The 544,720-nt window shown below is 44.8% G+C and overlaps 7 protein-coding genes, 2 long non-coding RNA genes and 1 pseudogene across 19 annotated transcripts; 7 read left to right on the forward strand and 3 right to left on the reverse strand.

The window, feature by feature from the left end:
- Positions 1-13,951: 13,951 nt before the first annotated feature.
- Positions 13,952-33,601, reverse strand: Uhmk1 (U2AF homology motif kinase 1). Of its 6 annotated transcripts, XM_087579997.1 has the most exons (9): positions 32,659-32,936; positions 31,590-31,743; positions 30,695-30,987; positions 29,883-30,074; positions 27,570-27,664; positions 26,066-26,142; positions 25,817-25,915; positions 23,844-23,932; positions 13,952-20,462 (listed from the first exon to the last, which is right to left on the reverse strand). In XM_087579997.1, the coding sequence occupies exons 3-9, from the start codon at positions 30,860-30,862 to the stop codon at positions 20,316-20,318; spliced, it is 867 nt and encodes a 288-aa protein (XP_087436123.1). In that variant the 5' UTR covers positions 30,863-30,987; positions 31,590-31,743; positions 32,659-32,936; the 3' UTR covers positions 13,952-20,315. The 6 variants fall into 6 exon arrangements, 5 of the variants coding, with proteins under 5 accessions (XP_087436123.1, XP_087436121.1, XP_087436122.1 ...); XM_087579995.1 differs by lacking the exon at positions 31,590-31,743 and having other exon boundaries at positions 32,690-32,955; XM_087579996.1 differs by lacking the exon at positions 32,659-32,936 and having other exon boundaries at positions 31,590-31,763.
- Positions 33,602-33,677: 76 nt separating this feature from the next.
- Positions 33,678-44,561, forward strand: LOC130014439 (uncharacterized). Its single transcript, NR_185294.1, has 4 exons — positions 33,678-33,804; positions 36,946-37,136; positions 42,796-43,160; positions 43,907-44,561. It is a non-coding gene; the product is annotated as an uncharacterized LOC130014439 (long non-coding RNA).
- Positions 44,562-52,872: 8,311 nt separating this feature from the next.
- Positions 52,873-54,128, forward strand: Smsl1 (spermine synthase like 1; annotated as a pseudogene). Its single transcript, XR_015636141.1, has one exon. The product of XR_015636141.1 is annotated as a spermine synthase like 1 (transcript).
- A 586-nt stretch (positions 54,129-54,714) lies between these two features.
- Sh2d1b2 (SH2 domain containing 1B2) lies at positions 54,715-78,810 on the forward strand. The gene is made up of 4 exons (NM_001421320.1): positions 54,715-54,979; positions 70,245-70,308; positions 72,865-73,027; positions 74,897-78,810. The coding sequence occupies exons 1-4, from the start codon at positions 54,846-54,848 to the stop codon at positions 74,932-74,934; spliced, it is 399 nt and encodes a 132-aa protein (NP_001408249.1). The 5' UTR covers positions 54,715-54,845; the 3' UTR covers positions 74,935-78,810.
- Positions 78,811-78,901: 91 nt separating this feature from the next.
- Positions 78,902-140,805, forward strand: Sh2d1b (SH2 domain containing 1B). Of its 4 annotated transcripts, XM_087581457.1 has the most exons (8): positions 81,346-81,516; positions 98,973-99,039; positions 100,313-100,395; positions 100,508-101,662; positions 103,577-104,223; positions 129,091-129,154; positions 133,130-133,292; positions 134,632-140,805. In XM_087581457.1, exons 5-8 carry the CDS (start codon positions 104,090-104,092, stop codon positions 134,667-134,669), a joined length of 399 nt encoding a protein of 132 aa, XP_087437583.1. In that variant the 5' UTR covers positions 81,346-81,516; positions 98,973-99,039; positions 100,313-100,395; positions 100,508-101,662; positions 103,577-104,089; the 3' UTR covers positions 134,670-140,805.
- Positions 140,806-147,891: 7,086 nt separating this feature from the next.
- On the reverse strand, positions 147,892-155,977 carry C13h1orf226 (similar to human chromosome 1 open reading frame 226). Its single transcript, NM_001190459.2, has 3 exons — positions 155,923-155,977; positions 152,204-152,531; positions 147,892-151,336 (listed from the first exon to the last, which is right to left on the reverse strand). Exons 2-3 carry the CDS (start codon positions 152,518-152,520, stop codon positions 150,841-150,843), a joined length of 813 nt encoding a protein of 270 aa, NP_001177388.2. The 5' UTR covers positions 152,521-152,531; positions 155,923-155,977; the 3' UTR covers positions 147,892-150,840.
- A 2,508-nt stretch (positions 155,978-158,485) lies between these two features.
- On the forward strand, positions 158,486-162,111 carry Spata46 (spermatogenesis associated 46). Its single transcript, NM_001109074.1, has 2 exons — positions 158,486-158,669; positions 161,505-162,111. The coding sequence occupies exons 1-2, from the start codon at positions 158,567-158,569 to the stop codon at positions 162,014-162,016; spliced, it is 615 nt and encodes a 204-aa protein (NP_001102544.1). The 5' UTR covers positions 158,486-158,566; the 3' UTR covers positions 162,017-162,111.
- A 2,990-nt stretch (positions 162,112-165,101) lies between these two features.
- On the reverse strand, positions 165,102-438,300 carry Nos1ap (nitric oxide synthase 1 adaptor protein). Its single transcript, NM_138922.3, is given in 10 exon segments — positions 165,102-168,512; positions 170,465-170,630; positions 177,674-177,856; positions 179,311-179,477; positions 188,598-188,739; positions 199,921-200,029; positions 226,028-226,086; positions 239,710-239,802; positions 362,666-362,737; positions 437,761-438,300. Coding segments are annotated over 10 exon segments (1,512 nt in total). The 5' UTR covers positions 437,866-438,300; the 3' UTR covers positions 165,102-168,096.
- Positions 438,301-438,441: 141 nt separating this feature from the next.
- Positions 438,442-442,203, forward strand: LOC102550090 (uncharacterized). Its single transcript, XR_015636142.1, has 2 exons — positions 438,442-439,530; positions 441,098-442,203. It is a non-coding gene; the product is annotated as an uncharacterized LOC102550090 (long non-coding RNA).
- A 44,578-nt stretch (positions 442,204-486,781) lies between these two features.
- Positions 486,782-524,025, forward strand: Olfml2b (olfactomedin-like 2B). Of its 2 annotated transcripts, none has more exon segments than NM_001107195.1 (8): positions 486,782-487,365; positions 489,950-490,213; positions 491,912-492,019; positions 504,623-504,799; positions 508,784-509,009; positions 510,634-511,146; positions 522,271-522,447; positions 522,954-524,025. In NM_001107195.1, coding segments are annotated over 8 exon segments (2,241 nt in total). In that variant the 5' UTR covers positions 486,782-487,191; the 3' UTR covers positions 523,556-524,025.
- Positions 524,026-544,720: the final 20,695 nt, after the last annotated feature.

Raw genomic sequence — 544,720 nt, forward strand, 5'->3', positions numbered from 1 at the left:
ATTAGGGCTGCTGTATGTCTTTATAATACTGAATAATAATTTCTAACAGAATAAAAACCCTGCAGATCTTTGCTTGAAAAATAGTAGTTTCGGGGCTGGAGAGATGGCTCAGCGGTTAAGGGCACTGTCTGCTCTTCCAGAGGTCCTGAGTTCAATTTCCAGCAACCACATGGTGGCTCACACCCATCTGTAATGGGATCTGATGCCCTCTTCTGGTGTGTGAACTTATATAATAAATAAATAATAATAAATAATAAATAAATAAATAATAAATAAATCTTAAAAAAATAGTAGTTTCTGAATTTAATTAAGTGTCATGGAATAGGATGTGAGTTTGAAGAGTTTGTTTACTCCCCTGTCCTTGAGTTTGGGCAGAACTCTTCTAATTAGGACAGTTTGCAAAAGGTGATGAGCTATTACTAGGGTTTGAATGTTCATACCAAAACTCACTGAACTTTAATCCCCAGGGTAAAGTATTAAGAAACAGACTAAATGGGGCATTGATTAGATCGTGAGGACTCTTGGATGGTTTCATGAACTAGTGTAATGGCTTAATGGATTAGTTTTAGAGCAGGTCTGCTACAAAAAGCTCGGCTCTGCTCCTGTGTACGTACTTCTTGCCGTATGATGCCCTGCCTAGGGACTCAGCAGTGTCCCCACTCACTGTCCTTGAACCTCCTGGAACTGAGCAAAACAAATCTCTCTTTATATAAACAACCCAGTCTGTAGTGTTCACTTGTAGCAATAGAAAATGAGGAGAATCTTATGTTCTATAGCAAAGAGGATGGGATGTCCCACATAAGACTATGTTCTAGTGGACTGACCATCATTATTCTGCTGGCTTGAAGAAACAAGGCTGAACTACCAGGCAAAGAATTGCTTGTAGCCTCTAGATGCTGAGAGTTGACTCCAGACGACAGACATAAAAATAAAGTGTAGGTATGCTGGCTCGTTCCTGTCGTCCCCGCACACAGGACTCAGTTCCAGCCTGCGGGACATCATGGGATGCTCACTCAAGCCAACCATACTTCCAGTGAAAATAGAAAACCACAGGCCTACAGTTTTCAATTCTGAAAATAAACAGTTTGGTGGTGCATTCGTCTCTGGTGGAGCCCCAAGTCACGGAAACCTCTGGTCTGATACCTTGATTGCAGCTTTTTGAGAAATCCTTAAACGTAAGAAGACCTGGCTACAAGAGTAGACTGAGGAAAACCAGGCAACCGTGCTGTCTGGTCTGACTTTCTGACTTTACATTCATAACTGAGGCCAACTCGATGTCTCGGCAGGTAAAGGTGCTTGCTACCAAGCCTGACAACCTGAGTCCCCACATGATAACAGAAGGGAAGAAATGACTGTCACCATGTCCTCACAATGCACGCACAGGCTGTCATTTCGAATGAAGTCCATAACCACTGCACGAACACTATTTCCTTCTCTAGTCCACTCATTCTGCCATTCTCATAGGTGACTCCTTTTTTCCAGAGACTTCTGTTACTTCCCCGACTCACTCTCAACAGATAACCTTGCTCTTTCCTTTCTTTGAGACTTGATAAGAGAACTTTCACAGACTCTACCTCCACCACATCTACCCAACTACTGCGTGTGTGCCTACATTTTTCAATTCAATTGCTCGCGATAAACAGCTCATGGTCTACCCCACTACCCATCTATGCAAGTTCATGCAGGGGTCAGAAGACAACCTCAGGGCCACCTTCAACCAGGGTCTGTCATGGACCTAGAATTCACCAATCAGGATAGACCGCCTGGCCAGTGAGCCCCAGGCATTCTCCTGTCTCCACTTTCTTGGTGCTAAGATTACAACATAACACTGGTGGCCGCAGATCCTTTTCTTCTTATCCCCTCCTCTTCTTACCCCTCCCCTTCTTCATCTTACCTTCGTTTTTTTTTTTTTTTAAGGTTTATTTATTGCTGTTTTTATGTGTTTGAGTGTTTTGTCTACATATATGTGGATGTGTACCATGAATGTCCAGAAGAGGGTGTTACAAGTGAACTGCCATGTGGGTGCTGGGAATAATAGGATCCCGTCCCTCTGGAGGAGCATCACTGCTCCTAACTACTGAGCCAACCCTTCATCCCCATGCCTGGCTTCCGGTCTGAATTCTGGGAATTGAACTCAGGTCCTCACACTTGCAAGGCAAGGATTTTATCATCTGAGTCATCCCCCAGGCCCTAGTGTTGGGGGGGGGGTGTTTGGTTTGGGGGGTTGGCTTTTGGGTTTTTGTTTTCAGAATTATTTTTGCAGGAACAGAGTACAGTTTGGGACATAGTCTCACTATGTAGTCCTGGCGGGTCTGGAACTCATCAGGTGGAACAAACTGGCCTTGAATTTGGGACTAACCTCCTGCCTCTACCTCCCTAGTGCTGAGATTGCCGGTAAGTACCACCATACCAGGGCTTAGATACTTTTTCAATTACATAAGCATTATAAACATGAACACTTTATAAAAGAAAAAGGAGGAGAAAGAATAAGAGAAATACCCCCATGGGCCTGCCACAGATAAGAATTTGTATAAACACTTCAGTTTCCTTCCTTATGCACTAGAATTTTTAAGGACTTTAAAGTTTATTTGCAGATAATTTGCAGTGTTCTGGCCCCTCCCTCTGTCTTCCTCTGGGGCAGGAAAGGAACAGTGTGTGTTTGAAAACTTGATTTTGTATTTACAAACCACACCCTGCCCCAGCTGAGCTCGTCTAGCCAACAAACTTTTGAAGAGACAACTTGGGATTTGCTTTGTCTGTGAGCCTAGAACTTTCCCAATACCTTACAGAAGTAATTTCTGACAAGGCTTTCTTAACTGTACGGCTGTTCCTATTCTTGTTTTGAAAGAGAAAGAAATGTCATTGCACTATATTATTAACAAGTAAAGTAAGGATAAACTATAAGCAGAGTAGATTGAATCCAACACAAAAGATTAAATCCTTTCATCGAAAAGGAAGCACAAAGCTGGGCTCTGTGGTGCTGAGCAGAAGCTGGTGGATCTCTGCGTTCGAAGCCAGAATATTACAAAGTGAGTTCCCAGAATATCCAGGAGTACACAGAAAAAACATGTCTCAAAGAACAACAGCAAAACCAAAAAAAAAAAAAACAAAAAAACAGAAAAACCCCAAAACAACAGAAAAAGGAAGGAAGGAAGGAAGGAAGGAAGGAAGGAAGGAAGGAAGGAAGGGAGGGAAGATATAAGTCATATATGATGTCACATGGCTTTAATCTTAGTAGGTGGGGGAAGGCTGAGGCAGGAGGATTCGAGTTTGAAGGCTATCCTGAGCTAGTCCCTGTTCCAAGAGAGAAAGGAAGATGAGTGGGGTGGGGTGGGGGAGGGGTGGGAGTGGAGTGGGATGGGAGGGGTGGGAGCGGGGTGGGCAGAGTGGGGGGTGCTTAGCATATGAACTTTCCCCCCTTGACCCAAATCTTCATTAAATTACAAGAGAAATTTCACCCTTAATCTGTCTTTATAAATTCCAGTGTGGCTTTTCATTTTTCTTTTTCTTTTCTCACTAAAAAATGTTGTGACATGTTGTTTATAGATGATCGCTATAATTTAAATGTTTTTAAATTATTTGTAATTGACCATAAAAAAGCAAGTGGAGGCCACCACCTAACAAACTGAAGTAGTAACTTCTTCGGATGGTTGGTTATTCTTGGTTCTCAACTTGACTATATCTGGAATGAGCTACAATCCCTAAGTTCTATGACTCTAGAGAGAATCCTAATACAGTACTCATGAATTATTAATAAATACAAAGCCACAAACGCTGCTGCGTGGTGGTAACACACCACCCAGCACTTGGGAGGCAGAAGCAAGCAGATCTCTGTGAGTTTGAGCCCACCCTGGTCTACAGAATGAGTTCCAGGACAGCCAGGGCTGCACAGAGAAACCCTGCCTCGAAAAAACAAAACAAAACATCAGAACCACAAAATCCCCAAATGCAACTTCTCACATGGCAGTTGGTGGCTGGCACAGCATATACAAAGAAAGCAAGCCTTGTGTTAGCGGTAGACAATGGAGAATGTGCTAAGCTTTTCCTCGCCATGGAAGTTGAAATCAAAGGGAAAAAAGAAAATGTTATTTTCTAACAACGAGTCGACAGTGTTTTTTTCATCACTCATTCTGTACTCAATTCCTCTAGAAATGACCAGCAAGCTGAGTCTTAAAAATAATTTATTGCTGTGAGATTAATAGAGTTCCAGAGTGTCATCATTAATTAAATTGGTTTGCCATTTGTTAACCTCAGAAAAGTACTCTTTGGATTTAAAAAAGAAACAGGCTTATTTATTAAATTGGCTTAAATGGCCTATAGCCATTATTTCTTAGACACATATTATGAGACACTGGGTATAATTCATAACTTTGTTAGCAAAGCTAAAGTGCCTTTTAAAGTCATTCTGAGGTGTCATGACTTCTCTCAGGAAGCACTGGTGCGGGCGCTGGGGAGGTGCTTCAGGTGGCTGAAGTAATTGCTAATTTAAACATTCATTCATGAACTTGGTCCCAAGCATCTGTGGTTAAAGAACAGGCATGGGGGTGCGGGTTTGTAAAATCCTGCCCAGAGGATGTAGAGACAGGCAGATCCTTTGGGGCTCATTGGTCAACCAGCCCAGCCTAAACATCAAATTTCAGGTCACAGTGAGAGACCCTGCCTCAAAATCTCGAGGGGATAGCGCCTGAGGAAAGAAAACAATCCGCACGCACGCACGCACGCACGCACGCACGCACGCACAATGTGGGGAGGGACAAGGGAGGAGTACAGAGGAGAGAAAGGAGGGAGGAGAAAGAAGAGATGAGAAAGAAAGAATTCTAAAATAAAATCTACATCTAAAACAAACACCTAGCACTTCAACATCCCATCAACAAGCAGTCATAATCGTTTAGAGACTATGGGATTTGACAAGGCCTGAGCGAACCAGTTTTAAGTGGAGCCTGAATCTGGAGGGAGAACATTCTATTTGTGCCATCTCCCATTCCTGTGCTTCAGAGAACCTTCTAAGGTAACTGCACTGCACAAGTTGAACATGGTGGTCCTCACTGTAATCTGAGTACCTAGACGGAAGACCCAAGAGGAGGATCAAAGCGCTCAAGGTCATCCACAGTTACACAGGGAGTCTTATAAGCCTAGCTACATGTGACTGTCTCAAAAATAAACAACTGTAAGTGCAGACTAGAAAAAAAAATGAAAATGCATTTCTCCATTGTGGTGATTTGAATATGATTGGTCCACAGGGAGTGGCACCGTTGGGAGGTGTGGCCTCGTTGGAAGACGTGTGTCACTGTGGGGGTGAGCTTTGAGATCCTCCTCCTAGCTGCCTATAAGCTGTCTTCTCCTGTTTGCCTTCAAACAAGATGTAGAACTCTCAGCTCCTCCAGTACCAGGCCTGTCTGGACACTGCCATGCTTCCCCGCCATGATGATAATGGACCGAACCTCAGAAATGTAAGCCAACCTCAATTAAATGTCCTTTTTAAGAGTTGTCTTGGTCATGGTGTCTCTTTGCAGCAGTAAAACCCTAAGACAGAACTCTTATTTATACACAGTTACCATTTCTGGTGCTCTGGGTTTTCTTCCTATTGATTCAAAATGCCATCTGGGCCGCTTCCTTCAGTGTTTCTTGAAAGCGAGCTTGCTGCAAAGAATTCTGTCATGCAGATCTAAACCCAGGAATATATTTAGCTTGCCTTCATTATTTAAAGCAAAGCTTTCCAGAACATAAAGGTCACCCATTTCTCTCTCAGAAATGTATACTTTTGCTGAAACACGTGTCTTGCTTCCCACCCAAATAAGCCAGCGCCCTCCAGCAGGGAAGCTTGTGCTCCCCACTGTAAGCCCCACCCAGGAGGCATCTCTTAGAAGCAGGGGAAGTGGGAGTACAGCAGGCAAGAACACTGTGGGCTCCATGAGTGTAGCAGTTTTTCGGGGTAAAGGCTCATTAGCTTGTTGTTTGCGTTGAGTCTTTGTCTTAAGCTTATAAACAACTGCTTTTTCTTAAATGCATGTGTGATCCTATAAGCATCTGGGAGGAAGAACCCATCTTTCAAAGTGCTCTGATGTATACAGATTTAAGTGTGCTCAAGAGTTTAACCCTTAAAACAGTAGCCCCTGGCTCCAGATTGCTTAGTTATATGATTTGCTGGGGTCGATCGCAGAAGCCTAGCCCTTTGGAGTATCGCACGCTAACTTTTTCTTTTCTGCTGGAGATTAAAAAACTTATCCTTTCACCAGAGACATCTGCTGGGTTTCTAGTGTTACACACTATCCATACACTCTGAAAAAAATAGAGATTTGGAAGCCCCAAGTCATGGCTCATGTTTGTAACCCTAGCACCTAGGAGGCTGAAGCAGGAGAATCACTGTGAGTTCCAGGCTTACAGAGTGGGAGACCTGATCTCAAAAACCTAGATGATGACGATGACAACAAAAACAACCTGGGGCTTTTGCTTCACAAAGTTTGAAAAGCTCAGGGACCTTTGGGACTATTCGAAATGGCTGCCACCCAGAGAAAGCTCACGTTTGACATTTGAGTCTGGTTTTGATTGGTACCAGCAAAAAGAAAGTCATACTCAACATGGATGAATACTACCTGTTTTCTCTGCTCTCTACTCCTATTTCTCTGTGTTCCTCCCATCCCACCTGTGTGTGTGTCTCTGAATGTGAGAAAGATGCCCTTCCCTATAAGATCATAGCCTTTTTCAAGGCTTTAAGACTGTAAAAAGCCTTTTAGAAACCATTGGGCACACACAAGGAATCCTGAACCTGAGTGCAAAGATATACTTTTTTGGTTATATAAACATTTTTAATAACCCAAAAAGGACATTTTTATTTGGTTTTAGACAATGCCTTGTATCTATATTGTTCTTTATATTAAATATTTTCATCGTAGGAGTTACATATGTATAATCATGAATTTTTACATATAAATACAGCTTGAAACTATTTGCTATTTAAAAGTATTGATTTTAAGCTTGTGTGTGAGTGTAGACATGTGTGTGTGTGTGTGTGTGTGTGTGTGTGTGTTGTTGTGTTGTTTTTGAGACAGGATCTGCTATCTAACCATGGATGTCCTAGAACTTCCTATGTAGCCCAGGCTGGCCTCAAAATGAGGTTATCCTCCTGCCTCTGCTTCCCAAATGCAGAAGTTCAAGATCTGTGAAAGATTATTGATGATAGTAGGATAGACTTCCATCCATCAGAACAAATGAAACAAAGAAGAAAATAATTTTAATTTGAGGTTTATTTATTTCCCCATTTTTATGGGAAGACTCAGAACACAACTTACAGAACATGAGCCCAGAAAAGACCAAACTACACACACTTTGAAAGGAGCAACCACACCAACAGTGATATTTCCTGTCTGTTTTGTTGCTCTAACCTTTATGAGTAACGTCCCCAAGGGGTTTGGGGGTGGGTGGGGTAAGCATTCTTAGTGCAGACTTGTGATGATTTTGACAGTGACATCAGCACAAAGTCATGTCAGACAGATGTCAGCAGGAGGGGTGTCGAACTGGGAACGGAGCACCCGCCCTCTCAGTCACTTTCACTCCAGGAAGGAGGTTGTCATTCCCTCAGGAGCTGAAAGAGACTGGGCAGAAGGGGCCATCACTGCCAAAGCCTGAGTCATTTCCCTCAACGCTTAGGCGAACCCTGAAGAGAAACATTTCCTTCTCCAGCATTTGGGACTGAAATGTCACAACAGCTAAGGAGCCTCTCGCATGGAGATACTGCAGTCAGGGAAGGAAAAGAACAGAGTCCAGGTGGCAGAAAGCTGACAGACAGATTAGTTAGTCAGACAGCCTGAATTCTGAAGCCCCTTTTGGTAGCCATGGGGAGGATCTGATCTTGACTTGGTCTTAGAAAGTTACCTTTCTCAAAAGTAATTACCCGTCCCGAGTTCAAAACTAGACACAAATCCAAACCCTGGCAGCAGGTTTTGTTATCCTGGAGTGCCTCATAGTTGTCTAGGCAACCGAAACAATCCTCTGCCATGACTTTGGGGTCCCCACAAGGAGAATAACCAGGAAATCACTTAACAGAATGGGGTGCGTGTGTGTGTGTGTGTGTGTGTGTGTGTGTGTGTGTGTGTGTGTGTGTGTGTTGCTAGGGATAGAGGGAAAGAGCCCAAGGTTTCATGCATGTTACTCAAGGCCCTACCACTGACCTACAGCCTCCACGAGTAGTTCTGTCCTTGTCATATCTATCCACTCTCTGTGTCTGTGTGTGTCTGTGTGTGTCTCTGTCTCTGTGTCTGTGTGTCTCTGTCTGTGTGTGTCTGTGTGTGTCTCTGTCTCTGTGTCTGTGTGTCTCTGTCTGTGTGTGTCTGTGTGTGTCTCTGTGTCTGTGTGTGTCTGTGTGTGTCTCTGTGTCTGTGTGTGTCTGTGATTGTGTCTGTGTGTCTGTGTGTGTCTCTGTGTCTGTGTGTCTCTGTCTCTGTGTCTGTGTGTCTCTGTCTCTGTGTCTGTGTGTCTCTGTGTGTCTGTGTCTGTGTTCTCATTCTCCAAAGGCCCATTGAATTGTTTCCCCCAAGTAAAAGCTAATTAGATCTCTCTAGAACTATAAAATATAGTTTGCAAAATTACAATGGTTTTGCAATCTGCAGCTGCTATTTAAAACTTGTTTTAAAATGACTGAAATTTTCCTAGCTTCTTGTTCAAAGCTTCTCTTTGGTCTCTAGGGTCTTAATTATCCCATCAAGAATATTTTTTCTTTCTTTTTATTTTTGAGATAGGTTCTCATCTTAGCTTAGGTTACCACTGAACTCACTATGTAGCCCAGGCTGGCCTTGGATTTGAATGCATGGCCCTCTCCCTTCCTGCCTTAGCCTCTTTGGTACTAGGATTATAAACATAAGTGCTGTGCCCATCTGAGATTATCTTCTTTAAAAAAATGGTATTTTTCATATTATGAACATGTCTTTGGATAGGAAAAACATCCATTCATTTATCATACAAATCCCTAGGTAAGAGTCACATGACCTGGCTCATCTCGGGTGGGCTTTCAGTTCTTCTGCCTACCCAGTGTGGTCAGACAAGTGCACCGTTTCCCACTCATGGGCTTTCAGTTTGGAATGTTCCTAACAGAAGTCACAACTGCTATACTTAGTATTTGATTAGAACTGTATTTTTATATAGAAGGTGTTGTTTCAAGCTATTTTTAAAGGCTTGTGAACTATGCTAAAAAACTGAGATGTGCTTGGGTCAGATGTGCTGGGAGGTCAGTCATTATTAGCTTTAATGTATGTCTTTTTTTTTCCTCTTGCAAACCGAAAATTAACTTCTGGTTCTTGTGTTCATCAGTCTATAATTGCTATGGCCAAAATACCTGACAGAAATGGAGGAAGGGTTTCTTTAGGGCACAGTGGACAGGTCCTGGTGGACAGGGCAAGGTGGGGTGGATGGAAAGGGCCTAGTGGACAGGGTGTAATTGAACAACACGTCATGACAGGCCAAGAGGCAGAGAGGGAAGGAGATTGCTGATATACTCAGCTGGCTGTCTCCTCTCACCCTTCTGGTATATCTGGGCTCAGCTCATGGGATGGCTTTGCCCACCTTGTGATGGGTTTTTCCCATCAATTAATCGTCTCTGGAAATCCCCTTACAGACACACCTACCAATCTCCTGGATAAATCTAAGTCCAATCAAGTTGTCCGTAAAGATTAACCAGTTCACGGTCATGTTCCTGGAGTCATGAAACATGAGAAATGAATCTGAATGTGAAATGTGTCCAACAAATAGGGACTCTCTGCATAAAGCACATGTATACCAGGGCACACATACAAAGTCATGAAGCCAAGTGTGAAAGGCATAATTAAAGAGAGATTTAAGGTCTGAAATTCTGCCTACACAGAAGACAACCCTTCTGAATTAATCTTTAAAACTTTATTCCTGGCATTAAACAAACACACCGATAAGCAACTGACTCACATAGACCCATACACACATTGATTGTAAAATATCCTTTTTGAATTAATAATCACCCATTACCAAGATTTTCATCCAAGTAAAGGGTTCCCCTTGGCATATTCACATAGCTATTAGCTATGAGATATTGCTAAAATCCTCAACAAAACTCTTCACCCCTGTATTTAAACCTGACTTTGAAACTAGATTATTGAAGTTTACAGTGCTACTTTAAATAGAAATGGCCCCCATATAAGCTTATTTATTTGAATACTTAGTCACTAGGGAATGGCGCTACTTGACAGGAATTAGGTGTGGCCTTGTTGAAAGAGGTGTGTCACTGGGTGTGGGTTGGGGGTTTCAGAAGCTCAAGCCAGGCCCAGTGGCTCTTTCTCTTCTTGCTGCCTATGAATCCAGATGTAGAGCTATCAGTTACCCTCCAGCAGCATGTTTGCCTGCAAGCCACGATGCTCCCTGCCATGATGACAACAGAGCCCAATTAAATATTTTCTTTGATAACAGTTGCCACGGTAATGTGTCTCTTCACAGCAACAGAACAACGACTAAGACAAAAGTATGTAATAAGTATATGTGAAATTAAAATATCAATTATAGAAGCATCAAAAATTTCCCATAATATCAAAAGGCCTGGTGTAGAGTTTCTAGTTAATCATTTCTTGACAAAATCAAGAGAAAGAGAGAGAATAATTATAATAATAAACAAGAGAAAAAATCATGAACTATGTTTCTGAATCTATTGCAGATGAGGTAGTACCTATACTTCTAATTAATAATGAGTTGTCTAGGGAGCTAGAAAGATGGCTTAGCAATTGCAAGTATGTACTCCTCTGACAGAAGACTGATTTCAGTTCCCAGAGCCCACATTGAGCAAGCTCACAGTCGATCACTGTAACTCCAGAGCCATGGCAACATGACCCCGTGGCATCCATGGGGACCTGGACTCGTGTGCATATACCCACAAGCAAACACACAGAATGAAAAATAAAGTAAATCTTTGAAAGTGGAGTTTTCCAGATACAAGCTTTACGGAAACCACAGGAATGTTAACAAGTAATAAATCTGGTATTAGAGATGTCCCACATATCAGTCAGGATGAGCTGACTGCTAAAGCAATGCTGTCACAAAGCACGGAGATGCCACTGAGGGAATTAAAAGCAGGTTTCAAAAGATGTGGTTTGAAAACTGAACCTAGGGAGTGGAGAGATGGCTCAATGGTTAAGAGCACTGGTTTCTCTTCCAGAGGGCAGAGGTTAAATTCCCAGCACCCACCTGGTAGCTCACAGGGGATCTGATATCCTCTTTTGGCCTCTGAGGGCATCAGGCACACATGTGATGTGGACAAAAGTCCCATACGCATTAATTAACGAGTTAATTAATTTTTAAAAAGAAAGAAAGCTTAACCCGAAGCTTGACTAAGAGGGACAGTTGGTGCAGTGACAGGACACACAGGACACAAAACAACACCTCTGGGGTACTGCCTGTAAATCAGCTTGGGTTGTCTTCCCAATTTCATCAAGTAAATTTTATTATGAATGTATTATCCCTGTGTTACATAAGAGACCAAGAGGCTTGCTGAGGTCAGTTAATGTGTGACCAAAACTGTGAGGCAGAATTATACTATCACTCTACCTTTCTCTATCCAACCTACTTCTCCAACTTGACTTCAAACACTCTCTCTCTCTCTCTCTCTCTCTCTCTCTCTCTCTGTGTGTGTGTGTGTGTGTGTGTGTGTGTGTGTGTGTGTGTGTCAAACCAAACCAACCTGCCCCCCTGACAGTGGGCAAAGAGACACCTTGGTGGTGGTGGCGTTTTTAATATCAGTCAAGAGCAGAGCAGATGGCAAACCTGTTCATCCTAGCTAGATGCCTGGCTTAGTGGGCAATGCTGTCTTACGCCTAGGACTCACAAAAATCAAATCCAGGAAGCCCAGGGGAGAAGCAAAAGAGACAGAGACCTGTGGATAGCCATGCCACTCACAGACCTGCCCTCCAGAACATGGGGATGGCTCTGTAGGGCCAGCTGCCAGGGACCCCGTGGATGTCCAGGGGCTATTCATATAACTGGTCTCATTCCTCACTGGATGCAGCACTCTGGTGAGCAGGCCCTGTGCCTCACCAATCTAGCAGTGGTACAAAGAACACACCATGAAAGCTGGGAAGACGACTCAGAGGTCAAAGCATTTATGCTGTAGGGCGAAAGGTTGTGGGCTTCCCAGAACCCACATAAACAGTGGGTGGGTGTGGCAGCTCACCTGTCATTCCAACCATAAAAGGCAGAGACAAGGGATCCCCAGAGCAAAGCTGGCCAACCAGACCAGCTATGTTAGCGAGCTGTGGGACTGATTGGTCGAAAGACCCTTCTCAAAGACTAAGGGGCGAGAGTGGTTAACAAAGGATGCACACATGCCTAACACCTCTGCACAGCGCCCCCTACACCCATAGCCACTACCCATGAGCACACTTCCTCAGAGAGTAAAGTGGGGGCAGATACTGCACTTTGAAGATGGTTTGGATAGTTGCTATTGTAGTTACCACTGTCAGAGGGGCCAGGTAGCTTGTGAATTAAGTGTTCCTGCTTTTCTATCCCATAACCAGTGTTGCCCTTAGAACAAAAGCTCAATAGTTCTAAGTGTGGCTCCAGGCAAGCAGTTGTAACCAGGAACACAAGAGAAATGCGGCCTCATATCTCCCACAGACCTAGTCAGAACCCAAGAGCAGGACAAAGTAAATGTATTCTAGAAAGCTCTCTGAGCTGATTCTGATGTGTGGTCTGAGAACTGCCAATTTCAACACACAAAATCTCTAGTTGGAGCTCTTGATGTCTCTTAAGATATATCTGCTTTTCCCTGAAATTTATCAACTCAGATCATTGTTTTTATTAATTTTTTAAAGGTGCCGACGTCTCTCCTAAACTATAGAAAATTATAGCTCAGTTTCCTGAGCTGTTGAATCTCAGAACATTAAGTATCTGAACTCTGCAGCGTGTCTGCAGAGCTCTCACAAAGGGCTGTCATTATACTACCATGGCATTTCATTTGCTCCTCATAAACATACAACTATTGTCAAAATAACACCACTTGACTAAAGCTATCCAATCTGATCAAACACAGGGTTAGTAAATCAATCTCCCAACTATGGTTTCTGTTGAACCAGGATGTTGCTGCATTATCATGAACATCTTTCTACAATTAAAATTAAAAACTTACATACCAGTACTGTCAATCTGGTTCACTATTTACCAAAATTAAATATATACGTTCTTTTATTCCTTTGGTGCCATTTATTTATGGCACATGTATGCATGCCTGTGCATACATAGGCATCAAAGGATAGCCTGTGGGATCAGATTTCCCTCCGTCGTCATATGATTTCCAGGGAAAGTATTTACTTCGTGTGTGTGTGTGTGTGTGTGTGTATGTGTGTGCACATATATGTACATGTATCCCTGCTGCCCACAGAGGCTGGGAGAGGGTAGTACCAACCCTGGAACTGGAGTTACACAGTTATGAGAGTCTTGTGGGTGCTGGGAGCCAAGTCTGTGTCCTGTAAAAGAGCAGCAGACACAAGTCACTGACCCACATGTCCATACCTGGGAAATTCTCATGTGAATTAAACCTAGGGCCTTGGGCTGGGAAAAATTATTATTTTTTAATTTCTCAGCTCTTATTTGATGTGCACTGCTGTTTTCCCTATATCTATCTGTGTGAACTACCATGTGGTTGCTGGGAATTGAACCCAGGTCTTCTGGAAGAGCAGCCAGTGCTCTAAATCCCCGAGCCATCTCTCCAGCCTGGGAAAAATTATTAGTTGCTTGTAATAAAGATTAAAGCATAAAATACATTTGCTTGTTAGATGAGCTTGATATGTGTACTGTTAGAAACATGAAATAGAGTTAGGGCAGTGGCGCACACCTGCAATCCCAGCACATGGGAGGTAGAGGCCGGACGATAGCCAGTTCAAGGCCAGCCTCAGCTACACGGAATGCCTGCTCATTAAAAGAAGGAAAAGAAATAAAAGAACACGTCTTTTCTTTGTAAGCTTTATTTTATCACTCTTGTCCACCACACATCAGGAAGCTATCAACAGTGCATCGCATGGCGAGTCAGTTTACAACGAAACTCAACAAGGCAACTGTGTTTACAGAGAAGTTCTCAGCAAAAGCACACAATGCAGCTCGCTGAACACAGTGCTCACACTTTATAGGGAGGTGGAAATAAAGTCCTCTGCTCCTCAGCAATAAAATAGACATCTGAAGACTGATAATGAAATCAGAAATTTAGGGCTTTGAAAAAAGAACATCTTGGTACTAAAACACATCTATCTACATTTATAGTCCCACTTGGTTCAAACAAACAAACAACATTAAAAAAACAATAACCAATCACACACGAGCAGTAAAACACCACAAAACAGAATCTTAGCATCGGGGATTCGGGAAATGTGAAGAGTGACACGCTAGAGACCCCGGGTAGAGAGAGACGCTACAGACAGCACTTACTGTGCACTGACACGGCCCTGTCCCAGCGATGGAGGTGATGGTGACCACTGGGAGTCGGCGCCCCTTACGGCAGGCTTTGGTTTAGGTGATCTGTCACATGTTGCTTAAACAGGACCTTCTGTGCCCAAAATGGCAATTCCACGTCTCCAAAGGAAAACAGTAGTAGGTTTTGATATTCACAACTGACCACTCCAGTGCTGACAAAGTCTAGAGACCAGACTATTCAAATGTACTGATCATAAATTTCTAAGAATGACAAAAAGATCAAAAAGATGGAGCCCTTTTGGGGATGGGGAAAAAAACCTTCTACCCTAGATTTGGCACTACTTAAGGAATGTTAAAGTATTTTAAGATTTTTTCAAAAATAATTAAGGATGAAAAGTAAATCGTGTGGGAAAATGTGACAGCTTTATACTCTGCGGCTCACAGAAGTGCAGACGAAGTTTTACTGATAGACCCTGCCCCGCCCCTTTCCACAAGGTGCTCTAAGAGCATTAGTGTACACGAAGGCAACACCCCATGTGCATCAGGAGGACGGGGTGGCTGACCCCAGTTTCTCTCTGAGACTGACTCCCAAGAAGAGTAGTGAACACCAAATACACACGGGCTGGAATTCAATAACTAGGAGAAACTGATCTGGGTATTTAACCTGGCCTCACAACCCTGACAACAATCTTTTTGGGAAACAAGGATGAGGAATGCATAAGGAAGGCATGTCTTTAGACTACAGGTTAAAAAGTTTAGATTCTTAGACCATGGCCTCCACGTGGAAGATTGCTCACACCGGGAAGGGAGTCGTTTTCCCTCCTCTCTGCGCACACCAATCTTTGATAGCCTTCGGATGGCTACCTAATAGAGTAACACAGCTGAAAGTCATTCAAGTCACTAAGAGTCAACATCCGCATGTTGCTTCTGGATGCTGTCTTAAGATCATGAATATTAAGAGGCGCGATGAGAGACGGGAAGAACCTGCTCACTGATAATCAGAAGCTGCTGCTTACACAGGCGCTCAGTAAGAAACAAACAACTCCAGTCTTCTGCCAAGAATGTAACCTGCTTTGCTTTAACAGAGAAGCAGAGCAGAATCAGCTGTGTTTTGTACAACAGAGATGAATGACCTGTAAGGCAAGTAAAAGCATGGCTGCCTTTCCACTAAACCACGAGGAACTCAGTTCACCAAACACACACGCCTTCAAAAGAGCCACCAATTTTTCTTTGCATTACCACAGCTGCTACCCAGTTTAATACTCAGGCAATCATTTAGTGAGGTTCCCAGGAACTCCCGCATTTAGAATGGTGCCAGCAAACACCTGCCATGATAGTGACTCTCTGAAAGGCACACATACAGCAGATTCAAAACAACCATTCCCATAAGCAGCACGAGAATCGGAAAGTGCTGAGTATGGAAAATGAAGTTTTTATCAGGACGACAAAATGTGTGTAAACGTCTGTGTTAGTCTTACATCCTGAAAACTCACCTAAATGACCATCTATAAAACAGTTTCCTGACAGAACCAGGCAAGATGGTGCACATCTGTGACAAGCAGCACTTGGGAGGCCAAGACAGAAGATCCTGAGTTGGAGGCCTGTCTAGGCTACACGGCAAAACCCTGTCTCCAAAAACTTTCTATCCTAAATGCTCCCTGACTTGTACATATTTCTTTGACAGCTCATTTCTCCTATAAAGTCATAGCAAAAATACTCTAAATTGTTTACCTTCTTAAATACCTAGTACCTGTGAACTGCTTGTCATAGAATGAAGCACTAGTCACTGGTGAACACCATCTGGGGGAGGTGGCAAGGATAAAAATCATGAAATCCATTCTGTGGTATAAGATAGAGAAAGGATCAAAATTCATTTTTAAAAAAATGGGGACACTCTAAAAACTAAAATATCCGAGTTTCTCCATGATTAAGAATCTAAAATCTAGTTCCAGGACAGACAAGGCTACACAGAGAACCCCTGTCTCGAATACCCAACCCCGCCAAAATCTAAAATGTAAACATACCAGATGAGCTCCACGTGACAGAGCCTTAACAAGAGCAGCGTGTACTTGAGGAGATGGGCGATGCCAAGTAGAGAGTGCCAAACCCTGTGGCAACGAAAGGTGACTTGCTGAGCACCTCAAGAAATCGGGATTCTGTTGAGCTAGCAGTGACCAAGGACTGGTGTGTAAGTGACCACGATTTATAAGAAATAGAGATCTGGAGCAATAAGAGTTGAAGAAGGGACCTGATAAATGAAACTAGATCCCAGAATTAGAGGTGACAGATAACTGGCCTTTCCATCAATATACCAATTCTGAAATAAGTCAAACTGGAATCGTTTTATACTTTTTTTTTAAAGTAAGCCAAGGGAATTCTGGACTCACATGAAATCAATCCAAGTTACTCCAAGAAGAAGGCGACCATGCAGTCAGTCATCCCTGGAGCTTTCAGCCAGATGAGTTTAGTATCTGCCAGCAAACACATGGCGCTTGCCCAGAACCTTAGCTACACATCCAACAGATGGGAAGTCACGACCCACACCCTAATGTCAACAGGCCAGCCTGCACCCCTTGGTGAGAGTCTAGGTAAAGTGCATGGTTACCCGTGTCCCTCCCCCACTGCGCTGTTACACTTCCCACCCGGTGGGCACGGTGACGCTCATTTTGGTCGACTGTTGAAAATAAAATCGCCTAACAAACTGAGAGTGAGAACTACCAAGAACGACGCCAGGTTGTCAGCCGCCTGCCTCTGTTCAATTCACAAAAGCCACGAAACTCATGGCTCTAACCCTGCTCCTAAAGTACTCTAACTGAGGCCTCACCTGAGGAAAGCCTAGAGTATGTATGAGAGAGAGAAACCTGTGTCTCTGACACCCCGCACCTTTCTCTCGGGGGCAGCAGCTGTTGGCGGGCTCACACACCTCGGCACTCTTCAGCAGCCACATGGCAACAAGGCCACACTGCTCTCATAAAACAGAGACAGAGGAGTAAAACGATGTTAGGCATTTGGTTCTAAAAGCAGCCATAAATTTAGCTCAAGGGATAGCAGAAAGGAAGAGGTCCCAAAGAGAAACGCTGTGCCAATGGTCACACAGGAAGAAGAGTATCAGTCATAATAAACGCAGACTTATGGTGAAATGCAGGCAACAACCCCCTGGGGTGTCCATTCTCTTCTGACTACAGTATGGTAGTTTTGATAATGGCTCCAAGTCGCCTCCTCCAAATACTTCTAAGAACCCAAAATTTCCCCGAGGGCAATCCACTCCTATGCCTTACGAGAGACAAAACGTGCCTCCATATAGCAGCGCCTTGGAAGAGTAAAGAACCTAAGAAGGTAAGAGGGAAGGAAGCACAAACCTTAAGACAGGGAGAGAAAAACTACCTGAGATAAAATCTGCCCCCAAAGAAAGGGACGAAGTAACATGAAATCTCACCTCTTTACATTACCCCTTAATAAGAGAATTCTAGGTTTTTTAATAACTTCAAAGAACTAAAATTCCTGTGCATATATTTATTGTGAAAATTGCATCTTTTGTAGTATTTATTTGGTCCCAGTTTAAGAAAGATATTAAAATGAAAGTCCTGATAGCATCAGAGGAGGAGGAATCTGCAGCTGTCCTCTTTGGTAAAATGGGCTAAGAGCTATCAAACAATGTTTAAATCATATTAGGTTATCTTTTGTTTTCAAGTCTGTGGCTTCAATATAAACGATTTAGTTCAATGAATTCAATGTAATTACTTGGGCTTACCCACTTACTTCCTCAGCTCCCTTAAAATCTAGCTAGCATCGCCTGTAACAAGTCTACAGTGTCAAACACTACACACGCGTAAGCACGTCAGCAAGGATGAGGCTCACAGAATGCTGTGAGCACAGCAGTTAGCAGCACACTGCATGATAAGCCTGGACGCCCACCTGCAGTTTATTTGCAAGGATCTCTTTTTATGAGCTACGGGAACATGTTTGCCCTTCAAAAGAATTCACCTGTAGCCTGTGTTCATCAGTAGAGATGTAGAGACCTGTTACTGATGAACACAGAAGCGGCTCCTCATTTAAACAGTTATGTTTTAGGAAAGCTTCATTAGGACTTTACAGTCCTGATTCTATGTTCCTCAAGTCTGACTTGAAAACCAACCGCCCAATGAACCCCTGGAAAAGCCTTCTTCCTAAGACACACATCAGGGACCATGACATAAGAGCAGATGTAATTCATCATTAAATCCCCTTATACCAAATTTAACTTCATAAGAGGGAGCTCTGAAAAATTTGATTATGCTAACAAATGTTGGACAGTAAATGTCTAATCAGCGTAAAATAATTCATCCTGTAAAATGCAAGTTTTTAATGGCGTTCTCAGGAACTTGAACAGTATGAACAAGAGACTACACAAGCAGGCTGCCAGCAGGAAAAGAAACACACTCTTTCCTAAGGGAAATAAATAAATAACCTTTCATCCAGGTCAGGAATAGGAAAATTCTGTAACAGATATACAACTTGTGGGTTATCTGCATAACCAGTGCTTTACAAACGTTTCATAAGTGTACGCCACTACGGAAGAGGAAGACTGCACGCTCACACTCCTCAACCCACAGTGTGCCCACAAACTCATGCCAGCAGGCGGCCTCTATCAAGGACACACTGGACTGCTGTTGTTCTCTTAGACACTGCGTTTTCTTCTTTTCTACTTCCACCTTAAAACCCGTCAGCCTTTCTTTCCTCCCTTCCAGTCAAAAACCCTCCAACTGCAGTGGCAAGAGCCAAGGGCAAGGAGAACAAGATGGCAGGCAGGGCAGACAGGGAGAAGCGTCCGTGGTTAGCTGCCTTCTCTACACCTTTCTCTTGTCCTGTCTCTGTGCATCTACCTTTTTTTCTGACCCACTTCAATTTCATTATAGCAGAAAAGAATCACATCTGGAAAAATGTTACAATTATCACAAGAGGTTCAGTACAAAAGAGATGAGCCAGTCTTGGGTCTGAAGTAGAGAATGGGGTAGCTTACACGTACCCACACTTTCTTTGTTCCAGTCACTTCGAAGAATTGCGTGGAACCCTGGTCTAGACCACTTTGTTCTACATTTTACAGTAATGAACTCTTTTGTCATTTACATTCTATCTGTCACACCAACTTTCAAGAAACCCATAGCCCAAGTCTCTCAAGTGTGAACTGGTAGGAGGAAATGGTTACAGACTGTATTAGCTCACAAGACTCACTGTAAAGTACACTGACTCAGGCATCTCCAGTCTTTCACACTTGCACACCCACTCAAGCATACATACTAGACATAAAAATTGTGCAAGATCAAGCATCAGCTTTCTATTTTAAAAGCCTTAATAGTAATTTTAAAAACATTGATAGGCTCACTGCAGTTTCTTCAGAGGAATATTAAGTCCTACAGCACTCCTTTAGAAAAATTCACAACTCATTGTTAAGAACACGGTAGGTAACTGTTGCTTGACAATGACTTAACATTATTAGAGCATCCAGTGCCAGCTAGAATAACAAGGAGATACACCTGACAATACAAACAAATATTCTGTGATGTCACCAGCCCTAACAGATTTGTTAATAATATTCACTATGACAAATGACTCATCTTTGCTTCATCAGCACATGAAATGACATCTTTTTAGGTTACATAGTAAAGAGCAGCACCCACCCTACTGCACAAATAAAGGGTGCCCACATGGGTGCTCTAACCCCCTCAATGTATAGCTGAGAGGTCTTGTCCTACTCAGTGCCGTGTTTGCAATGTGGTCACTGTTTGGGCAAAGGCTGCACATTGGTAGGATAATAAATGTACAAGTACCCTTTAAAATGGGGAGAGGGTGCTCCTGCATTCAGCTGTGGAATATAATAATCCAAGAAATGGAAGAGGAGAAACAGGAAATAGTCCTTAGGTTACTGATTAAAGCAAGGTTTGATAAAGATATCCCCTCTTGTAGGCACTCAGCGGGTAGAATGTAGCCACAACAAACTTCCCGTCAAACATCCTCCCAGTCAGCAATTTCTGAGCAGCTTTGGAATCTCCAGCGTTTGCGTACTCAACAAAGACCTGAAGGAGGTTAGAGAAGACAATGTCATTTCACCACAGTGACTTTGGATTTAGATCAGTGCTTTTACCTATCCCTTTACTATATACCCAGCCACAGGCCACTAACATCTATGAAAGCCCATGTAAGACACTGGTCCCCTAGGGTTATAATAGAGTTCAAACTTCATCTTGCCTGGGGTTTTTACTGTGCTCCAGGGTATTACAGCTGCCTACAGTACTCAGGGCAGTGGTACCCCAGGTTTGTAGCCCAGCAACATCAGAGTGCATGGGACAGCCTCGGCTTTATCATGGGAGCGTGAGTATGCTGTGTATCAGTTTGCAGAGCAACAGTACCACAGAGATACAGTTCTCACTTATTTCCTGCTATTAAATGCATGACTGTGTATCATCTGGGGATTTTGTTAAAACGTGTGTGTGTGTGTGTGTGTGTGTGTGTGTGTGTGTGTGTAGGTCAGAGGACAACTCTCAGGCATCAGCTCTCTCCTGCCACCTTGTGGGATCCTGCAATTACACTGAGGCCGTCACTCAAATGCTGCAGTGACAGGCATGTAACCACTATGCCTAACTCATATATACATTTTCTTTTGTATGTTTTCCTCAAATTAATCTACCTACAAATCCAGGTACATTCCAAGTTCTTTTTTTTTTTTTTTTTTAAATGATGTGGACCTCAGACTCGCAATGTTGTGGTCATCATACATTCCAAGTTTTTACCTCTACTTTCACAAGAACCCATCTCTCATTTGAAAAAAAAGCTCAATTTTCTCCTTGAGATATAAAAGAAAAATTTCGAATAGTTTTCCGTGTGCCTGTGCCTGTCTGTGTGTACATACATAGATGCACGTGCCTGTGTACAAGTACAGTTCAGGCTAGAGGTTGAGGACTGGTGTCTTCCTCAATCACTTCTCCACCTTATTTTTAAGACAGCATTTTTCAATGAACCAGAGCTCACCAACCAGCTAGACTGGATGGTCAACAAGGCCCAGGTCTGCTGACTCCAGTTCCTCAGTGCTGGACTGTAGGTGCATGACAGTGCTTTTTACATTGATACTGCTGATTTGAAAGGGTCTTCATGCTTGTACAGCAAGGGCTTTCCCATCTGTGCCAATCCAGCCCCTTCATTAATATACCAAGCCTCTTGTGACCTATGCCCGGTCACTTCATCCTAAACAAGTATTCTGTTAAGCATGATGGGGAACATAAAACCTAAGGAATTTAGACCTCTGATGGGAAGAAAAAAATATAATATATACGAAAACGGAGAGATGGTACCAATTTTTCTCCTTCCATAAAACTATTTCTAAGCTATACACTATTCTTAAAGACAATGTAATTACCCAATGATAAAACATGCCTTAATTTTAATGTATAAAAGAGGCTAGAGAGACATCTTACTGGTTAAAGTGCTTGCCCTACCAAAGTGAGGCCTGGAGACTAGATCCCAAGAACCCATGGGGAATGACAAGCTGGTATAGCAACTTGTGTGAATTCCAGTCTCTGAAAGCAGAGAGACGGGATTCCCAGAACAAGCCAGCCAATAAAATTAGCCACACTGGACTAACTGAGCTTAACTGAGACCCTGTCTCAGTAAGTATAAAGAGGAAGAGTGATTGGGAATGATTCCTAACATTGAAGGAATTCCTCAGGCCTCCACAGCACACAAACATATGCGCACAAACATATGCGCACACACACGCACACACACACACACACACACACACACACACACACACACACACACACACACACACGCCATGGTATACAGACACGCACATAAACAATAAGAATGTAATGAAAACTTTTAATAAAAACTGGCTTTACCAACTAATTAATAGATTAGAAAAATTTCTTAGAGTTGGCAAATTCCCTCATACTAATAAAGATTTTTTTCATATCAACTCCAAACTGAATACTTCTCTCCTGAAAATGTTGCCGTTTCTCTGGTCTGAGTTTGTTTCACTCACACTGGGTTTGGTACTGAATCAGATGGCATGGATGCTGACTTCGAATGTTCTTTCCGTGCCCTAACCAGCTACACCTTGATCTGTGACTAGTCTCCAGTGAGGGTCACATCTTACTGGTTCTCTTTCCTCACTCTCTGCTGGCCAAACTACCTTCCTGAAGTGTACCTGGAATACCAAGGGACTTCGGGACTGGCGGGATTTGCAGTTTGTTTTATCTGACTTCTCCTTATGCCCTTCATATCCTGGCTGGGATGTAGCCTTCCTAGAATGCCCTTTCCTACCACCCACTCCTAAGGGCCATCTACCTTGACCTAGCACTTCCAAAGCAACACACTTCCTCAACCTAGCTTTCTCTCTTGCACTTATCTCCATTTTGTTAAATTTGCTTTGATTTGATTACTTTTCTATGCCAAGTGCTTAGAACGTAATAAGATACTGGCTAACAGACAAAATATCACGGCTATATTTAGCATGCTCCTGACAATGAATACGGCAAATGTTAATGCTAGTAGATTAGCAGTATTAGACTATCCTAAGAGCTCTCGCTGGTTTTTTTAGTTGCCAGTAATCTTTGTGACATGAACACAATCAGCAGGTATGGTGGCACATGCTAGAATCCTAGTGCTCAGGAAGCTGGACTATGAGGATTCGGTAAGGTACATAACTAGAGTGACTGCAGCCCTCCAGTGGGAGCCCTGTGTCTCCAGGACAGCACCTCCGGTGGGAGACAGCCTGGGGTAAGGAGCACCATGGCGCAGGGATTCAGGCGCCTCTGCAGTGTACAGCCGCAGGGCAGCTCCCTCAATGAAATGACACAGCTCAAATGGTAAAAGTGAGGACAAGAGAAACCTTAAATGTAGTAAAATGATACTGTTTCTCCAAAAGTAAAAATAATCTAGATAAAGCATTTCCTTGTCCTCTTTGCCATGCAATCGATTAGAGAGAAAGTTTCCACCAAGAATGCTGTGAGTGGTCTTCACCCAGACAACTGACGAGGAGTCAGCACTGTCACGGGCTGGTCACAGAGACCCAACTCAGGCACGAGTCTCCATCCAGCATGCTTAAGTCTTTAAAGGATCACTAGTCATTCCTACTGCACTAGGACAGGACCCAGCTGGTTTTCTAAGTTTACTTAATCAGAACAAAGTGAACCAAAGAGTTTTTCTAACTGAAATTAACACACAATTCAGTTAGTATCACTGTTTACAATGGCTCGAAAGTAGATTAGTCTTTTTTTTATAATAAAATTTAAAAACTCATATAAATTGTGGAACTTTAAGGAAGGTATAAAGGTAAGAAAGTAATGATCACTTATACTGCACAAGTCTTATGAACACCTTCCCACAGAGCCAGTTAATACAAGACTTTAATTTAATAATCTTCAAATAATTCTTCAATTGTAAACAAATTTGCTTACTTGTCCTCTGCCAGGATTTTCCTTTGGAACAAGCAGAGAAACCACTGGTCCATATTTCTGACACTCTTCTTTTACATCTTCTACAACATCTGGTCATAAAATAACACAGCAGGTAATTATGACTTGAAAATTCAGTGACATATAGCTAAGCAATGAAGTTATTTCCCTTACCTTAGGAAATAAAACATAAGATTATAAATTCAATGCATTAACAATTTTATTTAATAGTCTATGTTTAACATATTAAATACACAACAGTTAAATAAGTCAAAATTTAAAACAACTTCCCAACTTTATTCTGTTTCTCCTCTTGAAGGCAACCAGTACTGTGTAGTTCTGTCACTTGCCAGGGTTATCAGTATCTACAAGCAAATGCGCGTTATGTATTTCAAGTAAAACTTTCAACTTTAATATTTCTTAAGTGTATCTTTCTGGTTTTTTTATTTTATGTTTATGAGTGTTTTGCCAGAAGGCATAGGATACTTAGGAACTGGAGTTACAAGAAGATTATGAGCTGCCCTGTGGGTGACTGCCGACCCATCTCTCTGGACAATTTCCCATATTATTAAATTAAATCTTCTCATTTGTTTTATGGCTGTTTACTCTTGGACAGTTTACAATGTTCAAGAAGTTACCCAGCATCTCCTATCAGACAACTTCTAACTATTTCAAAACTTTTAGGTATTATACAATACTGTTTACATCTCATTTACCTTGAGTATTTCTCACAGCTGATGGGGACTTTTTCAAGCAATGTCATCCAAAATTTGTTTTCCTATTCCCCCACAGTATTCACTGTTTAAGTGCTAGGCAACAAAGACGCAGCATTCTGGTTTGAACTAATGTAGTTAGATTTCTTCTACCATAAATGTTTACTGGGTGACACTAAGCATTCTTTCAAGGATGCTAGCAGTGTTAGCAGCTCATGAACAAGATCCAATTCTTCAGCAGAGAAAGCGAGCACATCAGATATGTGCACACTGGTCGCTGTTAATAACTTTAACCAACTGTTTCCAACAAGAAAGATACGATCATTCCAAACTACGGTTCTCTGAAAGGTAAAACTTCCCTCTTGATATTCTTGCACCCATTTAACTTTTAGATAACTGATTGCTGAGCTCAGACGTGACCCCTGTTGTGAAAACTTGCACTCATCCTAGCCTAGGTGCAGGGATTCAGGGGCCTCTGCAGTTTACAGCCCCAGGGCAGCTCCCTCAATGAAATGACACGGCTCAAATGGTAAAAGTGAGGAATCTTGTATGTATGTCTCTCTTGCATTAAAAACAAGAAATAGTCCCACACGAACTGTGAATGTGTCCTGAATGAAAAAGTTGTTAAAAGCAAAAGGCAGAGGTAAAGAGGGGAAATGGCAGCACAGAGAAGGGACAGAGAAGACAGATCAGAGACAGAATCTTAGGGGTAAATCTCTGTGGATCTGTCACATCAGAGAGTCCAAATGGCTCACGAATCAAAAAGGGTGAATATTTTACACATCCCAGAGTTCAAAGTGTGGTGCTTTGATATGTTTTGCCCAGGAAGTGGTACTATTTGTTGGTGTGGCCTTGTTGGAGGTGTGTCACTGTGGGAGTAGGCTTTAAAACCCTCATGTTAGCTGCCCGGAAGCCAGTGGTCTCTTGTTTGCCTTCAGAACAAAATGTAACAAAATGTAGACAGACTCTCAGTTCCTCCTGCACCATGCCTGCCTGGGCACTGCCATGCTCCTGCCTTGATAATAATGGATTGAACCTCTGAACCTGTAAGCCAGTCTCAATTAAATGTTGTCCATATAAGAGTTGCCTTGGTCATGCTATCTCTTCATAGCAGTAAAACCCTAACTAAAACAAATGGTCTTTTTAAATTTTTTGTTTAGAAAAAAAAAAAAAAAATGAGTCCTAGGAATAAAGTGTACATTGCACAAACATCAGTCTGTGTGTACCAGAGAAACACTACAGTATACTTTGGGAAGCACTAACCTTCATATTCATCTTCATTTTCAAGATAGTCATCATCCAGCACATTGAGGAGTCTGAGCACTGGAGTTGGAAGCATCACCAGATCTTCAATATGAGGGGCTGTGGAAGTTGATGACAGTATGCTTCAGTAACCATTGCAAACTGATAAGCTGACTAAATAAGGAGCCTGAGAATATACACAGATGACTGCCAAAGACCAGGCTGGGTGGGGTGGGTGGGGTGGGTGTGGGGATGACAGATACAACTTACCAAAAGGAATGCTAAAGAATGGGCTGCACAAGGCCATCTCAGCAGGGATCCTTCTGCTTGGGTCGTCATGAAGCATGCTAAAACACAACAGATCATTATGAACACTGCCAGGTCTTCTGAGAGGAAACTTTCAGGAAAGAGGGCTCACTGTCACGTCGGTACTACCTCTATTAGCATGCACTGCCCAACCATCCCTGTGGAAGGTCAGCTGAGCCACAGTGCAATACACCACGAGGCCTTTCTGACACAGAGCAGCTCTGATGTGATGTCTCTACGAGGTGAGACAGGAACTGGTGCACACACTGCAGCATAAGCACACACGCAGTGCTTATGGGAGCACAACTCTATTGTTGTTTCAGACAGGGTTCCCCTGTGTCACCCTGGATGCCAGAGGACTCACTGTAGACCAGGTTGGTCTCAAACTCACAGAGATCCACCAGCCTCTGCCTCCTGACTGCTGGAATTAAAGGTAAGTGCCACTACTACCCAGATTATAGCAGCACAATTTAAAGACAGAAACAAACAAAAAACAAACATAAAAACCAAAAAAAGTGATGGGATAAATGAATCTTGCCAAATTCCCCTAATCTTAAAGCCATTTTATGCAAAATTCTCTAACATCAGAAACAGACTCTCAATAATAATGCTCACACAATATGGGCATTCATTTATAAGAAGGTAGAGAATAAAAAACAAGTGTGTAGCTAACAAATGAGAGAAAATAAGGTAGGAAGCAAACAAACACCACAAAAGCCACACAGATAACTCACTGGGAAATAAAGAAGCCAATTTTAAATAGCAGATGAAACTACAGGGGCCTACTGCACACACCAGGTAACTACAAGCGGGCCTCTGGGAAATCTTAAGCGCTAGAGTAACCCAGAAACTAAGACTAAAATAACCAATCACTTATCCATGGAAAATCCAGTGTAAAACAAATCAAATTTAAATGATCCAAATGGGAGAAGACCAGACAGACAGAAGGAGAGAGACGGAGACTGATGGGGCGAGGGGACAACAAAACAAAACAAGGAGAAATCAAGGAAGAAGAGCCAGACGACAGGAAGGAAAAACGAAATACCTTCACCCTCATTTACTGCTCTGAGACAATGCCTCACATGTAGCTCAATGTATCCCTCCACTATACAGTGGTTCTGCCTCAGCTCCAACGCAGTGGGCATACAGACATGTGTCATCGTGCCTGGCTCTCTTTAACATCACATAAAAACAGCGAAAGATGACCCTAAATCTCACTACGATGTTCAGTTTGAAACAAGGTCTCTTTTTGTAGACCAGGTTGGCCTTGAACTCACAGAGATCCTCCTGCCCCTGCACTAGAGGGCTAGGATTAAAGGTGTGTGCCACCTCACCTGGCTAAAATTCCTATCTCTGAGGGAATTGCAGCTACATAATTAGGCAATCAGTAATAGTAGTAGAAATAAACTAAAGAAAAAACCTTTAGCTGGCAAAGGTCTGCAAAGCAAGTTATACTTATCTAACATACCTTTTGATAAGGTCTCTGAGGTGATAGGCTGGAATTGCGGCATTCACCACTGCTTTACTGGCAAATATATGATCAATAATAGCAGAACTGTTTGCCTAAAAGGAGAAAAGTTTCCCTGAGGTTACTCGACTTAGCTTGCATTTACTAAGCAGCAGCCACAGGCAACACGAGCACCCATGAGTAACATGCAACACCTCTTTCAAGAGCTTAGATCTTAATTGGAGGAGACTGCATATCATGAATTTCTAGAGGCCCCAATACAGTGCCTGGCACTAAGAACACCTAAGTGAATGGGTAAAACTCTAAAGTCACACGAGACGCGGTTTTATGAACCAATGTGGGTTGCAGTGCCTGATGACAAGTTTGGTCTTCAGGTAAAATAAACTGTCACTGAGAAAAAGGAGGACGTATGAGAATGCTGCCTTTGTTACGTTATTCACAGCTCATTTATAAGCACTAGCACTCTGTCCTTAAGTACTGTGGGGTTAATCTTCACTGTCAAATCAGAATCACTGAGGACACTGGTAAGGTGCGCCTCTTTGGTTTGCCTGCTGGGACATTTCCAGAGAATAGTTACAGAAAAGGGAAGGCCTACATACCATATCATGAGCTTGGGGACAGAATAAAGAGAAAAGGGTGACAGCCAAACAAGCACTAGAATGACCTCTCTGCTTCCTGGCCACGCCCTCCCTGCCATCATGGACCAATAGCTTTAACACTGTGATCCACAATAAGAATCAAAAATGCAACTAATACTACGTGAGAAGGAACTGTGCTGACTCAGAATGCAGAACTTGTAAATAACTACAAAGATCAGAGACCCACAATCATCACAATCTACTGGTTACTTATCATGAACCACAAACTATGTTTAAAAACTGTGTGACATTTCTTCTTAGCCTTAGTTAGTAATCTTATATTATATTACTAGTCTTCTAAGTAAATGCTTTGACAAACCCAAATAACTTTGAAGGAGGTGAAAGTAAAGCACTGTTGGACTTTAGAATCTACACTCATGCCCACTGGGCAATCTGCATAAGGTGGTAAAACAGATTATGACAATTTATCTAGAGAGACATGGATTTGAGATGCCATTAGTATATGTCATACCTCCAAATTTCACACAAATTTGAGTGTGACCTACTTCTGATGTGCTCTGGGCCAAGCAGATACAATACAAAGGGCCTAAATAAATACACTCAAAGCTAATGTAATGATTGATCCATATTCAGATTAACACTAAAGAAATAACACTAATAGAAAAAAGTGACACTGGTTTTACGCCCATAGCAACACTTTTTGGGCCAAAATAAACATAAGGCAATCCCACCAAAAGGACAGATATTCCTTCCAAGGGTTGCTGAAGTGTCAATCAGCGACTGGAATTTAAATAAACCAGACTATAGTGCTCACCTATGTTTTAGATGTTTATTATTAAAATATTTAATTTCAAATACTGCTTTTAAAGCCAGATGCAGTGATAATGTCAAAGTCTTACATATATGTCAAGTCTGAAGAATACTGAGACCATCACAATAATAAACCCTCAGAATACATTTTAAAAACTAATTATGGTTAATCCCTAACATAGAGGCATATAAAGAGTTCATGCCAATGTCAGGGGTTTGGAACTTAGGAGCCATGCTTCCCCAGAAACAACAAAAGCAGTAGCCACTATAGCACAGCCAACTGAGCTACCTAGCCAGTGCGGAATGTTTAACAGCCTATGAAATATTAATAAATGCAAAGTACAATGGAGCTCGGGAAAGCTTCTAAGCTTGAAGCAGAAGTGATCACCCAGCATGTGACCTGGAACAAACTATATTATACAACTGTGCCTCTAGCTTTCACCTGTAAAACAAAAGCAGCCAATATCCACTCTACCCTCATAGGAATTGTTCAGAAACTTTAGCAAGATTATGCATTAAAGTACTTTTTTTAACTATAAGGCATTATTAAAGTATTATTTAACTTACCACCTATAATTCCACTAGTAACACTTCTAAAGTTAATACAACTAATTTAGTCAACAAAGGGAATTTCTTTTGCCTGTTTGGGAAAATGTGTGAGAACATTTCAGCAAATACTCACTAAACCCCAAGACCTAGATTAACAGCTGGGAGGATACAATGTCATCAGTGTATCTGAAGGTATAGAATGGTAAGGTACTGAAGGCACTATGAAAACATACAGAAACATGAAGGAGACGACGCACTCAGACTCCCTGAACCCCGACCCCCAGAAATTATCATTATAAAGCAAATATTTCAAAAGTGAGTCAAAGCCTCAAAGCAAAGCTGTCGTGTAGGTCACCTTCCACTCCTGAGATCTGACTGTATGTTTCAGTTTCATTCCTGAGAACATTTCCAGTAAAATGATTCCAAGGCTCCAGAGATCAACAGCTGAGGTACACTCTGTATCACTCTGCAGGCCGGCCTGGGCCAAGCAATTCTGCAGTTCTGCTTCAGGAGCTCGATACCCGTCTGTCTGAATATACTTCACGTCCTACAGAAGACGAAGAAACATTATAGCCAATAAGTGCCTCGCTTTCCATACGTCTCTACCATGAATTCTTCAATGGTATAGAAGGTCACTGACAAAATGCCATGAATTTGAGTCCTTATCTACCATAATTCTTCAGTTCCTTAACTGGACAGTTAGCACAGGAAAACTGGACATGTACCATACAGTTGCTCAAAAAGAAGTCTTTTTCAAAGATAATGTCTTCCTACTATACAGTGTGAGAAAGACACCCTGCAAAAACCTAATAAAGCGTAGAGAGAGAAGGACATGGCTGGACAGTCACATCCATCATCAGCCATGAACAAGAGACACAGGAACAGCACCCAGCGGCTCACCAGACGCTGACAGTCTCCATACCGTTATGTGGGCTAAGTATGCTTATTAATTTCTGAGCTTCCTTGAGCCTCACTAACTCTTACCTGACCTAAATTTATGTCCTTCTTTCACAGAGCATCACTGAAATGCTTTTAATTTGCTACATTAGCAACACTTGGATAGTTTGGATGTACACCTTCAGTCCCTAAATTACCATTGTCACTAAAAATACTTGGCTTGGACCATTAGATTTTTAAACCACAATGGCAAATAAAGGTATTTCTTACCTGATTGCCTTCTTTGAAGCTGAGTCCAAAGTCAATAAGCTTAAAGCACTCGTTCTCCGCACTCCACAGGATGTTTCGTGGCTTGAGGTCTGCATGGACATAGCCCTCATGGTGAAGAAAAGCAAGGGCCTCCAGGACATCTCTGGCACAGTGCTGGATCATCCACATGGAGCAACCCTGGTGACTGGAATATACAAGCAATTCCGAAACGCTGACATCCAGGAGTTCAAGCAACAGACAGCGTGATGGCACATTTGGAGAGAAGTGTATGGTAAAGACTCCGTATAAAGTCACTAGAAGAAGAAAAAAAGTACAATACTTAAAAAGATCAAATTCATAGTAACTTACTACCCAAGTAGTTAACTCTTCTATAGAAACTTGAGATCGTCTAAAGAGAATTTATCTTCGAGTGTGCACACATACATGCACATGCAAGACTGCTGTGAGAGGTAGTGCTGCACTAAAAACCTAAAATTCCATCGACTTCCATGGTTCTCAACCTTCTGAACGCTGCAACCCTTTAACATAGTTCTTCACGTGCTCCCAACCATAAAATTATTCTTGTTGTTACTTTTTGTCTATACTGCTAGTTATGAATCATAATGTAAATATCTGATATGCAGGATATCTGATATGGTGTCAACCACTATGAAAGGGTCACTCAACCCCTTAAGGGGTCTTGACCCACAGGTTGAGAACCATTGCTCTTGACAGACTTCACATTGTCTCCTCCCTTAAGAGTTAATCCAGTTGGGTGGGTCAATGACCTGTCTAAGGGCCTAACATGCTAAAGAGGTAAGCATTGTCTATGCGTTTCCCAAACACTTTCTGTAAGGCTCCTCTTCAGGCCTTCTGGTTGCCTGACCACTCCCCACGGCTCCTTCAAGTTGCTTACCACTAGCAGCACAGCGTTTTCTTTATTTTCTTTTTCCTCCCCAGAGCAGCTGCTGAGGTTTTTCTTTTAAAGTCTAATGAAAACTTCCTCAAGCATTTCCCCAGTGTCATTTGGCCCAAATCACCAGAAATACTGGGGACTCAACTCAGGTCTTCTGCAAGACCAGCAAAGGCTCTTGAATCACTGAGACACATTCACACAACCCCACCCCACAGAGCAGAATCACAATGATAAGCAAGAAACCTCACTATTTTTCCAGTGAGCACTATCTTTGGACAGGTGGGTTATTTAAATAAAATAAGGCATGGCCAATATATGGCGCAAGGTGTTTCACCAAGAACTCAACACTCAGTGGTGGGTGAATATGCCCTTAAGGCATCAAAATAAAATTATTTTTAAAATGTATAATATTAAGTAACCCTTAAAAAGCGAATTGAAGGGGCTGGAGAGATAGCTCTGCTCTTCCAGAGGGCCTGAGTTCAATCTCCAGTAAGCACATGGTGGCTCACAACCATCTCTAATGGGGTCTGATGCCCTCTTCTGGTGTGTCTGAAGACAGCTACAGTGTACTCACATACATTAAATAAATAAATCTTTAAATATTAAATAAATAAATATGCACACACATAGATTACAGATAAAATTCTAATATAAGGGGTTGGGGATTTAGCTCAGTGGTAGAGCACTTGCCTAGCAAGCGCAAGACCCTGGGTTCGGTCCCCAGCTCCAAAAAAAAAAAAAAAAAAAAAAAAAATCTAATATAATCAAGTACTGAGGCTTGCAAAAAATGCCCGTCAAACACCAAAGTTACAGTGATATACCACTTAGTAAGATTAAGGAAAAAAAGAAAAAAGAAAAACAACACTAGCGTTAGGACATTCTTCTGCCTATCAGTATTATTGAAAGAAAAAAAAAAAAAGACTTTCTTCAAGCTACACATGGGTTCTATTTGCCAAGATCTATGGCGTTTCTTTACTAACCAAAGTTATAACCGCTTACAAGTTCTCCGTTTGTAAGGGGAATAACAACGAAGACTAGTTTCATCTATCAGTGGCCCAAACATGCTCACATTCTAAATCTCTGAGTCATGAAAGTCTTACTGAAGCAAATGTACTGCTCCTAAATATCACACTTCCAGAACTTCCACGTAATACCGGGTTCCCTCTCCCAAATTCACACGAAATATGTATCTTGTGAGTTGTTAGTAGTATGTCATTAGATGACAATGATGCCATCGCCCTAGGAATATTTTCCATTTGGAAAAGATGCAGAATTTTCCACTCAAGACATAACAACCTAGCAGACTCATGCCTTTCACTGCAGAGACATTTCTAACTCCCGGACGAAACATAAGCAAACCGTACTTGACTAAGCATTTGCTACGTAACAATCACCTCCACCGTATACCTCAGACAACTGCGGAGTAAAAGCAGGTTGAAAAGCGATCTGCATAGCCTGATAACTAGCGAGGCCCGATCCTCTCCTCCCACCTAAAGGACCAAAGACCCGGGGCCAGGAAGAGAACGCTTATGCTTGGACAGGGTCTTGGGGAGGAGATGAGGGGCAGCCACTATTACCGATGTTCCTGTGACCCTGCAACTGCTCCAGCGCTGCCCTCTCTTTTCGGAAACCATACTCCGCAGCCGAGGCGGCAGCCCCGGTGGTTCCCGGAGGCAGGAACTGCTTGAGGGCGCCGGGGGGCGAGCCTGGAGTGCCGCAGCAGCGCACCCGGTACACCGAGGCCGAGGAGCCGCTGCCTAGGCGGCTCTGTACCTGCCACAGCCGCCCGAAGGCCTCCAGGAAGCGCGGCGGCTCGGCGCCCCACGCGCAGCCGGACCCGGCCATGGTGCGGGCTGGGGCGAGGACACGCGAGCCGACACGATGCGCCAGGCAGGCCCGCGGCGCCCGCCGTCACATCCCCGCCCGGACCCGCGGCTCCGCAGGGAGGGGCCTGCAGCGCCCGCACCGACTCCCGGGACCTCAGGCTGCCATGACACCGGAAGCGGGAGTGCTCAGACCAGCGGCCGGAAGTGGGAGAAAGCCAATCCCACAGGCTGAAGGGGGAGGAGCAAATTGGGGCGGGACCTCCAGGGGGAAATTTTTGTTTAGCTAAGGACTAAGAAATATTAAACTTAATTATTAGATATGGGAGTGTAGCACAGTAAGTGCTTGTCTTACATGCGCAAGGAAGGCCCTGGATCCAGCAACACATACGGTGATTATTGTTTGTTGTTGTTTTATTTATCTTATTTTTAAAAGATTTATTATATTTGTATTCATATGTTTAAGTCAGAAGAAGGATAATAGCCTCTGGTGCTGAAGTTAGAGGAGATTGTGAGCTGCCGGGTTTAGATGATGGGAACCAAAGTCCTCTCAAGGGGAAGACACTTAGCCACTGAACTGTCTCTTCAGCAGCTATCTTATTTTTTATTACCTATTGTTACAAGCCCAAAGCTTTCACGTCTTCCTGATATCCATCATTACTCCTCCCTTTCTAATATAACCCTGACCTTCTTTGGGACAGTGATAAACACAGAAGAAATACCTGATCTCTCTTTGAGGTGGTTGCAACCACTCCTACAGGTCTAGTCGATGAGACCTTCCTGCATAACTGACAAGGATGTGTTGGAAAATCTTGCTTGACTCACATAGATGCCGTGTTTTCTTTTCTGTTACTTTCTATCTCTTGCTTAAAAAAAAAATAAGTATAAAGCTAAAGACAGATTAGTCGGGGGCTGGAGAGATGGCTCAGCAGTTAAGAGCACTGGCTGCTCTTCAGGTCGGGGTTCAATTCCCAGCATCCACATGGTAGCTCACAAGTGTCTATAACTCAAGTTCCAGAGGATCTGACATTCTTACACAAACATGCAGGCAAAATATCAGTGTACATAGAAATAAGTAAATCTTACAAAACAAAAACAAAAAAATTAAATAAAGACAGATTAGTCACCTTATGTCCACGAAGCAACTGACAGAATAAAACCCAGATACAAATATTGGAATATAGACCTGTTGGATCAAAAAATCCAAAGTACATTGTCTTGGATATAGAAACATTCCTTTCTCCAATCAATAACACAGGGTTCTGCCAATTTCGATGGGGCTTTTATCGTTGTGATCTATGTGTTTGTTTTGCCTTTCAGCATTTCATAGTTTTCAGAATGGGGAAAGAAACCAAAGAAGCACAACTCTGATTCTGCTGAAGATTAGACCCATAATCATACTCAGTTTCCTAGTCTTACCACATTAGCTAGTGCTTAGCTAGCCATTTGACCCTAGTTAGCCCCAGACAAGCTGGAAAATCCATGTAAAATTTGATTACTTATGGAAGATGAGGGAACAGTTGTTTAGGGACAAAAACAAGTCTACCTCACTCATGACCCAGCAGAAATGCAGACGGCTTCTGGGTCCTTGACCGCTTGGTAGAAATCCACTGTGCTTCCTGGAACTGTCCTCCAGATGTCTTGCTGTGGGTGCAGGGAGGCAAGGAACCTATTTGATTTAAACATCTTAATGTTTTAAAAACAGAACAGAGTTTTTATGCAGATAAATATGCACAGTGTAGCATTCACCACATTATTCATGTTTAAGTCTGTAGGTGAGTACTGTAAAGTGCATTGACCTTGTGCAAACATTATCAACAAACCTCTGTAGAACATGTCCCATCCACCTTGCAGAAATGAATCCCTCTGCCCATTAAACAAGCCACCAACCCCTTTTTCCTTCAGCCCCTGACAATCTACCATTTCATTTTGGTTCTTATAGTCATAGGCCTTTTTAAGTCTACTTGTTATCCTGTGTCAACACAAGTGGTCATACAAATCACCATCCACATACCAACCACTCAGATTCACACAGATAACCTCTTGATGACTGAATACAAATGGCAACCCATAACCCAAGAATCACTACGTGACCAAATGATGTGAGATGAAGAGGGAGTGGGCCTTGACCTTGGCCTCCACCGTGTTCCAATTTCAGAAGGAAGTAGCCAGAATGGAAGTTGGCAACTGTGAATCACTAGGGCCCCATCTCCTTCTACTAGCTTTGCTATGGAGTCTTTTATTTAAGCAAGCAGTGTGTAATTTTATTTAGGCAAACAGTATGGAATGTTAGATCACAGAAGCTAATTTGGTAAAGGGATTAGCCATGGCTTAGATCCTATCTTGTACACAAACACAGACACACACACACACAGCTGCTAAATTCTTAGCATGTAGAAAGCTAAAGATGAGGTGATACTATTGAACTAACTTTCCGAACTATGAATTTATATCTTTCACTAATGTGTTAAACTCAGAGATTCCCTCCCCTATAAATGTAAGTTCAAATCTAGAGTGCCTATGTAAAGAACCAGGCGTGGGAGGCATGCCTGTAACCTCAGTGCTTGCAGTAGGACCTGCAGGGACAGGAAGACAGCAAGGTGGCTGGATGCCCACCTGTCACCCTCCTTTGGCTTCTGCACATACGTCACAGAATGAACAATTTTGCTGAAACTTAGCAGTCAGAGCTTCTAAAAACAATTTTTTAATCACACACACACACACACACACACACACACACACACACACACACGCAAAACAACAGCCCTGGAACAAGAGATGGCAGTGTTTGTTAGAGATAACTTGGGACTACATGACTGTTTCATGAGACCAATCTCACAGGTTAAAAGCATAGTGGTGGCATTCAAATCAAGGTGGACTTGAGAGTAACACTTTAGCTTCATTATCACTTGAAGGGGAAAAAAAAATCAAGTCTATCCTAATAAACCCTGCAGAGGAGCTTCCAAAAATAGTCCAAGAAAAGGCTCAGAAACAGAAGAGGGAAAGGTTTTCCCCTGTTCTCCACCTTAGTTTCTTGCTACTGCATAACCCACAGCCCTCTGGCTCTGGTCCACACTGACTGAGCCCAGCTCTGGGGTGCCCGGCACACGCTCAGCGTCTCCTGACAAGATCAAATAGAAGAGATGGCGCACCATCACAGGTCCCAACAAGAAAGACAGGTTTGAGCCTCCTCAATCTGAACTCCCCCAGCATCTGAGGGTGGACTGTCACCATTACAAATAATCTGAACTCCTGATATACTTATTCTGTGACGGGAACATGGTATTTCTCTTGGTCTCCATGACAACCCATTAGTGTTTTACAGTTGGAGAAATGGATACTGAGTTGGAAGTCATTTGTCTAATGCCATGTGCCTGATGAAAAAGTCAAACACTTAAGATTAAAAGCTGAGAAGTCCAACTCTGGAGCCTATATTCTTGCCTAAGCTTTTGAATATAAATAATATTTTACCTAACGCTTTTTGGTTTCTCGGGGGCAAGTCCTAACAACTGAAACTTTTTGCTACTTACTAGTGCTTCTACTGGGAGTTGGAGAAGAACGCATCAAGATTGAGAAGTCATTTCTCTTGCCACCGCATAGACAGATGGTCGAAAGTTTTAAAAAAGAATAAGATTCCTCATAAGGTTCCTCATTCTGCTTTGCCGCATTTTAAAGGACTGAAAAAATACAGCTCTGCTCTTCTTTATGAGTGTTGCTACGTGGGGTGAGTAGAATACAAGATTTTTATTAGTGCATATCAAATTATTGTCCTTAAGAAGATCAATCATTACTCTCTACATTACAGTCTGCTCTGGCACAGTCAAAAGAAAACATTGCCAAACGTCTCTCCGTACTTAGCCCTCCCCCATGAAACAAACACATCAGAAAAGATTGATACTAAAGCATACTCAGTACCAAACAGGCCGGGGTGCTACATGACTAATTGACCCAACACTAGGGGTTTTCCTTGTTTAATGGACCATCCTTCTCCTGTTTATTAACACATCAGCCAGAAGGTGGAGACAAGAACAGGGAGGTTAAGAAGTCTACATTGCTCAAAAAGTACCTTGTGGGAAGTGGCTGTCCTAAGTCTGAGGGAAAGACTGGAAGGAAAGAGAACTACTGAAATGAATGTCCTGCTGTGTTTTCCTTGTCCTGGTTCCTCTGCCTCTTCCTCTCCTTAACTTGCCTTCTCCAAATCCTTCCCATGGTGCATCTGGTAGTATCCTAGTTAGGGTTACTGTTGTAGTGATGAAACACCATGAATGCAGAAACTTGGGGAACGTGCTGAATAGTTTGTCAGCTTGAAGCAAACCAATCTGAGAGGAGGGAACTTTGATTAAGAAAATGTCTCCATATGACTGGGCTCTAGGCGGGCCTTTAGGGCATTTTCTTAATTAGTGATTGATAGAGGGCTCATTCCATTGTGGGTGGTGCCGTCCCTGGACTAGTAGTCCTGAGTTGTTTTAGAAGGCAGAGTGAGCAAGCCACGAGGACCAAACCAGTAAGCAGCATTCCTTCATGGCTCTATCAGCTCTTGCCTCCAGGTTTCTACTCAGCTTAACATCCAGTCCTGACTTTCTCTGCTGATGAACTGTGGTGTGCTAGTGTAAACCGAATAAGCCCTTTCCTCCCCAACTTGCCTTTAGTCACGGTGTTTCATCACAGCAATAGTAACTTCTAAGAAGACAAGGAGGAAAGCATTTATTTGGCTTACACTTCTGTACCACTGTTCATCATCAAGAGCAATAAGGACAGGAAATCAAGCAGGGAAGGAACCTGCAGGCAGGAACTGATGTAGTAGCCACAGAGGAGTGCTACTGACTGGCTTGTACCTCTCAATTGTGGCTCCCTCCTCTGATTACTCCCTCTCTGTCAAGTTGACATAGAACTAGCCAACACAACTAATGTTGGCTTTACAAGAGAAATTTCCATTTTTTTGGATTAGGGTGGTAGCTTGAAAGAAAATGCCACCAAAGGCTGACAGGGGGCAGCACTATTAGGAGTTGTAGCCTTGTTGGAGGAAGTGTAGCCTTGTTCAGGAAATGTGTCTTAATCACTTACTGCTGCCTGCCAATCTGGTTGTAGAACTAACTATCAGCTGCTTCTTTGGCATCATGTCTGCCTATACACTACCATGCTTCTTACCATGACAATAATGGACTAAAACTCTAAGTGTAAGCCAGCCCCAAGGAAATGTTTTCCTTTCTGAGGTGCTGGGGTCATGGTGTCTCTTCACAGCAATGGAAACCCTAACTAAGACAGAAGTTGGTGCCAGGGGCTAGGGGACTGCTGGGATTGGCATGATCGTGCTTTTGTTTGGAGGGATGTGAACTTGGAGACTTTGGATTAGAAAAGCCATTAAGTGGGGCTTGATGGATCATCCTATTAGGAACGTGGACGACACTGGCACTGAGGGTGATTCGAACTGCGGGGGAGTGGAATGGAGCTAAATTCTGCATTCAAGGAGATAAATAGACTAAAGAAAATGGAGCTAAATTCTGCATTCAAGGAGATAAACAGACTAAAGAAAAGTCTGACCTTAAATGGAATAAAGGGAGTGGCGACCTCAAGGCAAGATCCCACCCAGCTAAATTTACAACTTGTGAAGAAAGATTAAATGAAAGCTCAGAGTCAGGTGTTCAGACACACACCTTTCACCCCAGGATTCCATAGACAGAGGCAGGTGGAGCTCTGTGTTCAAGGAAAGCTCAGAGTCAGGTGTTCAGACATACACCTTTAATCCCAGGATTCCATAGACAGAGGCAGGTGGAGCTCTGTGTTCAAGGCCAGCCTGGTCTACAGAGTGAGTTCCAGGACAGACAAGCATAGGCAGCGGTGAAAACTAACAGAAAACGAAGGAAGATATAATTGGGTGCAATGTTCCAGCCCCAGCAAGCAGAGGAACTTGTCAGGGTAAGGTATGCCATTCTGGCATTAGAGTCAGTGATAGGAAAAGGGGGGAATATTTCTCTGAGACTAAGGAAAGTCACAGAGGCCAAGCCTGTATGTAGAGAGGCTATTGTGTGAAGCAATTAAAGTAAAGCTGGATTGCCTTGGAGAGCCCAAAATGTTAAAGATGCCAGAGCCACGGGATACCAACCTTGGAGAGCTGCTAAAAGGGAATGGAACCAGCCCAAGAGAAAAAAGTGTGTTGCAGTCAAACAAGCTGAAAGGAGTTAGAAAGGTCTGAAGAGTGCTTTGACTTTAGAAGCAAAAATGCAGAGTTTAGAGTTTACCTATCTGGTTTTTGATCTTTCTTTGGTCAAGTGTTTTCTCACTATGGTTGATTTTCATTCTTTTGGAATAGTAATGTACATCCTGTGCCATTATATAAGGAAGCAAATGGTCTGCTTTTTGATTTTGTTTGTATAGGGGATTTCAGTTAGATTGCATGAATCTCAAGAGACTTGGAATTTTTTATACAGTTGAGATTAACATAGACTAAGGGGACTTTAAAATTGGACTAAATATATTTTGCATTTATGGCTACAAGCCTATTGGGGTCAGAGATGTGGTGATTTGAAAGAAATGACTCCTATAGGCTCATAGGGAGGTGTACTATTAGGAGGTGTGGCCTTGTTGGAGTGTTTCTCTAGTAACTTCCTGCTGCCTGCCTATCCAGTGGTAGAACTCTCAGCTCTTTTTCCAGCACCATGCCTGCCTGCATGCCACCATGTTTCCCACCATGAGAATAATGGATTAAACCTCCAAGCAGTATCCCAGCCCCAGTTAAATGTTTTCTTTTATGAGAATTGCTGTGTTCATGGTATCTCTTTCTATCAGTAAAGTCCTATGACAATTAGTATCTTTAAATACAATAAATATGTAAGAATTTCCCTTTTCCTGTAAGAGATTATGTTTCTACAACTAAGGAAATGAATTAAAGGTGTCTTTTGATTGGTTGTTTTTTATTTTAAAAAGTCTTTTAAATCATACAAGAAACAATCAGGGTCCAAGATTCAGGATCAAAAAAAAAAAAAAAAAAAAGGGGGCTGGGGATTTAGCTCAGTGGTAGAGCGCTTACCTAGGAAGCGCAAGGTCCTGGGTTCGGTCCCCAGCTCCGAAAAAAAAAAAAAAAAAAAAAAACAGACAAAGAAAGAACTATAGACTTCCCTGCTTTAGTGAGAGCTTTGATCTCAGGCCTCTGTGGTGAGCCTGGGTCATCCCTGTAGATGTTACAGATGACTCTGCTTGGTCTGGGAGAAAGAAATGGCCTAATCGGAACTGACACATTATGAATTATGGTTACTACCACATTAGTAATCTTTATTTTAATCCTGGTAGTCAAGATGGCTTCTTATGCCTTCCTAAGGAAAAGGGCTTTAGAGAGACAAGAAAAAGAGAAACTCAAAAAATAGAAGCAAACCATAGAAGAGCAACTTGAAAAGTTTATAAATAAGAATGAAGACGATACTAAGATGATAGAGATAAAAAGAAAAAAGGAAAATGATGAAAGTTGGAGATAATTTTTTTAAGAAGAAAAATTATAAAAAAATTTATAAATAAAATTGAGGAAGATACTCAGAGACAGAGGAAGGAAGCCCAGAGTCTATAGCATCACCTTCTAATAAGACTTCGAAAGGCAGTCTATTATCTGTCTGCTAAAAAAAAAATTATTTTTCCAGCCTTGATAAAGGGATTAGAAGGAGATAAAAAATAAGATCCATGGGGTTATAAAGGAGTCAAATGGCTACCTATAGAGACACAAGATTTCAAAGAATTTAAGGAAGTAGAAATGACCTATTGAAAAGCTCTCAGGGAGAACTTTCCCTCGGGATGGAGACCCTCCAACTCTAAAGACCAGACCGAGACACCACAGGATGCAATCAGCAAGAGGATTTGGTTTATTGTCGGGATACACAGGCACAGGCACCTGCGGGCGCTTCAGTCACTCGGGGGACTGGCGCGCCCCACGGAACCAAGGATGGGCTTTTTATAGGATTTTGGGGAGCAGAAGCAAGCATACAGAAGCAGATGCATGGTTACAGGGATATAATTGGTGGATTCTAATATGGCAAGGGTTTAGCCCGGGGGCAAGTTTCCTAGCTACCTTCCTGAAACATAACGGCTGACTCGGCCCCCCAAGGGTTCAGCCCGGGGGCAAGTTTCTTAGCTACCTTCTTGGAACATAACGACTGACTCGGCCCCCCCACCAGGGTGTGGGACCTCTCCCGGGGCTTTTTTTCATTGTCAGGTGCTCAACCGAAGTCGTCCTGTTGCCAGGCCTTCAACCAAACACATCCTGCTTGGCAGCCGCTGTGTACTCAGTGTTCTAACCTTTCCCTGAACCAGTCATCTTAAGTACAGCCTTGCAAAATGGCGTTACTGCTGTTAAGCTGGGGTCTTTCACTATGGTTATATTCACCTTATGTCAAACAGATACTTAATAACTGGACAAAACAAATAGTTTGACTCCCAAGAGATTGGAGATAACAGAGCCATCATGGAAGTCCTTAATTACAGTGGCTAACATGGTGGAAAGATGAGGCTTCAATCATGGAGCAGCAAAATAGGATTATCAAGGATCACTTACTGGGTGGAAGGTCCCTCTTCTGAACTGAAAGTACAGATTGCCCTTGATCATGCTGCCCTAGAACAATGTCATACATACCCTTAAAAACTTTGGACGGGGATAAATGACAGGGGCAATCTGATTCATTTACAAAGATAGCCCAAGGGTCAAATGAACCTTTCACTGACTTTTTTTTTTTTTTCACAAAAATTAACTACAATTCTAAATAGAGCAATATCAGATCCAACTGGTAGAAAAATTTTAATAGAATCTTTAGCTTTCGAAAATGCTAATGATAAAGGCAAAATGTCCATTAGCTCTTTAAGGACCAGATCTTCACCTTGTTATGAGTGGATTAAAACTACCGTGGGTTTAGAATCTAATGCTCACAATCTAGTTGTGGTTGGACAATTACAAGAGCTATAAAAACTCAAAATGCCCATTTCCATGGCTATGAAACATCCAGTCATTCCCCAAAGAGCTGAAGGTGAACAGTTTCTAAGGATAAACTCTATAATAATAATTCAGGGAAAAGGTTTGCTATGAAATTTAGAAAATGTGGAAGGTATGAACATGAGGCTCACGAATTGCTGATCCTCCCACATGGCAACAGCTCTGAGACTGGCTGAGACATTAAAATAGCTCCAGTCAAAACTTCAGCCATGCATAGCTAGTAAACCTTGTTGAATATACAATCCTCATGCTATCCTTTCAAATGGCATAGATAGAAATTTATATTGCAGTTTGTTTATACAATCTAACTTAAAACGAAAGACAGTTTGCCTTACCTGCTTGAACAGAGAGTAGACAATCATCTTTAACTGAACTGTGCACACTTCACATTCCTGTGAGAGTTATATGTTAACAGATGACCACTGAAGTCAATACAGTCCTGGTGAGAGTCACCCTTGGGGATGCTGAGACGCGAAGATATATTTATGCCAGTACCCTGCTTGATCCTGCCTACGACCACCTCAGTTATGTTTCATCAAAAACCTGCATCCAAGACAATTTCTAAATGGCTAGCTAGATTGTCCAGCACTACAGACTATTCCGGTCAGGACTTCACTTAAGCCCAGAACTTTCTCAGCATGCAGAGACTGGACAGGAAGTGCTATGGCTAACTTTCTTGAGACTGACCAACATCCCGATTTGAGGGTGGGGCAAAATAAAAATGATGCTCCAAGTCAGCAGGAAGCAGTTTTAAGAGAGTGATACCCCCATTTCCAAAAGGTAGGATGGATTTTTTTGTTGTTCTTGTTCATAGAATGATGGCTGTTTCTTGTTGTTAAGGGGGGGGGGGTTGTGTTTGCAAATTGTTAATGGTCTTGATCAGGGAGAAACAAAATACGGTAGGTTAGATTCAGGGATTTCTCTTTCTTTTTATTTCCTCTATCCTTCTTTCTCTCCTATCTAATGTTAGGGGGAAAGGGGGAAACAAGAGATTAAAAGTAAAGGGGGAACATAATGTGGGAATTATAGGATAAAAGGGTAGATTTTTGAATCTAGTTTTAGACCGGAAACATCAATAAGACAAACACAAATAGTTTTACATTGGTTAGGACTTTGTATATATATGTTGTAACATATATATATATATATATATATATATATATATATATATATGTTGTAAAAAAATATAGTCCTAATTTGTATCAATGAATTGAATATATATATATTTCAATTCTTGTTTAAGGTATCATACCTAGATAATTCTTAAAAGTGAAATGTAAAGTTCTAGTCCTTTTAAAAAGCTGCTATTACAAACTGTATAGAAGAATTAAGAAACACAAGTTAATAGTCAGACAATCTCATAGTCATACTAGATACTAGTATAGTTAAGTATGTTTCCAAGGTTGAGCAGATAGTAAATAGCTAAAATTAAGCAGCATTTGTTCAGATATCCTATAGATAGATAGTCTTCAAAAACCTCAGAGATCTATAGAATATGGCATTTAAAGATGTTTTATTATTAAAAGGCTTTTTTGGCAGTGCGACAAGTCAGCTCCTGGCAGCACCCCCATTCTACTTCAAGAAGATGATGACCATAGAAGAACCTAGCCAGCGGACAAAAAAACTGCCCTTGCTTCAACTGCGCACAGAACGCTGTCCAAAATGACAAAGAGCGTGCAGCGAAGGTGACCGCTGAGCTTTGCCAAGACAAAGTAAGCAATTCTTCATCATTCCTGCTCCACAGAAAAGTCTGTCAGACATTCTTGGCCAGAAGACTAAAGATAGATGCTCCAATGTTATAGAGAATATTTGGGGGGACTGTCTAGGCAGCCTGTGGGAAAACTCTGCTAATTAAGGTCGAACTCCACCATGACTGGATAGCCTCTGAGCTCAGCACAAAATGGAAGATTCTCTTCTTTAGCAGGTTTTCTCCTCCTTTAACCTTGTCCAGGGGACTCTAAGCCCGACACTGGCCTCTACCAGAGGAATGTCACATAGCCTTAATTAAGGATCAATTCTCTTCCACCTGACAAAGCTTGTTCAGCTAGCAACTGAGATTCCTGAAAATGCCTCTCCATGCTAATGAGGTATGCCAGGTACCCTAAGTCCCCAGCCAATGACCTACACCCATCCCAAAATTCAAACCTTTATTCACCCGAAATAAAGTTGATCTCCTGCTGACAAACAGTCCTGGTGTGGTCATTCACTGTACTCACGGGGCTTCCAAACCCCCATCCTCATTTGCCATTTACGTTCCCACTGCCCCTGTGGACTGTATTGGTCAACGGTCCACGAGAGTGGGGAGACCCACAAAGCCAACTATCCCTGTCATTTCTACAGTTTTGGAAGCTGCTTGCCTGAACTTCCTGCCCATTTGGGTAATATTTATCCCTTCTCAAGTTTCAGATGGAGTTGGAGACTGGAGAGTCATAGTCTCACAATAAGCTGAAGTTGTTTAGATTTTAAGAAAAAGTTCTTAAGTCTAAGAAGATGTTTTAGGTTGGTGATGCATGTGATGATAGAACTTGATTTAGCTACAGAAGTCTGAACTCACCAAGACAGGAAAGCTAGAGGAATATCTTCTCCACGTTGGTCGAATACATAGGGACTGGACATTGTGAACATAAATCTTACCTGATCGTTTTCAGAATTATTATCATTGTATATCATTTACTATGGTAAGAGAGAGAACCTTTTATCAGAATAAAAGAAGGAATAGAGAGAGAATCTTTACATACTCTGTGGAACATCGCCTGCCAAGAAAAAGCCTACAGCCAATGAGCAGATGCAGGATTAGCAGGTGACAACAGGCAGAGAGAGAAGGAGCCTGGAAAACAGTCAGGTGAGGGAGATTTGCCCCAAGTGCGTGAAATGGTTGTATAGACCTGAGGAGAGGTGACCAACCAGGTGGCAGGGCTTAAAATAGGTAATGAAGTTTGACCTCGTTGGGGAACAAGCCAAAGGTTTTGGCGTACGCATTTATTCATGAAATATTAAGGCTCAGATTTATTATTTCAGGAACATATTCCTGAATGGAAAAGTTCACAGGTACAGCATTCCTTTGGACCAGGGATATGGGTGAATGGTAAAATTTGTGATCAGCATGTGCGTATTCTTGGGTTCAATGACACCAAAAGACATAAACAAATAACTTATTTTTAAAAAAAAAACATATATGGCTTTGTTAAAGCCCATCTTCGGGTTTTTCAACTTCCTCCTCATGATTGTCATACCCTTTCCATATGCATGTTACTTGAGTTTTCTGTTGTTTCTGTTGTTGAAGTCCAGCCCTAATCTGTGGTGATCTGACAGGATGCTAGGGATTATTTCAATCTTCTTGTATCTATTGAGGCTTACTTTGTGCCTCAATATGTGGTCAGTTTTGGAGAAGATTCTATGAGGTGCTGAGAAGAATGTATATTCTTTTGTTTGGGAGTGAAATGTTCAATAGATATCTGTTAAGTCCATCTGTTAATCTCATTGTTTGTCTATTTAGTTTATATTTCAATGACTTGTCCATTAGTGATAGTGAGGTAGTGAAGTCCCCCTGCTATTATTGTGTGGTGCTCAATGTATGACTTGGACTTTAGTAAAGTTTCTTTTACAAATGTAGGTGCATACATGTTCAGAATTGAGGTGTCATCTTGGTGGACTTTTCCTTTGATAAGTATGAAGTGTACTTCCCCATCTCTTTTTGATAACTTTTGGTTGAAAGTCTATTTTATTCTATATTTGAATGGTTACTCCAGCTTGTTGTTTGGGTCCATTTGCCTGGAAAACCTTTTCCCAGCTTTTTACTCTGAGGTACTATTGTTTGTTGCTGAGGTATGTTTCTTTTAAGAATTATGGATCAACTTTACATATCCAGTCCATTAGTCTGCATTGTTTTACTGGTAAAATGAATCCCTTAATGTTTAGGGATATTAATGACCAGTGTTAGTTCCCGTTATCTTCATGTTGGAGGTAGTAGTATAGTTTGTGTGTGATACTCTTCTTTTGGTTTTATTTTTTTTTTGTTTTTTTTTTTGGGAGGGGGGGAGCTGGGGACCGAACCCAGGGCCTTGCGCTTCCTAGGCAAGCACTCTACCACTGAGCTAAATCCCCAACCCCTGGTTTTATTGAGAGATAAGTAATTTCTTATGTTTTCTTGGGTGTAGCTAACATTCTTGTGTTGTTTTCCTTCTAGTATCCTCTATAGGGCTGTATTAATTAGTAGAAAGAAATTGTTTAAACTTGGTTTCATATGAATCTATGATGGTTGAGAATTTTGTTGGGTATAGTAGTTTGGGCTGCATCCGTGGTCTCTTAGGATCTGCAAGATATCTGTCCAGAATCTTCTGGCTTTTAGAGTCTCTGTTGAAAAGCCAGGTGTAATTCTGATAGGTCTGCCTTTACATGTTACTTGCCCCCCCTTTTTTTTTCAGCGTTTAATATTCTTTCTTTGTTCCATGTATTTAGTGATCATTATGTGTGCAAAGATTTTTTTTATTGGTCCAATCTATTTGGTATTCTGTAAACTTCTTATATGTTTATAGCTGTCTTTCTTTAGGATAGAGATGTTTTCTTCTATGATTTTGTTGAATATGTTTTCTGGCCCTTCGTACTGGGAATCTTCATCCTCTTCTATTCTTGTTGTCTTTAGGTTTGGTCATTTCATAGTGTCCCATATTTCCTGGATGTTTTGAGTTAAGAAACTTTACATGTAAAAATTTTTTTTAACTGATGTATCAATTTCTTCTATGCCTGAGATTCTCTCTTCCTTCTCTTGTATTCTGTCAGTGATGATTGCCTCTGTAGGTTCTGTTCTCTTCCCTAGATTTTCTATCTCCCAAGTTGTCTCTACTTGTGTTTTCCTTGTTGCTTCTATGTCCATTTTTAGATTTTGCATTAGTTTATTCATTTCCTTCACCTGTTTGTCATATATTCTTGTATTTCTTTAAGGGACTCATGTGTTTCCTCTTTAAGGGCTTCTGCTTGTTTGATAGTGTTCTCCTGTATTTCTTTTTTTTTTTTTTAAAGATTTATTTTATTTATTATATATAAGTACACTGTAGCTGTCTTCAGATACACCAGAAGAGGGCATCGGATCTCTTTACAGATGGTTGTGAGCCACCATGTGGTTGCTGGGAATTGAACTCATGACCTCTGGAAGAACAGTCGGGTGTTCTTAACCACTGAGCCATCTCTCCAGCCCTCTCCTGTATTTCTTTAAGGGCATTATTCATAACTTCTTTAAGCCTATATATCACTGAAGGTGGAGGTGTGGCATAGAAGGAAGCTCCTTTTATATCTTAATTACTGCTCTTTTGGATATTTCCTTGGGGATGAGGAAAGATAGAAAGAGAGTTTATAGGGACCTGGGAAGGAAAGGGGCTGTTTACCTCTGCTGCCCTCCTTGAACTGTAGAACTCTGCTGAGGCTCAAGGGTTTCTGCTTCTCTCTGGGACAAAACACCAGTGAATTCCCCAAGGCCTTTGCTCTTGAGAAAACTTCCTGCAGTGCCTTTTGTGGTGGATTGCCCTATAGAGATGTTACCTTACAGTTTGTCTTTCCCATCTCTTCTGACTGGCTCAGCTAAGACAGATTGTTCACACAGTCATGTGAGCATTTCCATATGTGACATCAGATTGGTTATTTTTGCCCTTTTCAGTACTCTTGGTTGTTGATCCTGAGAGAACCAACTCTTCAGTCAGGCTCTTGTTTTGCTCTGTCCAAGAATGAACTGAATAGACGGCAAAAGGTAAACAAACGAAGAGTGAATCCAGATAGGACAAAAATTCAAGTGAGTAGGTAGAATGTCACCAGCAAGAACTGACAACTCTAATGGCATCCTGGAAAATTGAAATTGAACTCTGGGTCACATTGGGATGCAAAGCAGATATTCCTGCTCTGAGCTCTCAGTGGACCTCCTGAGAGCAACTGAGAACAGCCCTCTATAGGTCTGCAGAGGCAGGTCTCAGACAAGAATGGCAGAAGTGTGAAGTGTCAAGGGGCAGGGATGACTTCCTCTGCCTGCAGTGGAAACTGTTTCTTGGAAGAATCTGTGTCCACTGATTCTTCAAGGCAAGAACTATCTTCCCTCTTAAAAAATGATTGTTGACTCTGAAGATGTTTGTCTTCCTCTGAAATGTGTCTGTAGGCTGGTAACCTGGACATAGCTAGGAGATGTAAGAGAACTGGACACCTAAAAATGCTGTCCCAAATTCCTTCTGTAGGCTTAGGCAGGCTCTGATTGGTTGGGTATATTATACAAATGAGGCATAGAATGAGGAACCAGTCAGGATAGTTTATCAGTCTGGGTAAAGGAAAACTTGCCTGAACTGAGGATGGTTCTCAATCATTGCAACTGTTCTGTCAATTTACTCTCTTCCCTAGATGTTGCAATGGAAGTAGGGAAAATGTATGGAAAGAGAAGGTGGGAGGGTTGGGAAATCTTCTTTCTTGAGGCTGATGCCGATACTGATACCCATGGGTTTGAATTTTCCAGCCCCTGCTGACACGCTGAAGCATTAATCCATTCTGAAGCTCCAACCATCAGTGGAAGCTGCCCAGTTGCTGCCTCTTGCTCCACTTATCATAAGGGGTTGGGGGAGGTTGTTCCTACCTCTCATCAGTTCCAGAACCAGGAAATCTATCTGGAGACACATCTGGAGCTCTGTGGATGCCACTGCCTCTTCCATTGCCAGGAAGTCATTTTATGAGGAGGAATGCCCCCTTTAAAATCTGTGCTTCGAATCCCTTGTAGATGTGCTATAAAGGGACTAGAGTGGTCAGGAAATGACCCTTTTAAACGTGGTACCTCCATGTCCTTTCAGCAACCACATGCCTGGGATGCTGATTCAAGCCTATAATCCCAGCACTCAGGGACAACAGGAATATTGCAGAGAGATGTCAGGGCAGTACTGGCCCATGCCTTTAGGCAGAGGCAGGAAGATCTCTTAAGTTTGAGACCAACTTGATCTACAGAGTGAGTTCCAGGACATCAAGGGCTATATAGAGAAAGCCTATCTCAAAAAAAAAAAAAAGCCAAAAAACACAGAAACAACCAATCAAACAAAGAAAAACTCTGCAAAAAATCATACTGATAAGAGTAAATTTTAATTTTCATATATGACCTTGAAACAAAACCATTTTAAAAAGAAATTAAAAACGAAACTCAAAAATTCTCAGCAAGGAAACATCTATGGCAAGCTACCTGATTCATAATATAAAACAACGTAAAGCCCAATACCAAAGAAAACTCCCGGACACTTGTAATTCTGAATTTCTCTGCTAAAAAGATCTTCAGTTAAATAGAAGGTTGAATTAACAATCCTGCAAGACACTAGACAGCAACAAAAACACAAAGTTTCCATAACGAAATGTGGTAAAACCGTACTGAAAATATATTCTATTTCCTAAAAAGTTAAAAGTCACAAGTTGGTTAGGCACTCAGGTAATGCCTTCAGCATATGCAAGTATTTTCTGTGAGCTGAACAACACAATTCAGGTTACATCAGTGCTTCCTTTATTCATTGCAAAGTCCTTCATAATTGGTGACAGGAAAGGAACTGTAGCTCCTAATCCACTGGTCTGTCCAAGGCCACACTGTTTGCATATTACCATAGGCCCTACCTTTACCTGTCTCCCCAACGCTACTGAGACATGTTGAGTGGTCACGTAGGAGGCACGGTGAAAAGCACCCAAGGAGGGAACTTGAGGCTTGCTCGCAGCCCCATATGAGGAATCTTGCCATCATGCTTGTCGGAGACACACCTCATCTTTGTTGCAGCAGAAGAGTAAAACATCACCTTCTGAGCTTTTGCAGAGCAACTGAGAATAGTGTGAAGAGTTTGACAGAAGAATGAGAAGCTACAGAGGCAGTCAGCCTAGCAGAAGACAGCCTGACCAGAATGCTGTGGCAACTGTGGACAGGAAACCATATCTGCTCCATTAACACATGCGTTCTAGAACAGATCGCTGTGTGAAATGCCATCTGTGTAGTGTCATTTCGTGAGGATGAGGAAACAGATGAGTCTGCTTTGTCCCTTGTGAGTCAAATGAGATATCAAGTGGTGGGGAGGCGTCGGTTGTCCATGTGAAAGGAAAAAGAATGATATACGAAATAATGCCCCTTTATGCTCTGGGCCCTGTGCATAGGTTCAGTTATTTAACCAAAGGAAAAAATACTTTGCACTACAAAGTGGACCACAAGACAGAGCCAAGAGGTGTGGAGGAAGAAGGTGGGGTTAGAATACGTGTGCAATGGAAGCAGAAAGAAAGGGGAACAGAAGGATGATAAAGAATTTTAAAAATGTCATTTGACATTTCCATAAGTAAACCCAATACTTTGTATAATTATTTTTTAAAGCTAGTTTTTTTTAAAAGATTTATTCATTTATTATATATAAGTACACTGTAGCTGTCTTCAGACACACCAGAAGAGGGCATCGAATCTCTTTACAGATGGTTGTGAGCCACCATGTGGTTGCTGGGAACTGAACTCAGGACCTCTGGAAGAGTAGTCGGGTGCTCTTAACCGCTGAGCCATCTCTCCAGCCCTTAAAGCTAGTTTTGAAATCTAAAAATAAGATAAAATAAGAAAACATGGTTTTCAGCTAGAATTGGGGTTTCCATTCTGACTTGTCACAGATATAGCCAGTGAAAAATAGGGATGTTCTTAAAAGTAGAGGAAGACAGCATGATTGTCATGGATACGCAGTCCAGAGAAAGGAAGAGCAAGCATTTGAGTGACAGTAAAAGAAGTCAATCACTATGCCTTACTCTGAGGATAGACAACACAGCTGATGAGCTAGGGAATCTTGAAAGAGCCAGGAAATTGATAATGGTCTCAACTGACAGCTAACGGTTCAGCTATTATATCCTCTTAAGGTAACTACAAAGAAACTAGTTCAACTTACGACTATAGTGCACAGGAGGTGTGTGTGTGTGTGTGTGTGTGTGTGTGTGTGTGTGTGTGTGTGTATGTGTGTGTGTGTGTGTATTAGAAACAGGGTTTTCCTGTGCAGTGTTAGCTGTCCTAGAACTTGCTCTGTAGACCAGGCTGGCCTTGAAATTACAGACACCCATCTGCCTCTCTCTCTCTCTCTCTCTCTCTCTCTCTCTCTCTCTCTCTCTCTTTCTCTTTTTTTCTTTTTTTCGGAGCTGGGGACTGAACCCAGGGCCTTACGCTTGCTAGGCAAGCGCTCTACCACTGAGCTAAATCCCCAACCCCTCTGCCTCTTAAGTCCTTGGATTAAAGGCATGAGCCTAGTGTTTTTTGTTTTTTGTTTTTTTTTTTAACATAGAATCTCAAAAAGGAACATTACTCCATGAACAGAAAAATATGTTAAACAATTATATTATTTTTAATTATGTGTATGTGTGGGGTCCTATATATTCTACTAGATAAGAAAAGGAATCATGACTCTTACCTAGCTGTGAACCTATGAGATAAAATGATGACCAACCCAGGACAATATACCCACTGGTGCAACAGTGGTACAAATGTCATAAAAGTAACCAACCCAACTTCTGATTGGAAGTCAGGCTCACTCCACTAGGTGAAATTGTAACATGCCCCTAGACCTTAGTAGGCCACCAGGCCTTAGAACTGATGCCATGATGAAAATACCATCCAGGAAATAAAACTCATAATATAGACACTACTGTGTGCTAAGACAGTGGTGCTCAACTTTTCTAATGCTATGACCCGCTAATACAGTTACTCACATTGTGGTAATCCCCGGCCATAACATTTTTCTATTGCTACTACATGACCATGATTTTGCTACTCTTACGAATCATAATGTGAATATCTGTTGTGTGACCCACAACACACATGTTGAGAACCACTGCTCCAAAAGAAATAAAGACCTAATCCATCAAAGTCTGCAGAGCTGGTAAAGTCTCTAAAGGTATTAATCTTGCCTACTGTCCTCTGTGGTTCTTCAAACTAACTGTTCTTGTTAAGGTGTGTTAACCCAGGATGTGGTTTTGTGCATAAAAGGTCATCAGAGATGACAAAACACTCAGAGATACACCGGGATCTCAAATACCCAGTGTTGATGCTGGCCAACTAATAAATATGTCTTTAAGTTTAAAACCATATCCAAGTAATTTTCTATTATGGATGCTCCAAAACAGAAATTCATTCTTATCAGTGTTACTACGGCTAAGAACTCATGGCTAGAGAGGTCCTTGTACTTAGAGAAGAAGCTATGACTATTACTTTGTTAAATAGACATGGTATTAAACCTAATGACATTATTACTGTATCCACAGAGCAGTGAATTTCTCAACCTTCATTAGGGAAGATTAATTTTGAACAGATGACTACTAATGCAGAGCATGATCTGAGAAAATCCAAGAAGAAAATGGATACCTAGTACTGCAGGGTTAGTGGTATGGTCCCTAGGAAGCACACCAGTAGCCAGAAGGGGTAAAAACGTGTGTGAGGGCACTCCCCGCCGGCCCGCAGCCTGACACGCCGCGCGGTCCCTCAGTCTCCCTCGATCGCCTCCCCAGGCATGGCACAGGGCCTCGCCACACTATGGCAGCAGCAAGGCACAGCACGCTCGACTTCACGCTCGGCGCCAAAGCTGATGGTGAGGCCATTCTGAAAGGCCTTCAGTCCATCTTTTAGGAGCAGGGGATGGCAGAGTCGGTGCACACCTGGCAGGACCATGGGTATTTAGCAACCTACACGAACAAGAATGGCAGCTTTGCCAATTTGAGAATTTATCCACATGGATTGGTGTTGCTGGACCTTCAGAGTTACGACAGTGATGTGCAAGGCAAACAAGAAACTGACTGCCTTTTGAATAAAATAGAAGAAAAAATGAAAGAATTGAGTCAAGACAGTACTGGCCGGGTGAAGCGATTACCACCCATAGTTCGAGGAGGGGCCATTGACAGATACTGGCCTACTGCTGACGGGCGCCTGGCTGAGTATGACATAGATGAAGTGGTGTATGACGAAGACTCACCTTATCAGAACATTAAAATTCTTCACTCAAAGCAGTTTGGGAATATTCTCATCCTCAGCGGGGATGTTAATTTGGCAGAGAGTGACTTGGCATATACCAGGGCCATCATGGGCAATGGTAAAGAAGACTACACTGGCAAAGATGTACTGATTCTGGGAGGCAGCGATGGAGGCATATTATGTGAAATTGTCAAACTGAAACCAAAGATGGTCACTATGGTAGAGATTGACCAGATGGTAATTGATGGATGTAAGAAATACATGCGCAGAACATGTGGAGATGTCTTAGACAATCTTAAAGGAGATTGCTATCAGGTTCTTATAGAAGACTGTATCCCAGTACTGAAGAGGTACGCCAAAGAAGGGAGAGAGTTTGATTATGTGATTAATGATTTGACAGCTGTCCCTATCTCTACATCTCCAGAAGAAGATTCCACATGGGAGTTTCTCAGACTGATTCTTGACCTGTCAATGAAGGTTCTGAAACAGGATGGAAAATATTTCACACAGGGGAACTGTGTCGACTTGACTGAAGCCCTGTCGCTCTATGAAGAACAGCTGAGGCGCCTGTATTGTCCTGTGGAATTCTCAAAAGAGATTGTCTGTGTCCCTTCATACTTGGAATTGTGGGTATTTTACACTGTTTGGAAGAAAGCTAAGCCTTAAAGATGAGAGTCCCCTGAATGATGTGTTCTGCAAGCCACCTTCCTGACCTCCATATGCCGTATATGCCATCACATGAGTCAGGCAACTGTTCATGAATTCCTTCAAGTGGTTTTCTTTTTAATTATTATTTTTAATTTAAAAAAGCCAATGGGAAAAATGTATATTTTGATGAGTTAGGGTGTTAATTTTTGAAAGTCAGCCGGAGGACAATTAGCCCTGCAAAGACTACGGAATGCACTGACCCCCTAGAATGTGATTTTAGTATCTTTTTTTTTTTCTCTGTGTGGGGTTTGGGCTTTTGTTTTGGTTTTAGTAGACCTTTAATTTGGACACGTGGAGGAATGAACATCATTGTTTTGTTCTGGAGAGAAGTTCCTGATAGTGTTTCTCCCCTCTCACCCCCAAATTGACTTAGATATTAAAATTTGGTGCTTTTAAAGGTTAAAACAAAAAAACAAACAAACAAACAAAAAAACAAAAACGTGTGTGAGACACGCTGTAACCTGGACCTAGGGAGCTTGACGTTACTCTTGCTGCAGCAGCCACAAACGGCACTGACTGAGCTGGAAGGTACAACTCACCCACTTGTATGAGTCATACTTGAGCCACCCGCCCTAGGCTACAGTGTCATGGTCACTTTATCTCCCTCCCTTCTCATTTCCTGTGTCTTGTAAAGCTCACTGAACCCCACAGAGCAACTTTATTTGTTCAGACCACACTGGAGGAAGGGACATTTCCCCTCCACTCGTCTCTCCACTTCCCCCTGCACGGCTCCTCCTTGGCCTGGAGCGGGATCTCGGGGTGACAGGACAGTTTAAGCATAACCACCCTCCATGGATCTTCCTTACTATCATGGCTGCCTGACCAAGCCAGAGTGTGAAGCCCTGCTCCTCAAGGGAGGAGCAGACGGCAACTTTCTGATAAGAGACAGCGAGTCTGTGCCTGGAGCCCTGTGCCTCTGTGTCTCGTGAGTACCCTCCTCTTCATGCAGGTGAACCCTGATGGCAGCCATACACTCTGGGAGTTGTATCTCATTCTACTTTGGAATTACAAGTAATGACCAGGCACTGCCAGGAGAGGACAGAAGGATGTTCCTACCCAGATCTTCTGTCTGCCTTCCTCTCTCAATTGTGCATGCTACATGAGCAGGGTCCGAGACAACAGAAGAGGGTGGACAAGTAAGGAAAGAGAGAGGCTGATGGGGAGAAAGAACTGACAGAGCAGCATCTTCTCTACATGTCTCTGTATGTGATGTGGAGAAGGCCAGGGGTACTTTATTATAGCATGAAAGGTTGGTTGACTTCATTCACTTGTAATATTTAAAGTGCTAATATTTCATAGATTTCCAGGTTGGTAAAGGGCTTTACCAAGCAGAATTTCTTCATTTCCTTTTATCCTTTTTATGGTCTCTCGGGGTCAAGCAGGATCCATTGTCATTTTATAGAAATAGAGAAACACTGAATCCTTTATCATGGCTGTAACTGGGGAGACTTTATTCAGGGCCCTCTTGACAGGTGTAGAGATTGATGAATTGGTGACTTCAGTGGGGGAAGAAGATTGACTTTAACTCTGAATGCAGTATGAACAAGTATAAATTCATAGCAAGGAGAAGGATGGGGGTCTGTGCATGGAAGAGAACGAAGGGGAGACTTTAGAGTCAAGGAAAGCTGCAGCAGCATGACTCTGGGATTCCAGCTGAGGAAAGGCCATGGTGATCAGATCTCATCTGGGGGGAGATGAAGAGGCTGAGGATAAGCTATGCTTTGGAGCTTTGAGAAAGCTGAACTTTGTAAGGAATACATAGGCAGGCCTAGGAGATTTGGGAGCTTAACTGAAGTCTGGGTGAACAAAGAATCAGTGTCACTGGAGGAGAGAGCTCTTGTGCTTCCTTGAGCCTGGAGAAGGTCAGAGGGCAAAAGTGATTGGCATTACTGGCTGTTACGTAGGGAGGCATCTTTGTTTCCTTACATGGTGGCAAGAGACTCCCGAGAGAGAGAGAGACAACAATAGGTATATCTTAGCTTTCAAGCTGCAAGTGATATTCAGGTGATGGTCTGTCTGTCTGTCTGTTTATTTGTTTGTTTGTGGTTTGGGAGTGTATTGATAGTATATGCCACAGTCATGGTCTCCATGTAGTGATGTTAAGAGGTGGTAGGATCTTCCAGAGATGGAGCCTACGGAGAGACCGTAGGTCACTGGAACTATTACCTTTGGGAGGATCTTGGGGGACATTAACTTAGTTCTGTCTAAGAGTGTCAAATGAACAAGAACGGCCCTACTATCTCCCCATGTGGTCTCTCCCTCTGCACGATGACATCTGCCACCATATGATACAGCCAAGTGGAGCCTCGCTTCACCTGGGGTCATACTGAGCTGATGAGTGGCAAGTGCTGGGATTTGGAACCTGAAGCTGATGAGGAGAAAGTACTGAAGCTGGGAGGTTAGAGTGTTAAACCCTTGCAGCTCCGGATGGGAGATGGGAAAGAACTACTTATGGTGAGTCCAGGGCAACTGAAAAAAAATGCAAGGGGACCCCAGACACAGGGGACATCTTGGCCAAGATCCCAGGGACAAGGTCTACTTTGAGATGCTCTTCGATCTTGATACTTATTTCCAGCTTCCCTGAGTTGTGTCAGCCCAGCACATACATTCATCTAAAGCAACATCACTTAGATTGTTTAAAAAATAAAATAAAAACAAGTCAAAGGAGAAAGGTATGAATATTTGCTGAGCACCTCACAGGACAAAGTTTCACCCTCCTCTCTGCCCACGTCATGGGAGGGCAGATGAAATGGCATGCATGCTCAGACAGAAGGTGTAGGTCAGATGACCCCGGTGACCTCATTCCTGATTTGGCGATCACTTATTACTACCATTAAGTATAATCTTCCATAGGCCACGTGCTAGATCCTCAGAGATGGATCTAATGTAGAGAAAAAGAGAAGCCAGAGCATAGTAGGGAAAATTGAGTCAGTGGACCCTGTAGTGTGAGAGATTGCTATGATTAGAACATCATGGCGTATGACAGGAGCAAACAGCAATGAGTGACAGATCCACTGAGGAACAGAAAGCATCAAACCAATGCTGAGACTTGGAGGATGAGTGGAACCCTCCTTTATTTCATTCAATAAGCATATTCTCAGTTTCTTTAGGTTCCAGGTATGATCCTAGGCCTTGGACCACAGGTACTGGACGAAATATCACTTTGCACACATCCTTCTAGTAACTAATGCTTCCCTTAATTTATGAGGTTAAAATGTTGCTCATTTCTGTGATTGACTGACTGACTGGCTGATCGATCAATTGATCGATCGATAGATTGATTGATTTTGAGTCAAAAACTCACAAAATTCTGGTAGGCCTTGAATTCACTATGTAGCTCAGACTGGTCTCAAAATCACAAAAATCTTTCTGTCTCTACCTCTTAAATGTTGTGATTACAAGTGTGTACCATTCCCAGGCCTGGCAGGCTTGATTTCATGGCATATACATGACCAAACTCTTCATATATTATCATATACTTTCACTTTAATTATGTCCCCAGGGCTATTGAAATATGTTCTGGGTAGTCACCTCATACGTATGTCATAAAGTACCCAAGCAGGGAACCTGAGCTGTGACTTTTCCCTTATACCCAGAGTCTTCCCATCCTCCTTGGCAGAGACAAGCTTTCTTTGCTGCAGTATTTAGATTTCTGAGCTGTCTCAGAGCCAATGAATAAAGAATGAGAATTTAGAGATAAATGAGGGAAACCAGGAGTGGTGGTTCATGTTCATAAATCCTTAAGTTTGGATTGCTAACCTAGGCTATAGAGTAAGGTCCTGTCTCAAAATTACAAAAGTGGAGGCAAGGAAGGGAGGAATGGAGGGAGGGAGGGAAGAAGAACCATTCAGTCGGGCATGATAATATATTCCTGTAATTAATTCCAGCCCTTGAGAGGCAAAGTCAAGAAGACCAGGAGTTCAAGGTCAGATTTGACTCCATAGTAAGTTTGAGTCTAACCTAAGCTACATTATGTCGTGAATGACTGACTGAATGAATGAATGAATGAATAAATAAATAAATAAATAAATAAATAAATAAATAAATAAATGAATGGAGGAATATGAGGACAGGAGAAGGAACTGATGAAAAGGGAGGGAAGCTTTAGAGAATGTCTACCCTGCAGCCTGACAAGACAGCTCCGCTTACACGGACAGGAAAGCACATCTGACCTCCGGCAGGTGGAGCTAGAAAACCTCAATGCATGGAGGTTGTGTGTGGTGTGACTTTGTGAAAATGAGGAACCCAAAACTGGGTCTGCCTTTGCAACCAGATAGGATAGCGGGTGGAAAGGGTTCATCCCTGGAAAGAGTCCATTAAGGGAAGGGTAGACTTTCTGTAGCCAAAGAGAGGCTGCAGGTTCTGTGTGCAATGGGAGGAATTGAGGCAATGCCTTTCTGTCACCAGAGACTCATTTGCAACTCCCAAATTCTGAGGAAGACTGGCAAAGAGTTCAGAGAGAAAAGCAATAACGCAAACAATATACATTCATTAGGACATATGCAAACTCCTTTTAGAAAAAACATAGGGTTGAGTGTAGCTCAGTGGTTAGGAATGGGACTAGCATGTACAAAGCCCTGAGGTCAACCACAGCATCAAAGTTTAACTACTACTGCTAATATAACTCCAAAATAAAAATTTAAAGGTGGGCAAGGTGATTCTTGCCTATGTTCTCAGCATGTACCAGGCTTGGATAGGAGAATGGTCATGAACATGAGGCCAGTGTGGGCTACACAGTGAGTTTCAGATCCTCCTGGGATATGGCGTGAGAGCCTGTCCTAATGGCAAGAAAAAAAAGACAGTGTTAAGGACGGTGGGTTGAGGGAGGAGGAAGAAAAAGAAAAAATGATCAACGACAAAAGCAGAACTCACTTCCTCTACCTTCAAAAGCCACGCATATTTAATTACACACATTGGCAAGCTTTCTACCATGCAATTGTATGTATAACAAATAACTCTCTGCACGTGATAGGTTTTAAACTGTCTTTCTCTGTACATGGTGTGTGTGTGTGTGTCTGTCTGTCTAGACATGTTAGTATGGAGATACTATACGCATACACATACACATGACTATGTGTGCGTGGAAGTCAGAAGTTAATGCCAAGCATCTTCCTCAATTGCTGTCCACCTTATTTTTTGAGACAAGGTATCTCATTGATCCTGGAGCTTCCTGAGTTGGCCAGACTAGCTTGTTATCCATCCTCTACAGTCCTCCCCTTCCCTCTTCTTTGGTGCTAAGAGTACAGGCACACAACACCAGGCTCAGCACTCAGACGGGTGCTGGGGATCTGAACTCAGTCCTTCATGCTCACACAGAAGCACTTCACTGACTGAGCCATTTCCCCAGGCCAACACAGCTGCCGCTATCATCTCTTCATGACCGAGTGGCGGATTGTAATTCTTATAATTTGTATATAGTCAAGCACCCAGGTGCTTTCCAATTTCTACTTTGCATTTTATGTGATGGGTCAAATATAAGTTGGAACAGTTAACATTTTTGTACTTACATCCTTTAAATTTTGCCTCTTTAAAAATCTAGACATCTGGGTTGGGGATTTAGCTCAGTGGTAGAGTGCTTGCCTAGCAAACGCAAGGTCCTGGGTTCGGTCCCCAGCTCTGAAAAATAGAAAAAAGAAAAAAAATCTAGACATCTGAATTTTGTCATGCGCATTAACAAATACAACACCAGCTTTCATTGTCCTACCTTCTAAGCAAGGGCAGGAAAAGGATGGGATGTCAACAGACTCAAATATTGCGAGTTTTCCAGGGTCCTCTTGTGGTTTAATAAGAAGGACATGGAGACATCTGTATAGTATAAGGCTGTTGGCCTGTTTGCTGGGGCATCTCTCAGCTAGCCCAAAATGACTTACTCTGCTCTATCTCCCTGCCCTGCTCCCTCTGCTTCCAACCAGTTCACTGGTTTTTGTCTGCCTCATTGCTCTGCCCCATCTCCAACAACCAGCTGTTTATTATGCAAAAAAGGCGCACTCCTTACTCAGCCAGCCTGAACCAACCAGCAGCAGGACAACCACTGGCCAAATTGTGTGTTCCCTCTCCTTTCTACCCTGCTGAGTGATCTCACCCAAGGCAGCTTGCCTTTTTTGTGGGCGGGTGAGGAAGTTATAATCATTTATATCTCCTGCTAGCCTGGCACTGCAGGCCCAGCCATAACAATTGACAACACAGGGACACATTGTCATAGCCAGTTGATAGAATACATGAAATGTCTGTCAAGAGAAACCAGCGTCGTAAGGTTCATATCATTCCTTCCCCTCTTCCCCATCTCACCTGAAACGTCTGATGTTCAATGGCTGCAATTTCATGTATCTTTTCCATTTTTCTCAGGCCTTTTGGAGAAGGGATAATAAATGTGGTCCTATTATTCTATCTTGGCTGGAAGCAGAAGTTGTACTTGATGCCCTTTTAGAATTTATCATAAATACCTATATCAAATATTAGGCTGACTTGCTTCTCCAATCCGGCTGAGTGTCAGATTCCAGATGCTCAGAGATACTCTCCAACCGGCTCTCAGTTCTCTATATTCTCTCCCTTTTCTGCTTTTATTTCAAATACACCTTTAACAATCTTCCTTCCTTCCTTCCTTCCTTTCATTGATACAGAATCTTATTATGTGACTCTGGATGACCTGTAACTTCCTAAATAAACTAGGCTGTCCTCAAACTCAAAAGATCCACCTGCTTCTGCCTCCCAAGTTCTGGGGTTAAAGGCATGCACCCAGAAACTTCAACATTTATTTCTCTGTCCACTCCTGTCCTAGGAAGTTGGGATAAAGCATATTTATTTAAGGTCCTTCTGGCATGCAATCTCCATTCTGATGCTGTCTAGGAGTCATTTTGTTAACATATAAAAGCTATTCATTACCCCGAGACCCATATGTATATGTATATACACATATATGTATTCATTTTCATATATGTCTGTGTATAAATGATCATTAAAAAAATCAAAATAGAGCCCCTGTCTCTAATTCTCCATTTTGTCTGCTAAACACATTACTAAGCTTGTTATTAAAATAGTAGTACAGAGTGATGAGCCTGCTGCCTGGTTCATTTGAATGCTCAATACATGAGTGCTATTATTTTTACTATGATGGTTTGCTATCTGTCTGTCTGTCAGTCTGTCCATCTGCCCATCCATCCGTCCATCCATCCATCCATCCATCCATCCATCCATCCATCCATCCATCTATCTGTTGCGGTAAAAATAAAAATTCGGTGGAACCAGTTCCCATGCATACTCTGGCAGTCGCTTGTTCCAGCTCCAAAAGGTCATTTGAACTAGTGCTAATTCATCTCAGATTAGAATCTGTCCCTGTGGCTCTCTGGTAGCCATGAACTCTCTGGTTCCAGTCTTCGGGTAAAATCAAGACTCAACACATGGTAACCCAACAATCAGATTTACATGTTAAATCCTCAATCCACAATACATCCACACAATAAACTTACAACCAATGGTTAAGGATATAAACCACCTATGTAGATGAGATACAATTTGCCCATCTAAACAACACAAAGTCTGTTTACATCCATCCCTTAAGAATAGTCATAACAGGGGCTGGAGAGATGGCTCAGCGGTTAAGAGCATTGACTGCTCTTCCAAAGGACCTGAGTTCAATTCCCAGCAACCACATGGTGGCTCCCAACCGAATAAATAATAAATAAATCTTTAAAAAAAAAAGAATAGTCATAACAACCGTAAATGTGCAAAGAGGAATCTTTTTTTTTCATTGAACAAGTATTTATTGAGTGCCTACTATGTGCCAGGCACTGTCATGAGGCGATGGGAATAGATACAGCAGTGAAGACAGACAAGGTGCCTGCTCTCGAGGAGCTTCCATTGTAACGTACACGCTAGCTTACATTGCAACAGTGAGTAACATCATACTATCAAAATTAGTAAGAGCACCAGAATGAAAACAGACCTTTTAACCTAAACTGTTAAAAAGAAACTACATAACATTCAAAATTGTATAATGACTTGTAACAGGTAAAATAACTTTTTACATGCTGTTAAAACATATTTCAGCTATCATTTAACTCAACTTTCATAGAATATGTTACAAGGTGGGATAGAACATAACCCACATTCACGTGCAAATACCTCTGATACTTCAAATTAGTATTTCCCAGATGACCCATTAACCTTTTGTTTTAAAGTACTTTCTTTATGGTAAATTGCCACTAGCATTCAAATTAAAGTACTTTATAATTCCTCCTTAATATACATTTTATACATGTCATGGCCACAAAGAGGAATCTTCACATCCGCCGCCATGTTCTCTCAGCTGCCCCCTCCTCACTCCCATTTCCTCTGCTCTCTAAATCTTTTCTCTTGCCCATCCTTCCTTCTTATCCGATGATAGGCCTTCTTCTATACTGTACCTGCCTCCACCTGCATAATGACATCAAACTACATCCATCTATCTATCTATCTATCTATCTATCTATCTATCTATCTATCTATCATCTCTCCATTTCTCTATGCCTACTTATATACCTAGTTAGCTACCTATACTCTGGGTATATGCTGTGTCTCAGAATATCGAGTGTGTGTGTGTGTGTGTGTGTGTGTGTGTGTGTGTGTGTGTGTGTGTGTACGAACATGTGTACATGTGCATATGAGTATGTACTCATGGTCTTTATTTATTTGCCATTTATTCAGAGAGCCTCACACTGTAGTTCAGGTTAACCTCAAACTCACAGTAATCTTCCTTGGCCTTCCAAGAACCAGGATTATATATAGGTATACCATCACACCAGGTTTATGTTGTATTGGCACATAACATAGGGCCTCATGAAAGCACTCTACTCATTGAGCTGGGTTTCTCCTGTCTTTCTTACTAATACTTTAACTCTCTTGTCCTGGATTTTACCTCTCCATACTTAGCATTTGTCACAATACTCATTCTGGCCCTTCCTGTCGCTCCTCTTCTTTGAACTTGTTCCTTCTCCCAGCTCAGAGTTTTCAAATCTATATCTGATTTATTCATTTAAAATATTATTCAGAATGTTCTTTGCGGAATAGTGTTAACATAGCAAAGCCAGGGGAGACCACTGAAAGGGTCTAAGACATCAGAACTTAAGGAAAAGATAACGGAAGTGATGTGATGTGGTCCAATCAACAGATGACATTATGGTACTCATCCAACATCATATACTATCAGACATGGAGATGACTACGGTTCACCACTTTATTATGAGTGAGGAAACTGGCATAATACTTGAGGCAAAATCAAGGCTACTTCCCAATATTCATACCAGATAAAAGCAAACAAGTTTAGACTATGTTAATGTAAAGAATTAAAAGGATACAAATATGCATACATATATTTAAGGTAACATTTTGCTTGGTTGTCTGTGATAGTTTAATCTAGAAAAGAATATTCAGGCATAAAACTATAAATATAAAAACGATTGTTAATAAACAATAATTCACCCACACTCTAAGATATATTTAGGCTCTGTACTGATCAAAGACCCAAGTAAATGAGGATGTGGGAATTAACACTACACACAGATCATTCCTTTCTGGGATTTAGTACAGACAGGCATTTCTTTCAGAGATGGAATATTGGGTTTGGGTTATGGTCTTGGAAGAGGAAATAGGTGCTTCTGGTGGGACTAAGCCCAAGAAAGACATGTATTCAAGCAGCATCCACAGAAATAGAAAAAGGGTGTTCAACAAAGAAGGATGAACTAAATGCATAGTTGGAGTTCATAGATGTCAGAACACAGTACAGCCTGGAGAAGGTTTGAAAGAGGATGTGGGACACAGAGTACCCCACACAGGGGTGATGCTGGGGTATTTATCACATCAGGTCCAAGATAACTCACAAGTATATAAAAGGAGATGTGAAGAGACAGGTGGATAAATGAATCTGGGATTCAGGGGCAAGCTGGAGCTAGGAACACAAATAAAAATATAGTTCAATAAACATATCTTACCAGTAGTCTTTCTGTTCAAAAACCCTGCAGCGTCATTTGATGAACTGTTCTTTCAAAGTCTCCTGGTAAGATTTTTTTTCACATAGGCTCAGCACATTCGATGTAAAGTCAAGAACTGTAGAGTGGGTCTGTATTAAGAGTCAGGCATTGTGCTAGATGAGTAAATCAGATAGTGTGATTCTGGCCTTGAGGAACTTATAGTGTAAACTACAAATGGTGAGTGGATAATTGAAGTTCAATGTTAAGTGCTAGATTTAGATAGTGGTAGTGGGCAATATTTTTCCAGAAGTCTGCCTCTTTTGAGCTATTCCAGGGCCCAGAATTATCAACTCACCTATTTCGTATCACCAGCTGTTTGTGCTTAGTCCTGGGAGACAAAGATGGTGATGTAGACCAGTTGTTTTGGCATGTTGGTTGTCACCATACTGTGACTTCATTTATTGTCTTAATCATTGTCATACTGTGATAGTTGGTTTTAATTGCCAATTTGACACAACCTAGAATCACTTCGGAAGAGTCAAAGAATTAACTAGATTAGGTTCATCTGTGGCCAGTTATCTTGATTATGTGAATTGGAGTGGGAAAGCTCGTCCACCGTGGTGGCAGCTTTCTCTAGACAGAGTCTTGAACTTTGTAAGAGGGGAGAAACTACACGAAGTACTACACACATATATAATTTTTAACTCTTTCCTTCTCGGCTATGGATGCAGTATCGTCTTATGCTCTTGTCATTGTGACTTCCCTACAATGATGGACTATAAACTGGAACCATGTGCTATGTATAACAAATCCTTTCTCCCTCAGTTGCTTTTCTAATACTTACTCCAAGCAGTAGAAATGAAGGTAGGTCACACAGCTTTATAAGACCCAGAATTGTTAAGACAGCAAAGAACTAAGCACTCACTGGCATGTTTCCCCACAAGAAATGACCACTGATGATAACGTCCCTGTCTCTCCCTTTCAAACACATGGGGAAATCAGAAGACAAAATCCCTTTGATTGATATTGAAGGTCAGCTTCATAAAAGGTATAAAGTTTTTTTAATGTTGAATAAGAACCTTTCCACCCTTGAAAGAATTACCTTTGCTGTCTGAATACTGAATGTCAAGAAGCAGATGTCAAACTAATAGTAGTTAGGGTGTAGCTTCTTTTCACATATTTGTCTTGTTTTAGATCTAGAAGGCTCCTATCAAGATCACTACAGGCTTATGTAACAAAACCTGTAACTCGTTCATTTGTTCTTTCTTCCCTTCCTTTCCTCCTCCTCTTTCTGTTGTTCTCTTTCTTCTTCTACATGGTCACAGTTATGTGAAAAATCACTCTGTAAAACCTTGTTAGCCTCAAACTCAAGAGAGATCTGCCTGCCTCCTGAGTGCTGGGGTTAAACGCAAGCACTATCATTCCTCGCTTCTGTAACTTGCTTTTGATACAAAAATAGCGATCCTTTTAAAATTCAAAATGTTTGTGAATTGTCTTCTCAAAGTTGCATAAATATGACCAGATTATTAAAGATGAAGAGTCCCTGTGGGACAAAGGATTAAACACATATCACACCCAGACACAAATTTCCAACACAAAGAAATCCTTTATTAAGCAAGGGAAAAAAGAAACAGGGTGGCTGAATCTGAATGGGGCAGAAATAGCAGCGAGTGTCTCTGCAGAAGTTTTTAAGGAGAAAACGGGGAAGTCTGTGTTAGGGTGAATTGAGAAGTTCTGGTTGGATGTGTTGGTCAGTGTAGTCAAATAAGGAATGTTGATAGCTAGACCTTGGTAGTCCGCCTCAGGAATGAGGAAGTGACCAAATATGGGAGTCTAGCGGCTTCTTACAGGAAAGCAGGAAAAGGCACTCTGCCAGCACCTTGTTTGGTCTTGTCAGAGCTCTTCACTTACCAGAAAGCTTGGTCTGGGGATGTCCTTTCTCCACCTATTCCTTTTGAGGCTGGAGTTACAGGACGGAAGCCACACCCACCTGGAATTCTGTGGATTTCTGGGGAATCCAAACTCCAGTCCTCATACTTGGCATTACACATGCTTTAACCAATGACCCATCTTCCTAGACCCCATTTTGTAATTATTTTAATGATTTTATTTAATCATATTAAAATAATCATGTATTTTATTTGGTTTATATATTTATGTTTTATATATTCATGTATTGTTAATATTTTATCTTAAAGATATATTTATTTTTAATGTTTGAGTTTTTGCCTGCATGTGTGTATGTGCACCACGAGTGTGCCTGGTGCCCCCAGAGGACAGAAGAGAGAGTTAAACCCCTGGAACTGAAGTAAAGACAGTTATGAACTGCCATGTGGGTGCGGGGAACTGAACCCGGCTCCTCTGTAACTGGCAGACCCCTTTGAAGTATCTTAAACGAATTAAATGTTTAGGTTCACCAATCTTTACTTTTTAATAAACGATCAAATGTTGGCATTATCTGCTTTGTTTCAATATTGCTGTCTCATAAGATACATTTTCTTTCTTTTTTTTTTTCTTTTCTTTTTTTCGGAGCTGGGGATCGAACCCAGGGCCTTGTGCTTGCTAGGCAAGCGCTCTACCACTGAGCTAAATCCCCAACCCAAGATACATTTTCTAATTTTACTAAAGTTTATCAAACTGTTCTCATGGACATTACACTTCATGGTATATTAAACTTTTTCTAAGGCTTCCTCAACACCCATTGTTTTACTTTTGTCTCTGCTAGTCTGGTATGAGATGAGACCTCAGTGTTATTTAATATGCATTTCGCTGGATGGTAGCAAAATGAAACATCTTCCTGTGTTTACTGACACTCAGTTTGTCTTCGTATTCTCCTACACATTAGGGCTGTGATTGACTTCTCCCAATCTCTGAACAGTTTTAGGTCATTAATAGCATATTTTGATGAATTGAAGCTTTAATTAATTAAACAAACACACAAGCACAGCACTCTGCTTCCACTTTTTACAATTGAAAGTAAGTCTTACCTCAAGGTCACGTTTGTGTACACTTAATCTCTCAAAATTTAACGTGGTTTTCCCCCATCATCTTTAGAGTATGGAGCAGAGACCCAAGTTTACGTGTTTCCACACGAAAATGATGCTGCTTGGGGGCTCTTCCCCTCAACCAATCTGTGTTGGCAGAGCTGTCAACTATCAAACCACCACACACAGGCATATACCTGAGCTAGCCTATGCTGGTAACACCTTTCTCCTCCGGACGGGCTCCTCACTGGCTTTGTAAGAAGCTTCATGATCTATCAGGTAGGGACCATCCCCTGTATAAGCGCTCACATGCGCGTGCACACACACACACACACACACACACACACACACTCCAGTTTTTTGCTTCTCTAAAGTTGTCCTAACACTTCTAAGCCTGGATCCTGTGTGTGCAGAGGAGTTCTGATTCAGTTTATGGAAGGACCATGCAGGCTGCTGTGTAGAGACTGGTGAAGTCAGGGAGAGTGAGGAGGAATGGCTGGAGCTGCGTCCTTGAATGGATGAAAGGGGAAATAGGAGGAACCCGCTTTGGAGAGCCACATACACAGCCTGTCTACAGTGACAATGGCAGGGAATGTGAGTGCAGGCTTTGATGGTGCAAGCATGGCAGTGACAGGTGTGGCAGTGTATCTGAAGGGATCCCGACGACCGCTGGGCAGGAGACGGCTGGGATTCTCTCTTGATTGCTCTCATCCTCTCAGCCCCTGCTTCTCCTGATGACTTCTCTGAGAGGATGCAAGCAACCAGAGGAGACTGAGACTCTCTCTCTCCCTCCACTCAACAACTGAGAGCACCGGCCAACGCTGGCGCCAGACAAGCACGTGGTACACGAGCACACGTGCAAATGCCCACATACGTTTGTTTTTAAAAAGCAGATGATGGGTTTAAGGAGAAAAAACAAGGTAGAACATTGTCTCTGAGGAGCACAGGAAAACAACTGATTCCCTGGAACCACTAAGAGTTTGAGTGATACCAGGTGGTGGAGCACACCAGGAATCCCAGCATTTGGGAGGGATAGGCAGGCAGATCATGAGTTTGAGACCATCCTGGTCTACAAAGCTAGTTCCAGGACAGCCAGGGATGCACAGAGATATCCTGTTTGGTAAAACAGAGACAGCAGCAGCAACAAGACAACACAAAACCCAAAAGTAAAAAAGTATGAGTGAATATGGTCATGGTGGTTCGGAATTTGAGAAGCAGACCTAGGCCATCTATGTGTTCTAGGCCAGCCTGGTCTATCCAGTGATTCCAGTTTAATAGGGTTGCATGTTGAGAGACCCTGTCTTAGAGAGGAGGGGGAGAGTAAGGGGAGAGTGAGAGTGGAGAAAGAGAGTCTTGACTTAAAGCTAGTCCACAGCACTGTTTTTTGTGTAGCTGTACAGATGAGGAGTTGGGTTTAACCAAGGTTCTGGTTTATTAATTTGATTAAAGTAACAGATGACAAAAAATTCCAAATGTCAATGATCCTTGATTCACAATAAAGTTATGTCTCAATAACCACATGCAAGTTGAGTATATTATTCAAAACACAACCACTATGCTGTCCATACCAAACAATGCATCTTCACAGCACAGAAAACTGGTTATGTCCTTTCATGGTTGCAGGTCTCATGGGTCACTGTGGCTCAGTCTCTTGAGAGATGGCTATAGCATATAGATCAAAATCTCAAGACCTGAAGTATAATTTTTACTGAACAGATGTTATATTCATAAACATAAATCATAAAACTGAAGTTTATAAGTCAATCCATTGTTAGCCTATACTTCCTTAACATTTATATAAACTGTGTGTATGTATATATATATACACATATATATGTATATATATATGTATGATAATATATGATGATGGGTAAGTAATTTAAGCAAGATAAATGTATTAGCTTGTTTTCTACTGCTTTGATAAACACTATGACTGTTAGGATTAAGTGGTAGAGGTACCTTGGTGGGTGTGGGCCAAGGTGTGCCAGTTAGAAATCACACCATGCCATGGATGAGATTACTCAGAGGCAGGAGGCAAAAAGCATTCTCAGTGTGGGCATGAGAGGTGGGCAGAGCACGAGAGCATAGGAAACAGGAAGATCAAGAAAGTGTCATGATGTAGAGAGACCTTTCAAAGAGTGGACACACATAACAAACAAAATTACCCAAAACTTACAGCTTCAGTGGAAATGCACTGAACCTGGCAGAGGAGTAGAGTGGCGTGGAAATGTAATCTGCTGGTGCTGAGACACTGAAGGCAGGAGGTGAGAATGCCAGATTTATAGCAATGACCGAAATCAATTTCAGAAGAAAATGGTTTATGTGGTTTACATGTCCAGACCTTGGTCTATCAGTTAGCAAAGTCAGGGAAGGAACCTAGGAGGGAGCACAGGCAGGAATCATGGACTGTTTGTTGACCTGCTCCTCAGGCTCATGTTCAGCTCCCCTTCCTGCACTGCTGCTTTTTACATCATCACATCTGGTATAATTATTCCTGTGTAGAACAATGAATTCACATGGGATATCAAAAACAAGTTACTATTAGAAATGAGCAGGAAAAGGTCATTGGTGACTAGGAGGATGTTGTACCTGACTATCAACATTCAGAGTATTTCATACTGTCTTGATAATGGTGCATGCACGACTCTGAAAGAGCTCACCTTTTTCCTCAAGGGAGTCACAGTGAAATGACCTTCTCCTACAGTGGTGACACTAAAAGAAGTTATTTTGTAATGGTATTGTAAGCATTGAGACAAAATGATTTCTGTTGTAATAAAAGAATATGCTCTTGGAAATTGAATTCTTATTAAAATATGTATTAGAATAAAAAGTCAGTGAAATAAGAGTTACAGAGTTTGAGACACTTGGGAAAGACCACAGACTCAATCCAGATTATAATTAAATTGATGAAAACTGGCAGCAGGACAACAATCTCTGAGCCAAACTTGAGATTACCTTGAGCAGTGGGTGAGGGAAAGACTCTTAAAGGCTGCACTTCCTGACAAAGGTCAGGTTGTAACAAGGATCTCAGTTCTTTCTCCTCCTCTTCTTTGCTAGATTTCACACTCTATCATCTCTAAGGGGCTCTGTGTTTCAAAACCAAACCCTTCTGTCTTCCAAATTTAGAGGAGAGGGTCTAGGAACATCCCAGTTCTTCTTGGGATTTAAGACTGGAAAACACATTGTGCTTAAAGTATAAAGACAGCCATCATGGAGAATTGTATTTAAGAACCTTATGATTCATAGAGACATTTTCCCACAGGTTTAAAAAGCGTGTTTATAACTACCGAATCTTGAGAGAGAAACATGGATATTACATTATGGAGGTAAGACTACCTAATGACCACCATAGCAACAGTGTGGTAATTAGGGAAAACCTGAGGTGATCTTGTAAGGCTCTATGTGAGTCTTAACTACTGGGAGACTCCCCCAAGTGAGACGCAAGAATGGAGTTCGATGCAAACACAAGAGGTTTATTTTCTGGCACGTCGGGGTCAACCTCCAATCAGCCCCTCATGGCAAGTGACTGGAAGGCGACCCAGAATGGCTATAACAAGCAGTTTTTATACTTTTTAGGGTTACAGGTTACATCAGCAAGATAACAGTTTAAACTTATTGGCTAAGTATATTGACCTTTGAGTCTATTGGCTACCAAGCATATGACATGCATTCAAACTCTCTCTGGAAGCAGAGGGTGAGGTGACTATGTCAGTACATTCTGTGGTTTTCCAAGAATGTCCTTGCTCCTCTAGAGAACTGTGGGTAGAGAATGGAACTTGGCCTAGCCTTGACCCGAGGTGGGAAGCTGGTACTTGGCCTAATCTTGAACTGAGACGGTAGGTGAAAAGCTGGTGAAAGCCCTTAGGGTCCTTCACAGGAACCCCATAAGCTACCTACTTCCTACCAGGCCAAGCCTCTTAATAGCTCTTACACTTCAGTAAGAACTAGGGTCCTTCAATCTCTTGGCTCTTTGATGTAACCGCATGGAAGCTTTCAAGAACAGGAGTGTCATCCTGTGAGCTTTGTCTCTGAGAGAAACAGGCCAGGGCTGGATTTGTGTTCCATATTTTAATAACCATGGCTGTTCCTCCAGACCATGGAGGTAGCCATGCCCATTGCTGTACAGGTAAAACAAATGGACCTGAACTGCATTTAAAACTTTGTACAGCCATGTGGTGTTGCTAAGGACCAGCCTCAGCTTGCAGAGGGGTTCTGAGGAAGGGGCGTTCAGAAGCAGTGAAATGAGTGACTTGAAGTCAAAGTGTGGGTACAGGCTGACAGCCTGCACTCTGCTTGAGACAGCTTTCTCTGGAGACCACCAGACAGCTCAGCTCTCCCAGAACAAAGCCCAGTCTTTTATTTACATAACAAATCAATCTTCTACCCCAGTGTCCCCTTTGATTATCCTACCAATTAGCATTTTTTGACCCCTTGACTCCTAGGAAAAGGTAGCAAGCACATTCTTTTAAAGTTGCAAACTAATTCAGAGATCAGCCTGCCTTTGTAAGCACAACCAATAAGTTTAGCTGGGTGGGGTTCCATCCTGAGATTAGCCTTAAGACCCTGTCTGCACTTAAACTCATTCTGGCCCAAGATGATTACTGATGTCCTTGAAGTCAGTAATCTGTCTGCCTTTGTATCTAAAGCTCTAAGATAAATATCTTTTACAATAAGCTGGATATATATATATATATGAACAAGCCCATCACACATCTTCTGTCAACAATCATTGAGGCCCACACTCTGCTACAGGCTCTGTTCCAGGGGTGGGAACAATGTCACACAGACTCTTCCACCCTTCCATGACCATGCATGACTTAGTACGGTGTGGCATATGCCTTAAATCCCAACAATAGGGAGGGAGGCAGAGGCAAGCATTTCTCTGAGTTCCAGGTTAGCCTGGTCTACACAGTGACTTCCAGGACAGTCAGGGCTACACAGAGAAACCCTGTCTTGAAGAAAAAGAACAAAAACAAAACAAAGCCCCACCAAAACATAACACTGTTGTTGAACTAGAAAACTAAACCGTGTCCCAGGATGGGAGAGGACAAGGCAAGTGGGAAGGGGCTCAAATGTTCAAAAGTCAAGCATATCCACAGCTGTCTGAAAACAGAAAAGGAAACATGAAACAGCTGTATGTGGTAGGGACTCCTTTAGTTTGTCTGATTTACTGTGACCTCAACAGGGAAATGTCTTTGCTTCTTTTGAATTTAGTTATCTGCTCTAGAGAGTATAACAAATGTAATGGAATTCTTAATTACCAACATAAGATCTGAAAATACATTCTGAAAAAGATCTCCAATATGCCTTTGTTCACTGGGAATATCAGAAAGATTAGAGCACACGACAATCCCTAAAATACTTAGGCATCTATTGTTGCTTTTGCTGTACAGGACATCCTGGAGGCAACTGCTAAAACTTAATTTTAAAATTTAAACAAGATTAGTAATTAGTACTTAGCTGTCTCATTTGAATCATTAAAATATGGTGGTACAATGTCTTTGCCTTTTGGACCACTGACGTACTGTAGAATTAAACAAATACCATGCCTTCAACTTGACTCAAAGTTTTGACTATTTTTGAGATTATAATATAAAATTACATAATATGGTAGACTGTAGTATTGCCTATGCCCTTTCTTCCCTTCAGACACTTATATACTCTTCCTTTTACTCTTTCAATTCATGATCTCTTTCCCTCAATTTGAAGTGCGAAGATTCATACTTTTTGTTTTGTTTTGTTCTGTTTTTGAGACCGGGTTCCACTGGCCTCTTATTTTCTGCTTGTCAACTCTTAGAAGTAGCCATGAAACCCTCTGTTGCAAGAAGTGTTATATTTTACCCATGGTTTCACAAGGAAGTGACCTTCTTATACCTTTGCAGGCTAAGCCCAGTACTTCAAAAGAGGTCTTTCCAACCCTAGAGGAAATAATCTTCAAATTTAAAACACCAGGTCAAGGAATGGTGGTTCATCTTTCAAACCCAATAATGAGAAGGAGCTTCTGCCCAAGAGAGAGAAGATTGAAGCTAGAGTTGAATGTTTATGGTAAGAGCCCTGACACTGGGTCAGAGGGATCCCTAATCCCATAGCCATGCATGGCCTACTTTGCAGAGTCGAGGGAAATTAACAGCTTGTTCTATGACATCAGTCTAAAGACCTCACCCAATGCAGTGCAACTTCTACTATGCCAAGAAACAGCATCTTCTAGGCACTGAACATGAACAAGACAACCAGGTATCTGTGCTAAGACACCAAGGAAGGAGATGGGGAAGGTACAGGGAAAAAAAAAGATATCTTTGAATTCATCCTGTATATGCAGTCCTCTAAAGTTTGGGAATTCACTAAAGTTCAGGTTTTCACTGAGAAAATCAGGTCAAATCCCTTAGCAAGGTTTGTTCTGTTACATTTCCCTCCATTTTTGCTAAGCACTCGTTTATAAAATGATCAGAGACAAATTATTTCACACATATCCTTAAAGTATGAAGCCCTAGAGAATCATGGGGGATGGTCAGTATTGGTGAAGCAAGTCTGTTCACAGAACTCTCAGGTCATATTACAGGCTTGCCCTCACCTTCCTCATCTACCCATTGCACTGCACTTTGAAAGGATCTAGCATCTGCCCATGGAGGTAAATTTTGAATTAAATGCAGACACCAAGAGACATTTCTCTGTGTAAGGTTTCATGGTGCATGAGAGGGATTAGTTGCCTGTGGGCAGCATCTGTGCTGACAGCACATCTGCTAACGGGGAGAAAGGTGAGGGCAGGGTTCTCAGGGAGCCTGCAAGTATCCATATCCATTGTATTCTGTCTGAGCAAAGTCACTCTGCAGGCTGCCAAGGTAAGCTTCTTATGTCTCCAAAAAGATTAAGGTGGAATTTTAATGATTAAAATAAAGCCTGGCCCTTACCCTCCTTCCTGTTGATTCACCACCATTCAGGACTGTGTGGGCATTATGATCTGATCATTTTCTGTAGGCCCAGCCACAGAATTAGCACCACTGCCTTTTGTCAACAAAATTTGTAGAATTAGGAAACATTAAAAGGGCTCGGGAAATAGCCCAGTTTGTAAAGTGTCTGTTTTGCAAGTGTGAGGACCTAACTTTGGTCCTTAGAAGTCATGGTTTTTAAGACTGGACATGCTGGCACACGGTTATAATCCCAATGTTGCAGAGGCAACAACAGGTAGATGTTGGGGGTTCCTTGACCACGAAACCAAGTGAGCTCCAAGCTAAAGGAAGACCCTGTTTCAAAAAATATGGTAGGTGAAACCTGAAGAACAACATATGAGGTTAACCTCTGGTCTCCACACACAAAGGTACCCATGCGCACATGCACCTGTACACACATGACCAGACACTTACACACAAAAGCATTATGGGATATAAAGCATAAATGTGTCAAAGTCAGATGCTTATGCAAATCAAGATGAGTTGGTGATAGTGGTTGTTATGGAGATGTTGTTGTCTACACTTTAATAAAGTGCTATGAAATCCCTGGAAGAGAAATTCAAATTCTTAGAGAGAGTTTTCCCAAGACCTGGACATGGGTCTGAGCACATCAATTTTGCAAGCATGGTCAGACGTGGTAGAGTATGTCCCAGGTACCCAGTTAAAAAATGGGAAATGCCTTCCTATGACTGAATTCCTCCTTGGAACAAGCTTCAAGCAGTGGTACTCTGAGGAAGGCACAGGATTTCCATTGGTGAAGGCAGATGCTGAGATGTAGAAACTAAGGTTCCACTTGTCACAGAACCCCTCTTTGGCCAGGAAAGCTCCTAGTGGCACTGCAGCCTTGGAGATGTCTCTCTAAAGTGGCATGGGCACTGCTCTCTGCCTGGCCCTCTTTCCTTCAGTGGGGCTGGCTGATGGGACTTCTCAGTCTGAAATGTCATGGCGGTCCTTTGCTTTTCCCCAGAGAACACTGAGGAGGAGTATGTAAATGTCCTGCCTTGAAGACAAGGATATTGGACAAGGCAAGCTACAAAAGAGATGGCTCTGCTCTCAGCTGCCACATCGTCAAGTGTGAATCTAAAACACCAATTTCTAGTGGGCCACTGCGACCCTCTGATTCGGATAGCAAGATCTGTTCTGCAGCCTTGGAGGAGCCATTTCCCAGACGCCCGCCTTCTGGCACAATCCTCAAGAGGCCCTAAAGCCACTACTTACTGACCTCTTACTCCCCTATCTTGAAATTGGACAGCCATAACCCAGTCTCCTGTCTGGTTAGAGGCGGCTGGCCTGCTTCATGGTTGACAGCTTTCAACAGGACAACGGGAAGTGAAGTTTCACACAGCGAGCAGAAAGAGCACTCAACAGTGACATCAGAGCTCCCATCCTGTAACTGTGACTTTAGAGAAATCACCCCCTCGTTCTCAGCTTCTTCATCTATTAAATAATTGGGTGATGCACATGTCTTGGACCCTCCATTGAGCCTGGTTCTGTCAGGCGGAGCAGGGGTCTGAGCAGCAGGATGAGGACCTAAGGATACTGAGAGGAAGCAAACATGTCCTCCCAACCTGTGAGGTCGTGGTCCTGATGGAGGTTGTGACCCACCCTGTAACTGCAGGTTTTATCACATGAGCTCCAGTTCCCAAATAATGGCTCATTGGCTTGTTATTTATGAATGTCTAAACCTTGAGCTAGAATTCTGACAAAGTTTGTAACTCAATTAACCCGTGTATTCTATTCTATGTCTTCCGAATTCCTGGTTACGTATCCTCGGTTTCATACCTTTCATTTACTCCCAGTCTGGATGGTGACAAATTGTCCCATGCCTGATTATTTCAGAGTTCCTGTCTCTCTACCAGATTTTCCATCTTCTAATTCTGCCTCAGATTATTTTTTTTTTTGCCATGGTTCAATGTAGCCTTTCTTTAATTTGTTTGAGGAAATTTCTGCTTATACAGATTAAACAAAACTGTGGTAGGCTTTCTATGCATTTTATCCCCGAAAACACCATGACTGATTTGCACGTAGAAGGGTCCAGAGGAGTCAAGCCACTATAAAAACCACTTTCCCTGTGCTGCCTGCTGTGGGCTAGGCCATGGTGGACATGGCTTTGGGTATGCTGGTCATTATGATAGCTACAACCACCTATTCTTTGGTGATTCAATGCTGCCACCTGGCCCTTGCTACTTTGTGGCCCCAGTTAAACACATTGCATTTAATCCATCCACCTGAGCAGCACTGTTTCTGACTCTAAGGTCTGGAAATGACTGACAACAAAACTCTTCAAATGTGCTGGCGCCCCTCTCACCAGTTTATGTCTTATAGGATTCATGAAGGCCATGTCTTCTGGGTCTTCCCACTCTAGCACTGCAAGTTTCCTGAGCCTTGAAATCCCTTCATCAACACTAAGTTAGGGGATGTTAGGCATCTCTAACTCCTTTTCAGTAGGCTAGCTTCTGATAGATGCTTTAGGTAATCATTCAAACAAACTGCCTCAGATTATTGAACATCAGATTTTATTGCCAGGTGATCCTGCCACAGAGTACAGAGATTATTCCTACACCATCCACATTTCCTTTCTCTTCAGCTTGGGCTAGTCCACGCTGCTTTCTAAGCTTACCTTCTGCCAGATGCTCAGTCCTCTGGCAACAGTTTTCCTGATCCCAATTCCACATATGCAGCACTTTGCTAGCTCTGCCTTCTGGTAAATGTGATTAAAACTATTTATTTTTATTACTTTTCTGGTTAGCATACAAAGAAATGGGTGTCACTCCAACCTTTTAATACCTATAATCATTATATTCTGGGTTTTTGCTTTTTATTGTTTCTTAATTTGTTGTTTCATTTTGCCTTGTTTTGTTTTCAGATAGAATCTTAGTCTAGCCCAAGCTAGCCTCAAACTGGAGGCAATCTTCCTGCCTCAGCCCACTAAGTGTTAGTCTTCCAGGCACAAGTGACCACTTGTGCCTTGCAAGAACCCCTCTGTCTCCAGAGAGACTCTCTTCTGCCTATATCCCATGCCTTCTCCATTTTAGCTCTTCCTCCTGACTCATAGTCTACTTTCTACACTGTGATGTCCTCCATATGTATTTGCACATATTAATTTAAATCTAGATTTTGCATATAAGACAAATGTGGTTTGTCCTTCTGAATCTGACAAATTTCACTTAATATGATAATCTCCATGCCTGTCCATCTCTCTGTGTGATTACTATAAGTTCATTACATATGTGTACCAATGTGTGGCTAGTTTAAAGATGTTCTTCTTTGGTTGGTTCTATTCCTGCCTAGGTTCTAAGAGCCATCAGAGCATGGCTGTGCCCAGCTTTTGGAAAGAGATGATGCACAGAAATGTACCCTCTTTGAACACAGGAATTAAGTTTCTGAAGAACTGCTTGAATTGACTTTAAGGCACCTTGAATTTTTTTGGCTAGTTCAAAATGTTAAACTAAAGGCTGGATGAACCTGTAACTCAATGGTAGAGAACTTGCTTAGCATGTGCAAAGGCCCTAGGGTCTAATCATGAGCACACATAAATTAAACAAAGTTAATTAAGGCCTGGTTAGAACCCAAGTGTGTTGCTATACATCTGAAATCCTAGCTACCCAAGAAGATTAAGAGTTTGAGGTCAGGGCCTGTGTTCCAACTGCTCCTTCCTCAAGCAGAATGGTGATGGCGGTCTTTCATGAGGATCCTAGGGAATCGGGGGAGTCTCTAGACCTGGAGGGTGGATCAATGTATCAATGTGCTCATATTCACTACATCGTGAAGCTTTTTTGTTTTTCTTTTTGCTTGCTACATGCTCTCTGCTTTTCTGGTTCTTGTCTAGGAAGGAGTCCTTCCCCACTCCAAGGTCAAGAAAAAATGAGGCTGCATTTTCTTCTATTGAGTTTTAACTTTTACCTTCTACATTTGGGGAGTAACAGTACAGAGAGGCTTTCCCCTTTTCACTGACATATCCAGTGTCCAGAAAACCTTCCACACATAGTACATACTAAGTATCAGTTGAGTAAATGATGAATTTAGACTTAATCCTGTATATCATAAGAGGTTCAAACCTATCTCTTTCCTCAACTGTATTAAGTCAGTTTCATATTTCACTAGTAAAAGTTCTATTCGTTAGTAATGTATCTCAGTGATGGATTAGCTTAGTAATCCAACTCTCCAATTACTCAGATTATGGCTTTTTCATTATAAAATATCATGTATAATAGATATCACAACAGTTTTATTAACAAAGCTTTGTTATGTCTTACATCTTTTCCTCTATAAATTGTGGCTTGTTGCCCACTTTGTAGGGCAAATTCCCCTCTCCAAGTTTTTCAAAACTATCTTAGTTTAGCTATTTATCAATCTTCCAATATAATTGTAAGGTAACTTGCTTGAGATGTTGTGGTAGAATTTTGAATGAATCTGCCATGTGAGCTTAACTAAACACTTTCTTTAATGTGTTGTCTTGGTCATGGTGTTTTGTCACAGCATTAGAAAAGTAAGACAGGAATGCTTAAATTGTTTTTCAATCTAAGCCTACTGTTAAAGTTCTTTTTTTAGTAATATTTCTACTCTTTTTTTTTTCTCTTTTTTTTTTCCGGAGCTGGGGACCGAACCCAGGGCCTTGTGCTCGCTAGGCAAGCACTCTACCGCTGAGCTAAATCCCCTAGTAATATTTCTAATTAAGGCCATTTCAAGATTTTTACACGAAAAAAGTCTGGTTTATTGTGCTACCTTTCTGTGTTTACTAAGATTGTCACAGCTCTTACATCTTCACTGTGTTATAGAGTTTAGTCACAAAGATGAATGAAATAAGTATCAAACTATCCTTTGCATGGTTTAACATGATGAATTGTATTTTAATAAATGATTAGATTTAATGAGTTAATATATATGACTTCTACATGAAAAGTCACAAATCCGTACTTATTGCTTTTCCTGTTACTGGAAGGACAAAATATCTGACAGAATGAACCTAAAAGGAAAAGGGACTATATCAGTTCATGACTCCAGAAGTTTACTTCATCAAATGATGTGGCAATGGGAAGGTGTCACGATGCCAGTGACTTGGAAAATGGGAGCAGAACCAAAGTTGGGCAATGCCCCTCAAAGACTCCACCAGCTAGCATCTCCAACCTTCCAGAATAGTACTACCAACTGGGGACCAGGTGTTCAACACATGAGCCTGGGGCTGGAGAGATGGCTCAGTGCTTAAAGTCACTGGCTACTCTTTCAGAGGACCAGCGTTCAATTCCCAGCACTCATGCAACAGCTCAGAAGTATATTTTAGTTCCCAGGAATTCAATTCCTTCTTTTGGCCTTTATGGGCAGTATACATGCACGTGATATGCAGACATGCATGACAGAAAAATCACTCATACATATAAAAATTATTTTAAAAAAATAAGGCAGATCAACAAAACACATGAGCCCATGGGAATGTTTCAAATCCAAGCCATTATACAGCAAGTAAATGAATGAAAGCCTTTCACCTTTTCCTAGATGATCCTTTGAGCCTTTGATGGAGAGAAGCATTTTGTCACCAATTACATCATAAAAATTGGTTTATTATATTATTTTACCAGTGTTGACTTTTTGGTTTTGCAGTGATTTTTTTCCACTGTTTTTCACTAGTGGTTGCCATCTCATTTTCATTGACATGGTATCCTTTTTATTATTTAATGCTCCTTTTGCAACTACAAACATACCTCCTTCATTACTGTGTAATTTCTATCTTTTTTTTATATTGATCAATTCTATCTTGGGCATTTCAAAGCTAGTTCATTTATATTCATTTCGAGTCATGGTCTTGCTCAGGCTGGCCTCAGACCACGGCACTCCTCACTGTCCTTTTGTTTTCCTTTTCCCTCCTTTTCTGCTATGGATTGAGAAGACTGAGTTTAGTGCTTTAAATATGAAAGCTCTATTGAAGTGTTTTGGGTTACCCAATAGTCATTATGGCCCATGTTTCTGTTTTTTTTCTACAGTACTGTAAGTATATCAATTGCAACAATTTAGCAAATCCTCATTTTCTGTGTGACCATCACTAATCCCATGTGGTTTTCTGACATTATCTAAAATTCAGTCCACTCTTTCTGTGTCCTTTTTCAGTTAAATGACAATAAACCTCCGAGCCAATTACCCATCCTTTCTTCTTAAGCATCTCAAAGTACAGAGTACCCTCTTGACTTATTAGTATTCTTACTAACATGTTTACTGCAAGGGAATTTTTGTATTGTGGCAAATTTTTAGTGCCATCGTTAAAGCTGAACTTTTGAGTGGTAAACTTTCTTTAGTCCTAAATGCTTTCTAATGTCTTTTAGACTTTATAGTTTGTATACATGATAGTTGACTAAATAGCAAATAGTAGATTCAACGCTCACAATGTAAAAATGCTAAGTCACTATCTTCAGTCCCTTTAACTTTGTGCATACACATCTTACTGAGAAAACATATTAACTGTATGTATTCTCCTTTATAGCTGATTATTTTTCCTCAACTGTAAAAGGTTTTTCTCTATAATATTACATTTCTATGGATTCTGACCAATTATAAGCTGATTATTATCATTCCTCCCTCCACTGCCTCTCTCTGTAACTCCATGCATCATTTGAGTCTCAGGATCCACACATTTGGAACCTCAATCACTATGTAGCTGACTGAGGCTGTAGTGGAACTTCCTAAGAAGAGTGAGCTGGCCTCAAATTCCAGATTTCCTCACACAGGGATTATAGGACTGCATGATCATTCCAGCTACTACAATTTAATTAAGATTTTCTTCTCTATCATTTTCTCTCTTCGTCTGGAATGCCTAGTTAAGAAGTGTCACCTCTTTTTATTTTTTTTCCCCAGAAACTTTCCGTGGAAGAATCTTAGCATATACGTTAGCTACTCCAGACAGAGGGCAGCATTTAGAAATGCCGTTTTGTAACCATGGTAGCTGCAAACCCTGACCCATTTCCTAGGCAGGTATTTGCCAGAGTTGATTATTTGCCCAGTTGAAAGCTTAAACTCCAGGGTCGATAACTAGTGAAATGTATGAAGCAGGTTCCTTGAGTTTGTAACAGAAGTGCTCCTGCCTCTTGAAGCAAACAGGCTTTACTAAGCATTTAATATGTGATAATCACCTCTGCCTTACACCTCAGAGCTGCAAAGTAAAGGCAAATTGAAAAGCGATCTGCATCGCGTGATAAGTAGCTAGGCCCGATCCTCTCCTCCCACCTAAAGAACCAAAGACCCGGGGCCAGGCAGAGGACGCACAGGCTTGGGACAGCCACTATTACCGATGTTCCTGTGAGCCTGCAACTGCTCCAGCACTGCCCTCTCTTTGCGGAAACCATGTTCCGCGACCCAGGCCACAGCCCCGGTGGTTCCTGGAGGAGGCAGGAACTACTTAAGGGCGCCAGGGGGCGAGCACGGGGTGCCGAAGCAGCGTACACGGAACACCGAGGCCGAGCCGCTACCCAAGCGGCTCTGTACCTGCCACAGCCGCCCGAAGGCCTCCAGAAAACGCGGCGGCTCGGCGCCCCAAGTCCAGCCGGACCCCGCCATGGTGCAGGCTGGGGAGAGGACAAGCGAGCCGACACGCCACGCCAGGTAGGCTCCAGGCACTGACTTTAACGTCCCCGCCCTGACCCGTCGCTCCGCAGGGCGTGGCCTGCAGCGCACCCACCTACTCCTGGGACCTCAAGTCGCCATGACACCGGAAGTGAGGGTGCACTCAGACCCCAGCAGCCGGAAGTGGGGGAAAGCCAATCCTACAGCCTGAAGGAGGCGGGCCTAAGGGAGCGGGATGGCGGGGGGAGGGGGGGGGCGGCCTCGAAGGGGAAAATTTGTTTAAACAAAAGAAAACAAAAACAAAAACAAAAACAAAAAGGACTGTGAGATAATAAACTTATTAGAGATGGGCGTGTAGCACAACAGTACATTGCTTGCCTTGCATAGGCAAGAAAGGCCCTGGATCCAGCAACACATAAGGTGATTATTTTTTTGTTTTATTTATCTTATTTTTAAAGATTTATTATATTTGTATTTGTATGTTTCTGTTGAAGGGACTGAGGTAGCAGAATAAACTCCATTTTGCTTTTTAAGACTATATTATAAGTTAATTTGCCCTTAAGGAGACTCGAGGTCTGAGAAAAAAAAAATCACAAAATGTCCCTGGCAATAGCAAAATAGACACAGCGACTGCAGCTAGCTGATAACAACAAAGTGGGCTAAGAAAACATAAGCCTTTCCGAGGTCAAGATGCTCCTTTTTTGATGTATGCTCCCTCCTTGTGGTTTACCAAGTCTGGGAAACCCCCGCTTGTATCCTTTTCCTTTATAAATCCCCTTTACCTAGACCTGGGGGGGGGGGGGGTCACTCTTCTATCCTGTTGCATCAGGAAGGTTTGTGACCCAAGCTTGAGCTTGAATAAAGAATCTAATATGGTTGCATTGGAGTTGTGGTTCCTGGTGGTCTCTTTGGGGTTTTTGCACTCTGGGCACAACATTGTGTTTATGCCACATGTGTGGTAAAACTCAGAAGAAGGTGTCATATCATCTGTGCTGAAGTTACAGGTCATTGTAAGCTGCTTGGTTTGAGTAATGGGACGTACTGCACTAAGGAAAATCAGTATATGCTCTTAACTGCCGAAGCTCTCGGCAGCTACTATCTTATTTTCTTTTTTTATTACCTGCTATGACAAGGCCAAAGCTACAGGTTTTCATATCTACCTGATACCTACCATCACTATCACCCTTTCTAATTTAATCCTAAATTTCTTTGGAATAGTGATGTGTGCAGAAAAAGCACCTGTTTTCTCTCAGGGCTGGTTGTGACCACGCCCACAGGTCTAGTCAATGAGACCTTCCTGCCTAACTGACAAGGATTTGTTGGAAAGTTTTGCTTCACTCATTTGAGTGTTGTGTTTCCTTCTATGCCACGTCATTTCTCCTTCTTAAATATATATATATATATATATATATATATATATATATATATATATATATATACACACACATACAACTAAAGACAGTTAGTCAGCTTGTGTCCATGAAGCAACTGGGAGAACAAAAGCCAGATAGTAACATATGATTTGGATGGATTTGGACCTATTGTGACAAAAACCCCAAAGTACAGTCTCTTAGCTATGGAAGTGTTCCTGTCTCTAGTCAATAATGTAGGGTTCTGCCATTCTCAATGGGCTTCTATCCTTGTCTCCTATGTGTTTATCTTGCCTTTCAGCATTTCACTGTGTTGAGATGGGGAATAAAGTCAGAGAATCACACACCTGATTCCGATGAGTGTTAGACCCAGCATGGTACTCAGTTTTCTAGTCTTATTCCATTAGCTAGTGCTTATCTAGCCATTTGACCCCAGCTAGCCCCAAACAAGCTGGGAAATCCGGGTAAAATTCAATTACTAATAGAAGAAGCGAAGAATGCCTGTTTAGGGACAAAGGCAAGTCTACCTCACTCATGACCCAGCAGAAATGCAGAAGGCTTCTGGGTCCTTGACAGCTTTGTAGAAATCCATTACGATTCTTGAAGCCATCCTCCAGATGTCTTGCTGTGTGTGTGTAATAACTATTTGATTAAAACCTCTTAATGTTTTAACAATATGACAGGATTTTTTGAATGCAAGTAAATATACATAGCATAGCATTTAACACATTAATCATCCTTCAGTTTGTCAGTAAGTAATGTGAAGTACACCCACATTAGGCAAACATTATCTACAAATAACCACAGGACTGGCTTTATCCGTCTTTCAGATACTAGACTCTCTTCCCATTACACAAGCCTCTAGTCCCTCCTTAATTCAGCCCCTGAAAATCTACCATTTCATTTTGAATCTTATATCCACAGGCCTCTTTTAAGCCTATTTGTTAACCTGTGTTAACATAAGTCTTTATACAAATAGACCACTCAGACTCACATGGATAATATCTTGGTGACTGAATATAAATAGAAGTCAATAATTCAAGGATCACCGAACAACCAAATGACACGATGTAACGAGGGAGTGGGGCTTAACCTTAGCCACCACAATGCTTCAAGTTCAACATGAAGTAGCCAGAACTGGTGTTGACAACCATAAGTCCATAGGGCCCCTTCTCATCCTACTCTCTCTTTTAGAACATCTTTCTTCTATATGAGCAAATGTAAAAAAAATGCCAAGCTCATAGAAAGAGGGATCAGCTACACCTGACATCTTAGTACCCCCCTACCAGTCCTACACACACCAGGGGCTAAATTCCTAGCATGTAGAAACCTCAAGATGGGGTGAGGAAATTGAACTACCTTCCTTAATTACAGATTTTTATTCTTCACTAGTCTGTTAAACTGAGAGACTCCCTTCCCTCTAAACTAAAGTTCAAATCTAGAACACCTATGCCAAAAATCAGGCACGGGAGGCATGCCTGTAGCCCCAGTGCTGGAGGGAGGACTTGTAGGGACCCTCCTTTGGCTTCTGATATGTACACCACACACCACAAACAGAATGAACAATCTTGTTGAAACTTTTCAGCAGTAAGAGCTTCTAGAAACACGTTTTTATTCTGAAAAAAAAATGGAATCAGAGAGGGGAGTTTGTGTGTTACAGATAGTTACTAACTACATGGCCATTTCATGACCTAGCACAAAACACTGGGAGATGTTTGGCTCTTCCTGACGAGATTGATCTCGCAGGTTAAAAGGAGAGTGGTGACATTCAAATCAAGATGAAACGGAGACTAACATGTTTCCTTCATATCACTTGAAGGGAAAAAAAAAATCAAGTCTATCCTAATAAATCCTGCAGAGGAGCTTCCAAAAATAGTCCAAGAAAAGGCTCAGAAACAGAAGAGGGAAAGGTTTTCCCCTGTTCTCCACCTTAGTTTCTTGCTACTGCATAACCCACAGCCCTCTGGCTCTGGTCCACACTGACTGAGCCCAGCTCTGGGGTGCCTGGCACACGCTCAGCGTCTCCTGACAAGATCAAATAGAAGAGATGGCGCACCATCACGGGTCCCAACAAGAAAGACAGGTTTGAGCCTCCTCAATCTGAACTCCCCCAGCATCTGAGGGTGGACTGTCACCATTACAAATAATCTGAACTCCTGATATACTTATTCTTTGACAGGAAGATGGTATTTCTCTTGGTCTCCATGACAACCCATTAGTGTTTTATAGTAGGAGAAATGGATACTGAGTTGGAAGTCATTTGTCGTGTGTGTGTGTGTATGTGTGTGTGTGTGTATACACACACATATATATCACAGATACTTATTTTCTTTAGATACTTTACTAATTTATACGGTTTTTTTCTCTGTAAAATTCTACTAGGCCCACATTTACTAACCTCCCACATACAACTAGCGGACGCTAGTGGTGCATCTAAGGCACTCTGGCTTTATGGGGCAGGTGCTAAAAAGTAAAGACTTCTGCTATTTACTATGGCTCCTAAGAGAGGGAAGAGAAGAGAGCAGTAAGATTGAGAAGTCATTTTTCTTGCCACCACATAGACAAATGGCTGAAAGTTTTAAAAAAGGGGAATAAGATTCCTCATTCTGCTTTGCCGCATTTTAAAGGAGTGAAAAATACAGCCCTGCTCTTTTTTTTTTTTTTTTTTTTTTTGGTTCTTTTTTTCGGAGCTGGGGACCGAACCCAGGGCCTTGCGCTTCCTAGGTAAGCGCTCTACCACTGAGATAAATCCCCAGCCCCAGCCCTGCTCTTCTTTATGAGTTGTTGCTATGCGGGGTGAGTGGAATATAAATCTTTACTTTTTTCAGGGCATACCAAATCATTGCCCATAAGAAAATCGAGCATGATTTTCTGTAATATGATACTGCTCTAGCACAGCCAAATAGAAAGAAAAGACTGACAACTCTCTCTCTCTCTGTCTCTGTCTCTCTCTCTCTCTCTGTCTCTCTCTCTCTCTTTCTCTGTCTCTCTCTGTCTCTGTCTCTGTCTCTGTCTCTGTCTCTGTCTCTGTCTCTCTCTCTCTCTCTGTCTCTCTCTCTCTCTCTCTCTCTCTCTCTCTCTCTCTCTCTCTCTCTGTCTCTCTCTCTCTCCACACCCTCCTTCTGTGCTAAATAAACACACCAGAAAAGATATGATATTAAAGCATGCTTAGTACCAAACAGACCATGGTAGTGCATGACTAATTTACCCAGCAGTAGGGGTTTTCCTTGGTTTAACTGACCACCTTTCTCTTGTTTATTAACACACCCACAAGAAGGTGGAGACAAGAACGGTGAAGTTAAGAAGTCTACGTTGCTCAAAAAGTACCCTGGGGGTAGTGGCTGCCCTAAGTCTGAGGGAGAGACTGGAAGGAAAGAAAACCACTGAAATGAATGCCCTGCTGTGTTTTCCTTGCCCTGGTTCCTCTGCCTCTTCCTCTCCTTAACTTGCCTTCTCCAAATCCTTCCCATGGTGCATCTGGTAGTATCCTAGTTAGAGTTATTGTTGCTGTGGGGAAGCACCATGACCAGAGCAGCTTGTGGAGTGTTCTGGATAGTTTCTCCTTTTGACACAAACCAAAGTTATGTGAGAGAAGGGAACTTTAATTGAGAAAACACCCCATAAAAGACTGGAGCTATAGGGAAGCCTCTATAGCATTTTCTTATTTAGAGATTGATGGAGGGCTGGAGTGGAAACTTTTAGTTTCTCTGGAAACTTAGTTATGTCAAATGTTGATTTGCTGGGGGACACAGTTGAAGGGATGTCTGGCTAAAGGAAACATGTGAAAGACTTTTTCGGGAGCACACATAGGTAAAAGGATGTATTGATATGACAGACAAGTGAAAGGAGCTTGATGAAGGAGCATAAATGTGACCCCACAGCCAGTGGGAGCAAGCGTTGAGCTTTAGTTTGATTCGTTCCACCGTGCTATTCTGTGCTAAAGACACACATGTACTGGTTCACCTTACATAGCGTTCAACTTGTGATAAGTCTGATATGGACAGAAACTCCCCCAAAACTGCTCCTGAGGTTCCTGTGGCTGCTTGCTGTTTCAGAGGCCTTGCCTTGGGCTGGATGGTGAGCCTGGCAGTTCCTTCAGGATTGAACTACAGCTGCCTGGTGTCTGCTTGCTGAAAGGACTGGATTGTAGCTGCCAGCTCCTGTCTGGTGTCTGCCTACCTAGAGGACTGGTGTGCAGCAGTTGCTGAGTCGTATTTGGTGTTTGCTGTGGAACTGAACTGCTGCCCAAGAAGGTCAAGCTTGCCCTCAAAGAACAATTGCCAAACAGGTCCATTTCCCCCATATCCTAATAACTTTTTCACTACCTCTGCTGGGTGGTGGACTAGAGGAGAGGTTGAACTTGTATTAAAAGTAGGTCGCTGAGATCTGATGCCCTCTTCTGGTGTGTCTGAAGACAGCTACAAGGTACTTATATATAATAAATGAATGAATCTTAAAAAAAAATAGTAGATTGCAAAAAATTTATGCCTACAGAGGACTCATCCCACCATGTGTGGTACCATCCCTGGACTAAAGGTCTTGAGTTCTATTAGGAGGCTGACTGAGCAAGCCATGAAGAGCAGGGTGATAGATAGCACTATTCCATGACCTCTCTATCAGCGCCTGGCTCTAGGTTTCTGCTCTGCTTGATATCCAGTCCTGACTTCCTTTGATGATGAAGTGGAATATAGAAGTGTAAGCCGGAAAAAACCCTTTCCCCAGTTTGCCTTTGGTCATGGTGTCTCATCACAGCAGTAATAACTTCTGACAAAGATAAGGAGGAAAGCATTTGTTTGTCTTACATTTCCACGTCATGTTCACCATCAATAGCAGGAAGGGTAGGAACTCAAGCAGGGCAGAAACCTATAACCGTTTGGACTTTTCTATGATCTCTAGGTCCCAAATAATGACAGAAAGGCTTATTTATATATAAATTAATGCCTAACCCTAATGCTAGACTTGTTCCCCAACTATCTCAGAACTCAATTAATCCATTTCTACTACTCTGTGTCTACAACATGGCTGGCTATCTCTCCTGAGTATCATACCTGTCTGGGTGGTGTATCTTCCCATGCCTGACTGTTTCCCAGACTTTTTCCTCTCTCTGACTGATGTCCCATCTTCTAATCCTGCCTCAGCTTATTGGCCATCAGCCTTTGATTGACAGGTGATGCCTCCATACAGTAGAAAAGATGTCCTCTCTATGTTTCCCCCTTTCAGCCCAATAAAAGTCTTCATGTATAACATCAATAAACTATATAAAATAATAACAATTGTGAAAATTACAGGTAAGAACTACATTCACAATGTCCAGCCCATTTGTATTTGGCAAACTTGAAGAAAGTACTCCATCAGGTATCCTATCTTGGTGAGTCCAAAATTATATACCTAAATTATTTTCCATTATAACTTGCACTACCAACCTAAAATATGTATTTTTGGACTTTAAAACATTTTCTTTTTTTTTTTTAAAGATTTTTATTTATTTATTGTATATATGTGAGTACACTGTCACTGTCTTCAGACACACCAGAAGAGGGCATCAGATCCCCTTACAGATGGTTGTGAGCCACCATGTGGTTGCTGGGAATTGAACTCAGGGCCTCTGGAAGAGCAGACAGTGCTCTTAACCGCTGAGCCATCTCTCCAGCCTTAAAACATTTTCTTAATTGTCGCGCGCCCAACGTCTCGCCAGTAAGAACAACGCGTGGCAACAGGATTCTTCTGCGAACAAGCCTTTACTGTACAGCTCTCTTGAGCAGGGACAGGGGACCACGAGCGGCAAAGTCGCTCGCCTTATATACACAACAGTATGCTAATAATCTCTCAGGGATTGGTGGGGCATGGATCACCCCACTATCACCCCACTACTTGTCCTCCAGGGATTGGCGGAGAATGAATCACCTCACTAGCATGGTACCGCCCCTCATTAGCATATTAACGGCCAACTGACACCAGGTGCAAAACCTGCGCATCCGCAGTGCCGTTGTTCACCACTGGAGGGCGCCCTACACTTAATTCCTGAACAAATTAAGCTTAATTGTGAGACTCTATCTGGTCTTCAACCCCATTAGAGACCTGAGAAGAATAAATATTGCCTGAGTAAACAGGAAGTTCAGAGCAAGCACCTTCCAAGTCTACACAAATGACAGAAGTTGCTGGCTACTTGGACAGTCACCCAAGATGTCTGTGTGCCATTTGGAGCATTATGTTAGGTCTCTCACCCGGCATATCTGAAAGACTTTTATGTGATGTTGGAATTATGAAGGACTTGCTCTCTTTGTCCTTTCAAAGTCTGCAAGCCATCTTCTTTCAGGTCCTGCTTCTCCACAGCTTGGACACCTTGCTGTCTGGCGTTTTGGCAAGGGCGGTTTCTTGCTCAGTGGCGAGCATGCCATATTTGAAGCAAACGTCATATGGAAGTTCCTTGACGTTTGTCATCGTCTTTGAAGTAGAATGGGGATGCCTCCAGGAGTAGATGTGCTTACTGTCAGGAAATACTTTATTAATAAAACATCTTTAAATGCCATATTCTGTAGATCTTTGAGGTCTTTGAAATCCACCTATTTATCTATAGAGTACATCCGAATAGTCAATCAAGCATTGCTTGTTTCTAGCTATCTACTGTCTTTTTAACTTTGAAAACATCTACAGGAAGCTAAACAGGGATTATCTCTGTAATTAGCTAAACTAGTATCTATCAAGATCACAAGTTTGATTGACCGATCACTTGCATTTCTTAATTATCCTAAACTGTTTGCAATAGCAGCTTAAGGAGTAATACATTTTAAATTGACTTGCATAGGTACAATAACAGAAACTTAAGTTGAAACATATATATGTATATATACATATATGTGTATATCATACATATAATACATATATATGTATATATATATCATGTTGTAACAAAAGTAACCTTAAATTTGTATCAATATACAAAGATCCATACCAATGTAAACTATTTGAGACTAGTAGTTGATTTTTAGTTTAAAAGTAGAGTCAATAATCTGCCCTTTTCTGCTATCATTCTTATATTCCCTTTTTTCTTTTCATCCCCTCTTCCCCTTTTCTTTCTATTAGATAAGAGAAAAAGAAGCAGAGATTGAAGAAAGAGAATTAGAGAAATAAATCCCAGAATCTAGGCTCCTTTACTTTGTTTCCATTAATAGCTTCTGACCAAGCCCCCTAAATGACGACAAACATCCATTAACCATAGAAGGAACAAAAACACCCACTTCAATTTTTTGAGAACGAGCTGTCTGGGAGTGACGTTTTCTTTTGGGGGCCCTAAGAAAAGCAGAATAACAGCTAACATCTTGGAAATCTAGGTATAACATTTGTTGCCCAGTTTCTATGCTATGGGTAAGTGCAGGGCTGAACTGAAGTCCCTTCTGGAATCATTTGTAAATCTGGAGGATTTTAGCTAGCCTCTTTAAAGTTGGGGATGCAGTTTTTTGTTTTTGTTTTTTTGTAAAACAGCATTTGAGGCAGTGTGTGAGGTAGGATCACTTGAGGTACTTGTCTTCTGTGGTGTCTGATTCTTTTGCTCTGCAAACTTATGAGCTTTCAAAGGTAATACACATTTCTGCATTAACACGTGTATGTAATGGTTAGTGTGTACAGTTGAGCTAAAATTTTGTTGCTGTGCATTTGGGCAGGGCAAAGGCATCAAGCTTTATAAGTACATTTTGACTATACATCCAAACTGTAATATAAATTCCCATCTATATGAAGGAGTGGCTTGTTAAGTCTTAAATGCTGTACCCAACAAGATTTATTGGCTATGCATAGCTGAAGTCCTGGCTGGAGATATTCATGTCTCAGCCAGTTTCAGAGCTGTTCCCATGTATAGGAATCAACACATTCTTTACTTGTTTTGTTGTTCTCCTTGTTCCTTCATGCCAAGACTACCAGGAGGTCTCCCCTGGTCAACTCTAATCTTTATTCATTTTAATGGAATCCATAGCTTCTTTTTCCCATTGAAACAAGGACAAAGCATCTTCCCCAACACATTTTCTTCCTCCCATTCCGCAGATAAGGCATCTTTAAAATATATGGACTGTTCTAATCAGCATTTTCCCATAATGCAATGTCTCTCAGCAGCTGTTGATTTTTGTTCATTGGCATTTACAAATTTTAATGTCAGTATTGTGTTATTTAATCTATTTCTGGGAGATCCTATATACTTCTTTTATTTTATTTTATGAGCATTTCCTTTGAAGTCCTGTTAGATCTCTCTTACTGCCTGTCCCCTAGGGCTGTAAGATATTTCATTAACAGGTTTCATGCCATAATGTCTAAAGTATTATTGCATTTTAAGAATGCATTTGTTGAGGCTTCATCAGCTTCACTCTACAAAGCTTTCCAAGATAGCCATCACATCTAACGAATGTACAACCTCAGAATCAGCCCTTTTAAAAGCATATTGAAATCCCGAGTATGTATCAATTGTATGATACACTAACATATGTATGTATTTTAATTCTTTTTTAAAAAATTTTTTATCTTTATTAACTTGAGTATTTCTTATTTACATTTCGATTGTCATTCCCTTTCCCGGTTTCCGGGCAAGCATCTCCCTAACCCTTCCCCCTCCCCCTCTATATGGGTGTTCCTCTCCCCATCCTCCCCCAATTACCGCCCACCCCCCAACAATCACGTTCACTGGGGGTTCAGTCTTGGCAGAACCCAGGGCTTCCCCTTCCACTGGTGATCTTACTAGGCTATTCATTGCTACCTATGAGGTTGGAGCCCAGGGTCAGTCCATGTATAGTCTTTGGGTAGTGGCTTAGTCCCTGGAAGCTCTAGTTGGTCGGCATTGTTGTTCATATGGGGTCTCGACCCCCTTCAAGCTCTTCCAGTCCTTTCTCTGATTCCTTCAACGGGGGTCCCGTTCTCAGTTCAGTGGTTTGCTGCTGGCATTCGCCTATGTATTTGCTGTATTCTGGCTATGTCTCTCAAGAGAGTATTTTAATTCTTTATACTCTACAAGATGAAACACATCATCTTTGGTATGATGGCATCTAAGATGGCATCATTAAACAGAATTTGTATTCTTAACTCAGCTATTGTATCTCTATGGGTTGTCATTCTAATTTCTCAAGCCTTTGTGGATTTTTCTCATGTAGAACTACTGTTTTTGCTGTTGTTGCTTCCAAACTGGATTTTCATGAAGATTTTTTTGTTCTGATATAAATGATGTTCTAATCTCTTTTCTGTGGCATCCAATCTAGCATTTAATCTTTTTTAGTCTTCTCACTCCCTAAGTCTGCTTTATTCTGATCTTTCTTAAAGAGGATACATAGAACTATAATCATTACTAAACATATAATTATTTGCATGCTAATAATTGGAACAAAATTATACAGGATCCAAATGCTTTCTGTTACTCCATTTTTACCACAGAAAATATTTTCATTTTAATCTCTAACTTTCTCCTTAGGGTCATCCCAATTACCTTACAATGTCTGTAGACTTTTCCATCCCCCATTTCCATGTGTCTGTAGCTGGCATCTCCCAAGTTGCTTTGCTCTCACTGACTTCTGTGAGTGCAGGCTGTTTCTGCTGCTCAACTCGCTAGTGCTTCATGCAAGCTCCTGGCTCTGTCCCCACCTGGGGTTGTCCCCTCTCTTCACTCAATTCTGAACAGTGGCAGGCTTCTCCTGTGTGGACCCTAATTGGGCTACTGTTTTCCCATGAGCCACCTAGCTCTCTCTCTAGCGCATTTTCCGACCCTTCTCTGGAACTATGCTGTGTTCAGGAGAAGAATCAGCCACTGTGCCCTGAAGGTACAGTAGAGGAGTCTGCTTTTCTACTCAGCGTGGACTTTATACGTGTGCTACCTTCCCCTCTTCCTCTCTGTGGTTTCCTGTGCCTTCCCACTCTTTGTCTAAAAAAAAAAAAAAAAACCACCTTCCACCCAGGATGCCTCAGGCTCTAAGATTCTAAGAGACCCACATTGGGTGCCATTTGTAACTTCTCTATTTGGGTGTATTTGGGCTTCTCTATGTTCCCAGGGCCCAAATAATGACACAGAAGCTTAGCTTACTTATCTATGAATTAATGCATAGACCTTAAGCTAGGCTTGTTCCCCAATTGTTTTATAACACAATTAACCCATTTATACTATTCTGTGTCTGCCATGTGGACAGTTACTTCTCCTCAGTATCATACATCGGATTTCTTCCAAGCCCTGGTGGTGAGGCAAATCCTCCAGGTGATGGTTTTACACAGTGCACCACAGATCATCCCTACAAAAGCCTGAAGGCAAGAGCTGATTTTTAGTCGCCACAGATGATAACTGTTTCCTAGCTTGGTCAGCATGGCTTGTTCAACCTCCTTTCTTGTAGAAGCCAGAACTATTGGCCTGGGGTCATGTACCAGTTATTTGGATAGGCATTAAATTAATATAATGGCTCACCAATAACAACACAGAGAGACTAAGATTGATTTTTCAACTTAAAGTATACAAACTAGACATTGCAGTTCTGTTCTAATCCTCTAATCAACCAAGCTACCTCCCAGAAAAATCCCTGAGGTATTTGCGATTTTTGTATTTGTCTGGCTCTCTGGGCTTCAGGTGTGTTCTGCCTTGATATCTCCAGACCCCTTTCTCATGGTGATTCCCCCTCTTCCTCTCCCTCCACTCCTGGCTGGCAGAAGTCCTGCCCTGTTTTCTCTATTGACTAGCTATTGGCTGATCAGCTTTTATTGGCAAGGTAGAGATAAATGTTAAGCATTATTTACTCAAACTTGAGACAGCAGATTCTTGATATAAGCGTTACAATTCCATATCCAGAATGCAACAAGAGATGAGCAATTGAATGTCACAAAGTTAAACTTTCCACAGTGCGCAATAAACTTATGCCTACAGGATCATGGATCAACAATGGTTCAGGCCCTTTTATATCAATCACTAATTAAGAAAATGCCCAAAGGCTTACCTACTGCCCAATCTTATGTAAACATTTTCTCCACTGGGGCTCCCTCCTCCATGACTGCAGCTCTGTCCAGTAGACATAGAAATAGTTGGCCCTAATAGTGCCTTTTTTTTTTTTTGGTTCTTTTTTTCGGAGCTGGGGACCGAACCCAGGGCCTTGCGCTTCCTAGGCAAGCGCTCTACCACTGAGCTAAATCCCCAGCCCCTAATAGTGCCTTTTAAAAAAGAATTTCCATTTCATTGGATTGGTGTGGTGGTTTGAAAAAAAAATGGTACCCATAGGCTCATAGTTGTGGTCTTTTTGGAGTAAGTGTGGCCTTGTTGGAAGAAGTATGTCCCGGTCACTTACTGCTTACTTGCCAATCCAGTTGTAGAACGCTTAGCTCCTTCATTAGCATCATGCCTGGCTACCCACTGCCATGTTTCACAACATGGCCAAAATGGACAAACCTTTGAAGGGTAAACCAGCCCTAATGAAATGTTTTCTTTTATAAAAGTTGCTGTGCTCATGGTATCTCTTCACAGCAATAAAACCCTACTAACACAGAAGTTGGTACCGGGCACTGGGGGATTGCCATGATAGGCATGACCATGTTTTTTGTTTGAAAGAATGTGATCTTTGGCAATTTGGATTAGAAAAGCAGTTGAGTGTCTTAAGTGAGGTTTACTGAGCCATCCTAGTACAAACACTGAAGCCAGTGGCGCTCAGGATGATTTGAACTATGGGTGTCTGGCTCAAGAGGTTTCAGGAGAGATGAATGTTAATATATGGTTTAGAGCTTATTCTTATGATATTTTGGTGAAAATGAGTAAATAGAATGTCACCAGCAAGAACTGACAACTCTAATAGCATCCTGGAAAAATTTGAATTCTGGGTCACATCAGGATGCAAAGCAAGAGGCTGAAAGCAGATATTCCTGCTCTGAGCTCTCAGTGGACCTCCTGAGAGCAACTGAGAACAGCCCTCTACAGGTCTGCAGAGGCCTCAGACGAGAAGAGCAGAAGCACAGTCTCAAGAGGCAGGGATGCCTTGCTCTGCCTGCAGTTGAAGCAGAGTCTTGGAAGGATCTGTGTCTACCGAGTCTTCAAGGGAATAGCTATCTTCCATTTATTTTAAGTGATTGTTGACCCTGAAGACTTCTGTCTTCTGCTGGAGAATATCTGTGGGCTGGTAACCTCACTAGACCTGGGAGATGTAAGAGAACTGGACACCTAAAAATTCTGTACCAAGTCCGTTATGAAGGCTTAGGCAGGCTTTGGTGGGCTGGGCATGTTATTATAAATGAGGCATACAATGAGAAAGAACCAATCAAAAGATTCTATTAGTCTGGGAAATGCAAAACCTGTCCAAACTGAGGAGGGTTCTCAATCATGGCTACTCTTCTGTCAACTTCACCTGTTAAAAAATATTGATTTCCAAGTTTTCCTTTCCCAGCGCCAGCTCCTGAGATGACAACTCTGAAGCTAGTTAGTTATTATAAAATGCCTAGGCCATAAGCTTTGGCTCATTCCCTGACTAGCTCTTAACTTATTTAACTATTTAAACTATTGTATGTCTAACACTTGATTAGTTACCTCTCCTTCAGTCCTGACCCTTCTTCTTTCTCATCTCCCACAATGGCTCTCCAAGTTCATCTTCCTGCTGGTGTACATCCATCAGCTTGGTCATCTTCAGTCTCATCTCCTATCTAGTCCTCTGTGGCTCTCTTAGCATCTCTCTTTTATCGCTTACTGTTTCCCAGAATCCTCTCTCTTCCTGCCATTGTCCCAGTCCCTATTTCATGTCTCAGCCTGTTGGCCATTGACTTTTTTTATTGACAGGTTATGTTCATAAGAGATTCTCTGTACATTCCCCTCTTCCCTAGAGGTTTCAATGAGAGAAGGAAAAATGTATGGAAAGAGAAAGGTAGAAAGATTGGGGAATCTTGTTTCTTGAGGCTGACTCTGATACTGATAGCCATAGGTTTGAGTTTTCCAGCCCCTGCTGAAACCCCAAAGCCCTCATCCATTCTGAAGCTCCAACCATCAGTTGAAGGAGCCCAGCGGCTGCCTCAGTTCCACTCATGTATGATCTGGAAACAAAAGTTAACCATTTATTGAACCACATTTTAAAACAGAAATTAAAAACACAAAACCTTGACAATTTCCACCAAGGAAACATGTATGTCAAGCTACCTGACTCATAATGTAACAAAGCAAAACACACACACACACACACACACACACACACACACACACACACACACACACTTACTTAAAGCCTTATACCAAAGGAAAGCTCTAGACACATGGAATTCTGAATTCCTCTGCTCTAAGGATCTTCAGTCAAATAGAAGGTCGAAGTATCAATCTTGTAAGACACCAAACAGCACCAAAAACACAAAGATAAAACTTTACTAGAGATGTAGATTTCCTAAAATGATGAAAGCTGCAAGTTGGGCTAGGCATTCAGGTCATGCCTTCAGCACATGCACGTGTGTTTGTGAGCAGAACAACACAATTTGAGGTGCCTCCGCATTTCCTTTATTCTTTTTGAAGTCCTTTGCAACTGGTGACATTTTGTGAGGAAAGGAACTGTAGCTCCTAATCCAATGGTCTGTTCAAGACCACAGTGTTTACATATTATCATAGGCCCTGACTTTACCAGTGTCCCCAGGGCTGCTGAGATATGTTGAGTGGTCACGAAGAGGGTACGGTATAAAGCGCCCAAGGAGGGAACCTGAGGCTTGCTTGCAGCCCCCCATAGGTGGAATCTTGCCATCATGCTTGTCGGAGACACACCTCATCTTTGTTGCAGCAGAAGAGTAAAACATCACCTTCTGAGCTTTTGCAGAGCAACTGAGAATAGTGTGAAGAGTTTGACAGAAGAATGAGAAGCTACAGAGACAGTTAGCCTAGCAGAAGACAGCCTGACCAGAATGCTGTGGCAACTGTGGACAGGAAACCATATCTGATCTTTTAACAAACATAATCTAGAACAGATCGCTGTGTGAAATAATATCTGTGTAGTGTGACTTCATGAGGATGAGGAAACTGAAACTGGGCCTGCCTTTGTCCCTTGTGAGTCAAATGAGATATCAAGTGGTGAGATGGATTCGGTCGTCCCTGTGAAGAGAAAGGTGAGGGTGAGGGAGTAATTTCTGAAACCACAGAGAGGCTATAAGTGAGGAAGAGGAACCTTGGGCCTTCTACCATCTGATAGGTCCTCATGGTGATCTTCAACTTTCAGGCTCTGGGTCTTTGCAAAGTGTCTACATATTGGAGAAGAAAATATTTATGCAAGTTCATTGTAGAGAACAAATATAATCCAAAGGCATACAGAAGAAAGCAGACACATGACAAATCTTATACTGCTAAGAAATTATTGTTAGTACTATTAGATGATTGTTTTCTAGAGTGTGTGCAGATACACACACACACACACACACACACACACACACACACACACCTTCCCATGCACACACACTGAAGAAACCATATGGATTGCTGATCTCCAGTTGAAAATATGCCATGGAGATATTTATATATTCATTTAGCAGTTATTCTTAAACCCTATAATTGCATAGTATTTAGTTGATTGGTGCTGGGTACCTATTTCCTCCAAATAAAACATTCCTGAAGGAAAAGTCCAGAAAGTTAATAAAACTCACAAGTATTGAGGAGTCCTAAAACAATATTCACAAGGCTTGTCCCCAGAGTGAGAGACAATAAATCTGTTCTTTGGAACTCCAGTTCCTGGTCATTTGTGATGGAGGCCTCAGTAAACTGATAGAGGGAGGAAATGAAAACTTCACCCAGAAAGCCCTCTAGATTTCCAATCACATCAGTCAAACAGAAGGACCATTTTAATGATGATATATCCATTCCCTAAGACCTTGAGGCTATGAGGGGGCATTCCTTACAACTACTGCAGATGCACAGAGGGAAATAGGAAAGTGTTCCACAAGTCAACAATGTGACTTAGACCCTTTAATAGGACTACAGCATGGAGCTTCATGGAATAGAACTGGGGAGGCCAGGCTCACTTTCCACATCAAATGCTTGGCTTTGATCCTTTGGGTATAATGGGATGAGGGATATAAAACCAAGGAATTAGGTACAGGATTGGATTAACACACTTTTCTGCATGCACATTGGAGGGCGAGATGCCAACTACTTTAGATTCTTGTCACTCTAAGTTTGGTGTGGAAATTAGCTTTTTTTTTGTAACCCAGAAGGGAATGTTCTACAAAAGTATCTGTTTGGGCACTTTTTATCCCCTTAGGCAGGAAGTCTGAAGACTGTCGGTAGTGAAGGGACAGGGTAGTGAAGGGATAGGTTCACACTGCTCTCCTCAGCAACCTAAGGAGTTCCCCAACACCCTTATGTATCTCAACTGGATTCTGGCTTTGGTGTAAGACCAATTTCTCAGACTAGTTGGTCTGATGAAACAGAGTTGAAAATTTTATTAAAGATACTTTAATACAGGCTTAAACCTCAGTGTTAAGAAAAACAAGAGGGGCTCCAAAGAAAGTAAGACACACCAGAGTAGGGATGTGGGCTTCTCAAAGAAAGGCCGAAGAAAGTAAGTTGTGCTCAAGTAAGGGTATGGGCTTCTCCAAGAGTGCAAGCAATTCATCGTCCCAGCGTTAGCCATGTGTTTCATCTTGGTGGCTGAAAAACAGTGGTTTTTAACATCTGGGTGGCCACCTAGAGGGATCACATATCAAATATTTACATTACAATTCATAAAAGGAGCAAAGTCTCAGTTAATGTAATCACAACAGAACGATTTTATAGTTGGGGGGGGGGTCACCACAGCATCAGGAACTGTTATTAAAAGGTCACAGCATTAGGAAGGTTGAGTACCTCTGTAGATTACATCTGAAAATGTTACTGAGAAATCGTTTGGCCCCTCCCTCCCTTGATAAGAGATAGGTCGGGTGGTTCCAGGTCCCTTATATGTAATTATCACAAGATGAAGGGAAGCCAGCAGCCACTAGGTTGCACAAGAAGTTTAGTACATCTTACTTGCCCCGTAAATGGGTTTCTGGTGAGATACCTGGGAAATAATAGGGTTATGGCTGGGAGAACACCTTGAAGAACTTTGCTTGTGCTGGATTATTGGTTTTTCTGCGGCTGAGAAGCATCAACCAGTTTCCCAACTGAAGGAATCTTTTTCCTTCTCCTTTCTTTCTAAATAGTCCCTGCCCTTCTATCCTGACTTACGGTCATCATGAGGGAGCCACCAGAAACACAGGACATAAACAGGTACGCACCCTTGTGCTATAGCTGTAATTGAGAGTAGCCAATGACTATATACCTCTGTGAAGGTCCCGGTGTGCATTAAGGCCCCCCAAAAAAACATATTTAAAAGTGGCAGAGCCAGGAGTGGTATGTGCCTGTGATCTCAGCATGTGGAAAGTAGAGGCAGGAGGATTAGAAGTTTCAGGTCATCTTTGGCAATACAGTGAGTATGAAGCAAGCAGGGACTACAGGAGATCCTGTGTCAAATCAACAACAGTAGAGAACGTGTCAGAGAAGATAACATCTGAAACACAGACTAGGAAGTGGCGAGCTCTGTGGTTTCCTCATCCTGACCAGGTAGCCCATCCTTTCTGTGTGCTGTCTGCGTATTACCCAGGCCCAGCCATACTTAGTTCTGAGACGAGACTGGACACATGCAGGGTGCTATGGCTGTACGTCTTTCTTGATTTCTCTTTTTGCTTTACCTTGATGCTTGTTTCTGCATCCTCTTTTGGTTCTGTATCTTCCCTCTGTCATGCCCCAAGAACGAAAGGGTAAATAGTGGCTCTTCATGCTCTCAGTCCTGTGGATCTGTTCAGTTACTTAACCAAAAGGGAAAAGGTTTTGTACTAAGAAGGGAACCACAAGACAGAGCCAAGAAGTGTGCAGGAAGAAGGTGGGGTTAGAACACATGTAAAGTGGAAGCAGAAAGAGAGCTACTAGGGTAGGGTGCAAAAAGGAACAGAAAGATGAAAATGAATTTTTAAAAAAAGTCATTTGACAGTTCCATAAGTAAACCTAAGACTTCGTTTAATTATTTTTTTAAAACTAGTTTTGAAAACTAAAAATAAAATAAAGTAAGAAAAGATGGTTTTCAGTTGAAAGCCTGTTTAAAAAACAAGATATTCTGATTTGTTGCAGTTTATCCAGTGTGAGAACAGGGGTGTTCTTAGTATAGTGAGACAGCATGGTAGTCATGGATACGCAGTCAAGAGTAAGGCAGAGCAAGCATTTAAATGACAGTCAGAGTAGCCAATTGCTATGACTTTCTCTGAGGCTAGAAGACAAAGGTGAAGAGCCAGGAAATCTCAGAAGAGTTTGGAAATTGAGAATGGGCTTAACCAACAGATAACAATAAAAAAAATCCAGACATTAGATCCTCTTAACTGCAACTGCAATGAAACTAGAGTCCACTTATGACCCTAGTACACAGAAAATGGACTTATATTGTACATGTGTGCCTGTGTGTGTGTGCATGCGTGCATGTGTGTGTTTGACATAGGTTTTCTCTGTGCAGCCTTGGCTGTCCTGGAACTCACTTTGTAGTCCAGGCTGGCCTTGAAGTCACAGAGATCCACTTCTAGAGTGCTGGGATTAAAGGTATGTGTCATCACTGCCCAGAATATTTTTTCAAAAATGTAGAACCTCAAAAAGGAACATTTCTTCATGAACATAATAATATTTTAAAGAATTATATTATTTTTAATTGTAGGGAATACATGCAAATGAATCCACGTCCATGAAAAAACCGAAGGTGTTGGATCCCCTGGAACTGGAGTTATAGGCCTTTGTGAGCCATGTTTCAAATTATACTTCAGAGCTATAATACTAAAGACAGGCACGTTGATCAATCACATAGAATTGAGAACCCACATAGAAGCCTTCACTCCTACAAGCCACCTGATTGTTGACAGAGGTCAACAGCACACATTGAAGAAAATCTGGCATCTTCAAGAAATGTTGTCTAGCATGTGTAGATACACATCGAAGAAAGAAATTCTATACTTAACTCTCATCTCTCACCCTGCACAACACTCAACTCAAATGGATCCAGGACCTCAACATAAAGCCTGATTCCCTGAATCTCATAGAGGAGAAAACTGGAAATATGTTTGAAATTATTGGCATTGAACAGGACTCTGAGCTGCAATAAGAAACGTAAGAAATAAATGGGACCTGGTGAAGTTAAGAAGCTTCTATAACGTAAAGGGCACTATCATTGAAGTGAGGACAGCATACAGGATAGAAAACAAAGCCCTTTACCAGCTGTACACCTGACAAAGGACTGGGATCTAGAATACACAGAGAACCAAGAAAACTGAAAGTCAAGAAAATGGACAACCTAATTAAAGATTTTTCAAACTGTGAAATACAAATGGTAGAGGAACCGTTTAAAATGTTCAACATCCCTAGCCGTCTGGGAAATGGAAACTAAAAGAACTTAGTGATTTCAGCTCACTTTGATCAGAGTAGCTAAGATTCAGAGGCCAAATGATGACAAATGCTTTCAGGAACACAGGGGCAGGGAGAGAGAAATACTTATTCATTGCTGATAAGAACATAGACTTGTGTCACCACTATAAAAATCAGTGTGGGTTTTTTTTTTTTTAGAAAGTTAAAAATAGATCTGCCACATGATCAAGCTATACCACTCTTGGGGATTATAGCTAAAGGTTTCTGTACATTTCTATGAAGATACTTGTTTATCCATATTCATTGCTGTTCTAGGAAATTGAAACACTCTAGATGCCCTATCTAGATCAGTTTCAGATACTCTAAACTGGTAAATAGATAGTGAAAATGTGGTACATTTGCTAAATGGAACATTACTCAACTGTTAAAAAGAACAAAGCTATGAAATTCTCAGGTAAATGGATAGACTTGGATAAAATCATTCTGTTGTTGTTGTTGTTGTTGTTGTTATCAAGATGGAGTTTCTCTGTGTAGCCCTAGTTGACCTGGAACCCAGTCTGTAGACCAGGCTGAACTCATAGAGACCCACCTACTTCTGTTTCCTGAGTCTTGGAATTAAAGGCATGTCCCACCATGCTCAACCACAAATAATCATTCTAAACAAGGTAAACAGACCCAGAAATAAAGAAGTCAGATATTTTCTCTCATTTGTGGATGTTAGATTTGAAACTCCAAATATGTATGTTTTGTTTGAAATATCCATAGAAGTCAGGAACTTAGTAAACACCTATGGATTTTCAAGAGAGAGGAGACAGAATCCAGTGATGTAAAGGGTTAAAGGGAAACAATGGTACATGAAGGGTTAAATGAGGAGTTGGATGTGAGGGGAGGCTAAATTTAGGAGGAAATGTTGGGAAGAATAACACAAAAGACATTTTGAAAAAATTCTTCTACTGTGGAAGCTATAGGTGTGTGTATATTGACTTGATTGATTGATTTAAATTTATTTATTTATTATGTATACAGAGTTCTGCCTGCATGTGTGACTGTGAGCCAGAAGAGGGCACCAGACCTCATTCTAGATGGTTATGAGCCACCATGTGGTTGCTGGGAATTGAACTCAAGACCGTTAGAAGATCAGCCAGTGCTCTTAACCTCTGAGACATCTCTCCAAGCCCATGTGTGTATTTATACATACATATTATATGCATGAAAAATTTGAAATGAAGTAACTTGAGGTGGGGCAACAGTGCCCTTGTATTAGACACCACAAGCTAACAATTAAGAATCCTAGTGCCAAGAATGATGTGCCTATTTTGCAGTTGTCCAGTGAGGTACTGTAGACCTCAAACATTTGAGGCCATTGAATTGTTCTTGGCTATTCTTAAGGAATATATGGTACTGAAGACACCATATACTTCAATCACAAAAGACAGAGAAATTAAGTTTGATTCTCACTTGGAAGCTTCATTTTTTTAGCTAGGTTTCCTAGTACTGAAAGGTGCTATACATGCTACTAGAGAAGGAAAGGAATCATGTCTTACCTAGCTGTGAGCCTATGAGATAAAATGATGACCAACCTAGGACAATATACCCACTGGTGCAACAGTGGTACAAATGTCATAAAAGTAACCAACCCAACTTCTGATTGGAAGTCAGGATCACTCCACTAGGTGAAATTGTAACATGCCCCTAGACCTTAGTAGGCCACCAGGCCTTAGAACTGATGCCATGATAAAAATACCATCCAGGAAATAAAACTCATAATATAGACACTACTGTGTGCTAAGACAGTGGTGCTCAACCTTTCTAATGCTATGACCCGCTAATACAGTTACTCACATTGTGGTAATCCCCAACCATAAAATTACTTCATTGCTACTTCATAACTATAATTTTGCTACTATTATGAATCATAGTTTAAATATCTGATAAATGACCCACTTGAGAACCGCTTGGCCAAAACAAAACAAAGACCTAATCCTTCAAAGTCCTCAGATCTGATAACGTCTCTAAAGGTACTAACCTTGTGTTCTGCCCTCTATATTTCTGCTTCAAGCTGTTCTTCGTAAAGTGTGTTAACTTACGATGTGGTTTGTGCTTAAAAGGTCAACCCCCAAAATGCTCGGGGATATACTGGGACCTCAAACACCCAGTGGATTTTCTGGCTAGCTAATAAATGCATATCCAGCTAGTCTTCTATGATGTTTACCCCAAAACAGAAATTTATGCTTGACAGTGTTATTGGGGCCAAGAACCCATTACGAAAGAGGTCCTTGTACTTAGAGAAGAACCTGCTACTATTACTTTGTTAAATGGACATGGTATTAAACCAAATCCTAATGGCTTATTATTATTATATCCACAGAGCAGTGCATTTCTCAACCTTCATTAGGGAAGCTAAATTTGAAACAGATGGCCATAAATGCAAAGCATGATCTGAGAAAATCCAAGAAGAAAATGGATACCTAGTACTGCAGGGTTAGTGGTATGGTCCCTTGGAAGCACACCAGTAGCCATAAAGGCAGAAAACTGTGAGTCACACTATAACCTGGACCTAGGGAGCTTGACATTACTGCTGCTGCAGCAGCCACAAATGGCACTGACTGAGCTGGAAGGTACAACTCACCCGCTTGTATGAGTCATACTTGAGCCACCCGCCCTAGGCTACAGTGACATGGTCACTCCATCTCCCCCCCTTCTCATTTCCTGTGTCTTGTAAAGCTCACTGAACCCCACAGAGCAACTTTATTTGTTCAGACCACACTGGAGGAAGGGACATTTCCCCTCCACTCGTCTCTCCACTTCCCCCTGCACGGCTCCTCCTTGGCCTGGAGCGGGATCTCGGGGTGACAGGACAGTTTAAGCATAACCACCCTCCATGGATCTTCCTTACTATCATGGCTGCCTGACCAAGCGAGCATGTGAAGCCCTGCTCCTCAAGGGAGGAGCAGACGGCAACTTTCTGATAAGAGACAGCGAGTCTGTGCCTGGAGCCCTGTGCCTCTGTGTCTCGTGAGTACCCTCCTCTTCATGCAGGTGAACCCTGATGGCAGCCATACACTCTGGGAGTTGTATCTCATTCTACTTTGGAATTACAAGTAATGACCAGGCACTGCCAGGAGAGGACAGAAGGATGTTCCTACCCAGATCTTCTGTCTGCCTTCCTCTCTCAACTGTGCATGCCACATGAACGGTCTGAGACAACAGAAGAGGGTTGACAAGTAAGGAAAGAGAGAGGCTGATGGGGAGAAAGAACTGACAGAGCAGCATCTTCTCTACATGTCTCTGTATGTGATGTGGAGAAGGCCAGGGGGACTTTATTATAGCATGAAAGGTTGGTTGACTTCATTCACTTGTAGTATTTAAAGTGCTAATATTTCATAGGTTTCCAGGTTGGTAAAGGGCTTTATCAAGCAGAATTTCTTCATTTCCTTTTATCCTTTTTGTGGTCTCTTGCGGGCAAGCACTGTCATTTTATAGAAATAGAGAAACACTGAATCCTTTATCATGGCTGTAACTGGGGAGACTTTATTCAGGGCTCTCTTGACAGGTGTAGAGATTGATGAATTGGTGACTTCAGTGGGGGAAGAAGATTGACTTTAACTCTGAATGCAGTATGAACAAGTATAAATTCATAGTAAGGAGAAGGATGGGGGTCTGTGCATGGAAGAGAACGAAGGGGAGACTTTAGAGTCAAGGAAAGCTGCAGCAGCATGACTCTGGGATTCCAGCTGAGGAAAGGCCATGGTGATCAGATCTCATCTGGGGCGGGGGGGGGATGAAGAGGCTGAGGATAAGCTATGCTTTGGAGCTTTGAGAAAGCTGAACTTTGTAAGGAATGCACAGGCAGGCCTAGGAGATTTGGGAGCTTAACTGAAGTCTGGGTGAACAAAGAATCAGTGTCACTGGAGGAGAGACATCTTGTGCTTCTCAGAGCCTGGAGAAAGGTCAGAGGGCAAAAGTGATTGTCATTACTAGCTGTTACGTAGGGAGAGAACTTTGTTTCTGTACATGGTGCCAAAGAAGCAGCTGTGAGAGAGACATTAGGTCTATCGTGGGCTTCAAGCTACAAGTGATGTTCGGGTGTTTGTTCATTACTTTTTGTTTGATCTACCCACCAGTAGTTTGTGTGTCACAGTCATGGTCCCCATGTAGTAATGTTAAGAGGTGGTAGAGTCCTTAAGAGACGGAGCCTAAGGGGACAGCATAGGACATTGGAAGGATATTAGGGGACACTCAGTTCTTTCTAACATGTTCTTATCAAATGAATAAGACTGGCCCTTTTCCCCACCGTTGCTGTGGTTTAGCATCTCCCCATGTGGTCTCTCCCTCTGCACGATGACATCTGCCACCACATGATCCAGCCAAGTGGAGCCTGGGGTCATACTGAGCTGATGAGTGGCAAGTGCTGGGATTTGGAACCTGAAGCTGATGAGGAGAAAGTACTGAAGCTGGGAGGTTAGAGTGTAAACCCTTGCAGCTCCGGATGGGAGGTGGGAAAGAACTACTTATGGTGAGTGCAGAGCGATAGAAAAAAAATGCAAGAGGACCCCAGACACAGGGGACATCTTGGCCAGGATCCCAGGGACAAGGTCTACTTTGAGATGCTCTTTGATCTTGATACTTATTTCCAGCTTCCCTGAGTTGTGTCAGCCCAGCACACACATTCATCTAAAGCAAAGTCACTTGGATTGTTTAAAAAATAAAATAAAAACAAGTCAAAGGAGAAAGGTATGAATATTTGCTGAGCACCTCACAGGACAAAGTTTCACCCTCCTCTCTGCCCACGTCATGAGAGGGCAGATGAAATGGCATGCATGCTCAGACAGAAGCTGTAGGTCAGATGACCCCGGTGACCTCATTCCTGATTTGGCGATGACTTATTTTTACCATTAAATATACTCTTCCATTGGCATAGCACTGTGCGAGATCCTCCACTGATGGTTCTAACGCAGAGAACAGAAGCCAGAGCATAGTAGGGGAAATTAAGTCAGTGGACCCTGTGGTGCACACAATTGCTGTGATGATTAGAACACCATGGCGTATGACGGGAGCTGACAGCAGTGGGTGACAGATCCACTGAGGAACAGAAAGCATCAAACCGGTGCTGAGACTCGGAGGATGAGCGGAACCCTCTTTTATTTCATTCATTAAGCATATTCTCAGTTGCTTTAGGTTCCAGGCATGGTCCTAAGCTTTGGACCACAGTGGCAAATATTGGAGGAAATATCACTTTGCACACATCCTTCTAGTAACTAATATTACCCTTACTTTATGGGGAGAAACAACAACAATAGCTTGTTGTTCTATTATTAATTTTTTTTTAGTCAGGGACTCACAAAGTCCAGGTAGGCCTTGAATTCACTATGTAGCTCAGACTGGTCTGCCAATCACAGAAATCCTCCTTCTCTACCTCCTAAATGTTGTGATTAACAAGTGTGTACCATTCCCAGGCCTGACAGGCTGATCTAATGAGTTATCATATATTATCATATGTTTTGACTTTACTGATGTCCACAGGGCTACTGAAATGTTCTGGGTAGTCACCTCAGACATATGTCATAAAGTGCCCAAGCAGGGAACCTGAGCTGTGACTTTTTCCTCATATCCAGAGTCTTGCCCTCCTGCTTGCAGGAGACAAGCCCTTTCTTTGTTGCACCATGTGGACTTCTGAGCTGTCCCAGAGCCAGTGAAGAAAGGAAGACAAGTTGTATGTGAAGGAGGGAGTCCAGGAGCGGTGGCTTATGCCCCTGAACCTCCCCATCTGGATTGCTAACCTGGCTTATAGATGGAGGCCCTGTGTCAAAATTCCGAAGAGTGGAAAGAAAAGAGGGAGAAATGGAAAGAGGCAGGGAGGGAGGAGAAGAGGGAGGGAGAGAGAGAGACGGTGGAAGGAAGGAAGGGAGGAAGGAAGGGAGGGAAGGAGGGAGGTAGGAAGGGACATTTACCTATACAAGGTAATGTATGCCTGTAATCAATTCCATCCATTGAGAGGCAGAGTCAAGAAGACAAAGAGTTCAAGGCCAGATTTGTCTACGTAGTAAGTTTGAGGTCAACTTGAGCTCTATGGCACCTCTTAAAATTACTAGATAGATAGATAGATAGATAGATAGATAGATAGATAGATAGATAGATAGATAAGGAAGATGAGGAGGACAGGAAAAATGAACTGATGATAAGAGAGGGAAGCCTCAGAGGACATCTACCTTGCAGTTTGAAGAGAGAGCTATAGACCGGAAACAGCATCTGATTTCTTGACAAGTGGAACTAGAAAACCTCAGTGCATGAAGAATATGTATGTGGTGTGACTTTGTGAAATTGAGGAAATTGAAACTGGGTCTGCTTTTGCAACCTGTAGAGTCCAGATAGGTTAGATGTTAGCAGGCGGAAAGGATTCATCCTTGGAAAGAGTCCATTAAGGGAAGGGTAGACTTTCTGTAGGCAAGGAAAGGTTGCAGCAGGTGCTGTGTGTAATGGGGGGGGAATTGGGGCAATGCCTTTCTGCCACCAGAGACTCATTTGAAACTCCCAAATTCTGAGAAAGAGTGGCAAAGAGTTCAGAAAGAAAAGCAATAACCCAAACTATATATTTCTTAAAACATGCAAACTCCTTTTAAGAGTGCTGAAGACATTTGCAAAGGGCTGGGTGTAGTTCAGTGGGTCAGAACTTGTCTAGCATGCACAAAACTCTGTGGTCAACCACAGCACGAAAGTACAATTACTAGTATTAATTCTCAAAATAGAATTTAATGGGCGTGGTGAGTCTTGCCTGTGTTCTCAGACTATGGGAGTCTGGGATAGGAGGATTGTCATGAATTTGAAACCAGTCTGGGTGACACAGTGAGTTTCAGATAAGCATGGAATAGGGCACAAGATACTACCATAAGGGCAAAAAAATAAGAAAGGAGTAAGAGAGGGATGGAGGAAGGGAGAGAGGGAGAAGGAGAAGAAGAAGAAAAAAAAGAAAAAGGAGAAAAAGGAGAAGAAAAGACACATAAAAACAAAAGCAGAACACATTTTTCTCTACCTTCAGTATTCACATGTATTTAAGTACACACGTTGGCAAGCTTTTTGCCATGCATATATTGTAATTGTGCATATAACAAATGGCTCTCTGCATATGATAGTTTTTAACCTGTTTTTCTCTGTATATGGGGTGTGTGTGTGTGTATGAATGTGTGTAGGCCTGTGTGTATATGTTAGTGTGGGGGCAGTATACACATACACATGAATATGTGTGCATGGGCTGGAGAAATGGCTCACTGATTGCTCTTCCAGAGGTCCTGAGTTCAAATCCCTGCAACCACATGGTGGCTCACAACCATCTGTAATGAGATCTGATGCCCTCTTCTGGTGTGTCTGAAGACAGCTATAGTGTTTATTTTATTTTATTATATATAATAAACAAAATAAATCTTTTAAAACAGCATATGAGTGTGTGGAGGTCAGAAGTTAATGCCAAGCATCTTCCTCAATTGCTGTCCACCTTATTTTTTGAGACAAGATCCTGGAGCTTCCTGAGTTGGCCAGACTAGCTTGTCATCCATCCTCTACAATCCTCCCCTTCCCTCTTCTTTGGTGCTAAGAGTACAGGCACACAACACCAGGCTCAGCACTCAGACGGGTGCTGGGGAACTGAACTCAGTCCTTCATGCTCACACAGAAGCACTTCACTGACTGAGCCATTTCCCCAGGCCAACACAGCTGCCACTATCATCTCTTCATGACCGAGTGGCGGATTGTAATTCTTATAATTTATATATAGTCAAGCACCCAGGTGCTTTCCAATTTCTACTTTGCATTTTATGTGATGGGTCAAATAAAGGTTGGAACAATTAACATTTTTGTACTTACATCCTTTAAATTTTGCCTCTTTAAAAATCTAGACATCTGGGGGCTGGGGATTTAGCTCAGTGGTAGAGCGCTTACCTAGGAAGCGCAAGGCCCTGGGTTCGGTCCCCAGCTCCGAAAAAAAAGAAAAAAGAAAAAGAAATCTAGACATCTGAATTTTGTCATGCGCATTGACAAATACAACACCAGCTTTCATTGACCTACCTTCTAAGCAAGGGCAGGAAAAAGATGGGATGTCAACAGACTCAAATATTGCGAGTTTTCGGGGATCTCCTTGTGGTTTAATAAGAAGGACATGGAGACATCTGTATAGTATAAGGCCGTTGGCCTGTTTACTGAGACCTCCCTGCCATTGCATCTCCCTAGGTAGCTCTAACTGGGCTCTCCCTCCATAACCAGTCACTGTTCTGCTTCCACACCTCCGACTCTGTGTCTTGCATGGTAAGATCTGAACCAATAAAAAGCAGGACGAAGCATTGTCCATCTCTGTACTGTTTTTTGGTATCAGGGGCTACAACATCCTCCTCCGAGATAGCTTTTCATTCTTTGTGGGCAGGTGAGGAAGTGACAAACATTTCTATATCTTGCCAGCCCGGTGCCACAGGCCCAGCAATTAACAGTTGAGAACACAGGGACACACTTTGCGTAGCCACTCGACACAATATGTATGAGTTTCCTTGAGTTCTTCAAGGTTTCTTGGCATGACATAGAAAAACGTAGTCCACGATTGTTAGACATCGTGGGGCCCATAGTTTTCATTTCCTTCAACTCATATCTCAAAGTTTGGCTAAAATAAAACTAAACACCTGAATACAAACATGATTTTCCACCATGCTAGCAATAGCTTGAAACAAAATACTCAGGAGCGAATTGGTCATGAATCAACCAAGATCTACATATAGTGCTTCATGCTTCAGCACCAAACGAGGATTCCCAAGGCTAGCCCATGCTGAGTCTCAAAATAAATGAAACTGAAAAGGTCACATGCTTTTTTTTTTGTTGATGTACTAAATTTTCTTCTGTGATATTTATTCTACTACAAACCCATCTAAGTTATTCTTCCTTTCAGACTCCGTGGGCTTTTATCTAAGTTTCATCTTGCTCTTTTTATTTTTACTTTATTTATTTGTTTTTGTGTTACCATTATCTACACTTTATATTTACATATATCTTCCAGATTCTTTTTTTTTTTTTTTGGTTCTTTTTTTCGGAGCTGGGGACCGAACCCAGGGCCTTTCACTTCCTAGGTAAGCGCTCTACCACTGAGCTAAATCCCCAGCCCCCAGATTCTTAATCATCTAGAATAACATTGTATTATTACCCATGTCTGCTTCTTCTATTATCTCTGTTACTCCTGAGTCTATTTCTACTGATTAACTTCTTATTGGTTTATGTCTTCTTATTATTAATTTTATTTTCTGTCTTTGTTTGTACCTACCCAATTTTTACTAGATGCCAGAGACAGTGAATTTTACCTTCCAGTGTGTCAAAATTTTAGTGTTCTCATGAATATTCTTTTTTTCTTCTTCTTCTTTTTTCTTTTTTTCGGAGCTGGGGACTGAACCCAGGGCCTTGCGTTTGCTAGGCAAGCGCTCTACCACTGAGCTAGATCCCCAACCCCATGAATATTCTTGAACCTTGTTCCAAGAAGCTTTAAGTTAAATGGAACCCTCATCTTTTGAGGGTTTACTAGAACCAGTAATACTATTGTTTCCAGAGTGACTTCTGTTCCCCTCCTGGGTAAATGTGGGCTATTTTTCTGCACAGCCCACTGATGCATATACAAGGTGTTTGATGAGAACTAGCTCTCAGGCCATAACGTCTGCGACCTTGACCTTCCTCTAGCTCTCATTTCTCTTCATATTAAGGGAACTGTTAGGCACCCCGGCACTGAGTCACCGTTGTCCTTGCCAGGCCACAAGAAAAATGTCTACCAGACAAAATCAATGTAGCCAGTTTCATATGATTTCTTCCTTATCTCAGGGATCAGTGACCTGAAATGTCTGGCATTCAAAGGCTGCAACTTCAGGTATCCTTTCAAGTTTCTCAGGGCTTTTTGAAGAGAAGGGATAATAAATGTGGTCCTATTATTTCATCTTGGCTGGAAGCAGACATTGCAATTGGTACACTTTTAGTATTTACCATAAATACCTATATTTATTTTTAAAAAGATTACTTCAAGTCACAAAAAAACTATCATGTTTTGAGCATTGACTTCTTACCATGCAGCAGGCTCCTCCTTTAGCACAACTGTTTTAATCACAAGCTTGATAATGTGTCTTAGAGAAAATGGAGAGTTGGAGGCAGGGGATATGCTATTTTAATTTATTAATAAAAATTAAGCATATTTATAATAATTTATATACCTCTATATGTTAATATATACATAATTGTTCTCCATTCTATTTCCTAGAATATATTCCTAAAACTTGTTAGGTCTCTGAGGTGATGGGTAGCTTTAATATGTGAACAAAATGTCTCCTAGAGAGCCTTAAGAAAGATCTAGGATGGATGTACTTTCCCCCAACTTTCGAGTATGGGAGTGGAGAGAGAAATAAATGTTGAAATTGCTGGGTATGGCAATGCGAATCATGAATCCCAGAATTTGGGAGGCAGAGGGAGGTGGATATTTTGAGTTGAAGGCCAGCCTAGTCTACTTTGTAAGTTACAGGACATCCAGAGCTACATAGTAAGATACTGTCTCAAATAAATAACGATTGTACTAATGTATAGGATTGTTAAAAGTGTACATGAAGTAAAAGCAAAAAAGGAAGAGAACAGAGAGAGCTGAGAGCTGCTTGTGGTTTTGAGGGCACAGCTGGAATCTAACACTCAGCTGGACTGGGGAGTCGAGTCACCCCATTGTGTGAGGGAAGAGATAGGAGAAGCTCTCAAGCTCTGATCTGGTATCCTCTGGATATGTTTAAAGAACAATAAGAAGGCCGGGATGTCTGGAGCATAGTAAGCTGGAGCAAAAAGTAAAGTTGGAATCATAGCTCATATAGGTCCTTGGCTATTATAAAGGCTTCTAGGTTGGTTTTGTTTTGTTTTGTTTTGTTTTGTTTTAATAAAACTAGTAAGAATCACAAAAGTTTTTAAATGGCATTGTTTGATATCTGTCCATCTATTTATCTATTTATCTGTCTATCATCTATCATTTATCCATCTCTCTCTATGCTTATATGCTTATCTATCTACCTACCTACTTACACACTGAGTGTATGCTCACTGTGTCTCAAAATAACAGACTCTGTGTGTTTGTTTGTATGTGTTGCTTATGTCTGTAGTCTATCTATCTATCTGTCTATCTATCTATCTATCTATCTATCTATCTATCTATCTATCTATTATTTATTCAGAGAATCTCACACTCTAGCTCAGGTTAACCTGAAACTCATAATAATCCTTCTGTGTTAGTCTTCCAAGAACCAGGATTATAGATGTACCATTATACTAGGCTTATTTGTATTCTAGATAGAATTCAGGGCCTCATGAAAGCACTCTACCCATTGAACTAGATTTCTGCCAAGGGCCAGGCTCAGCTTGGAGAGAGGTTCCTAAGAGAAGGGGTATTTGAGAGTGGTAAAAAAATGAGAGTGGTAAAAGTCAATCATGAGGTACAAGCTGAACAGTCTGTGTTCTGTTCAAGATAGCTTTTTCTGAAGCTCCCCAGATAGCTCAGCTCTTGCAGACCAAGGCCCAGTCTTTTATTTATACATCAATTCAGCCATTTTTGCCAGGTTCTCTTTTGATTATCCCATGAATCAGCATTTCATGACCCCAACCCCCTGATTCTTAGAGAAAGACAGCAAGCACATTTTTTAAACATTGTAAATGAATTCAAGATTTGCTTGCCTTTGTAATCACAAACAATAAACTTAGCTGGGTGGGATCCCATCCTGAGATTACCATTCTGACAATGGCTAGACCTAATTTTGATCTGTCCCAAACTGACCTTGAACTCAAGAATCTGCCTGCCTTTGTATCTCCTGACTTTGTATCTTTCTGATAACATGGTTCATGGTGCAGCTATCTCTGTTCTTTTCAGATCATGAAGCCCTTTATAAAATTCATATTACATCCTTATATTTTTCATAGTTGAGAAATGATATATTTTGAACTCATATTTTCAGAGTTCTTTCCCACAACCTTAAGGCAGATATGGGATACCAGGTTTGTGTTCCGGTCTTGGAAGATGAAATAGTTGCTTCTGGTGGGGTTAAGCCCAAGAGAGACATGTATTCAAGCAGCATTCACAGAAATAGAAAAAGGGTGTTCAATGAAGATGAACTAAATGCATAGTTGGAGTTCATAAATGTTAGAACAAAGTACAGCCTGGAGAAGGTTTGAAAGAGGATATGGGACACAGAGTACCCAACACAGGGGTGATGCTGGGGTATTCATCACATCAGGTTCAAGATAACTCATGGGTATATAAAAGGAGCTGTGAAAGAGACAGGTGGGTAAATGAATCTGGGATTCAGTGGCAAGTTGAAGCCAGGAACACAGATTAAAATATAGTTCAATAAAAATATTTTACCAGTAAATGAATTCAAGAACAGTTTTTCTAGTTTTTCTGTTTAAAAACATTGCAGCCTTCCTGGTTGCTGCTGCCGCAAAGAGCCCGTGGGCAGCACCCCGCGAGCGAACTTGAGCCTCCGGACCACAGGTAAGACCAACTTTTCTGCTGCAAGAAAGCTGCCTGGTGAACTCAAGACACAGGCCCACAGGAACAGCTGAAGACCTGTAGAGAGGAAAAACTACACGCCCGAAAGCAGAACACTCTGTCCCCATAACTGACTGAAAGAGAGGAAAACAGGTCTACAGCACTCCTGACACACAGGCTTATAGGACAGTCTAGCCACTGTCAGAAATAGCAGAACAAAGTAACACTAGAGATAATCTGATGGCGAGAGGCAAGCGCAGGAACCCAAGCAACAGAAACCAAGACTACATGGCATCATCGGAGCCCAATTCTCCCACCAAAACAAACATGGAATATCCAAACACACCAGAAAAGCAGGATCTAGTTTCAAAATCATATTTGATCATGATGCTGGAGGACTTCAAGAAAGACGTGAAGAACTCCCTTAGGGAAACACAGAAAAACATTAATAAACAAGTAGAAGCCTACAGAGAGGAATCGCAAAAATCCCTGAAAGAATTCCAGGAAAACACAATCAAACAGTTGAAGGAATTAAAAATGGAAATAGAAGCAATCAAGAAAGAACACATGGAAACAACCCTGGATATAGAAAACCAAAAGAAGAGACAAGGATCTGTAGATACAAGCTTCACCAACAGAATACAAGAGATGGAAGAGAGAATCTCAGGAGCAGAAGAATCCATAGAAATCATTGACTCAACTGTCAAAGATAATGTAAAGCGGAAAAAGCTACTGGTCCAAAACATACAGGAAATCCAGGACTCAATGAGAAGATCAAACCTAAGGATAATAGGTATAGAAGAGAGTGAAGACTCCCAGCTCAAAGGACCAGTAAATATCTTCAACAAAATCATAGAAGAAAACTTCCCTAACCTAAAAAAAGAGATACCCATAGACATACAAGAAGCCTACAGAACTCCAAATAGATTGGACCAGAAAAGAAACACCTCCCGTCACATAATTGTCAAAACACCAAACGCACAAAATAAAGAAAGAATATTAAAAGCAGTAAGGGAAAAAGGTCAAGTAACATATAAAGGCAGACCTATCAGAATCACACCAGACTTCTCGCCAGAAACTATGAAGGCCAGAAGATCCTGGACTGATGTCATACAGACCCTAAGAGAACACAAATGCCAGCCCAGGTTACTGTATCCTGCAAAACTCTCAATTAACATAGATGGAGAAACCAAGATATTCCATGACAAAACCAAATTTACACAATATCTTTCTACAAATCCAGCACTACAAAGGATAATAAATGGTAAAGCCCAACATAAGGAGGCAAGCTATACCCTAGAAGAAGCAAGAAACTAATCGTCTTGGCAACAAAACAAAGAGAGTGAAAGCACACAAACATAACCTCACATCCAAATATGAATATAACGGGAAGCAATAATCACTATTCCTTAATATCTCTCAACATCAATGGCCTCAACTCCCCAATAAAAAGAAATAGATTAACAAACTGGATACGCAACGAGGACCCTGCATTCTGCTGCCTACAGGAAACACACCTCAGAGACAAAGACAGACACTACCTCAGAGTGAAAGGCTGGAAAACAACTTTCCAAGCAAATGGTCAGAAGAAGCAAGCTGGAGTAGCCATTCTAATATCAAATAAAATCAATTTTCAACTAAAAGTCATCAAAAAAGATAAGGAAGGACACTTCGTATTCATCAAAGGAAAAATCCACCAAGATGAACTCTCAATCCTAAATATCTATGCCCCAAATACAAGGGCACCTACATACATAAAAGAAACCTTACTAAAGCTCAAAACACACATTGCACCTCACACAATAATAGTGGGAGATTTCAACACCCCACTCTCATCAATGGACAGATCATGGAAACAGAAATTAAACAGTGATGTAGACAGACTAAGAGAAGTCATGAGCCAAATGGACTTAACGGATATTTATAGAACATTCTATCCTAAAGCAAAAGGATATACCTTCTTCTCAGCTCCTCATGGTACTTTCTCCAAAATTGACCATATAATTGGTCAAAAAACAGGCCTCAACAGGTACAGAAAGATAGAAATAATCCCATGCGTGCTATCGGACCACCACGGCCTAAAACTGGTCTTCAATAACAATAAGGGAAGAATGCCCACATATACGTGGAAATTGAACAATGCTCTACTCAATGATAACCTGGTCAAGGAAGAAATAAAGAAAGAAATTAAAAACTTTCTAGAATTTAATGAAAATGAAGGTACAACATACCCAAACTTATGGGACACAATGAAAGCTGTGCTAAGAGGAAAACTCATAGCGCTGAGTGCCTGCAGAAAGAAACAGGAAAGAGCATATGTCAGCAGCTTGACAGCACACCTAAAAGCTCTAGAACAAAAAGAAGCAAATACACCCAGGAGGAGTAGAAGGCAGGAAATAATCAAACTCAGAGCTGAAATCAACCAAGTAGAAACAAAAAGGACCATAGAAAGAATCAACAGAACCAAAAGTTGGTTCTTTGAGAAAATCAACAAGATAGATAAACCCTTAGCTAGACTAACGAGAGGACACAGAGAGTGCGTCCAAATTAACAAAATCAGAAATGAAAAGGGAGACATAACTACAGATTCAGAGGAAATTCAAAAAATCATCAGATCTTACTATAAAAACCTATATTCAACAAAACTTGAAAATCTTCAGGAAATGGACAATTTCCTAGACAGATACCAGGTATCGAAGTTAAATCAGGAACAGATAAACCAGTTAAACAACCCCATGACTCCTAAGGAAATAGAAGCAGTCATTAAAGGTCTCCCAACCAAAAAGAGCCCAGGTCCAGACGGGTTTAGTGCAGAATTCTATCAAACCTTCATAGAAGACCTCATACCAATATTATCCAAACTATTCCACAAAATTGAAACAGATGGATCACTACCGAATACCTTCTACGAAGCCACAATTACTCTTATACCTAAACCACACAAAGACACAACAAAGAAAGAGAACTTCAGACCAATTTCCCTTATGAATATCGACGCAAAAATACTCAATAAAATTCTGGCAAACCGAATTCAAGAGCACATCAAAACAATCATCCACCATGATCAAGTAGGCTTCATCCCAGGCATGCAGGGATGGCTCAATATACGGAAAACCATCAACGTGATCCATTATATAAACAAACTGAAAGAACAGAACCACATGATCATTTCATTAGATGCTGAGAAAGCATTTGACAAAATTCAACACCCCTTCATGATAAAAGTCCTGGAAAGAATAGGAATTCAAGGCCCATACCTAAACATAGTAAAAGCCATATACAGCAAACCAGTTGCTAACATTAAACTAAATGGAGAGAAACTTGAAGCAATCCCACTAAAATCAGGGACTAGACAAGGCTGCCCACTCTCTCCCTACTTATTCAATATAGTTCTTGAAGTTCTAGCCAGAGCAATCAGACAACAAAAGGAGATCAAGGGGATACAGATCGAAAAAGAAGAGGTCAAAATATCATTATTTGCAGATGACATGATAGTATATTTAAGTGATCCCAAAAGTTCCACCAGAGAACTACTAAAGCTGATAAACAACTTCAGCAAAGTGGCTGGGTATAAAATTAACTCAAATAAATCAGTTGCCTTCCTCTATACAAAAGAGAAACAAGCCGAGAAAGAAATTAGGGAAACGACACCCTTCATAATAGACCCAAATAATATAAAGTACCTCGGTGTGACTTTAACCAAGCAAGTAAAAGATCTGTACAATAAGAACTTCAAGACACTGAGGAAAGAAATTGAAGAAGACCTCAGAAGATGGAAAGATCTCCCATGCTCATGGATTGGCAGGATTAATATAGTAAAAATGGCCATTTTACCAAAAGCAATCTACAGATTCAATGCAATCCCCATCAAAATACCAATCCAATTCTTCAAAGAGTTAGACAGAACAATTTGCAAATTCATCTGGAATAACAAAAAACCCAGGATAGCTAAAGCTATCCTCAACAATAAAAGGACTTCAGGGGGAATCACTATCCCTGAACTCAAGCGGTATTACAGAGCAATAGTGATAAAAACTGCATGGTATTGGTACAGAGACAGACAGATAGACCAATGGAATAGAATTGAAGACCCAGAAATGAACCCACACACCTATGGTCACTTGATTTTTGACAAAGGAGCCAAAACCATCCAATGGAAAAAAGATAGCATTTTCAGCAAATGGTGCTGGTTCAACTGGAGGGCAACATGTAGAAGAATGCAGATCGATCCATGCTTATCACCCTGTACAAAGCTTAAGTCCAAGTGGATCAAGGACCTCCACATCAAACCAGACACACTCAAACTAATAGAAGAAAAACTAGGGAAGCAACTGGAACACATGGGCACTGGAAAAAATTTCCTGAACAAAACACCAATGGCTTATGCTCTAAGATCAAGAATCGACAAATGGGATCTCATAAAACTGCAAAGCTTCTGTAAGGCAAAGGACACTGTGGTTAGGACAAAACGGCAACCAACAGATTGGGAAAAGATCTTTACCAATCCTACAACAGATAGAGGCCTTATATCCAAAGTATACAAAGAACTCAAGAAGTTAGACCGCAGAGAAACAAATAACCCTATTAAAAAATGGGGTTCAGAGCTAAACAAAGAATTCACAGCTGAGGAATGCCGAATGGCTGAGAAACACCTAAAGAAATGTTCAACATCTTTAGTCATAAGGGAAATGCAAATCAAAACAACCCTGAGATTTCACCTCACACCAGTGAGAATGGCTAAGATCAAAAACTCAGGTGACAGCAGATGCTGGCGAGGATGTGGAGAAAGAGGAACACTCCTCCATTGTTGGTGGGATTGCAGACTGGTACAACCATTCTGGAAATCAGTCTGGAGGTTCCTCAGAAAATTGGACATTGAACTGCCTGAGGATCCAGCTATACCTCTCTTGGGCATATACCCAAAAGATGCCTCAACATATAAAAGAGACACGTGCTCCACTATGTTCATTGCAGCCTTATTTATAATAGCCAGAAACTGGAAAGAACCCAGATGCCCTTCAACAGAGGAATGGATACAGAAAATGTGGTACATCTACACAATGGAATATTACTCAGCTATCAAAAAACAACGAGTTTATGAAATTCGTAGGCAAATGGTTGGAACTGGAAAATATCATCCTGAGTGAGCTAACCCAATCACAGAAAGACATACATGGTATGCACTCATTGATAAGTGGCTATTAGCCCAAATGCTTGAATTACCCTAGATCCCTAGAACAAACGAACCTCAAGATGGATGATCAAAATGTGAATGCTTCACTCCTTCTTTAAATGAGGAAAAAGAATACCCTTGGCAGGGAAGGGAGAGGCAAAGATTAAAACAGAGACTGAAGGAACACCCATTCAGAGCCTGCCCCACTGTGGCCCATACATATACAGCCACCCAATCAGACAAGATGGATGAAGCAAAGAAGTGCAGGCCGACAGGAGCCGGATGTAGATCGCTCCTGAGAGACACAGCCAGAATACAGCAAATACAGAGGCGAATGCCAGCAGCAAACCACTGAACTGAGAATAGGTCCCCCGTTGAAGGAATCCGAGAAAGAACTGGAAGAGCTTGAATGGGCTCGAGACCCCATATGTACAACAATGTCAAGCAACCAGAGCTTCCAGGGACTAAGCCACTACCTAAAGACTATACATGGACTGACCCTGGACTCTGACCTCATAGGTAGCAATGAATATCCTAGTAAGAGCACCAGTGGAAGGGGAAGCCCTGGGTCCTGCTAAGACTGAACCCCCAGTGAACTAGACTATGGGGGGGAGGGCGGCAATGGGGGGAGGGTTGGGAGGGGAACACCCATAAGGAAGGGGAGGGGGGAGGGGGATGTTTGCCCGGAAACCGGGAAAGGGAATAACACTCGAAATGTATATAAGAAATACTCAAGTTAATAAAAAAAAAAAAAAAAAGAATGTATCAAAATGAAAAAAAAAACATTGCAGCTTTCTTTATTTGATGAACTGTTCTTTCTTTTTTAAAAAAAATGGATATTTTATTTATTTACATTTCAAATGTTATCCCCTTTCCCGGTTTCCCCTCTGCAAACCTGGGACCCCCTTACCCTGCTTCTATGAGGGTGCTCCCCCACCCAACCACCCACTCCCATCTCACTGCCCTAGCATTCCTGTACACTGGGGCATCAAGCTTTCACAGAACCAAGGGCCTCCCTTTCCATGATGCCAGAAAGGCCCCTTCAGTTCCTTCAGTCCTTCCCCTAATTCCTCCATTGGGGTCCCTGCGATCAGTCAAATGGATGGCTTTGAGCATCCACATCCGTATTGGTCAGGATCTGGCAGAGCCTTTCAGGAGAGAGCTGTATCAGACCCTGTCAGCAAGCACTTCTTGGCATTAGAAAGAGTGTCTCGGTTTGGTGTCTGCATGTGGGATGAATCCCCAGGTGGGGCAGTCTCTGTATGGCCTTCCCTTCAGTCTGTGCTCCACTCTTTGTCCATGTATTTCCTTTAGACAGGAGAAATTCTGGGTTAAAATTTTGGAGATGGGTGGAAGGCCCCATCTGTCAACCAGGGAGCCATACCTAACTTCTGGATATGGTCTCAACAGGTTCTCTCTCCTCTTTGTGGGGTATTTCAGGTAATGTCATCCCCATGGAGTCCTAGGAGGCTCTTGCTTTCCTGGCATTTGGTGCTTTCTGGTTGCTCTCCCTAATTCCCCATCCCCAATTGCTACACACCTCACACCTCCTCTGTTCAATATCCTGACCCTCTGTACATCTCCTCCATCTCCTCCCATACCTCATTCTGCCCCTCTTTTTTTCTTTTTTCTTTTCTTTTTTTTTTCCTTTGGAGCTGGGGACCGAACCCAGGGCCTTGCACTTGCTAGGCAAGTGCTCTACCACTGAGCTAAATCCCCAACCCCCATTCTGCCCCTTTTTAAAGTCTCCTGGTAAGGGTTCTTCACATAGGCTCAGCACAGTCAATGTAAGTCCAAAACTGAGTACTGGGTATGTATTAAGAGTCAGGAATTTTGGGGGCTGGAGAGATGGCTCAGTGATTAAGAGCCCCGACTGCTCTTCCAGTAGGTCCTGAGTTCAATTCCCAGCAACCATATGATGGCTCACAACCATCTGTAAAGAGATCCGATGCCCTCTTCTGGTGTGTCTGAAGACAGCAACAGTGTACTTATATATAATAAATGAATAAATCTTTTAAAAAAAAGAGTCAGGAATTTTATTAGAATAGATAAATCAGACAATGTGATTCTGGCCTTAAGGAACTTATTTGTAGTGTAAACTACAAATGGATAATAAAAGTTATCTTAAGTGCTGGATTTGGATAGTAGTAGGTGGGGTGGTTTTTTTTTTCTTCCAGAAGTTAACCTCTTTTGCTCTATCTCAAGACATTGCATCTGGGACTCTCAGTGCCCTGATCTCAGCTACTTTGTATCACCAACTGTTTGGGCAAAGCACTGGGGGGGACAAACATGGCATGAGGCTAGATAATACTGCATGTTAATTGTTAATATACTGTGATATCTTTACTGTCTTAATTATCATATTGTGATGCTTGGTTTTAGATGTCAATATAACACAATCTAGAATCACTTTGGAAGAGAGTCTTAAGGAAGGATTGTCAAGATCAGGTTGATCTTTGGACATGTCTGTGGGAAATTATCTAGATTATGTTACAATGGTGGCACCCACTGTGGGTGGCACCATTCCCTAGACACAGTCTTGAACTAAGTAGGAGTAAAGGCACTAAACTAAGTACAAACTTGGATGCATTACTTTCTTACTTTTTCCTTCTTGACTATGGATGTAGTACCAGTTGTTTTACGCTCCTGTCAGTGTAACTCCCCTAGAATGATGAACTATAAACTGGAAGCAGAAACTAAAATAAACCTTTTCTCCCCCAGTTGCTTTTGTCATTGTACTTTACGAGCAACAGAAACAATGGTGAGATATATAGCTTTATATGAAGACCCAGGATTGTTAAGACAGGAAAGTGCCACATGCTCGCCAGCTCCTTTGCCTACCTCTGACAATCTTTTCCCTGTCTGTCCCTCTCAAACACACAGGGGAAAAGAAATCAAGAAGTAAAATCTCTTAGATTGACATTTGAGGTTAGTTTCTTAAAGGATATAAAGATTCTTTTCATATGTTGAATAAGACAATCCCCCGAAAGAATTGCTAAAGAAAGTATACCTTTGCTGTCCAAATATTGAATGTCAAGAGGTTGATGAAAAAGTAATAAGTCCTTAGGGCTTAGCTTTTTTCCTATGTTAAATTGTCTTGTTTCCAGTTTCTATAAAGAGTGGAACTGTCAGTAAACAACGGGACTCTGGAAGGCTCCCATTAAGGTCACTAGAGGCTTATGTAACAAAATCTGTAACTAGTTCATTTGTTCTTTCCTTCCTTCCTTTCCTCCTCCTCTTTCTGTTGTTCTCTTTCTCCTTCTTCTTCTACAGTGTCTTTCTACATAGTCCTGCTTGGGTTCAAATTCACTACATAAACCAGGTTAGTCTCAAACTCAAGAGAGACCTGCCTGACTCTGCCTCCTGAGTGCTGGGATTAAAAGCAGGCACTATCATTCCTGGCCTCTGTAACTTGCTTTTGATACAAAAACTAATGATCCTTTTAAAATTCAAAATGTTCGTGAATGTTTTTTTCAAAGTTACATAAATATAATCGGATTATTAAATATGAATAAACAAGAAAGTTTTTTTATGGGTGTGGGCTCCTGTATTATTGTTCCACAGAAAAGGTAACTAGAGCTTCTCAATGGCTGAAAATCTACACAAAGGCAAATCCTCAGTGCACAGGGAACCCACTAAGGAACCCCCCTTTCCTTCCTCTTCAAGGCATTCCTTCCTTCCTTTACTTTCCCTCCCTTCATCCTTCTTCTGTCCTTCCTTAGTGTGTAACTTTAAATTTGCATTTGAATGAAGCCATTTTTTCATTAATTGATGGGGCATATTATTAGGTTTATGAAATTTTAAATCATTTTAAAATGATCTTTTTCTATTTCTTTCTGTGTGTGTGTGTTTGTGTGTGTGTGTGTGTGTGTGTGTGTGTGTGTGTGTGTGTGTGCATGCGTGCGCACACAGTGGTGTCACATGCACATGGAGGCCTGAGGTTGATGAAGAGAATCCTCTGGAATGGCTTTCACTTTATTCACTGAGGTAAACCCTCTCAGTCAAACCCAGATGAAACTAGTCTTACTGAAGAGTCCCTGTGGGACAAAGGATTAAACACATATCACACTCAGACACAAATTTCCAACACAAAGAAATCCTTTATTAAGCAAGGGAAAAAAGAAACAGGATGGCTGAATCTGAATGGGGCAGAAATAGCAGCGAGTGTCTCTGTAGAAGTTTTTAAGGAGAAAACGGGGAAGTCTGTGTTAGGGTGAATTGAGAAGTTCTGGTTGGATGTGTTGGTCAGTGTAGTCAAATAAGGAATGTTGATAGCTAGACCTTGGTAGTCAGCCTCAGGAATGAGGAAGTGACCAAATATGGGAGTCTAGCGGCTTCTTATAGGAAAGCAGGAAAAGGCACTCTGCCAGCACCTTGTTTGGTCTTGTCAGAGCTCTTCACTTACCAGAAAGCTTGGTCTGGGGATGTCCTTTCTCCACCTATTCCTTCTGAGGCTGGAGTAACAGGACGGAAGCCACGCCCACCAGGAATTCTGTGGATTTCTGGGGAATCCAAACTCCAGTCCTCATACTTGGCATTACACATGCTTTAACCAATGACCCATCTTCCTAGACCCCATTTTGTAATTATTTTAATGATTTTATTTAATCATATTAAAATATCATGTATTTTATTTGGTTTATATATTCATGTTTTATATATTCATGGATTGTTAATATTTTATCTTAAAGATATATTTATTTTTAATGTTTGAGTTTTTGCCTGCATGTGTGTATGTGCACCACGAGTGTGCCTAGTGCCCACAGAGGACAGAAGAGAGAGTTAAACCCCTGGAACTGAAGTAAAGACAGTTATGAACTGCCATGTGGGTGCGGGGAACTGAACCCGGGTCCTCTATAACGGTTCTGAAGTGTTGAGTCATTTCTCCAGACCCCTTTGAAGTATCTTAAATGAATTAAATGTTTAGGTTCACCAATCTTTTACTTTTTAATAAATGATCAACTGTTGGCATTATCTGCTTTGTTTCAATATTGCTGTCTCATAAGATACATTTTCTAATTTTACTAAAGTTTATCAAATTTTTCTCATGGACATTAAACTTGCTAGTATATTAAACTTTTTCTAAGGTTTCCTCATACCCATTATTTTGCATTAATAAACTCTTTTGTCTCTGCTACTCTGGCATGACATGAGACCTCAGTGTTGTTTATATGCAATTCTCTGGACTGTAGCAAAATGAAACATTTTCCTGTGTTTACTGACACTTAGTTTGTCTTAGTATTCTCATTATATTAATACTATTATATAATTTATATAACTATACATAATAGTATATTTTATAATATATAGAACTTATATAATATTATATATCATTTCACTAATTACCTCCCATCTCAGAGCATTTTCAGCTTCTTAATACCATATTTTGATAAATAGAAGCTTTAATTAATTAAACAAGTACATTACTCTGCTTTATAGCTTCCAATTTTTACAATTGAAAATAAAATTCTTCCTTACTTCAAGGTCATTAAGCTGTTCATGTATTGTTAACTCCCCAAAGTTTAAAGTGTTTTTCCCTCCAGAATGGAGTCTTTAACATATGGAGCAGAGATCCAAGTTTACGTGTTTCCACGTGAAAATGATGCCACTGTGGGCTCTTCCCCTCCACCAATCTGTGTTGGCAGTGTCATCTATCAAACCACCACACACACACACACACACACACACACACACACACACACACACTCCAGTTTTTTGCTTCTCTAAAGTTGTCCTAACACTTCTAAGCCTGGATCCTGTGTGTGCAGAGGAGTTCTGATTCAGTTTATGGAAGGACCATGCAGGCTGCTGTGTAGAGACTGGTGAAGTCAGGGAGAGTGAGGAGGAATGGCTGGAGCTTCGTCCTTGAATGGATGAAAGGGGAAATAGGAGGAACCCGCTTTGGAGAGCCACATACACAGCCTGTCTACAGTGACAATGGCAGGGAATGTGAGTGCAGGCTTTGATGGTGCAAGCATGGCAGTGACAGGTGTGGCAGTGTATCTGAAGGGATCCCGACGACCGCTGGGCAGGAGACGGCTGGGATTCTCTCTTGATTGCTCTCATCCTCTCAGCCCCTGCTTCTCCTGATGACTTCTCTGAGAGGATGCAAGCAATCAGAGGAGACTGAGACTCTCTCTCTCTCCCTCCACTCAACAACTGAGAGCACCCGCCAACGCTGGCGCCAGACAAGCACGTGGTACACGAGCACACGTGCAAATGCCCACATACGTTTGTTTTTAAAAAGCAGATGATGGGTTTAAGGAGAAAAAACAAGGTAGAACATTGTCTCTGAGGAGCACAGGAAAACAACTGATTCCCTGGGAACCACTAAGAGTTTGAGTGATACCAGGTGGTGGTGAATGCCTCCAGTATTAGGGAGATGCAGTTCTCTTAAAAGATCTCTGAGTTCAAGGCTAGCCTGCTCTACAAAACAAGTTCCAGGATACCCAGGGCTACACAGAGAAACCCTATCACGAAAAAACAAAAGAAAAAAAAAAGTTGAAGTGAAGCTGGTCATGGTAGCATAGGTCTTCAGTCTCAGAATTTAGGAACAGAGATGTTGTGGTTTGCCCTGGAGTTATCTGTATTTTGATGCTAATTCCACTGCCCCAAGGACAGCTGCCTAGTCACACACTCAGGACTCAGGTGACTTCACCAGAACCTTCTCCCCATTGAATTTGTAAAATACAGGTGAGGGGCAGGTACAGAACAGAAGGAGGCCTGCCATTGGAGGAGAAGGAAGGATGGGCGGGAGAGAAGTTTAAAGGAAGAGGAGGAGACTGGAATGGAAAGGAGGAAGAGACTGGAGGGAGAGGGAGAGAAGCAGGACAATATGGCGGGTGATGTTAAGATTCCATGCTGTACCTTTACAGGTTGTTACGAATGTTTTTAAGGGATGAATGTGTACAGGGCTTTGTATGGTCAGGTGGGCAATCATATCTTATCAATTGGGCCAAAGGTTATTGTGTTGTGTGTTTTTCCAAGTAGCGATGTAAGTGTAAGAAAGTGTGCAGTGGCTGGTCTGGGCCACCACAGAGTTGGGATGTGTGTTTCTGGCATGGAAACCTGCCTTGGGAACTAGATAGGTAGAGAGATTGCTGCCAGGCTCAGAGAGAGGCCTTCGGCAGCGTGATATGGGATGGAGCAGAGCGGGTGAGACGCTTTGCTGACTGAGACTTAAGATATCTAGCAGACATCTTGAGGCACTGAGGAGCCGGACCATATGGGGATAAAAGACAACCATACTTTTTTTATTTTTTATATTTTTACAACAACACAGAGACATGTAAATCTCTGTGAGGTCTGGGCCATCCTGGTCTAGCCAGTGAATTTCAGGTGAAGAGGGTTACATGTTAAGGCCCTGTCTTGAAGGGGTGGGGCATGAGGGAGATGGAGAACACTCAGCTAATCTACACAACTGTACACGGGTGAAGAGAATTGAGCTTAGTTGAGGTTCTAGTTTACTGATTGAGTAAATAAAGCAAATGATGGTAAAAGAAATTTATAAATGTATATGTTCCTTGATTTACAATAAAATGATATTACAATAACCCCAGGTAGATTGAAAATGATGTTCACACTACACACAATACGCCATCCATACCACACAATATATTTTCACACAACACACTTCAGGAAACTGGCTATTTCTTGTCTTAAGGTTTCCACTGCTGTGAAGACACACCATGATCAAGGCGACTCTTATAAAAAGGCAACATTTCATTGGCACTGCTTTACAGGTTCAGAGGTTCAGGCCATTATCATCAGGACAGGAAGCACGGCAGTGTCTAGGCAGGCAATGGGCTGGAGATGGAGCTGAGAAGTTCTACATCTTGCTCCAAAGGGAATCAGGAGGAGGGTCTCAAAGTCCACCCCCACAGTGACACATTCCCTCCAACAAGACCACACCTACTCCATCAAGGCAGCACCTAGTAGTGCCAATCCCTGGGCTAAGCATATTCAAAACACAACATTTTTCTTTGGGATTGCATGGCTCATGGATCACTGTGGTTCAGAGATAAATAATAGCATATTGATTAAAATTTCAAGATTTGAAGTGTAAGTTTTACTGAACAGATGTTACTTTCATAAACATAAAGAAATCATAAAATTGAAGATCATAAGTCGATCCATTAGATTAGCCTATACTTCCTTAACCTTTATATGAACCATATATCATATATATGTATATATGTGATACACACACACACACACACACACACACACACACACACACGCATCACCTGAGTATTAAAGGAAATGAAGTGATGATAACGCGATGATGGGTAAGTAACCTAAGCAAGATAAATGTATTAGCTTGTTTTCTACTGCTTCTCAACATGACTGTTAGAGGTACATTGGTGGGTCTGGGCCAGGGTGTGCCAGCAAGAGATCATACCATGCCACCATGTCATAGGTCTAATGCAAGAGGTTTATTGGAAGGCAGGAGGCAAAAGGCATTCTCATAGAGGGAGAGGGAGAGGGAGAGGGAGAGGGAGAGGGAGAGGGAGAGGGGGAGGGAGAGGGAGAAGGAGAGGCAGAGGGAGAGGGGAGGGAGAGGGAGAGGGAGCGCAGGAGACAGGGAGATCAAGAGAGGGCTATGATACAGACAGAGAGGGACTTTACAAAGGGTGTGCGCATGCTGCATAGGAAATTATGGAACTCATAGCTACAGTGGACATGCACTGAACTCAGCACTGGGTAGGTGATAACTTAAGCTGCTGGTGCTGAGCCACTGAAGGCAGGCGGGGAGAATGCCTGTTTATAATATAGCCAAAAGCAACTTGAGGAGAAAATAGTATATTTGGCTTACAATTCCAGATCTCAGCCCATCATTCAGCAAAGTCAGGGCAGGAGCCAGGGAGAAAAGCTGCCTACGGACGGACTTTCTCCTTAGACTCATGTTCAGCTACCCAACCCCACCACCCTTTAAAAACAATCTCATCACGTGCATATTTAGTCACGTGTAAAACAATAAATTCACATGGGATATGGAAAAAAACAATGACTATTGATAAGTTATTCTCTGCCAGTGAAATGAGTTTATGCAAGCTAGATTAAAGTGTATAAAGACTGGTTTATTGGGAAGCCACTGGTCACAAGGAACTAGTGTCAGGAAGTCTCCACAGGGAGGGAGACAGAGGAGAGGGGAATGAAAGAGAAACAGAAAAAGAGAGAAAGAGAGAATGGGCATGTATGTGCAAAGAGAGAAAGCAAGGGAGAGGAGAGAGAAAAAGGAGGGGAGAAAGACAGGGGAAGGAGAGAGAAAGAGAAGGGGGAAAAGATGGGAGAGAGAGAGAGAGAGAGAGAGAGAGAGAGAGAGAGAACAAAATGTCTTCATTATACAGGGAGGAGCTTCTTCTAGGGGACAGAAAGCCCAGCCCCTTGGCTGGAAAGTTCCTAAGGGACTGGGGAAGGCTAGGAGAACCTGAAGGCCAGGTCTGCTTTTATATGCTAAGTACAGACCTCAACTGAATTTTCCTGAGTCTAAATCCCAACAGTACTATTAGAAATGAGCGTGAAAAAGTCATTTGGGACTAGGAGGATGTTGCTTCTGAATATCAACATTCAGAGTATTTCATACTGTCTTGATAATGGTGCATGCACAACTCTGAAATAGCTCCCCCTTTCCTCTATAGAGTCACAGTGAACTGACCTTCTCCTATAGTGGTGAACACTAAAAGAAACTATTTGATAATGCTATTGGCATATATATATATATATATATATATATATATATATATATATATATATATATGCCAGAGAAATAAGAGTTGCAGAGTTTGAGACACGTGGGAAAGACCACAGAGTCGATCCAGATTATAATTAATCAAATTGATGAAATGGAAACTGCTAGCAGGACAACAATCTCTGAGCCAAACTTGCTTTGAGCAGTGGGTGAGGGAAAGACTCTTAAAGGTTGCACTTCCTGACAAAGGTCAGGTTGTAACAAGGATCTCAATTCTTTCCCCTGTCCTTCGCTAGAGTTCACACTCCATCATCTCTAAGGGGCTCAGTGTTTCAAAGCCAAACCCTTCTGTCTTTCAAATTCAGAGAGGGTTGAGGAACCTCTAGTTTCTTCTTGGGGTTTAACACTGAAAACCACATTGCATTTAAAGTATAAAGGCAGCCATCGTGGAGATTTGTATACAAGAACCTTACGATTCACAGAACCATTTTCCCACAGGTATAAAAAGCTTGTCTACAGCTACCGAATCTTCAGAGAGAAACATGGATACTACAGGATACAGGTAAGACTACCTAAGGACCTCCAAAGCAGGAGTTGCCATACCAAGTTAGATAAGTAGTTTTTGCAGGAAATAATAATAATTTTAAAAAAGGCACCATCCCACGCTAACAGCTACTCTCTGGCCCAGGTCGCTACTCTCGCTGCCCCATAGCTAGTGCCACGCAGCAACCGCCATCTTGTGGTTCTTTTGCTGCTGATTCTACTCACATTCCCAGCCATCCATCCCCTGTGGTTAGCTGTCACAAATCCCCATAACCTGGTGAAACCAAAACTCTAGAGGCTTGTAATTTATCAGTCAGATTATAATAGTAAATTCTCAACCACTGAACGCCAGCACAATGAACTCAAAACTCAACTGCTAGAAACACGACCTACACACCTAGATGGGGCAAATGCACCCTACGTATCATTTAATCATCTGCCTAGGAAATCTCCAATACTTACGGTGTCCAGGACTCTGTGGTTTTGGCTCTTCTTCCTCTCCTGTAGGTTCCACCTTGTCTCCTCCTCTCCTTCCCTTTCTCTGTCTCTCTTTACTCTCTGTACTCATCTCTAAGGTTCTCAGCCCGCCTTCCTTTGGCACTGTCCAATCACAGGCTCTCGGCTTATCTTGTATCTGCCCTCACGTGCGTGTAGACAGCAATTCACAAGGAGTGAGCTTTGCCTCTCCATAAGAGAAACACTGCTGGAGCTGTGTTTCACGTTTTAATAACCCTGGCTGTTCCTCCAAAGTGAAGAGACAGCCAAGCCCGACACATGTAAAGGCGAAACACGTGGGCCTGGACTCCATTTAAAACTGCTGTCCAGCCAGCCACTATGGCACAGGACTTTAATCCCAGCCACTGGGAGGCAGAGGTAAGCAAGCAGTTCTCTGAGTTGGAGGCTAGTCTGGTCTAAAGTGAGTTCTAGGACAACCAGGGCTACACAGAGAAACCCTGTCTGAGAATTGGAGGAACCAGGTTCCCCCCTGACCACCCCCCCCAAAAAAACCCTGTTGTTGAATTAGAAAACTAAACCGTATCCCAGGGTGGGAAAGGACAGAGCAAGCGGGAAGAGGCTCAAATGTTCAAAAGTCAAGCATATCCACAGCTGTCTGAAAACAGAAAAGGAAACATGAAACAACTGTATGTGGTAGGGACTCCTTTAGTTTGTCTGATTTACTGTGACCTCAACAGGGAAATGTCTTTGCTTCTTTTGAATTTAGTTATCTGCTCTCAGAAGTATAACAAATGTAATGGAATTCTTAATTACCAACATAAGATCTGAAAATACATTCTGAAAAAGATCTCCAATATGCCTTTGTTCACTGGGAATATCAGAAAGATTAGAGCACACGACAATCCCTAAAATACTTAGGCATCTATTGTTGCTTTTGCTGTACAGGACATCCTGGAGGCAACTGCTAAAACTTAATTTTAAAATTCAAACAAGATTAGTAATTAGTACTTCACAAAACTTAATTGTCTCATTTGAATCATTAAAATATGGTGGTACAATGTCTGCCATTTGACTACTGAATTACTTAGAATTAGTTAAAGAAATATCATGCCTTCAACTTGACTTCTCAAATAGCTTTGAATATTTTTGAGATTATAATATATAATTAAGTAGTATGATATAATGAAACTGTAGTGTTGCCCCTGCCCTTTCCTTCCTCCAGACACTCCTATAAACTTTTTTCTTTTCTCTCCTTCAACTTATACCCTCTTTTGCTTAATTTGATGTAGGAAGATTCATACTCCTTTTTTTTTTGTTTTTAGTTTGTTTTGTTGTTTTTTTTGTTTTGTTTTGTTTCTCTGTGTAGCCTCTGCTGTAATGGAACTCATTCTGTAGACCAGGTTGTCCTCAAACTCACAGAGATCTATGTGCTTCTGCCTTCCAAGTACTGGAATTAAAGGGTGCACCACCACTGCCCAGCCTCATGGCTTCTTTTCACATTGTTATTACACACACACACACACACACACACACACACAGACTCACACCCAGGCACACACATGTGCACACACAGGTACCACACACCTGCCTAAATACATAAATATAACCTACTCAGTCTGTGTTATGTCATGTGTGGCCTGAACATGACATGATCAAAGATGGTACCAATAGGCAACCAATATGAGCGAGGGGAAGGTCAAGAGGTCTCGGTAATACATAAAGAATCAAGGCAACTAAAGGATGCTGGGAGTGGGAGGAATGGTTTTGCCTAGGAAAACCACACCCAGCTGGTTATTGGACGCCAAAGGGTCAAGCCTGAAAACGATTTTTTTTTAATAAGAATATACATCTGTACACTGGATGTGGTAGTTTGTGCTTGTGATTCTAGCACTTAGGAGGAAGAAGCAGGAAGATCAGAAGTTCGAAGTCATCCTCAACTATGGAAGGCATTTAAGGCCTGCTTGGGCTACACGAAACTGTCTCAAAAACAGAACAAAATTATACATAAGTGTGTGTGTGTGTGTGTGTGTGTGTGTGTGTGTGTGTGTGTGTTTCAGAGAGAGAATACAGGGGCATACAAATAAAACATATAGAGAATAGGGATGGAGAATATATGGAAATTTTAGTTTTACCGTGTTTCCAATTTATCTGCCTCTGAAATTACCTCAAAATAAAATGCCTTCTATAAAGTACACTATTTTGAAATATAGTTTTCTTTTTCTTGTGTGACTGGGGAACTCTGAATATTCCTTCAGAATCTGTCTTGTCCCTGTTCTGAACAAAATGGGGAGCTTCCCTCATAGCACATAACTCAGCTACAGAAGGGCATGTGACTAGGGGCGGGTTTTGCAGTCACATTGGTGGTTAGAGCCAAAGTGGCCCCATTAAAGGAAGGCTCAGGGAAGCACTCATATCTCTGCTATGGAGGTTAGGCATGCACTTCTGAAAAGCTCCTTCCAACCATCCAAGCATCTCTGTTGGCCGGTGCTAGAACCATAGAAACACCACAGTGATGATAAAACAAAACAAAACGAAAACAAACAAACAAAACACTTACAAAAGAGCAGGGGAAGAAATTCTTTTTGTTCTTAAATTCCTTTTGTAGGATCCTACCAGAAAGGAGGATTTTCCTTCTATTTTACTTCTAGCTGCTAACCGGAAAACAAGTCTGAGGTTTCACCCAGTCACACCTGTCACACTATTCGCACGCAATATAAACTGGAACTTGTTTCTCTTAACTGCGCCCGATGGAGAGTCCACATACATCTTATCTTATAGGTCAGTCACATATTCTGCATTTTTTATCAGGAGTCCCCTAACTCTGCAAAGGTTAGCAACATGGCAGAGTCTGATGTAGGTCTTCAGGACCATTTCCAGTGGCTAAAGAACCACTCCAGACAAATTGCCAAGGATGGGGCTTGCTCAATACAGAGGACCTCTTAAATAGAAGTCCTCTTTGTACAGAGTAGCTGGGATGAGAGGTTCCTCTTCAAAATGAGGAAGCTCTATGAGCTACAGTTGGTGAGAGCACTCTGCCTGAGTCACTGGCCTCTTAATTTCTGCTTGTGGGCTCTGAGAAACAAGCTCCAGAACCCACTGTTCAAAGACATGTTGCATTTTATCCAGGGTTGCACAATGAAAAGTAGCCTTCTTCTCTTTTTTTAAAATTTAATTTATTCAATTTGTGTCCCAATATCAGTCCCCTGACTCTTCCCAGTACTCCCTCACCCAAATCTTCGTCCATTCTCCCCTCCCCTTCTCCACTGAGGGGTCCTGCCCCACCCAGCCTCTGCACCTCATGTCCCTGCTGGACTAGGTGCAGCTCCTTGCAGAGGCCAAACAAGGGGGCCCAGATAAGGGAACTGGATCCACAAGCAAGCAACAGACTCAGGGATAGCCCTTGCTTTAGTTCTTGGGGGACCTGTGTGAAGACCAAGCTGCATTTTCTGCTGTATATTTGCAGGGCACCTAGGTGCTATATATTTGCTCACTCTTTGGTTTGTGGTTCAGTAAGAGGGGCCTTCTTATGTCTTTGCAGACTGAGGCTGATGTTCCAAGAAAGATCTTTCCAAACCTAGAAGAATTAGTCTCCAAATACAAAAAGCCAGATCAAGGACTGGTGGTTCACCTTTCAAACCCAATAATGAGAACCGACTTATGCCAAAAAGGGAGAAGATCGGAGTTAGAGCTGAATATTTATGGTAAGAGACCTGACGCAAGGTTAGAAGCACCTCTAATCCTATATTGGGGGATAAGACGAGGAAGGTCTTTGGGCAAAAAGCTGACTTTGAATTCATTCTGTGACTGTGTGCAGTCCTTTCAAGTTTGGGAATAAATCCACATGTGGACAGGTTTTCACTGAGAAAATCATGTCAAATCCTCTACCATGGCTTATCCTGTTACATTTCCCTCCATTTTTGCTAAGCACTCATTTATAAAATGATCAGAGACAAATTATTTCACACATATCCTTAAAGTATGAAGCCCTAGAGAATCATGGGGGATGGTCAGTATTGGTGAAGCAAGTCTGTTCACAGAACTCTCAGGTCATATTACAGGCTTGCCCTCACCTTCCTCATCTACCCATTGCACTGCACTTTGAAAGGATCTAGCATCTGCCCATGGAGGTAAATTTTGAATTAAATGCAGATACCAAGAGATATTTCTCTGTATAAGGTTTCATGCTGCATGAGAGGGATTACAGTTGCCTGTGGGCAGCATCTGTGCTGACAGCACATCTGCTAACCGGGGAAAAAGGTGAGGGCAGGGTTCTCAGGGAGCCTGCAAGCATCCATATCCACTGGATTCATTGACCATGAAATCAGGTGAGCTCCAGGCTAAAGGGAGACCCTGTTTCAAAAAAATATGGTAGGTGAAACCTGAAGAACAACATATGAGGTTAACCTCTGGTCTCCACACACAAAGGTACCCCTGTGCACATGGACCTGTACACACATGACTAGACACACACAAAAGCATTAAGGAAAATAAAGCATAAATGTGTCAAAGTCAGATGCTTATGCAAATCAAGATGAGTTGGTGATAGTGGTTGTTATGGAGATGTTGTTGTCTGCACTTTAATAAAGTGCTATGAAATCCCTGGGAGAGAAATCCAAATTCTTAGAGAGAGTTTTCCCAAGACCTGGACATGGGTCTGAGCACATCTATTTTGCAAGCATGGTCAGACGTGGTAGAGTATGTCCCAGGTACCCAGTTTAAAAATGGGAAGTGCCTTTCCATGACTGAATTCCTCCTTCCCTTCCTCTTTTCTCCTTGGAACAAGCTTCAAGCAGTGGTACTCTGAGGAAGGCACAGGATTTCCATTGGTGAAGGCAGATACTGAGATGTAGAAACTAAGGTTCCACTTGTCACAGAACCCCTCTTTGGCCAGGAAAGCTCCTAGTGGCACTGTAGCCTTGGAGATGTCTCTCTAATGTGGCATGGGCACTGCTCTCTGCCTGCTCTACTTTCCCTCCAGTGGGGCTGGCTGATGGGACTTCTCGGTCTGAAATGTCATGGCGGTCCTTTGCTTTTCCCCAGAGAACACCAATGAGGAGTATGTGGACGTCCTGCCTTGAAGACAAGGATATCGGACAAGGCAAGCTACAAAAGAGACGGCTCTGCTCTCAGCTGCCACATGGTCAAGTGTGAATCTAAAACACCAATTTCTAGTGGGCCACTGCGACCCTCTGATTCGGATAGCAAGATCTGTTCTGCAGCCTTGGAGGAGCCATTTCCCAGACACCCGCCTTCTGGTACAATCCTCAAGAGGCCCTAAAGCCACTACTTACTGACCTCTTACTCCCCTATCTTGAAACTGGACAGCCATAACCCAGTCTCCTGTCTGGTTAGAGGCGGCTGGCCTGCTTCATGGTTGACAGCTTTCAACAGGACAACGGGAAGTGAAGTTTCACACAGCAAGCAGAAAGAGTACTCAACAGTGACGTCAGAGCTCCCATCCTGTGACTGTGACTTTAGAGAAATCACCCCCTCGTTCTCAGCTTCTTCATCTATTAAATAATTGGGTGATGCACATGTCTTGGACCCTCCATTGAGCCTGGTTCTGTCAGGCAGAGCAGGGGTCTGAGCAGCAGGATGAGGACCTAAGGATACTGAGAGGAAGCAAACATGTCCTCCCGACCTGTGAGGTCGTGGTCCTGATGGAGGTTGTGACCCACCCTGTAACTGCAGGTTTTATCACATGAGCTCCAGTTCCCAAATAATGACTCATTGGCTTGTTATTTATGAATTAATGTCTAAACCTTGAGCTAGAATTCTTACATAGATTGTAACTCAATTAACCCATGTATTCTATTCTATTTCAGCTACATGCCTGGTTACCTCTCCTCAGTACCTTTCACTTCCTCCCAGACTTGGCGGTGGGAATCTTCCCTTGCCTGATTATTTCTCAAAATTCCTCTTTTTTCTCTCTGGTGGTTTTCCCGCCTTAGTGTGTTGGCCATCAGATTTTTATTGACAGCGGATGCTTCTACACAGCACACAGGAGATTAGCCCTATGCTACCCGTGTTCCTTTCCTTTCAGCCTGAACTTGTCTTCTGTCTCGTCTTTCCAAGGTTTACCTTCTGTCCAACCTTCTTCTGGCTACATTTTCCCACATTCCACATATGCAGCCATCACTTTGCTAGCTCTGCCTTCTGGTAAATGTGATTTAAAATATTTATTTTTATTACTTTTTTGGTTAACTTACAATGTAATGGTGTCACTCCAAACTTTTTATACCTATAAATCATTATACTCTGGTGTTTCTGTTTCATTGCTTGTTATCATTTCTCTTTTTTTTTTCATTTTGTCTTGTTTTGTCTTGTTTGTTTGAGGCAGAATCTCAGTTTAGGCCAAGCTAGCCTCAAACTGGAGGCAATCTTTCTGGCTCAGATCCGTGCTAGGGTTACAGGCACAAGTGATCACGTGTGACCAATCCTTTCTTCTGTCTTGACCTGCCCCAAGTTTCCCACCTTGCTGGGACCCCCTGTCCCCAGAGAGATCCTCTTCTGCTTATATCCCACGCCTTCTCTGTTCTCCCATCCCCATTTGAGCTCGTCCTGACTCATCGTCCACTTTTTAAACTCTGACGTCCTCCATATGTACGTATTTATTTGCAGATACTGATTTAAATCTAGATATTGCATATAAGACAAATGTGGTTTGTCCTTCTGAATCTGACAAATTTCACTTAACATGATAATCTCCATGCCTGTCCATCTTTCTGTGTGATTACTATAAGTTCATTATATATGTGTACCAATGTGCGGCTAGTTTAAAGATGTTCTTGTATGGTTGGTTCTATTCCTGCCTAGGTTCTAAGAGCCATCAGAGCATGGCTGTGCCCAGCTTATGGAAACAGATGATGCACAGAAATGTACCCTCCCTGAACATAGCAATTAAGGACTGAAAGCATTTTTCTGAAGGATTGGTTGAGGTGACTTTAAGGTCCCTTGAATTTTTTGGCTAGTTCAAATGTTAAACTAAAAGCCGTATGGTCATGTAACTCAATGGTAGAGAACTTGCTTAGCATGTGCAAAGGCCCCAGAGTTCAATCATGAGCACATATAAAATAAGCAAAGAAAAATAAAAAGAAAGTTAATCAAGGTCTGGTTAGAACCCAAGTTCTTTGCTCTACATCTGAAGTCCTAGCTACCCAGGAGGATTAAGTGTTTAAGATCAGCCTGGGTTGCTCCATTAAATCTTGGCTATTCAAAAAGAGTCATCATATCTCCACAGACCTATCCACTGGTGAGTGAAAATGAAGCCATGACTGCTTCAAGGTAATTGGTAAAGGGAAAGTTTATCGTAGACATGAGGGAGAGAAATACCACTGTCATCTGGAAGGGGCCAGGCTCAACCAGGCCAACAGACTGAATCAGGCCGTGGTGGTGGAGAGGATCAAGTGAGGGAGAGAAGAGGGAGGGAGCAAGGAGGCTACATGGGAACCAAAAGGTCAAGAAGCAGGAAGCTCAAGAGCCTGTAGTCAAATGTCTGGGTTTATATAGAAAGGAGGAACCGAGAGAAGGAAGCCAGTCCCTTGGCTGGGAAGTGGACAGGTTGAGAAATGCTCAGAGGACCACAGAAACTATGTGAGTCTCTTCCTAGTTTCACTGAGACACAGCGACATCCCTTCTTAAGAATAACAAGTAATTAAACAAGGCAGTTAGCACAGAGTTTACATGTTTAGTGCATTTTATTTTCAGACTGTCCTTGTCCATTTTGAAGAAAGGAACTCCAGACTTCCAGGCAGTAAAAAAATTTTGTCACTCATTGCCCCAAGATGGGCACAACTGTGAATTGTGCCCCAGGAATCCCTTCACTACTACCAAGCAGAGAGGTAGCAAAATGATGAAGCCATGTTCAGGGAGATGAGAGGGAAAATCCTGCTGGACTCTTCAATAAAAGATGCACAAGGGGCAGGAAGCAATCCTCTCCCTGAGATTCAGTTCCTTTAGTCTTTCATTCTGTGGTACCAACAGGTTTCTGGAGTTTGCAGTAATCCTTTGCTAGGAAATATAATCTCTGACTATTTCTTGAGTAAACTGATGAATGGACAGGTCTTTAAAGAAAGACATGATCACTCATCCTGGATAGCCAAGATTTGACACAGCGCTTTCTACATTCCTAAGTCCAGTCTTACTCTGCAGTTCAAGCTGCATTTGAACTCACCGAAATCCTCCTGTCTCTGCCTCCCAAGTGCTAAGATTATAGCTACATGCCACGTGCTAGAAGCAATTTCCTCTTCTTTTCTCGTGTTAAGGGTTGTGTGACGCTTGATCCCAGTGACTTTTGCTGTGCTTGCCACACAGCCAAAACCAGTGCCTGATATCAATCTCCTGCTGGAATCCCTGACATTTTTGAAAGATGTTGAATATATCATACTTTAAGCAACTGGAAACTTTGAGCATATGTCACGGGAAAAGACCATATTAATATTATTAATAATATCATTATAATTATATCTAAACCATATGTAAGTGTGATATAATTATATTAGTATGTTATTATGTAATTATCATAATTATTAATAGCCATTGCATGTGTTTGAAGTGCTGTTCTGTGAAGGACGTGTCTCTGAGTATGATGCCAAACTGCAGAACTCAGACCAGTGGCTAGGAGTTTGAGCAGAGCAGTTTCATTCAAAGATAAGAAGATGGCTGGATTTCCAACTCATCACTCTAATCTCTAGTGATCACAATGGGAAGCATCCGCTGTCTTTTCCCCTCTCTCTCTTCTTTTTTCCTCCTCTCTCTCTCTCTCTCTCTCTCTCTCTCTCTCTCTCTCTCTCTCTCTCTCTCCCTCTCCCTCCCTTCCTCCCTCCCTCTTTCTCTCCTCTTTGTAATTAGGAATGAAAACTTGAGTTTACCCATTCCTTAATTTTTAATTTAATATCTGCACCAGTCTATAGAAGTATTTTAGTTTACTTCATTTCATAAGCTTTCTTCTTTCCATTCCTAATTTCCCTTGTAGTGTTCAACTCCCCTCATGGGAGCCACTTCTATATTTTTGATTCAAGGCATTAGATGTTGTCTTAGGGTTTCTAATCCTGCACAAACATCATGACCAAGAAGCAGGTTGGGGAGGAAAGGGTTTATTCAGCTTACACTTCCACATTGCTGTTCATCACCAAAGGAAGTCAAGACTGGAACTCAAGCAGACCAGGAAGCAGGCGCTGATGCAGAAGCCATGGAGGGATGTTACTTACTGACTTGCTTCCCCTGGCTTCACTAGTTGAGAAAATGCTTTACAGTCGGGTTCCGTGAAGGCATTTCCACAACTGAGGCTCTTTTTTCTTTGATAACTCCAGCTTGTGTCAAGTTGACAAACAAAACTAGCTAGTACAGATGTGGATATAAAATACATGGTACTGACTCTGGACAGGTGTCTCTGGCATTTCTGTACACAGCATGATAGTATTCCTTCAATTTTGTTATTACTTTGGTTCCAGAAATAGTGTATGGTTGATCCCACAGCTTTGAGTGTACATCTTGTTCAGTGCCTCTATCTGACATGTCATGTTCTACAGTGTGTGTCTGTCACGTTTCCTCATCTGTTTCTCTAGAAGTAGGCATTAAAGTTGGTTCCAACTTCTGCTTCCACAAACAGCACGGTGATGTCAGTCTTTCACAGGAGTCCTAGGGAACAGTGAGGAGTTCTCTAGACCAGATGGTGGATCCATGTGCTCATATTTACTACGTCATGAAGCTTTTTTTCCCTTATGCTCTGTGCTTTTCTGGTTCTTGTCTAGGAAGGAGCTCTTCCCCACTCCAAGGTCAAGGAAAAAAAATGAGTCTGCATTTTTTTTTTTTTTTACTGATTTTTAACTGATAGCTTCTGCATTTAGGGGTTAACAGTATAGAGTCTTTCCCCCTTTTCACTGACATATATCTAGTGTCCAGAAAACCTCCAACACATAGTAGATAATAAGTATCTGTTGAATAAATGATGAATTTAGGCTTAATTATGATATCATCAGAGGTAGAAACCTAAATAATTAAGCCAGTTTCATATTTTAATAGTAGGAGCCCTATTAATTAATAATTTATCTTAGTAATGAATGTTAAGTACTATATCTCTCCTCCTACTCAGATTTATGTCCCTTTCATTATACAATATCACAATAGTCTTAGTACTCTAGCTTGGTTATATCTTACATCTTTGCCTTAATAAATTATGGCTTATTGCCTGCATTGTAGGACAAGTTGCCCTCAAAACTATCTTGGCTATTCATCAATCTTCCAACATATTTTATGTTATATGTTAACATGCTCAAACTATTGTGGTAGAATTTTGAATGAAACTGCCATTGCCTTATAATTAGGAAAGAAATGGGCAGCCTTGGAATATTTCACTATACATAAATATACTTCCTACATTTACCCAGTCTTTTCTGGTGGTTTGTAAAGGAGTTCCAAGCTTTTAACATACAGGTTTTGTATACTCCATTGTATTAATCCTTTTCAGTTACCATATATTACATCTTATATTACTTTTCTACTAGTCTAATAGTAGTTGTAGAGTTTTTCTCATTTGACTTACTTGTTTACCCATTGGCTTTGGGTTTGTCTGTGTAAATTTCTTGTGGGGTATACTTAATAATATTGGATTTTCTTTTCAATACTGATCTGTCCTCTTTCTAGGTTTACTTCATAGGCCAGGGCCCCTACTCTACATTAAGCCCTGGTCATGATAATGGATGCACTTGTTTTATGTGCAAAATTTTGGGGGAATTGTGGTAGTTTGAATGGGAATAGTTCCCATAGGTTGATATGTTTTACTTCTTGCTTCCCATTGGTGGAACTATTTGGGAAGGATTAGGAGGTGTGGCTTTGTTGGAAGAGGTGTATCACTAGGAGTATCTTGATCATGGTATTTTGTCACAGCAATAGAAAAGTAACTTAGATAGGAATGCTTAAATTTTATTTTCAATTTAAGTATATTGTTACAGGTTTTTAGTAAACACTTCTAATCAAGGTCATTTTAGGATTTTCACATAAACATTTTGAAATTTACTGTGCTATTTTCTGCATTTATTGAGATTAGCACATTCCTTATATCTTCAATATGTTATAAAGCTTGGTCACTAAAATGAATGAAATAGGTATCAAACTATTCTTGCATTGCTTAACTTGATGTATTATGGTTTACTAAACTATTAAATTTAATGAGTTAATATCTGAGGTTTCTACATTAAAATTCACAAAACTGTATTTGTTGCTTTTCCTGTTACTGGAAGGATAAACTATTAGACAGAAGGAAATAAACAGGAAAAGGGACTATATCAGCTCATGACTTCAGAAGTTACTTTATCAACATGAAAGAAGTGGCCATGGGAGGGTGTCACGATGCCAGTGTCTTGGAAAATGGGAGCAGAACCAAAGCTGGGCAATGACCCTCAAAGACTCTACCAGCCAGGATCTCCAACCTTCCAGAATAGTACTACCAACTGGGGACCAGGTGTTCAACACATGAGCCTGGGGCTGGAGAGATGGCTCAGTGCTTAAAGTCACTGGCTACTCTTTCAGAGGACCAGCGTTCAATTCCCAGCACTCACGCAACAGCTCAGAAATGTATTTTAGTTCCCAGGTATTTAGGATTCAATACCTTCTTCTGGTCTTTATGGGCAGTATACATGCATGTGATATGCAGACATGCATGACAGCAAAATCACTCATACACATAAAAATTATATTAAAAAATAAGGCAGATCAACAAAACACATGAGCCCATGGGAATGTTTCAAATCCAAGCCATTATACAGCAAGTAAATGAATGAAAGCCTTTCACCTTTTCCTAGCTGATCCTTTGAGCCTTTGATGGAGAGAAGCATTTTGTCACCAATTACATCATAAAAATTGGTTTATTATATTATTTTACCAGTGTTGACTTTTTGGTTTTGCAGTGATTTTTTCCCACTGTTTTTCACTAGTGGTTGCCATCTCATTTTCATTGACATGGTATCCTTTTATTATTTAATGCTCCTTTTGCAACTACAAGCATACCTCCTTCATTACTGTGTAATTTCTATCTTTTTTTTATATTGATCAATTCTATCTTGGGCATTTCAAAGCTAGTTCATTTATATTCATTTCGAGTCATGGTCTTGCTCAGGCTGGCCTCAGACCACGGCACTCCTCACTGTCCTTTTGTTTTCCTCTTCCCTCCTTTTCTGCTATGGATTGAGAAGACTGAGTTTAGTGCTTTAAATATGAAAGCTCTATTGAAGTGTTTTGGTTTACCCAATACTCATTCTGGCCCGTGTTTCTGTTTTTTTCCTACAATAATGTAAATATATCAATTGCTACAATTTAGCAAATCCTCGTTTTCCCTGTGACCATCACCAATACCACCTGGTTTTCTGGTATTATCTAAAAATCAGCCCACTCGTTTTGTATCCTTTATCACTTAAATGACAATTAACCCCTGAGACAACTACCCATCCTTCCTTCTTATGCATCTCAAAGTACACAGCATCCTCCTGACCTATTACTAGTCTTACTAACGTGTTTACTGCAAGGAAATTTTTGTTATTTTAGCACATTTTTAGTATCCCCATTAGAGCTGTTCTTTGAGTGGTAAACCTTCTTTTTAGTCTTAAGTCCTTTATAATGTCTTTTAGATTTTATGCTTTTCAGGCATTATGATTGCTGACTAAATAGCAAATAGTAGATTAAAAGCTCACAATGTAAAAATGCCGTCACTGTCTTCATTCCTTTTAACTTTGTGCATGAGCATCTTACTGAGAAAGCATACTAACTGTATTCTCCTTCATAGATGAATATTTTTTTCCTGGAAATTTAAAGGCTGGTTTGTCTTTATAATATTAAATTTCTCTTATAAGTTTTTAAAGTATTCTGTCTGTCTCAGCTCCCACCCCATACTCTCTCTAACTCTGTGCATTGTTGAGTCTCAGGATCTCAAACATTTGGACACCCTCAAATACTATGTAGCCGAGGCCACCCTGGAACTTTCTACGCAGCCCAAGCTGGCCTCAAATTCCAGATTCCCTCATTACAGGGCTTTATGACTATTCCAGGCACTACAGTTTTAGTCAAAGGCTTCCTTCCCACCATTTTCTCTTCATCTGGAATGTCTAGTTAAGAAGTGTCATCTCTCTTTTTTTTTCCCCTCTCCACAAACTACCTGTGAAATGATGTTAGTGTAAATACCAGTTACTCTAGGCAGAGGGCAGCATTTATTAACGCCTCTTATTCTGTCATGAAAAAAAAAAAAAAATCTTCCTTTTGTAGAAGGAAATTTGAAACTGCGATCCTAAATGAATCCACACGGGGTCAGCCAGCCATCAAGAAAGCTAGTACCATGAGGATCTCTTTTGTTCGTTTTGTTTTGTTTTCAAGCACTATTTGAGTCACCATGGTAGCTGCAAAACCTGACCGATTTCCTTGGCTGGTATTTGCCCAACAGGACTCAGTGCCCAGTTAAATGCTTGAACTTCAGCGCTGATAACCAGGTAAGTGCATAAGCCAGCCCTCCCTGAGTCTGTAAGTGCTCCTGCCTCTCAGCTCCACCGTCTTCTGCAAGGGGAAAGGCTTACATTTCAGAGCAGATTTTCACTAAAGCCCTGAAGAATGGATGTTTTGTGGAGACACTAACAGTAGCTTCGCTATTAGCTAACATGGACAGGGGGGCAAAGTCTTTAAAATCTCTAAAGTTTTAATCTGGGGCCTAGAAGACAAGGATGCGGTCTCTTACTTCAAAGCATTACTGTGGGGGCTCCATGAAATTCCTGGCACCATTTAAAAAACACAGTCTGCTGTTCCCTCTTCTGGGAAAACCAAGGGGGCAGAGAAAAGGGTCTCTAAATTCCCATTTTGAATGAATATTCAGTGTTGAGGGAAATCCCATGTATCCTTGAAGGTCGAACTCAAAAAGATATTCCTAGGCCATGACCAGTTCCTGGAACCGTTCATTAGACTGGTGCGATAGAATTGCACCGAGTTACGGAAGGTGGCAGGGAAGATGAGGGACACCCACGTCACCCCCCAGCACCTCCTGCACACGCACGTCTGATAACCTCAGCCTTCTGGGGCTCACTTTGCTTTTCATCAGTTGTAAGGTTCACAGCAGCCGACCCTCTGCCCCTTCCCCCAGTGCTGCCAAAAATAGTTCCTCCAGAGACGTGAGAATTGACGGGATCACGTGCGTCGGTTTTTCTGTGACTATGCGTGTCTGGAAAATGGGCTTAATAAGATTATGGCATTACCGAGAAATTCAAGTAGAGCATGTGTGCAAAGCGATCAGGACAATTGCTGGACTAACTGCCAGGAGCTTCGGAGATAAAATTAAGCAGCACTGAAGGCCTGGGATGGCAAGCAGGATTACTGAGAACTGAAGATGGTCTAAGTCACGTCCAAAAGTGCCCAGAGCCTTGGGGAGAGACAGAAGGATGTGCTACTCTGCAAACCACGTGGGGATACACGACCACACGGGAAGGGGTGCAGTGGGGCTTGAGAGTGGCTATTCCTCATACGTTTAAGTGTTTGCATACTTCGCCCCGACCCCCTAGCTCATGGCACTATTTGGGAATATATAGCTCAGCCTGGCCCAGAAACTTGTGACCTCACATTCAAAGCACAAAAAAGTGTGGGAACAGCGGACGGAAACACAGGAAGGGGGAGAACCATTGGAAACGCGAAGGATGAATTGTTACAGCCTGACAAAGTCACAGGAAAGAAAGGAAGGCACAAGTGTGGCCGAGGCAGCGGTGGTGGTGAATATCTGTAATCTTAGCACTTGGGAGGCTGAGACAGCAGGGTTGCAAGTTCAAGACTGGCCTGGGCTATGTAAGTCAAACCCCAACTCCGAAAACCAAAATGAAAACAAAGGCAGGGAAGAGATTCTGAGTGATTTGGGGTCCTGGGGCAGAGATGGAACGGCAGCATAGAAGCTTGGAACAGTAGGTAGCTTGAGGCTGGGCAGAGGATGACCTAGAGTACAGAGAACCATCTCACTTTACAGCTAGGCCCCAGACCTGGTCACAACATACATACTCGCAGTCGCTGACCAAGGCCCCTAACCCCACTCTTCCTCGTAAGCTGTAATGCAGTTGCTGCCCACGCTGGCCAACACAGCATCTCCAAAAGATGAAGGGCCCCCACCCCCGCCAAAAAAAAAAAAAAAACCCAAAAACAAAACCTTACTGACTACAGAGCACCCTCCCGCTCTGCTGTCTGTTCCAGACAGAGCACCCAGGACTAAACTAAGCCAGGAAGACTGATCCGAACAGTTTCCCCAGAACCAGGAGGCGCCTTCGAAGATTGGGTCTGTCTACTGCAGGCGTGGGATTCAACATCTAGTGCTGACGTCGCACGCTGGTGGGATTTTACTTCCCTCTGCCTGGGAAGTCCAGGCTGCTCCCTTGACGACCCTTCGGTGGCTGGGACAATCTCAAACTTCCTGGGAGGCTGTGCATTGGCCCATGGTGTGGGCTGAGCATTTGGATGTGCTTAAACACCAGATCGAGCCAGCTCGGATTATGTAAGAAGCACAAGCTTAGGACTGATAAGGTGGCAAACAGGGATGTTTTAAGGAAGAAGGTAGCTTAGCAGATGGCACTGAGAACAGCTGACTGTTGAAACGGTAAAAGGAGAATAAAAAAGCTGCCGCTTATTGGGAGGGTTTTATTTGTGGGCCTTTTTCTTTCCCTATAGCAAAGGAAAACACAGGCCACGTTTCCTGCTCCGTGTTACCCACATAATCTTAAGCAACTCCCACGGGAGAGAATGCAGTCTGGTGTGTTCGAGTTGGTCCTTAAATATTTCTTCAAGCCAGTTTCCTTGTTTGTATTAATAACCAAGTTTCCTGGGGGTAGAGCTTCCCCAGGCTCCCTTGGGCTGGGCTATTCATCATGGCAGCAGCTGGAGATAAGCTGGACACAAAGACTCGTGTCTCAAGAGGGCCGGTCCCTAGATACCGAAAGTGGAGGAATTTTCTCATTAGTAAGAAGTCGATGGTGGGAAGACTGGACTTTCATCATGGGCCCCTGGTGCAAATGTCAGCAGGGAGGAAGGCTCACCGGAGGGGAAAAGACCTCCATGGGGATTCCACTGGACAACTGGAACTTTCTGGAGTGAGCTTTCTTGAGAGATGAAAAGCAGACACACCACTTATACTTAGGGAGGTAGTGCCCACATGCTCAGTCTGCGCTTCTCCCTACTCCCAGGAGAGCCACCGTAGTGGTGGTGGTGGTGGTGGTGAGGTGCTTCATGTGAGGTGTTATAAACGTGGGAGGACCTTGTCGGGAGCACTGCTGAGTAAAGCCTAGGTAACCTAGAGGGCCAAAATCTCAGAGATAATCATGGCCAGGCTGGGCTTGGAAATTCAGAGGTTTGGGATGGCAGGGAATGAAGAACATCTTAGCATTCACATACCTCAGAGGGATTCCAAAACTGGTGAGCAAACTGACCAAAGAGGAAAGTCTCTGCGTCTGGGACAGCATCTGGGGTGCAGGCTTGGAAGCACTAACTCTATTACCTTTGAATATCACCTGGGGCTCCCTAGCAGCTTTGCACTGACCCTGCAAACCAACCAGAGTCCTCAATAGCCTCCACTAGACTGCCAGTGTCCTTTAGCAATTGCTTGAAACCCAGGGGAAATGGACACCCTTGTAGCTGAAGTTAATTGGCCCGCTTCGAGTGATTCCCTCTGTGCTCTAACACATCTTGTTAGCATAGTACCTACAGGAGAGACACGGCATCCTCATCCATTTTTAAGAGAGGGCCCTGTATTACTTGTCACCAATGTCTGAGTAAAAATACATCTTCCCCCTCTAGTTTCTAGACCAGTTTAGAGGACAGCACTGAAAAAGTGTCATATGCACGCCCATTTCTATACTTAAAAATTCCCCTACCTTTTTTTTATAATCATCTATGCATACTTGACTGTAGGCAATAAAATACAATAAAAACGTTGCAAAATGGTGGGACTCAGGCACATTTTAACACCTGATTGATGACAGAAGCAGAACCCAAAGCTGTCCAATAGGCAAGGTCACCTAAAGAACAGTCACCACAGCACAGACTTAAAGAAAAATGTGCTATTGTATTTCCAATGCCTTCCCCATGCATGGAATACTGCTGGCTTGGTTTTGTGTTACTCCTGCTTTCTTGGAATAACCTATCTGTGTACACAGTGAAGAAAGCCAGCTAGCTTAGAAAGCCCCATTTTCCTTTTTTTTTTTCCTCCACCTTTGGGAAGACATAATGAGATGCAGAAAAGGTCAGAGACTTCCCCTTGTGTAGACATGCTCATGACACAGAACCAGGGAGCCTCTGCATGCTGACTAAGCCTGGCTTAGTCACGGCAGCAAAGGTCTAGACAGAAAGAACCCCATCTTTCCCCCCATTGGTAATGTGAATGGCTGCGTGAACACGACAGATGTCCCTTTCCCTCTGGAGCTTCCTGCTTCCTCTCTATCTTCTTCCTATTAAGAAAGTCAATAGACTGGTTCTGTAAAGCATTGGTTCTTGACTTTCCTAGTGCTGCAACCTTTAACATAGTTCCTGTTTGTGGTGACCACCAACTATAAAATTATTCTCACTGTTACTTCATAACTGTAACTTTGCTAGTTATGAATTGTAATATAAATATCTATATCTTCTGACGGTCTTGGGTGACCCCTCTAAAACAAGGGTTGCGACTCAGGTTGAGAATGCTGTTCTAGAGCAATGATTCCTCTGGATCCTGAGATCTGACATTTATGGCAAAGTTCCTCTTTAAGTCATATTCTCTCAGCAAATGACATCAAGAGCTGTCCCAGTTCAAAGCAGCCATGGGAGCAATTTCCCAAAAGTCGACAGCTTTGGGTATTGTGCTGATAGCTACTGCAAGGGAGCTGCTCTCCCTGTGGGAAGAACACACCCACGAGAATGTTGTTCCATCCATTTGTGGTGGAAGCAGGCTATGGACCCTAGGGTAAGTTCTTCAAGGAGGAGCCAATGGGCATTGTGTTTCCTTACAGATTTCCCCCAAGAAGGGCTGGACATGTGCACGTCGTACTGATGATATAGAAACAGTCATATATGGAGATCTTTACAGCAGCCAGTTATACATAAAAGGTGGTCCATCTTAACTTGCCCTTATTACTCTACATGTCTCAAGTTGGGGGTTTGTTTGTAGAACCCCCTCCTCCCCATCTCCTCCATCTCCCTCATTCCTCAGTCTTGCTGGATTGCGAAGCAAGAGGTCATGGCTCTACACCCACCCAGGTATCCCTCAGGAACGTGGGACTCTAAAACTCTCCACCAGTCAGGAGGAAAACAGACAGGCCAGCAAGACACATTCATCATTTTATTATGCAATTTCCTTCTACAAGAAAAAAAAATCTCTAAAAATATAAATATGAACTCTCTAAAAAATACTCAGAATAGAACTATAATCTTGTTCTTTCCAACAGGAGCCAAACTTGTTCTTTAAAAGATGATGGATTAAAACACATGTCTTCATATCTCTCAGAACATTCACAGATACATTTCTAGAGAGAAGTGTGGGTGGGACTAGGGAGGGGATACCTTCTTTCCATGTTTCCGGAAGCTCACTTTGTCCTCTATCAAGGTAAAGCTATGGGCTGAATAGGGTTATACAATGAGGCTGAAAAGAAGTGAAGAGAAAAAGGCCCCAAGACCCCAGCTTCTTTAAACAGACATTGAAGTCAGACCCCTCATTCTTTCCCGTTAGCCCACTTCTGTGCCACGTGAGCAAACTACCCAAAGGTCAAACCCCTAGAGGATCTAGATTCACTGTGAAGGTTGCTGTGCTGTGGTCCACACTGCTGAGATGATCGGTGAGCCTGCAGGGGTCACTATGAGCCTGCAGGGGTCACTAGCTGGAAGAGCTGATGTGGAAGCCCTCAGGAGGATTTGTTCCTGCAGGGCAACACTTAGCCCCTTAGCACCAGGCAATATCCGCAGCATCTAACAAGGCTCAGGTTCAGAGGGCCTCCTGAGGTAGCAGCATCATACCTGTAGCAGGGAGATGGCCAAGATCCTAGCAGTTGATGCGGGCACCCATGGCACCAAATCCAACAACAAGCATGAAGTCTGAAGTACTCAGAAGATCCCTCTTTAGGGTGCTTCAGACAATATGGTGGGATCTCTGGACTAACCCTGGGCCTGAGGGTATCAGCAGTATCCTGGGTGCTTAAGCAAGCCAAGCCTCATGCTGTTGGTCTTAGGCAACTACTACCTAGTCTCTGAGGAGGTCCTAGAGAGCAGTTACCTGTTGAACTTCCTATTAGAGGAGCAAACCAAGATTTTGATATGGAGAGCTTGGATTACAATGGACTTGTTCTCTGGAGAATGCTTAGACTTTCCACCCGACAGCCTGGACCCTCTGTTTTGGGTAATACTCCACATCACCGTGGGAAAACCCACAGGTTCTCAAATGCTAGCCCTAAGGACTTCTCTGACTTTAGGATCAACGTCACATCCCTGAAATGTTCTTGGAGCGAGGCACATGCGCTACATATGTCCTAACAGTCCTGATAGTCCAACCGTGCCTTCAGATGCCTGGCTGAACAAATTCTCATCTGAGAGGAAGAGATGGGAGTCTGCAGGGGACATGGGATGAAGCCTTACTTTCTGTGACAACGGAAGATGGGGTGAGAGAAGAGGGGTGGAGGGCAGAGATGGTCGAAGTCATACAACTGCTTAAGCAGGTGTGTGAGAAGGAAACCTCCATCCTAGGGATCCAGCTGCGGGAGTTAGCTCAGATGTCTGCTGGTTGGAAGGAAGGCAGCACACCAGTGATGATGAACTGGGAAGTGAGACCTGTGTGCCCCAATGTCACAGATGGGAAGCCAAGCAGGCAGAAAAGGGAAGAGCGCTGGAAGTAGGGCAAGAGGACTGCTGCATGGCCTGCCCTTGGCTGGATGCACAACCCATAGCCTCCTTGTGGGGCTCTGGTCTCCTTGTTCAAGAATAGGGATTCCTCTTCTGGCTACAAAGGCCCTTGTGACTGGGATTACTACAGAGTCTCCTGGCCACAGGAAGACAGCATGATAGGGTCCCTAAAAGAAGAGAGGGATACAAAGCAAATTAACCTGGAAGGCAGGAACCAGGGAAGGGTTGATAAGTCTTGTTGGGTCCTTACATAGATCCCGGCAGAAGCAGAGGAGGATCGCCATTACCTGAATAAAAGACAGAGGCTCGAGGTGTCTCTGGGCAGACCCGATGCTGCAGGAATTCAGGAAACTTCAGCACAAGCACAAAGAAGCAGTTTCACCAAAGACAACTGCTTTGCCTCCAAAGTCCTCACCACACTCCAGTCTCTCACATGCTCCACCCTGGCTCTCACACATACGGTTCCCAGCTCCAGGCACTGCCTCATTCTTGGTGTGGAGTGGCCTGAAAAGCTGCTCTGACTCTCGGCAATGCCCTTCTCAGTCCTCACCGTTCTCTTCCCCGTGACCTCTGCTCTTGAAGGACCATTCTGCGTTCCCACGCTCTCCTCTCTGAACATCAGAACGCTCTCTGCTGCTTCTGCAGGGGCCTGCCTACCCATCTTCACATGCACATAGCAAGGAATCCCAGCAAGGCTGCCCATACCATCATTCCCAAGTGCCTATCATCACCTAACTGGATGAAAAAAAAAACCCTGGAAACCCTGGGTGACAAGGCTCAACCTTTGAGGAAGCTCTCAGGGCCTGAAGCCTCAGAAGCACCTCCTCTGACATCAGGCCAGAAGCAGAGGAAAGATGATGGCTAGGGATCCACACTGCTCTGAGGATGAAGGGACTATAGTGAGACTGTAGTCAAGGTATCACTTTCCAGGCCAGACCCCATTGTCAAGCCCAAACCTACCATTCTTCCCTAGCTGCCTGTATTCCCTTCAAGGCAGGGAGTCCCTGGACCACTATGGAAGAAAGGGACAGGATCGGGATGGGTGGTTGGGGAGGTCAAAGGACAGACAGGTGAAGAGAATTCCTGCTAAATCCATCCTCCTGTGGCCCTGTGGGTCAGTAGGAAGCTGGAACGAGACTGAAGGAGGATGAGTTCCAGTAGCCAGCAGCCAGCAGCCAACAGAGGAGCAGGATGCAACTGAGTCCCTTTGCCATTCTGCAGACTCCTTCATTGGGACAACGTGTGACCATCTGGTCCTATGACACTTCAGATAGAGACTGGGCTCTGCTGTGCCTTCCAATGAGGAAGATGAGGGCACGGCAGAGTTGGGCTATGTGTGGCAGAGGACAAAGTGAAGAGGATGTTCAGCAGGGAAGACAAGAGATTCTACTCAAAGGACAGCAGGTCTGGGTGAAGGCCCTCATTTTCAAGGCTGGAAGTCCGTGCCTGCAGAGGGGGGCTGCTGTTCTCCCAGGACTCAGCCAGGCTGATGGGGCTCAAGCTGAGCTTGAGGCCATTTCTCTCAATGGGGCCAGGGGAGGAGGATTTCCTGCCCTCAGTTGCCTTTCGCTTGGATTCCTCCTGGCTGTTCTTGTGTATCAGGTCAGGTACCAACAAGGACACCTCACCATTGGGTAGAGCCTCTCCCTTCTCGCCCATCCCAGTGGTAGACTCTGGTCGTGAAGTGTCTGCCGAGACAGGCTGAGCAGTGGGTGGAGAGTCCTGGGCCTGTCCAGGTGACAATTCTGTCCCATATTCTAGATTGCTTAGGACGGGCTGTGACGAAATCAGCATGTCCTGGGTGGTCTTCAAGGCCCGAGGGGTTCGCTTCCGAGTTATGGGAGGTGGAGGATCCAGCAGAGGGAAGGCTTCTTGGACTGACCTGAAAGTCCATGACCATAAACACTCAGGCTTTATGGGTGATTGCATGCCAGTCTACAAACACTCTCAATTCTCTGCTCCAACTGCCCCTTCAACCACATACCACCTCCGCAGCAAGCGTTTTCTCCATTGAGGGCTTGTTCTGGGTTTAGGCTGTAGATCTTAGCAACTTCAGCCCAACAATTAGCCATGGGGCTGTTCTCTCCTCATTCAGTGTGCTCACAGTGGCACAAAGTGTTGCCTCTGTGCGGCTGGAGAAAGACTCCAGGGAGCTGAGTCATTTCAGAACCCAAGTACTGGGTCCCAATAAGGGCATATAAAGTTCATAGGCATAGGTGTTGGAATGAAGGCCCAGAAAGGAGCTATGGGATGGAGAGAAGGAGCTACATCAGGCTTCTCCCTCTCTATCAAACATACAGCAGCAGTGACAAGGAATGGCTGACAACAGAACCCATGTGGAGAGTTTCTGGGTGATATCAGGGTTCAGATTCAGTTCCAAATACTAACTTTCTGAACTTGGGCCATCTGCAAATGAAAATACACCTAAATGATAGTAGATGGTGGGTCACATCTACTGTCCCAGGAAACTGAGACAGGAGAATTGCTATGACTTTAAGGTCAGTCTGGACTGTGAGTTCCAGGCTAGCCTGGGCTACAATGTGAAACAGAGCTAAAGACATGGTACCCAGGTAGGAAGTGCTTCTCTAGTCACAAAGGCTGAAGTGGGCTCTCATGAACTCAGGCCTGTCCCTGTTTTTCTTGACAAATGTTCACCCCGTCCTTGGGCCCAATCTCTCCTGTATGCACTGTGGTTTTGCCCATGTTCCTACCTCTACAACTGGGATAATAGTGGGTCAAGAGGACTCACCTTTCATCCTCCAGCCAGGGTCCACAGGCCGCGTCTTCCCCACCAGGCATCTGGGCCTCAGCAGTCTTGTTAATCTCCATCACACCCACACTGCCCAGGCTTGAAGACTCCTTTCTCCGCAGGAGGTCATTGACCTTGGCCCCCACAGCTTTGCCCAGATTCCTAAGGTGCTGGCTGCTGCCTACCCTCAGTCCTGGTCCTCCTGGCTCTCCAGAACCAGGGGTGATGGTGCCTGGTGCTCCAGGTCTGGACAGGTGGGGGAAGGAATGGCTGGATTGGAGCTTTGGGGTAAGGGTTGTGTTCAAATTCTCAAACATGCTGTGGTCAACTGTGAACAAAGAAAGAAAGGGGGAAAAAAGAGACCCGCGTAAGTGGAGGGGAGTAGGACTCTGGACTCTGTCACTCAGCTTTCCTGGTTTTGCAATACACCCAAAGCTTATCACTCCCACAATTTTCTGGAAGCTTCCAGTAAAGATGCTTATAAACTTTCCAGGTTTTTTGGTAGTAGAACAGGAGATCAAACATTCCGGTTGTTCCCCACCCGGGTTAATCAGTGAATGGCTTCTGTCATGAAAAGCCAAGCGTATTCCTTTAAGCTAGCCTCTTCGACTTATGGCTTGACCTTTTTGGCCTTGGTGTCACCCAGGCCCTTTGAAGCAGAGAGAGAAAGGGGATGAAGCAATGAAATGTGACTGCTATGAGCACATGCTGTGCTCTCTGTCTCAGGCACTGGGTCCAAGGGGCTGCTGCACGAATGAATGGCAGATGAGGATTCTGGGTTGGGAGCTGCCTACTGAAAGCCTCAAGTGTTACACATTCTCTCATGGAATATGGGCCAGCAGCTCCTAAGTGGAGCTTCGGAGGGTAGGTGAGCTCGTGGACACAGAGGCTAGTCAGTCAGTCAGACCCAGTGTGTGGCACATGGGCAGGAACTTGCTGTTGGTGAAGCACAAATGTCCTGAGAAATCCATGCTCATCTGTTCCCTGTGAGAGCCTAGTGAAGGAGCTCATTAGGTTAGAGAGAAGCTCAGAGTAATGGTGGGCCTTATGTCAGAATACGAGTTACTGATTGACTGGAATTAGAACTCAGGCCTTCTGATCCAGCATTTAGGGCTCTTTCCTCTACCTGGGTCACGGGATAGTGATGGAAGACCATCCCTTTGGGTCCTGTGTATGGCTCGAACAGTGAGTTTGAGTGTTACCTTCCTGAGAGGGAAACATTCCCAAGGCCGAGGCCACACTTCATGCATCTTTTGTATTTGTATCTTCGACGCCATGCTTGGGTCTGTACATAGCAGATACTCAATGAGTACCTCAAATGAACTGCCCACATTCACTTTGAATTATGAAGGACAAGATGGTAGCCCTGAGGTCTGTTGAAAAGTCTGGAGCTCCAGGTTCTGAGCTGTGCTGCTCACACACTGTGCCAGATAATTTCATTTCACTTGACACAGACTAGAGTTACCAAAGAAGAAGCCTCCATTAAGAAAATGTCTCTCTAGGACAGGACCGTAAGCAAGTCTGTAGAGCATTTTCTTAATTGGTGATGGATGGATGGTACCATCTCTGGGCTGGTGGTCTTGGGTTCTATAAGGAAACAGGCTGAGCAAATCATGGGGATACACCAGTAAGCAGCATCCCTCCATGACTTCTGTGTCAGCTCCTGCCCCCAGGTTCTCACACTGTCTGAGTTACTGACCTAATTCCCTTCAGTGATATCTATGGATGTGGAGGCATATGCCAAACAAACTCTTTCCTTCCCAACTTGCTTTTGTCACAGTGTTTTACCATAAGATCAGTAACCCTAACTAAGACACACCAACTCCTGGGCATCTGTATTCTCTCTGAAAACTCAGCTACATTATCAAAGTAGACAGACTTAGAACCTGAGTTGTCTATGGCCACTGTTGTCTATCTGTCTCTGAGCTCTCACTGTTAATATGTCTGTTAAGGGTCTATCTCAGGAAGCCTTTCCTAAGATTGCCTGAGGCTAAGTCCTTACGTTCAGTCTCACTTGAATGGTACTGCTGAGCTCCAGGCAACGGGGGGTGGGAGGGGGTAATGCTTCACTTTCTGTGACTTGAGTTGAGAGATCCCAACTGGGTCAACCACCTAGACAACTTGTATTTGAAGTGTCCCTGGATAGCAGGGAGAAAGCCATGCAAAAGAGAGTCGGGACAACCTCCCTGGTCCTCACTCTGTTCCATAGGCACATTTCCTCTATGAAATGTGGGCTGGTAGCTCCTCAGGTCTCCTGGGGTGGAGCTACAGTGTGGTGAGAAGGATATATCAGGGAACTGGAGACAAGCTTCAAGCTGCCAGGACTCCAGAAATGCACCTATCACAGTGGGAGAACTCTCGGACTACCCCACAGCTGCTCCTGATCAGCCCCTTAAGAGTGTGTCTTGCCATGTTACCCACTCTGACATAATTTCCTATCATGAGCCCAAATCGTTCTCATTGTCTTTAGTTGTGGACTCTGACAGTTAGCAGAGGTGATTTGGAAATCGTTTTCACTATCCCTCCACATCCAGAAAGCGCACAGAGCAGAAAGGAAGTGCATGCAATGCCCCATGGGTGTGTGTTAGGAGCAGGAAGTTCGCTACTGTTTGTTCCACCTCATATTTCTCTAGCGGTTTCCTTATATTTTCAGAGCAAGCACACTTGTTTTTAAAAGCGGAAACACCCAAACTGCCCATCGAAGTGATCTTTAAAAGAAGAGCATCCTATTAAATGAGGAGCATCTATTCCTTTCAAAGTACACCCTTAACAAACAGCTTAGATGATGTCTCATTTGAGTTTCCTGTACTACCTCTCTACTTCTTATCCATAAGGTCTATGAAAGATTCTGAATTGCTCAGTGATTTAAGGTGAATCTATTATATGCTTTCCTTATCATTACCTCAAAATTTCTGAGAAATATATCTACATAATAGAAATATATCTACATAATAGAATGGGAAGCCCCCTTAAAAAGGGCTACAGACCCTTAAAGTACTCTTATCAACTACAAGGCCTGGTTTACGATCTTTCATAAGAATAAGCAATTAATAAATCAGTTTAGCTGAATTTGACTTTTATGAGAATTATTTTTTAAAGCAGATTTATTTAGTGTGTGTGTGTGTGTGTGTGTGTGTGTGTGTGTGTGTGTGTGTGTGTGTGTATACACTGTTGCTGTCTTCAGACACACCAGAAGAGGGCATCAGATCTCATTACAGATGGTTGTGAGCCACCATGTGGTTGCAGGGATTTGAACTCAGGACCTCTGGAAGAACAGCTGGTGCTCATAACCACTGAACCATCTCTCCGGCCCTTATGGGAATTCTTAACCACATCTCAGTGATGACCAATAGTATGAGGACATCACTCAGACTGTCTCCAGACTTGTGAAATCAGTCTCAGAAGGCACACAAGCCCTGTGGCAGTGCTTATAAGGTCAGGGTAGAAAAACACCCATCTTCTCTGCAAAGCTGGCCTCTATCTTGGGCTTCTATCGTCCCCATGATGAGCCTCTTTCCTGCTGAAGAGCCTCTCACACTCTGTCCCCTTCAGCCTCAGGACTAGAATCTTGGTGACTGAGAGAACAATGATGAGGATATGAAATGTGGTTGGATCCCAGATGGGAGGACCCCCCAAAAGCACCCCCAGAACATGCACATACTCAAGCAGAGAGGGCCATCTGGGAAGATATGTCATCCACAAGAGAGAGGGAATCTTACCTGTCCGAGAAAAGGGCTCGAAAGCAGGTGGGAAACAAATAAGAAAAAGACACATTTATGTAGTGAGCAACCACTTTTGGAGAGGTATTTCCTGTTTGCACCATCAGCAACAACTCATGAAAAAGACTGCTACACAGGGGCACGGCGAAACCCTGGAGAGCCAAGTTCCCATGAACTCTCCGATATCTAAGTCAAAACAGGCTTATGATTTCAAAACAACTGAAAGACACTGCTGCAGCCTTTCCAATTTCCTTCCTGACATTCTGGGCCCCTTTTACAAGACCTTCATATTCCTACTTGGCCACAGGGACACTTCTAAGTCCCTTGGGTCCTGTGCTAATAGCTCACATCTATATTCTTTTCACATGTAAATTGCTAGACTGTGGTCAGGAAGACATTCATACACTCTACCTCAGTCTAAAGCAACTGTATGGAAAAGCCACGTGGCAGAGGCTGCCCATTCCACAGGCAGCTGATGGAGAAGGGGATTCAAAATCACGCATCCTGACTCCCATGAGCTTCCTTTACACCATGGTGACCTAAAAAGTAATCAACAACCTCAGAGGCACCAACATAGCAAAGTTCAATTTACACTATAAACATTCTAGCACTCTAAACCAATCACTGGGAGAAACAAGAGGGAAATCGGTTCTCTCATCCCCTCACATGTTTAAGTACCTGGGAATAAATGCTCACACATGTTCTACAGGAAGGCCATAGTTGGAGCTTAGGAGCGGAGCATCTTTTGCAGCCTGTGCAAACATACTGTCCTTTACATCCAAAACACTTCTATGTATCTAAGTTAATGGGGTATGACTGTCCAGAAGAGGCGCCTGCATCTCTCTTTCAAATGTCACAATAACCTTCCATTCTTACGTATCTTTCGAGGGTGCTAGGTTGTTATACAGGGAAGGAGGCAGAGGAGAAGGCAGCCCTGGAGTCCACAGTCTCATCGGCGCACTGCCTTATAAGGGGCAAATGGGATGGAGGAAGCCACTTGCCTAAAAGAGCAGCGATAATTAGAAACAATATCCGGCTGCCAGTCTTAGGAAGTCTATGTTGAAGTTTTTAGTATAAAAGGATATAGGGTAATTTAAATAGTTCAGATATAGGGCAAGCTAAATAGTTCAGAGCGCAAATAAGCAAACGAAACACTTAAAGACTGGGAATGTTGCTCAGTGGTAGAGTGCTTACCCAGCATTTCATCCTCAATGACTGACTGGTACATGTTCACACACACACACACACACACACACACACACACACACACACACACACACACACAGACAGAGAGAGAGAGAGAGAGAGAGAGAGAGGGAGGAGGGGAACTGACAACACAAAATGGGATGAAATGTTAAAACAGGAAAATCTGGCTTCACAGTATATGGTAGAAATTTTAACTTCTGAAAATTTTAGATATTGAAATTATTTTCTAAAAAAAATATCAAAAAACATGCCCTAAACAACACAACCAGTAAAATGAGACAAGGAAAATATTGTGTGGTAGAGGCCAGGAAAATAAGGGAGAAGAACAAGGTGGTTACTCCCAGAGGAAGGAGAGTCTACCAGGGATGCTCACACAGAAGAGGTGACAGTCATAAAGAAAATAGGTGACAAGCAACACCAGTGCAAACAGCTCTCCAGTGTCTTCCTTCTTTCCGGGTATTCGCAGCCAACACAGGCCACTGAAGAATGTAAGTTAAAAAAAAAAAATCAAGCTATTAGCCCCCTTGTGAACTAGTGGCAGAGATCTCCCACTGTGTACTTCCTGCTCACTCCTCATACTTTCTTTTGCTGTGTACATAGTCCCTGGGGCCATTTCCTGAGTCACTGAAGCTTTTCTTAGAAAGTTCTTGCCTTTACCTATATCCTACAGTATATTTCTTATGTTTTCTCTAGCAATTCCACTATGTCCAGCTAGAATTTGTCTGTGATCTACTCTGAAGTGACCTTTGCATGTGGCCAAAAATTAGGTGGCTACACCCTTGCCTGTTTATTTCCAGGGCCCCTGTTTCATTAGTCTATCTGCAGAAGGTATAATCTTAAATAAAGCCACCTACGTTGGAAAGAAAAAAACTGGCTATCTTTCATGGGCAGATTCTAGTTTGTGAGATATATATATATATATATATATATATATATATATATATATATATACACACACATATACATACATATATGAATGATATATCATATCATATAGAATATAGGTAGAGCCAGGAAAAAGAAAACTAGAAAAAGACCCAGAAATAATAAATATGCAAGGAAAGAGGAGAAAAGAACACACATGACACGGAAGCAGAAAGATTCCAGGAAAGGCTGTGGAGGTTGGGAGGTTACAGCGCAGTAGAGATGGAAGGGAAATCTACTAAAACACACTGTTCAAAAACTCTATTATGATCGCCAATTCTTTGTATACCAATTAAAGAGTTAAATTAAAAAGAAAACAAGCAACCACTCAAGTTTTAAAAAGGAAAAAAGTCTTGAACACAAGAAAACTACATCCACCTTTCAAACTCATAACCTAACTGAATGGAACCATGGGTTGTGATGTCAGCCGCATTCAGAATGTTCATTGCCTAGACAACCTGGCCAACCTCTCAGGAGCTGGTGTGTGACCTCCGTTATCCTGTGTGGTCAGAACATGGAGAATTTCTCACTCCTCAGCACCTCCAGACCTCGTATCTCTTCCTCTGCCCTGAGTGCTTTTCCCGACATTATGTCCTCACTTGCGACCAGCTTGCCAGGTAAATGCTGAAGTCACTAGGGCTACAAAGATGTGGGATTTCCTGTTTTAAACCTAACGGAGTTTTGTTTTAAATACATGATCTTGTCAGATCGAGCTGTAGAATCATGATTGGTTGAGAAAGTCAAATACTATAGGGCAAGAATATAAGATTTCAAAAGACTCCATTCCTGGTAAGTCTTGCTCTTTCATAATCTCTAGCAAGGGACAGTTGGGGGTACATTTGCTGTCACATTTTCCCCTAAAGCCTGTTTCTACATGAAATCTCGAGGTGACGGTCTGTCTACATAGAGAGCATGTGCTTGCATTAACTAGGTCTTAAATTGGCAAGCAGTAGGCTTGAGGATCATAGGAAGGAAGAAGGACGACACGTGAGGGCTTTTCAATGGAAGTGTGAGCCCTAGCTGTCTTTGGATACTTTGTGGGTTCTTCTTTCTTCCACCCTTCTCCACCCCCTTTCCACTCTTTCAACCCCCTAACACTAGATAGGAGAGAAAAAAGGAAAGAGAGGAAAGGAAGAACAACAAGAAATTATAAATCCTGAGAATGAAGATCAAACTTGCCCCCCAAGGAACTTGACACCCATAATCACCACGAAGTACTCTAGGGATTACTTTTCGACCCCCACTATTTCTTGCTGATTAGGGGCACTGAGTTCCTTGGGGTCCAGTTTGATCTTCATTGTCAGGATATCTAAGTTGTTCTTGTTGTTTCTTCTTTGCATAACCAGGACCAAGAGTAACCAACAACATATCTTGCCTCTTAGGGCCATTTATACATCCTCTGAAAAGTCCCTAGAATTTCAAATGACACACAATCACATATGATCTGCAGGTGGCAAAACCACACCCCTGCTAGAGCACAAGGTAAATCATAGTCAGCTGTTGTGGACAGACAGAAGCAGCCCCATACCCCACACCTGGGATTAAAATGAAAACACACTCATGCAATATTTCTGTGTTTGGTTATTTGTTTCTTGTAAAGAAACTAAAATCCCAAAATTGTCACTAGTGACCCTGGCTTGTCCATGTGAGCGAGCATGAAGTGGAAGCTGAGGAAGGCAGGTTCTGAGGGTGCCACAGATCCAATGGTCTGGAACAAGATCCTTTAGGGCAGTGGTTCTCAACCTTCCTAATGCTTCCTTTAGTCCAGTTCCTCATGTTGTGGTGACCATAAAAATATTTTCGTTACTACTTCATAAGTGTAATTTTGCTACTGTTAAGAACTGCAATGTAAGTATCCGTGTTTTCCAATGGTCTTAAGGTAACTCCTGTGAAAGGGTTGGGAGACCCCCAAAGGGGTCTCCCCTCTTAGCTGAGAACCAGCTCTAGGGATTCTCACACACACCAGACTTGAACTGCACTGCTGTGGGAGTTCTAAACATCCATTTGTCTCTACAGAGAACATTTTAAAATCTGTCTCCTAGAAGCCTAGCTATTGCCTGGGTTTAAGGCAGATCCACTTTCTCCTAGACCTACCTAGTAGCTGGGATCAAACCCAGAGCCTCGTGAATGTTTGGCAAGCATTCTACCACCCAGCTAATCCTCAACCCTAGATGCCCATAAACTTTTCTCAAGTGAACTTTGCAACAAAGGTTCACATGCCCCCTCTGACTGAAGACTTGAGATCCTACAATTGGAGTACCTAGCTTCTCATTCTCAAAAGGACCATGCAACATGCCTATGTGGGCTGTGGCCAGGGCTGCCATCCTGCAACCTGTGTCCAGAGTCCTGTGAAATTGCTATTACTCATGATAAGCAAGAGCATCAGGTGAGGGGTGGGACAAGGAGAAAGGTGTCATCTGAGGCAAATCTTCAGTACTAAGGCTTGAGACCACGGTTTTAATCCATCATGCTAGATATGACCTTTACTGTTACAACATGCCCCTGGCCTGAATAAGTCTTACAACCTGGTTTCTGGAGGGCCTTTTTGGTAGGTCTGAAGAAACTGCCCCATCTGTGACTACCTGGGAACACCACCTAGAACAGGCCTGCTGGAGTTCAAAGGTCACTGTTATGCATTAGTTTTGAGACCCATAGCACACAGAAAGTGAGTCTCTAAAAGTATGTCTTTGGGAGTCCCCTTTAAGGAATCCCAATCTTGCTCAGTTCATCACAGTTTCTTCTGTAGCCCAGACACAGTAAAAACCAGTCAGACCAGGTCAGATCCTGCTTCCCCAGGACCCAAGCAAATGTTCTGTGGCATCGGGTGTACAGCCAAGTGCCTGCAGCATGTGAGGCCTTCTCCTATTTTGGGCAGGGACATGTGGGAAGCTGAAGGGGGCATGGGCTGTACCCCTAAGGGAAGGATGTCTACAATTCCAGTCCACATGCTGACGTTGCAGCTGTGTCTCGTTCAGTAGATGCTCATGCCATGAGGGCATCTCACCTACTCAGTCCCATCTCCCAAGCTCACGTGAATAGTTAGTTTCTGTCTGAGTGGTCTATGGAGGGTTTAGGATGGGTACTGAAGCTGGAAAAATGGTTCATTGGTGGCAAATGACTATTAGATATCAATGTCTACCTATTCTTGCCTATCCTTAGAGGAGTCAGAAGTCAAGGTGTCTTTACACAGAGAAAGTTCAGTCTCCTGCCCAGATATCTGATGGCCATTTTAACCAGCAGAAAAAGAATGTGGTAGGAATGGATGTCTTAGGCTGTTTTTCCTATTCCATCAACACCTTCCTCTAAGCCATCATCAAGGCGGAACACAGATCCCTTGAGGTCTTGCCTAGTCAACTGCCTGTCGGTCTGACTCTTCTGACGCCTCCAGCCCCTTCTGGCTCCCTTTTGGCTGCCCTTAGCCCCAGACTCAGACCCTGCTCTTTCCTTTGCAGACTTGGGGGACACCCAGAATGGGGAGCAGCTGAGGCGGAACTGCACCATCTACCGACCCTGGTTCTCCCCTTACAGCTACTTCGTATGCACGGACAAAGAGAGCCACCTGGAGGCCTATGGGTTCCCAGAGGTGGACCGGGAAGAGGGCAGAGGGGATAACTGCCTTCTTGAGGATGTGGCTGAGAGTGTCTGCTCATCTTCTTCCTCCCAAGAGAACACATACCCCAGGGAGGCCAACAAGAAATCCAAGCATGGTTTGGATTCGATCACATCCCAGGACATCTTAATGGCTTCCAAGTGGCACCCAGCCCAGCAGAATGGCTACAAGTGTGCAGCCTGTTGCCGCATGTACCCCACTCTGCACTCTCTCAAGAGCCACATCAAGGGGGGTTTCAAGGAGGGTTTCAGCTGCAAAGTGTACTACCGCAAGCTCAAAACCCTCTGGGGCAAGGAGCAAAAGGCCCGGACAGGAGATAGGATCTCCTTGGGCAGCTGCCAGGCCTTCAAGTAGTCTTGCTGACATCTCAGGTAAATAGGGATGAAGCCTATTTATGCCTCTAGAGGGGTACCAATAAATTGAAATTAGTCATAGCCTTCTTTTGTCAAGTCTGGTCAGCCTCCATCATCTGCTGCTTCTCTTGGTACCTAGTGAATCTTCATCACCTTCAATCAGTGGTTGCTTAGCAACACCAGACCCACCTCTTTGCCTCCCCTTCTCTCTCTCTCTCTCTCTCTCTCTCTCTCTCTCTCTCTCTCTCTGACTCTGTCTCTGTCTCTCTCTCATGATAAACATAATTCTTGGAGTTTGAGAATATCCTCTAAGTGGCTGGCTGTTAAATCGAGGTGGCCAGACTAGCAGTGACGAGAACTAATAAAAGACCAAGTTTCTACTCCCTCCATCAGCTTTTGCCCTATCCAGCCTCCAAGGTGACTCTGAAGCCGCAAGTATGTAAACAGCACTACTCCATGATGCTGGTCTACAGGCTTAGTCCTCACCCATACCCAGGATAAAGGTCAGAGAAAGAATTCCTGCAGTTTAAACACATCTTAGATATTAACCTTTCGAGGCTAGTAAACCTGTGGAAAAGGCAAGATGGCTCCGATCATAAGCTAGGAAGGAGACAAGGAGGGTGGGCTATTGCCACCATGTGTACCACAACTGCTATTCAGAGTGGGTATCTCTTGCTGAAGCAGACACAGTCATGCTTACTCCAGGAGATCTCTTTCCATGGCTAGTTTCCATGGGCAGGTACATGTGACAATACTACATGCTGTCACCACATAATGTACCAGTTGGACAGTCCTGACCTTTACTTCATTTTAGGGCAACCCTCTCTGCCAACCTGAAGTAGAAAGATGACTTGGCATTTCCTCTCAGGGAACGGGTATCAGTTGTTTTTCAGTCTTTGCCTCCCCCAAGAGTGGGTCAGTGTTTGCAGGTTCCTCCTTTGTCTGCCCCGTGATGCATGGCCATGTCTCTTCCTGGAGCCTGACTTTGGGTCTTAGCAGAGCTGCTTCTGTTTATCGTTGTGTTATCAAAATACTGTGTCTAGCTCTTATGTTTCCCCAGCATGAGAAATGCTGTGTTCACATCCCTGTCACTTAGCATACCATGAGGGCAACCCCGATTCACCATTAGTCCCTGCTTTCCAGGGCCTTTTCTGTGCCCTCTCTGCCTAGCAAGAGTCCAGAGTCTGTCAGGCTCAAGAGCTGGAATTTGCAGGTCACAACCTGGCCACTCAGAAGCTAGGTGGTGTCTAGGCAACCTTGACATCCATGGATACCATTCCCCACGGGAGAGAGAAGTGACTGGTGAGCCTTACTGGTACCTACTCTTTTTTTTTTTTTTTAAACTGGAAAAGCCACTGAACTCAGGAAGGTGGCGTCTTACATGTGCGACTGTGCACATGTGTCCTGGTCCTTTGATACGGTTCTTTGGCAAGTACAGCGAGAAGCATAGACGGCAGAGGCCCCTCTCAGTTTCACCACCGCCTGAGAAACTGGCTCCTAATCCTCCATCAACCCTATGTTCCTTGCTCCAGGGTCTCTCTGTATCACATTTCCTCAACAGCCAAGAGGAAAAGCAGCTGCTGGGCAAGGGTGAGAAGGTGTGGGGGTGTGTGGGTGTATGGGTAAGGGGCAGGGGCACACCACAGCATATATTCATCACTATCCAGACAGTGTCCAGTATCTTCTCACTAGGGACAGGAAGGTGCTTCCCACATTTTGCATTTAATGTAGCAGGTGTCATCATAGCCCCAGGAACATTTCTGGAACAGAGCTCCATGCAGTTTTAGCACACAGGAAAGGGTGCCCAGAAGACACCTGGACCTACCAGCATGGGAGTGTGCAGAAGGCAGCACTCTAAATACAAACTTTACCCTGAGGCACCGGAACTCTCTGCTGAGGCTTTTAGAAGGCTCTTACATGCTCTCATGCAAGTTGCAAGTGGTATATACCATTCCAGCGTAAGGTGAGAAAAACTGATTAGTTCGCTTCACTGTCAGAGAAGAATGAGCAGCGTACAAGCCTCGTAGCCTCCCCAGCCTTTCTTTTGCCTTCCAAACAGCCTAAAGTCCTCATTTGGGGAAGTCAGAAAAGCTTCCCGAATGGGCTGCACTGTGAGACTCTGCAGACCATTTCTGGAATGTTCTTTCTGCTCTCTCATTACTGCTCTACCCTGGGAAGCCCATGTTCCCATGTACCAGGATTCCTCTGTGAATCCTTGGTGCTATGATCTGTCTAGGAAGATATGGAGGGGGAGGCTATGCTGTTCCCTGTAAAAACTTGGTTGGAACGGGCCCATGTGGGCAACTACCAAACAGAGATCTCAGACACTGAGTCCAGGCGTCAATAAATGAAACGGTCTTGATCATAGTGTGGAAGAAACAATGGCATAGTGGTTTGGTGCTGGAACCCACTGCTACTACTGTCATGTCCTAATGGCATCACAAATCTGAAAACACTGGGGGCGGGGTCAGAAGAGTCCAAAAAACTGGATGTCAGCTAGGGCGCTGCAATCCGTTTTAATGGCCTTAGTTTGGATAACTCCTCCTCACGATTGTCCTATGTGTGGTAGGATCCCTGATTTCTGCCCTCTGTATTCCTAAAGCATCCATCTCCTAGCTGTGAGAGAGGATGAAGTATCCAGACACTGTCAAATGTCCTCCAGGGAAACGAATTTACTTCCCATTAATACCAGTGGATAGCTTAACCCTGCAGGGCTGGTCTGGTCTATATGCCATGCCATGGAGGATCCCCCTTGCTCTTCTCCTCTGAGAAATATGAATTCATTCATTCATTCTCTTCCTTCCTTCCTTCCTTCCTTCCTTCCTTCCTTCCTTCCTTCCTTCCTTTTTCCCCAGACAGGATTCTTTCTATGTATCCCTGGCTGGATCTGTAGACCAGGCTGGCCTTGAACTGACAGAGATCCACTTGCCCCTGCCTACCGATTTAAGGGCGTGGGCCACCACTGCCCAGTGCGAATTCTTTCTATATCGTGTCCCGGAGCTGATGATACTTGGTCAGGAGGTAGGTACAAGGGACGAGGACAGAAGAAGCAGGTTAAATAGAAGAAGTAGAGACAATGGGAAAGCTTTGAGAAATAAGAAAGGTTTATTTAGCAAAAGCCACTAACTAGTGACAACATCCCAGGGTAAGTGCACTTACATCAACAGAACCGTTTCCCAGAGAGCTGACCCAACAGTTAAGGACAAAACAGTTTTAGGAAGCAGGAGGCTAGGATAGGTGGGAGGGAGGAGGGAGAAGGGAGGAGAACAGTCGAGCAAAGAGCAAATAAAGGAACACAATCCGGAAACAAGGTCAGCTGAGAGTCAGGAAGGTTTTCACAGATAGCATCAGTAAAAGCAGGAATGTAAGGAATGCAGTTTCCGGTTCCCACGTGCCGTCCATCCTGTGCAGAGAAGATCTGTCCTGCCTCTGCGACTGCAAAGCCTTGTATGCCCAAGAGTTTTCCTGCACCTGGGGTGGGCATCACTAAGGAACCCCTGATGTTCATGTGTCCTCCACACAGGGCAGAGTAGAAGGGTGAAAAGGAGGAAGGCAGCGTTGAGTTAGCAGCGCAAGAAGCAAAGAAGGGTGCAGCTGTTGTTGGGGACCTGGGTCTGCGGCATTCCCTGTCCTGTCTGTTGGCCTAAATGGATGGTCGGTGGCTGGTGACCTCATAAGGCCCCTAGATCTGCTCTTTGTTTCCCATCTCCACAGACCAAGTGTGTCCAGATTCGGGTCTTACTGGGGAGGATATGGCACACAAATGGATTCTCCAGGGAAGTCTTAATCAGGGAAAGGGGAGGGTCAAAGAAGACAGAAACCAAGGGCAAAGTCTTCCATGAGTCTCAAGTCATCGTCTACCCATCCATTAGACATGTTTCCAACCCTTCCATATCTTCCATTCCCTCCTCTTTCCTTTCCAGGGCTTTAAGAACCAGTATCCTACCCACACACTGCTTCACTCTATCCTACAAACCCTTTCCACCCACAATCCACACACTTCTACTTGTTTCTGATTTTACTCTCAGCTCCCGCTCACAGGAAGTAGACCTTGAAGAAACAGACCACCCACTCCCTCAGATACACAAAAGCCTAGACTCCAGGACCTTCGATCCTGGATTGGAATTGAGTAAATTCTGCTCAGCCTATCTTGAATCCCGCCACATATCTGCCCCTTCAGTGTTGTGGACCTCACACCTGGAATTCTCCCTTCCCTGTGTATCTGGATATCCTTCTGATGGTTAATTAGAAAATCAACAAACAGAATTCTACCTTGTCAACAAAATCAGGTTGGGAAAAGGATACAATTCTACTGTTTATCTGAACACCCTGGAGAATCTTTCTAGTCACTTCTCAGAAGTCTAAAAGCATGTCCACAACACGCACAAACACATACACACACACACACACACACACACACCACGCGCACACCACACACACACACCACACACACCACACACACACACACACACACACACACACACACACACACACATACACACACGCCACCCCATTCTATTACTATTGACACCCCCATGCACTAGGGAGTAAAGATAACAAAGCTTTGTTAATTTCCTTTAACAATGACTACACTGTGGCTATAAAAAGGGCCATGCTTGCATTTAGATACATTTCAAAGCAAAGCTGGGGTTGAAGAACTCCATTGGGGGAACTCCATCCTTTCCCTCTGATAACACTGCGGTTTGGCCTACAGTTTGTCCAGGATGAACATGACCTCCTCCCCACATCATATGACTTTGAACATGTGTCAGCTTTCTCTTCAGGGGTTGAAAATCTATTCACCAGTTAAGGTCTTATGGGGGAAAAGGAACTTTTCTCATTGGCCTAGCCAGCCTATTATTGAGTGGAGACCCCCTAGGCAAGGCCTAGATGGCAAGAGATTAAAGTTGCACTTTTAACTCTTGTGCTCAAGGCACGCACCTGCAGAGAAACAGGCTGGGGTGGCACAGCTGTGGTCCCTGATCTCATCTAAGTGGCAGTGATTCTTAAGGATAGACGGTCTCAGCTATCAGCTTATGTCCATTTCTTTCTTTCTTTCTTTTTCTTTTTCTCAGTAAAAACTGACCACTACTGCCCAGTGGAGGGGACAGGTAGAGAGAGGTAAGGCAGGGGGTTCTGGGTCTCTGAGACTTACACAAAGGCATAGTACTGTCAAAGCTTAGGCAGGCACAGCCCCTGAGGCAAGAAAAGGGGATATTATGATAGTTCTTAGCCTCGTTTATATGAGCTGGGTTGCAGGCAGGAGATGGGTAAGGGGCATGGTTTCCAAACTGAAGAATCACACCTACATGAGCTGCCACAACTGTCATCAGCACTCCTAGGCTAACCCTTCTCTAGGCTAACCCTCCCCTAGGCTAACCCTCCCCAGGCTCTCCCTGCAGGGTCCTCAATCCTATTCATACTCCTAGCTTCCTCAGAAGCAACATCCAACACCCCACTTAGAGTAAATTCCTAGTTTATTCACTGTGACTTGTGACTGCTGTCACCTCCATGCTCACTGAATGGCAGAGTCTCAATTTCCCAGCAGTGAGGGAAATCCTCCAACCTCTCTGATCTCAGCCAGGGCCTGGGGAAGGAATTCTCCTACAGCTTAAGGGAGGGTTAGGCAACTTGTAGCATCCTGATATCCAAAACAAAGTACGTGAGACGGTATCAATGGCTTCCATTTATGATCTGCACCACAGAGACAGGAGAGTGTAGGCCACTGAGACATCACGGACAGATTGAGTAGAACCTGACTATAACGGTGGGAGCAACAGGCCTTCCAGAACTGTGATTCTGAAGGCGGACCCATCCCAAGGTCCTGGGTTCTGGAAAGCCCTGCTTCCGTCCCATTCAGTCATTAGCAGAATACAGGTGCTGATTCCTGTGTCTAGGAATCCATTTTCTTCCCTGCTTTACCTTCCAAAGCAAAATCCCAACCCTCTTCTGAAACCCTACACTCTCAGCCCTGGGTGTTTTTCTCAGCGGTGCTTTCCCCTGGGCTTCCCCAGCCGGGGACAGGCAGACTTGACCCCCTTGGCATCATGCTGCCACCTTCACTAGCTCCTTGCCCTGCACCTACACGGCGATCTCATCATCCAAACTGTCACCCAACTCCTGCCGCTGTAGGACATTGAGCAGGCGTGGCAGCTCTTCCTGCGACCACGAGTCACGCTCCTCGCTTTCGTCTGTGTTGGACTCATACTCTGAGGCGATGCCTGACTCTCGGAACTTGATGAGCTCCAGGCCACCTAGGAGCGGCTCACCCTGTGCCATCGGCTGGTTATCCTCGGCTGGGAGGAAACGAAAGCACTCCAGCTTCACCAAGCAGTCACGCCTACCTAAGGGGCTGCCCACTGGGTGGGCAAAGTCAGCCAAGCCAGCGCCCAGCAGTGGTGAGTGTAGGTCCTCTGGCTTAGGAGTGGTGGATTCACAGAGCACAGGCAGGGCACCTGAACGGAAGGTGATCTCCAGCAAGCTGTCCTGGGAGCCCACTGCAGGGAAACAAAAGGCAAGAGAGGCAGGGTTAGGCAAGACTTCAAACGTGAGCCCCTCCATTAACCCCCGTAGCATGGAAAGGCCTGGTTCTGACAACTTCAGTTCCTGAAAGGGTCCTCACCGACTAACTCTGTGGCCCTGCTGAGAGGTTTATAGATTGACCCAGCACTCCTTCCCTTCTACCCCTGAAGCATCAGATGCACCCGGCTTGCAGTAGAACAGCTTTCAGAGAGTTGGGAAGACTCCTGAACACCCTGTGTGGATTTGTGATGGAGATTGGGGTGGGGATACTAACCCAGCCACAGTCCAAGTAAGGGGTAACAGTGGAAACTTGTAAGAGAAGAAAGTGGACACTGGCTTACACACAGGGCCCAGCTATACCTTTCAGATGCTCAGCCCTGTGTCTTTCTACTGCTGAGGAACCTCAATGGGCTGGACTGTAAGCTAAGGAGGTAGTGTAGGGTGATGTCGATATGCAGGTAAGGGCTGGCCCCAGTTAGGTTAAGGTCTTGATTGGACAGTAATAAAAATAAGGTGGGGACAAAGTTTTGTAAGGCGGGAGAGAAGGATAAAGGAAGGAGAATCAAGATGGAGATGGGGGTAGGGGGAGGACCCAGATCTAGGTAGTCGGGATGGATTTCTGTGGACAAATTTATCTTGTCCTAGGTGGGCGGTTTATATCCTTGTCAATTGGTTGTAAGCTTATTGTGTGGATGTATTGTGGATTGAGAATGTAACATATAAATCTGATTGTTGGGTTACAGTCTGTTGAGTCCTGACTTTAATGGGTTTTGGGAGTTTATACCATAACTATTAGGGGGTGGATGTTAGAAAAGTGAACAGAGTCCACAGTAAGAGAGCCACGAGATAGGCAGTCTCTGTACGAAACTGGTGTGGCAGCGACCCGCCTAAATCAGGGAGTACTTGGGGGCTGCGTGGAGCTGCCGAGATAAATTAGTGCTAATTTCAGTGACCCACTGGAGTCTGAACTAGCAAGGAATTGGACCGCAGGGCTATGGGCAGGAATTGGTTTTGCTATTGTTTTATTTTTACTGCAACAGGGTAGCTTGAGGGAACTACCAGTATAATTAGAAAACATTAGATTTGCAATGACTAAGTGTGAGCCTAGGCTTCACTCACTGTTTGCTAACTGTGTGACTCTGAGCAACGTATTAAACCTCCTGAGCGTGCTTCCTCAGTTGTGCAAGGGGTGTAACAGCATCTACCACTCACAGAGAATAAGTGAGCTTACATATTTTAAAAATACTATCACAATTATGTTTGTAGTAGCTGATCAACAGGGATTTGTTGGACCACAGTTAAGATAGTCTTCAAGCATACCCAGAACTACCCATAGGCAAGTTTATGATGAAGTGGACCTAGACTGCCTATTGCTTCCCAGTTCAGATGCCAGGTACCTGGTATACAGGCAGCAAAGAATCTCAGACCAGGGACTATACAGTTACTGTCACCCTAGTTATAATTACTCTGCCACCTTATCGATTAAATGGATATACATTTCTCTGTGCATCAGAACAGTGAGTGAACTTTATAGTGCAGAGAATCAACTATGGAAGAGTTTGTAGGTCCCACAGAGCTCAGAGAATGATGCCTCATGTGTGGACTCAGTATATTTTCAATGGGAAATCCCTCCGAGGAAGAAATGGACTTTTTTTTTGGCTAAGGAGAGAGCAGATGAATATGGCCGTATCTCCCAGGGACCTTCACCGTCAAGTTTGAGTAGAAGATAGGAGGTAGACAAGATGTCCTCTGGTTCTGTGGTTCTATAGTTTATGAGATGTGAAGACTAATAACAATGTTGACTATGTTCTGTTGAAATACTAAGGCACTATCAAGGTTCCAAGCACAGCATCCCCGGGCTCATGGGAATAACTCGGTTTAGGAAGCTCAGACACAGGTGCCAAGGCTAGACGGGCCCCTGGCTTACTGGTGCTCTGTCCTGACAGCTTCAGTTCCAGCTCCTGCACCTGCTTAACCAGCAGAGAGATGTGCTGAAGCATGTCTTTGTTCTGTAGCAGGAGCTGGTGCACTCGTGCCTGGGCCTCCAGCCGTGCCGCAGCCTCAGCAGCCAACTGATCCTTCAGCAAGTGAACCTGGCGAGAAGAGGAGGCGCGGAGACAGAGAGGAGAAGGGACAGAGAAAAGAGAGGGACATTAATGCAAATGACAGTGGCCAATGCATGGCCAGGACCAGAGATACCCCTTTCCACACACAATTTGAGATGAAGAAACCCTGCATGGAAAACTGGGCACTTGGGTTTGTAATTTTGAAAACAAAAATAGCCAAGAGAAGATAGGTCAAAGGCCCTGTGGACCTCTCTATATACATCGAGGGGCCATGATGTGTCGCCTAGGCACCATTCTGGGTCCTATGCCAAGTGCAAGATATAGTGAAGACATTTTCACTTCCTATGGGTAAACTAACCTAAATCTTCATTTTAAGAACCCATTTAGGTCCAACACAGCATACTTTTCTAACTAACTTCATTCTGTTTGAGACAGGATCTTGATATATAGACTTAGCTGACCTGTTACTGGTTACACAGACCAGGCTGGTCTTGAACTTGCAGTCATCAACTTGTTCCTACCTCCGTTGCTATGATTCCAGCCATGACACCCAACTTTACCCGTAATTTTTTTAAAAACAAAAGTAACCGGGTATGGTGGGTACATGCTGTAATCCTAATACTTGGAAAACAGAAGGACAATTTTGAGGCCAGTCTAGTCTATATAGCAACTTCCAGGCCAGTTGGAAATACCTAACAAGACCCTGTCTCAAATCAATTAAAAAATAAAATGACTAGCTAATATATTGACTCGATTGTCACAACATCCCCCCGCCCCTGCTGCCTATAATCTTATCTTTCCTTCCCATTTCCTGAACATCATCAGTGCAGTAAGACACGGGAGGTAGAACTCTACTGCTATTAGTGAGCTGGTTATATTAAAGCAAGTCTTCTTATGTTCGGGTACCAGCTATTCTGTCTTCCTATTCTCTTCTTATTCCCAATGGACGCCCGCAGAGCCTTGATTCCTTCCTGGGAGGGGCTAAATGTTTATTGAGTGACCTACAGAAGTGTTCTTCTGACAACCATAAAAAGGCTGAGGTTATTATAGTGAACACCTCATTTATTCATATCCTTGTGGTACAGGGACCAGCCATGGCACAGCCAACAGGCTCTATGCCAATGGTGCTTACATGACCGGTCATTCCTGGTGAATTTCACCTTGGAGGTGAAACGAGTTGAAAGGAGACGGGGAAGTTATACCCTGGACTCTGGCTTCAAGAAAATAGGCACAAGATCATTGTTTACACAAATTGTGCTTGGAAGTGGACCAGGAGGATTTTAGAAGGCTCTGGAGAAAGGATGAGTTTGGTCACCAGGAACCAAGTCAGACTATAGGGAAGATGGTTTTCCTGATCCTAAACCATGGTGTTGACAAAGAACCAGTGTGTCTTGGATGTGGGGTGGAGAAGAAAACAGGATGAGGGGAAGCATTCGCTGGCTCCTCTTCAGGCAAAATGCTTTTGATTTCTGAAAAGCAGTATGCTGTAGAAATTCACATTTTGCTGAGGCTAACCAAGGCATCTATAGGCTTCCACATCTTTCTTCTCGGGACACAGTGCTAAGAAAATCTACATTTGGGTATAGTGGGCGCTTCCTTCTCTGTCCAGGTCTTAAGACCTGACCTTGCAGTTGGCTCTGCTTTGAACTGAGCAGAGCCACTAATGAGATTTACTGCCACGTTCCATTAGTGGAACCTTGAGGTTGGGCTCATCCTTCCCCAGGGAGAAGATGCCTAATGAGTCCAAAGACAATCTGTCCTCCAGAAAGGACTGCTGAGGACAGAGCTCTCATCCTGCTCAGGACGCTGCCCCCTTTGCTCTTTCACATTCACAGGAGGGATCTGAAGAGGGGTGAGACCAGGAAAGGATGTGTCAGTGACCTTGTAGCCTGAGTTTCTGGTGTTAAGTGGCTATGACATCTGTAGCTTCCTTGGAAACTGAGGCACGGAGAAATTTCACTTGGGAGTCCCCTACATCCTACTGAATCTAAGAAACAGGGAAATGGCTGAGGGAAACCCCTACCTGTACCCCGCCCCCCACCACAGGACAGGCAAGCTTAAAACCCTACTGGCCGGTACTGTTACTTACATGAAATAAGTACCTTTGACAGGAATCTACCCTCTAGTGAGGGTACTCTATTCTCACTTTTTACTTTTGTTGAAAGCAAATAGAAGTGTAAGAGAGAAATATGGGACACGGCTGCACATCATTAATTAGCATCTGTTATGGGCTGCCTACACGTGTACCTGCTACACCCTCGGCCACCAGCATCCCAACAGAATAGACCATTAGGAAGCAAGCATGGGGCCGGCAGCTGCGGGATTGGAGTCTTTGCTTCTGAGACAACTACTGGCAATTTTCTCTGGGCCTCCGCTGCCAGAGAGCTGGCTAGTGGTTGAGACAGTTGATTCTGCATTCAGAGAGACCTTTGTAAACACTAGGGGATCACTTGCTAAAGAGTCACTGAGGAAAGTCCTCAGATCCCCATATAGTGACATCTAAAACTTAGGAAAGGAGAACAAGAAAAAAAAGTAGTTCCTTCTTGCAGAAATTAGGCGAGATGCTTCTTGGGCAGGTGTCCAAGTTCCAAAGGCGGAGCGCCATCAACCCCTGAGAGACGACCCTCGAATCCTATGCTTGTGGTAAAACCCATTGACATTAAGTGCCATGAGCAAACACCCCAGAATGTAAGTGCCCCTCATCCCAGATTACATAAGGAGTTCACCTCTGCAAGCGCAGAGCTGTATCCTTGCAGATGTTTTCAAGCCCCACAAGCACAGAAACGACATACGGCTATCACTGCCCCAGCCAGCACTAATGAGCCACCTGCTTCAGCAGCCATTAGTGGCATCAGGCACGAGGACCAGAAGTCTGAGCTGCGGAGCCAACCCCAGGCCAAGTGAGGACAGCGCAGCTTAGACATCTTCAGACACTGAAGCTGAGTTTATATGGACTTGGAGAATCAAAATCAGGTAGTGTTAGCTTTACCCTTGGTTTGGGCTCTGTTTCTCAATGTGGGACAGGAAGAGAAGGTATACCACCTTCTCTCCCCTCCCCACCCCCAGTCATAGACAAAGAATTTAACATCTTTTCACAAAACTGCCCATGGTACTTTTTACATTGCCTTGAGCACTGACTGTCCCACTCAGACTAAGCTGGTGGCACAGACACAGCGAGGTGGCTCGAAGTCACATGTAGAGTTGCAGTCGAGCTCTGCACCCCAACCCAGAACAACATGTACAACACCAACCCTGATCCCTCCAGCTCTGCACCACTCCCCAAACTCTGACACTCACCCTCAACCCACCCGGCCACCTCAGACCACTGCCCCACTCACTCACTCTCCGGCCTACTTGCCTGGACTCCAGCTCCTCCATCAGAAGTGGGGGCAGGGCCAGGCTGAAGTTAGGGAGTGGCAGGCACATGGAAATGGCAGTGGAGACAACCAGAGCAATTGGCGGCCCCTGCCTCCCACCCCCTTCCTCATACCAGACGGAAGCAGAGGCAGGCAAATGCTGTCTCAGCATGCATATGCCAGGGACGTGGGCAGGGAGGGGGACAGGGAGAAGCCACAAGGACAGATGCTAGCGGAGAGGGCCTGGGTGAGGGTGCAGAGCGTTTCAGCACTGTTTCTCTAACTACAGCACGCTCACAGGACCACAAAGCACAAAGCATAAATAACAAATTACTTGTTCCTAAATAAGCACAAGTGGTAACAGGTAGAGGAGCTCTTTAAATAGCAACAATGAGCTTCGCTATCAGGTTTTTTCCCCCCAAGAGCTAGGCTAGGGCTCGGCAAATGATGAACAGATCTGGCCCACTTAGCCGCTGTCAATCAGCCACAATCCTGGAGCCAGGCAGGCCCAGCATGCAGCTATGCAGGCACCAGCTACATCCCAGGTATGATTCAAGGTGTGGCTATATGCTCACCCACACCCTTGAGCTTCTTGTTCACTGTAAAAGCAGAAAAGCTAATGCAGCCAGGCAAGCCTCATGCTGGGCTGGGAGAGCTTCAGAGGGACTAGGGGAATTCACTATTTACACACTGAAGGATGGCCTGGAAATACTTAGGAGTTCGTTAACACTGTCTTTGACCCTATGTGTTTAAGACCAAGGAAGGCATGTTCAAGATCAGCTCTGAAAGAATTGAGGTGAGGCTGGAAGAAAGAGGTCTTTTGAAGTCCTAGAAAAAGTCACAAGATCAAAAAGAACTAAAGGCGGGCTGAAAGGGGACAACCAAATTAGATTGGTGAGTGAGAGCAAATGCAGTGGGGGCATGAGGAATGCAACAAGCGACTTTAAGAGCACACATATCTGCATGAAATTGGGGCTTTACCCTTAGATTTTAAACTGAGAAGTATTACACGGAGGCTTGGGAGCTCAGAGAAATGGAAACTATGTTCTCACCCAGAACACTGAGATGACACACTTACTGAATTCTGGGGACTACTGAGAGTCCAATGAAAGACAGAGACTCTGCAGTTTGCTAGCAGTAGTCTGATGGAACATGTAAAAGCTGACTTTCCACTAGAAACTAATCAGTCCTACAGAAGAACCAAGTATGCTACAGTTCGTTTGTTGTTGGTGTGTAAGCAACGCCAGGATAACCTATTGACCTGCATAGCTTATGTAACCGATTTACCCACAGATGGAGATAATAACAGAAAGGCCTTGGGTGAGATCCTAGGGAGTAAGAATGCTTGAAGAGGCTGGGTTAAGACTGGACCAGGGTAAGGCAGGACCAGGGAGCCAAAGGTCAGTTGAGAGGTTCGATTGTACCCTACTATGTGCCTGGCAGTAAATATAAGACGCAGATAGAAGGAAGATGGACAGAGACCAACTAAGGAGGATGGCAAGGACAGGTAGAAGACTGTGTTTGAGAAGCCACCGAATGACCTTAAGTCTAGTTTGACTGAAAGATTCTGGAAACCTGCCACTCTCCTCAAAGTCACTATGTCAATACAGGACATTGAAGCCCTGTGGTGGCCTTTCATCACATCGCCGATTGAGCTGGGAGTGCAGCAGCTCACTGCCAGCAATTTCCAAGAGACTCTGAGTGTATGAGAGGCTTGGGCTGACCAAGCTGGTAAGATACCTGGAACTTAGCTGCTTGTGAAACGAATCCGGAACACTACACTGTACTCTCTTCTTAGACCCACTGTCTTCTAGGAGAGAGGCAATTAGAATGCGGCAGGGGCATGAATGTTAAGATAGATACTTGCTATGACAGAAAACCACTCTTGGGCTTTGTCCCGGACTACAGCAGCCCTGTGGTAAGTTGTGGGTCTGACTGACTGTAGGCTGAGTGCTTCCCTCCACCTACCACAACTCTGTGTGCAGATTACACACTTGCAACTGGGTTCCCTTTAGCACTTACCCGAGACTTCCAATTCACATGCCCTCTGGTAATAAAACACCATGAAGATGCATCAGACCTACTCTCAGATAAAGAATAATTACTTGGGAATTGAGATGCTGAAAGAGAATTTCTTGGAGAATGGATCTATATTCAATGGGGAACTCTGGGAATTGCTGAGCCTTGGGATGGGCCAGGGCTGAAATGCCCAGGCCTTGTACCTGTTATTCCGCAACCCCGACAGGGAGAGTCTCAGACTGCCATGGTATCATTAGCCAGAGATCGATTCTTTCAACTGACAAAGAATGATGTTTTTTCCTCTAAACACAAGAAACCATTAGTGACATCCCCTTTCTCTGCCACTGTTCCGGATAGACCTGTAAATCCTCCCGCCAGCATGGCATATCCCTTGGTTTCAGAGTCAGGTTTCCCACTCCTAACCCACCTCTAAGGCTCTGTCTAGTACCTTGGATCAGCATTCCACTGATTCCAAGGCTCATCGAAATGTGGAACAAAGTGACCCACAAGACTGGTGCCTCGGGTACAGTCAGCCAAGGCAAGATGACAAGAGAGCTCTTGAAAGTCTTGCCGTCACCGATTTTATTAAGGATAGGCTGCTAGATGCTTCCTGAAAGTGTACAGAGGAAAGAATCACTCTACCAAGGGGCTTCACTCCACTCAGGAGCCAGGAGAAGAGTAAGAAGAACATAGAAGAAGGATCAGTTCTTCCCAGAGAACGTGGGCCAAGCCTAGCAGATTTGGAAGGCTGGTACACACAGTCACCTTCCCAGACAACTTTCCGAGCATCCCTGACCACCTTCACCTACCCACAAAGTCCCAATCCTGCCTGGCCCTGGCTTCAGACTCTCGCCTTTATATGGAATGGGAACGTGTTTTCTCACCATCCCTGACTTGCCCATAAGAGAGAGAGAAGGCTCAGATTTCTGAATTCCAAGGGAGCATGAATTACTGTGTCCTCCATAAAAATCAAAGAGAAGGATTCCTGCTGAAAGCAGCAAGGGTGACCAGCCCAGTCTCCCACAAAGCAGCTATAGTCCAACCCGACTTCAGGGCAAAGACTCCATCTGGATGCTAAGAGGTAGCCAGTTCTTCTCAAATGGCTCAGGTCATCTACCTCAGTTCCTAAACGTTCACTGCTGTTATAATGAATTCCTAATCAAATACTGTCTGGAGTAAGTAGATCGCTAGTGGAGGCTTGACTCATTTTGGTCAAGAGTGTTTGGGAGCAGCACTCTTGTGCAAGGATGCTGGGTACAACCTCATACTTGGAGCAGTTTTAAGAGTTGTATCACAGGCATGCCTGTCCTAACTCCAAGGGCATCCCTTCCCACCCCAAACACAAGGAAACCAGGCGGGAAAGGGAGGGAGGGGCTGTGTACATCTTTTTTTTCCCCCTTGGTAAGATCAAGTCATTATCCAACAACATTCAGCCAAGCCAGGCAAGCCTAACTCAGAGCGAGGGATACATGGGGAACCAAGGTGGTTATTTTTTTTTTTTTCCATTTTAACCGCAGTCCCCATCTGTCCCCCTCCCCTTTCACTTCCCGGAATCCCAACGAGCAGTGAACCAAGAGCATGAGCAGTTCCTTGGAGCTCCCTAGGTTTTAAACCTGCCCTGAGCCCCTCGCTAGGGAAGGTGCGTCAAGCCCATGAGAGTGGAGTCTGGGAAGAAGGGAGGAGGCTGAGGAGAACCTGAGCCACAGCCACTTGTGTCTGCTGCTGCTGCTGCTGGAGGAGCTGCTGGAGGAGCTGCATCTGGTGGTGAGTGGACAGGGGCGTCCCAGTGCCCAAGCCCGGTGGCTTCGAGGAAGAAGAAGAAGGGAGCAGCATGCGAGGGGAGGCTGCCAGCATGGGCTCCTGTGGATGGGGTGAGACCTGGGAAGAGAAGACAGAACACGGCTCACAGGCAGAAGCCACCATTGAGGTCCCGCTCTCACTGCAATATTCGCAATGGGTACATGGACGGAGCAGAACGCATGTACTGGAGATGCTCCATCTTGAGTGACGTAGGAATAGCTCCAGGGAGGAAATGCTGGCACACCTAAGCTTGGAGCACACAGTCAGCAAATTTCCAGCATTTGTCCCCAGGGTGGGAGACAGGCAGCTGGTAAAGTATTTCTTACCCCTCATTTCTGATTATGTACCTTGAATTGGGTTCTAGCTGTAGAATCCATGTCTACACACACAGCTACCTATTGTGTCGCTACGAGAACAAGAGGGAGATAGTCCTAGTTCTTCCCTGCGCTGTCCTTTACTTCCTCTTTCACGGTCCGATGTTCCTCCCTCTCCCATCTCTTCTCACAGTGAGGTAAGAACATTGGGCTATCACAACAAAGGACCTAGCAGGACCTCTGTGAGTTAGGTGACCCCAACTGGTGCCTCTCTCTCCTGGCGGACACGTTCACCCAGACAATTCCTCTAAGTCAGAGTCAATGTGAGGGAGGTATGTACTGTTTCTGGTGGCTCTGCTGCTCTTCAGACACATAGGAAGAAGGCACTTGGGGACAAAGGCCTACTGCCCCTTGTAAGGAAGTAACGGGGCGGCATCAGAGGAAACGAGGTAACTGCACTCCAAACGACACAGGTGTTTCCTCATGAACTGGCCTCATCTGAGATGGAGGATGAGAAATGGTGCCATTTCTGGGAACCTCAGGGTCGCGCCACTGGTCAGGAGCTTTCCTTTTGGCTTTTATTTTTCTTAGCCTAAATGTCTTTGGGTTTGGATTTAGTCTGGAGGCTCTTTGGAGTTTGTTTCCTGGGTTATATTAGAAGCCCCGCTACGCTTTAGTCATCCCACCTGCGGAAGGCTAGGCGGGAGGTGGAGGCCTGCCTTAATGTGGCCTCGGTTTCTGACATGCGGTGAGCCAGTTTCCAGACTCAATGGAACTGTTATCCAAGGGTTTTAAAGGCACACACCCACCAGACAAGGTGAGAGGGCTCAAACAGACTAGATTTTCTTTGTTTGTTTTCGATAAGTCATGTGATTAGCTATATCACTTTGATCTTCTAGATGAGCCCTGCACAAATGCGTGCACAAGATGCTGCTGTGTAGGGTGAAGGGGGCAGAACACTGACGAGATTCCCCAGGTGGGCAACACACCTCAGTAATGCACTCCACAGCACTCTCTCTTGTATCAGTGCTGGCACGCAGATGCCGAGTCCATGGAGGTCAGACCTCTCTAGGAGGCAATGAAACATGTTCTGCCACCGCATGACAGAGCACATCACTCTGAAGCTGCCACAGCTGTGAGGCAACTGAGGGCCCAAAGCTACTGCTGTGACTCAGCTTGCTCTCAGAGGCACCAGGGCCACACATGAAGATCACCTACCGTCGCGTCTATGTGGGAGCCTCCGTCCTTCCCAATAGCATCCAGGTCAGTCACACCTCGGCTGAATTCTAGAATGTCATTCCCGGGGAGTGGGACCTCCACAGCGTCAATGTCGGTCTCCTCTGCGGTGGCTGTGGAGACCCTCTCAGCTCCAGTGAGCTGGCGGCCTACGGGGATAACAGGGAAGGGAACCATGATGCATGGAACAGTCATCCCTCTTTACTGTGCTAGTGCTCCATCACAGCCTTTCATTGGAGTTACACGAATACACCTTTTCAACCCAGTATGATACGTCATTCCGTATCAGAAACAAACGAACATTGCTCCAGCTGGATGCCTGGTATGTTTCATTCAGCAGGGTGTAGAGACTCTGAGAGAAAAGAGGCTGCTATCTCTACTGACTCCCAGCCCAGGGCTCAGCTTCCTACGTCCACAGAGACTATTTTCTTATTCTATATTTGGGATTAGGTTTGTCACCATGTTTTTGCTGTTTTGAGATAGGGCTTCACTCTGTAGCCCAGGATAGCCCAGCACTCACTCGTTAGCCATGGCTAGCCTTCAACCTATGCCCATCTTCCTTTCTCTGCCTCCTGAGAGCTGGGATTACAGGCATGGGCCTCCACAGTTCTCTAGGTTCATCACTGTTGCCTTTAAATACAATTCCCTAATATTTTTCAGAGACCAAGCAGCAGCTGGAACATAGACTAGGACGGCGACAGCAGGGTGCAGAGAGTATGAAACACCTAATGTTGGAGCTGGCCCAGGCAAACAGGCGTGAGTCCACGCAGAACAAGTGCGTGTTACAGCTCTGAAGGGGAAAGGTGTCCTGGGAGTCAGGTGCCAAGAAACACCACAAGATCACAATGTACAACAAACCTCACAGGAGAGGCTTTTTGGGGGAGGCACAAGATGGTGGCTGCCTCTGCCAAGGTGAGAAGCCGCAGGGAACTGAGCAGGAGGCAGGCTTTATATAGGGTTTCTTGAGGGCAGAGTTTTCCAGGGTGGGCATTGGTGAGGTTTAAATCATGCTCAAAGACTGGTGGATTTTCATACTTAGGGATTGGTTAATTCTTTTTTCCCCTCCTTGGAAGTAAGTGTTCTTTTAGGCAACAAAGTGGCTGTAAATCCTCCCTATGCAAATGTACCCAATAATCCTGGTATTTACAAGTCAACAGTTTGCTTGGTTTCCTCTACGAGCTGAGGAGATGGCCCCCTACTGAGGGGCATAAAGGCAGTTGGTCCTGACTGCAGCCTGCTAGGGCACCAATTCTGATCCTTGGTGAACTAGCAGACATAGAGCCCAGGACTAACCAGACTAAGCATATGGATGGAGATACAGGGAAAGGTTCAACCTGTAGACAGAAATCTACCATGAGCACAAGTCAGAAAAGCACCCAGGGACCACATCCAGGAGAGACATCAACACTTAAGGGGGAGGTAGAAGGGTCTGCAGGGGTCCTGAAAGCAGACTGTAGAGACAAGAGGGAAAGAATGGAAACACTAACCTAAAAACGAAATTGGACAGACAGAAATAGAGAATACTATGGCAGTTCCCACGGGTGAAGGTGGGAGAGGGTAGAGGGTAAAGGGACACAGGTTGCAGGTATACAGGGTGAGTAGCCTAGAGCTCTAACTTAGGACGTGGGAGTTGGCTACTGAGGTACGTACTCATTTGCTCAGAGTAGAATAGGCATTCTTGCCAAACACACGTAGGATAGATCATATAAATATATATGTTATTCAAAGCTGGCCTTAAACTTGTGGTAATCTTCCTGTGTTGCCTCCTTGTCTGCTGGGATTACGTGTGCCTGCCATCACGCCCCAGCTTTTTATTTACTCATTTTTATTGCATTTATTTATTTATTCACTTGTGTGATGTGTTTGGGTGAGGACGTACCAATGTGCACCTGTGTAGGTCGGACAATAACCTACACGAATCATTTCTCCCCAGCCATGTGGGTTCCAGGAATCAAACTGAGGTTGCCAGCCTTGGCAGCATCTCTATCTGCTGAGCTCTTGTGCTGGGCCCTAGCAGGTTTTATTTTTAATAAGCCCTTCCAAAGGCCTCCCAGTCCACACACAACACATGCTGGACAACTGCTACACAGGAGAAGGCGTACCTCCAAGGAAACGGGATCTCTCCCAGGAAACCCTCTCTAGGAGGAGTCTGAAGGAGGGTAGGTATGCTGCAGGAACAGGCAATAAGGGCTTGAAAACAGTAGCCCCATCTTGGGCTGATCCTCAGGGATAGCCAAGGGCAGCTGTTGCCAAAAGATTCAAAAGATATACCTCCCCCATTGCATAGGGGGCAGGAGAAGAATGGGGGAAAGAAGAAAGACAGGCACAGAGCGGGGAAGGGGAGAGGAGACAGGGTGCTAGTGGCTAACAGCACTAAAATCCCTGCTGAATCCTGGAAGAGAAAGCGGTGACATCAAAGAAGCCGGGGGAGCCTTCAGCTCTTGCCCTTCCAATCTCCAAGTGTAAATAAGTTTCCTCTGTACAGTTACATCCTACCACAGGCAGGGTTCCACTGGAAAGATAAACACTCATTCATTGGAAAGCTCCAGAACACAGAAGTCGGATCCCCACAGGAAACCATCCGTTTTCCTCTGGACCTTCCTAGGAAACTCCTTCTGAGGAAGGCAGATGGGAAAAGAAAAGAACGCACTGCCAGCAATTTATATGCAACAAGAGAAGGTGCGTTGGAGGTATAAAGGAAGTGACCAGGAGAAGGCAGTGAGCAGCCTTCTTGAAGAAGAAAGGGCTCCAAACCCGGATCCAAATGGTACTGGCTGCTGACCCTTAAAGTAATCCCAGTTTCATGATCACACTCACACTCAGCTCACACCGCTAGCCACACCGCTAGCCACACTGCTGGAGCTGTGAGCCTGCTGTATACCGGACCCTACGTTTACTTTGCCTGCACTCTCTCAGCGCCTCAGAGGAGAACCAACAACTAACAGTTTGCCGCTTGCTAGAGCTCCTAGGGCCAGGGTCGAAGTTCAACTACCATGTGTTCAACTGCCATTTTAGCACCTCGCTGCCTTCTCCCTTCTGTAGCAGCCGGCGCTAAAGGGTGAAGCCAGCACAGAATCCAGCCACCCACCAAACATTATTCTAGAGGTTGCTCTAAGTTCCTTTTGTAGCTGCAATCAATATTTAAATCAGGTGACCCTACATCAAGTAGATGTCTGTATGTGGGTTAGCGTCATCTGATCAGACGGAGGGTCAGACAGAACCAAGACTAATTATCTCCACGAAGAAGAAGGGATTCACCAGCAGACAAATCCATCCTTCCCTGGGTCTCCAACAGGCAAAGTATTGATCACACCAGACTTCTAGTCACGAGAAACAATTATTTAAAATGAACCTCCCATTAAACACAGACCCAGAGACGGGAAGGAGGGAAGATTTCTGTGGAGCTATTTAGTTACATTTAGTTGCTGGGGAGAGAAGAGTCCTCAGTGGCACTAGGGTGGTCCTCTTGGTGATGCGGTTTTCTAAGTCATCAACGCTCCTGTGAGGAGCTCCAGTAAACTCACTGGTTTATAAAGCCCAGACTTGGGTGTAATCATTCTTTGCTGTCAGGTCCTATCTAGGCTGAATAAACATTTGTTCCTGCCTGTACAGGTGAAGTCACACAACACACACTCACACACACAGTAACAGAAGCACACCTGTCATGCATACTTCCCCCTCATGTGACTCTAAGGCCACATCCTTGTCTACACCAGCAGAAGCCTCCCTTCCGCACACAGGGAACCAGCATGACTGGAGAGAGTGCCAATTCACACTTGACTGACCCTGAAAAGACACAGGTGATGAATCTCTGACATCTTAAACCCTGCCTTGAAGAAAGCATGCCAGGCCTAATAGTTTGCTTCCTACTGCTAGGACAAACATCAAGACCGAAAGCAATTTGGGGAGGACGGGGTTTGTTTCCCTTATACATCTTGGTCACCATCCATCACTGAGGGAAGTCAAGGCAGGAACAGAAGCAGAAGCAGGACCATGGAGGAGGACTGCTTACTGGCTTGCTCAGCCTGCTTCCCTTTTTTTCCTCCTTCTCTTCCTCCTCCCTCCTCCTCCTTTTCCTTCTTCCCTCCTCCTTTTTTTTTTTTTTTTTTTTTTTTTTTTTTTTTTTTTTTTGAGACTAGGTTTCTCTGTGGTGCCCCAGCTCTCCTGGAATTCGCTTTGTTGACCAGGCTGGCCTTGAACTCAGAGATCTACCTGCCTCTGCCTCCTGAGTGCTGGGATTAAAGGCACGTACCATCACCACCTGGCAGCCTGCTCTCTTACAAAACCAAATACCACCTGCCCACTTACACTGTGGACCGAGTCTTCCCACATCAATCATTAATCAAGAAAATGCCCCACCACGCAATCTGATATAGGTAACTTCTCCATCGAAGATGTCTCTTCCTAGGTGACTCTAGTTTATGTCAAGATGATAAAAAACGAACCAGCGATCTGGGCCTGATACTACCTGTGGAACACCAATCACATAATTACACCCTCTTTAAGGTATATGAAAAATGTCAGGCAGCTCACATCTCACGAATATTAATGTGAGCTAAGAAAATCGTCTTAATCTAGCATTCGGGAGGCAGAGGCAGAAGGATCTCTGCACGTTTGAAGCCAGCCTGGTGTACTAGGGCAGACAAGGCTACATAAAAAGAACCTGTCTTTAAGAAAAAAAAAAAAGGAAAAGGGTAACAGAACAGAGGGGTAGTGGTGCCCGCCATGGCTGGAGGGTGCGTGGAAGGCTACTGACTCTTCTGTTAAAGCCAGAAGACAGCAACCATGCGGGACTCCTCTGTAGCCGCTACCTCCATTGCTGTCTTCCCAGCAACACCCGATCAGCTTTCTGCGATCCTCTTGTGTTTCTCACCTCCACTCTATTAATTCCCCCAGCCCAAGTGTTGTCATTCCCAATCCAGGAGGTGGCTTAGAAGTCACTCCTGTTGAAACCTCTTCCTCTCCAAGTTCATCTTAGCACAGAGTAAGCATTTTATAATGACTGGTGACAGTGACTAAAAGGAATGTTGTCGGGGCTGGAGAGACGGCTCAGCGGTTAAGAGCACTGACTGCTCTTCCAAAGGTCCCGAGTTCAATTCCTAGCAACCATATGGTGGCTCACAATCATCTGTGATGAGATCTAGTGCCCTCTTCTGGCCTGTGGGCGTGCATGCAGGCAGAACACTGTATGCATAATAAATACATAATCATTAAAAAAAAGAGGAATGTTGTCACTGGCCACACGCACTAACTGTTTGCCAGTTTACTCAACAAGTACTCATTGTGCTAGGTGGTCTCTATGCTCTTGAGGCTCATAGCCCTTTATAGACAGGAGGGCTTTCTCCACCGGGCACACAGACGGCTGAATGTCAATGGCATCCTCTAGGAGTGATGAGGCCCCAGGAACACAGCAGAAAAAAAAATGTGTTTGAGTTTCTGAGAGGGGAAGGAGAGAGAATGGGAGAGAGGGAGCTGGAGAGCATGTTTCCCAGAGGAGAGAGAGAGTACAGGATGAGGATGAGGTCTGTACAAAAGGGACCCTTGGCCACTGAGGGCACAGCATTAACAATGGCTGGAAGGTCCAGGAAAAACCCAGAGCAGGAAGGAGTTTCAGGTACATGGTGTATGTGTGTGTGTGTGTGTGTGTGTGTGTGTGTGTGTGTGTGTGTGCCAATAAGACTGAAGGTAAAGAACAGGAAGTGATCCCTACTGGAAACGCCAGGGGTTGCCTAGAGTCACCTCCTTAGTATGCCAGGAAAGCACATCAATTCGCCTAGCAGTTGGTGTAGAACTGGCAGTGGAGGGAAAACACTGTTCCTCCCACACAAAATAAGACCTAGGGGCAGTTCTCACTAACACGCCAGCCTGGGGCAGCCCGATCTCCCTGGCCAGCTGCTGAGGGACAGAGTTGATTAGCTATTTGGAAATTACAGCAACCACTTCAGACAGGACTTCTGTGATGACCATGGTCTTCAAATGCTCAGCTTCTGGGCACCATCCTGTGTCTAGTCCCCTCCACTCTAGGAGTAAGTGGCTTCACCAATGACAGTGTCCTTGTCTTTCTCGTTAGAATCTCTTCCTGCGTGTGTGTATCCCAATGTGAGCATGGGCTTGAGGGATCTTGAAACTTAGGCTGCTGCTCTCCACTAACAAAGTAGCCGGGCATTGGCAAAGAATTGTTAATAGAAGTTGGCATTATGGTTCAGTCTACACTCTGCTTACAAGATTAGAGTTTGGTCGCCAGAATCCAGGTAGAAGAAAGCCAGACATGGTGGGTATACACTTGTAATGATAGCATTTGGGAGGGAGAAGGGGAGATCACTGGGGGCTTGCTGGCCAGCATCACAGCCTAGATAATTCAGTTTAGCCCAATGAGAGAACTTGTCTCAAAAAGCAACATGAAAAAGTGAATGACCCCCAAGATTGTCCTCTCACCTCCACACATATACACAGAGCATGCACGTACACGTGTGCACCCACATACCATAGTCATATATACAAAAAGAATGCCGACAGACAGCTAGCAGTCTATAGCACCCTACAGTGCAGAAGTGAGCAGACAGATTCCATTCTCTGAGCAAAGTGGTCAGGCACAGGTTTCACAGAGCATCCAAGAGAGGCCAGGAACTCTCTCCATTGTGCTGTCCACACACGCATGTGAATTGTTTGCCAAAGTCTGCCTGTGACTCCAAGCCTCAGAGCACAGAGGTGGAAAGGTCTTAAATTTAAATCTACATTAGTGTCACAGCCCATCCTAAGCCATGAGTGGTCCAGCACATGCAGAAGCACACAGGACTCTGTCTAGTGATCATTTTTATTAACCAAGATCACTAGGACACTCATGTTAGCCAGAGGACACCCTTAGTTGGTACAAATGAGTGAGACAAGGAAGAAGCAAGGTGACTCCCTGGGTCACACAGAAACAGAGCACTAAACGAAATGCCAGGTTTTCCTAATTTATGACTAATATATGTCCAGGGTAGGAAAGTTGTAAGTGCAGTAGGGAGCAAATCTTCCAGCAACCTCAGTCACCCGGCTCCCTTTTACAGAATGATCCATGTTCCCACTTTATTGTGTATTGTGCTGTAAATAGTCTATGCATAGTAAACTTGTATGTGCACACAGATGAAACATACATGTCTACTCACATATATGCAGGTGATTATTCCTATGTACTTTTAATAAAATGTAATTGGTAGCAAGCATAGCCAGAGTTCTAGAACTCGGTTTTTAAAACAAACAAACAAAATATCTTAAGATGGCTTTATATCAATTCGCATTAACAGGTTCATTCTTTTTAACCACAGGGCAATAGTCTCCTTTTAAAGAGTGATTTTATAGCCAAGCACAGTGATGCATATCTCTAATCATGAGGGCAGGGGGAAAAAGGCAGGGGGGCAGAGGCAGAGGCAGAGGCAGAGGCAGAGGCAGAGGCAGAGGCAGAGGCAGAGGCAGAGGCAGAGAGGCAGAGGCAGAGGCAGAGGCAGAGGCAGAGGCAGAGGCAGAGGCAGAGGCAGAGGCAGAGGCAGAGGCAGAGGCAGAGGCAGAGGCAGAGGCAGAGGCAGAGGCAGAGGCAGAGGCAGAGGCAGAGGCAGAGGCAGAGGCAGAGGCAGAGGCAGAGGCAGAGGCAGAGGCAGAGGCAGAGGCAGAGGCAGAGGCAGAGGCAGAGAGAGGCAGAGAGAGGCAGAGAGAGGCAGAGAGAGGCAGAGAGAGGCAGAGAGAGGCAGAGAGAGGCAGAGAGAGGCAGAGAGAGAGGCAGAGAGAGGCAGAGAGAGGCAGAGAGAGGCAGAGAGAGGCAGAGAGAGGCAGAGGCAGGTGGATCTTTGTAAATCTGAGGACAGCCTGGTCTATAAAGCAAGTTCCAGGATAGCCAGGGCTACACAGTGAGACTCTGCAAAAAACTGCTTTTTATAACTCTTTGGTTATATATTTCACTTATATAAGCATACAGAATGCTCACCACTTCAAATGTCTAGTTCTATCTTTGGAATCCATTCTTAGAGACACTATGAAGATAATTTAAGAGTCAAAAGGCATGTACATATGAAAGTTTCATAGGTTATTTCCACGTTATTCTCCCCCGGGATTCTGGGGAGAGAATAAATGACACATGTGCCTGGGTCTGGCTCTGACCTCTCATTTTGAGCTGCTCAGTTACTGTACATCAGTACAGCTTCCCCTGCTCACACATACACGAATAGTTAGAGAAAGCCAGTCCTCTATTATTTGCTTTTTCTAAAAAGACTTCTACCCTTGTTTTTAAATTGTTCACACGTTTGTGCTCAAATGATAAGAGGCAACATGTATAAGCCTGGTGTTTTCTATGTACCAAGCACCAGACTTGGCCTTTTAAGCTAGATCAGCTCATGCGATTACAGTGTGCCTCTGAGGCACACGCTGTGGGGTATTTTTCAGAAGCAGACACTTAGGTTAAGGCTGAGTAGAACTTCCCTATCACTAGATGATACTACACGTAGTTTGGTAGCTGCAGTGCAAACCAAGAGTCTGTCTGTCCGACCACATGGCAATATTGCTATTTAAGTGTAGGATTTATTTTTCTGATTTTTCTAACTTTTTTGTTTTTGAGACAAGGTCTACATGAAAAGGTTGGCCTCGAACTCATGATTCTCCTGCCTCTGGCCCCTCCGTTTTCTGACTTTTTGGTATGAATGCTTAATTCATCTGACGCTCACAATGTCTCATCTGTAAAGCAAATAGCCTGACCTTTGTCTTCTCCCTTGGTACTGTTTTCACTCTACTCCACAGGCTTTTCCAATAGTGTGGCATGTGAGCACCCAAGGTGACCTCGATGTCCCCTTTGCTGTTAGAAATCTTTGCCATGTAAAACACAGAAATCATGTTTGTGGTGTTTGGGTTTTCCATTCAATACTATGCTATGGCCTTCCACTTTTCAAGGAGAACATGTAAACTATTCTTAAATACTTTATCTTTGTTAAAGTGTCAGCGGACATCTTTTTCTGTAGAAGAAGTCATAGTGGATGTTATTTCTGACTGTTGTTATTGGAAAACACCGTCTCTCAGACAGGAAGCCGAGGCAAGGGGAGTTCACATCTAAGGTCAGTCTGTGCCACACAGTAAGAACTTGTCACAAAGCTAAAATAGACAAAAAGAGAACAAAAGGAAGAAACACACATGATGTAAAGGTGAAATGATTAGAATCAGTTTTTAGGTAACTTAACAGACTGGCTCTCTGGGTACGGTCCACCTTTCTATCCTGGGTCTTCTCCTTCTGCAGTCATGGTGCCTACCTGGGTCTCCTGAGCCATCGCTGTTCCTCTCGCTCTCTCCATCTTCCTGGCCATCTGCATTCTGCTGTGTGTGCTGCAGGCTCAGCTTGTGGCAGACCTCAAAGGCCTGTCCCACTGTCCGTACGATTCTCATAGCTTGGCTCTGGGAAGGAAGAAGGAAAGAGTGAAGGATGGAGAGATTCCACAAAGACACAACAGGTCAGCGTGGTGGTCAGAAACCTAGGCAGCCAGAGAAGCAAAGAGGCAGAAATATCCAAGACTTCTCAGATGCAAAGGTACTCTAGAAATAGCACCTACATCAGTCACCCCAGTTCTGAAGCAATCTTCACCTGAAGACAGGTGCCAGAGGCAAGTGTTCCAATTCTGGACTTAGAACAACCTGACGTGGCCTCATTTGTCCCTTCCAGTGTAAAAGTAGTTCTGATCCTTCAGAACCTGTCACCAGCTGCTCTCAAATGTCCAATGAGCCCATCAAACTAGGAGGGTCTCGGCCATCCTTTTACTTCAAATATAAGGTTTCCTAGGAGCTTCCATAGATAGCACTCTATGGGGCTAGAAAGGCAAAGGCTACTGCAGAACCACCCAAAGACTGGCAGCCACACACACCCATGGCAGCCAACAGAGAGTGTCTCTCCCGGCCTTTCTCTAAGACACTGTATACCCAGGTCTGTCCACCGACTACGCACAATGGGGAGCATCTCTTCAATCAATCATATTAGGATAAGTAAAGAGTCACATGGGGAAGCAGGAATTAGACTCCCACCGTACAACACATGTAGACATTAACTCAAATGGATTAGAGTTAGGAGTTGAAACTATAAAGCTGCTCAAAGAAATTAGGAGTGAAGCTTCAGGGCCCTAGTGTGAGCAAAGATGATCTGGGATTTGGTGCAGTTCCTTCCTGGCTTTTATTCTGCTACTTAACCTCTTCCTTTAGGAGGGCTCCTAGTCTTCTAGGATTCTACCACTTAATAAGGAGAGGGAGAAGGGCAGAGAAACCTTCCCAGACCCAGAAGACACAGGTTGGGGGAAAGGGAGGAGAGGTCCCTGGGTGAGGTCTCAAAGGTTTTCCACTGGTTTAACCAGCTTGTATGATTTGATGGTTAATTACCTCTCGCCTGCTTTCAAGTATTGAAAAATGAAAAACTGTGTAAAATATCTCAGAGCCCAGAGTGAAGAAAGCCAAACATCTCTCCATCATCAACTGTGGACTCCTTCACTAGACTTTACCTTCTGCTTAAACTGAGCACTAGCAGATTAGGGTGTGACTACTATGCATTGACATCATACGGTCTGCTGATCGTGTTCAAGACCCACCCCCACCCATGTGATGTTACCAGGCAGGTAGGGTTTAACAGAACAAGGCAGCTGATATCGCACTAATTTCCAGTGCTTTGGTAGGCCTAGGGTTCCTGCTGGGGTTACCCTTTGATTCACTTATGCATCTCAGGATGTTGATATTTGTCTGTATCTCCCAACTATATTCCTGAACTCCTTCCTATTCCTGAAACACGAGAACCTGTACTTTGGAGGGCATGGTACCTAAATCAATGACAAACATGCCAACTTTCTACATCTCTCTTTTTAATAATGATAATAATAATAATAAATGATTTGAGACTTTCATACAATATATTTTGACTGTATTCACCTTAACTACTCTAACTCTTCTCCAGTCTACCCCATCTGCCTACCTCTCTGAACTTTACACCCCCTCCTCTCTTTTAATAACCCATCAACTATTATTTGTGCTGTCCATATACTTCTGTGGGGCCATCCATTGGAGTGTGGGCAACTTTGCCAGGAGCTACACCTTTAAGGAAAGCTGACTGCCTCTGCCTTAGAAACCATAAATTGTCCCTAGTTCCTCAATTAAGGGGGGGGGTCACAGACCTCTTCCCTCTATACTAGAATGCCTACTGCCTTACTTTTGTGTAGTTTGAGTGCCAGCAAGTCCAGCTGCTGAGGGCTCATGCGTGCATCTACATTACTTCTGACCGTAAAGATGCTTCCTGGTTGGAACGATGGACTAGGAAGTCAACCCTCAGGTGAAAAGAAGATGCACACCAGCCTCAGTGCTGACCCCTTGCCCATCCTCTGGTTTTCCCTCCCTATCTCTTTTCTGTAAAGAATAACAGGCTGCCTATGGCTTCTCAGCCTTTCACAGCAAAGCTCATTTACCAAGTCACTGCATGTGTGGGCTTTCTTGTGCCTGCCAATGTCCCTTGCATGGAAGATTCCACTCTCCTTCCCCAATTAATGTTTGCAGATTTTCCTCTCCTACACATCCTTACATGAGGCAGAAAAGCTAAATGCTTTAAGTTCTTGAAATAAACACGGGTAAGACTAAGTAACATGTAAGGACTAAGGGTTTAATCTTGTGACTTTCTTATAGAAATCAACCCAGAAATCTCATTCCGAGTAAATATTTTCAAAGACTTGGTCAGTGTTTCCTATAGTTCCCACAGTAAAATAAAACTCAGTTTCTCTCTTTAAGATGCAGGCACACAGGAAACAAAGTTCACTCCTGGGTGTGTTGCTATGAACTCTCAAATTTTCCCAAGAAAGACCCGGTACAACGTCCACCACCTCTATAAATCACGGGCATCTCCATTAACTAGCTTTTAAGATATTAAAAATTTAAAGGTCCACAAACATGTCCTCGGACTACAGGATTGGACAGGAGTAAGGGCAGGATTTATAAACTTATTTTTGGATTTATATCAGAGGCTGGGGCGGGTGGAAAAGCCTTTATAGAGGACTTTTATCTCTCATGCATCCACAGCAGATGAAGGACGATGCTCAGAACCGAGCACAGGAGCCTCTGAATTCTGGCTTACCCTCCATTCTGCCACCTTCAGCAAGAACAGAGGTGCGGGCGCATGTGCAGGTCCAGCTGTTTAGAAGGCCAAAATGGCTGTAAGGATGCCCACTGGTTTTAATGCTTAATACAAACAGGACTTTTACACTGGAGGGTATTTTCTAGAATCAACAATGGACTCGGCTCTATTGGAGTCCCCTGAAAATGAAGACCATACTGGGCGAGCCTTCCCTCATGTTGGAAGCAGCAAGTTGTCCCCTCAGCCTCTGATGTCCTTCTAGCCTCCCCTTGAGTTTTTCAGCTCTTAAGTTTCTCTAGGCTACTGAGGGTGTGAATTAATAGTCTGTGTCTCTCACTGCATCTCATGCACTGCCTGGAGAATTGTACGCCAGGACTTTAAAAGCTAGTGCCTCCCACATGCAGCAGTGCTCAAGAAATGCTTTATTTTTGGCAGATGTAGTGCCATATTACTATAATCCCAGTGGCTGAGAGGGAGGCAGGAGGATTAGGAGTTCAAAGCCACCCTCAGTTGCATATTCAGACCTTGTCTCAGCTCAGTGGAGATGACCTGAGTTTGATCTCAAGGACTCACTGACCTTGAGAACCAATTCTGCAAGTTGTCTGCTGACTTTCACATGTATATCATGGTGAGTATGGGTGCACACACACACACACACACACACACACACACACACACGTAAATAATGCAATAGAAATAGAAACATATTCTGATTATAAAATTCATTGCATCAAAGGTTAATTAAGTCAGGAAAAAAGGTAGATCTCAATAGTTTTTTTTTTTTTAATCAGTAACAGAATTGTGAAGAATTTCAGAGAATCTCTTTTTCTATTATATCCTAGGGCCAAAAGGGCAGTAGCCACTGTCTCTTCCCATAGCATAAGAGGAAAACCCCTAAGGGCAAAATGGACCTCAGTTGTGAGCTAGCCAAACCACTTCTATGCAGGAAGAAGTGGGTGACTATAACTCGTAGATGTGCACAGTTGGTGTCAAATGACTTCATTTCAGTTTCTCTTACTCTTTTAAAAAAGGCTATGTTTCCACTCCCAGTAAAAGGACATGGCGGCATATTTGATGGGAAGCCCAGTGTTGTTGAGGTGGTGACCTAGTAGGCTTCAGAGTGAGTAGATACCTCTATGGCTACGTAGTCTTTCCCATTCGTCACTCTGCGGCTCAGAAGCAGAGTTCCACCTCCTACTGATCTTTCCTATTTAGCTCACGTGTAAGGTGAAGGAGAACTAGTGCTCTGAGGAGCCCCCCACAGCTGTCAGTACTAACATCCATTTGCCCATGGCCTATTTACAGTGTAACCCATGCTCAGAGGAAAGTTCATCAGCAGGATGACTTTCCTTGACTTCATTAAAAATGAGGAGAGGGATGAAGAGGTGGCTCAGTGAGTAAGAGTTCTTTCTCACTCTTCCAGAAGACCCAAGATCTGTTCCTTTTCTGCCATGTTGGAACTCAAACACAGGACCGCATGCATGTTAGGCAAGCATTCTGTCATGGAGCCGAAACCTCCAAATATTCTCAAACCGCATATATCTCATCTTACGGGCATGGGTTAAACAGCCCAGGAAAAGGCCATATCCTTAAGAGATGGTCAAAAATAAAACCCTTTCGGTGAATAATTCTTGCCAAAAGCCATAAAACAAAACAAAAACGAACAAAGAAAAACAAGCAGCTAGGTAGCTCCCAATATAGGTAGGCATCAAAGACTATGTTGAGCCTAGATGCCCGTTGACCTTTAAGACTCTCCTCTGCCACTACTGAAAAGTCTTTTTAGAGGACTTTCTAAGACAGTCTTGGTAGTACAGCAATTACTGGAAGCCAGCCAGCAGGGGCTGTGCACCTAGCAGACTGATTTTCTCACAGCCATTCTCTACACACAGTCCTGTGGGTTCCTTTCTATAGGCTAACCCCACTTGGTGATCCTAGGCAAGAAAACTGGTGCTGTGTGCTGCCCTGAAATGCGGGAGCCATACATGTTGGGACTTAATAGTGGGCCATGTCTGAACCTAAGAGGGAGAGGATGGCTAAAGAGAAGCTTTAAAACAAACTCTTTCAGAGGCCGCCATGAATACTTTAGGTCTCCTGGGTCACCATGGAAGCAGCCACCCAGATCTCATGACCTTTGGAAATCAGAGTGGAAGCTTAAAGATTCATTCATGCACATTCATGCACGGTGGAGTCAGCAAGTGGACTATTGGGAAGACAGTCTTTACCAGCTTCCAGAGATCTGGCCACTCTCTGGGATTTACTAGTTTGAGAGGGAAAAAAAAACCATCATTATGCTGCATGATTTTTGTACAAATCCAGCTTAGTTTTACATAATCCCCTGAAAGTGCTGGGTGGCACATGGACCAGATCTTCCTGCCCAGCAGACACTTTCCCTTAGCAGCTCAAAGCATGTGTGGCCTCGTGGTTATAGAGATTAGCTTGGGTCTGGCGGCTTTGATGTTTTCTGAGCTGGAAAGGAATATTTAGCCTCAGAGTGGCTCTCGGCATCACAGGGAGAGCACTGACACTCGTTGGAAGGGCCAATTACAGGCAATTTGGTGAAAACAGGCCTGCCAAGGGAGCAAAGTCAAAACAATATGCACCTGCTCCCACCACACCGTATTCCTTTAAATCACCTCTCTATGCTCCTGATAGAAGCCCTCTCCCAGCCTAGCACACCTCTCGTCCTAGTACACAAACCAAGTTAAGATGCAACGAATAGCCATTCTCCTCATTCTGCCTAATGTGGGCGCCAACGTGGCAGGTGTCAATATTTGCTGATGTGCTGCAATGTGTATGAAGACAACACTATTCTCTGTGACCCATGCGATCTGCTGAAAAGTACACAAAGCCTAGTATAGTCTATTGGTACAAGCTTTAGGAAGACAGAAGTCAAGTGTTGATTCCTACACTTGATTGGTCCACAGAAAAACCATTTATAAGATCATTTCATCCTCTCGGTCTAAGCGAGCCTGCTACTGGTTGGCTGTGTACACCTGGGAGTCTCTGCCGTGCTGTGCACACATGTAAAGCATGGTTTGATTAGTCAGATCCTAAAGTTGATGCGATAACTGCCGGTGCCTTTGCGAATTTCACTGCCGGGAAGAAGCTCTGTTTACAGTTTGTGGAGATGATTAAAGAGCCACCAGATGCATAAGGAAAGCACAGAACAAAAGCACAAAGTGCAAGGTGCACAGGGGATGGAGAGAAGGTGAAGCTGCCCACAAGGAGAAAAAGGAAGAAGAGCAAGAGAGCGCTCTGTCAAGAAGCTTGGCTACGGGCCGCCATCTCTCTTCTCTGCTTTGTGTACACCCACGTCTTCATCTTCTGGGCACTGGGGATTGGTCTAAGGACTTCTGAGTTCCAGTGAATTGACTTCCATGAAGTCAGTCATGGAATGAATTTTATAATTCTCATCTGCCACAGCAATAAAATACAATGCCTTCATGTGGCACTCAAACTACCTCAGAATCTTAACAAAAATAGAACTGAATACCCATGTTTCTTTAATGCGTTGCTTAAAGCTATCTCAGCAAGGAGTCAAGGAAATAGCTGGTAAAGAGTTTGCCACATAGGCTTGAGGCCTGAGTTTGATTCTCAGACTATAAAACACACACACACACACACACACACACACACACACACACACACACACAGAGCAGGAAAGGGAGAGGGAGAGAGAGAGAGGGAGGGAGGGAGGGAGAGAGAGAGAGAGAGAGAGAGCGAGCAAGCGCATGAGACATGGTGGCCCAAGTTCATATTTAATTTCAGCACTGGGGAGATCGTGACAGGCATATCCCCAGGGCTTGCTGGTCAGCCAGCCTAGCCTAAGTTCCAAGATAATGAAGAGACTCTGCTTCAGAAAACAAACTGGATGGCCTCTGAGGAATGACACCAAAGTTGACCCCTGGCCTCTGCATGAACATAAACACCACTCCATATATGCTAAATAAAATGAAGGTACCTTTAGCTTACAGTTATCAAAAGATTAATAAACTGGAGAATGCGTATATTTATACATGGACCTCTGCATGTAAGGTGCTAAGGGTTCAAAATGATAATTGGGTCAGGATTTTTTGTCTACCACATTACCGATGGCTTTTTTATATACTCTGATAGAGGGGCTGCCTCAGAAAATAAATTATTGCCTAGTATAGAAAGTTTACTTTTAGAGTGGATCTGACTTTCAACACTGACAGGAGATAATATATCATAGAGTTTCCAAGACTAAGCTGTCATCTCAGTACTGTCAGTAAGCATCTGGGGAACAATGGACGATGTAACTCACCTTTCCAAGTGTCACCAGACACGTGTCACGCTTTAGCATAGGACCGTCACCATCCTTCCAAATCTACTGTAAACGCTAAACGACAGTTCAGTTTTACAGCCGTGGACCCCAGTTTGTTGATAAAAGCATGACAAGACGAACTGACTTCTTACCCAAGCCAACTGAACTGTGACTGCAGAAGAAAAAAATGATTTCAAGGAGCGGCCTTTGCCGTTGGTTGGTTTGTGGAGCTCCCTGCAGCTCCTGCTAACCACTAACAGCTCCCGTGGTGATGTGCTAATAAGGACACCCGTGTGCATGGAATGCGTCCTCCTGGGGCTGTGAAGAAATGACAGGAGGGTGACATCCACACTTCAGGACTGGTAGAGAGAGCAGGCAAGAGACTGCTCAAGATGAGAAGAGCCCTGCAAATGACAGTATCTTCATATCCCACAAGGGGGGAGGCACAGGAAATACCAGGTTATTAGGGCGTCTTCATCAAGAGTTCTCACTCTGTCCTAGCACCAGTGGGAAGGGCGCTAGGACTGCTTTACCCCAATCCGCATGCAGAATTTGCTCCCTAGAGATCATCACCACCAATGCACAGCAGACACAACAACCAGCGTTCCCAACACGCCTTATCTGATGGCTGGAGAAAACTCGAGCCCAAAGAAGCTCCTGGAGTTTCATACTTCATGCCACATGAGGAATGGTCACAGCCCTGAGCCGGGAAGCAGGAAGCCTACCTAGTTCTATCTCAGTGGCATATCCATTGAGCATGTGACCAGGCATAACTTACTATCCTGGGTCTTTACTTCTGCCAATCAAGTGGGGGCAAAGCACTATTAACCATATAAGACACTATGGGAGGTCCTGGTCAGAGGATCTATGTCACACTGATTTTGGGCACTCAGAGAATAAAGCTTTTTTTTTTTTTATATCTAAGCAGTGATTACAGTAAACAACACTACAGAGTGGCCTTGGGGAGGGACCAAGGTTACAGACTTAGTTATATAACTCATTCATATTCTCTCTCTCTCGCTCGCTCGCTCTCTCCCTTCCTTCCTCCTTGCCTCCTGGGTCTACTGACTTCCCATCAACAGTTATCTGACAGGACTCCATTGGTTCACAAACATCCTTGAAATACACGTTTCCTCAGCCCTTTCCCCCCCCCCCCCCATCTCTTAAGTATACCTATGATTTGCCAATTAAAACTCCTTCCCAAGCTATTATCTCTGAAACCAGAAGTGCTTTGTAAGAAAGTTAAACACGTATTGGGAGGCCAACCAGGATGGTGTACAAAGCCTCCCAGACATACCCCCCACCCCTCCCGAATTGGGTTTCCTTGGTTGAACAATTCTTTGCCCTTTCCTGGCTTGAAATCTGGTCCTCCCGTCTAGAGTTCAGAAGCAACAGAGCTCACAGTCCAGGCAGCCTGGAAATAATTCTTTTAGCTGCATGGCTACAGGCCAGCATAGGGCCTGAGAACCAACCCCACAAAGAGCCACAGACTCAGCAGGTAAGGGGAAAAAGAATTCAGAAAACAGAAGAGTCAGAGAATGAGACATAGGTCAGAGCTATGAGGTGTGGGAAAAAAAAAACAAAACCAAACAGCAGTGAAGGGAGGCAGAGGACTTGTCTTGGGGCAGCAGGAACTTGATTTGGTGCCTAATTCCAAGAGCCACATTTGGGGTGGAGGCCATTCTCACTCTGGCTTGGCAGCAGGTCACCCAATCTGCCAGTGCCACCAGAGTAGATCCCACAGCAAGGCAAACAGAGCCCAGGGTCTCCTTTATCCATGTTTCTTGTCCAAAACTCTTTGGTTCTGCATGTTTCTCTGGTTCAAGCCCCTGCCCTTCTAGGAGAGCCTCGCACGTCACATAGGGTGAGTATCCATTTACTAACATATGAAATGAAGACACGTAGTTTTGTTTCAACCTTCCTTATGCACACATTATACAGATTACTGAGATTAAACAATGGGTGCACTTGGTAAATGACTACGTGTTACTCATAACTCAAATCTGTCATTACTGTACAGGTAAGAACTCAATGAGAAAGGGGATTTCACTCTTGGGTGGCAGGCCAGACAACACTGTAGACAGTACAAGTTACATCCTCAGGGACACCTTGAATTCCCTTCCTCTCCTTTTCAGAGCCTTACATCTTCCTGGCCCTATGAGCATACATCTCCAGTGACTAGGGCTGATTTTCTCTCCTTCTTCCCGCTTCGGTCCCCATCGGCCCTCTCATACAGATGACTATGGCCCCCTTACATTTCTTCCCTTTCATCTGTATGGCTATGTAAAAGCTAAGTCTGGCAACGGGTCCGCCTTTTCATCAAAGAGGTTACTTCCTATTTCCTACTGCTGTACTTTGCAGTTCTAGCACTTTCTAGCCCATTCAAGGATGTATTTGAAAGGGGCCTGAGAGCTGGAAATGTAGCTCAATGATAGACCCTTTGTAAAAGTTCCAAACTCCATCTTCAGTATAACCAAGCAAGCAAGAAAGAAAACAATAAATAAATACATAAACGAAAGGCCTGAAAACAGAGTGGGTTAGGGCATAAATTTCCTCAGAGGGTGTGGTAAATTAGCAATGTCTAATCTCTGCATGACAAAATACCTATATAGTAATAATTGTGATGGTTTGATTTGGTAATTTTTTACTATATAATAGTGTAAAATCTATCATCTATCTATCTATCTATCTATCTATCTATCTATCTATCTATCTATTCATTATACTTCAAAATTTGATCTTTTCCTGGACTAACAGTATACAGTAGGAAATGCTTCTGACACTGGGTAGTGGCAGCCAATGACAGCTCCTGGGAACGGCCCATCGTCCACACACAAGGTACTATGCTGCTGAACAATAAACTATGCTATATTAGATATATTAAATACATTTTCAGCTTATAACATTTTCGATCTAAGATGAGTATATTATGATAGCGTCCCCATCATATGTCAGGAGACATTTGCATATGTAAACTTTGACCTTGTTAGATATTATTCCCATTTGATAATGACGAAGTAACTACAAATCTATGACAGAAGGTTTAAGGCATACGATGGGATGCGCAGGAAGAGGACTGGAAGTCTCACAGGAAGCCAGACTGAATGGCTTCTCTCTAGAAGAGGAGACCTGTATGGCCTTAGAAACAGCAGCATCGCTTTCCAAAGCTTCTTCTGAAGGAAAATAGTTCCCAGGATACTAACATATACTGTATGGAAAAAGAAACTGGTTCTGTAGCCAAATCAGTTTCTGAAATGCTAGAATAAAGAACTTAAGGGGTTTCTCTAACTTCGGGGCCTCTCAGGAACTTAAATACAGTAATTTTAACATGAAAAATTTTAGATGATAAATGTTAAAAAATGCATTTATTTTTAGGAAATGCTGGTTTTAGAGCATCAGAGAAAGCAGGAAGGGAACAAGACAGGATGCCTGGAATGAAGATGACAGAAATACACTATGCCCATGTATGGAAATGTCATGATAAATCTCATTATTATGCATAATTATATAATTACTATATGCTAACAAGACATTTTTTAAAGAAAATGCTAATTTTGTCTATCCTCAATATATCTTCAAAGAAATTGAGACTTAGTGGGGTAGCAATCAGTTTACCACCATTCTGGACTACCACAAGAGGGTAGGCTAAATTCTAGATTTTCTACTCCCTAGGGAGGCACACAAAACCCTAGTTTTGTGTGTCAGGTTCATAGAGAAATGGCAGAGAAAAGGGACACCTCTACAGAAGTATAAAAATTACATTTACTCAGTGTCAAGGTTGTCATATTAAAGTAATTTCTCATGACAACTAACATCATGCCCTAACTTAAGCTGGTGTCCCCATGTCATGACTTATTAATACAGATGACTCACTGATTTACATGTAAGATTGGGGTGAAGGATCACTTTACTTAATGCTTCTTTCCTACTGCAAGCTAAGGTCAGCATCATTGCTGGTCCTGTCTATCTGGTCCTCTCTCAAAAGACAATCAATCAGTGGACTAAGTACAAAGTTCAGACGACTCTAAAATCAAAGAGGGTTTCATCATATAGGAGTAATGACAGATGGCTAACCCAGTGCGGCCAGGTCTGCTATTAAAACATCCACCTCCGCCTTCAATAGGGAAACAAGTCAATGACAGATATGTGCTGGGCCCATAAGAGAAAAAGAGCAGAGGCCGGACAACAGTCCCTTTACCTTCTTCTTGGATTTAAAGACATTGCATCTGAAGATATTGCTGGCACCATCTCGAGCGATATAGCTGAAGATTTTCAAGTCTTGGGAGTCATGAGAGACATAGAAGATCCTGGAGAGAGAGCAAGAGAAAAACACACTGAATGTGGCATTCCCATGTCAACAGGAAACCTCTGGTCAGAGAGAGTCAGAAGACAGAGCTCACTAATGCCAAGCTGTCAGAGGAAGTCCTTTTCCTGTGGGATCAAAAAGCCACTATGTAGGAGGCACTTTCCAAGGCTCAACAAACATGGCTGTCCTTGTGACTGACTTCCAGGTTTGGTAGGGTGTGGAGACCACATTATTATTGACTTCCTGCCGAGGTGGCAAACCTATTTTGGTAACTTGTCTGTTGGAAAGGGAAAATAATGTTCCCATCTTTGCCTGAGCAATAAATCTATATTAAACCCAGAGAAATGTATGCAAGTTTTCTGTGACCTAATCACATTTATTCCCAAAGAAGTTAACTGGAAAATTAACAATCATGATCGTGTTGGGAAATCAAAAGACATTTGCATTATTACAGGTCTCCTGGTGATAGCGACTCTATTTCCCAACCCCTCTACATAAACCAGGTTTCTACATGTTCACCACATGAGTCTGAAAGCATAAGTAGCCAGGTGCCATCCCAACAGAGGACACTGGGAACTCCTGAGCTCAGAGGGCTTACGTGTGGATGTTGGAGCACAAGTAAAACATGCTATGGTGTGAAATCCAGCAGAATAAGGGACAGAGTGTGGTGGAGTCTGCTGTCTTAGGAAGGATGGACAAGCAATGTCACAGGCATGCAGAGACCTAGATGACATGTTCAGTGCAGTCCCAGAGATTGCCGGGCAAAAGCACTACAGGAAGAGGACCCAGAAAGAGCGCAAGTCCTACAGAACACAGAAGGTGCCAGAAGGGCTTGAAAAATGACGAGTTGTGGTTCAAGCTAATCTGAGGTTGCTGGGCTTGTAGGATCCCCTTAGCCTTCTAAATATATCCAACTGTATTCATATCGATACAACAGCTGAACTTCAGTTTCTCCTAACTGAACACCAGGCCCAGGCTGCTATTCCCCTAGAAAACCTCCCTCCTGAAGACTCTCAGTTTTCTCACACTCAGCCCCTGCGGTCATTCTCTCCCACCCAACCTTGGTGACACAGTGTCCACTCCAGGTAGGACAGGGAACAGCCTTCAGTCCTTTCTCCACTGCAGTCAGTACCCATTCCTCATGACCAAGCTCCTCAGGACACCTTCCCAGTGGGTCTCTACATTTGTTTTTCTCATCTCCTTGGTCTGCCTTCGTTCTCATCTTTCATCTGGATTGTTGTAATATCTTCCCCCGTGATGTCTATTACGTACCTTACCGCCAACCCATTCCTTACAGCACCAGCAGTGATCGTTTTAGAAATGTGTTACACTCCACTATTTTTATCCTAAAACCATTTAAAGGCTTCCTACTGCCTGCAGGATAAAGTCCAAACCGCTTCACAAGGAGGGTCTTCCCTATTTGCACCTCATCCCAGAGTCCTGACCTCCCCAGGTCTATAGAACCAGTAGCACACATCTTGAGTTCCTAATCCCTGGGGACACCCTGGGGATCCTTTAAGACTTGGATCAGAGAAACCTCTTCCCTTCAGCAGTCTGAGCTGCTCAAACCCCCATGGCTCATTCATGTCATAACATGTACCTCACTATGACATTTGTACAGAAACTCTTTGAAGAACTAAGGACCCATGCTTGGCATCACCCAGGGCCAGCACAGTGACTGGCATGTGAGAGACAGGCATTCCCACCCTCGTTAATGAGAACCTATAATGTAGTCTGCCCAGCTACTCATTCTCTCTGCAGGAAGTCAGGACCAGTCAGTTCAGATGCATTGCACATAAAACTCCTTTAATCAAGTCTTTAATTTATTATGTAATACCCCTAAGGACCAAGAGCTGGATTTAAAAGTGATACAGCAAAGATGAATGTGAACCGGCACAGCAACAAGATACAGAGGTGTGGAAAGTGCAGGAGCAGTGGTGAGCTAAGGTTAATGTAACCTTAATAGACAAAGATCCTTTTCAGACCATCTGGTGACAACCTCTGCACGGAAGCAGATTGCTCCGTTTTGAACTGTAACTTTCTAGCGATCACTCTGCTAGCTGTATCTGAGTTCAGAAGTGTCATGAGTTGCTATAAAAGGTAAACAGTCTCTGCGTAGCCAGAAGTAATTATTTAGTTAATGTAGGAAACTTTCTACCAGCAGAACCAAGAAGGAGGAAGCTTTCTCACCATATCTCATTCCTCAGCAAAGGACTAAGACTAGAAGTTAAAGGCTCAGCTGTAGACTTTGAGATGCAGAAAAACATACCAAGACCTCATTCTCCAACACTTCGTTTGCTTAAGAACTATGGATAAAGGGGTGGTCAAAACAGGGAAGGGAAGAGAAATGTATTTCAGGAATTTACCTCCTCCCCCCTTCTCCCTCTGTCTTTATCTTTATCCCTAAGACTAGGATTGTTCTGAACCTGCTTCCAGAAAGTGTCCTGGTCAATCTTCTTACCTTTCACCACAATAAGGTTAGGATGCTAAAGTAGTAATGATTCCAAAATTTTTAAGGCTTTGTTTCCTCTTCAAATGCAAAGATCTCTTGCTTTCCTTCATTATATGCATAGAATTATAGCCGTCACTCATTTACAACAGTGAACCTGTACAGAATCTTACATCCATACACGTTCCACAGTGAGTGAGAGCTACACAGTATCTTGGGCAAACTACACTTGGTATTTATCTTCCTGTTGGACTTCAATAGACAAAACTAATAACAACCCATAAGACTCACCACCAATACTTCCCTCCACTTCCTCGACTAATAATTTACAGACACACTTGTATTTCTGTTGAGGGTGATGGTCATAGAATAAAGTAGAATTTCAGATTAAAACATCATCATCATCATCATCATCATCATCATCATCATCACCACCACCACCACCACCATCATCATCACCACTACCACCAACAACAGCCAAACCCTAACAATCATAAAGAGTAAGCTTGGAACCCAACATCTCCGCCAGTCAAGATTGTCAGTGATCGGTAATTCACTCCCTGAATCTAATTCCTTTTGGGAAGGTTCCCACTATTTGGAAATGTCACCTTATGTTGATTGGAAATCTACCCACAGGAATTCAGTGAAGGAAAATGGGTAGGAACATTGCCCCTAGCGTGGGACAGACCTAGATTTCAACGAGGCACTGCAGTTGACTAGCTGCAAGGATTCCGTGCTTAGCCATATCTCCGCCCAGCTCTGGCTCCTTGCTCTGTAGCTGTGAAATGGGAGTGGTCACACTGCTGACCCTCATTCCCAGAGCTGAAAGGAAGGATGCAGGGGACTAACTTACAAAGTGGTTGATAAGCGCAGCTGTTCAGACTCCGTTCGTATTTGCCACCGTGGTTGTCTTCTCTGAGACCTTAACTAAACCTTCTCCTCACTTGACAATGACTTCAACACTTACATCCAACTACCTCATTTACATTTATCTTCTTAATTCCTTTTAAAGATAAACATTTCCTCTGCCTTCTTCAGTAGTTCAACTACCCCATCTCCAAATCTCTTATTCCTCTGGTGGGTTGAAACTGCGAAAAAAATATGAACTTTGGGATGAGAAAGATCTAGGATCAAGTCATAGATCTGCTGCTTCCTAGATGTTGGGCTTAAGCAAGACACTTAAATGATACAACCTTTGGTTCCTGCATCTAAAATATCACAGTAATGGCTTCTATTTAATACCTAAGTATTAACATAAGTCTACTGCATTTAACCCGAGGCCGCACACACAATGAGCTGCTTGCTCAGTAAACAGGAGTTACTTCATTGTTAACCTTTTCTGTACACATAACAAGTTGTCATTGATTCCTTGAAATGCAGTTCACAGAACCAAATGCACTTTCATAAAGCCATCTACCACCACAGCAAATATTTTATGGCGATTATTTTCTGAGCCTACGAGCTGAAGTTTCACCACAGTATCCCTGCATTTTCTTTAGTTACAGCTCACACTGTGGTCAATTCACAGCTTCAAAGCGTTTTTCCACACATTTGCTCTGAGGCAGGTTTTCCGAGCTCATCTAGTACCTGGCTTATAGGATTGGCTCCTAACGGTCACTGTTTCCTCTTCCAACCTCTCACAGACCATCTGCTCAACTATGTCTTCCAGATTCTGTCCCTGGGTAATGACAAAGCCACTCTTTACCGTTCTTAGACCTAGATGTCCTCTCTTTAAAAGGCAGGATGTCTTCTTATAACCTCATCTATGTGCTACTTAATGTTACAAAGACAACCAAATGGTTATTTTGGAATTGTGCTCTTCAGGATTCAAGGGACTGAAGTATGGGCACACTAAAAGGAGATGCCTTACCTTGCATATATATATTATATATAATATATATTATAAATTATATTTATATATTATATAATATAAATAATTTTCATATACTTTATATATTAATATATATTTAAATATAATATATTCCATTATATATAATAGATATAAAATTATGCTGTTCTAAGTCGGGTATGTTCTAGTGTTTCTAAAGTGAACATCAGTTTTCTACTTGACAGGAGGAAGAAGAAACAAAAGAGTGATGATGGGGGGTTTTGACAGTTTTTCCCTATACACTACCTTTTTCTTCACTTACCCCTGTTCCCGTGAGTCTAGTGTCCAGGCTCCTCGCTCTCACCCAAGGCTTTTCTCTTGCACTCATTTTGAAGCCCTGCTTCCACCATATGGACTTTCCAGTGGACACTCCGTGACGACCCACACAGCTGTGTGGGTTTTCTTGATAGTTTTGTATTCTGGAGCCTTGAATCAACTATGCCATACCTTAGTCTTCAAGTTCTCATCTCTCTAGCCATAATTCCATGTCTTACTATGTCATCCTTCTCTCTGAACTCTACAGTGGCATTGGGTGCTCATACTTGGCTTTATGTGTCAGCTTGGTTGAGCCATGAGACTGGCACTGTTCTGGGTCTATCTCTGAGATGATAATGTTTCAAACAGTGGACTTGGCAAAGGAGATTGCCTTCCATAGTGTGTGTGGGCCTCAAGTGAAGGCCTGAGTTGAAGAACACAGTGTCTGATCAGAAGGGACTTCCTCCTGCCTGAACATTACTGTAGCATTGGTCTTTTCTGATAGCTGGATTTGGACTAAGACATCAGCTTTTGGGCTGAAAGTTATATTACAGCTTTCCTAGTTCTCAGGCCTTCAGACTCAGGCTGGAACCAGTCATCAACTTCCCTGGGTCTCTAGCTTCCCAAGTGCAGATCTTGGGAGTTCTCAGTCTGCAGAATGACGTGAGTGAATTCTTTATATTATATCTGTGTTTGTGTATGCAGGCATGCACGCATACCCATGTGTGCATGTGTACATAGGCATGTGTATACATACATGCATAGACACATGCTCATTTTGTTGCCTCTGTTTCCTGTAGAACCTTGATTAAGATGGCTATATCCATCAGTGTGTTAGCATCCTTCATTCAATGCCTCACGTCTCCACTGAGTCTGCTGCGTTTAGAACTCCATGACTGCACAGAATGTGGGAAGTCTTATGCTACCTGCCAGGTTTCCTGTCAGGTCTGTGTTTAGGCTCCTCCCCATCCAAGACTCACAGAGAAGGCTCTACCCCCTTCCTAGTCTCACCTTACCCTCACCCAGGTCTCATCCAGCCATCCCAATGCTGCCATAAGCACAGACCCTGAGACCAGAGGTCTAGATCTGCCAAGGGCCTTTGAGGAAATGTGGTTCCTTCTCTCAGTCTTCATTCTTCACCTTTGAAATGGTAATAGTAGCAACATTGTTCAGGGTGGCAATAATGCCCATATTAGACAATGACAAGCAACGGTAGGCCATGCTGTACAAATATTTGAAACTGTGGAAGTAAGCCTAGAAATATCAAGTGAAGTACAAAGAAACATATTCTTTGCTCTCCCAATATCACTGTCTTTAGAGGTAGGACAAGTTAGCCCGAATATGAAACTGTATTAGTCTGTAATGTGATGAGATCTCTATAGCAACACAGTCTATAAGGAAAACAGATTTATTTATATAGCTCACAGACTAGAGGTTGGAAATGTAAACAGAATAATAGCATATGATCTGGTAAGGGTCTACCATAGGAGAAAGAATGCATGTCTTCTGGTCACTCCCTGTCCTTATGAAGCACCTTGTGAACTTTATGCTAGGGGGCTCTACCCTCATAATCTGATCTAATATAATATAATTATTTTCTAAAACCCCACCCCTCAACATTATTGTCAGTGAAGTTTTCACTCAATACCATTAACGCAGTATTTTAGGGATCAAACTGCTGCTTGAGTTTGGAGTGGGATGAGTCAATGACAAATCACATTTGGATCACAATAGGAACCGAGACTTTTCTCTGAAAGTTCTGTAAGACACGGGCACTCCTAACTCAAAAAGGCATCTAACAGGACAGAGGAGAATGAAAGCCCAGGAGAAAAGATAAGAGATGACGATGTAACCTACAATTGGTAGAGACATAATCACGTCATCTTCTTCAGGGAAATCTCCAGGACAATAAGTATGAGGTGAAAAACTGTAAACCAGAAAACAGCTCCAGACCAGGTTTGTGATGCTCAACTGTGAAGAGGGGGATCCTTGACTCTGCATTCCTCAGACATCTCAAAGGAGCTTGGCGAGCCAGCCCCCATGGATGTGCTATCCTTGGAGGACCCTGGGAAGAGTTCAGAACAGGTGCTGGGTTGGAGGGAGGCCAATGTCCTCTATGCTTTGCCAACAGAATACACAGAGAATCTGCAGGAAGAAACACAGCCCTCACTCCCACCCTCAGACGCTGCTGCTTGGATACGGGGTGTCTTTTTCTCTTCCCACACAGTGTTTCAGCGTCAGTACATTTCCAGATGCCTGCCTGGGGTTGTCTCACACTTTCTCCCATGCCACTTATTAATTGTTAGAGTAATCTTAGGATAACATTGACCTTCCTCTGCATTGATCGTTTTTCTCTCTTATCACTGGGTTGGTCTGCTTATCTTTTTCCTTCCCCTGGACTTACGGTGTTCATTATCATTTTGGCTGCTTTTCTTTATTAGCAGTGACTTTGATTTCCATCTTTTTCATCCCCCGAGCTCAAAACAGAAGCAGGATTTCCTCAGATTTTGTTTTCTCAGGGCTGCTATTTGGCCTGAAGTATGCCTGGGGGGAGAAGGGGATAAACCCCAGCAATGATGCCCACAAGTTCTTCATAGAACTTTCGTATGATATGTAGGTATTGTAACATTGTCCACTATCTGCTTGTCACTATGAATGGAATATATGTCACCTGCCACAGTAACCTGTAGAAGGAAGTCTGGGGTCCCAGGGCAAGAAGAAACTTTGATAGTCAGACACATTCTCCTTAACTGCCTTGACTGCAGGCACAGAAATACAGACACGGGGATGGCTTATAAGGTCCCTTCAAGGAACAAATATATAAATATTTCTACTACTGTTGCAAAATATCTACTGTGCACTGGGAGAAAGAAGTAAACACTCTACTGAGTTTTGAAAATGTACCAAGAGCGGACAAATGTATAGTTGCTTTTTGAAAGTCTAGTTAAAGCACCCTCGTGACCTATCTCTGCAGTTAATTTATGTTTTAATTTCACAGCTGTTAACAAGTTCTTTCTTATGTCCCACTCAAATCTCCCCTGCTTTGCTTGAATCAACCACAAAGTATCGCACAGCCCTTCCTAAATGCCAAGTGTGTGATAAGTTAATTTCCTCTTGTTCTGTACTTGACAAGCAGGCAAAAGGAAAGAAAAAGACCCAGCATCCCTTTAAAAAAAAAAAACCATACAAAAATCCTTTTCATGTACTTCAAAGCTTTCTCTCTTTTCCAACACTTAGGGTGTCTTAAAAATAACTTCACCTGCTGTTGGCTGTCAAGACCCAAATCCACTTATACAACCAACCAATTCTCTTCCCTCTAAGGCGGTATTAGCATTTGCATATGCAGGATCTCCCAAAGGCTCAGGTGTCGGGGGCCTGGTCCTGAAGCAGAATCCAGAGGTAACTTGATCGTGAGAACCCAAACCTTGTGAAGAATCATCCACTCATAATCTCTAAATATTATTATATTATGTTATATGATCCATAAATCGATGACGTCATGGGGAGATGACAGAAACGTAGAGGTTGAACCAAGCTGGAAGAAGCAGGTCATTGGGGACATGTCCTGGAAGGACATCCTGCCCCCAGTCCCTTCTTCCTCTCCCTTCTTTCCTTACTGCCTCTCTCTCCAAGCCTCCTTTCTTTGCTTCCTGGCTGCCACAAAGGGAGAAGCCTCTCAGTTTGCCCTTCTGTCATATCTTCCTGCTTTGACACAGGAAGCAGGAGCCGGTAAAGGCAGTGGAGCCAGTAGGGCTTGAACGGAAGGCTTGGTCACAGTTATTGTTCCCAACTATTTTGTCACAGATAAAAGTCAACGCTGTCGATACACCAAGCTTGCTCATGTTTGCCCAGGGTAACCCTTGCTTTTTCTCTACATCTCAGGGTGCTCACACTTCCTGAAGACTCTTTTTCAGAAACAGGATTTCCAGCCGGAAGCAGAAAGCAGAGAGAAAAGCGGTAGCTCTACTCTGATTGGTACATGTTGAGGGCCTACATTGCAGACTCCTCTCCATTCTTCATAGGCAGTTTTCCCTCTTGTTTGCAAGACAGTGAACGTGGTCCTTCGAGTATCCCATGGAGAGAGGCATGTGATAGGTATTTCCAGTGAAAAAAATCATACACAAAAGTGTACACCTTTGCCCCTGGGCTCCCCATATGTACACTGAGACTCCCATGTTGTAGAGAAATAGCAGATCCAACAACTGCCACATGCGACACAGCAGCTCTACCATTTCAAGCAAAGCAACACTCTGAGACTTGGTAGTTTCAATTGGAAATGGGAGAAGAGACCCATTGTATTATTCAGAGAATAAGATTATACAATTAGACTGTGAATGTGTGTCTCTTTTTGCTATTTTGTAGGCTCTTCATAGGTTCCCCCAACTGTCTCCTAACATCTTTTCTTGATCAGCTCAGGGTCATCTGGTTCAACCGCCTTCTCCTCTCTAGTCCCACTCAATCTTTCTTCTGCACCAAGCATCTTCTTTAACCTGGCTCTCTGACACTACTCTTCTGCCACCTAGACCCTTCTCTTCTTGCTCAGCCTGTGTTGGCTTTCCAGAAATCCAAGAAGCAACCGACACTGGAGGTCATAGGGTCAAGCAGTTCTAATGGCTAAACCTTCCCAAAGGGCCAGTTAACTAGCAACTGGGGATCCTTCAAGGGCCAGGCACACAAAATATGCCACACTACAGGTGTGGGCACCTCAGTCAGGGTCCTAAAAGCAGGTGCATTACTTGAAAAGTCTGAGGAACTATTGATAAAGGACAGGGCAGAGTATGGGGCCATCCCCGAGGACAGAGCGGGTCTCCTGAGCATCTTCAGCACCCTAAGATCTAAGGGATGATGGAAATTTTCAGAATCCAGAGAAAACCGTGTGCCCCACTGCAGGAAATTCATAATGAATTCATAAAAGGTAATCTCTCTAGGCAGGGACCATGGTGGGAAGAGCTGGAGGGAAAGCATGGTGGCGACCATGGAAAGCTGTCAATCACAGAAACAGAAGGGAACTCTCCTTACACTAGACACTGACTGTGGAGAGGAACAGAGTCAGGAGATGCTGTCCATTCATGGGCAGGAAGCACCAGGGCATGCCAAGGACGTGTAGGAGCTGAACAAGAAGATTATCAGCACTGATAATGGTGACGCCAGTTGAGTAACTCAGAGCTTACCTCAGGAACTGAGGCTGCTGGTGGGGTTCTGAGCAGGGTAATGTGGTAGCTGAAGTCAGTATGATAAATGGCTTGGAGGAGGATAGTAACAAAAGGCTTGCTAATAAAGAGGCTGCCACAACATAAAATGTGTGGGTGCACAGTGGGAGTCAGGACCTGGGGCTTGCTGGGTGGAAAGGCTACATCCATGGATCCTCTTCTCCCATTTAACTCCTAACAGAGATTACTAAGAGAACTCATTAACAGTCTCTATTTATGTAGAGAGTAGAAGAGGAGTCAGCAGAGGAAAGACTAGGAGAGCGGGAAGGAAGCAGATGAGCGCCACAAGAGCAATGGATTCAGGGACGGTTCAGGAGGACTGAAGGGCCAGAGCAATGGATTCAGGGATGGTTCAGGAGGACTGAAGGGCCAGAGCAATGGATTCAGGGATGGTTCAGGAGGACTGAAGGGCCACAGCAATGGATTCAGGGACGGTTCAGGAGGACTGAAGGGCCACAGCAATGGATTTAGGGATGGTTCAGGAGGACTGAAGGGCCACATCAATGGATTCAGGAGGACTGAAGGGCCACATCAGTGGATTCAGGGATGGTTTAGGAGGACTGAAGGGCCACAGCAATGGATTCAGGAGGACTGAAGGGCCACAGCAATGGATTCAGGGACAGTTCAGGAGGACTGAAGGGCCACATCAATGGATTCAGGGACGGTTCAGGAGGACTGAAGGGCCACAGCAATGGATTCAGGGACGGTTCAGGAGGACTGAAGGGCCACATCAAGTGTTGCTCAGAGATCACAGAGGGTGCAGATGGAAAGAGACTTAGTGTCAACATCACTGGAGTCCAGTGTGGTCCCAGTGCAGACTTGGGAGACCCAGTTAGAAGGAGCTGAAAAGCTCAAGAGAGTTTTGGAAAGACAGACAGCAAATGCATTTAGTGAAGAAGCTTAGCAGCAGCAGGGCAAGACAGGTTGAGGAACATCTTTCTTTTATAAGAGTGTGTTAACAGAGAGGGAGGAAGGAAGGAGGGAGGGAAGGAAGGAAGGAAGGAAGGAAGGAAGGAAGGAAGGAAGGAAGGAAAACACAGAAAGACAGACTGACAAAAAAACAGGAAGGAAGGAAGGAAGGAAGGAAGGAAGGAAGGAAGACAGACAGACAGACAGAATGAAAGAGAAGAGTGAGAGGAGGGAGGGAGAGAGGGGTACGTGAGTGAGTTTGGACAATAGCTTAGTAAGTAAAGTGACTGAACCTAAGTTCAATCCCAAAAATACACATAAAAGGTGCTGGGTGCACATACACACAGGCACAGGAAGAAAGAGAGGTGGCAGGGATAGGGAGAGAGAAAGATAGGGGTGGGAGTGCAGAGAGACATGGAGACATGGCAACAGACACAGAAACAGTAGGAAACAGTCTTAGGATTCAGAGGAATTACAAGGCAGATGATGGCTCAAGTTACAGGGAAGCAGCAGAAAACAGAATCCCAAGGAGGATTCACCTCAAATTCCAGAGGACAACCTGCTACCAGGGTGGGTGCTGGTCCTACCCTTGCCTTGACTCCTCTCCCTTCCCTCAGGGAGCTGGAGCTGTTTGACGTGGAAATCTGAGTGGGGCTTGTAGAAGCGGGAGGTCAGCACGGGTTTGAGAATCTTGTCCTGATCAAAGCCATGGATGACTTCATTGCCCAGGTCTGCATTTCACCTGCCCATTACAGAGGTGACTTTTCTGAAGGTGAGGAGAACTGGCAGAAATATGACCTGGGTCTGAAGGAAAGCATGCAGAATCAGAAACATTTTGCTGCTGTCTCAGAGAAGAGATGCAGGTTTGTTTATCCTGCCACTGGACTCTTGAGGAATGGGGTTTCTGTAAACACGGGGGTTGGATACACCAGGAGGCCAGGCACCAGGCACCAAAGGCTCTCATGGGACCTGGCTTCTTAGCACTTGGAGTTTCTCTTTTACATTTAGCTTGTCACATTCTTCTTCATCAACTGAGGTATCTGACAGGCTTAATTATTTCCTTAGGGCTTTGTCTTTCCTTCAGTTAACAAAGGCAACTGGGAAGATTTGGGCTTAGCTCTTTTCCTAATAAAATCCTTACACATGGACACACTCACACATGTGCACACACCAAGGTTTGGGTATGACAGCAGGCTGACCAGTCCACTGTCCTACTATTTCCACAGGGGCCCGCATGTATAGGAGGAAACCTACCTGTCGCTTCTCCCATCTTCAAAGGTTAATTATGTGCTAACAGTAGATAATTATCCTATGTACCCATCATAACTATTGGGGGCTGTCATTGGGGGAGCTTTCTACTTATGTCCTCCAAAAGAAAATATTTTATGAGGGTCTGCTGGTTTTCATGATTTCATCATCTCACCTACTCTTTAAATGTCATGAGTTATCACTGAAATTGTAACAAACAGAACAGAAGGTGAAATCAGAGGTCAAGATGATATACAATTAAGAAGAAGAGTGGACATTTTTAAAGGCAGCCTGCCCAGTGGTTAATCCCACAGCAGTTAGAGGTGCTGGGCTCTCTGAGAGATAGTGAACAATCATCTGACTCCTGTTTCTCCATATTCTTTGAAATAGTAGTGAATTAGCATTTTGTTTCAGTTAGGACACATACTCTCATGGTCTAACATTAATGTTTGTTTCCCTTACCAGACACTTTCACACAGGGGAGACAGCCACCATTCGGAGAATGGTTGTACAGGTTGAGTGGTTAGTTCATTTGTTTATTCAGTCTTATACCTCTGTTTGCAGAAGGATCATTCTGACTCCCAGGGGATTTTGTAAAGATTCAAGGAGAAATCAATTAAATTGAGCAAATATGCATTGAGCGCTACTATGTGTAAGAGAGAGAGGTCAGGGAATCCTGGCGATTAGGAAGTTGAGATTCCATTTCCCTACAATCTAATTTTATTTATTATTTGGGCTGTGAGGGAGGGAGGGCAGGAGGGAGAGCATGTGCCTCAGTATATGCGTAGAGGTCAGATGACAATTTTCTGAGTTCATCTCTCCTACCACTCTTACATGGGTTCTGGGGATTGAACTCAGGTCTTTAGGTTTATACAGTAAGTGTTCTTACTCACTGAGCTATCTTGCTGGCCCTCAAATATTGTCCCTACTAAAATATACTGGACAGATAATCAACTATTACTGATTATCTTAAGAGCCATCCTGAGATATGTAGCAAGTAACAAGCCAGCCAAAACTATATAGCAAGACACTGTCCACCCCCCCCCCAAAAAAACCCCAAAATCAAAACAAAACCCCAACCAAACAAACCCACAAAGCAAAAAAAAGTATTAGAGATTTCCATTTCGAAGGTGGGGATGAAATCAGGAATTCCCATTGGGTGTTGATATTTAAAATAAATCTTGAAAGATGAATAAGAATCTGACAGGCAGAAATGTTAAACCAAACACAGAGAATATTTAATTAATCATAGTTTGATCTTGGCTGCTGCCAGCAACTTAGAAAATCTCAAAGTGACTTGATAAAGGACATAGGCCTTGCAGACAGGCTAACTCTTATTCACTCCATCTCAACCTTTATTTCATCCCATTTCCTGCCCATTCCACCCTTCATTCTATCCCATTATCCTCCATCATCCCATCCCATCCTTCATCCCATCCTATCCCATCATCCCATCCTATCCCATCATCCCATCCCATCCCCTCCTTCATCCCATCCCATCCCATCCTATCCCATCCCATCATCCCATCTCATCATCTTATCCCATCATCCCATCCCATCACCCCACCCTATCACCCCATCCCATCACCCCGTCCCATCATCCCGTCCCATCATCCTCCATCATGTCCCATCTCTTCCCATGCCCCCACCCTTGATTTCTATGTATAACCCTTCCAGTTTGAGGAACTACCAGAAAGAAAAGCAAAAGTCAAAATCTGGCTTTGCTCCCAACTGTGATAAGACACAAGAAAGAGCCCACGAGAGCTTACCATCAGTTCAGAACACAGGGTACTGCAATAGTGTCTAGACTGGTCTTCAATAGTGTCTAGACTGGTCTTCAATAGCATCTAGACTGGTCTTCAATAGCGTCTAGACTGGTCTTCAATAGCGTCTAGACTGGTCTTCAATAGTGTCTAGACTGGTCTTCAATAGTGTCTAGACTGGTCTTCAATAGTGTCTAGACTGGCTTTCAATGCCAAGTGTCTTAAGTGGCCTCTGTGGGCTAAACAATGACACTGCCTATTGCTACCCTAGAAGTTGTCTATTAGTATTAGAGATCTGTCAGCTATGGTCACCACATCAAGGGCAATCTTCATTTGCCTTTAATGTTGGTCACATGGTAGCCTTTCCTATGAATTGTTATTACTCAGTCTCTGGAAAACAGCTAGCCTTACCACTATATTACCAACATTTTGCCTGGTTTTTAGACTTGTATGTATGCCAACTTCCTCATAATCCAGAAGGTTCCAGAGACACTGAGAATACCCTAAAAGCTACTCCTTTAAAGCTCATTGATGTAAGATTATTTTGTTTTTGAACAACAAAACTCCACTATATCTAACAAGATATAAATGACTCCTAGATTGATGAGGTAAAATCATCATCATTTAAACAATTAAATTATTAAGAAAACTAGATAGCTTTGATTTTTGTTCTGTGCTTACCAGCTCTTTTTTAGCCTCAGAAGTAGAACTGCTGATGGAAAAATCTTTGCCTTAAATGAAACTTTTTAAAGATGGTACTCAACGCTTCATGGCATGAAAGAATTGTAAGTTCACAAATTTTCTTACAATAGTAGCTCACATCTGTAATCCCAGCACTTGGAAGGCTGAGGTGAGAGAATGGCTGGGAGTATACAAGTGTAGTCTTTCCCCCAGCTTTAATTGGAGTTTCAAAGATACTTGATATCCTAGCAAGTGTCAAGACTACTCAATGGCCTCCTAGGCCAATGCCTGCCTAGCATCAGGGAGGAAGGGGTTTTCCTTTGCACACATTTCCCATCTGAGATTCTTCAGGGCCCCACACAAACTCTGAATCAATTCTCTTTGCATATTTAAGAAGGAGAAAAATGAAGCATTGAGTAATGAAAGGCACTTTGTGGCAGAACTGGGTCCAGCCCGGCTCCCCAGGTCCCTGCTTCTTCCTCCACAGAGTAATCCTCTTGCTGGAAGACAATGTTAATTATGTGATGTTACCTAAGCTGGCATAATTGAATTTTTCATCATCAGTGTAAAAGATACCCTATAAGGCCAGCCCCAGAGAGGATGCTGAATCTGCCTGTCTACTGACTCAGTAGTGGGCTTTGTACCCACTACTCTTGGGCTGGGCTTTAGGTAACCAAAATGAATGAAAGGACAAAGCCGCTGTGATGATTTGAATGAGAATGGCTCCCACAGGCTCCTAGATTTGAATGTTTAGTTCCCAGTTGGTAGAACTGTTAAGGAAGAATTAGGAGGTGTGTCACTGGGAGTGGGCTTGGAGGTTTCAAAATCCCACAGCATCCCAGTCTCACACTCTGTCTGCTGCCTGTAGATCAGGATATAAGCTCTTGGCTACTGCCCCAGCACTATGCCTGCCATCATGGTCCCTGCCATGATAATAATGGACTGAACCTCTGAAACTGTAACCCAACCAAGAGGGTAAATAAACTTAATAGCTTTTCAATCCAAGCAGTTTAAGGATTTTATTTATGAATTCACTTATTTTGATGGTGTTAGGGATCCAACACAGGATCTTTGACATTTTTTTTTGTAGTTTTAGATTTAATGTGTGTGTGTTGCCTGTATAATGTTTTGCTTTCATACACACACACACACACACACACACACACACACACACACACACACACAAAAGAAATAAATATACTATGCCTGGTGCCTCAAGTGGTCAGAAGATGGCACTGGATGTCCCCGATGGCTGTGAGTCATCATGTGGGTGGGTACTAGGAGACGGAATCAGGTTCTATACAAGTACAATAAGTACTCCCAGAATAACACAGGATCTTGCACATGTTAACCATGTATTTTATCTCTGAGCTAGGCCCTCAGCCCTGAAGTAATGTTTTAGCAGAGCAAAGGAGAAGTTCTAGCCTACCCTACCTCTGTCATATGGTCATACTGAATACCTATTATAAACTAAGGATCTTTCCAGGTACCAGAGCTACAACAGTAGACAAAACAGGTATTGCCCCTGCCTTCACAGCACTTATGCTAAGAACACGACACAAAGCTCTACCCTTTTACCAGGAGTGAATTTCCAATCAAATGGGATGCCACAAGAGACAGAAAGGACAGCTGTGAAAGTGTGGGTGTTCCAAGTGGAGGTCTCTGGAACTCCTTGCCCTCCTTTACTTACCCTCTCTACTCAGACATCGCTGGTCTGTCCATGACTAGAACAGCTCACAGGTTGATGTGTTTCACCTGTATTGGCCAGACGCTGATATTTCCTATTATATCCAGATGACTGGGCAGTCTTTCCTGTGTCCGTCCCATGGACATGAAGTCTATCCACTTACAGCGCACTCCAAGGCAGGTTGGACTCCCTACAATGCTAGTTTCGCTTCGGCGCATTCAGAGCCAAACTCACCATGGGAAAAATCGCAGTGCAAAATTATACTGAACTTTGAAAAACAGCATATTCATATATTTGCACCCTAAACAGGGAGATAAGATGGATACAACATAAGTTATTGATGACAGAGTGAGTATTGTTAGTTTCTCCCTTGGAAACATTGATATATTATCTAGACAGTTAAAAAACTTATTTGAGGGCTGGCCGGAGGGCTCAGCAAGTGTCTTAGTAACACTTTCTACTACTGTGACAAAACACCACCACTAAAAGTAACTTGAGGAAGAAAGGGTTTACTTCTGCTCACAGGCTCGGGTCCATCATGGAGGGAAGTCAAGGCAAGAGCTTGAGGAAGGAACTGAAATGGGAGCTATGGAGAAATGCTGCTGACTGGCTTGTCCCAATGGTTTGCTCAGCCTGTTTTTTTATACAACCTAGAACTAACGGCCCAAGGTTGGTACTGCCCATTAGGAGTTTGGCTTTGCCACATCAACCATTAATCAAGAAAATGCCCAAAAACTTGTCTAGAGGCTAATCTAATAAAGGTACTTTCACAACTGTGATCCCCTCTCCCCAAATATGCCTAGGTTTGTGTCAAGTTGACTAAAACCAACCAGTACACTACTTGCTGTACTGACCCAAATTTGACGCCAGGAACCCACATCAAAGTAGAGAGAAGCAATTCCACAAAATTGTGCCCTGACTTCCATGTGTGTGTCTCATCCACGTACATACAAATCATGCATGCATACACAATGATAAATTAATGTAAAAAGAACTCTGGCTTCAACTCCTATGATGGAGCAGGTGTTTAGGGAAATATGATGCAAACCTAAGTGAAAGCCTTGGATAGGGGCAAAGTCCTTTAGTATTAACATTCCCATTGATTTCTACAGAGTAGCATTTACTGACATCAGAAAAGAGGGAATGAAAGCAAAGGAAGAAAGAGGAAAAGAAAGGTCAGACACATTTCTAGTAGAGCATGTGGCTGCAATCAATGATTTATAAGTCCTCAATCCTTGTCCATCTAGGTGTTTACTGAGACTCACTATGCACCAATGAAATACTGGGGACCCTTTTGCCCTGTGAAGAGGAATAAAGACTCAATATAGAACTTGCCCAGCAAAGAAGGAAAAGACTGCCCATAACTCTATAGCGATGAGAACAAAGGGAGGAGAGATAAAATAAACAGAACTAAAAGATAAACAAAGTGGCAGGGATGTAGTTGAAATGATGCAAAGGAGACACGACCGTGTATTTTGACACATGAAAAAAATATACAATGAACACAAAAGGAGCTGGTTTTATGACGTATATCAAAGCCAGATCATGAGAGACTAACTGTAAGACAGGGTTCTGATGAAGATAGGACCATGACATGGGGGAAGGAAAGAGGGTTGGCAGAGGATATATTCTTGCATGAGATCATCAGGACTAAAGGGTGGTTACTTCAGGGCAGGGACAGCTGAACATATGTGAGGAGAGGCAGAGAGCCTGTGGAGACCGAGTAAAGGAGAACCAACTGCAGCTGAGGCTGAGCACAAAAGGAAGGAGCATTCAGGACAGACACATTGCAGGGGTATGAAGATGCTCTAAGGCACAAGAGGAAGGCCGCGGAATCTCATAGAGGAAGGGGTCTCCCACAGGCAATGAGGGTGTAGCGCTGACAAGCAGAAGAAGGTGAAAAGGGTTAGGGCATTAGTGAGGGGGATTTCTCCCAGAGTGAACAGGGATCACAAGAGCAGTCCTGGGAGGTAACAGATGCCAGACAGAATGAATGCTCTCCCCTTCTTCCTGTCAGTTCTTTTCATAATGTTCCCCATGCAGAAAATTGGGTGAGTTATTCTTGCTCATGCATATGTATGAGACACTGTAAAGGAAAGGTCTCAACGCCGGAAGAAATAAAAACATCAACTCTTCATGAAGCATTACTCATGGTTGGAGCGACGGAACAATTATCTTTGTCAAGTGAGCTGTCCAGACATGCCATAGGAGAGTTAGGGAGAAAACCCTATGCCTGGCTGCCTTCTTGCTCCAGACAGGGGTTTCCCATTTAGCAGGGGATCCATAAGTAGCCGTATGATGGAGGTAAGAGCTGGAGGAGGGGAAAGTACTCATCCTTCTAGAAACAGTCCAGGAAGCTGCAGATAACCACAGTCACTAGGAGACATCATAAGCAAGGGCTGGCTCAAGCTCCAGGTCTATACCTCCTTCCATGACCTTTTATGAACCTTTGTAGCTTGAGTTCCATCTAGAGTACATTGGGAATCAAGAGGAGGGACTGAGTTGTGAAATTGTGGTGGTTTGGAAGAAAGTGCTATGGTTTGGCGGTGTCCTTAATAGTGCATATATATAAAGACATGGTCCTTACTGGTTGTTGATGGAATCTTTGAGAAATTGGGTCCTTATAAGAGGCTCCTTAGGTCATTGGCGATGACCCCCAAAGGGACTACAGAATCCACACTCATTCTCTTTCTGCTGGCTCACCTGACCAGTAACTCTGATGTGTGCCGCAGTCATAAGCAACCTCTACTAGAGGTTCAAACCAATGGAGCCATCTGAACTGTGAATTGAATAAACCTCGTCTTACTTTATAAGAAACATGGGTTGAGTATTTGCTGTTGTGTCTGAGATTTGACTAATGCAGAAAGGATGTGTGGTGATTTGAATAGGTATAGTCCACATAGCCTCATGTGTTTTGAATGCTTGGCCTCATGTGTTTTGAATGAGTGGCACTATTAGGAGGTATGGCTTTATTAGAGTAGGTGTAGCCTTGTTGGAGGAAGTGTGTCAGTGGGGGTAAGCTCTCAGGTCTCCCATGCTCAAGCTATGCCCAGGGTGGTACACATTCTCTCTGCTGCTGCCTGTGGATCAAGATGTAGGACTCTCAGCTCCTTCTCCAGCACCGTGCCTGCCTGCACACTGCCATGCTTCCCACCATGATGATAATGGACTAAATCTCTGAGACCATAAGCCAGCCCAAGTTAAATGTTTTCCTTTATAAGAGTTGCTCTGGTCATTGCTGTCTTTTCATAGCAACAGGACCCTAATTAAGACAGGATACTGAGGAGCAGAATCATCCCTAATTCTAAAGAGACAGTATAAATTTGTGAGAGTTTTAAGGGTACTGAAAATGTTTTTCTTTGGCCTCATCAAACAAGAGAGTGACTAATGATTAGTGCTTCTACCGTCTCTCATAATGACATGATCCTACCTATATGTCTCAGTTCGGAGTTGTGTGTAATTACATGCCTAAAAATAGTAACGCTCCAAAGTTTCACAGACTTTACAGACTGCCAATCTCTGTCTCCTAGGAAGCATTCCCCCCTCCTTTTGTGAGGACGATACCGTTTCTTCTCCTTAAAATAGATCTCTGCTTCACCTTATCATTAAGCTCCAATTCACCACATCACGATTCTTTTTGCCTCTGCCAAATGACTGAAAGGTTCTATCCACACCCTTCACCAAGACAGCTCTTCCCACCACCCACCCAAATACCCTCACATCTTCTTTTCTTCTGTCTCTACTCTCCTTGATCCAAACTCCTCATCCTTGCTCCAGAATGGATGTTCTCCTCACCTACTTCTCAGCTCCTCTACAAAAGTTACCTAGGACTTTTTCCTGCTTGATTTTTCAGTTAATGTGCTTTAAGGAGTTCTTTCTAAGGTTTAGCCCTTGACAGGCTCTTAACATAGTCTTAACAATAATTCAGTGTTCTCTGGCTTCCATTGTACTAAAAAGTATGTTTCTTTACAGGTGCTGTAATTTCTGTTCCTGCAATAAAATACCATGACCAAGAGCAACTGAGTGAGAAGGACTATATCTGACTTGCAACTCCAAGTGACACCCATTACTTTAAGAAGCCACAGTGGCAGGAGTTTGAATTAACTGGTCACATCACAATCATAGTCAAGAGCAAAACAGGGAGACAAATACACCCATGCTGAGTAATTGCTATTCATCTATCATTTTCTACTCTTATAGGGATCAACAGCCCATGTCTAGAGCATGACGCTGCCCACAGTGGGCTGGTTCTTCACACATGACTTAACAATCAAAACCATTCCCCAGTGACACACCCACAGACAAACCCTCAATCAAGACTTGTTTCTCTTGTGAATCTAAGTTTGTCAGATTGATTGTCAACTCAATACAAGGTATAGTCATTTTGGAAGAGGGATCCTCACTTGAGAAAATATTCCCAAAAGACTGGCCTGTGGGCAACACTTTGTTGCATTTTCTTTATTGATGATGGATTTAGGAGGACCTAGCTTAGAATGGGCAGTGCAAGCCTTGAGCTGGTGGTCCTCAGTGCTATAGGAAGGCAAGCTGAACAAGCCATGAAGAATAAGCCAGCATCTTTAGTAACAGGGTCTTAGCAAACAGTTCTGGTGGGTAACAGTGGAAACTGCCTGTTTTGTTCTGGGAACCTTAGTTCTGTTCCTAGACCTTGACTAATACAATTAACGTGTAATATATATTGGTTATAGTTATACATAATAGTGAGTTTTATTGGATTATAACATTTAAATGTAGATAGATGTGGTGTATTCTGATTATATTCATACATATTCCCACTATTCTTTTTTGTTACCCTCCTCTTCTCCCAATCCCCCTTTCCTCCTCCTCCTTCCCCCTCTCCTTCTTTACTAACCTCATTCTTCTATTTACATGCCATTTATTCGCTTGCTCTTGCAAACCAGAGACTTTCTCTTAGGGCTGTTAGAGATTCATGAGTGAGAGTTTGTTATCGGGAGTGTGTATACCGATGGCTACAACACACCGAAGAAAATGTCTCTCTTTCTAATCAACCATTATCTACATAGAAATCTTGAAGAATGGTTGGGGCCCCGGGATGGTTAATTTTAATTGTTAGTTTTGTTTGTTTGTTTGTTTGTTTGTTTGTTTCTTTGTTCCAAGACATGGTTACTCTGTGTAGCCTCAGCTGACCTGGAACTCACTCTGTAGAGTAGGCTGGCCTCAGACTCAGAGATCTGCCTGCCTCTGCCTCCCCAGTGCTAGGATTAAAGCCATGCATCATCGCCACCCAGCTTTCAGTGGTCAGAGACATCTGAGAGAAGAACCCCCAAGCATGCCAGTGGAGGGTTATTTTGCTTGGGTTACCTGAGATGGGAAGACTTGGCTACTGTGGGTAACCTGATTCCCTGCCTCAGAAAACACTAAATACTACATAAAAAGTATTCAGGACTCTCCGGCTTTTGACTGTGCCTGTAATATGACAGCTGCCTTGGGTTCCTGCTGTTATGATTTCTTTTCCATGCTGGATTGTATCCTTAAACTGTGATCAACTCTGGAATGTGTTTGTCCTGCCTCCATATTACCACAGCAACTGTTTGGATTTTAATGCCATTTCTGAGAAGTGTCTGGAAACCATTTGGGAATAAATCTACCTGGTTTGGTCACTTAAAGAACTAGAGAATGACTGCAGTTGGCTTCCTGAAGGCTGGCTTTCAGTCATAATTTACTTTGTCTAGCATTAAAAAAAAGGAGGGAGGTGTTCTTGTTCAGTCTCTAGTAGTCAGGAATCAATACCACTGGGATTGATGTAGTCAAACATGTTATCCCATCAGACTCAATGAGAATAGGAGGTGATTCCCAGGCAGTCACACTAAAATTCAAAGGCAATGGTTTCCACAGTGTGAGATAAGTAAGCACACTATTTAAAGACAGGAAGAATTAACATCTTCATGACAGAAATGAAATCCAAAGTTAGGAAGGAGTTGAAAACAAAACAAAACAAAACAAAACAAAACAAAACAAAACAACAACAACAACAACAACTAAACTCCTGATGCTTCACTTTTCAGGCCTATCTCCGTCTCAACCCACAGCTCTACGTGTAACTTGGAAGAAAATGTTCTCTCGTTAAGCAGCACTCAAAGAAAGCCAGAAAGGAGTCTATTAGGGTCTGACCTTAGCCAAGCCAGCCATTTGTGTCCTAGGATCTTCTTCCCTCAAAAGCCCCCTTTTGGGGTTGTCCATAAGAGAAACTGGTGGGAAATTTGGCCAGAGGAAGTGAAACAGTAGCCGTCATCCTCTGGAGATCAATGGTTAGAGAGACAGGAGGATAGCATCGTGGTTTTCTTGAGTTGACTTGTGGGATTTGTCCTCACTTTTGTATACTCCACATCCAGCTCTCCTTCACAACTGTCAAATCTGCTGAACAGCAGTGGGTCCAGGTCTATATCAGTAGCTTCAGTTAAAGGCATCGCTGTGAAGAGCCAGCAGCCTCCCATGGACCATGCATTGACCCTTCTGCATTTGGAATCTAGCAGACTCTATCTCGGTCTCATAGCTGTTCCTAGATTTGCTGACTCATAATCCGCAGCAGGCGAGGCTGATGAAAGATTTTGCTCTCACCCGTTCTGGACCTTCTATTTGCAACTCCCAGCCAACTCTGCAAGACTAAATTCCAGAGCAAAGACCTTGCCACACCCTCCCATATTCATCCCAGGGCTCTCACGAAACCTCAGTTCTCAAAAATTAAAACTAGCAGAATCAAATGAGCTGCAGTTACCATTGATATGTAGACATGGCATCTTCATTTCTGGATTTAGGCTAAGGAAAATAACACTGCAGAACATGTAAAATAGAATTCAAAGAAATTACTGTAAATATTCTTAAAAGTCTAGGAAACACCACAAGCTAAGACCTGACACAGTTAGTTAGTTATATAAATACATGATAACATGATGTAATTTTTAAGAACCATAAAATGCCACGTTATGGGAGTAAATATAGCATCTAGAATAGCCTATCAGATTCTAACACTTTTAAAAATAACATGTGTGAGGGGATATATATATTATATGACACACACACACACACACACACACACACACACACACACACAGCCAGTTCAGTGGAAAAAGAATAATCTCCTACAAACAGGGCCAGGATGACTGCACGAGCGATAATGATATAAACAACACAGGACAGAGGAATGTGGAGGGGGCAGACTTTGGTTCATCCCTCACATGAAACCACACTAATCATCCACATGATCATAAAACATATACAACCTAACATTAGAACATCTCCAAAGAAAAACAGACAGCCTTTGAGTCTGGCAAAGATTCTTCTGGTAAGTTTGACTTCCATCAGAAACTGAAGCTGAATAAGACATAATGGTGCCTGCCTATAACTACAGTACTGGGTAGTCCGAGGCAGGAGCATTGCAAGTTTGCAAGCCTGGCCTACAAATAAATAAATTAAATAAAGTTAAAATCTAAAACCACAGTTAAAATTTGTTTGTTTGTTTTTGAAACAAGGTTTCTGTGTAGTCCTGGCAGTCCCGGAACCTGGTCTGTGGGCCAGGCTGGCCGCCAACTCACAGCTATATCTATCATAAATGTGAAATGAACTAAATTTAGTAGTGGAGTGTGGCGGTTAGAGGAAGATGGAGTGGGATGAGGGAGGAACAGAGAAAGGGGCACGGTGACTTTGGGGATGACAACAATGTCCACTGTGTTGCCTAAGGTGATAGTTTCATGAACGTTCATAGGTACCAAAATTTACCAAGCTATTCACTTCAAAGATGTTCTCATTTTTTTATGCCCCTCTACCTCAATAAAGCCATTTAAAAGTAAACAGCTTGATTGGAGTGTGTGAAATGGGAAAGTCCTTCCAATCAAGAATGGGCAAAGTTTAAATTCATGAACTAGGCAGGCATGGTTGTGCACGTCTTTAATCTATGTACCTGGGAGGCAGAGGCAGGTGGAGCTCTCTGAGTTTAGGGCTAGCCTGGTCTATATACTGAGTTTCAGGACATTCAGGGCTAGGTAGACGGTGTCTCATTTTTAAAAATAATCATGAACAGCATGTGCAAAAGGTCTTTTTGTTTTATGTATATGGTGCAAAAAAACCAAAACAAAACAAAACAATACAAATCAAAACTCCAAAAGCCAACCAAAAACCCCACAAAATAAACAAACAAACACACAAAACTCTCTTCCTGGGGGCTGACGCGATGACTCAGTGTTAAAAGTATTGGTGTTCGTCCAGAGAACCCAAACTTACAGAATCCGTATCAGACAGTGTTAATCTAGGTTCAGGTGATCTGATGCCCTCTTCTGCCCTCTGGGGGAGCCCATACCCATGTGGGACGCACACACGTACCACACATTCATATAAAATATTGTTTTTCTTTTATAAAACGCACACTGGTAGTCTATTTATAGCTTCTAAGCCCAGCTCTCTTGCAATCCACTTCTTAAAGCCTTTTCTCATCAATCAAGTAGATAGTAATTGTTCCCTGTAGTGAATTACCATAACTTATGTTAATTTTCATAGAGTCATTTAATGCATTCATCTACCCGCCTATTGCCACTTATTAAGTGCCTCTTATGGGCCAGGCGCAGACTTGACACTACATACGCAAAGGTGAACAGGGAATAGTTCCTCCTTTAAAGAACTTTACAGTCTAATAGCAAGGGTGATGAATTCATTAATTACTTAATGAGAAGAAGACAAGTTGCAATAACGCACGGAAACAACAATTTAGCTTCATCAACAGATGCATGGCAATTATTTGAGGTTGGGTAAAAGGCAAAATTCTAACTCTGGGTCTCCAAACTCTCCTCCTGCTGACTGCTTTCCTGGTGTAGAAAACAAGAAGAAGGGAGGAGGTGGTCCTACAGAATCCAGGACCTGCAGAATCCAGGACAGAAGAAAGGTGGCCTCGGGTCAAGGGCATGCCATGGTTCCCCGGAAAACTCTGGGTTTTGTGTGTTATTGTTGTGGTTTTCTCCTCTCTAGCAAAAACATTTGGGTGACAGGCATCAGACATCTGTGGGAGTCATACCAATGTAATTGTGAAAGCAACATCTGAGTGTATGTCAGCTCGGTTTGCTATAATAACACACCCGTAAGCTAGATGGCTTGCAACATTAATGTTTTATTTCATACAGTTCTTGGGTAGTCTAATATCAAGGGACTGGCAGTCTCAGGTCTCATAAATGTTTATTTTCTGGTTTAGACATGGTACCCAAGAGCCTCGTTCTCATATGCTGATAAGAGTAAGCTAAGAGCTCTCTGGAACCTCTCTTATCAGAGCACTAACCCTGAACATCTACCCTCATGACCTCATGACCTAATTACCTCAGAGTCCCCACCACCACCACCCAGGGCTATCAGCTTGAGGGTTAATATCTCCACAGATGAATTTTGGAGGACCATAAGCATTGGGAATAGGTAGGGTACTGGTGGTTTCATTTAGGACATTTTGCTTTTTCACGTGATCAAAACCCCTTCACTATGTCCAAATCCTAAAGAGGAAGAAAAGTGGAAGAGACGGCGACAGGGAAATTGGAAGTATGGGGGAAGAGATAACTCAGTTATCTTGCTTCTCACAATCAATATATATGCAATTATGGAATTTCAAGTAGCACAGAAATCAGCACAAATTGAAAAGCCTTCCAATTACAATGTGGCCATTTGAATTAAATACCACAGAGAAATCCTTCAAACCTCCCCCCACGGCAATTCATGACCAGAAAAACTTCTCATCTTAAAGATATTTACATCTACAGAAATATGAGGTCTCAGAGGGGAAAGCCATTAGTCCTTTATTTAACTTGGTTGGCACCCACGGGTCCTAAGAGATGATGGCTCCAGGAGCTGGTGAGGTTCTCTGGGCTCAGCACCCTCCCGAGTGCTGGGCAGGGCTCTTACCTGTAGATAGGGTCCTGCATCACCAGCATCTTGCTCTCATCCCACGTCCACTCCTTTTTCTGCAATAAAAGAAGCTGTAAATGAATAAGTTAGGCTTGTCCTCAGGACAGAACCAGGGCTCTCTGTGTGCTGCTAATGCATATGCAAATACGTGCCTTTCGCTCCTGGCCTTTTCCCTCTAAGAGGCTCAGAGCTGATTGCTTCCAAAGGACAAGTGGAAAATGTCATGTGTCTGGTCTGATCAGTTTCCTCCAAGCACTTTAAGAAAGTATCTCTCTAGGCACAAGAAGATGGGCAGGAGACCAGAAGGCCTCATGGGAGCACAGGCAGACTCTAAATTTCCTTAGAGACATTAAAAAGACAAGAGGCCATACATTAATCGAGAGGTGTGGAAGAAGGGGAATGAAAGGAAGAAGAGGGTGAGGATAAAACTTCATGATGTGTGGAGGATGCTGTTAAAAGCAAGGAAAATGTAGTCTCAGGCTCCTCTGGGAGGGGACGGGGGTTTATCCTATGTCGGGTAAGTGTAATTAGTGCCTTTGCAGTTACTCATCAAAGGATATTCGTTCTGGCTGTGATCAACTTTCTGTGACAGGAGAAGCATGATGGTAAGCATGGGGAAGAGTAAACTCAGACTGAAGTGACTTAAGAAGGGAGCAGCACCCCAGGATGAGGAGAGAAAGCAGGAGCTCAACAACCAACCACCTTCCCTGCGGCCTGACTCCCCCACCGCAGGGACAGAGTCCTGCTCCACCCTTCCGGTCTTTGTCACAGATACACAGAGCTGTCCAAGACACCAGGGAAGACTGGACTCATCTGTGAACCAAAAGGAGGGCAGGGAAACACTGCATTAATGAATGGAGTCTTTTAGCAAGGTGGAGTTTTAAATAAGAGGCACAGGGTGGCTGGCCACTCTCAAAACATGGGGTTTGGAAGGTCTCCAGGAGATTATAGAATACCATGTTCAGGCCCAGAAAGTAACATCAGAAGAAGTAAGCAGCTTTAACACACACACACACACACACACACACACACACACACACACACACACACACACACACACACAGACTTTAAATCCTTTTGTTCTGAGAACCTCATACCTGCATGTAATGTGTTTTGATCAAATCTGTCCTCTTTCTCCCCTTTCACCTCCTCCCCTATCTTCTGCTTTTTGTTCCCAACACCATGTATTCTTTTCTTTATATCAACGGAGAGCATGTAGTGTTGCCTGCATTGGGTGGGTATAGGATCATTTATGGGCGCATGAAACTGACTCTCCCTTTCCCAGCAGCCATCAAGCGCCATTAGCTCCTCAGCTAAGGATGGGTCTCTACCTCAGCCGCGCTGGGAATGGCTGGCTTGATCCACTATAAACAGTCACAGTTGTTGACATCCACTCTCTTAATCCTGGAAGACGTAACATCCATCCAATACTGGAGGGAGACTTAGACCGCTTTATAAGCACTCAGGATTAATCAGCTTAAACAGTTTTACAGACAACAAATTTTCAGTCAGAACCGTAACTATTGTTTAAAGATTCTCTTTCATAATGGCTACTCGCTACCGTCCAACAAACATTCTGAATGGCCTCTCTATAATAGCACACAATGGGGAAACTAATTTTTTAAGAACCCTTTCTAAACACAGCAGGTCCTTACACTAAATCCCAGATTTGCAAACAGCCCTTACTGGACATGTTTTCCAAACTTTTTGCTACCGTAGTTGACACATTTTTGTACAACACTTGATCCTGCTTCTATGAAGTAACCTGTGGTCTGATCAGCATGGTAGAAAACCACATTCCTTTCTGTGTTCTAGTCATGACAGCAGGAACCCATCAAGTTCACCCCAATCATTAGTTGCCTCCTAACCCTACAGATACGCTAGAGTTGATTTCCAGCTAAAAAACCCAGATATTTTCAAAGTTCCAAGTCCAAATACATGGATGCCTGTTTTCAACACACAAATGTTTACTGTAAGCATTATTTAAAGAGCAACATATAGTATGTTTAAAATGTGATTTGATTTAGGGGTGGTGATTTTTTTTATGTCATGGACGTTAAGCCACATCTATAGTCACAATAAATTCTTTCAACTCAACCAGCAACATTTATAAAGCACCTACCATTTGCTTCTGAGCCCTCCAGTCGAGTTTTATTTGACTGTCAAAGTTTTTGGTTCTAATGTTTCTATTTGGATACATATTCTTATCAACATATTCTTATGCTTCTACTTTCTACTTTTTTAAATCTGTTCAAAGACAGAAGCCAGACATGGTGACACATGCCTAAAATCCCAAGCAGGTAAGAAAACAGAGGATTATTGACCCCAGGAGTTATAGACCAGCCTAGGCAATATAGTAAGGCATGAACTCGAAATGAAAACAAAAACAAGAGCATTTGGGATTGCTCCTAAGAGCATTTTTGTGACTGTCTCCTTAAAGTCTTTCTCAGACAACGTCAACATAGCTGGCATCCTGGTGTTAACATTCACTGATTGTCTTTTGCTCTTCTGCTCAGAGTGAGATTTCTGTCATTTTCACATCTTCAGGATGACTCTTCTAGCTATATAGATGCTCTCTGACATGTATAGCCCTTGGGTCTGGTTAATTTCAGTGTAGGATTTTTTTTTAATTGGGAAGCTTTTTTACAATAAAATTTATTGTTTTAACTGAGATTTTTCTTATTCCTTCTATGGCAAATGACTTTCAGGTGAAACCCAGACTCTTTACACTATTGTAAGACTTGAGATTCATTGAAAACTTTGTTTTACTATCATCCCACATCAATGCCCCAACAGGGGAAAGAGAAAGACACCATGTTGCTAATGGTGGTTCTCCCACTGGCCTCTGCAGACACCCAAGGGGACTTCCTGTGCTTACCCATGTCTGTACAGTTCTAGCGTCCCATTGAGGTCGGGGTGTATGTGTGTGTGGGTGCTTTGTGCCTACTTGCAAGTGTCCTCCCCGGACTAAAGCATGTCTACTTAGCCTCATTACTCCTGGGCAATGGTGGGAGTCCAGACCCCCACTGACATCACACGGGGTTTACCATTGACTAGGACGGAAGTCCTGGCTCTCAGCCTTCTCTGACAGCATTCTTTGGGTGCCTGATTCTAGCACATCCGTGGGGAAGTCAGGGCTCTGCTTCACCAGGTTGGCTTTGTTGGTTGAGTCTATGAAGAACAGTTTTATTTTCTAAGCATCTGCCTGTTAGAATAGTTAGGCCTAACAGTGTTCTTCCTTGCCAAGCGGGCCTTCCTCATGTTCTCTGGGTAGCGAACAGGCTTGCTTGTGCTCCTGTGGCATAACTGGGTTGCCAGCTTCTCAAGCTCCAAGTCTGGGATAGATGAAGCATTAAGAAACCTCTGCCCACACCATTTAATTTCTGCTTTCCGGGTTCTGAGCCCCAGTGATGGCAGATAGTTTCTGGGACCTGCAGCATACATTTCTACCAATGTGGCTGGAGTGCTGAGAGAGAAATCAGGCACCAGATTATGTTTCTTCCCTGCCCAACAGCGTTCCTCCAAAGTCAAAGATAACCCTGGGAGGACTCTTCTTTGCAACTCTAAAGAATGCAACCAATCCTGTCTTTAAGAGAAAGGAACAGAGAGGAAAAAGAGTGCAGAACAGCTATTTCCCTTTTTTTGGCATTCTTGGACAGGATGGTGGCAAGCCAGGCTCCAGGCATCTTGTATGAATTTCACGGGGATCAACCAACACTGGCGGAGACCGTAGAAATCAGAAATTAATTTTAGATGTGCTATCCCCACATCTGCAGAGCATATCCACAGAAGGAAGGCAACCTCTAACAATACTTCTACCTAATTAGTTTCCTTTTTCTGAAAATTCCCATTAAAATCCTCTCCTCTTCATTAAAAAACCTTTGCGGTGAGCCTTGGGCAAATCCAATAAATTCATGAAGAGGGCAAGAATGGATTAAGGTAACTCAAAGGGTTTGGGAGAGCCTCCCCAGGGTTTTGCTTCTCTAAGAACCTTTAGGCAAGCACAGGCATTGTTTTGGTTTTGGTTTTGGTTTGTCTTAATCACAGTATCATCCCTGGACCAGTAATACTCCCAGAACATTGGAGCAGAGGTGTCTGCACCCCTCATCAAACTCCTCCTCTTGGTAATTTTCCTACCCACCTCTTCCAAATAATGCCCCAAAGCATGGCTCACCAAGGAGAGATGCGGCCCCTGGTTGGCAGCCTGGTCAGGACAGAACTGAGTCTTCATGTTCTTAGAATAATGCTGGCCCTACTGCCTGGAGCAATCTAGAAACCATGCAGTGCTGGGAATGGCTCACCCCAGGGGGAGCCCCATGCACAGCACTGTTTTAGCTGACGAACATGATGGGGTTTTGTTTCTGCAGCACAGGGGATTAAGCCTAGAGACTCCTGCAGCATGCCACCGCCCAGCTATATACCCAGCTTGACTGAAGAAGTATTAGTCTCCTTAGTCTGAAGTGAACCCTTGTCAACTCTACTCTGCAAGCATTTTAAAGGCAAATAGACAACAACATGAACAAGCCACTTCCTTCTTACTTTTCCAAATGAAAATACTCTTTTCATGGAAAAAAAAATGTGGTGGTGGTGGTGGTGGTGGTGGTGGTGGTGGTGGTGGTGGTGGTGGTGGTGGTGATGATGATGATGATGATGATGATGATGAAATAGGAAGAAAGGAGTGGGCTTTATAAGATTACAAATTAAGGTTAGTTTCAAGCTTAGGCTAGATAAGTATAATTGAACAGTTACTTTAGCCAAACTGGTCCCACCATCTTCAGCAAGCCCACATAACTTCCAAGCTGTAGCCAAAGCCAGCTTCCTTCTCCCACCCTCCCTCCTTACATAAATGTTTGAAAACAGGGCTTCGGTTCTTGGTAGCTGTGAGGACATTTTTTGTTTTGCTACTCTCCATCCTGGCCCAGCTGTGGTCTCTGAGACAGACAGGAAATGAAGGCATAGAAGAGGGGGCACAGGACTCTATCCCAGCAGCAGCAGCGCCCCTCCAGGTGCCCTCTGGGGACTGGGTGTCCTTCATAGCATAGGAGGAGCAAAGGACAGGGCTGCCTTTGACCTCCTTCCACCGCAGACATGTGTCACACAGCACCTTCAGGAGTGCAAGCATTAAGAGAAGAAGGGCAGGGATTAGCAAAGTCCCCAAAAGATAACGTTTTCCTCTCACTAGGTCTGCAAATGGAATGGAATGAAGGCCAGCCATGAGTGTGGAGCCAGTACCTGACTCCATGCAAACAGTTAGCCTCCAGCCACACCCCATTCTGCAGTCCTGGGTGTATGACTCCTGCCTTTGATTCCTTGTCTCCTGCTTGCCTCCCAGGGCACTGCTGGGCCACAGCCAAGGTTATTAACCTAACCACCTCTCTAAACATCTAACCCCACAATCTGGCAGTCAGCTGCCTTTTCCCAGGTGCCACCCCATTTGACCTTCTAGGCCTTTGCCTGCCATTTGCTTCTTTTCAGACTAAGAGGGCAGATCAGAAAGGACAAAGTGGGAGCTCACCTTTACCTGTTTCGCTTTTTATTCTTAGATGTCTCCTAGTTGCTATGGGAGGAAAACCCATTGAATCTTTGTTTTCAAATAAAAAAATATATCTTTATATGTATGAATGTTTTACCTACATGTATGTATGCATGCATGCATGTATATGTGTATGTGTATGTGTACCATGTACATGTCTAGTGACCATGGAAGCCAAAAGAGAGCATCACATCCCCTGGAACTGGATTTCTAGATGGTTATGTAGATACTGGAATCCTGGGTCCACTTCAAGGGCAACAGTGTTCTTACCTGCTGAGCCATCTCTCCAAACAAGATCTTCTACTGGCTTTTCTTGTTTTGTTTTGAAACAGTATCTCTTGTAGCCAAGGGTAGCCTTGAACTTATAAAGAGCTAAGGACAACCTTAAACTTCTAATCCTTCCTCCTCTGTCTCTAAAATATTAAGACTACAGATCAGTAGGACTACAACTGGTTTGTGTGGTGCAAGAGATCAAATCCAAGGCTTTGTGCACTCGAGGCAAAGACTCTACTGGCTAAACTACATCTCTAGCTCCCATTGATCTATTTAAACAGGCAACTTCTGCATAACACTTCCAACTACATATTAAAATTAGCCTTCACTTTAAAGATGAACAGGGAGGGTCCGAGGGCAAATGGTTTCTCTCTAAGGCCGTCTCACCTGTTGTAAATGGTCCACCTTATCTTCTGCTCCTTAACCCTATTCTCTTTGTTACTTCTGGTGAGGAAATAAAAACGCTTTCCTCTCCACTGCCAGGAAGGTCTCACCTCCATCAGAGAGTTGGGCTGAAGGGCCCATAGTATTTGTGGTTGACGGCTGGCTGGGATAAATACAGACTTCATTCCTCTATGTACTGAACTCATGTCAGATCCTGTGTAGAAAGCCCCAGCCATTTTGTCTTTGCAAAAGCTCATATCAGGAACTATTCTGTGAGATCTGTTTCAGAGGTAGGACTGCTTACTAAAAGCAGGAAGAGAGCAAAACAGAGTCAAGAGTAACTAGCAACATGGCCCTCCTCCTTCTGAATGTCAGAAATCTATATGCCATCTTGGAAGCCCTCTCCTAAGAACCCCAAAGCAGAGAAGGACTATTTATTGAAATATATTTGTTAAACAATATGATTTCTAATAAGAGATCATAGGTAAGCACATGCTAAAGCCTGAAGTTTGGTACTGTTCACTCACTGGACATCAATGGCGACTTATTTTAAAATAAAAATAAAAGGCCCTGCAAGCTGAGATAAACACAGGCTAGATAAACTCTGTTTGACATACTCTCCATGCTTCTAGGTGAACAGTTATTAGACTAAAAATAAAGCTGTCTCCCACACTCAGAGCTGTCTATGGCCATAGGATGGTGCATTTCAAACCTGAAGTGCTAATGAACTCCCACAGTGCATGGGATCGCTTTTGTGGTTATTTTAAAACTAGCAGGAAATAAAGTCTTATACAATGCATTGGGGAGACACCTGTCTTCTACACAATGCATTGGGAAGACACCCATCTCCACAATCCAGTGGGAAGATACCTGTTCCAGCTTTAGTCTGTGGATTCTCATTCTTGTCCTGGCACCAACTACCTGGTGACTTAGCTCTCATCCTGTCTTGCCACATCTAATCAACTTAGGGGTGGGGTCATAAAGCAGATTCTTTCTGAAGTCCTTCTAAACTGCAGTTCTATAACTTTGAGAGCCTCCTTTTCTTACCCAGTTAGATCAGAAGGCACTCTTTGTTTCCATAGTAACACTACCACTTGGCCAGAAAGATAACTGCCTTGTGAGGTGCTGTGGCCTTGTGATACAAGTTAAAGACTGGATCTGGCAGAGGATGTAGGTGAGTGGTAAAATGCTTGCCTGACATGCGTCAGGTCCTGAGTTCAATCCTCAGGTCTGGAAAAACAACAAATGGGGGTGGGGCAAAAGAGCATCAGAATGGTCCGCACATCATAGGGTACGTGAGGATTTAGGAAGTATGAGTCCATCCAACACCACGAGAACAGCGTAGGTGCTCAATGCCAGTGAATGCTATGATTAGCTGCATTCTCATCATCGTGGGTAATTACTGCCGTCATTTTGTTCCCTCTCTTTCTAACTTCCAAAGCAGATGAAATAACATGTTAGAGACATGGTCCCTTCCCACGAGAGGCTCACACACAGCTGGAGAAAGAGATGAATTGTTCTAAAGTGAGGATGGAAGGAAGCATAGGTCAGTGGTTCAATACATGCTGGCACCTCTCTAGCACCCCAAACACAACGAAACAACTCTAATGCAATTCTGTAAGAGCTGTAAGTGGACCTTATATGGAAGCGCAGTGCCATCAGAGGTAGTTAATTTGGGGCTGGCAAGGCAGTTCAATGGTAAAGGCATTTGTTATCAACCTGCTCTCCCTAGTTTTCATGCGCATGTGTGCATGCATACACACAGAAATGTGATAAAAAATGTTTTTAAGAAACATTTAATTTGGGGCTGAGAAAATGCCTAATGTCAAATATGCTATGGACCTGAGTTTGGATTCCTAGACATGATAGGTGGATAGACAGACAGACAGACAGACAACACACATATACATACACAAATGTAATTTTTTTTTTAAAAAGAAATGGCTATTTTAAGGCTGTAGAGATGGCTCATTCAGGAAAGTGTCTGGTCCGTAAGCATTAGGGACCTGAATTTGGATTCCCAGCACCCATACAAAAGGCACCAAAAAGCACATGCCTATAACATTAGTGTTGGGAAGGCGGAGGCAGGGGATCATGCAAGTGAAATCTATGAGTCCTAATATCAGTGAGAAACTATATCTCAAAAATAAGGTAGAGAATGATAGGAAATATTCAGCATTGACCTCTGCCCTCCATGCATATGTGTACATACTTACAAATCGTATACTTATAATCCCCTCTCTCTCTCTCTCTCTCTCTCTCTCTCTCTCTCTCTCTCTCTCTCTCTCTGTCTCCCCGTCCTTCCTTCCCTTCCTCCCTCCCTCTTTCCACACCGGTGTATGTGTCTTCTCTAACATCCTATCTCATCTACTTTGGAAAGCGGGATGAGAGAGAACAAAACCAAAGCAAAGCCACACACCACATGTGCATACCCATAATTCCTCTATGCATCTGTCCTGTAGTTCCCAGAACATGGTAGAGCCATGGTATTTGCTTATTAGAATGTTCAAGCCACCTGTCTTCAATGCCAATCTGTCACCTTAGCAATCTCAGCAAAGTTAGTGGTTTACTGAAGAAATCACATGGGACCGAGCTGTTTAACAGAAAAATCCCTTGGCTGAAGATCAAGGTTAATCTTAGGATTCTACTCCCCAGCAAATGGTGCTCTAGTGTGATTCTGGGATTATAATTAATAACTATGATTAGATACACAGAAAAGATAACTACTTGGGCCTTCCTGAACATTGAAAATGATGTTCTGATTGGAAGACATCAAAGCAAAGCCAATTATCTTAGCAACTGAGCTTATGATACTAATTCAACTTAAGATTCATTATCTGCTGGCATCGGTTCAGGAAGAGCATTCCTGGATGCTTGTTAGCAAAACCAAAGGGATGGTTTTTACCCAGCGATGAGATGCATCATGTCTAGCTACTGCCCGAGCTAGTGGAACATGTATGAAGATCTGAGTCTCCCAGACAAATCCAACTAAAAAGGGATCCTTCTCGGATTGTGGGGTGTGTGTGCACACACACGCATGGCTAAAATCCTTGCACATGTCAATCCAGGTATGTTACTCCTCAGGAGATTTTGAGACAGGGTCTATCCATGGCCTGCAGTTCTACAGAGAGGTTAGGCTGGCAGAGGTAAGTCCCAGGGATGCACCTGCATGCACTGCTGGGATTGTACCATGCTCAGTTTTATTCATGGTGGGGTGTGTCTATGTGGCACATAGATTCATATATGTTTCGCATGTGTCTAGGTGAATATATGAACATCTGCATATGTGTACATGTAAAAGTCCAGAGTTTACGTCTGCTGTTGTACTCTATTTATTGAGGCAGTCTTTCATTAAAGCTATAGTTCACTGACTCCAACTTGTCTAGCCAGCCAGGACACTTGTCTCCATTTGCCAAGTGTTGGGTTACAGACAGCCAACATCCTTGCCTGGCTTTTACCCAGGTGTTGGGGATCTCGAACTCCAGTCTTTACTGGACAGCAAGCTCTTTGTCCACTGAGCCCTCTCAAGCCCCCGTGCTCAGCTTCTTTACATTGGTCCTGGGGACCAAACCCTACTGGTCCCTGCTCAGCTTTAAACTGACACACTGACAGAAAAGGACAACGGCGTGATGACCTAAGGAAACACCTTAGGATGCCACTACATATCCCACTGCTAATTTCTTCTGGATTTCAAGACCCCACTACACACAGATAGCATTCATTCATCTAGATAGCCAAGAGCCACAGGTAATGAAAACATTCTAGAAACGTCCAGCCATCCAGGAAAGTGCTGAACTCACAAAATCTCCCTGCCCTAAATCTCACTAGGAGGCAGGGGCCCCTTTTAAGAGACGTCTCCTCTGGTGGGAAGAACTTCACTATCGATCAGTTATAGATAGTTTTAAGACAAGGGAGTTCTGGGAGTTGTGTGACCCCAGAGTATCCCTAGAAGACTGAAACAATATGGCCACCCATTAGCCTCTGAGGTCTGTCTGCTTTCTCCACGGCCCATTCTGTTGTCAGAGGCTTGAGGATGGTCAGGTGACCTGGATTTATATATACGATATATATTTATTTCAAAAGCATGGCTCCACAGCTCGTGCTGAGATCTGAACTGAAACACCGACAAAAATCCCCACTATGCCAGTCCTTCGCTTCCCAGTTAAAGGCTCCAAATGAATTGCTCAGAACAGGTCAGGAAGGGTGCTGCCAGGACCAGAACCCGGGTCTTCTCGCCTCTGCCAACAGTTCCTCCCAGCATGCCACACTGACCCAGTGGAACCCAAAATGCTTCTTGTACGAGAGGGGGACAATTCAGCATCTTATGAGCTAGTTACTGAGTACTAGGCAGGCATGCCAGGCTGCGCACAAGCCGAGCTGCTGCTCTGCCTGTGGTAAGCTGGCAAGAGGGTCAGGCCTCAAGCCCGGTGACCGCCCCAGCACTTGCCCACCTCCTTGTAGAAAAGGGAACATCTACATGGTAGCACGTCACAGCCTTCTCAGCTCTGAGAGAGAAAGCGTGTAGGCCTGAGCTTGGTGGCAGCGATCTCAGCTTCCAGGGCTGTCACGTGGGAAGCAGATGACAAAAAGGCTGATTACTGCGAATGCTAATGTGCGTTCATCTGCCAGCGGCGGCAGGATATGCACACAGTGATTAAAGGCATTATCCACATCACAGTCGGGCCTGAAATGGACACCAGGCGTGGGCGGAGGAAAGCAGATAGGAGGCTCCTTTTTCCCAAGCTGGCTTGGGAAGAGTCAGATCTAGGACTGACCTGCTATGCGGCCTCCGTCCTGGGGCAGAAGGGCAAATGCTCGAGATTACCAAGCATGCAGTTTCAGAGTGAGTCACAGGTCCCCAGGTCTCCCTCAGGGACGTGCTCTAGCTTAGCTTTCATGTACTTAGGGAAAGAGGGGGTGGCTTCTCTCCCAGGTAACACCCCAGCATCTTGCCACCCTTGTCAGTGTGGGATCTAACCTGTGTTCCAATACATGATGGAACTGGCACCATGTATGGTACCTGATACAAGGGAGTGGGGATGAGGTGAGAAATAAGACTATCCTTTAAGTGACCTGAAGTCACTCCACCGTGGATGATAGCAGGGGTACCCTAAGTTATCCAATGGGGACATAATAGTTCCCAAGGGCCTAACTAGAAGTAATATGCACAGTAGGGTGGTGGCGAGATTTCTGGAGTGTCAGTCATAGATAAACAGAAAGAAGTCTTGGTCAGAACTGTCAAACAGACTTGAAGGATTGTGTGATGCTTTGTATATGCTTGGCCCAGGGAGTGGCACTATTAGAAGGGGTGGCCCTGTTGGAGTAAGTGTGGCTTTGTTGGACTAGGTATGTTACTGTGGGTGTGGGCTTTAAGACCCTCATCCTAGCTGCTTGGAAGTCAGTCTTCCACTAGCAGCCTTCAGATGAAGATGTAGAACTCAGCTCCTCCTGCACCATGCCTGCCTTCATGCTGCCATGTTCCCGCTTTGATGTTAATGAACCGAACCTCTGAACCTGTAAGCCAGCCCCAATTAAATGTTGTCCTTTATAAAACTTACATTGGTCATGGTGTCTGTTCACAGCAGTAAAACCCTAACTAAGACAGATTGTATCCCCCAACAAGGACATTACCCAACATCGGGTAGTCCCACCATTCCTGACTGTAAAAAAGGTAGACCTGGTCCACTTCGGTGCCCACCCAGAAGCCTGTACTGATTTGCCTTCTCATGTGGTTTGCCTCCAATTGGTAGGAAATAGGTGCTTGTCAGGATACTCACTGATCCAGGAGATAATTCTATTTCAGAGTAGATGAAGAAACTCTTGGTTCATCTACCGCCTTGAATTGGTCAATTTCACTTTGCATCCTGAGGGTCATAACTTCAAAACTGTAAGTCTTGATACTTTTTAAAGTCAGAGGAATACATTTATTATGCATTTTTCTTCCTTTTTTATTTTTGATGATTTCTTACTTATATACCATATATTGTGATCATCACCACCCCCGTTACCCTCTCTTGCCTCCTTCCCATTCCTGTTGATCTCCTCTTTCTTCCTAACTGGCCTCTTCCTACCCTCTTGTCCTGTTGCTTCTCTGTGTAGATCTTGTGCAGGCAGCCCCGGCTGCAGTGTGTTCCTGACTTCCTTAACCACAGCACATCCGGGAGATAGATTTTGGAGCACTCTTCTCCATCCTTAGTCTCCTCTGGTCTTCCCAGCTTCTTCTACAACGCTCCCTGCCTGGATTTTGTGGCTTGAAAGACTAATAACTCAGCCTCCGGCAAAGAGATGAGGGAAGTCTGTGAGGAAATCGCTAGCCAAGGAAATGGCCACAGTGGCTGATGAAAGGCTGTTTGTGACAAAGGGTGTGAACACATCCTGTCACCTGGGAAATATTCACGAATGATTTTATCAGTGGAGGGTGCTGAGCCACCAACTCCCCTCGTGCGAGAGGCTGAGACAAGCAATCCAACAACACAAAGACAGAAACCAGTCTCCCTGAACCAGGCACATGAGTTGTGCTGGTTTCACCGACTCCAAAAATATATCTTACTCAAGAGAGCATCATCTCCCTTATAATTTCCAGCCCAGAGACTTAATAAGCATCCACTTGCTTCATCAAGTCTCTTACTCAAGAGCTCCCCAGAGGGAGATACTCTAGCCCTCTCCATGGCTGTGCACAGTGTGCAGATATGTGGGAGTAGAGAGGAGGCACTAAGGATGTCCCTGTGGCATCAGCTGTGAAAGAAAGCCACGGGTCACTTAAATGGGGCTGCAGTGCAGCGGGGCTGAGTGTTGTTCTGGGTGGCTGTCTCCTCTCAGGTGCTTGAAATGTGTTACTAACTGCGGGTTGATCTCTAGCTGCATTTAATGCTAGCAAGTCTCACAGTTCAGAGGGTTCGGGGAGGGGATGCTCACCTGAGACTACTTTTATAGACTTGACCAGTCTTGAACATCTGAACTCTAAAATGCTCCAACCTCAGAAACTTTTCGAGTACGGACATGACACCCCAACAATGTCAAATTCTGAAGCAGTTGGGATTTCAATTGAGGGAGGGATGCTCTACATGTATCGCTTAATGTGGAAGTACTTCCCACTATGGAGACTCAGAGAGACCAGCTACGATTGTCTGCCTGTTCTCTCAGGCTCAGGAGGCTGAAGCGGGAGACCTACAAATCGAAATCCAGTCTAGACTGCAAAGTGAGATCCTATCTCAACACACATACACACACACACACACACACACACACACACACACACTCACACACACACACTCACACTCACACTTAAAGGTAAAGGTATTCAAATGGAAAAGAGGCATTGAAGATGAGGATGCTGGGAAATGACCCACAGGCTATGAGTTATTGAGACCCAAGTCCCACTGGGCCACTGGCCTCTGCCTTGCTCTGCTCGAGCTAAAAGAAGAGATAATGTCCCAGAAGGGAAAGGTATCCCATGCCTCACTTGCCAGCTTCTGGTTCAGCCACTCACCTTTTTCTTCTTCTTCAGAATCACTTTGACACCGTCCACGGAGACCATGATGCTTACTTTCTTCTTCTTGATATTCTTGGCTTTAAACTCATACTGCAAAGAGAGAACAGAAGAGTGGCTTCAGCTTAGACCAACCCATCTGCAGAGCCACAGCCTGCCTCTGGGCTGGCAACGAGGGCTACGGGGCTGTGCGGTCTGTGGCATAACAAGCATCTTTGGGGAGGTATGAGCACATGGACAACTGCGGGGAAGGTTCTGGGGCAACCTTGAAGTTAGAACAGGGGCCCAAGTAGTCACCAGTTCCCCGACTTGGTCATCACCTAGGTCAAAGCAATAGACCTAAAACATCCTAAGAAGGACCTAAGCCATTCCAATGAGATTCAAACAACAGTATGCTTTGGAACTCTCCTCTATATACTAAAACCTTTTCTCAATAATCCATCCTACCATTTAATGACTGTCAGGCAAGTACTTCTTGTGTCTAGCCAAATGCTGCACACACACACACACACACACACACACACACACACACACACATATACACACACACACCATTATATTCCCAGTGAAGATTAGGGGCCTTCATACCAGGGCTTTTTATACAAGGAACAAACAAACAAGCCAAAAACAACTCTGAAAATTCTAAATTATTCTCTAGGAGTTCCATCTCCAAATCCCTTTACCTATGAGTCAGACTTTAAACCTCCCCTTGAAGACTGTCAAGCTGGAAGGTATTGGGAGGTCGGGGGACAGAACAATGGTAGCATACAGCTCATGTTGCCTCACACCTCCATGTTTTACCTTCACATTTGAAGTCCTGGACAGGTCCTTCCAACCACCAGTGTGCACTGCTACAGAACACTCACACAGCCTACACCTCAAGTCTTTCCATTATGTTTCTCCAATTGTAACCATCTTTAATGCTTGTACAGATGTTTTTTTCTAGTTGGTCTAATTCATCATCTTCCTTAATGAACCCTAATCTGAGAACTCCTCCAGTTTAGTAAAACCATTTGAGATGCTCAATGCCTGTAATCCCAGCACTCAAGAGGCTGGTGAGGGAAGGTCGGCATGAGTTTGAGGCCAGCCTGAATTACATACTGAACCCCAAGCCTCACCTTGCCTACAGGATGAGGCCTTGTCTCAAAAAAACAAAACAACAAGAACACATACAAACATTTCCATTTGGTCTCCATCTTAGTGTCACCACATAAAAACAATTCCCATGGGAAGTTCTCAATCAAACATGTATGATACAGGTTAAAGTAAGTAATCAGTAACCTCAGACCCAGAGCCAAGACCTCCTACCATGCCACCATCTGGGCCTGGCTACAGGCCCCTAGTTCCTTGATGAGCTCCTAAAAGTCAATGATCTCAACAGTGAGTATGTTGATAGGAATCTAAGTCATCTATCCCACTGGAAGGATGACATAACCCACATTGAAAACCTTACCAGAACCAGACAGAGCCTTCCATCCCTGGCCATGCCCTCTAGCACTCGGATCTCGAGGGATTTCAAGGTGGGGATGTGGCTCGACTGGAATAGTGCTGGCCTGCCATGCAGGAGGTGTGGTGGTGCAGAGCTTTGGTTTCAGTACTTGGGAGCTGGAGGCAGGGGAAGCAGAAACCAAAGGCATTCCTATGTTAGAGAACAAACTGAAGCCAGACTGGGCTTCTAAAGCCACTGACGGAGCAAACCTGGTGACTTGAGTTCCATCCTGGTACGCACATAAAAATGGAAGGAGAGAACCAACTCCATAAAGTTGTCCTCTGACTTCCATATACATGTAAACATACAAATAACAAATATAAGCAAACAAACACGTCACTATTATCTGCAGTCTGTCCCTTCCACCAAATTTTTGGTAATCATTCTGTTGTTCTGCATACAATGCTGATAGCTGTTAACTACCTACTCCTTTAGACAAGGTCGTATGTCATTCTTTCTATTATCAGCACACATTATAGATCACAGCTCAATAAACTCTAGGTGTCAACACCCTACATCTCTCGTCTGATGGCCCCATTCCCCTAGCCCCAATCAGTCTACCCTGGTCTCCTTCTTATCCTAGGTGCATGGAAGAAGGACAAACCCAGGTAGCAATTCCACTGGAGAGAGCAAAAGTCTATTTCAGTCGGAATCTAATGGAGAATGAAAGGAAAGAAGAGGGTGGTATGTGTGTGAAAGGGTGAGATGGAGTCCAGCTTGGGACTGGATCTCAGGTTCATAACAGTGCCCTCTGGCTCTGAAGCATGAGTCCCGGTAGTGGGTAGGACTGGTTCTGCTTAGCAGGCACCTGGAGAAGGACTCCAATTCCATTTCTCTCTGGACTGCAGCATTCTGCTCAGCTGCAGACTGGATGAACTAAAATGACCTTGGGTAAGAAAACAGCCTTGGCAATTCATAATACAGCTGACTTTGGCCTTCCGCCGACCAGGAGAGGCGAACCAGCCACAGTTCCTGACCACGCCTGCGTTTACCTCCGCTTACTTGAACTTGAATAAACACACCTTCCAGCTGCACTCCTTTCTGAACAAGTCCTGAAAGTTAGGGATGTTCCTGAAGCCACTCTCATGCTAAAGAGGCATGCCAATAAACTCTGGCAGAAGCTAAGGGCACAAGAGCTAGAAAGACCCAGGGAAAGGTAAAACATGGCCCCTGGAGGTCAGTCTCAACTGCTTTTGTCTTTGGTTTCCTCCCGTTCACATTCTCTTACATACTTGCTTTTTTTCTCTTTTACAGCAACAAAACTAAAGCAGAAATACCAAGTACCCACTTCTGCCAAGCACTATGTAATTTCCTCTACTTTGAATTTTATTCCGTTTGGGTGTGTATGAATAAGTGTGGGTGCCCGTGTGTACACATGCGTGTGAAGACCAGCAGTCAACCTCAGACTTCATTCCTCCGGAGAGAGCTGCCTTGGTTTTTTGAGAGGAGGCCTTGCAGTTGGCCCGGAACTTGCTGATCTGGCTGGTGGGCCAGTGAAACCCAGGGATGGCTCTACCTCCTAAGTGCTGGGATTACAAGCACATGCCACCATGCCTGTCTGTTTTACATGGGTTGTGAGGATCAAACGCAGGTTTCCACGCTTTCAAGGTCAAGCGCATTGAGCATCTCCCCACCTAGAGCCCCAATTCTAGATAATTAATTGCCTGCTAAGCCAAACACAGGTGTCTCCTATTTCACGAAGACTCTGGCAGTCGGCTACATGTCTTTTCTATTTGATCACTTTTCTGATGAATTAACTCTCTCCGGGACCAAACACAATCCATCTTGAAGGCCTAGGAGGAGGTACCTGGCTAGCTCCTTGCTGTGTTTCTGAATTTTACCTATACCTTTCCAGTTTGTGATTCGATGCTTGGGTATGTCTTTTAATTCCTCAGTCTTCAAAACCAAATATGCTAACTCTGGTGCCCATGCCTTTAACCTCAGCACTCAGGAGGCATGGGCAGGCAGATCCCTCGGAGTTCTAGGTCATTCTGGTCTACATAAAGAGTTCCGAGCCATCTTGCGTTACCTAAAGAGACCATATCTCAAAGGCAAACAAACAAAAGCAAGCCACAAGAGAACAACAATAAACAAAAGCCAACGAAGCAAACAAGACAAACCACACAACATGCACAGGACTTGAGATGACTCAGTGGTTAGGGTGCTTGCCATCAACCTAGTAACCTGGGTTCAATTCCCAGACCCTACCTAATGGAGGAAAAGAAACTCTACTGCAAGTTACCCTCTGACCTCCCTGTGTGCTATGCGGCATCTGCAAGTGCACAGATGTGCATATGATCATGCAAGAACATGTGTGTGCATGTGCACGCGCACGCACACACACACACACACACGTAAATGTAAACAACAACAAAGCCACAAAACAGAACTAAACTGTTACAGTTGGAAGGTACTCTCTGCCCTCACCACCACGCACACACTTATCCCCCCATACACGGGACTCTTACAGGTCTGTAGGCACAATGACTTCACAAAAAAAGAGAGACCCAATTTTCCCCCAGAACGGTGGCACTGGTAGCACAGGTGCTTCTTCTAACAGCTGGCAGGACGCTCTGGACTGCTCCAAAACGAAAAGGGACAGGAGAAGCAGGAAGCAGGCCTCCAGGTCCCAGCACAGCTGCTAGCTGCTGGCAAGGGTTCTAAGCTTTGTCACACTCTGAGCTTTGTCACACTCTGCATTATCCCACCTGCTTTCCACCTGCAGACTTAGAATGAAGCTGCACCTCTGCTGGGAACCCGGGCCATGAAAGCCAAATGCATAAATATTTATCATTACGCCATTTCTTTACAGGGCAATCACACTTCCCGTAGACAGGCTGGCTTTCATGCCCATTAGCGGGGAAACGAATGGATTTGGAGAGGAGAGGAGAGGAGGATAACAGAGTGACCAGGGGAAGAGAGAGGGAAGGGGCTCTCAGAATCAAGTCTTCCTTTTTCCCAGACACTGCCGCTCTCAAGTAAGTGCTGCGTGGGTAAGCTGGCTCGGAGGAAGCATCTGTGTTCCTTGAGACAGGAATCTAATGTGCTCAGGAGTTGCCAGGGGCTGAAGAGCAAACACAGTTGCTGGTGCCACCAGCCGCGGCTCCAGCCAGCATCACAGTACACGCCAACAGGCCTGGCCCTCCACCCACTGTGGCCGGACTGTTTGACACATTCGCTTTGCTGGCCACATTAAACCCCTAGGACCTAACATTTGAGGGAACCAAACAATACGAAGTCCTGGACCACTAACCACACTGGAATGTCTAAAGGAAGGTGTCTGAGGTTCACAAACAGACTTGGGATCTTGTATTGGGATAAAGGCCCTAGAATTTAGTGTGTTGTGTCAGGCAGGGAGGCCCAGGAGGGAGAAGCTGGCTTGACATCAAAAGGAATCAAGAAGGGGCTGGAGAGATGGCTTAGCGGTTAAGAGCACTGAGTGCTCTTCCATAGGTCCTGAGTTCAAATCCCAGCAACCACATGGTGGCTCACAATCATCTGGAATGGGGTCTGATGCCCTCTTCTGGTGTGTCTGAAGATAGTGACAGTGTACTCACATACATTAAATAAATGAATGAATGAATGAATAAATCTTCTTTAAAAAAGGAGTCAAGAGGAAGCCCTCAGGAATAAGAACACTGGCTAGAAACCACAGCTGCCTCCTTCTGGTTCCTGAGAACCTACTGGATTCCTAGACTTGCCTCCTAAAACCATGTGTCCTGGTCTCAGTCCAGGTAGCTGAGGAAGGACAGGTAGTCAGGAAGCAGGGCAGCAGCAGGGCAAGTGAAGCAGCTGAGATTGACAGCTACTGAAAGAACAAAGTGACACTGGAAAGAGAGGTCATAGAGCGACTTCAGAGCCAGGGACAGGGTTACGGCTACTAGACACTCCACACATACTCATCTGTAGATATCACAGCAACGTGCTGCTCCCTGAAGAATCCATGGATGATAATACTGAATTTGTTTTTAACAGATGATATTTTTTTCACTTCTTAGGTCACCTTGATAAGAAATACTTTGGCCCTTCTCCTTCCTACGGATGTAAGCCATGGGCTGCTGAAGGGTCGGCGTTCATGTGTTTGTAAAGGCAAACATAACTGGCTGAGCGGCCAGGAGAAGACTGATTTGCTTTCTGTAAATGGCCAAAGGAGTGTGTGTGTGTGTGTGTGTGTGTGTGTGTGTGTGTGTGTGTGTGTGTGTGTGTGTCTGTGAGAGAGAGAGAGAGAGAGAGAGAGAGAGAGAGAGAGAGAGAGAGAGAGTGTTTTCTGTACAATCGTTCTGGCTATCCTGGAACTCACTTTGTAGACCAGGCTGGCCTCGAACTTACAGAGATCCTCCTGCCCCTGCCTCCTGACTGTTTTGCGACAGAACCTGGAGCTCACTGTTTCAGTGAGACTAGCTAGCCAGCAAGTCCCAGGGATCTTCCTGGCTCTACCTCCCTAGTCAGTACTGGACTTACAGACGTGAACTTACATGTTTTCTGTTTCTTCTCTTTTGTATCTGAGTGCTTGAGATCTGAACCCAGATCCTTAGGCTTGGACAGCTAGCATTTTATGGACGGCTAGCACTTTACCCACTGAGCATCTCCCCAGACCCAAGCGTGGGGATTTTGCTGGTAAATTCTGAAAGTGCTTCCAGTCATTTACTCTGCCTATAGTTTTGCTTTTCTGAACATGAGCACATCTCTATGGTGAATACCCCTGAAGAGATGACCATAACATAAAGGGTTTTCATGAAAGACGTCTATACTTACTGAGAGTAAGCCAAGTGCAGCCACGTCCATAACATCACCATTCATGATAGTTAAAAGTTGGAAGTGACCGTGTTGGTGATGGATGAATGGACACACCAAATGTTATTCATGTAGACAGAAGAATGCTATTCAGTCTTAAAGAGAAGGCATCTGTGCTAAGTGAAATAAACTAGTTACAAAAGCACAATTATTTTGTGAGTCCACCCTTATTAAGTGTCCAGGATTATCAAATTTTTAATGCAGATGGCAGTGGGGTTGATTCTAGGAACTGAGGTGGGGAAAGTAGGGAGCTAGTACATTATGGGTTCAGCTTCAGAGAGTTTTGTTAATTTGGAAGTATTTTTGAAACAAACTCGTGTGAGTGTGTGTGTGTGTGTGTGATGCTCTGTGTGTGTGTGATGCTCTGTGTGTGTGTGTGTGAGTGTGTGTGTGTGTGTGTATTCCAAGCTTACACCTGGAACTGGTTGGTGACAGTGACTGTTGTTCAACAATACTCATCCCTGCACGATTTTACATTTAAAAATGGCTAAGATAGTAATTTTTGGTATACATCCTTTACCACAATTCAAGGACACAAACCCAGGTATGACGACGATCTAGCTGAGACATCTGTTACACCATGGACTGTCAGGATTGATTTGGGTAATCTGGCTGGCTAGGTGTCCAGGGTACAGAGTAAGCGCATTCCCCTAACAGACCTCCAAATATCTCTCAAAGACAAAAGACTGAAACCCTCATATTGCAAACAGAAATCTGTCCAAGAGAGTCCACCTTACCCCACTCGCTGAAGAGTATTTCTGTACCCACCATGCAAGGCAAACATGTCACCCACTTCCACCCTTCCACATAATTACACCTGTTAATCCATGTGGTGCAGTATGCACAGTCCAGGGAGTGGCACTATTTGGAGGTGTGGCCTTTTTTGCGTAGGTAGGTCATTGTGGGTATGAACTTTGAGACCCTCATCCTAGCTGCCTGGAACTGAGTCTCCTCATAGCAGTTTTCAGATGAAGATGTAGAACTCTCAGCCGCGCCTACACCATGCCTGACAGGATGCTGCCATGCTCCCGCCTTGATGATTATGAACTGAACCTCTGAACCTATAATTCAGCCCCAATTAAACGCTGTCCTTATGAGAGTTGACTTGGTCATGGTGTCTATTCACAGCAGCAAAACTCTAACTGAGAAAATCCCCATGCCTAGAATGCTCTCCCGCACCATCCGATGGCCAAGCCATCCTTATTCCCAAAGGACAAGCTCAGGCTCCCATGGACAGACTCTTCAGGCTGGTGCCCTTTATCACAGGCCCCCACAGAGCTGCACCACCCACTCAGTTATTACAGCTAATGCGAGCCTCTATTCACCACCCAATGTAGGTGTTTGCTTACTGATTTCTAGCAAAGGTCATACCTTCCTTGAGAGCAAGAAACATGATTTACATATATTTTTATGCAAGAACACAGCACCAGGCCCCAGCAGGGTGATACACAAAGGTCAAACAAGTGAGCAGACACAATGAACAGTAGTTATCCACATAAGAAAAGAGGGCATTGTATACAAGGGCAAAATAAGCTCTCTGGAAGTTAACTGACAGCATGGATGCTAAACCATGCCATGAGGACTTTTGTAAGCACCAACCTAGCTGGGCAGTAATTACGTCTGGAGGTTGTGGTAGGAAGAGGGTGAGTTAAAAATCAGTCTGGGCTACAGAGGGAGTCCTAGCCGGGCCAGGGATGCAGAGTGACACTGAAAAAGCAACAAACCAGCAAATGAAACAAACAGGACCCGCTCGTCTTTAAACAGTCTCTGGCTACACAGTGTGTGGCTGAGTGCCCGTCTATGCTCAATGCAAACGAAAAACTTTAGACCTGCCATGACTAGACAAGCAGGCTCACAAGTTCAAGGCCACCATGGGGAATACACCAAGTTTAAGACCCTTAAGTTTAACAGGGCTCAGTGAGAGCCAGTAAGGACAGCGACAGGCCGCTGATGACCGTCTGTACATATGAAATGAGAACCTGAGAGACAGAGGCCCGAGAGCCATGGCCCTGACACTGTTGTGTGGTTTGGTGGTCTCTAGGGTTCAGTTATAACAAATCTTAGAACCACCAGTAAGATGCGGGCTGAAGCAGCCGCCAAATCTGCTCTGTGGACAGTAAGTCTATGAGGACTTGGGAGAGCCAGAAAGAGGAATTGATTTTTTTCTCTATCAGCCTCAACACCAGCACAACTTACATCAGCCAGAGGCAGATATGGAAAACTAGCTACTCCCTAGGCTTGGAGTTTGGGCTCAGTCCCTACAAGGTTTCCATTTCACACTTGAGAGACTGAACAGTTCTGATGGAGCAAGAGTTTTCAGCGGTCTAATAAAAAGTTACAACTTTTCATTATTTTAAGAGAACAAAACTACATATAAATAATAGTTTCTATAATCTTCAAAATCCTTAAAAGAGCGTTTAGCAGAAAGGTTATAAAAGGATAGTCTTCATTTTCATGGCATATAGAATTACAGATCAGCTCTGAAAACCAAGGAGATCGAGCGTCAAGTTCTAAACCATACATTGCAAATAAACAAGACACCCAACAACAACAAACAGCAGAAAAGAAGTCAGAGCCAATCTCAGGGGTGCTCCTTTGGGGATCTGGTATAGAGACCAATGTTGCTTTTCTTTTGTTTCGAATGTGAATGGTGGTAAGACACAAGGACTCAGTCATGTCTAAAAGACACATTTTTTTTTTCCTCTGTAAGTATATCTGACTGAGGTTACATATTGGGTGAATGTAAATAAAGTTAATTTCATGTTAGAGCTCTGAGGGGTGAAAGCTGTCAGGTGCAGAGAGCTCTACTGTTTGACTGAGCACTGTTGGACGGTTCCTCCATGTCTGGCCAGTTGACCAGTTAAAGGGAGTCAACTTGATACTCTGCTGTTATCTTCTGGATTCCCAAGTCAAGGACTGTAAAAAGAGACTTTCGCCATTTCTAAAGCCCCCGGGTCAGCACCACTCACCAATTCAGCTCCACTGTTTGCACAGAACCCATCATGTTGGCTGACTACAAAACTTTCTGATTGAGAGGGGAAGCGGGTTGAGGAAGGAGAATCACAAGTTCAAGGCTGTCTTGGGTAACACATTAAGTTTATGCAGACTTAAGCTCGTAGTAAGACCTAGTCTCAAGAAAACAGAAGGACCAAGAATCAGGGCCTGGTGGCATACAACTGTAATTGAGCGTTTGAGAAGCAGAGGCAGGAGGATTGCTCCAAGTTGGAGTCTAAAGGCTAGAGGTAGATCAGTGGCAGAACACTATGTGTAAGTCATTGGGTTCAATCCTCAGCATGGGGGATAAAAGGTAAAGAAAGGGGAAAAACGGGAATGAAACTGAAAAAAAAAAAAAAAAACCTGATGTTATAGGGACTCCAGTCTAGCCCACTGATGTCAGGGAAGAAATTTCAACACCCACTGGTGTCCCAAGGGACTTGTGTATTCCAGTCACAGGATTCACAGCACCATCACTGCACCATCACTGACACCCAGACACTCTGCAATGGCACCTAGAGACTTCACGCCAGCCATGACAGGTCCGGAGGACACTTAGGTGATCCTTCTCATAGCTATCTCAGATGATCGCTTACAACCTGCCCACAGCTGTCTTCAGTTGGTCCAGAAGGGTCACCTCCCTTTGCCCATGACATCAACTGTGCTTGTATCACTAGGTCTGTAAGCAAACCTCTCACCTTTACCACTACGACATGCTCCCTGCTGTGGTGGTCAGCTTTGCCTCAATCCCAGAGTAGAGACCCAGCTGGCCATGGACTAAAATCACTAAGGCCCTGAACCAAAATAACCCTTTCCTCCTTTAAGATGTTTCTGACAGGCTTTTAACATAGTGATTGAGGTATATACCTAAGCATAAAAAAAAAAGCTGTCTTGGAAGAAATCAATGTAATGGGTCACATCTATACTACTCATTATTATTACTACCTATTATTGTAACAGCTAAAACAAATTCTTAAGGAAGGACCATTGTGGTTTGCCATCATCCAGTCTCTAAACCAAAGGCTGCTAAAATCACGACAAAGACTCTGAAAGAAAATCCTGCTGGAGGGCAGGTGTCTGGTACTGTGCATAAACGCATGTATGCGTGCACACACATAGTCTCATACCTTTTGTAGGTTGTAAGACCTCACTTAAAAAGTTCTTAGGGGAAACTTATGTTTGAATCATTTTGATTCACAAATGTTGACCAAGGCTTTCCTCACACAGATGAAGAAAGCTGGTATCCAAGGTCAATAAAAGACTTCCCTCTGCAGAAAACTCACATCTCTTGATGCTTAGCTTTGTGTCTTTTATGTTGCCTGACATCTGTCTTTTTCACTAGCTCCATACCATTCCTCAAGGAAATAAAATTATTCATTAACATCTCCATTCATTCAGTGTATGTTTAACGAGCTCTTTGATGTATATGAAACCCTATCTTGAAACAGGAAGCAAAAAGAGGAAGAGGACCTCATTGGAAATTATGGGACCACTGACGTTTCTAGGGTCCTAGGTGGGAAGCCATATTGTCCTGCCCATTTCTCTTCCTACCCTCATAGCACAGCCTGACCTCGTTTCTTTTGCTGCTTTTCTACCATCTTCAATACTCAGGAACACATGCCAATAACCTGGGGAAAGTACAGAATATTAATAAGGTCAGGAAAACACAGTAAAAGGACCTTCTGAACATAGATGGCTTCCAGGCAGGAAGCAGTCAAGTTTGTGGCTGTCTGAAAGACTGAGAAGGTAGGGGTGACGTTTGTCCAAACACAGGTGCTTTATGGGTAGGAGGCATTTTCACAGCATCAAGAGACCGGAATGATGGAAGAGGGCAAATTGAGCAGAGCCTCAGAGGAAAAGGCAGCGGCAGCCTGGAGCACAGGCAATTTTGGGCTGTGTACTCAAGGGAGGTCCAGAGTGACAGCTGTTCCCTGTAGAGGAGAGACAAGACATGCCCTAGAATACAGCCATTGCTTTCTTTCCCTGGCTAGGAGCATGTTGACAGGTCATGGAGAACCGAGCAGCTATCCCAAATGATTGAGGACCTGACAGACTGATCTATGAAACAAGGTAAGTACCAGTCTAAAAATAACCCATTGCTTTCAAGTTGCCTTTCCTTCTAGCGACTCCCACCACCCATTAGAAACAAGGACAGACATCCCTCACTCTGAAGGGGTTGACCCATGATCCTCTGCAGATACCCTAAACCCACAAAGACTGACGTCCCTTGTATAGAACAGTGTAACATGTACACATAACCTTTGCACGTCCTCTGGCATACTTTAAATCATCGTTGGGTGATTTATAATCCATTATGCAAATGTAAATGCTGTGAAACAGTTGCAGTAGTCCTTGGTTCAGGGACTGGTGAGAAAAAAACAAAAGTGTGCACGTGTTCGGACAGATGTTCAGGTTTTCTCCCATGGTCATATGGCTGAGCCATAGGGAGAGGCTGCTGTATTAGAGCACCTTTCTTCAAGTGAAATCGGAGGTGGAGACAGAGGACAATCTAAAACCATAACACAGTTAACAACCCTAACTAATTCTGTCATTCTCTTCTGATTTGTAGGTCAGCCTTTTCTTTAACTGGTTAACATGATGTATCACACAGTCGGAAGCTGAGACATCAAGCTTGTCTTTCAGACGGGTTGTGGTGGGGGCACAACACTGCTCATAGGGCAGCATGGCTCACACAGCAGGAAGAATAAACATTTCCCAGGAGTCAGTGGAGTCACGATTTAAGATTTTCTTCCTCAGGAAAAAAAACATGGTTACGAGACAAATGATGGATCCTCCCGTCTCTCAAGTTTGATTTTTCCTCCCTCTCCCTCTAAAAGGCATGTTTTATGATCTCAGGGATCTCTCAACATTCACCACACTCAGCCCACACTTACCTGAGGGAGTTAAATGGAAAAACTTTCATGAAGTTCTAAGACAGAGCCACACTGAACCCTAATGTGAATTTCATAGCGAGCGAGCGTTTGTATTGCTTTATGCAACCTTGACAAGTCCTCGGACCTCTCTGGGTAGCATCCTCTTTTTTACAAGGCAAGTGAACTGGTTTAGACTGCATCTCAGAAACATCCTGGAGAAATACAAACATCAGAACCCTGGTAGGTTGGAAGGGCACATGGAGAAATGAAGGTACATGTGCAGAGACAAAGACATGAAGGGATCTGGTGACATTATGTGGTCCTCAGAGCAAGAAACAAAGATGAGGGAGGGAAAGGATGTGGATGGGGAGGAAATGTGAAGTGTGGCTCGATCCTGGAAGTAGGAGGGAGTATCGTGCTTAAGGGTGTTTAGAGAGTGAAAAAAAATAGAGAGGAAGATGTTGAACATGTTCTTGGCACCAGCACTGAGGACTTAGAAGGAATGACACTGGAAACAAGAAATCCAGGGAAGAGCAGGAACATGTATCAAACATTTAGTTATAGGCTGAGAAGCAGGATGAGGAAAGCGGTCTCTAAATCCCAGGGCTGGAAAAAGTAGCAATGTCTTCAATAAAGGCAGCACACAAGAGCACAAAGGATGCACTATGCATCTTGCACCGGAGAACCAGGAAAGAAGACAGAAGCCAGGCAGTCACTGGGACTCCTTTTAAAGCCTCGAGTCCCTGAAATGTTGGCTCCCCCTACAACTGAAGGTAAGAGAGAGGTAAGAGAATAGATTCTGCTCATCTCTCAGGATCTTGAGAGTTCCAGGCATGAGACTGAGACAGGAGGAAGAATGGAGTCTTCGGTGAACACCCAGGTTCACCTCTGCAGAGAGGATGCAGGGAGGATTCTAAGGAGATGCCAGGGAAATTACAAGGAGGACAATAATAAAATTAGAAGGATGTTAGAAGTCAAAACACTTGTCAGTCATTCTGCTTCCAAGAGAATAATGGCGTCTCTGAAAAGCAGTTTCTTCCATTCCAACCGGTATGCACCTCACCACCAAGCACCCACTTATCCCATTCTTTACAGTTGTGTTCCCAACTCTTGAGGCCCTTCTGAGTGAGCTCTGCAGGACTGAGGGCATTCAAGGACCCTTAATTTCTAGCAAGGCCTCAATGACACTGACACTGTGAGATCCAGCTCTGAGTAGCAAGGCTCTAGAGCTGTTGGCTGCTAACACTCGATGATTCCAGGCATTAGAATACTTCAATATGTCAAGTGATAGAAACATTCAGTACAAGCTCTTTCTCAGAAATAGCCAAAAGTTAAACTCTAACGCATGATAAAACTCATTCAGCTCTAATACACACACGGTGAAGATAGGAGAATTCCTATCACGGGTTTTCAGAGTAGAGGCTTCACCCAAAGTACAGGACTGATCTAATGCCAGCAGGCAGCGACACTTTCGTGGGGTCAAAGGGACAAACATTCTCAAGGTATGCGAAGCCCTGGAGCCACGTGGGAAACATAAAATGCTCTCATCCAGATTCACTCCCAAACATTTTGATTGAAATAAATGGTTTATACAACATAGCCGGGGTGCTAGGAAGATCTTTTAACTTCCAGGGTAAATTTAATATGCAGTTAAGTCTGAGGACCAAGAGCAATGAACGTTACAGAGGCCCACAGAAACCAAGAAGGGGTTGTCTAATCACTCGGTAGTCCTTGTCTCTCTCCATTCTCACAGCTGATGCAATGCACTACATATGACCTCCCCTCAGCCCCTCACCTACGCTGCTCCAAGCTTAGACCAGATTTTACATGCCCCAAATTCCTAGGGTAACCCATGGTCCTGGCAAAAAACATGTTTGAGTGGGAAAAACATCAGTATCCTTTGTTTTCTATGTAGAGGTTAATGTACATGTTCCTATAGGTGTGTGCATGTAAGTATTTTGTGTGTGTGTGTGTGTGTGTGTGTGTGTATGTGTGTGTGTGTGTGCAGAGGCATGCATGACTACTAGCCCGGCTGGCCAATGAGCTGCAGGGACCCACCTAATTTGCATGTTTGTTGCCTCCAGCTGTTCATGTGGGTGCTGGGTATCCAAACTGACAGCTTCATTCTTATATAGCAGACATAAGTGAATTATTATCTCCTTAGCTCTAAGGCTCAGTTTTAACCACAGCAAAGTGTCCATTCCGATGCACGCCTGGTACCAGCCACAGCTATTAGAACCAGCAATTTTTTTTTCCTAGTGAAATTGTTACTTTATGCACCGAGGGCCATGTTTTCTCTGTTGTGGCTATGTAAGTCTGCCACAGAGACATGTAAGGAACAACAGGCAATGACAGATAAACGAATGTGGCCATGTACCAATAAAACTTTATAAAAAGGGCAATGGGTCAGATTTTACCCATGAGTCATTGTTTGCATATCTGTGACCCCAATATGCAGCAAGTTGAGGCAGGAGAATCACAAGTTTAAGGTCAGACTGGGCACTATAATAAGACTCTGTCTCAAAATTTTAAAATATTTGTTATATTATAAAATGGAAACTCTGTAGTTCATGGATGGCATAGAATAACTATAGAAAATTACAAGTGAATTGGTTCACATGTAAATATTTTAACAAAACAGGATAGAACTATTGATATAACTATTAGAAAGCATAATATATCTTGAAGACATTGTGCTGTTTGATAGAAGCCAGTCTCCACAGATCACATTCTGCATGATTCTGGCTGACATTCTCCCAAGAACAAAACTACAATGAAAATAGGTTAGCATGGGGCTGGAGTGAGAACTGAGCATTAAGAACATGTACTGCTCTCTCAGAGAACCAGCGGCTTGGCTCCTAGCACCCACATGGTGGCTTACAGCCATCCAAGGTGTAGTTCCAGGGGATCCAATGGCCTCTTCTGACCTCACGGGCATCAGGTACACATGTGCTACACATGAATGCAGGCAAAAATACTCTGTGACAGAAACTATATATATATATCTTTAAATCTGAGATGAAGACTTCCAAAAACCAAAGAAACCAAAGGCCAGCAAATGTTAAGGATTAGGGGAAGGAGAAAGATATGACTACCTAGTGACAGCACCGGGGACATTTTAAGGATGGTGCAATGTTCTGTAGTCTGACAGTGGGGGTGGTTATATGACTCAAAGATGAAAATTTCCAAAACTACAGCCATAAAATCAATTTTACTGTGTCAGCTTCAAAAACAAAATGAAGATTGGCTGGGCCGCATTGGGATTGGGAGTCCCTTCCAACCCCTTCCTATTCTTCCGGAAGGGCCCAGACCGCCCATCTTAGCATAAACTGCAGAGCATCTGCTCCCCATAGCAGAAACTACAGTGACAATTCTGGACTTGCTGTCCCCGAGGTCAAGTAAGGGTCTGTACAGTCTCCCTGAAGAAGATGGGGGAAGGCCCCTGGACACTGGGCTCTCTCTGGCACATTTGCAGTCCAATCAGGTAGGGACAAGATCCCTGGGGAGGGGCCGTAGCATACTGAGGGTCATCAAGACACTCTGCTACTCAGGTATAATTATTCGCCCTCTGTGGGCAGCCATTGAGCCATTCTGCCTATACACTATTATTTTGTGGAGTTGCAGTCAGGTCTGGACACATCTCTGTAGACCCTGAGGCTCTATATTAAAAAAAAATAAAACTCTATCATCTCCATGTATATAAGCAATTGTCCAGTCTCGTTCTCCTGGGCAGAGAGCTCACGCACCTAGGTTCTGTTTCATAGCAACACTGGACAGACCGGTTGGTTTCTGAACACCTCTGCCTCCTCACCTAGCCTGGGTCAAATGCTTACAGAGGTATGGCTCAGACAAAAGGGCATGCTAAATAATAGATGGGTGTGTGTGTGTGTGTCTTGGCAGACTGTGGATGGAAGGTCCTCAGGGTCGAAGCTGATGAAGTCATCGGGCGATCATAGGCTGGAGAGAAAGGGCGTAATCTGGTGTATGCAGTCCTTTGTCACACAGTCTCTTCCATTAGCTGTCTCTGCACATGTTTCTCCTGCCAGGTATCTGTGCTTTATTTCATGGAGCTCAGACGGTATGGGGTCTTGAACTTAAGAGTGCTCCATACATCGGACAGCGTTCCAGAACACACAACGAAGAATGGCCTTCCTGGTCTACAAACGCGCGCGCATGCGCACGCAAGCACATACGCACCAGACGAGAGAGAAGCTGCTTTTCAGGGTACAGGCTTTTGTGTTCCTTCCGATTCCCATGCTTATGGCCTAGTTTCAAGGAAGTGGGAAATTTGGAATATAACTGGATTTGGACTAAGTGTGGGGAGAGGGGTTCTTAAGGATCGGACTGGCGTCCTCCTAAGCCCTTGATTGAGAAACTGGGCTCGGTTGCACATTCGTGATCCTACCCCACCACTTTCGAGGCAGAGGCAGGAGGACTAGAAGTCTGAGGCCAACAGCCCCCTTGGTGTCATTGAAGGGTGGGGAAAGGGAAGGAGAGGGAGGAGGAACACTAGGCTGAGAAGAAGCCATGTGAGGAGACTGCAAGAAGGTGGCCTCCAATAAGAGGGCCCACACCAGGATCACCTATGCTGGCTGTCAGGAAACTTCCTGCCCAGGCTATGAGAAATAAATGCTTGCCCTTTGAACAACCCTACCTATGGTGCTCTGTTATCGCGCGCAAGCCGATTAAGACAGAATCGGTGTAAGAAATCATGAAAGTTACCAGTGTGAAAGGCAAGAGAGATGGTTGCCCATGGTAACAGATGCAGAGCCGAGCTCGAGCCTTGGGAACCAGCACAAACGGGGCTGGACTGGTCTCTCGCATTCGAAAGCCACTATTCTCCCTCATTCTGCCACATCAGCACCATACTAAGCCTCACATAATTTAGCCATTGAAGCAGATGATCTTTAATAGCTTCCAGAGCACCACCATTTTGTTATCTTATTTAACAGCAACTAGCGCTCACCGACTTGGCCCTTAGCGTCTCCACATGAGTTATTCTAGCCACACATAATTGGATCTCTGTGTGAAAAAGTAGCCACCCTCCTTTGACTGCACCTTGGGGGATATTCTATGAATCATGCTGGTGTCAGAAGAAAGGGCACTCCCCCATTTTAATCTCGCTAAAACACTACATCTTAAGACTTGACTGAAGATGCTCCCATCACCCACTGCCGAAACAAGAGGATTAAAACTGATACCTAACACTGCCACGGGATCCAAATAAGTTCTGTCTCACCGAGCAGTTCCCTATAACGTGTGTCTTCCATGCTGTGTCCTTCATGTGATAAGGGATCCCAAAGACGCCATGGGGCGGAGACCTCAGCACGCATACCTCAGCTCCCCATCCTGCTCTTCAACCAAAGCTGCGGTCCTGGCATTTATATGTAGGCATCCCATGTAACATTTTATTGAGCAAACCCTTTCACTTTAAAAATAAAAAGACAAAAGAATCACCGATTTGCTGCAATGATTCAGTGCTTTGCTGTATTCTGCCTGCCTTGAGCATACTTAGTTCTCCCACATCTATACTTGGACTTAGCAATTACTACCCCCAAATTCCTACATAGTCCCTAATCCATCTGAAATATCCTACAGTTCTATTTCAAATAAGACCTCCTGTTGACTATCATAGCCTGAAGTAGGCTAGCTTTACAATAATTATATATGTATACATATATCTATATCTATATATATCTATATATATCTATATATCTATATAGATATTACTTCCTACACTTAATAAGGTTCTTTTTCCTCCTTGCAACCAGCATATAAGCTCTTCAAAAGCAGACACATGAGTTCTTTGAAGGTAGACGTTATGTAAGGTCAGCCTCTTGTCCTTTTCAGTGCCTATTCATAGAATTCTCAACCAAGTACAAGGACTTCCTCTGCTGATGTGGGTGGCTGGCTGGGGCTGCTGTGTTAAGGATGTGAAGAAGCGAAGGGACAAAGCAAAGAAGCATTACAGAGCCCAGCTGCTCCCTGTGGGGCAGGAAAGGCATATAAGAACTGTAAACCTAGGCTGTTAGCATTATCCATACCGAAAGAAAGGAAGACCCCAGGCGGGAAGGTTTGTGGGTGGCCCCTTGGCTAGCTGCCATCTAATTTGAAGAGGGATAGTCTTCCCAAAGCAACCCTGGTGTCCCCTTCTGCTTATTTCCATCCTATCTGGCTATTCTAAAGAACATAGCTTGAAATACTCAGCACTGACGGATCTATGCATTTGTTGAGTGGCCCCCAGACACCAAGGCCAACCACCATGTTTTTTTCTATCTACAGACCACAGACTCAGCCTCTGTAGCCTGCTTCCCTTTCCCTAAGAGCTTAATGGCTTTTAGGTAATGGAGCTACTGAGTGGACCACAGGTAAATGGCTGTCTTTCCTACTTTTTTCAGAAGAAAATTGAAATGGGGAAAAGAGCAGTGGTGACAGCTCTTTGAAAATGACCTCTAATGGGCAACTTGTTCTGTAGCAATTAGTGTACTCTGAGCCCAAATCAAAGACCATCTATAACTAAATTCCATAATAATATGCCATTTAACAATTTATCGGTGTGGAATAATTATGCCCCAAAGAAAACAATTTTCCTCCAGGCTAAAAGGAGCTCAGTTTCTCAACTACTTTTCCCCAAGCCTTTTAAGAAAGTATAATTAGGAAGAGATACTCAGTCGCAACCAATTACATTTAAACCACAGCTTAAAAATAAGAAGTGATTTTTTTTTAAACTTCAGTGTGTTTGTCCATTTCTTAAAATGTTGAAAGTCACTTCTCAGAAGGCCCCTTATTTGATGTCTCCTTATCTCATAACTGCCTCCCGAGTCCCTACAGAGAATAACAGCAAATGCAATTTAAACATGAGAATCTTATGTCTGATAATGAAGGTCGGGACCTGAAAGGGACGCTGACTGACCTTGAGAAACTGCCTTTGAGGTGCCTCACACATTTCAAACTCAATGAGCTTAAGAACAGGGCACCCCCAAACCCACCCTGCTTCTCTGGATATACTGAGGCCTCTTTTAAGCCAGAAATGGGGTGGGGTGGCCAGCTAACAAGAAATGCTCTAACACACCATCATGGAAAAGAAACCCATCTCCATGTGCCTTTTGTCTGAATGCAACTCAGTGGGTACTCAATGGGGTCTTTCCGTTTGGAAATAGAGATCTGTTAACAGGAAAACTTTTCCTATGATCCTTCTTTGGATAACCCTTAGCCGGACCCCCTACACACACACCTACCCTCAGTCCCACCCCCTACACACACACCTGCCCTCAGTTCCCCCACCCCTACACACACTTACCCTCAGCCCCAACCCCACCCCTCACCCCCCACACCTTTTCCCTTGCTCTGCTTTGGAATTCAAGCAGTCAGGTCCTGGGCTTCTCAGATGGACTCCAGTGGCTCCTGGTTTGTATTTCTAGTCTACTCTTCAGGCTGATATCTTCTTCTTCTTCTTCCTCCTCCTCCTCCTCCCCCCCTCCTCCTTCTTTTCCTCCTCTTCTTCTTCTCTCTCTCTCTCTTTTTTAAAGTGACCACTCTACTGACTTAGTTTTTAGTTTGGCTCCCAGGGTTTCCACTTCTGAGCATTCTCTGACCCATTTTTTGAGGTCCTTTTTTTGTTTTAGGATGCAGTGTCTTCTTAATACTAATTTTGTCTCCCCCATGCAGGTGTGTGTGAGCGTGTGTGTGTGTGTGTGTGTGTGTGTGTGTGTGTGTGTGTGTGATTTCTGATGTCTGCAATCTTTAGCTTATGTGTGAATGTGTCTCTGTGTCTCCGTGTTTCCTTAAATAAGTTACTTCATGGAGTCAGACCGCAGATCCAAACTTTACGAAGAACAGTAAAAGGGGGGTGGAAACACCATGGGGGAGATCCTTACTGTCTAGATTTCACTGATACTGACCTTTGCCGTAGCGTAACCATAAGACAAACTAGGCTTTTGTTTGTAGAAACCTTCACAGATAAAAATCTGGATGTCTTTCCTCTGGGACTATTCAGTTACTCCAGGCATGGGACAGAGGGACTTTCACTGTCAATATTCTAGAAACACGGAGAGGCTGAGGATTCACCAGGTCCACTTGAACACTCTTCTCTTGGGCACCTAGGCCCTGCTTCCTTCATTAACAGGTATCTTAGTGCCCTGAGCCTTCCTAGGTACCTCAGCTCTGCCTCTGACATTAATGAGCGCCTCAATGGGGTGAGCTTTCCCAGGCTTCGCTCTTCCCTGAGACCTTGGACTGAAGAGGTTGCCTCTGTCCCAGTGTCATCAGTGTCATCTGCCCCCGCCCTCTGTCTTTCAAACTGTGAGGGAAATCTCTTAATTGACCATTTCCTCTGCCATCCTGTTTGTCCTACTAGGTACTTCAGTGGTGTTTCAGAGACAAGAGAAGATAACACACAGCTGGCCCACCAGGTTACCTGCCATCCCCTAACATTGGTAAGGCGCTCCGGGAAAACACTTGTAAAATTACCTATGCCAAAATTCTGACAAAGGCACCCTCTGCCCACCTCAGTCTTTAAGGGGGCTCGTAGTAATACTGGGAGACCAGTCTCATGCTACTGCTGACATCTTGTAAACCAAAATGGGTGGGTGAGCTGAGATGGGCAGAAACAGCTCAGTTTGAAAACTGGTCCGGAAGTTCGTGTACTGGATTAGATATGCACAGAAACAGGAAGAACTGAAAGGTAGGTCTTCGGGTTTGCGCAACTGCATTTGAGTGGCCCTAAGCACCACATCAGGGAAGGCTTAGGGGGGAAGATGAAGACAAAGAGCTTGATTTTGCATCAGGCATGGTGTTGCTTGTTTGTGATGGCTACACTTGAGAGACTGATCTCAAGTCCACGGCCAGTCAGGGATACATAGTGAGACACTATCTCAAAAACAAAACAGTTTGATTTTGGCACAACAATTTTGAGACGCCTTTGAGAAATCTAAGAGACGTTACACAGGAAGTTGGTATATAATTAGAGCTTGGAGTCAGAAAAGAGAGCTAAGCCAAAAATACACTTTCTAGAAGTCTGTAGAGAGTTGCAAGTTATCTGAAATTGGGCAGAGTGATTTTAAAAAGAGGAAAAAAATGAAACAAATAATGTATCATTACCAATAGGCTGATATGAGTCTCTATGAAACAACAGGAAAATGGTATTTTGTAGACCTGCACGGTTGATTACCCATGCTATGGTTTGAATGTATCTCCTAAAAATTCATGTGTCAGGAACTTTCCCCAGGATAACCATGGAGGTGGGGCCTAATAGGATGTGTTTAGGTTACATTAGCAGTCAATGGATTAGTGCCGTCCTAAGGGGACTGCTGCTTCTCTTGCACCTCTGCTCTGTGGGGGAAAAAAAAACAGCAAGATGTCTTTCATCAGATGCCAGAACTTTTGATCTTGGGCTTTCCGGACTCCAGGAACGTGGGGGATAAATTTTCTCTTCTTCATCAGTTACCTGGTCTATAGCACTCTGTTTCAACAGTACAATACATTCCAAGGCAGCCAGAAATTGTATACAGTTCAAACAAATGGGAGAGATGGTGAAAGGAGGTAAAAACCAAGTCGGTGTGATGGGCAGGGGGGAAAGTTAAAAAAAAAGAATTAAAGAGACAGTCAAAATCCATGCTGGCCATCTGACCCTGAGAATCCAAGAGAGGCAATTGAAAAATATCCTGTGGGTCTGAAAAGAGTAGAGCGGGGCCACCTACTTCACAAGATTTACTGCAGCAAAACGGGTGCACCAAAAGGTCCATTTAAGATGAAAGGGACAAGGGACGGAATCTGAACACGTAGGCAAGGCTTAAAAAGCAAACAGCAAGCTTAGTGGTGGTGGATTTATTTAATGAGCTCAATAACTGGTCTAAATGGTTAAGTATAATTTTTATGTTGCCTTTAAGGTTACTGGGGCCTTTGTACTTTGTTCTTAACAGGCACCCAGTAAATATGTTGATGTCATAATAGCTGCTAAGTAGGAACAAAAGCATTCTAAACCATTTTACATAATTTGTAATTAAAGCGAGCTATCCATTCCCAGAGAATCAGATGGCCTATTTTCCCCTCCATAAAAAACGTAAGTTAATGTAAATGTGGCTCTGTATTCCTCATTCTCTCACTCTGAAAATTAGCAAGACCCCTCATCAAAATGTTATTGCACTATTACCATGATAAAGTTTCTCTCAAAAAAAAAGAAAGAAAAAAGAAAAAGAAAAGAGAGAAAATGACCATAAAAACAGACACTGATCTGTGCCACAATCCACTACTGAATGGTTTGCTAGGAGGAACTATGAGGAGAGCTAGGAGGGCCTTCAGCATCTGACAATGGGACTGATTTCAGGATTGCTCCTTCTGGATAAAATGGAAAATACAGTGGACAAAGGCTTAGTCCTACTTTATATTTTTTCATGCTTCTCTTACCCAGGAACCAATGTAGGTGTCACAGTCCCCAACGGAGAGAAATTTCACTTCTTGTTTTGCTGAGATGCCCTTTCCCCACATAGAACTTTATGAAACAAGGATACCTCTCTTACCTTCACTCATAATTCAGCTTTGGCCCCCAATATTCTGATTACAATGGTCAGTTTAACTGTCTTTCCCTACCCCAATCTTGCAACTGGACTATCCCCATCATAGAGCAAGATCTGGGAACAGAATGTCTACTGTTTTTTTCCCATTCAGGACACCTACCACATAATCGATAAGTTCTTGTTGAACAAGTGGTATATTTCTAACATCTTTAATCATATGACCTACCACAGAAAGTCAGAAGAAGGGCAATGTGTCTTCTACCTACTGTAAGACAGCACCATGGAGTTACTGGTTTGAAACAATGCAAATGTATTCTCTTTTAGTGCTGAAGGCTGGAGAGTAACTCGGTCCATATTGGGGAGATAATCCTGGGAGAATACTCTCACTTTCTTGACCCCATTCAGATCCTAGGAGCTGCCTGTATCCGTCGGTTCCCAATTCCTTCCTTCACCATGAAAGGCAGAAGCACAGTTTCTAGATCTACAGCTGTGACAGCTCCTTCTCTCTCTCAGACCCCATCATTTTAACCTGAAGATCTTGGACCCACTGGGATAATCAAAGCTAGTCTCATCACAAGATTCTTAATGCTACCCTTCAAGGTCTTTTTGCTACCTACGCATGGCAACAAATATCATGGAATCTTTGGTTTAAGGAAAGTATAGTATATAACAAAATACCTCGATCACACAAGTATTAATTTTGAAAGAGGACTGCTGCTTAAAGGAAGATATTTTATTACCTGGAAATTGTGCTTATATAGAAAGCCTCATTCTATGAAACCAATCAAATACGATATTCACCCTGTTGACCAAGGATTTATTTCCATCAAGCATCCTTGACCTTGTGTAATCAAACAGATGTTAATCCTCAAAGTAGTCACCTTAGAAATGCTATAAATTCTAATGAAATATTTGTGGATTAAAACTTGGAGGAAACCCTTAAGAAGGTATTTTAAAACAAATATATATATATATTTGTTTATATTTGTATATATATATTTGTATATATATGTATTTGTATATATATGTATTGTATATATTTATATATATATATATATATATATATATATATATATATATATATATACACACACACACACATACACAATTGGTATCAGTCTCATTGCTTTGTACCCATACCCAAGAACACATAAGAACAGGGCGACATAGTTCTAAAAGAGAAGTGTCAGAAGAAAGGTCACAATCACAGTACTTTCCAATGAACTGTAGCACATTCCTCAGAAAGAAGCGATGGGTGCTGTATTCTATGACTCTGCCTCTGAGCAAACGGTCTTCGTTTATATATCATTCATCAAATTTCACTTATATAGAGAGAAGTACAAATTCAGGCGAGTTAAACTAGATATGTACTTGTAGTAATACCTACAGAATCTCTGTTTCACAAAGCTCCCATCTGTACCGCTGAGGTCATTTACCAGGTATTTCCAAGCACCATGCCAAACAACATAAATTGTCCCCTTAATTCCTCCCATGGATGTCAGGGACAATGACTTCAAGGGTTTCAGGTTCCCACCCTGTAGATCTGGGAACCCAGATGATCTACTGGGATGTGGGATGCATTTCTCAATCACACACACATGGCTTCACAAATACACACCAAACGCAAACTGCCCTGAATCATTATACAATCCCTTGCTTGTACATATCTCAAGTTTCTGGCGGCAGACCCCCCATTTGCAACTTCATAGGTAAAGCTGGGTTCTATCACTGGCCTTGATATATGGCACTCTTGGTGGCCACTAAAGCCCCATTCATAGCCATGGCATCATTGTTTCCACAGAAACAACATGACCACATTTTCAAAGGAGGAGAAACTAAAAGGGATTCTCAGAGAAGACAAAACCCAAACAATTGAACTGGAATAAATGAGCTGTTAGCTAACATGCTCTTTTGAGGGTCTCTTAGTTTCTCGGGAGTAAAAAAAAAAAGGTAAATTTTAAAACAATACGAATAACTAGAAATTGTAACTACTATATTTCTTTCTGTAATAAAATCTACGATACACTGAATAAGCCAGATTTATATTAAAATGTATTCTTCTTAAAATAAGACTTATCATTCTCCAATCCCCATGAATGCTTGAATGGATTTTAAAACATTACATATTGTAATGTACCTTTTGACTTTATATGTGCTGTGAATTTAGTATAACTGAAAGTATATTTGAATGAATTTTTGGCAGTTCAACTAAAAACTCATCTCATATACACTCAAATCCTATAATAATAGGTAAAAACAAAACTGCAATCACAACTATTGAACAATAGAACTATGTTTGTGAAGTTCTTACACAGGTTGGCAAAGTTAAACTATTAGGTAAATGTTGAACAAATATTTTCTAAAATAATGACAGTGACGGACAGACCCATGGAGAAGGGAGTCAGACAGCAGCCACATCCTCAGATTGTCTATTCAGAGATACAAGTGTCTGTCCGTATTGTTAGAAATAGACTGCCGAGCTTAGTGAAGGAATCCGGCTCATTCTTTCAAGGGTTTATAATTAATCGTCTGATTTACAACTCCAGAAGCATCTTAGGAATGCCTTTCTAAACGTGGGATAGTCTTGCAACGGGGTGGAAATAGTGCTCAAACCACTCACCCAAAAGCAATTGAACTCAGAGAAGAACGAGAGTGCCACTGGGTTGTGGCCGCAGGGAAAATGCCAGTCGGGATGATAAAAACCACAACCAGACACCTATCAGAGATCTCCTTTCCTTGTCTACATCAGCAATGGTGAGGCTAAGCCTTCCCACAGAGGTTACAGGGGAAGGGTTCTGTATTAGGCAGAACTGTCACGTGAATATGTAGAATTAACCGGCTCAGATCTATCAGAAACAGGAAGATATCATCCCATACCCCATGAATTGGGATCTGCCAATCCCGTTAAGCCTTCATACTTAATCCAGTATTTAATGGTACTCATGCTAGCTGGAAAGATCCTGCTGGATAACTGTTACCTCCAAGATTAAAACATCCCGCAGAAAGCTCCTTAAACAGAAAAGGTAAAGAATTCAAAATATCTTCAGGAAGCTCCTGAAACTCAACCAGATTCACTAGGCCCTGCCCTGCCCTAAAAGCTGAGAGTCCTTCTCAGATATGAAAAGCCTCTCAGAGGAAAAGGAGCTACAAAGAAGACAGAGACCAGAGCAGCTGCTGGGAAGAAGCAAGAACCAGCCAAGCTGCCTGGAAGAGGGTTAGACCAATGCCGGCATCCGGAAAGCAAGGTATTCTCCAACTTGTTGAGCTGCCCGCAGGCTGTGCAGTGTGATCCACATTCCCAGCTTTGTGGGAATCTATTACTGGGGCCAGGCCTTTGGTAATGCAGCTGTCAGAGTCATTTCTAATCCTATAAGTACCCCTCGCCAATGTTTCTGTAAGTAAGCCAAATAAAACTCTTGGTTTTACTAAATTGGACTTTGGTGATATCTGTACATCAGGTTGTCCCAGGATCCCTATCTGGATAAGTAGATGTGTGTGTCTTGTCTACCCAGGAAAGGTTTTGTCATATAAGAGACCCATTTATTTCAGTAGCAGACTGCTTTGTGAGCAATCTTACCTCCCCTAAATATGCACATTTTAGTTATTATTACATTTATATTACATAAATTATTTATTTATATTGATATATTATCATATACTATTCAAGATATATAAAATACATATTATATGGTATATATTAAGCGCACATAGCATATTTAATATACAATATATTATACATGTTACATTGTACAATTCGGTATGTATATTTTATGTTACTCTACATTTATATATCAGATACTATGCATTATATATAAATTATTCATATTATACAGTATTATTATTATCTATTTTTAAATGTCCATTTAGACAGCATGGAATGAACATGATGTTCAGAACATCATTCTGTTCCACAACAGGTCAGACAGGAATGGTACCACAAGGGCTTGCCCGTGAGGAGACACAAGTACCTGGAGGTCAAGGCTGTGTTAGGGGAGATTAATACAAACAGGATTAGCAGATGGTACTGTGTCCTCATGGTAAACAGAAAAGATGCAGGAAGAGAACAGAGAGTAGTGATGGATTCCACGGAAGACAAAGATGATAGGTAAGAGCAATGGTTAGATCCTAGTCATGTATGTAGAATGGGACCCATGCTATGAAACAAGAATACATAAAATTATGAAGACACGGGTCCTGTTCCCACAAAGCTCAAAGAGATTCCACTGTGATAAATACTGCGTGATAACACAGGATGACAAGCTGTTTGTGATGTCACAGGGTGACAAGCTGTTGGTCAGAAACACAAAAAGAATTTGACGGATGGCTGGAGAAGACTGAGAAGTGAGGAAGTTGGTCGGAAGCTTTGGATAGCCACCTAATATTGAAGAAATGCAAGTGGCATTATTCCAGGGGAAACCACAGGGTGGTGGCTTGCTCAAAATTTAGCCACGGAACAGTCCATAGACAATTTAAAAAAAACAAAACAGGGTAATAAATCTGACATGCTCCATTAAGCAAGTTTGTATTTTCTGTTAACAGCAGGAAATACTCTTAGAAACTTGAATTCAAAAGAGAAATGGTTAAGGTAACAAAGAAAATCTGAAAGAATGAAGATTAAACTGGGTCCAGCAACCTCAGGCTAGATTCCTCGAGATTCACGGCAGGAGGACAGCCACCCAGACTTCAGAATGCTAGCTGTCCTGCAGAAGGCCACCATCCCTGCAGGAGCTACCATCTTTAAGTATGGGTGCCAGACTTGAGCTTTCTATCTCCTTCTGAACTACTTGTAGCAGCATACAGACAGCATCAGAGAAACCCAGTCTTCCAGTGACCCCCAACATGCCAACTCCTTGGCCTTAGATAAGCTCCCTCTCTAAAATAGCCTTCTAACAAGATGTGAAAGGGGCAAATACCTGTTATATTCTTCACATGAGAGGCTAAGCAGGAGGAACCTATATCAAGACTAGCCTGGGCTACACAGCAAATTCCAGGCTAGCCTGGGCTACACAGAGAGACACTGTGTCTAATTAATGAGTGAATAACTTAATCCTTACGCAACAAATAAACAATTCTCCAATTACAAGGTTATGTTCTATTTATCATGAATTTAAGGGTGACTTGCTGTATGTATTAGGTTAAAATTTTAATTGTCTTTAGGCTCATCTATAATATTTCTATACTTTTATTTCCCCTCTGTTAGCCCTTTGAACCTGTAATCGATTTATTCTTAGGGTTGAATAAATAACTGATTTGTTCTTAGTAAAAGGCTGAGCAAAAGCTAGCTCCATCAGAAATAATTTGTAGGAAGAATAAAAGTCGGTTAGCACTCAGGCAACAGAGCTATGAAAATCACAGTTATAAGACCAGCCTAGGCTACCTGGAGATTCTGGCTCCAAGATAAAGGGAGAGAGGGTAGAGACTGTCCCAAATGTGGTGGAAACTTCAAAAGTGTATAGTGACTGAAAGATTTCAGTTTATCTAGAAGAAGTAATTTCTTAAGGAGGCACACATTCTCAAGCAACTCTGGATGACTGGTTCAAGGTGACAGAGTCAGGGGTCAAGGAGATGGCTCAGCAAATAAAGGAGCTTGCTGCTAAGCCTGATGGTCTGCGTTCAATCCTTGGGACTCACGTGGTAGGAGGGACTTGGCTTCTCTAAGTAGTCTTCTAATGTCTACATATATATTATGGTGTGTTTGTGTTATACACACATACACACACAGACATACGCACACATGCAAATATAAAAAATGATTTTTTAAAAGAGAATAAGGGAAAACAAAACCAAAACAAAACCCCTATGTCCTTGGCATTTCAAGTTTCAGACTAAATTCATAAGGAGCCCTAACAATTCATGACTTTGGTATCATCGACCACTCCGTTCTTTTTAAAAATAAAATTTTATTTTTTTAATTTTATGTGTGTGCCTGAGTGTATAGATGTACACAATATATGTGCAGGAGCCTACAGAAATCAGAAGAGGCAACAGATTAAATCTCTTGGAATTGGAGTCACAGACTGTTGTTAGTCACAAGGGGTACAGGGAATCAAACCACCTCTCTTGTCCCAGCCACTCCATGTTTAAGGGGCAGGAGACCCGGCTCCTCCATCAAGCCATCCATCTGAGTGTGTGTGTGCAGATTTGTGGGAGTGTTTATAAGAAGGGGAGTAACAATGTGCATCTCAAGGAGGAAGAAGGCAAGTGAATTAAAGGAAGAGCCGGATGTGTCCAAGTACAGTGAGTCATGCTGGGGCTCAAGGATGGTTTATTTACAAGAGAAATAATTCATTAAATCAGGTTCACAACCAATGTAGTTTTGGCCAACACCTGGAATTCTCAAGGACTCATGAGCAGCTAGGATGCTTACAAAGACCTTGGTAGGGGACTTAAACCCGTTAGAAGATTAAATCCAGCTCAGAAGCCAAAGTACAGAAAACAGGGGCAGTCAAGCTTAGTAGGTAAACCAGATGGTCGAAGTGCATGCAGAATTATGAGACACATTGCATGTGCCGGTGTGTCTTTGTGGGCTGGACCAGGTAGATGATTTGTCTGTCTCATCACTGCTCCTCTGAGGTACCGAATTGCTGCTTATCGTATTCCTTCTATAACATCTGGACCTGCTTTCTCACAGGAAAAATAATCACAGGCAGAGTTGTTTGGTTCCCCATCACCACCCCCATGCAGCTTGTCTCATGCGTGTCATGAGCTTATAAGGCTACAGAAATCATTTTCCAAAGAACTCGACTGACCCTGCTTGTTCCGGTCCACTGAATGCAGTGTTCACCTTGCCTGGCTGAGACGCTGGCCCCCATAACCACCTGACACACAGCGATGGAAATTTGGGAGAAAGAAAATCAGAGAACATGGCTATTAGACACATAGCGGCTCCTTACCTGTCTCCACAGGGGAACTCACAAATAACCCACATCTGAAACATGTTCCCCACCCTCCTCCTCAGCCTACAATTCTCTGGGTATAAAACAGTTGGAAGAAGCCATTAATGCAATGGTTCTCAACCTGTGGGTTAACCCCTCTGTGGGTTGAATGATCTTCTCATAGGGGTTGCATATCAGAAATCCTACAGATCAGATATTTACATTACAATTCACAACAGTAGCAAATTCGCAGTTCTAAACTAGTAACAAAAATAATTTTATGGCTTGGGGGGTTACCACAACATAAGGAACTGTGTGCATTAAGGGGTTTCAGCATCAGGCAGGTTGAGAACCACTGCATTAGAGAAAAGAAAGCTGCCTGGGGAACAGTCTGGGAAGCTACCTGTTTTGGCAGGTCAACATGGAACAGGAGAATGGAGAAATCTACAGTCGATGGCACACTGTGAAGCAGCCATTGTCATCTAAGAAAGTTCTCAGAGGGATCAGAGAGAGAGTTCAGTTGATAAAAGTATCTGGCTATGAATGTAGGAGGAACTGGGTTCAATCCCACACACCCATGTCAAAAATGGGGTATGGTGGTGTGCATCTGTAATCCTCCCAAGGGAGAGGCAGAGATAGGATTCCTGGAACTGGCGGGCCAGCCAGCTTCGCTGAATCAGTAAGCCTCAGATCCAAGCGAGGGAACCTGACTTAAAAAATAAAGGCAAGGAAGAGATAGGGGAGGGACTGAAGGGACTGAAGGGGAGAGCAACCCCATAGGAAGACCAACAGTATCAACTAATCTGGATCCCAGAGACTATGCCACCAACCAAAGAGCATACATGGGTTGGTGCATGGTCCATGGTACATATGTAGCAGAGGACTGCCCTGTCTGGCCTCAGTGGGAGAGGATGCTCTAATCCTATAGAGACTCGATGCCTTGGGAAGAGGGATGTGGAAGAGGAGGTGTGGGGTAAGGGGGAGCACCTCTCAGGGAGAAAGGAGTTGGGGAATGAGGTGAAGAACTCTAGGAGGGGGTATCTAGAAGGGGGGACAACATTTGGAATGTAAATAAATAAAACAATTTAAAAATAAGGCAGATGGCTCTCCCAGAGCAACACGGGAAGCTGACTGCACATACATATACATGCACTACATACACCCACAAGAAAGGGAAGGAGAAGTGGGGAGAGGAAAAGAAAGAGAAGAGGAGGTGAGAAGAAGTAGAAAACTCTCAGAACTGGTGTGGTGGGACATGCTTGTGGTCACTATGGAAGCCAGAGGACTTCAAGTTCTAGGCCAGCCCGGACTACATAGAAAGACCCTGTGCCAAATGAAGAGGCAAATGAACGAAATGCAGAGGGTGACCTCTCTAGTCTATAAGCCGGTGTCCCAGTTTCATGTCTGTTGGTATAATAAAATAAATATTCTGGCCGAAAAGCAACTTGGGTGAGAAAAATTTTGCTTTAGCCTACAACTCCGGGTAACAGTCGGATACGGAGAAAAGTCAAGGCAGGAACCTGGACTGATTGCCATTCCACACAGCATTACCTCTGACCAAGGAACTCACTCCACAGCCAAAGTGCACCAGGAACCATAGAGGATATTGCTTGCTGACTTGTTCAGCTGGCTTTCCTATAGTGTTCGACACCACCTGCCTATGCATGGTGCTGCCCGCCTTGGGCAGAGCCCTTCTGCATCGGTTCATAACCAAGACAATCCCCCACAGACATGCCCGTGGGCTGATCTGATCTTAGCAGTTCCTCAATTAAGGCTTTCCTCTCAGATGACTCCAGGACCTGTTAAATTGACACTTAAATCTAACCAGGACATCCAGAATCCATCTAGAAATAAGACGTTCCTCAAGGACTTTTGATTTGCCTGACAAATGGCAATTAACCATCCTGACCCCACAGCCCCAAAGGAGCTGGGTACAGTCTGCACTATTCTTTCACTCCGACAGCTTTTTAAAGGGCCCTTTGAGGAAGTCCCTTTGACAGCATTATAGGGTGCCCACCCTGAAACAGACCAGCAAAAGGCATCTCAGGCATCTACCGTGAGAGCCCTGGGATGCTAGTATTGCCCACTAAGCCTCAGCCCCTTTATCTGCAAAAGTCCATGTACACCACAAAGTGTATTGGTAAAAGGTGATGTTCTTTCCAGTTTATAGGGACCTATACTTACAGCAAAACTGTCAGTGTTCAAAGAATTAGATAGCATATCATAAAATAGTATGGTTTGTAATCGAGAGACTCAATCCTCGAATCCTTTCCTTATATTTGCTTACTAATCCAGCCTTCCTATAATACTAAAGACTCCCATGTGCTCATAAAGCTTCATATTTTCCATCATACCCAGCAGGGTAGCAGTACAGTTCACTGGTCAGCTCCTCCTCTGGAGCCCAAGTTTTCCAAGCTCTATCTCTCCCATTAACAGCCCCATTGCTTGACACAGACTTGCCCCTGGTCCTCTCTAATTGCCTTTGAGCTGCACAATTCATACCCAGGAGCCTCCCGGGAGAACAGGGTAAGTGGTAATACATCTCTCCCTCTGAATATACAACCAGCAGCATTATACCAAGCAATTTGTGGGAAATTCTAGTGCTCAGGCCTGCTGTTACAGAGCAAACTAGCTTCCCAATTACTGACTACATTTAATAGGGAGTCAATCTTTAGACACAAGGACCTACTTTGACCAAGTTTTTCACACACCACACACACCACACACACACACACACACACACACACACACACACACACACACCACACCACACCACACACACACACACACACACACGGACTTAACAGAGCATTAAGAAGGTTATCTCATTGTACACTGTCCATATGAGAAGAACAAACCATCTGACTTGCCCAGATGCAGAATCCGGTAATTCTGTTCTTTTTCTTTTCCACCTATTTTGAGCCTGCACAGCAGCCCACATTGTCTCTCCAAGATGGAAATCACTGTTTCTTTGATACAGGCTATGGCTGATTATTTTTCAGACAGACTCAAGGCCATCCATTCTGTGAGCATCAGCATGTGGTCACAGATAGGTCTTTAACTCCAAAAGTCCCAGGGGTCACATCCCATGGCTGTCAACAGTTTGTGTACACCTTTGCTTCATATATAAAAGGTCTTGCTGACTACTCCTAGTCCTTTACTTTAAGGGAGGTACTTACACCATGGGGACATTGTACATATGACTACCACAGTCCCTTTTCCTAGAGAGCAAATCTAGGTCAAATGTTCATATACATCTGCAGTATTTAATCATCATTCACCTTCCTTATCCCTACCTTCATTTAGCATAGAACCCAGGCCCAGTTTCCCTCTCACTACTAAATCCCAAATTCCAAGGGACGGTGGTTTCAAATTAAAATATGTGGAACAGTTGAGCAGATGAACTCATGCATGAGGAAATGATCTGCATAATGTAAGACACAGTGGAAATGTTGATGGTCCTTGTTTGGTGTGGATGGTGAGGAATAATCCTCTTAGCTGCTGGAAACCATTCTGCTTCCATTCAAGGAACAAACTGTTCACTGGAAGGACTCTATAAGGAAAAGGACTCTGACAAGCTGCCCCACAGTGACCGAATTCAGGATTCTCTTCATGACCATGCCAAAATGTCCGGCTCATCTGTGTTCAGATAAAATATTCTTTATTCTTATCCAGAGATGGTCACTGTGGGAGGCTGGGTTGAGTCACATGAGCATCCAAAAGAGTGAGATGTCTGTTGGCTAAATCAGCAGGGATTCTGGTCCTGGACCAGAGAAAGTGCATTTTGACCATAAGCAAATTCAAGAAAGGCACTCCGGGTTGCTCCATCCCCCACTTCTGGTTGAATCCTACTCTATATCTAAAATGCCATGCACATCAGGAGCCAAAGGAAATGGTAGTGGCCAAAGCCCGAGAAAGCTTGCTCTCCCATGCTGATCCATTCAAGGAAACAAAGCCCTTCCAAGTTGCACTGAGCTGGTCTGGAGATGGAAGGCCTTTATGCAGGTTTCCAAGGAGATGAGTCAGATGTTGTTACCATAGAAACTCTTGCTACCATTTATTGTCCATCACCCCCTGACAGTAAGGGAAAGGAGAGCACTGTGTTTTGATGGAGAAGGAAACAAGAAGAGTTGGATTTAAGTCAGGATGAAAGGAACATATTGAGATAGGTCCCCAAAGACTTCAAGGGCGTCACTAACAAAATGTCTAATGTCCAAAGCAAATGAATTAGATAGGAGTGTTGATGTTTTGTTGTTATTTGTGTTGGTAGAGTTGGGGTGAATAAAGTGGCACATGAGAATGACCACCCCCATCTGTTGGCCCTGTCAACAAGTCCCTCTAGCAAAAGCACTAGAGCATGAGACTCTTAAGCATGCACGGCCAACATCATAACCCATATCGAATCAGAGTTATAGGGAAACTGAGGTAAGCTATCTTGCATAATTCCTTCCCTATTAAAAACTTGTTTCAAGTAAAAAAGGAACACTTTGAGAAGTCCCTATGATTTTTGTTACTACCTAACAATACTACTGATAAGTACTAGCTTTTAAAATCCTTTTCAAATTTCACAGTATATGTGTATGTGCATGCATGTGTAAGTGTGTGAGTGTGTGTGTGTGTGTGTGTGTATCTGTCTGTCTCTCTGTCTGTGTCTCTATGTGTCTATGATTGTTATCAGGTGTGAATATGGGAACACAGAGTTTCTGTTTGAAAAATATGTGGTACCCAACCAATTACTATGATATTAAAATTGAGGGGAAGAATAGGGATTATTTGTTCATAGCCTTTTTATCAATACTACAAGGTCATGTGTAGCCTAGGCACCAAACCTATGTATTGGTGACATGTATAGGCACCAAGTGTACATAATAGATATTTGTAGATAGCAACTCTACACAGTACATCATGTGTAGGTGCTTTGGAGTAATGGGTTGGGAAGAGGATACTCTGGGTGAGGAAAGAGGATGCATCTGACAGGCCTGTGAGAAAATGAAAGCTGTGGAAACTCTGGAGCACAGGGACAAAATAGGAACTCTACTGCTGCTACCCATGTCTGAAATAAAGCTCTTCCAGGGCTGGGGAGATGACTCAATGAGCAATGGTACGTGCTGTGCAAGAAGGCAGACCTGAGTGTGAACCACCAGTTCCAATATAAGAAGCCACACGGCCACAATGCCTGTAACCCTAACTTTAAGGGGCAGAGAGACAGCTGGATCTCAAGAGCCTGAGGGTCAGATGACCTAGCTGACATAGCAAGCTCTGGTTCAGTGAAAGACCTTGTCTCAAGGCAATTAGAAGAAGAGCAATAGAGGAACATACATACCTAACATCATGCTGGCTTCTACATAATCATACAGGGGTACTCACACCCACACACTCAGTGCACACAGCCGTGAACACAACCAACACAACCCACATGTGTGCGAACACATACATGCGCGCATGCGCGCGCGCGCGCACACACACACACACACACACACACACACACACACACATACACACACCCCAAAACGAACTTCTTTGAGATTTTTCTCCTCTTTGATGATGATAATTTCAACTTTGAAATTCCTCTTGTGGCACCTGCATTCACAGAGCTATCGGGAGGGACCTGTGGCACTCCAGGTCTGCTCCAAAATTAGTCCTCAATGCTGGGTGCTCCAGGAGTCAGACAAAGCAAGCAATCAGGTGCCAGTGGATGGAGTAGAGAAAAGAAAACACAGCACAGTCCCTCTGGTTCCTTGTTTATGTTACTCTCCCATGCAACACTGCGGGGTATTGTTGGGATCCTCTCAGATCAGAAGAGTCTGTCTTCAAAGGATCAGATTGAAGGGATAGTGGAAGAAAGCAGTGGGGAGATCCAGTACCTTTCCAAACATGGCGGTGGTGACATTGACTCATTCTAGATGCTAGGAAGGCAGGGACCAGGACAACTCAAAGCACCAGGAGTTCTAGGCCTAGCTTGCATTTCCTTTTGATAACCATCAGGTAGACAGCAGGACCTCACCCATACCATTAAAGAGAGTTGCTGGGGCTGGAGAGATGACTCAGTGGTTAAGAGCACTGACTGCTCTTCCAGAGGTCCTGAGTTCAAATCCGAGCAACCACATGGTGGCTCACAACCATCTGTAATGGGATCTGATGCCCTCTTCTGGTGTGTCTGAAGGCAGCTACAGTGTACTTATATATAATAAATAAAGAAATCTTTGAGAGAGAGAGAGAGAGAGAGAGAGAGAGAGAGAGAGAGAGATGCTGAGGGATAGTAACAGAAGGAGCTCCTGTCAAAGGGGCTAAAGTCCTTGCTCCCAGGGAGCTGATATTTATTTTCTAATTCAGCTTTATGTAGAGTTCCCAGAAGAGGACTTCTAGAGATTGGCAAAGCTCTCAGTCCCATAATTTTGCCTTACAGCGAGTGCCATTCCTTTCAACAGCTTCTGTCTTCCATGAAGGTAAATCTCCCACTCCTGGAAGGACAGACTGGCCATGCTCTTTCCTGCCGAGACGTCCCCTAACACAGCGTAGAAAGGAAGAGCTAGGACGGAACCTGCACTCAGACTGGACTTCTCACAAGAGTTCTGAAATCTAAGCTCAAGAGCTCCAGTGAGTGATGTGACCTGTCACAGAGGCAAGTAGCTTGAGAGTCCAGGCCAGATATAACTGCCATAAATACTCATGTGTGGGTCTTGGCATAAATACGTGACAATATTTCTTGAGTAAATCCCTAGCAGTGGAAAGGTCGGATCATATGGAAAGTGTATGTTTAACATTTTCAGGGATTGCCAAGTGGCTGTGTGCGGGTTTTGCATTTCCATAAGTGTGTAGGCGAGCACTGTGGTTCAGGTGTTTGCACTGTGGCGAGAATTCCTTCTAAAAAGGACCTTCACTGCAGAATGACCACACTTACAACACACGCCACTATAATCAACATACAACGTCATACGGGTCTCATCTCTCCTTAACTATACCACAAACTCTGGGGCAGGAAGAGTGATAATTTTCCTAGTAGTTCTACACAAAAGCCATGCTAAGACATCTGGAGGGAAAAACAAGTTCAAGTGTTTCCAGACCAAATCTCACCCATTCTCAAGGATTCTGCTACTGTCCTCTCCTAGTGACATCTATTCACCCACTGCACCGTGGTCTTCATCGTTCCAGACTGTCCTGTGCAGTCCTTTTCTCTGTGGCACTGTAAAGGTTTCTGGAGACAAAACCGCATCATGTCTTATTTCCTGTATCTCCATCTTCTAGGAGCTAAAAGCTCGATTCTAAAAGGACTCTGATCTGCACGTATCACAAAATGCCTAGTCATATCATAGATGGGACACAGCCACTCCATCCTCCCCTGCAATACTGCTTTCTCTTTCAGAAGGAATTCTAGTCACAAGATCATCTGGCCTGATGCCTTCAGGAGAGATCAATAATGACCAATGGCATTCTTCTTCCTAAATGTTTATTTTAATACTGGTGTAATTAAAAGGAGGAAGTGGTTAGACTGGCATGTATTCTTTTAAAACTTTAGTTTTCAGAAAGAACAAACCTTGGTCCAGCATTATCTGTCATCAGTAAACAGCCCCACAAGGAGACTGAGTTAAAAGGGACTGCCAATTCTACTACCAAAGAAAATATTGATTTTCATGACATTCTGACACACCCCCAATTCAAGCTGGTATTTTGGCCCGAACAAAGGCTCCCAGTCTGACCCATTTCTTTGCCAACTCTGACTGTTGGTGGGATTTCAAGGAACTGTCAGAAGGCAGTTGCTTAGTCCCATCCTGGTCCGATATTGTTAACGGGGCCATGAACATCCACATCTGAATCTCTGCATGGAAATGTGCTTTCCTGTCTCTCAGGTAATGGCTGCATCTTACCTAAGTGAATGTTTAACATTTAAAAGACTATTAAATTGTCTGTCGAAGTAACCATTCCGCCCTGCATTTCCATCACAGGGCGTGAAAGCCCCACCTCCCTAACATGCTCATCCGCACCTGAGATGGCCAGGTTTTTAATCATTAGGCATCTTAGAGTTGCATGTAGTACCTCACTCATTTTCATTTTTCTTAGATTAACTGGGCACCATTGCTAGTGCTGACTGGTCACCTGTGTATCTTGTCTGGTGAAGTGCCTTTTCAAACCACTCATCTGCCTCAAAAGATCATTCTTTGTACAGTTATGTATGTGCCTTGTGTGTGTTTGTTTATGTTCCTGTGTATGGGGAAAATACATGTATGTGTGTGTACTGTATGGAGGCCAGAGGTCAACCTTGAGTGTTGGCCCTCAAAGACTGTTCACTTCATTTTTTTTTTTTTTTTTGAGACACCATCTGTCTCTGGGACCTGGTGCTCACCAATCAGGCTATGCTAGATGGTGTGTAATCCCCAGAGATTCTCTCCTCTTCATCTCCCCCTCACTGGGATTACAAGACTGTGTCACCACAGCCAGCATTTCACCCTGGTATTGGGGGACCAGCTCAAGTCTTCCTGTTTGCACAGTAGGCACTTTATTGACTGAACTATCTCACTAATCCTTTGTCTACTTTCTAAAGCATTTTCTTACTGCATTCTAAGAATCTTATGTATCTTAGAGACAAGTCCTTAAGACAAGCGTCTGCAGCAATTGCCTACCTCATATTAAAACGTAAGCATCCTACCGGTCACCTCTCTTGCCTCATCCCACCTTTACCTTCTGCCCCATCAAAGCAGAAGAGAACTATAATCTAAGTGCCATATTAAATATAGCAACAGGCAGGTATAGTCTTCTCATGTGACCTTGCAATGAACAGAACACAGTTCTTCCCCTGTAGATCACAGGGAGCCAGCTTAAGTCATCTGTAAATTCTCTTCCAGTAGCAAAGATGCACAATCCCGTGACTGTTTATTCAAAAACACAAGGAGTTCTTAGAGCAGTCACGAGGGTGTCCTTAAGTTGCATGCTGAAGGGGTTTCACAAAATGTTCAATAGCTCTGAGAATGTCTGAGACTGAGATGGCTCCAGGTGCCTGAGAAGGCCACCAACCATGCTTTCCTCTGTCCTCCATTCTACAACAAAAACACAAGCTCAGGAGCACACTTGACTGTCCCAGCCGAGCGGGTGCAAACCCTTCCAGGCCGCACAGAGCTCTCCCGAATTGGAAAGTGAGAGCGTCCCAGTGAAGTGGTGTCTTTGAGAAGCCAGGTAGAGTTCTCAGTGGAAGATTGCTGCCTCGTGGCAGGATGCTGGGACGGTCCTCAGTCAAAGAACAGGCTTCCCTGTAGACCAGTCAATGTGAGCCTTGAATCTTACTCAAGTTTCTTCCACTCATGCCCTCTTTGAGAGGAGAGCGATCCTTCACCAGTCCCGGAACAGCTGTTTTACAGGTTTAATGAGGTGGGAAATGGCCCCTGTGGGTCCCTGCAAAGAGGAGCAGCCCGCCAACATGGACAAGTAAGATTATTCATTTAAAAAAGAACTGAAAATTAGAAACACCCATTAAAAATAGGCACCAGGAATGCCTTGCCTCTCAGAAGGGATCCTCTCAGCTGCCCCAGGATGGCTACTCCTGTGGAAGCGAATGACTTCTGCCTGGGTTGGCAGAGTAAGAGGAGGAGAAGGCCAGTGCTTGGTGAGGATGAAGAGATTTTGCTCTTTGGGGCAGATGGGTCTGAAAGGAAACCACACTATTTTCCAGCCTCTACCCAACAAGATGAGGCTACTGCACTCGCCAGCCACTGGCTTCTCTCTTCCCTGTTTCTCTCCTGAGGAGGAAAAGGAAGGCTCCCATCAGCATGCTTCTGAGAAATCAAAGACAACGTTGAGATAAGGGCTCCAGAAGTGAATACTGTGGTCTCTGGGCAGACGTGTTCCTGCCATGGGAGTCCATTCCCATCGCCCCTCATGCTCCCCCGTCACTTGCTTCTCAGAGCAGATGGCTTCTCTCCTCCAACAGTGGACTATTCACTCTTTTCCCCTTAGCCCTTTGCTTGGCACAGTCACCTGCACGGGGCCCTCCTGAAACAAAACCAAGGAAGACTTTGACAAAATTAACCACTGAGATGTCAAGCCAAATCAAGGACAAAATTTACTACCGGCTTTCTCCACGAGTGGAGTAGGCTCCAGAAACTTCCTGTTTCATCTGGTTTCTGCTTTGTCCAATGCGTGCTTGGGTGGATGTGCAGTAGCACAAAGGGGATGGGAGATGTTGAACCTAGAACAGCTTGAAATATCAATTCCTCTCCCCTAGAGAATTCTCCTTTTCTGCTTTTCCCTGCCTCTTCCTTCCCAAAGAAAGTGGGGAGGAGTGCTCAGAGCTCACAGCTACACCAGAGATGCAATTCTCTCAAAATTCAAGTCATTTCTCTACTGAGTCTCATGAAGTTGCTACTCTCTTCAAATCAGAGCTGAGATGGTGTGTGTGTGTGTGTGTGTTCATGTACGTACCCCCTATATGTGTTAATGACAGTAATTCCTAAGATCTCATGCACACTAGGCTATGCAAACTAGGCTAAGCAAGTGCTCTACTCCTGAGCTCTATCCATGCCATTTTTACCTCTTTTGAGACACCAGTTTCTTGACTATAATTTCTACACAGTTCATGGCATCTAGAATCTAAGCTCCATTTTCACTTTGCTCACACCTATGGCCTGGGAATGAGGAGAGGCTTGGCTGGGCAGCTCGGACTTGGGGTTGTCACACAGTCACAGTATGCTGCTGGCTAAGGCTGTGCCCTTTGAAGACTACACTCAGCTGGGTGTCCAGGATGTCTCACTCAGGAGCTAGTGAACTAGCCGATGATGCTGTCAACTGAAAACCCAGCTGGAGCTGCCGCCAACATGCCCGCACATGGTCTCCCAGCATGTCTGGATCTGGCCAATAAGTGTCTTAGCAGCTAGTATCCCTCAGAGTGAGCAGTAGCAGCCTGGCCATGAGAGACTGCCTCAGAAACCACCTATTCCGCTGTGCTTTGTGGGCCTTAAGCAAGTCACTAAGGTCACTAAGGCCAGCCCAGATTTATGGGGAGCAGTGGGAGGCTTCATCTTGGATGAGATGTCAAAAGACACTTTTAAAAAAATTCCCACTGGCTTGTTTTTACTGATTTGAAAGTTCTCATGCACTTGAGGTTGGGAAATTTGTTCATTACAATACATATCTCTGAAGTCTAGCAGAGCTTCGTGAATACTAGACATCAAACAAAGAGACTTTATGGTTTTGCTTGATTTGGTTTATTTCTGTTGTTTATCTGTCTGGTTTGTGTGTGTGTGTGTGTGTGTGTGTGTGTGTGTGTGTGTGTGTGTGTGTGTGTATGTGTGTGTGTGTTCGTTTGCTTGTTTTGAGACAGGCTCTCATGTAGTCTGTGGAAAAACTGCCAATTAAGGTCGAAGTCTACCATTGACTAAACAGCCTTCTGGGGTTCAGTGAATAATGGAGGACTCCCCTTGTTTTCAGAGTTTTTTCTTCCCTGACCTTGTCGGAGGTATTCTAAGCCCTTACACTTGCCTCTAGTGAAGAATGTCACAGAACCTCAGTTTATAAGATCAATTTCCTTTCTCCTGACAAAACCAGTTCAGCCAGCACCTGAGATTCCTGAAATGCTTCCCCATGCTAATGAGGCGTTCCAGGTGCCTAAGCCCCCAGCCAATGACCTCTGTCCGTCCTGGATGTCCCTACCCTCAGTTCCTCAAACTTTATAAGCCTTCAATGACCCTAAGTAAAGTTGATCTGCCTACTGGTGAGAGGTCCCAGTGTGAATGTTCATTGTACATACTCACAGGGTTCTACACCCCCTGTTCAACTTCTCTGCTCCCTTTGCCCTTGTGAACCAAATCTGCTGATGACCCACGAGGCCAGGGAGACCCGAAGTAGCCCAGGCTGGTCTCAAGATCACTGCATAGCCAAAGGTGACTTTGAACTCCTGGGACTCTTCCTACCTCCTTAGCGCTCCTAGGCACTGCTTACAGGCTTAAAAGATGGGAATCCCGGCTACTCAACGTAGGCACTGTGTCTCAACATATATGTGAACATCTACTGACTACATGTTGATTTGGGAAGGAGACCTGACCATACACGTGAATCAATGTGGCCCTGAATTTGGGAATGGGAAGAAGATGTAGCTTGCTAAGCAATGACATTCAAGTAGTCAGAAGACTCACCCGTACTGCTAAAGGCATGGGTTTCAATTAGTGTGTCTAGGTAGGGGTGTGTGTGTGTGTGTGTGTATGTGTGTGTGTGTGTGTGTGTGTGTGTGTGTGTGTGTGTGTGTGTACATAGTGTGAACATGGTAGCAAGATGCAACCCTGTCTGGAAGGCACTAGAATGTGGGCTTGAAGCTCTGGCTCTCCATAACTTGGCGATTCACCTTAGCTCTACATACATGCCCTCAAGTGTCAGCTACAATACAGAGACCTTCTTAATTCCTGGACTTATTTAGAGGACAAACAAATCAGATACAAATGAATATAATGTGAAAGCAAATAACTCTCCAAGTTATTATTATCTTTGAGTTGCAGAATTCCTCCAGAGGTCATCCCTCCTCTGGGTCTGCTTTTTCTACTGGGATCCTCCCCTGTTGTTCTCACCCTTCACTATGGCCTCCACTACCCCATCAGGGACATTTCTCGGTCATCTGAAGTTAATGAGCACATGAATTTTCTTGGCTGTTATGACTCAACCACATTGCACATGTACTAAAGACTTGCTTCGTTGAATATAACCTGTATAAGTGTATGTGAATACACGTACATGCTTACCTTTACTGTTTTCAGAGGATCAGATCATCAGAAAAACAAATTCCTTTAGTGAGCAGTGACCAAAGGGTGGAGTTATTATATGTGAATTTTTATTATGCTCAAAATAGGACCCTAAACCATTGGCTGGCACAGTCCACTGAATTCTAAGATTATTTGACATGTTAAAAGCTAATCCAACCCAGTAGCTGGGGAGCAAAGGAGACTTGTACTAAGAGAGTGTGATCTGTCAATCACATGGTTACTCCATAGACACTTCCTGAGATGGGTCTCCACAGGTCACACTACAGGTATCAGCAGGGGCCACTCACACCTGATTTGGCCTCAGTAATTTTCTTCTTGTAAAAGACTTTTCATCAATACAATCATGCCCAACCAAAGCTGGCCCATTAATCAAAACAGATGTTAGAGCAATTGAAAATAGTATGTGCAGACCTTAAGATTACTAGAAAGCATGAACGTACATCTGTTCACTGCATGCTGGTTTAGTGTGGTCTTCCCTGTAGGCGGAGGTTCATGGAATAGCTTTCCACAATATCCCTCGCACAGTAGCATGTTGGCCCTGCCTCTGAGTCTTGCATCCTTTCAAGCGAATTAAGAGCTAAAGGGCATTTGCTAATAAGTAATCCGAGTCCAGGGCTCTTCCATGGTTTTTCGTTTCCTTCCAGCTTTTATGGTTATTTTCTTCATTCCTAATTCATGAACCAATTGGCAACTTCTTTTTGCGGCAACTCACTTTTACCAGTTGTGTTTCAACTACTCAACTTGGTTTTGTCAATGCAGCAGATATAAGAGAGGACGCATGAAGCTTCTAGAAGAGAGACTAGTGCACACACAGAGTGACCTGTAAAGGTTTGCTACTGTACTCACTCACAAGTCCTTTGTATATAATAATTATTCAAATATAAAAGCAAACTTAACTGATACAAACAGGGATTGGAACTCCCACTTGGTTCTTAGTATGCACTAAGCCCAAAAGGGAGACAGAAAGTCTCCTGTGGAACATAATGAGGACCAGCACCAGCATGCGACATTATTAAGCATTCTGCAGGCCCACACAAGGAATGGAGACAAAGTGAAATGGAGGTCACTTTAGAAGATGGTCCTCTCTACCTCTCTTAGACCTTCAGACCTCTTGTCCGACCTGACCTCCATTCCCACCCTCTACTGTAGGCTCTGTTCCCTGCGGGGCTGATTAATAAGGCACCACGGACTGTGGCCTGCCCAAAGGCACCAGGGAAAGTTTAATTCAGTCAGTCAGGAGTGAAATCTATCCTACATTCCTTTTCTTATCGCACATCCTGGCATGAGCCTACCTCCCCCAAAGGAGGAGACAATCGTCCCTAGCTCCCATAGCTCCTCCTTCCTCTTCTCTCTGTGCTGCCACTCAATCCCACACTCTAGACCAGTGGTTCTCAACCTGTGGATGGCAACCCCTTGGGGTAGTCAAATGACCCTTTCACAGGGGTTGCCAAAGACCATCAAAAAACACAGATATTTACATTCTCTCTTTTTATAACAGTGGCAAAATCACACTTATGAAATAGCAACAAAATCATTTTGTGGTTGGGGGTCACCACAATATGACAAACTATATTAAAGGGTCACCGCATTAGGAAGGCTGAGAACCAGTGCTCTAAGCACAACATAGCTAAGCAAAGCTATTAGACTGCTACACTGCAGTACACTGTAGGTGACACCTTCATTAAAAACAATAGTCGTGGAGACCCAGGAAGAACGTTGGTGTAGAGGACACTGGCTACCATGAGTTCCAGTGCAAACCACAAATGCGTGGTCTTCTGGCCAAGCGTCTGTGGGTTCACATTGTTGGAGCAGTCGTTGTGGCCCTAGGACTTGCTACTGCCTATAAGTTTGGCATGGCTGAACCACAAAAGAAGGCTTATGCAGATTTCTACAGGAATTCTGATTCCATGAAAGATTTTGAAGAGATGAGGAAAGCTGGTATCTTTCAGAGTGCGAAGTGATTTCAGAATGCAAAGAATTCTTTGGATTGTGCTCCATAAAAGTTCATTGCTGACCTGTGTTCCTGAACTATGAAACATGAGTATGTAGGCTAAGGAGTAGTTTCTCTCAATAAACATTAATTATATGGACAGTAAAAAACAAACAAACAAACAAAAAAACAAAACAAAAAAACAATAATCGTCAAAACCAATAGCTTACATAGGGAAATGTGATCTACTTTTATGCTTAGCCCACTATACCTATGGTTCTACCACTAAGCTACTCTACCCCAAGCTGGCTATGAGCCTGACTCCATACCACAGCTGTGCACCCCAACATTCTTATTTCACCCCTAGAGACAGGTAGACAAGGAGACGGCAAACAACTCGCATCCCTTTTATGTTCTCTACGAAGAACTTCTATTTCTAATAAAGACCAAAAATAACAGCAACAAAAATAGTCTTTGTTTTTAGAGGACACTTAAATTAAGATTTTCGAAAGAGTCAAGCAGCAATCTCATTTGCGAAGTCTCCCTTTCGGGTAGGAAATGGATGGTCCGTGTCCACTCCAGATTCCTTTAGGTTATAAAAGACTCGAAGATACTTGCATTCTTCAGACCTCATTTTCAGGCTTCTCAGCCAACTGACAGTCTTCCATGTTCACTTCAGGCACTGCTAATAAAGTTAATCCAGAATTGCCAGAGTGCAAAGTTCTGGATGGGACAGAAATATGGCGCTGGTTCTTTCTGAGCCTCCAAAGCACGTGTGTTAGAGACTCAGTCCCCAGGGTGGTGTTGGTAGGATGCAACGGAACCATTAAGATGTGAAGCCCAATGGGAGATCATTGAGTCACTGGGGCCCCTGTAAGGCTATAGAGTTATCCCTTTGGTAGTTAGTTCTTGCAAAAGGGTTATCACAAAGCCCACACCAGTTTCCATCTAGTTGCTCTGGCTTTCTGATTGGCAGTTTGGTTGCTTGCTACATGCTGTAGAGGCTCTTGCCATGTTGTCTGCCATGATGCAGTGCAGCAGAAAAGGGCTCCTCCAGAACTAGTAGCTAAACAAATCTCACCTTAGAAAGTTAGCCTGGGGGGCTGGGGATTTAGCTCAGTGGTAGAGCGCTTACCTAGGAAGCGCAAGGCCCTGGGTTCGGTCCCCAGCTCCGAAAAAAAGAACCAAAAAAAAAAAAAAAAAAAAAAAAAAAGAAAGTTAGCCTGGAAAGACTGACTAATACTAACACAACCAGCACCCTCACCAAACTAGTCCCTGAGTTTAAAGGGGATCCATCATGCCTCAGTGCATAAGTCTATGCAAACAGGAAAGCAGTGGGAGAAAATGGCCGACCATTATCCTGAGAAGGAGTAACCGACTAGCAGAGGACTGGATACCAAACATGAACCTTCTAACCTCTAACCCTAGAAGCTGCACTACCTTTCCAAACTCCAATTTTACAGCTAAACAGTTTAATGAGAGTGCTGCTATTGGATGGCAATGCTGCAAGACATAACACGCCCCAGCACAATCCCCAGCCTTAAACTCTAATGAGAATTTACCCAATTAAAATCCCAGCATCAATCTAAGCTGAGGGATGTTGGCTTTCAGCCTGAAGCTCTTGAAAACGCTTGCCTCTCCTGCTGCAAGGAGAGATGTGAGGGTCCTCTAAGGCAAAGCCGGACTGGCCTCAGCAATGTGTGGGGAGCAAACATGTCTACACCACTACTCTTTCCAGACTCCAAGATGAACTCCTGTGAGGGCTGGAATTCTCCAGGACTGATGGACAAACTACCATCACGATGAAATCATCTTGACTCTTGAGAAAGTAGCAATTCCTCCTAGATGAAGTTCTTCTGACTTCGAAGGGTAAAAACAAGTCAGCGAGAGCTCAACTTGGGTACAGGAAAGATGAGGCTTTTCTGTGGGAGTAGACTGCTGTAGAGATCATCTCTTATGTACTGTGTGGATGCATTATCTGTCAAAAAAATGCTATGGGCAATAAGCTGAGCCAGGTTTAGAAGGTGGGACTTCTGGCAGGGAGAGAGGAACTCTAGGATAGATTCAGGCATGGGAAAAAATTCCCCAAACAGACTCAGAGGAAGTCAGATGTGGGAAACTAAGGAGAAGCAATTAGCCATACAGCAGACATAGAATAGCATAAACAGGTAAATATAAGTTACGAGCTAGTCGGAGAGCAAGCCAAAGTGTTCGGCCTAGACATTTTTAAATAAATAAAAATGGCCTCCAAGTCATCATTCAGGAACTGGGAGACAGGTGGAAAGCCCAAGTTACAGACTGGTCTTGAGTTACGAGTCCCATTTTATATGGATTGCACTTCTGAACAAAGGAAACAAGCAGAAGGGAGAAACAACATCCCTCCACCCCCAGTGGCTGGGCAATTTTCTTTTCTAGAAAGCAAAGGAGTAAATATGGCAGCCAATAATCCCAGCAATTGGAAAGCTGAGGCAAAAGGATTATAATATAAGGCCAGCCTGGGCCAGAGAGAAAGTGAAAGACCCTCTAAGGTAGGGGGCTAGAAAATGGCTGAGCAACCACGTAACCTGAGTTCCATCACTGGGACCTACATAAAAAGTTGGTGTCCTCCAATTTTCCATGCTCTCCCCAAGACACTAGAGAGGGAGGGAGGGAGAGAGGGAGGGGGAGAGAGAGAGAGAGACAGAGAGACAGAGAGACAGAGAGAAACAGAGAGAAACAGAGACAGAGAATTTTTTAAAGAGAAGGTAATTCTATAAAGGAAAGCAAAGATTAGAAGACACAATAAAAAGACAAAACAGAACTACAGGTAACCAGCTCTGCCTCCCCAAACACTGCCAAGGGAACATACAGGTATTTGCCATTGTATCAGGCACATCGGAATGGAAAACTTCTACCAGTGACTCTCTGGATATCCTTGGCCACCTTCTCAAGCTGTGCCCTTTGACTGCAAAACCCAGAGTGGTGAGTTGTGAGAGATACGCCGCCTGACATTTCCCTTAGCATTAGATAAAGGATAAGGTTTCTATAAGACACCTTTTTGAGGCAAGCATTTACACGGAGTCTACATTATACACTTTTAAACTGGCAACCAAGGAAAATGTCCACCCGGGGCCTGGAACCTAGCAGGTATGCAGAACTACTGGCTGGCACTAGAAACCTGGGGATTACAGGCACAGAGAGAATAAAATTGGATTGGCCTGATATAAAGTTTCAATATCTAAAGGAACCCATAAAGGGGAGATCAGCAACAAAAGCAAAGCCATTCTTTGACAGTGGCTGATTAATAAACACCTGTGGAGTCGATGGATGAGAATCCAAATAATTGACTTGTATTCAACATTCGAAACAGGACTCTGCTCTGGGACAGGAGAAGTGACATGAAAACTGGCCCTGCTCCTCACCAACTCTCAAAGAGCATCTGTAGCCTTAGTTTCTCATCTCAAAGGGATGGGGCATGGAGACTCTAAGTGCCTTCCAGCTCTCAGGTTCTGTAATTCTATGACTCACTCAGCAAATAGGACAGGTACATCATCATAGCTCATCATAAACATATATTTCTAAGTGTTTGCAGGGGGTATTATGCACGTGAATATTGCACACATCATCAGTGGGTGAGGCAGGCAAGCACTCCCTGCATACCAGCCCCATGTGGACCACAAAATGGAATGCCAGGAATGGCTCGCCATTGCCCTGTGTGTGTGGATAACTACCCTTTGTCTCTAATCACACTGGCAGGCACACAAGCCTGATTTTAATTAAGCAAAGGAATGAGTGCTTCCGTCTGCCATCGAAGCTTTGATCTCCCTATGGGGCATGTTTCTGCACTGTTGCCCACACTCCAAAGAGCTTGGAACACAAACCAGAGAGCCTTTGACAGTTCAGCCTTGACGAAAAGTCCTAGCAGCCCCTATACAGGTACAGGCAATGGTGGGGAAAGACGAAGATTCAGAAGCCAGGGAGAATGTGGTAGATGGGCCATGGGGGCTTGTGCTGCAAAACTCCCAGCCTGGAGCCCAGGGAGAATATGGGAAAGCCTTAAGCACCATCCCAGCAAGTTATGTTAACTGTTACATGGTCCAATAAAATCTTGACAGAGAGGCTGTTGTGAGGCAATGATTAAGTCCAAACTCAGGATCGCTGAGTCAACCTTTCTATAACGAGATGTCTCAGAAGCAGGGCACCAAGAACTAAACATTCTAACAGCTGACAAAAAATAATGTTTTAAGTCAAAGTTTAATAATAATAAATAAATAAAGTTCTTCTATGTACTACATCTCTTCCTATAGGCAGTAAGGGCTCCCAGAAAGAACCCTTAGGAAGTGTCACCAGAATCTAAATGAATGGGATGAGAATGTTATAAGAGACACACGGGGCCGGGATGGACTTCACACAGCAAGGCAAAGATGGGCTGCAACAATCAGAGTGGAGTTCTGCCTCGGTGCTACTGGCAAAATGCAGCTTGTGGGACCCAGAAGTATCAACGGCTACAAATTCAACATGCACTGTGGGTAAGCACAGGAGTGAGGGCTGAGGCTATACGCAGGAGGTCCTTCTGCAGAACTCTGAAACAGGCCCTGAGGTGTCTGGACTGGACCCGTGTGGGAGCAGTGTCCATTCTTCCCATGATGGGAGGGAATCTTTGGAACTGGACTGGACTGGAATGGAGAGCAGGGCAGGCCCCTTAAAGGAGGCAGACTTACAAAGGCTGGGGCATAAAATGATACAAGATTCAGAGAGGAGCAGATGGGTCTCATTTGGAAGGGATTTAGAAATCGGATGCCTTGGGCCACTTAGAGAAGATGCCAGAATGATCTTGCTAACTTCACAGGACAAAAGTTCTATTAAAAAGACCTCTTGGAACGCAGCTTTCATGGGGCCACACTCAGATCCAAAAAACCAAAATGTTGGATTTGAGCCCGATATGGAGCCAAAGACCTGTAATCTAAAGACTTGATTGTCTGAGGCAAGAGGATTACAGATTTGAGGCCAGCCTGGGCTACACATCAAAACCAAGACTTTTCCTACTGTCTCAGCACAGACACTCAATATTTTCTTCCTGCAATGTAAGTATATTATGGCTTTCCATTCAAGCTCCTTTACTCCACCTTTTTTGCAGGGCCAACTCATGGCTAGGTCTCTGGGCCTAGTGTTTCCCCAGTTCTGGATGTTGTTTCCCCTGCCTACAGTGTTTCCTCATCTTCATCTACTGAAAGATACTCAATTGTCAAGATTCGTTGCCCATGCCTCCTACTGTGTGAGCAAAGCGTGCTTGTCAGACACTTTGTAGCTCTGTCACACTGCTTGGGTTCTGGCCCATTACATGTGGTCTTTCCCAAAAGACTTCACACACACACACTGTTGTTCAGTCTCACAACTTTCTGACAGCAGACAGGAAGCCACCGTGATGCAGGCGGGCGAGTAATACGTGATGAGCAGCTTAGTTCTTAAGGGCACAGACTTTGGAGACAGATTGAACACTGGAATCTCGTGTCACCCTCCTACAGGCTGTGTGATCTTTAGTAAGTTATCAAACTTCTGTGCATCTTAGTTATCAAACTTCTGTGTGTTTTATTACATTATCAAACTTCTGTGCATTAGTTCACCCCATACATAATAGGGGGAAGTAACTATATTCGGTGGGTTATTACAATAACCATAGGATTTAATTCAGGATGAGCATTTAAAACAGAGACTACTATACAATGCCTTTTTAAAAAGTATACTCAGATTCAGTATTGGCTTCATGGTCTTTCAGCCTTCCTGGGACAAACTAGCAAGAGGACGAGGTACAAAATCAAAGCGCAAGAGAAACTGCCAACACAAGCAAGCTCTCTTGCAGCTGCGTGCAGAGCCTCCCACCACCACATACCCCATCAAAGATCACAACATCCCCATCTTCAACTTCCCCAAGGAAAACATAAAAGCATCTTTACTTTTTATGAAAGAGAGGATAAAATGCTCTATATAAAAGAGGCGAAATAAATCAGTTCTAATAACAGCCCTTTAAGCCCCTGATCCCCGAGGAAGAAAAGAAACGAACAAAGCCAAGCATTCCAAGCCAGCCATCGCCAAGCAACTTTCAGCTGCAGCTGAACAGGCGGCCATTTTTTACCCACAATCCCAGAGGCAAGGCTTCCCGCTATCTCCAGGGCCCTGCTCATTGCTTTATGCTCAGAATAGCAACTGCATTACGCCTTAAAACCCTTTCCTCCCAAAAACAGTGGAGGCCCAAGAACTCAGACCCCCGAAGAAACTCTTCTGCTTGGAGTCACAAATAACAGCTCTGAGCAGAGATTTCATGTGGATTTCACTGTGGTCTCGTTAGAGAGAACCTTCAGAATATGCGAGCCCAGCAAAGGGCTCCCCGTTGATGCGTTGGCATATTCCCATTTTATTCTTCACAACACGGACATGTCTGCTTGAAGTTTTCTGTCGTTCAAAAATTGACATTCTACTATCTGCCATTCCGTATCCTGCCATTTAATGCAAGCAGAACACACTTGGTGTGTATGCGTGCCCCACACACATAAGGGCATTCCTATAGAGGTCAGAACACAACTTCAGGCACCGCTCATGTTTGTTTGGTTTTGGTTTGAGTCAGTATCATTGATCTGGACTTGACTGCGGTTGCTGACCAGTAAGTCCAGGAATCCACCAAGCTCTGCCTACCCAGTGCTAGGAATATGGTGAATGTACACTAGCCTTTTGGAGGACATGCCACTTAGGACTTGCTGTGCTTCAGGATTCAACTTCTAAAAGTTCCACCATGTCCCCAAAGTGTCACAGACTGGTGACCAAACTTCTGATGCATAGGTCTTTTGGGAACATGCCTAATACATACCTAATACATGCATGCATGCATACATACATACAGTCACTTTATAGCTCTCTTTAACCCTTCTCAAGGGTTCATTATCATTACTAGTTAATATTTATATTAAAATTTCCTTCAAACAATATATGTGAACATGTGTAATACAACACTCAGCAGGTTGAGGCAGGAGCATTACAAGATTCAGATTAGCCTGGGCTAATCCATACCAAGCTGCCTGAGCTACCCAACAAGACCCTACGAAGAAAAAAAGAAAAGTATGATTACAGTCTGAACTCCATTGGATACAGTTTAGCAATGTGGAGAATTAAATTGCTAAGAGTTACAATGTAGCTCTTCTTTCCTCTCAATGACTCTCACTTTGTCCTCCCAAATGTTAATGTCCCCACAGTAACTATGTGTTTGCCATGGCACACCTACCACCCTGGGATTTGTTTGCTTTATGGAGTCAAATTAATGAGTCAAAGGAGAGCTGAGGTCCCTGCTACTCCTTCCAATGGCGTTCATGTTAGCTCTTCTGATGGGAGGGCGATGCTCTCTGTGTGGGAAGATGGGAAAAAACAGAGACCTAGGGTAACACACACATGACCTAACAGACAAATAAACGCTGCAAATCATATTCAGTAGAAAGTAAAACACAAAACGATAAACCATCGAAAAACAACCCTGATACCACAACCAGTTAATAACACAAGACACGTGACAGATGAAATTCCCTACGTAACATAAGAACAAAAATTCCCGATAAAATGCAAATGATTCAACACATAAAAAAGACCATATGCCAGGATCAAGTTAGTTCCATACTTGATGGCAGGATAGTTCAAAATAAACAAACTCATAAATGAAACAGTGAGTGTAAGTTCCAGACTCCAAGACAGGAATCGTACAGTCATCACACCTCCCTTCACAGTAAAAGTCCCAAAGGAATGTGGAGCAGAGGGACACATCTCCTCCCATGACAAACCTGCACCTGACATTATGCACAATGCAGGAAAACCTGAGCATTCCTCCCAAATCAGGAATGATACTTTTTTTTTCTTCAGTATAATGTTTGACGTGCTGGCTAGTAAGGCAAAAGAAAAACATAAAAGTAATGGAAATAGAAAAAAAGTCAAATTATTTCTATTCAAACACCATAATCCTATAAAAGATTTTTAAAGACTTCATCAGAAACCCCACAGATTTAATAAACACTTTCAGCAAAGCAGTATGGTACAAAAGAAACATATATAAATCAACAGTTTTATTATACACCAATGACAAACTTTCGGACAAAGGGAAAAAATGTTACTTCATGTTTTTAAAAGGAGGAGAAAGGACTTCTGTAGTGACAACTTTAAATCACTGAAGACCTTGAAGAAGTCTCTAGAACAGCAGTTCTCAACCTGTGGGTCTTGACTCCTTTGAGGTCAAATATCAGATATTCTGCATGTCAGATATTTACATTATAGTTCATAATAGGAGCAAAGTTACAGCTATGAAGTTGCAACGGAATTATTTTCTGGTTGGGGGTCACCACCACATGTGGCACTGTATTAAAGGGCAGCCGATTTAGGAAGGTTGGGACCACTGGTGTGAAATATGGAAAGATCCCCAATGCTGAGACAGAAAAAACTAATGTTTGTGAAGTGGTGGGCTTAGGAGTGCAATGGATAGATTCAATGCAATTCCTATCAAAATTCCAATGCTATTCTTCACACAATTCACATGAAATTCATATGAAAACACAGAAGACTCCAGGAAATCAAAGCAATTGACTGAGTGTGGAAAGAGCAAAGCTGAAGGAATCACAGGATCTGCTTCCTAATTGCACTGCAGAAGCCACAGGAAGCAGACAGAGAGCCCTGCCCACAAGCAGACAGGCACAGCAGTGCTGTATGGGGCTAGCCCACACTGCGGCCATCCACCGTCACCTGATGTTAACTAACCAAGCTGCCAAGCTTCTCAACAAACGGTTGTGGTTGTGAGGAAGCTGGAGACCGACACTCAGAGGAGGGAAACTTCAGCAAAGACATCAATTAAAAAGTGGATCAAAGACCTGAAACCTTGGAACAGCTAAAGGAAAATATAAGGGAAATCCTTTGAGCCATGGGCAAAGGCAAGGACACAGGAAACAGACATTCTGAAAGAGAAATAATGGTAAGGAAGAACTGACCAGAGGAATGTCAGGGAAGTGAAAAGCTTCTGCAAAGCAAGGACAAGGCTCAGGATGAGAGAAAATCTTAGCCAAATAGAAATCAGACAGTAGATTAATACCTGGAATGTTTAGTTACAAATGATAAATCCAAAAGAGGAAATAGCCCAACAAGCAAACAAGGCGAATCAACTGAGTGGATAGTTCTCAAGGGAAGGTCTATAGATGGCTAATACATGCACGGCAGAAGATAGGGTGATGGTGTACCCCTTTACTCTTATCCCTTTGCAAACAGAGCCAGGGGGTCACTGTAAATTCTAGGCTAGCCTGGTCTACTAGTAAGATCTTGTTTCAAAGTTTAAATACAAAAAGTCAATGTAATTAAAACTACACAGAAATCACCCCAAGCAGAAGACTATCATCAACTGAAGACAGGGTGAATGATGGTGAGGATCCAGGGGAAAAGGATTATGGAGCCGTACAGCCATTATTGGGAATCAGTATGGTGATTCCTCAAAAACCTAAAACAGAACCACCCTATGACCCAGTTGCAGCGCTGCTGGGTCTAGTCCTGAAGGACTCTAAGTCAGTGCACAACTGAGACAGTCTAGCCACAACAGGACAGAAAAGCCCACAGCACCACTGGCAACTGCCAAGGGACAGACCAGCCTAGATGTCCATCAACAGCTACATAGATAAAGCAGGAGAGAGGGGGTTGGGGGAATACAGAAGAAAGAAACTATGCTACTTCCCAGAAAAATGAATGGAACTGGACATCATTATTATATGAAGTTAAAACTCAAATAGTCAAATATCATGTTTTCTCCCAAATGCAGAATCTAGAGTTTACTATTTGATTTTTAGGGAAAAGAAGCAGTCTATGGAGGATCAAGAGAAATTAATGAAAGAAAAGAATGTGTGTGTTTCCCTCTCCAATATAGACATGGAAGCAGAATGGGGGCTAACGGCAGGGAGGGCAGGGGCAGCAGGAGGTACAAGGGTCAACAGGAAAGAGTATTAGGGGTGGCTATACAAGATACACACTTATGAAAAATAATACTTTTTAAAATAAATTAACTTAAAGCAGAAAATATACTACTACTCTGGATACCCTAATTAACCACAGGAAAATTTATGAAGAAAACATTTTTTTTTTAATGGAACACTCTTTCTCATTCCAGGATTCCCTCTCCCTGCTCCGGGCACCTTTCTAAAGACTTACTAACCAGGGCTTCCCTGGGCTGTCACTCAGCAATTCCAGATGCAGTGTGTGCACACAACCTGTATGTGTGCACAGCCCGAGCCTGGTTCCCTGTTCCCATGCTCACCCTGCTTCCTTCCTGAGTCACAGGCCAGCTGCACACCCCTAAAGACAATCTCGAACAAACAAGCGGCACTATTTCACCAGCCAGGATCCCAGCCCGCACTCCCACACCCACCTTTAGTAAAGAAAGGATTAAAATGTCGCCACTCCCAGGAAATTTTTTTGTTTTAGAATTTCCCAGCTATTTCTTTTCACAGATTCCAGTGCCCTGCCCCAAATTCTGTCCTCTATGAACTTCTTAATCACAATTATGTTAAAATCCACGTGAAGACTGCGGTTTATGGGGTTTGTTTCTTTTTCCTCTCAGTTTTGTGTTTGGCTTTACCTTCTCAAACACCCAACAGTGTTTGCTATCTAACAAGCATTGCCTAGGACCACCAGTAAGCAGCATCACTGTGAGGGTCTAAGTGATGCCATCCGCCTGAAGGGAAGACTTCTGTTTGCTTCAGACAGGCAGGTGGGATCACAGAAACAATCTCCATCTCCTTCAGCTGACCGGAAGCCTACTTGATCTGGCTGAGGGAAACATTATTTCCGGGTTGTCCTTATTCCCAAGACAGAACCTTCTGTGCATCCTAACTGAAAGCTCAGAGATTTTCCCAGAGTCTCTCTGCCTGAGCAAGCCCACGACCATGAAATACAACTCACACTACCTCTGTTCTGACGCAAGCAAGAGCTCCGACTGCTTATTTAAAAGTCTATACACAGCCACTGGGAGTTAGCTGGTGGGGAAAGGGGGTCACTTGATTGTCCTGCCCTCCAGGGCCTTTCCTCAGTAACACTGCCACAGCCTGCTCTAGACAGAGGTGACAGATAGATGTCCCTTCCTAGTACTCCCTGTGGAAGAGGCTAACTGACTCAGGGGAAATCTAAGAAACCATTCATAATAAAATGTCAGAGACTCATCTGTAATTATGCCTTTTCTCTCTTAGAAGATTTATTTTGTTTGATGTATTCTCTCACATGCCTAAATGTATTCGTGTGCACCAGGCACGCACAGGCACCCACGGAGGCCAGAGGAGAGCATCAGATGCCCTGGAACTTGTGACGTGAGCTGCCATGCGGATGCTGGGAACAGAACCCGGGTCCTCTGCAGGAGTAGCGAGTGTTCTTCCCAGCAGAGCTGTGAGTCCAGACTCGTGGGTGTTTTTGGTTTTGGTTTTGGTTTTTAACTTCCCAGTTCTTCTCTCTGCCGCCCCCTGTCTGTTTTCTGATCTGTCATCTTCCAACTTACTTCAGAGATTTCCAGTGGGAACTAAGTCCTTCATAACGATCTACCTCACTCAATAACCTCCTGTCGTCATTTAGTAAATGTTCCTCCCATCTCTCTGATATTCCTAATGCGTGCATTGTCTAAATTTGTTTGTTCAGAGTGAGTCTTCGCTTCCCTTTCTCGGCTTTCGCTTTTTTCTTCCATACAGCAGCCAGTATCCTTGAGTGCGCCAGGACTTTTGTTTAAAAACTCATCCTGCCGAGAGTTTTTTCCCCTCATCTGTCCCTCCCTAGCAGCTAATGTTATGCAGGGCCTTGCAACTCTGAATACCGAGCTCTGAACAAGGCTCTGAAGTAGACATTTAGGATCAACTGGAATACAGACAGGAATTCACTGGCCACTTAACGGTGTGCTCCACAGTTCTAGGTCTGACTTTTTACAGTTGTCTCTGCTTCACCCCTGGGTCACAGGATTCCTCCCTATCATCAGATCTGACCATGAATGACCAGGTTCCAGGCTACATAATTCCAACCCCAGTCCCAGGCATGGGACTGGCTTCTGTGTTTCTTGCTACATTCAAGGTACATCGGAACCATTTTCTAGAGCTGGCCACAACTCACCCTCACCATCTCTGGCCTTAAACCCACTTGATGTTTAAATCATTTCTGAGTGCTTTTTAAAAATTATCTTTGTGTGATCAGACAAGAAGAAAGATGATTCGAGCGGCATATGTCTTTAATCCCAGCAGAGACAAGCAGGTCTCTGAGTCCAAGGACAACCTGGTCTAGAGAGTGAATTCCAAGTTAGCCAGGTCTGCACAAAGAAACCCTGTCTCAAGCAAACAAACCACACACACACACACACACACACACACACACAGGAATTCTACCAAGAAAGGTTAATATGGCTATTTTAAATACAAAAAGTTTGCATGCTTAAAGCTATGGATACATTTTATAGTGTGATACACACATATATATGTATATTAGATAATAGGCATTAGCAGGGAGACTAAAATTTCTCTTTATGATGTTAAGTATATATACTCTGTGATGTGTTAACTGATGATTCTGAATGTTGAAGCTCTGGGTGGTACATCATAGCATATATGTGTGCTATACATACATACATACATGTATATATAATATATACACATATATTATATATGTAGTTTTTTCCTAAACATGTATTCATTATTATTGTCCAGGATACTTTTCTTCTTGATCTTGCACAACCAAAAAGGAAACAGATAACATGATTTCAGGCAACACGAGGGTCTAGATATTCTCTCCTGCCCTTCCTGTCAAACTGCTCTTTGAAAATTAAAAAACAAAACAAAACACAAAAAACAAACAACAACAACACCCTGAGGCATATGAAGTACACTGGAGAGAGAAGCCTGAAGAGCATGCATGGCCTGTCATCGAAGGGGATTAAAGAGGGGAGAAGGTAAGAGCTCCCCAGGGCAGCACTAGCTTAGGAAGACACGGAGTGCTAATGGGGGCATTTATCACTCCTTCCCTAACTAGCTACAGAGCTTAGAAAGAAAAACTGCCCAGAGCCAGGAGAGCGACTGAGCAGTTCACAGGGGAAAGTAAATAGAAGCTGAATAGATCCAAATGCTCACCTAGAACCAGAAGTGTTTCACATTAGCAAGTTTTTCAGATTTGGGGTGGTTTGCATAGACTTTACCAGCTAAACATCCCAAATCCACACCCAAAATCCACATGATTTAAATCAAAAGTCTCTGAATTTCCTGGGTTTTGTGTTTCAGATTTAGGAGAATTCCAAAGCTATATATTAGGGATGAACAATCTATGTCTTGAAAAACCAGTATTTTTAAAGTTAGTTATGGCCTGGTTAGGTCTTTCTGGTATGTCCTGATTTCCTTTACCCACTTTACTACACCTCCCTTGCACTTCTAACCACTGTCGCACTTCCTGAAGGGATGCTTGCCTTGGTACTTAGCACCCCAGGGCCTGTCACTAGAACAGGTATCAAGAAACAGTTCTTAACTGAATGGCTGATAGAAGCAAAAATATCTTTATTTGGTTTCAATTTCTCCCACTTCCCCTATAATATGCCTTATTTCCAAACAGAAAAAATACATTTAATCAATTAGTTTAAATCATTTGACAAAAACATAGTCTGTACCATTAATGCTTGATGGCTGGAAAGGGTCCCCCCCTCCCTGGGCCTGTCCTATTCTGGAAAGTACTCAATGGTGACAAAGATGGAGAAGGCTCTATAAACCTCTATAAGACCTGGTTTCTAAGCCCCCACCCTCTTAAGTGAATAAAACCTCAGAGGTTTGCAAATTCCCATCTGTAATTTGGATTCTTTGGATCTAGAGCAGAGGAACCAGAATAGGAGACAGTGTAGGCTGCTTAGAAACACATGGTGGCACTTGGTGGCCTCCGGGAAAGGAAGGTTACTTCTTTAACTCATGGTGAGTAGAAAACTCTGGGACATCGAGTCTGCAAACCATCTTCAGGGAGAGGCACCATAGGCACCATAGGCACTGGTCTGCCTAGTTCTCAGGCAGGATACTGAGATTGTGGAAAATAAATGAAGTCCTTAGAGGCACGGAGGACTGGTTCTCCTGTTGTGGTCAGGAAGTCATGAGAATGGAGCAGAAGCCCGAGGAGAGGGCGAGAGAGGCAGAGGTGTGGCAGGCTCTTCTGTGAGTGCTCAAGATTCCTTTGTCTTACTGACAGTACTCTGAGCCTTTGGGAGACCAAGATTCATAGATAAGAAATGAGTGGGGGTGATTTCAAGTGGCCTGGACTAAAGTGAGACCCTGACTCTCTAGCGTCCTAGAATCATCCTAATAAAAACAGACACTTTAGACTACAGAAACACCAGCTAAATAATATGCTAATGTTTCACTAGCAACCTTTGATCTCCTCCACTGAAAAGTTTCTCATTCTCAGAAAAGTAATGAAGTCAAGAATGGCCGTTGCTAACGTAAGGAAGAATGTGTGATGGCCGGAAGTAGCAAGAGAATGTTAAATCAATTCTGCTAGGTGTGGGGTGTACATGGAAATGTGGCTTGGGCTACTCGGGAGGCTGAGGTAAGAGAAGAAAGAGAGAGGCAAAGAAAGAGAGGTAGAAATGAAAGGGGAGACAAGTAAACAGAGGAAGGGAGGAAGAGACAAAGAGAGGGAGGGAGGAAGGAAGGATGGAAGAAGCTCTCTTTGTCTTGTCTCCAATAGCCCTACCTACAAGCACACCGTGTCTTGTGAACAGAAGTTTGACTCCTTTCTTCATTCCCCCAAACACTCTTGTGCTCCGGAACGAGGTGTGAGGATGGCAGGGTTAATTACAAGTTAATGACTCTACAGTCTTTAAACCTGTGAAGGAAAACTGCCATCTACCACAAATTAAACTCATTATTTACACACACTTCCTAAAAGTGAACTAGATGTGGCCCTTAGTGAATGAGTTTGACAAAGAACGCATTACCCCAGGCACCTGGGCACAGGGGAAGGAAGTTCTTTGGATTCAAAACAGATCTCACACATTCTACAACCTCACGTATAGTAGTGAAATATTGATGCTTGATTTGTCATCCTGGTCATCTTCAGCCTTTGACTTCCAACCTGCCTATGCTGTGAGCAGAGGGGTAGGTGTGTAGAAACACAGGACACGTGGCTTGGTGTTTTGCTAACTCTCTATCCTCCATCTACAAAATCGATACTATTAAGTTTAACGATAAATAATATTGAATTTAACAATAGAGAACTAAACCAAAATCTTGTATGTAGCAATTACAAATGAAGTTGGGAATTTCTCCTCCCAGGTCACTGTTTAATTGGGCCCAGAGTCTAACCTCAACTGCCTGTCATTTTCTCTATACCTTATCCTTGGCACCCCATTCCCTAGACCTTTCAAGCATTCAGCTCTGCTTGGCCCTAGAGGCCCTCCTAGATGCTTTTCCTTAGTCACTGTAGCCTCAAGATCCATCCCTACCTCCATTTTTCAGAGTAAAGTCTACACTGTAGCTCCACAGAGGTTAGGTCTTCATTGCTTTTCTATCCTCAACTGAGTTTCCCTGGTTGTTTTCAATATGGAATCTTACCCCCCAAATGTTGGGGGAAGGAAGGTATGACATGGGGATAGGAGACAGATCTTCAAACTCTACCTGTTCTAAAGCAGGTGTCTGTTGGTTTGTTTAATATCACATGTAAGGAGGAAAGCACAACTCTATTGGATATAGTTTAAGAATCCTCTTTCTCTCTTTTCTTTTTTCTTCTTCTGTTGCTTGTTTTAGTTCTTGAGGCTATCTCAAGCAGGCCTTCTACTCACTGTGAAACCAAGATTTAAATCCCTGATCCTTTTGCCTCCACTTCTAGGTACTAGGGGTGCAGATAGCATGGCCAGACTCATCATCTTCTTAAAAATTCTGCATATCATACACTCAATATTCTGAATAAATTGGTGAAATGTGTTTGACATGTATATTGCCCATCAGGGATATTATATAGTACAATGTTTAACAGTAACGCCCAAGAGAAGCATCAATGCCACTTCAACGGTCAAATATTACAGGAGAAGCTCAAAACTCCATGCAATGCTTGAAAAATACTTTGGTAATACCTAACACAATTGGCATCATCAGGCTTGGAAGCTGGCTCAGTGAACAATGTCCTTGTCTAGTCATGGGGATCTGAGGTGGATCCCCAGAACCCACATTTAAAAGAAGCCTGACACAGTGACATGTAATCCCAGCCTAGGAAGGCAGAGACGGGTGACGGATCTTCAGGGGCCACCAGCAAGCTAGTCTAGCCCAATTGGCAAGCTCCCAGCTGATGAGAGACCCTATCTCAAAAAATAAGGTAATCATTCTCAAGGAACACCACCCAAGACTGTCCTCTTTCTAACACACACTCACTTGGGTGTGTGTGCCTGCACACCTGCACACACACACACACACACACACACACACACACACACACACAGAGGCATAGTCTCTAATGCTACTATTTCACATCTCAGGACAAGGTTAAAAACAGCAGAGTACAATGACAGACAAGAATATTCATGATGACATGTTTATAATGCCAAATGATTTTAATACAAATATTAGGTGGGAGAATGGTTAGATGGATTATCACTTTATTTATACAACAGAACACCATGAGACCATTTGAAAAGGAAGGAGTGTCTGTATTTATCAGCACAGGAGGGTAGCTATGATTTATAACTAAGCAAAGAGAAATAAAGCTGTAAATATGTATACTGCAATCCTATTATGTTTCAATAAAATTGGTAGCTGACACTCATTAAATCTTCACATTTCAAACACTATGTTAAAATATCGACATGAGTTTGAAATGTAATAATTTCTAATAATGTAAGTTATTTAATGTTCTCCATCTGAAAATTTGGGAAAATAAGGCTTGGAGAGGCTTAGCAATTTGTCCCTAGGTAGAGAGAAACCAATGAGCTGTGATCCCAGGCTTGAAGGGGTCTGGGGGCAAATGGCAGACAGACAGACAGATAGGAAGGGAGAGAGAGAGAGAGAGAGGGTGGGGAGGGAGAGAGAAAGGGTAGAGAGAGAACACACAAATCAGCACGTTTTCATTGTAAATTCCTGAATAGCTTAACACCATGCAATTAACTTAACCACCACCTCCAAAATGTAAGAATAGTGTTTAAAGGGGTTTTCTTATGTTTTGTTCAGAATGGAGCCCTGATCATTAGTTTAACCTATTCTGGATAATAAGGCCTATTACTGATATGTACATTCAAATAAAGGATCGCAGCAGCACGTCCTCCCATTAACCCAAACCGTCTAAAATAACCGTGTACAATAACACGGAATTCTTCGGATGGGGTCTGCAGGGATGGAGTAAAATTTGCTTAGAGGAAGCCAAGTGAGATTCATACCTAGATGAAAGTCACATTCAGGGCAACACCAGAGCGCCTGGGAAGGGACATCTGAAGGACAGAGAACCATAGGCTGGGCACCCACTCTGGATACCAAGGCTCCCTGGCCACCTCTACCCCATGTTACAACACTGACTTCAGGGACAGGCCCTTCACCTGTGCATGGCGCCAAGCAGCTGCCTCCGATTGTCCACCTATGGGATGGAAGGAAGGGACGGCTCTGCTGAAGGAAGAGCCCCACAGCCCCCCTCACTCACATCCACAGGATGAAAACAAGCTCTTCACTTCATGTGTCAATATTTACTCTTCCCCAGGGGCACACGCAGATTAAAGCTGCTTCCTGAATGTGAAGTTACAGGCAACATTTTTCCAAGGTATCAATCTTTCCCTCCAGCAACAGAGCGATCAGTCCAAGTCAGGAAGATCACAGACAAAAGCTTAACATAAGGTGAGTCCTAGGAGGTCCTGGGTCCTTGCTGGCAGGCTGAGGATGTGGAGGGCTGGCTGCTCTCTCAGTGCGCAATGCTTCCCATGGGGTGACATGGTGCTCTGCAAATTAACACTGCTCAGCGGTTGTGTGGTTCTGTGAATAAACAATTACTGTGCCCTGTCAGTTTTCTGATAATGCCGGCAGTAGTACTCCCTGAAAAGGAAAAGGATGCCTGAGAGATGGCTCAGAGGACAAGGGTGGTTGCTCACCAGACTGGTAACCGGAGGTCATCTCCAGGACATACCTATATGATATAAAGAAAACCACTTCCTGCAAGCTGTCTTTCTGACCTCCCTCCATGCATAGGCCATAGTGCATGGATTCTCTCATAAACACAGATAGATAGATAGATAGATAGATAGATAGATAGATAGATAGATAGATAGATAGATAGACAGATAGATAGACAAACAGGGAGGTGGGGTGGTTTGAATAGGTCCAAAGATTCATGGTTTTGCATGGTTTTAATGCTACAGGGAGTGGCATTATTAGGAGGTGTGGCCTTATTGGAAGAGGTGTGGCCTTACTGTAGGAAGTGCATCACTGTATAGGCAGGCTTTGAGGTCTCCTAGTGTTCAGGCTCTGCCCAGTGTTAGAGCTTCCTCTTGGCTGCCTGTAGGAGATAGGCTCCTCCTGGCTGCCTATGGAAGACGTAGAACTCTCAGCTCTGTCTCCAGTACCACATCTGCCTGCGGACTGGCATGTTTCCTGCAATGATGATAATGGACTGAACCTCTAAACTGTAAGCCAGCCCCAATGAAATGTTTTCCTTTATAAGAGTTGCTTTGGTCATGGTGTCTCTTCACAGCAAGGAAACCCTAAGACAGGAGGGGTGTCAGGGAAGGAATGGAGAGAAAGATTAACGGGTGAATGAAAAGCAAGTGCCCTGGATCCATGGCTCCTAGGTAGGGTAACAAATAAAGAATGGCTGCTTTCTAAACAGAAGGACCCACCTTCTAGGACCAATAAGATGAAAGGCAGACAAATCAGATCAAAAGTCCACCCAAGACCTAAAACGCCATTGGGGGCTTCAGTCAGATTCCTCATATCCTTGGAAGAAAACTATTAGTAACATCCGATTTTACCAAGTACCTACAGAGTAAACTAGGGTACCAGCCACTGTCCAGAGCTCCTGACACTACTCTTGACACAAAACACAGTGGCCCAGTGAAGTGAGGTATTTTCATTCCCCACTTTACATGAAGTGAGGCTGAAAGCTGAGGTGTTGTTTAAGGAGGGGCAGCTGATAAATGACAGATGTAGGAATCCAGCTGTCACTTAGCAACCTCAATGCCACCCACTCCCTGATGATTTCTCACTCCTGCCAGCCACACCTGAGGCTTCCCCTGGGCCTGGTGGTGAATGTGCTATGACAGCCCAAAACCTGAAATGCTGTTCTAATCCCAGACCTCAACAAATATTCAAGCCAGGCATGGGTGGAAAAGAGACATTCCAAAGTAGCTGAAGAGGTGAGGTGGAAGGGATAGCATCCCCGAACCACACCTGTCTTCTGGCATCAGTCCTGGGTGTCAGTGGATGGGGCTGAAGGAGACAGTCTTCTCTAGATGGTCCTGCCTACCTCTTCCACCCTCTTCAAGGTTGGGTTCCCAGAAGAGCAACAGGCCAGTTAGACAGAGAAACTGACCTTAGGCTGGTTCTACTGCTGGCAAGCAGAAAATGTGTGATCAGCTCTTCAAGATCAAGAAGCTTGTAAGATCTATAAGTGATAACTGCCAGGCTTGGCCCTGGAGAAAGGTTGGAGCCAGAGCAACCGTAGAATAGCAGTTGTAGCTATCAACCTTCAAAATCCGTACTGTGGTTGCTGAAGGCATAACCAAAGGGGGTGTGCTCAAAGCCTGCCACCACAGGGGCTACTCATTAGCTCGAGACCTAAAATATAACGGAGAAATCAAGGCTTAGTGAGGTCAAGAGACTTTACCTCACCCCAGAGCAAGATCTGAAGTGAGAGGTCATTCCAATTGGGGAAGTCCCCACAGCGGCTCAAACACAATCTTCTCTAGAAGCTCCTCTTTTAAGCAGACCAAAGATGGTCTCAGACGTGCTAGAACTGCCAAGCACAGAGCGGACCAACCCCACTCGGCCACTTACTAGCTTTGATAGCATGAAATTAATCTGCCTCATAGAGATTCCGTTTCTTCACACAACCCGTGTGTCTGAAAACATAGTGATGCTGTTTCTGAAGGTTATAGACCCACTCAGAGGCACAGTCTTATTGGAGGAAATGGGTCACTGTGATTTCATGGGCATGCCCCATTTCCTATTTGTTCTCTGCTTGCTCACTGCCAACCCAATGTGAGCAGCTGTGCAATGCTTCTCCACCATGACACACTATAACTCTTCCTAAGCTATGAGCAAAAATAAACCCTATTCATCCCTTGGGTTGCTTTTCCTGTTGTTGAGATACAGCGATGAGAAATGTAAAAATATGGTCTCTAATAAGAATAGTGTTGCTCTTCTCATGGCTGGCTATAAACAATAAACACGCACATGGCAAATCCCTGGGAGCTTGAAACACAGCAGTAACTATCATTACTCCTACCTCCCTACCAATAGGTTAGAAGGAAACTGACAGCAGTCAGCAAACAGGGCATCAGAGTAACCAAAGGCTCCATACGGTAAGCAACATTGACCAAACCACAGAGAACCCGGTGGAAAGGAGGCCGAAAGAGGTGGATAGAGTTATAACCCACAGGGTGAAAGCAGAAGGCTGTGACCTTCACCCTGGCATCACTGAGCCAATACCAAAGGCTCATGTTGCCTTGTCAGCACAGAGGGTGACCAGGGTACTTATGCCCATGAGGCCACAACAGTGATTGACCCAGAAGATGACAGCATAAATTTGGGGATTCATATAGAAAACAGCACCAGGACACAAAGCCCCAGCTGGAGTTTGGGAAGTCTGAGTTTCAGAGTTTCAGTGTCTTTGGCTAAGGGAGATAAAACATGGACATGATCTATCAAGTTGTGCCATCATGCAGATAGCGCCAAAGAGACAACAACGCCCTTCCTTTCTGAGTGAGTCACCTGGGGCTCTTCTGTAAATGTCAGACAAAGGTTATTGACAAAGAGTCCGTAGAGCTGATAACAGCAATAATACTTATAGATGTGCTAAGCACTATAGCCCCACCTTGACCCCTTGAAGGAGGAAGAATCTCTGGGAAGAGCAATCAGGGAACTCACCCAGGAGGAAGTGATGATGGCAGAGCTGAGATGGGAACTAAGGCTGCTGAGCTCTGCAGTCCACGTTCTAACCCTTACGCTGATTTGTAATAGAATCATTTTCCTCTCACGTGTCACGGCACTCCTAGAATCCTAACAGGCTTCGGGCATGGTCAGCAAACACGCGCCTGTGTTTATATTCCCATCTGACAAATGAACAAGCTAAAGCCCCAGGGTTAGCCACTCGCCTACAGTATCTAACAGGACTAAGTGGCAGAGATAAGACTACAGTTAAAGTGCAAGTCACCAGGACTGTGGCCGGAAGATAGCAGATCGACTCTACGGGGAAAGAGTTCAATGATCATCGAGGCACAGTGAGAACAACCTTGGGCAAACTTGGCAGCACACAACTATATACCCTAGCTACTCAGGAGGCTGAGGTAGGAAGATCATGAGTTCAAGGCCAGCTTAGGCAACATAAAGTTCCAGTCTCATTCTAACCCTGAGAGAGGGAGGGAGAGGGGGAGAGAGAGGAAGGGGGGGAGGGAGCATATCAAGAAATCAGTTTTATCAATGCTTTCCTATCAGCTGCACCAATTACTCTATAGCTTTGACCTTGAGAGTTTGCCACGCACAGACCCTGAGACCAGCTCCAGCCCCATCCTAGGCTTCCCTCTTTCTTGCTATCTTAGGTTTTTCTCTGGGTAGGTAGGCTAGAGAAGTATCCAGCAAGGGTTTAAAAAAAAAAACCGGTAGGGCAGGAATGGGAGACTGGTAGCTCAGGAAGGTGAAGCCACTAAAGAGTAAGCAACCTCAGAAGGCATCTGAGGAATGAGCATGGGGCAGAGGCAAAGGAATGTAAACAAATGTCACTGTTCTAAGAGTGATGATGGGAGACAGGGATTCGGAGAAAGAAACGGAGGTACACTTGATCTCTGCATCCGCTCTCCTTACCGCACCACGCACCGGCAAACACACCAGAAGCTTGATACAAACACCCCTCTCACACACACCAGGGATGGCCTAAATGCTGCACAGTACAGTTACAGAATAAGAACTTACATTAAAAAAGACTGGCAACAAAAATAAAGATAGTTTGTTGTTCTTTTCCCTCTCCTCTCTTCTCCAGATGTTCTTAAAGAAGATTACAATACCTTGTTTGAGCCTAGAATGCATTCACTGGAAGAATCAGGCTGATCTGAGGGTAAGTGAGGGATCCAGGAGGCCATTTTGTCAGAAGACATCCAGATGATGGACAGGAGGACCTGTTGGAAGAATCTAATCTTCTGGGGCAAAAGAATAGGATACTCGGGCAGTTCCAAGCAGAGTGCATCACCTGCCATTCAGACTGCCATCTGGTTGGCATCCTGGTTCTCACATTTCCATCTCAGGGAAAGACCAAAGAGAAGTCTGAGACCACAGACAACAACAGTCCTGGGTCAAGCAATGAATCCAGCCCAGTGCAGCAGGTTAAGGAAGGTGACATCATTTCAGTAGAGGTCAGCAGGATCACTAACATGCCAGCAAGGCAGTTTCAAACAGTGCAGTTCCAGGACCACAGCAGGGGCACTAGCCACAACTCTGGAAAATGTCAAAGACAGCAAGTCTCGGGACCTCAGGGAGGTACATCCTGGGACTTGTTGACTCTTTGGCTGAGAGTTCATGCAGGCATCATAGCTGAAGGCATCCTCAATATCACGTGGTCTTGAGAACGCGTGAGGTATCTACCACGGACACTCATGCATTCTTGGGGAAAGCCTTAAGGAAAAACATAAGATACTATAGTAGACAGGGGCAAAACCAGGAATAATATTTGTTTATTCTTAGTGTTCTATCTGCTGTGCCCTAGAGAGGGGGAAAGTGACAATATAAATGATGTTGAGAATTAATAACAATGGTGCATTGGTAACTCAAGGCCAGCAACTATGATACTCGGGAGAAATATGCAAACATAAACAAACTGTCAGAAATCCCATGAGCTGTCAACTATTCCTTGTGGAGGAAAATAAATAATTTAGATATAAAAATTAAGCAAAATAATAGCTCTATAAGATGTTTCACAGGCACAGGGGAGAACAGTATCTGACATGAGTGGAGAGGTAGGGATATGCCAGGACTCATGTAGCAAAGGGTCTCACAACAGGAGCAAGCCCAGCGGGTTGGCAGAAGACGGCGGTTGTTCAGCCGTCTGAATGGTGGGCAGATATAAGGGGAACACTGAGAGCTAGTTTGACCAGAAGAGAAATGATCAAGTCAAATCAAGACCCAGAAGCAAAGCAGCTCTTCCACCCTCTTGTTTATATGATGTTTTATTCCTGCCTCTGGTACAGCAATGACTGATACTCTGTGTCCTGACCTTTCTCCTTTACCTACAGTTAAGAGTGTGAGCTTGGAGAGGGCCATGTTGTACGCAGCAGCATCTAGCACAGAGCTTGGCATAGGACACATGTTACCTTGGCAATGAATGAATGGATGGATGGATGAATGAGTGAATGGATGACCTGTCAAATGAGTGAGTGAAAAGGACTGAACTAAAAGGCTTTCTCTGAACACTATGGGCAACAGACACTAAGCCCGTGATGCGCACCAAAAAAAAAAAAAAAAAAAAACCCACAACAACCGCCCCCGAAAAAAACCCACAAGGACAACACATTTACTAGGCATTTAATCGATTTCAAGTTTATATGTTCTTTGACAGTTTCGTGTGCATATGCCATGTTTCCACCATATCCTCCAGACATCTTAGGTCCTGGAGGGCAGGGACTACAAACTTCTACTTCTCCATGTCCCATTATAGTGCCTGGCACAGCACTAGATCTCTGGACTTAAACAGATATTCATTAAATAAACCTGAACAAAGAATACGAGGGGAGACAAGTGAAGTTACTTCTAGTAGGGGAGGCTCTTTTACTTCAATTAACAGGAGAAATGAGCTGGCTCTTTATCAGGCTCCATTGAGACAGGCATTCCTCTAGACAAAGGCAGCCTTTGAGAACTACACGAGTGGCAGAGCCTTCTCCAGAGATCCAGGCTTGGTATTTCCAAGGGAGAGCTAGGGGTCAACAGTCAAACCCGCTGGCACGGGCACATGCCAGGGAGGTTGGCACAGCACCTGCCCAAGCTGGAACAAACTCCAGGCATCCCGACCAAAGTCAAGAAAGCCCATAATTCATCCAGTGGAGAACTTAAAAGAAAAAAAAAAAACTATCCAATTGGCTGTATAGCACGGCAGACTGATGTCCATCGGGGGCTGGCACAGGCTCGTTCACTAAAGCAGACAGTCCGCGTGAAGGTAGAAGGCTCTGCTTCCTGCTTCTGGCAACTCCAGGTGAGTAGTCTGTCAGCAAATATGTCTGCACAGGGTCAATGGAAAACTCCAGTGAGGCAAAAATCCCATGAGCAGGCAGTACCTGGAATATCCACCACTGAACAAAAAGAGCTAATTACTAAAGAAGGAAAGGTTCTGCGCAGGAAGTGAAGACGGTTATTATGGCCTGGGCTGTGGATGAACACTGCCAATCTACTTCAGTGCTATTTAAATGGGGATGGAACTAATGAAGCGGTCATGATCACAGGTTCACTTCCTCTCTAAGGAAACAGGCCAGGGTTTTAGGCTCTCCAGGACTCCCTCACTGTATAGATTCCTGGAAACTAGGGTGAGCGACCTGCCGTGCCGTGATGTCAAGGGATACCAACCACCCACCTTGCCCAGACATAATGCCCTACATTGTGCCACATTACAGAAGAGTAGGCAACGGGCGCACTGGGCAGGAGTCTGTAGTTTGTGGTATAAGCTCAAAGTAGCCATAAGCTTTCACAGGAGTCTCCGGACCCCCAGTAACCGGTATTGTCCGAGAACTGGAGACTATGTGCATGTATGATTACGATATACTAGTTATATAGCAACAGACAAAGTCCAGGGAGGGGCCAGGGTGTAAGAGCCACCTGAGCAGGAGCAGAATGGAGACAGGGGACATCTTCATAGCCATGCCACAAGCCACCCCATCCCTCACCCCACTGCACCTTTCCCAGATCTCCACCCAGGGTTAGGTCTCCTACACTGTTCTGCCTTACAAAAATACAAGCTTCTCAGTTACCATCTGCTGTCGCCTTGTGGGCTTCTGTGTCGCTACCATTTCTAAATGCACGTGTGTTACCAGGTTTGGGGGAAGAGGACAGAACCAGAGCCTGTGTGTCATCCACCAAAAACCTGGGCTGCTCAGAGGTTCCTGATCTCTACCTGTCAGTGAGGATGCGAGGGATGCATCGCACAGACTACCGAGTGAACTGGACCTTCTTCCTTTATTTCTATTTTTTATATTGTGGATTATAATATAATTCCTCCCTTTCCTTTCCTCCCTCCAAATTCTTCCATATAACTGCCCATACCACCCCTGCCCAATATTCCTTCAAATTCATAGCTCTTTTTCCATTGATGGTTGTTGCATGAATATATGTATAAACATAAGCATATATCCCTGAATATATACATATATATTCTTTTTTAATATTTATTTAATGTACATGAGTAACACTGTAACTGTTTTCAAGACACACCAGAAGAGAGCATCGGATCCCATTACAAATGGTTGTGAGCCACCATGTGGTTGCTGGGAATTGAACTCAGGACCTCTGGAAGAGAAGTCAGTGGTACTCTTAACCACTGAGCCCTCTCTCCAGCCATATATACATATATATATATATATATATGTATATTCTTAAATATAACATGCTGAGTCTGTATAATGTTACCCGTATGTATGCTTTCAGGGCTGACCATTTGGCACTGGACAACCAATTGGTATGCTCTTCCCTGGGGAAGACCATCTCTCCCTGCTCTCAGTTTTTCTCAGCTGCCTATAGTTCTTTGTGTAGGGTTGGGCCCTTGTGGACTTTTCCAGTACACACTGGCATATCCTTTGGTATCATCCTGGTCCAGCTGACATCTGGGTAGATGTTGGTGAGACTTTATGGGTATGTAGCTTGTGATGTTTCAAGGAGACACGATCTCACAGCAAACTCCTGCATCCTCTGGTTCTCACAATCTTCCCTCTCCCTCATCCTCAATAATCCCTTAGCCTTAGACACAGGAGTGTCTGTAGATGTTTGCGTCTGCAACTGAGGTCTATAACTCTGCGTTTTGATTAGTTGTAGTTTTCTGTAGTGGTTTCTGTTGCAAAGGGAAATTTTCTTGATGAGGGGTGAAGACTACACTTATGTGGGGTGTATGGAAAAGTGTTTATAAATTGTTGCTGGGGATCATGCTAGTTTAGTAAAGTAGTAGTTATAGATTCTTCTCCAATGACCATGCATTCACTAGCACTGAGTAGTTAGGCTAGGTTAGCAGTACCAGGCATGATTTCTCTCTTGTTAACAGGGGTTAACAGACTAATCTACTTGCAGGTGGGGCAAGCTGACTTTGTTCGCCTCTACATCCTAGCATGCCCTTGCCTGCCTGAGAGAGCCAGCTAAGCTAGCATGAAAACACTCATTTCTCTCTTCTGACTGTGGACTTAAAGGAACCAGCTGTTTTAAGTTCCTGCCTCTGTGACTTTCCTCCGCCCTGATGGGCTGTGTAACCTGGAACTGAGACTCAAATGAACCCTTTCTCTCTAAAGTTGCTTTCATCATGATATTTTATAAGTTCAGAAGGTTTGAAACTAAGACAAGTACCGTGGCAATCTGTAGCAAAGGCTAGCCAGTGAACTGACTCGCCTCCCACTGTCCCTTCAAACACAAAGCAGAACCAGGAAGGGTGACTGGACAATCCACGCAAATCCATCTCCTTCTGTAAATCTGCCCAGAAAAGTTCACTGCTAAGCTATCAACCAGAGGTGAGGAGCTAAGCTAAGTATTCTTTGGATCTCATTCCAGTCATTTCATCTTTTAGAGTCTTTTTCCTTTTAGAAATCATCCTTAAGGGGAAGAAGGCCAAAAGGAGTAACCTAAAACACAAACCACCCCTGGGGGCGTTGAGAATGACCCAGAAGTGGACAGCCTTAATTTAGCTAGTTCCCTTCTTACATGTCCATGGCATGACACGTACAAAACTTACACCCTTATCGGTTTTCCTTAATGGGGAAATGGTCAGCTATTTTTTGAGAACAGAATTACATGGAAAGGAAGAAAAGAGGCTCTCCACATAGTGAGGAAAATGCCAAGGGAAGAGAACCAGGATACTAACAGGAAGACCCTTACTAAGTTTGTTTGTTTGTATCCCCAGAAAGTTTGTTAGTGCTCTCTAACAAAACACCAAATAGCATGGACTAAACTGAATCTGTCTATTGAATCGTTCACCCTCAATTTCATCGTAAGTTAGGAGACAGTGATTAAATGAGGTACAGAAAGTCTTAATCCAATAAGATTGCAGGCTTGTCAGAATAGAAAGAAAAGGCTAGCCAGATGGCTCAGGAGATAAAGTGCTTCTCACATCAGCCTGATGACCCAAGTTAGACCATAAGAACCCATGTAAAAGTGAAAGGAAAGCCAGGCATGGCGGCACGCGCCTTTAATCCTGGCACTCGGGAGAAAGGCAGGCAGATCTCAAAGTTCAAGGCCAGCCTGGCTATGAAAAATAAATTTCTCTCACCATAAGATGAGTTCCTGACAGCCAGAGAAACCCTGTCTTGAAAAATAGAGTGAAAGGTGAGAGCTCACAACACTTTATTATCCTGTGACTTCCACACACCTGCCATGACAGGCACCCCCCCAATAATAAATACTCTTTTAATTTTAAGGAATAAGAAGATATCTATCTCTCCCCCCACCCTCATCTCCCCATGTGTGTGTGCCTAGGAAAGACCAAGCGAAGGCACAGCAAGAAGAGAGCAACGAGAAAATGCATCTCTACTATTCAAGACACTGGTCTATGGCAGACCAAGCTAAGACAAGAGAACCAACTAGTCCCTGTCTCTTTCCAGTCTCCAATGCCACACACGCTCATTTCCAAAGCAAGATTGGCTCGCCTTGCGTCCCACACTTCCACATGAAAATATGTGCTTAGTGGAGATGAAGCACGGAAACAGAGAGACACTGTGGGAGTCCAACAGGAGACAGCCAGGGAAAAGTTTAAAAAGTTCTTTCAAACTTTCCAGGTGCGAGGACAGCATCCACACTGGCATCTTGACAGGTCGGGACCCAGCTAAGAGGGTGACAGTTGAGATGCTGTGCCATGGCAGTTGCCTGAGACAACAGATTTGAAGTAAAGGCAGAGGGTAGAGAGGAGAGCCAGTGTGACACAGCCATCTGGACATGTCACCTTTGTCCTAGATCTGAATTATACCTGTTCCACATTCAGGGAGGCATTATTTTGAGTGCATGGGTACCACACTCCTGAGGAGCCAGTGTTGTAGCCTGGCAGATGGCAGAGGTACAACAATGAGGTAATTAGAAGTGGCAAAACCATGTCCAGTCAAGGACAGAGTGGAACAGGTAATCTCAGTCCTATAGAAACACAGACATGAAAACCAAGGACATCACAGAAGAGAGCTGGCTTCTCTCTCGCAGCTGAGAGCTGAGATAATCCTGAGCCCCAAAGAAGAAATGTTCACAGAAAATGAATGAATGCTGATTCTCAGGCCAAGCCACCTCTACAGACAGCTGATTTAGAGCTACAAGAGGACACACAGTAGACAGCAGGGAGAACAAGCTTTAGCTCCCTGCTCAGGGAGGCAAGTCCGCTCACAGCGAATGAGGTGGGTGGAGCTGTGAGTTGAGGAGGGGGACAATCACTGGGCAAATGAAGTCACCAGGCCAGTGTTATTAACTCAATGTACCCTTAAGACCCTACATTCAGGCGACTCCTCCACTGAAATTACCCTTAAAAACAATCTTACAGGTAAAACAGAGCTCCTCGACTCTTAGGCACCCACCGGTGGGCACGCCTAGTGTAACAAAGCAAGGGTCACCACAACTGAAGTCATGGTTGCTTTCCCTCAGAACCTGAACATTAATAGCCAACTCTACAGAGGATTCACCTCCTGACAGGGAAGCTCCAGGCATCTCACTAGAATTAATATACAAAATAAGCATATAAACATATAAAATAGGTTTATAAAAATCTTTAAAAAATATGAAATAAAAATCATATCTATAATTAACTTACACTATTTTAAAATCCCAAGGACCAAAAAGGACTTAAAGTCAGCTAGTCTCATCGCTTTACCACACACCAGTCTTCCTGGACCTCTACGACAGCATCCCAAGTGACGGAAAGTGCTTGGCAATTCTCGTGGCTACAAAATTTTCTTTACATCTAGCTAGAAGCTGGCTTCTTTTCTCCAGGTTCTACTCTCAGAGTACAGAGACACCCCAGGGTCTTCACTCTATGACACTCTGACTAGGGCAGAAGATGACTAGCCCTTACAGTACATAGGGGACCTTGGTCCAACTCTGCTCTCAATGCTCTCTTCCAGGAATATAAAAGAAAAAGTCTTTAGAAGGAATTTTCAGTTCATTGAACTCAGCAGAGATTATTGAGTTTATATGTCTTACTTCATAGGTGAAGTGTAATCTCAAAGAGAAAACTCAGCCTAGCCCAAGTCCTCATGGACTTTCCCAGGAAGCTGGCCTCTATAGTCACCCTTTTCAAAGTAAATCTGAACAACGGATGCGAGACTGCCTCATTTCTTTGCAGTACTGACTTTCTGAATGTAAGGGACTTGGTCCATAAGAAACCCAAATGGCAGCCAGGAGATTCTAAGGCACTGGTTCTCAACCTTCCTAATGTTTCGACCCTTTGATATAGTCACTAGCAAGCAAAGAGCAGAGGTCAAGTATCAGGATACAACTGAATGCCCTATAGTATATCTAGGGTTTTATTGCTGTGAACAGACACCATGACAAAGGCAAGTCTTATAAGAACAACATTTAATTGGTGATGGCTTAGAGGTTCAGAGGTTCAGTCCATTATCATCAAGGCAGAAGCATGGCAGTGTCCAGGCAGACTTTGTGCAGGAGGAGCTGAGAGTTCTACATCTTCATCTGAAGGCTTCTAGCAGAATACTGGCTTCCAGGCAGCTAAGAGGAGGGTCTTAAAATCCACACCGAGTGACACAGCTACTCCAATAGGGACACACTTCTAATAGTGCCACTCCATATACAAACCATCACGGTATATGCATGAAAGAATTATTCAGTCCAAAATGTAGAAGTGGGGGTGAGAAAGCGTAAGGAGACTGTTTAAGGACCAATGGCTAAGCTGAATCAGAGCCGACCCATTTCAGTGTTTATGGAGGGTGCACCTGTGTACGTGAGAATGAAAGATTAAATGAGTCTCTTCTCTCAAGGTCGCAGTGAGACCATTGTAAGATACAAGATGTGGGGCTGGGAATATGGCTCGGTTGGCAGAGTGCTTCCTCTGCATGCCAGCATTCAGGAAGTGGGATCGGGAAGCCCAGAAGTCTAAGGTCACCCTTGTCCCTTGCATATGCAACAAGTGAGTTGAAGGCCAGCATCCCCCGTGCCCACCCCAAATAAGATGTGATATGATCCAGAGTTATGTTGGACTTTGGGATTTGAGAAAGGTATGACAGGTTACAGCTAGTACTAGTTAACGGCTTTAATCAGGAAGACGGGGTCATGCTTGCCCTTGCAGTATAGAAAACATTTGACTAGGAAGCCTGGGAGGTGAACAGGTTCAACTATGTGGCATTCATAGCATCCCTGGCCTTACACGAACAACCCTTGAAACACACTCTCCTCTGGTCCTCCCACACCACGGTCAGCTGGCAGAAGCCAAGGCTGACCAGAGTCAGTCCACGGTTTCCTCCCACCTCTGCCTGTGCCTGCAACACAAGAGGAACTTAATGAATAGGAAATGATATAAAATAAAGATGCCCATCTACTGAGCATTTATTCCGTGCCAGATTGTTGCTTAACTGTTTTTCCCGTAGTTCTCATTCAGTCCTTGACCACAACACTGTCCAGTACCTGGGATATAAATTAATTAATTAGCCAATCAGCCAACAGAGAACCAGCCTAAACAGATGAACTTGGGGCCTTGCCAGTTCCTACTGTCCCCTAGATACCCTGTTCTGTTCTTCTCTATAGCCACACACGCAGTGGCTATCCAGTACCCAGCTCTCCACAGCGGATGTGTCCGGTTTAGATGCGAACATATTTCAAAGACCACTGAGGCCCTAGTACTACACCTTACCCAGGAGTCCCCAGGGTCTCTATTACCCAGAAGCTGGTACACAAAAGAAACCAGGGCAAGGACAGCAACCTAGGGCATCCTTAGGGATGGAGTCCAAACCCTGGCCTGTGTTAAAGCCAGGCAGCAGAGCGCGTGCAACTTCTTTTTGGTTACACATTTAACACACTCTCTAATTATGTGATAAAAATCCCACTGGCAACTGCTTTTCCCAAAGCAGCATATTACCACCATCCAAATATTTCTCAGTCGCTAAATAATAGGGTAGTTTTCCAAGGCATGTATTGGCAGCAGCTCCAACGGTACAAGTGGGCGCTGCATTAATCCTATTAATACAGCTCTCCTGTCATTTATAGGAAGAACTGACGGTCTAACGTCACTGAACCCAAGCAATCATGCTATAAGACCAATCATCTTATCTCCATTCTAGAGCTCAAGAGACCAACGCTTGGGCCTGAAGAGACGGCACAGAAATTAAGAGCACAGCCTACTCTTGCAAAGGACCTGGATTCACCAACATCGGGTGGCTCCTGACAACCTATGACGCCAGCTTCAGGGGATGCCACACTCCGAGGGCACTTGCACTCACATGCGCACATACACATAATTAAAAATAAAATTAGAATCTTTTTAAAAGATTTTTTTAAAGTGCATATGTACATGTATGAGCCTGTCAGAATTTATGTTCGTGACTGGTGCAGGCCAGAAGGGGATGTTGGATCCCCAGGAACTGGAGTTACAGGTGGTCGGGGATGCCTATATGCATGCTGGGAATGGAACATGGGTCCTCTGCAAGAGCACGAAGCACTCTTAACTGCTTAGCCATCTTACCAGCACCTAAAACCTCTCATCTGTTTGTTTGTTATGCTTTGGTTGTTTCAGTTTGAATCTGTGATTTACGTAATTGTGTGATGCCGCCGTCTTCGGTTCTCAGTGTTGGATACGCAAGGGGGGAGGGGAAGTAATGTTCTCTCAGCATGGTCTTCCTAATGATTCAAAGTCTTGAGACAATCTGAGCTATTCCATCTGCCTTTCTGAACACTTTTAGTCTAATTTCACACATAGTGTTTGAGATCGTTAGCAGCAATCATCGGGAACAATGGGGGATGTCTATTCCTAGGGATGCTAATGTTCTAGTTATGATATGGGATAAATCATTCCCACGTCTAAACCACAACCATCAATAAGGGTGCATGATACTCACTGACAGTACTAACTGAGTAAACAACAACAGGCTTTAAACCTGGTCATCTATGGCATTAAGGAAAATTAAAATAAAGGAGATAACAGCTTTTCTAAAATTTTCCTGCTTTACATATGAAAATCAGTAATTGGTTTTAATAGATAAAACCTGTTGGGGTTTTTTTCTGATTCAATATATATCTGTTGATAGCTGTGTAAATAGACCTAACTGAATCAATATAAAGTTGAAACCAGATGTAGTAGCACATGCCATTGACCCCAGCACTCTGGAGCCAGAGGCAGGCAGATCTCTGTTGTGTTCAAGGCTGGCCTAAGAGTTCCAGGACGGCCAGGGTTATGGAGAGAGACCCTGTCTCAAAAGAAAAAACAGACAGACAGGAAGGAAGGAAGAAGGAAGGGAGGGAGGGAGGGAGGGAGGGAGGAAGGAAGGAAGGAAGGAAGGAAGGAAGGAAGGAAGGAGGGAGGGAGGGAAGGAAGGAAACAGGCTCAAACAGGCCATGTGTGTTGCTCTTGAACACACAACAAAGTCTTCTGAGCCCGGTGGCCTTGCCCTGGTAGTGCTGTCATGAGCCAGCCGTGTGTCGGTTTTACTCCCCTTTCCTTTCTTGTTTTTTTTTTTTTCCCCGACTGGTACCAAATAATGTGTACTTGGAAGTCATCATGATATGCCTGACCATCCCCTCCTCCTATCACAACATGGCTCAGCCAATTTCTCAGGTAGGCAAAACACAATTTGGATTTTGCAGGACAGACTGGAGACATCACAGTCACTCCCCTCTGCCACTGTGGCACAAAAGCACTCAGGTACCGATCTGATCCAAATAAAGATTCACAAAGGAGATCTGGGTACAGAGCTAGCTCCCCATCTCCTGAGCTAAACGAGAGGGCTGACCCACCATCTTGCACATTGACTTGACTTTCCAGAGTCAAACTCACAAAATAGGAATCTGGAGAACAGGGACTACTGCCTCCCTCGTCCCCCAACCCCTTCCCCATGCTTTTAATGGAAGGCTGTAGCTGAGTGTGTGAAATTGCCCAACAGAAACAGGTTCAAGACACCTTGACCACGTTCCTCTGCAGAATTCCTGAAACTAAACATTTCTTTACCCTTTCCAGCTACTGGTCAAGTCTCCCTCTGAGGGCTTCTCCTCCCCCCCTCCTCCTCCTCTTCTTCTTCCTCCTCCTCTTCCTCCTCCTCCTCTTCCTCCTCTTCTCTCTCTCTCTCTCCTCTCTCTCTCTCTCTCTCTCTCTCTCTCTCTCTCTCTCTCTCTCTCTCTCTCTGTGTATCTTTGTTTCTCTCTATCCCTCCTTCCTTGTCTCTCCCCCACTTCCTTACTCCCTCCTCCTTGCTAGATCTGACACATATACATTCCTTTCTCCTTTCCAATTTTCCTATTTCTGCTATAATATTCTCTAGGAGGCTTTCTGGTCCTGCTTGGCCTTTTTAAATGGGAACAGATGGTTCCCAGGTTCTTCCCAGAGGAGTCTTCACTGCACAAAGACATGGCCAGGAGCGGTGACTCTACCCATAGATACAACACAGCTGAATAAAAACCGTTATTACTCCTGACAGCAGCAAAGATCGACGAAAGACCTGAAAGGCCCCAGCTGGCCCCGGAGCAAGGTCTGCTTTGCAAGTCGGCTCACACGCATGCTAGCAGTTACACCAGGGCTGACCTAGCCTATGACACCAACAATTCCCAAAATGATCCCTGTGTCAGTCACCCGTCTATAAGCATCTCGGCCGCCCTTAACAGACATCCAACAGTGGTGAGCCGGAAGATTTCTTGGAAACACAGCATTAATATTTTTTGTGAAAATGCAAACGGAAAGATGGCTGCAGCTATACTCAGTGGTGCTTAGAATGAAGGAAACCCCTTTAACCTAACCACGTGGTCTCTGGTCCCCATGCACTTGATAGTTTTAGTCACCAATGCAAAGACCCAGAGGGCAGTACCAGGCAAAGAGGGCCGCCACACTTGTTTCCAATGCCCTGTCCAACAAGCTGGGGACAGAGTAAGTCACACTTCTATTAACTAAACATGCTCGCCCCTATAAACAAGGCAACGCTAATTACCAAACACCCCTAAAATAGAGCGCAAAGTCATCTAGCACCTGGGAAAACAGTGTGATGTGTATCCAGGCTCCGGCGTGCGTGACGCACAGTAATCAATAAATGTTTGCTCAACTAATGGACGAATGATCACCAGGAACCAACATCCTGTCTGGGACTCAATAATCTTCTTTTCATATCCTAATTCATTACAAGTCTCTGTCACTAGGGCTCATTTACTAGCAATGTGACTTTGAGCCATGGCTCTGTGGTCGAACAAGCATTAAGAGGCAGTTCCTGAGTCCTCTGTTATTCGGGGAGCTTGGCAAGACAGCATATGTTTGTGATTTTAGGACTGGAGGCTGAGGCAGGAAAAGTGCTGAAAATTCGAGGCCAGCCTAAGCTACACAGTAAGTTTCAGGCCAGCCTGCGCTATAGAATAAGACCCTTGTCTGAAAAAAATAAAATAATAAAATATAACTGTTTGGTTTTGCAAACAATAGCAACAATAACAAAACAAAACAAAACAAAAAAACACCCAAAACTGAGCCCCCCCCCTTTTTTTGCTTTTGTTTTTTGGTGGCTTTTTTTTTTTAAATCTGATTCAACAATATCTGGGTTAAATGTGCATGGCCTCTTCTCAAAGCCCCTCACTACTCCCCTGTAAACAAATCATCATGCACTCATGTCCCACACAAGCGCACACAGCCACGTGTGCACGTAAAGTCTACAGATAAGTGCAGCATCGCCAACCAGCGATCCAGATTCATAACGGTTTCTAAGAAATGAGAAAGCCTGAGTTTGACATACCCACTCCTCCCACTTTCAAGAGCCACGAAAACAGATGAGAGCAGCTGGGAGGACCACAGGGCTAGGCCTCCAAGCACACTGGGGCAAGGGGCTCTGACAGAATGTACCCAAGGCAAAAAGGCACAGAGTGATACCCTAGGGTCAGGAGGATGCTGTACGGCTTCATCTGCAGTAAACTGTGCTCAGAGTGGCTACACCACCCTGACATCTACTGGCCAGTTGCTGGACCCGGGTTCCAGGCCAGTCACCAGATGGCTACCACAAAAATCCCCAGTCTCTCCGAGAGTGACTGGCTATGCACAGATGAGAAGATACCATATGCACACGGGAACCTGAGAGATGACCTAAGGCTTCGGGTTACTGGGCTGAGAGAAAGCGGGTGACAGACAGGAAGGCCTGGGGCAGATGAGCTCATAGTGTCAAGAGGGAACCAGTAGAGAAGGAAGGGGAAAGCAGGCCAGGTCACTTCCATGTGGCCTTTGAGGATATGAGGGGAAGTCTGCAGCCCTAGAACAATGGTTGGTCACTGCAGTGGTGGAGATGCAGACACCTTAGAAAGAGTGCTTGGATAACCTGTGGAGGAAGTGGGAGAAATCTAAGTTAGTTGTTATCCTACCACTTGGAAGCAGAGGGACCGGAAGTTTAAAGTTAACCTTAGCTACATAGCCACTCTGAGGCTAGGCTGGAGTACATGAGTTCCTGTCTAAGTAAAAATGAATAAAAATAAAAATAAGACCACACTCAAGGATCTGAATATCATTCTGAAGACCCACAAGGTAGAAGGAGAAAACCAACTCCTACAAGTTCCCCTCTGACCTCCACACAAGTGCTGTGGCATGGACATGGTGTTGTACATGTACATACACACACAGAGAGAGAGAGAGAGAGAGAGAGAGAGAGAGAGAGAGAGAGAGAGAGAGAGAGAGAGAGAGAAAGAGAGAGAGACCAAATAAAATGTAACTCAAAATGCTCTATATCATTCATTCATTCATTCATTTGCTGTTTATGGTGTATTGTCTGCATGTATGTCTGCCTATCATTTACATACTGCCAGAGATCAGAAAAGGGTATTGGATCTCCTGGAATTGAAGTTACAGACAGTTATAGGCTATGATGTAGGTGCTGGGACTCAAACCCAGGTTCTCTAAAAGAGCATCCAGTGCTCTTAATCCCAGAGCCATTTCTCAGCCTAATTTAGTTTTCTTTAAAAAAAAAAGTGATAGAGGAAGAGAGGGAAGGAAAGAGGGAGAGAGGGAGGGAGTGGAGGAGGGAAGGAGGGAGGGAGGGATGAGGGTAGGATAGCTGGATCTAACCCAAGCCCCAGGCACTTGGGACAAATGACACAAAGAAGACTCTGATTTTGTGGCATGCTTCTGCTTTTGCCTTTTGAGACCAGGCTATGTAGCCCAGGCTAGCCTCAAACACACCATCCTCCTGCCTCAGCTTCCTGAGTGTTGGGATCAGAGGTGTACATCCCACCTGGGTGTGGCAAGCATTTCCTGGGCCTCAATATCTTCACATGCTCCTACAATTCTTTCTGTGCTTCTCAACCAACAGAGAAGACCCACTCTTCGGGGCCCTGTTGAACAGGTAGGGAAATTCCCTTCAGAAGCAAGATGGAACCACACTTAAGTCACACCTTAAGTCACACATGCGACTATTTGTCACTCCACCTACGACTGGCAGAAGTGGCCTCAGCCCTCTGAAATAATGGGGAAATATTTGGAAAAGACACCAAAGACAGGAGCTGAGGGCATAGTGAGTGAGCTTGAGGGAATTATCAATGAGTCAACTTAAAAAACAAAAACAACAAACAGAGAAAGAAACCAAACCCAGGAGTACACTTTAGCCTCCCCTGGGCAGCCTGACACTCTTCTCTCTCCTGTTGTTTCTGTCATGGTGCTGCCATGTCACTTTTAAAACTGCTACAAGGAGACACTTCCACTGGGCATGGTGTCACAGACTTGTAATCCCAGTAGTTGGGAATCAAAAAGAGGGAGGTCAGGAGTTCAAGATCGCCTTCATTTTTGTTTACTTAGCAAGTTCAAGGTCAAGGTAGGGTCCATGAGGAAGAGGAAGAAAAACTAAAGGGAAGATAAAAGGGAGATGGGAAGGAGGGAAGGAGGGAAGGAGGGAAGGAGGGAAGGAGGGAGGAGAGGAGGGAGGGAGGGAGGAAGAAAGGGAGGGAGGGAGGGAGGGAGGAAGAAAGGGAGGGAGGGAGGGAGGAAGGGAGGGAGGGAGGAAGGGAGGGAGGAAGGAAGGAAAGAAGGGAGGGAGGAAGATTTCGGGGGATACACCCTAGAAAGAGACCTGTTCCTCTCTGTGCTTTGGTCACTATAACTAAGACATGGGACTGAGAGCAGGAACTGGATTTGAATCCACACCTCTAACTCCTGCTCCAGAGCTCATGCCATCCCTCACCTGGATGGAGAAGTGAACATCCAAGCAAGCGAGCTCGAGGCGAGTGGCCCAGTGAACGCTCTAAGGTTCAGTGATCCACCTCCTCTACCTCATAAAACATTTCACAGGAAAAGAAATTTTGTCCATGTCAACAAACCACACCTACGAGAACCGAAGCAAGCATTTCCTCATGTAGATTCGGACTGTGTGAGTCAGGCTGCCTGATAACTCAATTCAGCTGCATCTGCCCTACACAAGGCCGCTATGACTACTTCATACCAATGAGCCCCTCCTACGGACGTAAGGGAAGAACAGAGTTCTGTAAACATTACTTGAGCCTCTGTATCAAACTACACGGGATGCTAAACTCGTTTTATATCTGCTAATAAATGCAATATACTCCTTAATTTTTGTTTTGATTCTGGTTTTCTTTGTTTACTACTTGAGATAAGATCTCACTATATAGCTCAGACTAGCATGAAACCTGTGATCCTCCTGCCTCAGATTCCCAAGCCCTGGGATTACAAAGTGCTGGGATTACAGGTGAGTGGAACTCCCTTTTTATTCAAATCAGCTAAGGTAAAATCTTCTAATTACTTGGAGAAAAGCATTTGTTTGAAGATTTGTTTAATTTTACTTTACATGTAAGAGTGTTTGGCTGAATGTATGTTCTGTGTACCGTGTGTGACTGGTAACTGCAGAAGCCAAATGAGGGTACTGGATCCCCTGGGTGCTAGGAATTAAATCCAGATCCTCTGGGAAAGCATCCAGTGCTCTTAACACCGGAGCCATCTCTCTAGCCTCTGGTAAATAAAAAATAAAAAAATTGGTATTTTTTTTTGTGAAACTACACAGCAATGTACATCAAGATTTTTAAATTGTATATTCTGACCTGTCAACAAACTTAATTTGTTGTTGACATTTCTGGACATTAGATTCTTGGAATTTAACTCCAGGAAATAATCTGAAATACATGCAAAATTTTATGCATGACCATGTTTACTGTAAAAGGACAAACTAGGGCATAAACTTAATGACCCTCATTGGAAGAAATGATTAAAAAAAAATCACTCCACAGCTCTGGGATAAAATACTAATGAATTTTTTAATGAAACCATTAAAATGTATGTTTTATACAAATTAGTAAATTTGATGTTAAATATTTTGCCTAGGCTCCTGACTAAAAGGATTCAAAGTGTCTATATGCTGACTTTAACTTTGCAAAGAAAAGCAACACAAAATACAGAAAGCATTGTACCAAATGTTAAGTACTAGCTGCTTCTGTACGGGATATTACAGCTGTTGTTTGTTCATTATTATTTTTTAACTCATCGAATACTTTGCTGTGAGCACATACTACTTTAATCATCAAGAAAAAAAATCAACCTACTCCTCAAATGAAAGAGACACCTTTCTCTATGTTAAACGCGCTGCCTCCTCCCTGAGCCTCATACCCAAAGTCTCCAACTCCCCTGTAAGCATCACTCATACTCTTCAGACACGGGTGCACCAATGGCCTTAACCCGACATTAAAACTACTACTCTACCTCGGCCATACCCACAGACCAGAGTGGGCTCTTCAGTTCGTCTCTGAACATGTTCTAATATGCTCTTACCCTCTAAAATATTCTAATCTACTTCACGATAGCCTGAGCTACATAGTGAGACCTCTTCACAATACTCCAAGTATATAAAATAAATTACATTCAGAAAGTGGAAAATTCACCTCTCTGGGTCTAGATATGCATCTTGACTATTATGGTCCCAACTTCCATTTCTTTTACTCCAGAGTAGAGAGCTAATCAAGACCTGAAACATAGCCAAAGATAGGTCCCTTTTTTTTCCAGAGACCGCTGACTCTCCACAAGTCATCCTTCCCCACTAGAGGCAGTATCACCATGAACCATTTGTTGTAGCACTTTTGAAATCTCAGGGCAGCAGAAACCCCAAGTTTCAAGGCTCTATGGGGATAATCCTCTCTGTTCCCCAATGTCAAAGGTCCAGAGATTCACAGCACACAGATGGCCTTTGGGACAGATTTTCTTTAAATGAGTTTCCTGGATCCGGTAAGGATGAATGTAAGTGGCCCCAGAGCCACAGACTGTGTCTCTGCTCTCTCTGAAGAGTCTTGTAGGAAATGAGGTTCTAAGATGTGGCAGGACAGTGCTGTGTCCTCAGCAGATCCTGAATGAGGCTCAGGGGACGGTATGCCACATTCTGGGCCTCCTGGAATGAGTAGTAGAAAGGCCATGAGGGTGAATGCCATGACACATATCCACAGGCAAATGTGCAGTCATGTGCACATGCACACACATGCACATGGAGAGAGAGAGAGAGAGAGAGAGAGAGAGAGAGAGAGAGAGAGAACATGTTATTCTTCCTAGGTAAGCTAATAGTTCCCTTCCTTGAACATCTTAGCTTTCTAAAGCAGCCCTGGGGCTGGGATGGCAGCAGATGACTCATTTCTTCTCCCAGTGCACCATGGGAAAACTGCACAAGTGCGTTCCCAAGACCTCACACTGAAAGCTGCCCCAGTAATGAAGAGAGTCCATCTCTGGGCAGAGACTCTGGTTCCACCAGTGCCTGTTGCCTTGGGCATCAACTGCTTTCTGGACATTAAGACCAAAGCATTAATTTGCATTTCACTTACTTTGTATTTGCATACAGAATTTAACAGTCCCTGATTTCAAGTAGTAAATTAAACAATTAGGCTAAGTCTGCTGCAGTTATCCACAAATCCAGAATTATATAGTTTAGCCAAAAAATATTAAATGTTAAACTGAGTTTGCTCAATTATAGCCCTGGGAATAAGGAATCCCTGGAAGCTTGGAAGGTTGGCTGTTAAAACTGGCAGTTTTTCTGTAATCGTTTCAGAGTGAATTTGCTGGAGAATTTACAAGGATGCACACGGACACATGCATGCATGCAGACACACGCATGCCCCGTGCATGTGTCCGGGATCAACTGTAGAATCACCAGGAGTTCCACTCTTCAGAGCAGTCCTTATAGAAACCCCAGGAACCACTCAAGCTCAAGACACTTCCCTGTCCACTTCACCTCCCTGTCCACTTCTTCGGCTGCCAATCAGAATGGAAAAGCCTAGGACAGAAGCTTTAGCCAGCTCGGTCACTGGTCTGTTGCTTGTGCTGAGCAAAGTGGGGTATGACAGCATCTACGGGGCCTTACAACAGCAGCAGGAGCAGGAACCGGGGCAGCTGAGCTTAGCAGGGTCTACAATCAGCGCTGACCCTTCTGTTCTTTCTTTAACGGCAGCTTTGCTGGTTTCTGTTGAAAAAGTTACCCGTCTTCTGCTTTGAGGCCCACACAATTCTAGAAGCCTTCTGACCACGTTGGTGGTCGACTGATGGCTGAACCTGCTATTGGTGAGACAGGGGAAATTTCTAAGTCTCAGCTGCCCTGAGGCAGGAAGCTAGAAGAACCTCCTGAAGGACAGTGAAGAACATTTCTGCCATATTTAATTAATGAGTCCACATTAGTTTTGTGGCTACTCTCAGTGGGGCGAGAAGCAGAAAGGCAAACCCTGACTCTGCCTTCCAACTGCTTACCTGCTGGTGGGAAAACATGGCCCAGAACCAGGGCCTCTTTAGGGAAGGCATCTTCATTTCTGGCCTCACAGGAGCCCTAGCCAGACAGCGACCTGCAGGTCCCATGCGAGGTCGGAAGACAGACTATCTGTAAGCCAAGTCTGCCATAGCCCTCTCAGGGGCCTAGGGCAACTTAGAGAAGAGATTCAGTAAGCATCAGCTTAGTGAACGAATCAGTGAGAAGGTAAATAAATCCAACCTGAGTAGGAGGGACACAATTGGCACGCACATTTCTAATGTCTACGAGGAGAAATCAAGTGTCTGAGGTTCCTGAGATGCCTCCCTCAGAAGTCAGGGCAGCAAGAATAACCCAGAGCCCTGCACTGTTTTCAGGTATCATTCTGGGGTTGACTCTGGCCCCAAGTCTCTCTCTTTTTTTTTCCCTCCATCTTTATTAAATTGGGTATTACTTATTTACATTACAATTGTTATTCCCTTTCCTGGTTTCCGGGCCAACATCCCCCTAGCCCCCCCTCCCCTTCTATATGGTTGTTCCCCTCCCCATCCTCCCCCCATTACTGTCCTCCCCTCAACAATCCCGTTCACTGGGGGTTCAGTCTTGGCAGGACCAAGGGCTTCCCCTTCCACTGGTGCTCTTACTAGGATATTCATTGCTACCTATGGGGTCAGAGTCCAGGGTCAGTCCATGTATAGTCTTTAGGTAGTGGCTTAGTCCCTGGAAGCTCTGGTTGGTTGGCATTGTTGTTCATATGGGGTTTTGAGCCCCTTCAAGCTCTTCCAGTTCTTTCTCTGATTCCTTCAACGGGGGTCCTGTTCTCAGTTCAGTGGTTTGCTGCTGGCATTCGCCTCTATATTTGCTGTATTCTGGCTGTGTCTCTCAGGAGAGATCTACATCCGGCTCCAGTCGGTCTGCACTTCTTTGCTTCATCCATCTTGTCTAGTTTGGTGGCTGTATACGTATGTGGTCCCAAGTCTCTTAAAAGCAGCCCAGAACTGCCTGAGTTAACTTCCCTGGGTGTCAGCTATTACTATACCTGCTTCTTTTACCCAAGTCAGGATCACAAAGGCTAGACCTGTGCAGCTTCTCCAGGATCTTGGGGATTTTCAGCACCCACCTAGCCTCTGATTCATATGCAGATGTCTCTGGTGAATGGAAAATAAGAAGGGCCATCAGGGAAGATTATAGGCCTGAATGCCCACAGTGTAATTAAAATGTCATTCTCACACTGGCTCCCCTAGCTCCCTCCCAAAGCCCTTACAGGAGCCATCACTCTCTCTCCTATGCCCTTGGCTCATCCTTCCTTCCCATCCAATCTTCTTAAAATGCCCTCCACTTCCAACAGGGAGGAGGTGACCAGCCCCACGACTACACCTCCTCCAGTACAGAGCAGTAGCAGCAGCAAAACTGAGGCACACTCAAGGCTGCCTAGTGAAGACTTCTTCACGGCGCCAGCAGAGCTCTCTGGGCACAGCCCTGAGAGGAGACACCTGGGAACACAAGCTAACCCACAGACACTGACATGCAATGCAGGAGTCGGAAAGGTGAGTGCTTCAGTCCTGGGCTTTGGGGCACACCAGAGGCCTACACACTCTGCTTGCTCACTCAAACATGGCCGACAGAGTCAGGTAAAAGAGGTCCTGACAGGATTTCAGCAACCCCAGCCTATGCGGTTGATCCTAAGTGAGCAGGGACAAGCATTTGCTCTCTCCTGGGCCTTCAAAGGGTTGGGAAAGAGGAACCCCAGATAGCCCTACAGCCCGGCTATGTCCCAGGCTCTCTCTCCACATGCTTCCCAGCAAAAAGAACTTCACTTAGATTATTAAGTCTTAGATTATTCCTCAGACCAGAGCAGGCTCAGTTCACTTGTTCGTTACGTAGACTCAGATCTGAAAATTCCCAATTGAGATCCAGCCGCAGCAGGAAACCATGGCTGGTGTGGTCATTGTCAAGAACCTCAGTTCTGCCCACCTCGATGGGCAGGGCACCCCTATGTGTGTACCCTCCACAGTAGAAGAGAACAGCAAGGGAAATGGCTAAACATGGCTACACAAAACCATGAGACTTCCCCAGTGTTCAAACCAATTTGGTCCAAACATCATCTTTCAAATCTGTCTCTGTGTGGCCTTTGCCTTGGCCTAAAAACTCAGGGAGGCCTGTTTCTTGAGCCTTTATTAAAAACAAAACAAAAAACCACCCAGGGCAGAGCCATCAGCAGTTAATTATTACTCAAATGTATGGACTCTGCCCGCAAACATTCATTTCTATTCACATGCCAATAAATGTTCATATACTAGTAGCTTTTCAAGCTCTTTCCCACAGGGAATAGGAGACAGAGGAGAAGGGAGAATAGCCCAGAAACTCTATCCTAGCCACTCTGGAAAGTTTTCTAGTCACAGAACATGAAAAGCTCCTGCCTGAACCAGGAGCTGGAGTAGGTACAAAAAAAGAAAAAGGAAAGTCAAAAGCATGGTGAGCACCCCCCAACACCCTTTGCCCTAGATTTGTTCCCACAATAAATGTCTCCCGCCATCTGCTAAGGGCCAGGGAGTCTCAAACCACTGTTAGTCTGTAAAGTTTGTGATTACTGAAATATTTATCTTAGAATAGAATAATGGTATTGCAGTATCTTTATTACAATTGGCCTTCCACAACTGACACAGTCATGGGAAGTTCACCTAGCATCTCTCCTGCCCCTGTTTCCTGCCAGCTCTCCCTTGAGAGCTGGCATCCTCTCCTGTCAGGAAATGCACCGCTGACTCCTGGACCCCTCTGACCTCCTCCATACACATACTCACACAGAAGGCCACTGCAGTGCAGCTCAGACCAGGCCACAAATTCCTGGGGGTGGGCATCAGCCCAAACACTAACAAAGCAGTTACTATGCCTTGCATACCATAGCTTCCTTTTTTTTTTTTTAAGATAAGGTCTCGCTCCGTACCCTAGTCTGGCTTTGAACTCACACGAAGCCTCCTGCCTCATTTCCCAAGTGCATGAGCCGCCGTTCCAAGAGGATCACACCTGATATTGCCTCAAAGGACAGAGTTCTCTGCTACACATCTGGTCTCAATGAAGGTCAACTGAGTGAATTACTAAGGTATAGTTCAGTTGAGAAACGGCTTGGTACCAACAGCTCAAATAAAACGGAAGGCGTCACCGATCTTCAGGTGGAAGCTGTAAGCAGGGTAAGTTTCTAATGGCACCATTACTCAGTCCCATCTCCTTAGTGAGTGCCAGGTATGTCGTCCTGATCCCCAGAGCCAGATTTTTCCACACTTTTTCCACACTTCCCTTCCAACCGTTTGACAGCTGTGAACCCTTCAAACAGCAGAAAAAAAATATCATCAGGAGAAAACAAGAGAGGACTTCGGCATTAAGGAAGATGGGGTCCCTTCCATACCTCAGCCCCGGGGTTCCGTGAACAAGGCTCATTTCTCAGGCACAGGAGAAGTCTTGAAAGAGACCCCTCCTCCCTACTCAGGAAAGAACTGATGTCTAAACATAGTAGCAGAGAAAGAACCATAACCAAACCAAACCAAACACTTAGGTATTGACGCCTGTCTTAGACGCACCATAGTCATACGATGCTAAGGACTCTTCCACTGCAGACATCTCCCTCCCCCCTTACTACCTCAGTCTGATAGTGAATTAGTTTGACAATGGCAATGACCAGATATTGTGCCAGATGCTGTGTAGTATAATGGTTAACATGGCGTCATCAGGACTTTTATGGGTCTGAGAGAATGGACTTGGGGGGTGGGGAGCACACTGGAAACTGAAGCATCCCCACAGCACTCTCACATAGTCTGGGAAACAGAACTGGGCATTCTGGGAGGAACCTGTAATCCCGCACATGTATGAAGATGTCCTCCTCAACTGCCGTCCACATTATTTTCAAGATGGAGTCTCTCACTGAACCTGACGTTCTCCAGTTCTACTAGACTGTCTGGCCAGCCAACTCCAGGGCTTCTCCCACCTCTGCTCTCCCACGATTGGGTGTACAGGCCCACACCACAGCATCTAGCAGGCACCGCACCAGACACCTAAGGTATTACCTCAGTGACTTCAAAAAGGACTCTAGCTAACCATCCTACCCCAATGCAGTAGGCAAGACGCAATGTTTATTTAAAGAAAATAAAAAAAAATCAAAGAACAGCGTTCAGTGGCAGCCTCTGAACTCAGGAAACAACACCACATGTGGCATTCCCTCTGCCAGTGGCATGGGGCACAGAAATCCTAACCCAGACAGGCTGCTAAAAAATCGGGTTAGGCCTGACACTGTGTACCCAAACAATCCTCCAAGACATGGCTCAATGGCCCACTGCTGCCTCAGAAAGCTTTCCTTCAGGACACAGTATGCCAACCCAGTTTCAAATAGCTCCAGGATAAAAACACAGCTCTACTTCCTCAAAGTGTTCCAGTCACCCCGCCTCCCTCCCCTTCTTTCCACCCTGGTCCCCAAGGACAGCCAAGGGCTGCTGGTAAGACACCATCTGAGCTCTGAAATCCCAGACTGGAGGTAAAGAGAATGAGGCAACCTTGCTAAGCCCCCCGGGGGCAGTTTTTATGTGATTCTTTTGATGGTCTGTGAGATCATTTAAGAAAAAAGGACTGTTTTCATATGCAAGCGTCCCTTCAGCACACAGCACAAACCCCAAAAGGTTGCGAGGAAACTTCCACAGAATCAGTAGGGAAGAAAACCACAAAGCCCTTTGAGAAAGGGACTCAAAAGAGGACACTGAAGGAACTAGAGTTATTAGTTCAACAAGAGGAAGACTCCTCAGGAGGACTCACCCAGGGCAAGGCCCACGCAGGCTTTCAGAAACCCACAGCAGACAGAGCTGCCAACACAGCAGACTCTCCACTCTTGAAAAATGGTTATGACTCTTTGAGCTCCTTATCTTATCAGGTGAGAAGGGACAGGACTAGGGGAAGATCCAGGGCAGTGGTCATTGGGAAACTGGAAAATGTTGTTCGGAAAACAGAGCCAGGGTAAATCACACTTTTAAAACCAGCACTTGAAAGTCCGAGGCAGGAGAATGACTGCAAGCTCAAAGCTAGCTTGAGCTATGCAGTGAGTTGCATGCTAGTTTATGCAACAGATTGAGAAGTTGTCTGGACTGGGAGTACAAAAATGGAGAGAATGCTGGCGAAGAGGTTGGGAATAGCTCAGTAGATAGGAGAGCTTTCAAATCCCCAGTACCCATGTAAAATGCCAGGCACAGCAGCAGGTAATCTGAGTGCCATGGGAGGGACACAAGAAGGGCAAACACTGAGGTTTGCTGGCTGCCAGCCCAGCTCTCCAGGTTCACTGAGAGCAAGAGATTAGGGCAGAGAGAGATAGAACCGAACACTGGATGTCTTCCATGCACATGCATGTGCATATCTCTCTCTCTCTCTCTCTCTCTCTCTCTCTCTCTCTCTCTCTCTCTCACACACACACACACACACACACACACACACACACACACACACACACACACATTAAAGAAAAGAAGGAAGGAAGGAAGAAAGGAGGGAAGGAAGGAAGGAAGGAAGATAAGGATGGGAGAAAGGAAACAGAACAATATGTCTGGGATTCTCATTCAAGGCTGCCAATGGGAGCTCTACAATGGGGAACTCTACAATGGGGAACTCTTATATGACTCTAGTTGAAGTGTCAGTCCTGGATCTCCACAGAGCTTGTGAGACAGGCAGCCTTTGCAGCTGTGTCACGCTCCAGTAAGCTGGCAGCTTTGCCTTGGCTCTCCGGGCAAACTCTTGCCAATAGCTCAGATAGAAAAGTAACCTTTTAATCAAAGAGGAAGGAAGGAAGGAAGGAAGGAAGGAAGGAAGGAAGGAAGGAAGGAAGGAAGGGAGGGAGGGAGGGAGGGAGGGAGGGAGGGAAACATCGGTCTGTCTGTCTGTCTGTCTGGACCCTGAGAACAAAACAATAGAAGGAACTTCTATCAGTTACTAGAGGGTGAAGGAAGGACAACCCTAGACTATGGGACAAAGGTCTTCTTCTAAGGCACACCACTATTCTCCATTTCCTCTTCTGAAAGCAGGTGAGATTCCTTGGGAGAATTATCAGAGAAAGAATAAACAACCCAAACAGACACAGATGAAAGCCATGGGAAGCCACAGTCTTGGCTACTATTCAGGAAGACAGACAATCATTTATGGAATGAGAAAAGGGAAATATCCAACAGCACAGGTCCTCTCCAACACTCTCTCCTCCTGCCACTCCAACTTGATTGCACATCTAGTTCCTTTCCAGTCGCATCCAGTCCTCTTCGATCTCTTTTACAAACATTTCAATAGCCTCATGTTTAACAGCTATAAGAGCCAGGGCACATGCGCCAGGGCACGGAATCGTATTTCCCATCACCTCCTCTGGCCTTCTCTTCAGCCTAGAAGAGTCCTCAAATCCATCCTCAAAGCCCATGCACAATAGACCACTTGCTGCTAAAGTTAATCCAAAGTGGAAGATCTAAGGCCGATGTTTCAGCACCTAGGAGTGGAGACAGAATCATCAGGGCTTTAAAGCCAGCCTCTGCTACATGTTTATAAGGAAATAACTATAAAATAGGGGATCTAGCACTCCTGTTATGACAGAAGCCATAGGATCCTGGCTGCAGCTCTGTTCTGGATCCTTAATTTCCTTGTAGTCCTGGAGTCATCTTTTCAGTTACAATTGAAACACTATTATGATTAAAATATCGAGTGTTCTCCTAAGGTCAAGTTGAACTCTCAACATAACAATGCCATCAGCTGTGACTAGCTGATTCCTCATGAGTTGACACTTCCTTGATATTCATAGATGGTAGGTGAGAAGGTAGAGAAACCAGATCAGCTAACTTCAGAAGCTCTCCTGTAGGCTACATAAAGACTCTGCTTGCTGGGCTAAGTACCCACAATAAGTACATCAGAACTTCTGCTGAGCCTTAAGCTTAAAAACCAAACACAGCAGATGCAAAACCCCGTAGGGGAAGAAAAAGCCTTGAAGTCTAGTTTTTCCCTCTACAGCAAGGCTATACCCTGCCACTGGCCTATGGCAGTGGGTCTCTGGGCCATCGTTGCCTTTGGATGCTCTGTACCTCTGGGAATGGCTGCTGGCTTAGGGGATTTAGGCTGTTCAGCTGTTCTGTACTTAACTCTAAGACCTTCCTCATCCAACAAAATCCTCTTAAGAGTAGCACCTACCTGGACTGGGCAAGCCGGCTTGGGGTGTAAAGGTGCTTGCCCCAAAGTCAGACAATTTAAGTTCAATCCTTGGGATTCACATGGTGGGAGGAAAAAATGGACTCTAATAAGTTGTCCTCTGACCTCTACACATGCACCACAGCATGTGTTATGTACACACACACACACACACACACACACACACACACACTAAATAGCTTTTAAGAGAGTTTTAACTTTCATAATGTCATTTCACAAACATTGGAAAGGTGAAACAGGAGGCTCATGAGTGTGGGGCTAGCCTGAGCTACATAGCCTGAACATTATGGTTTTGTCTCAAAAACAAGAACAAACAAAAATTTAGGGAAAAAAATCCACGTTGATGGCTTAGATGATGTAACAAGCAAATATCAGAAGCCCTTGAAGGACTTGTCACAATACATCTTGTTAAGTCCAAGCTCCAGGGTCCCATGTAGGGCCCAAGACTTTACATACCTAGCAAACTCCCAGAAGAACGTGACAATGGTAGTAAACTTACACCACACTTATAATCGCTGTGTGTGTGTCTCCATGTATGTGTGTGCCACTGTCTGTCTGTCTCTGACTCTCCGCGTGAGTGTATATGTGTGCAGTGCACATGCAAAGCACAGAGACACAGCCACTGTTCAGACACCTCCAATAATTCCTTCAAGAGGTCGATCACTCCCTTTCTATCTAACACAAAATCCATTAGTTGAGCCAAAACCACAAGCCAGAATCCCTGCAGATGCTGTAGCTTACATCCTCTAACTCTAGATGAACAGGCTGCTGCCAAGGCTAAATGACTGCTGCCACTGCAGTGACAATAATTATTATTATCACCATTATTAAAATGAATTGGCCAATAAATCTTGATCAGAAGGATCAGGAACAGATGCCAAACCCGAAGAGGTCAATTTCGGGATCAATCTGAGCCCAGGGCTCTCCTGCCCTGAAGCCTCTTTATGGGGCAAACAGAGCAGGGGGTGTAGCCAGCTCTCTGGAAGAAGGCAGCAAGAATTTCTGGAATCCCTTATCTTCTCTGCCAGACCAAACACAGATTTCTCAGGCAACTCAGTAAATCAAAGACTACAAACCAACAGTCCCGAGAGGATACAGGGCTCTCCTACTACACCTCCTAGCTTGCTGCCATTCCTCTCAGGGCTACAGGGACAGAGAAGAAACAGGAGAGGAAGGAGCAAGTGGTTCCCTTCACAAACCTCTGCACTGCGGAGAAGCCTTCAAGCAACAAAGATGCCTCCCTGTTCTGAAAAGAAGGCTCAGAGTAAAGCCAGGGAGACACAGAACCCAGGAGGCGAGCTGATGAAGCAGAGGGAGCATGTAGAAAGCCTCAGAGCAGGACTGTCTCTGTCTCATTGTTACTGTTGTTATTGTTATTCGCATGTTTGTGTGTGTGCATGTACACGTGTGTGTGTGTGTGTGTGTGTGTGTGTGTGTGTGTGTAAAGGGATGTACATGTGTGTGGAAAGAAGTCACCCTTAGCTGTCATCGCTCAAATGTTGTTCCTTACCAGCTATCCAGGATCCTGGGCTTGCCCATTCAGCCAGACTGCCTAGCAAGGGAGCCCCAAGGACCCTGTTTCCATCTCTCCAGGTCTGGAATCATAACCAAGTTCCACCAAGCCAAGCCTACTAATCTGAATTCAATCCCTGGGACCTACAGGGCAGAAGAAGAGAACCACTCCCACAAGACATCTCCTGACCTCCCTGCTTGCTGTGGCACATGTGTGTGTGCATACACATATTCAAATAAATACATGTTTTAAGGTGTTTCTGTCTTAATGAATCAGGACACCAAAGCTAGGCATAGCAGTGCATGCCTTTAACCCAAGTATCTGGGTGGCAGAAGCAAAAGGATTAAAAGTTCAGGACATTTTGACTACATGGTGTTTGAGGCTAGCCTAGGCTACATGAATCTCTGTCTCAGAGGAAAGAAAAGAAAAGAATTAGCAGATAACTAACAAAGATGTCGTTCCCTCTAAAATAAATCGTTACTAAGTAAGAATTTTAAATGCTTTCCGTGTTCCTGATGAAGCCAGCTTAGATACACATGTTATTTTGGTTTTTTATAACATTGGTTTCAAGTGATAATTACCGGACAGTTATTAATAGCCAAAACGCTCAGCATGAAAAAGACCATCCGTTAGCTGTTAGGTTTGTTTGGAGCGTTTGTGTTTCAGCAGTGCTAGTCATCAGCCTCGGACTCCTGGTCATGCGGGTGTGGATCCTACACTCAGTTCTATCCCAACCCCAGAAGACCATTCTCAGACCTTCTACCCGAAGACGTAAGTTTCCTGATGCAAACTCTGTATGCTTTTAGAAAATGCTAATCTTAATATCAACCAAAAAATAACTTGAAAATAAAAACTAAAGTCAGGTATGACGGTTTAAACCAATAATCTCAGCATATGGGAAACTAAGGCTAACCTGGGCTACATAGTGACTTCTAGGATAGCCTAGGCTACTGAGTAAAACTTGTCTCAAAAAAAAAAAAAAAGAAAAGAAAAGAAAAGAAAGGAAGGAAGGAAGGAAGGAAGGAAGGAAGGAAGAAAGAAAGAGAAAAACAAAAATACCACAAAGAAAGCGGAAATAGAAATGTTGTTAGTCATACTGGGATTATTTAGCAAAATGTACTGTACTTCCAAGCTAGTCTATAATAACACCACACATGAAGTCTATGTACAAATTTCCTCTGTTCACTCTTCCCAAAGAATCAACGGCCAGTCAGAGCGCTCTTTGGCTGTATGGCATGGTCATGAGTTCGTAAATATGATTGTTGGCCTTATACTCTAAAAAAAATAATCAGTAAAGCTAGCGGTCTGGGTCTTATACGGGATATTAGCAATAGAACATTAGTTGAGCATTATAAAAACAGCCTATAAGCAGGCAGCACGTGAGCACATTGGCATCCGGGGAAATCCAGGGAAGAATTACAGAGTTATCTCATTAAGCCGAGTCTGTGGAGGAGCCCACTGAGCTGTCTCCCGGCAGACCACGGATAATTTATAAAATGATTACAAAAGGGTCATTTGCTAATGCAAAACAGGATCTTCTGTAGGACAACTGCAATTTGCCACCTGAGCAGAAGCTGTTTCCACAGACGTCCTAAATGTGAATGAGAATTGATGCCAATTTTTAAAAGGCCAGCCCCTTTCCATACCCAGGAGATGGGACATCAATGGGTGATTAACTTGGTTGTGACTGACCATTGCTGATCGATTCCCTTTGTCAGGGAAAGGCCTCCTCACAGAGAGAAGGATGGCAAGTCAGGGCAAGACATCTCCTACTGTACTAATGTGGCCCTCAGAGCTCCTCAAGGTGCCTTCCTTCTGTTCTTATGATTGAGAATGTATTCTGCGTCAGGCAAAAGCCTGCCTGATTCAGTCCAGAGCATGGCATGGCTCTGGATGTGATTGTATCCACGGGGTCTCTCTGACTCAGATTCTATCTCAGTAAGTGTCTGCCTCAATCCCTCCAATCAGTGACCACCGCCATTCCCAACCAGAATCCGGTGTCTGTCTGTATCCCTGCATGTTGGACAGAGAAGCCAGTGCTCTCACGCTCAGAGGACGTGACGGGGGGCATTGATAATGCACGGATCAAAAGGCCTAGAATTTTGCAACCCCTTGAAGACTATTCCATTTGGAAATTTATCTTAAAGGAATGATTCTTCATGCGGATAGCAATAAACCTGAAGACGTATGGCCTATGATGAACTAGGAACAATCTAAATGTCAAACAATGGGGCCTGGTTAAGTAAATTATATCGATTTAATAAAACGAAATGGGGCTGTAGATGGCTCAGCAGGCACAGTGGTTGCAGTACAGAGCTGGTGATTTGAGTTTAATCCTCAGAACCCACGTAAAGGTTGAAAGGAGAGAACCAACTTTGCAAAATTATCTTCTGGTCTACACACACATATCATAACTTATATGTGTGCATGCATGTGTATAAGCACACATGTACAAATATACAGACATATTAATAAATATCTTCATTTTAATAAAATAAACTATATGCAGCTATTTAGAATGTTGTTAATTAATGCTAGAAATAGCTATTTTTTTTTTAGATTTATTTATTTATTTTATGCATATAAGTACACTGTAGCTGTTTTCAGATACACCAGAAGAGGGCATCAGATCTTATTACAGATGGTTGTGAGCCACCATGTGGTTGCTGGGATTTGAACTCTGTACCTCTGGAAGAGCAGTCAGTGCTCTTAACCACTGAGCCATCTCTCCAGCCCTAGAAATAGCTATTTAAAGACATAAATTACTTTGTAAATATTATTGGAATAATGATTATAAAACATTCGGCACGAAAACATCTCATTTTTACTAAAAAATACTCCATGTTTGCAAAATCTACTTTGTTTTATTTTTGGATTTTGAGACAGAGTCTTATGTAGTACAGGCTGGACTCCAACCCTGCTATTTATCTTAGTTAACCCTGAACCCCCGACCCTCACAAGTGCTAGGATGCTGAGACGTACCACCAGCTTTGTTTGCAAAAAAACTGTAAGCTGAAAGCATCTGTCTCTTTCTATAACAGAAACACCACAGACTTGTTAAACAACAAACACGCCTCAAATCTGAAGGCTAGAAAAGCCATTATCAAGATGGCTGGCAGGTCTAATGTTTATTGGGGGGCCTGTGTCTTAGGGTTTTATTGCTGTGAAGAGACACCATGTTATAAAGGAAAACATTGGAGCTGGCTTACAGTCCAGAGGTTTAGTCCATTATCATTATGGCAGGAAGCAAGGCAGTGTGCAGGCAGACATGGTGCTAGAGAAGGAGCTGAGAGTCCTATATCTTGATCCGAAGGCAGCAGGAAGAGACTGTGAGCCTCTAAGCCAAGCTTGAGCTTCTGAGACTTCAGAGCCTGCCCTAGTGACACACTTCCCACAGGCCATACTCCCTGTGGGCCTATTGGGCCCATTTTATTCAAACCATCACAGCCTTCCAGATAGCCTTCTTCAAACTCTATCTTCAAATAGCCAAAGAGTTAACCAATATCTTCTAATTCTTATAAGATTACCAAGCCCCTCCTAAGAGCCCTACCCCACTGATACTTAGACCTAAAGATTACCTCCTGATAATATGAGAAACTGAGGTTCCAACACATGAATTTGTGGGAAGGGGACACAAATGTGCAGTCCATAGCAAAAAAAAAAAAAAAAAAAAAAAAAGCAAAATGCACAGTGACTATTTTAGGGAGATCTGCTCTGCTTTTCTTCTTTCCCACCCCCCTCATTTAAAAATAAATAAATAAGTAACCCTTTTATTAAAAAACGTGATTCAGGCTTTGCATCAAAGTAAATAGAAATTGCTGTTTAAAAATAATTAAACATACCATGGAATATCTCATAGGCTTTTAAAATCCATGCGTGGGAGACTGTCACAACAATTCAGAAGCGAGTGTGCCAGCATTAAGATTTCTGCCCGGCGACAGGCATTAGAACAGAGTGCTAACCACAGTGTGGCTTTCCTGCCTGTTTCCACAGAGCTTAAACAAATGTTGCTGGATATAGACCTGCTTTGATGAGGTAATTACCAGTGTTCTCTTAACATTCTCTCTCTCTCTCTCTCCCGGCTCTCTCTCTCTCTCCTGGCTCTCTCTCTCTCTCTCTCCCGGCTCTCTCTCTCTCTCCTGGCTCTCTCTCTCTCTCTCTCTCTCTCTCTCTCTCTCTCTCTCTCTCTCTCTTGCTTGCTCTCACTCTATCTTGCTCTCTGTAGCTCTCTCTGCCCCACCCCCGCTCTTTCTCTCTAGCTCCTCTCATTCTCCCTCACTCTGCCTCTCTGTCTCTGTCTTTCTCTCTCTCTCTCTCTCTCTCTCTCTCTCTCTCTCTCTCTCTCACACACACACACACACACACACACACACACACACACACCAACAAAAAGTTAAGAAAAGCAACTAGGAAAGAAGGAGGAAGATCGGCCCTGGCCCCCAGGCTAAGCTTATCAGATTTACCCCCTTGCTAGAACCTGGCACTGGTGAAGTCTGGATATACTACAGAAGCTCAAAGTGTCCTCAGAGTGGGACAGGAGGTGTTAGCCAATGGTTCAGAATTGGAATCTAGTTCTGGGGAAGACGCATATGTGCATTCTTTCTAGAATGTGTGTATATAACGATTTTCTCTCCATCACTAAGCCCACGGCACTCCTCCTTATTATATATGCTTGTATATTGTGTGCACATGTACAAAATACTCCTTTAAAACACACGTTATAATCTAGACGTTCTAGCAGCTCTGAAAGTGGCTGGGAATGCTCACTCCTGTACGATGTCCCCTTGCTGATTCCCAGGCCAGTGAGCATGGAATCTAAGGCTGTAAAGAGAACTGGACAGGTTGAGTTAGGCACCTGGGGACAGGTTGCTCGGATCATCCAGTGACCAATGCAATAGCAAAAAGTCTTAAACATGGAAAAGGAGGCAGGGAAGGAACCGAGGAAAGGTGTCTGTAGAAGGATGACGCAGAAGCCCAAGATCTGAAGATGCAGAACAGGCTGGAAACTAGGAATGCCACTAATCCCGTGAAGCTGGAAAACCCAAAGCCAAAGATTCTCTAGTTGTGGAAAGAAATACAGCTTTGTTGACGCCTTGATTTTTGTCCCAAGGGAGGCTGTTAGGCCTCTAACTTTACAATAAACTTGTTAAATTGCTACACTTGCGGTAATTTGTTACAGCAACAATATAAAACAGCATGGATACTTCCTTTTGTTTCTTTTGTTTTGTAGTAAAACTAGGTTTTCCTTTGTAGCCCAGGAAGTCTTTGACTCTGAATCCTCCTCCTGTAGCCTCCAGAGTCCTGGGACCGCAGGCATGTACTGCCACACCAAACTGAACAAGTACTACTAGAGCCTGGTCCCCACTGCGGCACAATGAACAGGATTTCTTAATTCAATCCAACACTCTTGATCCTTCAATCTTGGGAGCTACAGGAAAGCAGGACTGTCAGCTCTGCACAGGCATCCTCTGGGTACTTTCCCAAAGGTGCTGGGCACAGTATTGATGAAGCAGAAATAAGTGACTATTGGAATGCCATGGGATGCAGGAGAAAGAGTGAGGTGTTTGAATCAGTTAAAGCAGAGCTTACATCTCTGCTTTCCCTCTCACCAAACAGCAAGCCACACGCCTAAGTCTACTTTTTCACCTATAACAAGGTAAAAACACCAACTTGACAGTATTGTGACTGACCATAAAGGTGCATATGACAGCCCTCTGCTTGCACGGTGCCTGCCAGGGAGTAGTCACTATAAATGGTAACTGTCATAATAATGGCAATTACTATTCTCTATCTATCTATCTATCTATCTATCTATCTATCTACCTACCTACCTACCTACCTACTTACCTACCTACCTTCCTCGTTACCTCTCTACCTCTCTATCTCGATTTATCTGCACCCCCAGCCAGGGTAAGGAACAATTGGACCTTGACTCTCATATCCCTAGACCTGAGCTTTCTCTTCTGGCAAATAAAGAGAGTAGACAGCCCCCTAATCACATCACTCCACTTCCTTGAGGACTAAAAGCAACAGTGTTGGAAGAGGACCAGGAAAAAAAACACAAGCCCAACACAAACACAAAGTAGGAGAGCTTTCATTTCTATCCGTGAACTTTCCAGACTCTTTCAGGAGAGCTGGTCTTCTCCGGGCAGAGACAGAAAAGATCTTTCACAGTTGTGCACTGGTAGTTCATGTCAGCCCACCGTGGGATGGTTACCATTCCTACTATGTGCCATCAGGAGCATGTCTAGAGGTAGATATTGTCACCCACAGAGGTCATGGAGGAAATAGGAATTCTGGACTCCCCCAGTCCCCAAGTCCATTCTCTGGTTCCAGGCAATGGAGGAGTAGCCACACTAGTAAGAGTTCAGACCAACACTGCTCACCTACTGAAAGATCACTGATAACCATTACCCTGAAGCACCAGGCACCAGAGACACCCCTAAACACAGGGAGCACCCCACAGTAAATAACATAAAATCTAACGGGGCTGACAGAGATGCTTAATCTCTTCAAATGAGAGAGTTATGCAAATGAGCTATTTTAAAGGGAAATCGTTATTTAAGATATGGGACATGTAGATTGCTTTGAATTGTGCCTAAATCTGTAGACTGGACTGAGTTAATTAACTATTGATTTATTGTAGTTTTTCCTGGTCCCATGATGACACGGCATCCTTCGTTACACCTCTGTCTATGACAGCACTCCTACACAGAGGATTATCCTCACAAAAATTATGTAAGGGCGTCTTAATATTCAAAGGTATTCAAATCCCCCTCTTTTCAAACCTGCAGCCTGTCAGCATGGTGAATGTTTTTCTCACCAATTATGTGTGGGGCTCGCCCTGCCCTGTTCTCATTTATCTGTGGACAGGTTTGAGCAGTCTCCAGCAATCCTTTTATTGACTACCTATAATCCTACACCTTCCACGGGATTTGCGATTTGACTTTGAAATATATTTGATGGACTTTGTGCTGTATTGCGAATAGGAAAGCTCAGCCCTGGTTAACTGAAGAAAGCAGTTGACAGAAGAATGCACAGGAACAGAGGCTACTGCCAGGAGGGGGCCGCTTACAGAGTAGGGACCACTTTAGTTTCCCATGGTTCAGTAATAAATGACCACAAACTTCAGAAATTAAAACAACACAACGTTGTTACCTGTCTGCTTCCCTGGGTTAACCCTCCTGAGATGGTTTGTATATACTTGGCCCAGGAAGTGGCACTGTTGGGAGGTGTGGCCTTGGTGGAGTAGTTGTGTCACTGTGTGGGCTTTAAGACCTTCATCTGTTAGCAGCCTTTAGATGAAGATGTAGAACTCTCAGCTGCCTGAACGCTGCCATGTTCCTGCCTTGATGATAATGGACTGAACCTTTGAACCTGTAAGCCAGCCCCAGTTAAATGTTGTCCTCTATAAGATTTGCTTTGGTCATGGTGACTGTTCACAGCAATAAAACCCTAACTAAGACAACTCCCAACACTGCACTTTTCTGGGTCTTTTATGGAGGATCTCACGAGGCTTCTTCTGCGGTGTCCACGAGACTGTGGTCCATTGAAGAACCTGGCATCTTCTAAGTTCATGAGGTTGTTGGCAGAACTCAGTTCCCTGGGGCTATAAGACCAGGGAACTGAGAATTCGTTACTGACTCATATTTTCAATACTTGCTCCCCAAGGCTAGGGTGTTTTGGAGAGGCTATGAAACCTTAAAAAGAAGTGGGGGACCGTATCTCTCCACTTCCTAATCTGTCAATATGCTCCCCCACCACAAGCTCTGCCATGTTTTCTGGCTGTCTGTGCCGTAATGGACCTAGAGCCTCCCAACCAACAGTCGAAATACATCCTTTGCTCCACAAGTTGATTTAGGTATGTTGTCACAGCAACATAAAAGTAGTATAGTCATTAAAGCCCTCACTCCCTTGCTAGAAGTTTGCAGAGGGCAGCTCCTAGAGGTCCCTGCAGTTCCTCCCACACATCCCTCTTACAACATGGCTCTTTAGGTCTACACCACCTGCAGGGAGCAGCCCTCACTCCTGTCTGCTAAAATGGAGTTTTCCATCGCACATCTGGGCACCCGATGCACCAGGGGCCACTGGCTACTTCTACAGTCTTAGGCGTTCACTGTGCAGTTGTTGGGATCACAGCTGCTTTCTGAAACACATCCTGAGTCAGAAATCCAGACGCCAAAGACCTTCCCAGCCTGGTCCTCACCTCTCACATCAGCTTCTCCATCCCCACTCTGGAGCTCTAGTTTGAGCCCTGATAGCCTTTCCTTCCTCATCTGTCCTCAACACTGAAAGCATACAACTCTCACCACGTTTCTTCTCTGACAGAAGAAATATCTCAGTAGCTTGACACCATCGCAGGATAAACTCAACATTCAACAGTCAAGATTTGTGGCCTTACAAAGAAAGTCAAATGCCAAGGGCATCCTTGCCCAGTCTCCCTGTGCTCTCTTCTACAGAAGACGGCCCAGTAGGTACCGTCTGTCTAGCCTCTCTTCTTTGTCACCTATCCTTCTTAGCTGGAGGACCACGGACTCCAAAACCTGCCTTGACCTCCCCTGGAGGCTCTATGTGCCACCCTCCACCCCGCACTAAACTTCCTGTGTGACTCTAACGCCTCACTCCCTTTGCCCTGCTTGATAGTTTTTAGTTTCCAGGGCTTTCCCCAAGACTAGGAACAGCTGAAGGGGAAAGCTGGTAATTTTTCTCCTTCCTGCATTTTCAGTACTTCTAAGGAATAATTAGTAGAAATGGCTACTGAATTGATCCTGTTTCTAGCCCAGCACGACAATTAAAGATGTAGATTGTGGGAGCCACACAGCCTGTATTCAGAGACTAGCTTGTTCCCCAAGAGCTGTGTTCTATGGCTTAGAAAGAATTTGGGTTCCCCTCAAAGCTCCTTAGGTTGAAAATTTAATTCCCACTGTTCAGAATTAAGAGGTGAAATGTCATCTGACTATGGTACTGGGAGGTGAGGCTAAGGTAGGGTTTGTAGGAGGTCACTGGGATTGGATGAGGTCATCAGGGTGGAGTCCCTGACTGGGCATGCGCATACACACACACTCACACATTCACATATCTATTGCCTGTATGACGCCCTGCACCACCTCAGGACTCTGCCACAGAAAGCCATATGTGGCCATTTCAACTTTGAGCTCCAAAACTTTCCTTTGTTATTTATTCAGTGTATAAGACTCTGTATAGGCGGCAACAACAAAGACTAACACACTGAAACTCAGGTCAAGTTACTCACGTTCCTTGTGCCTTGGTTTCATTACCTCTAAAATAGGACTGGTTTAAAAACAGCATAAAACTAAACACATTCTATTCCTAAGACCATAAACTCAAGTGTTTATCCAAATGAAATTAAAATGTATGCTCGCACAATAACCTTCATACAGATGTTTGCCGCAGCTTTATTTGTTAACTGCCAAACCTTGGAAGCAGCCAGCCCATTCTTCAACCGATGAATGGATAAATAAACAATGAAGCGGTAATCGCAGCTGAAGAGACGTGAGTTAGATGTGAGGCAAAAAGATGGAGGGCCCTTAAACACGCCTCAGTGTGCAAGAAGCCAGTTTGCAAGAGTGTTTTCTGTATGATTCCAGAGACTGTGGACACAGTGAAAAGATCAGTGGTTGCTGTGGGGCTGAGGGGAGAGTGAAGGAAAAGCAGGCAGAACACAGAGGGGTTTTAGGGCAGTGAAAGTCCTCTGCTCAGAATTCTGACCCTGAACGTTCACCGTCATCTATTTGCCCAACACCACGGGTAAGGGAACATCAAGTGTGAACCCGACGTGACACATGGACTCTGGGTGATAACAGTGGGTCACCGTAGGGTCATTGATTGTACCTACTGTAATGCCTGAGCACAGCATGGCAGTAGCAGGGAGACGGGGCATGGGAGCGACACAGGGAATCCCTCTGTAATTTCTATGTAATGTGGCTAAAATTGTCCTTAAAAACTGGCTTGTTCATTTTTATCAAGCAGAAAATCTTTCCATCTTTATACAATTAAAAACTCAAGTAGGTAAAAAGAGGGGGGAGGGCTCACAAACATGCCAAAATAAGTAAACAAAAGAGTAGGCAAACTCTGGATGTCAACATCTGACATGTCAGGGCGACAACCTGCCCGGAATGGAAACAGGAGAAAGCAAGCCAGCAGCAAAGATGAACTGTGGTGACTCGGCCCCCTGGTCAGGGCCTTCATGCCAACTGCTCAAATGGCAGGCTCCATACCAACCTACCTGGAAGATCTGCCATCACAGCCTGTCCCAGAGACCTGAAAGGGTCATGTGTGGGCCAGTTCCTCTCCTGAGTCACACAAGGTGAGTCACCCTTGACACAACCATCCCAGGCCTACTGGCCTTAAGACTTCACCAATGCAGGGGCGTTGGGGGGGACAGCTTTCAGGACTCAACTGTTCAACAACAGAATCCCCCTTCTCCCCTGTATCAATTCCTGGATTTAAAAAAGGAAGTTCTCTAGGCCAGCAAAATGGCTCTATTGGTACAGCTGCTGGCTGCAAAAACTACCAACACTGTTGCCTACAAGTTGTCTTCTGAGCTGATCTCCACGTACATAATGTGGAGCACCTGTGCCCACATATACCCACACACTAATAAATTATTAAATAAACTTTTTAAAAAAAATCATTGAAAGTTCTCTGACGTGACAGCATTTGCCACTTACCGATGGAGAAGAAAAGCACAGGTCAACAGATCAGTACACAGCAGGTCAATGGATCAGTGTATAGGCCAGTCAATAGATCAGTGTATAGACAGGTCAATGGATCAGTGTACAGACAGGTCAATGGATCAGTGCATAGGCAGGTCAATGGATCAGTGCATAGGCAGGTCAATGGATCAGTGCATAGGCAGGTCAACAGATCAGTATATAGACAGGTCAATGGATCAGTGTATAGACAGGTCAACAGATCAGTATATAGACAGGTCAATGGATCAGTGTATAGACAGGTCAACAGATCAGTATATAGACAGGTCAATGGATCAGTGTATAGGCAGGTCAACAGATCAGTATATAGACAGGTCAATGGATCAGTGTATAGGCCAGTCAATAGATCAGTGTATAGACAGGTCAATAGATCAGTGTATAGGCAGGTCAACAGATCAGTATATAGGCAGGTCAATGGATCAGTGAATAGGCAGGTCAATGGATCAGTATGCATAGGAAGGTCAACAGCAGAATTACAATTTTCAAGATGTGCTGATAGTGCTCTGGTAGAATTAGGGGAAAGAGGACTTTAAAGGGATATTCAAATGAGAAAAATTCCTCTAGGTGTTTATCCAATTGAATCAAAAACTTGTATCCACATAAAAACCTGCCCATGAGTGTTTATATCAGCTGCTTTTAGAATCACCAAATTTGGAAGGAAGCAAACAAAGGGCCTTTGGGTAGATGGCAGCACAAACTGACAAACGTCTAAAATATTACCTGGTAACCAAAACAATGGGCTCTCATCACAAAGACAGAGAAGAATCTCGACTACATATTGCTAAATAAAAGAAGCAGCTCTGATAAAGCTCCCCCTACCCCTTGCAGTTCTGGTTACATGGCGTTCTGAAGAGCGACAGCGTGCTGATCGTGAACAGTCCGGCATCCCAGGTACCTGTAAAGCTAAAGAGATGAAGTACAGAGTCTGCCCTGAGCAGGAAAATTTAAAATAGCCAGCACCGCTGCCCTGTGAATAGATCTCCAGCCAGATACAACCTCTCAAACTTCCTCCTCACCAAAAAGAGACTTACTTTGTTTTGGTTTCTGTGTCTCCTCACTGCAGCCCTTTTGATAAAAGCCATCACATTTGCAGTGTCTGCTGTGACCACACTAAGTGCGTCAGGAGTCAGGTACAGGAACAATCTTGTGTCCCCACCAGCACCAGTAGGCTGACCATCCCAATACCTCAGACACACCCTACCCCACTCCAAAGGCTGGCCTAAACCCCAGCTTCCCCCCCAGGATTAGCTCTGCCCTCTTAGCAGCCTGACCTCTTCCGTTCCAGGGTTTCTTGGGCCTCCCATCATCTGCCCCTACCCGATCACTCTCATTTTCCTTCTCCCCTCGTTGTTCCTTGCTTCTATTCCTGGTCATCTTCATGTCTTGTCATCTGTACAACTCTTCTTTATGAGCATGTTCAGAGTAAGTACCGATGACGGAGGACATTACATGCCACAGAGATTGAGAGACGGGGCTCAAAGACCACGTAGTCCTGGAGGAGGCCCCAGCTCTGCCACTATACCACATACACACATGCACACGCACACGCATGCACACGCACGCACGCACACACACATGCAGCACTGGTGAGAGTGCTTCTTGCTTCTCTCCCTCTGGAGCTTTTGTAAAGACTTAAACCAGTGCTTCTTCTCAACCTTCTGAACACTGCAACCCTTTAATACAGTTCCTCATGCGGTGTTGACCCTCAACCATACAATTATTTTTGTTGCTATGTCATACTGTAGTTTTGCTACTGTTATGAATCATAATGTAAATATCTGATATGCAGGATATCGGATATGTAATCCCTGTGAAAGGATCGTTTGACCTCTCAAAGGGGTCATGACCCACAGGCTGAGAACCACTGACTTAAAAGGCAAGCATCCATGGAGTGTTGAGAATAGAACACTCAGGGGAATCTTAATTACCAATTCCTGAGCCCTGTGCCAAGGGACACACAGGAATACAGGATCACCACTGTTAGACAGCTCTGCAGAAGGATAAACAACGATCAGGGCTGGGAATGTAGCTCTGTGGCTAGGGTGCTTGTCTATGGTGCATGGGTCAAATCCTCAGTACCTTACACACTAGGCACAGTGGCATGGACCTGTAATCCCAGTGATCTGAGCAAAAGAATCAGAAATTCAAGGCCATCCTGGTCTACAGAGCAAATTCAGGGCCAGCCTAGGCTAAGGTCCTATCTCTAAAATTAAAATCCTAATCAAAGCAGACTGACAAATATGCAGAAGGTAGCAATCCTTCAGGTAGCTACAGCAGAGAAATCGAGAGAGTTGACAGCAAAGGTGATTTAGGTTTGAAGAAAAGAAACTAGTCGGGGAGAGAGGCAGAAGGGAGGTAGGAAGGGGGAGGGAGGGAGGGAGGAAGGGAGAGAGGGAGAGAGAGAGAGAGAGAGAGAGAGAGAGAGAGAGAGAGAGAGAGAGAGAGAATGAGAATATTCCAGAGAAAAGTAAAACCACAATGTGTGAAGAAGGTCAAAGCAAGCAGGTCTTACTGACTCTGAAGGGTAAGAAATTCATTCTGGCTAGAGAACTGGATACCCATATGACCATAAGGTAAAGTGACTTTGGGCAGGCACAACAGCACCTGACCAGAAGGACTTCTTATGGCAGAGACCCTGAGGACTCCACAGTTCTCTCATAAAATATTGGGAGCCCCTGGAGAATTTTGAGATGAGGCATGATAGGCCTAAGGCTTTAGTGGGTGATCAAAAGTGGGGTCCTATGTGGATAAGACGAGCTCCCACCTTTCCACTGTGTGACTGCTCTCTTTGGAGACATGCAAACACATTCCCAGACACACCAGTCCTTGTGCACACTGTGAAGAGTTCCTCTTTCTGGAAGTAGGAAGTAGACTCTTTAAGGAGCTACTGAGGTGCCCAGCCATTCAATTAAGGGCAGAGAATCTGGGATAGATTTCTTAAGTGAAAATCATAAATCAGTATGATCTCTTTCAATAAACAATTCAGCTACCGACTCCCCATCAGCCTCTCAGCAGGATTTGGTTGTTTAGTTTAGAAGCAGCCAAACGCTTACTTAAATTAAGTGTCATCCCTGCTAAATGAAGACCAGATGTGTACGCCAACAAAGGCATCTAATCAGGTTTGGAGAGGGGATTGCTGTAAATGAGAAAACAGAGGGAGGCTGGGATCCAGTGGAGCTGGGCAGGTGGTTGAGGGGAACAGTCAAACCAGGGCTCTAGACCAGAGGTCACTTGGCAAGGGAATGCTGATGCTGTCCTAAAGCCCAGACATGGGGGCGCTCATGGTTTCCCTCTAGGCAGTGAGAATCCCAATACTCTCAGAAAGTGCAGCTAGTCAGTCTTCTAGCCTCACCTCTGAGACCAATGAGAACACTGCCCCAGCCACATTCCCAAAGCAGGTTAAAAAAAAAAATCTTTACTAAAATCTTCACACTAGCCAGGGCTAACCCTACCCAGAGAAGGCCTGCACCAAGCCAGATTTCTCTTTAAACCCTCACTGCCTCAGTCCCCAGAACAGTGGATCTCAACCCTCCTGACGCTGTGACCCTTATGTTGTGGTGATTCCCCAACCATAAAATTATTTCCACTGCTACTTCATAACTGTAATTTTGCTACTGTTGTGAATCATAATGTAAATATCTATGTTTTCCAGTGGTCTTAGAGGCCCCTGTGATAGTCATTTGCTGTGGCCACCACCACCCCAAGAAGGTTGAGATGCACAGGTTGAGAACCACTGTCCTAACGTCTCCCACTCAGCAGCAGGTTGCACGTTCTCCCACCACAGAAAAGAGACAGGGTTTGGAGGCTCAGAGCCTCTCCCATGTTCCGGCTTTCCCAGGACCTCATCCTCCTTTGTCCCTTCCTTTTCTTTTTGGGATGGGCACAGACTTGTGTTAAATTCCTGATCATCCTGCCTCCGCCTCCTGAGGGCTGGAATAACAGACACGAACCACCATGCCTAGCTCATCTCTTCTTGAGGGAGGAACATGTATGTGTACACGTCCATGGATGTACATTTGAGGGCCCATGCTCACAAGTGTGCATACATTTGGAGGTGAGAAGGGGTCATCTACTTTTTTCATCATCTGTTGTTTTGTTTTGTCTTGTGTCAGATAGGGCCTTCTGAAGCCCATGCTAGCTGTGAACTCACTATGGAACCCCTGACTCTCCTGCTTGTACTTTCCAGTTGCTAGGATTACAGGCGTGTGACACCTAGCTTATGCAGTAGTGGGAATCAAACTTGGAACCCCATGCCTGAGAGGCATGCACTCTACCAAGTGAGCTATGCCCCCAGCCTTCTGCCACATTTTTGAGACGGGGTTACTTCACTGAATCTTATGTATTCCACTAGAGTGGCTGGCCAGAACGCTTGAGAGACCCACCTGTCCATCATGACCCCCACCCGCAGCACTGGGGAGACTGGTCAACCATATGGATGCTGGAGATCCGAACCCCAGGTCCTCATGCTTGCACAGCAATCACCCACTAAGCCATATCCTGAGCCCCTCAGTTTGGTTTTTCTTTTTTTTTTAAGATTTATTTATTTATTATATGTAAGTACACTGTAGCTGTCTTCAGATCCCATTACAGATGGTTGTGAGCCACCATGTGGTTGCTGGGAATCGAACTCAGGACCTCTGGAAGGGCAGTCAGTGGTCTTAACCACTGAGCCATCTCTCCAGCCCCAGTTTGGTTTTTCAATGGAGGAAGAGAGGGAGGACATAGAGTGTGTGCTCAGGACCAGGCCCCTCCCGGCCTCCAAGCCCCAGCAAGAGTTCCAGCACATGGATTCCCAACCTAACTGTTCACCAGCAGTCTCCACAGCTGTACCAGCTGCTGTCACAAAGCATGGCTGTGGCCCAAGAGAAACAGGTTAGTGTGGGAGTTCATACCTGAGCAGGCCAGCAGAACCAGCAGTCCAGAGAAGTGCAGAGGGCTGGACTTAATGTCAGCCAGATAGACCAAATGTAAGCTAGTGTTGACTCTATGCAGGGCCAGGCCTAAGGAGAGGTCACAACCACACTTGGCAAGAAGCAGGTACTGCCCAGGTGGCAGAGGTTCCAGTGGGGTGATGATGCAGCAGCTATGTCTATCTGCCTTAGAGAGGCAGTGCAACGGTCAGGAAGTCAAGTTCTAGATCTCAGATCCTGGGCGGTTGGCAGCAGAGCACTGGTGAGCAAGTTGCTGAACCGTCTCTTCAGAAGCAGCTTCCTAAGCTCAGTGAGTTAACTGTAGGGAAAGAATGCACAGAGTAGCACCTTGCTTACGACACCTGGTGTGAAAGGTACGTGCAGTACTGGGGGTTTTAGGAAGACGCTTGAACTCTGATATTGCTCAGCACATCACCTGAAAGAAAGAAAGCCGCACCAGGAGTCATGCATGGCTTATGCCTGCAATTCCACTATACAAGAGGATGAGACAAGAGGACTGTGAAAGTGCTGGTCTAGCCTACTCTACAAAAGTGAGATTCTGATATAGCTAGGTGGATGGATAAATGGATGGATGGATGAGAGGGTGGGTGGGTGGATGGATGGATGGATAGATAGATAGATAGATAGATAGATAGATAGATAAATGGATGGATGGATGGATGGATGAGAGGGTGGGTGGAATGATAGATAGATAGATAGATAGATAGATAGATAGATAGATAGATAGATAGATGTAGATGATAGGCAGACAGACAGATAGATGGTCGATGATAGACACAAAGACAGATATATAGATAATAGATTGATAGATGATTGATACACACATGCATATATACTACATACATACATATATGCATATATAAACAGACAGATACTTCTTTAAAAGAAATCCACCCCCTACTCATGCTGTTTCCTGGTTGCTGTGTGAAACGGCTTTTGGGCTCCTATCTCTAAAATTCTGAGGACATATTAAAATCACATTTAAAAATATTCACAACTCACATATACGCAGTGTTAGTCAACTTCCTTCTCACCCAGCTCCTCCTGGACCAGAATAAACAAAGACCCACTTGGCTCTACAAGTGACAGAACAAGGCTGCGAGGACAAGGTGACAACTGACAAGGACACATTCCAGCAGTCTGTATCTGAGCTACTGGGGAGTACCCTCCCGCTTTCTGAGAGGCCGAGGCATTGGGGGAATATATGAAATGGAAGGCAGGCAGGGAAGGACAGTGGCCGTGGTGGAGGGGTGGCGCTGGGAGGGCCAGCCTGCTTCTGTCAAGGAATAGAAAATGAGGCACACTAGGCTTTCCTCAGCTCACAGCCATGCTGCAGTAACCCCAGGACATGCAGGACCCAAACCATTGACTCCCTGGCCCACTGCCAGCCCTGCCTGTGATCCAGACCCTGGGGCTAGGCAAGGCAGCTAAGGGGGCCAGACAGGAGGCCAAGCTCCCTCAATGGCTGTTTTCAGGAGGCCAAAGGCAGGTGTGGGCTCCTGACTGAATCAGCCCTGGGGGAACGAGATGAAGGATAGCAAAGCAGGTGCCAGGCCTTCTCACCAGGAGGGCTAGCGGGAAAGAGGCAGGGCACGCTGCTAATAGAACACTAACACCACATTAGCAGGGCAACTGCCACTGTAGACAACAGGGTCCAGAGGGATGTGGAGAAGCCATTTGTCACTCCCACAGTCAACCATTGAGTGGATAAAGGCCTCTCCAGGGAAGCCGATCTCACGCAGCCCAGAGAGCCTGAGGAACAGCAGCTACTCAGTATGGTTGACACTGATTGAATACCCGGGGGCTGGCTGGGTGCTATGCACTGGGTCAGCAGGTCTCTGCTCTGCAAGCTTTCAATCTAGACCTGATGGGGAAACTGAGGCAAGCTGGGAAAAACCACCGGACAGGCAGGGCCCTGAACAAAGAGTTTGTGCTGCCAAGTCCTGCAGCAGTCTGTCCAGCCGCCGCCTACTGCCACAAACCTGGCAATCTGCAAAGCCCTCTGTGAGGTCTCCAAGTAAATTCTTACAAACAGAAACCATTGCCGAGATAGCTAGGGAAAGCCTCAGTTGTGGCGATAACACAAAAGACAGAAAAAAAGCTACGTTGTAGGTATCAAGAGAAACTTATAGCAAAGAGTGGGCACCGGAACTGGGCTCGTGGAGAAGCAGCAGAAGATAAACTGGGTTCTAAGACGATGGGCTTCAGCCACCCAGAGAAGGGAGTGCCTGCCAGGTAGAAGGAAGGATGAAAAGAGGATATAAAGCTCCTGACCTTGGCTGGGACGTGCCTGTGTTACCTGCAGAAGCCTATACGCCTTGCTGGGAGCTCAGGGTCCTATCTAGAGATGTCAAAGCATCACAAAGAGCTGTAAACAAGGCAATCCCTTTAGAGGGACAAACTAGTCAGCAGGGGAAAGGAGGAGAGGAAGCTCCCTAAAGCACAGGGACACAGGGGCCTCCACAAAGCATACACTCTACCACCGAGCTACACCCCAATGGCTGCAGCCGTCTGTGTAATAAATGACAGGGCTCCTTCGACTTGGGGAGATCTAGAGGGATCTGTGGATTTGAGAAACACTCGTTGAGAAAGCAGTTTGGCACAGGTGGCTTGTGTGAGACCTGGAGAAAGGAGCCTGAGGTGACCCTGAGGGTTAAAGCTTACACTCTGACTGTTTAACATGACTTTCACTGGCAAAAAGCAAAGAGGAGAAATGTCTGCAGAAAGAGTGAATCCCAGTTTTTGACACCAAATTCAAGGAGGCTTTGGGACACAAAGCAGGGTAGGGGCGCCACACAGGATAAATGAATTTCAAGCTCTAGAAAGAAGTTTATAAAAATCAAATAACGGCCTTACTTACATCTAGTGCTATTGCACAGCCTGGCAGTGCTCCCGGACGGAAGACAGACACAATCAGGAACACAGATGACACTGTCTGGCTAGACACTTGGAAAATGAGGACAATCAGCCTGCTCTTGTAGGATCTCTGAGGCAGACTCCAGTCTCGGTTCCCAATCACAGCGGCACCAAGCTCAGCCTCTGCGGAGAATCCTAGACTCTCTACTCACCAGCTCTGGGCTAGAGCAAGCTGTTTAACCTTTCTCTGCCTTGACTCACTCATCTATAAAGTGGGGTGATCTCACCGACAAACGGGGTGACAGTTACACTCGAATCCACACGGAGCGGTTGTGGTTGATACTTTTGGAAGTGCTCTCAGACAGATACAACACCATGGCCCCGTGGCATCTAGACTCCAGTCTGCTTAGGCTACACAAGGACAGAAACATGGTGCAGTGATGTCACTCCCATGACTCTTCTCTGTAAAAAACTCAGCAATACCCATTCCTTACATGAGGATCAAATCACAGTAGATATGAAAAGCTGCCTAAGCAACTATGAGGGCAATGGAAGCCACAAGGAGGGACCTCTCCACACAGGTCAAAGAAGGGTACCTCTTGGAAGCTGTCTTCACTGTGGTACCAAAGCTGTCTCATTAGGCAGTACTGCATCTTTATCCTATATGGTGTGTATGATCCCAGGAGCACTCTGGCCACACATCAAAACCTGTGTCATATGTTAAGTACAGAAAGTCACAGGAGACCAGCCTGGGCTGTCAGAGCCTGGCTCACACAAGGCACAAGAGAAAATAATTTTCAGCTCTGCACAGGAGTGACCTGTTAATGCATGCCATGACACAGATGACTCTGAAAACCTCCTAGCCAGTGAAATAAATAGGGACGGGTGACAAATATGGTATAAAATTTCACAGGTGTGAGTCTGTAGAATAGAGGAATTCAAGAGACTGGAGACAGGACCGCGTTCCAGGGTTGGGATGAAGTTACTGACGAGTGATCACAGCTTATGAGAGAGATAATAAAAGGCTCCGGATATTGACAGTGGTGAGAGACACAAAAGTGCTGTGGTATATTTAAACCCACGGAGTCGTACATTATAAGTGGCTAAAATGAAAAATCCATTTACATATGAGTATGTCTTTAAAGCCAAAGAAGTCATTAAAGTGAGGATGTCCAATGTCACCTATTGCCAATGCCAGAAAGATAACCAAAGGGTCCCCGAAGGCTGCAACAAACTGACAGTCAGCATTTCCTTTTCTTACAGAAACCAAACTTTGTTCAAAGGATACCCAAAAGCCAGGCTCGGCAGTGTACAGCCACATCATCAACTAGTCAGCAGGCTGAAGCAAGAGGATCATTCTAAGAAACTGGACTGAGCAGGGTGTATACTGACATCCCGTCGGAAACTCGAAGATATCACTGCTTACTCCTAGGTATGCACGGCTGTAGAGAGCCAGGGCCCCTTATTTAAAAGCAACTTATGCTTTACTTTAACAACAACTCTGGAGGCTAATGAAGTGTCTCTGCCCTGGTTTTAAAAAGAAAATCATTCTTGAACAGAATGCAGTGGCTCACGCCACTAATCCCATCACGCAGGAGGCATTGGCAGGCAAATCTCTGGTTGCTTAAGGCCAGCTAGGTCTACATAGGAAGTTCTAGGACTGTGGGGACTAAGTAGTGAGACCCTATCTCAAAAGGAAGGGAGGAACCAGTGCTGAATCCCTCGTCTTTGGAACATGCGGTAACTTTTCATTCTGGCTCCAACTTAAGGGAAGATGGATGTGTGTGTTACTCATGTGTAGTCCAGGTACTCAGGAGGCTCTTAGTGACCCAGATTCTCTTGAGATGCGACCTGCAGGAAAAGTTCCTACAAACAACCTACCATTCCTCCTCAGGTTAATATGTAAGCATTCAAACTTTCCTCCAGGCTGCTCCCTGAACCTAGAAAGCCCATACCTGCTGCAGGCTTTGTACTTAACTCTTCCTTCTGTGTGAAACACGCTTCCTGCAGAGAACCATATGGCACACTCCCTCTGCTTACTCACAGATTTAAAGACTCTTCAACACAACCAAGAAGTCTTCCCCAATACTCAGGCTGCCTCTGGCTCTCCCTAGTCTCATGTCCCAATTTAGCAGTCCGCAGAGAATGTACTCAAGATTCTGTATTTCTAGTCTCTCCTATTCTTTCTCACCGTCAGAACGTAAGCTTCATCCAAGCAGGGACTTTGTTTTTCAGACTTGGTATTTCCAGAACCTAAAATAATGTTGGCTCAGAAGTCAATACTTTCTCCCACAAAGATCGAGGGGAAAGGAAAATCAAAGTCCGCTCTCGGAGCACCAACCTTCCTGTCGATGAGATGCTTGCTGGAGCTCACCTGGGAATTCTCATTTGCATCCTTTGCTTAAAACCCCCATCATGCACTGCCAAAAGCACGTTAAGTGTTTTCTTACATTTAAACAAAACCAAGTTCCCTTTCAAAGAAAACCAAAAAAGCAAACATCCAGTGTTTGACTGGCTCATGTCTCCTATATCAGAACGATGATGTGGAATATTGGCCAATAATAAAAAGAAATGAAGTGCGGTGCATAGAAAAGCACGGGTTAGCTGTGCAAACACTAAAAGAAGCCAGACATGCAGGTCCACATATTTTATGAGACCATCAATAGTAAATGTCCAAGACAGGCAAATCCATTTAGGGAGGGAATGAACTGGTGAGGGATACCTGTGATTGGAAGCCTTGGGGAGGTTGGGAGATGAGAAGTTAGAAGCACAGAGTTGGCTAGAAGTACATGGCTCTGTGGTAGAGCTCTTGACTAGCATGCTGGAGGTCCTGAGTTTGATCCCCGATGCTGCAAAAACTTTAAAACTTCAATAGAGGTTCAGAGTTTCCTTTGGGAAGGAAGCAAGTTCTATAATGATAGCTGTATAATGATGTATATAAATATATACTAAATCCCGCTGCTAAAAGTGTATTGTGTATGACGTATAGATTATATAGCATATGAAGTATATCTCAATAAAGTCATTACCCCAAAAAAAGTATTGGCAAATTATAATATCATTTAAATGTCATTTAAATATGTAAAACATACCTCTAGATATAAACTACTTATGCATACAGGCCTTATATAGATTTATAATTTAAACCCAAGTTATATTATATAACCAATCAATTCAAATTCAGTTAGAGAAGGCCTCACACTGGAATGACATCCCTGTGAAGACAGTGAATATGTTATCCGAGCTCTCCAGTGTCCACTGAGGCAGACTCAGCAGTGATGCTCTGAATGTCCACCACCAGGACACACAGTCAGTGTTAGCCTGACTGTGTGAAGGTGTCTCTGTATTGTCAATGGTTGATGGCTAAGTACTAGCGGGGTCTTGGTATTGTCATTCCTACGGCCCATCACTGGCCTCATATTTTGTAAGCAGCACAGGTACCAACAAGTCAGAGGAGATACTAAAGGCAACAAAGCCAAACAACCCAAATGGAGAAGCCAGGGGCATGGCTGCTGTTGGTCCTCCACACAGCCTGTACACCAGGTAGGGGCAAGCTCCACCCCTGGGTTACTTTCCTCTGTCTCAGCTCTACAGAACTCTTAATTCCTAGTTCCTACCTGTGCAACAGACCCAGAGATCCATTGGCCTTACGAGAATTCATTCCATACACATGAAGAGCCGCCCTGCTCTCCTTTGGAGCATAAACAGTGACGAGACATAGACTGCCCACTCCGGAAGACACAGCAGACACACACAGTAGCCAAGGCTAAAAGCCAATGAGCTTTTCAAGGGTGCACAAGAATCTTAGTTCGCTCTGTTCATATTAGGATCAAATGAAAACACAATTTTTGAAAAGTCTTACAGAGAACTCTCAAACACCCAAGAAGATAACTCTACAGTTCAAGGGAAACTACTCTGAGAAACATTAATCTACAAAGTGGTTTAAAAAAAAAAAACCAAACCAACGGGTCTCAGGGCAAAGAATTCACGTCTTTAATAAAAGCTAATGGTGACCGGCTGCTTATCACTGCTCTCAATGGAGAGTAATTAGAAAGGAACCTTTTGAGGGTTTTGTTGCAGAGGTGTTGGTATTGAAAGAGAGAGAGAGAGAGAGAGAGAGAGAGAGAGAGAGAGAGAGAGAGATTTTGTTTGTTGAGATATAGTGTCACTAGGTAGACCTGGCTAGCGTCATTAAGTCAAGCAGGCCAAGCCCAAACTTAGTCATCCCCTTGTCTTTGCCTTTTAAACACTGGAACTGCAGATATGCAAATGATGGGGCATTTGGTTGTTTTTGTGGTGTGGGGCCCATATCACCATGGGAACAAGGCCAGTCCCCCACAGCTGGAGCTGCAGTCTGGAACTATCATTTGGGGTACACAGGCCATGTATCAGGTACATCTGTGTGTTTTGTGCATGCATTCACGTATCATCTGGTCAAACCTATCTACAGAAGAGATATCATATCAATTTTATTCATGATCAAATACCGACTGTTGGGTTGAGAACCTTGTTCCAAGTCCCCTGACCCCACACAGAAGGAACAGAATCTGAATTTCGTTGTGCCTCATCTTGTACTCAAAAATTTCCATAAGGTGGTGGGACCTTCCCCATCCCTGCTTGAGCCTGATGCTCTAATCCACTGGGATAGGCACTATAATACTCTTCAGGCCTTTAAAGGTGCTACATTACATGACAGAATGACTGTGCACGTGGGATGAGAGGATGAACCTTGACTGGGAAATAATCTGGGATTCTTGGGAGAAAACGGAGAGAGTGCTGATCACAAAGGTCCCTGTCAGTGAGGTTACAGAATGTGATGCCATGCAGTGACGGGAAGCAGAGGTCACAAAGGCAGCACGGCTGGCTCTGAAGACAGACAGGAGGGACTTGCCAAAATCGCAGGCAACCTTTGGACCTATCCAACCTGGTGACAGGTGACACGGTGTCTCGATGTGAAAAGATCGCATTTGAAAAGCATGCAATTAGATGAACAATAGCAATAAAGAAAAAAATCCCCCATCGTGTTGTAAGTTTATAATTGCATGCTGGGCCACCGTCTAGATAGGCCCATATCTACGTATGTATGCATCATAGAATGCGCTCGGTGGCCCTCGGGTTGGAGCCACGCACAAGGACACCGGAAGAGTCAGAAACGGGCTGTTCTCTAGGGCTTCCTGCAGAAAAGCAGAAAGCAGACCTACCAATGCCTTCGAGGTTCTCCATCGCAGGCTTCTGACCCCCCCCACCACCAACCCAGAACTATAAGATGAAAAGTGGGGTTTTTTTTTAAGCCATTACGTCGGGACTGGTTAGTGCATACTTCGAAGTGACATGGCCAAGCTAACAGAGCAGACGTTGTACTTGCAGACCCTGAACTAGGACAAAGAGAGAACTTAGTAACAATGGAGCCCACTGTTGACCAAGGGAAGCTACTCAGGGAGAAAGGTACAGGGTGATTAAGAGGCCACAGTAGAAGTCCTCTGTCATGGGGCAAAGCGCATGCAGAGAGGACCCATGGATCCAGTCACCAGCTCCACATAGCCGTCAGCCCATGGTGAGCTACACATCCAATGCAAGCTTTGCTAAGAAAACACCCAGGGCCTTTTAGGTTTTTCCATCCTTTGGTTTTCCTTGAGGAAATTTCTGGGGAAAGCTGGCCAAAATGGTAGCTTCTGGAAGAGGAGGCAGACATGGCCAGTTCCTGGTTATCAATCTACCACCTACACACCCCTCCTGTACGGCCATACTAGAGAAATCAAGAAGGCTTTGATTCCATTCTGCATCATTTTGGAAGCCATTTGCAGCATGGACCAGAATGTGCCCAACCCCTAGTCAAAGAAGTTAACGGGAGGCCGGGGTCATGTGCTGGACACTAGAAATGCAGTCATTCTTATGCTACCAGTGATGTGGATGTTGTGGCAGGAGCATGAGAAGACAAGATGAGCCACTCAAGATGGCTTCCCCAAGGAAGGATCGTGTTCACTAAAGAGGCTCACTGTTAAAAACAGCTAGATAAGGCAGCCGGCTGTTGAAAGCAGCTAGAGGTCTCGGGGTATTTATCTCCATGTATGAAATGCTCTGAAACCCAGAGGAAAGGTATAAAGAAATGATAACGATGAATATAAATAGCCCTTTATGGTTTATAAAGCATTTTTTCACGCACCATCCCAGATCCGACAATAGCACCAGAGAGACAGGATGAGAAGTAGCATGCTGTCTTTTATAAATGAGGAAACTGAGATTAACAGCCTTCAGCTGCCCTGCCAAGGTCACACATTAAGTCAAGGGGAAGACAACTCAAGTCCAACTCTCATTACTCCTTGTTGAGAGCCCTCTTGACTATACTGAATGCCTTTCCCAAGGAGACTACAGAGAAGTGGCAGGGACTGGTATTGATATCTGGAAACTAAGGAAACGGAGTAGTTGGGCACCATGTTAGACACTGGAGATTCAAAGACGGTTGTGACAGGATGTGGTCCCTTCCTCCTGGACTGGACCTCTCAGAGCTGTGACAGCCACATCTTAGAAGCCATCCAGCTGTGGTACCTGTCATCACTGGCTTATCTCTCTGCACTCCCACAAACCCTTTCCTGTCTCCCTTAAGTTGGGTTTAATCTCCCGGTTGCATGCCTACTTCCTTAGCTTCTTTTTCCTTTATTAATCATGCACAGAGTACATATTACTGTGCATCATTGGTGGGATGCAAACTGAAACCATTATGAAATGGGTGTTGGAGGTTCCTCAAAGAACACAGCTACTGCCAAGCACAGTGGCATGCCTATGGTCCCAGCTACTCTGGAGGCTGAGGCAAGAGGATCATTTATGCCCACAAGTTCAAGACCAGCCTAGACACCATAGTAAGATGTCAGCTCAAAGACCTAACACACCATGACAATCCAGAAATCCCTTTTCTGAGTATATAGATGAGAGGGAAAAAAAATCAAAGAAAGTTCTGAAAGACACATTTGCACACCTATGTCCTCACAGAACTATTCACAACAGCCAAAAGATAGAAACAAGTGCCCATACACTTGTAGATGAAAACATAAAGATGTGGTCTGCCCATACAAAGTACAATAAGGCGACCTTGGAAAGGAAGGAAATCCCATGACTATACAACACGGATGGACTGTGAAGTCATTATGTCAACACAAGGAGACAAATATTGCATGGTTCCACTCTTATGACATTTTAACATAGTCAAAATCACTGAAACAAAAGGTAGGAAGACCGCAACCTAGGACTGAAGGGAGAGGGGATCATATTTAACTGATACAGAGTTTCAGTTTTACAGGAAGGAAAAAAAAAAAAAAAAAAAGACTGAAGATCCTAGACGCAACAGTAAGTATGCACTTCACTTCTGAACCATGTGCCTTTAAAAAGAAAAAGCTAATGCCATGCACTTTTACCATCCACGTCTTAGAAGCAGGTTAAAAGGAGAAAAGAAAGAATATCTAAGACAGAAGTCCAAAAAGAATATGGAGAAGGTGGGAAACCAAAAGAAGAGGAAGAGACGGCAGAGGAAGCATGGCAGTCGATGATGGAGTGTGAATTTACCTGAGTCCACAGCCGGGCTCGAGGCTGGAGATGAGCCAGTATGCATCCTCCACCTAGAGCCTCAAGTCCTCCAACGAGAGCCTCAAGTCCTAAGAGGATTGAGGACGGTGTCGGGCAGAGCCCTTCACTCCCCGTATGCATCCTTTGGGAAACATAGGAATCTTTACTGCCCCATCACAGCGCAGCTCTCCAGAGAGGTCCAGGGATGAGATCTAGAGTTTAGCGACGATGGGCATGGTGACCCACACCTGTACCACATCACAAGGCAAGGAGATCTCAAATTCAAGGTCAGACTAGGCTACATAGTAAGACTCTATCTCAGGAAGGAAGGAAGAAGGAGGGAGGGAGGGAGGGCAGGCCGGCCTTGGCAAGTCACTCACATCTCACCTGTAAGCTTCTGTGGTCCTTACCAAGAGCTTCTCTCAGGTCTGGCCAAGCCCTGGGGTCTGGGGCTTTTAAGCCCAGCAGAGCAACCAAAGTCTGCCGTTTCCTACCCAGTATTAGCCTGGCACCATCCAACATAAAAGGACAGTGTTAGCTATAGTCCTTTACACAGAAATCCCATGCCCTAGTTCTTGACAGCTGTAATTACAGCCCAAACAGTTTCTGAAAGGCAAAGAGAAAGAAGAAAATAGCAGCCTGGACCTAGCAGTGAATTGTGGGGCGTGGGGGGGTGGGGACGGGGACGGGGAGACACACAATCAGAGCGCTTGCTACTCACGGCAGCCAGTCCACACAAGCCACGGGACAGCCAGCCCAAACAACTTTCTGACCAATTAATTTCTCCCTCTAATGTAATGAGGTGCTCATTAAGCACTGGAAGAGGCTCCCACAGAGGGGGCTGTAGGAAGAGGCATGAGGCTGACACAGCTCACAGGTAATGAGGGAAGAGGAACCTGCCACATTCCAGGCCCAGGCTCCTGCAGATCCCAAGACCAACTAGTTCCATACTGTGTCTGCTCTCAGCTTCCAGGCAATGTTTCCCCATGCCTCTGACATTTTAAGTTGTGTTTCTACCACAGGCCCCCTTTCTGGGAAGGCCATGTCCCTGTTCCTCGGTTCCACCCAATTAAGGTCATGACTCACAATCTGATTCCAACGAACCCTCAGCAGGGCACTGGGAGCCTCAGCACAGCCCGGGTACGAACCCACAGGCTGCCTGTGTACAGTAACCTGACCTGACGTACTTCCCCTGCCTCAGGTTCTCATCCATGAAATGTTTAACAATATCCTCCCTTCATCTAAAGTAGTCATAGATAATAATAAAACATATTCAACATCAAAACATCTTAAAAAAAGGGGGGGGGGGATCCAACACGGAAGTCACTATTACTGTTGGTAAAGAAAATGCTTTCACGAGGACGGTGACATCAGCAACAGCCATTCTCTGCTCTGTCAGTCAAATGGAAATAAAAGAGAACTTTGGTGGACACCTGAGTGTGGGTAGCTCCAGGCCCAGTCTTTCTATCACAGCAGTGAGCACAACACAAGGCCTCTGCTTCTTCTCTCCCTGTAGGAGGGCAAAGAAGAGAAAAAAAGAGGCCCAGAAGTACTGAGTCCCAACCAGCAGCCAAAAGAGACGTAAAATGCACAGCTTTTCCATGAGACCAAGAGGAACTGAGAGAATGGATTCAGGCCACACCTGCACTCCTGGACCTCCATCACACCTCAATATTTCTTTGAGCATCAGGTTAATCTAGAAAATGACACGATGTGATCCTCTAATGCTGTGAGTTGTCAGCAGAATTACTCTCATGAAAGCACTTCAAATTTCCTCATTACCAAGTACTGTTATATATAACAACAGTCTCGGTAAAGTCAGCTTGGTAAAGACAAAAGGGCTCAAAGGCTGGGACCATCGATGAAGAAAAGCCAGCAGCAAACACGTTTACCCTCTCTCCAACACTGATGGCACTGCGTCGAGGCTTCTGTTGACGACAGGGTAAAGAACCAGAGCTCAAAGGGAAAATGGAGCGCCAGCACCTGTTCCATGTCTTCCGTTTGGGTGAACAGATCACTCCTAAGAACAATGACACGAGCCAGAGATGACCAAGCCAGCTGCCCTAACACTCCACAGCACAATAACAGATAATACACCCGAGCAATCCTAAGGCCACCTCCAAAGGCACAGTTCGGTTCTGGCGCAGAGCTCACGACCGAGTTCCTTCACGATCCCTGCTCCACGGACAAGAGTCAGAAGGCAGTGGGCTGTCACATATACCAAACTCTTCCGGGGTCGCAGGAAAGGGAGGAAGGAGAATGCGTGTGCAAAGCTTACACATCCTGAAGCCTCGAGCAGCTGATTTATGTTGGACTCCTCATAACCCGTCTTAAAATTTCAAGTAAATCATCTATCCTGTGCCACAATAAATTTACCCTTTTAAAATGTTTTTGATCGATTACTAGTTGCTCACTAAACGTTTGCTCTACGTTTACCATTCTCCTCTACTAGCCAACCAGGACGCATGCGTCTCAGCCGGAAGAGCTCCGGGACACGAAAGAGAGAGGACGACGCTGCTCGGCCATCACTTCCGTTTCGACCTTTAACCCTAGTTCACAATAGTTTCTCCAGTGATACAGGAATTTGGGCTCTCAGGCCTGGAGGGGTAAAGCCATCCACTCTGGCTTTCGGCTCTGGCTGAAAGGGCCCGCAGCAAGGAAACTTGAGTCGCAGATTCGCACACAGCCCCACCTCTGACCACTCACCCGGATTCTGCGCATGGCAGCCACGATCTCAACCCTGCTGTTGGGTCTGGGCACATCCAGGCTTCCCACGTACTGTAGAAAAGAAGCAAAAGAGAGAATGAGAGGAGGGGGAGGGGCAATGTCGCTAATCACTGAATGTCAGGGGTGCAAAGGCTTTGAGGACACACGGTGGTTTCTCTCCCCATTTCACAGAGAAGGAAATTAAAATCGCAAGGGCTATCGTCGTCGGCTTTTGAAATCGTGTCTAGCTTTTAATAATAAATAAGCAGCTTAACCAGAAATGACTGCTTCCATTTTCTTTTTTTTTTTTTTTTCTTTTTTTTTCCGGAGCTGGGGACCGAACCCAGGGCCTTGTGCTTGTTAGGCAAGCGCTCTACCACTGAGCTAAATCCCCAACCCCGACTGCTTCCATTTTCATCTTGCTCCTCATGGAGCAAAGCCCTGTGTTCGGGTAAGCAGGCATCTGACTCAGAAAGGCTTTGTGTAGAGATTCTAGCTATGATCTACGTGGCATGGTTAAGAGCAGCTTTCTCTTTACCTCCTTTCCATTTCTTCATCTGTAAGATCAAATAAATTACACAGAGAGAGAGAGAGAGAGAGAGAGAGAGAGAGAGAGAGAGAGAGAGAGAGAGAGACTCTTACATAAAAGCACTTGCCAAAAATAAATGCACTAAGAGAAAAATAGACACTTTTGGAGTTATTGTCTGGGATTTGTTTTGTTTTGTTTTGTTTGCTCTGTTTTGGATTTGCTTGTGTTTTTACAAGTCCCGGCTCTTAAACCCAGGCTGGCTTGGAACTCAATACTTAGCTCAGGCTGGTAATTGGATTCAAGGCATGCCTCCTGCCTCAGACTCCCAGGTGCTAGCCTGCAGCCTGAAGCACCACATCTGGCCACTCTTTTTTAATTACTGGAATTTTATTGAGTTATCCCTAGACATATTGTATACCTCCAACATTTTTGTTAAATTCCTGACTGGAGAAAGAATAGACTAATAATTTTCTATATTAAAAAAAAGTACTCCGGGGCTGGGGATTTAGCTCAGTGGTTAGAGTGCTTACCTAGGAAGCGCAAGGCCCTGGGTTCGGTCCCCAGCTCCGAAAAAAAGAACCAAAAAAAAAAAAAAAAAAGTACTCAACTGGACTTTTTATTGCTTTTTGAGACAGGTTCACCATATAATTGAGGCTGACTTTAAAATCACCTGTTCTCCTGCCCCAGCCTCCTGAGTGTCAGGGTGTGCACCACCACACCTGCCCTGCTTATACTTTGAAGTTGTCCACTAAACCAGATTGCATTAAGGTTAATGTTTAACGTGTATTTCCTTGCTAAAGACTACTCAAATAATGCAAAAATAAGCAAACAAAAGAATTAAGCCCTCACTCTCAACTGGTTAGTACCAGTCTCTGTCTTTGCTTACCAATGGGCATAAATTCAGACAATTAGTTCTAAGGAGGGAAAGGTTGTATTAGTCATGACTTTAAACACAACCTAGGTATCTTAAGTCCACTCGTGCAGGTGATCAAATTGAACCTGAGGCCTCCTTTCCTGACAGACCTGAAATCACCTCATCTACATGTCCAAGAGTTAGCCAAGGAGCTAGCTCTGGACAGCTTGATACATACCTAAGCAAAGGTTAAATTAATGGACTAGGAACAGTCATGTTTGAAAGATAGTCCCCGTGGTTACAAGAAAAGAGAACTTTTCCCAAAATTGGGAGCTAAAGACTGGCTCCAGTCAGAAGAGTTTCACAAATGACACCAGGAACAAATGGATTTCCCCTAGTATTGACCAACAGCTTGTGTTGACACACTGAAAAATGAAGTTCCCAACAGCAGATGAGTGGGCTGGTAAACCATGGGTACACTTCAGTCTGGCCCCTTGGAGAGCCCACCCTAGTACATGGGCCTTGAACCTTGCTGAGGCAACAAAGCCCCTAGTTTTCTCTACGGTTAGCAATTCTCCCCTGTGACCTCGGCTGGAGCTGCAAGGTCAGCAATAGGTCGATGACCTGTACAGCCAGAGATGGCACGGTGCCACTCATGATTGCCCAACTTCAAAGGCCCTCCAGCCCAGCGGGAGTTTCCAGGATCCCTTTCCTATGTGTTCCCTGCTGATCTTCCCTGAACCCGTTGCACTCAAAAACACAAACCTTCTGGGGCTCAGTTCCTCCTGCAATCATGTGAAGGCCAAGGCCTCGGGACTGAACAAGGTCACTCGTTGTAGAGGAGCGAGAGCGGGAAGAGGAGGTACACCTAAGAGGAATTACTGCCAGCCCAGAATGGGAGCTGCTAAACACAGAGCCTAAACTCAAGCACCCAAAGGGGGACTTGTTCACTGGCTGTACCTCAGCCTACTTCTCCATCCTGGGGAAGGATGCGGTTAGATTGATAATACTGGAACAATTAGGAAATGGGGATGGGGGGACAGGAGAGGCAACACAGACAGAAAGGAGAGGTAGGTAGTTTCCCAGCTTCTGATAAGGCCTTCTGACAAGGGGGCAAAAGTCTACCTATAAGAAAGCCCTATTCCCAGGCCCTTCTTCACCCTACAAGGGCCAGCCTCCCTCCACCAGCCCCCACCCAAACTGGTATATGCACCCAGCACACACATACACACACTTGGTGTGTGTGCGTGGGTGTGCTGACATACCTCAACACACACACACACACTCACAGTGCACATCCACTGACTCATCGCACTCACACCGCACGCCTACGCTCCTTTCTTCCCCCACTCCCTTCCCTGTAAAGAGAAATCACAAATCTGCCTTCCTGGAAATGAGTCTGCAGAAGTTAGCCCAGCCACATCCAGGGTCAACTGGAGAGAGGAGGAGGAGGAGGACAAAGGAGGACTCAGGTCTACGTCTCCCACTAACAACATGAATCAAAATGAGAGCCAGGACGCCCGAAAAGCTGAGAGGACAGAAAACCAGCTCCTTGGGCCAAAGCAGAGGGTGCGACCGCCGAAACCACCTCCCTTTCCACCACAGCCTAGCGGGCGAGCAATCATCTCTGTACCTGACCTAACCACTGCCACCCCTACCGCTAAGGCTTCTGTCTGGAGCAAGCTGTGAAATGGTCCACAATCACTCCCACTTGCCCAATGGTCAGGTCATCCTGCTGGCTGCTCAATTTTGGTCAAGTTCACTTCATTTTTATAACAAACTGAACTAAGCCGGGAGCCTCCCATTCTAGGCAAGAAAGGTGATTCCCAGGCTGAACTTTAGTCCCCCAGCTGAGCTAACAAACTGCCAAGGTGGTAGCTGCTCTCACTTCCTACTGGAATCAGGTAAGGCCAGTTCCCTTTCTCCAGTCAAAGGCTGAAAGGTGGGGGTGGTGTTATCCACCGGAAGTGTCTTTCCCTTTATCTGCATCCTCTGCAGGATCCTGGGTTCCAAGACATCCTAGGACAATGAAAGGGGCTTATTTAATACCTAGAAATTAAAAGAACAATTTCCAAAATGGCAACTCGTTTTCTTTCCTTCAACTTCCATATCACATCCTTCCCCTTCTCGGGCTTCTGTCCTCCCAGTTTCACTCAGGCTTCATCCTTGAAGATCTTCTCCCCAAATAATTACGACTTATGAGTAACCGAGACTTGTTCATTCTCATCACTTTGGGGATGGAAACAGCTCCGCGGTTAAGAGCAATGGCTGCTTTTTCAGAGAACCCAGGTTTGAATTTCCAGCACTCATAACCATCTATAATTCTAGTTCCAGAGGGTCTGATGCCCTCTTCTGGCTTCTGTGGGAACTAGGTGGGCACATAGTACACAGATGCACATACAAGCAAGATACTCATACATATGAAATTAATGCTTTATAAAAAAAATCTTTAAGACACTCCCTGCTTGCTTCTATCTGCTCTGAGACAACAAACAGCCAGCCTCAATATGGCCATAACGTGGTCCAGCTTCACCTCACAGCAGTGGACTCTCCCATCACTCAGAGTTCCTCACAGACACCTTACCTTCTCTGTACATGCTCCTCCCTGCACACAAAGCACTCCTATCTCTCTCTGCCTAGTTCTACTGGATCTCCGCCTCTCCATAGTTGACTTCTGAGGAAGGTGAGCTCTTACTCCAAAGACACCATAACCCCTGCAACTCTCTTCTGTAGCATCCACATAGGACCAAATATATATGTACCCATGGGTACCACAGGTCAAGGCACAAAGAAGATGCTGAAAACTCAATTGACTGACTATAGTCTTACAAGAATGAATGCGTATGTGCCCCAGGTGCTTATGGGAGAATCTCTACTTGAAAAAGAGACAAGAGGAAAGGTCTTGCCCTGGGGTCCGCCTGGAATTTCAACACTGACTACACTGTTCTGCTTCTCAGGGTCACCCATCCCCTCTCCATCCTATTGTGGCTTTATAACATACATGACTGTCATCCAGGTGCTTGAGACAGACCAAAGCCAGATACCCCTACGTACCACACGCAGTTCCCAGCTTACCAAAGGACAGCGGTATATTAAACCTGCGCCGGTAGGTTTTAAATCACTTGGCCTTCTACAGATCTATAGCATCTCTGTGTCCTCCTTCCAGGAACCCCTGCAGTGCAACACCACACGGGACACAGAGTAGAGGGAGGACTCAAAGAAAGGAGTTTAAAAATACCACAGCTTACGTTTTCGTCCGTATCTAACATGAAAGAAAAAAAAATCCGTAGACTCCCAAAGAAAAAGAAAAGAATTTAAAAAGGAAGAAGAAGTCAGGTGCGGTAACTAACATTTTACCATTCGTCATCTCGGCACCGAGGAAGCTGGGGTGGGAGAATTCCCATGGGTGTGAGGCCGGCCTAGTCTGCAGAACGAGATTCTATCTCAAAGACATTGAAAAGGGGGAAATCTTAAGGAAGGTGTAAACTGCATGAGAGATCGTGATACCAGAGACAGACAGACGCTTTATTTGTGGCTTCACGTTTCAGACAAGCAGGAATTAACTGCATATAAGATTCCCGAAGAACCTCAAAGCCTTTTTTTGTAAATTTCTCAACAACTTTAGCTGGATACTACATGACTGTCTCACGAAGTACTGCCACTATGTGGTTTCCACCATATTTTCTGGAGATTAACTCCGGGAGACTGTAACAATCTGAACTCCAGTGTCTCCCGGCGCGTGACCAATAATGCAAATAGCAGAAAGACAGAACAGCTTGGCATAGCCACCCATGTAACACTTGCCGCCCACACACCCTGTGCTGTCTGCCACTACCCTCCTCTGGGGGCTCCCTCTGTTTACAAAGCTCATGTCAGGTGTCTCCGGAGACAAGGTGGAAATCCAGTCAAAGAAGAACACTGCATATGATTCTGCTTCTGATATCACTGGACGACCAGGTATCAAACCAAGCCTTCCACAGGCAACAACATAAACTCTCACTCAACAAGTAAACAAACAAACAATTAACCATATAGAATGCACATATACAGAAAAGTATTACATAAGCGAAAGCTGTTGTTAACAGGCACCCAACTATATGTTAATATCTCTGTTAAAAAGAAGGGTTATAGGAACTCTCTGCTCTAGTCCAGGTTTCTGCCAATTTTTTTTTTTTTACTGTCTGAACCTAACATGGAATTTTAAAAATAAAGACTATTAATTAAAACAGTAATAATCTGAATGTTTAGAATAATTTGAACCAGGCTAAGACTGGCGGGTCTCCAACTCTGGAGAGGAAGGTGCTCAGTGACACATGGTTCTGTTCGGACAACACCATTCAGAAAGGATGGTTAGATAGCTGCCCTCAGGGGAAACAGAGTTAGGATTAATGAGCAACCAGGTCAACTCTTTTGAGCAACGAGAAAATCACATCAGAAAGACGGCAGAATCTTCCAGTGTGCTTCTGTTAAAACCCCCACTGACTGTCTAAGACAAGTATGGCCACCCCACCAACAGGACATAGCCACATTAACAGGCCAAGCACAAAGGTCCCCCATGCTGCTGCATTTGTCCCTCTCTTCTCTCAGAAACTGCTCAACTGAGTCTCTAGCCCAGCATGTGCTATAAGATGCCTTAGCAACCCCCTCCCTTTAAAGCTAACAGAGCTCTAAAGAAGTTGAAGAGTGACAGAGAAGGCACCAGATCTCTCCGGAGCCTCTGGTGTAGGTCTCACCCCACTGTATTCTTCCCAATTCTTTCCCTGAGAACCCCAAACCAGGTCTGCTTTCTATCCTGTGTACTGCCCAACTCCTCACATCCCTCTGGTCCCCTGGCCATACCCTGTCCCCTCTCCAACTCACAGAGTCATAAAACCATGTGACAACCTACATGTGGCTAAAATTCCCCATCCTGCTACCCTACAGATGAGGAAACTCACAGGGAGTTGTGGGAGTTACACCAAGGTTACCAACAAAGGAAAGTGTCACCGACTCAGTACGGTCATCCTGCCAGCGCTAACAAATGCTCACCAATCTGACCCCAGCTAACGCTTCTCCTTTTGTTACCCTGTTCTCATCCTTCCCACACCATCTGCAAGTTCTATCTGGTTCACATGGTTACTTTCCTCCACAATACACTGTGAGCCCCTATGGGGCCTTTGCTCTTACTCTGTACTCTAGCTCTTTGAACAGGGTCTGGAAAAGGAAGATTCAACATCCCATGATAGGGGCATGGTGACACACACTTGTTAGTCCCAACACTTAGGAGGCTAAGACAGGAAACTTATTGTCACATCCAGGCCAGCCTTTGGTATCCGTGAGCTAGGCCAGCCTAAGCTAGAGGAGACCCTTGCCCCACTGGCTGCCCAACAGCCAAAATAAATAAATAAAATAAGAATAAAACCCGATAACAACAAGAAAAGCGCCACTGGATCAGTGTAGGGAAAGTGGAGCCCTCAGGAGTCTAGAGCCCCGCCAAAGACACACTCCTGCAGACCAGTGGCTCAGCTCCAGAGGGAAAGACCTTCCTGCCCTGCAGAACTGTTCTGCACACAGCTGAGCGTCCTGCTGTGCTGGATTACCAATGTGACCTGGGTTACCAATGTGACCTGGATTACCAATGTGACCTGGATTACCAATGTGACCTGGATTACCAATGTGACCTGGGTTACCAATGTGACCTGGATTACCAATGTGACCTGGATTACCAATGTGACCTGAATTACCAATGTGATCTGGATTACCAGTGTGACCTGGATTACCAATGTGACCTGGATTACCAGTGTGACCTGGATTACCAATGTGACCTGGATTACCAATGTGACCTGGATTACCAGTGTGACCTGGATTACCAATGTGACCTGGATTACCAATGTGACCTGGATTACCAATGTGACCTGGGCTACCAGTGTGACCTGGGCTACAGTTCTCGCCTCACTCAGCATGGAACAAAGCAGAATGAACGCAGTGGCCAGAGCAGCCCAGATTCCAGAGCACAGGCAGTGAATGACCTTCTAGTAACTACCCTGGGGGAGGGGAAGAAAGAGAAAAGAGTGCTGCGCCCAGTGTCCCAGGCCCACTCCTGAGGCCTTCCGGTTGGTCCCGGGGTCCTCCGGTGCAGGGGAACTGGAGAGAGATAAACACACACCATAGTCCTTCCTTTCAGCTACAGTCAAGGCGAAGCCTCAGTGCCCAGTCCTCCCCAACCCTTCCTTGCACACAGGTATCCGTTCACACAGATACACATACACACAGGCCTGCGCGCGCGCACGCGCGCACACACACACACACACACACACTCGTGAAAACTTCAAATGCAGCTGTACGCCATTTATTTATTTATTTATTTATTTATTTATTTATTTATTTTACACAAAGAAGACTGAAGTACTTATCTTTCTCCAACCCCCTCCCCCAAAAGAAAGTACGTAAAGACTGATGTGGTGACAGTCACTACTGGTCAGCAGTAGTACAGTGGGACCAATGAGTACGCCAGAGATCATAGCAGATTCCTTCTCACTCCCCAACATGCAGCAAAAACAAAAAAATCTGTGCTGAACTGTCTTTAGGCTAATGCAATTCCCTAAAGGGGACAGAGGCAGGACAGAACCGTCAAGGGACTGTCCCTTAGTCACCATTAGCAAGCGCTTAGGTATGGTGGCCTGACAGTTCTTCATGAGGACTTGACAAGTAAAAGCTCTCCTGGAAACAAAAACTGCTCTGGATTTTCAGCCCTTGAATGGAAGCCTCCATGCAGAAATTGACATCCCTGGATCTTGTCCCAAAGGCAGGTGTGGGGCAAAGGCCAGGGCAGCATCCTGGGCAAACAGCGCCTTCCACCTGCCTGGAGAGTTGACGTCCCACCTAGGATTCTTACCTGGTCATCAGGGAAGAGAAGAAAGTTCAGGGCATGGGGAGGAGAAACACTGACAAAAGCCACACAGAAAATGAAACTGTCTATGAAACGACTAGTCAACCAGGAATGCAGACCTGAACCAGCTTTGCTAGGACAGTGACAGGAAGCTGGCTCAACAGCTTAAGTAGCCTGAAACAGCACTTGATCCAACCCTTCATTTTCACACGGGGAAATTGTGACTCAAAGAAAGCATAGACACACAGCTTGTGAGTGGCAGGATCAGAAAGCGGTGTGGGTCACCTCCCCTACTCCATAGCCCAACAGGAAATAAAAGCAATCAGGAAGAACAGGGCCCAGTGTCCTATCAGGGCCTGATTCACTTCATTAGATGCAAATTAAGCTGGGTGAGGACGTGTGTGTAGACAAATACTATCGAGTTTAAACCCACTAAAAACTGTGGAGCGCTGAGGTAGATGACGCAAGGACAAAGGGTCTTCATCGGGCTCCACCAAATACCTTGGGGTGGAGCTAAGAAGCTCAGCAGCGAATATGAAGCCCTGTCAGTGAAGGAGGGGAGAGAGAATCCCGCTATTGCAGAGGAACATGGAACTGCAGGAAGTGAGCAATGAGGGGGCCCCAGGGCAGCACTGAGAACGAGCTCTTCTTCTGCAAGTAAGAATCAAGATATTTGACTTTGGACAATATCAACATCGTTGTCGACTGAAGTCTAAGGTTTTGAGTTTCTAAGCCTCTGTTTTACCCATGGGTGCACTACCTACATGCCAGGCCTGTCCAGGAACAAATTAGACAATAACTGCTAGAGATCGAAGCTAACAAGAGAACGCTTACTTAGTTTATACAAGGCTTTGATGCTCTCTCTCTCTCTCTCTCTCTCTCTCTCTCTCTCTCTCTCTCTCTCTTTCCCTCCCTCCCTCACTCCATCTCACCCTCCCTCCCTCTCTTCCCTTCTCCTCTCCCCCTCCCACCCCCCACTACCTCACTCTCTCTTGCTCCCTCCCTCTATGTGTATGACAACAGAGACTGAGAGAGAATTAATAAAAATTAACTAATAGAATCAAAGTTGCATTATTTATAAAATATATAATGGTAAAGAGATGTTAATTTTTTAATTAGTTGAGAAGTGGGGCTCCTACATGTTTTGATCATATTTACCCCCATAACTCTCTCCATATCTACCCTTCCCCTTCCCTATCTACCCAACTTTGTATCATATGGCGGAAGACTGTGTGTATGGGGTGGGGGAGTTCCCTTCAAGACCAATTTGTGTTGCCCAAAATATTCCTGGGTGTATGGTCTTCCACTGGAGCATGGTCAGCTTAGCGGGAGCTGTAGTCTTAGAGAAAACAGACCACTCTCTTCCCAGAAGCTAACAATTGCCAATCGCTCCTCCGCTTGAGAAGGAATTGTATGTCCAAGTTTCTTCTCTATGCTGATATCCGGTCTGGCTTGGAGAGGGTGTTTTTACATTACTATGTTCTTGCTCTGTGCACAAATGGGGCCACCATGAGGAAACATAGTCTGTGGCCCTCTAACAATCCCCCTTTGACTTAACATAGACTGACGAGGGCACAGAGCAATGTGATCCAAAATGCCAGAAGTGAGCTGAGGGGTGAAGCCAACAGAGCAGACTTCACGGAATCACTGAGCATCCACAGGGAACCAGGTGAAGGATACAAGCAGATCGCATCACCCGTGGCCAGACCTCACAGGCAAGTGACAAATGCCCTGACTCAGCAGCCCTCCTCAGAGAGTGACCAAGTGTGACGCTGCTCACAGGATGGGTTCAGCTAGAGGCAATCACCTTGCCTCCTTCCTGAGCTGTTAAAGGAAAACGCTTTCCTGAGGTAGGGGATGTGGGGTCCTCAGTACGTCACCGATCCATCGTCGTCACCCTTGGTGCTAAAGGAATCCCTCCACGTGAGCAGCATCCCCAGATGATGAGCAGGTCCTACCATGCAAATGTCAAAGCTTTCTCTGTTGTAAGCTCTCTTGATTAGAAGTCTCCAGAAGGTCTATCAGGCACTACTCTAAGTTAAGAATTCACTGCACTCCCTTGGGATCCCAGGAACCATTAGTCACACCCTTCCAGTATGAACCAGGCGGTGATGAACTTTCAAGAAGTTGCCCACACTGCTCTTACACCTGGTTGAGTCTCTGAAGGGGACTTTCGAGATTTTTCTGGTACTTCCTTCACCCCCCACCCCCCATCAGAACGCCATTTCTTCCTTTAGCAATACTGTCCCAAATCCTCAAGAAAGTACCACCTAGACTAATCCTGTAACACATAAAGAGGATCGTATACAATTACCAAGAGGTATTTATGCCAAGAAGAAAAGGTTTGCTCGACATACGAAAATCAATACATGCAGGATACCATCTCCATGGAAGAACAGACAAAAGATCGTGTGCTGCTCTCAGAACACAAAGAAAATGAATTTGATAAAGTCCAATATTCTTTCATGATTAAAAAAAACTCACTAAACTGTAAATAGAGGGGAAATTCTTCAACCTAATAAAGGGCATTTATGAAAACTCCATGCCATATCTAGTGTGAAAATCAAACATCTTTCTATTAAGAAGAAGTAGAAAGGGGAAAGAGCAGGGCACCAGGTGTGATGGCACACGCCTGTAACCCAGGCACTCAGGAGCTCAGGCAGGAAGGAGGGTCATGGGTTGGAGCCAGCCTGGGCTACAAGATGATTATGGAACAAGCCACAGATGTTCATACTCACCGCTTCTATTGAATACAGGACTGGAGACATGACTCAGGGAAATACAGAAAGAAAAGCAATTAAAAGCACCCAGACAGGAAAATAAAAAGCAAGTGCTCTGTGCTGACAGGTAACAGTTTCATAGGCAGAAACCCTGAGAATCCACCGAAAGTAAAAAATTAAACCAGTGAGGGGATTCAAAATGAAATTAAGGATATAGTTACATCTGCTACACTATCAAAAAAAAAAAAGAAAGAATATTCAGGACTAAACTCTATCAAAGATTCATGGACTGAAAATTACAAAGTATAACAGAGTATAACTGAAGAGGGCATAAATCAGTAGGAAGACATCCTACACTCACGAGTTAGACTAAACCATTGAGATGAGACTCTTTCCGGTGGACCTGTTGTGTAACGCCTATTAAAATCTCAATAGTCTTTACAACCAGATTAGCCAGCCAATCCTAAAATTCGAGTGGATGTGTAAGGGACCTAGAATAAATAAAACAATCCTGAGAAAGGATCTCGGGGAAATTCAAACCTGATTTGAGTGTGGCAATCGACACAGTATGGCATTTGCGCACAGCCGGACATGTAGACCAATAGAATTCTCACCATGCAACCCAGGCTGGCCTTAAATTCCTGAGCCTCATTGTGCTTACGGTTTTGTCAACTTGACACATGCTAACGTCACTGGAGAGGAAGGAGCCTCAACTGGGAAAATGTCACCATGAGCCTGTAAGGCATCTTCTCAGTTAGTGATTGATGTGAGAGGGCCCAGACAATTGTGGGTAGGGCCACGCCGAGATGGTGGTCCTGAGTTCTACCAGAGAACAGGCTGAGCAGGCTATGGTGAGCAAGCCAGTAAACTCTCCCACAACCTCTGCATCTGCTCCTGCCTCCAGGTATCCGACTTCCTGCCATGAGGAACAATGATGTGGAAGTGCAAGGACTTTTCCTCCTCAAGACGCTTTTGGTCATGGGGTTTCATTGCAGCAAAAGTGATCCCAGCTACACTTCTGTCTTTTAGATCCTGCAGTTATGTCCAGATCACCTTTTGACAGGAGAGCCAAGACAAGTCATTTATTAAAAAAAAAAAAAAACAAACAAACAAACAAAAAACCAGTTTTCTACATGGGTACTAGGAGCACTGAATAGCCACATGCAAGAGAATGAAGTGGGATCTCTCCTTCGAACCATATAAAAATCTAACTCTAAATGTACCATGTATTTAATTTAAAATTCTCAGAGGAATACAGAATCTGAGTGAATGGTTGCTTAGATACATCAACGAACAAAAGAAGAAAACAAATTAGACTTAGCTGAAATGAAAAACACTTTTAATTTTTATTTTTATTCATTTATATCTTGGTTTTGTGTGTGAGGGAGATGTGTATTAGGGTATCCTGGAAGGCCAGAAGAAAATGCCAGATCCCCTGGAACTAGAGTTGCAAATGACTGTGAACCCAGCATAGGTGCTGAGGAACAGATACAGTTCCTGTGCCATCTCTTAACTGAGCCACCTCTCCAACCTCAGGACCAAAGTTTTTACAAGTCACACCTCTTTGGGGACACGTATCTAAAATACAATCTTTATAATGTAACAATTAAAAACATAAGTAACTCAAAAGAAAGTAAGCAAGAGAAACAAGAAAAGAGAAACAAGGGGTACGGATGAAGACTTCTCCAATGAAATACACAAACAGTAAATGAGGTCAGGCAATCGGTCATTTGGGAAACACAAATCAAAACCACCGAGAGACCAGGCTCCACATGCATGCCTGTAATCCCAGCTACCCATGAAGCCGGGACAAGGACCACAAGCTCAAAGGCAGCCTGTGAAAAGGCTCCACAACAAGACCTGTCTCAAAGCAGCAACATCACTGTGATGCTTCACAGGTCCAGTCCGCTAGGTCAGTCCTCCACCTCTCTCCCTCCCCTCTTCCGCCCCTCTCCCCTCTTCTCACCCCCTCTCTCCCTGTCTTCCCCCTCCCTCTACTCTTCTCTTCTTTCTCTCCCTCTCTTCAGTCTTCCCTCTCTCACTCTCCCTTTTCCACCTTCCGTCCTCTCCTCCCTCTTCCCCATCTCTATCTTCCTTACTCTCCTCTGCCACCCCCTCCTCCCTCCTTCCTCTTCCCTCCCCATACACCTCTCCTCTCTCACTCCATACTCCCACTGTAGGACATGTGCTATGGTCCTTCTGTGCTGTGTTAACGTTTCCTTCTCTCTTTCCCCTTAATGTCTGTACTCAAGTCTATATTAAAACCTCTTCTTAAAACACTCCAAATTTTTAAAAGAGAAAAACAGAATCCCACAGGGCTGTGGCTCTGGAATCCTTACCCACAGCTCTGAAGAGCAGAGCAGTCACTTTGGGAAACTGATGCTCAGATGTTAATGTTTGACCCAGCATTTCAACTCATATAAAAATCCACATGACATATAAATATATGAAGACATATAGTCACATAAAAATCTGCACACCAAGATCATGTCGCCTTTATTCAAAACAACCAACCCACTGAGACAATCAAAACAGCTACCAAATTTTAAAATAAAGGGGGCGGGGGGAGTGTAGAAGGGCCAAGATCCATATACTTATTGATAAGCAGGGGAGAAACCAGGACTGATATAACTGTTTTGCACCCAGAGGGTTGGGAGTGGATGAGGTTTACAGCCTTGTGACCTGTGCTACCTGTGGGGCCAGGCCACACTCAAATCCCATCTACTACACTTATCTGAGACTCTGCCTCCCTAGACCCTCATCTTGAGCACTGCTTCGATGTCAATAGAACTCATCCTTAGTGGTGACATCCCATGGGCTTTATAGCTTGGTGACCTCTACACTCTCACAGCCAGAGACCACACCAGATCCTAGACCCTTAAGTTATAGAACCCATCTTCATGGTAGAGGTCCCATGTACTTTGCAAAAGAGTTTCCATGTCTTCATGCCTTAAGTTTTATTGTAAACACAGCATTGAGTTCATTGTTACCAGGAATTTTCTTTCTAAAACAGTTCTTACTTAGATATGTCTAAAATAAACCACTGAAGTTTGAACCAGTCTAGCTAACTGAGTTGAGCTGAAGCAGGTTTCCTTTCTTGACTCTCCTGGTTCATTTCCCCGCCGGCCGTAGCATTTGCAGGGACCCCCGCCATGTAAGATTATATAGAATTGATGGCTGCATAATTGTGTGATACCACTAAAACCATGGGACTGTTTATACTTGAAAAGGTAAATGGGAGTTATATCTCCATAGTGCTACAACACACACATACACACATGTGTAAATGAGCATACATGAATGCACACACACACACACACACACATACACACATACATACACACACACACACACACACACACACACACACACACAAAATTATCCTTCCTACTTGGCTTCCTACTTGAACTAGTAAATACAACTACAACCAAACTGGTTCTTGTACGAGCTTTTCAAGAGTACATTTTCAAGCTGAGGCTGTGAGCCTCCATCCATTCCGGACACTAACTATCCCTTCTATGGCTTTCTGTGTTGCAGGCTGTCATCTGGATGTTTGAGTTCACTAGATAAATAATTCATAAAAACTGAGCTATAACTACACTGAATTTTAGCTCTTCCAGAAGATATATTTTCCTCTCCCAAAGATTATGAGTGTGCATGCATATATATATATATATATATATATATATATATATGATCACTGTAAAAGTATAGCAGTCCCATTTCATATGCCTGCTCCCTGAGGCAGTAAATGGGACAGAATCTCACAAATGAGATTATTTCTACACCACACTGAGTTTCCAGAACAAACTCTCCAGCCACTGTGCCTTTTCTGGGGCTGCCTTAAGTGACCTTAAGAGGCTCCACTTCTAGGTCTTCTTCTTACCAGCACCAAAATTCAAGGCAAGATTGTGTTTCTAAAGACACACTGAGAGAGAATTAAAAACATATTACACATTTTCCAATTTATAAATCTTAAATATCCAAAGGCAGAGACTGACATGGGGGGCTGTTACATACTATGGAGAGAATTAAAAGGGGCAAGTAGAATTTCAAGGCTGGAAAAGACCTTAGACAAACATGTTGCCAAGCACTGTGGCACACACATGTACTCCCAACACTTGGGAGGTAAAAGTAGGGAAGTCACAAGTTCAAAGCCAGCATGGGGTTACATAGCAAGACTGAGTCTCAAATAAAAAAAAAAGTTAAAGCTGAAATAAAGCAGGAAGACTGCTGCAAGTCTTGAGCTAGCCTGGGCTACATAGTGAGTTCCAGATAGACCAGCCTGAGCTACATTGTGAGACCCTATCTACAAAATTGCTCATATGCAAGCTAGACAGGGTCTCTGTGGATTCAATCTTTTCTTGTAATGGTGTCCCTTCACTGTGGTGCCCATAGGTTCTCTTCACTGTGGAGCCCACAGTCTCTCTTCAGTGCAGAGCAGCCCTTCTCATCTCTAACACACCACCATCAGGGCTTCACACTGCTCAAAGGCTACCCCCCAGCCTAACAAGACTATGGCCAACACTGGGGCAGGCCAAGGCACAGGAGAGCAACAATGCTTGTAAGCGGGAGACTGAGGGAACGATGCAAATGGCAGAAGAAGGCAGGAAAGAAGAACTAAGGAGGAGATGCTTGTCCTACTTTCACCTTTGTGGCTTTGACAAAACATCCTGACCCAAAAAATAAAAGCAAAAACAAAAACTTAAGGGAGTGTTTGCTGCTAGAGTTGATGGCGTGAACTGAGGCCTACTAAAGTCTCATCCAATAGCCAACTTTATTTAGAGCATCAGACAACTGATACTCTGTGGGCTAAGAAATCACCTGAGTGAAGTATACAGTCACAAGGACAAGCTGTGTGAGGCAAAAACATGCTTTCCCATCGAGGCACATGAATAACTATGGCGGAAATAAACTCACTGCTATCTGCTGCACCTGGGAGGATCGTGAAATCACAATCCAAGAACAATCTGTATTCTGGGGAAAAAAAAACAAAAACAAAAACAAAACCTGAGGTCACAGGACCCACAACTTGTTCTCTTTGGAATTTTTTCACAAGGGCTCAGAAATCTTCTCATATAACTCCATTCTTGGACCATGAGCCAAATGGGGAGAAAGGGTTGATTTGGTTTAGAACTCTAAGTTGGAGTTCACCGTTTGAGGAAGTCTAGGCAGGGACTCAAGTAGTTAGTGACGTCACATCCAGTCAAGAGCGAGGAGAGAATAAAAGAATAATCACACACCTTGCTTAACACCCAGCTGCTCCTACAGTCCAGAGCCTGCCCATGAAACAGGACTGCCCACAATGGGCGGGGTCTTCCTGCGTCCATTAACAAGTGAGACAGTCCCCACAGACACGCCCACAGGTCAACCTGATCTAGACAATTCCTCGTTAAGACTCTTTTCTCAGGGGTATTACACTGTATTAAGTTAACATTTAAACTAACCAGCACAGGGCCAAAGAAGGTACCCTAAACACCAAAACAACCCTGACTCCACCCAATGCCACCCGAGCTCCAAGTGAACAAGAGTTGATGTACTCTAGGCTCAGCCTGTCTCCTGTTACATTTATTCGTTGGGTTTTGTCTGCGAAACAGGGTCTCACTTTAGAGCCTCGGCTGACCTGGAGTCCCTCAATCTATACTAAACTCCCCCTTCTACCTCAGCCTCCTGGAGGCTGGGATCACAGTCGCCAACCACCACACCCAGTGGGTTGACTTCACAGAATCCAAGTATCCTCAGAGGCTGTTCGTTGGTCATCAGGACCTCTGGCACTAAGCAGCAGTAGGTGGAGAGGGTACTTAGAGACAGAGATGCCTGAAATCAAAGCCCAGAGGCCATCATCTGTTCTCACTAAATGACTCCTACACAGAGAATTACGTGGGCCGAGATTAAAGCCTTCCAGGGAGTTACCGCGCAAAGGCAGAAAAGGCCCGGGCTTTGGAACTGTGTCTGGGCTGACGTTCCAACCTAAGGCCTTCTATAGCACGGGAGGAGCATCATCTTGATCAGAGTCACAGTGGAGTCAAACAGTGGCACGTGTGTGACAGTGCCTTGGCTCCCTGTCTGGGTTAGCTTTTCCTGTTCTATTTGGTCCCACTTAGCAGAGTGAACATTTGCTTGATTCTTCAATTAAATGTCATCCCCCAAACAGACTTCGAGAGCAACTCTAGGGTATCCCTGTGCACCACCATACTGTACGTATCTGGTCCAATACCTGGCCCATCCTCCAAATGAAAGGAAGCAGTGGCTTTTCCTGTTTTTAAGCAAGAACATTTAAGATGCTATCTCATCCTTTTACCTGCCTTCAGGCAGTCGCACACCTCCCACGCTGTAAAGACTTCTTCTATTACCCAACTTCCTACCGTGACCCACCCAGGAGTCCTCATAGCAGAGGACTTAATCATTCCTATTAGCATCATCATTGCTGCCAGGATTTTTCCAAGGAGGCAATCCAAGGCCATTCCTCCCTCCAAAAGATGGGAAGGAAAGGGTTAAGAAAAGGATAATGAACTCTAATGAAAAGGCAATGAACCACCAGCAAGGGTGAGGGCACAGCAGAGGCCGATGTCCCTGGCAGGAAAGGAAGACACAAAGCTCATCTCTCAGCCCTACTTCTTGCTTTATTCCAATAAGGCCCAATGCTGATGTCTAAGGAGCAAATGTTTCAATCAAGATGGCCCAGGGATCCCGCCTCGAAGCCAGTGCTCTGCATACCACGATAGACAGTATCAGAGGAGAGGGCTAGTGCTTTCAGTCAGGTCCAAAGGAAACTCCATTTCCCCAGATTCCAAGAGGCAGGAAGGACAAATAACTATCTGTGGTGCCTATTAGCACACAGAAGTGCATGCTGGCCTCCAGGCTCCCTCAGTACCTCAAGGCCCAGTCACACACTTCAGAGTCCATCCTATCCCTCCTCACCTCCTCCCCTGTCCTCCAGCCTCCCACTCATGGACTTTCCTCCCCACAGCTACTCATTTTCCTTACCACCCTGTATTTTCCCTAAACACCGTCCCCTCTCTGCTCCTGTTTCTCTCATGACCAGGTCCAGACTGCTGGCCATATTTAATCTACTTCTTTCTCTCTGCTCTGGACACTGCCAGATGCCTCTGGCTGTTCTCTCTCATATCTATAATAAAATCCTCCCCCTTAACATGGAGCAGTCACGTGGTCATTTTATATACTGCAGCGGTCTACTTCAGCTCCTTTCAGCCACTCTATAAGCGGGAAACCGCTGGTCCCTCAGTTTCTCATCTATGAAATGGAATGCTATGCGGTGGTTTTGAGGCTGCAGAGAAAGGCAGGGAAGTTTAGGGACCACTGGAAGGGAAAGTAGAACTTTTGTCCTAAGGATCTGACTGAGAGTTAAGAATTTGACATAGTAAAGGGCATGGTGGTGCATGCCTTTAATCCCAGCATTCTGGAGGCAGAGGTTCGTAGGTGGTTCTCTGTGAGTTTCAGGCCAGTCTGGTCTGCATAGTAAGCTCCAGGCCAGCCAGGTTATACCAGTCAGAACCCATCTCTCATGTATGTATGTATGCATGTATGCATGTATATATGTGTGTGTATCTATGTATGTATATATGTATATACATACACATACACACACATAGCTGAACAAAGTGCCTTATTAAATACAGTGTCTCCCACCACCACCCCTTTCCTTTTGAAAGATATTTCGAGCAGAAATGTTAAACCACACTTAAGCCAATATGACCTTTAATTTTAACCTCACTGACGATCCTTTCTCATCTTTAAAGTTCTACTTTTTCTAAGTAAATATCACAAAAAAGCTTGTGAGCCATCTTTCTAGTCAAAACATATGTCCTGACGTCTCTGTGAGCTACGTGCAGGCAGGATTTCTTTCACCTTTTCACCTGGTTTTCGTTTTAATCAGCAAACTTCCTTGAGAATCAAGCACATTCTAAACCATTTATATAATCCCATGCACTACAAATAAAAACTGCTTAATAAAAGTACCCTGGCTAGTTTTAGGTCAACTTGATACAAGTTAGAATCATCAGAGAGGAGGGAGCCACCATTGGAAAAATGGCTCCATAAGATGGGGCTATAGGCAAGCCTGTGAGGCATTTTCTTAATTAGTGATTAATGGGGGAGGGCTCAGCCCATTGTAGGTGATGCCATTCCCTAGGCTAGTAGTCCTAGATTCTATTAAAGAAAAAAAAAAAACATACTGAGCAAGTCAGTAAGCAGCACCCCTCCTTGGTCTTTGCGTCAGCCCCTGTCTCTAGGAGCCAACTGAACCTGTTCCTCCCCAGCTTGCTTTTGGTCCTGATGTTTTACCACGGCAATAGCAATGCTAAGACAGTAAATACCCAAAAGAGTTCTACTTAACCTTTTAAATCCTTTGGACACTGTAACTTCAAAAGCTACCATAACCCAAAATAAGGGCTAAGGAGGTAATTCAGCACCCATGTATGTCCAGTTCCCAGCACTTGGTATATGGAGACAGAGGATTCTTGCAAGCTGGCCTAACCAAATTACCAAGTTCAGTGTTCAGAATAAGAGGCCCTGCCTGCCTCAAAACTGAAGTGAACAAGTAAGACGTCTGAGGTCAGCTACTAGTACACACACACACACACACACACACACACACACACACACACACACACATATTCAGGGCTTTAAAAATGTGTGTGTGTGTGTGTGTGTGTGTGTGTGTGTGTGTGTGTGTGTGACTGCAATTCTCTCCTTTTGAGAAGTAGGTTCCAACCTCCAACCTTGCTGTGTACTTCTTTGTTTTTTTCTGTGGATCTATCTCAATGCCCATGCTCAAATGCAGAGCGTGAATACCTTTTCTCATATTAAACAATGCATTTTTCTTTACCTAATAAACCCCAGATTTGCTCTCCCTGACTCAATCTGAAATTCTTTCTGTAATATTAATCAAAATCCCAGCCTCAGCTGAGTAGAGGTCTCAGAAATTAAATCCTCAGTCTGCTACGGCCCCCACATGAAGCTGTGTTCCCTACTGTTCCCGGCAGTGTTTGTTTCTGAAATGCCCCCTGAAGCCTCCAGTATTGGAGGCTCAGTTTGCCAGACGATAGACTTTTGGGAAGTCACTGGACCATGAGGGTTCTGGCTCAGTTGATATTATTTTGATAGAATGATTGGGAAGTGGCGGAGACTTCTGAGGTCCTGCCAAGATGGACGAAATGGGTCACTGGGAGCACATCTTTGAAGGGCATCTCTTGTCCCCTGTCCCTCTCTGCTTCCTGGCTGCCAGGAAGCAGAGATCTGTCCTGTGCCATGCCCTGCCATCATGACACACTGACACACCATGGGCCCAGAAACAAGCAGCAAACCCAAGTGATTACAAACTGAAACTGTGAGCCAAAAGCACGTCTTTCCTCCCTTTCTCAGTTATTCGTCCAAGCAAAAGAACGCTTAAAGCAGGAGTTAAACGAGACCGTGCTGAAGGAGCCGGCAGTGCCACCTCGGAACGCTACTTTCTTTATGAGAAAGTCACAGAGCACTTTATGTCCGTTAAAGGAAAGGAAGCACAAAGGCAGAGAGGTGAGGGTTGGGGATGATGGAAGAATCTGGCATGGGCGAAGGAGAAGGATGCCATCCCAGGCAGAAGAAACTGTAGACAACGGTCTTCTTTGGAACACAGAGAAATGGTTTTGGGAACCTAAGTAAGACTGTGCCAGGCCTGGCTTAAAGACAGCCTCAAAGCACAGCTTGCTTCCCTCTCCAAGACACCAAGAATAACAGCAGGGGTCCAGACTTGTACGGTGGGTTCAAAGGGAAAAGAGAGTTTCAAGGAGAAACTGATTTTAACGAGATTTTTTTGGGGGATATGGGGGTTCAAGATAGGGTCTCTTTGTATAGCCCTGGCTGTTCCAGAACTCACTTTGTAGACCAGGCTGGCATCAAACTCACAGATATCCACCTGCCTCTGCCTCCTGAGTGCTGAGATTAAAGGCATGCGCCACCACTGCCCAGATTAACATGAATGTTTGGTGGGGGGCGGGGGGGGTGCGAGAGGCTCAGTACCAAATACTCTCTCCATTAGACAGTCTTGTTCGTCTAACCCAGCAGAAGTCACATCCAATTCTCTCCTCTTCATAAGGAGCCTCCTCAACAGTCACTTTGCACAACCCACACAAGCAAAACTTCGGAAGGGAGCCTCTGAGGAAACACCCCCTGCTCCTCTCACAGAATGAAGAAGAGCCTGCTGCCGTGAAGCCACTTCCAGTCACAGAATACCTGTCCGTCACTCACAGACAAGGCTTGTCCCCAGGATGGGTGACAGGAAAGAAAAACTCACCTGAGAGACAAGCATGAACCAAGCAATAGCTTAGGTTGGCATCTGGCCCAGTACCACACAAAAAAACATGGCGCCCTGGTGGTTAGAGCCTGTGGCATTCTATCTCCTCACCCCTGGAGTTACAGAAAGTTCAGAGAGAATACCAACAAGGAAGGGATGAGGTCGACACTCACGCCAGGCACAGGTAGCTACTACTGGGTCGGGGTAAATGTTGCAACATCTCCAAGCAGGCCTCTGGGCCATGGAAAGCCTCAGCTACACGCTTGCGGCTCTGGAGCTGGGAAGTTCCTTGGGGCAAGAATGGTTAGGTGCAGGGCTGTAACAGGAAGCAACCTCAGGCGCAGTGAGATAAGACAATCAGTCCAGTGTTCCAGGCCATGACCTAGTTTTAGCCCTGAAATCTCCACATGCCAGGAATCTCCAGTCCTAGATAATACCGGGATAGGTGTCCTCTCCTCTCGACCCTAAAGGTTCCCATAGCAGAGGAGTAAACACCTCTAAGCTAGCAGATAGCACAGGTACTGCTATGCAAACTCCTTCCTCACGCCCTTCATGGGAATAAAGGGAGATTCCAAGAGAGAAAGAACTGCCCTTTAGGGCAACCTGAAGCAGCTGTCCTTTGAATGTTTGTTCCCCAGGATTTACGCGTCGGAATCTTAACCTTCCAAGTTACATGTAAAGGTGACTGGGCCCTGTGATGGATTTACCCATTCTCGGATTGATGACTGTGATGCTGTCGGAGAGGCTTTGTGTAAAAGCTCCTTCTCATCGTGTGATGCCCCCTGCCTCCAGTAACACTACAGGAAGGTCCTCACTGATAGATGCCCTTGGTCTTCCCAACCTCCAGAACCACAAGCTAAATAAACCACATTCCTCTATTAATTATCCAGTCTTGGATATTTTCTTATAATGACAGACAGTGGACTACATCAACCTCAGGCCATGTCTGGCAGGATTACAGGGGTTCGGAAGAAAATAAAGGCCTTAGCACCATGATTATTAATAACCATAGTAATATAAATTCTTATATTTTTATATACATTCCCCACCCCGTTTCTACAGTCTTATCCTCTTGGGTCACTATGTGCACATTTACAAAACCTAACCAAAGGAAAACCACATATCCCATCAACGCTCTGCCCCATGGCACAATAGAGAGACAAAGTAAACATAATCTCCCAAGCCCTACAGCAAGAACCACACAGTTACTTCCCCCCTCTAAACCCAACCCACGGAAACCATGATAACAAATGGACAAGAGCAGCTTTCAAATGATGGGGTTTTTATTCATTTTCACTATGTTACTTATTGATAGGGAGGTGCGCATGCCCACAACACTAGTGTAGAAGACAACTTGTAAGAGTCAGGCTCTCTCCTTTCATCAGGTGGGTACGAGGGATCAAACTCAGGTCATCAGGGTTGGTGGCAGGCACTTTACCTGTTAAGCCATCTCATTGGCCTTCAACTGGTGAGTTTGGAGGCAACTGGATACTAATGAGTAGTATATATCTGTTATACCAACTACAGTTACTTAGCAAGTCAACATATTGCATAGCTAAGGAGTTGCGTACTACAGTCTTTTCCTTGAGTTTACATGTAACGTTGACTGTAAAGAATGGATAGCATCTTCAAAGACCATCCCATATTTACATACTTACATATTTAGTCCCAATCCACAGGTACTTACATATATACCCCAACCAAGAACTATTGTTTCTTCCTTTCAGTCAAGGAGGCTGCTCTGTCTGTGGATTCAGAGATAAATATGCAAGATGGGGACATATATAAGCAACCATAACATTCTACACATAGGACAACACGGCAACGCCCAACTGCATCTGCAGCTGTACACAAGTGTGGACTCAGAGAGACTTAAGGAACCACAGCAGAAGGGGGCAGAAGTTTGTCAGTATCTGGATAGCAGAATGTGGAGCAAGCAAATGAATGCTAGGGGCGCGTTCAATTAGAGATGCAGGGGATGGAAAGTGAGGATGGGCAGGAGAAAGCAGAGCTCTACGGCTTACTTCTAAGGGTCCTGGAGTTCCTAGACCACCTTGGCATGAAAGCAAAGAACAGCACATTGTGCTGTTCATGCACAGCACTCCTCCAAATGATGGTGATCGGTGTTAATTCAGACCAGCTGATAGACTGAAAGATTTCGAGAGAGACAGACTAACCCAATACCCTGGAGGAGGATGGCAAACCTATAGTGTTGGAGACATATAGAAGACAAAGTATGAAGAAACAGCTCTGGGGGGTGGCAAGAGTGGTCCAGAATTCAGATGTGTTCATCTGTGTGGCTAGGAGGGTGACATGACCAAGAGGAAATGGATGGGTAGAAAATACAGGGAACTAGCCTTGCAGCAGAAGGTGGTGGGAACTGTGAATCACACTTTGCCTGCTAATTTTCTTGGGTAGGGGTCTGTGCCAATCATGAACTTAGAAAGCCCAAGACCACAGGCTCCAAATCTCAATTCCCACCTTCATTACTAAACTCAAACCCTGAGGGGTCTGAAGTTAGCTAGCATGGAGGCTCAAGTTCAAGAACCAGGTTTAGCAGAACCTCAGAGTCCAAAAGCAAGTCCTGCTGCACTCACTGGTCACCCATCCCGCAGAAGCAGACCCAGGTCTGCTGGCCTCCAGCCTAGCTCTAGTTGGCTTGATAATCCACATCTCTTAGCACAAGCAGGGCATGGTTATAAAAGCAGTCTTCATCCCAGAAGGGCTAAAAGGGACTTCCCAATAATCGGATGTAATAAAAGAGGAAATTTATATACTTCTACAGCTGAGAAAGGGGGTTCATACACACACGCAACACACACACACACACACACACACACACACAACACACGCTCGCGCGCGCGCATGCACAAACCACACATGCACGCGCCTGAGAAAACAGTGGGAAAAATGAGCAAGCAAGCCAGGAATCAGACCACTGAACAGAATCTCAAGCTCTAATTTTCCATTCTCATTTCTGAACCCTATAGCTAGTTCTCTGCCCTTCTATACAATGTAGTAATCAATAAGGTTTCAGCTCTATAAGGGAAGGGTGATGCCCTGCATCTTGTTTCTACCCAGGGATGATGGGTCTACAAAGGACAATGAGGCACGAGTAAGGGGTGGGGAGATCATGAGTCCAGGTTCATAGGAGACAATGCAGGGTTAGACATGTTGGTTCATGTTTCTAATCCTAGCACACAGAAGACTGAGGCAGAAGGATCTTGAGTTTAGGCAAGTCTGAACTACATAGGACAACCCTCTCTCCAAAGGAAAGAGTCTATTTATATCATTCCCTACACATATTGAGGAACGCTGCACAGATCAAAGAATATGTGGCCCAGGAAATTCATTTACTAGGATGCCTGCAGTGCTCTCAAAAGTAGGTCTGCCTATTTCCCACTAGTCTTGAAATCGGTTCCAGTCCCCAAGTTTCCAAAAGTCAGAAGTGCCCAAGACACCCTCATGCTCTCAGGCAGATCCCCAGATGGCCACAGTAATTGCATCACAAAGAAAACCTGGAGCAGCCATTCCCTACACAGACTCTGTTGTACCCGTAGGAAACGAGAAGGTCTCTGATTCTCAGGGTCCAAAGAAAATACCAGTTTTGTACCCAGAGCAGGTGTCCCCACATCAGAATGACATCTACAGATCCAGGACATTTGTACCAACTGTTCCTGTCCTCCAGTCCTGGAAATCTTCCAGAATGAAAGATTAAATACATCCTCTCATGATTCCAAGAGCCTATCGTCCTTGCAATATACTTAAGTTGAAAATCTTTGCAGATTCTCAAAACACACTGTGTCCTTGAGGATCTGGCAGCTTTGCGTGACCCAGTCCTCCTTGGAACCAGCAAGGATTGCTACAAAATGGTAAAAGAAGACACTAGTCTTTTAAGTGCTAATAGCACACAAGAGATAGGCACGTGCTTCAGCACTGACAGCATGCAAGGGTCACAGCTGTGATAAGGTAATTATCTATAAAGTCCAGCACAAGTTCAGATGGACAAGCACCTAATTCACGTGGGCACTGGCCAGAAGCTCTCCATGAGATGCTCTTTGAACTTGAAGGATGAGTAAAGGGAGAGCTCCCAAGTAGAAACAGAGGGAGGGACCTGTTTTAGGCAGATGGGCAGTACCCACAGAAACAAAAGCTAGGCCAGCATTATTTTCTGATTAGATGCAACTAGTCTTGGACCTACCAGTGAAATGAGGCAGAATGCACAGACAGGGCAAGGCAGGAGGGTCTAATAGCCTCACTGAAATCATGGGCAGCCATTTAGGGTTTTGTGCAACAAACTTTGTGTGAATTGGGTATTGGCAACCCAATTCAGGGCGTCAGGCTTTACCCACTGGACCATCTCTCCAGCCCTGAGCAAAGACACTTGGGTCAGATGTATATGGCTGCTTGGTGAACGATGGATCCAGGGTTCCTTTACCCTTACAGCAAAGGCATACAGCCATTTTCTCAGCTCTCTTCTCCTCCCCCATCTGTACTTCTACGGTCTTGTTTTGAGGTAAGTTATCAGTTATAGGTTGTCCCTGGGTTTGCTCTGACTCACATATCAGATCTGTCAGATTTACCACAAATACTAGCTTGAGGACTGTGTCACCTGAGTTTCATACTGTGGTTGGATTCCAGTGTCCTTTTGAACTGAAGTTCATTATCTTTCCCTTTTTAGGAAAAAAAAAATCCAATTTTGCAAAAATGTATCCTCTCCTTCCTTCTTCCCCACTTAGCCAATGCCACATCAAGTTCACAGGGCAAAAAAAGAGATATGATTCTATTTCTCTTTCATGCCAAACATGCTCTTGGCACCCAATGAACGCTGATTACTTCTACCAACCACAAAAATAATAACAATCTATAAATACCTTGGCTTCCTGCAGTTTGGGGGGAATTAACCACATTGCAATTAAGCAAAAGCTCCAGAAAACATTTAGTTAGCAGCTTCCCAATGTAGACAACAAGATTAAGGCAATAAATACCAGCTCCAACATGTTTCTCGGGTGGCATTTTTTATAAAATAGTCCATAAAATACAAAAGAACGCCCAATGCCACAGCAGAATGCTAACAACGTATGAGTTACCCGTGAGCTAAAACTGAACAGGTTAATCCATCACATAAAAGAGAGAAGAAGCATTAACAATTTTTACTAATGCCAGAGAAAGGAGAGTTTTTTCCCCCTAAAACCTAGTTCATATAAAATCTTACACTTTAGGCCAACAACATGCCTTAGAGGGTAAAGGTATTTGCCATGAAATTTGGTGTCCTGAGTTTATTTTCCACAGCCCAGAAACATAACTGGATTTCTACAGACTGTCTTCTGCTCTCTACCTGTGTATGCCATGTCAGGTAGGCAGGCAGGCACACACGCGCACACATGCTTGCGCACACACATACACACACATACACACATACACACATACACACATACACACACACATACACACCAAATATAATAAAAACTTTAAATTATACTTTAGAACAACAGTTCTCAACCTCTGGGTCATGACCCTTTTAGAAAAAACCTTTACCTAGCAAAAATACAGTTATGAAGTAGCAACAAAAATAATTTCATGGTTTGGGGGGAGGGGGTTCACCACTACATGAAGAACTATAATGAAGGGTCACAGCAGTAGGAAGGTTGAGAACCACTGCTTTAGAACAAGAAACATTGGTGTAGTATAACTTTATATACCTCTAGAGAAAACTATAGTCTCTGAATTCAGGCACAATGTTAACCAAAAATGACATGAATTCTATCAGACTTGGTTCTGATCAAGAATAAATAAAATAAAAAAAAACACACCTAGAAAAAAATTAGGCCCATGGACTGCTACCGAATGAACTCAAAAGGAAATTAAGTGATAGATCAGGTATCGAAGTCAACGGGTGTGGTGGTTAAAATACGTTTGACCCCCATAGATTCATGTGGTTCAGTGCTTGGCCTATGAGGAGGGGCACATTAGGAGGTTGTGGCTTTGTTGAAGTAGGCATACGCTTGTTGAAACAGATGTGTCACTGTGGGGTAGGCCTTGAGGGCTTCTAGTTCTCAAGCTCTGCCCAGTGTGGAAGAGAGGCTCCTCCAGGCAGCCTTCACAACACCATGTAGAACTCTGGGCTCCTCCAGCACCATGTCTGCCTGCATGATGCCCTGCTTCCCATCATGATGACAATGGACTAAACCTCTGAAACTGTAAGCCAGCCCCAATTAAATGTTGTCCTTATAAGAGCTGCCTTGGCCATGGTGTCTCTTCACAGCAATAAAACCCTCACTAAGAAAGACAGCAGGTGATACTATATTGCATCAAATACTAGACTGCATTGACACAAAAGTGTCAATGACAATCAAAAGCTAGCAAAAGAAGGAGGGGGGAAAAACATAGCTCAAAGAGGAGAACCAGAGCAAACAAGGAACTAAGGATTCAGGGAGTCCCAACAAGAATGGAGCACCAGTTCTGGAAATGGATCTTGTGCCTCAATGGTCCCAGAGCCCTACCAAGGAACACTAAAGAGGTTTAGAGCGTCATAGAGCTTCAGGCCTCACAGTGGAGATGTGGGCTGGGTCACTCTGATCTGGATTTCTGCTTTGACATCAGAAGATAATTTTCTACCCATGACAGAGCTTCGGAATAACGTTACCACCACTTTTCCATGTTACTTTAATGAGCTGAAAAAACTCAATTGAATAATTATGAAGTTATCTTATTGAATAATAATTGTCACATTCCCATGAGCTCATCTCAGTGGGTAATTAAAGACTTCTAGTTCCATCACGTCAGCCACTCAGAGAGGACTCTGGATTTTCTTGGCTATCTCTCTGTTAAGCTGATTTTTCCCCATTCTGTGATCAAGTTGGCTAGAAAATGAGTTATATACTAACTAGCTCTTCATCCACCAATCCTATCCTCCCCAGAAGTACCTCTGTCCTCAGGAGAGCCCCTTGCCTGGGGAGGTATAACTGATGTATTCTTTCTCCTTCCACAAAAGTCCAGGATCTCATTATGACCCATTGGGCAGCAGGAGTAACGCATTTGGCACCATGCACATCGTATTTGGCAGAGTCCAGTGTTCCGTGACCTTCGCCTTCCAACAGCCACTCTTAAAGGCTTCCTGTAATCCTCCATGATGGTCAGATGCTTCGACCCATCTTCCTATGCAGGCCCGAGCCCACATGTCTAGGACACATAGACTAAATAAAGGACCCTTTATCTAGCCTCCCTCCAGAAGGCTTATACTTCACAACTAAGCCAGGCAGTGAATGTTAGTCTCGAGCAATGTATTAATCACATTCATTACTGTGGGAGTTAGAGAGGCCACTGGCCTTAAGTGACGTGCAATTTAGATAGGAAGAATTAATACGATAAATCAAATCTCAGATACCATCAGCATGCTATCTGTGTTCTGTAGTGTTACCAGCTCTCTAAACGCTGGGATTTCAAATGGAAGGAGGCCACACTTGTACCTGGAAAATATGTGAATTCATTCATTTTTTTTTTTAGCACACAAGTGTGGCTATAGAACCAACACCACACTTACCAAGAGGGAGAGAGGCTTAATAAAGAGGATTCCCAACCTCGAGCTAGAGGCCCCTCAAAGATGGACATCAGTGTACTAAGGACTCAGAAGGGATGGGATAACCCTGGAAGGAGGCTGAGCTCAGAAACGATGTCAAAGATGCAGCATTTGATCTGAGGTAGAGGATCGGGAAAACATGCCAGACATAAAACAGGAAGTCATGGTATGGACTGTTAGAGGTGACAGACGGGCTGGGACAGCATAGGAAGCTTTAACTACAGGCTAATGAGCAACGATGTGAGAAAGCTGTAAAGAATGGAGCTGGACGGCACAGATGCCTGCTTCGCTTACTGAAGGGGCAATCACTTAGAGAAAACAGCCAGATGCTGACATGAGGCATGTGTGACCATAGGACAAATGAGAAGACTGGAGGGCAGGCCAAGGAGGGCTAGAATTACCAGCTAAGGCCTTCAGCGGCATCATGGGGGAGATATGGACAGAAGAAGGGCAGACAACACAGCAGAGAAAGCTTAGCTGAGAGTTCAAAGCACTTGGCAGGAGACCAGTTACAGGGGCTGGGCTGCGCGGTCAGCTCCAGGCTAGCCTGGAGTAAGACACCGTCTCAAAAATACTCAGATGGCTGGAGGAGTAGCTTAATTAGGAGACTGTTTGCCAAGCATGTAAGAAGCCCTGGATGAGATCCCTGGTGCTGTATAAAACTGGCCACGGGGATACAAACCTGTAATTCCGACACTTAGGAGGTGTGGAAAAGAGGACCAGGAATTCAAGGTCATCCTCAGCTCCACAGCAAGTTTGAGGGTCGTCTGGGATACATGAGACCCTGCCTAAATAAATAAAGAGGAAGAATCCAGGTGCTGGAGAGATGACGCAATGGTTAAGAGCACTTGACCTTGCAGAGAGCACACATAAATAAATAAGTCTAAAAAATTAGTTAATTTTAAAACTCACAAAAATTGGTAAACTCGGCTTACAAAAAGTAATCCGTCTAAGTCCTCACGAATCTCTGTGTGCAGAGAAAAGGAGAAATCAAGCCAGGGGATTATCAAAGAATAAATTGACATTGTCCAGAGAAAGAATCAAAGGATTCACCAACCCACCCAGGAGTGACTCAACAGTCCCCAAACCAGCAAGAAGAGCAGCCCTGGGCTGTGCTCTGGCTTGCGGCAGATCCCTGGAGGTTCAGAAGCATCGCTTCAAGCAACCAGAGGACACAGGGATCGGCCGTGGAGTATCTCCCCCCACTTGTACAAGCCATGGGCTGTCACTGAAATATCTGCACTGTGGGTAAGGGTACGAGAGGAGGGACACAGATGAGAATGAAGAGGGGGGGGAAAGTAACTCCCACTGTAGAAAGACCGCAGAGAAACAGGCTTAGCGCACAGACATCTTTACCGGGTGTTTTCATTAAGAGCTGGGGAATAATGATGAAGACGACTATTAATATTTAATCTAATGTTGAATATTTCAGGATGGTATGATGACATTTTTGTAAATGTGTATCAGGAACGGAGACTGTGATCAGAGCTAAACCATGGGAGACCAGGGATAGCATTTTCAATTCAACTGAATGAGTACATCTCCGAGGACAGACACCATAACCTAATCGTATAAAAACCCTTCATATGGAAATGTAATATATAATAAAACTTGTATTTCTAACAAGTAGGAAAAAATTAATGTAGCAAATACTATGAGAAAAACTGAATTGCAATTTTTAGGAATATAATTTAGACTGGAGTGTGTGGGAGTGGGGGTGCCGGGGACTAAGGGGTGTCCTGGGGAGATGCCCAGTGGTTAACAGCAGGAATTACAAGGGATCTAAGTTCAGTTCTTAGCACCCATATTAGGCAGCTCACCTGTAATTTCTCTGCCATGATGGAGTGAACCCTAGAACTATAAGCCAGAATAAAATTCTCCTTCCTTAAGGTTCTTTTGTCAGATACTGTTTAATTTTTTTTTTAATTAATTTCTGTATTTGGGAGAGAGGACATATGTGCCATTACATGTGTGTGGAGGTCAGAGGACAACTTGAAGTTAGTCCTCACTTCCCACCTCATGGGTCCTGGGGATCAAACTCTGGTCCTCGGGCTTGGCAGCAAGCACCTTTACCCATTAAGCCACCTCGCTATCCCCTGTTAAAGCAACCAGAAACATGACCAAGAGGTATTGGGTGCTATTTATTCCCTCAATTGACAGCAGTGCTGTAAGGATATAAGTAAACACTGTTTCTTGGGAAGCTGCCCCAAAATCGCTCAGGGATAAAGAAACTCATATAAGTAACTCACTCCTGAATGGTGCGTGAAGGGGCTGGGGAAAGGGCTCGAACGTTAGCAACACTTGTTACTCTTCCAGAGGACCAGAGTTCAGTTCCCAGAACCTGCAATGGGGTAGGGAACTCACAACCACCTATGGCTCCAGAAGCTCCAGACGCAGAAGGCGCCGTGTCCTCCTCTAACTTCCAGGCACCACACACATGTGGCTCACATACATGCGCTCAGGCTCACACACATGCACATAAAATAAACTTAAAAACATTTCGAGGGAAAAGTAAAGTTTGTGCGTATGTGTGCTGGCGAACGGAAGGAAGGGGAAAGATAAATGCAGGATAAATTGCCATTCCTCATCCTATTGACAGCTACTATTTTCTATACTTGAAATGAAATCAAAATAAGAGGAAAAAGCTGTGGGGTGTGGCAGCACATGCCTTTAGTTCCCGCTCCCAGGAGGATCAGCAGTTCAAGAACAGTCTGGGGAGATCCCGTTTCAAGAACACTACCAAGGGGTGGGGTGGCAATACTGAATGTAAAATTCCCTACTATGTAGAGATTTAGGGAGGAAATGAAGAATTATATTTGCAAGAGAAACACTAAAACACATTCCCAAGGCTAATAAATAAATACATGTTTACATATCAGGTAAGGGGGACACAGAACAGCACAGTCTGAATATGCCACGTTAATAGCTTTGATACACACGTACATAAATAAATAAATACATAATACATACATATGTATGTATGTATATATACATATATATGAATGTTATTTGTTAATTATTATATATGGGAAATATCTGTAAATAATCTCGTAGTAGTCAATTGGAGTTTTAAAATTACTCAGTTTAAAAACACCCAGAAATCAACTGTTTTTTTTTTTTTTTGTTTTTTTTTTCCGGAGCTGGGGACCAAACCCAGGGCCTTGCGCTTCCTAGGCAAGCTCTCTACCACTGAGCTAAATCCCCAACCCCGAAATCAACTGTTTTGTAAAGGAAGAGACCATTCTGTAATTATGGTACTCACCCAAGTTTATGTGTCCATAAATTCCAGCTTTTAAATACCAAGCTGTCCTAAAACAGACGCTCACCTGTGTTGTAATATGCTTGCTTCAAGTGTCCTTGACTTCTCATGAACGAGTTAGGCTGCCCTGGCTGCCACGTTGCTTCATGTCCCCTGTGTGGACATAACTACCTGAGCCCTTATCCCACTCCGGCAGGGAGGGGAGGTGCTAAGTCCTGACACAGTCCAGACCAGGCAATGACTGAAGAGTTCCTCCTCAATGGTAGGAAAAGGAGGAAGGAATTCTTGCTAACTTTCACCATCACTGTTGTTTCTTCTGATTCTAACTAACGTTCACTGGGCACACATGAAGGGTCATAGTGTGAGTGCCCCATAGGATGGCTTCACTCTACAAATGCACCTACTAAGACCCTGTGGAGTTACAGAGCTGACTAAGGGCAGGGCCACGTTTTCCCTGCACTACTCTGAAAGTGAGGGTACCATCCTATGACCACCAGCTGTGAGATTAGGGGGAGGGGGTCACAGAGTTTCCATTTCCTCATCAGCAAAGTGAAGTTGCTGGACTAAATCTCTCAGACTCCATGAGTGGACCCATTACCACCCCCTCAAAGGCAGTGTTCCAAATGGAAAGGAAGGGGAGGCACACCATGGGAAACTCCACTCCTGCAGAGATGTGAGTGAAAAAGGATCCCAGTGTAGATGTGCACACGCATGCACGCACACACACACACACACACACACACACACACACACACACACATCATTCTCAGAACATATCCACCTTACTTTTTTACTTTACTTATGTAAATGAGTGTTTAGCCTGCATGTGCCTTTGCACACCAGACAAGGTACTGTGAGGCTACAGTTATAGACAGTACTGAACTGCCATGTGGGTGCTGGGAATTGAACTCAGGCCCTCTGGAAGCACAGCCAATGCTTTTACCCACTGAGCCATCTCTTCGGTCCCTTACTCCCTCCCCTACCTTGCTTTCTAATGAAAGCTCTCTCACTAAGTTGGCCGGCCAGTTGAGCTTCAGGGATCCACCTCTGGTCAACTCCTCAAGGTTGGAATCACATGCATGCACCACCCTGCCTAGCTTTCTTACATGCACTGTGGCTACCAAACTCGGGTCCACATGCTTGTACAAGTACTTTACCAACTACGCTAGTCTCCAGCTTAGTGTGGGTCTCTTTTTAGAATCTTAGTTAGGGCACCTATTGTTTCGATAAAACACCATGCCCAAAGCAACTTGGGGAGGGAGAAGTGTGTTTTACCTTACACTTTCAGGGCTGTCGCTGAGAAAGGCTGAGGCAGGAGCCTGGAGGCAGGAGTTGATGCAGAGGCCATCAAAGGGTGCTACTTCCTGCCTTGTTCCCCATGGCCTGCTCAGGGTGCTTTCTTATAGAACCCAAAACCATCAACCCAAGGTGGCACTGTCCACAGTGAGCTTGGCCCTCTCACGTAAATCATCAATCAAGAAAATATCCAAACGGCTTGCCCACAGACCAATCTGGTTGCAGCATTTTCTTGATTGAGGTTCTGTCTTCTAAAAGGACTCTAGCTAGCCTGTGTCAAGATGACATTAAGCTGGCCAGCACAGAATCCATATCCAAGAGAAACAAACTCAAGGAGAAGGAGCAGGGGTATCGACACTCTGGGTAGCAACAGAGCGGAGAAAGGCAGTTGGGAGTGGGGAAGACAGAAAGACGATCCTGGGGAAATTGTACACAATGCATAGAGAGAACAGCTTTGTTCTAGAACAATCTAGAAAAAAATCTAGAACAATCCTTTGCCCAGTTCCTGGACCAGACTGCCAATTTTGTCCTTGTTTCCTACCTGCCAATCAGCTAAATGCCGCACAGATTTCCATCAACCAAGCACTTCTCACTTAAAGAGTAACTCCTCGGCTGTTAACATTCAAGCTGTATTTCCGCTTTCTGTTCCCACACTGATAAAGTCATATATATGAATGTAAACAGACACGGCTCAAAGCAGTCGGCCATATTCAGGCTTTCTTTAGGGTAGATCCTCAGATGACAGCATGGTTTGATGTGAGAAGTTACATGCATGCACCTAAACACACAGTCCTTGCACATGCATAGGCCACTGCCTAAAACCCAGCAGCTTTCGCAGGAGGTTGAAGGAAATTTCTCGCTGCCCCCTCAACAGCATGAAGACATCCCACCGCTCATATCAGATCCTATTTTTCACTTGGGCTGAGTACAGACTGTTACCACCCATGCTGCCTCCTCCTCGACATCCGTTTCCGTCACGGGGAGCCAAAGATCCCTAATTCGACTCACACTTCAAGTCCCCAGAAGACAGTTCCGGGCAATTCCAAGTGTCCCCGTAAGTCCCCTTATTCACGAAGCCTCTCTGTTGTTGCCTTTCGGTACCTTATGAATCAAACTCGAGGTCCCACGCCTGGAAGCCAATTGCTCTGAGATTCAAGAGAAAGGTAGAGCTGCAGAGAAAATTGGCGAGGCCATCACGACCCTTTCACAGAGAAAAAAAAAAAAAAGCCACCTGAGTAGGTCTCTACCAGCAAAACAAAATACCAAAGCAAAAAGAGCAGTGACAACCCAAGTCCTCTGCTTGCATTTTACCACTCGTTGGTTTCGTGGTGTTTTGTATGGGGCTTTTGTAGGATGTAGAGTAGACTGAGGAGAAATTTCCCTTTTATCGAGAGAGAAGCTGAAAGCAGAGACACCCCCTTGCGGTTCTCAGGGAAACACAAGCACCGGGCTCCGTGCCGGCATAGCTATGTCTTGTAAATCCTTCCCGGTTAATCAGGTTTCACGTTGGCTTGTGTCTGTAAACCAGGAAAGTAAAGCCCTTTTTGGAATGCGTCCACACACTCTCCAGACTGGCTGGGCTACTCCACAGACTACTAGAGTAATTCCTGCCAGAAGTCTCAGAGCAGTCCCTCTTAGGTTGTTATGGCAATAGAGTGCTTTGGTTTCTCGCAGTGTCTTTAAAAGGTAAATACCTGGGCCAGGTGAGATGGTTCAGTAGGTAAGGGTTCTTGCCACCAGGCCTGAAGGCCTGAGTGTGACAATCTGCATGGTGGAATGAAAACCACTCAAGTTGTCCTCTGACACACACACACACACACACACACACACACACACACACACACACCATGGCACACACACCATGGCACACACACTAAATACATTTTTTAATAAAAAAAACCTGGTCCCTCTACCTCCCCCAAAATGTTGGAATTGATGACAAATTACAAGTCCACCAATTCATCAAGATGAGTGAGTCTCATCCCAGGGTCCTAGAACAGCTCCCCCCACCATGAATGTTGCTATAAGAGCCAAAGGCTTCCTGGAATGATACATTAAATTGTGTTTAGGGGCAGTTTTCTGAGAAGAAAGGCTGTGCTGACTAGTTTTAAGTTAACTTGACACACACTAACTGAGAGGAGGGAACCTCAGGTAAGAAAATGTCTCCGTGCGATCAGGCTGCAGGCAAGCCTGTAGGGCATTCTCTTAACGTGACTGATGGGGAAGGCACAGCCCACTGTGAGTGGTGCCCGCTAGGCTCCTGTTCCTGGCTGGGCAAACCATGAGGAGCAAGCCAGTAAGCAGCAGTCCTCCGTGGTCTCAGGTTCCTTCTGGACTTAAGTTCCTGCCCTGACTTCCTTCAGTGATGGATTGTGAAGTAAGCCTGTTCCTCCCCAACTTGTTTTTGGTCATGGTGCAATAGTAACCCTGACTAAAACAGAGGCCAAAGCTGCCAAGACTCAGAGGAACTTAGAACCTTCCCACAGGACATGGGCAACCTCTAGCTCTACCACAGCCTCTGCACAACCCCAGTCACACACAGGGCCCACAGTCAATGCCTGCAGATGTTAAAATGTGGATAATTATGACTTCGTTTCGGAGAACAATGGGAGGTGTGAAAGCTCCTACAAATACTGGTTAATCACAGAGGAAACCTGTGGAGGAGTGTTTTGTTTTTAAGTCAAGAGTTGACTGTGGAATGAGCAAGACAACACACTTTGTAGGAATTTGGGATGGAGGAAACATCTTACAATCTTTTCATCTGCATCTTCTCCTAACATCAAGAGAGAAGAATGTAATATGCCCTGCACATTGAAGCTACAGTAAGAGTCTTGACATAGGAGAGTGGAGACAAAGGACGGATATGTGGGCCTGTCCATCAGACGGCCAGCAGCCACAAAGAGTCTTTAAGGCTCCCAGGAGACAGTGGAAGACCCTGTCCTGATGCATGTGCTCTCTCTGTTTCTCTCTGTCTGTCTGTCTCTCTCTCTCTCTCTGTCTGTCTCTGTTTCTCTCTGTCTGTCTGTCTCTCTCTCTCTGTGTCTGTCTGTCTCTCTCTCTCTCTCTGTCTCTGTCTCTGTCTCTCTCTCTCTCTCTCTCTCTCTCTGTCTCTCTCCCTCCCTCCTTCCCTTCCTCCTACCTCCCTTCAAGCACGCACTCACGCAAGCATGCACTCACATACACACATGCACACAGTTTCCTGCTCAGAGCCTTCCTGGAGAAGCTGGAAGGATAGCTGGGCTCTTCACAGGAAGAACCAGAGGGCATCCTAGCTGCAACCTGGCAGGGGACCAGCCCTTTTTATTATGGGATGCACAAGGACACATCCCTTCACCACTGGGCTCAGCAGTATATCTAAAATTCAAAGAGGAAGGAGGCCAGCCATCCAGACTGAGGGGTAACTAGGAGACCTCTGGAAACCCTTAGGTTCTCTCTGTCAGGACACATTATTTGACCCCTGATTTTTGTGCCTCTGCTTTTCCCTCAACAGGAGAATAGCAAGGGTGTTTCTGTTCATACTTCCTGTCTCGAGAAAGAAAAAATGGTGGTAAATTCTCTACTGAGGGGCGGGGGGCAGGGAGTGGTAAAGTGTCAGGCACAGGCTGTAATCCATTAAGTAGCATCAAATAAATCCACACACAAAGCTGGTTGTAACTGGCCAGCGTTAATCCACTAACGACAGGACAGATGTAAGGAAGCCCACGCTATCTGGAGAGACAGCCACTATGAACAGAGTTCGTGAAATGAGCTCCTATCTCAGAAAACTGGAACCAGCATTTTCTGATCATTAGAGTAAGCCCAAGAAAATGTCTAAATGCATCCATGGGGGCACTCATAGCTCCCCATCCCCTGGTGCTCGGAGAGACACATATATGTGCAAAACTTAAACAAAATGGGTTTAACTCAGACTCAGATAACAGAACAAAGGCCGTCTCTTTTCCAAAGCTGATGAAATATAGGTTCCCCTGTCCCCTAGAAGAACACAGATCTATACAGGAACATCGAAGAAAATTGAATTGAAAGCTCTCCGAGAAGACCATATTACAAAAGAGTATCTGGGGGTGGGAGGGGGAAGGTAGCCAAGTGAAGCCTCCCCTAATAGGAGTTCTAAGACACGACCCGCCCTGACTCTGTACCAGAGTTGGAGTTTTACCCATCTTCTACTATTACGGGAGTGAGAACTCTCACATCTACAGATGTCCACATTTAGGGCTGATCCCTAGGTCTTGCGCATGGACTCTAGGATATTAAGCTACCAACTCATGAAAGATCCTCCTGAGCTGTCGTTAGGAGGCAATGCAGGGGACCAGAGCCACGCTGAGCCCAAAGGCGGTGTTGAAGGAAGTGAACATCTTGACTATAACAGGTCTCAAAAGGACAAGAGAAGAACCTGAAGGAGGATAGGACCACCCTCGGCAAAATGAGGCCCGGAAGAATCTTCATCCTGTGGATGAGATTAGCTGCCCCAGAAATGTCCTAGAAGCATCGTGTTCTGAAGCACTTGGCAGAGGTGACGATCGGATCTGCTAGCAAAGGTTGACAGGGAGCAGTCAACTTACAACATGAGAGGAACAGTCGCTGGAGTGGTATTTACAAAGGAAGATGGTCAGACGGTGGCCTGCCAATTCCCAGCTTTAGCAGAAGGCAATGCAGATGAGAGAGCAGAGCCTAAGCTCCAAGGTCACAGGCTCGGCCTCCCGAAGGCTGATCCCAGACCTTGAAGGAGACATTTCCTGACACGGAGTGACTTATCTAGCAACGGCAGGTAGAAAGGTCAACTGGTGTCGATCAATTCCAATTTATTGCTCCATTCAATCTATCATTGCCTGTACAGAGACAACTCAGAGAGAAGCACCCCATGCAAAGATGGGAAAACTCTCGGAATTTAAAAACTGCACACATGCCATTATGATTTGATGGCCCCACAATCTTGGTGACAAGTTGATTCTGCTGTTTAGATCTCTTTATTTTACGTGTATGAGCCCTTTGCTGTATGTTACAGCACCATATGCATGTCTGATGCCAGCAGAGGCCAAAAGAGGGCATCAGATTCCCTGAATTGGAATTATAGATGGTTGTAAGTCACCATCTGGGGACTGGGAACCAAATCTGGGTCCTCTGCAAGAGCAACAAGTACTTATAACAGCTGAGCCATCCCTCCAGCCCCAAAATACGATTTCTTTTAAGTTGATTCTTCAGAGATCACTCTGGGAGGAAGAAAATACCTTTAAAATTGACTCTTATTATAGCCAATGATGCCCATCCCCCCTGCACTTCCCACCCTCTTCCCACCCAAATCCAATGTTTTAGCCCTGAGTGACTCTACCAGCATCCAAACTGACCACAGCCTCTCACTGAAGTGCTTCTCAACCTCAGGCTCAGTTGGAACATCTTGGTAAAATGCACATTTGACTCAATGGATCTGTGTTCTGACAAGGACTATGATATTTCTTGCTGGTCTACAAGCCACACTCTAAGGTAAAAGCTCAAACTACCAAACCATTCATCTTCCTAGGACCCATTCATCATTCATAAACATATGCACACATGCAATGGTTCTTACAGTGGATATCTCAAAATCCAAATCTCTCACGGATTCGTGTCCTTTTTCATTAATATTGCAACTGGGGTTCTGAGGACCAAAATTCTTTGCCCCACATCATTCAGCCAGCAAAACATTTACACTCAGAAAGCAGCTACTAAATTTAGAGGCACATTAACTGCTGTGATTTGTTCAATGCACTTAACTCTATCTGAAATTACCTTACTCATTTTATTCACGTTATTATAATTAGTCTTCTTTCTCTCCTTCTACCCGTATGCCTAACACTGAGGCTGGCAGTAATTCTCAGAACTAACAAGGGTTACTTCTGTTTTCTTACTGTTACATCCCCGGATGTAACCTAGAACAATATTCAGCTCAGAGCGACGCAATGGATAACAGCTGCTGTAAATAGTAAATGCTAACAAATGAAATATATGGCTGTTACCTCCATGAAGAGACAGACCAGGAATTGGAGCACTCTGGAAGCTGGGGCTAATTCCTAACTAAGTATCAGCCACCAGTTTCTGAGAAGCTACTCATAATACTATAGCATAGATATGAATTAGCAAGGGACCGATGTGCAGAAGATGCCAATCTATTATTGTTTGGATGCAAAATGTGTCCACAGTTTCAAACATCTGGATACCTGGACCCTGCTGAGGGGCTGCTTTTAGGAGATACGGTATCTTTAGGAGATGAGCCATAGCATAGATGGTGAGTTGATATGGGGGAGGGTCCTGGTGTTTGTAGCCTTGTCCCCTTTCATGCCATGTCTCTGCTTCCTGACCCACTGAAATATGAAATGAGGGATCCTGGCCTTATTCTCCTGCCACTGAAGAACCACTGGTAGCCATGCCGTCTCCACCATGACACACTGAATCCCATCAAACTGACCAGAATAAATTCTTCTTTTCTTAACTTGCTTCTTTTCAAGAAGATTAACTAATATACCACCTTGGCAAGGCCTTCCACCCATTCTAGGAAAACGGTCTTAAGATATAAAACCAACAGTCTAGGTGCTGCTATGAGTATGCATGAAGATACGTATGCATGTGATTAGGAGCCCTAGTCCATGGATGTAGAGGGGAGATTTGCCCAAGTGATCTGGATGGGACCAATGTGGTCAAAAGACCTGCACAGCAGAATGAGAACCCCCTGACGGAACTCTACCTACGTACAACAGCTCGCCTTCCTGTACAATGTTCCCACACGACACACTGTCCTGTGCCTTGTCTAACAACTCCCACAATTGCAAAAGCCAGCTCCTGCCTGTACATCTCTCCTTAGACATCACCCACTGGTTCATTTCTCTAGTTGAACCCTGACAGATATGCTGGCTAAGCAGGATGATCTTATCCTGCTGAAGAGTAGCACGGCCCCTTCTACCACCTGCATTTATAGTAAAAGCCACGACAGTCCTTCCCATTTAAACTGTTTGTGTATGTGTATACACCATGACACCTTAAACAAGGACTATGGACTAGTAAACAAAACTATATTTACCACCTCCATCACTTAAAACTAGGGACAGACATATATTCTATTGTGGCTGTTCTGCTTCCTAAGAGAATAAGGCTGCACAGGTAGAAGAAGATACCCTCCCAGACAGCCTAAGCCCCACACTACACCAAATCCCACCAACAGGACTCATCTGAGCACCCAGACTCATTTCTGCACTTGATATGTGGAAGTCCTGCCAACTGAGTCATGCTTGGCCATCTGCCAGTCCTCCTCCTTCAGAAGCAACTGTGCTCACTACAGGAACCAAAATCACCCACCACAGGCTTGCTGCCAGCCCCAAATGTCACTTCCCCCAAAACCTTCAGAAAGAAACTGGTGTGTGTGCTCTCATCCTCATCTCTGGGCCCCAGGATTTTGTCAACTTGCATCTTTCACTGACCTCTGTGCCACTATGCCCCTGCAGAACACAATGTAGGCAGGATGTGGAATGAGAGCCAATCTTCACTGTCAACTTGAATGGATTTAGAATCACCTGGAAAACACACTTTCCCGCTGATCTTTGGGGATGTTTCCAAGAAGGTTTAACTGAGGAAAAGCTATCTTGAATGTGGGTGGCGCTTTCCCACAGACTGGCATCCTAGACTAAGTAGAGGGGGCAGGGAGAGAAAAAGCAAGCTGAGAATCAGCATTCATCTCTCCCTACTTTACAACTAGAGGCACAAAGTGACCAGATGATCATGGTACCACCATGATGGACACCCTCAAACACAAGCCAAAATAAATCCTTAAGTTTATTTTGGTCAAGGGTCTTGTCAAGCAATGGGAAATGTAACTAGTACTGAGGACAACTGGTCTACCCTTGATCTGTTTAGACACTAAATTCATAGAGTCTATGGTATAAGTACATCTGTACTTAGACAAGTGATTTAAAGAGCAAAAGTAAGAGGTAAAACTTAACATTTCTTTTTCATAAATGACAGCTCTAGCACATGACTGACAAAATTATTCAATAGTCTTCGGTATGTCTATCTTTCAAATGTGCATCTGTGTCAGAATGTCTTAGATCGCAAGCTCTAAGGAAAGAAAATCTGTCTAAAAGTCCATATGTATCACTGATGATAAAAGCCCAAGCAAAGAACAACTTGAGATAGGGATGGCCCCTCCAGGAGCCACTGTTCTAACCTCCCCAACATTTTTAGACATACATCAACTGGAGACCAAGATGACTGAAAACAGCAGCCTAGACTATGGAACCAAACTCAGTTTCAAATTCTCATGTGCCTTCTACTACCACCATGTCTACTGCCTATGGATCGATTGATACCTGGGCAATAAGGCTCCCAGGTCTGCAGAATGGAAGACTTCAGAGATCAACTGGTCCAAGTTCTCCTCCAACTCGAGTCAGGCTTGACTCAAATCCTGCTGAGAAAGAGGGCAACTTCTCGACAACCACGAGGGAGTGCAGCAGCATCCAAAAATCCTGTATCCATTTTTGTCCAGGAACATCGTCCTCCTTCTTGGCAGGCATCGCGCTCTCTGTACCCCATCCATCAGGAAAGCCTCTGACTACAACAGCTTGCTGGCAACCAAGTCACTCTGTTGACATTGCTTTCACTTGACATCATTTAAGACCCTAAAACAGATTTCACACTTGCAAACAAGCCAGGCCTCTCTGCTGTTCGTAATACCACCCTATTCATTTTGAGACTAGAGTTCCAAAATACAATAAATAAAATAAAAATAAGTAAGATGGAGTCTTTTCCTCAGAATTGAGTTCCATCGTAGATCAATGAGCTCTCCTCCGTTGTCAAAGGTGGTACTCCTCACCACAGCTATAGCTACTCAAGGAGAAGCTCCGCAGCTCTGCCCTCACCACTGAACCAGAAACCCTGACTCCAGCAGCTTCACCTTCCCCATGTACTCTCTTCCCCAAACACAACACACCAGTTCCCACGACAGGGCTTCTTCCCACTTGGTCCTCTGTTAAGTCCTGTCTAACTTGGAAAGCCACAGCAGCCCCAGTCACATACCTTGAATACTCTGTGTTATTTGACCTCATTTTTATTTCCTTCAAACCACTTATTCTTGCCTAAAAATATATCATTTCCTATCAGCCTCTGGACCTGTTTTAGGACAAAAGACTATCTGTCTTACTCACAACTGCATCCCTGGTACCTGGCATGCAGGAGACAGATGCTCAATAGATGTTATCTGAATGAACATCCATTGAGTAATTTCATGGCTGTAGCTCAGCGCTTGGCATCAGATACCCCTGGGTTCAAATCCTGGCTCTGATGTTCATTAGTGCCATGATTCAGGCAAATATTTCATCTAACCTAGAGTCACAAAGGTAACACTATGCAGTGTTCTGTTCTGTTTTGCTTTGTTTTTGAGAGGGCTACATAGTCGGGGCTAACCGCCATTTTAACGCTCCTCCTGAATGCCAAGATTACAGATGTGTGCACCACATCCAGCTACTTAATTCTAATATGTATAGTATAGCATTTTGAAGAGAATTAAGCCTTATTATTTTTAATTAGGGTTAGGGCTAAGGACCCAAGTTCCCAGTATTCCTGGAGCACAGTTATGTTCTAAGTTGATATTAGTAGCAATTGTTACTCTTTTGCCATGGCAATAATTGTGGTGGCCTGTGCCATACAAACGATTTGCCACTGGCACCACCTAGGACATTTTTAACTTATGCTAAAGAAAGGAGGCAATGTGACAAAGCAGAGACAGCAAGGAGGCCATCGTCAAGACGATGGTGACTGAGAGCCTCAGACTAACCACCCCATCACTGAGCACAGGTATGTGGAGGAGGAATTCAGGAGATGGGACACTTATGTGAAAATCTCTCTGAACTCCAGAGCACTGAATTTAAGGGTATTATCAATATGAAAACTTCCCTTGTCTATAGTTTAATACTCTTTGGGTCCCCCTGGCTCTGCTCACCTCCTTGGACATGTTCAAAGTTCTCTGGCTGTCATTCCTCGTAGGACAAGCCTAGAATCCCAGCTACTCGGGAGGCTGAGATAGAAGGGTCACAATTTTAAGGGCCCCTCAAGGACACATAGTGAATTCCAGGATAGTGAATTCTAGGCAACTTTGAAAGAACCTGTCTTAAAATAAAAACAAAGAAAATGGGTCTGAGATGTAACTCAGTAGCAGAATGTGGGAGACCCTGAGTTCAATTACCTGTGCTGAAAAAAAAAAAGAATGAGGTGGAATGGGGTCTAGCTATTGACTGTGTGATCAAACAGACAGTGGGCCATGAATGAGTTAGTGCAAAACTCCAAACCGTACACTAGAAGCTTAACAAAAAAATACAAGCACCCCTCCCTGCATGGGACAACAACGTATAAACGGACTTGATGATCACAAAGCAACAGGGCAGGGCAGGGCAGTGGAAGGATTAAATCCCAGTTCTCGTGAGGTCACAGCCCCTCAACACACCTGAAACTTAGGGATGGAGAAACAGCCCAGAGGACCCTGAGGTTTGTAGATAGCTGGACAGAACAATAGAAGACAAAACAGATGAAAGAGAATCAAAGTCCATAGTAAGAGGCCCTCTGAGCCTCCCTCAGCATGTGCTAACAGCCTGGTGAGCATTAAAGCCGTGGACTCAAACAGGGACAAATCCGAGCCAACCATGTGTGCTCTACACCCTCCAGGGTCTGGTCTCTAACGCACAGGGACAACACGGAAATGAGGTCCCATACAATCCACACATAACTTTTCAGATACTCCCGGTTTGAGCCAGATCCATGCCGAACGTTCCATTTTCCTTTCATGTTTCAGCACAGATAACCCTGAGCATGCCCAAAAGTAGAGGAAAATGCAACAAATGGTCCCCAGGGGTGACCCAGTTTCAGTCACCACCAACTCAGAGCCACTTAGCTTTTTCTACATTGCTCCCCAACTCATCTGCCCTCCACCTTAAAGAAACCCCCAGACGCACCTATGATGCAGACACATGCACATGTATGTGGGGGCCGGAGTGCAATGTTCCTCAGGTGCTGTCCACCCATCGGGTTAGGTAGGCTGGCTGGCAAGCCCGGGGATTCATATGTCTCTACCTCTCCATTACTGAGATTACAGGTATGAGTCACCATACCCAGCCTCATGTGTGGGTTTTAGATATCAAACCCAGGTCCTCATTCTTACACAGCAAACGCTTTACCAAGAGAGCTCTCTCCTAGCCCATGATCGTTCCTCAAACGGCCTCATGACCACTATCCCCGATTTTTACCATCGGTCAGTGCCCAAGATTCCCTCACCACCTCAAAGACATTGCTCTATATTTTCATTATAATTAATATTCAAATGAAGTCCAAGCTACAACTGCTCGATTCATCTATTTTTTTGGAGGGGTTCTTTTTTTCGGAGCTGGGGACCGAACCCAGGGCCTTGCGCTTCCTAGGCAAGCGCTCTACCACTGAGCTAAATCCCCAACCCCCGATTCATCTATTTTTAATCCTCAGGCTCGTCTTGAATTTTCTTCTCTGTAATTTATTTTAGGCGGTTATTAGAAAACCCAGATCATTTTCCTGTAGGTTTTTCTTTAACCTGAGTTTTGCTGACTGTGTTCCCTTGGTAGTTCTGAACATGCCCTCTGCTCCCTGTAGACCTTTTCAACAGTATGTTGGCCATGCGTGGTAGCATGCACCTGCAATCCCAGCATTTGGACTAGAGGTAGAAGTACCAGGTGTCTATGGCCAGCCTTGGCTACAGTCTAAGGCCAGCCTTGGCTATACAGCCAGTACAAGGGCAGTATGGGCTAAATGAGACTGTCTCAAAATAAACAGTTTTAAAAAAATTAAAACTTAAATCTGGAGGTTTGGTTAGATTAAACATTTTGGGGCCAAGATAAATCCAGAGACATAGGAAAATGACTCAGCGGGTAAAGGTACGCTGCCAAGCCTGATGACCTGAGTTCAATCCCAGAGATCCAGTAGTGCCAGTGTCCTCAAGCCATCGCCTAGATCCATGGATCCATTACAGAGATTAGAAACCAGACAGATTCTGTAGCTCCCTCTTTTCTTCTCTCTATTTGACAGTTGTCAAAGGAATGGGTTCATGGTCCAAGCATGCAACAAAATGGCTGACTTTGTCCCTTGGATCTCATTCAATTCATTGCCACGCTAGTTTTTAGTGATGTCCACACTGTCCCCATTTGGCCAGCAGAAACCTCTCCAGGTTGGTTTTAAAGCCTTCTTCAACACGACCTTGGAAGTCCTTGATGGATTCCCTGCTTGCTAGTATGACAAGAAGCTCCAGAACATTCCGCCTCCTGTCCCAGAACGGAAAGCTGCCTCTTCTCCAAAGAGCCCTGGCTGCTTTTCTCGGGAAATGATCCTTGTCAATCACAGCCTGGCCCAAAGGCAGGCTTCCTGCTACAGAGTCGGTGATTTGGAGCCTTGCCGGTAACGAGAACTCCAGCGTCTTTAAAAATTAAAATGCCTCACGAGTGCCTACCATTGAGCCACCGAACTCAGGACTGTGGGATTTCCATCACCCCCTGTCCGTATGTCAGCATTTCCTTCCTCCTGACAATGTAATTAGATGTTTACCACCAACAATGACAACTGAAGACTAGTCTAAAAATGCTTTCAGTGTTTTCAGAACCATCTTGACGACGTGTTACGTGGGGAGGCAGACCACTGCAACCGGTGTGAATCCAGGCAGCCTGGTTTCTCTGATCAGGAGGGCCAACACCTCAAAACAGTTATATTTGTCAGAGATCACTTAGATTGCTTTTTATTTTAAAACTGTGTATAATTTTACATTTTTCCAACACTAAGTCACTAAGACTAGGTGTGTTAAAGAAAGACTGTATCATGGCCACCCCTCCAGGGTGTTCTCTCTTCTCTCCTAAAAATAAAACGGCCTTTTGTTATTATCTGACTATATGACTCACTCTTCCAATTCTTAAAAACAAACAAGAAGTAAACAAAGACATAGTCTCTTCTAAGGTAGATATTATCTTGTGCTTTCACCTAACATGGTCTAGAGATTACTCCATTGCAGATATAGTACTTCCCTCCCCCAACACAAACACAGACACACAGAGAGACAGACAGACACACAGAGAGACAGGCAGGCAGGCAGGCAGGCGAGCGTGCATGCACAGACACACAGACACACACACACACACAGTGCTTTGGAGATTGAAGTCAAGGCCTCAAGGCATACTTAGTAAGCACTCCAGTTGCCCTTCTCCCTGTTGTTTCTGAGAAATGCCATTTTTGTATGATCTGAATCCAAGTCAAGTTGAGCATTTTTTTCACATGGTTATGATGCATTTATGATAACCAATGTTTTTAGGTTTTTTATATTTTTATTCTGTGTTGTATGTGTATCTGTACACACACCATGCCATGGAACACCAGTGGAGATCAGAGGACGACTTGTGAGAATCTGGTCTCTCCTTCCATGTGGACCCCAGGAAGGAAACTTGGGCAGTCCACACACTGAGCCCCCTGGCTGACCCTCATGTTTCTAGTTTTAACTTCAAGGGTCTGTAGTTTGACAGACTAAACAGAAAGAACAGAAGCATGTGTGTGGAACATGAAAAATGAGAAGCACTTTAGAGGTTTCATGATGAAGTCACCAAATACCAGTGAAGTATGGTCCCAATAGTAAGAAAAGTCTAAGTTCTTCAGAGACTATAGCAACCGAAACTGGAAGGCATCTAAAACCAATCCAATGAAAAGCATATAGAGATATAATTAAGAAGTCTGGTGGCACCTGCCTCTAATCCCAAGCATTCGGAAAGAGGAGGCAGGTGGATTCCTGTGAATTTGAGAACAGCCTGATCTACAGAGCAAAATCCAGGCCAGCCAGGACTACATACTGAGACCCTACCTCAAGAAAATGCAATCAAGAAATGACACAGGTCAAGGAAAGACAGAAGACTCAATTAAGACAGTGAGAAAGAGAGAGAATGATTCTAATAACCAATAAACATAAGAATGAATGCTTCCATTAACGGACAATTAGGAAAAGTTTTTTAGATATTTCACATCAAGCATATTGGCCCAAAAACAGTGCTAGCAAAGCCAAGTGTTAACATGGGACAGGCACAAAGCAACAGAGAATGTGCATCCCATCAACTTGTATTCTTCCAGAAATCACACAAGGGGAGGAAGTGGAGGATGTGCCCACTGCTCCCCCATTCTATGACTAACATAGTAGTGCTCAAGGAGATGCAAAGATTTAAAGAAGAATGCTTACTGTGGCATTTCTATTCACTGAAAAAACTGGGAATAACCTAAATCTGTCATAGAAAAGTGCATAAATGATGGTATGCCCACACAATGGAATACTACTTAGCAATGAAAACAAAAGAAAGAAAGCTAAAACTCAAAAGCTCACTGTTGGGAACCTGGGAGATGGCTAGTCAGCACAGTACCTGCTATGCAAGCAGGAGGATCTGAGTTCTAATCCTGACACGCATATAAAAACTAGGCGTGGTGGTGTGCATCTCTAACCCTAATGCTGGGGCTAGGGTAGAGAAAGGCAGAGCCCAGAGCTGACTGGCCAGCCAAACAAGAGAATCATGGAGCTCCAGGTTGGGTAAGAGAGGATGATATAATAGAGGAAGAGAGTCATGTTGACCTCTGACCTACACACAAATACACAAATGCACACACATACATACATATATGCTCAAGAACAGAGAGGAATGCACACCTGTATACACATATATAGCCATACACAAACACATACATACAACACACATGAACCCTCCCAAAACACACACACACACACACACACACACACACACACACACACACACAAATTAAGAAAGACTAAGAATTTTTTAAGATTTCTTTATTTTATGTATGAGTACACTGTAACTGTCTTCAGACACACCAGAAGAGGGCATCGGATCCCATCACAGATGGTCGTGAGCCATCATGTGGTTGCTGGGAATTGAACTCAGGACCTCTGGAAGAGAAGTGGGCATGCTCTTAACCTCTGAGCCATCTCTCCAACCCCTGAGAATGGTGTTAAATAATTACATATGGCAAACTTCTTGAGTCAGAGTCTGACCGTGAAGCATAGGCTGGCCTCACATTCACATGTCCCTGTCTCAGGGTGCTGGGTTACAGGAACATGTCATCACACCAAATTTACACACATGTTTTTCAAAATGATAAATATAAGGAAAGAAGAAAACAATGACTTGAAGATGATGGTTACTTCCAAGGAAAACGAATGAAAACCAATTGAATATACAGGGACTTAGGCTATGTGTGGTCTCCTCTGGTTAGGCCATTTCTTCTTTGTTTCGTTTTATTTGTTGAAGGACTACTAGGTAGCCCTCCCTGCCTAAACTGTAATTTGCTATTTAGTCCAGGCTGGCCTAAAATTCAGAGATTCACTTGCCTCGGCCTCCCTGGTGCTGGGATTATGGTGTGCTTCACTCGGCACTTGTGTTTATAGTTTTATTACAACATATGCCTAAAATACTTCCTAATCTCAAAAAAACTTAAATGCATGCCAAGAGGCCCAACTGTGGTTCGAACTACCAAGGTTCTACAGAGGCACTAGTTCAAACTAAGGGAAGAATCTTCTAACAGTGAAAGCTGTCTCTACAGAAAATGTTTTGCTGTGGAAATGGGGACTCTGCCAGCCTTGGAGTTACGTAGATAGAAATAAGATGCGGAAGAGGAGAGGTTCATTAATGTCTCCATTGCCAATTATATCTTTTAACTAGGCACAGTGGTGCACACAGGTAACCCTGCTATTCAGGGGACCTAGGCAGGAGGTCCTAAGCTCTAGACACCTTGGGTTACAAAACAAGACTTTGTCTCAAAAGAGTCAGCTCTGCAAAAAATAAATTACAACTCTAATGTGTTGTCTCTGCTTGAAGCCCTTGATTAATACCGCTGACTAATGAAATTTTAAACCACTAATTGTCTCTTGAAATGCCAGAAGAAAACTGAAATAAAAGAATGAAATATAACCTTAAGACTTATTAACAATTAAGAATATTAATTGACATTCACTAACCAAGATTAAAGATGCCCCAATGTAGGGGAATGTCAGGGCAGGGATGCGGGAAGGAGTGGGTGGGTGGGTGGGAGAGCACCCTCATAGAAGCAGGGGGTTGGGGTGGGATAGGAGGTTTCCTTAGTTATATAGCAAGTTATACAGCAAGCAAAGACAGTAGGCACTACCTGAGAGCCTTTCAAAGGAGGAGTGGGGGTGACGCATGACTAAAGTCCCAGCACTCAGGAGGTAGATAAAGGTGTCTCTAGGAGTTCAAAGCCAGCCTGGTTTACAGAGTGAGTTCCAGAACAGTCAGGGCCACACAGAGAAACCCTGTCTTGAAAAAAACAAAGGAAGTGGGGGGTAGGGGGAGAGGAAGAAACGGAGGAAGAGAAGGAAGAGGAGGGTGAGGGAGTGTTTTAGTTAACACAGTATTTAACCCTATAACATATGCACTCACTGATAAGTGGATTTTAGCTCAAAAGCTCAGAATGCCCAAGATACAATTTAAAGACCACATGAAGTTCAAGAAGAAGGAAGACCAAAGTGTGGATGCTTTAGTCCTTTCTTAGAAGGGGAAACAAAATACTCAGGGGAGGAAATACAGAGACAAAGTATGGAGCAGAGACTGAAAGGTCATCCAGAGACTGCCACACCTGGGTATCCATCCCACATACAGTCACCAAACCCAGACAATATTGGGATGCCAAGAAGTACATGCTGACAGGAGCCTGATATAGCTGTCTCCTGAGAAGTTGCAGAGCTGATAAATGCAGAGATGGATGCTTGTAGCCAACCACTGGACTGAGAACAAGGTCCCCAATGGAGGAGTTAGAGAAAGGATTGAAGTAGCTAAAGGGCTTGCAACCCCCATAGGGAAACAACAATATCAACCAACCAGACACCCTGGAGCTCCCAGGGACTAAACCACCAACCAAAGAGTACACATGGAACGACCCATGTCTCCATCCATAAATGTAGGAGAGGATGGCCTTGTGGGCATCAATGGGATGAGAGGCCCTTGGTCCGAAGAAGGCTAGATGCCCCAATGTAGGGGAATGTCAGGGCAGGGATGCGGGAAGGAGTGGATGGGTGGGTGGGTGGGAGAGCACCCTCATAGAAGCAGGGGGTTGGGGTGGGATAGGAGGTTTCTGGAGGGGAAACTGGGAAAGGGGATAACATTTGAAATGGAAATAAAGAAAATATCCAACAAAAAAAGAAAATACATCAAATATAAAAAAAATCTGTCGGGCACAGTTTATTACTCTGTCCTATCAGTGAGGAAGCTGAAACTGAGGCTCACTAATAGAGTACTTACTTGCCTACTGTGCATGAGGCACTGTGTTAATTCCCTGCATTTCAAAATAAAAGGTAGGAAGGAGAAAAAAACTAAAGTTGAAAAGGTGCCTTGCCTGGATTTTGAACTCGGGTATCCAGGCACTGAAAATCTACCATCTTCCGTATGACCACACAAGAAATCCCATTTACAGATGTGTTAACAGTCTGAAATCGTCTCTACGGCATTGACAAGCACAGGACGAGTGACAATTGAGCATTCTAAGTTGACCGTCCATTATTGCATCCTTGCCTCTTCTCCCAACTTCCTTTTCCAATGCCAGAGCCTATCTGCACCACCCCGTCTTAGCTTTAGATGAAGTTTGTGGCTTACAAAGAAGACATTTGTTTCTCACAATTTTGAAAGTCCAAGATCAAGATGCCAGCAGACTCAGTCTCTCTAGCCAAGGCTCTTCCTAGCTTGTAGACACACACTCACTGTGTCCTCACAGCCCTACACTTAGGGCCTAGTTATCAGAAGTCCTACCTTAATGACATGCCATCAAACTACAGATCAGTGTTTCAATATATGGAATTCGTAGTACACAGCATTCAATCGTAGCATCTTGTCTTTAAGTCATGAATGAAGTCTCTGCTTGAAGAAGAAGTTTGCATGCCCCAAGACTGGAGCAAGTGCTTCGCTGGAATATGGAAGTCGGAACGTTACATCACACTCACGCTCATGATATGACACGCCTATAAAATTTCCACAGAGCCCAGGAATGGAAATGACTTGCATAAGCTGCGGCAGCAACCAGATGACTTGGTGTAAGAGTATCCTGGGACTACACGGTACTAGATTTAGAGCTAGAATGGATGGAATACTTGGCCCACAGTTTTGACACCTAAACCACACTTCAGAAGGAACCATCGGTGAAACAAAAGACAGGTATGTGTCTTCTCTGCTCACCCCTAAGGCAACTGCGTGACCCCAGATAAACTACCAAACTCACTTTTACTATCTGAAGTCAAAGTCTCAAACAGTGCAACCAAGCAAAAGAAAGGAAAAAGACTCTAAAGGCACAGACATCTACCGCATGTCCACCTCCCAGCCGGGCCAAGGCCAGATGCCTGCAGAGCCAGCTCAGACACTCAGCAGGTATATACCAAACCACTCATCCATCAGTGACACTGTGTTTATGGTTAGCCTTACCAAGCATGATTAAGGGGTGGTTCTCTAATTCTGTTTTATAGGTTTTGGGGGCTCCAGTGGAAGAATAAATCAAGCAAAATTTTTGCCAGGTTTGACCAGGCACACATGACCAACCTTTAAATGAGACCCAAATCTGCAGAAGAAGCAAATGCCGTGCTCTGTACCAATCCAGCTGTTGTCATGACAGGCTAAGAGAGCCGATGGACTTAGGAGCAGGGGGCAGATGGATCAGAACCAACAGTTTTATGATGCCATGAGACCGCTTCATCAGATAGCCATAACTACTTCCAGGGTGAGGCTAGAGAATGGAAAGTCCTTTCTCCCTCAGTCCCACCCATCAGCTCAGAGTCTAGCTGTTATCTGCCATCAGCTGACTGTCTCCTGTGATATGAACTCTGACATAACGGGCCACAGGGGAGGGGAGGCCAGGAAGGTAACAGATGAGCACCTTATACCCCAAGTTCTTACTAAGTCACAGAGTGAGTAATGGGATCAAGAATCCAGCTTCTTGCTCACCATCATCAGAAATACAAGTCTTAAGGGATAGGAAGCTGTACTGTGCTCTCCGTTGATATTGATGTATTAATTCTTTTGCACTGCTTCTTCACTTCAAGAATGTCCATGGTATGTCCCCCACTACTCTGCTAAACACACGCATACACGCCTCTCTAAGCATAAAAATGGCATTCTTTCTCCACCTATTGCATGGAGAAGCAAGCAAGGTCCACAGGGCATCCCAACGCTGCCTGACTCCACATCTACACCGCATGGCCCTTAAAGATAACCTTATCTTCAACGGTGCATCCCAAGCACCCAGCATTGGACCTGATCTTACCACAGTACACACAGTACACATTGGCTACATGAATGAAATTCTCTTCCAAATTTAACAGTTCTCCATTTATCCTCTGCTGGGAGATGAGGGATAATTCTATCGCGGCCATCTCTGGACAGCAGCATTCGCTCAGTCAGCTCTGGAGTCCAGGTTCTATTAGTTAAGGCATATTAAAGTATTCAGCAGCTAAAACTTAGTTCTAGCCACAGATGAAAAATAACTGTGATTTCAAATTTTAAAAAGTGTGTGCTACTTTTTCATTGTTGGGAGGAAGCATCATGACCAAGGTAGCTTATAAAACAGTGTTTAATTTGAGCTTATGGTTTCAGAGGTTAGAGTACATGATGGTTGAACATGGTGGTTTGAATAGGTATGGCCCCCACAGATCGTGAGTTTGAATGCTTGGCCCATAGGGAGTGGCACTATTAGGAAATGTGGCCCTACTGGAGTAGGTGTGGCCTTGTTAGGAAAAGTGTGTCACTGTGAAGGCAGACTCTGGAGTCTCCTATGCTCAAGCTACACTCAGTGTGGCTGCCTTCAGGTCAGGATGTGGAACTCTTGGGGGCTGGAGAGATGGCTCAGTGGTTAAGAGCATTGACTGCTCTTCCAGAGGACCTGAGTTCAATTCCCAGCAACCACATGGTGGCTCACAACCATCTGAAATGGGGTCTGACGTCCTCTTCTGGTGTGTCTGAAGATAGCTACAGGGTACTCATATAAATAAAGAAAGTAAACCTTTAAAAAGAATGGAGAACTCTCAGGTTCCCCAGCACCATGTCTGCCTGCATGCTGCCATGTTTTCTGCCATGATAATGGACTGAACCCCTGAAAGTGCACGCTAGGTCCGATTAAATTGTCCTTTATAATTGCCTTGGCCATGGTGTCTCTTCACAGCAACGGAAACCCTAAGACACCAAGTATCCAAACATATGAACCTGTGGAGTCATTCTCATTCAAAACCACCTTAGGAAACGGAGATCAGAGGGAGGGAAACAGAAGAGAGAAAAGCAACAGAACATAAGCCCCTTAATGGAACCATTTTATTGTAATGGTAAATACACTTCTCCTACGATCTTTCCTCTCAGTTGACATCTCTACTGTAATAATGAAATCGCATAAAGGGTGCACTGGAGAGCACAGAAGGATTAATATCCAAATCCTCCTTGCCATGTTCTATATAGGAAGGCCTCCCACACTTTCTTCTCAGCCTTCGTATCATGTAGATTAATACTCAATAATGCACACGTGGTCAGTAACTTTGTTCATCTTTTCCTTTGTCCAAACAAATTCACTCCGTGCATATATACTGAATACACAGCATTACTAGGCTTTGATACACAAACATGAATTATCTTCTTGGTTGTCTTTTGGGGGTGGGGTGGGGGTGTTCAAGACAGTGTTTCTTCAAGCAGAACTCACTCTATAGACATCTTTAATTACTATCCTCTTGGCCAAGCAAACAAGAAAATCTCTGGGATAGACTGGCTTTTGGCAGACATAAGTCAATTCATCAAGTCAACTGTCATGAACCATTCATCAATGAGAGACCCTTTCCCCAATCCCATGTTTGCCACCTGGTGGAATGAAAGGTTTCTGGGAATCCCTCAACCAGGCTTTTCAATCCTGCCCTTGCTTCTGTGACGAAGAAGTTGTGAGACTGCTTTGGAAACCCACCATTCTACTCCATAATTACTCCATGAAAACACCAAATTACAGAGCCTCTGTTTTAAGTAAACCCACTATTTGAAAGACTGAACTCCTTAAAACAAGAGAGTAAGGACCCTCCAATCCACTCTGCCCAAGCCCTCTTCTCTTGGTAATGCTCAATTTAGCAACTACTCAACAGGAAGCCAGGGTTCCTGGAGTGGCTGAAGGGCCCATCCCACAGCCCTGAACAAGGCCCCTTCACCTCTCTCTACCCAAGGGCCCACATCTATAAACAATGGGGCTGACTCAGAACCTGAATCTTAGAACAAGGCTCTGAGATGCCCCTAGCAATTTTCTTTCTCTGGAACTCCATTTCTTCTCATGTTCTCTGTAAACCATGCCCCCTCACCCTAGTGATGTTAACCCCCATCAACATGCCCCCAAACTAGGATCAATCAGAGCCCTCTGTGAGTCTGGGAGGGAGGGCACCTGTGATCTCCCCCTTCCGGAATTCATCAATCCATGGATCAAACAGAAAATGGACGCACATGCAGGCAGAATGGATTTACAAACAATCTTACATAAATATTTACATCTTTTGCTGCTTCAACAAGGGAAAAAAATTTCTAAAAACTTGAAACAATGATTTGACATGCTGTGGTGACATTTTTAAGAATGATGTGCCAGTGCACTTTGGGGGAGGGGCTTCTGCCTCCCTACAAAAGATGCTAACAACATCTTTAGTTTGCCAACTAAGCAAAACTAAAAACTCAGACAACATTCAACAACATTTCGTGACAAGGTGTTGCCACAACCCCTAACTTACAAGCAGATCACTGGCAACCAGTGTGATACCGACGTCTGTGTAGGACGAAACAAACGCCAGGAGTTCTGGGGTGCAGTGCAGTGGAGGAGCCTTTGCCTAGCATGGCTCAGGGCCCTTTCCCAGCACCTCAAAAACTAAGATAAAGGTAAAAGGGAAAGAGTGATGAGGCACATGAAGATTTGCATGATGGGAACTGTTGGCATTTAGTCCCCACAGTTACCTGGCAATAGCTAGGTGTGCTGACTCACTATAAAAGGGGCTGCTTGCCCCCTCTCTCTCTCTTGCTTTCCTACCCTTGCTCCCTTACCCTCTTTCCCCTCTCTCCCCATTCCTCTCCCTCCTCTCTCCACATACTCATCATGCATGTCCAGCCTCTACTCCACTACTCCCTCTATCTCTCCCTCTCCCTCTCTCCTTCTCTCTGCCTTTCTCTCAACTCCCCTCCCTATTCCCTGAATAAACTCTATTCTATACTATACTGTCCTGTGGCTGGACCTCAGAGGGGGAAGGGATGCCTCAGTATGGGCCTGCAGAGGCATCCCCTTCCCCCATACCTTACTGTGCCTCCACCAAACTACCTCTGGTTTCTCTTTATTTTTATAACAGAGGGACCTGGAGAGCTATAGCTCCACACAGAACTGCAAGGGACCAGCAGTGTGGTTCCAAAAGGCTCACTGGAGTCCTCAGAACCAACTCCCTAGGACAGAACACCACTCTGAGGAGAAATGGCTAGAGACAGTATCAGAACTAAGCAAACCAGGCAACAGACAGATAAAAGCAGGACACAGACTATGACAGCAGGGCCACTATTTTCTATTGTTTCCCAAGCTCTAGATGGTGAGCCCAGGGCAGCAGTTCTCAACCTGTGGGGTCACATCCTCTTTGGGAAATTGAACAATTCTTCCACTGAGAGCATTTGCATATCAGATATTTGCATTATGACGCCTAACAGTAGCAGATTTACAGTTACAAAGCAGCAATGAAAATAACTTATGGTCGGGGCATTACCTCAACAGGAGGGGCTGTGTTAAAGGGTCACAGTGTAAGGAAGGTTGAGAACCGCTGGCCCAGGGCTTTATACATGCCAGGCAACTGAGATATTTCCCCAGACCACCAGCTTTGCAATTGACATGAAAATAGAGGCGTTTTGTTAAATTAGAAAAGTCATTAAACCCGGACTCCTTTTCTAACGGGTATGAGTAAACACATACATGATTGCATGTATGCCTGTGCATCATGTGTACACAGTGTCCATGGCAGCCAGAAGAGGGCGTCAGAAACCATGGACCTGGGAAGGAAGATGGTTGTGAGACGCCAGGTGGGTGCTGGGACCCATACCCAGGTCCTCTGCAAGACCAACAACTTCACTACTGAGTCATTTCTCCAGCACTCAGGACTCCTTTTTAAACTCCATGAAAACTAGTTATATAAATATTAACAGAAAAGCACTCAGTCTATAAGCATTTCTACAAGAGAGAGGCTAAGGGACGAAATTACATCTCTAGGGATATGTGACGATGAAGGCATGCCAAAAAGACATTTTAAAAAGCACATGAAACATAACATATTTCAAAATAGCCTATAAATATTTTAAATTATGCAAGGCTTGGAAGGAGAAAAACATAAATTAGAGTTGGGAAAATTCAAAGTGAAATGACAGATTTCAAAGAGATAAATGGAAGTTGAAAAAGTTAGTTTAGAAATAAAAACTAAGATCTAAGGTATGAACCCCTGGGTCTGAGTCCCAGAAAGGAAGGGTGGGGGAGGGGGCAGGGAAGTAAAGATTAAGATAGAATAAACGTAAGAAAAATGAAAATAACAGATATCTGAAACTTAGGAAAAAATTTAATGAGAAATATAGGAAGAGAGTAAGAGACTTCGGAGGACTGAAGCAGAGGACAAAATTTCACAGTGATTTGAGAATGTTTTTCGAAAAAATAAATAAATAAAAAGGATTTGAAACATCATATTAAAAAGAGCATGGGGGGGGGGGTTGGGGATTTAGCCCAGTGGTAGAGCGCTTGCCTAGCAAGCGCAAGGCCCTGGGTTCAGTCCCCAGCTCCAAAAAAAAGAAAAGAAAAAAAAAAAGAAAGAAAAAAAGAGCATACAGTGGCTGGATGTGGAGCTCAGTGGTACAAGCCTTACCCAACCTGTCCAAGGGCCTAAATTTAATCTCCAGTGTGGTAAAGGGAAGTACACTGTATACCTGGGTATCTGCTAGAAAGACTGTATCAAGGTACTATCTAGTACTGAGTGTGATGGTGCACACCTGAAATTCCAGCACTTGAGAAGATCAGGAGCTCTGGGCTAGCCTTGGTTACATAGCAAATTGAGACCAGCCTGAGATACATGAGGCTTTGTTTCAAAATAGAAAGAAAAATCTCTGGTAAAATCAATGTACAATAGAGACCATCCTATAGGCACCATTTTGGTTGTTTTCAAAGTTCACGAGCTATAAGGAAAAGTTAGGTCAACATACGGCAAGCTTTATTGACATAACAAAAAGAAACACTAAAGAAAATGTCAGCTAAAGACTTTGCCTCCAGTAGTGTAACTTTTTTGGCTACTTTATTGGGTTCTTAGAGCTATCACCCTTCTTCACCCCAATCCCTTCCAAACCCCCAACACTAGAAAGAAGGTTAGAGGGGAAAGAGAGCATAGATCTCTTCAGACTACTTCCTGCTGATCAGGGGTATTGAGTTCCTTGGGGCAAGTCCAATCTTTGTTGTCAAGATATCTCCAACCAGCAACCAGCAACCAGCAACCAGCAACCAGCAACCAGCAACCAGCAACCAGCAACCAGCAACCAGCAACCAGCAACCAGCAACCAGCAACCAGCAACCAGCAACCAGCAACCAGCAACCAGCAACCAGCAACCAAAACAGCAACCAGCAACCAGCAACCAGCAACCAGCAACCAGCAACCAGCAACCAGCAACCAGCAACCAGCAACCAGCAACCAGCAACCAGCAACCAAAACAGCAGCAGGCACCAGCAGCCTCTTGGAGCGCTGGCATTTATAAACCCTCTCAAGAGTACCCAGAATTCCATATGTAAACTATCTTCAGCTGACAGAATCACACCCCTGCCAGAGCACGAGACAAATCACAGTCAGCTGCTGTGGACAAACGGAAGCAGCCCCATATCCCACACCTGGGATTAAAACAAAGAACAAGTTCACTTGACATAACTGGGTCTTTAAAGAAACCAAACCTCTCACTGCACAGTAGTTTTGACCTTTCACGGACAAAAGCTTAATGAGACGCAGGAAAATAAAAGGATTATTATCCCCATGAGCCCTTCTTATGTATACCAGGAAAGAACTTTACATGAGCAAAATGACTATACACAGACCCAAGATTTAGTAGTATTAAGTATGTAATTGCTGAAGAATTAAATGAAGGTTAAAAAGGAGGTTTATTTTTTAATATAGTCATGGGGGATGCTGGGCAAGTACTGTTGATTATAAAGTCAGTGGCTTAAAATATTAAAAATTTATTCTTTCTCCACTCTGGAGGTCAGAAATCCAAAACCAATTTTACCTGACTGATTGAAAGGTTCTGGCAGGCTGTACTATCTGAAGATGTCTTGGGGAGGGTCCATTTCTTGCCTCTCCTCCAGAAACTTGACTTGTAACAGAACCGCCCCAACCTCGGTCTCCATGGTTACGCTTCTCTCTGTGTATAACCTCCCTCTGCCTTCTTTGTGTGGACAACTATGATTTATTTAAGGTCCACCCAGATAATAAGGAACAGTCTCCTTCCCTCAAGATCCTCAACATGGATGCAAAGTCTTCTGTGCAGAGTAACACTCACAGGTTCCAGGGGTTAAAGAGTGGAGAATTAAAGGGCCACTCTCTAGCCTGCCCTTCATAATTGGGAAACTTGCTGACTTCCCATCACTGTAACGCATCCCTGAGACAAACGTTTCTCTTCATAAACAGCATTCGGCTCCCAGTCTTGGATGTTCCCTTTGCAATAACTTGACCTTGCCACTTTGGGACCCGGAACAAAGACGAATACCACAGCAAAGGGGAGTAAAGCTCAGAACTCATCTCGCGCGGCTTCAGGATATGAAAACAGACAGAAGAACTCAGAGTCCCAGAGACCCCTCTAAGGGCACTTCTGCAATGGCTGAACACCTTCCACTAGGCCCTACTTATTTACTTGTTTATTTACTTTTTAGGTTGATTATGCTTAGCTGTGAGTAGGCATGTGTCCGTGTAAATGTGTGCCACAGGTGTGCAATGCCCCAGGGGCCAGAAGAGGGTGTCATATCTCTGGAGCTAGAGTTACAGGTGAGCCGCTCGACATGGGTGCTGGGTACTGACTTCTCAGTCCTCGAGAGAACAGCGTGTGCTCTTAATCACTGAAACATCTCTGTAATATCAAGTAGCCCAAGCTGGCTTGACACTCATGAATGACACTAGGATGACCTTGAACTCTGGTTCCTCCTGCCTTTGCTTCCCAACGGTTAGAATTAGTTGTGGGACACCACTCCAGATGAAGTCCCATTTCTTAAAGGTTTTACAACCTCCACCAGTGCTGCTCCAAGTGTGGAAACCAGAGGTTCGCGTTGGGTGTCTTCCTCAGTCACCCACCACCTTATTTTTCAGTAGAGTCTCTCTCTGAACCTACAGCCCACTATTTCAGCCGGATCACCTGGCCAGCAAGCTCCAAGGACGCTCTGCCTTCCCAGCATCTGGCTCTGACACGGCTCAAACTCAGGGCCTCAAGCTAATACGGCAGATGCCTTACCAACTGAGCTATCTCCCCCGCCAGACTGTTTGAGCAGTGGGTTTTAGGGGGTCATTCCTGGGCTAAACCATAGGAGACCCTAGGAATAGTCTTTTTTATTTGTTGTTACTTTTTAACTATGTGTGCACATGTTTGAACCTGTGGTCACCTACAGATTAGTCCCAAGATGCACAATGGATGAACAGAATGGAGATGGGAGTGGCGGGTCCCCGAGACTGTGGAGTTATAGACAATGCTAGTTCCAGGGACTAAGCTCAAGTCCCCTACAAGAGCGGTATCCACGCTTAACCACTGAGCCGCCTCTCCGTCTCAACAACTACTCTCTTTGTCTTTCATTCTTAATGGTACCAGAGACTGAACCTGGGGCCTCACACTTGCTTAATAAGCACTCTGCCACCGAACGATACATCATGTGCCAAATGAGTTCTTTTTTTTTTTTTTTTTTTTTTACTTATTTCTCTTTTTAAGGCTCGGCCCCCCATTGCTGAGGCTGCACTTGAACTTGCAATGTTCCTAGTTGAGCCTTCAGATTTACTGGGATTACAGACCCCCGCCAGGAGGCAGCTCAGCAGACAATCGCCTTTTAAATGGCAGAACATGGATGGCAACTGTAAAAGAAAAGTCTTCCAACTGTTTCCAGTAATCATAACTGACACTGATATTAGGACCATCAGTCTGAGAGTGCTAATTAGGCATTACAAGATAAAGCAGATGAGCGATTGTGGGATATCTAATGGTTGCTTCCGCTTATGTGCACAAACACTAGAATTCTTGGTGTAGAGCAGAGAACCAGGTAAGTATAAAAGGATATCAAATTCCTAGACTCAAATTCTATCTGGAAATATCGGGGTTCCCTAACTAAGGCGCTTCTTAACATGTTACCCTTCTATATAATTTCCCGGCTCTGTCTCTGAAAACTGACCTCTACCTCCACCACCACCACACAGTGGCTATCCAGTAGAAACGGGCAACCCTGGGGCCCAGGATGGTGCTTCTGCACCACTGTTGAACAAGATACCAGGTCTTCCTGGAGAAATGAGTGGCTCCAGAGTTTCAGCAAAAACATGTATGAAGTCTGAAGGAAGTAATAGGAAAGAGAACAGGAGAGAGCAGGTAACGGGGAGGGAGAAAGAGAGATGCCCCCCACCCAGCAGACAAATCGGTTCCTAGACTATGTACTTACAAACGCCAATAAAGGCATGAGAAAGGGCCTAGACTGGATCCCCAACATTAAGGGAAGAAAGAAAAAGTAAATCGGGCATTTTCCCAAGGGGAAAGGGTGTATCACTCCACCCTGCACAACAGGCATAGACCCAGAACAGGGAAGGGTGGCTCTCCAGAGGCTTTGGTAGGAGGATCACAGATTGGAGGCCAGCCTGGGTGGTATACATTGTGACACATCGATCAATCAATAAATGTTTTTAAAAGGTAATCGCTGACAGTATCTAATCAAAACTGCGGACGAGAGCTTTGACCTAGAGACTTTGAAGACTGATTCTAACTAGGAGAGTGTCTATACAATGCATACATCAAGTCTCCCTGGCCTGCTACCATTAAACATTCCCAAAAGTGTCTCATCCCCCTCCTCACCACTACCCTCATACCTGCAGGGAGATACGGGCTGGTTTCATATCAGTGAGTATATCCAGTATCTCATTCAATTACACCTCCTGTTGTAAATTCATAGAAAGGGCACTCTAGACTAATAAATCAGGTTTGACAGCCTGAATAACTCAGATCTGCCCATAAATGGCCCTATTCTCTGGGCATGCACACCAGCAGCTATCTGGATACATTCTGCGATCACCCTGGAACCTTTTAAAAATTATAACGTGGTCCCCACCTCCAATCTAAGCAGGAAATAAGACGCCATGGATATAAGCAGACCATATTTTGTAAGGTCTTCTGGATGAACGTAAGGTTCCGTTAGACTGCAAACACTGTCATACAAAATTGTTTCTGGAGCAACAAGGTTAAAGGCAAGACTTTTGAACCGTGGGTCACAAATGCCACAATTTAAGGTCAAGACCTTGCCCCTGGGGCAGCCCCTCGAGGTAGCAAACACACACTGGCCTCTTTTTGCTTGAACTTTTCAGCACTCAATATCCTATCTCCAAGTTGTTGTTTTTTTTTTTCTTTTTACTTTTACTTTCTGTGGAATTTGACCATATAGAGTTCTGTTGCTTTTCAAAATTCTCCGTTTGGCTCTAATAGGACAAAACTGAAGACTATGAGACACACGCAGAGAGACAGACAGACAGACACACACACACATACACACACACACCACCACCACCACACACCACCACACACCACACAGCACAGGGCAATAAAAGGTATAAATATTTGAGAACCTAAGCTATGTAGAGAATCCACTCTGCCTGTACGTGCTTCCAATTGAGCCACATGTTGAGCAGAGAAGAAATACCACATCTTCCTCCACTACATCTTGATCACTAAGGGCACTTTACACAGCCCCAGAAGCCATGCTGTGAGCACTGTGCAGCCTGGCTGGGCTCTGGCTGTTTGCTGTAATTGACCTGTCAACCGATATGTGAGCTTCAAGTTATGGGGATGTCACTTGGCCAGGGCCAGGGCGTTTGATCTGCAGAGAACACAGAAGAATGGGAAAGCCCTGGAGAAGTGGGATTGGGAGCCTCGCTCTAAGACTCGGGTGCTGACTTCGCTCCATAACTGACAGATGAGGGGACTGGGGTACAAAGAGGTGGAAGAGACCTGATCAAGGCTGCTGATGCAACCAGAGGTGGGATAGACTCTGTAGCCAATTCAGAAGGATTCTGTGCCCCCCTCTAAACCTCAGCCTAGCTCCCTGCTAAGAGTTCTTATCAAGGAAGGAAAATGTAAATGGGGACTCAGGAACACTGCAGCCTTCCCAACTGCCACATCCAAGGCAGGAGACTCCTCCCTTAGAGGAGGTGAGTCAGGAGCCTCAAGTGTGTGCTTCAGACATATTTCTAAGGAAGAGCAATTTCCAGCTACGGCTGGAGAGGGAAAATAGGGAACCAGGGAGAGGCATCACTGTCACAAGATGCCTGGCACCTCCAGAGCTTTAAGGATATCGGCTTCGCTCTGAAAAAGCAAGATCCGCGCTGAAGCTCAGCCACACTGTGTGTCGTCACAGCTGCCACACGCCGGTGCTAGCCACACTGTGTGTCGTCACAGCTGCTACACGCCGGTGCTAGAGGAAATCTAAGAGGAGATCAAGTGCTGTAATAGCAATAGATGGAGGAGAGAGAGATGCCAGTCTTTGACCAGCTAAGTAAACCTCGCCATGGAGCTGGGAGACTCATCATCTTAGGCCTCCAACAGCAAAGCTGGCTTTTGATCACAAACTAACTCACCTTTTCAGGGAAGGCGAGAGCCTCACCATGAGAGCCTCACCATAAAGGGCCTCGCCTCACCCGCCAAGGGAAGGCCTAAGAGCAGAAGTCGAACATCGCTTCCTCTCCAGAAACCATTTTTATAAACCAAACTCAATCTGCATTAGACAACAACTAGGTTGGGCACGTGAGACAGAATCATTACCCCGCAGAAGAGCCATGTTAGGCAACTGTAGAGATGGCTCAGTGGTTAAGAACAGTAACTCAGCTGAGCACAGTAGCACTCGGGAGGCAGAGGCAGGCAGATCTCTGAGTTCAAGGCCAGCCTGGTCTACAGATTGAATTCCAGGACAGCCAGGGAAAACCTGGTCTCAAAATAGCAATAAAAGAATACTGACTACTCTTTCAAAGGCCCAGGTTCGATTCCCAGCACTTACATGGTAGCTCATAACCAGGGAACAAATGCTCTGTTCTGGATTCCACAAGTTCTAGGCGTGCACAGACGTAACACCCATATACATAAAATTACAAGAGCCACGCTGAGGATCCCACTCTTGACAAGGGCACCCAAGGAAATGTTCTGAGAAGGGAATTCACAGACATTCAACGATACCAACTTCCTGCAGTCTTCTGCCCATTCAACAGCATGTCTCCAGTATATCAAGAACTGTTCTATGGTTGGAAATGTACCATCCAGGGTGGAGTAGGGTACAAAAGCAAAAACAACTGCCACAGGGAAAAGTTGAGTTCCAGCAAGACAGTTCAGCAGGCAAAGTCAGGGAAGCCTGACGACTGAGTTCAATCCCCAGATCCCATGTAAAAAGGGAGGAAAGAAATGCCACTTCTACAATGCTGTCCTTCTCATTCAAGGAACAAAAAAATTCTCAACACAAATATGGAAAGATAAAACCGATGCCGATCTCAAGGTCGGAGCGAAAGGGAGATCACAGTGAAATGCCTCACTCGTTATGAAAATCCTTGAAACAAATTTAAAATACAAAGTGGCAGCAAAAATAAATACGTAAATAAAAGACAAAGGTCACAATGCCCCAGGTTATCCCCATACTATGAACTCATCTCTAGGATAATTCAGCTATATTAATCGGGTTCCTATCGATGTTACAAAACACCCAAGATAATCAACTGTTTAAAAAAAGAAACACTTTTTCTTGACTCTCAGTTTCAGAGGTTTTGATTGGAGATGAATGAAGACACATTTGGGTTCCATACTGTAGAAAGGAATCTGCACACACGTGCTGTTGTTAATTTAGTAACATCTTTGTTCTGACTCTCCAGGTGAGGGGGCACCTCGAGGAGTACAGGATCGATATCCATGGGCAGTAACCAGACTCAGTAAGGCCAAAGCCCCTGAGCCCAAATAGGCAGAAAATGAGAAAAAGGTACCAAGGATGATAAAAGCGACAAAGACATCACAAGTCTTCAAACCTGGGCTGACCCATGAGTGGGAGGAGCTTAGGAAGGACTGCCTTGGTCCAGCTCTCCAGAAAGCCAGATAGCTGGAGGCAGGACGTGAAGGCCATGTCTCCCAGAGTGTTAGCCTATCACCTTCCCAGATGAAAGCACAATTTAAGTAAGGTGTGTCCCTGCCTCTGGGGCTCGCTGACATTTGCAGGACAGGCATCTAAAGGTCTTCATTCCAGTCGCAGCTTCAGTACATGGTCAAGTGGCCTAAACTGCTACTCAGGGTCTGCACTAGCGCTGTAACAACACATGGGGACATGTGGCACAGGAGGGCTTCTTACCCCATCCAGGCAGGAAGCAGAGAGAGAGGGAGAGGGAGAAGGAGAGGAAGAGGGAGAGGAGGAGGGGGAGGGGGAGAGGGGAGGGAGAGGGAGAGGGAGAGGGAAAGGGAGAGGGAGAGGGAAAGACTCGGACTAAGGAGGCTGGGTTTCTGTATATCTTTAAGGACACCTTCCCAGTAATCTTTCTTCTAGTAGACCCCACCCGCCAAGACTAGAGGCCCACTACCTCTCCATGGAACATATGGTCCCTTTGAGGACCCAAAGCCCAAACAATAGCACCAGCCATCAGGTTTTCTCTTATTTTATTTCACTGCCCAGATATTCCAATTAGCAATACATCTGAGAAAAAACCTTCTAATGCCATGGCTCAAACACTCGATCAGAACAGGCTAGAAAACGTTAAACAGTGTCACCCATGCTACCCTTCAGAGAACCTGGGCTTGGAGGCTTAATTCTTTACTTGCTAATTGCAGATTGTTCTGATATAGGCCAACGATCGATCAATCGAGAACAGCTGCTTTATTGATCACAGGCTAACAGAAATCAGTATGTTCTTAATTCACTGTGCGTTGGCGGGAAGTGCTCTATTCTTGACCACCTCCTCCTTCCACCCAGTGGACCTCTAAAGTGTGGATTCCCTCTCCTTCAACACTCAAGTCTGTCATGTGAACCAGTCATCCCCCACACCCAAGGTGATGGCTTCAAGAATAAGTGGGGGTGGGGCCAGGGAGATGGCCTAGCAGGTAAAAGTGACTGCAGCACTAACCTGCAGACATGAAGTTGATTCCCAGAATTGACATACAAACCTAGACTTGGTGGCACGCATTTATAATCCCAGCCCTCCTACGTGGAGGTGAAGGTGGAGACAAGGAGAATCCTAGCTGGAAGTTTCATGGGCCAGCTAACCAGGAGAATGCTCAAGGAGCAGAAACGACAAGACTGACCTTGCCTCAGCCGGAGAGAAGGCAAGAAGCAACTCCCCGACGTTGTTATCTGATGCACAGACATAGCAAATGTGCCAAGTGCAAGCGAATGTGTACGCGCACACATGCGCACGTGCGCACACACGCACATAATTAATTTTAATAGTAAGACTGCGTAGGCACAGCCACTGCCCTCAGTTCTCAGATGACACCCAAATCTTACCACAGAAAACCAACCCGGTTACACGCAGGAAGGACTACATGAGGGTTTAGCTTTCTGTGGGCACAGAACTTGCTAGACGCGCCATCTTAAACAACTTTGAGGCCAGCTGCTCTGATGTTTAAAAGTAAATGTGGCGCTGAGCATAAAAAACGAAAGGGGAAATGTAAGCATCGCAAGGTATTAATTAATCCCATGCTGCAAGATTCCTTCTGCTTAGATTAGCTGTGCTTAAAGAAATATTTACCCAAGAAACTCAAAGGCAAGTGAAGACAGACGACACACCATACTTAAGATGCTGTGATTTTTAATCATAACAGGGATTAAAAGGCTGGAATAAATGCGATGAGGGCTTACACCAGAACCCAGTTAACCCTTCCCCGCCCCCTTCCAAGAAAGCTGACAGCTATTTTAAGCCCACACAGCCGTCTCGCTGTTTGATTTGCAACTTGAGGAATCAGAGTAATTCTGCAGCTAGATTTAAAAAAAAAAAAAAAAGGCAGGCATGTATAATAAAGATAATACATTACCAAACCACACAGTTAGGGAAGACAACTGTGTGCGGCCATTGTGTGGATTAAACCATGCACAGACCAATCAAATGAGACAAATTGCAAGTTGTAGGATTTAATGTAAAGAAAACAACAGCCCACTCTGTACCACTGTGCTGGGCATTTATGTGGAGTGGACAGTTCCCTTCCCCCTCCCAGCCACCTTAGGGAGCAAACAAACCATCTGTGGAACCTCCCTTCCAGAAGGGATACAAGGTCAGTAAGTAAGGGACAAAGCTAGGGTTCGAAGCCAAACGCAGCTCCTGAATCTAACTAAGCTAGGCACTCTTGCCAACCAAATTTATATGACATAAAATAACAAAGCCAAGCGTGGTGACACACGCCTTTAATCCCAGCACTTGTGAGGCAGAGGCAGGTGGACCACTGAGTTCGAGGCCAGCCTGGTCTACAGAGTCCCTGAGTTCCAGAGCTACACAGAGAAGCAATGTCTTAAAAAACCAGAGAGAGAGAGAGAGAGAGAGAGAGAGAGAGAGAGAGAGAGAGAGAGAGAATGGCAGTGGGGGGACTCATTCATTAAACATAAAGAACAATTAGTAAATGATAATTACCTATTCCTGAAATTAAACATCTGTTTTAATTCAAACTCTAATTCCCCACTGCACATCAATCATGGGGTTTTCTTTTCCATTCAGGAAAACAAAAAAGCTTACTGAGAAGTGGCACAGTGAAAACTGGGGGCTGAGACTAATACTAGACACCATGACAGAATGCCTCAAGTTACTGAGCAACAAGAACTGAAGGACGAAAGCAAGAGGAGCCTGGCACCAACATGGCATCTCCCACTGAGGGGTGGCCAGGGAGGACCCTGGCAGTCCTCACAGGAAACAGCTAAGAAATTACATTGATTCATTCATTCACTTTTATGCACGCAAGACATTGCATTCATATCTGTGGAGAACATGGGACAGGGGGATGCAGACCCAAAGACCCTGTGGAGACTGAAATGGGGCAAGGACACCCAGCCCTCACTGTACACGAGAGAGAGAGAGAGAGAGAGAGAGAGAGAGAGAGAGAGAGAGAGAGAGAGAGAGAGAGAGAGAGAGAGAAGAGAAGAGAAGAGAAGAGAAGAGAAGAGAAGAGAAGAGAAGAGAAGAGAAGAGCAGAGCAGAGCAGAGCAGAGCAGAGCAGAGCAGAGCAGAGCAGAGCAGAGCAGAGCAGAGCAGAGCAGAGCAGAGCAGAGCAGAGCAGAGCAGAGCAGCACATATTCACCGCTTCCTCATTCTTGTCTTTGGATGAAGGTGTGACCAGTTCCCCCAAGCCCCGGCCACTGTGACTGTCTTCCCACCACCACGGGTTGTCATGCAAACTGTAAGCCAGAACAAACCCTTTCTCCTGTGAGTTGCTCTTGTCAAAGTATTTTGCCACAGCAACAGGAAAAGAAACTAAGACAAGGTCAGACCCAAAAGATCGTATGTATTATACGTTTAAATGTATCTCATGTCCAGAATAGGAAAATCTAGAAACAATAAAGAACGGTGCTGCCTTGGGGCTGGAGACAGGGGTCCCTCTGAGACGGTGGGAATGTTCTAGAACACATATAGCAATGGGTGCTTGTGAATACACTAAAAAACAAATCACTGAATTATACACATTTTAAGTTGGTGGATTATAAGGTACATGAATCATATCCAGTAAAGCTACTAGAAAGAAGAAGGGGGCTTGGAAGATAGCTGGCTCAGTAAAGTTCTTCCTGTGCAAGCATGAGGAACTGAGTCTAGATCAACCAAGTCCACGTTAAATGCCTCGATGGTTAAGAGCGCTGACTGCTCTTCCCGAGGTCCTGAGTTCAAATCCCAGCAACCACATGGCGGCTCACAACCATCTGTAATGGGATCTGATGCCCTCTTCTGGTTCCTGAAGACAGCCACAGTGTATTTATATATCATAAATAAATAAATCTTTAAAATAAATGGAACTGCAGCACACATCTGGACTCTAGCCCTCGGGAACAGGCATGGGCAGATCCCGCAAGTCTCTTTAAATCACTGAACTCGAAATTCAGGAGGACACCCTGTCTCAAGCAGTAAGGAGGGATGGAGAGATAGCTCCCCAGGTGAGAGCACCTACTGCTCTTGCAGAGGACCCAAGCTCAGTTCCGAGCACCTACCAGTTACCTGTCTATAACTCTAGTTCCAGGAGCACATCTTTCTTTGGCCTCTGCAGCAGGCATCTGCTGCACATACCCATACACAGGGCGTCAACCCCTGGTCTCCATTTGCACACAAATATACACACTGCACCAATAAAGAAAAGAAAAGAGTAAAAGATCCTCCCCTCAAAAAAAAAGGAAGAAGAAATGTATCAGAAATCAAGTTTTCAGTGTAGGGCAGGAAAAAAGCAGGATGCTTTCCTGGGCATAAGGGTAAGGCTAGCTAACAGGTCCCCAAGAAGCTACAGGCAGCACCCAGGTGACAAGTCTGAAGAGGACATGGGTAATTATAGCCAGCAATAGCACTGAATGTTCCTGTGCTTTGAAGCACCATTATGAGTAAGCAACACTAAACAGAAAGTTGAGTCTAATTTGAGTCCTATATATAGGTGACGGGCCATCATTGCATGTGGCTGCATAGTTTTTGGCCACTAAAAATGTCTAAGATATTTGGGGCAAATGAACCATGACCAAATGCCATTAAATCATAAAACTTACAACGAAGGTAGAAATAGATTTGTCCATAAGGACACTTTGGCCCATCTACTTTTATGAGAATGACGGAAGCTCTAGGCATCAGTGGTATCTCTCGCACCCACGTGCAATTTTGCAACTTGATGTTGACACTCCCTCATTAAGAAGTGGGGCTTGGGAAACTCGGGAGTGAGAGCTCAGTTGGCAAAGTGTTTGACACAAAAGCATGAAGACCTCAGTGTGGTCCCTGGGACCCATGTAAAAAAGACAGGATTGGTGATACATGCTTGTAATCCCAGGGGTGAAGCTGCAGTCACAGAAGGATTGGCGAGGTTTGGCCATGAGTCAGCCTGGTCTATTGGCTGACTCCGAAATATGAGGTGGAGGGCTGGAGAGGTGGATCAGCTTTAAGAACATTCAGTTCCCAGCACCCACATGACGGTTGTCTACAACTCAAGAGGGCTCAATGCCCTTTTCTGGCCTCTGCTGACACTACCTATATGTTGTTCATAGGCACAAGCAGACAGACAGACGGAGACACACACACACACACACACACACACACACACACATATTAAGAATAAATCTTAGGGGAAAAACTGTGAACAACACCTGAGAAACAATACTTCAGGTTGACCCATGGTCTCCACATGCGCGTAGACCGACAAGTGTATGAACTCACATTCACATGCTCAAACACATCAAAAGAAATGGAGTGTATTTCTATACCCCTGTAGCCAGTTATGATCAACAGAAGACAGCAGAAGAGATCCTATAAAACTCACAGGGCCAAACCTTAACAGTGCCCTCTCTCTTACAACACCCCCTCTGGACAGTCAACTACCAAACAAAAAAAGCCACCATGCTATGAAGAACTGTAAGCCAGCCGTTAGCTACAACAGTCACACAGAGAACTAGTAAAGCACCAGCCATATAAGTAAAACCTTCTAGGATTTTTCAGCCTGGTCACCCCCACTCCCTCCCCAAAAAAATGAACCCAACAGAATATTCACAGCTGAGCCAAGCCCTACCTGAATTCCCAGGCCATGGATCCTTAGAAAAACACACAGCTGTTGTTCCTAACCCGAGTCTTAAGGTTGCTTATTAGATAGCAACAGATAACTGTACCCAGAGATTAGGGGTAGTTCTGTTATTATGTACCTTGGGTCAAGACTTCCCCTCTGGACCTCAATTTCCATCCATAAAGTCAGTCTACACTAGATAGCTCTGGTGCCTTTCAGTTTTGACAGTCTGAGCCATAGTCCAGGCAGTGTCTGTTAGGAATACAGAGGGAACAACTATTTCAGGGGTAGGTAAGGGAGCCACAGTCCAGGGGTCAAACGCCCTGCAGGGTACTGATCAAAGGAGACAGAGGTTTGAACAATATAGGGCCCATAAGTGTTTAGTACATTATGGTTTGGAAATGCAATATGTAAAGAAAATCTCTTGTGTTCTATATGGAAGCTTCACCTGTCAATAAAAAGTTGTTGGCCTATCAGCATAGGCAGGAAATAGGAGGTGGGAGGTCCTTTGAGGAGTAAGGATTCTGGGATAGAGTCAGGCATGAAGGAGATTCACCATGATGATAAAGACGGCCGCAGGAACCTGAGGCGAGGTAACTAGCCACACGGCAGACATTAGAAGAGAATAAAAGGGTTAAGTCATGAACTAGTCAGGGAACAAGCCCACATTATTCATAAGTAATTCAATCTCCGAGTGGTTCTTTAGAAGCTTCAGCTCAGGTGGGAAAGCCTGCAGTTACGGAACGTTCCCCACAGGCTCGCGTGTCACTCTTCATCCCTGGCTGGTGGTGCTATTTTAGGGGTTAGTGGAAACTTCACAGAGTAGATGCTGGTTCAAGAAAGGAAGCAATGAGGATGTGCCTTTGAAAGTTGCACCCGGTCCCCAGTCTGCTCACCACCAGCTACCTCTGCTTCCGTTAGGCCATGAGGTGGGTGACTTCTGCCACATGCTCCCACCATCCTAACAGGCGGTAAAAAGCACTCCACTGTGTGCAGCGTTTGCTTCTGTGGGCACCTGAGGGCTGCCCTCCTGCTGCCTGCATGCCAAGTATGTGAGTGATCCTGCAGGGCTAGGGTTGCCCCCTGCCACGAGAACCAGCAACTAGAACCATGGGCTGAACCATCTGAATCCGTGAGCTAAAATAGACCTTTCCTTCCTTAAGTTACATAAATTGGATATTCCACCACAGTGACCAAAGCCTAACTGAGGTCAAACAGTCCTCATAATCTGATGCTTACAAGCTCTGTGAGTCTCATCTCTTAAGTTTCCACCTGAGAAACAGACAACACCCAAAGTAGCTGTTTGTATGAAGTCTTCGGGATTAGTACTTTACAATGTAATAATCAGCGGCAGGCAAGAAAGACATAAAAAAAAATTACCAAATATATAAGGATTCGGGAGGATGCTCTGTCAACTCAGGTGTGAGGACCCTGGCGGGTGGCAGCCTCCCTGAGCCTATATCCTAGTTCACAGAAACAGATAGGTGAAGATATGCCTGGTGAAAATACAGTGGAGAGACTTAAGTGAGGCCTTGCAGGTGGAAGCAGTTTAGTTTGGGCTTCATCGTGATATGCATTATAGGGGTGGGATGCATGCAGGAAGCCAGGGTCTCTGGTGCCCATATCCCCTCCCCCCTTCCTGGGTAGTGGGATTGCTGGCGTGCACCACCACACCTAGACCAGTGGTGTTGAGGATGTGACCCAGGACTTCCTGCATGGTAGGCAAGCATTCCACCAACCCAACCAAGGTACCCTAAGGTATGTGTATTTCTTAAGTACACAGAGGTTCAGCCAGGGACATGCTTTCCCAGGTAGCCCTAAATCTTTGTGTCTCTGTGGAACTCTGAAAAACACCCAGGGGCCTACATCCAGAGAACCGCTCTATCCAGTGTTGCTTCTGAAAAGCTGCCAACCCTTGGAAAAGGAAGTCTTGGGCTCCTTTTCCAAGGTACCTAACAAGGCAACAATGCATTTGCATTTTACAGTCTGTGCTTTTCCAAAACAAGGAGCAAGTGCCTTGTGGCTTTAACCCTGAAATCCCCAGACGGCACATTCCTAGGGACAGACACTGCTCAATAGAGGCAGAAGCTAGCTACAGATGGCACTCACTGGTGGCACTTACTGGCATGCCTGGGGTCAGGAGTTGGGGGGAGGAGGGGAGTCACACAAAGAGATGGTCTTCTGTTTCCATCAGAAGGTCTTGGCTGACATGGTATTTGAATATGCCAGAGTCCGGCAGAGGTCAGAACCCAGTCCATAAAGTCAGCCTGGGCCTATAGAAGCTCCACCTACTCTCGTCTTTCCTTGTCTGGTTCACACTTGTCCATGCTGAGCGCCTGCACCCCACTCCCCTCACCCCCCACCCCCATGTTTCAGATCTGTGTTGGGAACATAACTTAGACCGGCCATGGCTCCTCCTCTTATTGACCACTTACTGCCTGTGAATCCAGAGAGTTACTATAGAAACTACACCGTGCAGCCCCCAGACATTTGCTCAGAAAAGAAACTACATGTTTAGTACTAAGGGGAATAAAAAAAGTGGGATCTAGCAAGTTGGAGCCAAGCCTCAGGCTCAGTATTTCTTAAGGACTACAAACAGCTTCGTTAGGTCACCTGAATAGTCCTTAAAGCTACACACTCCCCATAAATATATCAAGCTACAATTGGGCATAGAGGGATTGGACTATTTTGTCTAAAATTATTATTTGGTTGGCTGGGCGATTGGTTTTCTCTGGTAGGACTATGTGGCCAAGGCAAGCTACCAACTCATGGCAATCCCCCTGCCTCAGCATTCCCACTGCAGATTATACCAAAAATTGGGCTTTTCTTGCAATTTGTATGTATAGACATTAGATTTTTGACACCTAGCTGCAACCAAACCCAGGGGCCTGAGAGAAAAGAATAAAAGATAAAAATAAATAAATAAATAAAAAATAAAGAATTTTAAACCTTACTAGTCTTTTCCCCCTAGTTCTTGAAGAAGAAAATAAAACAAAAACAAAAACAAAAAAACCTCTGATCAGGATGGAGAGACGGCTCAGTGAGTGCTTAAGAACACACACACTACCATTACAGAGGATCTGAGTTCAGTTCCCAAAACCTACATCAATTAGCTCAGAAGCGTCTGTTATCCGTCTCCAGGGAGATCCAACGCCTCTGGACTCCAGGGGCCCTCCGTTCACATGCACATAACCACACACACAGACACAGGATTTAAAATAATAAAAAATATTTTTTAATAGAACACTGATGAACAAAGCAAGAGAATGACAATTTCTTAGTGTATGTGTATCCAAGAAAATTAAATCTTAATCATAATAAAAAGTTATACTTTTTAAAAACTGCTTACCAAATCCATAGGCCCAGACACACATGTACGCAAACATCCCTATCTTAGGCCAAGCAGCTCTATTCTGAGAAAGAGAAGTGAGATAGGATCTTGGCTGACAGCTCCCCTCTAGTCCCAACTGTACTCAGCAATCCAGTTCTGCACTCCAAGGTAGAATTTGACATCAGTAGGGTGAAGGGGTAACAACTCTAGTTCTAAAAAATATGACTGAGAAAACTTGGGGTTTGGGGGGAGCATGATTCACCAATTCACACAGCTGCGTGAGAAGAGGGGAGCTAAGTATAAAGACAATGACCTCTGGGCATCAGACTGAGACTCCAATGATGTTTCGCAAATTGAAGGAAATTGACACCGGATAGCAGTCCTTGCACAATATGCTAACCTGCAGGTCACTGAAGAAAAGAGACTGGAGCCTTCTTGTCAAAAGTCTCGTCCTCAAAACCATCCAAACCCAATCTATACAGAGCTCCCTTAAATTTCACTTAGTAGCAAGCACACTGGGCATGCTGAGTAAGTACGTCTTTCTCTCATGAAGTTATAGGTAGGACAGGGCACCAATCACTAGTAGAAGCCTTTTCCACTGAAAAGCACCATTCTGGGGAAACTCCACTGCAGTCTCAGAAGCCAGAATTCCTTACACAGAGAGGTGCCTCACGGTCACCGGGTTGCCTGTCTTACACACACAACCACTGGTCCAGCGCGAAGGTTTCCACTCCGCCCCTCCCCCAAGGGTGGCTTTGGCCTTGGCCCTGCAAATTCCAGTCGTCTCGGCTAAATTCTTCATCAGCAACTGCTGAGATTTAACAGCGCACCACCACAAAACTAGAAAAGAGATTTCACTCCACCACTACCCCAATGACTGGCACATGCTAAAGAGTCGTGCAAAAGCAGACATTTGGGAAGTAACTTTAACACCTACACCCAACTACTTGGAATGAATATATATAATATATTATATATTTATTATATATGTAATTTTTTAAACCGGTCAGGAAACAGGCATTCTCCTGAAAGCACCTCTCTTGGGAGACCAGCAGGTAAATAACACCAGTGCTTCCTTAAAGCTTTCCAAAGAGCCAGATGTCCAGGCTGCGCTACTCAGTCTTCTCCGGGAAGTAACTCAATCCAGCCTTGGCGGGCCAAGGATGGGGTGTCTGCAGGTAGAAGGGGATGAAGCAGTACACCTCAAACTTTGCAGGTGCTCTTTTTTAGCTGCTCTGGGCAAGAGCTGAGACAGGCCTAACCCACCTGCTCTGAGTCCAGGATCGCTGGCATCCCATTCACCCAGACCTGCCCCCTCGGGGTCCTGCCCTCCCGGTTGCCCCTCACCTTGGCCTCAAAAGAGATGCCGTGCTGGAAGGCGTCCTCGTTGTGCAAAGGGATCCGTAAGTCGTGCCCATCGTCCACAAGGTTGTACTTGGTTTTGCTGGGCATGGTGACCCGCGGCGGACCCGCTGCTCCAAGGGGGCGGCGGTGGCGGCGACGAGAAAGAGCTGGCGAGACCCCGTGGAGAGAACAGTGGGGCCCGGCGAGGCGGCAGCGAGGACCCGGGTCGCGAGGTGGGCAGCCTGGGTGCCAGGCAGTGGCGGGGGGGGACCCGGAGCGGTGCCTCCGGAGGGCCGATCGGCAGGGGCGGCGCGGATGCGGCTGGCGCGAGCAGCTCGGTGGCCGCGCTCTGACTACGGGGAGGCGGCCAGGCGGCCGGGCAGGCGGGAGCGGGTGGCGCGGAGCCCCGGAGCCGGACGCCGAGCAAAGGGCGCACGGCCCGAAGCGGGGCTAGACTGGGAGCCGGATCCCGAGCTCGGCGCGCACGACCCGGGACAAGGAAGAAAGGCAGCAGCGGCGGCGGCGGTGGCGGCGGAGCAGGGTGCCTGTCACGGAGACGCCGGATCGGCTGCCAGCCCGCGGCTCCTCCTGCGGGGCGGGCCCCGGCCGACTCCTCCCGCGCGCCAGAGCCCCGCCCGCCGCCGCCGGGTCCGCCCCGCGCCCCGCGCCCCGCGCGCGCCCAGCAGGTGAAAGTCCCCGCAGCGCCAAGCCGGGACCGGGGAACTTCGCCCTGGCCCAGCCGCAGGACCGTGGCGATCCAGGCGCAGTCTGCTCAGCCAGTAGCAGCGAAACGGCATCGCCTTGCATGTGTGTGTTTGTTTTGTTTTGTTTGAGGAGCCGGAGAGGAGCGCTGTTTATTGGGTTTTGTTTTCCCAAGAAGACCGTAGATCTGTCCCAGATACCCTGGGTCTGGGCCGCATTAATTCGGAGATCTCCACTTCTCCTTAGAACCAAGGCTAAAGCCAAGTAAGAGGACTGTCCTCTGTGCTTTTTTGTCCCTTTGGGTGTGTAGCTTGCATTTGGGGACTCAGCAGGGTTTCTTTGGGAAGAATTTAAATATTTAAAAGTCGTCAGCCTTGGAGAACTGGAGTAGGCTGCACTAGGGGCAAGAAATTGCAAAATGTTCTTACATCCTTAATTAAACTTTTTTTTAAACTGGCTAGTGATGAGAGAGAGAGAGAGAGAGAGAGAGAGAGAGAGAGAGAGAGAGAGGAAGAAAGAAAGGAGAGAGGGGGAGGGGAGGGAGGGAGAGAGAGAGAAAGTTTTCAAAATTCTGTGAGGCCTTTTACAGATGGGCAAAGGAAGGCGCCAAAGGAGGATTTCGAGACCAGTGTTTCTAAACTTCATAGATAGTGTTGTGTAACAGTTTCCTTTGAGACTGAAACAGTCTGTCGAGCATCCAGCAGGAAAGGTCTTTAAGCAGGAAGGTAAACAACTCAAACTAGCTTCAGGAAGTCCCTGAAACTGGCCAGATCCAAGAGGCCCCTCCCTGCCAGAGTAAACAATAAAAGCAGAGCATCTCAGGTAACTTGAAGCTGAGCTGCAAAGCAGACTCTCGGAGGAAATAAACTGCAAAGATTCGGACCAGACCTAGAAGCAGCAGAAACCAACCAAGCTGTCAGGAAGAGGTGTAGATCAGAGTCACTTGGAAAGGACACTCTCCAACCTGTTGAGCTGCCTGCAGTGTACTCCAGGTCCCCAGCTTTTGTGAGCTGTCACCCGTGCTGCGCTGGACCTTGATGATGCAGCTGTCTTTGAGTCATTTCTGGTCCTGTAAGTAACCTCTCACCCATTTTCCTGTAAGTAACCCCAGTAAAAACTCATTGGGTTCAACCAAGTGGAACTTCGGTGGTATCCTGTACTTTGGTCTGCAGTGAGTTTCCTATCTGGGATGAATGTTTGCTGTGTCTCCCCAGGAAAGGGTTGTCACACAACATTCAGATACATAGTAGCTGTAATCTACCACTTTATAGAGCTCAGACTCCCCAGTAGTAGCTAGCCCAGTCTGCGTCAAAGCTGAGATTCCCCAAGACAAAATGATCAACTTCTGTTGTACAAATCTGTTGTGGTTGCTGATATTGTTAGAAGGGACTCTGTGCGCCCATGCACAGCAAACATGGCTCTGGCCGGCTTTGCCCCTCTTCATTCCCTCAGCCTTGCTAAAAGCTGTCGGATCACATCCCTAAAGCTATCCACCAACGTCTATCCCCTTGTTTGGCCATTTCTTCTTCTTGAAGCTGACTACCAAGGTCCAGCTATCAAAGTACTGAAGTCCAGCAATCAAAAGCCCCCTTTGACTCACCTAAGGACCATATCCAATCAAAATTAAACACCTCAAACTGACAAGGCATTTCCCCTTTTATCTTAATAAACCACATTTGCCTATATGACACGTCTGTCTCCTCTCCATCCAGAGGCAGTTCTTTTTTCCCAAAAACAAGTACTCCTCCCTTTTCCCCTTCCCTCCCCTTTTGCCTTCTCCCTCATCCTCTCTCCCCTGTCTTTGTCTCTTTTCTCCTGCCCTTTGTCCCTCTGGAGCAAATGAATCTCCTGTGCTAAGAACTTGGTCTTGGGATGCCCTGCTCTAATACTGACCCCTACATTGTCAACAGAACAAGATCTAGACTCTCCTAGGAGGCGGTCACCCTCTGAGCATGTCTGTGAGGGAGGCTCTATGCTGGGTGACTAAGATGGGAAGATGTACCCTAAAGGTGGATGGCACCTTTCCACAGGCTGGGGTCCAGAACCAAATAGCAAGGGGGAACGAGCTGAGCACCAGCCTTCATCGCTCTCTGCTTCCCGACTGTGAACGCAATGTGAGCAGTGGCCACATGTGTTCCCCACCACGACAGACTAGGCTGAGATGGTGAAGCAAAATAAATCCCTTCCTCCGTAAGTCCCGCTTTGTCAGGAATGGATCACAGCAACAAGAAAAGTAACGAGTAATCTGTCTTGTTCCGTTCTGTCTTAGTTTACGTTTGGGTTTATTCTCCCAGCCCTGGGGATTAAACCTACCATTGAGCCCCCTCTTACTTCTTGTCTGAAAACAGTCTCACTAGATTGCTCAAGCTTGTTTTGAAGCTGCAATCCCCCTGCCTCATCCTCTTCAGTGGCAGGGATTACAGATCTACATTACCAAGCCAAAACCAGAATAGCCTGGTCTTTAAAGCTGTGAACACATCCACCCAAACCATTCTTAGACCATTCATTGTTGCATAAGCTACCTTTGACATCTCCGTGAAACACCCCAAAGAAATGGTTCTGTGTCATCTCGGTGATAAGTTTATGCAAGCGAATTTTATTGCCCTGACCTGACGCTCTTTCTTATCTTGTCTTCTAGGGTGAGAGTACAGCTGCCCTTAGCTGCTCCCTGTCTGCCTGAATTCCTGTGAAGAGATAACATCTTTCTGGGATATCTCCCTAAATTTAAAAAAAAAAAAAAAAAAAAGGCAGCCCAATGAGTAGGACAGGTTAATCACATACATCATTCTGCACAGACTTTATTATCTTTACAAATATTAGTAAGAGCCAAAAATAATCTGCACAGAGGAAATGCACCAGTAACCTTTTTATAAATACAAGACCCAAAGCTCTAATCAGGCGTATTTGACTCTTTGAATGTCACGGTGGTTTTAATATGCATCAGAAATGGGCTTTGTAAAACTCGGCACGGTAACTCAACAACTTAAAGGCAAGATGTTAAATAACTATTTTATTTACACCTCATATTCTATCCCAAATTGATGGTGTTTCCAGACTCTAAGAGGCCTTTTCTTCTAGATTAACTTTAACCTCACTGGACTGATGAATTCATCAGAACTTCATAACTAAGATATGGCACAAGAAGGTAAGAGGTCTCAAAGATCAGTCATCAGGGTCTAATAGAGAGAATACTCCATAGGAGACGCCAATATTTATGGGGCTGGATAAGAATAGCAGCTAATATCCATAGTTCTCTGGTGTGTCTCCCACCCATCTCAGCGTTTTAGCAATGCCTCATATGATATATACATCAGCCCTAATGTAGCGGATTGCATGAAGAAAGCCAGGAGTACAGAGAGGTTTACACAACTCGCCAAAGTCATACATACAAAGGAGAGGCGACAATCACATCCGGGTCAACCCTGTTCTGAAGGGTAGAGACTGACCTTGCCGTGCTTTTATTTACAAATAAGACACACGGGAAACTAGAGGTTGCTGACTTGTTTCAGCGCAGATTGTTGCCAGCCTGCATTCATTCTGTGTCGGTGAGATGGAATGTTCCAAAAAGGGGAGCCTGGGCTGGTTTGGCCCCTGCCTTCTATCACGTCAGCAGCAGACAGGCGTGCAAACAGCCTTCTTTCGGAAAACAATGGACATCCGTGGTGGTGATTTCCTTCTTTAATATTTTTAAAGCGATACCAATCCTTTTGTTAACACCTTTAAATAAAACTAAATATTACCTCAGATTTTCCAAATCCATTTAAGAAAAAAGCAAAAGAAAAAAAAGTGTGGTTTCTCTCATTCTATTTTTTGGGGGGTAGGAGGGAGAGCTGTTTTAGTTTTTAGCGTTTCTATTCCCAGATAGCCTCTCTCTCACTCTGTAGCCCAGGCGGGACTTGAGTATTTGATGCCTCTGCTTCAATCTCCAATTTGCTTCAACTCAGACCTGTGCCACCAGGGCCCTCTTCTAGTTTTTGAAGCAAGTTCTTGCTGTGCAACCCAGACTAGCTTGGAACTCATGATTTCCCTGCCTCAAGCCTCACCAAATGATGGGGTTGAAAGTGTGTGTGACAGCATGAAACTCGTGTCACTATTATCTATGTATTTACATGAAGAAAAAAATGTATTTTCATTGTGAGGAAACTGAATCTAAGGCTGGGCACTCATTAGGCCAGGGCTGTACCTCTGAGCTATACCCACAGACAAGCCTTCTGTATCTTAATCATTGCATAATAAACTTAATCTGAATTATATTCCATTTAAATTGAAATTGCTTATTCATAAAAATGCTTGCTAGGTTAACTTTGTTCATTATTTTTTAAGATTTATTCATGTTTATTTTATGTGTTTTGCATGTTTTGCCTGCATGTACGTATATGCCCCGTACTTACTCTTATAGCCTTGGAGCTGGGGTGACAGATAGTTGTAGACTGCCATCTGGGTGCTGGGAACCAACCCTGAGTCCTGTGGAAGAGCAGCCAGTGCTTTGAACCTTTGAGTCATTGCACCAGACCCCTAACTTGGTTTAAAATTTAATTGTAGAGTCTGTGGTAACAAATGTCAGTAATTTTAGCACACATGAGGCTAGGAAGCTGAGGCACGAGGGTCAAAAAGTTAAGGCCAGCCTGGGCTATGTTGCAAAACCCTGGGTCAAAAAATAAATAAATCGAGCTGGGGATTTAGCTCAGTGGTAGAGCACTTACCTAGGAAGCGCAAGGCCCTGGGTTCGGTCCCCAGCTCCGAAAAAAAGAACCAAAAATAAATAAATAAATAAATAAATAAATAAATAAATAAATAAATAAAAATAAATCAAAATGGTGGCGATAGTTCAGTAGTTAAGAGCACTTGCTGATCTTCCAAAGAACCTGGGTTCCATTACCAATAACCACATGGCTTACAACCCCCTTAACTCCAGTTCCAGGGATCTGATCCCTTTTTCTGGCCTTCGTGGGCTTCAGTCATAAAAGTGATTCTCAGACATGTACCTGTAAAGTCCGAAGAAGGGGCAAGAAACTGCAGCACACCACCAGAAGTTTTTTCAGTGCATTTCTCTGCTGGAGTCCTGACAAATGCAGCTCAACTATGAAATATAAGGCAGGCCAATATATGTGTCATTAGCAAAGAATCTTTCATCACGTGTTCTTTTCTGTTCTCTCACGTGCTTGCTTTAGCAGAACATCCTCTCTCCTGCGTCTGCTTCAGTGAAACGTTCCTTCATGAGTCTGCCTTAGTCTTTCACCTGTGTCCACTTCAGAAAGCACTCCTTCACGTGCGTGCCCCAGCAAAACACCATCTAACACAACTGAATTTCCAGAGAACCCTTAGGATTCTACTTCGTGAGTGCAGTCAAAGTACCACTACACATAAAAATAAAATTTTTAAAAAATGAAAATCAGGCTGGGGGTGGCGATGTTCAACTTTAATCCCAGTATTCAAGAGGCAGAGGCTGGTGACTCTCCATGAGTTCAAGGCCAGCCTGATCTGCAAGGCCAACCAAGGCTACATATTAAGTAAGACCCTGACTGAAAAAAAGTTAAAACAAAGAATACTTAATTAAAAGAAGCTGGGATTATAGTTCAGTCGTAGAATACCTGCTTAGCAGCTCAGTAAAATCTTTTCACCACACAATGATAAACGAGTTGAGATTTTACAGCAAAAGTAATTTTTTATTTTATAACCATTCAGAATTCAAAAAAAAAAAAAAACAAATTTGCTCGAGATTTCTACTTTGTGGGAATATAGTCTAGGTTCAATCCCTGGTACTACAAAAACAAAGAGACAGGCTTTGCTTTGACCTGCTAACGAAGTCTTACTTGACCACGTACGTGAGTTACCTTCTGTTCATATTGCCATATAACAGATGAGAAAATTGAGTCCAAGAGGAGGAAATCCTTTGTATTGGTAGGAAAAGCAGTAAGTCCCTGGAATCCTTGCCTGAGCATAGCCAACAGAAATGAAAAAATGGGCTAGCTTGCTAAATACTGTGCAGACATACTGTGATGGCTAATCTTGGCTGCCAACTTGACTGTGCAGGGACTCAGCTCAGCCCTCCAGAGGACTTAGCCTAGGTTCAATCCCCAGGACTACAAAAATAGGAGGGATCTTCTTATCAGATGACTTGAAGCAAGACCCACTTGAAACCTAGGCTGCACCTTCCCATGGCAGCCCGGATAAAGTATAGAAGAGGGAAGCCTTTCCTCCTTGTCTGCTTGCTCCTTGCTCATTTTTGTTTTGTTGAAACAGGTTTCTTTGAGACAGGGTTTCTCTGTGTAGCGCTAGCTGTCCTGGAACTCGCTCTGTAGACCAGGCTGGCCTTGAACTCAGAGATCTGCCTGCCTCAGTGTCCTGGGATCGGAAAAAGATGTGGGCCACCACCTCCAGGCTTTGCTTTCACTCTTGCTGGCAAACTCATCTACCCTGTTGCTGCAGCATCCTTTCGTCAATATCAGAACTAGCTTCAGGATTCCAACGCAAGCTCAAGACCAGCCACTCTCTAGACCTCCAGTGTCAGACTGGGATCAAGTCTTATAGACTGAACAACAACTAATGCTCATCCTCCCCGGTGTGGGGCAGCCACCGTTGGAATATTCAGACAGCATCCTAAAATCAGAACTTAGCTTACTCTGAGCAAAATAGGAGTGACAAAGGCCAAGGAATGTGGACTGGAGTCACCCGAATAGCAGCATGTCCTGCAATGGAAGAGGTGATAAGAACTGAAAGCCACGGGGCTGGGGATTTAGCTCAGTGGTAGAGCGCTTGCCTAGGAAGCGCAAGGCCCTGGGTTCGGTCCCCAGCTCCGGAAAAAAAAAAAAAGAACTGAAAGCCACAAAACCAATGATCCTATGTTACAACACACACCAGTCACACCGGTGGGGTTTCATTGTCTCAAGGCTATCCTGGGGAGATGTAAAATCCGTGTTTATTCATCGAAAATTTTATCTGGAGAACCTCACAGATAAAAGAAAGATCCTTCGGGTTCAGTTTATTGGAACCCACCTCAGTCTGTCTTCTCCACCTTAGACACTTTAGGGTTTCTAAGTTTCATGTCCTGGAGCAGTAGACAGTGTTAGGTATAACATCAAGAGAGGCTCCTAGGGAGGTCTTGTGGCTCTCTCTCCCCTTCTTCAAGAAGAAATATCAACACCCTCCTTTCTCGGCTGACCAGCTCTATTCTGTTCCCATGAGGGTTGCCACAGCCCCTGAAGGTCACCACAACTGTGGTGATGATCAAACCCAGAGAAAACAGCCATGAGAAGCTCTGCAAATTCTAGCTTGGTTTTCATACTGCGCACGCATACACACACACACACACACACACACACACACACACACACACACACACACACACAATTGTAGAATTTATCAAGCATAGCAAAAGCTTAAAATGTTCTAATCCACAGCTAGGTATGGTGGTGTAAGCCTGTAATCTCACCACTGTTAAGGCAGGAGGATTGTCATAAGTTCTAGTCTCTCCTGGCCTGTAGAGTGAGACCCTGTGTGGTAGTTTGAATGAGAAGTGGTCCCCAGGTGGTCACATATTTGACACTTGTAGTGTTGCTGTTTGGGGTGGGGGGTGGGGGGGTTGTTATAAAATCTTTAGAAGATGGAGGCTTGCTGGAACATGTTGTCCCTGGACTAAACTTTAAGACTTCACAGCCCTGCCCCGCTTCCAGCTCACTCTTTCTGCTTCATGTTTGTGGTTAAGGATGTGTTCTCTCAGTGTCTTGCTCCTACAGCTTACTGCCTCTGCAATAATGGAGTCTTATCTCACTGGTACCATAGACCTAAATCAACTGTGCTGTGAATTGGTCATGGTATTTTATCGTAGCAGCAGAAAAGTAACTGGTACACACATGAATGGATAGAACGAAAATTAAATAAGTAAAATATCAAACATTGACAACATATTCTTGTTACCATTGGGTAATGCTTAGAGTCTAAATGCTCGAATTACCATTCATAGCTCCATTCCTGTTGAAACAGGAACTCGATAGATTGCTCTGGTTACCTTGAGCCTCTGTACAAGCACCCACCCCCCTGCTCTTGCTTCTGAGTGGTAATAGAGAAATGTAGCACTGTGTTCATAGTACCATTTTTACCTGATAGTGTTTGTGGCAAATCTAGAGCTAGCAATCTACCTTGGCCCATCTTAGAGGATGACAATAAAGATATTCAGTGATTGGGGCTGGAGAGACGGCTCAACAGTTAGCAGTGTTCTTGCTGGGAACCACACAGCTGTTGGAGATTGGCTCTAATGCCTTGATTCAATCAGGAATCTGTGTGTTCAAATGCTAAAGGTCCTTGTCCCCAATTGATTTTTTGATTGATCAATAAAGATGCCAGTGACCAATGGCTGGACGAAGGGAGACAGGGCTGGACCCTTAGAGTTGAGCAGGCTAGGATTCAGGGTGGATTGCTATGATAGGGTGGGAGACCAGATTTAGAGCTGCAGAAGAGAGAACCAATGAGCCATGTAAGAATTCAGGTAACTGGCCACTTGCCACTTCCCCGATTGGGCATGGTGTAGCAGGTAGAGGATTAGAACTGCCCAACCATTGAGCTAGATGGTATATTAAAAATAAGCTAATGTGTATGTAACTTTCATTCACAGATCCAAGGAGCTGCTGGGCGGGTGGCTGGAGGAACACAACCGAACAGGAGTACACAGCAAGGTAGCTAAAAAACTCACAACTCCTGTAATTCCAGTTCCAGGGGATCTGACACCTTCTTCTGGACTTCAAGAATACCGGGCATGCGTTCATACTATTTGAGTCTCTGGGATCACACAGATGTGCACCACAGAACCCAGGGGACATACCCTTTAATACACAGTACTTGTGTCAGGTCTTTCTGGTCCACGGATGTGTGTGGGAAGACACTACATTCATAATAGTGTATATACTGTTATAAAGTTATATAAGTATAAAAACCCTTCATTTAAAAGGATATTAAGTCATTTCCCTTTGGGGAAGAAAAAATAGCATACTCAGTCAGGCATGGTGGTACAAGCCTTTAATCTCAACACACGGAAGGCAGAAGCAAGCAGATCTTTGTAAGTTCAAGGCTAACCTGGACTACATAGCAAGTTCCAGGCTAGTCAGAGCTACATTAGTGAGACCTGTTTTACTAACCCTTTCTAATCCAAGTTTGATCTATGAGTCTCTTCACCATGTGAGATGCTTTCCCAATAAGAAAGATTGCTTTGTGGGCATAGTGGATCACATACCTATCAGGAAGATTATTACTAAGAGTGCAGAGCCACCTTGAGCTACATAACAAGGAAGAACCTGTCTCAAAAAAAAAAAAAAAAAAAAAAAGCATGAAACAAATGGCCAGATATAATAACTTCAGTTTTAGAGAGACTGAGTTGGCAAGGTTAGTACAAGTTCAAATCCAGCTTTAAAAAAAAAAAAAAGGAAAGGAAAGGAAAGAAAAGGTAACATATATTATGTTGAAGAACTATGTATTCTATCTGCAATGCTCCACCAACAGTAATTGTAAAGTAAGCCACTTTCCACAAAAGCATGTGCATGTTCTATATCTTTATAAACCAAATAACCTGTCAAATCCACTTCCTCACTTCCTGATGGAAACGCCTTTGAGACAGCCTGTGGGTCCAGGACAAGGAAGAAGGATGACAGTAAGCTATGTGGGAAGCATGGAGAAGAAGACTGGCTGGAGCATCTTCCTCCTGCAGTGCCTTTTCACACACATCCCTGGACCAGAAAGACCCAACACAAGCGCTGTGTATCAAAGGTTATGGCCCCTGGGTCCTGTGGTGCATAACTGTGGTTCCAGCAACTCAGGACGCTCCAGAAGGAAGACACGGAAGTCCCTGAGTTTGAGGGCAGCTTCCTAACAGTGGTAAGGAATTAAGAGAGGTAAGAAAAGGGACAGGGTCTTAACAATGTTGAGTTGAAGAATGAAGTTAGGTTCTTAGCATGTTTAGAATTCCATTCCTTATGTGGATTTATCCTATACTCTCTAGTAGATGGTATAATCACCCATGCTTTCCTAACTCGCAAGTGTGATTTTCACATTAAACTTAATAATTGTGTTTCTGGACTCTACTCTGTATTTCAGGCAAGAAATCTTTATTGATCCACTGGTCTGTGATCAATAACAGTAAGACCCCTCTTATCAAGTGTTCTCGCTATAAGATTTTTCCACCATTAGCAGTGGATGTAAGATAGTGTGGCACCCTTGATGAAAGAGATGTTGACGTGCACAGAAGGTGCCTTGTAGTCCAAGAATACAGTAACATTTCTCCTTAGCATGAAGGGGAGAAAACCACTGGGGCCCCATGAGCAAGTAACGTTCAAAGAACAGGTCTGGTTTGAGTTGCATGTGAAAGGGGGAAAGGAATTTGATAACAGAGCAGAGGAGCAGACGTGGAGACATGGAGACAGGGTCTTTGGAGACATTTAATCTGCAAAAATGTCCTTAGGGGCCTGTGGGAAGATAAGCTCACAGGAAGGAGGGTCTTCTGGGAGCAACTGGTGATAAAGCTATAGCTGCTGGAGATGGGACGCAGGTCAATGACTGAACTTCATGAGAAGTGTCTGAACTGAGCTGTGACTCAGGGTGCTGACTCGCGTGCGCACACACACACACACACACACACACACACACACGCCCACACAAACACACACACGCACACACGAACACACACATGCACACATGTACACACACCACAACCATTTTCCTGGGAAGAAGAAGGGAGGGAGGGAGAGAGAGAGGGAGGGAGGGAGGGAGGGAAATACTTAGGAAGGGAGGGACAAAAGGAGAAAGGAAGTAAATGAAGAAAGACCAAAGGAAATATAAGGAAGGAAAGGAAGATGGGAAAAAAGGAGAAAGAGAAAGAAAAAAGAAAAACAACATATTTCCACTGGCCTTTTATTTTAAGAAGCAACTAGAAGCTATCTCCCAGGAAAGCATCTTAAGGATACATTTGACAAACATGCACTAGGTTCTGGGTTCAATTCCCACAGTCACCACCATCACTGACAAAAGGTTTGACAGTTAACGAATGAGTGGATTTTCAGTTCTATTAAAGAACAGCGTAGGCCAGATGGTTTTTGCACTGTCTTTTGTGTTTACAGATGAAAGGTGGTGAAAAGAACACTTCAATGGATTCAGCTCAGTACCTCAGGCTCCAGAGTATCTCGCCATTGCTTGCTCCCAGGGAGTTCTTAGTTTTGCTTTTACCCTGTTTCAGCTTTGGTCCTTTTTGTTGGGTGACAAATTGAGTTCTGTTTGTGTGGTCATTTGTTTGGTGTCTTTTTTTAAGTTGTCCAGATTAGCCTTGAACTCCTGGATTTGAGGTTAAAGGTTGACACTGCGTACCTGTCCCTACTCCCTAACACACAGACACACACAGACACAGACACAGACACACACACACACACACACACACCCCTTAACAAAGTATCTCTTTATTTAGTTCCTCTACTGAAAATTGATATTAAGGCCTTTCCTTTGGCCCTCTAAACTTCACAAGCTCTGTTCCTAAATCTGGGACTATTTTCATTAGCTATCTATTTAAAACACAAGGAAAGCCGGCTGCTAAATTTAGAAAGTTGGGCTTATCTATTAGACTATATCTATCCTACGGCATTGTAATGGATCGTGGCTTCTCTTTATAAAAACCCGCAGGCTGAAGATGATACACGAGTTGTAAAAAGACCGTAGGGACAATTGGGAATAATAGACCTCTAGTGGTATAAAGTTTTTAGACAGCTTAAAGCCGCCGTTGTTGTTGCTGCTGCTGTTTTGATAGATAGGGCCAGTGAGAGAGCCTCAGCAGGTAAGAAGACTTGATACTCAAGCCTGATAACATGAGCTTGGTGCCCAAAGGAGAGAACCAACTCCACCCATCATACACTTTATACAGTAGTAATAAAGTTTTAACTAGATGGGTAAATAAAGGAGTTGCATGATATAATACTTGCTTAGCATGTGCAAGGTGCTAGATTTGATTCTGGCCACCACAACACTAACTAAACAAACAGGCTTCCTCTGGACCAACACACACACACACACACACACACACACACACACACACACACACACACGCACGCACGCACGCACGCACGCACACGCACGCGCACGCACACGCACACACGAATGCTAAAAGGAAACAAGAAGGCACCAACAACAGAGTTTAGTTGTGGAGTACTTGCCTGGCCTAAGTCAGTGCCTGGATTCCATCCCTGGCATGCTAAGTAATAATAAAACCTAAAAGCAAACAAGAAAGTAAGGCACAGGTGTGGGGTGCAACCAGGTGGGTTCCCACTCCGGGCTCCGTGTGTTCTGAGGGTCCCAGGGATCACACAGAAACAGGCTCTGCTCCCCACACTCTGGTGTGTCTCTTTGAACCTCACACAAGGGTGATGGCATGATACGTTTTTTCCACAGTTGCAGGCACCTCAGGAGAACCAGCCAAGGCAGCAGGCATTCAGATTCAGCCATCATTAGCAGCTGCCTCACTCCCTTAAAAGGGCCTGTAATCTCTTTTATGAATCCCTTGACATCCCCAGCTGGCCCCCCTCCACACCACTCGGAGCATTTTTTCTTGCGATCAGGCGGGAGGGGCCTCAGAATTTTCCACCTCTCTGAGCAACTTCCCCGTGCAAACTTCCCCGTGCTATTCACTGGCTGAAAGCAACCTCTGTAACTCGAGCTCCTCGGACTTGATAACACCTTAACTGCAGCCAAGTTTAATTCAGAACAAATGTTCCTCACGTTCATACCTTTCTGGAAAAGCATCTCATCCTAATGACTAGAACAGTGAAGGGATCAGGGTGAGGGTTGGGATGGAGCCCAGTGGGATCTCCAAACACAAATCTTGAGATCTTTTTTCTGTCTGAATGAACATTGAGTCACAACAGTTCACTCATCTCTCCCTGGGCCCTGTCACCTTTCCCAAGATGACATCATCAATCCTAGCACTTCCTATGTTGTGTATAGGAACACAGCAACCCAGGAAACGTCCTTACCATGGTGGAATGGATTCGGCTAATGAATCAGATATACGAGTTAGTGGAAGGTGTCATGGGTATTAGGATTTGCTAAGGAGCATGTAGGTAAGGTGATCAAAGCACACTCTTCACAGAATACGTAGGTATTTGTTTGACTTGTGTGAGTGTGTGTGTGTGTGTGTATGTGTGTGTGTATGTGTGTGTGTAGATATCTATATCTGTCTATCTCTATATAAACTATATAGACAGAGAGAGAGAGATCTGAATCCTAGCACCATTAGCCACCAAAGCTTTCCAGAAAAGTAAAAAGCAAATCAATTTGTCCATCGAAGATGAATAGAAAAACAATAGCAACTAGAAAAATGGTGTGTACATGAAAGAGAGTTACAACCTTTAAAAAAAGGAGGGAGGTCTTGGCTGCTGCTCCATCACAGATCAACCTCCAGGACTTAAGCTAAGTGAAACAAGCCAGTTGCAAAAAGACCGACACTCTATTATTCCCCTTAAATAAGATACAGTTTAATGGATACAAAGTGTCTGTTCAAGATGATGAAGATGTTCAAGAGATGGATAGGGATGGGCCTACAAGAAAGCTTAGTGGTTAAAGGCACCTGTTGCCAAGACTGACAACCTCAATTCAATCCTCAAGGCCCACACAGTGGAAGGGCAGAATCAACTCCACAGTGTTGTCCCTTGACCTCAGGCTACGGATGTCCCTCAGTTCATAGAGTGTTTGCATAGCATGTCTAACACCCTGAGTTTGATCTGTAGGACTGCACAATTCCTGTAATCCCAGTACATGGGAGGTAAAGCCTGACGACCAGAGACTAAAGGTCATCTCCAGGTACATTGTAAATCTGAGGTCACCCTGGATTACGAAAGACCCTGTGTCAAAAATAAAAAATAAAAAAAAAAAATAAAAATTCGGGCTGGCAATATGGCTCAGCAGATAAAAGGACTTGTCACCAAGCCTGATGACCAGAGTTTGACCCCTGGAACCTTCTTGGGAGAAGGGGAGAACCAACCCCTGCAAGTTGGTCTCTGACTTCCACACAGTATTGTGGTACACACGACCACAATCAATCAATGCAAAATCAATACTCATTCTGCTGATGAGGGGAAGTTTCCTGACTGATCCTATCTCTAACTGCGACCGTTTGAAGTCAACAAGCATGGACTATTTTGTGACATTCAAGCTCCTTTGGAGACCAGTTGAAATAACAAAGAAATGGCACACGTGGGCGTATTAGGATGTGCCTGAGATCCCGAGTGAGGCCTGGGCAATAGACACCCAGGACACTTTCATAGTTATCCCCAGGGAGGTTTTGACAGGTTTTATTGCTTGAAGGATTACATGAAGCTGGTTTCAAGCTGAATTCCAAAGACAGGGAGAATGTTCTCGTATTTACCAAGTGCCTGGAGATGGATGTTACCTCATTCTGCATGAAATTAGGGAGTGCCTAACAGATGCCATTGCTATGGAAGACTTCTGGCCATGTGGTCAATGGATATCTGCTAGTTGCTGCCTCTGTATTGAACAATAAAAAAAAAAAGTGAAATAGTTTCTCTTCTCAAGAAGTTCATCTTGATCTAAACAAAGAGTTAAACCTGACATCACACCCCAGAGTAGTAGTACATGCCTGTAATCTCAACAACTAGGAAACTAAGGCAAGACAATTGCTATGAGTTCAAGGCCAACCAGGGATACATAGCAAAACCCTCCGTAAATAACCAGAGAGGATTGGTATCCAGATACATGTGTGGTCCAGAAATAAAACAGAAAAATTAAGGGGTCAAAGTTATTCCAGAAACTAAAGAATAGGAGAGGTATTTTGTGTAGCAGCTGGGGCTGGGAGGTTAAGGATGTAGAACCAGGGAAAGAGTTGTGAAGGAAGCAGTATTTTAGCCCAGCACTGAAGAATTCTGTTACTTTCATAAGCAAGGACAAAAAAGCACAGAGAGAAGAGTCAGTCAGGCCATTGCTATCGGTCCATGTGCTTGAGACCAGAGCCTCCTGTCCAGGTGCATGTGGACTTTTGCTCGACCAGCTGAGTCCTGTTCAGTTGTCCAATGAGCTCTCGGACCTTTTCCCAAACTAGCTCGAGGACCTTGGGCATAGATGCTTAGGAGGATGGGAGTCAGACGTCATGACTTTCCTGAGCTCAGACCTCTGTCCTATGACTCTATATCTCTGCCCAGAAAAGGAATAGAGCTCCACAAAGGCCTTCCCGTACTATTTTAACCATTAGAGAGAAAAAGAAAGGAAAATGTGGTTCCTCTTTTTGAGATCATAATTCTTTACAGAGAAAAAAAATGATAAAGTCTAACTTGTCCATGGGATTTTTTTCTGCATTTGTTCATATAGAGATATGCACTAGATACACTGTACATACATGTAGTATAGGTACATACAATAGAAAAACAGATGCACACACAATTCTAACAGCAAAAACTAATTATGCACCTATGCTCTGCTCACACCGCATCTCAAAACAAAAGGAACGAATCCTTGATTTCACAGCACAAACCTATCCTTGAGTCCTGAGAGGCCCTGTGTGCTGGTCCAGGGTTATTAATCTTTGCTTCTGTGGAGGAACGAAGTGACTGCCCCACAAGGCTGCGGGGGCGGGGGGGGGGAGGAAAAGGCATATACCGATAGGCCACATGTTAGGAGACTCCCTAAGCTTCCACTGAGCCAGAGAGCCTCGAAGACCTTTATTCATTTAGGCCCACATCTCTGGAGGCCGAACTGATTTACAACTAAGACATAAGACTTCGGACCCAACTCATCCCAGTATTTCCAAAGTCTATGTGACAGCTGTAGTTTGGGTGTTACCTGGTTCTAATGCTAGGAGGTGCTGCAAATCAGGTGGGAACACGGATCATCAAGACTATTGAACTACTGTCCAATGTTTGGCTCCCTTTGCTCGTTTGAGTTTAAGGGTTGGAGGGGTTTTTTCGTTGTTGTTTTTTTTTTTTTTGTTTTTGTTTTTTCATGACATTTGTTGCCATTTTTGTCTATGTCTTCACATGTTTAGAATTTTCCATTTTGAAAACATTTTAAGCCAAGATGGTTAGCTGTCTCATCAGTTTACGTTACCTTTCACCAAGGCTGAAAATCTGAGTTTGATGCCTGAAACCCACATGGCAGAAAGAGAAAACTTACTCCTGCAAGGTGCCCTCTGGCTTCCACACATGCCCTGTCCCTACTACACCAAATATATATATATATATATATATATATATATATATATATACACACACACAATTCAAATATTGATAAGAAGATAAACATAATATGTTGTATAAATACAGTTAATTAACCCTAAAAAAGAAAATAATTCCTGGGGCTGGAGAGATTGCTTCAAAAGCACGTTTCTCTTCCAGAGGACCCAGGTTCAGTTCCCAGCACCCACATGGCGACTCACAACCATCTGTAATTCCAGCTTCAAGGGATCTAATTCCTCTTCTGGCCTCTGCGAGTGCCAGGCATGGATGGGATACACTGAAATGCATGCAGGCAAAACAACCACACACACAAAAATAAAATAAAATGAGAGACCAGATAAGAGAAAGAAGGCAACTCTTAGCTGAGAGTGGTGGTGCAGACCCAACACTCCAGCACTCAAGAGGCAGAGACGAAAGGATCATTGCAGGTTCAAGACCAGCCTGCTCCATATAGCAACTTTATCAGGTTTCCAACCAGCTAGTGCTACATTGTGAGGCCCTTTTAGGTATCAAAACCTAAAAAGCATAGAAAGAGAGAAAGAAAGAAAGAAAGAAAGAAAGAAAGAAAGAAAGAAAGAAAGAAAGAAAGAAAGAAAGAAAGAAGGAAAGGAAGGAAGGAAGGAAGGAAGGAAGGAAGGAAGGAAGGAAGGAAGGAAGGAAGGAAGGAAGGAACTCGGTACCTAGATAAACCTTGGGAGTGCTAGGTATTAAACCGACCCAGGCACTTGGGTACTTGACAATGTTGAGCGAGCAGCCAGCACAATTTTAGAGCTGGTTCCAGTCTGTGGCTTCTGGCTGTTCCCAGCATAGCACAAGCACTGCTTCAAGTGCCTGTCTGTGGTCTGTGGAGAACACATGAGTCTGCTAACCCTGTCAGGACAGAGGGTGTTTGTGGTGAAGAGACAGAACCTGGGCCAGGAGCACACTGAGTTTACAAAGCTCAAGGGCTGGAGAGTGGGCTGAACCTGGGGCCTGTGGTGGGGAGGACTATGTCTGCTGCCTCTTTCTCGGTGTGTTGCAGTCACTGCCCCTGTCCCCAACACACGACCGAAGGCCAGATACTTGGAAGTTTTGTGCTATGCTGGGGGGAGTCTAGCAAACTGGATTTCCTCTCCCCCCTTTTCCCTCTTGATAAACATAAATCTGATCTTCCAAAGAAGGAAAAGGCTAAGACAAATTTTGTTAAGTATATTTTACCAAAATAAATGTCTTAAAGCAATGACATCATGCATTACTTGTAAGTATGTAGCACGCTTCCTATCATGTTGTGGGCTCCTAACAGATACTTTCTGTCAAAGGCACGCCATGATGGCATTGGTGGTGCGCTTAGATAAGAGGACCCACCCAGGACCTGGAGATGGAGCCCAGTGGCAGAGCATTAACCTCGTGCATGCAGGAAGGATCGCCCAGCCTTTCAGAGATGTATTTTAGGGCTCTGGATATGGCTCAGCTGTCAGAGTGCTTACCAAGCATGTTCCTGGGTTCCAATCCGAACTAAGACCTGGCGTAGTAGCCCAAAACCATAACCTAGCCTTGGGAGGTAGAAACAGATAATCAGAAGTAAGGTTATCTTCAGCTCTATAACAAGTCCAGGACCACTGGACCACAAGATCTTTTTTTCAGATTGCATGTCCGGCACATGCGCACGCACACACACACACACACACACACACACACACACACACACCCCAAAACCAATCAAACAAACAAAATCCAGATGTAGTAATTTGGGAATATGGCCCCAATGATATATCTTCCTAGTCCCTATGAGTAGACTTGCCTGTGGGTGTCTGTTTTACCTGGTTCTTTAGCCACAGTACATAAGTGGTATTACCTGGTATTCTCGGGAGGTACTTATGGCCTACTGGTTTTCTAGTCACTATTATTGGTTGTCAAAACCAAACCAGGTAGAAGGAGTTCTCCTGTACAAAGTATAGAGCTACCAGCAATATGTGTAGGTTTTGTTTAGCGCCACCACCGCCCACCCCACCACCACCCCCGAGCCTATGACAAAAAGTGATTTCTGCCAGCCAGCCAGCATACCATACCAGACTGGGAAATAAGGGCAAGGGTTTAAGCCACACACAGAGCACTCTTGAGCCTCTTACAAACCCAGTTTTCAGCACCGGCAGTCACCCATTAGAAACGGTTCTGGCCAAGACCTCAGGGGCCTCCAAGGCACAGAGTAGGAGGAATAACAACTCTAGTTCTCTAATCCATACCCACTGCTTCTGTCAGTCTTTTAGAGAGCCTTATGTCCAACCACTCCTTGCCGCTTACGAAGTCCTTTTTAATCTATTACCTCATCTGATGCTCATGAGAACCTTCTGAGGGACAGACAATCATGGTAACCCACCCCCACTCCATGTAGACAATGAAACTGAGACTTTCCCAAGTTCAGGTAGATGTGACGGTAGGCTCAAGTTTGGAGGCCAGTTCTGCAGGTAGGTAGATGTGAGAACAGTGGGGTCAAGGTTGGGGGTGAGCTTATCCAAGGAGCCTTTCTAGGGCTTCCTTTTCTTTAGTCCTTGGGATCCATCACCTGCTCAAACCGGTCTGTCCTTCCCTTCATGGGAGGAGCTTTCTGGAAGGAGGAACAGCTATGAAGCTAAGACCAGAGAAAACATAAGTTGCCTCCAAACAGCCTCCGGGAAGCGGTGATGGCTAAGCTGGGCTGGCAATGCCTTCTAGAAAGGCTCCCAGAAGCCCCATTGACTCCAAGGTTCTCTGAGGAATTTCCTTCTCCTAACGCCATTCTTTCTTCACTAGCCCATGTGCCACCTGACATCACCACAAGACAAGAAGCCCAGGACGATGGCAACAAAATCCAGATGTTCACACCTCCTCTCCCTGTCTGGATCACAGCATGGAGGCCCACCCTCTCCTCACTCTCCACATGCCGTCTTGAGTGCTTTGCAATGGCCTGGATTCCGAGTCCAACCTGTGCACGAGCTCACTCTGGGACAGCAACCCGGGCACCCTGCTGGCCAGTATGTTCACTTTGCACGGAAGACTTCCATCCTAAGCCTGTGCCTGCAAGCTCCTTTTCCAGCCTCAGCCCCAGCCGGCCCTTTCAGTGCTTGCTTCCTTTCTCTTGGTTGACTCGCTCAGGAGCAATGCTACTACAAACACGTGTTTTCTCTCCTCACACCAATGAGTCACTGTGAGGTGAGAGGTGTGTGGAACTCGGGTGTGAAGAGAAGCTCATTTGAGACAAATGCCCAGGCTTCAAGGGAGCATGAGCGAGCCCAAAGCTCTCTTAGGCTCTGTTTGTTCCATTGAGATCTTCCAAGCTCTCCACTCTTAATCTACCTCGTGAGTCTCATTCTCCTTCTTCGTTGCTACAGGCATTGTGCTTCCAGCCCAGCCACCCTGGCTGTAACTGATTTCTAGTGACGCCGAGATAGCACCCAGGTCAGGTACAGCTTCAAAGGCTTCAAGAAATCAGAATCTGTGCTGTTGTCGTAATCATTCGTGGGTATTCCTAACTGTTATCATCTTTAAAAATATATTGGTGCTGGGGACTTGAGTGCAGGACCTTGTTTTTACTAAGTAATCACCAAACCGCTGAGCTGCCTCTCCAGACTTCTTTAGTACTTTTGATTTTGAGATCGGGTCTTAGCGAATTGCCTGGTTTTAAGCTTCCTGCCTCCGCCTATTGAGTAGCTGGAAATCCAGGCCTGTACCACTGAGCTTGGCTTTCCTTATTAGTCAGGGCATTTGAAGCCTTACATTTGGAGAGTTTTCTTACCACTATCTCACATGGGCATGGGGTATAGGACTCAAAGCCACACAGCTAAGTGATAGCAAATGGAAGCTAGAACTCGTGCTTCTTGGAATCTGTCCCTGTCCCTGTCCCTGTACCTTGAGGTGATGGCTGGCTGTGAGGACTGCTTCAGAGCTCTGCCCTGGCTCTGGGTGCTGACAGCCCACTGACCTCCTCACAGATGCACCACTGACTGCTGCCTGGCCTCCCCAGTGACTGGTTCTGTAAAGCTGGGCAGTCTCTGGCGCCCTCAAGGGGCAGAACTGAGAAGTGAAAAACAGTTCTCGGTCTTTCCAACGCTTTTGACACAGTTCCTCCTGCTGCAGTGACCCCCCAACCATAAAACTATTTTCATTGCCACTTCATAACTGTAATTTTACTACTGTTATGAATCGTAACCTAGATATGTGTGTTTTCCGATGGTCTTAGGCGACCCCTGTGAAAGGGTCATTTGAGTCCCCAAAGGATCACAGCCCACAGGTTGAGAACCACTGGTTTAAAAATTCACGGAGATGTACAGGCTTTGGGTCTGCTTATTATCAATGTGTGATCATTTTTTATTCGAAAGTTAATATAATAAAGTATATTGCATTTTTTAAAAGCAATGAAATGGTGACTCAGAAAGTTGCACCTCCCCATCTGTCATCTTCACAGAACTCTCTGAATCCACTCAGGTGACTCGAGGGAGGAGAGAACGCTGTCCCCTCGGGTCAGCAGCACACTTCACCTTTGTGCAGAGGCTTTGGGTGAGGCCCATCACCCAATCCCTCTGACATGCACTGACCACTGAAGCTGGGCTCTCCACACGGACGGCTGTCTCTCGTCAGGGACTCTTCATGTTTGGACGGATCACAGACATTTGTTATAGTCGCCTGAGCCAGAACAGCACTTTACAGTGAGTAGACACCGAAGTTTAGAGATGAGAGATGGGAAGTCAAAACATCATTTTTAGTACAAATACTATATTCCGGGTCTGGGGTATGGCTCTGTGGAAAGTCTGGGTTAGCAAGCCCAGGGTTCTGTTGCTAGCATCATATAGACTGGGTGTGGCGGCTCAGGCCTGTTATCCCTGCACTGGGAAATAGAGACAGAAGGAGCAGAAACAAAAATCATACTTGGCTAGCAATGACTTCAAGGTCCCAGCCTAGGACACATGGGACCCTGTCTCGAGGTTGATAGATAGGTATGCAGGTGAGTAGACAAGCAGACAGACAGACAGACAGGGAGACAGTACAGAAAACAGTCCAGGGCTAGGCAAGTTGGAGCTTGCACTGAAGTTACAAATCCTGAGACAAGAGATAGATCAAACTATCTCTTTACCTTCCCAGGCTTGCTGAAAAGATGGGGGTGAGGCGGGGCGGAGAAAGCTTCTGAGGCAGTCTGGAAAGCAGACTGACATTTTCCTGGTGAAAGTTCTGTTTCTTTATAAATCTACACAGCGGGGTTGGGGATTTGGCTCAGTGGTAGAGCACTTACCTAGGAAGCGCAAGGCCCTGGGTTCGGTCCCCAGCTCCGAAAAAAAAGAACCAAAAAAAAAAAAAAAAAGAATACTTTAAAAAAATCTACACAGCAAAGGACAGTGACGTACCACAACTGGTTACCTCCCCAGGCTGGGTTCTGAGCTGAGGAGGACAGATAACTGGACAGACTTCTGATTCTCAAGGAATACGTTGTGTGAGGAATCACCTTAGGGAGGGGGGTGTAAATCCTCACCCACTCTGGTGCCTCTGGTGTCTAGCTCTTCCCTAAACTATGAGGCAATTTGAAAAGTTTTCTGGTGTGAGATACAGTTTGTCATAACTTCTCTAGAGGTGAGAGCTTTCAAGCAATGTATTTTGTTTTTAATTTATCTACTTCCTTATTTATAGTTTCCTATTGCCTGCCTGGCTAGCACTTCGCTCGGTATCGGAGGATGACTTTGAACTTCTGATGCTCCTGCTTGTACAGCCCGAGTGCTGGGATGGCAGGCAATGCCCCCACGCCTGGTCATGTGGTGCTAGTGACAAAATCTACAGCTTCAGTCGATTCTAGGCAAGCACTCTACCCACTAGGCTACACCCCCAGTGCCATTCCATTGGACATACTAGAAATAAAAATGATTTCTATCACCATTCAAGAAAAAGAAAAATTTGGGTGTTTTGGTTACTATCGGAAAGGAAAAAGAAGCCCTCAAGAATTTACTGGTCTCTATTTTTTTTTTTTAAACAGGGTTGACGATTTAAACAAATCTGGTGAGTATCACCACAGAGATCTCTGGTAGAAAAGACTTCCCTGTATTTATATTAGGGGGTAAATGTCCCTTACCGCTGCAGTGACGTCTAGATGAGAAAGTCTTCTCGCCCACCTTGCAAACCAGCACGGCACTTCCCCAAGAAAGACTTCAATATGTTACCGAGGACATGTGCGCTCATGAAAAGCCGTGTAACTGATCTGTGCCATTTTTAACACCAATAATTTTATACGACAGAAGTTTCCATGATTGAAATTGGAAATGCTGATGTATTTGCTTAAACATATCCTGTTTTATATGTCCTAGGGTGGATTTTTATGGCGCTATCTACTTTTATCCTTACGTGTAAAATCTGAGGAACTAAAGTTCGAATATATAATTCATTAGATTTTCTGCCTCATATTTTTTCCTCATCCATGGACTCTAGACATGCATGTGTGTGTGTTTAAAATAGAAAGGGGAGCTAAGGAGGTGGATACGCGATGAAAGCAACCGTAGCAAAAGTATAAGGACCTAGAGCCCATAAGCGCCCGGCAAGCATTGTGGCTTTGCCTGTAATTCCAGCCCCAGATGGCAAAAAACAAACCCTCGGAGTAAGCTGGCTAGGGAGATCAGGCATCAGGTGAGCTCTGCTTTGACTGAGACACCTTGCACCAGCCTTGGGTCTCTGCATGCATGAGCATTCTATATACACACTCCATACACATGTGCCCACACGTACAAACACACATATAAACTTACACTTGCACACCTCACACATAGTTATGAAAATGGGAAAAAATTGGAAACACCCAGAGGCCCACCACATGGCCTGCTCACGGTGGGAGCCACAATGGTGTGCAAGTGTGTGGTGGAAACATGGGAGGGAAAGAGAAGCAGACCAGCTTGAGCAGTGTGACGAGAGGCGAATCTGGAGACGTGAGGGTGGAGAGGAGCAGCGTGATGTATATACCTGCCCTGCCACCTGACACCATGATGAAGTGCCAGCCCATGCTGCCCCTGAGGGCCGTATATGGACCTGTGGGCATGCAGAAGCAGGGCTCCGTGTCCATGTCTGTGGCTCATACTACCACTAAATGTCATGCAGATGGTTCTGGTATGGACTCCTGCCTAGGACCGTGTCCATGCCCAAGGGCTGTGCAGAGCTGGCCCTGCCCCTCACCGGCTACAGCACTCAGAAGAGCAGGCCCTGTACCTCATCTGGACAGTACAGTAGAGCTGCCCCTGGTGAGCTAGCCCCAAGGACATGAGAGCAGGAGAACGGGCCCTACCCCTGGCCAGCTGTGGCACTGGGTGAGCTATCTGGGGCAGTGGTGAGCATTGGTGGTGTCAGCGTAGGAGAGCTGGCAGACCACCACTCAGCTACCATCCAGGCCCAGGTTCAGGGCTTTGGGTTGGCCTAGCCCAACATCTACGCCATCTATGAGCTGCTGGAGTGAGAGGATGAAGGGGCCAGTCCTACAGCTCCAAAGCTGCAGGGTCTCTGTGACACAGGGCAACAACAGGCTACCCCAGAGGAATCTCAGTGAGGATCCAGTATTGATAGCGTGGCGGAAGCCAGAGGCCTCGAGCCAGATCAATGACTCACTGCAAGTCAAGATGTGTGCACACGCTGTGTGCCACACTGTGACATACTACAGTTTCCATGACGAGATTTGTGGCTTTGTTTATCTTGTTTATTTTTTTTAATTTCTTTTGGGGTTGTGTTACAATAGGAAGGGAAGGGTGGATGGGGGGGGGTTGGGGTACATGATGTGACATTCTCAAACAATCAGTAGCAAGTTAAAATAACCCAAACAGATAACGACACAGAGAAACCCTGTCTTGAAAAACCATAACAGAACACAAGACAAAACCAACTTATATTTTCTTTGCATTTTTTTTACTTTTATACATATGGGTGCTTTGTCTGCATGAATGTGCCCATGGGGGCCAGAGAGGGCATTGGATCTCCTTGAAGTGGAGTTAACAGGGTTCTGAAGTACAATGCAGGTGCCGAGAGGCAGAGCCTGAGCTCTTAACCGCCACCCATCTCTCTAACGCTACGTCTTCTAGTGCACAGTTAACTGGTCAACTACTGCTGTAGAATGCAAACCTTTACGAAATAATCATGCCAGACGAGCAGATCTATGAGCCAGTGTGGCACCACGCTGGAGCACTGGCGTGTCGTGAGCTCAAATGCATGCCTTCCGGACACAGTTGAGCCAGTCGGTACCAATCCAACCTTGAAAAACTCCTGGACTTCCAAGCTTTCATCTCAGTTTTAAAGACAAAGCACACAACAAAAGGCATATTTGGCTCAATCCGGAATGCCTACATATGATCAATAATATAATCAAATCATAAATTACACTGCCATAGATTTCAAGACTTGGTACTGTACACGAGCACAGTCCAACAATGTATACAGAAGTAAACCCTGGTCATTCAAACAGAGGGAAAGGAGGGAGAACTGAATTATCCCCGGGTATGCTGAGCTTGCAAGAATCCACATGTTTGCAGCCATGCTATTTTTAGAAGGTTCTTTTGAACACAGGAATGATGGATTATGCTAAAGAAAAGATAACTGAGTCATTTTGATGCTAGGACATATCTGACTTGATCACCAACGCAGTAAGAATCAAGTACTACACCATGTGTGGTAATGAGCACCTGTAATCCCAGGGGTCAGGTCGAGGCAGGTGGATTGCTATAAGGCTGAGGCTAGCCTGGGCTATATAGCAAGACTCTTTCAAATAAATAAACCAATGAGCAGATAAAGTAGGAATAAATAAAAGGTAACACAGAGCCAAGCACTATCACTTACCTTATCATCCGGCCTCACACTGTGTGAGTGTGAACCCTAAAGCCACAGAAGCCTTACACACTTCAGAATACCTTGCTCATGACCTCTGGAATAATTTCAGAAGGAAAATACTAAGGTTAAAAATTCTGATGAAATTTAAATGCCGGCAAAATTTTCCTTTTCTTTCGGTTCATGCAGTTTTATTTTTGTGGGAGGCAGGTTCTCACTATGTATCCCAGGCTAGCTTCGAACTCACAGAAATCCTGCTGCCTCAGCCTCCTGAATACTGGGATTACAAGTGTGAGACACCATGAGCAGCAGGTTGGAGCTTTCATGAAGGCGACATCAGTGCTACCATAATAGAAGCATCTTACTTTCCACAGACATGTGTGTCATAGGTCCCATGACCACCTATAGGCAGGTTGTTTTGGTAAAACATTTATTAATAACTGTATAATTGATAAACTCATGAGCATAGATGAGGAATAGGCTAACCCTGTAGTCAAGAGAAAGACGGCTAACATAGACAGTTATAGCTATCTGGGGCTGAGATAGTTGAGTGGACAAGATGCTTGCTGGCAAGCCGGAGAACCTGAGTTCAGTCCCTAGAACCCACATGACGGAAGGAGAAAACCAGCTCCCAAGATCTCCACCTTCACGCCATGGCATTTGTGCATGTGCATTGGTACACACACACACACACACACACACACACACACACACACACACTCACACACACACAAATATATAATGATTTTCTTTTTTAAATATGTATTTATTTAATGAATATGAGCAAACTGTAGCTGTCTTCAGACACACCACATCCCACTACAGATGGTTGTGAGCCACCATGTGGTTGCTGGGATTTGAACTCAGGACCTCTAGAAGAGCAAGCAGTCAGTGCTCTTAACTACTGAGCCATCTCTCCAGCCCCCATATAATGATTTTCTTTGGGGGATTTTGTTTTTCTGAGTGTGTGTGCTATTTCTCCTGGTCTCTCCCACTGGGCTTCATTGGCCAGATGTGCACTACCTGCTCATGGAACTGACTGGCCAGGAAACAGTACCATCCATAGTGACTGAAGCCCGTCAAAACAACTCTGAGAGGCAGACAGGTTACCAAGAGACAAGTCACTTGGATATGATATGAAAAGTGAGTATTAGGTATGTATCAGTAATCAAACTGTTACCTTCTCTGGAAAGTACCTGAAACTAGCCAGCTCCACTTTAACTCCATTGTTTTTCACACCCAAAGAGATGGTCTCAATCCTAGTAATTGGCTACTCCATTGAAGTTTTTATAATTCACCCTTATTTCCATTTTTGTTCTCTTAGATATAGGAGGCCAATGGTGTTCATACTCCCAAATTGATACCCAGCAGGAGGAACTCAAAATGTAAGCTTATTTGGAGACTTTTTTTTTTCCTTTGGAGCTGGGGACCGAACCTAGGGCCTTGCGCTTCCTAGGTAAGCGCTCTACCACTGAGCTAAATCCCCAGCCCCCTGTAAGCTTATTTGGAAACACGGTCATCATCAATATAGTTAAGATGTTACTAAGGACCCCTCCTGTGAGAGAAGGCAAGAGGAGAATGTCAGGCAGTAGATGAAGAGGCTGTAGTAACACAGTTACTGTTCATGCAAACCAAAGCATACAAGATTGCTGGCCTCCTTTGGAAGTCAGACAGAGAGGTAAGGTGGAACCTTGTGGTAGCTTGTCACAATAACCCTCAAACATGTCATTGCTGTCCACCACCCCTCTCTGTGGTGTGTGTGTGTGTGTGTGTGTGTGTGTGTGTGTGTGTGTGTGTGTGTGTGTCCCGATCTTTCTCACTCTTGTTCTTACCAGCACAGAATTTTAGATTGGGATACAGATTTTTATACTTTAAGTCATGCATTATATCATTTCCTGGCTTGTATTGTTTATTATCAGAAGTTGGAGTCAACTTGTTTGAGGGCTGGGGCTATAGCTCTTTAAATGTCATTTTTATTGACTAGATGTAATTGTCATCTTGGAGGCTTAGTGCCTTTCTAGCTCTTTCTGAACTCTGGCTGGCTGGTTCAGTTCAGCTGTTCTGGCTCCAAACTCCTCTCCAAGCTGACTGATTCAAACTGGCCTCCCTCAGCTTTTCCCTGAATTGCTCCTCTTGGAAAACCTGCCTCTGAATTCCACAAACTGAACTGTGCTGACTGTAGAAACTGAACAGAATTAAACAGAACGGAACAACTGAGCTCATCTGCACTCAACTGAAGTATACCAAACTTCACTGAACTGACCTCAACTGAACACCACTCCCTGAATTTCCCTCGATCCCTGACTAACTCCGTGCTGCTTGTATGTAGCCTCCTTTTCCTGTCTGTTCTCTCGAGAGTTTGAAGAATCCTACCTCTGACTCATTCTGTCAAATCTTTCTGATTCCTCACTTTGTTTGCCCCTCATTTAGATGTCACTTTCAAACATGGCTACTTCCTTCTACAAACTAACTTTACCTACACTGTTTGGGATTAAAGGTGAGTATTAAGGGCATGTCTGTATCACAGCCAGAAGAATTAAAAGTGAGTGCTGTGATCATACAGTCCTAGAGGGTCTTTGGATGTGATTCTTTGCCAGGGGGAGCCATGTTGCTGAATTAAAAGTCTTCTACATGGCTCAGTGAGTAGAATGCTTGCATACCATGCACAAAGCCCTAGGTTTGATGCCCAGCACTACCTTAAACCAGGGATGCTTTCATGCCTGTGATCTTAGCAGTTGGGAAGTGGATCTGAAGTTCAGGGTCACTTTCAGCTACAAAGAGAATTCAAGGCCAGCCTGGGACACCTAAGACAATGTCTCAAAAAAAAAAAATCTTTGTATTGCTGCAGTGTCTTTTTTTCTGGTTGCTGCTTTTGAGATTTTCTCTTTACTATTCCTCGATGTAATTATCACATTCTTTTGTTTGGTAGGCATAGGTGTTAGTGGTCTTCTACCAGGAGTTCATTTAGCACCTCGGATCATTAGTTTTATGGTTGTCCTCCACATGGAGAATTTTCAGTTATTGTAGTTTGAGATCTTTTTCTTCCTCAGCCTGTGGCTCCAGCTCTGGGTGTGCTTGGCTCTTTGCTATAATCTTGCAGCAGCTCATGGTGTTTGGGAAAGTTCATTGGTTATTTTGTGGCCTTCCCTGCACCCGAGTTGTTCTTCCTGTGGCAGGCACTTTAGACAGTCTTCATTGCTTCATTTCCAAATTTATTCATCATTTGTCTATAGTATCTAGCATGCTGCTTAGCAGTTATTTTTTTTATTTTTTTATTTTTTGGTTCTTTTTTTCGGAGCTGGGGACCGAACCCAGGGCCTTGCGCTTCCTAGGCAAGCGCTCTACCACTGAGCTAAATCCCCAACCCCTTTTTTTTTTAATTTTTAAATGTTGGTCTTTAAGCTCTAGCGATTCTGCCTTTTTTTTCTTTCTCATATTCATGTATTCCATTTGCCAAAGGACAAAAATCACATACAATTATTTTCCCCACTCTAGAGTCAGGTAACTTCTATTTCTTAAAACACAGTAAGTATATTAATGGGAACAGAGAGAGGGAGAAGGAGAGGGAGAGGGAAGGGGGAGAGAGAGAGAGAGAGAGAGAGAGAGAGAGAGAGAGAGAGAGAGAGAGAGAGAACACAGACACGCATGTGCACACTTGGGGAAAGGGGAGGACAATTTAAAAGGAACTAAAAATAACTGCCGGGTTAGGCTGGATTGCGTCAGAAACACCCTCTTATCATGCCAAAGGCAACTGCCCTTTTGGGAAACGGAGCTGTTATCTCTCTACCCCTGACTTCTTGTGCTGGTCAGATATACAGGTCAGTGTGATGTGAGCTGTGCATCTTCACTTTTGCCCTGGTCGTTGGAGCCACACGTAGATGCTCAGACCAAAGCAATGACCTTCCTGATGCACCGGCCCCTCTCACTCCCCACCCCAGCACTGGGGCTGAGCCTAGAACCTTAAGCATGGTGACAGCTGCCGATTCAGCCACATGCCAGCCCCTACATCCAGATTCTTAAGGTTTCCTCTATTGCTGAATGCTATGCTATCTACTTTTTTTCAGTTACCTGGGTCCATCTCTATGACTCGTTTTGCTTTGTTTGTTGTTTTACTTTTGAGACAAGGTCTTATTCTGTAGCTCAGAATGGTCTCAAACTCCCAAGTGCTGGGATTGGAGGTTTGGCCATCACCTCTCAGGCTGATGCTCCTTTTGATGATAAACCACATTCTCTCTCTCTCTCTCTCTCTCTCTCTCTCTCTCTCTCTCTCTCTCTCTCTCTCTCTCTCTCTCTCTCTCTCTTGTAATAATTCTGTTAGATACCGAACACTCAGAATACTATACTGTGTATCAATGGCTTCCTTCAGCAATAGCCTAAACTTTACTTTGTTTTCAAGACAAGGTCTTACTTTGTAGCCCTCACTGACCTGAAACTCACTATGGAGACTAGGCTGGCCTCAAACTCACAGAGATCTGCCTGACCCCACCTCCCAAGTGCTGCCATGAAAGTTCCTCGATAGTTTATTTCTCCCTTATGGGGTAGCTAAATCCTTTGTGTATCAACTCAATCTGCTTGAGACCATTTTATCTACCTTTTTAATGGTGAACATTAAGGCAATTTCCCTCAATGATTCTGGCAGCATTTCTTTTCTCTTTCTCACCACCAGTCAATTCTGATATCAACCAGTGTCCTGTAATTTACTCAGAGTTTGCATCTGACTCTAGTTCAAGGCCTTTAGTCCCACAATCTTGCAGTCACTTTTTGTGCCTGTCTTTATCATCAGGTTCCCAGATATTCATGGTTCATTCAAATTAGGGGATCCCAAGCCACCCACCTTCCTGTTTATAACTTGCTAATGTGATCTGAGATACCCATGAAAGTGCTCTGCTGATATCAGGAGTAAAGGAAGGCCCTAAGAGAGCAAACACACTGGGAAGTCATGTGGAGTGCTGTGCCTCCATACCCTCTCCATGTGTGTGCTGCTCAACATATCAATACGGTCTGCAACCTGGAAGTAAGACGATTAGGGACCACCAGAAAGGGGAAAACACAAAACAATTCTGCACCCTTGACCAGTTACCCATTAAAAGCATGTTTTCACTAGCATCGTCTTAAACTACAGATAGGCAACACGTCCAGAATGTTTACAGACCATGCATGCAATATTACACCATGCAGACACCATGACTACACAGTCACAAGCTGACAAGGGGACTCATCACTGAGGAGAAACCGCATCCCATAAAATGTCCTCGGCAAGGCCACATCTCAGATGGCAGAGGGTGTGTTAGAACAAGATCACCGCATTCACTCAGGTTTCGTCTTGTTTTTTGAGACAAGGGCTCGTCGTGTAGCCCTACCTGGCCCAGAACTCACGTCAATCCTTCTGCCTCTGCCTCCAGAATGTTGAGATTGCAGGTGCGAGCTGCCATGCTCAGCAGGATCTGCTCTTAGTTGACAGACATTGGAGGTTACACAGGCAAGCAGTCCATCATCAACTTTCCACATTACCAATTTTCAGCTTGCTGGTGTTCATACCATGGATCTGTGGGTTAAAGCAACTGCCTACATTTTTAGCAAAAACAATGTAAAAACTGCTTTTGCTAAAAAAGACAGGTTCTTCACTATCACATGAAGAGATAAGCTGAGGGCCTGGAGAGATGGCTCAGAGGTTAAGAGCGCTGGCTGCTCTTCCAGAGGTCCTGAGTTCAAATCCCAGCAACCACATGGTGGCTCACAACCATCTGTAATGGGATCTGATGCCCTCTTCTGACATGCAGGTGTATATGCAGATAGAGCTCGCAAATGCATAAAATTAATTATTTTTTTTTTTAAAGAGAGATCTGCTCAGTAACTAAAGCGGGATGGAAGGCTTGATGTCTCTGTCTTCATGCTGTGTCTGTTCCCTTCCTATCTGAATTTTAGATTCTACTCTGGTCTACATGTAGACAGCATATATATCAGGGTTGTAAGGATTAATTGAAAGCATCAACTCATACCAACATACTAAAATAAGCCATGATGTTGTTATTGTAATTGTTACATATTTTAAATATAGAATAACAAATGCTGACATTAGATTTCTGTATTTATTTTTAGTTCTGGGTTTGCGCTCGGTGCCTGACATATCCCAGGCAAACACTCTACTACTGAGCTACCTTCCCGGTCCTCATGATTTTTTTAAAAAAGATTTTACTTATTTATTTAATGTACACTGTCACTGTCTTCAGACACAGCAGAAGAAGACAGCAGATCCCATTACAGATGGTTGTGAGCCACCTTGTGGTTGCCAGGATTTGAACTCAGGACCTCTGGAAAGCAGTCAGTGCTCTTAACCACTGAGCCTTCTTGCCAGCCCTAGTGGGTACTTGATCTGCAGGGTTCATGGGGAAGCCTAATGGGTACCACTGTCTGGTCTTTTGTAGAACATTTTTTATTGGCTACTTTTTATTTATTTACATTTCAAATGTTATCCCCTTTCCCAGTTTCCCATCCATAAACCCCCTATCCCATCCCCCTTCCTCCTTCTTCTATGAGGGTGTTCCCTCACCCACCCACCCCTTCCTGCCTCCCCACTCTGACATTCCTCTACACTGGGGCATTGAGCCTTGGCAGGACCAAGGGCTTCTCCACCCATTGGTGCCCAACAAGGCCATCCTCTGCTATATATGCAGCTGGAGCCATGGGTCTGTCCATGTGTACTCTTTGGATAGTGGTTTAGTCCCTGAGAGCTCTGGTTGGTTGGTATTGTTGTTCATATGGGGTTGCGAGCCCCTTCAGCTCCTTTAATCCTTTCTCTAACTCCTCCAGTGGGGACTCCATTCTCAGTCCTATGGTTGGCTGCGATAATCCTCCTCTGTATTTGTCACGTTCTGGTACAGCCTTTCAGGAGACAGCTATATCAGTTTCCTGTCAGCATGCACCTCTTGGCATCCACAATAGTGACTGGGTTTGGTGGCTGTATGTATATGGGCTGGATCCCCAGGTGGGGCAGTCTCTGAATGGCCATTCTTTCAGTCTTTGCTCCAAACTTTGTCTCCATATCTCCTCCTATGAATATTTTTGTTCCCCTTCCTAAGAAGGACTGAAGCATCCCTACTTTGGTCATCCTACTTCTTGAGCTTCATGGGGTCTGTGGTTATATTTTGGGTAATCCGAGCTTTTGGGCTAATATACACTTTCAGTGACTGCATACCATGTGTGGCTTTCTGTGATTGGGTTACATCACTCAGGATGATATTTTCTAGTTCCATCCATTAGCCTTAGAATTTCATGAAGTCATTGTTTTTAATAGCTGACTAGTACTCAACTGTGTAAATGTACCACATTTTCTGTATCCATTCCTTTGTTGAAGGGTATCTGGGTTCTTTCCAGCTTCTGGCTATTATAATAAGGCTGCTATGAACTTAGTGGAGTATGTGTCCTTCTTATATGTCAGAGCATCTTTTGGGTATATGCCCATGAGTGCTAGAGCTGGGTCCTCAGGTAGTGGAATGTCCAATTTTCTGAGGAACTGTCAGACTGATTTCCAGAGTGGTTGTACCAGCTTGCAATCCCACCAACAATAGAGGAGTGTTGTTCTTTCTCCACATCCTCGCTAGCATCTGTTGTCACCTGAGTCTTTTTATCTTAGCCTTTCTGACCGGTGTGAGGTGGAATCTCAGGGTTGTTTTGATTGGCATTTACCTGATGACTAAGGATGGTGAATGTTTCTTTAGGTGCTTCTCAGCCATTCGGTATTCCTCAGTTAAGAATTCTTTGTTTAGCTCTGTACCCCATTTTTTTTCTTTTTTTCGGAGCTGGGGGCCGAACCCAGGGTCTTGTGCTCTAGCGCTCTACCACTGAGCTAAATCCCCAACCCCTCTGTACCCCATTTTAATAGAGTTATTTGGTTCTCTGGAGTCTAACTTCTTGAGTTGTTTGTATATACTGGATAATAGCCCTCTATCAGATGAAGGATTGGTAAAGATCTTTCCCCAATCTACTGGTTGCTGTATTGTCCTAATGACAGTGTCCTTTGCCTTATAGAAGCTTTGCAATTTTCTGAAGTCCCATTTGTCAATTTTTGTTTTTAGAGCATAAGCCATTGGTGTTCTGTTCAGGAAATTTTCCCCAGTGCCCATGTGTTTGAGGCTCGTCCTCACTTTTCTTCTAATAGTTTCAGTGTATCTGGTTTTATGTGGAGGTCCTTGATCCACTTGGACTTGAGCTTTGTACAGGGCAATAACAATGAATAAATTTGCATTCTACATGCTGACCTCCAGTTGAACCAGCACCATTTGTTGAAAATGCTGTCTTTTTCCCACTGGATGGTTTTAGCTCCTTTGTCAGTGGGAAGAATCTTAACTGAAGCAGAAGGAGGTGAAGAAAGACTTCTATTCCTCTGGCCTCTGTGTGCAAGCTTGGGCACATGCGTTTGCACACATACACAAGCAAGAGAGAGAGAGAGAGAGAGAGAGAGAGAGAGAGAGAGAGAGAGAGAGGAAGAAGAAGAAGAAGAAGAAGAAGAAGAAGAAGAAGAAGAAGAAGAAGAAGAAGAAGAAGAAGAAGAAGAAGGGAAACAGAGAGACAATGAGTCTGAGAGAGAGGCTAAGAGAGGCAAGAAACTTAGAGATTCTGTATATTAGACTTCCAAACATTTACAAAATAAAGGACCCTGAACATAAATCTCACCAGAGAATGTGATAAATTAACATTGCTGGTTTGCTCTCAAGGTGCTGAGAGAAAAAGATGAGCTTGGGTTCATCTTTTTCATGATTTAAGTTTCTGGTTCAGACAATCCATTACCTAAAATCTCTAAATAAGCTAGGAGGGAGATTTTTACATCAAAGCACAAATCCTTCTGATGTGATTGGCTGAATTAAAGTTGAACCTCAGCCTTGTGAGGGGTCTACTACTAAATTGAGGCCTTTGGGGGGAAAATGGAATTGTTTTTGTTTGTTTTCTTTTTTTCTTCTCTGGGTGTGTGTGTGTGTGTGTGTGTGTGTGTGTGTGTGTGTGTGTGTGTGTGTGTGTGAAGGTCTTACTGTGCAGCTCAGGCTGGCTATGTAGCAGCTGGACGAGGTAGAGCACACACTACCAGCACCCAGGTGAATAACATGGAAACCTCATGAATTTGAGGCCAGCCTAGACTACAGGGATACACTGCCTCAAAAAAACAAAAACAAAAGGAGATGAAATCCTGCTCCAGCAACAATATAACAAACCAGTGCAAATAATGTGTCCCAGGATGGCCTCAAGTTTGTGATCATCTTGCTTTAGCCTCCAGCGGCCAGGTTACAGGTGTGTAGCACCATGACAAACTCTGGGACCCTCATATAAGACTCAATCAAATGAAGGAAAGGCCTGGCAAAGCAGAAACCAGGGAGGCTTATATGGAAATGAATATTCTGAGTGCAAGGTGGCAGTAGGCGGAACTTTGGTTGAGGCAGGCTGAATTCATTGAAATGGGCCCCTTTAGAAGAGAGCTAGCCTTTAATTCTAGTTTGGATGGAAATGAAAATGTCTCCACCTTTCTTTGGTTGATTGACTGAAGCATCATCCATAGGTGATGACTGGGTAAGATGGAGATACCTGACCCCTCTGGGTTTAAAGTAGGCTCAGGGAGGCTGGAACGCTAGAGTGGACACATCACTTACAGCTGTGGCTACTTACCGACTTTAAGAGGGTCCAGAACACATGTGTTTTGTCAAGACTCAGAGAAAGACTTGTAGTGGAAGATTAGCATCCTGGAAGGGCTCTATGACTCATGACTTTTCTCTATAGATTGGCTGTACACAAGAACTTGGGCTCTCAAACTAGTAAACCTAAATGCAATGAAAGTCATTGAGGACCCCAGTGCCAGCATTGAAACCATCAGAGATAAGGTAGGCATTGCTGTCACAATATACAGCAAAGACAAAGCAATAGCCACAGGCCTAGCTTAAGCTTGGTGACCATGGAGTCCCTAGAAGTGGAAGAGATAGAAAGTCTATTACATTTTTAGTTGACTTACATAAGAAGAAATCTTCTGGGTTAACCAACCGAATGTTTAACTCATCACAAAAGTAAAGTCACAGCTCTTGAATGAATTCTCACACTTGGTTTGGTGTACAGATCCAAAGAACTTTGGATGAACGGGTATATCCTGAAGTGGATGTTTCTGAATATGTCATGTGATCTAGACTCGTGTGATGTTTTGCTGAGGCAAGCCTTGTGGGAAGTCATGTGATGTTTGGAGAGAGTATAAATAGGACTCAATAGACAGTGAAGGCACATGTGCACCACTAGCCTTACAATGCTTTGTTGGTCTCACATCTTCACCTTTGCCTTCATTGAGCTTCACTTTGTTGAGAGAAGTACAACAGAGAACTTCACCTGAAGTTCAGGCTAGTCCTGGTCACACTGGCTGGTTCCTGCTTGCTTGGTGGAGGCCTGGTGGTTTCTGCTGGATCATACCACCACTATTGATTCATGTTTGGTATCCTGACACTACTGAATTACTACTGATATTCTGACAAACAGATTGGAATTGCTCTAAAGGAACTACTTCTAAGCAGGTCCACATCCCCTTGTCCTATTTACCATCTTCTCTCCCCTACCTTTGGATGGTGGGCTAGAAGATGGCTCGAAGCATTTGAGAACCCTTATTAAAAGTAGGCCTACAGTATCCCTATGAGGAAGACCTCCTTTACACTCCCCAAGATGTGTCTGATTCTGTCTTCCCTACCTCTCCCCACAGGGACTCATGCTCTTTTTTACAAGGTGGCTGTACTCTAGAGAAAAGGATCCAATTAGACCTGGTCTCTACCTCTTAAGGGGCATTGTTCCTAGAAAACCCAAAATGTTGCTGTAGCCTTCCAGTCAGTGTCAAGAGGTTTGTGGAGGTTGTGTAACCAAGGGAGTTTTTACCTTAAGTCTGACGCACAGTTGATCCAGTGAGTCTTCAGACTACTCTGTTGTCTTTTCTGTAGGTGTTAGGACACAGTTAGACTAGTCATACATAGTCTCGGACAGAATCCACACATTGGTTCTCTAACCTATGGGAGGGCCATCATAGTGATGAAGATTAACTAGGAGCCACTAGAGATGTCTCTGTGTAGGAAAACAGTGACCCAGAAGCAATGCTACATTCTCAAAGGGATTGTAGGGTGTAACTGTAGAAAAAGACAGGCCATGTACAACCTTCAGTTCTTGAAAGGTGCAATGGAAGTGTTATGGTTTGGACCCCAGAGACTTGAATCTTAGAACATTTGGCCATTAGACAGTGGCCCTGTTTTGGAAAGTTGTAGAATCTTTAGGAGGTGGCCATGCCTCTTAAGATCTCATAACGGGGTTCTATTTCAGCTAGAGTTTGGGGGGAAGAGATATTTAAACCACATCAAATTCTTAAGAAAAATATACAATGAGAGATGAGTTTCTAAACCCCAAAAAACCAGTAGCAAGAAGTGGCACATTGATTAAATAGCACAATCGCACGGGTAGACCTGGGCATGAGATAGGAGTTTTCATGATACCTGTGAGGATTCCTGCCTTGCAGAAGCAGTCTTTTACCCAGATGAAGGAGAGGGAAGGAGGAGAAGTTGGAGTTGGGAGAAAATGAACTCATGTGCTGGACTTTGGAAAATGACACCAGACACCAGGTGGCACTATACCCCAAGTCTGAAAACTGAATCTTCCAAAGTTGTGTGAGTGCCATCTGCTGGCTGGGATCCATCCTGCCATGCTTCCTCCTGCAGGGCTGTGACAGAAATTCTACTTATGCTAGAGACTCAACAGCATGCTGGACACTTGCGGATGGCACCCTAGGAATCCAAGCAATATGCCGTCAAATTCTATGATTGAAGAACCAGCCCTTTGAGCCACTAGGGAAGCTAAACCCTTTGAGCTAGGGTTTGCAAACTTGCACTAAGGTAATTACCAAGTTTGATGTTATAGAGAAAGAAAAGGCCTAGGCAAGCTAGAATATTCACCCTGTGGTGGTTTGAGTGAGAATGGCCCCCTTAATAAGCTCAAATATTTAAATGTTTATTTCCCAGTCGGTGGTCTGTTTAGGAAGGATTAAGGGGTGTGGCCCTGTTGGAGGAGAGGTGGGCTTTGAGGTTTCAAACGCCTATGCCAGGCCCAGCTTCTCTCTCTGCCTGTTGTCTTCAGATCAGGAAATAAGCTCTTAGCTCCTGCTGCAGTGCCATGCCTGCCTGCTGCCGTGATCCCCACCGTGATGGGCACGGATTAGCCCATGAACATGTAAGCAAGCCTTCAGTTAAACACTTTCTTTTATAACGTGCCTTGGTCATGGTATCTCTTCACAACAATAGAACCGAAACTAAGGCATACCCTACCTAAAGGCATTCAAATTCATAAACTAAAATAAACAAAAAATAATAGTACCGGCCTAATTAGCACATCTGCAGCCAATTACCTTGCAACTTATGACGAGCATTGGTTCAGGGGAAAGGTTGGCAAGTACCCAACAGCAAAGCGTTGAATGTGGGACACACAGAGCTGGAGATGCTAGAAGCAGTAAACTGAGTCACTACATCTTCTGTGGACACAGTTTACCTCTTTCCTCATTCTACCAACTTCCCAAGGGGTGGGACACAGTGCAGGAGGCTTACAGAGATCACAATGCAGCTTTGTCTTCCCCAAGCCAGCAGACACTGGAGCATGTGAACCAAAGTTCAGCCATCCCAGAACTTCAGGGATTTGTGAAGGTTTTCAAATGCCTATACCATTTTTTCCCCAAATTACCTAGATTGGCTTTTCTTTAATTAGACTTTAAAATAATTCTCTTTAAATTTTTTTAAGTTATTAGTTTTATATATTTTTAAAATTTTTGTTTGCCTGTTTTACACATTCTGTGTGTGTGTGTGTGAGAGAGAGTGTGTGTGTGTGTCTGTGTGTGTGTGTGTGAGAGAGAGAGTGTGTGTGTGTCTGTGTGTGTGTCTGTGTGTGTGTGAGAGAGTGTGTGTGTCTGTGTGTGTGTGAGAGAGAGTGTGTGTGTCTGTGTGTGTGTGTGTCTGTGTGTGTGTGTGAGAGAGAGAGAGAGAGAGTGTGTGTGTGTGTGTGTGTCTCTGTGTGTGTGTGAGAGAGAGAGAGTGTGTGTGTGTGTGTGTGTCTGTGTGTGTGAGAGAGAGAGAGAGAGAGTGTGTGTGTCTGTGTGTGTGTGTGTGTGTCTGTGTGTAGCCATGTGAGTGTAGAGCCTGAGGATACCAGAAGGTCCCCTGGAACTTAAGTTACAGGAAGTTGTAAATGACTGACATGGGTACTGGGACCCAGACTCAGGTCCTCTGTGAGAGCAGCATGAACTCTTAACCACAGAGTCACTCTCCGCCCCTGGCATGTTGCTTTTCTAACACACTTCAAAATGAAAACAAAACAAAACAAAACAAAAACCCAAAGGGCAACTAAAATTAAAAGTGCACTCACTTTTATATGATCAAGTGCTCCCAGAAGAATGACTGTCACATGCTGGGGAGCCGAGGAACCTCACTTCTCAGGCGTGAGTGTATGAGGGTTGACTCGTGAACAGATAAGTCCTGGGCTCTAGATGGGACTAAGAACTGTGGTCTGATGATGACTCACACTCCGTGAACTTGTTTTCTCTCCTGTGACATAAAGGAAAAGACATCTGTTTCCCAGCATGGCTTAGAGAAATGGGGAGAGGTTGTAAAACATTCAAGAAGTGCTGTAGTCAGGCATGGCACTGTCCCTGCTTAGCTTGTCCGCATCCTACAGCTGGTTACAGTTTACCAACCAGGTTCAGCTGAGACCAGGAGATGACCACCAAGAGTGACCAGCAAATTCACTCATTACAGCCAGCCTTGGGTTAGCCAAGCTAGCCCCTGTCCTGCCACAACAGTAGCTCTCCAATTATAATTTATGGATTATTAATTAATTAATACTCATTAAACTAGAATTTAAGGAAACAGGATGTGGAGTTGTTGAGAATCATACCATGAAAATACAGGATGTCCATCCTTTTCAGAGCTTAGGTATGCGAAGATTTCTGTAGCAAAGGATGGCTTTGCAGGAATACAGAAAGCTACATGCAAGGCCATTGTGTTTGAGAATACTCAACAGGACCAATAAATCAAGCTCCTTGGTTTTGCTCAAGAATCCAGCATCTTGCCCACACCTTAAGTCCCAGCACTCGGGAAGCAGAGGCAGGTGAATCTCTGTAAATTCAAGGCCAGTGTGGTCTACAGAGCAAGTTACAGGACAGCCAGGGCCACACAGAGAACCCCTGTCTCAAAAAAACAAGAAGAAGGAGGAGGAGGAGGAGGAGGAGGAGGAGGAGGAGGAGGAGGAGGAGGAGGAGGAGGAGGAGGAGAAGAAGAAGAAGAAGAAGAAGAAGAAGAAGAAGAAGAAGAAGAAGAAGAAGAAGAAGAAGAAGAAGAAGAGGTGGTGGTGGTGGAGGAGGAGGAGGAAGAAAGAAAGAAAGAAAGAAAGAAAGAAAGAAAGAAAGAAAGAAGAAAGAGAGAAAGAAGGAAAGAAGGAAAGAAAGAAAGAAAAAAGAATCTAGCATTGTAGGTTTAAAATGAGCCACTTGGAAATCAACTAGTCAAACCAATTTCTTGGCAAGTATACAAATGGAGGTCTGGGGTTTCCCAGAGAGGCCAGTGCTCTCCCAGGTCCACACAACTGAGGTGGCAATGCTGAGACCAGATGCCAGGTCTCCTGGGTTCAGCTATCTTACTACACACAGGCTACAGTCAGCTGTGTCTGTGTAGTTCTTGTGTACATTTTGCATGTAGCGGTTAGAATGCCTTTCAGTGTGGAATTGTAGAAAGAGAGATGGTATGTGGGCAAGGTGCCTTTAAAAGCCAACCGAGCACTTAGGATAGGGCAGAGCTGGAGTGGAAGCTAGCCTTAGCATGGGCCACACAGAAAGATGTAAAATGGGATGTCAAAAGGAGGGGCAGGGTGGAAAGCAATCGTGGTATTTTATTAATGTATTTCCTCTCGTTTTCTTTCCTCTTGTTTTTCTTTCAGATCCTATCGTGTTCTCCTTTCAAGAGAGCTTGTTAGAATCAAAAGGTATTTTCTGTAAGCCTCGGGCATCTACAAAAAAACAAATGTGTAATAGCACACCAAAATGAATGGCAAGGAATTAAAATATACTTAACCACACAGAATAAATCACTTAACCACAAAGGAAGATGCAAAAACAGGAAAAAGAGGTAGCGAAGCTAGATTTAAAAAAAAAAAAAGGCTCTTCTTACTGCTGGAGAAATTCCTTCATTGGTCGAAGCTTCTTTCTTTAAAAAAGAAAAAGAAAAATGAACAACTAGGGATGATGACAAAACTCCAGTGGACAAGTGCTCAATAATGAAAGGAGTATCAACAACTCCAATAGGGGAAATATGTGGGGGATGTGAAAGTCAACCCTGTGAGGGAAAAGGTGGAATGGAGAGCTAGGTGCGCAGGCTTCTGGGACTCCTCTGATCTGCCTTACAGGGCATGAGATCTAAGATGGCTCCGCTTCCCCGGTCTTCACAGAGGTCCTCACAGGTGACGCTACTTTCCCAACTCCTTCCGAGTTACCCCATCAGACAGGGCTTTCATTGGAGTACAATGACGGTGTGACGAGATACAATTGGAGAAAGATTTAGGGGCTTGGGATTGGCTCAAACACTATATAATAATAAGCTTATGTGTTGGGCAATAAACTCAGATTTGTACCCTGATACTGGTCTCCGATTTCCAAGGATCAGTCACGGGCCTCTCACCCCACGCCCCCATCCTCGGTCCTGTTTGTACAAAACTGGTCTCTTTTAAAGATAAAGTGTGATCCTGCAGTACCAAGCCCATTCATAACTCACACTTTAACACGTATCTACGTTCTAGCACAGTTCTTCAGTGTTTGGAATATCAGACAGAGGCAAGGTCCTCCGACCAGAGCATTCGTCATTCTGCGGCCCAGCAAGAGGGCAAAGTCAGGATTCAGGTACCCTGTACTACCTTCTGGGCAGTAGATACACATACACCTGAGGGCTGCAGCTGAGTTTAGCAAGAGATGTAACAGATGTGGAGTCTCTGAGTCTGTGCTGGCCTCCATCATTCAAACAAATGCTCAATTTCATTCACTTATAGAGTCTCAGATTCACGGCTTTAGAGAGTCTCTAGTCCATGTCGAGGGTGTGTGTGTGTGTGTGTGTGTGTGTGTGTGTGTGTGTGTGTGTAACTACGGTGAGAGTGGATCACATCAGGACTATAAGGGGAAAGGAAAGAAGCAAGAGGGTCTGAAGGGTTCCACTCTCCTCTCAATGGTACACCCTACTGACCTGAAGACCTCTCACTAAGTCTTTTTTTTTTTTTAAGATTTGTTTATTTTATGTATATAAGTACACTGTAGCTGTCTTCAGACACATCACAAGAGGGCATCAGATCCCAGTACGGATGGTTGTGAGCCACCATGTGGTGGCTGGGAATTGAACTCAGGTTCTCTGGAAGAGTCAGTCTTAACCTCTGAGCCATCTCTCCAGAACCTAGGTCCAACTCTTAAAGGTTGCACTGATCCCTGGTAGTGCCACAGGCTGGGACCAAGCCTTTACCTCCTGTGCTTTGGGGCACTGTGGCAACTGTATTAATTGACCTGTTACTGTTAAAAGCTGCCTGCTAAAAGCAACAGGAGAGCAGTCTTAATTTGGTTCATCGTCTAAAGTAGTGGGAAAGTCTTAACAGCCAGCTCATGAGACAGCTGGGCACTGGGTACCTATGGCCTGCAACCCGGGACTGACAAATGAATGCTCAGCCCAATTTGACCTTTTTATTCAGTCCAGGCTGTGAGATTGTGGGGCAACCTGGTCAGCACACCTGCTTTCACAGCCCTGCCTCACAACCTCACTGTGAAGGTATTTGAGTTGCGTCTCTGCGCTGAGTTCCCCAAGATCACCAACAAAGCAGGATCTGACTCTAGAGCACGATCTGAAACCAGAGCTTCCCAGTGGGGCAGAGAGACATCGAGCTGCGACAAGATTCACCAAGGTGGGAGGGTGAGGCTGTCAAAGGTAATACACATCTGGACTTGTTGACCGAGTCTCAGGGGGTCGGGAGAAATACTGTCCTTTTGTGGAATACACAGAGAATGTGAGAAAACAGAAATTCCAGCGACATATTTTGGCTCAGAATCCAGAACCTAAACAACATGTCTTTATTGAAAACATAATTCGTACTTGATAGGCACATGATGATTTTACTTTGATTGGCTTAAAAATCTACATTTTGCTATATAAAACTTTAATATAAAGAGAAATCTCCAGGGTTGGCATAGTAAAGAAATATAAATTGTCCTTTAAAACTGGGGAAATTCAGAGAAGAAACACATACTTCTACTTGACTTTAAAAAAATAAAAGAACAAAAAAGAACAAAACAAACAAACAAACAAAAAAAACCTTTGGTGAAAAGAATTCTCTTTTGTGCCCATTCCTAGGATCCCGCGTGAGTAATCTGTGTGTGTGCACCCATGAAGTGCATGTATCGAGGCAAGGCATAGATATTGGGTGTTTTCCTCCATTATCCACTTGATCCTCACTTCATACTTTGAGACAGCTTCTTCCTTGGACCCGGAGCTCACTCATTGGCTAGCCTGGCTGACCAGCAAGCCCCCCAGGATCCTCTTGTTTCTGCCACCCAGTGTTGGCGTTACAGGCACACACCACTATGCCAGCTTTTTATGTGAGCGACAGAGCTAAACTCTGGTCCCCTTGCTTATGCAGAAAGTACTCATCTTCCGAGCCATTTTCCCGTCCCCTTAATTCATCATCCGGAAGTCTGAGGCCGGGCTGTACGCATCCTTGCGTGCTGTGCTCGGTGAGTCAGAGCACCTGGTCCGTCATATATATTCAGGAATCGAGTTAGGCTAAATTGAAGACGAAGTGCAGAACAAAGAGCGAATCAGAGCGAACAGAGAAGAAAGACTTCATTTTCAGCTGAGCTTGCCTTCGTTCGTCCCTCCCAGGCATTTATTGGAGTTCCCTGGCCTGGCTCCGACTCTTAGCCAGCCGGCGAAGGGAGATGGCAGAATGATGTTGCTCATGGGACTTTGCTCTGCTCTTTGATTCTGCTGGTGTGGGGCAGGTGTTTTTTCTAAATTACACCCGGAGGTGGCAGGTCATTTCTAGCCACCAGCCCCACCTGGCAAATGAAGCCTTGGTTGGCAACAGACAGACATTTCAGAGGGAAGCCAGGGGGCTTCTGGGTAAACTGGAAAACAGACGCTCCTGCCAGAAGCAAACTTGCCTGGGGAGGGGGCGATGGTTGAGGTAGCTAGGCAACCCCCAGCTTCTAGCGAAATGCTGGCAGGCAAAACTGGGAAGGGTCCCAGGTCTCTGGGAGCTCAAGTGGCACACTCAAGGGCTTCAAGAGACCCTGTTGAGTACTTTCACAGTGTGTCCCACTCCAAATCCATTTCCGCATTTGTAAGGGGAAATGACGTCACCAATTCTGAGACAACATCACTTGATACTTAGCACACTTGCAGAGTTGCGATCATGCGGACTCTTGGTGACTTCATTGGTTAGGCACGGAGGGAGGTATTTACTCTGTACTAACATGCTGAGGGTAGGGGGACATGGAATCAACAGGCTCTTAGTAAGGGATTTAGGGAGTCTACGGCAAGTAACTCTGCTGTGTACAAGCCAAATGATGCCTAACTGGGCATCTTCAGATCAGGGTGCCAGATTAGCATGTAGAAGGACGCCTTGGGGATATATCCTGAAAGATATATCCCAAGGGGTTTCTGGGAAATGCCTGTAGATGCACTAAAGACATGCGGTATCAACATCTCTGACCGCTGGCTCAAATATCAGTAAGGAAAGGGTATTTAAGTAAAAGTAGCTTAGTGGTGGGGCACAAGCCTATCCAGAGGGAGGCCCAGGACCCAAAAGGAGAAAACGACAGAGGAAGGGGAGGAGCAGGGAGGAAAGGAGGAAGGGAGGGAAGAAAAATTGAGGATTTTCTTACTATGGGTGTAGGGCTCTAAAATTACTCCCACTGAATGAACTTTTTTTTTTAATGATTTGAATGAAGATAGATATTGCACTTGTTGAATAAAGGTTAAAGAACAAAAACAAACAAACAAACAAACAAAAAATAGGATAAAAAGATGGGCCAAACCCATCTTTTTTCAGTGGTTAAAAAATTTAAAAGCTCATATTTGGGCTAAATATTAATCAATGAAGTGCAGAGAATAAAGGAAACCCACTTAAGAACTCACATAGGAAAAACAAAACTACACTAAAAAAAAAAATCAACGTGAAATGTGCTTGTCAAAAGAGTTGAGGTGGCTGCAGGCTGCATGGATGAAAGGGCAGCACCAAAGAGCAAGCATGGTGAGTCACAACCATCATACTTGCATGCGGAAGCTGCTGCAGAAAGACTGCCGTAAGTTCCAGGTCGGAATGGTTCTGGGCTAGCCTGGGCTACAGCGTTTCAAAATGGAAACCAAAATAAAACCAAGTTAAACCTTTTAGAAAAGAGCTGAGTTTAAAAAGAGGAAAACTTTCTTCTCTATGTTCTACCCAATCTTCAAACTGGGACTTTTATAGGGAAAAAAAAACTAAAAACCAAACATAAAATAAAAATTTAGAGCAATGGAGCATCTGGAAAACCACACGGTCTGAGGAAGATAAGAAAGTGGAGGAAGAACTGGGACCTGGTCTGGCAATGAGGTGCTTTAGAAAGTGTTACTTCCAATCACTAAGGGAAATGAGTTTTCCTCCGTGGGAACCCTCCTTGCCATATTCTATCTAGGGCCATAGGGCTGAACATTTAAAAGATAGTTTAAAAGAGCTCTATTCCGGGTGAGAAACAGAAGAGACTCCTGGTCTCAAGGACAGCTCCAAGGACCATGACCATATTCAAAGAGAAGAGGGAGGGGTGACATCAGAAAGCTTCACTTTCCCAATGGTCTCTCATCAGGAATTCAGTACCTGTTCCAGAAACTCATTGCAGATTTGTTTTTCTATTGGTTACTTGTAGCTGAAGAGGAAACAAGGAAACTGCCTATCTGGCTATGAGTAGCCAAATCAAGCCTAGATCAATTATGATTAGGCCACCATGCCAATACCTTAGCAGTAATAGATAAGGAGAAGAGTTTGGTTCCTTGATTACATGACTGAGCAGCTCAATAGCTGACTTCTATTGCTGGTGGGGTGGGGGTGGGGGGGACATATATTTGATTAGGTTGTTGCTAGTAGGAACCTCTGGTGCTCCAGTCCAATGCACCCTAGTGGATACAAAGATGATGTTGATGAAGGTAATGGGGACTACATCTAGTTGGACTGCTTGTAGCTCCCATTCATTCAAACAATATTCATTGAGTGGCTACTGTACTTGTAGTGGTTTGAATGAGAATGCTCACCACCACCACCACCACCACCACCACCACCTCTATCACCACCACCTCCATCACCACAACCATCACCATGAGCTCCAGTATTTGAATTTTGATCCAAAGTTAGAGGAACTGTTTGGGAAGGGTTAGAAGGTGTAGCCTTATTGGAGAAAGTGGCATGTCATTAGGAGTGGGCTTGGAGGTTTCAAAATCCTATGCCAGGTTCAGTTTCCCTCCTCTCTCTCTCTCTCTCTCTCTCTCTCTCTCTCTCTCTCTCTCTCTCTCTCTCTCTCTCTCTCCTCTCTCTCTCTCTGCCAGCTGCCTGCAAACCAGGATGTAAGCTCTTAGCTGCTGCTCCAGCACCATGCCTGCTGTGCTCCCCTCCATGATGGTCATGGACTTTACCACCCTCTGGAACCGTGAGCCCCAGTCAGATGCTTTCTTTTATGAGTTGCCTTGATCATGGAGTTTTGTCATGGCCATGGGAAAGTAACTAAAGCAGCGCTCTAGGCCCTAACGGAACTCTGAGGATGTGACAGTGGGCAAGGTCAGCCACAGTCCCTGCCCTGTGACCTTGGGCAAGACAGACATGACAATATAAATCCCCAACAACCAGTCCTGGAGGAGCACACACACCACAGAGGAACTACCCAGGAACTGGAGTCAGGGAATGTTTTCCTGACAGGTGATTACACTCCGAAATGGGAATGTAAAAATTAAAGCTCCTTCTGCCCAGAAGTGCCTCCAGCTCTTCCTGTCATCTTGATCTATCTATGTGTTGAAATTTCCTCACTGTGGTAGCCATCTTCAGTCTTACCCTCCATGAAATCCTTACTGGCTTTCTGCTAGACATGACTTGCTTCTCTTTTTTAAAAATTAATTAATCTATTTTATGTATATGAGTAGACTATAACTGTCTTCAGACACACCAGAAGAGAGCATTGGATCCCACACAGATGGTTGTGAGCCACCATTTGGTTGCTGGGACTTGAGCTCAGGACCCGTGGAAGAGCAGTCAGTGCTCTTAACCACTGAGCCATCTCTCCAGCCCCATGACTTGCTTCTTTAAGCTATGTAGGATTTGGTTCTACGCTGCCTCGGGTCCCTGTGCTTCTTTGTAGCACGTCCCTGTTTATGTTGTCCCATTGCAAGGCCATCCTGTCTTCCCAAGGACACACCTAGCTGCCTGACCATCGCTTTGGGTTTAGACAGCCCTCAACATTTTTAAATGGACTTGAAAACTACATTTATAGCACTAACCACCCCCCATCTACTTTTGTAGAAGATTTGATAGTATTCTTTCCATAAACTTTTTTCTTTTTAAGAAGGTAGTAATACGGGGTTGGGGATTTAGCTCAGTGGTAGAGCGCTTGCCTAGAGAGCGCAAGGCCCTGGGTTCGGTCCCCAGCTCCGAAAAAAAAAAAAAGAAAAAAAAAAGAAGGTAGTAATACTTCTCATTATTAGGGTCAAGGGTGTGTCTCAGTGTCAGAAAGCTTGTCTAGGATCCTGGAGATCCTGAGTTGCATCCCTGTCACTGAAATAATAATTGTAGTAATAAATAATGAGAACATTACACTTCTGTCTTCTAGCATATCTAAGCTGGAGTCTGCTTCTGCTTGATTTATTGGTTGAATTATTCCAATCTCTTTGCTCAGCATCAGGAACAAAGTTCCCGATTGAGTTCGGATTTCTCAAGGAAGTAGAATACCTTTTAGGTACCCTTTGACTTTGAGGGGATTGATATTGACATCCCAAGACCAAGTTCTCAGCCCAAAGGAGATTTATTTGCCCCAGAGGAACAAATGGCAGGGAATAAGAGTCAAAGACAGGAGAGAGAGGATGAGGGTGAAGGGGAAAGGAACAAGGGAGAAGCGGAAGAGATCTCTGTTCTGGAGGACACAGGTCCGCCTCTGGATGGAGAGGAGACAGACACATAGGCCTATAGGCAAATGGCAGCTCGTAAGGTAAAGGGGGAAACCCCGTGTTAGGATGAGGGGTTTAATTTTGATTGCACAGATTAATTAGGGCTTTTAATTGCTGCACTTTTGTAGTTAGCCTCAGGGGAGGAAGTGGCCAAATAAGGTTCTAGATCTTGGTGGCTAGCTTTAGGAATGTAATCTAACGGTTTTTAACAAGGTCGATGGACTAGGAGAAGGGCAAGGCTCGCCCCAGCCGAGCTTCACATGCTCGGGTTAGCTACAACCCCTCAGGATTGACCTGGCTCTGCTGAGTATTCTCAGAGTGGCAGTTATCCTGGAAGGCGCAATGCTCTTTGCGAAAGTGACACTGTTAATCTTCTTAGCAGGCATATTCAGGGACACCAATTAAAGAGCACAATAACGACCACAAATATATACTCTTTAGAGATTATCTGGCCTGTTCATTCTGTCCCAAACCACGGAGATTCTAAGAGGTGTTCCCTGTGGCAGGCGTTTAGTTCTGGGAAATCACCAGGACAAGCAGAGTGGCAGAAACCTGTAGCCACTCTCCGCATTTTAAAAATGTATCCAACTCCACCACATTCTGTCAGAGATTCAAGATGCATCCTCTAGGTTGAGGTATTTTCAGTTTCTAAGGTTGTGACAGACATGAGGACTACAGTTATTCCTAAATTCGAAGCTTCTCTCACTCTGGATGAAGTCGGGGGTCAAAAACCAAACAAACCAAAAACATATCAAAAGGAGAGATCATGTTCCTCTGCTGTCCCGGTTGCACTCCAGGGGCCAGTCAGGGCTCCGCCGGGGCTCGGGCGTGAAGAAAACTCTTGAAAACGCACACGAAGTCCTTCTCAGGTCAGCATCTACAGTCAGATACAAGGCCAGCAGCGCCCTTCCCACGCCAGCCGGCGCCTGCTTAGCGCAGCGGCCGAACCCTGGAGGAGGCGGGGTCCCCGGGCGTAGAGCCCGACTCTGTGCGCTTCCCGGTCCTCCTCCTCCGCGCCGTCACTGGCTGCATCTTTCTGCCCCGGCACAATAGAGGCTCCGCCTTCCCTCCGCGCCAGCCCCGCGGCGCCCTGGGCCAGCAACCCTCCCTCGTCTTGTGCTCTGTGGCCACTGTCCGTCTTGAGTCCAGTCCCAGTGTGTCCCGGGCTTGGGCTTCCCGGCGCCAGTCTTCCACCTGAGCTCACCCTACGGCTCGCCCTCAGCAAGCCGGCGCTCTACTCCGCTCCCCCAGTCACCTCTTTCTTGTGACCTCTCTGCACAGTCTAGGTTGCTGGGGTCTGGAAGGAGATGTTCAGGGTCTCTGGGGAGCACAGTCCTGCTCCACTCAGCCACACCCAGCCTTAGACGGTTCTCTGAGCAACTACTCTTCCGGACTCCAGTGAAGACGCCTTCCAGCCTGTCTTTGTTGAGATCCCCCCCCCCCAACCCAAGGTGGTCTCTGTAGGGACTAAGGTCCCTATCGCTGCATCTCTCATGGCCTATCCTCTGCCATTGGTTCTCTGCTTTGCTTTGGTGGTGGCACGGGTCTGGGGGTCCAGTACACCTCCCACAGGGACAAGTGAGCCCCCCGATGTGCAAACAGTGGCGCCCACGGAGGATGACGTTCTGCAAAACGAGGCGGACAACCAGGAGAACGTTTTATCTCAGGTAGGATGAGGAATCTCATGCCCACCCGTCTTACCTTGGGGGACCGCAAGGACCTGAGGCTACTCCTGGATGAAGTGTTTGCGAGCAGCTGTTTTTCTCTGTATTTTTAGTGAAAAGGATGTTTACTTTTAGTTTGTCACATTATATTGCTTGTTTGGTGTTGGACAGGCTTTCTTGTAGACCAGGCTGGTTTCCAAGCTCACTGTGTGGTTGAGGCCAGCCTTGAACTTCTGGTCCCTCTTACCTCCGCTTCTCAAACGTGGAGATTCTACTGCTCTGACTTTAGTTTTGTGGCACTGTGATAAGGTATTGTGTTAAAAGTAAGGGCATGGGTCCTGCTCTCACAACTGCCGAGTGTTTCAGGCTTACTAAGGCAAGAGAAAGGAAAGGAAGATTCCATACACTTGTTGAGAAGAAAGATGTGTGTGCCTGTGCGTGTGCATGTGTGTTTGTTGATGTAATGGTTGTGAAAAGTCCCTCTTGCCTACGAGACTGCCTGTCAGAATTGGAATGTGTAAACAGGAGGGCACGTAGGATAGGAGGCAGATGGCATACGCGGTGGGAGATGTTTTATAACCCCAGACGAGCCATTCGGACAGAGGCATAAGGTGAAGGCAGAATGTGTGATGCCTAGGAGGGGGACCCCAGAACAGAGGGACTTGTGTTAAGACCTGGTGTACCAGGAGTAGAGTGTTAGTGCAGATCCACACAGTTGTGGCTGATTCTCTCTGGGAGCCAAGTGACCCAGGACATCGATGAGTGCTGTAGCGTGTCCATTGATGAACGAACTCAGAACTCAGAACACCCTGATAGCCCTCTCAGAGATGAGGAGCGGAAGCCAAAACTGAAAGGGAGTGCCTGGCTTCCATCACTCTGCAGCCTGCTTCTTGGGACTGTAAGGGGCGCTTCTCACACCTATGTGGCATTCCTACTCTCCAGAGCTGGGGGGCTGATGTACAGTGGGTGACTCCTTGGTCCTCAGGATGAGTAATGTCAGAGAAAGGATGCTGAGCGAGTTTCCTGTGCCTCCTCTAGGCCCTCAGTCTGAGTCCTTTCTCTCCCGAGAGAGAACTGTCAGCCCTACTTTGGGGTTGATCAAACCGCTTGTTTCTTCTTTTAATAATTATGCTAACATATGCCCTATGCCCACCCATAACCTCACACTGACCCTTAAATCAAAAAGACTTAAAAATCCCTCCCACTGGGACTCTGGAAAACCATAAACAAAAGCTTGCCTGAAACTGGAGCCCCCTGAAGGGAAGGAACCCATCCAGGGATCTCTGAGCAGGATTGCAGGGGAATCTAGGCAGTTTCAGAAAGGAGACCGGGGACGATTTACTGTCAACGTGGGGAGACTGGCTGCTTACGTCACCCTGAACTACCTACACCTCCTGCTTCCACTGGTGGAGTCTATATTTCAAAACAATCCTAAAGCAAACATTAGCTTTAAAAGAAACCCAACCGTTTCAAGGAAAACATTACATGCCTTCTTCCCGCAGACAGCATCCTAAGGAACATTTGCAGGCTCCAAGCCTACCCACCCACTGCCATCATTAGTCAAACGAAGGAACCCCTCTGACTGGTTAGGATGGGAGCTTGGCTTTGGGGATATAATACCTAATAGAGATGAGTTGATGGGGCTTACGGGGCAGGATGTGGGGGGTACTTTTCTCCTAGGGTAGGAGCAGCAGAAAGCCCGCAGAGGAACCTGGGAGGAGCATGTACCCAGAAGGAAATGTTTAACATTGGGAGCAGCAAGCACAGCTAGTTTTGTTCTGGTTTTGGCCTGGGGTTTTGATTCAGGAGCCAAAGGAACTCTTAGACTACATAAAGGTTACAGACTCCTGGACCTGTTTTCTTTCTGTCTCTACCCACTCTCTTTCTATCAATCTAATCCATCCTCGAAGGCTCACATCAAATACCACCTCCTCCGAGAAGTCTTCCCTAGTTCCTAGGTGGAGCCTCAGCTCTCAGCACAAGTGCTATCCCAGCTCTTCAGGGGCACGTAGCATTGTCTAGTCTGGGTGGCCTATTTACAGTGGTCTCCTTGGGAACAGGCTCTCTGCCTGGCCACCGCTACCAATTAGTGTATTTTGCACTGATGTGAAGAGGTACTCTGTATGTGCTGAATGAATGAATGAATGAATGAATGAATGAATGAATGAGTGAGTGAGAAACCTTTAGTCCTCATAGTCAAAGACCAGTTTTCTGATCCCTCCTTCAACTCTGTCTCTATTTCTAATGTGAACCTGGATTGGAGCCGAGGGACAGGGCTATGGAAAGAACGAGGTTTGGTTCTTGTTGTCCTTTCTTTTGTTTTGCTTTTTTTTTTCTAATTTTAATGCTAAAAGGTTAAGGCCCTGCTGTGAAATACACATCTTTTCAAGGCCTTCCTGCTAGCAGAACCCTGAGCACACTGGAGAAAATGTCTGTATCAGCGAATTGTGAGCTATGACTTGTTCTCTCCACGGCTCAGGGCTGAAGACTCTGGCTAGGGCAGCACATTTGACAAGATGACAAGCCCCGCTTCCTTGAGGAGCATGTGTGTGCAGACCTACAGCTCAGTCTCTCTCTCTGTGTCTAGCTGCTGGGAGACTATGACAAGGTCAAGGCTGTGTCTGAGGGCTCTGACTGTCAGTGCAAGTGTGTGGTGAGACCGCTGGGCCGAGATGCGTGCCAGAGGATCAACGAGGGGGCTTCCAGGAAGGAAGACTTCTACACTGTGGAAACAATCACCTCAGGCTCATCCTGTAAATGTGCTTGTGTTGCCCCTCCCTCTGCCGTCAATCCCTGTGAGGGAGACTTCAGGCTCCAGAAGCTTCGGGAGGCTGATAGCCGGGATTTGAAGGTAGGTTCTAATAAGAGGTGGTTCCTGGGGTGGGAGGGTACCTCGGGGACCTAGGAAACTACAGACCCATAGCTGGGCATAGAAAGCCTTTGAAGAGGGTCAGGCCTGGCCCCTGGAGACTTTGGTGTGGATCTGAGGCTGAGCTAACAGAGTCAGTGAGAGAAGGGTTGAGGGGGGAGCACATTATGCCCTATGCCAGAGGAACCAGAGAGGCCAGGCCTAGGAGGAGCTGCCAGGACCATCTGGCTAAAAGAACTAAGTGTTCTCCAGGAAAATCACTGTCACAACTTACTGTCAGTCTACCGTGTACATAGAAGCTGTAAGACTCAAGAGCAATGGACGAGCCCTTTGGTCCTGTCTCTGGTCAGGTCTTTACACTGCTCCTGGGCTTGCGTTCTGTAGAGTGGGGGGGGGGGGTTAAGACTATGTGGGCAGCCCCATGGTCAGGCGAGGGCTTCAGTTGCCCCTGTGCTAACTCTTTCACTTGTGTGCTCAGACTGACTTGTATTCCAGTCCTGGCTCCAGGGTCTTCCTTTGTTTCTCTGAGCCTGGTGGAGTACAATGTGGAGGTGTCTAGAGGGTCTGAGGACATTGAGGGATGGTACCCATTGAGTAGATCAGGAGAGACAGATATGGCTTCCACTGGTACCCACAATGGCAGTCGATGATTGCTCTTTAAGCAGAGGAGTGTTCAAAAGGACGAGGAATATCCCAGGTTTGGCCATGTAACTCAAAGTGGCACTTCTGTAGAACCTACTTTCTGAGCCCAGAGCTACAGTCAGTTCAGTTCCAGGGCTGAAATCTGGAAGATTCCTAGGACCACACCAGGCAAAATGTCAATTTAGGAATCAGAAAAATCGTGATTAGTCCATATAAGCCAGCAGTGGGATCCCTGGGGTGAAAGGAGACCTTCTGAATGTTGAGTGTTTCCATGGGGAGTTCCTCACTCGGAAGCAAAGCAAGGAGGCGACTGGAAAACAGAAATGGCAAAGGCATGGCCCAGCGTCTCCCAGGCACCATTCTTTGGTAGGAAGGCTCTCTTCCATGTCTCGCCTGCACTTTAGTCAGAGCTCTGCCAACTCTGGGTGCTTCCAGGGCCTAGATTATCAGGGGGAAGTGGCATTTGGAAGAGACAAGAAGGCTGCGTGCCCTGGGGCAGGTTACCACCTCAAACTCAGGCCACTGGGCTGGTTATGTTCCAGGATCTGCTTAGGTTGTTTTTATACTGAGAAGACTGTGGGAGCCTTTCAGGGCCTTTAGTCCAGGATAAAGTTAAGGGTTTCAGAAGCATGCCCTCAAGCATCTGCAGCCGCTATGCTGAGTGTTATGGGTCTGTTAGCAGAAAGTCTGATACAGATCTTCAGAGAACAGAGGTGAAAAGGCCCCAAAGGAGCTCAGAGACTGGTAAGAAAGGCTGACCTGTTTTATAACAGACACAGATAGCCCGTGAAAATAGCTAGACCTCGAGTTCACTTGTTCATGGAAGGCCATCTAATTCTTATTTTGAAGGCAGAATATCACAGTTGGGGCCTGTCTAAGTTCTTCCTTTCACAGATGTGCCTCTGAGGGCACCTCTCAATTCCTGGCTGGTGGATTCCCTGTAGAGCCTCCGACGTGGACATCTAAAAGGAAACTTCCTCCCTGGGGCTCTGTTGGGCCTAGTCCTGAACTAACTAACCCTCTGTTCTTGCTTCTCAGCTTTCTACAATTATAGACATGCTGGAAGGTGCTTTCTACGGCCTGGATCTCCTCAAGCTGCATTCGGTTACCACTAAACTCGTGGGGCGCGTGGATAAACTCGAGGAGGTAAGGAAGATTCTAGTCTTCCCCCCCCCTCTCTCTTTCTTGCAATCAAGTCCCCAAAGGATATAATACTGTACTGTTCCTTACTCAGTCCTACTGGGAGAAGTCCATGATGCTACTGACTGGCATCTAGCTCTTGTGGCCGAACAGTTGCTCCTTCAAGCACAAACCTGTATGACATCAGTTTTGCAGTGCTACTCTAAGTCAGTGGTTCCTAACCTCCCTAACACTGTGATCCTTTACCACAGTTCCTCATGGTGTGGTGACCCCCAACCACAAAGTTATTTTCGTTGCTACTTCCTAACTGTAATTTCGCTACTGTTAGGAATTATAATATAAGTATCTGATACCTAGGATATCTGATGTGTGACCCCCGTGAAAGGGTTGTTTGTCGCTCACCCCCAAAGGGGTTGAGACCACAGGTTGAGAACCACTGCTTTAAGTGATGGATGTAATCATGCAAGGACCGCAAACATCTCGATATTCCCCGTGGAATGCATAGGTTTTGAGGGTCCCATCATGGCGAGTCTGAGGCTCTCTGCTGAAGGATTGACAGAATGTGAGGAAGGAAGGATCTCTAACTTGTGCAGAAAGAGCAGCAGACTCAGGGTTGGCAGAGTGAGTGAGTCTGTTTACCCGTACCAAGTGGCTCTACTCCACCCCGTTCATGATGTGATTGTCCAGGGGACAAAAGGCAAAGTGGCCATGGTGGAGTGAATTCAGAACTCGTTAAATTGAATGCCGCATCTGGATTATGACCAAAGAGAGATGAAGATAAACATTCCCACAATGCACTGCTGGGAATGCTGGCCCAGAGAAGACAGCCACAGCATTTATGATTAGTAGCTCACATTCCCTTCATTCTGAAAAGACATACTCAGAGGGGCCCGTGAGACTGAGAGATAGCTTAGTGGGTAGAGGTGCTTGATGCTGGCCTCTTTATCTAATCCCTCGGACCCACACAGTGAAACAGACTTCCTCAAGGGGGCCTCTGATCTTCACACTGGGGTGTATGCACGCACACACACACACTCACTCATGCACACCCACACTCACTTATGCACACACACACTCATGCACGTGCACACACTCACACACGCGCACACACACACACACACACACACACACACACACACACACACGAGACGAGCCAGGGCGGAAAGAGAGAGTGAGAGTTCTTTTGTTTGAAGATTTATTTATTTATTTTATGTATATGAGTACACCATTGCTCTCTTTAGACACACATTACACATTACTTTAGGGTGTACATTACAGATGGTTGTGAGTCACCATGTGGTTGCAGGGAATTGAACTCAGAACCTCTGGAAGAGCAGTCAGTGCTCTTAACCACTGAGCCACATCTCTCCAGCCCAAGAGAGAGATTTTTAATTCCCCAAAAGCCAGACATGGTAGCCCATGCCCCTAATCCTGTCACTTGGAAAGCAGAGGCAGAGGATCATACATTCAAAGCCCTCTTGAACTCTGTAGCGAGACTTGCCTCAAAACGCTTTCCCAAAGAGCTAACCCCGGTTCTCTTTCCACCACCTGCAGGTTTAGACTCTTCCATGCAGGGAAGGGTGTAAGATTGGGTGACACAGCCACACAGATTACATCATCCCCCTGTACTCTGCCCACTCTCACTAGAGGGACTTCCTGGAGAGGCAGGCTTGTTGATAGCTAGAATGCTCGTTACGCTCCAAACAGAATCCATGCGGGAGCGGCACCCTCCTCATTGTGATCGCTTCCTTATTCTTTCAGATGGGTTGGTTCTGAAGAGATCCAGCCCAAGTCCAGAGCTTGGAAGCACTCTGTCCCCAGAGTCCTTTCGAACTGCCCAAATGTGGGATGTCCCTTTAAGGAAACGATTGACGGCCACCTCTTCTACTTTTATTTGACCTTGACAGCCACATAGTTTCCATTCCTCCTAGCAAGCACAGCTTGGGAAAGATAGCTTTGTGTGAGGATTCTAGAGGCCAAGGCCAGATACCCAGCCTCAACCCAGCCTCAGAGGAGGCCAGTGGAACGGCCTCTGCAGGACGATCAAGCCCATTCTCTGCTCCCGCTCTGGCCAAGGTTAGAAATGGGAGGAGTCTGGTGTGGTACAGTGGCCCAGCAGGGTGACACTGAGTCACACTGGGGTTTTGTCTCAAACATCATAGTGACAAGAGTATCTCTTTTCAAAACTCCCGTGTTTAGTAGCCAGTGTTGGATTTTTATAATAATCATCCTTGTGTTTACACAGCATTTTACAGTTTTTTTTTAACATTCCATATACATTTAGTGATTTGTTTCTGGGAGCTGGGCAGGATGTGAGACCTCAGGAAATTCCATGGCTTGCCTGAAATCAAGAAAAAAGAAGCCCAGGGCTGGGTTCTGGTTCAGGCCCTTCTGGTTCTGGTCCAAGGCTCTTTCTAATCACTCTCAGAAGTTCCTTTAAATCCTTGTTGTCTGCCCTGTAGGCATCAGTTTTTCCTAACCAGAGTTGAAAAACAATAGTTCTTCCAAGGGAGTTTCTAGGCAGAACTGTGGCTGTATCTCATGTGCGTGGCAGCCCTACTCTATAGAACTTTCCCTAAGCCAGATGAGCTCAGGCGACAGGTCACTTGTGCTGACAGGAGTCTTTTGACCCATGAAGGGAAGCACTATATCTTAGACTGAAGTGGAATCAGGCAGCCTGTCTGTCTGGGGTATGCAGTAATTGAAAAGGCAGAATGTTGGGGAAATGGAAAAAACACTCCCTCTCTCCAGCCTGGCTCTGTGGGAGGAATGGAAGTAAAACTCTGATCTCACTCCTTGCAGAATCTTGAGTCCCAAGGGGATCTCTCTGGAGGTCAGAAAGACTAAAGGAGGTCAGGTTAGAGGGGCTGTCCTCTCAGAGTAAGGTGGCTGCTCGGCTGTGCGAGTGGGCACTACGTGTGCACATCTGTCTCGGGCATAGAGGAGAAGGCAGGCATGGAAACCTCATTTGCAGATGAAAAAGGAAGGACCAAGAGAGAAGTGAGCCCTGGTTCAGAGCCTCCTCGCTCTCTGTGAAATCCTCCCTGGCAGCTCTGCCTGAGGGCTGAGTTTAACCTTTTATTTCAAGTGATGGAAAAGATACGTGCTTAGGAAACTGCACATTAGTGAGCATACAGCTTGACAACTTACTGTAAGGAGAACTTCTGAGGAAGTACCATCCACTGAAGACACACCCACGACCCCCCACGCTGTCCCAGGCTCACCCCCAGAGAAGCCTGATCATCTTCCTCGTCTTCTTTCTCATTTAAAAACATTTTTAAAAAGATTTATTTATTCCATTTTTACGAGTTTGAGTGTTGCTGCCATGAATGTATACGTACCACATGCCTGCACGGTACCCAGGGAGGTCAGAAGAGGGCATCAGATCCCCTTGAACTAGAGTTACAGATGGTGGGAAGCCACAGTGTGGGTGCTGGGAACTGAAACCCTGTCCTCTGCGTCTTAGCCATGGAGCCGTCTCTCCAGCCCCCTCCTTGATTCTGCATAGGTTTCTTCTCTGTGGATGAGTCCTCAAGTACAATAGTTTCATCTGTGTTCAAACTTCGATTATATAGAATCCTACAGAACATGTGTGTCTTCATGAATGTTCATATATGTTGAGCTGCCGTCACTCAACTTCACATTTCTAATATGTAACTATTGGTTTTTGTGTCTTATGATTCACTCACTCTTATTCCTATGTCCTGCTTAACTATATGGATATAATCCAGTTTTTCTATTCATTTGGCGATGATAGACATGATTTATTTCCAGATTCATATTCAGAATAGCCCACTAACACTGCTGTGTATTAATAGCCCAGGAACACTGCTGTGAATGAACAGCCTTGCACATATAACCTGGCACATGCTTGCTTGAATTTTTCATTTTTTTAAAGATTTATTTATTTATTTTATGTGAGTATTGTCACTGTCTTCAGACACTCCAGAAGAGGGCATTGGATCCCATTACATATGGTTGCAAGCCACCACGTGGTTGCTGGGAATTGAACTCAGGACCTCTAGAAGAGCAGTCAGTGCTCTTAACTGCTGAGCGATCATCTCTCCAGCCCTTGCTTGCAGTTTTTATGGCACAGGACAAGTAATGGAGTGAGTGGCTCATTAGTTATCTTAGACCAGTGGTTCTCAACCTTTCTAATGCTGCAACCCTTTAATACAGTTCCTCAACCATAAAATATTTCATTGCTACTTCATAACTGTAATTTTGCCACTCTTATGAATCATAATGTAAATATCTAAGATGTGGGATGTCTGATGTGCAACCCAAGGGGTTGTGACCCACAGGTTGAGAACTGCTGTCTCAGACTTTAAGGTAGTATTGTCAAACCGTCTTTCTCAAGTGAATACAAGTTTGTACTGCCTCAGGCAGATATGAACCTTCACCAGCACTTGAGAATATTAGGCTTTCTAATTTGGGGAAGGGGAAATACATTGTAGTAAAACCATCTGAGCCACAAACACGTTTCCTATTCGCTTTGGGGAGGCCTAAAACATGTACTCTGCTTTTAAAACCAGTCCAGAAAGAAGATACAGCCAAATATCTTCAACATGGCAGACTCATGCCGTCCTGCTTCTGCCAATGGCTGGGGAGGGGAGGAGAATTCAGAGACTGTGATGGGGGAGTTGGGTTTGAAAGGTAGCTAGACACAATGCATATATGCCAGGAGAGACGGGAATTGGAAGTTCAGGAGGGAAACCTATAGCTTCCAAAGACAACAACGAACCCTGTTCATTTCATACAGACCTGGGCGGCACTGATTAAATGTAAGCAAAGATTTTCATCCTGAACTGCAGGTGTACCAAGGACACAGAGACTTGCAGGCTGTCTAAGCCTGAAAATGGGTTCTCAAGGCTCAGGATTCAAAGCATAGGCTGTGACACCTAGTACAGCATCCTGCTTCCAGGATCATCAGACCTTCTCACAGGCAGAGAACACAGTGGAAGGAAGATGGTTGAGAGAACCAGCTCTATTGTGGAGGCTCTCAGGGATAAGATTTCCACAAAATATGCAAATCTCTGTAGAGCCCCCACCACATAAGGGCAGAACGCCTGTCAATGTTTTTGTATGAGTATTTAGATGTGCCTGTCTGTGATTGTATATATACATTTCTATATGTGTGACTACATAGTCCATGCTTGTGAAAACACACCATGAAAGCTGGGCTCACTTGTAATCCCAGCCTCTAGGTGCTGATGGTGGGAAGGCCAAGAATTCAGGGTAATTCCTTGCTGCAGGGAGCTCAAGGCCAGCCTAGTTGAACCAAGACACCATCTCAAACAACAGCAAAGAAGCAAAACCAAACACATGCTTGCCTACATGCCTTTGAAGCACAGTTTCTGTTGCCGAGGCCTCTGACCCTCTTAGTGGGTGGCTTTTCCTTTGACCTTGTGCACAGACAAGCATTTGGGGGTGGGTGGGCACTGTATGTCATTGGAGCATCTTCTCAAGATACTAGTGCTCCCGAGGAAGATTAAAAGTCTCTGATAGGTTTTTCAGACTCAGAGCTAGCCCCCTTCCTAGGATACCCTGGCTCAGGCATTGTTGAGCTTCTCCTCGAAACCTGAACGTCCATTGGCTTTGGTGTATCTGGCTCAGAAGGCAACATCAGAGAAGCATTCCTTACTCAGGGGGATATATATTTGCACTAACCAATTGGAAAATGTCATTCTCACCTGTGCAAAGCTGGCAGTGAGTTAGAGGAACTGTTGCTTTCCAAGTGACCCTCTCGCCTTGCCTCCCACCCATCGAAACATCCCAAGTGCTCACTCCCCTGATCAAAACTGCCTCTTCAGACAGGCTCACTGTAGTCTTTTCTCCCTGGTGGCTTCTTTAAGTGGCCTTGGAGAAGAAGGTCTTCAGCAGAGTGCATTCTGAAAAGGCAGACAGTCAGCGATGTTTTCAATACACCTCTCAGCTTTCCTTAATCCAATTTACATCTTAAAATGAGTTCAAGGCAACGTATCACCTCCCCTGGGGTTATATATGCTTCAAATCTAATTTGCTACTGTGAAATGCAAACTTGCTTCTTGGCTAAAGGTATAGGAGTCAGCCTTTCATCTGTTGGCTTAGGGACAGCACATGGCTGCCAGGTTATCAGAGAACGTATGGCTTGGTTTTGGGGGGTGTCTGAGGTTTCTGACTAACATAGAAACTCATCCCCAGGATCTGGGACTTATCTGATCTGACTCCCTTTCCAAGTTTGGGATCTCCTAAGGGCAGCTGGGTAGTCGTGTTCTTTGTTCCCCACTCCTGGCTCAGCGGCACCTGATACTCCCAAGATGCTCGGCAGCTGTTTAGTTGGGGGAGGATTTAGAGCAGCAGCCGGTGGCTCCCTTACCCCATGTCCACCTGCTCCACCAGCTGTGGTCAGAAGGATTGGGCCACAGCCTCTCCGACCTGCCATCAGGAGCATCAGCTGCTCCCAGCTGTTCTTCCCACTCACCCCAGCTCTCTTAGTAAGAGCTGGGAGACAGCTGTCAGCTGGGGTGACTGTCCCTGGCCATCTGCTCTGAGTTGTATCCGCGGCTTAGAGGGGGAGGAGACAGTAGACCCCTTCACTGCTGCAAGGCCACTTCAAGCTTGCCATCAGCACCCGAGCCTAGTGTGCACCTAGCCATATCTTCCAGGTAGCCTGCTGCATGAGTTGGAGCAAAGTTAGGCCTCCATGCAGTCTGGCCCCGCTGCCTCCTACAAGCATCTTATGTAGCACAGGGTTCTTTCGTCCCTCCCTGCCTCGGCCATACCAACCATAGCTCTTCTTTCCTTTCACATCTGTGCATCTGCTTCTATGACTGTAAGGGCCACTCAGCGTCACCTATGCATCTCCAGGCCTGATTCACCCCAAGCACTAAGCCACACACAACCTGTAGCAAACCTGGGTGGGATGAATGCCTTCATTCTTTCTCCAATTGGCCTGGAGAGGTTTCACTGGTGGCTTAGTTATATAACCCAGCCGGGAACTCCAGAGCTTTTCTCCAGGCATCCTCCTCTTGCTTCTGGTTAAGAAAAGCAAGACCATAGAGAGCGTTCTACTGCCGTTCTCCCTGACCCTAACAGTATTGTCACAAGCAAGGCATCGATGGTACCTTCTGTCTCTACCTACCATACTCACCCACCAATAGCTATGAAAGTTCAGGGTGGAGTGTGCACCCCGAGGACACTCTTTCCCCCATGCCCATCGCTGTGCAGAGTTGGCTTTATTGGCTTCTACACCTCCCCAAAGTGTTTGCTGACCGACTGCTGAGCTGTGTGCTCATGAACGCCCACGCTGAGCCCACTTCCACCTCTGTGTTGTTTTTGCATTGCCCGGGGACTCTGCCCAATGCACATGCTCCCTCCCTCTGCTCTTTATACCGCTAGCCACAACTAGCACTGGTACCTTTACCCGGTTGATCACATGGGCTCGCTCTTAGCCTATCGTCCGCCACGGCTAACTGCGTGTCTCTAGCACATGGCGCGTCTCGAGTGCACACTCCCAGTTCCCCAGCTCTGCCTCGTCTAGGGACTCATAGTCAAGCGTCCAGCTCTTTAATTGTGATCAGCCCTTTGTCCCAGCCCTCTGGGATGCCTGCTCTTCCAGTTCCCTCCCCACCCTCCACTTCACGGCGCCAGGATCCTTGGCAGGGACCATGTAGTGTGCTGGCTCAGACCAGACAGGCACCCTTCTTGCTGTCTTCAGTGCTCTTTCCGAGAAGAAAGTTGTATACATCGTAAATGTCATGGTCACTGCTGGTCCCAGAGGGAAAGAGCTCAAGGCATGAGATCATGCAGTTCACTTATTTGCCAGGGTAGGATCCTAAGCACTCTGAGTGGGTGATTGCCATGCCCACCTCCGAGAAGTGCCCCACAAAGGGCCCTTAGTGTGAGGAGAGCAGAGCCCGAGGAAGGACCAGCAGCCATGTTTGGGAGGTGACTGAGTGGAGGTAGCCACAAAGGGGCAGCTGCTGCTCCTGCCCTGAGGACATCAGCTGGCTCAGCCCAACAGACTGATGGGGGGTGGAGTGGGGAGGGTGATGCCACCTCCAGCCTACTGTTTATTCAGGCGGCCAAGAGGCTTTGCTGTTCCCACGAGGGACATTAACTATACAGCCCCTCTGGGTTTTCGGAGCTAGCCTGCGTCAAACCCTCCTCTGTGGAAATCTCAAATAATGGCCCTGCTGAAGTCAGAAAGGGGATTGGAGACTATAAATCAGTGGGCAGCAAACCCCTAGGAAATCGGTAGGCAGGAGGGAGGAGTTGCACCTGTGGGCTTCTGTGACAGCCCAGAGAGCATTGCGCTGGAAGCCCATGCTCAGGGGTGTTCAGAAGTCAGAGGGTCTGCTTTTCACACAATAAAGATACTCAAACCCACAGCCATACCGTCCAAGATATTAGCTCTTTGGGTGGAGTTCTGGGGCCGAGAACACAACTAAGTACCCGGGGAGTGTTGTCCCTGCCCTCTGTGAGGGTCAGTACTGGCCTTTGTTATGTTACATTGTGTCTGCCCAATTCTTTTCTCTGGTCATGTTTTCTCACTGTTTGATCTGTTGCTTTCTTTCCTCTCACTGAAGGTGATCTTCCCCAGGGTGGGTTCCTCACTGGTCTTGCTCAGTAAGCCGCCTCACGGCCCTCAGCATCCATGCACTGACAAGGACATTCCACAGCTGGCCTCTGCACTGCTGCCTCTCTTAGGCTAAGAAGCTCTGGATGGGACAGCTGCTCTATGCTGGCTCATATGGATTCCAGAGACCAGGAACTTTTCCACTCTCACCCAGGATGACCCTGGCTGATAGGAACAGCTTCCTTTCCACTTCCGTTCACTCGTTCTTGAGCTTCTTTTTAAGGCAACTTTCCTCAAACTCCCAGGTAGACTCAGCCCACGTGGAGATCCTGGGAAAATGCAGGTTCTTATTCTGCAGGTCTGGGAAAGGCCCTGGGGATTTGCATTTTTTGACAAGTTCCTTCGTGCTGCTGATGGTGCCGGTCTCTTGTCCATACTTTGAGTAGCGGGGATCTGTGGAAGTCCAGTGTCCTGAGTTGCTCAGAAGAGGCACGAATGTAAGAGCTCTTGTGCATCCAAAAGCTAACTGTAAGGATGCTGTGGCATCTTAAGTGCTTGGTACTGCCGAGGGCTGGCTGCACTGGCTGGGTACCTGGAGTGGTCCAGTAAGTGAACGTTGGGAGCAAAGGCCAGCAGACTGATGATAAGTCAGCTCTGCCACTTCTCACTTATTATTAATGTGAGTGTGTGTCATAAGTGTGTGCATGCCCACAGCACACGTGTAAAAGGCAACTTTGTGGCCTTGGTTCTCTCCTTCCGACTTTGTGTGGGTTCTGAGAATTGAACTTATGTCCCCAGGCTTTTGGAACAGCTCAGGCCATCTTACTAGCCCTCTGACAGTGTTTTTTAAAATGACAGTTACCAAATCTCATCCTTACTGCAGGCCTAAGCAGCCTTACTGTATTGTGAAAGGTTAGGCCTGAATGGTGGGGTCCACTCCAAGGACGGTGCTACCAACAACAACGGCCTAGTGTTTTCCTTAGGCATTCAGATGTATCCAGTCCTCATAATCATGCATAGGGAATGTCCCAGCACTGTCAGCTTTTTATGAATGGGAAATGCATATGGAGGGAGTTTAAATGATTCACCTAAGATCACAGAGCTCGGAATAGCAGCAGTGAGGCCCGAGTTGGACACCCTCTTCCTTAACCTATGGTTTAACCATTGTGCCTCTGAAAGCTTGTCAGGAAAGACCACACACACTCACTCAGGGGGAGGTCCCCAAACAAGACCCTTTGTCACAGACTGTAGCTTCCACTGCCGATTCTGTGCAATTTAGAGAGTCTGACTTGGGCTAAGCCCTGGAGAACACGGGAGCCATTTGAAGGCTCAAGATGAAATGGCCCTAGAGTGCTGTGCTGACCATTTTGGAGTCTGGAAAATTTAACTGGGCTCTCCTGGGCATCCCGCATAGGAGCCCTGGAGCCACATTGTCTGGATGTTACCAACTTCTTAGATAGAGGAACATCACCTTGCCTCTGAGCAACCCAGGCTCCCTTCTAGGACATTAGTAGCACCGTTATCAGGCTTCAGGCCTGTGCCTGGAAATGTCTGAGCTTTGGCACTTCTGTATCTGGTAAAAGGTGGAGAGCAAATCCAACTTCTCTTTTACTTGGTTTCTTTCTCTACTAACCTTTACCAACTTCAAAAACAGGGCCCAAAGGTGAACACGTCCGACATCTAAGTTTCATTGATTGTGCATGTGTGTGGCTGTGGAACTGGGTGTTGAACCAAGGACCTCGCACACGGTGGGCAAGTGTTCTACACAGGCTGCATCCTCAGAACTTTTCGTGTCTTTTTATTTTGACAGTAAGTTGCCAAGGCTGGCCTTTAGTCTACTCTGTATCCTAGGCTAGCCTTGAGCTTGCTCAGTATCCCAGGCTAGCCTCAAGCCTGTAGTCTTTTTGTTGCAGCCTTCTTTTTCATTATTATTAAATTTATTTACTTATTCTCTTTACAACCCAATATCAGCCCTTCCTCTTCTCCCAGTACCCCATCACGCAAGCTCACCCCTCCATTCTCCTTTTCTCTTTTGAGAAGGGAAAGTCCCACTCTGGGCATCAAACACCTCCCCCTCCCATGGCACATCAAGTCCCTGTATAAATAAATAAATAAATAAATAAATAAATAAATAAATAAATAAATATATACATAAATAAATAAATTTAATAATAATGAAAAAGAAGGCTGCAACAAAAGACTACAAGCTTGAGGCTAGCTGGGATACTGAGCGCATCCTCTCCCACTGAGGCCAGACAAGGCTGTCCGTTTAGGGGCGCGGGATCTACAGGCAGGCAGGCAACAGATTTAGGGACAGTCCCTGCTCCAGTTGTTTCGGGGACCCACTTGAAGACCAAGTTGCTCATCTGTTACATCTGTGCAAAGGAACCAGGTCCAGCCTGTGCTCACTCTTTGGTTGGTGACTGTCTCTGAGAGCCCCAAGGGTCCAGGGTAGTTGACTCTGTTGGTCTTCCCATGGAGTTTCTGTTCTCTCTGTTGCTGCAGCATTCTGTGGAGCTGGGGCTGTAGGCCTGAGCCACCAGCCCTGGTTACACACAATATTTGATTGTATTTCTTTTCAGAGCTGAGGATGGAGCCCGGGGCTTTATGAAAGATAGACAAGGCTTCTACAACCTCTGGGCTACATCCTCAACATTGCCTTAAAGATTTTATTTACTTATTTATTATTTATGCATGAGGGCATACACAGACAGGCAACTCTCATGCACTCCCACACATGTGCACATGTCTCAGCATGCGTGTGGAGGTCAGAGGACAACTTAACAGTGGTTGTTTTTCTGTCTCCACCGTGTCCAGGAATTGAACCCAGATCACCAGCAAGCCCCATTTTTGGCTGAGCTATGCTGCTAACTCCATGCCATGATGCTTTAAAGGGTTCTACTTCTATTACTTTTGTCAGTGTGTCTGTGTGTGGGTGTGTACACGTGAATGCGGGAATCCAAAGAGGGTGGCGGTGGTAGATCCCCGTGGAGTTGTAGTTACAGGGAGTTCTGCGCCTCAGAATAACACGGAATACAGAGTAGCCCGATGTGGGTGCTGGGGCCTGAACTCGGGTTCTCTGCAGCAGCCCCGGTAGAACATTGTAGATATTCATGGAACCCTAGTGTAGGACCACAGTTGAACAGCGTCGGGGCTCTATGAAGTCACTTTGTCTGAAACTAACTACAGGACAGCGAGACTCTCTGTAACTCAGATCCCACCTACACCGGCCGCAGCTCTGCCTTCCACAGTCCCCTTGCTTGGATGTTCTGACCGTACTGTCCTGTCAGGCATGCAGAGTCTCGGCAACAGTCTCTCCTCCATGACAACAGCCAGCCCCCTGCTCTGTGCCAGCTGACCAAGATGTGGCTTTGACTCTTCTTGGTGTGAATCAGGGGTAGAGGCTGGCAGCTGCCAGCGTGGGGTCACTTCAGGCAGCTGTGAAACGCGCAGACAGGAAAGTTTGAGGTCAGCCTATCCATTTTCTATGGGAGTGATGCAAGGGGGCAGGGATGAAAGGTTGGTGCCCATAGAAAAGCAAAGTAAGTACAGTATTTAAAATCACTCCCATACCCTTCCTCTCTATGCCGGACGACTGATTCACTTGAGCGAGTGAACAGAATCGTGGGCATCGTTCTTCATCACTGGAGAATGAACACCATATACAAATAAACAAAAAGAGCTGGGTACCCTGGCCATGGCAGTGGTATTAGAAGGGAAGCTATGGTAGCCTGGGTATTTCTAGCTCTTGGGTCTGGAAACACTGCCTGAGTGCCTGTCACTGGTTCCCAGTACAGGGCTAGGCATATGTATGGGCTCCGATTTTTCATTGGCTCCATCCTCTGAGACATCCCCAGGTCCGTGTATCACCCACTCTGAGCTCATTCCCACGTCTTACCTCCATTCTCTGATCCATCTCCGTCCGGGGCTGCAAATCTCCATGCTCCAAGCCATCCCACCTCTGAATAGCTCAAAGTTGCTAGTTACCTACTGTCTGTCTTCAAAACATTTTAATGTTCACCCTTCTTCAAAACCTGTTTCCTTCTCAGGAAGTCTCTAAAAACCTCACCAAGGAGAATGAGCAAATCAAAGAGGATGTGGAAGAAATCCGAACGGAGCTGAACAAGCGAGGCAAGGAGAACTGCTCTGACAACATCCTAGGGAACATGCCAGACATCCGCTCAGCCCTGCAGAGGGATGCGGCCGCAGCCTACGCCCACCCAGAGGTACGGCCCCATCTCGCCAGGGCATCTCCTTGGCCTGGAAGTGGGAGATCAGCTTGAGGAAGAGCTGAAGAGGATTCATGACTGAATCCTTCCTCATCCAGGTTCTCACTTCTGTGTAACGGCTCCATAGGTGTGATGGGTAGGACTTGGCCCAGTTTCACTCAACATGGACTGCTAGAGAAATTCAGTAAGGGTGGAAGTTGGCACTCAAATCGGGGTCTTCTAAGCCTTGGTACTGTTCTCACGGTATCCAATGCTTCTCGCTCGAGCGTCCCTTACAGGAGGACATACATGCTCCTACCTGGGACCATCTACATTTGCATCTCTCTTAGCATCATTATCAACACCACATTTTTTCTCTCTTGGAAATGCTTCAGCTTGCAGACAATAAATGATATGGTCCCCCTGTTTGTAAGGGACTTATTTATACATGTCCATCACTGTCTGGTTATCAATGAAGTTCTGGAAAGCAGGCCAGACACAGGTCAGTAACCCATCTTACCGATAGATGGGTATAGATCCTGGATCAGCTGGAGAGTAGCACAGAGGTTTTCAACCCCTGTTCCTTCCACCCACTTGTGTCCATACCACAACGCTAGCCCTGTACACAAGGGCTAATACAGTTTTGGGTAATGCCACAGACCTGCTTGCATAAAAATATCTCTTCCTTTGGTGACTTCTAAAAATTACTAGCTGGGCTTGGTGGTACACATCTTTAACCCCAGCACTTGGGAGGCAGAGGCAATTAGATCTGTGTGAGTTTGAGGCTGGTGTGGTGAGTTCCAGCACAGACAGGGCTATGTGATGATGGGGTGGTGGTGGTGGTGGTGGTGGTGGTGATGATGATGATGATGATGATGATGATGATGATGATGAAGATAAAAAATCTTCTATGTGGTTAAATATGTTTCCATGCACTATAGGGGGACAGCAACATTTCTGAGACCAGCCTCACTTTAACTGTCCTCTGGGTCTGTAGTGGATGGCAGAACTGAGACGCAGTGGTGTCCTGGGTAATTGTGCTGGGTGTGTGTTGGGCAGAGCCTGGGTTAGTTAGAGACTGATCTGCATGCTGTGATGTATAAAAGGTTGGGAAGTGTGTTTCTTCTGCTTTCTGTTACTGTGACAAACTACCTGAGGTAATCAACCAAAAAAGAGGAATGGTCGAAAGACTTGATTTCAGAAGTTTCAGCTCATTGTCACTGCTTCGGGTGGGGAGCATGTGGTACAATTCTGCCAGTTGCCCCAGGGCATGGCAAAGCAAAGGAGGAGAAGGGGCTAGGGCCCTATGTCCTAACTTCTCCCACTAAACCCCATGTTTTAAAGCTTGCACCACCTCATAGCACCATGAGCTAGACACCAAGCCTCCAGTAAATAGACCTTTAGGAGTCTTAAGATCCAATTTATAGCAGGCCACATTGCTTTATGGGACTCTGTTGCCTGGGTCATTGTGAGTTTGGATAGAGAGGGCTGAATGCTCTGTGTGTAGGCTCCAAACTCTTAGTTAGGTTGGTTGATGGGCGTCATCTCTCCTACACTAGCTTCGAACTCGCTATGTAGCCAAAGACGACCTTGAACTCCTGATTCTCTTGCCTCCAACTCCCAGGTGCTAGGATTACAAGTGTGTACTACCATGCCAGGTCTATGTGGTGCTAGGGACCAAACCCAGGACTTTGGACAAGATAAGCACTCTACAAACCAAATTGCTTTCCCATCTTACAGGCTGAGAATTCTTGGGTAAAGAAACTCTTTGTAGTGGTCCCAGGGGGGCATACATGGTGGGCCTGGGAACGTTTGGGTACATGTGTTCTGAAGGCAAGATGACAGATGGGGACTTGGAGACAACAAGCACTGGAAAAGTATGGTGTGTGGGCTTCCCCAAGAAGCCAATCCCTGAGGAACAATCGTCAATTACCTGGCTTTTGATGCTTTTGAAATATTCCTTCATAAATAATATTTCCCATTTTTGAGTGTCCCTTACATATTGGCCACTGAAACATGTGTTTAGCCTGTCTGGTGGGTCACCCCCGAGGGAACCTGAAATCATCACCCCAAAGCCAGAAGATCTGGGAACCAGAAATGGACATAAAAGTACTTGCCCCCCACACTTGGGTCCCGTCCCTCTCATTTCAGCCCCCACTGCCCAGTGCAGCCAGAATTCCTTGCCTTCTGCTTCCAGCCTCCCAGTCAGCCAGGCTGGAGAATGTGGTCTGGTGTCTTGATGACACATTCTGTGGTATGTTCAAGAACCCAGCTCAGATTTCCCGAGGGCAAACTGCAAACCAAATCGAACACATCAAACTCTTTTTCTCCTTGCTCAGCAAAGTCCTCCCCAGTCTTTCCCTGAGTCCCCACAGCACTCAGTGCTGAAGTTAGCACAGTCCACCCAGCCAGGCTAGAGGCACAGAGGGAAATGCAGAACGCCCAGAGGTATGGGTAGGCTCGTTCCCTCCGTGTGTATGCAGCAGCCCTGTGTCTTCGGTGAGCACCAAGCTGCAACAGGGGGAGATGGTTCTAGCTGGTTATTTTTGGTTCTTGCAGATGATGTCAGACAATTCTTGGAATGGCCAGTGATTATTTGTAAGGTGGTCTTCCAACACGGTCCTTGTCTAGAAGGTTGGCAGGGAGGCCTGGAGACTAGGTTGGTGGTGGAAAAGGCAGAGTGGGTGTGGGAACACACTGGATGCCAGGAGGTGAAATCATTTGGCAGACTCTTGGATGAACAGAGAGGCAATCAAAACGTGGTAGGGGTAGTGGCCGCCCAGTTCAACTTGTCGCCAGCGAATCCAAGGAAATTATATGTTGTCTGGCAAAGGCTGTCCACCGTCTTGCTCCATATCCTTGGCTGGGACAAAAAAGCTGCAGTCCCTGCCCTTTCCCGAGAGCCTGGAAATAAAGTCAGTTCCTGGGGTTTGCCACAAAGAAATGACAGCTGGCTTCTCTGACAGAGAGGAAAACCAGTGCCAGCAATTAGATGCCCCTGGGCATTTGAGGTAGGGGCTGCGGCAAGAGCCTCTTGTTAGCCTCCTGGGCAGCTCTTTCCACTGGGAAATGAAACATCTTCCACATCCATCCACTGGGCAGTTGCCAGACCACAGCCCTGAGGACATGGAGATGTTGGCCACTTTTTGGAAGGCAAAGAAGTAGACCTGAGGTCACAACAATGTGGCTTAATGTAAGGAGGAACACGGGCCCAAGAAGTAACAGTGGGGCCTACTTGATGTCTGCATGACTTCATTTGTGTTCTTCTGGGCCACTTTGCCAGATGGCGTTTCAACTAAGTTACTAAACGGCTGTGTCCTTATCCATGAAATGCTGTAACATCACCTTGATCCATTGTTATGAGAAATAAAAATAATATATAGTGGGCTGGCCATGATAGGTGCTCACTGAAATGGCACCAGCAACGAGTAGGCATCCCCATACCTCTGGTAGAAGTTACCTCACAAGAGGCTTGAGGGATGGTATGGAGGCTGGACACCGTTAAGGACACAGCTGGCATACTAGTATGTTTCGTGTTCTCCTGAGAAGTTCTTTTACCCCAGTGAAGGGGGATTGGCAAAGATGTGTGTACATTTTTTCCAGCTGCCCATCACTACCTCATGCCAAAGAAACACCCATATTTAGGGAGGGCCATGATCTGTTGCACCATTTGGTTAAACTCTCCTCATGAGGAAAGCAAGCATCGACAACAGGAGATGTGGTTGGAAGTGAGCAAGGTGGGTTCTCTTCAGGCTGGATCTTAAAGGTCAGAACGAAAGCCTTGTTTGTCCCCTCTGGTGCACACTGAGGTGGCAGAGAGGGCAGTTTGCCCACAGTGATTGGACTAGATTTCTACAGCTAATGTGGTCCTGTTTTGCACAGGGCATGGCTCTCTTGGGAAGTGATGCTATATTTGACTGATGGCCCAGCATTGTTCATCCTGTCCCATCTCTCTGATCAGGGAGTGACTTGACCTCCCATTTTGTCCCCTCTGAGGAACAGTATGAAGAGAGGTTTCTGCAGGAGGAAACTGTGTCGCAGCAGATCAACTCCATCGAACTCCTGCGGACGCAGCCACTGGCCCCGCCTACAGTGATGAAGCCGCGGCAGCCCTCGCAGAGACAGGTGCACCTGAGAGGTCGGCTGGCCTCCAAGCCCACCGTCATCAGGGGGATCACTTACTATAAAGCCAAGGTCTCTGAGGAGGAAAATGACATAGAAGATCAGCGTGAGTCTGGGTCGGAGGGACAGTCCCAGAGGCAGGAGGGAGGAAACAACCATCTGGATTGCACCGAGATTGGATTCCATGCCCCATCCATAGTGCAGGGTTGCAGTGATCCCGGTGTGTGCTGAGACGCCTTGGTCAGGGTACTTAACTTCTGGGTTTCGAAGGCACTGTGGCGAAGGATGGGAGAGCTGGAGGGACATCGCACCCTTTGATCCGTCCTTCCGGTTTACAGATAGGGAAACCAAGGCTCGGGCAGAGTGGCTTTCATGGAGATACTAGGTGGGCTCTGCCGTCTGCTCCTCTCTAAGGTCCTCAAGTTTGCTGAATTTCCAACGCCTTTTTTCCCCAGCCCTCACCCTTCCTGCCTTTCCCCAAAGAATAGACGAGCTTCCTTCTATTCATCCATGTCTCCTCATCTTTATTTTCCTTGCCCAAAGTTCCTGGAAGCCACTGTTACCCGCTCACCCCTTACCTGTCCCTCCCTGCCCCAGCCAATTCTTTTCCTCTGGTCTCAGGGAACAGCCTTCCAAGGTGCCTCCCTGCTAATTGTGTTCTCCCTTTCTCTCTCTCTCTCTCTCTCTCTCTCTCTCTCTCTCTCTCTCTCTCTCTCTCTCTCTCTCTCTCCTCTCTCCTTCTCTTCCTCCCTCCCTCCCTCCTCTTTCCGTCCCATGTCAGTCCAGCCCTTAGAGTATTTTCTCCTTGTCCCACCGCCTGCATCTCTCTCCCACTGTTCTCAGTGAATCTCTGCGTTCTACCTTTCTAGCTCTTTCTTTTGCACTTAGAACTCGATGTCCCCTCTAATACATCTTCGCCTTCCACATTTTGTCTACTCAGGAGCCTTCAGCCTCACCCGATTCACTCAGAATTAAAACCGAACTCTGTGCCGAGACCCCAGGCTGCTCTTGATCTGAGTGCTGGCTCCCTCTGACCTCTGACCTTATATCCCACTCATACCTTCTGCTGTATCCACGCTGGCCTCCTCTCCTCAGCCTCAGCAGGCTTGTTCTGGGCCCCAGGGCTTCACATTGCTGTTACTCCCCGTCCCCTAAATCCTCCCCCTCTCCCCTCCATGTTGCTTCTACTGTTAACTTTTCAGGCTTCTCTGCCCACCCACTCTATTCACTCCTGAGGAGTTTTACTGACTTTATTTTCTTTCTTTAAAATGTTTCTTAGCTTTTGTTTTCCAGTCTATCCTTGAACTCACAATCCTCCTGATCACTTTCCCAAGTGCTAACCTTGCAGGTGTGAGCTGCCCAGGCTCATAGCTCCTGATTGCTCCTCCCCAGGCCCCACAAGGCTGGGGTAAGGATAGTAACAAGTTCTTCAGAGACTCTCAAGGGAAGACACTGTTCTCCCCATGTTCCTGGCCAATGCCTGAGTCCCCAGCCGGAAGGTCTTGGGATGGACCTCAGCTAAAGGGCTTGCATAAAATGCTCAAAGCCATGGGTTGCACCTCCAAAAAGAAAATACAAGTGACCAGGTTAAAAATCCGGGCTGGATTCAATCCCCTAGCTCATTGCCATGTTGGAGCAAGGAGCCTCATTCACGTGCAGGTTGCTACCCATCCTTGTCCAGAGTGTTCCTTGTCCTGTGCCACAAATGAAAACTTGTGTTTGTCTCACAGATGACGAGCTTTTCAGTGGTGACAGTGGAGTGGACTTGCTCATTGAAGATCAGCTCCTAAGACAGGAGGACCTACTGATGAGCGCCACCCGCAGGCCAGCAACCACTCGTCACGCTGCTGCCGTGTCCACTGACGCGAGTGTTCAGGCCACAGCCTTATCCTCGGAGCCCGCACAGGCCTCTGCCTCAGCACCCAGCCTTGTTGACCCTGCTTCCCAGGCCCCAGATAGACAGCTCTTGGCAAGCCCGCAGACTACCACAGTGTCTCCAGAGACCATGGGAGTGATGCCTTCTACTCAAGTCTCACCCACCACCGTGGCCCACACAGCCATCCAGCCACCTCCAGCAATGATTCCTGGGGACATATTTGTGGAAGCTCTACACTTGGTTCCCATGTCACCTGACACAGTTGGTACAGACATGGCAGAGGAAGAGGGGACTGCCAGGCAGGAAGCAACCTCTGCTAGTCCCATACTGAGCCCAGAAGAAGAAGATGACATTCGGAATGTCATAGGTAAGTCTTTCTTCCCTAGATTGGTGCTCCTCTAGTCATTTTGGTAAAAGTTAGAGCGGACTTTGTCGAGGAGCAGGAACTCAGAAGCTAGGCCTCAAGCTGGGGTAGAGCCCTGGCCTTGCAGGAGCAATGCTCTGGATCTTACCCTTGGCTCTGCCAAAGCAACACAACACAGGAAAGGCCAGGGGATGCCTGTCTCTGACCAGGAGTTGGTTTTCACATCTAGCAGGATAGCCAAGCTTTTGAAGTTGTAACACAACATTGTCGCTGAAGAGTTAACATTGGAGAACTATGCTATAGAGTTAGGAAAGGAAAGCCTGTAAAAAAAAAAAAAAAGGAAATCTTATATTTTAATTGATTTTGTATTGCACTGCAGTTATAACCACATTTATCCATGAGGTGCTGTTGGAACATTTCTGAAGTATTTCATATGTAAATGTGTCAACGACGAGAGTAGCAATCTCCTTTGTGAAATACGTGTGAATGAACGCCATATTGCCATGCGTAACTTTTCCAAATGTGGGGTTATCCAGGGAGTTTGGGGTGAGTCCTGAAGTGTCCATCAGCAACTAAATAAAGCTTACCACAGTAAGGTTACCAGGCCACAAACCAGCAGAGGATTCTTGTTGGGGTGGCCCCAGAGTGAAAGCAAAGTAGGACAAGGTATGTTGTTTAGTTTATGTCAACTTGGCATAAGCTTAGAGTCTTTGGGAAGAGAGATTCTCAACTGAGAACAATGCCTCCACAATATTGACCTATAGGCACGTCTCTTGGGCATTTTCTTGATTCATGACTAATATAGGAAGGTCCAGCTTACTGTGGGCGGGGCCATCCCTGGGCAGGTGGTCCTGAGCTGTACAAGAAAGCAGCAGGCTGAGCAAGTCAGTAAGCAGCACCCATCCATAGCCACTGCTTCAGTCCCTGCCTCCAGGCTCCTGTCTTGGCTTTCCTAATGATGAGCCAGATGAACCCTTTCTCCTTGGGTTGCTTTTGGTCATGATGTTTTAGTACAACAATAGAAACCTTAACTAAGAAACTGGGGGATAGGTAGTAGCATAGGCCATTGTGTAGAATTGAGTGAACCCAGAGCCAGGGAGCACAGGGGATGCTAGGGGATCGCTGAGCCATGCTCTGACGGAGGTGAAAGAGCTGGAAGCAGAGCCAGCTGCTGTGCCAGCTGCTGGGAAGCATGGCAGGTGTTGGGGAAGGGGGTGCCATGGGAGTTGATTTCAGAGGCTGAATCGGAATGTTCAAGGCAGAAAAAGAGAGCTTTCTTCTGATGGACAGGTCCGGTGGTACAAGGTATATTCTAGAAGCATGAAGAAGATAGGCCTTCTGTTCCAGAGAGCTCCATGGCCACAAAGAAAAAGGAGACAGGAGAGTAGAGGTTGGTGCAGAACATAGAAATAGTTATGGAAAACAGCTGACTACCCGGGTGTTGGGGGTATGAATTTGAAATCCCAGGATTCAGCAGGCCAAGGCAGGAAGAGCTCAAGTTTGAAGCCAACTTGGACTATATAGCAAGACTCTATGCTAAGAGTTAAAGTAAATTAAAGTTTAAGAAAACTACAACTGTTCATTAAGTCGCCACTCTTTAAGAGACTGGACTGGAATGCTGCTGAGTGGCGGCTCTGTCAGACATGTAGGAAAGCCACGGCTCCCATCCCTTAGGTAGCCTTGTTCCCAGGCCCTCTTCAGCATGTCTCGCTAGCTCCAAGCAGCACAGGGAGCGCCTGCCAAAGGCCACGTATCTGACCTCTGTACCTTCTCCCCTGTCCCTGCCACTGGCTCTATGACCCTGGCAAAGCTCCACCTTTCTCTGAGCCTCAAACAAAGTTAGCAATTGGCTAAGTATCTTTTCTTCCACCGTGTTCTGTGGTTTTCTGCGGGGAAGTTTGCAAGGATGTACTATAGTAAGGGGTGCTTATCAGGAGAAAGTCTCAGAAAAACACCAGAGTGGAAGTAAGAGGGAGGTAGTGCCTTTGTTATTTTTCTGTGGCTGTGACAAAACACTAAGACCAGGGCAATGTATAAAAGAGAGCATTTCGTTGAGCTTGTGGTTTCAGAGGGTTAGAATTCATGGAGCAAAGGCCTGGCTGCAGGAACAGCTGAGAACTCACAGCCTGACCTTTAAACAGGAGGTAAGGAGAGAGGGAACATGGGAAATGGCAGACATTTTTTAAAATCTCAAAGCCTTCCACAGTGACACACATCCTCTAACAAGACCATACCTCCTAGTCCTTCCCAAGCAGTTCCACCAACTGGGGACCAAGTATTCAAACATTTCGGCCTATGGAGGGCATTATCATTCAAACAACCATAGGTAGTAAGACTCCCTAGGATAGGATCTCTGGAAAACCAGCAAGAAGGCAGCTCTTGGATGGCAGAGACTGGGCTGGAGAAGGAGAAAGTCTTTTGTGTGCGGTCTGGCTGCCTGTCCGTCTGTCAGTCAGTCAGTCAATCTATCTGTCTCTGTCTCTGTCTCTCTCTCGGGTGTGTGTGTGTGTGTGTGTGTGTGTGTGTGTGTGTGTGTGTGTGTTCACATGTGTATGTAGGTATGCATACATGCGTGTGGCAGTCCAAAGTTGACATGATGAGCCTTCCTTGATAGCACTCCGCTTTATTTGTTGAGGCAGGGTCTCTCACTGAACCTGGAGGTTGCAAAGTCTAGTCTAGCGAGCCAGCTTGTCCCTGGAATCCCCAGCTCTGCCTTCTGAGTACTGGGCTACAGGTAACTAACATGCTGCCCTGACTTTTAAGTGGATTCCAGGGACCTGAACCCCAATCTTCTCACTTGTGTTTCACTATCTCTCCTGTCTTTCCTTTCCTTTCCTCTCCTTTCCTGTCCCCACCCTCCCTCCTTTCCCTTCCTTTCTCTTCCACTCCGCCTTTTCACTCTCAAAGACCTTGGTCCCCCTTCATGCCTGCAGAATGTGCTAGACTCTTAAGTAGAGAGCTCTCTTTTACCCTCGCTGAGGGCTGCCCTGAACCTACAGCTCCAGACCCAGCACCTTCCCAGGTCCATCGGCCCTGCACTCCACCCTTCAGCTTCCTGGCACCCTTGAGTGGGAGTGGAAATTCTTTTAGCTGTTTCACCGTCCCTACTGCCTTGTGCAGGGAGCTGGAAAACTCACAGTGAAGAGAATCTGCAGATGAGGCCCATTTACCTTTGGTCATAAGGCCATGCATGGGGTTCGAATCTGGGAGCCTCTTCTTCCATAGACAAGCTAGCAAAAGGGGAAGTCGCCCACTGTCTCCATGCTGGCTCCTACCCCAGCCTCTCCTACCTGCCTCCCCAGTTTTTGTCACCAGTGGACCTTTAAACCACTGTAATTGCCAATGGGTACCTATCTGGAGTTCTCCAGTCTTGGTTCTCTTAGTAGCTCAGCTGTTCCGTGCATGTGGAAAACCTCTGTATCCTGACAGCCATGAGCCTGGTGACAGGAGCGAGAGACTCGGGATACATGTTCTCCTGTTGCTCAGCGTTCTGTTTGACTGGACTGAGGCTCGTAGTTCCTGGCAGAGGGATCCCGCCTCTTCTATTTACTCAGAAAAAAATAGTCTTAGACGGTGACAGCAATGGAGTATGCTGTTCAGATGCCAAGAATAGGCCGAGAGTGTAACCTAGGGAAGACATTTCACACGTACATACAATGGATTGTGGTTATATTTACCGCTCCCCTAATGCCTCCTGCTATCCCCTCTTCCCCCCTCAACCCCTCCTTCCTGACTAGTCCCCCTCCCCCAACAGCTCTTCAGGGAGAGGCGGGGCCTCATGGTCACCTCCTCAATCCATGATGAAATGGTGACGGGCTAACAGCCAGTGTGTGTTCAGGGCCGAGTCACATCTGGATGGCGGCGTTTTGTGGCTGTCCTTCCTATCCTCTTGGTTCTTAAATTCTTCCGGCTCATTGGCTAATTACTTCTAATCGTCTCTTGCCGTCAAGCGCCTCCCATTGGCCACTGTTAGGGTGGATAAGGTCTGGTTGCTAGAACCTTCTCTGCAAACACGTGGCTTTCCTGTGCCTGGCTAAGCAAGGATGGTGTGCTGATACCTTCCGGTCATCAGCTGAGTAAAAGTCAGAAAAGGCCACCGAGTTGCACTGGCCTTTAAAGGTAGTTTGCTGGTGTTTTGTTTGTTTTGTTATGTTGTTTTTGTTTGTTTGTTTGGGTTTGGGTGGAGGGTTGGCAGTTTTGAATTTTTTTTTTCAGTTTAAGATGTTTCCCCCCCCCCTTTTCTCTTTCTAAAATCACAAAACAGAACAAAAATCATTTGGACCTACCATTCACAATCTCACTAACTCCGTTTCCTGAGTGCTAGGATGATAGGCATGGATGAATTACCATGCGCTTTTTATTTCTATTTGTTTTTATTTTCTTTTTTGAGACAGGGTCTCTCTACATAGCCCTGGTTAACCTCAGACTCACTTGGATCTATATGGATCTTCCTGCCTCTGCCTCCCAAGTGCTGGGAATAAAGGTGCACGCCACCATGGCTAACCGAGCCCTGTAGTTTTGAAGGCAGTGCTGCCCATGTTGGCCTCAGCTTTCATCTTCTGGTCCTCCTGACTCTTTTGAGTTTTGAAATTATAGGTGGGAAGCACTACACTCAGGTTTTATGTAGTGCTCAGGATAAACGGGGCCTCACGCCTATGAGCAACATTCCATAGTCTCCAAAGGGAAATATCTTACCCAGGTTTTCAGGCCTGATTTTGTAATGGCCTAAGAGATCCAGAGCTATCCTCGAGGAAGTGTTAAATCCTCAAGAAAATTTCTAACACAAGTAAATAGGGATTGGTTTTTATTGGACACTGAAGTATAGCTAGCTGTAAGACAGGGAGAGGGGAGAGCTTGGCAGGGTCGAGTGGCAGCCTGGGCTCTGAAGAGACTGAGGACCCAGGAGCCCAGTGCCTCTGCTCCGCTGCCATGGAGAACTAGAATGCTTGTGCTAAATGGCCACAGCTTGGCAGATTCCTAGACTTTATCAGTGCCAAGTCTGATGTGATTTTTAGAAGGGGCCAGTTAGGGGCAGCAGCGGGGGAGGAAGGACAAAGAGGACAGTCAGCTTGCGACCATAGCAGCAAGCGTTTGTCTCGAATTTGAATCTATCATGATCTGTAAAGAATGTCTCCCCCGCAGAGCACACAGCCTGAGAAAACCCAAGGCTTGGCCAACCACTCTGGCAGTGGTGTGAGGGGCTAGGCCTGCCTGCCTTAGGTCAAGGAGGCTACTCCAGGGACACCCAGGGAGAAGGATGCTGACGTGGGCTGGAGTTGTGCTTTCCAGAGCCTCTGTGGCTTCTAAGACTCTTCCTACAAGACAGATAGCTCCCTGACATAGGCTATAAAATCTAATAACTCCTGTAGCCCAGCCTTCAGCTCACAGGGAACCTGGCTGTCTCCTGAAACGGGCCCCAGAAATGAGTCTATAGAGTGGAATCGCTTCCTTAAATATATACAGACCAAAGTCTGAGGCCCTCGAGGAGGATAGGTCCGTTTGCACATCAAGCCACACCCCTTGGTGCCAGGCCATGAGGTTCCAGGCTGAGCAAGGCATGGTCATTCCCACAATGGGGCTGACCATGGGAGGGGGCCAGAAGCCGACCGAGATGGCCAACTTGTCTGGAGGCACAGTAAGCGTCAGATGCATGTGCCCACTTCTGCTGTGGGGCTCTCTATCCAAAGGCAGCCATGGATCGCAGGTTCACAGGACAGAGAGAAACCCCACCTACCACAGAGGGAACAGGAAGAACCAGGCTTGGCAGAGGAGGGAAAGCAACATGGGTGTTACGACACGGACTGGCATAGGAAAAATTGTGGCACATCCATATTAGTTATCTTTCTGTTGCTGTGATAAGACACCACCACCAAAGCCACTTAAGAGTTTATTTTGGCTTGCCGTTCCAGAGGGCTAGGGTCCACAATGGCTCTGAAGACACTGTAGCAGGCGGCAGGAGCAGGGAGCTGGCTGGTCACATTTTCTATCCATACCCTGGAAGGAGAGAGTCTTAACAGGAAGCAGGGTGATTCTCAAAGCCAGTGACATGCTTCTTCCAGCAAGTGTGAACCTCGTAAAGGTTCCGTAATCTTTGCAAGTGATACATGTGCCCATGGGGGGACATTTTTCACCCAAACCACACTAAAAATTTCAGAAGGGCGTCTTCAGGGCATTAACATGGAACAGACTTGAATAAGGGCCCTGTTATTGCACAGGTCATAGGTTCATCAAGCCATCCCTGGACATGGCCCCCATGATGGTGTCTGGCACGGTGACTAGAAATGGGTGAGAGGCCTCCAGCTGGCAATCTTAGGGCTGAGGTCACTCTGAAATGTGTTTCTGTGTGTGTGCTCCTACATTTGAGTGCCTTTGGGTCTGTTGCTCTTCAGTTGTCCCCATCTCTGTGACAGCCTGTTGTCACATGCTTAGCCCGAAGGTTCATGTTAGGTGAAGACTTCTGAATGCTGGGGGGCTGGAGATGCAAGGATGGGGCCTTGTGGCTTCATATGGTACTTAGAGATGACAAGGTCCTAAGGACTTTAGCAGATGTTAGTTTGGGGCAGGCAGTTCTTTCGGTCCTCGGTGGGCAGGCCAGAAGGAGGCAGAGGTGACTCAGTAAGACAGTGAACTGATGATCCAGACGAGCAGCAGTGACATCTAAACTAAGTCTGTGGAGGGGAAGGGCTGAGGGGTGAGAAGGATGGAGAATGGGTGTACTCACTCAGAGACCTCTTGAAGAAGATGGGAGGAGAAGGAGCTGTCAGGATAACCCGAGCCTCTGGCTTGGTTAGTGGATTTCATGCTATGTCAGGAGATACACGTGCAGTAGGATGTGAATGGAAGCAAGTGAATATGCTTGGTAGTAACCAGGTTTGAAGAAGCAGAAGATACACTCAGGGAGAGATGTCAAGCAGGCCACTGGATGCACCAGACTGGGCTGTGACTCTTTAGGAAGCGCTGGGAGCAGAGGAAGCAACTGGGAGGGGAGTGGGTGCTAAGAAGGTATGCATGGGTTTGGGGTGGGAACTCTGAGACAGTGGAAGCCAGGGGGGAAGGTTCTGCCTCCTGAGGTGGGTGGGAGCCATGCAGATGGCCCTTGGTGGCTGACCTAGACAGAGGCTTGGAGAGAACAGGAGGATGCCGATGTCTCTGAGAGGGTAAGCATGCAAAGCAGCTGGTGGCGAGAGGCCAAGAACATGTAGGCACAGTGAAGGGCACACCTTGTGGGATGAAGGAGTACCTCACAGAGGGACCAGTTGGCAAGCTGACAGTGGGTCAGGGGGCATTCATTTGCTGCTATGTTTGTCTAAGATATGACGTGCAAACAGAGTGTGGGAGGGATCCTGCTAAGCTTTACAGCAAGGGCTGTCTGCCTTGAAGCGTTGCTGATGAGCAAGTTTAGAACAGGAAGCACTCGGTGGATGTTAGTGTCTGCTGACATCATCTATGGCAGCCCTGCTGTGGGGAGACCAAGAGGGGCACAGACAGAGCTCTCCTTCCCAAGCTTCTGTGACCCTTCCACTATCTCTTGCTTTCTTTCTACGGGTCTGTACCCATGGGTGGGAGCTTTGAAACTATATCAGTTGCTTCGTTGCTGTTACAAAATACCTGTCCAGAAGCAAACTTCAAGAAAGAAAGGTTTATTCTGGCTAGCATTTGAGGATGTAGTCCATCATGGAGTATCAGGGAGCAGTGATGGCAGGGTCTTGAAGCAGCCGGTCACATCCTATCTACAGTCAGAAAGCAGAGTGAGGCACACTGATGTCACGTTCTTCTTTTCATTTGGCCCAGGATTCTTGCCCATGGACGATGCTGCCCACAGCTAAGTTCCTTCCCATAATCTCTCACAGAGTTACCCAAAGCTTGTCTCCTTCATGATTCTAGATCCCCCTCAAACTGACAATTTTAACCATCAGAAGAACCATCCCAGGTTCATCTGAGCATGGGGATGTAATTGGACCCCACAGTCTGTTAACACCCCTAGGTGTCTTCAAATGTTCTGAAGCCCCACACATCAGTGCTGCCTTCTTGCATGGACTTAAGCATTCTGTAGGCTTTTCTGTACCTTGGCGGCATGTGGAAATTTGCCTGAAGATCCGGGTATCAGTCTTGCTCAGTTGTAAGCTTGGACTCTCCTCTTGCTGCAGAAGCAGGGACACCTCCCCTTGTTGCAGAAACTGACTTCATCTGTATTCATCCCCACGCGGACCAACTGCCATAGGCCTGCTGTCTAAAAACAATAGACATTTATTCTCTAGCAGTCCTATAGTCTAGAAGTCTCAAATTAGTTTTATAGGGCTGAATCTTTGGTGTCAGAAATCCAGTTCCTTCCAGAGGCTCCAGGGGAGGAGAACCCAGGCCGTGTTTTTCCAGAATCCCCTCACTGCCAGCATTCCGTGGCCAGTGGCCATATCAGGCTTTACTTCCATTATTGCAACGCCTCTTCCTCTTTGAAGACCATTTTCCCTTCCTCGCTGGTATGTGGATGACATTTAGAACTCAGATAATCCAGGCTAGTCTCAAAGTTCTCGACTCCATCACACAACATCCTTTTGGCCATAGAAGGTCACTTTGGTGAGTCTGGAGATCTAAGGCCTGGATATCTCTGAGGGGCCTGTCTTAGCATATTTTCCTGTTGCTGGAATAAAATACTCTAACAAAAACAACTCACTGGAAAGAAGGTTTATTTCAGCATATGGTGCTGGGTACCTTTTATGGAGGGGAAATTGAGGCAGCAAGAGCTCAACACGGCTGATCATAACACATCCCCAATCAGAAAGCTTGGGTAATAGCTATGTGGTACTGCATTGCTAACCGCGCAGGTCATCCCACTGCAACACAGCCATGATAATCCCCCATAGGAGCTCCCAGAGGTCCATCTCCCATACAATTCCATACATAGTCTGTCAAGTTGACAGTTAACACTGCTGATCACAGAGCAGCCACTCAGATCACCCTCTGTGGTCAGGACGAACTCTCTGGGTGCATTGTGGAGAAGTTATGGTCCGACGCCATCATAGGGGCAACAGTCCAAATTGAGTTAGTAGTGAGACCAAAATGGAGGCCAGGCCATTGGCTCCAAGCCCACATCTAGTGATAGTCCTACATCAAGGTCCTGCCGCTGAGCACCTTAGGGCTGAGATTGAACCCTTTAGGGGTTTGGTTATTCCTGGAGCTGTCCAGGAAATAAAGAATTGATTTTAGCTTCCAGAGCCATTGACACCTTAATGTGTAATGAGAGATGGGTGTGGCTAGGGCAACTGGGCTTCAAGGCATGGCTGGTAGAGAGTCAGTGTCCTTGTGGGACTTTGCCAAGGAAAGAGGTACATAAAACAAGGCTGCCTGGGGATGGCACGAGAGGGTTCACCTCAGTGTGCAGGGGTAGGGGGGTAGGGGTGGGGCACGGGAGTGTGGCTTCTCTGCTGGCACTCAAGCTCCCACTTAGTGCCAGAAAATGAGATTATTTTCCATCTGCCTGCTGCCAGGCTCAGCTGGAGACTTCTGTTTTATTGTCTTGAACAAATGAGCTCAGATATGAGGGAATGAGGCACTGGTGGGTGGTTTCTGTTGTTTGTCAAATGGAGACAGGGTCTCTCCCCACTCTGTCAGAATAGAACCCCATCAACCCCACACAGAGCTGCCTAAAGCCAGCCATGTGCACCTGACTGTAAGGCCTCTCTGGAAAACACCAATCAGCCCAGTTCTACCTCATGTCTACCCCAGAGCCAGGGCTAAGGCACAACTGCCCTTCCCCACACTGCCAGCTATAGCTCTTGGGTTCCTCCTGCCTCAGATCACTGGAACACAGATTTCATGCAGCAGGCTGGAAGCTTTTGGACATAGAGTCACTTGGAAATTAGAAAACTCTGAATCGAAGCCATAGACCTATGTGATTTTTACCCCGAGTGTCAAGAACTAATCTGTCTCAACACTATTGTTCTCCAGGGCCCGCAGGTCTTGGTGGCAGGGGGGACGGTATTTGCTGGTGCCTGTGGTCAGAAGACCCTGAGGAATCTCTGGAGATCAGGGGTATCTGGTTCTCCGGTCATTCTCTTTCATCAGGCCCACTGATACAGGAATAGAAGCATGCACGCTCGAGTACTTGCATGTGACTTCAGTGTCATCCAAGCCCGTGTCCAGTAATGCCACACATCAAGCATTTCAGTTTAGTCTAGATTACAATCCTAAATACTTTTAGTGGTCTGGCAGGGTCTTCCTGGGTACCAGGCCATTCCAAAGAGGTACTTGGAGGAGAATGGCTGGATTCCTGCTCCACTAAGGAAAACTGGAGTTTTAAAGGAGGCCCTACAACTAGAGTAAGCTAATGGGTACCCTCCCCTCCAATGTCCCCAGCAGGGTTGACAGACAGCCTGTCCCTGGTAGGAATAGATAAAGCATGGACTTGTAACAGTTCCCTAGGGACATGAATGCCACTCAGAGCTGATCCAGGCTGGTAGGGTACAACTGTGTGCTCCTGGCCGTCCTTGTCAGAGTTCTTTCTGCACACACTTCTCTCTGTTCTCAATCCTCACACCCAAGTGTCAGACCATCTGCTGGTGTCTATGGTGCACCAGATACTCTGTGTCCTGGGTTCTGAGAACACAGGGAAAGCCATAGTCCTTGCTTCCTTGGTGCTTATGTTCTTGTTAGGATAGATGTGGGAGAGAGACACAGAGAGGAGAGACAGAGAGAGACAGAGAAAGACAGACAGAGAGACAGAGACAGAGAGTGAGAGAGTGAGAGAGCGAGGAGAGGGGGCATGTTCTGTAATAGAGGTATGCTCATGGTGGCAGAACTCAACAGAACAGGACAGAATAACATTCTGGGAGATGGTACAGTACCCCAAAATTACTTTGGATCTTTGCCTAATAAAGGGTAGGATCAAAGAAATGGAGGTAGGGTGGCATCACGGTGGCCTACCATGTTGACTCTGGACAGCTCTGTGGGAGTAGAATGCAGACTGCACAACGGATGTAGCATTGGATGGTGCTGGGATGCCAGGGGTCAGGTTACACAGGGCTGCTAAATGTTGCCAAGACTTCAACTGGAGGGGCCAGGAGAAACTTAAGGAGCATAGAGGGCACCATTCGATCACTCCAACCCTTTCACGCCTCTCTTCTCCATTAGGAAGGTGCAAGGACACCCTGTCTACAATCACGGGGCCGACCACCCAGAACACATACGGACGGAATGAAGGGGCCTGGATGAAGGACCCCCTAGCCAAGGATGACCGGATTTACGTAACCAACTATTACTATGGCAACACACTGGTAGAGTTCCGAAATCTGGAGAACTTCAAACAAGGTTTGTAAGTCAGCTCTGATGTGGCAGTGCCTTCCCAGACTCGTCGCCCTCTGCTGATCATGGCACAGGGGTGCTACACGAGAAGCAGGACATCCTTTATGGATAGCAGAAGGGCATTTCCCAGAAGGGTGGTCACCTCTATCATTCTCTCTCCCACTCTGTGCTCTCTTGACTCGGTTCCAACGCCTGGGATATGGATGACCTTGAACCAATCTAGAAATACAGATAAGCATCCTCTTTCCCCTGGGCCCTCAACAGTTTACAAATCACAGTCAGATAGACGAGCGTGGGGCTCTTGGAGCACTCAAGGTCCAAGTGAAACAAGTGAGATTGCTCCTGCTGTTTTACAGCCAAGGATGCTGGGTGAGAACAGCAAGTGATATGCTTATAGAACATTAGGAAGTAGTAGAGCCAAGGTGCTATTCCAGCCGTGCAAACCCTAGTCAGTAGCTGGTTCCATCACAGGTCATGTTCCCCTGAAGCTTCCCACCTTCTTGCCACCACAGGTCGCTGGAGCAATTCCTATAAGCTTCCATATAGCTGGATCGGCACGGGACATGTGGTGTACAATGGCGCCTTCTACTATAACCGGGCCTTCACCCGTAACATCATCAAGTATGACCTGAAGCAGCGCTATGTGGCTGCCTGGGCCATGCTCCATGATGTGGCCTATGAGGAGACCACACCCTGGCGGTGGCAGGGCCACTCGGATGTGGACTTTGCTGTAGATGAGAACGGCCTGTGGCTTATCTACCCAGCTCTGGATGATGAGGGCTTCAGCCAGGAAGTCATTGTCCTGAGCAAGCTCAATGCCGTGGACCTGAGCACGCAGAAGGAGACCACGTGGCGCACTGGGCTCCGGCGGAATTTCTATGGCAACTGCTTTGTCATCTGCGGGGTACTGTATGCTGTGGACAGCTATAACCAGAGGAATGCCAACATCTCGTATGCCTTTGACACGCACACCAACACACAGATTGTCCCTAGGCTGCTGTTTGAGAATGAGTATTCCTACACCACCCAGATAGACTACAACCCCAAGGACCGCCTCCTCTATGCCTGGGACAATGGCCACCAGGTCACCTACCATGTCATCTTTGCCTACTGACACACTTGACCCCACAAAAAGAAGTGCAGAGGGGCACTAGCACCTTGTTTGTGTCTGTGTGCATGTCCGTGTGTGAGATTGTGCAGGCGGGTGTGTGTTGTTTTAAAATATATTATTTTGTATAATATTACAAATGTAAAGTGACAGTTTGGGTCTATTTTTTTTAAATACGGATTGTAGATCAATCCATACGTGTATGTGCTGGTCTCATCCTTCACAATTTATATTTTTGTGCAAATGAACTTCTCCTTCTGACCAGTAACTCCCTTCTTCCATGCTCTGACCTCTGGCTCGTGAGTTCAAGGGTTGGAGGCTTTATTCCTCTGGGGCTTGCAGCCAGAAGCAGGAGTGCGGGGCTCAGGAAAGAAGTGCTAAGTGGCGGCAAAGTTTTTATGTATTAGAGAAGTTCTTAAAACTTAAAAAAAAGGGAGACTGTTTTTTTAAAATAAAGGAGATATTTTAAAATCCTTTCCCAGGTCATTTTTGATGCATTTAACTAGGTGTTAGCTTTCTGCTCCTGAAGGAGACTGGGTGTTCTTCAGAAGCGTTCGTTCAGAGGTGGTGTGCAGCTGAGATCTTAGAAACACTGAAAGCTCAAGGCCATGTGAGCTACAACAGTGAGAATTCCAGCCCAGTCCAGGCAACTTAGCAAGGCTCTATCTAAAGAAGAAGAAGAAAAAGAAAAGATTGTTCTCTTGCCAAACTGCCCATATCCAAACTGAGGTGCAAGACAGCCCCTCTCCTTGGGGTGCTGGTGATGGTGTGTGCTCTTTCCTCTCCTCCCCTGCCCTCTCCTTCTCCGTCCCTACTCCCCCTTTCCACCATTTGATAGCACCCATACTCACAAGCCTCTTGTCTCATCCTCTGAACTCCAAGCACAAGCCACCGTGCACAATGCTATTAGGTCTTTTCTTTCAGAAACAAGGTTCCCTAAGGGGCAGGGAAGACTTGCATCCCCTCCTAGTTTAGAATGAGCCCTGTGTGGCCCCTGCAGTGCCTAGTGTAACTCTCAGCCCAGTGCTCGGGAAGAAGCTGAAACACCCAGAGAAACGTGGGTGATGGTGTGAGAGGAGGCAGAGCCTGGTTAGGAGGCGGGGAGATGATGACGTCATGTTTATTCCACTCTCTTTGGAGAGCCACAACTGTGCACCTAGCCTCCTACCCGTGCCCACCTGTCATGGCTTCTCAGCGTGTTCATCCTGTGTGGCTTCCCAACCCACACCTCCACTCCCAGACCTGCTAGCTTCCTACACTCAGCACTTTTCCAAATAACAGGTAGCCAAGTTTTTCACAACAACTGCAAGAGCTCTTTGGCTTGGTAGCAGTAGAGGGGCTTGAGAGAGGGCTGTCTTCTTGCCCCCTCTTGTCAGGTAACCCATTGGGGAGTTCCCACTGCCTGCAGATCAGGGGAAGGTCTTGAAAACAGCCTCTAGGGAACCCAGTCCATTGCATCTGAGTGAATGAATTGCCTTTGGACCAAATAGACAGTGCCTCCCACAAGCTGGGAAGAGGAAGCAGACGAAGGAGCTGATGACCTCAGAGGGAACAACTGCAGCCTGAGGTTGGGTGGTAGGAAATGCCTTGCTTGACTATATTCCGTTGGGATGAAACTTCGGAAACATCAAGACTGAGAGATTGAGTGTCTCAAAAACCAGAAGTGCCTTCCTGTTGCTGTAAAATTATTAAAAAGGCTTTTTTTTTTATCCCGCACTAGGTCTGGCACCATAGTGCCCAAAGATATCTGGTAGACATCTTCATCTCAGTCAGCAAAGCCTCTCACTCCCTCTGCTCTATCCCATATCACACTGCCGATGGCTTCTCTCTGAGCCTGACAGCAATCTCTCTACCCATCCAGTTCCCAAGGCAGGTTGCCACCATGCCAGAATATACATCCCAATTCCTTGGCAGCTTAGCGTCTCCAGCCGCCACCTATTCTCTTAAACTTAAATCGCCACACGAAAGAACACACAACACGATAACCTCTGGTCCCATTGAAAAGATATAATTGCCCACCTAGATGTACAAAGCCCTGTACACATCCATCCCTTAAGAATATTCATAACAACCTATAAAGGTACAGAGTAGAATCTTAACGGTGGCCTCCGTGTTCTCTCCTCTGCTCCTCCTGCCTCCTCCAGTCTCCTCCTCTCTCTAAAACTTTTCTCCCACCCACCCTTCCTTCTCATCCAATGACAGGCCTCGTTCTATCTTGTACCTGCCTTCACATGCATGACACACTACCCCTTCCCTTGCTGCTGCTAGCCCCAGGCATAAGGTACATCCCTTGTCCCTGGGCCATGGGCTCAGCTGTCAGCTTCCCGTACATACAGACTGAATATTGATTCACTTTGTCACCCTGTATATAACCTAGGGCACTTGAATTGATGAGAAATATATACTTCCTATTTCCCTATTAAAATATTCCTAACAGTATCATTTCAGAAAACCGGAAACCAGCAACTCACCCTCCCATTCTTCTCTGTACCCACGCACTCAGAGAGCACTGTGGGGTGGGAGTGGGGGAGGGCGACAGTGCACAGAATAGCTTTGCATTGTGTGCACTGTTGAGCCATGGCTGCCCCTGAGACACCGCAGCTCAGATTTGAGATCTGTGTGTTATGGGCTGTGAACTATGGTCATGGAGGGAGGGGTAGTGGGATGGGGTTTGTGGAGGGGAAAACAGGAAGGAGGATAACATTTGAAATGTAAATAAATAAAACAACCACGCTTTTTAAAAAAGAAATATGGTCATTTATAGAAAACAAAAGCTTGGGGTTGGGGATTTGGCTCAGTGGTAGAGCGCTTGCTGAGGAAGCGCAAGGTCCTGGTTTCGATCCCCAGCCCCGAAAAAAAAAAGAAAACAAAAAGAAAAAAAGAAAACAAAAGCTTTTGCTATTTTCCTGCCTCCATTCCCCAGTACATAAGTGTCAGGTTAGTATAGTTTTGGATTAAATCGTATCAGAATGTTTGAGTTCAAAAATTGCAGCTTTGAGTTACTGACTTGAATGTCATAAACAACAAATGAATGTTGGCTTGAGATGAGGTTAGAACTTCCAACTATTTCTAAAATTACCCTCAGTACTATTCTCCCATTTTGGACTGTGTATTTCCACTAACCAGTGTTCTCAGCATTAATGACTATAATACTAAAATGTGAATCAACTTTGAAAACACAGAATGTCTTAGTTAGGGTTTCATTGCTGTGAAGAGACACCATGACCAAGGCAACTCTTACAAAGGCAAGCATTTAACTGGGGCTGGCTTACAGTTCAGAGGTTCCGTCCATTATCATCGTGGGCAGGAAGCACAGCAGCATACAGACATGGTGCTAGAGAAGGAACTGAGAGTTCTGCATCTTGATTCAAAGGTGACCAGAAGAGACTCACTCTGGTTATGCTTGAGCATATGTATATGAGAACCCAAAGCCCACCCCCACAGTGACACACCCCCTCCAACAAGGCCACACCCACTCCAACAAGAGCACACCTACTAATAGTGCCACTCTCTATGGGCCAAACCACCATGCTGGAGATGCTCTATATTCTGAAGTATCCAATATTCTAGCAATAAACTAGCAATCCATCTCATTAGTATGAAAATTGCTTTCATCTTTAAAAAATGTTTCATTCCCTGCTGCTGTGATAAAATAACCTGAAAAAAAAGCAACTTAGGGGAGGAAGGGTTTATTTTAGTTCATAGTTCCAGTTCCAGTTGTCATTTCAGGGAAGCCACAGCAGCAGGAGTCCAAGATAGTTGGTCACATTGCATCCATAGACAAGAAGCAGAGACAGAATTAATGTGTGCAGGCTACTGTTCAGCTGAGTTCCTTCACTCTGAAACAGTCCAGGACCCTCGACATAAGGAATGGTGCTGCCCACAATGGACAGGTCTTCCCATCCTTTGACATTATCCCTGCTGGACCTAAAGTTCTACTTCTCAGACGATTTTAGATTTTGTCAAGTGGAGAATGAACATTAACCACCTCAAATGGTAAATTATATGTACAGCAAACGTTTTAAGACAAACACATACCTTATTATCAGTACTTTTTAATCTGTATTCTTATTTTATATACCTATGTGCCCGGGATGTGTTCAAGTTTCTCAAATAGAGAGGTGTTTCAAACGGAAAGTGTAAGAAACCATCCTTTAGGGGAGAGAGAACAGTTTGTGGCATGTTCTGTGATGAGTGCCAATGAGTAAAGCAGAGAAGAGACAGAGATATGAGGGAAGGGAGGGGTTGCTGGCACAGGCCAGTGCAAGTCTGCCTGCATTCAGTGGGCATCGGGGAAGGAGCAGTGCGCAAGTATGAAGGTCTGAATATGCAGATGCAGAGGCCAGCAGCAGGCAGAGCATCAAGGAGCAGAAGCACAGACTACATGAGGCCTGTGTCACTTGGTGAGGCTGGGGGCATTCTGCTGCCACTGCTTGGCCAACGCATGGGACTATCATCAGTTGACTGCATATGCTTCCTTCCCATCTGCTCCCAACCTGCAGGGAGGGATGTTGGGTACAGGAAACTTTCTTCTGGGTCTGGGTCTGAGTCCTGGCTCCCTGCTTAGCACTTGTGTGATCTTGGGTAAGTCTCCCAACCACTCTGAGTCTAGTTGTCTCTGAAACATGGCCCTGCCTTTGTCTACAAGGAGGGCAGACTGAAATGTCCAAGGAAGGTAAAGCAAGTGTGTGAGGAGCATTAGCTGTCAGGGTGGGGGTGGGGCTCAGTAGGGAGCATGCTTGCCAAGCAGTTATGAAGTCCTGGGTTTCCTCCCCAGCATAACATAAAAGAGAGCTACACATGGCAGTGCACCCTTGTAATCCCAGCCTGAGGGAAGGGAAGGCAGAAGGATCAAGTTCATCTATCCTCAACCCCAAAACTAGTTCAAAGGCCGTCCGGGATATATGAGACCCTGCCTTAAAAGCAGCAGCAACACTAGTCATTATTACCACCTGAAGATCGATTCCTTATCTTGACTTCCCAAGCCAGCTTCTCCTTTGAATTTCCTTGATAGTCTCCTGGTCCCCTGGGTAGCGAGCCAAAGGCCCTCTTTCTCCTCCTATCTCCCTGAGTCTCTACAACAGCACCCCGGAGGACAGCAGGCTCCAGCAGACAGCTCCTAGCCCCAGTGTGTACTGGCGACGTGCCCTTAAACAAGTCACTGAGATTCCGTGAGCCTTACTTTCCTCCTTTTCAAAATGTCAGTAATGGACCTGCCTTAGAGTGTTGTTTGGAGACACGGTAAAACGGCTGAAGCCTAAGAAAGAGCAAGCATTTGCTGGTTTTAGTTTTTATTATGAAAATAATAGCAAAAAGCACTAACCAGGGTGCCGAGATGGCTTGGTGCGTAAAGTACTTGTACAAGCAAGAGGGCCTGGATTTGGGCTCCCTGACTTCACATAAAAAGTGGAATATGACTAAATTCTAATGCTGGGGAGAGGAGACAAGTACCCCAGGGACCTGACGGCCACACGATCTAGCTGAAGGGGCTGGCTCCAGGTTCAGTGAGAGACCCTGACTCCAAAAGTAAGGTAGAGAGTGACTGAAGAGGACACCTGATATCAGTCTCTGGTTTCCCTACATGCAGACAGACAGACAGACAGACAGACAGACAGACAGACAGACAGAGGACAGAAACACACACACGCACGCACACACACGCACGCACTCATACACATGCATACACCCATTCACCACCCAACTGACATGCATACACACACAGGCACATATACATACCCCCACACACACAGAGGCACCCATACATACCCCTCCACACACACATCAACTGCCACAAAGTAGAAAGTATAAGAATTCCGGTATTCATCATGTCCAAGTTATCACAGTCATTAGCACTTTGTTCTATTTGCTTTGACTTTCCTTTTCTACTGATATATTCTAAACTGAAGTCAGCCTGACATTTTATGCCAGCATTCTGTAAAGCCTCTCTGACAAAAAGGGTCTTTTTCTTCATGACTTCCACTTACTAAGTTTAGGGCAGTACTTTGAGATCATTACCACTGACCCACATTTAATTTCCCAGCGGCCTGAGACATCTCGTACAGTTGGGAGGTGCGGACAATCTGTGTCCACACATTGAACTTAGGGTTTCACAGCTTAAGTCTCTCCTCTCTTACAATTTTTTTTATTTGGGGCTAATTTTAGATTCCCAGAAAAGTTGCGAAATCAGTAGAGATTTCCTGTGTACCGTTTTCCCAATTTTCCACAATGTTAACACCTTACACAGTCCCGGCCTCTGACAATTAAGAAGCAGACTGCAAGCTCCTCGGGTTCATCTTGATCAAGTCTCTTTCACGGAGACAGCTCCCACCCTCCCACCTTCTGTCACACCATCATCTTGCTGAAGAGACCTCTGTTTTCTGTGGAAAGGTCTCTTTCTGCTCCCTCCCTCCCATTGTGTTGCTTGATTCTCTCAGTCCTATCTTTCCTTGAAAGATAAAATTAGTTCTAAGTATTCAGTTAGCTGCTTTGGGAAGAACACTTCACAGTGATACTATGAACTCTGCCCAGCCATAGATTTCCAGCCCCCTTGCTCACCCTGCCATGCTGGGATGGCGAATGCAGACACACCCTCCTGGGGACCTTCCCTGACTGCTGTTGATAGATGGACCTGGCCTTGAGAGTGTGGACGGTCACCAGGAAACTCTGTTTTTCCTTGCAATATCCCATAGTTTACTTGGTGACTTCAGTTTTTGTTTTTGTTTTTTCTCCTGTAGGAGAGCTTAGATGAGCCTCTAGAAAACCTTAGAGACCTCTTGGAAAACTTTTAAGTCATAACAAGTCCTATGGCCACTCAAACAACAGCAGCAGCAACGCAGATTCACTTGAGTGATTAATTTGGGACATGCATACTGCATTTGCGTATATATGTATCATTTATATATATATAATATATAGTGTATATATGTATATACACACTATATGTATATATGTATATATGTATACACACACATGTAGTCTCACTGTGTAGCTCAGGCTGACCTAGAACTTGTGATCTTCCTACCTCAGCCTCCCAAGTGCTGGAATTACTTGATGTATACCATCATGCTTAACTGTTCAATTAATCTTTGTGATCAAAACACCAACAGCTGAAGAGATGGCTCAGCAGTTAAGAGCACTGGCAGCTCTCCCAAGGACCCAAGTGCGATTCCCAGACTCAAGTTCAATTCTTAGCCCCCACATGGTAACTTACCATATCTGTAACTCCAGTTCCCGAGACTCTGATGTCCTCTTCTAGATTCTGCAGACAACAGCCATGCATGGGATACACAAAGGTGTGTGTAAGCAAAGCACCCATACACATAGATAAAATAAAAAATAAAATTTGAAAAACATTTAAAAAGAAAAAAGTTGGAAGACAAAACACTGAATTTAATTTCAGTTTGCTGCCCCAGCTACTTGGACCTGCTGTAGGCAGGAGCGCTGGAATCTTAAGAAGGTCATTGTTACAGGAGAGAGTGGAGAGAAGGAGGTGGGGGAAATGAGGAAGAGGGAGGGAGGGAAAGAGGGAGGGAGGGAAGGAGGGAGAGAGGGAAGAAGGGAGAGGTGGGGGGCCAAGTGCAAGCATGGGAAAGCATGGCCTCTCCTTCAGGTCCCAGGAGTCCAGGTCTCTGAGGGGTTCAGAAACTTTCCTGAGCATCTCAGTGGTTCTTGAAGAGTTCCCTGTACTTTACTATAAACTTTCTGCCATGTTGTCTTTATGTGACTCATCTCTGTTCCTGCTGGCCATCTTTCTTTCCTGAACTGGGAGAAATCTAGTGCTGTTTCCTCTGCCCCCTGAATGGTCCACTTGGATAGGACCTATGATGACATCATACTTGGTCACATCTGGCCTACAGAAAACTCTCACAGGTTATTTATCCCCACAAAGTCTGGGAGTACAGGCTCATCCCAGTTAAGTAATTGTATATGTATATGATATATATATATGTGTATGATATATATGTATATGATGTATATGTATATGATACATGTGTATGACATGTATATGATATATGTGTATGATATATGTATATGGAAAATATGCATGGGATATTTGTATATTATATATGTATATGGTATATATGTATATGTGGCGTGTACATGAATGTGTATGTATATATACTGAGAAGTAGTCTGTCAGCCCATCTTCCCATCTAAGGTTGCCCAAATGGGTGTCAATCGCAGGTCCACTGTGGCCCTAAACAACAAGAACATGGGTTAAGTATCCCCAGATGTGTGTTTAAAACCATCCTCCCACAGCCTTGCATGAAGAGGAGGCATACCCTACCCAGAGAGACAGCAGGACCCAGCAGAGATGTTTCCAAAGGAATCCTTCAAACGTTCTCTTGAAAAGTCCCCCCAGCTCTGAATACTTTTACAGTCTTCGCATCAGTATTGAGTTTAAAAGTTTCCAAACCCCTCCCTGCTGAGTTGTGGCTGTGGATCTGCTCAAGTTTGGAGATCCGTCCTCTGGAGTGTGAGATGAGCTTGGCTGAGACCCCTACCTTCACATCCTAGGATAGTTCCCTAGTTCCCTGCAGACAAGACACTTTCCCTGGCCCTGTGTCCTGTTTTCCTTGACACTTGGGCTGCCTGCAAGGTCTTATCCAAGTGATATGATGCCCTTAGTTAGGGTTTCTACTGCTGCAATGAAATCCCATGACCAAGAAGCAAGTTGGGGAGGAAAGGGTTTATTCAGCTTACACTTCCACATTGCTGTTCATCACCAAAGGAAGTCAGGACTGGAACTCACGCAGGGCAGGATCCCGGAGGCAGGAGCTGATGCTGAGGCCATGGAGGGGTGCTGCTTACTGGCTTGCTTCCCACGGCTCATTCAGCCCACTTTCATTTAGAACCCAGGACCACCAGCCCAGGGTGGGAACCACCTGCAGTGGGCTGGACCCTTCTCCATTAATAATTAATTAAGAAAGTGCCTTATCACCAGATCTTATGGAGGCATTTTCTCCATTGTGATTCCTTCCTTTCAGATAGATATATCTGGTTGTGTGTCAAATTGACCATAAGCCTAGCCACCATACCCATTCCCCCTGGACACAGTAAAGGTAGCCCTAAATATGAGCCCAGCGATGACTGTGCTTGCATTCAGTCATGTTTGTGAACAGGTGGTCTCTGCAGGGACAAATCTCTCCCCCGAGCCTGAGAAGAGGCTCGTTCTTTCATCTGGGACTCCTCTCACCACTGTGTCTAACCTCTAATGCCTGTACATTAGGGATTCGTTCCATGAATGAGGAGTTGACTTGACCACACAAACAAGGGACTTCACAAAGTGCACCCTGACCAAAGTCACCCGGTTTCCTGCAGCATTAAGTGTTCTCTAGTCCTGTTCTCCTCACGGCCTTCCTGCCCATGGGCCTGTCATAAAGGTTCCACAGACCACACATGTGGTCATGAGACTTAGGGAAATTGAGGCTCAAGGAGGGCAGACTCTCGACACGCTGAGAGAAGGCTCCCAGATGACCTATAGCATTCATCCCACGTTGCCGAGGCCTGGGTGAGGATAACCAGCTGCCTCTTCTGGAAATCCTGGGAAATGGCACTATAATACACTTAGTTCGACTAGTGAAATAACGTGCAGGAAATGGGGTCATTTGGGGTTTTCACTGAGCACAGGAAAGCAGGATTAGTCAATAATATTTTCTGAAGCTTCTGCCTTGGTTACTTGAAGATGAACTTAGTTCTCTTGACCACAGACTTCTCTTTGGCTTCCCATGAGCAACCCAACACCCTAATCCTCTTCCCCGCAGGCTTCATTAGCTGCTCCCCAACTCTCATGAAGTCACAAACGGGCATGAGTGAAAGGTCTGGGATTGTGACTTTCTAAGACACCAACACAGGATGAATTATTTGCTTTCCGAGGGCATCCTCACATTCTACACAGAGTTTTATTAGCCTCATAGCTTTTAGAAGCCCTTGGTTGTAAGCCATAAAAATAGTTTTGTGCTATCTTAAGCCAAAAGGAATTTATTGGAAAGACGCTGAGCAGTTCACGGTCTCCCAGGCAAATGTGGAAAGTCAGACCCTGGGAAGGACAGGGCAGGCCAGCTCTGGACAGCTTAACTCTGTGACTTGTCCCCTGAACGTGGTACTTTCCCAGGAGCCTCCAATTTAGACACCTATAGCTCCCATGTCTCTAAAGATTCGGATTTCCCTGAGAGTGTCTGACTCTGAGTTTGGTGTCAGCCCTACCTCATACCCAGGGTGGGTTTTGACCGACAGCCCACCTTCATCATACCAAGTTAGGAAGGGGTGGTTCCTTTAAGAAGAGCTGCAGAGCAGAAAAACAAACAAACAAAATGAAGCAAAACCAGATGTCCACTATAAACATACTCTATGGCAACCTTCATTAATACATTCAAAATCGGCCTCAGTTTTCCAAAGTTCATTTCATACAAAGTTCTCTTTTTATATGAGCCGGAAAGCTTAAGGCTCATCGGAAATGTGTGGGATTTTTATGGTGTCCACATTGGCCTTGCCTCTCTACCAGGTCTAGTTTATGTTTCCAGTGTTTCCTTTTCTTTCTTGTTAGTCATACTGGAGTGTGCATGCGTACATGCGTGCGTGCGTGCGTGCGTGCGTGTGCATTTTTTTGGAGTAAGTCAAAGTGCAAGTGAGCAAATTATCTATGACTCTTGCGGAATGTGTGATGCTGTAGGATGAACTTCCCTATATACCAAGGGCTGGAAGTCTGTCAGAAGTCCAATGGTTATGAAGATGTCATGGCCCAGAGTCCCTGGGGTGCTCCATTTTTAGTGCTTTCCCAGAGTCACTAGATGTAAACAAATTATATCAAACTTTTGCTGCATAGTACTCCTACGTTTGGGGACCACAGGCCAGGGCAACAAGAGAGTGAGCGGTAAAGAGCACTGAACAAAGGCTAGTTGGCAGAGACAATCCGGGGCAGGGCCCCAGTCTGGGTTACTTTCCAAGTGACCTCAGCTGAGCTCTCTTTCTGGAGGAGATGGCCTGGCCTAGAAGCACCAAGGAAAATCTGGCAGTGCCTGGGAGAGCTAAAACACAGCCAACTGCCCCAAGAGCCAAGAATGGGCCAGAGAACTCTAGTGAACTTCCCAGAGCCCCATAGCAACCAGCTCTTGACTGGAGAAGCAAGGCTGAGGTTGAGAAAGATGCGAGGTTTGCCTGCTGCTCTAAAGGAACCCCAGCTCCACCCTCCAACCTCTGATAAGCTGGCATTTCGCCTGCGAGCCTACGGCTGGGAGAGACCTGGGAGTGGTATGCTCCCCACACTGGTGCTGGTTGCAGAGGTCAGCCCCCCGACCCACTCTGCCTGACTCCAACAGACGGCAGCAGCCAGGATACAACAGGCAACCCACCAGTTTCCAGGGAGGAGTGGCTGTGCTCTTAGTTACCCGGGCAGGAGATTCGAGATCTGAGTTGACCTTCTGCACCCTGTAGGGTCCCTCAGAGGCTCCCCTTTCACTTCTCTCTGCTCACTCCTCTTGCATGAGGTCCCACGTGGCTGAACAAGGAAACTTTTCCAGCTCTCTAAGCTTGAGTGTCCACAATTTTGCCCCTGTTTCTAACTCAAACTACATGATTGGCCAAATGCCTCTCTCTGTTCATGTTGAGCACATGGACTGACCATGTCCAACCTTCTTCTCATTAGCCATGGCTAGGAGAAAGCCTTTGTGTATTCCTCTAGGATCATAGAGGGGCTCATTAAATATTAATTCTATCGAGGCGTCAGCACTGGCCTTTTCCTTTAGTTGAACGGTCACTGAAAGAACCCTCAAAGCTTTCTTGGCTCCAGATGAGAAGGGATTCCTTGCCCCAGGGCCATAGACTCACTATTCTGAGAAAAAGAGGTGTGTGTGTTTGGACCATTGGTAAAAAGCAATTATATTAGTCAGGGTCCCCTAGAGGAACATAACTTACAGAATTGGGATTTACTAGAATAGCTTACAGGCCATAGTCCAGCTAGTCCAGCATGGCTGTTTACCAACAGAAGGTTCAGTCTATGAGGCTGGGCTGTCTCCAATGGTCTTCCGTACACACCGGAATCCTGAAGAACAGGCTCCAATGCCAGTGAAGGAATGGAGTCTTGTCGTTGAGAATGAGATAACTCATGTTATCGGCAAGAGAGAGACAACGTCCTTCCGTGCCCTTTATATAGGCCACCAGCAGAAGGTGCGGCCCAGATTAAAGATGGATCTTCTCTCATCAAAAGACCTGGATTAAAGATGTATCTTGCCACCTCAAAGATCTATTTTAGAAGTGAGTCTTTCCTCTTCAAATGACTTAATTAATTTTTATTTTTTAAAAATCCCTTACAGGCGTGCCCAGTCATGTGGGTTTTAGCTAATTTCAGATGTAGTCAAATAGACAACCAAGAACAGCCATCAGGTCAGTGCTCTGAGCCTTTCAGAGAACTCACGGGGTTTTTTTGCCAGCTGACTCCTGTGTACTTCCTCCTTGGGCTCTTCAAACACAACTCTTGCTAAGTGCAAGGAGCCACCTAAACCCTTCATGATTGCTCCAGGGCAGTTTTAGTGCTGAGGTCACACTGTCGGTGTAAGACTTTATCTATTAGCCAGTTTGACTCTTCTCTGAGCACAACAGACCTTTGGCCATGAGGTCACCCTGGCCCCTGTGGGAGCTTGTTGGCCTTTGCTCAACTGTCCTTCCCAGTCAACATGGGCTGAATTCTCCCCTTTCCACAAGGCCTCATTCAAACCTCCCTCCCACAAGACCTTCCTCCTCCCCTGTGGCCCACAAACCTGTTCACCTGTGTCTTAGCAAATGCCCTCTCAGGCCATGTCAAGGCCTCTCACTCCTGCATGCTTCTCTTCTTGGCTTGGCTGTCTCTGGAGAACATTTCTTGTCCCTGTCAGAACTCAACAAGCACAGTTTTGGACCAATGTTCTGGCTCTGGTTCTGCTCACATGATAGGACCTTTACATTGTAAAAAAATATAATTATTCATTTATCTGTGGACACATGTGCTATAGTACACAGACATGGAGTTCAGAGGACAACTTTGTGGGAGGAGAGAACGACCATAAGGATCCCAGGGACTGATTTCAGATTTTCAGGTTGGTGGCCACACCATTTGAGTCATCTCACCCTCTCAATAGCCCGTGATACCCACCAGGCTCCAATGGCCTCTGGGTTACTCTGCCCTTCTATCCCTTCTCACTGGCAGAGGAATTCCTATTTGCCTCCATAGGCCCATGCTGATTCCTTCGCCTCACAATGGCCACTTCTGTAATGGAGAGGCCGTTTTCTTCCATGATGCACTTGCAGAACAGAAAGGGCCTTCACAGGGACGCCCTCTTTGGTCACAGCATTCCTGCAGGACAAACCATCCTGCTCTCTGTGGCTCTGCGGGAGACAAGCTCTTGACTCCAAGGGGCCAGGGCCTTTATTTCTCCCCTGTCTCTTAAAATCTCAGAGCAAGTGACTGCTTATGGCCCCGAGGCCTTGCTGCCTTTTGAACCCGGGGAAGTCAGTCTACCTTTTGTTTCTCTGGGACACCCAGGCCAGAGGCCATGATAAATTGGAGGCTGCACAGAAAGTTGAGTTGGGAGCTCTGCCAGGAACTGAACCTCTCTCCCACAGGAAACTGCTGACTAGAAATACCGGGGCCACCAAGGCAGCTCCTGACTTCAAGGCTCAAAGAGTTATAGTATGAATCCCCAGAGCATTCAAACATAGGTCACAGGTCAGGCCAAAGGGAGGGTGCGGCCTGAGCGAAAATGTTGAAGGTCTACCATGCCCAAGAGGAGTGGTCCTGGCTAGTAGATACTGCCAGTATCTCGACACATTTGATGATGGGCTTCTCACAAGGCCATGTGTTTCCCTGAGCATCTCTCCTGAACCCCCCGAGAACAACTTCAAATGGTAGGGAGCAGAATGGGATGGGGCATGTGTGTGTCATACGCCAGCATCTTCCCAGAGAGTTTCACTAGGGAAGCTGGGACCTCCCTATCTGCGCCAAGGTCTCTTCCATGTGACGCGGTTGGCGTTTCCATTCTGTAGGGGCTTGTCACAGTAGGTGGGTTACAAGGTCATCATCCCACTGCGAGGAGTCTCTTGATGTTACACATGGTCACTATAAATGTTTCCTCCAAGAGTTTAAGAGCTTGTGTCCTTTTCCTTGGTTTTGTTTTTAAGGGTTTTTTGTTTTTGTTTTCTTTCTTTTTTCTCTGACTCAGTATCTGGATGGTTCTCCCAAAGGCACTAGGGTGTGATCTAAGAATGAGACCGGTGCCAGGTTTGGGGTTGAGCTGCTTTCCTGCACCCCCATAAACAAACCTGGGAGCTGAGACTGAAGCTGGCCTGTCTGCCCCTTGGGCACTGTTCCGAGGCTACTCTTGAAGCATGGGCCCTCTCTCCCCAGGAGATTTCCAAGAGGGAGGATTTGGCCTCCCACCTCCAGGCATGGAGTCCTCTCTCAGGGATATGAGGAGGAGGGAAGGGACTGAAGGCACTGTGGGAATCTTACTTCTTTCCCTGGAGCACCTATGTGACCAGAAGCCAAGCCTCTTCCGAGGAAACCCTCCAACTGCAGGAGCCTAAGGCTGGGATGGATTGGTCACTGCCCATGCTTGAATTCTTCCATCTTCTCAGGAGTGGATCCCTTTCTTTCTCCGTCTTTGTGTTGCTTCAGGCTTCTTCTGGGTCAGCCACTATCCTTCCCACCAATTCCTCACACCAACCCAAGTCTTCTCTCTTCCCCTTTGTGTTTATCATTTCTAGTCAGCTCCTCTAAGGTCAGAGGCCTGAGAGCCAAATCTTACCTTCCTTCTCTCTCTCTCTCTCTCTCTCTCTCTCTCTCTCTCTCTCTCTCTCTCTCTCTCTCTCTTTCAGGCCTCCCTGCTCCCCCCTCTTTTCTTCTTCTCCCAGTCCTGTTTCCTCTCCTTCCAAGAACATGCCATTTCCCAGAAAGTTCCACTTGCAGTCATGGTTATTTTCATGTGTTTCCCGTTCTAACATCGCAGAGGAATGTCTGACGTCATCTCCACAAGAGAATCCAATAGCCACCCGCCCCAGTTACTCTCTCCTTTCCTTTCTTTGCTAGATGTTTGCTCAGTCTTGACTCTTGAGTATTTAAACTCACCTTTCTCTGTGTGTTGCTGGAACCCTGCTCAACCCTGATTGTCTTGAATTGTGTTGCTTCATAAACATCAGATGTAAGTCTCAAAAGACCTAACTCACTGGTCCTGAATTTGTCTACACATTAGAGTCATCTTAGGAAATGTAACACTCCTGTGTTCAGATCACACACTACGGCAATTAAGTCAGAATGTCTACAGGTGGGAACCAGCCACCAGTAAGTTTTAAAGACTCCCAACAATTCCAATAGATCTCAAAGATTGAGAGCTACAATGAAGAGAGTTGTGCTGAAGGGAATGAGAACCCGCAGTCCACAGGGCCTGGGGAACTGAGGACAGAGAGGAAGGTCCAAAATCCCTTCCAGGCACACCTGAGCTCTCCTGGCCTGACTCTTAGGGAGGGCTGATCACCAGCCCAGGAGACTTCCTGCTTCGTCAGAGGGTGCGATTTCAAACTGGACATCACAGAAGCCCAATGTCTAGGTCAGGAGAGCAAGTAGTCACTGTGTCTCCTTCCTGGCTTCAGACCCCAAGCCCTGGATGCTTGCACACTTTGCTGAGCATGTGTGTCTTTTAAAGACCTAGTCCTGACTCCTGTCTCTTTGGCTGGGGATGCAACCACCTACCTGGGACAGCAGGAAGCCATGTGATCCAACCAAGGATGGGAGACTGTGAATGCTAACCCATGTGGACTTTCAACATGGCAGTCGCAAAAAAAAAAAAAAAAAGGAAGCTGCAGAAGATTTACCTGTGGCAGAGTCTCAATGTCTGTAGCTCCAACTGCTTGGGCAGACATCTTCATACAGGGCTGTCACACACCTGTGTGGATTCTTCTATACCTATTTAAACAGATTACCAGCCCTAGCAAGCCTCAGGGTCTGTCTTAGTTACTTTTCTATTGCTTTGATAAGAATACTATGACAAAGACAAAAGCAGTGTTTAATTTGGGGCTTACAGTTTCAGAGGGTTAGAATCCATGGCCATCATGGAGGGGAGCACGACAGCAGGCAGGCAGGCAGGCAGGCAGGCAGGCAGGCAGGCAGGCATGGTGCTAGAGCATTAGCTGAGAGACCACATCTTGAGACACAACCACGAGGCAGAGAGAAATAACTGGGAATAGCATTGGCTTTTAAAACTTCAAAACCCACCCCCACTGACACACTTCCTCCACCAAGGCCACACCTCCTAATCCTTCCCAAACAGTTCCACCAAAAGGAACTAAGTATTCAAATATATGAGCCTATGGAAACCAATCTCATTCAAACTACCACAGGGGTCTAACTCATTAGTTTTGGCTTGGGAGTCATGGAAGTTGCCTTTCTAGCAAGTTCGTAGGGGCTGCAGCAATCTAGGGGCTATAGTTGGAGACCTAACTTGCCAGACGAAAGGCAGAGGGAAAAGGCAATAAGAAGAATTGAGAGGAGGAGGGGAAGCTAGGCCCAGGAATCTGCCCACTTGTTGAGGGAAGGCTGGGCTCTTTCTCTGGCCCTCATATATCAGTGAGTAGAGAGTGAGGGTGGGTCATGAGTTCTGCACTGTGAGTGCTCTGTGACTGTTAGCATGTGGGGACATGCCAACACATGTGCTGAATGCCAGTTTATTGCCTGTTCTTCTGGAAAGACAATCTATGCCTCTGGCTTCGTAAAGACTCAACAAAGCAACTCAAAATACTTTCTCGTTTAACATGCCCCAACCCTATGTCCAGAGCACATTGCCCATAGCATTTCTGGGCCTAACACAGTGGTTGAGCCCCTGAGGGGGTTCTTGCCTGTCTGAACATCACTGTCTCGCAGGAATGGCAAGTAGTTAACAAACATCTGCTTCTTAGAGATGGTAAGAAGGGGAAAAAAAATATCCAATTTCTGTGAGTTTAAGCCTCTTTCTAGGTGGCTCCTGTCCTGCTCTCCTGAACAGATTACAACTCCCAGGGAGAGGAATTAGCCTGCCTGTTGCAATGTGTCTCTAGAGGTACTCACCAGGAGGGTCATCCACAGAGCCCTTTACAACAAAGGCCTCAACGTTACAGCCTTCTTCCTGCCCAGGCTGTTTAAGACGAATTTCCAGTTCCTCCCAGCTGGTGGTTTGATGGAAAGGATCTGGCTGGTTGTATGAGGGCTGCTGGGTTTTGTCTTCTAAGAGACTACCAGACTCAAAGAGGGCAATGTGCTGGTCTGATGTGAAAAATGTTGCTTAGCAGTGGGGAATTCCAGCAATTCGAAACCAGCGGCAATGTGGTAGACATACCATTTATATCCTGGGACCAGTAGTCAAACGAGGGGTGAACGCTGTAGCTATGGTAAGACCCTGGCCAGTGAGCCTTCCACCCCACCTCTCTCCTGGGATCAACTTGTGTCTTAACTTTATTCTTTTAGACTGACCAGCAACCTCTAGAGGACAGAGGGTGGACCACATGGAACCAGGAGCAGGCTCTGTTCAAGCATCGCCAAGAGAAAAAGTATTGTCCAGTCTCTGTGCAGTTTCCCACGACCTACCACGAGATGCTTGGGCCTGGTGCATCACTTAGACTGTGGTTAGGAGTTCACATTCCTGGGCCAGTTCCTCTAGCCCACTGTCTATGAGGGAGCAGCCCAGAAATCCCAGTGGTACTCAGACAATGGCGATGACCCCAGAGACTTGAGAACTCAGGCGGGACTCCTAGGAAATGAAAGTCCGAGAATATTCCCAAGACTCTGAGTTCTTCCTGGGTACCTGATTCACTATTGAAAAAATTATGAGCTATGCTTGTAAACAACTGGAGATGGCACTTTTTTAAGATTAGTCTCAAAAGATTCTCCATTTAAAGGCACATAGACTTCAGGAAGTCTTGCAAAGCGGTTCATGTCATAAAAATGATAGTTTATTGTAAGATACATCCTTCACTGCTGAACCAATGTATCAGTAATCTTTTACCATCTCATAGTCCAACGCTCTCACTAGGAGTTTATTCTGTGAGGAAAATTCTTGAGGCGGGTGGTGGGGCGGGGTGGAGTGGGGGGACTGTGTTGAAGCACATACTGAAGAGCGGGCAGTGGATGCATCCTGGGAACAGGGTTGCATGTTACATCCCACTGTGGAACTCAGACCACAAAGGCTGTCGTCCAGTACAACAGCTGTTCTCCATGCAGCCAGCACCAAGGGGCTTCTGAGGGAGGGAGTGACTCATGACAGCCTCTTCAGCACTTGCCTTTTGGTGAAGTTCCCCTTTTCTGAACACCCTGGCCGCACATGTTGTGTGGTTTGGTTTCTTTCTGCTTTGTCACCTGTCATCATCCTTTATGGATGGCCTCAAAGGGCGAAGGCCAACAGAAAAAGAAGGCTGTGGCTTCCCAATCATCAGACTTAATCTCAACTGCAGGCTTCACCATGTACTAGTCATGAGACACTGGGTAAACCAATCCCTTCTGTTTCTTCATCCGTGATGTATGTGGATAATAATATCTATGGTTAGGCTGATATCTTTTAAAAAAGCTTTTTAGTATATATGTTTTGCCTGTGTGTGTGTGTGTGTGTGTGTGTGTGTGTGTGTGTGTGTGTGTGTGTCTCAGATCCCCTGGTACTGGAATTAGAGACAGTTGTGACTCTCCATGTGGATGCTGGGAATAGAACCCTATCTTCTGGAAGAAGAGGAAGCATTCTTAACTGCTAAGCCCTCTCCACCCTTTCTACGAAGCTTGAGTGATTTATGCTTATAAAGCCTTAGAGCAATGTCTGTCAGACAGTTACACCTTCAATCAGCACCAGCTATCACCATCATCTGAACTAAGGAAGGATTCTCTCCCAGAGATTGTATAGATCATATCACATGAGTGTGACGCACAGAAATTTGCTGTAGATTTCCTGGGATCTGAATCAGCAGTTGGAGAAATTGCCGGATTGTGCCAGCAGAGGCTTCTACTTAAGACATCATGTATTACACAACCAAGCGTCATTTGTGGTTGCCCTTTGGGATTAAAAAAACTGGCTTGACCTACATCTACATAGAGCAGGAGGTCCCACGGGTCAGTCCTATATGAATTTGATAGTGGGAGTGGGTTGAGTGGAGGGAATTGTTTTCCTGTTCCTACCGACTCTTCACCACATGGCTTTGTCTTGCTGAACTGTTGCCATGCTTTGTTAGTTGTGCCACACTGAAGCCATCCTCACTCTCTCCTTCCCCAGAACAACAGTGGTAGAACACTGCATACCTGCTTTGATGGAAGGGTTTGGCAAAGGAAGAGGAGCAGTTTTCATCATCACAGCTTATCAAAGTCCCATGACTTTTCTGTCACTAGCGCTCCTCCCTGTGAGCCTCCTTTCTGGAGGACCCAACTTTAGCAATGTTGCCTGGTCTTGATCTTTTCTTTTCTCTTTGTTGAACTTCCCCACAGAAGGGATCTGAGATGTCATTCTGGGTGAGGTGTACCTTCCTAAAGTCTATTAAAGTATATTCTGAAATGGATGCTATTTTGCCTTTGCTATATATAGTTTGAATCTTGAATGTCCTTCAAGGGCCATGTGTTGAAAGTATAGTTACCAGCCTGTGGTGCACCTGGGAGTTGACAGAATCGTTAGGAAGTGTTGTGGTAAATGTTAAAAAAAGGTCTGAACCTTTTAAACCCACTCTAGTGCTGGCCGCATGGCACTGCAGGGTACTTTTATCTTAGCAGCTCCACTCTGCCCCCAAGTACTCTCTGAGAACCTTTTATCCCACGCTAGCACTGGCACCCGGACCCGTAGGGGCACATGACACTGTGGGGTATCTTGTACCCTTTCTAGTGTCTTCACCTGTGAGGCCACATGGCACTTAGTTCCCTTTTGGCCTGGTCTAGTGCCACCAGCACCCATGGGCCACATAGCACTGTGGGGTATCCTTATCTCAGTGGCTCCATGATGGCCCCCAAGATACTCTCTAACCCGGGCAGTCTGCAAGTCATTCCAGAGTGGCACCTTGCCTTGCTGCTTTCACTCACAGTTCTCTTGAGGGGTTACCAAGCCAGGCTCACACATTCCAATTCTGTGGAAGGCTTGATGTATCCCACCACCATACCTTCTCTTGAACTCAAGTCGCCACATGAAAGGACACACCACACAATAACCTCTGATCCAATTGATAAGATATAATTTGCCCATCTGGACAGCACAAAATCCTGTACACACCTATCCCTTAAAAATATTCATAAGAACCTGTACAGAGAAGAATCTTAACACCTGCTGCCATGTTTTCCCAGCTCCTTCTCCTCTAAAACTTTGTTCCCACCCATCCTTCCTTCTCGTCCAATGACAGGCCTCACTCTATCCTATACCTGCCTTCCTGCATGAAGACGTCACCTTCAAGGAAGTGGACCTTAGTGGGAGGAAGTTAGGACCTTGAGGAGGATGTTGCATCCCAGTCCCTTGAGGCTCAGTTCTTCATGGTTTCCTGGCTGCCATGAGATAAGCAGCTTCTTCCACATGGGCTTCTACCACAGACCCAACAGCCAAAGGGCCAAGTATGGCCTGAATCATGAGACAGAAATACATCTTCCCTGTTGACTTACCTCAGGCATTTTCTCACAGAAACATGGCTTTGACTAATCTAGCCATTCAGAGAATCCTGATGCTATCCTAATTGTATCTATTTGCATATCCAGCTCCAGATTGTCTTTACAAGTGTTCTTTCTGGGCAAGAACCAATGCCTCCTCTAAGCCTCAGAAGGTGAGAGAACGTAGTAGTTTAATATCTGCATTGGAGCTAACTGGCCTAGGTGCGAACACTGGCTCCACTGCCTCCTAATATGTAACTCTCCTAGGAACCATGCTGGAGGACCTAAACGAGATAATGAAGTTGCCGTGGTCTGAGGCCCTGTCCACGCCTGCGTCACACTGCTGCAGTGATGTGGAAGCGTTGCCACCCCAGGCTGGGAAAGACTGGATCAGTTTCTTGATGATGCAGAAGGTTAAAGTGTGGGTTTTAGATGATTCTATTCCTCGGTGTGACTGTAGTTCAGATGTGGACTATACAGGTATAGTCACAGGTACAGGCCCAGGAAGTACAGGTGATAATACAGGTGAACTACAGTCTGGGAATCCTGGGGAATATGCCACACTTCCTGCTTCATTT

This window comes from Rattus norvegicus, chromosome 13 (genome assembly GCF_021556685.1).
Source record: "Rattus norvegicus strain SHRSP/BbbUtx chromosome 13, alternate assembly SHRSP_T2T, whole genome shotgun sequence".
Lineage (NCBI taxonomy): Eukaryota > Metazoa > Chordata > Mammalia > Rodentia > Muridae > Rattus > Rattus norvegicus.

Coding starts and splice junctions, on each gene's coding strand:
- Spata46 (NM_001109074.1), top strand. CDS start 158,567: ATGGAGAATTTCTCACTCCTCAGCACCTCCAGACCTCGTATCTCTTCC. Junction 158,670..161,504: donor ACTTGCGACCAGCTTGCCAG/GTAAATGCTGAA, acceptor TTTCCTTTGCAG/ACTTGGGGGACACCCAGAAT.
- C13h1orf226 (NM_001190459.2), bottom strand. CDS start 152,520: ATGTTTGAGAATTTGAACACAACCCTTACCCCAAAGCTCCAATCCAGC. Junction 151,337..152,203: donor CCCTGGCTGGAGGATGAAAG/GTGAGTCCTCTT, acceptor ATGGACTTTCAG/GTCAGTCCAAGAAGCCTTCC.
- Sh2d1b2 (NM_001421320.1), top strand. CDS start 54,846: ATGGATCTTCCTTACTATCATGGCTGCCTGACCAAGCCAGAGTGTGAA. Junction 70,309..72,864: donor ATGGATATTACATTATGGAG/GTAAGACTACCT, acceptor ATACCTTTGCAG/GCTAAGCCCAGTACTTCAAA. Junction 73,028..74,896: donor GCTAGAGTTGAATGTTTATG/GTAAGAGCCCTG, acceptor GCTTTTCCCCAG/AGAACACTGAGGAGGAGTAT.
- Uhmk1 (NM_017293.2), bottom strand. CDS start 33,434: ATGGCCGGGTCCGGCTGCGCGTGGGGCGCCGAGCCGCCGCGCTTCCTG. Junction 26,143..27,569: donor CTCAGAGACCTTATCAAAAG/GTATGTTAGATA, acceptor GTTGTGTTTTAG/CATGCTTCATGACGACCCAA. Junction 23,933..25,816: donor AAATGAAGATGAATATGAAG/GTTAGTGCTTCC, acceptor TTTTATGACCAG/ATGTTGTAGAAGATGTAAAA.
- Olfml2b (XM_087580980.1), top strand. CDS start 487,192: ATGGCCTATCCTCTGCCATTGGTTCTCTGCTTTGCTTTGGTGGTGGCA. Junction 487,366..489,949: donor AGGAGAACGTTTTATCTCAG/GTAGGATGAGGA, acceptor CTCTGTGTCTAG/CTGCTGGGAGACTATGACAA. Junction 490,214..491,911: donor CTGATAGCCGGGATTTGAAG/GTAGGTTCTAAT, acceptor CTTGCTTCTCAG/CTTTCTACAATTATAGACAT.
- Sh2d1b (XM_087581457.1), top strand. CDS start 104,090: ATGGATCTTCCTTACTATCATGGCTGCCTGACCAAGCGAGCATGTGAA. Junction 129,155..133,129: donor ATGGATACTACAGGATACAG/GTAAGACTACCT, acceptor ATGTCTTTGCAG/ACTGAGGCTGATGTTCCAAG. Junction 133,293..134,631: donor GTTAGAGCTGAATATTTATG/GTAAGAGACCTG, acceptor GCTTTTCCCCAG/AGAACACCAATGAGGAGTAT.